Source organism: Schistocerca nitens, chromosome 6, assembly GCF_023898315.1.
Source record: "Schistocerca nitens isolate TAMUIC-IGC-003100 chromosome 6, iqSchNite1.1, whole genome shotgun sequence".
Taxonomy (NCBI): domain Eukaryota; kingdom Metazoa; phylum Arthropoda; class Insecta; order Orthoptera; family Acrididae; genus Schistocerca; species Schistocerca nitens.
The window spans coordinates 15,832,248-16,408,963 of NC_064619.1; the positions used below are offsets into that span (position 1 = coordinate 15,832,248).

General features: G+C 41.1%; 1 protein-coding gene across 1 annotated transcript; it reads right to left on the reverse strand.

Annotated features, from left to right (window-relative positions):
* Nucleotides 1–202,938: 202,938 nt before the first annotated feature.
* LOC126262688 (chitin synthase chs-2-like) lies at nucleotides 202,939–457,747 on the reverse strand. The gene is made up of 23 exons (XM_049959463.1): nucleotides 457,705–457,747; nucleotides 447,178–447,280; nucleotides 395,373–395,617; nucleotides 388,901–389,194; nucleotides 387,428–387,640; nucleotides 372,873–373,072; nucleotides 372,604–372,745; nucleotides 362,414–362,616; nucleotides 346,511–346,699; nucleotides 346,178–346,412; nucleotides 326,766–327,019; nucleotides 323,274–323,484; nucleotides 313,974–314,174; nucleotides 313,676–313,902; nucleotides 313,383–313,550; nucleotides 301,533–301,838; nucleotides 287,652–287,887; nucleotides 251,547–251,698; nucleotides 251,295–251,467; nucleotides 244,181–244,357; nucleotides 235,979–236,146; nucleotides 203,711–203,933; nucleotides 202,939–203,588 (listed from the first exon to the last, which is right to left on the reverse strand). The coding sequence occupies exons 2-23, from the start codon at nucleotides 447,243–447,245 to the stop codon at nucleotides 203,293–203,295; spliced, it is 4,581 nt and encodes a 1,526-aa protein (XP_049815420.1). The 5' UTR covers nucleotides 447,246–447,280; nucleotides 457,705–457,747; the 3' UTR covers nucleotides 202,939–203,292.
* Between the last annotated feature and the right edge of the window lie 118,969 nt (nucleotides 457,748–576,716).

The following is a 576,716-nucleotide window of genomic DNA, read 5'->3' on the forward strand; positions in this document are numbered from 1 at the left end:
AATAGACCGTTTTCTTCGAGGTAATTTATAATGTTCGAACACAATACATATTCTAAAATCCTGCTGCATATCGACGTTAACAATAATAAAGTGTTTGTCTGCGAGTACGGTTTGACGGAGTTATCACAACGTGTAAACTGCAGAAACTGTAGATGGTAAACTACACGAAATCATCAGCCTTGCTGCAGTCGACAGACAGCTACTTGAACTGTAGTAATTGCTCCTTTGGTGAATTTTGTTTTATAGGCGTTTGTCCGTGGTTGAAGGGACATTTCTGTGCCTAACGTTTCGTCTCCAAATACTGGCGACATCGTCAAAGGCCATACGAACACAAATAGCAGTTTCAAATTTAAGCTCAGCAAGCCGAGCCGGCCGGGGTGGCCGAGCGGTTCTAGGCGCTACAGTCTGGAACCGCGCGACCGCTACGGTCGCAGATTCGAATCCTGCCTCGGGCATGGATGTGTGTGATGTCCTTAGGTTAGTTAGGTTTAAGTAGTTCTAAGTTCTAGGGGACTGACGACCTCAGAAGTTAAGTCCCATAGTGCTCAGAGCCATTTGAACCATTTTTCAGCAAGCCGAGCTGTCTTTATGTATCTATGCAACGGTCAGGACGTAACGTCGTCGGACACAGCGTAAGATTTTACTTCTTCTTTTGTTCATCAGGGGATAATCTTACAATGATAAAGGATTTGTCACAGTAATACACTGAAATTAAGCAACTCAAAAATAACATCATCAGACGCCGTGTAAAGTTTTACTTACTTATTTATTGATTGGGGGAACATCTTTCAGTGATATAGGATCTGTCATGGCTATACAATGAAAGTAATATGTATATATACACGGAGAATGCATAGTATGTTTTTATGACTATTGGACAGTTGGTCGACCGTGACATTTATGAAGAAACCATTCCGAAATTTGCTTGAAATGTTTTAAGAACACCTAAATGAAGATGACTGGATCCTTCCGAATATGAGGTCAGTATCATCTTAACAACTACAGTGCTTCATTCGGCTGTCCCTATTGTATATTGTTGTTTGATCACTTGTTTAAGCTTGAAACTACAGTCTGAGTTACTATAGTCTCTGATGATGTCTCCGGCATTGGAAGACGAAATTTCAGGCACAGAAACATGCCAAGGGCGTAACGCCCATAAAACAAAATTCGTCAAGGAAGCAAATACCGGCCGTGAAAGTCTGTATTGTAAGAACAGTGACTGCAATTACGAAAATAAAGGAAACCCACTGAGAACGGTGAAACTACACTGAAATATGTTGTAAGGTGGTCATGTCATTTTCGTTTTTGCATATTATCGACGTGCACGTCAGAAACAGACAGCAAGTTACGTTACTGTTAAATAATCTTTGGTCTTGTCGTGGCACAGTCTTTGCCTCTGTGCAATCTGATGCATTCTTAGTCGAAGTGTGGTTGGTGATGGACGTATTTAATAGTGCTGTGTGGACTTGTGATTGTATCTGTTAGATGAAGGAAGCTTGATAGTAAATAACAGCAAAGGCGAATGAGTTGTATATATTAACAAGCGAAGAGAATATACAGGGCGGTCCATTGATCGTGACCGGGCCAAATATCTCACGAAATAAGCGTCAAACGAAAAAACTACAAAGAACGAAACTTGTCTAGCTTGAAGGGGTAAACTAGATGGCGCTATGGTTGGCCCGCTAGATGGCGCTGACATAGGTCATACGGATATCGACTGCGTTTTTTAAAAATAGGAACCTCCATTTTATATTACATACTCGTGTAGTACGTAAAGAAATATGAATCTTTTAGCTGGACCACTTTTTTCGCTTTGTGATAGATGGAGCTGTAATAGTCACAAACATATGGCTCAAACTTTTAGATGAACAGTTGGTAACAGGTAGGTTTTTTTAAATTAAAATACAGAACGTAAGTAAGTTAGAACATTTTATTTCGGTTGTTCCAATGTGATACATATACCTTTGTGAACTTATCAATTCTGAGAACGCATGCTGTTACAGCGTGATTACCTGTAAATACCACATTAATGCAATAAATGCTCAAAATAACGTCCGTCGACCTCAATGCATATGGCAATAAGTGTAACGACATTCCTCTCAACAGCGTGTAGTTCACCTTCCGTAATGTTCGCACATGCATTGACAATGCGCTGACGCATGTTGTCAGGCGTTGTCGGTGGATCACGATAGCAAATGTCCTTCAACTTTCCCCACAGAAAGAAATCCGGGGACGTCAGATCCGGTGAACGTGCGGGTCATCTATCCCAATGCGAAAAAAGTGGTCCAACTAAAACATTCATATTTCTTTACGTACCACACGAGTATGTAATAAAAATGGGGGTTCCTATTTTTAAAAAACCCAGTTGATATCCGTTTGACCTATGGCAGCGCCATCTAGCGGGCCAACCATAGCGCCATCTGGTTTCCCCCTTCAAGCTAGACGAGTTTCGTTCTTTGTAGTTTTTTCGTTTGACGCTTATTTCGTGAGATATTTGGCCCGGTCACGATCAATGGACCCCCCTGTATATTTTCAATACGCCATTAGTTTTGAAGAGAGCAAGTTTGAGGTAGTCTGCAGCAGTGTGCAGCTAGTTTGTCCCAATAATTATTGTCAGCTAGTTAACTTGCTCAGAGCTGACAGAAAGACTACCTCACTTCCCTGAGTCATGCATAAGTATACTAATTGACTAATCTGTTTGATTTTTATATAAATTTTCTTCAATATTGTACCCTCTTTAACTCATTGTTCACTTTGTTCAAACGTATGTTATGTGTGAAGATCACGCGATGTTTTCCTCTGTCTCTTTGAATATGTATTTCATTCTAAAATCTTTTTCTTGGAGTATCATGTCATAAGAATAGTTACTCTCCCCATCCCACTGTTTATTATTACGCATTATCACACATCACAGTTTGAATATAAAATCTGAACTGCTCCCGAACAGGTCATGAAGGGCCAATGGTACCAACCGGCCGCCGTGTAATCCTCAGCACACAGACGACACTGTATGCGGATATGGTGGGTGGGGCGGTGAGGGGGGGGGGGGCGCCATGTGGTCAGCACACCGCTCTCCCGGCCGTATGTCGGTTTACGAGACCGACAGTTTGAATATAGTTTGGAAATTTTATATAGAAAAAGGAGTCTAGCTTAGCCGCTGCCTGCTTGCTGTTTGCTGTTGTGCTTTCAAGAAATCCGCAACAATGTTGTCAAGACGCGAGGTAGGTGAAAATTTTTACTAGGGCCAGTTTGTAAGACGTGTATATTTCTATTGTCCGTTGTCAAACCACAAGTTATGAAAGATGTTTATATTTTATTAATAGGATTAAGTAGGAATAATTAATATTTGTCATGTTGGAAATAATTGTGGTAGAAGGGAATATCTGCACCAAAGTATTGTTGATGTAATTTTAAAAAGGTCGGGATAAACCGCGTATGGATACATCTTAAGAAAAGAGCGGGAAAGACCGCGCATTGATACATTTTGTAATGGTAGCAGGGATTGTCTGCACCAGAAATCATTGTTGGCAGGAGAGACCGCACTTTAGCGTTCGTAGGAAGTCAGTAGTAAGCGAGATGTGAAGCGAGTTGGTAGTAAGTCTGAAGCTATGATTTACAAGAGATTATAAACGGATGTACAGAGACATCAGCTAACTATTATCATAAAAGGAAGTAATGTTATTGAATTATTTTCTTTGCGAAACTCAAGACTACTGAAGGTATGTTTCCGCAATGCTAGTTGTAAGATTATTGTAAAAAGTAAGTCCCATTTGAACGTTTGTAAAATAATTTCATTACCAACAGTAAATATTTGAAGCGTTTTCAGAATATAATTAATTTTTGCCAGCAATGTTGCACTACCATCCCAAAAACCATAAACGTAAAACTTTGCAAAAATTTTATTGTTGTCAAGAAAAAGTGTAACTATGAATTACGTAACTTCAGTCAAATTAATTAAAGAATAACGTTCAGCTTTGCTAATAAAGAATAACGTCAGCTTTGGTAATAAATACAGCCACTTATTATGACAGCCCACCAGCAGTTAATATAGTAAACCAGAGTAAGTATATTCACGTCGCAGTTCGATGTAGCAGTCAGACGGCGATCCAGTAACAGTAAAAAAGGTAAGGAACAGTTTTGGGTTATAGCAGATAACGACTGAGGGCCGCGACGACGACACATTCTATGTTTCGTCGAAATAATCAGAAAATCACTTTTAATAAGCAGCAATTAAATTTGTATGCGAAGATTGAGAAAGAGAATAAATTTCAAAGGGAAGATTTCATTTGTTATTATTAAGCAAGAGATTGAAATCCTAAGGGAAGGTTACATAGGTTATTGTAAAAGGGAAGGTAACCATTAACAAAAGAGGTATAGAGGAGACGAGAAGGTTTCACAGGTAACTGTTTTATTTCAGTTGCGAATTTAATATAAGACAAATTGTGTTCAGATCTGTGATAGTTCAGTTCAAATTAGATTCTGTTTATTCGAAGGTTAACATACAACTATAAGTTGGATAACTGGGTACACCGTTTGTTAATACGTAGGTTTTATAGAGTGGGAGGTAAATTTGGGCTAAATTTCAGAGAGGTAGAAATGTAGTGGGGAGGTTACAATATTTGGACGAGAAAGAAGAAGAAAACCGTGCTTGCTAAGAGCAGAATCTCTCACCGAAACAAATTTCAGACCTGATATTTACTACAAATGGACTGATGCAATACCTTGTTAACTGGTGCGGCGAAAGCAGTTGTGGGAGCGTAAAACAGCCCTGAAGACGCGGTCCTCGTGTTGATACTGAAGCAGCGGCGGCGGTGGGGGCGGAATCGCCAGCAACTTCGCGGCGACGGCCGGCTGCCGGCGGGACCCCGCCGCTGCTTTGCATTCAGCGCGGCTCAAGGACGACCGGGATGGAGCCACGGGTCCGCTCCTTTGTATCGCCCGCTTCCAGTCGCCCACCTCCCCGGCGGTCCGAGACTATACCCGCCAGGAGCAAAGTCTTACACCGCACTGCTGCAACGGCGGCGTCCGCCAACACCACAATTCTGACTCGGCAGCAGTGGCGTAGCTTTGGTCATTTGTTGCTCGCTGCTCGTTCTGACACTACGAACGTGACTTCCTAGTCATTTCCTTGTCATCCTGCGGTACCTCTCTAGATATGATTTCCATGCTACGTACCGCCACAAGACTAGTATACCAACCCAATCTTTTGGATTGGTTTAACTGTGGGTCCTTTCTGAAACATTGTGTATCTTATTAACTATACGAAACAATTACACTGGAGCGCCAAGAAAATCGGCATAGGCATGCGTATTCAAATACAGAGATATGTAAACAGGCAGAAGACGGCGCTGCGGTCGGCAACGCCTATATTAGACAACAAGTGTCTGGCGCAATGAAAGATGGGCTACTGCTCTACAATGCCGGGTTATCAACATTTAAGCGAGTTTGAGCTTGGTGTAATAGTCGGCGCACGAGCGATGGGACGCAGCATGTCCGAGGTAGCGACGAAGTGGAGATTTTCCCGTACGACCACTTCACGAGTGTACTGTGAATATCAGGAATCCGGTAAAACATCAAATGTCCGACATCGCTGCGGCCGAAAAAAGATCCTGCAAGAACGGGACCAACGACGACTGAAGAGAATCGTTCAACGTGACAGAAGTGCAACACTTCCGCGGATTCGTGCAGATTTCAATGCTCGTTCTTCAACAAGAGTCAGGGTGCGAACCATTCAACGCAACATCATCGATATTGGCTTTCGGAGCCGAAGGCCCACTCGTGTGCCCTTAATGACAGCGCGACACAATGCTTTACACCTCGCCTGGGCCAATCAACACCGACACAGGACTGTTGATGACTGGAAACATGTTGCCTGGTCGGACGAGTCTCGTTTCAAATTGTATCGAGCGGATGGACGTATGACAGGTGACACGTACGTAAGCATCCTGTCTGATCACCTACCTCCATACATGGCCATTGTGCATTGTGGGCAATACCAGTTGGGCAATCCGACACCCCACACTTCAAGAATTCCTACAGAGTGGCTCCAGAAAAATTCTCCTGAGTTTAAACACTTCCGCTGGCCACCAAACTCCACAGACATCAACATTATAGAGCATATCTGGGATGCCTTTGAACGTGCTGTCCAGAAGAGATCTGCCCCCCCCCCCCCACCCCACCCCTCGTACTCTTACGGAATTACGGACAACGCTGAAAGATTCATGGTGTCCTCTCCAGCACTACTTCATACTTTAGCCGAGTCCATGCCACGTCTTCTGCGGCGGGAGGGGGGGGGGGGCTGTACACGATATTAGACAGGTGTGCCAGTTTCTTTGACCGTTTAGTGTATTTAGCCTTGTTTCAAAACTTCGCTATTATTGTACGACATAGGTTTCTGATTATTAGCCTATTTTACACCAAACAAGTGATCCAAAAGATGGCAACTAAGCCAAGATAAACAGTTCATCTTCTTGATCTATCGATTCTTCACCTAAAATATAAAGTTGTCCATGTCGACACAGTTACTTTTGTATCCTACGACATTCATTAGGACAGCATTTACAGTAACTACAAATAATATACTCTGGAGAGGAGCTAGGTGCCCAAGAATTTGCGTCACTTTCTATTTATGAATGAAGGCACCCAGGTTTTTTTTCCCTGTAATGTGTTTTTAACATTGTCTAAAAGATGAATAATTGAACTGAGTTTGCTCATTCAATGGAAAAAATGGGGAGACATACACCTGTTTCTTAATACAATAGGTAACAGTTTAAATGCAAAGGGTTTCTCTGTGTTTTTTATGTCCCATAGATGTCAGCTAGATGTTGCTTCAGTCGAAAAGATGAACAAATAGTCATCATGAAAAGCGCTTTTTATAAGATCATCTGTGAAGAGTCTCAGTCCTGCTATATTTTACGGACTGGGAGGTCAGTTTCTACTATGCTCAAAGAACACCATAGAAGGTGAAGATTAAAGAAGGCAGAGTCATCCTTTGCCATACATTGCTTAAACCAAAACCACAAACATTTAACAGATGTATAAGTTCTACACACTCAATTACAATATTATAAACTCAAAAAGTGGTGTTACCACATTTGCTATTGAATGAACCGATTCAATTCAATTATTCATTTCTCTTAGACAGTGTTTCAGCGTCTACATAGCAGAAAAACCTCGGTACCCTCATTTTTAAATAGATAATGACACACATTTCTGGCCACAAGGCTCTGCTCCTGTCTAACTTAATCAAAGTTGTTGTAAATTGTGGTGTGCGTACTGTAAGACCTTCAGTACACACACCACCAGATTATTTGACGTGTCGCTCTAACGAAGTAGGCGAGTGTCAGCAATATGTCTCGTGGTCTCATCGTGGCGTGTTTATCTTCTGCCGTTAGATCATCCAGTAGAAATGCCTCTTGCACACTTAGAGTAGCAGATTGACGGTGACCAGCTTTAAACAGAACTTGATTAATTTTCACACACATTTATTAAAATAATAACAAGCATAAAAATGTCTTAACTTAGTTCTGGGTGCTATTTACAATTGAAAATCTGAAGTTCCTTTGGTATTGGTACGTTAATCTTATTCTCACATATATCTCTGATACTTGACAAACGAAAGGCTATTTACAATTTGTACAGAAACCAGATGGCAGTTATAAGAGTCGAGGGACATGAAAGGGAAGCAGTGATTGGGAAGGGAGTAAGACAGGGTTGAAGCCTCTCCCTGATGTTATTTAATCTGTATATTGAGCAAGCAGTAAAGGAAACAAAAGAAAAATTCGGAGTGGGTATTAAAATCCATGGAGAAGAAATAAAAACCTTGAGGTTCGCCGATGACATTGTAATTCTGTCAGAGACAGCAAAGGACCTGGAAGAGCAGTTGAACAGAATAGACTGTGTGTTGAAAGGATGGTATAAGATGAACATCAACAAAAGCAAAATGAGGATAATGGAATGTAGTGGAATTAAGTCGGGTGATGTTGAGGGTATTAGATTAGGAAATGAGACACTTAAAGTAGTAAAGGAGTTTTGCTATTTGGGCAGCAAAATAACTGACGATGGTAGAAGTAGAGAGGATATAAAATGCAGACTGGCAGTGGCAAGGAAAGCGTTTCTGAAGAAGAGAAATTTGTTAACATCGAATATAGATTTAAGTGTCAGGAAGTCATTTCTGAAAGTATTTGTATGGAGTGTAGCCATGTATGGAAGTGAAACATGGACGGTAAATAGTTTGGACAAGAAGAGAATAGAAGCTTTCGAAATGTGGTGCTACAGAAGAATGCTGAAGATTAGATGGGTAGATCACATAACTAATGAGGAGGTACTGAATAGGATTGGGGAGAAGAGGAGTTTGTGGCACAACTTGACCAGAAGAAGGGATCGGTTGGTAGGACATGTTCTGAGGCATCAAGGCATCACCAATTTAGTATTGGAGGGCAGCGTGGAGGGTAAAAATCGTAGGGGGAGACCAAGAGATGAATACACTAAGCAGATTCAGAAGGATGTAGGTTGCAGTAGGTACTGGGAGATGACGAAGTTTGCACAGGATAGAGTAGCATGGAGAGCTGCATCAAACCAGTCTCAGGACTGAAGACCACAACAACAGCAACTTGACAAAAGTGTCTATACATTTATCTTCATGGCTATGTACAGGAATATGGTAATCTTATTAGGCGCAGACTGAAACTTGACTATAGAGTGGTACAGACTGGTGCAGACAAATGCAGACTGGTGCAGACAAATGCAGACTGACAAATCGGAGGTCTGTACACTCGTTATAATACCTTGCACGTTCAGGTATCACTGCGCGAGTGTGATCCGCGAGGAGAAAAGGTTCTACGTTAGCAGCAATCTCATTGGCTGCGTTACATATTAATACGCGGATCGGCGGAAGCAGAATTTTGCCCGTCTCTATGGCAGTGCCATCTCGTAGTGCGGAGACGGACGAGCGCTGCGCCTGCGCTGTTGTGCTTAGCGGGGCGCGCTCTAGTGGGGAAGTTCTGTACGCGCTGACTACACGGAACTATGTACACAACATAAATGCTATCCTAATGAATGTATAGGATACATATGTAACTGTTTCATTATTTTCAACAGAGATAGCCTTCGTAGTTTAAGTCAATAATCAATTAAGAAGTTGTTATTTTTATCTTTCGTCAATAATAAAATCCGCTACAGTTGTAAAAAGTATTTATTTCTAAAAAGGAAAGTACTACCCCATTTCAGGACATATGTCCCATCTTCAGGTGCATATTAAAATGAGAGTACACAAAGAATGCACAACTAAGGTTAAAATATGTCAAAATAGTGCATCCCTGGTACATGGCATGTAAGAGAATATTCTCTTCAGTCCTAAGGTACAAGGCCTCTCCCGCCGGCATTTAAATTTGTGTTGTATTTCGTACTGGTCTGACGGGCGTCAATACAGCACTGTTTCAAAGACGGCCTCTTTGTCTTTGTGCGGGTCCACGTGTGGTTCGCCCCTAAGCCTAGACTGTCGTTCTCTTCTGCGAGAGGCTTTCTGGCAAAATTTATTTTCATTACACTAAAGGCTTACATGAAACAAATAAATAATCTTCGAAGTTAAAATTAAAAGAATAATCTTTTAGACCTTGGTAACATTTTACACCTCTAGAATTACAGTCTAGAATCATAACTAAATACGAGGGCAGTTCAATAAGTAATGCAACACATTTTTTTCTCGGCCAATTTTGATTGAAAAAACCGAAAATTTCTTGTGGAATATTTTCAAACATTCCCGCTTCGTCTCGTATAGTTTCATTGACTTCCGACAGGTGGCAGCGCTGTACGGAGCTGTTAAAATGGCGTCTGTAACGGATGTGCGTTGCAAACAACGGGCAGTGATCGAGTTTCTTTTGGCGGAAAACCAGGGCATCTCAGATATTCATAGGCGCTTGCAGAATGTCTACGGTGATCTGGCAGTGGACAAAAGCACGGTGAGTCGTTGGGCAAAGCGTGTGTCATCATCGCCGCAAGGTCAAGCAAGACTGTCTGATCTCCCGCGTGCGGGCCGGCCGTGCACAGCTGTGACTCCTGCAATGGCGGAGCGTGCGAACACACTCGTTCGAGATGATCGACGGATCACCATCAAACAACTCAGTGCTCAACTTGACATCTCTGTTGGTAGTGCTGTCACAATTGTTCACCAGTTCGGATATTCAAAGGTTTGTTCCCGCTGGGTCCCTCGTTGTCTAACCGAACACCATAAAGAGCAAAGGAGAACCATCTGTGCGGAATTGCTTGCTCGTCATGTGGCTGAGGGTGACAATTTCTTGTCAAAGATTGTTACAGGCGATGAAACATGGGTTCATCACTTCGAACCTGAAACAAAACGGCAATCAATGGAGTGGCGCCACACCCACTCCCCTACCAAGAAAAAGTTTAAAGCCATACCCTCAGCCGGTAAAGTCATGGTTACAGTCTTCTGGGACGCTGAAGGGGTTATTCTGTTCGATGTCCTTCCCCATGGTCAAACGATCAAGTCTGAAGTGTATTGTGCTACTCTTCAGAAATTGAAGAAACGACTTCAGCGTGTTCGTAGGCACAAAAATCTGAACGAACTTCTCCTTCTTCATGACAACGCAAGACCTCACACAAGTCTTCGCACCCGAGAGGAGCTCACAAAACTTCAGTGGACTGTTCTTCCTCATGCACCCTACAGCCCCGATCTCGCACCGTCGGATTTCCATATGTTTGGCCCAATGAAGGATGCAATCCGTGGGAGGCACTGCGCGGATGATGAAGAAGTTATTGATGCAGTACGACGTTGGCTCCGACATCGACCAGTGGAATGGTACCGTGCAGGCATACAGGCCCTCATTTCAAGGTGGCGTAAGGCCGTAGCATTGAATGGAGATTACGTTGAAAAATAGTGTTGTGTAGCTAAAAGATTGGGGAATAACCTGGTGTATTTCAATGCTGAATAAAACAACCCCTGTTTCAGAAAAAAATGTGTTGCTTTACTTATTGAACTGCCCTCGTATAAGACCAGTCGTGGTAAGAGAGAAAATTATCGTAAGTAGTATCAAGAGAAATGTGTATTTTTATCTTTGCTTGGTTGCCATCTTTCGGATCACTTGTGTACTATAAAATGATCTGATAACTCGAAACATAGGGCGTACAGTAGTAATGAAATTTGTGAAACAAGGCTAAATACGAGATTCTTTAGTTAATAAAATAGTATAAAAACAATGATGAGTTGTGCCTCTAATTATGGCACACGTTTCTCTTTTCATGTTCTGTATGGATACAGCAACAAAAAATATTGCATTTGCAAGAGGGACAGTGGGGGGACAGTGGAGGCTGTGATGTGTGTAGGGCAGAAATCCCGTATTGTGTATAAAAATGCTGAGGCCGCAACAACTGTATTTGACCAACTGCGAAATAATCGCGTGTACAAACAGTGATCCAATACTGTAAAATGCTCTTTTATTCCAGTCTCTGATCACAAACGAATTCTTTAGACCATGACCGGTTTCAGTCTGTAATGACCATCTTCAGATCTAAAATATATAAATATATACATCTAGTGAGCAGTGTGTCTTTTAACAGAAAACAGCAGTATTTATCACAATATACTGTCATACACCAGGGAAATGTACAGATAAAATATGGTATAACGTACCTTTTTGACACCATGACCTAAAGTGATACGGCCATAATGGCATCGTCAAAACATATAAATATAATCAGCATAGCATCGTCACATAGATTTAAAATAAGGTGTAGAATAGGCCACATCGTCCACATAGTGATTACTGCGAACTGGCTACTGAGGTACAGCAGCATCCAGAAACCTGTTTGCCTACATCCTTCCTAGATGTCGCTACTGTGGGCTTTCTTATATATAGTGATCATTTACGCAAAAACATAATCTGATAAAAGCACATTAGATAAAATGCATGTAGCAGACTTATTAAAATTGATGACTATCATAGAAACCAAATGTGATACATTAAAAGATGAATGCAGTTACCCATGTAAAATTATTAAAAGAAAAAATATATGAAGAGAATAGGTCCGACCCTTTTTCTATAGTGAATTTACGGTCAACAATTAATATAGCGTAATACACTGCCTGTGGCAACCTATAAATTTCTTATGAAAGTATTTGATTTGCTAAGAGAATGGTGCCGCTGATATGCCAGCAAAGCGTCGACAGCTATAGTTTGTGCAGGTAACTGAATTCCCGCGACATCACATTGAGCACCTACGGAATGTTAGTTGAACCTTCCACAGACCGGCAACCACATTGAATGTAAGGTGTTTCTGCCGGTTGTTCCAGAACGGTGCAATTGTTCTCGATTCAATCTTGGACGTCGCACCAGACTATCATAGCGGCCACAGCCCGCAAGACTGACGTGCCGTTCAGAGTGTCGACTGGGACCGACAGGAATGGTGTATTGGAAACTAGAACGCGAGCACCACTCTTCAGCCGTACGCCGAAGCATGATGACTTTGAAGCCCGCCTTTCGTGGGGAAGCTAACGACGTGACTCTAGAGATGAAAGCCGCAAAATCGTATTCAGAAACAGTATACTCAAAATGAGAAGAGATGCTGCCTGGTGTCACTGGTGGTCATTTAACGAGACGGTCACGCTCGAAGACAGTGCATCTGGTCCCATCTGGGCATCTTGGTGTGGGAAAATCACAACCCGTGAAGGCTGCAACATCTGGTACTTACGACAGGCCTGTGAATTAGAGATGGGGGATCCGCTCCTGAACCGATTCATAGAGTTGAATCTTTCAAAGGAGTGAACAATCAGTGATTCAGAAAAAAAGAACGGTAGCTCCAAACGTTTCCAACGGCAGAGAGAGAGAGAGAGAGAGAGAGAGACGGAGCATATCAGCAGGGCCTCTGCTGGTCAGAGCACACTGCACGCCACACAACACAGCCAGCGCCGGCCTCTGCCCTGCTTCTGACTTGGCTGCCTGCATTGTGCAGTGCCCCATTGGATTTTGTGTTTCACATATGCCGTAACGTCTCTGTGCTTCCTCTGCCGCGTGCAGTGTCTGGCGCACCTAAAACTTAGCATCGCACTCCGTCGGCGATCGTTTCAGTCGCACGTCCTGCCCTCTGGGCAGTTGATGCGAGCAACAGGACAGAGAGCCTCCTAGCGGAGAACATAAGAACTACTTGCAACAACCTGCTCGCAAGAGAACGGACGATTTGTCTCGGAGCGGGTGACTGGTGGCCGTTGACCGCTCCCCCCACCCTCGGAACTCGCCCGCTCAACGCTCACCCCACCGCTCTCGACTCTAGCCAGAGCGTTGAGCAATGCAACTCAGGTGTCACTCTGGTCTCTGCGGTCTTAGCTCACGCAGTAATACAGCTCGCGGCTCGACCAGCTTGACTCAGCGCCTCCGCATCGGAGTTCGTCTATACTGGATATTGTTCTTCGTACTAATACCGATGTGTATATTACATAATTATGTTATGTATACATCATTTGTTTTTATTTTATTTTTATTTGTTTAAACTGATCAGATGAGGTTCCTGACGACTCCTCTTACTATAGGATTTTTTATTATGGACACTCGAATTTACGCTTTAATTACGAGTGAACCGATAAAAGTATCGCAAAATGTGATACACCAATATTTTCCTTGTTTTATTCTGCGGAAGGCTATATGCAGCACTTTGGTCTTACAGTCAGCTTTATATATTTTTCTAATTGTAGTACGGATATTGCGATTTTGGGCGTCTTCGGAAGGAAACGTTCACTTTAAAAATATATGGCTTGGGATGTATTTGTACGAGGTTAATGAAATTTTAATACATTATACCCAAATACATTGTTAATGTAAATCTCAAGTTACAACATTTTCCGATCACCCAAAAAACCACGATAGTGCAAAATAAATCGATAATCAAAAACTTTGTCATAGCGTGGAAATTTCAATAAACAATACAAAATTCTTACTCATTATCTGTGTTAATTCAAAATAGGATCAAATAAGATCAAAATACAGGTATAGTACTGGAATAAACCAAGTTTAAAGGGCAATGTGCCTTCCATTTATTTTCTATTGTGAATGAGTGGTGAGTCATGAAAAAGACCTAGTTCACTTCAGGGAGTGAACAGTTCTGATCCGATCTCTGAAAAGAACAGTTTTTTCCATCTCTACTGTGAATAGGACAGAACACACCCGGAACTTCAGTCAGCCCAGGTCGCTGACGTGTCCGCCTCTATAGCTGCGCAGTCAGCTTGACGGATTGCTAATCGCAGGGGTTGCCACTGAACTCGGGGTCGTTCACTACCTATTTTTCACGTGGCTCATCTGCAAAGGGGGTTGGTAGTAAATGGTTGCATTTGCGCCCCTACTATTGAGTCATATATTGGCTAGCTTTTGAACAGCAGTGAATTGAACTATACACGTTCATATTGAAACTTATTTATTTAAAAGAAACACTTTTAACTTTCTGGCCATGCATTTTTAAGTTCACAAATAAATCCGATCTGTACAAATAATAATCGGTGCAATTCGTACACTGTTTGTCCCGCACCTACACACTTCCACGTTTTCCTTCACATACACTGCCGTCCATGCTTGCACTCGCGGCACTTTGCCGCTCCCAACTTACCACCACAACGGGCCAACGACAAAAGACCCGATTTTCCCGTTCATATCCACAGTCCTGAGTTGGGTCAGGTGACACTACATCAGTCAAAATAATCCCTAAACATGGCCACAATTCGTTTACAATTTTTTATAAGATTTAATTACTTGAATCTAAATACGTTATATAATTTTACACACTTATCACCACAGTTTTATAATTCGTTGCAATTAAAAGAAAACCAAAACACTATGCAACGGAACTACAACGCCCATCAAAATACAAAACAAGTATTTTCCGGTCTATTTTGTCCAACATATTATCTCTGCTGCTGTGCTTTAAATTTAAATTACGAACTACTTGAAAGAGCTCCATATTATCCCGTGTTATCTTACAGGGTCTGGGTTCGATTGCCGGCCGTGTCGGAGACTTTCTCCGATCGGGGACTGGGTGTTGTGTTGTGCTTACGTTCGTATCGTCACGACTGACATTCCATTACTGAGATGACTGTATGAGCATGTCCCGAATGCCAATAAATTGAAAGAAAAATAAAAAAAAAAATTGTTTTTGAACAGTTCTCGGGTATCCGACCGGGTAGCGTCGTAATTTCTCCACAATATTTCGGCAGACGTACACGCTGCCATCTTCAGGGGGTTCCTGACGAATGCTGTGCTGGGGCCCTATTCTGTATCCTTCATATCGATCGGTGTAGTTGGTTCGTTTCGGTAGTGACGCCATTTTCGGTTCTTTATCGAAATAACCTATTCAGTAAGCTTCTGAGACCTGTTATCGCCGGCCGCGGTGGTCTAGCGGTTCTGGCGCTGCAGTCCGGAACCGCGGGACTGCTACGGTCGCAGGTTCGAATCCTGCCTCGGGCATGGGTGTGTGTGATGTCCTTAGGTTAGTTAGGTTTAAGTAGTTCTAAGTTCTAGGGGACTTATGACCTAAGATGTTGAGTCCCATAGTGCTCAGAGCCATTTGAACCATTTGAACCTGTTATCGAACGGTCCTCCCACCGATTTTACGACAATTGTACCGAGAGGTTTTGGATTTCGGTGTGGCGCTGTCGATCGATGAGCTATGGTTTATGTACACCTATAATTTGTTACTTTAAATATATTTAGCGGTTTTAGCTTTGGATTTAGTGATTGAGTTACAAAAGAATCACCAGAGGACGCATCCAGTTGGAAAGTGAATTCATAATAGACTATTATCCTTCGTTACAGATATGGTTAGGTTAGGTTGTTATTGTGAATGATTACATCCAAAAAGAAAACTTTTTCGGTTAATATTCTCTCAAAATACGTGTTATTTTAATGCAAATAAGAGTTCAAAGATCATTAAATAGCAAGACATCGGCTCTGCTTACATATATTACATGAGTGTGAAGTGACGTTACTATTGACTTCGTGTACTTTTTCCCACAAACGGTTTAGTTACTAACTATCGAAACGTGTTTACAACTTTCAAGTAACAATGGAAAGCAGTTATGTGAAGCCTGATATTAGAAACCTTCCAAACTATTATGCATTTCTGATTTACGCAGCATCGTTTGGCAACGAAGTCAGCCTACGTTCCTCCGCAATAGTACACGTTTTCAGCCACGCGTAGCTGTTGTTGATTAGAGTAGCCAAGTGGTTAGTGCGCGGGATTGCTACACGTAAGGGCACGGGTTAGCGCTCGGATGGATGCAATTTTTTTTTTTTTTTTTTCCTCTTCATGTATGCAACACGTTCTGACACATTGTTAAGATTTTTCTGCAATATTACTTACATGTAAGAGCGCACTTCCTCAGTAATGATTTTGTGATTTCTGTTTGTTTAAAATACGAAATATGAAATTGTTGGAGATGAAATTGCTGTGAGTGAAACAACCGACAGTGACTTTATATTTTTTCTTGTCAGAAATAATTCACCATTTTTTCTGAATATGTAGCGGTTTCCGAGTATGCTGTTAGACAGGAATCTAAGAGCACAACTTAAATTACTGGGAATGTAACTAGCAGCAGTCATCTACATAATCTTGCTTGTCACAAGTCTTTATCTGCGATCGAATCCTCAACAACAGTAGACAGAGATGAAAGATCTCCGCCGTAATATCTTTAGACTGTAGCACCATATACGAAACATTTTCATTCATGAGATGCGTGTTATAAACTTCGATGGACTGCAGGAGCTCTCGAAAAAGCGTTTTTTCAATTTTGTTTTTAAGACCGAAATCGTTGACGTATCGTATAGGGAATGGGATCTCTAGGAGCGAGTTATAACCACGTTCTGTTTACCTTCTTATTCTCTGAAACTCTCAATCAATTTTTTGGTTGTTTTTATAGATGTATCAGTGCAATGTGGTACTACACACTGTTCCTAACTCATTTTCCGAAGCGTAAAATCCAAAGCACGATGTCAGTGTGAATGAGAATAAGATGACATAATGCGGAATTTACGACAATCTGCAGAATACAGTCAAAAACGCTATCGTTATTATGCATGCATGGAAACATGCGGTCAGGGAAACTGTAAAAATTTCTATACATTTCAGCTGAGTATCATTTTCGTCCGACATTTGCGCTGGTATTTTAGCAACACTTCGTACTGCGAAAACGCAATTTTCGGTACTTGGAAGAATAGCGCGCCTGTGTCGTCTGCCAGCCGCTTGGTGTTCGTGGCGCTGTGCGCGCTGCAGTGCGCATGCGCGGATCTGTGGCCGCTTGCTTTTGATTGGCTTCGACAACAGCGCTTCGGTTCTCTAGACCCGAACGGTATCGCTACCGAAATGCATACTGAATAAAGATGGGACTCTAATTCGAGTACTAGACCGTTCGGTGCTCTTGAGTACCGAAAAGATCGGCGCAATGGCGGAAAGATACAGTATGGGCACCCTGCTCTTCTCGGCGCCCTATGTATACTAGCCGTTACACCCTCCACCGTTCCTCTCCTGGCGGCCAGCGCGGCGGCTACTGGAGGTGGTGGGGGAAGCGGCGCCTGGGTCTGTACTGGGGTCTGCAGTATCCCTGCTGCCGCCGTCGGGGGCGGCCCTCGATCTCTGCGATCCACTGTTTCCGATGTGATAGTCAAGTGGAAACATCAAGGGACACACGCAGCACAAAAGCGTACGAGCCCACTTTGTCTGTTGACTAACAGAGACCGCCGACATTTCAAGAGGGTTGTAATATGTAATAGACAGCCATCTATCCAGACCATCACACAGTAATTCCAAACTGCATTAGGATCCACTGCAAGTACTATGACAGCTAGGCGGGAGGTGAGAAAACTTGGATTTGATGGTTGAGCAGCATCTCATAAGCCACACATCACGCTGATAAATGCCAAACGAAGCCTCGCTTGGTATAAGGAGGGTAAACATTTGACGTTTGAACAGTGGAAAAACGTCGTGTGGAGTGACCAATGACGGTACACAATGTGGCGATTCGATGGCAGGGTGTGGGTATGGCGAATGCCCGGTGAACGTCATCTGCCAGCGTGTATAGTGCCAACAGCAAAATTCGGAGGCGGTGGTATTATGGTGTGGTCGTGTTTTTCATGGAGGGGGCTTGGACCCCTTGTTGTTTTGCGTGGCACTATCACAGCAGAGGGCTACATTGATGTTTTAAGCACCTTCTTGCTTCCCACTGTTGAACTGCAATTCGGAGGTGGCGATTGCATCTTTCAACACGATCGGGCACTTGTTCATAATGCACAGTCTGTGGCAGACTGGTTACACGACAATGATATCCGTGTAATGGACTGGCCTGCACAGAGTCCTGACCTGAATCCTACAGAACACCTTTGGGATGTTCTGGAACGCCGAGGTCGTGCCAGGCCTCACCGACCGACATAGATACCTCTCCTCAGTGCAGCACTCTGTGAAGAATGGGCTACCATTCCCGAAGAAACCTTCCAGCATCTGACTGAAAATGTGCTTGCGAGAGTGGAAGCTGTCATCAAGGCTAAGGGACAACACCATACTGAATTCCAGCATTACCGATGGAGCGCGCCACGAACTTGTAAGTCATTTTAAGCCGGATGTCCGGATATTTTTGATCACATAGTGTATGGGCGAACAAACTTGAGCTCGGCCTATCGCACCGAAGGAGCTGTTCCTACATTTCTATTCATGGTTGGCTGTCGTGACCTATCGTGTAGAATTGGCCTCTGGTGTTGTCGCCCTGTGGTGGTGTTGATGTCCCAAGCTACTGGCGAGCTGGTTGCGGGAGAGGTCCATCTTTTCATAAAACGGAGGGGCTGTTTGACGGAATCTATCCCTCAACAATGCAAGGGTCGCATCTTCATGGAGGTAGCGCGGGGGTAGAGACTAGGAAAGAGCTAGTTTGAGCGCCCGATTTTGCACCCTCTGTAGGGTAGCAATGTGGGAGTCGGCAGTGTACACCTCCTCACGGCCGCGGACTCCAGCACTGGACGAACCGGTGTCAGCTGGAGCGTGATGACGTGGCGAGGAGGAAGCGTCGATTCGGGGTTGAGCCGAGGTCAGCGCATGCGTAAACGCCCTACAGCCGTGTCCCTGCCCTCTCTGACATGCGATAGATTAGATTAGATTAGATTTACTTTGATTCCAATTGATCCGTAGTGAGGAGGTCCTCCAGGATGTAGAACATGTCTGGAAAACAACAATACATGAAAAATATTTACAACTCAAACAAATAAGCTAATGTACCATTCCACAGGTCCCAAGTGGCATGGTCGTCGTTTTTTCATGAACGCTATGTGAAAGAATCATTTTACAAATACTAATGCACTGAATTTAAAATAAAAAAGTTTTTTATTTATTTATAAGGCAATAAAAGTGTAATACAACTACTAAATACTTATTTACAATGAACACATTACTGCACTGAACTGGTGCAGTAGTTACATTGTACACACACACACACACACACACACACACACACTTATTTACAATGAACACATTACTGCACTGAAATTGTGTAGAAGTTACATTATATATATATATATATATATATATATATATATATATATATATATATATATATCACACTTATTTACAATGAACACATTACTGCACTGAAATTGTGAAGAAGTTACATTATATATATATATATATATATATATATATCAGTTGGTTCTACTGAGAAATTCATCAATGGAGTAGAAGGAGCTGGCCACCAATAAATCCTTTAGGCTTCTCTTAAACTGAATTTCATTGGTTGTTAAGCTTTTTATGGCTGCTGGCAAGTTATTAAAAATGTGTGTTCCTGAATAATGCGCACCTTTTTGTACAAGACTACGTTACTTTAAATCCTTGTGAAGAGTATTCTTATTTCTAGTACTGATTCCATGAACTGAGCTGTTGGTTTGAAAAAGTGATATATTTTTAATGACAAATTTCATTAAGGAATAAATATATTGGGAAGCAGTAGTTAGTATCCCTAGTTCCTTGAACAGGCTTCTGCAGGATGTTCTTGAGTTCACACCACATATAACTCTTACTGCACGTTTTTGTGCCTGGAAAACTTTGTGCTTGGCTTGATCAATTGCCCCAAAAAATAATCCCATATGACATTATGGTATGAAAGTAAGCATAGTATGCCAGCTTTTTCATTTTTATATCCCCTGGATGTCTGACACAATTCGCATTGCAAATAGAGATTTGTTAAGACGCTTCAGCAGTTCTGTGATGTGCTCCTCACAGTTGAATTTATTATCAAGCTGTAATCCCAAGAATTTAACACTGTCCACTTCTTCTGTCTGCTTGTCATCGTATGTTAGGCATATACTCGTGGGACACCCCTTACAAGTTCTGAACCGCATGTAGTGTGTTTTTTCAAAGTATAGTGACAAAGAATTGGCTAGGAACGAGTGATTAATGTCCAAAAATATTTTATTAGCTTACCCTTCTAAGACTACACTTGATTTGCTATTTATTGCAATGTTTGTATCATCGGCAAACAAAACGAACTTGGCTTCTGGTAATGCTACTGATGAAAGGTCATTTATATACACAAGAAAAAGTAAGGGCCCTAAAATGGAACCTTGTGGGACCCCACATGTAATTAGTTCCCAGCTGGATGATGCCTGATAGCTTGATACATGTCTCTTTCCTAATAACACCCTTTGTTTCCTGACAGAGATATAAGATTTGAACCATTTTGCACCATTTCCTGTTACACTATAATATTCTAATTTGCTTAAAAGGATATTGTGATTTACACAGTCAAATCCCTTTGACGGATCACAAAATATACCAGTTGCCTGCAATTTTTTGTCTAATGAATTAAGCACATTTTCACTGTAGCCAGGTAAGAAGCTGATCGAACTTTACCATGGCGTAGGCAGCAGTCTTGGTCCACGGGGTGGGGCCTCCAGCAATGACGAATGGCGGCGGAGCCGGCGGAATCTTCCGTTCGGTGAAAATGACCCCTCACGCTTCCCATCACTGAATTTGAGCCGCCATTTGGTGGCCCAGGCACTCAAGATATCACATCGAAGTTGGGGGCGGCAGAGATAATACAATACTCCCCATCACCTTTTGCACTGGCGGGCCTCTCATGACATCTAGTGGTCAATTCCGCATTACATACGATTGTCTGGATACTTTTGAATCGCGTCCTTCAACAGAGCTTTATGTAGATCATTTTACCATATTCGTAGGTTCCTCACTTAAAGCTGGCTTATGAAAGTTAGTAGGTTTTCATGGGACGGCTCTTCACACGACAGCCAAACACAGCAGCCGTCTCAGGTCCTCTAGCGTCAAGCGCTGACAGTAATTACAGCTTTTTAAGCCGCTTCCTGTTATTTCATTGAATCACGCTGACAGGCCCCAACATTACGTTGAAGAATTAATATATGGTATAAGCTAAAGGAAAAACTTTAAGCAGCACCACCTGTCATCGTGCAAACCTGTCTTCAATATTCGTCATTCGTCTTTGTGGTTTTACAGACTTAACTGCTACAAGCATTTTGCAGTTTTGGGTGCTTCCTTACACCCGACATATTCAACACATAAAAGGCGATTAATCTTCAAACTTACATTACACGGAGGTGGCAAAAGTCACGAGATTCTGCGTAATGGTAGTAAAGCTACCCGACATGACATATGCTTAACAAGTCGTTGGAAGCCCCCTGCAGGAAAATTGAACCATGCTGTCCCTACAGCCGTCCATACTTGCGGAAGTGTTGCCAGTGCCCGTAAATGTTCGATGGGCACCGAAGTAAGAGTGATTTCAGGTGTGCCGCAGGGGAGTGTCGTAGGACCGTTGCTGTTCACAATATACATAAATGACCTTGTGGATGACATCGGAAGTTCACTAAGGCTTTTTGCGGATGATGCTCTGGTATATCGAGAGGTTGTAACAAAGTAAAATTGTAATGAAATGCAGGAGGATCTGCAGCGAATTGACGCATGGTGCAGGGAATGGCAATTGAATCTCAATGTAGACAAGTGTAATGTGCTGCGAATACATAGAAAGAAAGATCCCTTATCATTTAGCTACAAAATAGCAGGTCAGCAACTGGAAGCAGTTAATTTCATAAATTATCTGGGAGTACGCATTAGGAGTGATTTAAAATGGAATGATCATATAAAGTTGATCGTTGGTAAAGCAGATGCCAGACTGAGATTCATTGGAAGAATCCCAATGAAATGCAATCCGAAAACAAAGGAAGTAGGTTACAGTACGCTTGTTCGCCCACTGCTTGAATACTGCTCAGCAATGTGGGATCCGTACCAGATAGGGTTGATAGAAGAGATAGAGAAGATCCAACGGAGAGCAGCGCGCTTCGTTACAGGATCATTTAGTAATCGCGAAAGCGTTACGGAGATGATAGATAAACTCCAGTGGAAGACTCTGCAGGAGAGACGCTCTGTAGCCCGGTACGGGCTTTTGTTGAAGTTTCGAGAACATACCTTCACCGAGGAGTCAAACAGTATATTGCTCCCTCCTACGTATATCTCGCGAAGAGACCACGAGGATAAAATCAGAGAGATTAGAGCCCACACAGAAGCATATCGACAATCCTTCTTTCCACGAACAATACGAGACTGGAATAGAAGGGAGAACCGACAGAGGTACTCAAGGTACCCTCCGCCACACACCGCCAGGTGGCTTGCGGAGTATGGATGTAGATGTAGATGGGATTCATATCGGGCGACCTGTGTGGCCAGATCACTAGCTCGATTTGTGCAGAATGTTCTTCAAACCAATCGCGAACAGTAGTGCCCCGGTTACATGGCGCATTGTCATCCATAAAAGGTCCATCATTGTTTTGGAGCATGAAGTCCATAAATGACACCAAATGGTCTCCAAGTAGCCGAACATAATTATTTCCAGTCAATGATGGGTTCAGCTGGACCAATGTTGATCCCCGTTCATTCCACGCAAACACAGCCCACGTTGTTATGGAGTCACCACCAACTTGCACACTGCCTCAATGATAAACTGGGTCCATGGACTTTTGGGACCTGCGCCACAATCGAACCCTGCTCTCAGCTATTACCAAGTGAAATCGGGACTCTTCTGACCAGGTTACGGTTTTCCAGTCGGCTAGGATCCAACCGATATGGCCAGGAGAGGTCCTGTAGTGGATGTCATGCTGTTAGCGAAGGAACTCGCTTGAGCTGTCTGGTGCCACAGCCCATTAACGCTGAAGGGGTAGCGCCTTTGCATCGCTCCTGTCACTTGTTAGGATGATATCGTTATAGGTATGAGTCATCGACAGTGTAAGTAGGCTGTTTATGTTTTCTTATTGGCAACGTTACGTAGCGCTCTGTATGAAAATCACTGACTGTGCTGTGTGCAGTCTGTGGCTAGTTTGCATTGTTGTCTGCCATTGTAGTGTTGGGCAGCGGCAGCTGGATGTGAACAGCGCGTAGCGTTGCGCAGTTGGAGGTGAGCCGCCACCAGTGGTGGATGTGGGGAGAGAGATGGCGGAGTTTTGAAATTTTTAAAACTGGATGTCATGAACTGATGTGTATATTATGAGTTTTCAACATTTTTAAGGTAAATACATTGATGGTTCTCTATTAAAATCTTTCATTTGCTAACTATACCTATCAGTAGTTAGTGCCTTCAGTAGTTTGAATCTTTTATTTAGCTGGCAGTAGTGGCGCTCGCTGTATTGCAGTAGTTCGAGTAACGAAGATTTTTGGTGAGGTAAGTGATTTGTGAAAGGTATCGGTTAATGTTAGTCAGGGCCATTCTTTTGTAGGGATTTTTGAAAGTCAGATTGCGTTGCGCTAAAAATATTGTGTGTCAGTTTAAGCACAGTCATTTGTAATTTTTTCTAAGGGGACGTTTCAACAGATGTCACCAGCTGACATGGACTTGAGTTACGGAGCCGCACGTAGTTGTACTAGTAGACGGCTGAGGTCAGCAGTTGACGGACATTGTTAGCAGTCGTAGTCAAAACAATGTTGTAAAGTTATGTATGATTAATATTTAATGTATTTGCATAATTATAATTGTTTTATATGTGTAGTAATTAGCAGTGTGAGTGTTGTATGAGTGAAGAAGAACAGAAGTAAATGAAAATTGTTTTGTTTATTCACGAAGTACCTGTTAAACTATACAGGGGATTTACTATAATTCAATGTGCAGTCAGTTTATGGTACTAATAAATCGTGAGTAGAACACAAATTAATCCGTAATTTCAGAAGGAGTAATTTCATATTTCACACTTTTATAAATTTATTTATTTAGCAATTGCCATAGAAAGAAATGTTTTACTATGATTGGTCATTGAAGTAAAGCGCGGGTTAGCGCGGGATAATACTGCAACCTGATTTGCTGTTTGTGATATCAGCCAATCAGAAAAATGCAGGCTCGCGCCAATCTATGCTGGGAACAAAGCCTTTGGTGTGATCTAGTCGGGTCGGGGCTGAGGGTTCGAACTAGTAACATATCATTGAAAGCAGCTCCGACGAAAGTACTATAAAATCGCGGAAAAATGCTAATTACGAGTTCGCGAAGTAGTACACACTGTATTTAAGTGAACGGTACAGTGGAAGTCGTGTGGAATTTCGGACGGAATATCAAAATTATTGCTTTTGACTGTTAGTTAAAACCGCGTGGCGTGTTGTGCGATCTAAGACTGGAACAGGTATTACGTGTAGAGCAGAGTGCACAACATTTGAGCGAGCATCCGGTGAACTCTATTAACTTCGGTAACGGATGTAAATACCATAAACTGGCTACGTGTGTGATTGTGGTGTGCATGTGAACTTTACATTGTGTTGCCACCTAGTACGGACTTGGCTGTATTAACTGTGAACTTTATCGTAAAAAAACACCTGAAAATTTACGAGGTGCATTCAAGTTCTAAGGCCTCCGATTTTTTTTCTAATTAACTACTCACCCGAAATCGATGAAACTGGCGTTACTTCTCGACGTAATCGCCCTGCAGACGTACACATTTTTCACAACGCTGACGCCATGATTCCATGGCAGCGGCGAAGGCTTCTTTAGGAGTCTGTTTTGACCACTGGAAAATCGCTGAGGCAATAGCAGCACTGCTGGTGAATGTGCGGCCACGGAGAGTGTCTTTCATTGTTGGAAAAAGCCAAAAGTCACTAGGAGCCAGGTCAGGTGAGTAGGGAGCATGAGGAATCACTTCAAAGTTGTTATCACGAAGAAACTGTTGCGTAACGTTAGCTCGATGTGCGAATGCGTTGTCTTGGTGAAACAGCACACGCGCAGCCCTTCCCGGACGTTTTTGTTGCAGTGCAGGAAGGAATTTGTTATTCAAAACATTTTCGTAGGATGCACCTGTAACCGTAGTGCCCTTTGGAACGCAATGGGTAAGGATTACGCCCTCGCTGTCCCAGGACATGGACACCATCATTTTTTCAGCACTGGCGGTTACTCGAAAGTTTTTTGGTGGCGGTGAATCTGTGTGCTTCCATTGAGCTGACTGGCGCTTTGTTTCTGGATTGAAAAATAGCATCCACGTCTCATCCATTGTCACAACCGACGAAAAGAAAGTCCCATTCATGCTGTCGTTGCGCGTCATCATTGCTTGGCAACATGCCACACGGGCAGCCGTGTGGTCGTCCGTCAGCATTCGTGGCACCCACCTGGATGACACTTTTCGCATTTTCAGGTCGTCATGCAGGATTGTGTGCACAGAACCCACAGAAATGCCAACTCTGGAGGCGATCTATTGAACAGTCATTCGGCTATCCCCCAAAACAATTCTCTCCACTTTCTCGATCATGTCGTCAGACCGGCTTGTGTGAGCCCGAGGTTGTTTCGGTTTGTTGTCACACGATGTTCTGCCTTCATTAAACTGTCGCACCCACGAATGCACTTTCGACACATCCATAACTCCATCACCACATGTCTCCTTCAACTGTCGATAAATTTCAATTGGTTTCACACCACGCAAATTCAGAAAACGAATGATTGCACGCTGTTCAAGTAAGGAAAACGTCGCCATTTTAAGTATTTAAAACAGTTCTCATTCTCGCCGCTGGCGGTAAAATTCCATCTGCCGTACGGTGCTGCCATCTCTGGGACGTATAGACAATGAACGCGGCCTCATTTTAAAACAATGCGCATGTTTCTATCTCTTTCCAGTCCGGAGAAAAAAAATCGGAGGCCTTAGAACTTGAATGCACCTCGTACATTGCCAAGTTAAAACTTTTATTTCAGTAGGTAGCCACATCCCATTTACCGGACAATTCTATGTATGTTGCGACCTGCAGTAGACAGTAGTCGTCTAGTATTTTCTACTAAAGCTTTTAGCTAGACAAATGAACATTGTTGGACACTGGCAGGGCGGTAAAAAGTAACGTGTCGCGTCGCAACGCCATATTTCGTCGCACTGTCTAAGCGGATACATTCGTCATGTGTCCCACATCCATTTCTGTAGTTACTTCATGCAGTGTTCCTTTTCTGTTACCACTGTCAACTCTACCCAAAAGCCGTTGCTCTCCGTCGTTAAGTGAAGATCGTTGGCAACTTCGTTGTCTGTGATGAGAGGTAATTCCTGACGTCTCGTACTCTCGGCATACTCTTGCCACTGTGGATCGCAGAATATCGAATTTCCTAACGATTTACGAAATGGAATGTCCCATGCGTCCAGCTCCAGTCACCATTCCGCGTTCAGTCTGTTAATTCCCGTCGTGAAGGGCCATGATCACGTCGGAAACCTTTTCACCTGAGCACAAATGACTGCTCCGACAGTGCACTGCCTTTTTATATCTACATCTACATACATACTCCGCAACCCACCATACGGTGCGTGGCGGAGGGTACCTCGTTCCACAACTAGCATCTTCTTTCCCTGTTCCACTCCCAAACAGAACGAGGGAAAAATGACTGCCAATATGCCTCTGTACGAGCCCTAATCCCTCTTATCTTATCTTTGAAGTCTTTCCGCGAAATGTAAGTTGGCGACAGTAAAATTGTACTGCAGTCAGCCTCAAATGCTGGTTCTCTAAATTTCCTCAGTAGCGATTCACGAAAAGAACGCCTCCTTTCCTCCAGAGACTTCCACCCGAGTTCCTGAAGCATTTCCGTACACTCTTGTGATGATCAAACCTACCAGTAACAAATGTAGCAGCCCGCCTCTGAATTGCTTCTATGTCCTCCCTCAATCCGACCTGATAGGGATCCCAAACGCTCGAGCAGTACTCAAGAATAGGTCGTATTAGTGTTGTATAAGCAGTCTCCTTTACAGATGAACCACATCTTCCCAAAATTCTACCAATGAACCGAAGACGACTATCCGCCTTCCCCACAACTGCCATTACATGCTTGTCCCACTTCATATCGTTCTGCAATGTTACGCCCAAATATTTAATCGACGTGACTGTCTCAAGCGCTACACTACTAATGGAGTATTCAAACATTACAGGATTCTTTTTCCTATTTATCTGCATTAATTTACATGTATCTATATTTAGAATTAGCTGCCATTCTTTACACCAATCACAAATCCTGTCCAAGTCATCTTTTGTATCCTCCTACAGTCATTCAACGACGACACCTTCCCGTACACCACAGTATCATCAGCAAACGGCCGCACATTGCTATCCAGCCTATCCAAAAGATCATTTATGTAGATAGAAAACAACAGCGGACCTACCACACTTCCCTGGGGCACTCCAGATGATACTCTCACCTCCGATGAACACTCACCATCGAGGACAACGTACTGGGTTCTATTAGTTAAGAAGTCTTCGAGGCACTCACATACTTGGGAACCAATCCCATATGCTCGTACCTTAATTAGGAGTGTGCAGTGGGGCAACGAGTCAAACTCTTTCCGGAAGTCAAGGAATATGGCATCCGTCTGATACCCTTCATCCATGGTTCGCAAGATACGATATGAAAAAAGGGCGAGTTGCGTTTCGCAGGAGCGATGCTTTCTAAAGCCGTGCTGATGCATGGACAGCAACTTCTCTGAAACTTCCTGGCAGATTAAAACTGTCATTATCACTTCGAAATGATAAAGAGGAGATTATCTGTTCACAGTATATCATAACTGCTTGACTCGTAACTTACAATGCTCGTTTCATTAAAATTAAGGACATCCAATACCCAAAACTGCGTTAACACGTCTGACCTGGCTTCAATTAAATTTCATACTTGGTTTAATGTACATTGTCACCTCGAAGTTTCGTCAATTTCTAAAGCATTAAGCAACGTGTAAGTGATAGAATTTCCTTTTCATATCAAAGTATGCTTTTGGATATACAGGGCTTAATGTAAGAGTATATGCTACATCAGTTTGACTTAAAATGCTTTGCGGTACACAGTGCAGTCTTCGATCCTTACTTTTTATTCCAAGCAATAGATTTTTTTTGAAAGGTAACATTTATCGTCTGAATTTTTTCATGGAGGCAATAATTTCTTGTTCTAAGTACCCTATTCTTTCTTGACCTTTGATTAAATCAGTCGCGTCTGGGTGAAATTCTGGATTAAGCGTTTTCCTCAATTTAGTTTTGTTTGAAAACAAAACTTTCAATGTAGTGGGCACAGTTTTCTATTCTTTTTTAAAATTAGGGTAGCACAAGCCTGTCCAGATAGACGCGTATGTTAGCACTCCGCTTCCAGGGTTCTAGCACCCCTCAGTTACACGATTTGCATACATTTAGAAAATGTTTGCACACTTTCACATGGATAAACAATCAACAACCAACAAAGCCTTAAATTAACCATGCTAAATCCAACAGTAACCATGCCAACCCTGTGTAGAAGCGAGGGAAAGGCACAAAAAAAGAAGCTGTCTTTCTGTTACAACATCATCTGCTATGAACCTACAACTTACAGCATCATATACAGGGTGTTTCAAAAATGACTGGTATATTTGAAACGGCAATAAAAACTAAACGAGCAGCGATAGAAATACACCGTTTGTTGCAATATGCTTGGGACAACAGTACATTTTCAGGCGGACAAACTTTCGAAATTACAGTAGTTACAATTTTCAACAACAGATGGCGCTGCAAGTGATGTGAAAGATATAGAAGACAACGCCGTCTGTGGGTGCGCCATTCTGTACGTCGTCTTCCTGCTGTAAGCGTGTGCTGTTCACAACGTGCAAGTGTGCTGTAGACAACATGGTTTATTCCTTAGAACAGAGGATTTTTCTGGTGTTGGAATTCCACCGCCTAGAACACAGTGTTGTTGCAACAAGACGAAGTTTTCAACGGAGGTTTAATGTAACCAAAGGACCGAAAAGCGATACAATAAAGGATCTGTTTGAAAAATTTCAACGGACTGGGAACGTGACGGATGAACGTGCTGGAAAGGGCCTCGGGTTTCCGTTCGCCATGTTGCAGCTGCGGTCCAAATGACGCCAACGTCCACGTATCGTCTCATGCGCCAGAGTTTACACCTCTATCCATACAAAATTCAAACGCGGCAACCTCTCAGCGCCGCTACCATTGCTGCACGAGAGACATTCGCTAACGATATAGTGCACAGGATTGATGACGGCGATATGCATGTGGGCAGCATTTGGTTTACTGACGAAGCTTATTTTTACCTGGACGGCTTCGTCAATAAACAGAACTGGCGCATATGGGGAACCGAAAAGCCCCATGTTGCAGTCCCATCGTCCCTGCATCCTCAAAAAGTACTGGTCTGGGCCGCCATTTCTTCCAAAGGAATCATTGGCCCATTTTTCAGATCCGAAACGATTACTGCATCACGCTATCTGGACATTCTTCGTGAATTTGTGGCGGTACAAACTGCCTTAGACGACACTGCGAACACCTCGTGGTTTATGCAAGATGGTGCCCGGCCACATCGCACGGCCGACGTCTTTAATTTCCTGAATGAATATTTCGATGATCGTGTGATTGCTTTGGGCTATCCGAAACATACAGGAGGCGGCGTGGATTGGCCTCCCCATTCGCCAGACATGAACCCCCGTGACTTCTTTCTGTGGGGACACTTGAAAGACCAGGTGTACCGCCAGAATCCAGAAACAATTGAACAGCTGAAGCAGCACATCTCATCTGCATGTGAAGCCATTCCGCCAGACACGTTGTCAAAGGTTTCGGGTAATTTCATTCAGAGACTACGCCATATTATTGCTACGCATGGTGGATATGTGGAAAATATCGTACTATAGAGTTTCCCAGACAGCTGCGCCATCTGTTGTTGAAAATTGTAACTACTGTAATTTCGAAAGTTTGTCTGCCTGAAAATGTACTGTTGTCCCAAGCATATTGCAACAAACGGTGTATTTCTATCGCTGCTCGTTTAGTTTTTATTGCCGTTTCAAATATACCGGTCATTTTTGAAACACCCTGTATATATCCATTGCAGTTAATTTCTGAGCTGAAACTTCACCTGGGTTTTGAAACTTACTACCAGATTGATCATATAACTTAATTTGTATATTACGTCTCATTTGAAACAATTGGATAGAATCGTTTGGAACAAATCTTTGCGTCATTGACATTAATTGTGTCTTCTCATTTACCACTAGCCCTTTATGTTGGAGCTGTATCACTTTTGGAAAGTGAAAGTAAACTACATCCTCGTTTCCACATCCAGAATTATTGTTCTTAACAGCAGCCCAATATGAAGTGCTTTGGTGTATTCTACTGCGCGTTCGTTAAACAGTTCGCAAGATTAGTAAAGAATAATTTGCAAGTAGTGCAGTTGGGTGGTTCGTTGATTTGGGGGAAGGGACCAGACAGCGAGGTCATCGGTCCCATCAGATTAGGGAAGGCTGGGGAAGGAAGTCGGTCGTGCCCTTTCAAAGGAACCATCCTGCCATTTTCGTGAAACAATTTAGGGAAATCACGGAAAACCTAAATCAGGATGACCAAACACGGGACCGAACCATTGTCGTCCAAAATGCGAGTCCAGTGCGCTAACCACTGCACCACCTTGCTCGGTACAGTGTAGCTGATAGCTGGTGTAATGAAGGTGTGCCTTTGGCTGCAATACTGACGTGACTGTGAAACGGAACTTGTTGCCCCGTTCCATATTTTTCTCAATAAATTTCGGTACAGGAGAATTATAGCGTGAGTGTTTATTACTCCGCAGAAATAAATCAGTTGTAACAAGCAGGAGAGAATGAACCAAACGGTGTTTATTTATTTATTTTGTTTCGTGTGTGCCACGTTTCGCTCCATCCTTTCCCTTGTGCGACCTGGGCTGTATGAATGAGAAATTATGTGAAGTAGCAGAAAGCTTTAGTCAGAGGTTGCAGCATTGCATGAGTAGAGTGATTCTGTGGTAGGATAGTACCAACCCCTAAACGCGAACAAGTTTGGGAAAGAAAGTGTGCAAGCAGGTCAGAGAGATCGCGAAAGCACGAATATTGGCTCTGTCAGGTTGGCGAACCACCTCCTTTTTGAACGAGCAACGTTTAGGCGATGTGGCCGCAGGACCACTGCTTCCTGGGTAGCGGCGCTGGACTGACGTGGGAGACGCAACCCTCGACTTATGGTAATATTAACAAATTTATTTCAAATCTGTTCGTTACTAAAGTCCAGATGTTGAAAGCAGGTGTGAGATTACCACGAAACAGCCACAAGGGAGTTTATTTTGGTAATTTGGTCAAATTTCAGTGATAAATTTGCGTTTGTGCCTTGGTCAGGCCACGCACTATGGGCCTTAAGCTCACAGTCGTATTATTGGTCTGTGCGTAACAGAAGTTAACTCATTTAATGTATTTTAATGTGGTGTTTCTTTCACAGTAATATTTTGGGGGATTTTTTTTTTATTTGCCATATTTTTTCCTTGTGTACTTGGTTTCCCGCCACGTGGTCGGTTGGAGCAACCGCCACGCTGGTAAAGTGCAGTTTCGGTGTGAAAATGTACAGTAGACGAGTGAATAAATATACGGTAGTGCGTGAGTGTAAGATGGGAAAAGAATAATGTCGTGTGTCGGTATTTTTGAATTTCTGTTTGCTACCGCAACTTGGCCACGTGTGTAAAATAGTATCAAGGTGATAATTAGTAAATGTTTCTTGCCCCCCCCCCCCCCCCCGATAACTTTTTAAACATACAGCACGTCTGCCTTAGTTGCAAATAGAAAACAAACTTTACCTAGGTTTCAGCCAAAATAATTTGGCCTTCTTCAGAAGCTATTGACACTAAACTATTGTATGCCAAAGTTTGGCCATGTCGAGTACAAAACTATAGCACCGTAGTACCCAGTCATAATCTACATTACTTAGCTGAAGAGAAACTGCAGGCCCCACTGCACGGACGAGGTCGGTAGGCCCCGAGAACTGCACCGGAAGTAATCGCAGCGAGCAGCAATGTACCGAGTATCACTGATGGACATGCGCATGCGCGAGTGGAAATATAAATGCATAACAGTAGCTACCTTTACGTTAGGATTTGGATTAATATAACCATTAAAACTGTGAATGGCGTAATATGTAACCGAACTTACTTCTGAGGAGAACGAGAACCCTATAAACGGATTCAAATCCCGTAAGAAAGACTAACTATTACTCTGCAATATTATTCCTCAATTTTGAGTACATTACTGTTTGACTAAAACGAGTGGAAACAGGCATCGGTGACTGCAAAAGCAACGTAACATCAGGGCCAGTGGAGCAGAGGTTGAAAACCTTCGAAAAAGCTCTTATTTCTCAATTGTAGCTGGTAATTAAGTAGGTTTTCTTTATCAAGCAACAGGTGTTTGAAGATTTGAAACTCCTCAAGTATGTCAAGGCTAGCGTCTTTAACCTCGCAATTTAATATCTCTGTGTTATTTGGTGGAATGGGAGGATGGGCCAACTGAACAAGGTGCTCGACAAAAGTCGAGCCACGCGTGCCGTCACCACTTTTCGTGGGTATATTTTATTTATATTCTTTACAGGCGATTGGAAAAACTGGTACGAGCTGATCTCGGGGAAGATCAGTTTGGATTCCGTAGAAATGTTGGAACACGTGAGGCAATACTGAACCTACGACTTATTAATATTCCCGGGTTCGATTCCCGGCGGGGTCAGGGATTTTCTCTGCCTCGTGATGGCTGGGTGTTGTGTGCTGTCCTTAGGTTAGTTAGGTTTAAGTAGTTCTAAGTTCTAGGGGACTTATGACCACAGCAGTTGAGTCCCATAGTGCTCAGAGCCATTTGAACCATTTGAACTTATTAATAGATTAAGAAAAGGCAAACCCACGTTTCTAGCATTTGTAGACTTAGAGAAAGCTTTTGACAACATTGACTGGAGCACTCTTTTTCAAATTCTGAAGGTGGAGTAAAATACAGGGAGCGAAAGGCTATTTACAATTTGTACGAAAACCAGATCGCAGTTATAAGAGTCGAGGGGCATAAAAGGGAAGCAGTGGTTGGGAAGGGAGTGAGATAGGGTTGTAGCCTCTCCCCGATGTTATTCAGTCTGTATATTGAGCAAGCAGTAACGGAAAGAAAAGAGAATTCGGAATAGAAATTAAAATCCGTGGAGAAGAAATAAAAACTCTGAGGTTCGCCGATGAAATTGTAATTCTGTCAGAGACAGCAAAGGACCTGGAAGAGCAGTTGAACGGAATAGACTGTGTGTTGAAAGGAAGGTATAAGATGAACATCAACAGAAGCAAAACGAGGATAATGGGAAGTAGTCAAATTAAATCAGGTGATGCTGAGGGAATTAGATTAGGAAATGAGACACTTAAAGTAGTAAAGGAGTTTTGCTATTTGGGGAGCAAAATAACTGATGATGGTCGAAGTAGAGAGAATATAAAATGTAGACTGGCAATGGCAAGGAAAGCTTTTCTGAAGAAGAGAAACTTGTTAACATCGAGTATAGATTTGAGTGTCAGGAAGTCGTTTCTGAAAGTATTTGTATGGAGTGTAGCCATGTATGGAAGTTAAACATGGACGATAAATAGTTTGGACAAGAAGAGAATAGAGGCTTTTGAAATGTGGTGCTACAGAAGAATGTTGAAGATTAGATGGGTAGATCACATAACTAATGAGGAGGAACTGAATAGAATTGGGGAGAAGAGAAATTTGTGGCACAACTTGACTAGAAGAAGGGATCGGTTGGTAGAACATGTTCTGAGGCATCAAGGGATCGCCTATTTAGTATTGGAGGGCAGCGTGGAGGGTAAAAATCGTAGAGGGAGACCAAGAGATGAATACACTAAGCAGATTCAGAAGGATGCCGGTTGCAGTAGGTACTGGGAGATGAAGAAGCTTGCACAGGATAGAGTAGCATGGAGAGCTGCATCAAACCAGTCCCTGGACTGAAGACCACAACAACAACATGTTCTTTATATCTAGCTGAGAGGGCTCTCCCTATCTGGCCGAAGTAATAAATGGTTCAAATGGTTCTGAGCACTATGGGACTTAACAGCTATGGTCATCAGTCCCCTAGAACTTAGAACTACTTAAACCTAACTAACCTAAGGACAGCACACAACACCCAGCCATCACGAGGTAGAGAAAATCCCTGACCCCGCCGGGAATCGAACCCGGGACCTGATTTTGTACACCCCAGAACGAGATAATTTGTCATCAGTTTTCTTTAACGAGTGGACCAAGCTCTTTTTGAGGCTGTTATTCGTAGAATATGCAGTCTTAAAGGCGTGCCTCTTTAAGAGTCGCATTATTTTATAAGATGCTTTGCCTATGAAGGGAATAGAAATTAAGCTAATGACGTTATCCTCTGGTGCGGCACCTAGTGTAGATCAGGTCCTAGTTTTTCTACCTGTTTTCTTGTTAAAGAGCTGTCTCACAATTTCTGGTTTATATCCATTATTATAGGCGATAACTTCTAGGGCTTGTTCTCCATTGCGTCTGCTGAAAGAGGAATGGCGAACGCTTGGTGTATGCAAGGATGGAAGAAGGCCATTTTGTGAGGTTGGGGGTGTGCAGAGTCGGCTGGGATGACATTATAGGGAAAGGTATTTTTCCGAAAAATGTTAAACCTAATACTATTGTCCTCTATTGCCAAATTTAGGTCTAAATAATTCAAATATCTATTAGAAGATTCATTTTCCAGCGTGAAGCTTATTTTCTCGTGGAGTTTATTAAAAGTTGCGAAAATTTGATCTATATCATCTTGAGACTCGTTAATTATGAATAGTAAGTCGTCTACATATCTTGCATAAAAAATAATTTTGCTCGCTAAATCTGCATTATTTTGAAAGAAAAGGTGTTCCATTGAATTTACCAAGATTTCAGATAAGACACCTGCCAGAGGGCTTCCCATTGCTAGACCAGATTAAAGAGACATTGTTATACTTCAGGATAATGCACAAGAGAGTCAGTAATTCATCTGTTTCAGTGTCGGATAATTTTTTGTGGAAACGCAACTTAGCTACTAAAATGTCTGAAAGTTTGGTTTACTGGTACGTTAGTGTACAGACTTGTGATGTCAAAGGAAACGAGTTTGGAAACATCAGAGCAGATTAAAGTTTTCATTCTGCTAGCTAGGTCAACCGAGTTTTTAATAGAGTGATTATCCACAAATACAAAGTTTTCTTTTATTTTATAATGCAGACATGTGGCAAATTTATGATAAGCGCTGTTGGTGCTATCCACTATCGGACGGATCGAATGATTAATCTTATGGACCTTAAATTGGCTCCTTAAGATTGGCGGTTTCGGATTCATATTTATGAGCCATTTTTTACGAGATTCCCCAACAAGTTTTTTAGTGTTGTGAAGTCCTACTCTTATCTCTTTTTGCAAAGTGGCGGTGGGGGTCTTTTTCCATAGGTACAATGTCATTTTCTTCAAAAAAAAAAAACTTTTTTGTCTTCTCTAAGTACTCATATTTACTGGAAATAATCAAGGAGTTGCCTTCGTCGGCTTTAGTGACCAGGGCGTCATTATTTTTCAATTTACGATTAATGTTTTTTACGGTATTAAGAACGTTAGCATCCGTTTGAATAGTGGTCAATTCTTTTTCTAAAATTTTGTAAGACTCGTAAGCCATTCGCGTTTGAACATTTTTAGTGGTTTTAGAGCACTCGAGGCCTATTTTAAGATCCACTGTTAAATTTTCTAATACGCCAGCTTCGCTAACTGTGAGTTCTACGTTGTATTTGAATCCTTTTGGCAACAGCTTATTTTCAGAAGTCGTGAAACTAATGTCTGTTTTACTAACGATTCTCTCATAAAAGCTGGGTTCGTTTATTGGATTAATGTAATTGCTCTGCGTGTTACAGCAATCAGCCCGATTTGACATATTTGAAGTTTTCTAGCATGCCCTTTAGCAATTTCTTTACGATTGGAGAGCCATTGGGCACACCCATTAGAATTGGTGTTAGAGAAATTGGTCGACAATTACTTGGTCACGACTTATCTCCTTTTTTTGTACTGGTGTGACCACTCATTTTTAAACATGCTCGGAAAGAGCCACTAGTAAATAACCAACTTACAAGTAAACAGTGTGGCCATGCTATTATGTCTCTTTTTTTTTAGTTGCAAAATCAGATAAATCATAAATGTCTTCTGCTTTTGAGCTACTTAATTTTGCAATACATATGTTATATAACTTAAATGAGCCTCCTCCCATTCACATGTAGAACAAATGTGTTCAGAATGTCGTAATAAAGAGATGTGTCCTTTAGGTCCTGTTCATATTTATTATTTGACTCAGTTGCAATAGAAGAACGTATGTCACAAGCATTCAGAAAATAGGCATTGAATTCATCTGGTGTGTCGTTCATATTACAGTCTTCGCTTTTATAATTCGTGATTCTCCCCAGTTCAGTCCTTGCAACATTCTAAGCAGCGTCACACTTGTAGGACTTACTAATGTAATTATCGTTTGCTTTACACTTTGCTTACCTGATTTCTGATCTGTATTTACTCTCTAACTCAATGTAACTAGCTTTGTCTGCATCATAATTTTATATTTATCACAGTAGGTCATAACTAATGTTCTGAGCCTCTGCAGAGTGGGTGTGAATCACTCGGCTGTAGAGTCACTTTTTCGGACTGTGGCAGTATTTCTTTTCAGAACCTTTGGGCTACAGGTCTTCAAAATCTCTTTGAGTACATTAACAAAAACTACAAATGCATCCTCAATATTCTCATTTTCGAGCAGGATGTCATGCCACCTAACCATCTGTAACTATCCTGTAACTGTCAGTATTTTGATCGTATAGTAGCATAATATGTTTTGCTTTGAGGCAGTCAAATATAGCTTATTAATTTTTAATTTTAATCATATAATTGGTTCAAATGGCTCTGAGCACTATGGACTTAACTGCTGAGGTCATCAGTGCCCTATAACTTAGAACCACTAAAACTTAAGCAACCTAAGGACATCACACACATCCATGCCCGAGGCGGGATTCGAACCTGCGACCGTAGCGGTCGAGCTTTAATCATATACCTTCGTTCTCTGAATGGAAGTAAGTACTGAACAACCCTAACTCGTACAGATCTTTTTTAACATTGGTGATGACATCAAAAGAGGATAACTGCCTGGTTGGATTGTTATAAATGCAATATAGGTTATGTGGTCTTAACATGGCAATGGCTGAATACAACCGCTATGTTCCTAGAGGCAGAGAATAAAAGTCCTCTCTACTCATAGAGGTGGAAAACAAAACATAAAATCATTCACATAATGGTGCACCATAGTATCGCATTGGTAATCGAAATTTCACTTTTACAGAAAGCATACTGTGAGCACAGTTTCCTGTAACTATGCGCCCTTGTACTTCTGTAGATAAAACTGTTTGATGTCTTTAGCATTATATCAGTGTTTATATCACCAAAGATTAATATTCGGTATCTACTTAATTTTTCAACGTAGAAGACCAAGTTTCCTAAGACCTATGTGAATAATTCACTGTCGCTTATCTAGAGTACGGTATATTGATGCTATTACGAATTTTAGTGTTGGAAGTAGCACTGCAGCTGCTTCAAGCACATTTTCTATACAATAATCGACAATGTTGAAGTCACTGTGGTGCACATCTAGGTCACTACTAGTATATAATGAAGCTTCACCAGGTTGTTGTGTTTTTCTACAGAAGCCTGTGAGTAAATCAAAGCCAGATGATACATACAAACTCAACTGACCTTCGCTTAACCAATGTTCACTAACACGCAGTATGATTCACTTAAAACTTCTGGGCTGATAGGCAGCGGTCAGTGTATAACACTCCCCCTTGAAGTTTCGTCTCCGACTGCGGGAGACATCGTCTGAGGTAAAGTGGCGTCCGTCTCCATAGTACATTGGATTTTCGGGTTAATGCTGTTTAGATGTGTCAGGAAGGCACCTAGCTCCTCTGCTCCATGTGACCATGCTACGAAAGCGTCATTGACATAGCGATACCATCCGGCTGGTCTCTCACTGGCAGTATGCAACGCCATTTGTGTGTAGGACTGACAGTCATATTAAAAATTCAGCTCATTTCATTACAAGTTTAAGGAAATGAGCATGGGCAAGGATGATATGCTCGTTAGTTTTGATATTATGTCGTTGTTTACCATGTTTCCGACAAACTAAGCTTTCTAGTGCATAGCGGATATTTTTCCTGCCGATATTGGGGCATTATTCCAACATTGTCTCACCACAACTTACTTTCAGTACAATACCAACTTGTATGAACCGATTGACGGGGTGGATGTGGGCAGTCCTCTTTGTCCTGCTCTGGCTAACTTGTTTATGGAGACAGGTGTTGCAGACTGCCAGTAAGAGACCAGCTGGATGGTATCGCTATGTCGATGACACTTTCGTGGTATGGACACACGGAACAGAGGAGTTGGATGCCTTCCTGACACATCTACACAGCATTAATGGTTCAAATGGCTCTAAGCACTATGGCACTTAACATCTGAGGTCATCAGTCCGCTAGACTTAGAACTGCTTAAACCTAACTAAGCTTAGGACATCACACACATCCATGCCCGAGGCAGGATTCGAACCTGCGACCGTAGCAGCAGCGCGGTTCCCGACTGAAGCGCCTAGAACCGCACGGCCACAACGGCCGGCACAGCATTAATCCGAAAAACCAAATTATTATGGAGACGGAGAGCAACTGAATTTTCTGGATGTGTCTGTGATCAAACGATGGGACGGAACATTGGGTTGGTTGGTTTGTTGGTTGGTTGTTTGGGGGAAGAAACCAAACAGCGAGGTTATCGGTCTCATAGGGTTAGGGAAGGATGGGGAAGGAAGTCGGCCGTGCCCTTTCAAAGGAAGCATCCCGGCATTTGCCTGGAGCGATTTAGGGAAATCACGGAAAACCTAAATCAGGATGGCCGGACGCGGGATTGAACCGTCGTCCTTCCGAATGCGAGTCCAGTGTGCTAACCACTGCGCCACCTCGCTCGGTCGGAACATTGGGCTATAAGGTGTATAGAAAGCCCATTCATACCGATCATTATCTGCATAAAGATTCAAACCACCACCCTAGACAAAAAAGAGGTGTAATGAAAACCTCGGTAGACAGAGCATACAAAATTTATGAATCTGTTTATTTCAAAGTGTAACGTCCCCTTTGAACAATTTTACAAGACTGTGCTTATCCTGACACACAATATTTTTAGCGCAACGCAATCTGACTTTCAAAAAATCCCTACGAAATAATGGCCCTGACTAACATTAAACTATACCTGTCACAAATCACTAAATCACTTACCTCACAAAAATCTTCGTTACTCCCACTACTGCAATACAACGAGCGCCACTACTGCCAGCTAAATAAAAGATTCAAACTACGGAAGGCACTAACTACTGATAGGGATAGTTAGCAAATGAAAGATATTAATAGAGAACAATGTATTTACCTTGATATCATCATATATAAATATAGCAGTTCATGACAAATTTCAAAACTCCGCCATCTCTCTCCCCACATCCACCACTGCTGGCGGCTCACCTCCAACTGCGCAACGCTACGCGCTGTTCACAGCCAGCTGCCTAACACTACAATGGCGAGTATTACAACAATGCAAAGCAGCCACAGACTGCACACAGCACAGCCAGTGATTTTCATACAGAGGTGGCGTTACCAATAAAACCTAAACAGCCTACTTACATAGCCCCCATGCTCCCCACAAAAAATTTTACAAATTGGTTTGGGCAGTGGCCAATACAGATTTGAAAAAATTTTTCATAATTACAATAACAAAGAAATCAAATGCACACACTTATTAATACAATGTTGGTCAAAAGCTAAAATTTTCTCACAGTCCATAAAGACAGTCCTGATCGTTGATCGCACTAAAATTGCCGTGTTTTTCTCAAAGTCTGAGCAGTAAAAGACAATGCACACGAAAGTAGTGGATTTCCATGCAGTCTTGAAGAAGTAGTGTTGTCCTTCCAACGGAAAGACAGTGCTGACTCTTGACATGCTGACAGGTAATGGGCCACAACAGAGCAAACCCACAGCGGAGTCAGTCGAAGTTTTGAAGAGTATTGGTGGGTAGGTCATCACAGAGCAGACCCACTGTAGTCCTGGTAGAAATAATGGTACTGGTGAGTCAGCAAAGACGCAGACCCACTGTAGTCCTTGTAGAGATAATGGTTAATTGGTGGGTCATCAAAGATGCAGACCCAATGAAGTCCTTGCAGAGACGGCCAACAGCCATCTGTTGCGACTGTGCAGGTGCACAATCACCATCAAAGAGTCTTGCGGAGAATATAGCAAGTCCATAACCACCACTTGTGCACTCACAAAGTTTTTGGAATTGTCCTTAGAACCAGCAATGCTGTTATCCAGTCCCTTGCTGAATTATTAACACATGTGCAAACACTAACAGTCCCTATGTGTCACATATTGTCCATATAGTATGACCAACAGAAACGTTTGCAGTGAAATGTAACTTACAAGTTAATAATATGATGAACTGGTGACAATTACAATTTTATAACATGAGAATACAATTACAAAGGTACAAAATACATCATTAAAGAACATAACAATACAGAGAACATTTGTAATACAGGCTTTACAAAAGAATCGAAATAACATATACATCAGTGTCAAAGGAATTATGACATAAGTACATACATGAAAGATCAGAATAATTTTTGGAATATCAACTTCACACATGAGCATTAAAACAAAACAGAATAAATAATGTCTAAACATCTTTACAAAGAAAATAACATATTATTAATGCAAATTATATTTGAGGATAACAGTATTCCTCATCATAGTGAATGTAGCTTAGTATTAGAAGAGAAAAAAAATTCTATGAAACAGTACACAGAGACAGGAAGAAAACAAATACACATGGGTACACAAACACATAGTGGGATAACACAAGGAAAGGACAGGGTTTCTTTTCAGTGTAACTTTTGGTACTGCAGTATTTTGCGAACAAAACCTTTTTTGTTCTTGGAGATCTCCCTTCGTTCATCATTATTCCCAAAAAGTCCTATCTATACCTGTTTTCTGTATTCTAACCATATTTCTTTCAAAATAATTATGTCTCATTGTACAATACTCATTTTGGCCCAAATCTTTTTTTATATACCTTGTCAATGCATTGCTTCCAATTCATCATAGTTAGTTTCTTATATAGTCTACCCCTTCTTAAGCTAACTTAAATCTACTGAGCTCAGATGCTAAACTAAGGGACGAGGCAATGCAGCAGCACAAATCAAGTAACACAAACATCAATGACAAAAATTTCAAGCTGGCAAAGCAAGCTACAGTAAATCTAAATTACCAAGCAATTCAACATTACAACTAATATGAGGCAATGCGCAGCAAACAAGAAAAATAAATCAGTAGTAAAACTGGCTTAACAGCGTAATACAAAGTCAAATTCAGTAACATTATGCCTGGCAAACAGCAGAAGCAAAAGCAATAAATTATATCTAAACATGACAACGCTCAAGCAGAAAAATATTACAGTAAAGACAACAATGCAGATAAGGGAAATGTATAATCACATCTTAATGTCTAAGTAATTAAAGTGGTGCACCACAGGAAGTTATTCTACCAAAAAAATTACCCAGTAGTTGAAAAGAAAATTCTGTATGCAATTCCTGTGAAGGGAAATATCTTTTTATGCTCCTTCGTTTTTTTGAATAGATCATAAAATTATTTACTGGATCTGTAGGCATAAAATATTTATATTAGTACATCTATTAAATTTTATTTTAACCAATGCTGTAGTGCAGCTAGAAACTAGATATTAAACAAAATGAGTTAATAAATACATAAAGCAAGCCATATGGCATTTCTCTCAACTAGCACGACAATAGCCGTGAAATGTTTCTCATCGTTTCATTAGGCATTTTAGTAAATATCATAAATTAAGAGCTTCACAGTGTAATCATATGTTTTCAAGTTCGACCGTGTCGTTTTTGCGATGCTCTCTACAAAGGAACGTCAATAGCGAGGATAATGGCCTTCATTTTTTTTTTCTAACTGTGCCGCTGAAAAGGGCTTACAATAATGGCTTTTTCTCCAGGCGTCTGACACACCTGGCCGCTCCGCTGGGTGCCCACGATGCATTACGTGCAGGTGGTCACTGAACTTTCTTACCGAAATATTTACGACAGCAGTTTCCGCTACAGTGGCAGTCTTATATAAAAATATTTCACAAGTCAAGAATTAGCGTTGCAAATCTGTAGAAACAAAATCCTATAAATATAACTGTCCAAAAAAAATATTCGTCAGCATTGTGATACAGTCACACATTTACACACATTTCATAACTCTTAAAGTACGATTTTTGGTTTCCAACATACTTCTTATTCCTCATATACGGTAGCATTATCTTATTGATCATAAACATATCTCAACAGCATAGTACACATCGTCGTCGTAATAATATCATAACATCTCAGTCAATTCTCAAAATCGTCGTAGCTTCCTCCAATAATTTCAAAACCTAAAAAAAATTCTCTGCTCATGTCAAAAGTGTCATCTACCTCAAACGTACTTTAAAATCATGCTCCCTTACCAAATATATCATTCAAAGCTCTCATAGTATCACAATGGTTCTGAAAAAATATGAACAGTTCACAAAGTACAAACAACATACAATTTCGTAAGTGTGAAGTTATCCAACTGTGTAATTGCGTAAACATCTGTCACTGACGTAGTAAAAAGAATGTTTGTTTCTCTGTCAAATAATCAGATAGCTGTGTAATTTATGTGTTGGAGAAATATGGTACCGATGTGTAAAGTTGTATAAGCAAATACCATATTAGCTAGGGCTCCTTGTGCTTGCCAAACACATGGTACACAAAGTAAGCGTGTACCCCCCTGAGGATTAATGTAATTATACCCTCAGGTGTTACAGATTACAGCAATGGAATGAAATATATGACGGAAAACCCTTGTATCATTGTACTTTAAATATCTAAAAAAAAATAAATGTTTTAAGTGCGAAATTAATCACTCAAATACGTGTCCTGTAGCGCTAAACTGTGCGTCATGTTGTAAGATAATCTCTGTGGAAGTCTCGTATTTATCGTCCTCCGAAAGCTAAGTTCTGCAGAAGTCAATGTACTTACCTCATGATAAACAAAAGTGAAATGCTTTGTGTATAGATATCGTAGTTATTACGCTTATTGTTGTGATGAAGAAAGTACTGTACTGTAACGTATTGTTGTGCCACGAAAAAGGCTGTCTCATTGTTGCTATACCACAAGAGTTACCACTAAAACATGTTTTTCTTTCCAGAAGAATTCAGAAAGCTGTGCAGATATAAAACAGATACACCGCAAAATCAACAATGTAAATTGTGTCACACATTAGTAGCGTCGTGATATAGTCGTGTAGCTGTCAAATAAACTGGACCGTTGCGTCTGAAAGTATTCTGTCTCCCTTGATAATAATAGTTCTGGTTACCATATTGTCTGTTTCTATGATTGTCTCTGTCATATTCATTACTACGGAAATGCGATCTTTCCCTGTAATTATTACTACTCTGCCAGTGGTTGTCATATGGGTGGTGTCTGTTTTGGTCACGATTTGCGTTGTAAGAATAGCCTTGTCGCGTCCAGTTATTATCGCGGAATTGTGACGGATGTGACCTGTAATTGTTGTCCTGTTTTCGCAACTGGCGACTGTCTGTGTCAATTTCTAATTCTTGTAAGAGTCCTTGAAAAGCTTCAATGTCGTCTTTGCAACGTCCTGCCAAAATAATATGTCGTAAATGTTCGGGCAATTTGAGTAAGTAAATGCGGATGAGTTCTGAGGGGCTGTATGGGTTTGACAGGTACTGATTCTTGTGCAACATGTCTTCAAAATATTTCATAAGACTGGAAAATTCAGATTGTTCGAAATGTTTCATCATTATGATGCCATGTTTTACTCGGTCTTGTGTGGCTTGAGACCAATATGCTGAGAGGAAGGCATGGTAAAATTCTCCTTCACTATGACAATCGTGAATGACCGAACGCATTCTTACAGCTGGTTCATTCCCTAAATAGCCACACATAAATTCTAATTTGTGTTCTAACGACCAGTTGGGAGGAAAACAATGAGAGAATTGATGAAGCCACGCTTGTGGATGAATGTCGTTGGCAGAATTCTTAAACGTTTTGAATTTACGTGTAGTAATGAACAGCTTATAGTCAAAATCATCGTGTCGGCGAGTAGCATATCGGTCATTGTTGCGTCGTGTCAGCGGTTCAATCTCAAAATTCGGTGCACATTGCCAATTTCTTACATAATTTCCGAAATGCCCTGTGTTATTATTTTGCGGCTTTTCCGTATTTCTAAGTCCCTCTTCCCGTGTTGGAGCGCGAGTGTCTTCTGAAATTTGTAATTTTTGTATTACTTGTGCCAACTGATCTTGTACTTCCCGGATTTCTCTTTTGTACTGTATATTGATTTGATTTTGATTGAATTTCCTAATTTGTTCGCACTCTTCTGTGTCATTAAAGACTACCGGTTTTGTGTCATTCAGATTATCATCTACCTTCGTAGATAAATTATTTAGCTGATCCGAAAGTTCAACTACTTTCTCCGATAGTGTACTTATTTCCTCAGTGTGCTTTTCTGACCCAAGTTTCAGAGTATCTACTGTGTCCTCTAAGTTTTCCTGAGTTTTTGCAAGTTGCGTAACCGAATCGGTAGATGCAACTGAGTCAAATTTAGCTTGCAAGGTCTCATGATTTTCATGAACAATAGTTTGCAGTTCTTTTATGGCTGCTTCGTGATTCTGTAATGCATTTTCATGCCGCGAAAAAATAGGTTGAAAATGCTCACAAATTTGAGTTTTTACGTCATTACAGACCTTTTGACATTTCGATTCAATGTTATGTAGCTCAGTAGTTAAATCTTCACGTGTTTGTTCAAGAGTTTGTTCCAATGAGTCTAACTTTTGAAGATTTTGTTCCATTGTGTCTAATTTTTTAAGATTTTGTTCCACTGTGTCTAACTTTTGAAGATTTTGTTCCATTGTGTCTAACTTTTGAAGCTTTTGCTGTGTTTGTCTCTGGTGTTGTTCCATTTGTTGCATTAGCTGTGATAACAATGCCTTAGTGTCTGGAATCTGTTCCTCTACGCTTTTCGGCAGTGCATTTGCACCGGCAACATTCACATTTTGACAAGCAGAAAATGTGTCTTGACTTATTTGAGAAAACGGTGAGGACGCAAAACCTGAATCTACAGTATTTGAGAAATTGTGTCCTGTCATTTCGGATTCCTGAGGCGAGCTGTTGCCGAGCGATCGATCGATAATGCTTCTCTGTTCACTAACTGTTTCACTGCCTACGCCATTGTTTGCCGCCCGCTCCATTTCCCTATGCACAATTACCAAATTACTACTTTGAATGTCTGTTACTTCATTACACAGTGGTGCTGATAAGCTACGCTCGTCGTCACTATTATTTCTCAGTTTACTTTGGAGCCTAGTATTACGTTTTTCACACGCCATTATTGTCACAATATTTCACGATAACACAGAAAAGCACAATTTAAAGAGCAAAAATAAGAGAACACATTAACATAACACTGAAAATAATATCTAGTTAATTGCAGCTGCGAAATACTTGGTGCAAATCCACATGCATGCCACAACTGTTTTACTGTACAACAATGAAAAACTACAACTACAAAGGAAATTCTCTCTATGATTACGCGCTAGCAATAAACAATAGCTACACTAATTACACAAACTACAAGAGAAAATCAGAAGATTCCAGTGAGGTATCCTCGGCTAAGGGTCGACATATGTAACGTCCCCTTTTTAACAATTATACAAGACTGTGCTTATCCTGACACACAATATTTTTAGCGCAACGCAATCTGACTTTCAAAAAATCCCTACGAAAGAGTGGCCCTGACTAACATTAAACTATACCTTTCACAAATCACTAAATCACTTACCTCACAAAAATCTTCGTTACTCCCACTACTGCAATACAGCGAGCGCCACTACTGCCAGCTAAATAAAAGATTCAAACTACGGAAGGCACTAACTACTGATAGGGATAGTTAGCAAATGAAAGATATTAATAGAGAACAATGTATTTACCTTGATATCATCATATATAAATATAGCAGTTCATGACAAATTTCAAAACTCCGCCATCTCTCTCCCCACATCCACCACTGCTGGCGGCTCACCTCCAACTGCGCAACGCTACGCGCTGTTCACAGCCAGCTGCCTAACACTACAATGGCGAGTATTACAACAATGCAAAGCAGCCACAGACTGCACACAGCACAGCCAGTGATTTTCATACAGAGGTGGCGTTACCAATAAAACCTAAACAGCCTACTTACAAAAGATGTGAGTGAACATCTATGGTCCATTTTCGTGAAGAATGGCTATCCTAGCATAGAATTAGATCGAGCACTTCGCTCTAGGCAGATAATAAAGAGCAATGACGAACAACAGCCGCCCAATGGCAAGGTTTTTCTTCTGTTCGTTAGTAAGGTCATGCATGCCACAACTGTTTTACTGTACAACAATGAAAAACTACAACTACAAAGGAAATTCTCTCTATGATTACACGCTAGCAATAAACAATAGCTACACTAATTACACAAACTACAAGAGAAAATCAGAAGATTCCAGTGAGGTATCCTTGGCTAAGGGTCGACATATGTAACGTCCCCTTTTTAACAATTATACAAGACTGTGCTTATCCTGACACACAATATTTTTAGCGCAACGCAATCTGACTTTCAAAAAATCCCTACGAAAGAGTGGCCCTGACTAACATTAAACTATACCTTTCACAAATCACTAAATCACTTACCTCACAAAAATCTTCGTTACTCCCACTACTGCAATACAACGAGCGCCACTACTGCCAGCTAAATAAAAGATTCAAACTACGGAAGGCACTAACTACTGATAGGGATAGTTAGCAAATGAAAGATATTAATAGAGAACAATGTATTTACCTTGATATCATCATATATAAATATAGCAGTTCATGACAAATTTCAAAACTCCGCCATCTCTCTCCCCACATCCACCACTGCTGGCGGCTCACCTCCAACTGCGCAACGCTACGCGCTGTTCACAGCCAGCTGCCTAACACTACAATGGCGAGTATTACAACAATGAAAAGCAGCCACAGACTGCACACAGCACAGCCAGTGATTTTCATACAGAGGTGGCGTTACAAATAAAACCTAAACAGCCTACTTACAAAAGATGTGAGTGAACATCTATGGTCCATTTTCGTGAAGAATGGCTATCCTAGCATAGAATTAGATCGAGCACTTCGCTCTAGGCAGATAATAAAGAGCAATGACGAACAACAGCCGCCCAATGGCAAGGTTTTTCTTCTGTTCGTTAGTAAGGTCACAGATCGCACTGGGAAAGTGTTAAGTAAGTATGGGGTGGAAACTATTTTCAGACCCGCCAGGAAAATAAAAGAATATTTAAGATCGGTAAAAGATGCACGATGTCCTTTGGCTACTCCGGGGTACATAAAATTTCTTCTAGTTGTGGACTGGTTTATATTGGTACCAAAAAAGGGAACTGTGAGCATCTGTCTTGTTGAACATAAGAGGAATTGCAGTCTGGATCACACGGATAAATCAACCATATCAGAACATGTTTACCAGGAAGGTAATCATGCAATAAAACTCAGCGAGACGAGCGTCATATCTAAAACCTCACATTATTATGCGCACATGTATAGAGAGGCTATCAAGATTGATAAACAGCGTAATAATTTTAACAGGAAAGAGGAAGGTGTTAAGCTGGGTAAAATTTGAATGTCAGCGTTGCACCGGAAGCGTGACGATCGATTACTTTCAATCGCGAATGTTGGCATTACCAGAGACAGTCTCATAGCCGACGTCACGTGATGCTCAATGGCGTCCTCTGCGGTGCCTATATAATCAGCGCTTCCTTGAGTTCTCTTTGCAGTTCGCCGCCTTGCCTCGGACGATGTCTCCCGCAGTCGGAGACGACACGTCATGGAAGAGTTTTATACATCGACCACGGCCTATCAGCCCAAAAGTTTTAAGTGAAGACGTTGTATGAGCAACACAGTATGGTGTTCTTGTTCTTTCCTAAAAGAAATGACATGAAGATACATACAGAAGAAGGAACAGAGAAAAAAACGCATAAAAAACCAAAGAGAAAATAGGTGGAAGTATAATTATTAAATTATCATTACTTGAACATGTGTGCTATATATTCATTACTGAAAGGAATTTTACAGATCTCGAAAACAAATAAATGAGCATCTAACATTTGACCAGCAGAAAGCTGCAGTGTTTATTGGAGGCATGACATCCGCAACACTTGAATACTTTTATGTACTTCTGATAGGGTTACCAGAGTCTGAAACTAAAATGAAGACACCTGCAACAGGACTGATCACCATGCTTTAAGGACGGTTTTAGTCTGGACCTCAATAAAATCTTGTTCAAAAGTTCCTTTTGTTGACAGAAACAAAATTTTACTATTTTACGTATTCAACTGTCAGTCTGTTTCTCTCCTTTGTCCACTGTGGTTGTATTATGGAGAACAACCTCTCAACACAAGTGTTACAGGCTGACACTTCAAAGAAAAAATGCGCAATTTTAAAAATTCGCCAAACTTCTTCACTACTGGATGACTCAACATACTTGTACCATCTCTTCTGGCTTGGTCCAGATTTTCCATTGTAAGTGGCCATCATTTCTTTTTTAAGTTTGAAAACTGATCAAAACGCTTTTCATCATAAATTTCAGTATTTTTATGAAACAAACATTTGATAGATCTTCCACATAAGTCCATGATGAATTAAATCAACAACTGAAGTAGAAAGCTTATAAATTATGAGATGTGATGAAAACTAAAATCACAAGATCCAAATTCCCAAAACTAGAGAAATGGACATTTGCAAAAATCATAAAATTGTATGAGACGCTACATTAAATGTCGCAAACGTGCACATGTCTGCATAAGTGGAGACGAATACTAACTTATGATGTAGCAACACATATATAAAAATGTGATGCATCTCTAAGGGCAAAATGGAACTACTCATGTAGTTTTGTGTTTTCTTGCTTAAGGTGTGGGACTTTTCAGTAACAGTAGCTATCACAGGTAAACCCAGATGTTGCGTGCATTTAGTCTTATGTATTCCTCCTGCTGGTTTATAAATCTGATCAATAACAGAACCTCTGACCGTGGATGTAGTGTGCAAAACTACAAGTGTCTGTAACGGATAACTGTTGAGGATTGTAAGAGTTTAGGTTAGTGAGTTTTGCTGCTTTAGGCCTAACCCTACCATGCAGTTGTAACTAAGCGAAGGTAGTAGTCACTAAGCAGTGACTGTATTAATTATTTGTCACAAAGTGTGATATGCAGGTCTTTAACGACCGTTCCACACTCTGAGCCTTCTACTTCGGGTAACTTTATCTGTACTGTCTCATGTTACCTTCTTTAGAACAGCCTGAATCTTCTGAAGTGTGTGGATTACTGTCTTTTACGGCTTACACCCTCAGTCACCTACTTTGACTTTTGATGTAAGGAAGGAAAAATAAAAATTAATTTTACAGTACTTGGGGCACAGATAATTTCGTTCAAAAGAGATAGCTTCAAGTTTCAGTTTCACATGCTGCAAAAATATCTATAGCCCAAAAACTTGAGACATCATATCTTGCGGATTTCAGGCAACAGATGTTGCACCAATGCAGTTTGTGCTATAAAGCTTTGACACTGTGCCATTGCGTTGAGTCATCAACATGTATCAGACACGTATGATTGATAGGAGTCAATTGGAATAGTGTGTGCATAGTGTTGTGTTGTTGTGTTCAATATGTCAAAATTTATAGTGAGGAAAGAGCATTTGCTGACAGCAACAATTTTTTGTTTTCATTGGAAGAAAACTGCTGCTGAATCATACGATTACTTTGAGAAGCTTACAGTCAACATGCTCCATCGCAAGACACATGTGAAAAATGGTATCAGCATTTCAACAATGGAGTCTTCGATATTGCAGACAAGAAATGCGGAAAACCACTAAAAACATACGAAGATGTGCGATTGGAAGCGTTGTTGAATGAAGATGATACACAAACACAAAAACAGCTTGCTGAGTAATTGGGCATTAATCAGCAAGCTCTTTCCATTCAGTTACAAGAGATGGAAAAGATTCAGAAGACAGGTAGATGGAGACCATATGAGTTAAACGACAGGCAAATGAAAAGCGCAATAACACATGTGGCATTTTGCTCACTCGGTACAAAAGGAAGTTATTTTTGCAGTATATGGGATGAAAAGTGGATTTATTTTGAGAATCCCAAGCACAAAAAGTCATGGTTAGACGCAGGCACACCATCAACATCGACCGCAAGACCGAATCGCTTTGGCAGAAAGATGATGCACTGTGCTTGGTGGGACCAGAGGGGTGTGGTGTATTATGAGCTGTTAACACCTGAGGAAACAGTTAATGATAAACTTTACCAATAAAAATTGACTGATTTGAACTGTTTGCTGCTTGAAAAAAGGGCACAATAACGAAAGAGGCAACAAAAAGTCTTTTATCTTCATGACAATCCTTCTTCATAGCAAAACTGGTTCGCGATACGTTGGAAGCATTCGGCTGGGATGTTGTACCCCTTGCGCCTTACTCACCAGACTTGGCTCCTTCTGATTAGCGCTTGTTGCATTGATGGGTCATGTACTTGCTGAGTGGCGCTTTGGTTCATATGAAGATGTGAAAAAATGGCTCATTGAATGGTTTGCAGCAAAAGGGGAAAATTTTACTGGTATGGTATTCACAAACTGCCCAAAAGATGTGAAAAATATATAACAGACGATGGACCATACTTTGAATGCAGCACTATTTACCATTCTTGAATTTAACACGTTTTAGACAAAAAAAATCCGCATTTCATACTTGTACACCAGGCACCTGTGTACCACAAATAAGTTAGCCACAGATGAGTAATTGCCTACCTTCAGTTTTTGTTTTTTTACCTTGTCAGGTTCTTGTAATTAGTAATTGGATGCACATATAGTTAACAGGCTAAGAATTAACAACCATCATATGTGAGTGGAAGAATAAGGATGTATTGGTTACAAGTGCTGGTGGAGAAATCACAGGGGTGATGACTGGTTTCAGATACTTGAGATCACAGTACTTTCGGTTGGAAGTGAGGCACCACGTGATAGAAGAGTCATATGTAGGACAAAAATCCCCATGGAATCAAACCTGATGAAGATTCATATGTGTCAGATGGTGTATGCAGCTGCAAGATTCAGCAATTGTAGGCTATCAGTCCTTTACCATTACATTTGATTGATCCCATGTGGCCTCATTGGAAGGGTAATATGATGTACGGTTGTTTTGTCAGCTGAAATGGAAAGCTTGCTAATCACAGATAACATGTTATATAAAAAGTCTGAAATTGATGACACAAAGTTTTCAGTGGTTGAAGGTCCCGCCATTTAGACACAGCTTTAGGAGCAAGAATGAACCTCTACCAAATGCCAAAAGTCTGATGTACGTTGTTTGAGACCATAAAGAATGAACTTATACCATATTTGATGTTTACTGTGATCAATTTATTCTTCTGAAAGTACCATGCTGCTTAAATGGAAGTATTTATAGTTTGAAGTGTACAGTTTTCTAATATGTCGTGTTATGGGAACATTAGCTGGTGGCAATTTATGCAGACACAATCTGTCCTCATTATGTAGCTCTAATTACAAAAGAAATATTGTAATGCTCTCTTACCTAAACCTGGCGTCATGATTTGCTATAAACACCGTTGGCAGAGAATTCGATGTTGAAATTTTGATACATTATCTTCCACAAGGCAAAGAACATAGGTTCTGAATTTTTGGCTAGAGAAACTACTGTATCCTCCACCTCACAAATGTCTGAGAAGGTTTTTTAAGTTTTTTGCTTATACAGAAAAACAACTACAGATAAACATGTTGTTCGAATGCTGTAAAATCCCTTCTGATGCAAATAACAAGTTGATGAGCAGTGAAGGTACTGTACATGAAAAATGCTGGTAGTGGATAGTTGCAATGGATGGATGCATCAAAATAATGTCTAGTTTCAGAAAAGTATCTTACCATAAAAAATGTTTGTTAGTCTATTCTACAATAAGACAGGCCGTTATATACTATTGTTCACAAGATAAATCTGAAATTGTGTGGGTTGGCAATCGCAGAATATATGAAGTACCCACAGTAATTGTATGGATATTCTCACTGGATGTCAGTGAACAATATATGCAAATATATACAAGAAAGCCTTCACACGATAATGCGCCTCCAGGGGTTCAAAGTATGAAAACAGTAAGTTTTTTGTTGTCATATGGAAGCTACAGAAGTGCAATTGTCTCTCTCTGCCCTCCTCCCCCCCTGCTCCTTCTCCCCCTCTCTCCCCCCCTTTCTCTCTCTCTGTCACACACACACAATCAGAGAGAGAGAGAGGGAGAGTTACGAAGGGAAATGATTTTTCCTGGAGAATAAAGCATGGAAAAATAAATGTCTTGCATATCCATTTTCTTCGACAAGATTGTACAGAATTGTAGTCATCTTATCCCAACAGTATCTTCTAGCGCACATAGCGTGTTAGAAATTTCTTTGGATGTTTCAGAGTTGTGCTTACATATAGCTCATTTCACAAATTGAACCCAAAGAGTGTCTCACCTCCACCGATCGATTTTCCAGATACGAAGGAATAGATGTATGAATCTGATTAAAATACCCCTAAGTGCTCCAGAGGTATGACTATATTATGACGGTACCTACCTGCATTATCCGTTAAGCGCTCTGACACCTGATGATCAAAGTCTCATAGAATAGCTGTAAACTGATTTATAGGAATTGTGCGTGTGCAGACATACGACTTCGCCAGTACACCAGTCGGCACTAGGAAACATTTATAGCAGCCACTGAACTAAGACCGCCTATGACAAGAGAAGACCTAGACACACCCCCAGGCTACGTGTTTTTAACGCCTCCTGGTCAGCGTGCATGTAGGCCGCTGCTGCTAACCGAGCTGTCTCAATCTCAAAATCAGTACCTCAGTACGTCACGTTGGGCCTCAAGTCGCATTGCGCCTCAATATGTCACAATGTGCTCTAGTCTTCCTCAGTGATGGTCGTGGCCTCGCATCTTAGCTAGCTGTGTGGAATGTTAGTCATTGTATATATACTCCTGGAAACTGAAATAAGAACACCGTGAATTCATTGTCCCAGGAAGGGGAAACTTTATTGACACATTCCTGGGGTCAGATACATCACATGATCACACTGACAGAACCACAGGCACATAGACACAGGCAACAGAGCATGCACAATGTCGGCACTAGTACAGTGTATATCCACCTTTCGCAGCAATGCAGGCTGCTATTCTCCCATGGAGACGATCGTAGAGATGCTGGATGTAGTCCTGTGGAACGGCTTGCCATGCCATTTCCACCTGGCGCCTCAGTTGGACCAGCGTTCGTGCTGGACGTGCAGACCGCGTGAGACGACGCTTCATCCAATCCCAAACATGCTCAATGGGGGACAGATCCGGAGATCTTGCTGGCCAGGGTAGTTGACTTACACCTTCTAGAGCACGTTGGGTGGCACGGGATACATGCGGACGTGCATTGTCCTGTTGGAACAGCAAGTTCCCTTGCCGGTCTAGGAATGGTAGAACGATGGGTTCGATGACGGTTTGGATGTACCGTGCACTATTCAGTGTCCCCTCGACGATCACCAGTGGTGTACAGCCAGTGTAGGAGATCGCCCCACACCATGATGCCGGGTGTTGGCCCTGTGTGCCTCGGTCGTATGCAGTCCTGATTGTGGCGCTCACCTGCACGGCGCCAAACACGCATACGACCATCATTGGCACCAAGGCAGAAGCGACTCTCATCGCTGAAGACGACACGTCTCCATTCGTCCCTCCATTCACGCCTGTCGCGACACCACTGGAGGCGGGCTGCACGATGTTGGGGCGTGAGCGGAAGACGGCCTAACGGTGTGCGGGACCGTAGCCCAGCTTCATGGAGACGGTTGCGAATGGTCCTCGCCGATACCCCAGGAGCAACAGTGTCCCTAATTTGCTGGGAAGTGGCGGTGCGGTCCCCTACGGCACTGCGTAGGATCCTACGGTCTTGGCGTGCATCCGTGCGTCGCTGCGGTCCGGTCCCAGGTCGACGGGCACGTGCACCTTCCGCCGACCACTGGCGACAACATCGATGTACTGTGGAGACCTCACGCCCCACGTGCTGAGCAATTCGGCGGTACGTCCACCCGGCCTCCCGCATGCCCACTATACGCCCTCGCTCAAAGTCCGTCAACTGCACATACGGTTCACGTCCACGCTGTCGCGGCATGCTACCAGTGTTAAAGACTGCGATGGAGCTCCGTATGCCACGGCAAACTGGCTGACACTGACGGCGGCGGTGCACAAATGCTGCGCAGCTAGCGCCATTCGACGGCCAACACCGCGGTTCCTGGTGTGTCCGCTGTGCCGTGCGTGTGATCATTGCTTGTACAGCCCTCTCGCAGTGTCCGGAGCAAGTATGGTGGGTCTGACACACCGGTGTCAATGTGTTCTTTTTTCCATTTCCAGGAGTGTAGTTGTGATACGGACACGGAGAAGATTCAAGACTTAGTACCATTGAAGCACTCAATTAGTTCCTGCAATAATTGTAATTTAAGCATGTGTGCATTTGGTGTTGTAGTGAGAGGAAACCGGCCACCTGCCTATCACCCTCTCCTCATCCAGCCAAGAACCACAAAGCATTACAGGAGGGCACCGCCACAACAAGTGTTGCAGAGTCTGATCAACACGTTTTCTTTGCTTTTCATGTACTTCAGATTGCTGCAAGGGAACTGTCATTACAGCGATTCTATTTGCTAATTTTTTGTTGTTGTTGCATTTATTACAGGAGGGGAGCTGCGGAACTAATCTATTTCTCTTTTCAGAGGCTTTGCACATTGCTTTTCTATTTATCTTTTCATATTTTGTTTTGTTGTACCTTAATGGATACAGAGGCATCCTTCTCAGAAGTTGAACGAGTTCACTTTACCTCTTCTCACATGTTCTGGATGTTTTTCTCCTCTTTCAGCCTTGAGAGCATGTGACTCTCTTCTTTAGATACCTTTTAGGCACTTTTCATGGAAAATAACAGACATCTGACATTCTAACCAAGTTTGTTGGCCACCTTTTCTCCTCTTTCTACCTTCAGTAGCGGGTTTCAGTGTCTTTTCCTGTATTACACCCTTATCTTCATCATTTTCAACAGCATCACCACATATAGAATAAGTAGTGCCCGCAATATCAAGGAAACGTGTCTAAAAATTACTTATTGCGCAACACACACACTCCATTGTAGAATACCAACGAAACAAATTAACTTAATAACAACCATTCAATTAACTTAATCAACAAATTTAATGGAGGCAAAACTGAAGAACTTAGAATTAGAATGTATATTACAGAAACTATCTATGGCAGTTGCTTTAATAGAATACAGAAGCTGGCTATTAAAATTGAAACACCGTGAAGGATAGCAAATATAGAAATTGTACTTCTTGTGCATATTTATTGTAATAAGAACAGAACCTGATTAAATTTGTAAGTGATTTAAGGGGTGCACTTTTTTTTAAAAAAAATAGCGCCAGTTTTATGACTGGTTTGAGCAGACCACCATGAATTAATATGCTGCGCCATCCTCTTCAACACAGAGTAGTATTTGCATCCTACATTCTCAATCGTTTTTTGGCTGTATTCCAGTCTCTGTATCCTCTATAATTTTTGCCCCCTGAAACTCCCTCTAGTACCATGGAAGTTAGTCCTGATATCTGAACACATGTCCTGTCATCCAGCCCCTTGTTATTGTCACTGTTTACCGTATTTTCCTCCTCATTGCTTATATTATCTGTACATCTAATTTTCAACATCCTTATGTAGCATCACATCTCAAACACCTGCATTCTCTTATTTTCTGGTATTCCCACAGTACATTATACACTTCCATATAATGCTGTGTTTCAAACATACATTCTCAGAAGTTTCTTTCTTAAATTAAGGTCAATGTTTGATAGGACCAGACATCCATCGAAATAATATTAACAGAGATAAAGGTTTTCTTTGTAGCAAGTTGTAGCATTCTGTTTTATCAGATATAAAACAACAGTGGTCTGCTTTTCGAACAGCTACATCTTAATTTGCGATTCATCACTTTTGTTGATTTTGGTGACACTGCAATTCTTTGCTTCACGGCAGGCAGCCCTACGCAGCGACCTATCCCTGCAGTATAAAGAAGCCACCACATCTGATGTTATCTCAGTTCTGGCGTGACTGTACACCTGCAATGTCACCTGAAGATTGCTGCCAGTTGGACAATCAAAATATTGTGTCGTCAGGAAGATGAACTCTGGTTGCATACCTATGAAGAGCATCAGTGTTGCTGTTTGTTGTCATATGGGTAAAATTCAGTTGTCCAGTTTCAGGCTCGCTTTGCTACTGTGTTAAACTGAAAATCACAGTGTTTCTAATAATACTGTTGTTTTAATAGTTAGTGACTGTCAGGATGAGCTTCGAAGTAGAGGATGTTCAAACAGCTCCCATGATCTGAAGTCTAAAGGCAGCTGAATGCCAGACCAAACCGGTAGTAGGCAGTCATGGTGGATGGTTGCACTCCCCAAGCACCCTGACAGCAGCTCCAACAGTTTGTGGGATGCTGCATTCAGTTTTGGAGACAATGTAGAGCTTTACACGATCTCTGGATTGTGTCTTTCTGATATTGTTAAATATTACATGTGGCTACAAAGTAACGAGTCTATTGTTGTAAAACACTTTATTTCAAAAACATACATATTTAGTTATTATTTCGCGACAAACTTCTTTTATTAAAAGATATGTTTCAGCAGCAGTTTTTCGTGTTTCATGGGAAACTGCACAATAATTCTTTACTCTGTTTTTACACTTACCACTTTTCTGGCAGAACAAATTAACGGTTTTTACGTAAATGAAGACCACACTGATTTGTCTACAAGCACCAGAGATGCCCTATTCGACTGAAGGATTCATGCTTCATAGCTACTGGTCATTCATCTTTGGCGCATGATACTTACTCTGTGGCAGCATCAGTCCTGTTATTTTATAGCCACACCTCGTATATTGTGATTTTTTTAGTTTTCATTCGTTTTGTGTATTCTGTGAGTTAGAACTTACATTCAGTGAATATCTGTGGTGTGTTTACATTCTAGTCTTAACAGCCACCCAGCGCCTAGTCTGGATACACTACAGTGTTTTTCATAATTTCCTGACAGTTTCTGTTTAAGATGATTGTTAAAACAATTGTGCTACTTGTTTTCATCCATTTGGCGTCTTCTGCTACCTAAAACTTTCGTTTCAGTCGCCATATGTGTGATGCTTAGATTTTCATGTTTAACGTGTACCTGCCATCTAGCAATTACCTGTGCAAAGCATCGAAAGATAGGTTTTCACTAAGTCCTAAGTTGTTAAAGTTTAAGTGTGTATTACTGCTTCTTAGTTTATGATAAAAGTAGTGTCACAGACGAAGAAAGCGGCTGTTGCCGTAGGTTAATTAGTATGGGACAAACTTGTCTTTACTGTGGGTTAATGTTTAATTGGGTGACTGTACTGGGGAAGTCAGTAAAGGTTCAGATGAGGCTCTCCTGTGGCGTTGTAGATTATGCAGCGCGACGCAAGAGAAGAGTGGAAGAGGGAGAAAAGATTTGTACCTTTCTTGGAGAATCAGAAACGGCATAACATCAATTAGATAGGTTGAGAAAATAGCAGCTGGGAAGTAGTTACAAGTAATATGCAAAAGAGCAACAACTCAGAAATCACATTACAGGTACCGCTTAGCAATCAGTTTGATTTGTTACGTGAAACAAGAGAAGAGTCCCAACCAGTTTTCCAACAAAGCAGAGTGCATTAGACTTGAAGGAACAACTTTAAGGCTAGATTGGTTGAAAGGTCAAGTAAAAAGGAAAGAGTTCCGCTGCAAGGTAGCAGTCACAGGAAGGGTGTAGACCAAAAGCTACAGGAAAAATTTGGTGCAGAGTATCAGGTCATATGCTCCATGAAACAAAGTGCCAAGCTTAGCCAGGTGACAAAAACGTAGGGGCTTTGAGAAGAGTTTTTCTAAGATCTTCAGGTACCTATAGTAGAAGTAGCAAGGAACAGCCTAACTAACGACTTGAAATATAATATTAAAGGGGACATGGAGAAATACAGCAATTGTACACACTAGTGTGGGGTTTGTGAAAGTTTTCCAGCACCATGACCGGTGATGGGTTAACACAGCTGTCAGCCAAGTACACAGAAAGCTGAAAAACAGGGTTGATGAGCTTCTTGTTTGTCTACAATACGTAAAAAATTCTATAGTGATAGATGTTCTTTAGCTCTCTGAACTCCGTATAACCATAGGTATAGGAAAGCTGGAGATAACGCATTATAAACTATATAAGTGAACATGGAGTTGAGTGTACATGGAAAATGAAGTAGTTGCAACATACCTTAAAGTTGGACACAAATTCAGAAATATTGATACAGTCTTTTGTTATGAAGATCAGAATCCAGAAGCATGTGCTTGTGAGCTGCTACTACAGAATACTTCTCTTGTAATTGTAGCAGTCTACAAGCTGTCACCTGTTTATGAGAAATCAAGTTTCTTTATTAAGTAAGCTGACAGACAAGAAAAAAGGAATTAGTAAGTTGCAGAGATTATTTAAAAGATACAAGTAGGAAATTTGAACTAGAATCATTATTTGGGTGTTTCAATTTAATTTCGGTGGTTGATTTTGCAACTTGTATTCAGCGAGATAGTAGGACTCTGAATGATAACATTTTTATCGGCAGTGTTCAGGCTGAAACAATGAATGTGTACACAACTGTTAATGGCCTATCTGATCAGGATGCACAATTAATGGGAATAAATAGTAAACCTTAAAGCCCTGAGCCAGATACACAAAAAGCAGCGACATTTATTAAGGAGAACTGGATACAGTGTTTTCATAACAAGTTAAAAGAGTTTGTATGGGATTAATCACGTATAGAAAGAGATACTAATGACAAATTAGGTTTATTCCATAGTAAATAAGAGTCAATATTGAAGAAGTTTTCCTAAAAAGTTATCCAGAAAATAAATTAGAAAAAAAATTAGACATTGATAACTAAGGAAATTAATCTCTCATTTAAGAGGAAGGGGCAAAAATTTATATAAAGGCCAGAACAAGTCAAGCTCTGACATCACTCAAATACCACAAAAAATATTATAATACTTTAAGTAAAATCATTAAAACATCCAGAAGTTCACATGTCTTGGCAGAAATACGAGGTGTGGCTAGAAAAAAAACCGGACTAGTACTGGTGAAACAATAAAACGAATGCAATAAGGCTGAAAGTCGCGTGGCCTGTCACGTGACTCTCGCTCCGCCTACTGCTCGAGTTTCATATGCCTCCTGCACTCAGTCTGCCCGTGGCGTCTGTTTTAAGTAGTTGACGTTTTGTCTGTGCGTCGGAAAATGTTGAGTGTACAGAAAGAACAGCGTGTTAACATCAAATTTTGTTTCAAACTAGGAAAATCTGCAAGTGAAACGTTTGTAATGTTACAACAAGTGTACGGCGATGATTGTTTATCGCGAACACAAGTGTTTGAGTGGTTGAAACGATTTAAAGATGGCCGCGAAGACACCAGTGATGACACTCGCACTGGCAGACCATTGTCAGCAAAAACTGATGCAAACATTGAAAAAATCGGTAAACTTGTTCGACAAGATCGCCGTTTAACAATCAGAGCAGTGTCTGAGTTAACAGGAGTTGACAAGGAAAGTGTTAGGCAGATTCTTCATGAAAGTTTCAACATGAACAAAGTGTGTTCAAAAATGGTTCCAAAGTGTCTCACAATTGAACAGAAGGAACGCCGAAGAATGATTTGTTCTGACATCCTGGAAAACATTGAAAGTGATCCCACCTTCTTACAAAATGTTATTACTTGCGATGAATCGTGGTTTTTTACTTACGATCCCGAAACTAAACGCCAATCGATGCATTGGAAAACTCCTGGTTCTCCACGACAAAAAAAAGCACGAATGTCAAAATCGAAATTCAAGGCAATGATGATTGTTTTTTTTTTTTGACATCAAAGGGATTGTGCACATTGATTGGGTACCAGAGGGACAAACAGTGAATCAGCATTACTACATTAGCGTCCTGGCTAACCTACGTGAGCGAGTACGGAGAAAACGGAACGATTTGTGGAGAAAAAAGTCATGGATCCTTCACCAAGACAATGCCCCAGCTCACAGCGCGTTGTCAGTGAAGACGTTTTTGGCAAAACACAACATTCCCATCTTAGATCATCCACCCTACTCACCTGATTTGGCCCCCTGTGACTTTTTTCTTTTCCCTAAAGTCAAGTCAGCTTTGAAAGGAACTAGATTTGAGACTGTTGAAGCAGTAAAAGGAAAAGCGACGGAAGTAATGTATGGACTTACCGAAAATGATCTGCAGCATTGCTATGAACAGTGGAAAATTCGTATGGAGCGGTGTAGAGACCGAGGAGGAGAGTACATTGAAGGAGATAACATGAAATTGTAAATAATTGTAAATAAATGTTTTTTCCAGCATCAGTCCGGTTTTTTTCTAGCCGCACCTCGTAAATAATTCTCATAATACAACTAAAACTACGTCAAAATCCGTCAAACAGGAGATAGGACAGCCAGTCAGTATATAAGTTCCATAACAAATTAACTAAATGACAATGTTGTGATTGATAATTCATAGGTTGCAAGTGCTTTTAACAGTCACTTTATAAATGTAGCAGCAAATACAGGATTAAATGGTCCAGTTGAAGAAGCAAGAGAATATATTAAAATGTCATTCTACACAACTTTAAGCACCAACATCCTTCACTGAAATTAGTACAATTATAAAAAAAACAAAAACTTGTATGGGGATGGTGAAATTTCGAACAGAATTCTAAAATTTTGTTCTTTAATAAGCAATGTCCTTAGTAACATATATGCAGTGAAACACTGGCATAGAGAATTTTTCCAGATGGGTTAAAATACAATTGTTAAGATGCTTTATAAGAAAGGTGACAAGAAAACCTTAAATACTTGTGGTCCAGTTTCCTTACTGCCATATTTTTCCAAAGCATTTGAAAAGATACTCAAGAGTAGTCTGGTGTTTAAGTAGAAAAAATTTACTTAGCATATCACAGTCTGGATTCCAGAAAAGTTACTCAACTGAGAATGCTGTTTATATATCAACCCACAAAATATTACAAGCTTTAGACAGCAAGATTTTGCCAGTTGGTATGTTTGTTATCTTTCTAAGATGTTTGTATGAACAGATCACGTTACACTTCTAGAAAAATATAAGTTTACAGAATTTATGGCTTTATACACAACTGGTTTGAATCATACTTAACAAACAGAATTCAAAAAATTGTGTTGGATAATTCAGACAATATTGGGAAGGTAGAAAATTTTAGTGATTGGGGAGAAATTACAAAGTGAGGTCCATAGGGTTCAATTTTGGGTCTAGCCCTGTTCCTTATATAATCAAATTAACTTTCATTTAACACTGAAGTGACAGAATTGATACTTTCTGCAAATGATACTACTGATACAAGAAATCTCATTAGAGTGATTGTTAATGATGGTTTACGAAGAATTATTAAGTGTTTCTCTCATAACTGATTCTCCCCAGATTGTGAAAAAACGCAATACATCCAGTTGAGTACAACAAAGAGATGCATGCCAACAACTGATGTAGCACATGAGCAGGTGTCAGTAAATAGGGTAGAATGCTCCAAATTTCTCGGTGTACATATTGATGAAGACTTGAATGTCGAGAAGCATATTACTGAGCTTCTCAAAGCATTTAGATGAGCTACTTTTGGTCTTCATATAATTGATATTCTTGCAAACAAATGTATCGATCTCCTGATGTATTGTGCATATTTCTTACAAAATAATTTTTGGGGGTACTCATCTCTTAGAAAGAAAGTATTGATCGCACAAAAGCGAGCAGTAAGAGTAATATGTGATGCCCACCCACAGATATCATGTAAGTACCTCTTCAAGGAGCTAGGTCTTTTAACCACACTTTCACAATAGATAATCAGATATATTCACTAATGGAATTAGTCATAAATAATCCACTACAATTTGAGAAGAACAGTGATGTCCATAGTTACAACACCAGGGGGAGAAATGACTTTTAATACCTGTTGTTTTAAGTGTCAGTGACACAGAAAGGAGTTCATTATGCAGCAATAAATATTATTGATTATTTGAATGATAACATGAAATATCTGTCAGGAACTGAAGTAAGTTTTAAATTTAATCTAAAATCATTTTTCCTGACCAACTCCTTCTATTCTATTGATACGTTTCCACATAAAAACTGGTAGCCAGTAGAAAAATGCAGTTGCATTAGTAGGACTAAAAATAATAATCTGTGTTCATTAACATTAACAGTAATCAAAACCTATAAAGTGTCTCGTTCCACACAACATTTCGGTAAAAGAATCATTCAAATGATGTAGGGAACATGTAACCATCTTCAGGAAAGTCGCCACCAGCAGCACAATCATACACAAAAACTCAAACCACGTGATTATACATAAAGAAACCAGATTACAATATGTGCTATGCAGACTGAATAAAACTTCACTCAGTGGAGACAACTACTGAAATCAACTGCAGATAATCAGATAAATAGATTTGGATAAGGGATACGACCAAAATATTGTAGACAAGCTGAATCAGAAAATTAAAACAAGTGATAGTGACACATAGCACACAAAGACAAACGGAGCATCACCAACATAGAAACATAAACACACAGAACATACACTGAGGTTACTGAAGTCATGGAATACCTCCTAATATTGTGTTGGATCTCCTTTTGCCCAGTGTAGTGCAACAACTGGGCGTGGTACGAACTCAACACGTCTGTGGAAGAACTCTGCCTCTCCAGCCACCCATAACTCGAAGGTGTTGACAGCGCAGGATTTTGTTCACAAACCGTCCTCTCGATTATGTCCCATAAATGTTTCATGGGATTCATGTTGGGCGATATGGGAGGCCAAATGATTCCCTCGAATTGTCCAGAATGTTCTTCAAACCAGCAGCGAACAATTGTGGCCTAGTGACATTCTATTCCACGTAAACGCAGCCCACACCATTATGGCGCCACCACCAGCTTGCACAGTGTCTCTTTGACCATTTGGGTCTATGGCTTCATGGGGTCGGGGTCACACTCGAACTCTAACATCAGCTCTTACCAAATGAAATCGGTCCTCATCCGACCAGGCCACGGTTTCCCAGTCGTCTATGGTCCAACCGATATGGTCAATTGCCCTGGACAGGCGCTGTGGGCAATGTCATGCTAACAGCAAAGGCACCTGCATCGGTAGTCTGCTGCCATAGCCCATTAACGCCAAACTTCACCACACTGTCCTTACGGATACGTCCATCGTACGTTCCGCATCTACACTCCTGGAAATGGAAAAAAGAACACATTGACACCGGTGTGTCAGACCCACCATACTTGCTCCGGACACTGCGAGAGGGCTGTACAAGCAATGATCACACGCACGGCACAGCGGACACACCAGGAACCGCGGTGTTGGCCGTCGAATGGCGCTAGCTGCGCAGCATTTGTGCACCGCCGCCGTCAGTGTCAGCCAGTTTGCCGTGGCATACGGAGCTCCATCGCAGTCTTTAACACTGGTAGCATTCCGCGACAGCGTGGACGTGAACCGTATGTGCAGTTGACGGACTTTGAGCGAGGGCGTATAGTGGGCATGCGGGAGGCCGGGTGGACGTACCGCCGAATTGCTCAGCACGTGGGGCGTGAGGTCTCCACAGTACATCGATGTTGTCGCCAGTGGTCGGCGGAAGGTGCACGTGCCCGTCGACCTGGGACCGGACCGCAGCGACGCACGGATGCACGCCAAGACCGTAGGATCCTACGCAGTGCCGTAGGGGACCGCACCGCCACTTCCCAGCAAATTAGGGACACTGTTGCTCCTGGGGTATCGGCGAGGACCATTCGCAACCGTCTCCATGAAGCTGGGCTACGGTCCCGCACACCGTTAGGCCGTCTTCCGCTCACGCCCCAACATCGTGCAGCCCGCCTCCAGTGGTGTCGCGACAGGCGTGAATGGAGGGACGAATGGAGACGTGTCGTCTTCAGCGATGAGAGTCGCTTCTGCCTTGGTGCCAATGATGGTCGTATGCGTGTTTGGCGCCGTGCAGGTGAGCGCCACAATCAGGACTGCATACGACCGAGGCACACAGGGCCAACACCCGGCATCATGGTGTGGGGAGCGATCTCCTACACTGGCCGTACACCACTGGTGATCGTCGAGGGGACACTGAATAGTGCACGGTACATCCAAACCGTCATCGAACCCATCGTTCTACTATTCCTAGACCGGCAAGGGAACTTGCTGTTCCAACAGGACAATGCACGTCCGCATGTATCCCGTGCCACCCAACGTGCTCTAGAAGGTGTAAGTCAACTACCCTGGCCAGCAAGATCTCCGGATCTGTCCCCCATTGAGCATGTTTGGGACTGGATGAAGCGTCGTCTCACGCGGTCTGCACGTCCAGCACGAACGCTGGTCCAACTGAGGCGCCAGGTGGAAATGGCATGGCAAGCCGTTCCACAGGACTACATCCAGCATCTCTACGATCGTCTCCATGGGAGAATAGCAGCCTGAATTGCTGCGAAAGGTGGATATACACTGTACTAGTGCCGACATTGTGCATGCTCTGTTGACTGTGTCTATGTGCCTGTGGTTCTGTCAGTGTGATCATGTGATGTATCTGACCCCAGGAATGTGTCAATAAAGTTTGCCCTTCCTGGGACAATGAATTCACGATGTTCTTATTTCAATTTCCAGGACTGTATTTCTGTGGGTATTTCACGCAGTTTTGTTTGTCTGTCATCACTGACAGCACTGTGCTAACACCACTGCTCCCGATCGTTGAGTGAAGGCTGTTGGCCACAGCATTGTCAGTGGTGAGAGGTAATGCCAGAAGTTTGATATTCTCAGCACGTTTTTGACACTGTGGATCTCAGAATATTGAATTCTAGGGATTTCGAAATGTAATGTCCCATCTGCCTAACTATGCTTCATGTTCAAAGTCTGTTAATTGCCATTGTGCGACAATAATCACGTTTGAACTTTTTCACATTAATCACCTGGGTACAAAAGTCAGCTCGGCAACGCACTGCCCTTTCATACCTTGTGAAGGTGATACTGTTGCCATCTGTATATCGCTGTTACATGACTTTTGTCAACTCGGTGTAAACACACACAAGACAAACACACAGAACACACATGAACAAGAAACAACCATAATCTTTAGTAATTGTTACATTTTCACTGACAACAATACAGTTCGCAGGAAAGACAAATAGACAATATACAAAACAAACTTTATAAACGTATTGATCGTAGCAGCAATAACAATGAACAGTAATAAAATGTTATATAGAACAGCCTTGACTGCATAGAAACACTTTTCTTCATTGGTGGTGAACAGTTTTGAAATGATGCGGATCATTTTGGGATCATACTCTGTAATTCAGCAGAATAGAAGGAAACATGTAATACACTACTGGCCGTTAAAATTGCTACACCACGAAGATGACGTGCTACAGACGCGAAATTTAACCGACAGGAAGAAGATGCTGTGATATGCAAATCATTAGCTTTTCAGAGCATTCACACAAGGTTGGCGCCGGTGGCGACACCTACAACGTGTTGACATGAGGAAAGTTTCCAACCGATTTCTCATACACAAACAGTAGTGTAGTATAGAAGCATCGGCAGACAGTGACTGCTATGTTGTGTTAGAGATTCCAAATGCATCAAGAAGTGTTAAAGTGCGGTTTACAGAGATGAAATTGGTTGAACTCCGTCGTACAGAACACTACATCAATCAGCAGATGACATCCGAGTATTCTCCATCTCTGGACATTTACTCTGCTGGTCTGATGCTATCTGTAACGTCACTGTACGATGGCATGACACTCATGGTGAGATCTGGAGGTCGAGCCATTTATCTGCAACACTCCACTATTACAAACTTACTCAGCCTACGGGCAGTGCTATCCGTTGTGCTCGAAAGACTGAACCATGGGCTGCTGTATGGTCAAATTGCGTATAAAAGCATTGTGAACTATCTCCGTATGTATAGTGTGCATCAATATGGTGTCAAAAGAAGACTCTAAAGGAACAGCCATCAGTTTAAGAGAAACACATCCTGAATTTACTGCATACAAGAAACAATTATTTGGGAAATACTTTTAAAATGGAATCAGTTGTTTTTTGTTGTTGATGTAATGCAGTCTATGTATCACTGCTGAAATGTAAATAAAATATATACAATCACAAATGTTTTTTGCTTTCCTTATATAACCACCCTGTCATTATATAATGTAACGTGTGGCCAGTGTAGTTCAGCCAGTAAGGTGATTGCGCTATAGTGGCTATATATACTATTATTAGATTAGATTAGATTAATACTAGCTCCATGGATCATGAATACGATATTTCGTAATGATGTGGAACGAGTCGAATTTTCCAGTACATGAAATAATTAGGTTAATTTAACAACATACTTAAGTTAATATAACAACTTTATTTTATTGTGTTTTTTTGTTTTCCTTTATTTTTTATTTTCATTTTTTTTTAATATTTTTTTATTTTTTTTTCTTAATTTATATCTAAAAATTCCTCTATGGAGTAGAAGGAGTTGTCATTCAGAAATTCTTTTAATTTCTTCTTAAATACTTGTTGGTTATCTGTCAGACTTTTGATACTATTTGGTAAGTGACCAAAGACTTTAGTGCCAGTATAATTCACCCCTTTCTGTGCCAAAGTTAGATTTAATCTTGAATAGTGAAGATCATCCTTTCTCCTAGTATTGTAGTTATGCACACTGCTATTACTTTTGAATTGGGTTTGGTTGTTAATAACAAATTTCATAAGAGAGTATATATACTGAGAAGCTACTGTGAATATCCCTAGATCCTTAAATAAATGTCTGCAGGATGATCTTGGGTGGACTCCAGCTATTATTCTGATTACACGCTTTTGTGCAATAAATACTTTATTCCTCAGTGATGAATTACCCCAAAATATGATGCCATATGAAAGCAATGAGTGAAAATAGGCGTAGTAAGCTAATTTACTAAGATGTTTATCACCAAAATTTGCAATGACCCTTATTGCATAAGTAGTTGAACTCAAACATTTCAGCAGATCATCAATGTGTTTGTTCCAATTAAATCTCTCATCAATGGACACACCTAAAAATTTGCAATATTCTACCTTAGCTATATGCTTCTGATTAAGGTCTATATTTATTAATGGCGTCATACCATTCACTGTACGGAACTGTATGTACTGTGTCTTATCAAAATTCAGTGAGAGTCCGTTTACAAGGAACCACTTAGTAATTTTCTGAAAGACAGTATTGACAATTTCATCAGTTAATTCTTGTTTGTCAGGTGTGATTACTATACTTGTATCATCAGCAAAGAGAACTAACTTTGCCTCTTCATGAATATAGAATGGCAAGTCATTAATATATAATAAGAACAACAAAGGACCCAAGACTGACCCTTGTGGAACCCCATTCTTGATAGTTCCCCAGTTTGAGGAATGTGCTGATCTTTGCACGTTACGAGAACTACTTATTTCTACTTTCTGCACTCTTCCAGTTAGGTACGAATTAAACCATTTGTGCACTGTCCCACTCATGCCACAATACTTGAGCTTGTCTAGCAGAATTTCATGATTTACACAATCAAAAGCCTTTGAGAGATCACAAAAAATCCCAATGGGTGGTGTTCGGTTATTCAGATCATTCAAAATTTGACTGGTGAAAGCATATATGGCATTTTCTGTTGAAAAACCTTTCTGGAAACCAAACTGACATTTTGTTAGTAATTCATTTTTACAGATATGTGAAGCTACTCTTGAATACATTACTTTCTTAAAAATTTTGGATAAAGCTGTTAGAAGGGAGATTCGACGGTAATTGTTGACATCAGATCTATCCCCCTTTTTATGCAAAGGTATAACAATAGCATATTTCAGTCTATCAGGGAAAATGCCCTGTTCCAGAGAGCTATTACACAGGTGGCTGAGAATCTTACTTATCTGTGGAGAACAAGCTTTTAGTATTTTGCTGGAAATGCCATCAATTCCATGTGAGTTTTTGCTTTTAAGCATGTTTATTATTTTCCTAATTTCAGAGGGAGAAGTGGGTGAGATTTCAATTGTGTCAAATTGCATAGGTATGGCCTCTTCCATTAACAGCCTAGCATCTTCTAATGAACACCTGGATCCTACTATATCCACAACATTTAGAAAATGATTATTAAAAATATTTTCAACTTCTGACTTTTTGTTCGTAAAGTTTTCATTCAATTTGATGGTAATACTGTCTTCCTCTGCTCTTGGTTGACCTGTTTCTCTTTTAATAATATTCCAAATTGTTTTAATTTTATTATCAGAGGTGCTGATTTCAGACATGATACACATACTCCTGGATTTTTTAATAACTTTTCTTAATATAACACAGTAGTTTTTATAATTTTTGATAGTTTCTGGGTCACTACTCTTTCTTGCTGTCAGATACATTTCCCTTTTCCGGTTACAAGATATTTTTATACCCTTAGTAAGCCATGGTTTGTTACAAGGTTTCTTACGAGTATATTTAACTATTTTCTTGGGGAAGCAGTTTTCAAATGCATTTACAAAAATGTCATGAAATAAATTATATTTTAAATTGGCATCAGGTTCACGGTACACCTCATCCCAGTCTAACTGCTGTAGGCTTTCCCTGAAATTTGCAATTGTTAAATCGTTGACTGAACGTACTACTTTGGAGGACTGTTTAGTATTGCTGAATGGAGCTATGTCATATATTGTAACTAGCTGTGCACCATGATCAGAAAGACCATTCTCAACAGGCTGAGCATTTATCTGGTTAAACTTATCTTGGTCTATAAAGAAGTTATCTATCAGTGAGCTGCTATCCTTTACCACCCGAGTAGGAAAATCAATAACGGGTGTCAAATTGAAAGAACCGAGTAATACTTCAAGGTCATTTTTCCTATTACCCTCTTTCAGAGAATCTACATTGAAGTCCCCACAAATAATAATTTGCTTCCCCCTGTCTGACAGATAGCACAGCAAGGAGTCCAAATTTTTCAGAAAGAGATGAAAATTTCCTGATGGGGACCTATATACAGTTACAATTATAAATGTGCCTTTATTTAATTTAAGCTCACAGGCACATGCTTCTATATGTTTCTCTACACAAAACTTTTTGTTTCTATACTTTTTGCACAATGATAACTTTTGACATATATGGCAGCTCCTCCTTTCTCCATATTTTCTCTCATTACATGTGCAGAGAGCTTATATCCACTTACATTTACCTTATCCATATCAGTAACAATGTGATGCTCAGACAGGCATAGTATATCTATTTCATTCTCAGCTTCTAAATCTTCTAAACAAACCAGAAGCTCATCTACTTTACTCTTTAAACTCCCAATATTTTGATGAAATATACTTACATTATTTTTAATTATACTTTTATGAGAACCTTTCCTTATTCTAACATTTGCAGTACTCTCCTGTCTGAGTTTCTCATTGTGCTTAGGCCTAGTTCCTATACCAGTGGTCACACGGTGTTCAGAGAGGCAGATTATGTCAACTGGGTTGGGTGACTTTAATTCATCAATGCAATTACCTAGGACTGAGATACAACTTGGTGGAGATAAAATTTCTGGTGATTGGTGAAAATTTATAATTGATAGCTGTGTTTGGTGATCCAATGTGCTAGAATTGTGCTGTTTAATTTCTTTCCTAAACTGAAGATTTGTTTCAATCCTGACCTCTCGTAGAACTTGACATCTTTCTGTCTTACCTATCCTAAAAAAGGTGCTGCTCCAACACCTGTAACCACTGGTATTTTACCATTCATGGCAGTGCCTCCCCCCCTTAAATTTCCTGCTATTACCCCAGCCAGTTTCCCCTTCCATTTCCTGTTGAGATGTAGGCCGTGCCTGGTATAGTCCCACCTACTGAGATAATCAACAGGAACCACACCAATATGAGCCCCCGCACCCGACCCAAGCAGCCGTTCCAACTCCAAATTAACTCTCCCAACAGAAGAGTTCAAATGAGGCCGGTCATGGCGTCTCAGGACAGATACAAATTCAACATTGGTGTGTCTCGATGCCGACGCAATCTTTACCAGGTCACACTCTATACTGTACCCAGGATCTCTGTCGATGCTGTTCGCCGGCCCTCCCACAATAACCACGTTGTCTTCCCTGGTAAATCCTTTACAGAGTGAACCGAAATCCTCTGTCACCTGATCCAGACTAGCACTTGGTTTGAAAAAATTTGTGACCTGGTATTCTGGTCCTAATTCCTCCTGCAGAGGTTGGCCTACACCTCTGGCATGAGAACTGCCTAACAACAAAACTTTCTTCCTTTTCGATGACTTTCCTACATTCTTTTTCAATTTCCTATTGAAAGTTTGTTGTGTCCTGTCTACACCTACCTCTGCTTGAGGCTCATCAGTTTCTAACTGAATCAACAGGTCAAACTTATTTTTGACATTCACCACAATACTGTCAGACTTAGTTCTAGGCCTGTTCCTTCTGCTACCTGTTGCCACTTCCCACCTCTCTTTGCCCTTCTCCCTCCTTAACCTGTCCAGATCTTCCCTAGCCTGATCTAGCTCAGCCTGAAGGGCAGCAATTTTCCCCTCCTGTTCCATTATCTTCCTATCTCTGCTGCAAATCCTACATAACCACTGATGAGCCTGATCCACTTTCCCAACACCCACGCCACTGCAATCCTCCCAGTGAAAAAAATTACTACATCCATCACACCAAACCCCGGAACTAACAATTCTACGGCAAGTCAGGCACTTCTCACTCATGGCAAAAATAATACTTTAGCTAGAATAAATCAATTAAATTACCGAAAATCAAAAAAGACGTTACAAGAATTAAGCCTATTCACAGATGTATATAAGCAAGTTTCTGATTTAAAATTCCTCTGTTTTTCTGAGATCTGTATTAAAACAATGAAGGTATACGCTATTTATTATATATTTCACTCGATTGAATGAAAAAAAGGACAATTAAACGAGGTACTTTAACTTTGATTCTCCAAAAACGTTACGAGAATTAGGCCTATAAACAAATGTATATAGGCAAGTTTCTGATATAAAGTTACGCTGTTTTTCTGAAATCTGTATTAAAACAATGAAGTTACACGCTATTTACGGTAGTTTACTTATTTGTTACCGAGAAACTAGTTAAATTACCGTGAAACAATAAACAAACACGTTTACAAAATTTAAGCCTAAGCGCGACTTCGCGAAGTTACGATCTTTTCGTGTTTTCTGAAAAAGTACGCAAAGAAAAGTCAAACCTTTAATGGCAAGACTAAACGATACACTAATGCACGTATTTAATTTGTTGTCGAACTAAATTATATTCCTGTCTAAATCACTTAACTTTCTGGAACTGGTTTCTGGCGTCACTTACTCGGCGGCCATCTTATCAGAAGTGTTCATTTTCCTATAAAAGTCCATTGTACACCAAAACCTGACGTAGCCAGTAACATTGCTGAGTGGGTGAAGCATCAGGACGTTGTTGTAAGTGACTGGGCCTGTGATGGAGCAGCAGAAGGCCTGAAAAAGAAGAAGAAGAAGAATGGGGTACACCTACCCAATAACGTAAGAGCTATAGGCCATGTCACTAGTAACACTCCCAGATGGAGTTCACTTTGAACATGTATGTGCATTTTCAAAAACGCTGTTCGAACCCAACTATCAGCTACTGAGAAAGATAATATAGGGTGTTGATGGTGTAACATACACGACATTTAGTCAAAGCAGTCAAATTTCCCCACTAGAAAAAGTAAAGCTAAACACAATGTCCGTATTTCATGATGTTGCTGTGGAAAACCAAGATCAAATTCTACAATATTTCTGTTTTGGTCGTCATATGGGCATTGATGTATTTTATTTGAGCCAGACATATTCCAGAATCCTGAAACCGTTGGTGAGGGATAATACAAATCTCACTATAGCTTTCAAACAAGACAATGTGAATCCAAAACACATTTACCAGAGATTGACCATATATACAATATAGGCATAACATCAAATCGTAAAACGTATGTCTCTGCTTCTCCCTCGGATCTGAACGATTTAGAAAATGTTGGTTCGTTCATTGACGAGCCAACGCACAGAACAGTGGAAGAGTACAAGGGATTTTCTGCGTTTATACGTTTAAAATTGCTTGTGGAACACTTTCCGGACATGTGGTGAATTGTTCTGAATACTAAACAGGAGCTTATTCTTTTACGGAGTGCAACAGGTAACAATGCACACATTCAAAGAGCTCAAGAGGAGAACGAGATCACCATCAATAAAATAATATGGAATATGTCACACATCGCAACATTGGATGAACAGCGTTTGAAGCTTTTAAAAGTTCTGAATGCCAATGTATTTCTACCGCTGTCTTTCCGTTCATGGGAGGTTTTCGAGTACTCTGTGCTACCAAATGCAATCAGACAGCCGTGCTCTGCTAAACCATCCTCTCAGCCTTAGACGCCCAGCTTAACCATACTTGCATTTCAGACTAAGAGAAGAGGGAATACAGCAATTGATTCCATCAAATTTGATAACTACAAGTTAACTAATGCTAGAGTCTACCTAGACTCTGAATTCTATCTGTACGACAATTTACACCTGCAGTGGGATGAAAATGTATATGGTCTAGCATATGTAATGTATGCGAGGTTCTGTGCTCCATACTGTGAAGAGGATTGATATCTATTCAGTTCATGGAAATTCAAGAAGCTGGTGCCAATCGTCGTAACAGTTTACACGAAACAGAACGATATAATTCAACCTGGACTTATAGATGCTCGAAATGAATTTAAATCTTCGGCAAATTTTCCAGAACACACTGCAGCGTATGGTTTAATTCTACATGACCGAGTGATTAACTGTTGCCTGCTCATCGGTGTTACACAACGATCTGTATAAAGGCCAAATGGTGTGCGTACGAGGAGCTTTCCGCGATGGTATCTCAAGGTGTGAACATCATTGCAGATGTTCACGGTATCTATGATGATGGGTGTAGACAGTTCGTAACATTCTCAGCAAACATTGTATCACTGAGGTCTTTCAAGGGTGCGAAGTGTGCTGAAACACGGAAGAGTGAAAACTGGTTAACACATTTCTACAAAGGAATTCACTGGGATGATCCTGGCATGTTCTGTAAAGATGCGGTGACGTCGCTTCGATTGTTCGCCCAGACGGATACCATCATCTACGTGAAGGGGAAGGAGAAGATCTCATGGATGCGCCGAATCTTCAAGTTTGTTTCTATTCAAGACTCAGAATTCTACGGGTGGCGTCCTCTCCACTGACTTAAGAAGAAGAAGATGTGTGAAAACAGTGTTGCTGTGGCTGCCCCTTTAAATGTAAAATTACTTTTAAGTTGGATGAGAAATTAATGAATTGTCACCTCACAACCTTTGTGTGATTTCTGTTCACCCTGTCCCCCCCGCCCCCTTTTTCACAGTATACAGTTTTGCCAAGATACAATGTTTGTGGTTTTCTTCAAGCACAAGAGATATAATTTTAGATGTGTCTGTTATATGTCTTTGGAAGCCTCCTGCTTCCACAACCAATTCGTGCTGCATGGAAGATGTAATCCCGTGCAACCATTCAATATATTTTGTTATCTTCTATCTTAAAATTCACCTTCTGAATAGCCTGCGTCTTCAGAAAAACTAATGTCATTTGTGTCATGCACATCTCTTATATACACAATGAATAGGGGATAGCTTTTCTTGTAAATAACAACAACAAAGATGTATAATAACTATAAGCTTCCTTAAATTTACGTCTATGTTCACAAACTTTTTGATAACAGATTACCGATTTTGGTCTATAAGGACCATCATCAGATCTGCAGCAAAAAATGGGAAAAAAATTAATACAGTCGCAGATTGTCTACAGCATAAAAACAATAGACCATAATGAAAACCACTACTGACATATATATGCATTTGTGCGCTTTAAGTATGAAGAGGTATACCTGTTCTATAAAAACAAAGTCCTAATGTACGTTTTACGGATGACTCTGGTATGTATTTTCTTGTTCCTTCTCTGTTCATTTCATATACTGCATTAACTAGATAATGTTGGTAATGCACAGTTACAGAATTTTATCATTCTTTTCTTGCAACGGAGTGCCGGAGGGTACTAAGGGCCCTCTTGCGGTCACATCCATCCAACCACTTTTTGCGTATGCGTAATTCTGGCGTTAGCGCTAACAGAGGGTGCTGATTATGTTCAACACTGTTTTCTTTCATTGTGGCTTCCTTAGTGATTTGTTTTATAGTTTTTTTAATATTATTCTGTGCACTATCAAAGGTGTTTATTACTTATGTCATTATCTAGAATATTGGCACTTGAGCATATGTCAACTACTTTCTCTTAACTCTTCCTCTTTTTAACACTCTGACGCTTTTCGTGTTTCATTTCATCGCTTTTTATTACTGTAATGTCTTTTATACGTTATAAACTCATTACAGACTTCAATTATTGTATCCCCCTTTCCTCCCCATGACCCATGGACCCTGCCGTTGGTGGGGAGGCTTGCGTGCCTCAACGATACAGATAGCCGTACCGTAGGTGCAACCACAACGGAGGGGTATCTGTTGAGAGGCCAGACAAACGTGTGGTTCCTGAAGAAGGGCAGCAGCCTTTTCAGTAGTTGCAGGGGCAACAGTCTGGATGATTGACTGATCTGGCCTTGTAACACTAATCAAAACAGCCTTGCTGTTGTGGTACTGCGAACGGCTGAAAGCAAGGGGAAACTACAGCCGTAATTTTTCCCGAGGACATGCAGCTTTACTGTATGATTAAATGATGATGGCGTCCTCTTGGGTAAAATATTCCGGACGTAAAATAGTCCCCCATTCGGATCTCCCGGCGGGGACTACTCAAGAGGATGTCGTTATCAGGAGAAAGAAAACTGGCGTTCTACGGATCGGGGCGTGGAATGTCAGATCCCTTAATCGGGCAGGTAGGTTAGAAAATTTCAAAAGGGAAATGGATGGGTTAAAGTTAAATATAGTGGGAATTAGTGAAGTTCGGTGGCAGGATGAACAAAACTTTTGGCCAGGTGAATACGGGACTATAAATATAAAATCAAATAGGGGTAATGCAGGAGTAGCTTTAATAATGAATAGGAAAATAGGAACGCGGGTAAGCTACTACAAACAGCATAGTGAACGCATTATTGTGCCCAAGATAGACACAAAGCCCATGCCTACTACAGTACTACAAGTTCATATGCCACCTAACTCTGCAGATGATGAAGAAATTGATGAAATGTATGAGGAGATAAAAGATATTATTCAGGTAGTGAAGGGAGATGAAAATTTAATAGTCATGGGTGACTGGAATTCGACAGTAGGAAAAGGAAGAGAAGGAAACGTAGTGAATATGGATTGGGGCTAAGAAATGAAAGAGGAAGCCGCCTGGTAGAATTTTGCACAGAGCATAACTTAATCATAGCTAACACTTGGTTCAAGAATCATAAAAGAAGGTTGTATACCTGGAAGAATCCTGGAGATACTAAAAGGTATCAGATAGATTATATAATGGAAAGACAGAGATTTAGGAACCAGGTTTTTAATTGTAAGACATTTCCAGGGGCAGATGTGGATTCTGACCACAATCTATTGGTTATGAACTGTAGATTAAAACTGATGAAACTGCAAAAAGGTGGGAATTTGAGGAGATGGGACCTGGATAAACTGAAAGAACCAGAGGTTGTAGAGAGTTTCAGGAAGAGCATAAAGGAACAATTGACAAGAATGGGGGAAAGAAATGCAGTAGAAGAAGAATGGATAGCTTTGAGGGATGGAGTGGTGAAGGCTGCAGAGGATCAAGTAGGTAAAAAGACGAGGGCTAGTAGAAATCCTTGGGTAACAGAAGACATAATTTAATTGATGAAAGGAGAAAATACAAAAATGCAGTAAATGAAGCAGGCAAAAAGGTATGCAAACGTCGGAAAAATGAGATTGACAGGAAGTGCAAAATGGCTAAGCAGGGATGGATGGAGGACAAATGTAAGGATGTAGAGGCGCATATCACTAGGGGTAAGATAGATACTGCCTACAGGAAAATTAAAGAGACCTTTGGAGAAAAGAGAACCAGCTGTATGAATATCAAGAGCTCAGATGGAAACCCAGTTCCGGCTGGGTGTTGTGTGCTGTCCTTAGGTTAGTTAGGTTTAAGTAGTTCTAAGTTCTAGGGGACTTATGACCACAGCAGTTGAGTCCCATAGTGCTCAGAGCCATTTGAACGATTTTTTACAAGGGCGATGTATTTCAGGACAATATTATGGAAATGGAAGAGGATGTAGATGAAGATGAAATGGGAGATATGATACTGCGTGAAGAGTTTGACAGAGCCCTGAAAGACCTGAAACGAAACAAGGTCCCGGGAGTAGACAACATTCCATTAGAACTACTGACAGCCCTGGGAGAGACAGTCTTGACAAAACTCTACCATCTGGTGAGCAAGATGTATGAGACAGGCGAAATTCCCCCAGACTTCAAGAAGAATATAATAATTCCAATCCCAAAGAAAGATGGTGTTGACAGATGTGAAAATTACCGAACTATCAGTTTAATAAGTCACAGGTGCAAAATACTAACGCGAATTCTTTACAGACGAATGGAAAAACTGGTAGAAGCCGACCTCGGGGAAGATCAGTTTGGATTCCGTAGAAATGTTGGAAAACGTGAAGCAATACTGACCTTACGACTTATCTTAGAAGAAAGAGTAAGGAAAGGCAAATCTACGTTTCTAGCATTTGTAGACTTAGAGAAAGCTTTTGATAATGTTGACTGGAATACTCTCTTTCAAATTCTGAAGGTGGCAGGGGTAAAATACAGGGAGCGAAAGGCTATTTACAATTAGTACAGAAAGCAGATGGCAGTTATAAGAGTCGAGTTACATGAAAGGGAAGCAGTGGTTGGGAATGGAGTGAGACAGGATTGTAGCCTATCTCCGATGCTATTCAATCTGTATATTGAGCAAGCAGTAAAGGAAACAAAAGAAAAATTCGGAGTAGGTATTAAAATACATGGAGAAGAAATAAAAACTTTTAATTTCGCCGATGACATTCTAATTCTATCAGAGACAGCAAAGGACTTGGAAGAGCAGTTGAACGGAATGGACAGTGTCTTGAAAGGAGGGTATAAGATTAAAATCAACAAAAGCAAAACGAGGATAATGGAATGTAGTCGAATTAAGTCGGGTGATGCTGACGGAATTAGATTAGGAAATGAGACACTTAGAGTAGTAAAGGAGTTTTGCTATTTGGGGAGTAAAATAACTGATGATGGTCGAAGTAGAGAGGATGTAAAATGTAGACTGGCAAGGGCAAGGAAAGCGATTCTGAAGAAGAGTAATTTGTTAACATGGAGTATAGATTTAAGTGTCAGGAAGTCGTTTCTGAAAGTATTTCTATGGAGTGTAGCCATGTATGGAAGTGAAACATGGACGATAAATAGTTTAGACAAGAAGAGAATAGAAGCCTTCGAAATGTGGTGCTACAGAAGAATGCTGAGGATTAGAAGGGTCGATCACATAACTAATGAGGAGGTGTTGAACAGAATTGGGGAAAGTGCAGTTTGTGGCACAACTTGACTAGAAGAAGGGATGGGTTGGTAGGACATGTCCTGAGGCATCAAGGGATCACCAATTTAGTCTGGAGGGCAGCGTGGAGGGTAAAAATCGTAGAGGGAGACCAAGAGATGAATACACTAAGCAGATTCAGAAGGACGTAGGCTGCAGTAGCACTGGGAGATGAAGAATCTTGCACAGGATAGAGTAGCATGGAGAGCTGCATCAAACCAGTCTCAGGACTGAAGACCACAACAACAACAACAACATCCCCCTTTATTTTACGCTCTTCAATTAGTCATTGAAAACTAGTGTATGCCTACATTAGCTTCATCTGGTGAACTTACTACACAAACATCTTGTGGGTCCTACACGGCAGCTTGGTTTGGACAGCAGTGCTACTGACAACATGGTACGTGCATATGATGTTATTTATATATATTTGCTGGTGCTGATTTTGCATTTACCATTTGACGATGCCACTATGGGTGCAGTACATTAGGGCTTTGGTTTTCTAAAACAGGTATGCCTCTTCATACTTAAAGTGCACAAATGCATATATATGTCAGTAGTACTTTTCATTATGGTTTATTTATTGTTTTTAAGCTGTAGACAATCTGCGAGTGTATTTATGTTTTTTCCCATTTTTTGCTGCAGATCTGATGATGGTCATTATAGACCGAAACCGGTAATCTATTAACAACAGTTTGTGACCGTAGACGTAAATTAAAGGAAACTTATTGTATATAAGGTTCACTGTTTTATTCACGACAATGTCGCAGCATGTATAATAACTAATTTTTTCGTTTATTGAATTTACACAGACAGAATTTCATTTTTGAGATACAATTCTATTTTTGAGGTACAGTTCAATTCTTGAAATATAATTTTCGTACACTATATGCATATTTTTTTCTTGTTTTATGCTTGTTTCCACACATGGTGTGTATATACACGTGTACATAGAACACATAAATATGTAAATATTTGCACAACAGACACACACACACACACACACACACACACACACACACACACAATGCCTTACACTAAGATATAAGGGTCATACTACTATTCTGCAAATACACATACACACTCTCTCTCTCTCGCTCATTCTCTCCCTCTCAATCAAAGTCCCCCACTACAAGCGAGTAGTGTGAGTATGGGAGAGTTTCAATCCTGTCATAACAACTGACCTTGTTATTTTCATGAGGCGACAGGCCAATTTTAAACTGGAACACAGTGTACACCTCATGTCCTCTCTATCGAATGCTAGTTTGCCATAGCACATGCAGTGGCTGTGGTGCAGTACTGCGAACACAGCTGTACAGGCGTCGCAGTCTTCAATAGAGAGGGCTCTCCCAGCCATACGAAGCACATTCTTAGTGCACCTCTGTGTGGAACCTTCCAATGTGCAATACGCATCCGTTTTCGATCGCAGACCTACAGATTCCGCAATCAGAAATCCATTTGCCTCGTTTTTCATAAGGCCGATAACCTTCTAGTTCTATAGATCAATACCATAAGGATTATCGGCGGTGTATGAGGATGTATCGAATTCATTGCTGTGGTACCTCATTACTTAATATGGATCGCAGTTCTTCACCCAATAGATGAAGTTTCTGTATCCATGTAAAGTAATGCAGGATCTGTGAAATGAGTTTTCGCAAACATGTAATGAAAGCAGTACATGTGGAGTTTGGATAGGTGTAGTATGCACAGCCCATATAAATAGGTTTCATTAACTCTACTGCACTCTTTGCGACCGCCACATCAATAAAGTTTTTATTGAATATGGTGACTCACTTAAAATATGGTTTGACGACACATTTTATTATCCTCCAACGCCCATCCTATTCCGTTATAACCAAAATTTCCCGTCGTTCCTTTAAATTCTCAATTGTTTTGCAGAAAACTGTTCATTAATTTATAAAAATCTTTCTCAACGTCTCATATCGCGGCAGCTGTCTGTCTCGTATTCAGATCAATATACTCGTTCAGCCAGGGGGACTGCTTGATGGAGATTCTAACCCTCCGCTTATTCCCCACCATTGTTATCAGTTTTTGTGTGGAGTCTCCTTGCAGAACTAGTTGCTCTGGACATAGCGGCAAATCGGCGTGTGCATCATCAAACTAATAGGGTAAGTGAGTTCTGCCTCCAGCATATACCGTACATCAGAATCAGCCACCGTACCCCTTGATTTTTCCACCTAATCCCTTGCATTTGTCTTCAGGCACCCATCAAAACGCCCCAATCGGCATTGATTGTTGCATGTCGTGCCCGTACAAGTTACTTACATCCAGGCACGTGATGTAACTCAAATCAACGGATGCGTTGAACCTGTCACCCACTCGTGAGTTAATTGCCTTTGTGTACCTATGGACACATCGGCAGTGTCCCCCACGGATCCCTCGCTTGAAGATAAGAAACATATCAGTATCTGTAAGGCTTGTATGTGACGCTGTAGGTCCACCTTCACAGGAGGTCACAGGAGCGATGAGGCATTCAAAGTCGGTGTACACTACAAACGGGCATCGCTGCTGATAGTGAGCATTTTTGAACTCTACGCGTTTCTCTTCCTCAGTAGGCATAATAACACACACCGGGTCCTCGGAAGTGCAGTCTACTAGTTGCTTTGATAATAATTTGTTTGAGGAAAAGGCATTGAGGGACCTTAAGCAAATATGCTGTTTATGTTCATGTTTACTCATCCGGGATGTGAGAATGAGATAACTGCCTTTCTCCTTCTTTTCTCATCGGAGAATAAGAGCATGTTACATGCTTTTTACGCTCACCGGCAAATTTTGAGAAATGAGGGCGCTGACGACTATATGCTTGTCCTGATCATCTAGCTTACTTTTCTTCTCCAGGCTATAAACATGAACCAATATCCCGGTATCCTGTGCCACAAATTTAGGTATGTGCTGCAGTTTAACAGGGAGCTCGATACCATCGAAGTTATAACACTTATGAATGTCAGGGTACCTACCATACCGAGAAGTGCACTGTGGATGTTTTGTGTAATTTGTTTCGCAAGCCAGGATTGACCATGCAAAACAAGCCTGATTGGATTTATTTTAGCCGGCCGAAGTGGCCGTGCGGTTAAAGGCGCTGCAGTCTGGAACCGCAAGACCGCTACGGTCGCAGGTTCGAATCCTGCCTCGGGCATGGATGTTTGTGATGTCCTTAGGTTAGTTAGGTTTAACTAGTTCTAAGTTCTAGGGGACTAATGACCTCAGCAGTTGAGTCCCATAGTGCTCAGAGCCATTTGAACCATTTTTGATTTATTTTAGACATTAATAAATGCCGTCTTGTTAGCTATATCCTCAGAGAGCTTGATGTAGCTGGACCCTCCATTTACATCCACATCTACATCCATACTCCGCAAGCCACCTGACGGTGTGTGGTGGAGGGTACCTTGAGTACCTCTATCGGTTCTCCCTTCTATTCCAGTCTCGTATTGTTCGTGGAAAGAAGAATTGTCTGTATGCTTCTATGTGGGCTCTAATCTCTCTGATTTTATCCTCATGGTCTCTTCGCCAGATATATGTAGGAGGGAGCAATATACTGCTTGACTCTTCGATGGAAGTATGTTCTCGAAACTTCAACAAAAGCCCGTACCGAGCTACTGAGCGTCTCTCTTGCAGAGTCTTCCATTGGAGTTTATCTATCATCTCCGAAAAGCTTTCGCGATTACTAAATGATTCTGTAACGAAGTGCGCTGCTCTCCGTTGGATCTTCTCTACCTCTTCTATCAACCCTATCTGGTACGGATCCCACACCGGTGAGCAGTATTCAAGCAGTGGGCGAACAAGTGTACTGTAACCTACTTCCTTTGTTTTCGGACTGCATTTCCTTAGGATTCTTCCAATGAATCTCATTCTGGCATCTGCTTTACCGACGATTAATTTTATATGATCATTCCATTTTAAATTACTCCTAATGCCTACTCCCAGATAATTGATGGATTTAACTGCGTCCAGTTGCTGACCTGCTATATGGTAGCTAAATGATAAAGGATCTCTCTTTCTATGTATTCGCAGCACATTACACTTGTCTGTATTAAGATTCAATTGCCATTCCCTGCACCATGCGTCAATTCGCTGCAGATCCTCCTGCATTTCAGTACAATTTTCCATTGTTACAACCTCTCGATACACCACAGTATCATCTGCAAAAAGCCTCAGTGAACTTCCGATGTCATCCACAAGGTCATTTATGAATATTTTGAATAGCAACGGTCCTATGACACTCCCCTGCGTCACACCTGAAATCACTCTTACTTCGCAGCATGTCATTGACAAAGACATGCTGCGTTCTGTTGTCTAGGAACTCTTCAATCCAATCACACAATTGGCCTGATAGTCCATATGCTCTTACTTTTTTCATTAAACTACTGTGGAGAACTGTATCAAACGCCTTGCGGAAGTCAAGAAACATGGCATTAACCTGGGAATCCGTGTCTATGGCCCTCTGAGTTTCGTGGACGAATAGCGCGAGCTGGGTTTCACACGATCGTCTTTTCCGAAATCAATGCTGATTCCTACAGAGTAGATTTCTAGTCTCCAGAAAAGTCATTATACTCGAACATAACACGTGTTCCAAAATTCTACAGCTGATCGACGTTAGAGATATAGGTCTATAGTTCTGCACATCTGTTCGACGTCCCTTCTTGAAAACTGGGATGACCTGTGCCCTTTTCCAATCTATTGGAACGCTACGCTCTTCTAGAGACTTACGGTACAGCGCTGCAAGAAGGGGGCCAAGTTCCTTCGCGTACTCTGTATAAAATCGAACTGGTGTCCCATCAGGTCCAGCGGCCTTTCCTCTTTTGAGCGATTTTAATTGTTTTTCTATCCCTCTGTCATCTGTCTTGATATCTACTATTTTGTCATCTGTGCGACAATCTAGAGAAGGAACTACAGTGCAGTCTTGCTCTGTGAAACAGCTTTGGAAAAAGACATTTAGTATTTCGGCCTTTAGTCTATCATCCTCCGTTTTAATACCATTTTGGTCACAGAGTGTCTGGACATTTTGTTTTGATCCACTTACCGCTTTGACATAAGACCAAAATTTCTTAGGATTTTCGGCCAAGTCAGTACATAGAACTTTACTTTGGAATTCATTGAACACCTCTCTAATAGCTCTCCTCACACTACATTTCGCTTCGCGTAATTTTTGTTTGTCTGCAAGGCTTTGGCTATGTTTATGTTTGCTGTGAAGTTCCCTTTGCTTCCGTATCAGGTCTCTAACTCGTTTGTTGTACCACGGTGACTCTTTTCCATCTCTTACGATCTTGCTTGGCACATACTCATCTAATGCATATCGTACGATGGTTTTGAACTTTGTCCACTGATTCTCAACACAATCTTTACTTGAAATAGCGAGATTGTAGACATTTGTGTGGATGTCCAGGGCAGTATTAAGCTGAGTGCTTTAGCTGACCCTCTCACTTACATCTTAGAAAACCGACTAGTATAGCTCTTAAGGTGGAGTCACAAAAACACTTGGCAATTGATTGCTCCACGTTATAATCCCATTGTCCTCCTCCCCCCACCAAAGATAATGGGGACTTGTATCTTCAATTCCAGTTGCAACTTTCAAGAGATTTGAAAATTGCACCGTTACAAAAAGTGAGACCAATGCTTGATCATGGTTGCAATGGAGATGACCAACATCTGGCCATGGTTTTAATGGAGGTTTAAGGGAAATTTGATCGCAACAAGTTTCAACCGCACTACTATGTCACATATTCTTAGAAAGTCTGACAATAGAGGCTTAAAAATAAATAACTGGCGTATTTTGTTTACTTTTACTCTGCTATGTCACACGGTGTCACATTTTTGGGTAACTCCACAAACCGAGAGAAAGTTTTCTGAGCGAAAAAGTGTGCAATAAGACTCATTTTTGGTGGAAATTCGGAAATGAGTTGTAAATATGTTTTTTATGTTTTCTGACATGTTCCACATGTACGAGAATCTCCTCATTTTTGGGTCCGTGGAATGAAAAATAAAACTGATCAAATCTAAGCAAGGCAATTTATTTGTTCCATTGTACATAATACATAAATGCATTCACAATAAAGTTTAACAAATTTTCACATATATGTTTTGTGTAAGTTATAAGTATTTATTTGTAGAAGTTGCAGAACACCGCAACCATTTATCTTCCTACGCAAATTTTTAAAAATCTCTTTGCAGATAGAAACAGAATTGGTTTCAACCACAAGCTGCGACTACATCATTTCTATGCTTCTTCTGTTCCTCTTATCAATCCAGTCATTGTTCACAAGAGAAAAAAATTCTTTCGAAGAGTTGCAAAACATTGTTGTGTTGTGAGAGTCAACTAAGAAATAAATAATCTAATGAGCGTGTTGAAACACGACCGTCTCTGTTATCCTCTTTCTGTAGTCTTTGTTACTTATGTGTGTTGTATGTACAGCAGTTGCTGATTGGTGCGAGTAGAGCGCATCTGTGGGCTGCCAGTACCGACCGAGAAACAAGCAGACATTTACCCTTTCACAACTCCGCTAGACGTATAGGTTGCGTCATTCTTTTCCATGCCCCTCACTTTCCCTTAAGCAAAACCGTCTTCTTTCCGCAGAAGCATGAACAGAAAGCCGACTATATGGCGGCAATAGTATCGATTATTATATGAATACCTTTCAAGATCTTTCACTCGTGAATCTAGAACTATCGATAGTACTTCGCGGCATTAATATTTACTGGTGTGTCCACTGACGAAATATACGGGAGAAGCAGGCGGTTAGAAAGAAAGCTGGGAAGATTAAATAAAAATACTGCTCTAAACGGGAGATGCCGGGATAGACGGGAGAGTTGATCATCAGAATTAGAAATAGCAATACTGCTGTTACTACAGGCTAGCCCCCTGGAGCGCTATCACCTCTGTAGCTGTCAAAAGGATGTGTTTACTTTGCACTATCGAGTTTCGCAACTGTTTGTTTCAGATTGTGATATAACAAAAAATAGCAAGAGTGCGACAGCTCTACTACAGTCTGATGTTACAGTCGCGACACTCCGTCCCCTTCTTTTTCTGTTGCTCACAGCGATTGCAGCGCACCAAGCGGCTAGGAAGTTACACTCGTTAAGTTCAGCGATATCTTTTGAAAGCGAAAGCGAATCGTAGTCGTTAATATTGGTCTGGAGAATGGTCTTTACATACGGGAGCGTCTGTAACGCAATAAACTGGAGCAACAACAAGGAGAAGACACCACATTTGTCATTTTTTAGGTTTCCTAACGACCCTTAGAGGCGTGAACCGCATACGATTTTATTGTATCTTACAGATATTTACTGGAGAATGTCGTTTTACTTACGAACATAAAAATTGCTAGTATACAGCGAAAGACCTCAACTTTTCCAGAAAGGCGTTGTGTATTTACTCAAAAACGCAAAGTTTTCTTTACTACACTTCCAGTCAAATCAGTGAAAATGGAAGATAGGAAACGTGTATGGAATGCAGTACCTACATTATCTAACGTAGCAAATAAACTACCACAACTGTACCTGAAGTAAAAACCAGACTGGCGTGATAATGAAAGAATAAAAGCAATAAAACTGTTTCCCGACACAGAAGAAACCAATTCCATAATTGTTGGTGCATCTAAGCCACGAACGTCAAGAATCTTCAACACATTCGCTTTTGCAGAAAAATAATTACATTTAAAAAGATATTTAGGTATTAGAAAGTCGATTGAAGTGTTAGGCTATGAGAAACATTAGGCTCCCTACAAAGTTGTTACGTGTCCTTCTCATGTATGAAGTATATGTTTGTATTCTCTTGTTTTCAGCAAGGTAAGCTGCAGTTGTACACATACTCGAAAGTACTTCTTCTTCATTAAATTGTAGCTTATGTCACTGAATCAGGAAAATTCGGCTGCTTTTACATGCGTTCCATGGTCATTTATGTCTCTTGATAACTTACTAATGCTTCGAACCCAAAAATGTAACAACTATTTCCTAATTAACTAGAAAAAGAAATAAAAAGGAACTTTAATTTTACGGCTTCTTTCTCACCGCTTGGGGCGCTAGTGTCGCACCTACTATCAGAGGGTAACATAGACTTACTGAATAAAAACTAGACCGCGCATTGGCGCTAGTGTCGCGACCCCACATTGAACGTGATACAAGCCGCCATTTGCAGGGAAACAGTGCGTAAACGGGGTTCGTTCGTGTGCTGCTTTTAATTGTAACAGTAAGAATGGAAGTAAAGACGAAGACGGAAACAATGTTACATTTCACAGTCAGTCATTTCTGGTTGTTTGTTACTTTCTATTACTTGTATATAGTATTTTCGTGGGGAAATAATACATCATGAGCGTTTGTTTTTGTTTAGGTTTCCCCTTACAAATGATTTTCTAAATCGGAAATGGATAGCTGCTACTCGGAGAGAGAACTTCCAACCGACAGCAAATCATTTGCTGTGCTCTCTTCATTTTGAAGAGAATTTTTACATGGAAAATTATATAAATAGACGTCAACTGAAGGACGATGCTATACCGACAGTATTTGGATTTCCAACTCATTTGAAAAAGGTGTAGTGTCCTGGAAATCGTACAATATAGGCCTAGGTTAAATAGTGTGGAAATACTGTCAGTGTGTATAATTTTGAACGTTCCTTTTCCAGGTTACCAATGCAAGGAAACCTCCGAGGCCAAAGCCAAGAACATGATAGGTATTTAGATTTTTAATCAAATATATATTAAGTATGAATCAGAGGTAGGTCGAATAATTGCGTTTAGATACTTAACATGTGTTGTCAGGTGGTGATTATACTTCGTAAATTGTCAAATATTTGATCAAATGTTGCAAACTCAACCACTTTCTGAGGTGCTATCAGTGTTCAAAACTAATGTGCGAATGAAATTCGTACGTTATTTAAAGTGATATGGGTTATTACAATTAATCGCACCAAAATAGTGTAGACAATACTGTGCTAAACAAAAGTAAGCGTGGAAAATATACACAGTAGTCGGCAAAAAGCAAACGGGACCTGACATGAAAATTACGTGAATTAAATAATAATCGTACTGTCTGCTTCTTTAAAAGTTTCATGTAATTATCTAAAGCAAATAACTCCATATAAACTCGCTCCACCTTGTCAGGAAAGAGCCTTAGATTCTTAAATTTCGCGTCTCTATGCAGACGTATTTCGGAAATAAGGAAACTTCATTCATTTAAGTATACTTTTAAAATAGACTCGAATACTCAGTATTTTTTTGAAACAAACATGTGTTTAATTTGTGCTTCAATTTGCTCTTGCTGCGTCTCATATACTTCAAATGACAACCCCAGTACCTGGATTCATCCCTGCAAATGACGGCGATCAGCTGTTTCAATTGGGGGACAGTTGCGACGCTTCTCCGCTACGGCGTGGTAGGGGCTTGGAGGGTAACAATTTTCACAGTAGTTAAGTGACGCGACCATGTATATTAGACTGTGGCTTTAATGAGTGCGAGACATTTGTGACGCGCGAAACTGTGTGAGGTGTCGCGCTCGACACGCTAGCGAGGTACTGTTAGCGGCAAGGCCGCTGGGGGATACAGACGCCGAGGTAGGGGCTCGGCCACTAATGGCCCACGGAGCGAGCGCCGGCGGCCCATCAATTACGTATTCTAACGAGGCTGCGCCGGCCAGCCGCAGCTGGTGCTCAAGGACGACTCCTTTGTTCGTGAGGACGGCTCCACCTGCCGCCCGCAGACCGAAGAGGCAGCGCCGCTGGACGGGCAGTGGCGGCGACACAACAGATCACGTGAGGCGAGGCTTCTGGCGGCCAACACAGACACTGTGAAAGTCCCGTATCCTGGAGGCATGCAACACGCAATTTATCAGTTGTAAGATGTGCCGGAACTCATGGGATGGCGGTATGCACGTAATTACACAGATGACGGTAGTATAGCGTACACAAGGTACAAAGGGCAGTACATAGGCTAAGATGCCATTTGTACTCAGACGATTCATGTGAAAAGCTTTCCGACGTGATTAGGGCCCGCACGACGGGAAGTAACTGACTTTGCACGCGGAATGGTACTTCGAACCGGAGACATCTACATCTACATTTATACTCCGCAAGCCACCCAATGGTGTGTGGCGAAGGGCACTTTATGTGCCACTGTCATTACCTCCTTTTCCTGTTCCAGTCGCGTATGGTTCGCGGGAAAGCCTCCGTGCGCGCTCGAATCTCTCTAATTTTACATTCGTAATCTCCTCGGCAGGTATAAGTAGGGGGAAGCAAATATATTCGATACCTCGTCCAGAAGCGCACCCTCTCGAAACCTGGGCAGCAAGCTACACCGCGATGCAGAGCGCCTGTCTTGCAGAGTCCGCCACTTGAGTTTGCTAAACATCGCTGTAAAGCTATCACGCTTACCAAATAACCCTGTGACGAAACGCGCCGCTCTTCTTTGGATCTTCTCTATCTCCTCTGACCTGGTACAGATCCCACACTGATGAGCAATACTCAAGTATAGGTCGAACGATTGTTTTGTAAGCCACCTCACTTGTTGATCAACTACATTTTCTAAGGACTCCCCCAATGAATCTCAACCTGGCACTCGCCTTACCAACAATTAATTTTATATGATCATTCCACTTCAAATCGTTCCGTACACATGCTCCCTGATATTTTACAGAAGTAACTGCTACCAGTGTTTCTTCCGCTATCATATAATCATACAATAAAGGATCCTTCTTTCTATATATTCGCAATACATTACATTTGTCTATGCTAAGGTCAGTTGGCACTCCCTGCACCAAGTGCCTATCCGTTGCAGATCTTCCTGCATTTCGCTACAATTTTCTAATGCTGCAACTTCTCTGTATACTATAGCATCATCCGCGAAAAGCCGCATGGAACTTCCGACACTATCTACTAGGCCATTTATATATATTGTGAAAAGCAATGGTCCCATAACACTCCCCTGTGGCACGTCAGAGGTTATTTTAACGTCTGTAGATGTCTCTCCATTGATAACAACATGCTGTGTTCTGTTTGCTAAAAACTCTTCAATCCAGCCACACAGCTGGTCTGATATTCCGTAGGCTCTTACTTTGTTTATCAGGCGACAGTGCGAAACTGTATCGAACGCCTTGTACTGTCAAGGAAAATGGCATCTACCTGGGAGCCTGTATCTAATATTTCCTGGGTCTCATGAACAGATAAAGCGAGTTGGGTCTCATACGATCGCTGTTTCCGGAATCCATGTTGATTCCTACAGAGTAGATTATCAGTTTCCAGAAATGACATGATACGCGAGAAAAAAAAATGTTCTAAAATTCTACAACAGATTGATGTCAGAGATATAGGTCTATAGTTTTGCGCATCTGCTCGACGACCCTTCTTGAAAACTGGGACTACTTGTGCTCTTCTCCAATCATTTGGAACCTTCCGCTCCTCTAGAGACTTGCGGTACACGGCTGTTAGAAGGGGGGCAAGTTCTTTCGCATACTCTGTGTAGAATGGAATTGGTATCCCGTCAGGTCCAGTGGACTTTCCTCTGTTGAGTGATTTCAGTTGCTTTTCTATTCCTTGGACACTTATTTCGATGTCAGCCACTTTTTCGTTCGTGCAGTGATTTAGAGAAGGAACTGCAGTGCGGTCTTCCTCTGTGAAACAGCTTTGGAAAAAGGTGTTTAGTATTTCAGCTTTACGTGTGTCATCCTCTGTTTCAATGCCATCATCATCCCAGAGTGTCTGGATGTGCTGTTTCGATCCACTTACTGATTTAACATAAGACCAGAACTTCTAGGCGCTCAGTCCGGAACCGCGCGACTGCTACGGTCGCAGGTTGGAATCCTGCCTCTGGCATGGATGTGTGTGATGTCCTTAGGTTAGTTAGGTTTATGTAGTTCTAAGTTCTAGGGGACTGATGACCATAGATGTTAAGTCCCATAGTGCTCAGAGTCATTTGAACCAGAACTTTCTAGGATTTTCTGTAAAGTCGGTAAATAGAATTTTACTTTACATGGGGCATTCCACTTCGGAAATCCCGAGGGAATTCAATATTCCGAGATCCACAGTGTCAAGAACGTGCCATCACTGCCATCTTTTAGGCACAACCTCGCACCAGGGGCAACGGCCTTCCCTTAACGACTGAGAGCCACAGTGTTTGGGTAGAGTTGTCAGTGCTAACAGACATGCAGCGTTGCGTGAAATAACCGCAGAAATAAATGTGGGACATACAACGAATGTACCTGTTGGAACAGTGTGGCGAAATGTGGCGTCAATCGGCTATAGCAGCAGACGACTGACACGAGTGCTCTTGCTAACAGCACGATAGCGCCTGCAGCGCCTCTCCCACGCTCCTGACCATATCGGTAGTATTGGGGCAATGGCGTTACGGCCCCAAAGTACCGTTATCCAAGATAGCAGCGATGACATCATCCAAGATGGCGGTCATGACATCAGCCAAGATGGCGGCTTTTGGCAGGAAATTTGAATTTTGGTGGGAAGATAGGTCAATTGGGCTACCTCCACTACGCTAACCCCCCTCCCCTCCCTTCCCCCCCAAAAATGGCGGGAAGTTCGAACTCCAACAGGATAATGCATCACACCACAGTTGCCTCTACTAACCTAAGAAAATCGCGGGAAGATAGGTCACTTGGGTTACTCCCACTAACCTAAGTTAACCGACCGCCACCTCTTCCTAGGAACTGGCACCAAGTTTGAATTTTGGCAGTAAAGATAGGTCAGTTGGGCTACCCCCACTAACCTCACTCACTTGACTGCCACCTCCTCCTAGTGATATGTGGGAAAAGGACTCAACAAGTGCTGGAAGAAGTCTTTATTTAAACAATTTGATGCAGTGCAGCCATCCGGTGTGTTCACCACGAGGTCCGGACTCCAACTGACCTAGTACACACTACCATCAGCAGAGGACACTTTCGTCCAAGATCACAGACATGATGTCAGGTGATGATGCAAGTACCATTACCCAAGATGACGGGAAACAGTGTGTTCACCACGAGGCCCAAGTGGTCTAGTACACAGTACTTCCACCAGAGTGCACTGTTGTCCATTCCGTAATGTAGCCCAAGATGGCGGTCTAGGGAGGGGGAAAATGGTGGGACCCAATAGGAACCCTTAATCCGGTCACATGCTCGACTTCAGCCAGTAAGATGGTGGTATCTGGTGATGTCACTGTAGGAGATACAGGCGAGGCTAAGCAGCTCTGGGACCTCAGTCTTGTCCAGTCAGTCAGCAGCAGCAGCAGAAGAAGAGGAGGAACAATGAAGTGTCAACAGCAGCTGCACTCCAGCACAGCCATGCAGAACAGGATTAAATGGAAAAGTAAGCATCCCATATCACTTTTTTCTGTCTGGTAAGCGTTAGTGTCATTATTATCATTATTCAATGTTTTCATATCTTAGTCCATGTCTAATGCTGCCTCGTCTTTGTTCAACAGGGTTGAGCGCCAACATACCAAGCTCTGCTGCCACGTCCAGACCTGTAGCAACTTCAGATACCATCTTCTCGAGACCTGCAGCAACAGCTTGCAGTGCGTCTGAACTGGTAGCAGCCACGTGGGATCTGGTAGCTCACATAGCTCACTTGCTGGAGCAGGACAAGGAGTTGCTGTTGTCCATCCCACTCATTGATTTGTGTGATGAGGACACATGATCTGCACCTGACACTTCGAATGCTGTCTTTGGCGGTGTTAAACAACAAGGTGGAGGTCAGTACTGGTCACCAAAATATGAACCATCCCAGCAGAACATCCCTGTGATAGTGCAACCACAGAGTGCAGATACTGTGGATAGGAAGGTGTCGAGTGCACCTATCTTTTTTACCTCCACATACAATTTAACTCCCAGTAGATCGAAACATGTCAATATTGCTATAGAAGCGCATCATGTCTGGGGCTTGCATGCGAGAATGGAACTTGAAAATGTATCCAAGTGTGTTCGACTGGGATGAAATATGTAGTGCAGAGAGCTAAATCAATCAGCAGATAACTACAAAATATTATCCAACTCGTTCTCCACCAGACATTCGCCTTACTGGTGTGACTCTTGTATTACAACTGTGTATGATGACTGTGCATTATGTGTGAAATCGGGTGACAACTGTGTTCATCTAAGAAATGCCCCAGTTATGAAGTTATACGATCTGGATACTGCCATATGTCTTACACTGTAGGGACGGAACCATTGGTTGCCTAGCATAAACTCTGCATACAATGATGTCGTAAACTCCCTACGTGAGCATAGTGTATATGTTGATGATCTGAAGCAGCACCTTTGTTTGCACATGAACGCTGAACCTAAAGAGAAACAGCTTAAATGTGTGTGTGAAAAACCTGGGTCCTGTGACGCATCTATCTGCTTGAGTGAGATACGCACTGAATTTATTGCATGACAAAAAGCTTTATTTGGTAAATACTGTACAGGTGCGAAGAAGATACATAAAAATTGCTACACCCTATGTATGATATTTAAAACTGTGTTTGTGTTTTATTTCATACCTCTTTCATTATAGTCATAATATTACAATTATTGTTTGTTTTCAGTGCTATACGAGTTATTGAGATGATGATTGATCAAGTTACTCTTCCTGGGTAAAATATATAGATGTTTTCTCTGTGTAGTCAATACAGTTCAGTTGGTTAAGTGATGGAATTATAGTGGCTACACATACTGTTATTATCCTTTCCAGTGTATCATTCTATATATGTCAACTAGTTGTCTGTCCCTGGTGTAGTCAGTATCATGGTAGGCTGGGTGAAACATTCTCATCACAAGGACTTTGTTGTCAGTGACTGGTCCTGTGAAGATGCAAAAGAACACCTGAAGAAGAACAAGACGAACGGAATTCTCCTTCCCGATAATATACGAGCAATTATTGAGGTCCATCCAATTGTGGGAAGACTAATGTCATCATGACTCTGCTAACACATGTAGATGGAGTCCGATTTGATCGTCTTTGTGTATTCTCAAAAACACTATTTCAACCCAAGTATCAGCTGTTGCAGAAGTTATTGCATGGTGTAAATGGTGTTACATACACGACATTAAGAGAAAGCAGTGATATGTCTCGACCTGGAAAAGGAAAACCAAACACTGTCTTCATGTTTGAGGATGTTGCTGTGGGAAACCAAGACCAAATTCGAAAATATTTCTGTTTCGTTCGTCATATGGTTGCTGATGTATTTTATCTAAGTCAAACATATTCAAGAATCCCCAAACAGTTGGTTAGGGATAACGCAAACCTCATTATAGCCTTCAAACAAGACAATCTGAATTTAAAACACATTTAGAAGGCACATGTCGGAACTGACATGTCGTTCAATGATTTTGTAAAGATACGTGCTGACTGCTGGAATCATTCATAGTATGGGTTTCTTGTTATTGATAAAACAAGTAAACTGAGTGGTGGTAGATACAGGCGAAACTTTCAAGAGTTTTTGTATATATAGCACGGTAAGAGAGGTTAGTACATCAGTATACGATGCACCGTGAACAAATTCGCGCGTATGTCTAGCTCTCAACTCGAGAGAATGGGTGTACACAGACGGAACATTCGCCTTTACATGGATGCGAAAATTCAAGCTATTGTGCATTAAGTTGGAGGTATGCGCCGGGAACTAGAAACATATTACCAGACCATTTTGAGATTGGTGAATGCGTTAAATCAGTTAGTTAATGAAGTCGGTACGAAAGTAGCCAACTTAACTGGAAAGATTGAGGCTATTGAGGGGAACATAGATGTAGAGTTGCTTGCTGTTGAGAAGGGGCAGCAGGTACGTAGTAAGAGGAGGAAGAAAATGACCGCGTATACAAAGCCTCACTCTGCGGAGATGTCGACGAAGCAGAAAGTGATTCAGGAGCGGAAAGCAGCTCGTGAGAAGTTGCTGCTGGTGAGGTTAGGGCATATGGATCAACAGCAGACACCAGGAGAGAGCTTTAAGCCGGTTACTGAATCTCTCCGACAGCTCTCAGAAAAAACAAAAACACGCGATAACGAGGGTGTTGCCATTGACGAATTCATTATCCGTCACACCCCCAGTCAGATAGATAGACCATTTGGCGTTAGCAAGGGAAGACTGTACATGTTGGGTACGCATCCTATACCTGTAACTGATGACAAAATACAGATTGGTGATAGGCGGTTTGAGAGAACACCCGGCTTAAAGAATTTTATTTTCCTAAGACCTACCAAAAAACCTGTACATTATTCAGTTAGTGATAGGGAAACATACCATGAAATACTGCACATGACTCGTGTACATGACATCACGAAAAACCTGAGAAGAAAGAACACAACATGTCATTCTTAACGGTTCAAAATCTGCAGATGTAGAGGTAATTTCGGGAGTACCGCAAGGAAGCGTGATAGGACCTTTATTGTTTACAATATACATAAATGACTTAGTTGACAACATCGGTAGCTCCGTGAGGCTATTTGCAGATGACACGGTTGTCTACAAGAAAGTAGCAACATCAGAAGACTCGTACGTACTCCAGGAAGACCTGCAGAGGATTAATGAATGGTGCGACAGCTGGCAGCTTTCCCTAAACGTAGATAAATGTAATATAATGCGCATACATAGGGGCAGAAATCCATTCCAGTACCATTATGCCATAGGTGGTAAATCATTGGAAGCGGTAACGACCGTAAAATACTTAGGAGTTACTATCCGGAGCGATCTGAAGTGGAATGATCACATAAAACAAATAGTGGGAAAAGCAGGCGCCAGGTTGAGATTCATAGGAAGAATTCTAAGAAAATGTGACTCATCGACGAAAGAAGTAGCTTACAAAACGCTTGTTCGTCCGATTCTTGAGTATTGCTCATCAGTATGGGACCCTTACCAGGTTGGATTAATAGAAGAGATAGACATGATCCAGCGAAAAGCAGCGCGATTCGTCATGGGGACATTTAGTCAGCGCGAGAGCGTTACGGAGATGCTGAACAAGCTCCAGTGGCGGACACTTCAAGAAAGGCGTTACGCAATACGGAGAGGTTTATTATCGAAATTACGAGAGAGCACATTCCGGGAAGAGATGGGCAACATATTACTACCGCCCACATATATCTCGCCTAATGATCACAACGAAAAGATCCGAGAAATTAGAGCAAATACGGAGGCTTACAAGCAGTCGTTCTTCCCACGCACAATTCGTGAATGGAACAGGGAAGGGGGGATCAGATAGTGGTACAATAAGTACCCTCCGCCACACACCGTAAGGTGGCTCGCGGAGTATAGATGTAGATGTAGATGTAGATGTAGATGAACAAGAAACATAAAACCATTATAAAACCAATGCTTGATAGCAAAAACAACAACAACTGCAGCAGCAGCAGCGGTGATGGTATTGACATTGAGCATAAAGCAGTGAACAATCGAATACCCCAGTATATATATTATGACGACCCCAACGAGCTAATAAATCGACTACGGCTGCTCATGGCATCAGCTGCTGCAGGTAACACAGCTCAATCGAATGAGGTTGTTTCAATAATCTCTGAGCTTAGAGAGAGAGGTATCATCGAATAAGTATGCAGACAGTAGTCCGAGAACTGCACAGACCAGCACGCATAACATACCCTCGTAGGCATGTTATCATCAAAGGTTCAAATGGCTCTGAGCACTACGGGACTTAACTTTTGACGTCATCAGTCCCCTAGAACTTAGAACTGCTTAAACCGAACTAACCTAAGGACATCACACACATCCATCCCCGAGGCCGGATTCGAACCCGTGACCGTAGCGGTCGTGCGGTTCCAGACTGTAGCGCCTAGAACCGCTCGGCCTCTAAGGCCGGTTATGAACAAAGGATTGGATGACTTACGGCAAGCTGATCTTGTAGATATGAGGGAATATTCACATGAGAATAATGGATTCAAATATATTTTAATGGTTACTGATACATACTCCAAATTTGCCTGGGCATTACCTGTCGAAACGAAAACGGGTAGAAATGTTGCGGATGTTTTTGAGTGTTTGCTACAGACAGGGACAAATCGATGCCCAGACAACCTCCAAACCGATCACGGTGGAGGGTTCTACAATAGGTATTTCAAGACTGTGATGCAGCGGTACGGAATACATCACTACTCAACATTCACTCACCTGAAGGCAAGTATCGTGGAGTGTCTGAACAGAGCAATAAAAGGTTAAATGTAGATGCGTTTTAACCTTTGTGTCTCATACAAATAGACAGATATCCTCCCAGAAATAATTGCTCAGTATAATCGAACCAAACATAGCAAAATAAAAATGTGACCAATCGATGTTCGTGATAATTGACTCATGGATACGGTGTACTATCAAATTAAAATGCTGGATCCACGCAGACAGAACTTAATGTAGGTGATTTGGTGCGCATCTCAAAACACAAGACGGCATTTGAGAAATCATACCTACCGAAGAGGTCAACTGAGATATTTACAGTTTCAAAGGTGCAAAGAGCGAATCCTAGAACTTATATATTGAAGGGTAGTAAAGGTGAAGAAATTGCAAGCTGCCGGCCGCGGTGGTCTAGCGGTTCTAGGCGCGCAGTCCGGAACCGCGCGACTGCTACGGTCGCAGGTTCGAATCCTGCCTCGGGCATGGATGTGTGTGATGTCCTTAGGTTAGTTAGGTTTAAGTAGTTCTAAGTTCTAGGGGACTGATGACCACAGATGTTAAGTCCCATAGTGCTCAGAACCATTTGAACCATTTTTTTTTTTTTTTTTGCAAGCTGCTTCTACACCGAGGAGTTGCAGAAAAGCTCAGAACCGGATGTTTTTCTCGTGGAGAGAGTCACAAGACGTTGTGGAAATAAATCACTAGTCAAATGGCTTGATTTTCCTGCAACGCAGAACAGTTGGGTTAATGCCGACGATGTGCTATATAATGGGAGTGCATAGTCCACAACTACCGCAGCAGCATAACATGCGTGCTAGGAGACGCTTAGAGGAGGTGGTGGTATTCTAGACAGAGTGCCAGTGGAATTACACATCCCTGGGTATAACTACAGTGAACCTGGGACATAGCTTCAGAAACGCTTGGCACGAGGTGGTAAAAGGATTAATCTGCACGACGAAGCGTGTAAGGAACACGACATTGCAAATGTTGCAAATAAAGATCTATCAATGAAACTTCCTGGCAGATTAAAACTGTGTGCCCGACCGAGATTCGAACTCGGGACCTTCGCCTTTCGCGGGCTAGTGCTCTACCAACTGAGCTACCGAAGCACGACTCACGCCCGGTACTCACAGCTTTACTTCTGCCAGTACCTCGTCTCCTACCTTCCAAACTTTACAGAAGCTCTCCTGCGGACCAGTTTGGAAGGTAGGAGACGAGGTACTGGCAGAAGTAAAGCTGTGAGTACCGGGCGTGAGTCGTGCTTCGGTAGCTCAGTTGGTAGAGCACTTGCCCGCGAAAGGAAAAGGTCCAGAGTTCGAGTCTCGGTCGGGCACACAGTTTTAATCTGCCAGGAAGTTTCATATCAGCGCACACTCCGCTGCAGAGTGAAAATCTCATTCTGGAAAGATCTATCAAGTCGTCACATTGCAGATAGGATTTTAGCTGATAAGGCTAAGGCGATAAGGAGAAGAAAGGATGTTGGTATAGGTCAATGCATCGCAGCATTTGCAGTTGATAAGACCATGCAAGGAAAAATTAAGTTGGGTTTAGGAGTGATGAATTTCAAGCGAGTTATGAATGCTGCACGTTGTACACCAAACAAAAAGAAGAAGGACATGGGCGGGAAGCAGGTCTGTTTGAAGAACTGTATCCTGATAGCGATGTGTGCAGCTAAAAACGCACTGAAGCAGAAAGATGCGGGAAGAAGGAGAAGAAGAAGAGGATCGGTTAAAGCACTTCGAGTTCTGCCAATACCCAAGACATCTTGCGGTTTTATTCCATTTCTCATCCCGGCTCTCGGCGGTAGGTTCCCTCGTTGATGGTGCAGCAGCTATCGCTCGAACGGTCAAGAACCGCAAAACTCCCAAACACAGTTAGAAGAGACAAGAAGACATAACTGCATGATGGAAGCCGCAGCCATCGGAAAAGGACAATACTTGAAACCGTACAGGAAGGGGCTTGGCCTATTCATAAATTAAAAAAAAAAACCATTAGCAGTCCAACCAGATCGACCAATCACAAATACAGATCTTCTTAAGTTTGTTAGAGTGAAATTCAAGATACCAAGAACCCCGTTGTGTGTTTATGCGGGATACATTATCGAAGACTAAGTGGAAAACTGGCGAATGCGTCATTGTGAATTTAGATGTCGCTGGAGGCCCCAGCACCCACTGGGTTTCATATGTTATGAAAAATGCGGATACCGTCTACTATTTCGACTCATTTGGTGACCTGCAACCAACAGAAGAATTGCAGCGGTACTTCACTCACAGAAGACGTGTGCCCTACAATTATCGACACTATCATCTACATCTACATCTACATCCATACTCCGCAAGCCACCTGACGGCGTGTGGCGGAGGGTACTTTGAGTACCTCTAACGGTTCTCCCTTCAATTCCAGTCTCGTATTGATCGTGGAAAGAAAGACTGTCGGTATGCCTCTGTGGGGCTCTAATCTCTCTGATTTTATCCTCATGCTCTCTTCGCGAGATATACGTAGGAGGCAGCAATATACTGCTTGACTCCTCGGTGAAGGTATGTTCTCGAAACTTCAACAAAAGCCCGTTCCGAGCTACTGAGCGTCTCTCCTGCAGAGTCTTCCACTGGAGTTTATCTATCATCTCCGTAACGCTTTCGCGATTACTAAATGATCCTGTAACGAAGCGCGCTGCTCTCCGTTGGATCTTCTCTATCTCTTCTATCAACCCTATCTGATACGGATCCCACAGCGGTCAGCAATATTGAAGCAGAGGGCGAACAAGTGTACTGTAACCTAAATCCTTTGTTTTCGGATTGCATTTCCTTAGGATTCTTCCAATGAATCTCAGTCTGGCACCTGCATTACCGACGATCAACTTTATATGATCATTCCATTTTAAATCACTCCTAATGCCTACTCCCAGATAATTTATGGAATTAACTGCGTCCAGTTGCTGACCTGCTATATTGTAGCTAAATGATAAAGGATCTTTCTTTCTATGTATTCGCAGCATATTTCACTTGTCTACTTTGACATTCAGTTGCCATTCCCTGCACCATGCGTCAATTCGTTGCAGATCCTCCTGCATATCAGTACAATTTTCCATTGTTACAACCTCTAGATATACTACAGCATCATCCGCAAAAAGCCTCAGTGAACTTCCGATGTTATCCACAAAGTGATTTAAATGTATTGCGAATAATAACGGTCCTACGACACTCCCCTGCGGCACACCTGAAATCACTCTTACTTCGGAAGACTTCTCTCCATTGAGAATGACATGCTACGTTCTGTTATCTAGGAACTCTTCCATTCAATCACACAATTGGCCTGATAGTCCACCTGCTCTTACTTTGTTCGCTAAACGACTGTGGGGAACTGTATCGAACGCCTTGCGGAAGTCAAGAAACACGGCATCTACCTGGGAACCGGTGTCTATGGCTCTCTGAGTTTCGTGGACGAATAGCGCGAGCTGGGTTTCACACGATCGTCTTTTTCGAAACCCATGCTGGTTCCTATAGAGTAGATTTCTAGTCTTCAGAAAAGTCATTATACTCGAACATAATACGTGTTCCAAAATTTTACAACTGATCAACGTTAGAAATATAGGTCCATAGTTCTGGATATCTGTTCGACGTCCCTTCTTGAAAACGGGGATGACCTGTGCCCTTTTCCAATCCTTTGGAACGCTAAGCTCTTCTAGAGACCTACGGTACACCGCTGCAAGAAGGGGGGGGGGGGGGGGGGGCAAGTTCCTTCGCGTACTCTGTATACAATCGAACTGGTATCCCATCAGGTCCAGCGGCCTTTCCTCTTTTGACCGATTTTAATTGTTTTTCTATCCCTCTGTCATCTATCTTGATATCTACCATTTTGTCATCTGTGCGACAATCTAGAGAAGGAACTACAGTGCAGTCTTCGTCTGTGAAACAGCTTTGGAAAAAGACATTTAGTATTTCGGCCTTTAGTCTGTCATCCTCTATTTCAGTACCATTTTGGTCACAGAGTGTCTGGACATTTTGTTTTGATCCACTTACCGCTTTGACATAAGACCAAAATTTCTTAGGATTTTCTGCCAAGTCAGTACATAGAACTTTACTTTGGAATTCATTGAACACCTCTCTAATAGCTCTCCTCACACTACATTTCGCTTCGTGTAATTTTTGTTTGTCTGCAAGGCTTTGGCTATGTTTATGTTTGCTGTGAAGTTCCCTTTGCTTCCGCAGCAGTTTTCTAACTCAGCTGTTGTTTCACGGTGGCTCTTTTGCACCTCTTACGATCTTGCTTGGCACATACTCATCTAATGCGTATTGTACGATGGTTTTGAACTTTGTCCACTGATCCAAAATGGTTCAAATGGCTCTGAGCATTATGGGACTTAGCTGCTGTGGTCATCAGTCCCCTAGAACTTAGAACTACTTAAACCTAACTAACCTACGGACATCACACACATCCATGCCCGAGGCAGGATTCGAACTTGCGACCGTAGCGGTCTCGCGGTTCCAGACTCTAGCGCCTAGAACCGCTCTGCCACCAGGGCCGACTCCACTGATCCTCAACACTATCTGTGCTTGAGACAAAACTTTTGTGTTGAGCCGTTGAGTACTCTGAAATCTGCTTTTTGTCACTTTTGCTAAACAGAAAAATCTTCCTACCTTTTTTAATATTTCTATTTTCGGCTGAAATCATCGATGCAGTAACCGCTTTATGATCGCTGATTCCCTGTTCTGCGTTAACTGTTTCAAATAGTTCGGGTCTGTTTGTCACCAGAATGTCTAATATGTTATCGCCACGAGTCGGTTCTCGGTTTAACTGCTCAAGGTAGTTTTCAGATAAAGCACTTAAAAAAAATTTTGCTGGATTCTTTGTCCCTGCCACCCGTTATAAACGTTTGAGTCTCCCAGTCTATATCCGGCAAATTAAAATCTCCACCCAGAACTATAACATAGTCGGGAAATCTACTCGAAATGCCCGCATCTCGTGGTCGTGCGGTAGCGTTCTCGCTTCCCACGCCCGGGTTCCCGGGTTCGATTCCCGGCGGGGTCAGGGATTTTCTCTGCCTCGTGATGGCTGGGTGTTGTGTGATGTCCTTAGGTTAGTTAGGTTTAAGTAGTTCTAAGTTCTAGGGGACTGATGACCATAGATGTTAAGTCCCATAGTGCTCAGAGCCATTTTTTACTCGAAATATTTTCCAAATTTTCCTTCTGGTGATCTGCCACAACAGCTGCTGAACCAGGTGACCTATAGAGACATCCAATTACCATGTTTGAGCCTGCTTTAACCGTGATCTTCACCCAAATTATTTCACATTTTGGATCTCCGTCAATTTCCTTTGATACTATTGCACTTTTTATCGCTATAAACACGCCTCCCCCTTCACTGTCCAGCCTGTCTCTGCGGTATACATTCCAATATGGGTTTAGAATTTCATTACTGTTTACATCTGGTTTCAGCCAACTTTCTGTCCCTAGTACTATGTGGGCATTGTGACCGTTTATTAATGAGATCAGTTCTGGTACCTTCCTATTGACGCTCCTGCAGTTTACTATTACCACATTAATAATGTTATTCCCTGTTGCGTTTTGCCTACTACTGCCTTGTCGCGTCTCAGGAGGCGTTTTGTCGGGGCTAGGGAGGGAATTATCTAACCTAAAAAACCCACATGTGCACTCCACACGTACTCCGCTACCCTTGTAGCCGCTTCCTGCATGTAGTGCACGCCTGACCTATTCAGGGGGAACCTACATTTCTCCACCCGATAGCGGAGGTCGAGAAATGTGCACCCCAGATCTCCGCAGAATCGTCTGAGCCTCTGGTTTAAGCCTTCCACTCGGCTCCAAACCAGAGGACCGCGATCGGTTCTGGGAACGATACTATAAATAGTTAGCTCAGATTCTACCCCGCGAGCGAGGCTTTCCGCCTTCACCAACTCCGCCAACCGCCTATATGAACTGAGGATGACCTCTGAACCCAGACGGCAGGAGTCATTGTTGCCGACATGAGCAACAATTTGCAGTCGGGTGCACCTAGTGCTCTCTATCGCCGTCGGCAGGGCCTCCTCCACATCTCGGATGAGACCCCCCGATAAGCAGAGTGAACACTGGCCTTCTTCCCCGACCTTCCCGTTATTTCCCTAAGGGGCTCCATCACCCGCCTAACGTTGGAGCTCCAAATCACTAATAAACCCCTCAGGACTTTAATACACAGCTCTGTGGACATCTATGCATCATATTTCTCTTGACATTCACAAAGAAAAGAAGAAGAAGAAGAAGAAGCATGCTTTAAACATTCCTTCATCAGTTGAGGTAGGCTTTGACATTAAAAGAACGATCATTTGTATTTCGTGCAAATGATTTCCCGCCAACTGATTTGAGCTTTGGTGAATGGAGTGTTGCCTTGATTGGACTGGAGACGTACAACAGAATCCCAAATATCACTGAGACTAACAACAAACTGCATTTGGATATTAATGGTGAAAAAGATATTGTGGAAATAGAACTGGGTGCATACGATATCGACGGTTTACACGAAGTCTTAAAACAATCTGGAAAAGATATTGAACTATGTGCAAACATCAATACACTTATATCTGAAATAAGGACTGTAAATGCAACGATTCACTTTAATCAGAAAGGTTCAATAGGGCGCCTGCTGGGTTTCACGAAGGGGGTAGTTTTGAAGAAGGATCCAAGTAAATTTTACAAGTCAGATCAGACTGTGGACATACTCCCCATCATCACAATTCGATAGTCTGATTCATACTATTTACGGATTCTTCCCCTCAGTTGCAGTGGGGTATAAGATTGTTGACACCCCTGCCAATGCAATATACCTTCCAATGAGAGCTTAGACGTTGGACTATTTGGAGCTGTGTGTTGTGGACCAGAGTAATAAACTTGTTGACTTTCGTGGAGAGGAAATCATTATATTAGTACATCTAAGGCAGGATGGGCGTATAGTACGTGTAAAAAACAAGTGCACGCAATCCACAGCATGCCACTTCGCTACCAAACAGCAAAGTGATAACAAGCGCGAACTACGAGTTACTTAAATCAGTTGGCCTGAAACGGCGCAATGACGTCCTCACTCATTATAACCAAACCAGTAGAGTATGATGAGAGAATTATACGTCAGGAATACTTCTCTCATAAACCTTACGCTTCAACCACGTTCAACAAGAACGATGAAATCAGGATTGTCATCCAGCACCAAGATGCACACACAGTTCCATGCAAGAGTTTCATATACCTAGAGAGGTCATTCAAGAAAACCGATGGCAGCGATACATTGTGATCCAAGCTAAAACATAACAATTTAGCATTCATGTTCCAAGAGATCCGCTATGAACTCAGTGGGTCTGAAATAGAGAGTGCACGCAATGTTGGCATAACATCAACCCTTAAAACATACGTCTCGGCATCATCCGCAGATTTGCATAGTTTAGAAAATGCGGGATGGTTTGTAACGCCGGAAATGCATATCCTCCTATTTCCATCTATTGTACTATAATTTTTTTCCTTGTTTTGTTACCTCAAGATATGACATTTCTGTCTCTTTATATATTGAAATTGTTTTACTGTTTATATATATATATATATATATATATATATATATATATATATATATATATGCATTTATGTTGGTTTGTTTTGTGAATATTATTTGTATTTATACGCTGGGTCTGGCCTAGGGAAAAATATGCTGTCGAATGAATACATCGATAGGTCGTGTGGAGAACCAAAGTGTGTAGGATATTTGGTAGTGTTAACTCTGCCGCGTCGAGCGCGGGCTGAGCAGGGGGAGTCTGGCTGGAGTAGAGCGGTTGAGCGGGTGTGTTGTGTGACGCTCCCGCGAGTTGCCGCGCTTTCGGGGTTTGTCAGCAAGTAATTGCGCTCGACTGGCAATAATAGTTTCTAGCACGGTGTCGCGGACGGGCAGCATTAGCTGGCACACATCAAGAGCCCGTTTCGCCTGGTGACCGTGTCGAGAAGAAGGCGCGCCAGCATCCAGCTTCTGCAACAGCGACGGCCGACAATGAGTGACTGTCGCCACCTCCTCGATCGACGACTTCAAACCTTCAGTCAACCAACAAGGAAGACTAGAAGCACGTAAAGTTTTAAAACTGTATGGCAGACCTCAGCTTTTAACACTGTTCAAATCACAAAATTACAGCAACGTAGCATGAACCTTTGTTGCTCATTGTCCCAATTGCATTACCAAGCAGGGTCCCTTCCTTTTCCGAAATGAGCCCGAGTGTCGTTGAAATTCAAACGCCAGCATCTTTAGATTTCACTGCTTTAATTTCAAAGTTCAGTTAAGGTATTCATAGCTGGCTACAATATTTAGATTACACAAGCACAAATTAAGAGTGCGAGTTTTGTTACCGTATTTTAGCTTACCTGTGACTGCAGCTCAGCTTGGTACGTACTAAATTTTACTATTGTTAATTGTTCAGAATCATTTAATTCAAGTTCAAAGTTAAATCTCTTATTTCTAAATTGCGTAGATACAAGTAGCTTTTGAAATGATTGTTGAGGTAGTCCATGACTAACCGTATTTTACTGAATTTCGATGTGCTTCAGAAAGAAAGCTCACTATTAATTTCAGTCACTAAATTAATTTTCAGTTTTCCGGTTTTATTAATTCTTTTGCTAAATTAAGTCAGAATGCAGCGAAATTCATTACTTCTGACAAATTTTCAGTTTTCACACTACACGTGTCAACCTTCAGTTGCCACGCTTCTTGTGCTAATTATATGTGTAATAACCTTTCTTTTTCAGTTACTATATTAATTGTCCATAGGACTGGTGACCGTAATTTCCCCCAAATCTCAAATATCTAATTACCGCTAGTTAATTGTTAACGTAACGGCCGCACATTTACTTTCTTTATTAACTTTACCCCTATTTCAAAATTAATTTCCACCAGTTTTATTTGCATTTTTCCTTTCATTTAGATGTAACCCTTTCCTCCCTCTTTACCGACAGATTAACTTCGGTGACGATTGCTTTTTCCAAATTTCCATTAGGTACACGCGGTTTAATTTTTCACCGTCATTAAGGCCGATAAATGAGGTGGAGGTTACAGGTTCATAGACTACATCTACATCTACATACCTACTCCGCAATCCACCATACGGTGCGTGGCGAAGGGTACCTCGTACCACAACTAGCATCTTCTCTCCCTGTTCCACTCCCAAACAGAATGGGGGAAAAATGACTCCCTATATGCCTCTGTACGAGCCCTAATCTCTCTTATCTTATCTTTGTGGTCTTTCCGTGAAATGTAAGTTGGCGTCAATAAAATTGTACTGCACACAGCCTCAAATGCTGGTTCTCTAAATTTCCTCAGTAGCGATTCACGAAAAGAACGCCTCCTTTCCGCCAGAGACTCCCACCCGAGTTCCTTAAGCATTTCTATAACACTCGCTTGATGATCAAACCTACCAGTAACAAATCTAGCAGCCCGCCTCTGAATAGCTTTTATGTCCTCCGTCAATCCGACCTGATAGGTATCCCAAACGCTCGAGCAGTACTCAAGAATAGGTCGTATTAGTGTTTTATAAGCGGTCCCCTTTACAGATGAACCAACCTGCAATTCCCGCCCCCGCAACCACCGCTCTAGATACACAATGTACTTTGTGTGATACGCCTGTAACATAAATAAAAAATAATTTTAATGCACCACATTTTAAAAAAATGAATAATAAGAATAAACAATGGTAATTATTTGCTGAAATGATAAAGTTCAAACTAGCATCTTCACTCTGGCTCCATGGCTTCAACACATTCACTGGGTTCTCCCACCCACCCCGGTATCTCCTCTGCCTCATCTAAAATGGTCATATGCTTGCGCCTATCGGATTCTTCTTCATCCAGTCAGCGATTTCACCCTCGCCTTGCTCTGTTTGCATGACACCCTCAGCGACTCCCTCCCTATCCATAGAATCATCTAGAAAGAAAAGAGAAGAATATGTCTCAGACAGCTCAATCTAGGCACTTAGAAAACCAATTTATATTACACGAAATTATTTTATCTAAGAACTGCGTTTTACAAATGTACTTACATTCGCGCTGTGCTCCAGCTCTCTCGACCTCTAGCTGATGGGCTAGCTCTGCCAACATGCGAGGGATGAATTCTAGAAAGACAGAAAAGACTGAGTATAATATGGAGTATGGAAAAACATCTCTGTAAAATGGTTCAAATGGCTCTGAGCACTATGGGACTCAACTGCTGTGGTCATAAGTCCCCTAGAACTTAGAACTACTTAAACCTAACTAACCTAAGGACAGCACACAACACCCAGCCATCACGAGGCAGAGAAAATCCCTGACCCCGCCGGGAATCGAACCCGGGAACCCGGGCGTGGGAAGTGAGAACGCTACCGCACGACCACGAGAAAACATCTCTGTAGATTAGATTAGATTAGATTAATACTTGTTCCATAGATCATGAATACTACACTTCGTAATGATGTGGAACGTGTCATACACACACACACACACACACACATATATATATATATATATATATATATATATATATATATATATATATATATATATATATACTCCTGGAAATTGAAATAAGAACACCGTGAATTCATTGTCCCAGGAAGGGGAAACTTTATTGACACATTCCTGGGGTCAGATACATCACATGATCACACTGACAGAACCACAGGCACATAGACACAGCCAACAGAGCATGCACAATGTCGGCACTAGTACAGTGTATATCCACCTTTCGCAGCAATGCAGGCTGCTATTCTCCCATGGAGACGATCGTAGAGATGCTGGATGTAGTCCTGTGGAACGGCTTGCCATGCCATTTCCACCTGGCGCCTCAGTTGGACCAGCGTTCGTGCTGGACGTGCAGACCGCGTGAGACGACGCTTCATCCAGTCCCAAACATGCTCAATGGGGGACAGATCCGGAGATCTTGCTGGCCAGGGTAGTTGACTTACACCTTCTAGAGCACGTTGGGTGGCACGAGATACATGCGGACGTGCATTGTCCTGTTGGAACAGCAAGTTCCCTTGCCGGTCTAGGAATGGTAGAACGATGGGTTCGATGACGGTTTGGATGTACCGTGCACTATTCAGTGTCCCCTCGACGATCACCAGTGGTGTACGGCCAGTGTAGGAGATCGCTCCCCACACCATGATGCCGGGTGTTGGCACTGTGTGCCTCGGTCGTATGCAGTCCTGATTGTGGCGCTCACCTGCACGGCGCCAAACACGCATACGACCATCATTGGCACCAAGGCAGAAGCGACTCTCATCGCTGAAGACGACACGTCTCCATTCGTCCCTCCATTCACGCCTGTCGCGACACCACTGGTGGCGGGCTGCACGATGTTGGGGCGTGAGCGGAAGACGGCCTAACGGTGTGCGGGACCGTAGCCCAGCTTCATGGAGACGGTTGCGAATGGTCCTCGCCGATACCCCAGGAGCAACAGTGTCCCTAATTTGCTGGGAAGTGGCGGTGCGGTCCCCTACGGCACTCCGTAGGATCCTACGGTCCTGGCGTGCATCCGTGCGTCGCTGCGGTCCGGTCCCAGGTCGACGGGCACGTGCACCTTCCGCCGACCACTGGCGACAACATCGATGTACTGTGGAGACCTCACGCCCCACGTATTGAGCAATTCGGCGGTACGTCCACCCGGCCTCCCGCATGCCCACTATACGCCCTCGCTCAAAGTCCGTCAACTGCACATACGGTTCACGTCCACGCTGTCACGGCATGCTACCAGTGTTAAAGACTGCGATGGAGCTCCGTATGCCACGGCAAACTGGCTGACACTGACGGCGGCGGTGCACAAATGCTGCGCAGCTAGCGCCATTCGACGGCCAACACCGCGGTTCCTGGTGTGTCCGCTGTGCCGTGCGTGTGATCATTGCTTGTACAGCCCTCTCGCAGTGTCCGGAGCAAGTATGGTGGGTCTGACACACCGGTGTCAATGTGCTCTTTTTTCCATTTCCAGGAGTATATATATATATATATATATATATATATATATATATATTGTAAAATGGCGCACAGTCTGTGGACTGTGGCCCAAACAGATATTAGACAAACACATAACACAGACACATAATCCATTAAATGGCGCAGCAGTTTGTGGACTGTGGCCGAAACAGATATCTGACAAACACAGAAAACACATAACACACACATAGAATCCGTTAAAGGGTGCATCAGTCTGTGGACTGTGCCTCAGATGGATATTTGACGAACACAGGAAACACATAGCACAGATACACAGTCCATTAAAGGATACATCAGTCTGTGGACTGCAGTCCAAAACAGATATAATACACACACAGTCCGACAGTCCGTTAAAGGACGCAGCAGTCTGTGGACTGTGGTCCAAAACAGACGTAACATAGAACACAGAGACAATCCGTTGAAGGATGCAGGAGTCTGTGGATTGCGGTCCGAAACAGATATAACACAGAGACATTGAACACAGACACAATCCGTCAAAGGATGCAGCAGTGTGTGTAGGCCGTGGTCCAAAACAGATATAACACAGAACATAGAACACAAAGACATTGAACACAGACACAATCCGTTAAAGGACTTAGCAGTCTGTGTAGACCGTGGTCCAAAACAGATATAACACAGAACATAGAACACAAAGACATTGAACACAGACATAATCCGTTAAAGGATGTAGCAGTCTGTGGACTGCAGACCAAAACTGATATAACACAGAACATAGAACACAAAGACATTGAACACAGACATAATCCGTTAAAGGATGTAGCAGTCTGTGGACTGCAGTCAAAAACTGATATAACACAGAACATAGAACCAGAGACAATCCACTAAAGGACACAACAGTCTGTGGACTGCGGTCCAAAAGAAATATGACACAGAGACATTGAACACACACATGATCCGTTAAAGGATGCAGCAGTCTGTGGACTGTGGCCCAAAACAGATATAACACAAAACATTGAACACAGAGACAATCCGTTAAAGGATGCAGCAGTCTGTGTTGATGCGGTCCAAACCAGATATAACACAGAACATAGAGCACAGAGACAATCCGTCAAAGGATGCAGCAGTCTGTATTGACTGCGGTCAAAAACAGATATAACACAGAACAAAGAACACAGAGACAATTTGTAAAAGGATGCAGCAGTCTGTGTAGACTGCAGTCCAAAACAGATACAACACAGAGACACTGAACACAGACACAATTCGTTTAAGGACGCAGCACTCTCTGTAGACCATGGTCCAAAACAGATATAACACAAACAAACATTGAACACAAACACAGAGTCTGCTAAAGGGTGCAGCAGTCTGTGGACTGTTGCCCAAACAGATATTCGAACACAGAAAACACATAACACAGAGAGAATCCGTTGAAGGACATAACAGTCTGTGGACTGTGACTCAAACGAACATTTGAACACCGAGAAAGTACTTACCAGGTAATTGATCTGCACCTCCTCGGCGGCGCTTGCCGCTGCTGCTGCTGCTGCTGTTAGTACACTTCATGATGATGATGAAAGTACAAATGATTGACCTCTGAGAAACTCGTAGAAGTACAGAAGCAATATGATGGCGAGTTCGGTCGTTGCTTGGCTTATATAGCTTCTGTGACATCGAATCACGTCAGTGATGCAGTAGCCAATAGTAGTGCAGCATTATAGGGGTGGGTGGGCGCTACGTCATGAATGAATGATGACTGTTCTCCTAGTGGGAAAACCTTGAACTTCGTATTTGATCATTGAATCTCCAAGTGATAATCCAGTTATCAAATATCATTAAAATTGGATTGGAATTAAGTACTTAGGTAATTCATACGTTAGATGTGCGATGTGTCACATGTATTCCATTAGAATCACTAGCATATTTCTAGAAGGCGATCTGTGACATTAGTATGTGCGAGCGGGCTGGAGGCCATGACGTCAGCATTCGTGCGCTTGCGGGGTATACACGTGGTGCATACCTCGTTAGAATTACATGAGAGAGAAAGCATTGGTGCATCTCTCTCTCAGCGCTTGATTGCAGGTTGGGAGGGGGTGATGGGACTTTCACATACTGCGAATGACAATCTTGGATTACATAATGGGAGAACGTTCTAATGGCAGTACTGTGTACTAGGTCAGTTTGAGTCCGGACCTCGTGGTGAACACACTGCCTCCCACCATCTTGGATGACGGTACTCACGTCATCAGCTGACGTCATGTCCGTCATCTTGGACGACAGCGCCCTCTGCTGGTTGTTGTGTGTACTAGGTCAGTTGGAGTCCAGACCTCGTGGTGAACATACTGGATGGCTGTACTGCATGTAATTGTTTAAATAAAGACTGGTGCATGCAAAATAATAAAGACTTACGTCCAGCACTGGTCGAGTCCTTTTCCTGCAAATCCCTTGGAGGAGGTGGCGGTCGGGTGACTTAGGTTGTTGGGTGTAGCCCAAGTGACCTATCTTCCCGCGATTATCTTAGGATGGTAGAGATAGCCCAACTGACCTATCTTTACCGCCAAAATTCAAACTTGGCGCCAGTTCCTAGGAAGAGGTGGTGGTTGGGTGACTTAGGTTAGTGGGGGTAGCCCAAGTGACCTGTCTTCCCTCGATTTTCTTAGGTTAGTAGAGGTAACTGTGGTGTGATGCATTGTCTTTTTGGAATTTGAACTTCCCACCATTTTTCTGGGGGAGGGGAGCGGGGGGCTATGTTTGCATGGAATGTACTGGGTCCTCTGATCCACCTGAACCAATCACTGACTGGGAATGGTTATGTTCGGCTACTTGGAGACCATTAGATTTGATTAGACTAATTATTCATTCGATAGACCCACAAAAGAGGGGATCCTCCTGGGTGTGTAACAAGTCAGATAAACACATTACAAAAATATAATTAGAAAAACTTGAGTTTCATTAATTTTAATGATCCTCAATCAATAAACAGTAAAATTATGTACATGAATTAAAATTAAACATATAATACTTACAGGTTTAACAATTACATCTGCTCTAATTAAATCCATCATTCACACAGTATCTAGTTATTTGGCTATTACAACCAGGTATTGCCCAAAATTAAAGTAAATTATTCATTTCAATGATCCTCAGTTAAGAACAGTCAAATTATGTACAAGGTTTAAAATTAAACTTTTACTATTTACAGACTTAAGACTTACATCTGCTTTCCATACATCCATCATTCACACAGTAGGTAGTTACTTGGCTGTTACAGCTAAGTATTGTCAAAAATTAAAGTATAATAAATTTTCATTAAAATGGTCTACTGCACTTGTTGAGAAATTCATGGATGGAATAGAAGGAGTTGGCCACCCAAATTTCTTTTAATTTATGTTTAAATTCTGCCTTTTCTGGAACTAAAATCTTGATGGTTGCTGGTAACTTATTGAAAATATGCGTTACTGAATACTGGACTCCTTTCTGGGCAAGATAAAGTGATTTTAAATCTTTATGTCTTTGTTCTTATTCCTAGTATTGATACTGTGTACTAAGCAGTTAGTTGGAAAAAGAGAAGTATTATTTACAACAAACTTCATTAAGGAATAAATGTACTGAGAAACTGTGGTTAGTATGCCCAGTTTTTTGAATAGGTTTCGACATGATGTTCTTGGATTTACACTACACATTACTTTTATTATATGCTTCTGTACTCTAAAATTTTTTCTCAGTTTGTGGAGTTACCCCAAAATATGACACCACATGACATAATGGAGTGAAAATAAGCAAAATATGCCAGTTTTTTATATTTATATCTCCTATGTCTGACATCATTCGCATTGCTAACACTTATTTGTTTAGGTGCTGTATCAGTATGTTGGTATGTCGCTCCCAGCTGAATTTATTATCAATTTGTAATCCCAAGAATTTTACACTCCAAACTTCTCCTGTGCACTAGAAGGAAATCTCTTGGAAGTTGTGGACTGCATATAGTGGGTCTTTTCAAAGTTTAATGATAGTGAATTGGCTATGAACCACTTATTAATGTCAAAAAAATTTGATTAGCTGCCCTTTCTAAATTTATATTAGGTTTACTATTTACTGCAATTTTTGTATCATCTGCAAATAAGGCCAACTTGTTTTCTGGTAATGTAACAGATGACAGATCATTAATATACACAAGAAAAAGTAGTGGACCTAGTATGGAACCTTGGGGAACATCACATGTAATTTCTTCCCAGCCAGATGATGTCTGATTGCCTACTGCTGAAGTGTTACGTAATGACACCCTTTGTTTTCTATTAGTAAGATATCACTGAAACCACTTTGCAGCACTACCAGTGATGCCACAATACTTTAATTTACTTAAAAGAATGCTGCAATTCACACAGCCAAAAGCCTTTGACAGGTCACACAATATGCCAGCTGCCTCTAATTTGTTGTCTAATGAATTAAGGACATTTCCACTGTAAGTGTAAATAGCCTTCTCAATATCAGAAGCCTTAAGAAACCCAAACTGTGAGTTTGACAGTATTTTCACTAAGGTGCTTAAGTAGACACTTGAACATAACATTTTCAAAGATTTTTGAAAAAGCTGGCAAATGTGAGATCGGTCAATAATTTGACGACATTTCTTTGTCCCCTTTCTTGTGGAGAGGTATAACTTCAGCGTATTTAAGCCAGTCCGGGAATGTTCCTGTGATAAGTGATTGATTACACAAATAACTTAAGATATCACTAAGCTCACATCAACACTATGTTATTAACTTTGTTGATATGTTATCATAACCACTAGAATGCTTTGATTTCAAGGACTTTATGATGGATTCTATTTCTTTGGGTGAAGTATGTGTCAATTCCATTTTACTGAGATTGCTTGTGTGCACTGGTCTCAGATATTCCAATGCATTATTTACTGAACCTGACAGCCCCATGCTATAAGTAACATAGACAAAATACTTGTTTAAATGGTTTGCAACCACTCATGGCCTTCACATTCCCAGAGAACGATGTTATGTCACCGGGCCACACTTGTTTGCTATTGGTTGGAAGAACGTTTTGGGTCATTCGAGCGAATTATTTGTCCATCCAGATCGCCCGACATGAGTCCCATCGAACATTTTTGGGACAAAATCGAGAGGACAGTTTGCACGCAAAACACTGCACCGGAAACATGTCCGCAATTATGAAGTGCTACAGGCGCATCGAGCTGTTGGACTACACCGGGCAAAAGAAGGTAAGATAGGTTATTAGCAGGTATACAATGAATTTTGTACCTTCAGTGTATATATGACATTGCTCACTCACCACCATTTATCTGTTGTTAAATTTCTCACTGTGGTTCTCCTTGCATAACTTCTCAGTAACGTCGTCGAAAAATGAGTTTCGAATTTACATCTGCACTAACAGATGCTTTTCTATGGACATGATGGAGAGTGCAGACAGACGCCTTTGTCCTTGCACATTCCTAATCAAAGTCTTTGTTCTTTTCATTGCAGAAAATCATAGTTCTACTGATGACGATGTCACCGGTATGGTCACAGATATTATAGAGTTATGCAAGTGCAGTGTGAAGTTCAGTTTGATACAGGAAACTTAATATTTCTGCCACGGACTTGGCTTCAGGATGATGTGACGTAAACACAGCACTCAGACTTTAACCTAACAATATCAAGAAAACTGCCCCTATTTTACCCTTATGTTTTCAAACGCCTCCTCGGTAAACGCGTCCGCAGACCTTGAGAATTCTTTTGAGTCCAACATTTCAATACGCTTTAAGTCAGACAGTGAATTAATTCTGCTGTTTAGCTGCATGATTACAGTACCTAATATCTCAAGTTACATCGTCCTGTAGTCAACCTTCAAAGATGTTTCTCCACAGTTTTCCTTTCCCGTCTTACGTGGAGTATGCTTTCAGCCTTGCAACATATTTTCTCAAAGCCATTGTATCTCTTAGTTCGTGAGTGCAAAGATTTATAAAAACACTTACTATGACCTAACTATTACAATCACTCATTTATCGAAACTGCTCGCTAAAATATTACTTCGATACATTGAACATGATGCCTTCATCCGTCACTAAACTCACTAACGATCGCTGAATTCAGGGTAACAGAAGATAAAAAGTTTTGAATGCAGTCTTCCCAATGCCTGCATCTACCCATGTTTCACGTGAGTCTGATGTGGCGACATAAGTAGCCAAATGCGAATCGAGACCACCACAGCACCTTGATAATACATTTCAACAACTTCTACAAGAAATCGCCCATGCAGGCGCACCATCTCTTGTGGAGGACAGAAAATAGTTATCAGGCGAAAAGAAAGAAAATACGGACTATGAAATAGATATTATAATTTATTATTACGAACAGACTTTCGACGAATATTTGTGACTTAACGACTCATATATTTGATATTCACGATCTGAAGAACTACCACCCAATTAATATACTTTCTGTTATATGTAAAGTGTTCACTAAAGTCCTGACAAATCGCATTAAAATGGTAGTGGAGACTGCACAGCCCATAGAACAAGCCGGATTCCGCAGTGGTTTCAGTACAACTGACCATATAAACACACTGCGTGAGGCAATTAGTCGAGCCAATGAGTATGAAATGTCACTATGCGTAGCCTTCACTGACTTCGAAAAAGCCTTTGATTCTGTCAGCCACACTGCAGTCATACAAGCACTGACTGGGCAAGGAGTGGAAATAAAATATATAAACATATTTTGCAACATTTATGACACGTCTGTAGCATCTATCAACATAGGAAAAAACAAGTGCGAATTTCCCATTGGAAAAGGAGCAAAGCAGGGCGATCCTATATACCCGAAGTTATTTGTAGCAGTTCTCCAGATTGCTATGTCCAAAATGATTTGGAACAACAGAGGAATAAGGATAAACAGTAGAAGGCTCACCAACCTGAGATTTGCTGACGATATAGTGGTCCTAGCTAACAGTAAGATGGAAATGCAGTCCTCTATAAAAGATTTAACAGATCGTTGTCAGGAAGTTGGACTTAAAATAAATCACTCTAAAACTAAGGTTATGCATAATAACTGGGTAGCTGCAGGACAAGTAACACTGAACGGCAACATCCTAAACAATGTAACACAATACGTTTATCTGGGACAATTAATTGACACAAAAGGGGATTTGAAACCTGAAATTTTTCGTCGAACTAAACTGGGTTGGAGGGCTTACCGAAGGAATGCAACAGTTTTAAAATATAACATGCCACTCTACATAAATAAGACAGTTTTTGATCAGTGTCACCTCCCGGTTTTAAGGTGCGGGTGTGAAACTTGGACTTTAAATGAATTTTTCAAAAGGAAACTTAGAATTGGTCAGAGAGCTATGGAAAGGTCAATGTTAGGTCTCACTAAGAAAGATCGACAGAAAAGTGAAGACCTTCGAGCAATAACAGAAGTAAAAGATATTATAGAACGGGTTAAGACTCCAAAATAGCAGTAGGCAGGACATATTGCACGAACTAAGGATGGAAGATGGACAAAATCAGTTTTAGAGTGAAGTCCCAGAGAAAAACGAAGACCACCAGAGAGACCACCTGATCGCTGGGATAAGAAACTCAGGAAAGTTGCGGGCTTCAACTGGCAGAAGGCAGTAGCGGACAGAGATGCATGGAAAAAACTCTTAAAAGTGTATTTAATAACTTAAAGGGGCTACATCTTGTACAGATTGAATTAGCTGAACGATAAATAAATATTTAATAGCGTTTAATAGCATTTGTGAAGAATACGTCCTTGCTCTGTGGCGTCTCGTACCTCCACTACTTCAGCTCCAACAGAAAAATCACATCAACGACAATTGCCAATGAAAATGTAAAACAGTAGTCATCGCCGTTAAAGTTTGTTGTTGACACAGTCTTTTACTTAAGACATCTTCTAAAGGAGGTTGGAGCCTGTAAGCTTGAAACTACTGTTCACGTTTATATATTCAGAATTCAATTCTAATTTCTTCTTTGCTCAATTAATGGGTACGTATCAATATTTGAGAAAAGTAGGCACAACACATCGAAGCTTTTCATTTTTATCGCTGATTCTACAGAAGTTCATTGTAGGCAGATGATTTTTACTTTCCATTTCATTTCGATTTTTGTATGCTGCATGTTTATTTATTTATTTTACGTGTCCAAGACATGGAATTGCTACAACACTGGTAGAGAATTAATAACATACAGAAATCAGTTACACAGAAAGTACCATTTTCAGAGATAATTCAATGAAGTAAAGACAGTAATATCGACAAAAATACATGACTTTATAAGTACAACAAGAATTTATGAAATACAGACAGGAAGATAAAGAAAAACAAACAAACAGTTAGACATTTCTCTTAATATTCTGTGGGGTGCCCACTATTCGGCGGTTTTGACTGATGTTTTGTTAGCTGTAGCAAGATCGCTAGTAGTACAGTTATGTGGCAGTTTCCTGCAGACTGGCAGATGTTGTTGGTCACCACACTGGCAAATTTCATCAGACTGCTGAAGTTCCACTTCCTGATGGCACCACAATGGCAACTTACATCACGACTGCTGAAGCTCCATTTCCTGAGGCCACTACCAAATTACATCAAGACTGCTGAAGCCCTACTTGCTGAGGTCACTTGTAAGTAGGCTGTTTAGGTTTTTTATTGGTAACGCCACGTAGCGCTCTGTACGAAAATCACTGGTTGTGCTGTGTGCAGTCTGTGGCAGGTTTGCATTGTTGTTGACTATTGTACTGTTGGGCAGCTGGATGTTAACAGCGCGTAGCGTTGCGCAGTTGGAGGTGAGCCGCCAGCAGTGGTGGATGTGGGGAGGGAAATGGCGGAGTTTTGAAATTTGTACGACTGGATGTCATGAACTGCTATATATATTACGACTTTTGAACACTATTAAGGTAAATACATTGTTTGTTCTCTATCAAAATCTTTCATTTGCTAACTATGCCTATCAGTAGTTAGTGCCTTCAGTAGTTTGAATCTTTTATTTAGCTGGCAGTAGTGGCGCTCGCTGTATTGCAGTAGTTCGAGTAAGGAAGATTTTTGGTGAGGTAAGTGATTTGTGAAAGGTATAGGTTAATGTTAGTCAGGGCCATTCTTTTGTAGGGATTTTTGAAAGTCAGATTGCGTTGCGCTAAAAATATTGTGTGTCAGTTTAAGCACGGTCATATATAATTGTTCAAAGGGGACGTTTCATATGTCGACCCTTAGCCGAGGATACCTCACTGGAATCTTCTGATTTTTTCTTGTAGTTTGTGTAATTAGTGTAGCTTTTGTTTACTGCTAGCGCGAATTGTAGAGAAAATCTCCTTTGTAGTTGCAGTCTTTCATTGTTGTACAGTAAAACAGTTGTGGCATGCATGTAGATTTGCACCAAGTATTTCGCAGCTGTGCTTGCAATTAACTAGATATTATTTTCAATGCTATGTTAATGTGTTTTCTTATTTTGCTCTTCAAATTGTACTTTTCTGTGTTGTCGTGTGAAATATTGTGACAATAATGACGTGTGAAAAACGTAATACTAGGCTCCAAAGTAAACTGAGAAATGACAGTGAAGACGAAAGCAGTGTATTAGCGCCACGGTGTAATGAATTAACTAATGTTCAACATAGTAATTTGGTAATTGTGCATAGGGAAATGGAGCAGGCGGCAAACAATGGTGTAGACAGTGAAACAATTAGTGAACAGGGAAGCATTATCGATCGATCGGTCGGCAACAGCCCGCCTCAGGAATCGGGAATGACACGACACAATCTTGCAAATACTGTAGATTCAGGTTTTACGTCCTCGCCGTTTTCTCAAATAAGTCAAGACACATTTTCTGCTTTTCAAAATGCGAATTTTGCCGGTTCAAATGCATTGCCGAATAGCACTGAGGAACATGTTTCAAACACCAATGCATTGTTATTACAATTAATGCAACAAATGGGACAAAAGCTTCAAAAGTTAGACACAATGGAACAAAGTCTTCAAAAGTTAGACACAATGGAACAAAATCTTCAAAAGTTAGACACAATGGAACAACACCAAAGACAAACACAGCAAGAGTTAGACAATGGAACAAAATCAGAGACAAACACAGCAAAAGCTTCAAAAGTTAGACACCACACTTGAACAAACACGTGAAGATTTAACTACTGAGATACACAACATTGAATCGAAATGTCAAAAAGTCTGTAATGACGTAAAAACACAAATTTGTGAGCATTTTCAACCTATTTTTTCGCGTCATGATAATGCATTACAGAATCACGATGCAGCCATAAAAGAACTGCAAACCATTGTTCATGAAAATCATGAGACCTTGTCGGCTAAAATTGACTCAGTTGCATCGACCGATTCGGTTACGCTACTTGCAAAAACTCAGGAAAACTTAAAGAACACAGTAGATACGATTTCAACACAAAAGGACACTCTGAAATTTGGTTCAGAAAAACACACTGAGGAAATAAGTGCACTATCAGAGAAAGTAGCCGAACTTTCGGATCAGTTCACTAACTTATCTGCAAAGGTAGATGATGATCTGAATGACACAAGACTTGTAGCCATCACTGACACAGAAGAGTATGAACAAATTAAGAAATTCAAACAAAATCAGAATCAAATTAATACGCAACACAAAAGAGAAATCCGGGAAGTACAAGATCAGTTGGCACATGTAATACAAAAATTACATATTTCAGAGGACACTCGCGCTCCAACACGGGAAGAGGAACTTAGAAATACGGAAAAGCCACAAAATAAAAACACAGGGCATTTCGGAAATTATGAAAGAAATTGGCAAGGTGCACCGAATTTTGAGATGGAACCGCCGACACGACGTAACAATGACCGATATGCTACTCGCCGACACGATGATTTTGACTATAAGCTGTTCGTTACTACACGTAAATTCAAAACATTTAAGAATTCTGGCAACGACATTCATCCACAAGCGTGGCTCCATCAATTCTCTCACTGTTTTCCTCCCAACTGGTCATTAGAGCACAGATTAGAATTTCTGTGTGGCTACTTAGAGAATGAACCAGCTGAAAGAATGCGATCGGTCATTCACGATTGTCACAGTGAAGGAGAATTTTATCATGCCTTCCTCTCAACAGATTGGTCTCAAGCTACACAAGACCGAGTAAAACATAGCATCATCATGATGAAACATTTCGAACAATCTGAATTTTCCTGTCTTGTGAAATATTTTGAAGACATGTGGCACAAGAATCAGTACCTGTCAAACCCATATAGCCCCTCAGAACTCATCCGCATTTGCTTAATCAAACTACCTGAACATTTACGACATATTATTTTGGCAGGACGTTGCAAAGATGACATTGAAGCTTTTCAGGGACTCTTACAAGAATTAGAAATTGACACTGACAATCGCGGAACGCGAAAACAGGAACACAACAATTACAGGTTACATCCGTCGCAATTCCGCGATGAAAGAAATTATAACTGGACATGACAAGGCTATTCTCACAACACAAATCGTGACCAAAACAGACACCACCCGTATGACAACCGTTGGCAGAGTAGTAATAATTACAGGGAAAGATCACCTCTCTGTGGTAGTGACTATCACAGAGACAATCAGAGAAACAGACAGTATGGGAACCAAAATAATTATTATCAAGGGAGACAGAATAACTTTAGACGCAATGATCCAGCGCGCAGTTACGATTCAGGGAGAAATTCTCCACCACGTGACCGACAAGAAAGAAACTATGGAATCTACCGACATGACGACAGACGATATGATCGTAACGACAGACCTGAATTGCATCAGAACTGGCGGGATTCAAATAGGGCGGGGCCCTCTCGACAAGGTGAATTTGTAGAAGTTAAGTCTCCAAATCCCAATAACGCCGCGCGCCAACAAAGAGACAATAGGCAATGACTCATACCGCTGGCAGCCACAAAACGTACTTCTGAAACTGACGACGCAGCTGCCGTAGCTAGTAATTACGTAATAATGGAAGACATCAGGGACATTTTACTCCAGGAACACGACGGAAAACATAACAACATTGCATATCCTGTGATTCACATTACAGTAAATGACATAAAATTTACGGCAGTACTTGACTCTGGCAGTCCCATTTCAGTAATTAGTGAAACAGCCTTTAGCAAATGCAACAAATCGAACGATTGCCCCACACTTCCGTTACGTAAGATTAAATTACAAGGTGCAATCGTTGGAAAAAGTGTAGATGTACGCCAACAAACCAACTTAGAATTCTTTTGTGAAAGCCACAGCTTCTCTATGAACTTTCTTATTGTTCCATTATTGTCGACGGAAATTATATTGGGAGTAGACTTTTTGAATGAATACAAAGCAATCTTAAACTTTCACGATGCTGAAATAAGTTTAGAGAAAGAAGGTAAGTCAATAGCTTTGAAATTTGAAGATTGGCTCTCAAACCATGACGAAGAAATTAATCGGCTTTACCTCCTGTTAGACAACAGTTCGGAATTTTCGACGGAACTTGACACTAACAATCACTCTGCAAGTACTGACAGGGATGATATCGACGGCGCATTTGATACTAATGAGTTAATTCAGAATAAAATTCAAACAATTGAGAATTGTAATGACACTGATAGGGAAGACCTTTTTGAGATTTTACAAGCACATTCCACAGTTTTTACTCACAAAACAGGAACAATCAAGGGATTTCAATGCCAATTTCGTGTTCGTGAGCATACTAAATTTTGTGTTAGACCATACGTAATTCCGGCACATTATAGGGACCGTGTTAGAACAGAAATACAATCTATGCTTGACGAGGGCATTATTGAGCCAGCAGTAAGCTCATACAACAATCCATTACATGTCGTTGAGAAGAAAAATGCATCGATCAGGCTTGTCTTAGATTCGAGACAAATCAATACTATCATCATTCCTGAAACAGACAGGCCGCAAACGTTAGAAGAACTTCTTCAAAATTTTAATGGTGTAAAAGTGTTGTCTTCTATTGATCTCAGATCCAGCTTTTATCAGATCGAACTTCATCCAGAATGTAGAAAATACACAGCTTTCCTTTGTTTCGGCGTTTGTTATCAGTTTCGGAAACTTCCTTTTGGTTTGAACATTTCTTCGGCAGCATTCATTCGCGGGCTAAATTCCATATTACCTGAGTTCTTAAAACGTCACATCACCTTATATGTGGACGATATTCTGGTAGCAGAAGCCTCATGGGAACAACACAATCGCATCCTCAACAGCATGTTACATATTTTTGCAGAATCTGGAATTACAGTTAACTTAGAAACGTCTGAATTCAGTAGGACAAAGGTGAAGTTTATGGGACATATTATTTGTTCTGAAGGCATGCAGCTGGATCCTGAAAAGTTAGAAGCAATTAGAGCCATTCCAGTTCCATCCACAAAAAAAACAAGTCCGCAGTTTTATAGGTCTCGTAAATTTTTACCGTCGTTTTCTGAATATGCAAATTCTAGTGACACCAAAACTTTGTCCTCTCACTGGAAAAAATACTATTTGGAACTGGGACGAACAAGCACAGTTGGAATTCAATACTTTGAAAGAATCGCTACTTAAAGCGCCAATACTAGCTTATCCAGATCTGTCACAAGATTTCTGCCTTAGCACGGATTCTTCAAAAGTCGGTCTTGGTGCCCATTTATTTCAAGAAGCCATAGAAAATGACACTACTGTTCAGAAAACCATTGCTTTTGCTAGCCGAGTGCTAACAAAATCTGAAAAAAATTATTCCGTTACTGAATTAGAAGCTTTAGCTATCGTTTGGGCATTTAACAAATTCCGTTTCCTTCTTTCTGGTAAGCACGTAAAAGTATACAGTGATCATCGTGCATTACAATTTCTTATGTCTTCAAAATTAAATCATGACAGGTTAAAACGTTGGGCATTGTTTCTGCAAGAATTCCACTTCACAATAGTCTACATTCCCGGCAAGGAGAACATTGTTGCGGACGCACTGTCACGCGCACTGGCTGGGCTTGAGAAATGTAACATAGAAGGCAACCTCGAGAAAAATTTCAGTATTCTTTACATTCAGAAACTCGCCTTTGAAAACTTCATCTCCACATCTTTAAACGACATTGCTCATGAACAAGATAAAGATCCGATTTGGAAAGACATCAAAAGCAAATGGCATGAAAAGACACACACACTGATTCGGCATTATTATCTGGTTAGAAACAACATACTGTTCAAACGCTGCACTGTTGGTGACGAGCTATGGGTACTTTACATTCCTGTCGATTTTGCTAATAAGCTCATTTGGTACATTCATTTCTGCTATGCACATTTTGGCCCACGAAAATGTTATCACATTCTTCGGACGACTTGTTATTTTAACAATATGGAAAAGTGAATTCGAAGAGTCTTGTCTATTTGTAAACTTTGTCAAAAGGCGAAACCATCTACAATCTCACATCCTGCTCCGTTGTTTTCTATCATTCCTTCTATATTAAAAGAATTTGCTGCTGTTGATCTCTTGGGACCCCTTGTCAGAACATCGAATGGATTTTCGTACGTTCTAGTCGCTGTTGAACTTACTTCAAAATTTGTTTCTTACACTCCGTTACGTAAAGCCACTGGACGGTCTGTATCCAACGCCTTTGTCAAAAATTTCTTATGTGAAGTTGGCCAAGTTGCTAAAGTCATTTCAGATAACGGACCGCAATTCAGATCTGCTGTTTGGTCACGCATGCTTCGGAACCATAAAATCAAACCTGTTTTTATTTCATTGTACTCACCACATTGTAATCCGTCTGAACGGGTTATGAAAGAAATCAATAAGCTTTGCAGACTTTATTGTCACAGAAAGCATCAGCATTGGGACAGATATTTACACTTATTTCAAAACGTGCTGAATGAAATGCCACATGACTCCACTGCTTTACCACCTACTCTTGTACTGAAGAATGAAGAACCACCGAACAGAATCAGAGAGCTTGTACCTTTCCAGAATACACGTAAACTTCGACACAAAGACATAATTGATTTGGCTATTAAAAATATAAAATCTGCAGCAGACAAAAGGAGAAAACTACACGGTAAAGCAAATGCAAAGAAATTATATATTGTTCAGAAAGTTCTCATTAAAGCTCATTAATTGTCACATAAGAAGAAACACTTGAGTCACAAATTCTTTCTAGTTTACAATGGACCTTACAGAATCCAACGTATACCACATGATAATTGCGTTGAAGTTTAAACTCTGCGAACTAGGAAGAGTAAAGGTTTACACCTCATTTCACATGTAAAACCGTTTATTGAAAGATAATCTGCTTTTTAACTTTGTCTTTGCCATATAACTTTTCACTTTACATTACTAGTATGCTTTGTCAGACTTAGAACCTGTTAACATGCAACAATGTTTGAAGTTAAATATCCAGTCAAGAACTAAGAGAACTTATTTAAACAGAAATTACGAATGCATTGTTATTGTGAACAGACGACACAGTGTTATTGTGTGTGTACATTCTTGCTTGTTAGTTGCACGATTACGTAATGACTATAAGGCTCACATACTTAGAACAATTACCAGTACTGCTAATGAGATTTTAATGCAACATTTTGGTTTACTTGAAAATAGATTCTGGATTTAAAGTACTTTCTGTGAGATACCAGATGACACAGTGGTTAGTTTATGTGACAGCTACACGATTTTATCACGACGCTACTAATGAGTGACAATTTACAATGTTGCTTTTGCGGTGTTTCTGTTTTATATCTGCACTGTTTTTTCTGAATTATTCTGGAAAGTAAAACATGTTTTAGTAGTAACTTTTGTGGTATAGCTACAATGAGACAGCCTTTTCCGTAGCACAACAATACGTTACAGCACAGTACTTTCTTCATCACGGCAATAAGCGTAATAACTAAGATATCTATACGCAAAGCATTTCACTTTTGTTTATCATGAGGTAAGTAAATTGACTTTTGCAGAACATAGCTTTTGGAGGACGGTAACTATGACACTTCCACAGAGATTATCTTACAACAAGAAGCACAGTTTAGCGCTACAGTACATGTATTTGAGTGATTAATTTTAAAACATTTATTTTTAAAGATATTTGAAGTACAATGATACAAAGGTTTTCCGTAATACATTTCATTCCATTGCTGTAATCTGTAACACCTGAGGGTATTATTACATTAATCATCAGGGGGGTACACGCTTACTTTGTGTACCATGTGTTTGGCAAGCACAAGGAGCCCTAGCTAATATGGTATTTGCTTATACAACTTTACACATCGGTACCATACACATAAATTACACAGCTATCTGATCATTTAACTGGGAGAGACAAACATTTATTTTACTACATCAGTGACACATGTTTACACAATTACACAGTTGGATAACTTCACACTTATGAAATTGTATTTTGTCTGTACTTTGTGAAATTTTCATATTTTTTCGGAACCATTGTGATACTATGAGAGCTCTGAATGATGTATTTGGTATGGGATCATGATTTTAAAGTACGATTGAGGTAGATGACACTATTGAAATGAGCGGAGAATTTTTTTAGGTTTTGGAATTATTGCAGAAAGCTACGACGTTTTTGAGATTTGGCTGAGTTTTTATGATGTTATTATTACGATGACAATGTGTATTATGCTGTTGAGGTATGTTTATGATCAATAAGCTGATGCTAACGTATATGAGGAATGTGATTACGTGTTTATATGTATAGGAATAATGAGTAGTGGTTAGGGACTCTGACTTGTGAAAAAGGATGTTGGAAACCAAGAATCGTACTTTAAGAGTTATGAAATGTGTGTAAATGCGTGAATGTATCACAATGCTGGTGAAATTTTTTTCGACACTGTTATATTTATAGGATTTTGTTTCTACACATTTGTAACGCAAATATTTCGACCTGTGAAATTTTATATGAGACTGTCACTGTAGCGGAAACTGCTGTCGTAAATATTTCAGTAAGAAAGGTAAGTGACCTTGATGTAATGCGTTTTGGGCGCTGACAACAGAAAGCCATTAGGTGGAGAATAAAAAGAGGCCATTGTCCTCGCTATTGACAGTTCTTTGTAGAAAGCATCGTAAATACGACAGCCTCAAACTTGAAAACATGATTACACTGTAGAGTTCTTAATTTATCATATTTACTGAAATGAAATGATGAGAAACATTTCACGTCTATTGTCTTGCTAGTTGGAAGATTGTTTACTGCTTTATGAAATGCCTTATGGCTAGCGAATGACGTTTCACGCCTTGCTTTGCCTATTTTGTTTAATATCTAGTTTCTAGCTGCACTGCAGCATTGGTTAAAATAAAATTTAATAGATGTACTAATATAGTTATTTTATGCCTACAGATCCAGTAAAAAAATAATTTTATGATCTACTTCCAAGAAAATGAGGGAACATAAATAGACATTTCCCTTCACAGGAATTGCATAAATAATTTTTTTACAATTTGGTAACTTGTCTGCTAGAGTAAGTTCTCATAATGCATCACTCTAGTGTTAAGATGTGACATAGGTATTAAACATGGCCATTTTTACTGTAATATTTTTTCTGCTTGAGCTTTGTCATGTTTAGATATAAGTTATTGCATTTGCTGCTGCTGTTTGCCAGGCATAGTGCTACTGAATTTGACTTTGTATTATTCTGTTAAGCTAGTTTTACTAATGATTCATTTTTATTGTTTGCTGCGCATTGCCTTATATTAGTTGTAATATTGCATTTGCTTTGCTAATTTATGCTGCTTGCTTTGCCAATTTGCATTTTTTATCATTGCTGTTTGTGTTAATTGTTTTGTGCTGCTGCATTGCCTCGTCCCTTAGTTTAGCATCTGAGCTCAGTAGATTTAAGTTAGTTTAAGATGGGGTAGGCTATATAGAGAACGAGTTGTGATGAACTGGATGAAATGGATTGAGAAGCTATAAGGAAATGGTTTGCCCAAAAAGGGATTCTGAAAGAGGATATGAACAAAAAAGTAGGATTTAGGGACAACTGGTTTAGGTAGGATTTTCTTGGAAATAAATGATGAGGTAAGATAATGGAAAATAAATAATGAGGTAAGAAATATGTGACCATATAAATACAGAAAGCAAGCTTGGATTGGATTTTTTTGTGGAAACAAATGTTGAAATAAGACGAAAGATCTATGGAATGAAGTTTTGGATTGGACTGCAGTACCAAATGTTACCCTGAAAACGAACCCTGTCCTTCCTTTTGTATTATTCCGCTATGTGTTTATGTACCCTTGTGTATTTGTCTTTTTCCTGTCTTTAAGTGTTTAGCTAATAAGATTTATGTTGTAGAATTTTTCAAATACTATGTTATTCACATTGTAAAGATGTTCAGACATTATTAATTCTGTTCTGTTTCAATGCTCATGTGTGAAATTAATGTTTCGAAAACTATTCTCATTATTTTATATATTTACATATTTCATAACTCCTGTAACACTGATGTGCATGTTTATTTCTATTCTTTTGTAAAGTCTGTGTTACTACAAATGTTATCTGTACTGTTATGTTCTTTAATGATGTATTTTGTACCTTTGTTATTGTATTCTTATGTTATAAAATTGTAATTGACACCAGTTCATCAAATTAAGTAACTTGTAAGTTACATTTCACTGCACACGTTTCTGTTGGTCATAGTATATGGACAATATGTGGGAAGTTGGGACTGTTAGTGTTTGCACGTGTGTTAATAATTCAGCAAGGGACTGGTTAACAGCACTGCTGGTTCTAAGGACATTTCAAAAAAAATTTTTTGTGAGTTCACAAGTTGTGGTATATGGACTTACTATATTCTCTGCAAGACTCTTCAATGGTGATTGTGCACCTGCACAGTCGCAACAGATGGCTGCTGGCCGTCTCTGCAAGGACTGAAGTGGGTCTGCACCTTTGATGGCCCACCAATACCATTATGTCTACAATGACTGCAGTGGGTCTGCACCTCTGGTGGCCCACCAATACCGTAGACTCTACCAGGACTACAGTGGGTCTACTCTGTGATGACCTACCTACCAATATTCTTCAAAACTTCGACTGACTCTGCTGTGGGTTTGCTCTGTTGTGGCCCATTACCTGTCTGCATGTCAAGAGTCAGCATTGTCTTTCTGTTGGAAGGACAACACTACTTCTTCAAGACTGCATGGAAATCCACTACTTCCGTGTGCATTCTCTTTTACCGCTCAGACTTTGAGAAAATAAAAACACTGCAATTTTACTGTGATGAATGATCAGGACTGTCTTTATGGGCTGCGAGAAAATGTCAGGTTTTGAACAACATTGTATCAATAAGTGTGTGCATTTGATTTCTTTGTTATTGTAATTATGAAAAATTTTTTCAAATCTGTAGTGGCCACTGCCCAAAACAATTTGTAAAATTTTTTTTGGGGAGCATGGGGGCTATGTGAGTAGGCTGTTTAGGTTTTTTTTATTGGTAACCCCACGTAGCGCTCTGTATGAAAATCACTGGCTGTGCTGTGTGCAATCTGTGGCTGGTTTGCATTGTTGTTGGCTATTGTACTGTTGGGCAGCTGGATGTTAACAGCGCATAGCGTTACGCAGTTGGAGGTGAGCCGCCAGCAGTGGTGGATGTGGGGAGAGAAATGGCGGAGTTTAGAAATTTGTAAGACTGGATGTCATGAACTGCTATATATATTATGACTTTTGAACACTATTAAGGTAAATACATTGTTTGTTCTCTATCAAAATCTTTCATTTGCTAACTATGCCTATCAGTAGTTAGTGCCTTCAGTAGTTTGAATCTTTTATTTAGCTGGCAGTAGTGGCGCTCGCTGTATTGCAGTAGTTCGAGTAAGGAAGATTTTTGGTGAGGTAAGTGATTTGTGAAAGGTATAGGTTAATGTTAGTCAGGGCCATTCTTTTGTAGGGATTTTTGAAAGTCAGATTGCGTTGCGCTAAAAATATAGTGTGTCAGTTTAAGCACAGTCATGCATAAATTTTCTAAGGGGACGTTTCACACTAAACTATCAGATTTCATCACGACTGCTGAGACTCAATTTCCTGAGGTTGGCTTACGTGGAAGCTTCAAGTAGTCGTGATGAAATTTGCCAGTGTGGTGACCTGTAGGACCAACAACATCTGCTATATACCTGTACTACTGGTAATCTTGTTACAGCTAACAACACAGCAACCATAAACCGCCGAATGCTGGGCACTCCATAGATCATTAACAGAATTATTGTGCTGCTTGTTTATATGTTAGTTGTGCCATGATACCCCAGGTCTCAGCTTGTTCAGTCCATGTCCTGTAAGGCATGTGTGTGAAAGGGTCCTGTAGTCCCCTTTCATTATCATTTTATTTGCTTTCCAGTGAAACAGGACTCTCTGGCACGCGTGAGTGAATGAATGTGGGTGTGTTTCATTTTGCTATACGGTGGTTTAGTCTGCCGCAGAGAATCAGCGGTAGTCGTACAGAATGGCCAACCCTTGTAGTTTTCAAGTAAGCAAAGAGGTTTGCTCTCTTTGTGTGAAAGTTACCGGTGTTAGGTTGGTGACGGAAGCCTCATCTCTGGGTTTTCCCGGCCACGGGGTCACGTGGGAGACGTTGGAGTGTGTGAGACGGTCAGTCTGGTTCCAGCTTGCCGAGGGTCTGCAACCGAGGTCTCTTCGAAGAAGGGTGAGTTGATTCAACCGCGTGGCGTGTTGTCTCATAGCAAGAGGGGAGCTTTTAGCTTTTGGTCTTGCGTCTCGTCTTATAGAGTTTTACTGGGTCGCAGCAAGGAATGCAACGCTTTTGCAGACTTTCATTTTGATTTCTAATGCAGACTTTTGTCCGTAAGAAGAACATAGCACAAAGGAATTGCATATGTTGAAGCGATCTCACGTAGGAAGTGCGCCCTCGGTTCAGTGTGAAAGTTTGTGTGCCTGCGACTGCGTGTGTGTACATTCTATTATTTTCTGAACCTTGGTAACTTTTGCCTCTTGGAGAATCTTCTTCGTTTCATTAGTAGGTGTCTGTTGGAAACCATCCACATGGGTTAATATTAGGGTTTGTTGGCCCTCTGCCATTACCTGTTGTCTATTCAAATGCGTCCTCTGTAAAATATTAGTTGTTCGCGGCTGCGTAGTTTAATGTTACTAAAATTTGGCCACGGTACGTAGAAATTGTGTCTCTGCGAGCCACGTGGACACACGAGCCTGGCGTTTCACAAGCAACTGTACTTAGTTACCCGGCAACAGCAGTTATGTAGATGCCTTACATCAATGTTTGAAGGAATAAGTAACTTTACCTTCAATCTTATGCAGTTTACCGATGTTACGTCAACTTTACCTACGACATATACCTTGTAGTTTTCCTTGTTAGCCCATCCAAGGCGCTTCCATGTACACAGGTCCAATAATTAGTGTTCCCTTTTTATTTTAAACAAATGCTTTAGAATAGAATTTGTTTTCAGGAATGTTGCTGCAAGCTGTTCTTATGCAAAGTGTCCACACACTCTTTGCTTTATTTTAATATTTGATTTATGTGAACAATGCCGAGATCATATTAATAATTACATCCCATTCTTTATGAGTGACTTTATAATGAATGTTCTTTTATGAGTTTTCTTATGAGTAAATTAACTAATTTTCCGACTCAGCCCAACCTCTTATTTGTCATGTGGCTAGAGTTGGTGGCAACCCAGTCTCTTACGCTGGCCGGCCGCAGTGGCCGAGCGGTTGTAGGCGCTCAGTCCGGAACCGAGCGACTGCTACGGTCGCAGGTTCGAATCCTGCCTCGGGCATGGATGTGTGTGATGTCCTTAGGTTAGTTAGGTTTAAGTAGTTCTAAGTTCTAGGGGACTGATGACCACAGATGTTAAGTCCCATAGTGCGCAGAGTCATTTGAACCATTTGAACTCTTACATTGACTTCAATGTCAGATAGCGTTTTCTTATTCAAAGTGCGCTTCACGCACGTTACACATAGCGACCCTTTACTCACGCTACTTACACATGGATTACCCTGCTCTAGGATTGCGGTGAACTGTAGAACTTCTTACAAGCAGTTAGGTTTAGTTTAATTTCTTTTGGATGTGCTAACTTGTATCTTGCCTTTCCACAACGCAGAACAACTTTTGGGGTGGATTTGAACTATAGGTGTAGATGGCATTGTTTTCGTGTTTTATCTTTTTATGTATTTCTTTAGAGGCACTGTAATGTATTATTTCATTGCATTCCAAGTGTGGTAATTAGTGAGTCTTGGTCAGTGGCATGTGTCGGTATACTGTAGTAAATTTTTTGAGTGCTTTGTGGGGAATGTGAGTCGCTTAGGATCTTTTATTTCTTTTTAACGCGGAGTAACTAACTACACGAGTAACCGTTCAGGGAGTCGCAGTCGGGAGAACCGGTCACACAATAATACTGAACAAAAACAAATTCAAAACGTAGAGCCCGCCCAGGAGGAAAACATGGAAAACGTCCAAGTGTTGTCCGTCCTGAACCTGTTCTACTAGATTCGAACCAGTCGGTAAATGTAAATTCGTTACAGGCTACCCTACAACAGTTAGTAGAGGGTAATAAAAAGCATGCAGAAGAACCTAAGAGGCGAGCAGAAGAGAATAAGAGGCATTTCGAGGAAGTTACTACAAAATTAAGTAACGAAATAGTACAGGGAATCGAAGATAAACTGGAGATCATGGACCAACGCATTTGTGCTTTAGAGGAGGGGCAGCGGGTCATTAGCAAGCGTGTTGTGGAGCACGAAGAAAGGGTCGCTGAGAATTTCCGCGCGTTAGAGAAACAATACCAGAGTGACCACGCGGCTCTTGTGTCCCGAGTAGAAAACGCTAAGTGCCCCGTCAACTTCAGAGCCCAGGTAGAAACCCATGGCCAGGCACTAAAGGTCCTCGAGCGAGATCTAGGGCGAATGCAATTGCAGCAGGAGACGGCACACCGAAAGATGCGGGAAGAGATAGCCAAAATCTCGGACACAATAGCAGACAAATCTGATGGTAATAGGGAGACGAGTACATCGTCATTAGCTCACACAGACGAAATACGGTCGCTAATGAAATTTCAACAAGAACAGTGTGAGATAAATAGGCAACAAGAAGGGGTAACCGAAGGGCTATATGAGCGCATGGCCCATTTCGAATTACACATGAAAAGTGTAACGGGCCACGAAGTTACAATAAATGACCGCAAGGGCAATTACAGTGATTCCGGGAACGACCGTGAGTCTGATTATCGTTACGATCACGGTTCTCGTACCACGTGCGAATGGCGTGGGTCCTATCAGGAACGTTGCCAAGGAGTGGAAATCATAAATTTGATTTCAAACACTTTTTGACGGTGAGGAAGTTTGAAGTTTTCCGTAATTCGTCCGCGGGAATTCACCTGCAGGCCTGGTTGCAACAATTCGAATTCTCCCTTCCTCGCCGGCCGAGGTGGCCGAGCGGTTCTAAGCGCTACAGTCTGGAACCGAGCGACTGCTACGGTCGCAGATTTAAGTAGTTCTAAGTTCTAGGGGACTGATGACCTCAGAAGTTAAGTCCCACAGTGCTCAGAGCCATTTGAACCATTTTTTTCTCCGTTTCTTTGACGTGGCCAAGTGTGCGCAAAATTGAATACATGTGCGGTTATCTCGAAGGTGACCCAGCGGTGCTTATGAGGTCAATTGAACGCAATTGCTACTCAGTCAGGGAATTTCGACAGCACTTTCTTTCGATTTATTGGTCAGTACCAGTGGAGTAAAACACGGACTTATCACGCTACCAGAATTCAACCGGTCGAAATTCTCCAGCCCTGTGCAGATGTTCGGACACATGCTGCAGGCGAATTAATATTTAGACGATCCCTATGGGCCTGCGGAAATTATTCGCATTTGTCTGGGAAAATTTACCATGCAATTGCGGCATGTTATCCTTGCAGGACAGTGTAAGGACAACATAGAGGATTTCCGTAATCTGCTACTAGTACTTGAGTGCGATGCGAACGGCAGCACGCGTAATTACGGCCGGAGCGTCTACGAGAAGCGGCCGCGCGAGCGGAGCCGCAGCTGTCGGGGCAGGTGGCACTCAAGACGCAACGGGTCACCCAGGCGTCACAGGGAGAGCGATCGTTGGCAGCGTCGCAACTCTTCGCGGAACTCAGGTAGAGCGAATGATGCCAATGGTCACCGATCGCCAAGAGGGAGTCGGAGACACCCCTGATACTAGCTGCTTGTCCTGTTCCAGAGGTTGCCCCTCAGTCTGCAAGATCCGGGCAGTTGGGAGCTCCGACGCCAGGCGCGTAATGGGGCCCCTTAGCGATATGGCAGCAAGAGAGGGGAAGAAAACCAATGTGCACTCCGTGTGCATACCGGGGGAAGTCATTCCAGATGAGGAAAGGGTCCTTCCGGATGCCATGAAGGGTACAGGGTGCACCCATCTGCAGGTGGTCGCTCATATCGGCTATGGATCGGAGGAAATCCTCTCTGGCTTCCGGCGGCTATCTGATTTGGTGAAGACTGGCAGTCTCGCTAGCGGGATGAAAGCAGAGCTCACCATCTGCAGCATCGTCGACAGGACTGACTGCGGACCTTTGGTACAGAGCCAAGTGGAGGGTCTGAATCAGAGGCTGAGATGCTTCTCCGACCGTGTGGGCTGCAGATTCCTCGACTTGCGCCATAGGGTGGTGGGGTTTCGGGTTCCGCTGGATAGGAGTCCACTACACGCACCAGGTGGCTACACGGGTAGCAGGGGTTGTGTGGCGTGGACTGGGCGGTTTTTTAGGTTATATGGCCTCGGGCAAGTACAGAAAGGGCAACAGCCTCAAAGGGTGTGGGGCAAAGTTAGGACATGCGGGGACCAAGCAGCAATTGGTATTGTAATTGTAAACTGTCGAAGCTGCATTGGTAAAGTACCGGAACTTCAAGCGCTGATAGAAAGCACCGAAGCTGAAATCGTTGTAGGTACGGAAAGCTGGCTGAAGCCAGAGATAAATTCTGCCGAAATTTTTACAAAGGCACAGACAGTGTTTAGAAAGGATAGATTGCATGCAACCGGTGGTGGCGCGTTTGTCGCTGTTAGTAGTAGTTTATCCTGTAGTGAAGTAGAAGTGGATAGTTCCTGTGAATTATTATGGGTAGAGGTTACACTCAACAACCGAGCTAGGTTAATAATTGGCTCCTTTTACCGACCTCCCGACTCAGCAGCGTTAGTGGCAGAACAACTGAGAGAAAATCTGGAATACATTTCACATAAATTTTCTCAGCATGTTATAGTCTTAGGTGGAGATTTCAATTTACCAGATATAGACTGGGACACTCAGATGTTTAGGACGGGTGGTAGGGACAGAGCATCGAGTGACATTATACTGAGTGCACTATCCGAAAATTACCTCGAGCCATTAAACAGGGAACCGACTCGTGGAGATATAACATCTTGGACCTACTGATAACAAACAGGCACGAAATTTTCGACTCTGTAAGCGCAGAACAGGGAATCAGTGATAATAAGGCCGTTGCAACATCCCTCAATATGGAAGTTAATAGGAATATAAAAAAAGGGAGGAAGGTTTATCTGTTTAGCAAGAGTAACAGAAGGCAGATTTCAGACTACCTAACATATCAAAACGAAAATTTCTGTTCCGACACTGACAATGTTGAGTGTTTACGGAAAAAGTTCAAGGCAATCGTAAAATGCGTTTTATACAGGTACGTGCCGAGTAAAACTGTGAGGGACGGGAAAAACCCACCGTGGTTCAACAACAACGTTAGGAAACTGCTGCGAAAGCAAAGAGAGCTTTACTGCAAGTTTCAACGCAGCCAAAACCTCTCAGACAAACAGAAGCTAAACGATGTCAAAGTTAGCGTAAGGAGGGCTATACGTGAACCGTTCAGTGAATTCGAAAGTACAATTCTATGTACCGACTTGACAGAAAATCCTAGGAAGTTCTGGTCTTACGTTAAATCAGTAAGTGGCTCGAAACAGCATATCCAGACAATCCGGGATGATGATGGCATTGAAACAGAGGATGACACGTGTAAAGCTGAAATACTAAACACCTTTTTCCAAAGCTGTTTCACAGAGGAAGACCGCACTGCAGTTCCTTCTCTAAATCCTCGCACAAACGAAAAAATGGCTGACATCGAAATAAGTGTCCAAGGAATAGAAAAGCAACTGAAATAACTCAACAGAGGAAAGTCCACTGGACCTGACGGGATACCAATTCGATTCTACACAGAGTACGCGAAAGAACTTGCCCCCCTTCTAACAGCCGTGTACCGCAAGTCTCTAGAGGAACGAAAGGTTCCAAATGATTGGAAAAGAGCACAGGTAGTCCCAGTCTTCAAGAAGGGTCGTCGAGCAGATGCGCAAAACTATAGACCTGTAACTCTGATGTCGATCTGTTGTAGAATTTTAGAACATGTTTTTTGCTCGCGTATCATGTCGTTTCTGGAAACCCAGAATCTATTCTGTAGGAATCAACATGGGTTCCGGAAACAGCGATCGTATGAGACCCAACTCGCTATATTTGTTCTTGAGACCCAGAAAATACTACATACAATCTCCCAGGTAGATGCCATTTTCCTTGACTTCCGGAAGGCGTTCGATACAGTTCCGCACTGTCGCCCGATAAACAAAGTAAGATGGCTCTGAGCACTATGGGACTCAACTGCTGAGGTCATTAGTCCCTTAGAACTTAGAACTAGTTAAACCTAACTAACCTAAGGACATCACAAACATCCATGCCCGAGGCAGGATTCGAACCTGCGACCGTAGCGGTCTTGCGGTTCCAGACTGCAGCGCCTTTAACCGCACGACCACTTCGGCCGGCCTAAAACAAAGTAAGAGCCTACGGAATATCAGACCAGCTGTGTGGCTGGATTGAAGAGTTTTTAGCAAACAGAACACAACATGTTGTTACCAATGGAGAGACGTCTACAGACGTCAAAGTAACCTCTGGCGTGCCACAGGGGAGTGTTATGGGACCATTGCTTTTCACAATATATATAAATGACCTATTAGGTAGTGTCGGAAGTTCCGTGCGGCTTTTCGCCGATGATGCTGTAGTATACAGAGAAGTTGCAGCATTAGAAAATTGTAGCGAAATGCAGGAAGATCTTCAGCGGATAGGCACTTGGTGCAGGGAGTGGCAACTGACCCTTAACATAGACAAATGTAAATAGAAAGAAGGATCCTTTGTTGTATGACTATATGATTGCGGAACAAACACTGGTAGCAGTTACTTCTGTAAAATATCTGGGATTATGCGTGCGGAACGATTTGAAGTGGAATGATCATATAAAATTAACATAGAAAAATGTAATTTATTGCGAATACATAGAAAGAAGGATCCTTTATTGTATGATTATATGATAGCGGAACAAACACTGGTAGCAGTTACTTCTGTAAAATATCTGGGAGTATGCGTGCGGAACGATTTGAAGTGGAATGATCATATAAAATTAATTGTTGGTAAGGCGGGTACCAGGTTGAGATTCATTGAGAGAGTCCTTAGAAAATGTAGTCAATCAACAAAGGAGATGGCTTACAAAACATTCGTTCGACCTATACTTGAGTATTGCTCATCAGTGTGGGATCCGTACCAGATCGGGTTGACGGAGGAGATAGAGAAGATCCCAAGAAGAGCGGCACGTTTCGTCACAGGGTTATTTGGTAAGCGTGATAGCGTTACGGAGATGTTTAGCAAACTCAAGTGGCAGACACTGCAAGACAGGCGCTCTGAATCGCGGTGTAGCTTGCTGTCCAGGTTTCGAGAGGGTGCGTTTCTGGATGAGGGATCGAATATATTGCTTCCCCGTACTCATACCTCCCGAGGAGATCACGAATGTAAAATTAGAGAGATTCGAGCGCGCACGGAGGCTTTCCGGCAGTCGTTCTTCCCGCGAACCATGCGGGACTGGAACAGAAAAGGGAGGTAATGACAGTGGCGCGTAAAGTGCCCTCGGCCACACACCGTTGGGTGGCATGCGAAGTATAAATGTAGATGTAAATGTAGAGGGGTAGAGAGATATGGAAAGGGGGAGCGATTTAGGCGTAACTAGGGCAGACTAGGGAACAGTAGTCGTGACAGGGCCCAGAATGGTTATCGACCAAGCAATGGCAGAGGTGCTATAAACAGTGCGGGATGGTCCACCAGCGGGTATAGAAATTCGTCTGGGAAACCCCCGACACAAGCCGCCTAATGCCCCTAATCAAATGGAACAAAGTTGACTGATGCAAAAGGCGTCAACCTATGGAGGACCAGTGCTATCGTCGATATTGGAGTACGTTTGATAGAGGAAGACGACATTAGGGAAGATTTGTTGAGGTAGGGCCACAGTATTTGTGTGCCAGTGGTAAGCCCAGTCGTGTCTGTTTCCATTTGATGAGCCAGCCTTAAGTGTGTCCTCGATACAGGCACCCCCTTTTCGCTTATTAGTGGGGCAGAGTTTCGAAGGTGTGAAGAGATGGAGAGTTGGCCGACTTTACAGGTGAGAGGAACTACGGTCAGGGGCGCAATATACGGAAAAAGTGTCAAAATTAAAATACAGGCTCGAATAAACTTCATTTGTCAAGGTCATGAGTTTGAGTTCAATTTTCCTGTGATGCCGCTAATGAACGTGGCCATGATATTGGGGACTGACTTTATGAATGCACACCATGCTGTAATTGACGTGGCTGGAGGTGTTATGACTGTCGTTACCGGGAGCAAACCTGTCAGCCTAATTTTTGAGGAACGTGTTTTGCGCAGTGAGTCTGAGGCGAGCTGTCTGAAATTTCACGTTAGAACTGAGTCGCGACCTGGGCAGGAGGTTTTTCTCAACACGATTAGTGACCTGGACTCACAGTCTGGTGAGCATGAAAGAAACACTGTTTTCACGAGCATTGTGAACAGATGTATTGCTGGTGCGGGAACCACAGAAGCTAATCGAGTGGAACTGTGTCACGAAAATGTTCAAATGTGTGTGAATTCCTAAGGGACCAAACTGCTTAGGTCATCGGTCACTAGACTTACACACTACTTAAACTAACTTATGCTAAGGAAAACACACACACATCCATGCCCGAGGGAGGACTCTAACCTCCAGCGGGGGTGGCCGCGCAGTCCATGACATTACGCCTCAAACTGCACAGCTACTCTGCGCGGCCGAACTGTGTCACGTTCTGAGAAGCCACGCCCGAGTATTTTCGGACTCACCGGTGGCAATCAGTCGATTTCTGTACCGCTTTATGGTGCATGAGCATCTACCGTTTTCTGTTAAACCCAGCCCTATTCCACTGGTGTACAAGAGTAGCGAGGAAGCCGAAATAAGTAGGATGCTGGAACAGGGTGTAATAGAGCGAGCAAGGAGCTCCTATAACTCGCTGTTACTCGTTGTACCAAAGCGGGACAAGTCCGTGCGTTTCGTGTTGGACTTGCGGCAAATAAATACGATCATTATGTCCAAGACAGATAGGCCAGAAGGACTGGAGAAACTTTTGCAACGCTTTCACAGTGTAAAAATTTTATCATCGGTTGACCTCCGGTCCAGCTAGTGGCAAATAATGCTTGGTTTGTCATGCAGGAAATACACTGCATTCCTCTGCTATGGGAGTTGCTACCAGTTTAAATGCCTCCCTTTTGGGTTGAATGTTTCTTCAGCCACTTTCGTAACAGGCATGAACAGCATGCTACCTGACGACTTGAAGGCGCGCGTAACTGTGTACTTGGACGACATTCGCATTCCAGAGAAGTCATGGGAGGAACACAACTGGGTTCTAAATCGATTGTTCGAGGTATTCAGGAAAGCGGGGGTGACGGTGAATCTGGACAAATCACAGTTCGGGCGTGAAAGTATAAAGTTTCTGGGTCACATTGTGTCTGCGGATGGGATTCATCCAGACCTTGACAAAATTGTAGCGATTGCGGAGTGTGTGACGCCTACTTCAAAGCATCAGCTCATGGGTCATTTGAGACTCTGCAACTTCTACAAAAGATTTGTAAATTTCACTGTTTTGTCAACCCCTCGTTTGCATGCACTGACGGGTGCACCGTTTGGATGTAGGACGAACAAGCACAGAGCGAATTTGATGGCCTAAAAAATGCCCTGGTTAACGCTCCATTGCTCGCACACCTGGATTTGAATCAGGAGTTTATCCTGATGACAGATAGATCACTGACTGGGCTGGGAGCGGTGTTGTTCCAGAAGGGTGGTGGAAAGGACCCGTCTACGTGGAAAACTATTTCGTTTGCCAGCCGTGTGCTTTCGCGGAGTGAACGGAACTACTCTGTCACAGAGCTTGAAGCCCTGGCTATTGTCTGGGGGTTCAAGTTCCGCTACTATTTGTTTGGGCGCAAGACTAGGGTGTACAGCGACCATAGAGCGTTACAGTTCTTAATGAGCCCCAAGCTTAATCATGGTAGGCTAGGGCAGTGGACGGTATTTCTCCAGGAGTACCATTTCAGCACAAGAACATCATTACTGATGCTCTGTCTCGGATGCCTATCGGGCTCACCCATGATGAGGATGGTGGAATACATGAAAACAATTGTAGTGTTTTATATCTACAAAACGTGGCATTTGAAAATTATTTCACTGCCACACTAGGTAATATCGGGGCAGGGCAAGATAAGGACGAAGTTTTACGGGCCGGCCGTTGTAGCCGAACGGTTCTAGGCGCTACAGTCAGGAACCGCGCGACCGCTACTGTCGCAGGTTTGAATCCTGCCTCGGGCATGGCTGTGTGTGATGTCCTTAGGTTAGTTAGGTTTAAGTAGTTCTAAGTTCTAGGGGACTGATGACCTCAGAGCCATTTGAACCATTTTGAAGTTTTACGTGACATCAAGGAGAAATGGAACTATAAACGTCTCGCGGCCATGAGGCAGTATTATACAGGGTGATTCAAAAAGAATACCACAACTTTAAAAATGTGTATTTAATGAGAGAAACATAATATAACCTCCTGTTATACATCATTACAAAGAGTATTTAAAAAGGTTTTTTTTCACTCAAAAACAAGTTCAGAGATGTTCAATATGGCCCCCTCCAGACACACGAGCAATATCAACCCGATACTCCAACTCGTTCCACACTCTCTGTAGCATATCAGGCGTAACAGTTTGGATAGCTGCTGTTATTTCTCGTTTCAAATCATCAATGGTGGCTGGGAGAGGTGGCCGAAACACCACACCCTTAACATACCCCCACAAGAAAAAATCGCAGGGGGTAAGATCAGGGCTTCTTGGAGGCCAGTGATGAAGTGCTCTGTCACGGGCTGCCTTGCGGCCGATCCATCCCATTCAGACGATAAGGTTTCATAACTAACCTTTTTCGTAGGACTCTCCATACAGTTGATTGTGGAACTTGAAGCTCTCTGCTGGCTCTGCGAGTCGATTTTCCTGGGCTGCGAACAAATGCTTGCTGGATGCGTGCTACATTTTCATCACTCGTTCTCGGCCGTCCAGAACTTTTCCCTTTGCACAAACACCCATTCTCTGTAAACTGTTTATACCAACGTTTAATACACCACCTATCAGGAGGTTTAACACCATACTTCGTTCGAAATGCATGCTGAACAACTGTCGTCGATTCACTTCTGCCGTACTCAATAACACAAAAAGCTTTCTGTTGAGCGGTCGCCATCTTAGCATCAACTGACGCTGACGCCTAGCCAACAGCGCCTCAAGCGAACAAATGTACAACTAAATGAAACTTTATAGCTCCCTTAATTCGTCGACAGATAGTGCTTAGCTCTGCCTTTTGTCGTTGCAGATTTTTAAATTCCTAAAGTTGTGGTATTCTTTTTGAATCACCCTGTATTGTACGGAGCGGCGTCCTATTTAAGAGGCGAGCCCTGGGTGACTCCAGGTGGCTGTTAACAGTTCCCGAGAGACTGGTGAATAAGCTTCTGTGGTACATGCGTCTGAGCTACAGTCACTTTAGTGGACAGAAATGCTTGGAGAAGCTGAGGGAAACCTGCTATTTTAATAATATGATTCGGCGTTTCCGTAAAGTAATTAGGGTACGCGGGCCCTGTCAGCAAGCCAAGCCGCACACTGTGTCATTTGCCGCACCAATGCACAAGATCATTCCCAGTAAACTAAGGGATATCGCGGCAGTAGACCTATTCGGTCCACTGGTGCGCTCCAGGAACGGGTTTGCGCACATATTCGTGGCGATAGAGCTGACGTCAAAATTCGTCTGCCTCACCCAGCTGCGTAGGGCCGCCGAGATGGCCGTAGCCGCCGCGTTCGCTAACCACTTCTTACGGGATGTTGGCTCTGTGAAGCGTGTGACCGACAACGGGTCACAATTTAGGTCACGTCACTGGGAGTATTTGCTTCGGAGAAAGCGGGTTAAGCCGATCTTTATATCCCTTTTCTGCCCTTCAGCAAATCCCTGTGAAACTTGGATGAAGGAAATTGGGAAATATGTCCGTTATACTGCCACCGTGACCACCGGACGTGGGACACGAAACTATCTGGTTTGCTGAATATATTGAATGAATTACCAAATGTCTCGACGATGCGTCCACCGATTTTAGTCCTGAAAAACAAGGAGCCTCCGAGTAAGATAAAAGAGGTGGTTCCCTGGCCAGCGGAACCCAGGTTATGGCGATCTGCAACCGTGGATCTCGCCCTGAAGAGTATAAGGCAGGGCCGGCCAAACGCTGCACAGCGTGCAGACGTGCGGAAGTGCTGCACATGTGCGCACGTGTGCGACAGCGACATCTGTTATTAGACATGTGTCCTAAATCAACGGCGGCGGATCCACTTCCCTGTTTATGTGGTACAAGCAAGAGCGCAACATACCCTGTCTCGTTTACCCCTAGTAACCGTAACCTTAACAGAGAAGTACTGAGAAATGGCAGGTACTGTGAAAAAGCAAAGGACGGGAGATCTATGTTCTCAGTCGTTTAAAAATGACTGGGAACTCCAATTCTTTTTTGTAGCCGTTGGTGAAAACTCACAGTGTTTACTATGCCGCCGGATAATAGGCGGGCAGCGTAAGTTTTCAATTGAAAGACACTACAATACATATTACAAAGACGAGTGTAGTGTACTCAAGAGTGAAGAACGGCAAGCAAAATTACATGTCCTTAAGAAAATGGACGAGACACATCAACTCGATTATCATTTCTCATGACCAGTGATAAACGTGTTTGCATTTATTCCTTTCATAATTAAAAATTATTGTTTACTAACTGCGCATTAGTGCCTCATTCTGCTCCATGTTACATTATTATCAGAAAAGTTGGTCATTAAACCGATTGTTCCAATGTATACTTACATTTAGTGTCTTTTTTTATGTGTGTGAAGGGCTACGCTCAGCTGAAGTCGATAAAACGTAACATTCATCTAATTGTCGGTTATTATGCAGATTTCAGACGGAGCTGATGAAAGATGTAGCAATAATGGTATTGAAATAACAGGTGATCATCGAGAGGTCTGCGGTTATCATTCTGTTCAGAGGTCAGTGAGACAGAAATTATGTGGGTGTAACTGAGGGCACCGAGAATTAGTTATAGGAAACCTTGCATTAGTTTAATGTTATTTGAAATCATGAATAAGGTTAGTTGGAAGTCGCTAATTTTTTTTTTTTCTTTATTGTTATTTTAACACCTTATACAAAGGCGGGCTGTCAGCAGCACAATACGCCGCTCTTCAGCCTCGAGTTTGGCAACAAGTAGTACAGAAAGGTGGCACAGAGCAGACAGTAAAAACGGTGGTCAAAAAATGTAGACACTAAAAATCGAAAAAACATGGAGCCGTTCACGCCGGACGAGAAACATCACTAACACTGGACGACACGATGCACAGAACACGGATGATGATGGCGACGGCACGTGAACGGTGGTGGCGTGACGGCGAACAACACTACACACAAACGAAGGCACACACACGAAACACTGACGGCGATGATCTCCGGCGCGCGAATGTTCACTGAGCGTGTACGAGTCCGGGGACCTGCCAAGAGAGGAGGTGGAGGAGGAGGAAGGGGAAGGGGAATGGGAGAGGGGAGAGCAGAGATGCCATGGGCAAAGGAGAGAGGAGGAGGGAGGAAGGGGGAGGGGAAGCCCGGGGGAGAGGGGAGGAGGGAAGGGGGAAAGGAAAGAGAAGGGAAGGGAAGGGAGGGAGGGAGGGTGCCGAAAGGATAGGACACAGGAGGTGGGGGGGTGGATCAAAGTTGATAGGAGGGGTAGATGCAGGGAAGGAGGACATCATCAGGGAGGGGGAGCTGGCGGAAGCCACCTTGGGAGAGGGTAAGGAGGGTGGAGAGATGGAGACCGGGTGGGATATGGGAGTATAGGCGCGGCAGCGGGCGGGGGTGGGAGAGGATCGGGGAGACGAGCGGGTGAGGAGGATCGAGTTTACGGGAGGTGTAGAGGATTCGTATCCTTTCGAGGAAGAGGAGGAGGTGGGGGAAGGGGATAAGATCATACAGGATCCGCGTGGGGGAGGGGAGACGGATGCGATAGGCAAGGCGGAGAGCATGGCGTTCAAGGATTTGGAGGGATTTATAAAAGGAAGGGGGGGCGGAGATCCAGGCTGGATGGGCGTAGCAGAGGATAGGGCGGATGAGGGACTTATAGGTGTGGAGGATGGTGGAGGGGTCCAGACCCCACGTACGGCTGGAAAGGAGCTTGAGGAGACGGAGTCGGGAACGTGCCTTGGCTTGGATTGTCTGGAGATGGGGAGTCCAGGAGAGGCGACGGTCGAGGGTGACGCCAAGGTACTTAAGGGTGGGGGTGAGAGCGATGGGACGGCCATAAACGGTGAGATAGAAATCAAGGAGGCGGAAGGAAGGGGTGGTTTTGCCTACAATGATCGCCTGGGTTTTGGAAGGATTGACCTTGAGCAACCACTGGTTGCACCAAGCGGTGAACCGGTCAAGATGGGATTGGAGAAGGTGTTGGGAGCGTTGCAGGGTGGGGGCAAGGGCAAGGAAGGCGGTGTCATCGGCAAACTGGAGAAGGTGGACGGGGGCTGGCGGCGGCGGCATGTCCGCCGTGTACAAGAGGTACAGAAGGGGGGAGAGGACGGAGCCTTGGGGCACACCGGCAGAGGGGAAAAAGGTGTAGGAATCTGCGTTATGGATGGTGACATAGGAAGGACGGCGGGAGAGAAAGGAGCCGATCAGACGGACGTAGTTAATGGGAAGGGCGAAGGTTTGGAGCTTGAAGAGGAGACCGGAATGCCATACGCGGTCATAGGCACGTTCGAGGTCCAAGGAGAGGAAGATTGCGGAGCGACGGGAATTAAGCTGTTCGGAAAGGAGATGAGTGAGGTGAAGGAGAAGGTCGTTGGAAGAGAAGGACGGCCGAAAGCCACACTGGGTAACGGGAAGAAGGCGGTGCTGGCGGAGATGCTGGTGGATGCGGCGGGTGAGGATAGATTCCAGGACCTTGCTGAAGACCGAGGTAAGGCTGATGGGGCGGTAGGAGGAGACGGCGGACGGTGGTTTGCCGGGTTTAAGGAACATGAGGATACGGGAGGTTTTCCACAGGTCGGGGTAGTAACCGGTGGACAGGACTACATTGTAGAGCCTGGCCAGGGTGGAGAGGAAAGAGATAGGAGCTTCACGAAGGTGGCGGTAGGTGACACGATCGTGACCAGGAGCGGTGTTGCGTTTCGTGCGGAGTGTAGCAATGAGATCCTGTGTAGTGATAGGGGCATTGAGTTCCGTGTGTGCAATGTTGTCCAAGTACTGGAAACCAGGAGCGAGGGGAGGGGAAGAGGTGTCAGTTCGATCGCGGATATCCGGGAAGAGGGAGTAATCGAACTGGGGATCATCGGGGATGGAAAATACATCGGAGAGGTAGGAGGCAAAGTGATTGGCCTTACTAAGGGAGTCAGGGAAAGGGTGATCATCATGGAGAAGAGGATAATAGGGGGAGGGTTTAGTTCCGGTAAGGCGACGGAAGGCCGACCAGAACTTGGACGAGTTGATTGGTAGGGTAGCATTTAAACGGGTGCATGTCTGCCGCCAGTCCCGGCGTTTCTTAGCCGCGAGCAAATTACGAATGTGTCGCTGGAGTTGCCGGTGGCGTCGTAGTGTGTCCGGGTCACGCGTGCGGAGGAAGGCACGGTAGAGACGGCGGGATTCACGGAGGAGGAGGACGGCCTGTGGGGGTAAGGTAGGACGGTGGGGGTGGATGGCGACAGTAGGGACGTGGGCCTCCACGGCCTCAGACAAGGTCTGCTGGAGAAAGGAAGCGGCATGGGTAACATCGTCCGGGTGGTGGTAGGTGAGAGGGTGGCTATCGACCTGGGTGGAAAGGGTATCCCGGTAGGCATTCCAGTCGGCGCGGGAATAGTCGTGGACATACTTAGGGGGAGGGTCAGTACGAGGGTCAGGGCGGGGGCGACGACCGTCTGAAACGGTGAGGAGGACAGGGAGATGGTCGCTGCCAATAGGCTCCAGGAAGTCGCTAAGTGCTCTCTTTCTTAAATACTAGATCAAAAACATTACTGGTATTTACGTGCCGTCAGTCAAGCTTCCTTAATAAAAACCCACGGTTGTTAACTGTGTTACTTGTCTTACGGGGTTAAACTGTTAACATAAAAGTAGCCGTCTCAATGAGTAGACTGTGACAGTATTTTAAATGTTTAATACGCGGAATACCTTCCCATGGTTGGCTTGCAAGCTGTGGAAAGAGCACTAGAATGCTCCGGTACAGAGTATCCCAGCAAGTGGATAAAGCGACATCTGCGCGTAGAAACATGCGCTACATGAACGCTGACGGCTGCGGCGTGCACGCTGTGACCCGGAAGTTGTACATGTGCAGGAGCACCGCACGCGTGCACAATTTCTGGCCGGCCCTGGTATAGGGAGTGCTGCAGCGGCTCGGGTAAGAGCATACAAAAAGAAAGTGCGGAACATAACTTTCCACGTAGGCCAGGAAGTACTTGTACGCTCGTACAAGCTCTCAAATAAACGTGCTGGGTTATCAAAGAAGTTCTTTTGCTTATGCAATGGGCCATACAGAATCAAGTGGATTCCACATCCGAACGCACTTGAAGCAGAAACCCTCCGCTTTCGTGAGTCGAAGCGCCTGCACCACATCTCCAATGTAAAACCGTATATTGAGTAAGAAGTAGATACTCATGCATCTCAGAGATCGGAACGACGTGTTTCCCCTATGTTTTTGATTCATTTCTTATGTGGGTAAAATTAAAGTGTATTATTTCCTATGAACTGTGAAGGGTTCCTCAGTATGTTTAATGTTGTGTTTTCTTTTCAGCCGAAAAGCGTAGTGTTGTGTAATTTGATAACATCAAAGTATGAATGGTTATGAGGATCAGATGCACTTTCTCTCACAGTAAGACAATTTTTTTTTCTTTCTCATGAGCGAAAAGGTACAGAGTACGGTGGCGTGGCGAGTAAATGGTCGTTAAGTGGCTGTTTATGATTAATTCCAATTGTAGTGTATTTATTCCCTCCTGGTGAGGATGATTTTGTGAGATTTGCAACTGTACTGCGATGTTTATGAGACGATTTGGCGACTTGTATGTTGATGGATTTGTGTATGAAGTGAGTCTAATGGTGCTTGATTTTCAGTGATGTCTCATTATAAGACGATTGGAAGTTGTAATTTGCCACCACTACTACTAGGTACGTTTAAGGATATCAGAATATGGAAGCCCTGGAAGATGAATATCGAAACACGTTTTAAAAGCATGCAATTTTATATTTGGTAAATAATCAAGTTAACAACCTATAAGTGTGAAATAACGTGAAGGTATGTGAGAATGCCTGGCGACACGTAGTGAGTAATGGTGCAATGGTTGTGAGTATCGTATGACAATTAGTAAGACGAGAAATTATGGCCATGGGCAAATGATTTAATTTTTTTCTTTTTTTTACCATCTTTTATGTGTTTACGTATAGGATAAAGTGATTCTGCCTTCTGTTTTATGCCCACCAATTCCGTTTAGATCAATGTGATGCCTAAATATTAACACGTTATAATTCCAGATATCGCTTCTGTGTCTCATTAACCATAACTTCTATTGTGAAATGTTCGTAGGAAAGATGTCACAGAAATTTTCCACTGATCAGCAAACGTGTACTGCAAATCATGGAGCAGCAGTCAAAAAATAGCAATATGGGTATCGAAAAAATAAATTTTTATGTGTGGGGATCGTACTCGTCCTATATGTTTGTGGTGACTGCTACAAATTATTTAGATAGTGTGTGGGAATGCAGTTAGTAGTAGATAAAGTTTTGTGTTTGTAGTTAGTAGCGTTACCAAATCTACTCCAATTCGTTACCAAACGTTGTACAAGACCTGTCCTGAACCATTGTCTCAGTTTATGTAATGCTGTATCTATGTAATATAAGAAGTATCTTCGTTGTTTAAATTTCGAGTATCATGTCGCTCTTGTGAAGGGAGCTCAGATGATTTCCTAAGAGTTGAATTCATTTCCCTTAATAGTTAAAACCAATCCTAACGCTTAATAATTCGTCATACAAGTGTTCTTTTTCTTTTTAAATCATTAAGAAAGCATTCTTTGTAAAACCAACTTCGGGCATTTTTCATGTATTAGTTCAAATGGTTCAAATGGCTCTGAGCACTATGGGACTCAACTGCTGAGGTCATTAGTCCCCTAGAACTTAGAACTAGTTAAACCTAACTAACCTAAGGACATCACAAACATCCATGCCCGAGGCAGGATTCGAACCTGCGACCGTAGCGGTCCTGCGGTTCCAGACTGCAGCGCCTTTAACCGCACGGCCACTTCGGCCGGCCATGTGTTAGTCAGTAATAGGAATTTCCGTTGATTTTTTTTGTAATATATGCATCGTACACTACTGGCCATTAAAACTGCTACACCAACAAGAAATGCAGATGATAAACGGGTATTCATTGGACAAATATATTATACTGGAACTGATATGTGATTACATTTTCACGCAGTTTGGGTGCAGAGAGCCTGAGAAATCAGTACCCAGAACAACCACCTCTCGCCGTAATAACGGCCTTGATACGCCTGGGCATTGAGTCAAACAGAGCTTGGATGGCGTGTACAGGTACAGCTGCCCATGCACCTTCAACACGATACCAGAGTTCATCAAGAGTAGTGACTGGCGTATTGTGAAGAGCCAGTTGCTCGGCCACCACTGACCAGACGTTTTCAATTGGTGAGAGATCTGGAGAATGTGCTGGCCAGGGCAGTAGTCGAACATTTCCTGTATCCAGAAAGGCCCGTACAGCACCTCCAACATGCGGTCGTGCATTATCCTGCTGAAATGTAGGGTTTCGCAGGGACCGAATGAAGGGTAGAGCCACGGGTCGTAACACATCTGAAATGTAACGTCCACTGTTCAAAGTGCCGTCAGTGCGAACAAGAGGTGACCGAGACAAGTAACCAATGGCACCCCATACCATCACACCGGATGATTCGCCAGCATGGCGATGACGAATACACGCTTGCAATGCGCGGTTCTGGGCGCTACAGTCTGGAGCCGAGCGAACGCTACGGTCGCGGGTTCGAATCCTGCTTCGGGCATGGATGTGTGTAATGTCCTGAGGTTAGTTAGGTTTAATTAGTTCTAAGTTCTAGGCGACAGATGACCTCAGAAGTTAAGTCGCATAGTGCTCAGAGCCATTTTTTTGCAATGTGCATTCACCGCGATGTCGCCAAACACGGATGCGACCATCAGGATGCTGTAAACAGAACTTGGATCATCCGAAAAAATGACGTTTTGCCATTCGTGCACCCAGGTTCGTCGTTGAGTACACCATCGCAGGCACTCCTGTCTGTGATGCAGCCTCAAGGGTGACCGCAGCCGTGGTCTCCGAGCTGATAGTCCATGCTGGTGCAAACGTCGGCGAACTGTTCGTGCAGATGGTTCTTGACTTGCAAACGTCCCCACCTCTTGACTTAGGGATCGAGACGTGGCTGCACGATCCGTTACAGCCATGCGGATAAGATGCCTGTCATCTCGACTGCTAGTGATACGAGGCCGTTGGGATCCAGTACGGCGTTCTGTATTACCCTCTTGAACCCACCGATTCCATATTCTGCTAACAGTCATTGGATCTCGACCAACGCGAGCAGCAATGTCGCGATACGGTAAACCGCAATCGCGATAGGCTACAATCCGACCTTTATCAGAGTCGGAAACGTGATAGTACTTATTTCTCCTCCTTACACGAGGCATCACAACAACGTTTCACCAGGCAACGCCGGTCAACTGGTGTTTGTGTATGAGAAATCGGTTGGCAACTTTCCTCATGTCAGCACGTTGTAGGTGTCGCCACTGGCGCCAACCTTGTGTGAATGCTCTGAAAAGCTAATCATTTGCGTATCACAGCATCTTCTTCCTGTCGGTTACATTTCGGGTCTGTTGCACGTTATCTTCGTGGTGTAGCAATTTTAATGGCCAGTAGTGTACATACCGACAGACGTTCGAGATACAACTCATATATACGTCAACTGAAGTATTCCATGCAACCGTTACTTCTATCCCTTTTTTCTTCACTTTTTACAGAAGTACTGGAACTCAAACAAGCGATATCCTGAACATTATATTCGAAATATTACTGGATGTGATATATGTCTGCCATCTGTTTTCTCTCCTGCATTCCTTTGTTTATAAACACTCCTCCTTGCTGTTTAAATCTGTCTAATAAATCATCCTTGGCAAGTTCTGACGTCATTGGTCAAAGCCGACGGGTTGTATCCCGTTCTTCAGTAGTCCCAATAGCCTTTTTAAGTTGTAGTTTTACTTTGTTATTATAGTAGGGGAAGGTGGGGGAATTACACGCATGTGGGTATCCCACGCAAGCTGATTCACGCAGTTTGAATGGCGCAAGCTGTTCCCAGTTGGTGCTACACCCAGCCGGCAGGAGTAACAACTACTACGCAGCTTACGCCAGCCTAGTGATGGGCTAAACTGCGATTTTCCGATATCAGTGATTTCTGTGAATGCTACTTTTCAGTATCTGTTATTCCTAACTGCGATTTGTCGCAGTTAAGAGTCGCAGTTAAGGAACATAGGTCGTGTATCCCTCCGCCACTGCTATTTCTGCGATTTCTGCTACTTCCGCGATTTCTGCGACTTCTGCTACTTCTGTGACTTCTGCGATTTCTGCTACTTCTGTGACTTCTGCGATTTCTGCTACTTCTGCGATTTCTGCGACTTCTGCTACTTCTGCGATTTCTGTGACTCCTGCGATTTCTGCGACTTACCACTGTATGAAAAAGTTACATCTGTCAACACAGAAAATTGCATCGCAACAAACCTGTCATTGGCAAGTATGTTTTACGTTTTTTCTTCCGTTGGCTTTAATTTTGTATTAAAGAAACAACTGCGAAAATATTAATAGTGTAATTAATATGTAAGTAGCCGTACAGTACCGTAATAGTTCGTATTTAGAAAATGAATTCTAACATATTGTTATGTTCACAGGTACCTGAACTACATTTCAGTCACCCAGTAAAGTGATAACTCAAAATATCATTGTCAATAGATCTGAAGAAATTGCCACTGCGTCTTTAGACTGTTTTCGTCAGACGAGAGGTTAGTTTCTAAGCGTTTCGATGGACTTAATTACTTCAGTGAGATCGTTCTTGCAAATGTGATATTCATTATAGCAAATATTAGCAATCTACTCTGTCAATTATATTGCTAGTAATTAATGACAGCAAAAATTGTTTAATAATCCTTGTGTTTTTGCAGACACAGTTCTGACTCTTGATTACTGGTTGCTGTACGTATCTGTCCACATCAAGGCTGTTGGGAGAGACTCGTGAAGATTCAAGACAGCTCTTAGAGGATTTGCAGTTTAAAAGTGAAATAATTGTGAAATAAGTGTGTGAATGATTAAACTGTGTTTTATTGAAGTTGTTGTGCGATCTTAAAGGAATAATAAATGTCAAATACAGTGAGTGAATAATAAAAATCTCATTTTCCACATGTTTAAGCTGTCCTATACCCATAATTTTCCGCCACTTACTTATTGGTAAACACTTGTTGGAGAGCGACATGCCCCCCCCCCCCTTTCTCCACAATCTTGGTGTGACACTGACCTGTAACATATCCCGAAGTCTACAATATGCATTTTGAGGCTGTTGATATGAAAGTATCTTCCAGTTAAATCAGGAATAGCTTAAGTGCATTACTTGAAAGTAACACAGGAAAAGCTTACTTATGTAGGTGGTAGTAGTGTCGGCAAAAAGTTCTTGTGTGTGAAGTTGCCATGTAGAACACCAGGTGTAAAACTTTTCTCCCGAGTCTTGAACTGTGTCGGAACAAAAGTGAGGCATTCATATGACTGTTTTCATTTCTCTACACTTATACAGATGTCTGAGTTCTGCTGTGTTAACAATGCAAAGTCCTGTAGGCATGTGGAGTATTAACCAAAACTGTCATATTGGAAGCAGAATCAAACACATTTGTTATGTTACTTGATATTTTCAGGAGAAAAGGGCAATGTTGCTTCTTATTAATATAATACATTCAGAGTCACAGCAGTATCTGACCAACCATAACTGATGCTGAATGTGCATGTTGTCATATAATATGAAAGGCTTATTTCAATAGTGGTACAAGTCCATTACCTCCACTTTTCTGTCTATAATGCTTCTGAAATTAGTGATCCAAACAAACATAAATAAAGGTTCATCTCTAGCAAGAAGCCATATGCTTGAATATTTCTGGTATCTCAACTGCAGATTTTTCAGCGCTCATTTAACTTTACGACTCTGTATCTCAAAATGAACAAAAATGGACTTGTACCACTATTGAAATAAGCCCTTTATATGCACACACAGCACATCGAGCTCGTGAGGCACAAGGCTCTCATAACGAAGTACGTACGTCGGTCAACAGATGACACTAGGAAAAGTATGTTAACTGCGCTTTTTAGTTGCTACTTGCGACTCTTAGTTGCGATTTGTCACAGAAATCGCAGTTTGACTAGGTAGCGAATAGCGTAGTATGAACTTTGCTCAACAGATGGGAGTGCTAACTGCGCTTTTTAGTTGCTACTTGCGACTCTTAGTTGCGATTTGTCACGGAAATCGCAGTTGGACTCAATAGTATATCGCAGAGATGGGCGTAGTACGAACTTTGACCCACAGATGGCACTGTTAACCGCGCTTTCTAGTTGCTACTTGCGACTCTTAGTTGCGACTTGTCACGGAAATCGCAGTTAGACTCGATACTGTATCGCAGAGATGGACGTAGTACGAACTTTGGCCAACAGATGGCACTGTTAACAGCGCTTTTTAGTTGCTACTTGCGACTCTTAGTTGCGACTTGTCACGGAAATCGCAGTTGGACTCCATAGCGTACCGCAGAGATGGACGTAGTATGAACTTTGGCCAACAGATGCCACTGTTAACCGCGCTTTTTATATGCTACTTGCGACTCTTAGTTGCGACTTGTCACTGAAATCGCAGAAAGCAGTGCTAAATTCGACCAATAGATGGCTCACGTCTTTGAATGTGAAATACTTATTGCGACTGCTAACTGTGACTGAAATCGCAGTTAGATTCTGTAAAGTTGCTACTGTGATATTTGTGACTTCTCAGTCACTGTGATTTCTAGCAGATACGCGATTTCCTGCCCACCACTACGCCAGCCATTTTCCAGTGGCATTGTTGGAGCAGTGAAGTATTGTTTATTTTGGGCGTGTCTCATGTAATTTTGGTCAGCTGTATTTTCCAAGGCAAGTGCTACTGTAAGTTGTTTTAATGTAATTCTTGCATATCAACTACTAACCCTAGATGAAACCTTTAATTTAATTGTAGATTTGTCCCGCTATTTGAATTATGTGCCGAGTTATTCTTAGGTTAGTCATCGAACTTATGGTGGGGTAATGCCACGCAGCTGTTAAAGTGCGTAGTATTCCTCCTTGCACGTTATATTTTCAACGCTAAGATGGGTAGATATTATAAAAGAAAAACACAGAAAGCAAAATAGACCCAAGAGGAACTTTGTAAGGCTCTTGATGCCATCAAATCTAGAAGAAAAATACGAGAAGTATCAAGAGCTTTCAGGATTCATGAAGCTACTCTGTGAACGAGAATGAAGGTTAAAAATATCGAGGGTCTAAAACTTGGAAGAAACCCAACATTTTCGACAGAACAGGAAAATGAGATTAGGGATCATGTTATTACAATGGCCAAGCTGTTCTATGGCATTACATGCATCCAGCTGCGAAAGATGGCATTTGAGTATGCAGAGGCTAACAACATTGCAAACAATTTTGATAAGTCATCTAGGTTAGCTGGAAAGGATTGGGTAGCTCTATTTTCAAAGAGAAACCCAAGTATCAGCAAGAGAAAACCTGAAGCTACTAGCATTAACAGAAGACAAGCATTAAATGAAGAAGAGGTTAATGCATATTTTAAAAATTTAGAACATGTCTTTGAAAAATATAAATTTAAAGAGGGGCGAATGTTCAACGTCGACGAAACGGGCATAAATACTGTACAAAAGCCCGAGAGAATTTTGGCTCCTAAAGGTGTTAAACGAACAGGTGGGGCCACGTCTTGGGAAAGGGGGAAAAACTTGACTGTGATATGTTGTTTCAGTGCTGCTTATACCTACATCCCCCCCCCCCCCCCCCTATGTTTATCTTCCCCAGGAAGAGGATGTCAAATCTCTTAAGTAAAGGTGGACCAGTTGGTTGTTCTGTCAATGACTGTTCCAATGAGTCATTATTTTTTGAATGGATCCAACATTTTCAGAACAATGTATCAACTATTGATGACCCTGTGCTGCTGATTTTAGATAATCACAGCAGCCACATTTCACTTGATATTTCTGAACTTTGTAAAAATACACTCTATTGTCATGGTAACCATACCTCCACAGACTTCTCACAAGCTTCAACCACTAGATGTTACATTCTTTTCTTCTTTGAAATCAGCCTTCAATCGTGAATGTGACATGTATATGAAGTCACAGGTGTATCAAAAAATTACACCATATGAGTTAGCAGAACTTTTTAATAAGGCATATATTAAGGTCGCTACCATGGACAAAGGGCAGTCAGGGTTTAAGGCATGTGGGGTTTGCCTTTTCAATCCAAACAAATTTCAGCATGACGACTTACAACAATGTGAGATCTTCAGAGATGTTGTCCTTAAAGATGAAGAGGTTCCGAATGCAACAAATGGAAATGAAGTGGTTGCGTCTACAAACGAGCCACATATCCCCAAAAGGAGTCAAGAACAGATTCCTGGATCTTCAGCAGAAGATGTTCCACTTCTAGTAGGCCTAGAAGAGGTCACAACAACATCAACTAAAAGTGCATGTGTCAAGCACGTTAGTGTATTTGATATATCTCCTGTTCCAAAACAAAAACAAGTTCTTACTAAGAGGAAACAAGCCAAGGGAAAGCCTAAGGGAAAGTCAGTGATCCTAACAGCAACTCCAGAGAAGAATAAACTGCTAACAGAGTTATCAATAAAGAAACAAAAAGAAGCCATGAAATAGAAAGCTGAAGGAAACAAGAAAAGAAATCTTAAGGATAAAGCAGGTAAGTGCAGAAATCTGCAACTTCAAAAAGTCTCGAAGAAGAAACAGACATTATATAAGAAGAAGCACCACCAAGCAAGTGAAAGTAGCAGCGAGGATGACCTAAATCTGGACTTGCAGAACATTTGTGATGACGATGAAATGGATGATATTGATCCATTGGCGATTTCAGAAGATGTCTGTTTAGTTTGTGGAGAGTTTGGGAAAAATGGAGAACTATGGTACCGATGTATTTCTTGTAGCAGATGGAGTCATGAAGGATGTAATGCCTGGAACAATCCAAAAGGCTACAAGTGCGATCTTTGCTGTATGAGAAAATGAACTCTTTTCACATCAATAAAAATGTAAAAAACGAAAATTATAAGATATGTTTGTAGAATTACATTATTTCGTTCTTAAATATACTGTTTACTATTTGAAGTAACTAATAAGCAAATAAAAATAGCAAGTATTGTACATTTTTATGGTTTGTTTGTTTTACAAGTTATTACCCAGTACTTTGCGTGTCATTACCCTCAGGGGTGGGGAATACCACGCATTTGCACTTTTTTTTATTTTAATGTTCAAAATGAAGGTACTGTTTATAACTATTTACAGACGATTGGAGTATGTGGAGAAATGTCCATTGTATGGTATGTACTTATTTTTGTAGGTTTTAATGACGTAACGAATGGTTCACATCCATTTTTCCTTAGGTGCATGTATTTCCCCCACTCTCCCCTACTCCCTGAGAGTTTATCTTTCTGGCATTCTTGGCCTTAGTTTTCTATATCTGAAAGATTTCATGGGGCTCAAGTTTTGAAATCAGTGTTTTTATTGTGTTGACTTGTTAGGGCCCTTTGCACAGCATTCGGTCACACTGACCATTCAGCTGTCGAGGCGGACTTATCAACCTATAAACCCATATTTTTTGGTAAATCATCATTATAAATTGTGTTATTCAGGCAAAGATCATGAAGTATTATTTAAGCAGGGAAGAGCATTAAAATTAAAGAACAAGAATGTAATTTATGTTGTGACTCATTTTACAAATTTGGGACATCCTATTCCCAATGTGCATTTTAGGTCAAAAGTGTCCACAAACTATAAGATGTATGGATCTGGGTTTTATCAGAGAAAATGCATATTAGGTTGGCATTCAAATGAAGGAGTTACAGATTTCTAAAAATATTTATAGGCTACTCATAAAATGTTGGTGCAACCATCCATCCTGACTCACTCCTTCCAACAAAGGAATGAATTCAGCTGTGTGTTTTGGAATCCTTTCATAAGGAAATACTATCATTGGTTTTACAACTTTTCCACTAGCAGAAAAATTAGTCAAAACAGTGACGCACTCTTTCTCTTTGCCAGGAGCAATGGTAAAAAAATTTTTATAATTTTTTGGGCCTAAGACTCTTCCAGTTTTTGGGCAACATTAAACTCCTGTCTCATCAGCATTGAATATTCGGTTACCATCAAGAAGTATGTCCTGGCAGTTTTCTTCCTGAAGATATTTCTCAAGTTCGTCAAACCAGTTTCGTATAATGCCTTCAGTCAAACTCACTTTCCCTTTTGATATGATTTCTGCATTACGATGTGAAATTGCTGGTTGTATTTTAAGAAATAGTTTCATCCATTTCTCTCCTGGCCTACAATTTGTAAAGGGATTTTTCCTTCCTGTATCCATGATAAATTTGTGCACAGTGTCTTTCATCTCATCCGGATCCATTGGAAAACCAATTTTTTCTTTCCCTAATATCTAATCTTCCAACAGCTGTTCTTCATTTGGTGTTAAGATGGGGGCTGGTCCCATCTGCCTTCCTTCAATAGTCTTTCCACTAAGCTTTGTGGATAATGTTGCTTTTGGTACATTATACTGTGCTGATGCTTTATTTAAACTCAATATTCCAGAGCTTACTGCCTCTAATGCAACATCTAATTGTTTTTCTGAGTATTTAAAGCTATCATTTTCTCTTCGCTTTCTCTGCAAGGTCATTTCTTTATCAGACATCTGTAAAAAAGAAAATAGACTATCAGACTGACTTGAGGGAAGAGATCCAATTTTGGTAACCATACACAAATACATCTTCAAAGTTCTTACAGATGCTTTCTTAACTGTTACTGGGGCTTAATTTTAAGAACAGAAGCTGTTGGTATGTAACTATTTTGCATAACTATTTTGTATTCAGCTGGGTGGAATCATTTCTGGAAAAATCTCACAAGCCATGTTTATTCACTGGGAACTTGTACCAGTCCCTCCACTGAATGAACACAGGTTGTTCAGTAACTGGTCAGAGGTGTACAGGATATTTTAAACTTAACCAAGCATGTAGTTTTTCCATTAAGCGGTTCATTTAGGCCCATTTACATCTGATTTGAAGGCAGTGTTAAAAATCCCAGTGAATGAACAGATGTTCATTTATTGGCAAATCTTGATTTTAAGTGTCGAGTTGTTGAACACCCCCCTAACCTCAAAATCTAACATTTCTTCGTTATTTATACACGTTACAAATGTTATTTATTTATTACAGTATGTACATACTGTACAAAACAAGCAACAAAGTTTACCAAAATACGAATATTCACCAATAAAATGACTTGTGACGAAGCTCTTACCTTAGTACCAGACAGCAGTAAACAACAGCTACAGATGCATCAAACAATCTGCCATTTTCTACTTATGAGGTTGCTTGATGTGGAGGTCCAATCAGCTTTTAGCTAGCTCCCCATTGGTCAGTAGAAGACAACTGACTTCAACAGACAAAGTGGAGGGCTTTTTAAACCTTATTTTTTAAATTTATATCTCTGCTGTTCATTAACTGGTGCCTGTTCACTCACTGGATACGTCGTCCAAACGGTGCAAGCGCCATCGAGGCGCCCAAACCGAGACGACGGATGCGGTGTCCATCGGCACGCAAACGGAAGTGGCAGCCACGGAGCCCACCAGGTCTCCATGGAAGCTGCACAAAATCGAGACGACAACGAGCAGCCAACCTCATACTCCGAGTTCTCCCTCCCCAGAGGTAGAGGACCTCAGAGTGAGAGAAGAAAGGAAAAGAAGAGAGCGAGAGGCGGAACACGAAGCCGCCCTTGCCCACCGGGAACGACAGCGCCAACTTCAATGGCGCCTCCGTCTCGGTAAATAAAGAGAAGGACCGTGACAAGCAGTTCTGGCCGGGTTTTGCAGGTTTTCCTTGGCCGCTAAGGTAAATACCGGAACTGTCCCCAACAAACTCCTGCAAATAAATAAATTCCCAATTGGGAGATATCCACCCCTTTCCCAGCACCCCAGCAAACAAAATAATAAATTGTGCCAAAACAGCATAACTACAACCCTTGGCTGAAAAGAGCCCAAGCATGCTCTATAACAGCCCGCCCTTCTCCATCCGAGAAGGGAATGAAATGTGCTAAAAAAAAAAAAAAAAAAAAAAAAAAAAAAAAAAAAAAAAAAAAAAACCTCACTGGACTAGTAAGATAACCAGTGAATGACGAATTAAGGGCAAATTTACATTGGAAAATTCATATCTGCCACTACAGTAATTACTGGGGAATTTTTTAGCTGAAAACACGTACTACAGACTCACTCAAATAGGTACAAAAATTGGAACTAGAGAAAAGAAACAATTTTCTCATCTTTACAATGCATATAAATAAATGTTACAGAAAACCAAGTGAATGAACAGCATTGTCCAGTGAATGAACAGCTTCCCTCCAGTAAATGAACATAATTTTATAAGTATAATTTCAAGGCCAGTTATACCATAATAATAAATAATACACACAAATATATCATCAGATTTATATTTTATTTAGAAGAATCATACTGGGAATGTCAGAAATCAAAATACTCATAGGAAAAAGAGAGTAAGTGCAAACACTGTCTTTTACAATTAATATGAAAAGAAATATAAAGTAACTACAGTACATACAAACTGTAATACAGATAATTTAAATTAAAAATGAAATGCTAGGGCAGATTATATTAATAAAAATCGAGAAACCTTTCACAGCATTAGTCAACCTATGGTTATTCCAGTTTTCTGATGACAACACAAACATGAGTGAAAAGGCCTATTAGTTACTTCATTATCACACTTATCAAACTAGAAACTGTAATGTTCACAACAAAAGAAAATTATTACACTTTTTTATACTTCTTCATTTCCTCAACAATGTAAGTCTGAGATATACGTGAATATATTTCACAGATTGCCTCAGGATGTGAAATAATCTCTTTTATCTCCTCTTTCTGATACCATATCTTGTCTTCTTTCTTGGGCCATTTCCAACGTGTTGGTCCACACATTGTCATGGTGCTTACTTCAATTTCATCTTTTTTTCTGTTAGTAATAATGTCTGGAAAATATTGGCCTACATAAACTACAATTACGTAGGTTTTATTTACTTGTATTTCTTAAAGATTGCAGTCAGAAGCTGAATCATCAGAGTCCCGAAGCAGATCTCCTAAACTCTCATCTGAATAATGTAGAGAGATTGCATCTTCATCAGTTGAAGTGTCTTCTTCACTTTTCCTCACTTTCCTGACAATTTGTTTCTTTTGGAATGCACTCAGTTTTTGCGTCTGTTTCAGAGCCTTTTCCCCCCTCTTCCTTTTTAATTTTTCTTCCTTATCTTCTTTGGTTTTTCTTAATGCTTCTGAAGTAACTGCATAAGGAAGTTTAGTTGCATTTCTTTTCTTTTTCCCTTTCTTATTTTCAATTACTGGCCAATGAAGGTGGCCCTTCCAGATTTCCTCAGGGGTTCGATGACCTTCCTGAGAAGAGCTTGCTGTTGGGGATTGGGAGTTCTGATCCTGAGAACCATGAATGCCTTCTTGTGCATCCAAAATGAGTGTTTCAGACTGAAGAGATGTGGCTGAGGTGTATTCTTCTGAAACCATCTCTTGTGTTTGACTCTCCGATGAGTATCTTCTTTCTGATGTTACAGAAGTAGTTGCTTTCAATGCTCTGGCTTCAGCAGAGTTTTCAAATTTAGTTTCCAGTGGAGCTATTGAGTGAATTAATAGTTCATCTAAAGTATTGTTTTGTCTATTTTGCCTTAGGCCTACTCTGATTGAATACTTCTTCCCTTCCATATTGAAAACAAAACTGGCTCTTTCATCTTAGTGGTTCTTGATTCATCAATTAAAGCTGCTTTGAAAAGTTCAATTGTTGTTGTTGTTGTGGTCTTCAGTCCTGAGACTGGTTCGATGCAGCTCTTCATGCTACTCTATGCTGTGCAACCTTCTTCATCTCCCAGTACCTACCCCAACCTACATCCTTCTGAATTTGCTTAGTGTATTCATCTCTTGGTCTCCCTTTACGATTTTTACCCTCCACGCTGCCCTCCAATACTAAATAGGTGATCCCTTGGTGCCTCAACACATGTCCTACCAACCGATTCCTTCTTCTAGTCAAGTTGTGCAACAAACTTCTCTTCTCCCCAATCCTATTCAATACTTCCTCATTAGTTATGTGATCTACCCATTTAATCTTCAGCATTCTTCTGTAGCACCACATTTCCAAAGCTTCTATTCTCTTCTTGTCCAAACTATTTATCGTCCATGTTTCACTTCCATACATGGCTACACTCCATACAAATACTTTCAGAAATGACTTCCTGACACTTAAATCTATACTCGATGTTTCTTCAGAAACGCTTTCCTTGCCATTGCCAGTCTACATTTTATATCCTCTCTACTTCGACCATTATCTAATCTAATTCCCTCAGCATCACCCAACTTAATTCGACTACATTCCATTATCCTCGTTTTGCTTTTGTTGATGTTCATCTTATATCCTCCTTTCAAGACACTGTCCATTCCATTCAACTGCTCTTCCAAGTCCTTTGCTGTCTCTGACAGAATTACAATGTCATCGGCAAACCTCAACGTTTTTATTTCTTCTCCATGGATTTTAATATCTACTCCGAATTTTTCTTTTGTTTCCTTCACTGCTTGCTCAATATACAGATTGAATAACATCAGGGAGAGGCTACAACGCTGTCTCAGTCCCTTCCCAACCACTGCTTCCCTTTCGTCCCTCAACTCTTATAACTGCCATCTGGTTTCTGTACAAATTGTAAATAGCCTTTCGCTCCCTGTATTTTACCACTGCCACCTTCAGAATTTGAAAGAGAGTGTTCCAGTCAACATTGTCAAAAGCTTTCCCTAAGTCTACAAATGCTAGAAACGTAGGTTTGCGTTTCCTTAATCTAGATTCTAAGATAAGTTGTAGGGTCAGTATTGCCTCACGTGTTCCGATACTGCTACGGAATCCAAACTGATCTTCCCCGAGGTCAGCTTCTACTAGTTTTTCCATTCGTCTGTAAAGAATTTGTGTTAGTATTTTGCAGCCGTGACTTATTAAACTGTTAGTTCGGTAATTTTCACATCTGTCAACACCTGCTTTCTTTGGGATTGGAATTATTATATTCTTCTTGAAGTCTGAGGGTATTTCACCTGTCTCATACATCTTGCTCACCAGATGGTAGAGTTTTGTCAGGACAGGCTCTCCCAAGGCCGTCAGTAATTCTAATGGAATGTTGTCTACTCCCGGGGCCTGGTTTCAAGTGAATTTGAAGGTAATTCTGACTCCGTGCTTTATAGAAATGTAAGTGTTTCCTTCTGAAAACATAGATTTCCTTCATTCAATGTATTTTTCATTAGCTCTTGATGGCGAGTCTGCATGCCTTTGTTGAAATCTACATTTTCAACATTGAAAGGAAAGATTCCACATTTTTTAAAAGCTTTCTGTATTTTCTCTTCATCCACAACAGATTCAAAAGCTTCTTTGAAGAGAGAAGCAAAATTTGCTTTTGTAATTGACTTTGATCCACCATGCTTTTGTTTCCAGCATCTAACAGTAGTCTTCCATGATGCTTTTAGTGGCTCGAAAACACCAACATCACAAGGCTGAAGGACATTTGTTGCATTTGGTGGCAGACTAAAAGTAAGTATTCTTTCTCTGAACAGAACTTACTTAGTTCTAAGTTTAAATGAGACTTATGCCCATCTAAAAGTAACAAAACAGGAAGAGTGACCTGTTTTTGCAGCAACCATAGATAAATGCAGTTGGCAACATGGGCCTACCATGCGAAATATTGTAGTATATTGAAAAAGGTGTGTGACTCAATGTTACTTGCGACTTCTTGTTGGGAAAACTTTTTTCCTGCAAGCAGAGAAATGAAAATATGACATTATATACCAAATAAGATAAACTTAATATTTCATTTTCAAACACTGTGAAAAATTACAAGAGCATGACATCTGGGAAAATGAACTGTAAATACAACTAAAAGTTGTAGAAGTGAAAATAGACATAATGCGTCACAGATTAGCAAGAACAGGAAATTCCCACAAAGTTAACCCACTCAAAATGTTCAATAAACTGTCAATTCATGTTTAGTCTAGGGATATATTTTTTTTTTTTAAATTAAGTGTTACAGCTGGCTGTCAGATCCTTCATTCTATGACAGTAAAGAATTCTTTGAGATGCCTGAGGAGGATATTAGCATTTAAAAGTTATCTGTAGTTAACATATTACTGTTTCTGTGGTTAATCATATGTAAGTACATAGTATATACAATAAACAATACAGTAGTATATTAGATTATAGTGTAGCTTATTGCATTAACTTTTAGAAGCTATCCTGGTATAGTTTGGTACACTGCCATGCTTGAAATGTATTCTATAATGTACTGACACTTGTTTATTTTATTATTCTGTATGTACTAGTACATCGTGTATGACGAGGCCAATATCATTATAAAATGATCTATGGTGAATAAAATTCTTGATTCTTGAATATCCTCTTGCATTGACAGCATCAAGTGGATTAATTTTCTTTATAATTTCATCACATTTTACAGGCCATTTCCAATAGTGGCCAGCACCCTCCATTGCTCTGATTAAGTGAGAATTTCCAAAAACTGCACATAATTCTCCAGCATTGAATTTACTGTCATATTCCACTTTGTAGTAGTCTCCAATTTTCACACTTTCTGTAATTTCTTCAGTATGATTTGGAGACAGCAGACATGTTTGTAGTACTTCTTTCTTGTAGTGAAAGCAGTGAATACTTTTTATGTTTGGTACTGATGGTGCTGAAGAAAATATGACCCAGATTAAGTTGCACATTGATTCCTTCAACTTCATCAACAGACACCTGAAAAGCTTGCATAGTTGTGGTACTTGCAGCTACCTGAGCGAAAGTTGATAGCCATTCTGCAACTGCACCAATTCCATCTACGGCTGCTTTACCATGGGGTGTAACAAATTAGTTCCAGTAGATTTCCACATTATGAAATGACTGAAATTGAGGTACAGCAGCAGTGATATATTTATTTTTAAATTGTGAGGCAGGTCCATTTGACCAGATTGAAACTAGCTTCACATTTTCAGGTATAGTTGACTGTACCTTGTTAATGTAAGCAGTTGCAGTACTTGAGCCATTACTTTATCCAGAGCACTATATGACATGCGGTGACAAAATTGCTTTACTAGATTGCTGATCTTGCATCTTATGTTGACCATGTTTTCTAACTCTCACCCTATTTTTAGCTCTTCTTTCTTCTTTGCTTATGTTGACTCAACTGAAGAAACTTTTGTTTCTGCTTCTGCTGGCTTTTTCGAGCTTCCTCCAGATGCTTCATCTTAAATTCTTCATATTTTCCTTCACTCTTTAACTTTTCCCTCCTCCTCCTCTGTCTTTCTGTTGCTGTTAAGGGCATCCTCTTCATCTAGCTTTAAAATAATACAACTGTGACTCAGATTACGTGACTCACATTACACATTTAATTTTCTGTTTTTACAGTATTGGTTGAAATTGGGAAATTTTTAGTAGTAATATTAGTTACACATTCCCACTCGGAAGTAAATTACTGAACAAGATAAAGTTATCTCTACTATCTCTCTTGGTAAAAAAATTTAATTACATGAAAGTGACTCCTGTTACATGAAAGTTCATTCTGTTGTATTATATTATTTACCCCAACTTATAATTTACCTACTTCACTTTTATACTCTTTATGCAATAAATTAGGGTATGTAACAGTAATACAAATAATGATATGCTAATTCTTACCTTGCAATTAGTTGAAATGAAGGTCCAAAATCTCCAATAATTTACACTCTCATCACATGAAAAACATATGGCATTATAAAAATGGCGTCAAATTATGGAGGAAAAGCAATAATGGGACACAAACTGTTGCCACACAGTAAAAAGTCCAGTCTTTACAAAAACATATAAAAAGTACCAAATTTTAAACTTTTAAATATTGTAAGTTAGTCCTACTTTAAATGGAATATCCCATTTAACAAGTTTATTGATATGGTTAGTGATGGATGTTTCACCACCAATTCAGGCATACAGCTTTAAGTGTGCTGCTCTGCTGTGGCTGCCAGCAGCCACAAAAAGTCAGGTGTGTGGTTCTGTTGTCGTTGGTGGCAGCAGCATGGCAGTCAATGTGTACAGCAGGCTCTTAGGAACCGGAAGCATGAAATGTGTGCATCTATAATAGTGTTGGCTAAAAAGATACAGCTAGAATGCTAATTACTGTTTGAGGGTTACCCTTTACGTAGTTCAGCATCCAGACTTCCTTAATCTGGCATGCACAGTATCAATATATAAGAAGGGGGATCCATGCGAGGTGTCCAGCTTCAGACCAATCTCAGTGGTACCAGTACTAGCCAAAGTTACTGAGTCTGTGATGCAGTGCCAGGTACTGAATTACTTTGAGGAAAACAACTTATTCCAAAACACACAGCATAGATTCCGCAAATGGGGATCAACAGTGACAGCCACACTGGACTTATTAAAAACGATTCGACAGAGATTTGAAGAGATAGAGAGTCTGGCACCGACACTCTGTGACCACAGCAAAGCCTTTGACTGCATCTCACACACAACACTAACAGCCAAGTTAAGATGCTATGGTGTTGGAGGTGTTGTTCTATCAACACTCCAATCTTATTTGGAAAACCGAAAGTAGGTAGTATCAGTGCACAGAGCAACTTCTCTTGAACAAAAACTGGAACATGGAGTGCCCCAGGGATCAGTCTTAGGACCTCTCCTATTCCTCATATATGTCAATGATATGAGCTGTAATAGTCAAATGTTGCAGTTTGCAGATGACACTACCCTTGTTGCCAAAGGACATACAGCCGCAGAAGCTCTTGGTGCATCAAATTTGATGTTTCTTCTTCTTCACGCGATCAGGCCCAGAGGACCGCGCGCCACCACAGTTAGAGCTCTCCATCCGTCTCTGTCTTCTGCTATCTGTCTCCAGTTTTCCGTGACTCCCAGCTGCAACAGGTCTTCTCTCACTCCATCGATCCACCTCTTTCTAGGTCTTCCCACTGGTCTGCTGCCTGACGGGATCCAGTCCATTGTGATTTTGGGCCATCTTGTTGCCTCCATTCTAACAACATGTCCAGCCCATTGCAGTCTTTTGCTTCTCATCACTCCCACGATGTTAGGCTCCTTGTACAGCTCTTCTAATTCAGTGTTATGGCGTCTTCTCCATTCTCCAGTAGTCTGATCTCTGACTGGTCCAAATATTTTCCTGAGGACTTTCCTTTCAAATGTTAGCAGTCGCTTAAGGTCTTGTTTTCGAGTGCTCCAGGTTTGAGAACCATAAAGTACTACTGGCATTATTAATGTCTTATACAACCGTAGCTTTAGTAGTTGCGAGACACTTCTACATTTCAATATAGGGTCTAGAGAGTGATAGTATCTGTTTCCCGCCTGCAGTCGTGCTTTTATCTCTGCTTCAGTTGATGTTACTTCTGTAAAAAATGATCCAAGGTATTTGAACTCTTTCACATGTTTATACCTGGTGTTGTTCACAATTAAATCTTGAGAGTTCTGGATCTTTCTTCCTATGGTCATATACTCTGTCTTTTCAGAGCTAATTTGTAGACCGATCCTAGCTGCCAATAACTCCAAGGTCTGGATACTTCTCTTCAGATCTTCTTGTGTGCATGCTAATAGTGCAATGTCGTCTGCATAGGCCAGATATGTAGTGTGTTCATTACTAATTTGAATGCCCTTGATGTTTTCTTTGTTGAAATCCCGCATTACCTTCTCAATTGCCAGGTTGAAGAGGACAGGTGATAGCCCATCTCCTTGGGGTAATCCTATTACAACTTGGAAGCTTTCTGTCATTTGATTTCCTACCTTAACCTTAAGTTTTGTGTCATTTAGGCATACCTCTACCAGTTTGACCAACTTGATGTTTGAAGAAATAAAAGAATGGTTCATCATAAACAAAATGAAGATCAATGATGAAAAAACCCAACATTTGATATGCAGTCTAACCAACATTGAAGACCAAGAAAACATGGAGACCGTCAGACTACTGGGCTTCAAGATTGACAGCAAACTCTCCATGAATGATCACACTGCATATGTATGCACCAAACTTTCTCATGTGATATACTTCCTGAGGAAGCTGAAGAGGGTAATAACTGACCAGTTTCTCACAATAGTCTACCATGCACTCTTCCACAGCCACATTAGCTATGGACTGTTGTTGTGGGGACACTCCTCAGGCTGCAAAGATGTGTTGCTATTACAAAAAAAAGCCATCAGGATCATATCCTCTAACAAAAGACTGGACCACTGTAAGCCTATTTTCACCAGGCTAGGCATAATGACTGTTTTTAGCCAGTTTGTGTTTTTCTGCCTCATTTATATACAAGAAAATCAAAGGAATTTTAGCATAAGACAAGAAATACTTAATCATGACACTCGCTGTAAGAGGAACATTGAAGTGGCAAGGTGTTGCCTATCAAGCACACAAGACAGCTTTCCAACAGTTGCCATAAAAATGTACAATCAGCTGCCTCCAGAAGTGAAATCCCTGCCACCTGAATTATTTCGGAAAAAAATTGCTCAGGACTTGAAACAACATCCACTATATTCCTTGGAAGAGTTTTTCAACAGTGGTTCTAGTGAATGGACAAAATAATAAATATTGTTATGTTTTATATATAATTTTGTCTAAATTTAATCTTCTTTTTATGTTCTCAGTTAACTGCACATTGAATTTTGTGTTTTACTTAAAGTACATATTTTGCCAAAACGAAACTTTATGTGTGTGATCTACATGGTTTTGTAAACATTTTGCTTTATGGTATTTTCATTTGCTGCTATGAAGTTTTACTTTCCTGTTTAGTTATATTTCATTTTCTCTACATTCTATGTGTTTTTGTGCACTGCGTAAATATTTTCTTTTATTTGTAATATAAATTTTGTATATGGTGTTGTATAAATGTTAGTTGATAAACATTGTATTTGTGACGCAGTCTGTCCAGCCATGGCTGGTAAATGATGAAGATATAGTAATAAAGTAATAAAATATGTATCTAAAACTGAATTCATGAACAACTTTCTAGTCACTTAATCATTTGGTCTTGTAAGGCATTGAAATAAAAATACTGCAGACCCGTAATCTTCAGAAAATAGTGAGGAATATCAGATACAAACAAATACTTTTGCTCAGTAAGATTAAAGTGTAAAAATGCTGATATTTTGTTTTTACCACACTGATTACCACAAAATCACTGACAACCACAGCAGAGCTATCTGCTGTGGCCACCTGCACTTCTGTGCCAGCCAACGAGTTAATACAAAAAAGTGGGCAGTACATGACTTGGTCCCTCGTTCTCTTTGGTTGAAGCAACTAAAATTAATTTTCTGAGGTATTGTGGAACCATGTTATCAGTATGTTCCCCGGCATTATTTAAAATGTTTACATTGAAATGGTACTGACAGTGTGTAATATATTTTGCAAATAGGACAGATACTTAAAAACTGATGCTGGAATATATTTCATGAAACCCTCCAGAATAAAACCTGACAATTGTATTGACACACAAGTACACCCATCTGAATGGCACACTAGGTTACACAAGCATTAACTGTAGGAATAGATTAGGTAATTTACTCAGAAAACCTTTCATACAAATTTTATTGTGTAGCATACTACACTTAAAGGAAGGATGCAGTGCATAGGTGAGATAAACTCAGGCAGGCAAGAAGTGGTTTCGCCCCGTTATATAGAAAATGAACTGCAGCATTATACTGACATGTTTGGTGCAGTTTCCTGTGATCCAAATACATGTGAGGCACAAATTTCTGGGAGAGAAGAGATTACAGTGAACCTGTCATGTGTATGGCACACTTTTTGTTGTACTGCTGGGATGGTGAGGTCGTCTGGATTTCAAAATCAGGGGCCTAGAAATTAAACTCTTTATCAGGTTTAATATTTCAAAATGAACATGTCTCAAAAAGAAAACTGAAATAGGACTTTGCAAAAATTTTCTTGTTTCTTTCATTCACTGTGGCTGACCCTTAAAAACACAGGGTTAGTGGCTTGTATTGACACTTACAAGCATTGGCTACAGTGAACATGTTGAAGATTTTAAAGTGACAAAGTAGTTGTTGACATTCTGATGTTAATGGATGACAGTAGGAACCATAGCAATGAAATAAACCAGGGATTAAACAAATCTACATAGCTTTCAACACAGTCATTACACACACTTCTTAGTCACTGCACATTTGTGTGCTATAACTAATACAGCAACCTTTTGTTTCCCCGTTTTTGATCTGGGACACAAGTCACAGCTCACTCATTTTGCCAGATCAACTCTAGGTTTACAAGATCCTCATTTCAGAATTCTGGCAATTTGCAGTCCTACCTCCTTGTGGAAAGTTTGGGTTGATAGCTGTCTCTTCAGATATGGCCTGATCAACTGCCATTGCAGGGATGTGAAGCAAAAATGTGACACTTCAATTTTCTGTCAGTGATGAGTATATCACTAATGTATTTACCACAGAAGTATTCATGATGGTATAGAGCAGTGCAAGGCCATCTTCTGGACCACCTGCTGGTAGAGTAAATTGTGCATTTCACATCCAGTGCATCAATTTCTTGTTAGGCAGTATCACAGTACCCTTATTATCTCAGAATTGTTTGTTGCCATACTCAATGAAGCAGTATTATGCCTTAAAGACACTAAACTAACAGCCTTCTTAAGTTTTTGGATGAAAGGATATGAGTAAGTAATATCTCCAAAAACAAATAAGTTTTACATTTAACTGTGAGGAACTGCTTTGGAATCTCTCTTTTTGTTACTGTTTTTTACATGTGTGGCCTTCTTGTGTCCTTTTACCAGTTCGACAAGTACATTTGCTTTGCTAAATGAGGATATTTATAGCTTCAAACAAAGAAAAAAAAAAAAAAGAATGAAGAAAACGTGGTGACAAATTCAGTCCGCAAACTTAGTTAGTACACAGATTGGAGTTAAATCTGCAGGTATGATCCACCAATCCAAATACATTTTCAAGATTATCCACCAAAACTTTACAAACCTAAGAAATAAGCACAATGATTTGGACACCATAGCATGTGTTTATAAAACAGATGTTTCAGTTAGTACTGAGCACTGGTATACCAAAGAAGAATCTTATTATGTACCAACTAACAAAGAATATCTACTCATTGTTCAGTCGGAATATCAAGCCTTATGGTGGTGTTTCAAGCTGGCCACATGCCCCTCCATATCCGCATCCAGTGACTCCTATGGGCTGATGATGACACGGTGGCCGGTCGATACCGTTGGGCCTTCATGGCCTGTTTGGGAGGAGTTTAGTTTTAGATGGCTGGTTCAAATGGCTCTGAGCACTATGGGACTCAACATCTTAGGTCATAAGTCCCCTAGAACTTAGAACTACTTAAACCTAACTAACCTAAGCACATCACACACACCCATGCCCGAGGCAGGATTCGAACCTGCGACCGTAGCAGTTCCGCGGTTCCGGACTGCAGCGCCAGAACCGCTAGACCACCGCGGCCGGCTTTAGTTTTAGTTTAGATTATATTAGTTTGTATTAAATAATTCAGTATTTCAATGAAAGTCATCTCATTGCCAGCACTGAGATAACAACAGTAATGGATTTTAAACCCACAAGACAGATTTTGAAATTCAGTTTTGCATTGGAACTGATATTGGCATCAAAGAAAACCACTCTCTGGCAAGCAAACTGGCTTAAAATATATTTGTGATAAATATGCAGAGCAAATACTGAAACAATACCCATGTACTGCGGTCTGCTTATCATATGTCAGTGTATTCTAGTATGAAGTATGGAATTGAAATATAGGATGCTACAACACAAGCAAACTGTCATAAGCTTCTAATGTTACAAAAGAAGGCTGTAAGAATAATTTGTGGTGCAAAACCAAGAGACTCGTGCTGTGTTCTATTCCCTAAAGTTAGGATATTAACTGTTACAAATAGGTACAATGATCAGCCACAACATTATGACCACCTACCTCATACCCGGTACGTTCACCTTTAGCATGGATAACAGTGGCAATGCATCATGGCAAGGAAGCAATGAGGCACTGGTAGGTCGTTGGAGAGAGCCGGCATCATGTATACACACTCAAGACACCTAATTTCCTCAAATTCTGGGCAGATGGATGACGAGCTCTGACGCCATGTTCAATCACATCCCAGATGTGTTTGATCGAGTTCAGAATTGTCTAGTTAGGGGGCCAGCACATCAATTGGAACATGCCACTGTTTTCCTCGAACCACTCCATTACACCCCTGGAGTTGTAACAAGGCACATTATCTTGTTGAAAAATGTCTCTCTCATTGTAAAACATTATTGTCATGAAGGGGTGAACATGTGCAACCAATGTACGATACTCTTTGGCTGTCAGGTTGCTTTGCACGAGCTACACTGGATCCATGAATGCCCAAGTGAATGTTCTCCAGAGCATAATGGAGCTGCCACCAGCTTGTCTGCATCCTGCTGTACAGGTATCAAGGAGCAGTTCCCCTGGAGGACAATGGATTTACACCCTCCCATCGGCATGATGGAGGAGGTGTTAGGATTCATCAGACCGTGCAACACTCTGCCAGTGTGCCAGTGGCCAGTACCTATGGTCACATGCCCATTCAGTTGCACTTGCCAATGTTGTGGTGTCAACATTGGCATATAATGGTCATCAGCTGCGGAGGTCCATCATTAGGAGTGTTCGGTGCACTTTGTGTTCAGACACACTCTCATTTTGCCCAGCATTAGAGTCTGATGTTCACTCTGCCACAGTTTCCACTTGTCCTGTTTTACCAGTCTGCCCAGCCTATGATGTCCAACATCTGTACTAAGTGGTGGCTGCCCAACCCCATGATGTCTGGACTTGGTTTCGCCACGTCTTGAAGACACTCAGCACGGCATTACTCAAACACCCAACAGGACGTGCAGTTTTCGAAATGCTCTTGTTGAACCTCCAGTGCCTTACAATCTTCCCTTAGTCAAACTCAGACTGGTCACACATCTCCATTCTACACGTGGACAGCACACTCACCAATGACTAGCAGTCATTCTTCACCAGGTGACACTGCTATTGCCTGGATGGGTTTATACCAGTAGTAGAAAACGGATTACAATGTTCTGACTGACCAGTGTATATTTTTAAACCTATTATGTTGCCCCAAGTGCTTAACCTAAATGTAAACTCTGTCTTGAACAAACACAATACCAGAAACATAGATCAGTTTCACTTTATAAGCCACCAAACTGGACTTTATCATGCAGGATTGAGGCTTGTCAGTTTGCTACAGAGTTCAGTCACATCACTCTCCACTGCAAAATTTAAAGCCAAACTAAAAAGAATATTGATTTCCTACCCACATTAATCACTTGGAAAGTATCTCTGTTTTGCACAGTAAAAAGGCAGTTTCATATAGGGTTCATGATGTATGTTTAGTAAGCCGTGCTCACTCCCAACTATGCATTTTCGTGAACTTTGCTGTCTATCTGTGTTTGGTTTTCCGCCCTTGTTGCAGTTACTTCATGGTTCTTCTTCCTTCTACGTGTGGCAGCAGCGATGTGTATCAATATTTGCACCATGTACCATTTTTGGTTTTGGGCATATAGTTTCCAGCTAGGGGGTCTGCAGTGAGTCAGTCAGTTGCTGCAGACCAGGGAATTTATCTCCGCACGGTGCAGTCAACTGGGTCCGCTGGCAGTCCCTGTGCAGTGTCAGAGCATGTGTGGAGCTGTCTGATTGCTACGAGCTTCGTGGTTCACCGACCCAGGACGCCAAAGTTGAGTAGTGGTTTCAACTACCCAAGCTAAGTCCATTCATGTTGTGTGGTTCATTTCGGTGGTTTGCTGTTGGGGAGGTTTTCCTGTGAACAACACTGAGTGTTTCTATTGCTGAAATTTAGCCGCCATGTAGTGCAATTAACTTTATTGGCTGACTACAACTCGAATGCACCAGCAGAATTTTCTGCCTTGTGGTAGTTAGTGTTCCGGTTACCTGCCCTGGCCATTAACATAATTTCAGGCAGCATCCTTTCCTCATCTGTTGTTGCTGTCCAACATGGTGTGTAGTTTTGACAGCTAATACATATTTCATTGTGGATAACCACGTTCGTAACCTTTTGTGTTTGAGTTCTCATGCACTGATTGGTGGCAAGTGAGTCATTGCGTTGGTCGGTCCATGGCTGTCCCCTGCTTGGGTTCTGACAGATCAAGTGTAGTTGGGCTCACCACCTGTCTCACCTAAGTGAACGAGGGCAGACTGACCTCTCTGGAGGCTTCTGAGTGCCATTTTCTTTATTGTCCTTCGCACAGGTGTTTAATTGTCTGTTTATAATCTATCATAGCCAATGATTTAAATATCTTGTTTTTACTTGACTTTATGTATTTTTGAATTTTGAAAAAATCAATTGTGGGCCTTAAGCCACTTAAAACCTTATTCTTTAAATTACCCTTTAAGCAGAAACATTGCAGCCTTCTGCCTTAAAAGATTATGATAAAATATTTTAAAATTTTCAAATTTAATTGTGGCCCTCAGCTGCTTGTATTGCCCCTTGCATGTGTTTGTTCTATCTACTTTTACCTTGAAGCTTTCCAGCCTAGCTGTGATACCATATGTATTTTAATTATTTTATTTGCTATTTTAACTGCATTTTTATTTTTGTTGACTTTTAAGATTTCTTGTTTGGAGGCCCTCAGCTGTGAAATAATTGCCTTTTTGAAACTCGTAGTTCTAGAGGTTCGGCTATGTGCCATTTTGGTTTAAAGGTGTTATTAAATTATAATAAATTACAATTTTGAGTGAACCTGACCAACACCTCATTTGGCCCTTTCCACAATCCTAATCACCTGTTCTGCCCAGCAGGTTTAGCAGGCGTATCACTGGTAGCAGAGTGTGGTTACGCTTGTGCTTACCAACTTATTTGCGGTCAATTTCACTCTTGTTTCAGTTTTGTCTGTGGCATCATATTGTTTGGCTTGTATTGTATCAGGTGTTAAGATAATGACAGTCAGACAGTGTCTGGGGACTGGCCTGCTGAGAAGAGACCATCTCGTTTACGAGTTGGCAGTAAGGCGTCAACCGACAGAGGGCAGTATTGCAGAATTGGTAGCCCGTTTGCGCTCTGCCGTGCTGCAGCTGGTTGACATCGCCTCGGCAGTGATTGGTGAGACTGATGCGGCCATCTGATTTCTTGGTGAGGCCCCCAAAAGGTCTTGAGGATACTATTGGTCGTCTAGAAGGAACCCGACCTAATGACAGTCAGTTGGGTCGGGTGCAGGCACAGTTGGTGCATTTAACTAATCGGGTGGCTGATTTGAGTACGTTAGATTTGGGAGAGCATCACAAAAAATCGGCCACTGAGTTGGGAACTCTGGTGAATGTGTTGCAGTTTAAGCTTACATGCTTGGAGTTGGATGGGAGGAAGATCGAAGATAGTGACTTGCGCTGACAGGGGGAACATGGGGGCCAGGCCGGGGGTGGCATTGTTCCAGCGGCTGTTAAGTTAGATACCATGTCTGCTAAGTTGCCTAACCCTCTGGCTTATTTCTTTCAGGGTCTGACTGAATTTATTGTAGAGTGGATTGATCAAGTAGAAAATCTATTGTGGTTGTTGGTTCATCTCAAACAGCACGCAGCCGCCTTTCGCGTTCCGCACCACGTGATCTTGTCGTTGGTGTATGTGCTAGCTAGAGGCGAGTTGCAGAACATCTTCTAATGGGCCGTGGCCAAAGAGTTTACCTTGCAACAATTAAGGGGGCTTGTAATTAGTGGAAGATTAACCACCGGGGTTCAGAAACTACTTGAGTGCCGCCAAATTTGGGAAATGCATCGGGGTGATGAGCAGTTTCATCAGTATGTCGATAGAGTCCACACAGCCTCCTTGGCCTTGCTGGTTGAATTACCTGAATGTGAATTAGTTTCTATCATTCTCAAGGGAATGTGTGCGGTGGATAAGTTGCATTTTGTTTTCGTAAGCAGCCTGAGACCTGGGGAGAACTCCGTGATGTGGTTGTAGCAGCATCTGCCTTACCCCTTGAGAGCCACAGGCATAGGGAGGTTGTAAGGCATGACATTGGGGCCAATTCTGGATTACCACATCTGTGGAAGTTAGCAGAAGGGAACCCAGGTGTTGTTTCAGATGCAGCAGTACAGCTCATTTGGTACGCTCTTGTGATCAGCCTCATGCTCTTAGAGCTAGTAGATGATGCCGGGTTGGTACGTGAACCCGGGTTCGAATCTTTAGGCCTTGGTGTATTTGCGTGGTCACACCTGCAGCATCCCCTTTGCCTTATGTTTGTTCTTGGGTAGGTGGCAAGACTGTCTGCGCTCTCTTGCATTCTGGTAGTTCTGCGTCATTAATGAGTTTTGATTGGTTTTTGAAATTTGGGCATCTTACTAGACTTCGTTCGGTCCCATCCCCGGTCAGTGCAGAGATGTCAGGTGGCCAATGGCCAGGTGTTACCTTTGCAGGATTGAGTCCAGGGGAGTGTATCGGTTGCCGATTTTTACTGGTCTGTAACTTTAGCTTTGGCTAAGGAACTGCCTGTTAATCTAATATTGGGGTATGATTTCATTTATAAAACAGGGCTCATTTTGGATTATTCCAGATGCACCTTTTCCTTTAGGTTCTCTCCTGGCAACAAGTTTGGCCTTTGCAAGTGCACTAAACCTTGTGCATGGTGAATTGCCAGGACCTTCAGTGTAGAGGTGGCATCTAATGAATTTGATCTAGCCCATCTCTTGCCTAATCGGGCATCTCAGCTACGCAATTTGTTGCACAGTTTTTCTCAACTGCTTAGCGATAACATGGGTGTCACCAGTGTCCTTGAATATCATATCCATTTTTCTGATCCCTCGAAGGTTAAGATACTCAAGACTAAGATATCTCAAATGCTGGAACAAAGAGTCATCAGACCCTCTGCTTCTGCTTATGCTTCTCCAATTTTTCTTGTACCTAAGAATCAGGGGCGGGATTTTAGACCTGTCGTTGACAACCGGCGTTTGAACGCCAAGGCTGTACTCAAATCAGTACCCTTGCAGGATTTGCCTAATTCTTTTACTCAGTTTGCTGGCGCTAATTGGTTTACTGTTCTTGATTTGAATCAGGTCTATTATCAGATTCCATTGGCTGAGGAATGTAAACATGTTGCTGCCTTTTGTACTGATTGGAACTTGTTCAAGTTTAACAGAGTCCACTTTGGGTTAGCTACAAGAGTGGTGGTGCTTACTCGTTTATTGGCTAATATTCTTGGGGATTTGAAGTTAGTTTGTGTCTATAATTATATGGACAACTTGGTTATTTATAGTCGTTAGTTTGAGGATCATTTGGAGCATATCTGGCAGGTTCTTTTGAGGTTACAGCGAGCTGGTCTAACTGTTAAACCTAGTAAAATTACTTTAGCTAGGTGGGAGGTATCTTTCTTAGGGCATATTGTCTCGAGTCAGAGTATTCACATTGACCAAGATTGGACAAAAGCCCTGCGAGCATTGCCTCCTCCTGTTGATAAGCGCGAAATTGCTAAGTTTATAGGCATGGCAAATTACTTTAGATGTTTTGTGCCCAATTTTGCTCAGTTGGTGGCACCCTTAAATCAGTTACGCCATAAAGGCATGCATTTCGAATGGGGACCTGCCCAGGAGGCTGCCTTTGAGCATATTAAGACTGCGATCAGCCAACCCACGGGTTCTTGGGGTACCCGATTTTAGAAAGAGGTTTATCGTGCAGACTGATGCTTCTAATGCTGGTATTTCAGCTTTTCTCCTCCATGAATTTGAGGGGCAGAGACAACCATTAGCTTACACATCTGGGTGGTTAACAGATGCCGAGCTTAAGTACTCTGTCTATGAGTGCGAGGCCTGGGTCGTTTTGTCTGCATTAGAGAAGTATCGGTTCTACCTTGAGCATCAGATTTTCCAATTGGAAACTGATAATCAAGTGTTGAGCTGGGTACTGGTGAGGCTGCATAAGACTGGCCGTATTGCTAGGTCGGCAGCATGTATTTTGGCATTTCAGTTCAAAGTTAAACATGTTAAAGGTTCTGAAAATATCTTGGCGGATGTTCTCAGCCGGATGTTTACTGAAGACGTGTCTAGTCAGGGAAACAAGCAGGTAGACGGCAACAATCCTAATTGTATGGTGTTAGGTGAAATTCCCCTTTCGTTTCAAGACATTGCACACTATCAGGAGCAGGTCCCTGTGTGGCTGGTATCAAGCAACGTGTGTTGGCTGGAGCTCTCTCGGAAGAAAATGAGATTAAGAGGGGGATTCTTTGCAGGAAGGTGGGCAATGTTAAGCAGTCTAAGATCTGTTTGCCTGCTACCTTGTTGCTTCTAGTCTTTCATTATTTTCATGATACATTGGTGGGCAGCCATTTAGGGACTTATAAGACACTCCAAAAGATCAAGAAGCATTTAACTTGGCCCTCTATGGACCAGGAGGTTAGACAAATGGTAGCTCAATGTCGCTTGTGTAACGTAGCCAAACCCAACAATACCCTTCAACAAGGCTGGTTGAGTTCTGAACAAGAGTCCTCTTCCATGCACAAGCTCTATATTGATTATTTGGGGCCTTTGCCTCGGACTAAAAGGGGCCATCAATATGTACTCATTATGATTGATGCATATTTTAGGTTTACTTGACTCCTTCTGAGCTGTAACTTTACCACTACCACCACAATTAATCACTTGACTAATGTCTTTAGTGTTTTCGGGCCACCTAAGCAGCTGTTTAATGATAACGCTCCCCCCTTTAAGGCTTTCTGCTTTCAGAATGGAGTGAAGCATGCCCCATATTATCCCCAGAGGTCCTTTGTGGAAAGGGTTAATTGGAATCTTACGTCCGCTTTGATTATTTATCATCAGAAAACACCCAGCAAATGGGGCTCCAATCTTCCCTGGCTCATTTTTGCCATTCATGAAGCCTTGTGAGTTACACCTGCCTCCATGATATTTTCCTACCCAGTTAACTCCCCTCTTTCCACCTTGTGGGGGATTCAGAATCTTATCCCACCTGACGTTAATCTGCGGGTCATCAAGGAAAATTGGAATCAAGCCAGGCGTAATATACTCAGAGCTCATAATAAGCAAGCCGAGCATTAGAATCATAATTGGGAAACCTTTAAGGGTAGGCTGGAGGACCAAGTTTACATCTGCAATTTCCATGGGAGGCAAGTGCCTGGCAGTGACCTTAGTAAATTTACTCCATGTTTTCTGGGGCCTTGCGCTATTATGCGTATATTAGGACCAGTAAATCTGTTGGTCCAGGAGAACAGCTCAGGCAAGCAATATCGGGTTCACCTTAGTCAAGTTAAGTTCAAGTAGCTCTGGCTTTGGATTAACCCCTTCCTGGGTTAAGTTTGAGGGGGGGAGGTTGAGCCGTGCTCTCTACCAACTATACGTTTTCGTTAACTTCACTGTCTATCTGTGTTTGGATTGGATTGGATTGTTTGGGGGAGGACATCAAACAGCGAGCTCATCAGTCTCATTGGATTAGGGAAGGAAGGGGAAGGAAGTCGGTCATGCCCTTTCAAAGGAACCATCCCAGCATTTGCCTGGATGGATTTAGGGAAATCACGGAAAACCTATGTGTGTTTGGTTTCCCGCCCTTGTTGTTGTTACATCATGGTTCTTCTTCCTTCTACGTGTGGCAGCAGTGATGTGTATCAATATTTGCACCATGTACCATCTTTGGTTTTGGGCATATAGTTTCTGGCTAGGGAGTCTGCAGGTGTTGGTCGGTTGCTGCGGACCAGGGAAGTTATCTCAAAGCAGCACAGTCAATTTGGTCTGCTGGCAGTCCCTGCACAGTGTCAGAGCGTGTGTGGAGCTGTCCAATCGCTACTAGCTTCGTGGTTCATCAACCCAGGACGTCAAAGTTGAGTAGTGGTTTCAACTACCCAAGCCAAGTTCATTCATGTTGTGCGGTTCGTCTCGGTGGTCCGCTGTTGGGGAGGTTTTCCTGTGAGCAACACTGAGTGTTTCTATTGCTGAAATTTAGCCGCCAACTATATTGGTTGACTGCAACTCAAGTGCACCAGCAGAATTTTCTGCCTTGTGGTAGTTAGTGTTCCGGTTACCTGCCCTGGCCATTAACATAAATTCAGGCAGCATCCTTTCCTCATCTGTTGTTGCTGTCCAACATGGTGTGTAGTTTTGACAGCTAATACATATTTCATTGTGGATAACCACGTTCTTAACCTTTTGTGTTTGAGTTCTCATGTACTGATTGGTGGCAAGCAAGTCGTTGCGTCAGTTGGTCTGTGGCTGTCCCCTGGTTGGGTTCTGATGGATCAAGTGTAGTTGGGCTCACCACCTGTCTCACCTAAGTGAACGAGAGCAGACTGACCTCCCTGGAGGCTTCTGAGTGCCATTTTCTTTATTGTCCTTCTCACAGGTGTTTAATTGTCTGTTTATAATCTACCACAGCCAATGATTTAAAAATCTTATTTTTACTGGACTTTATGTAGTTTTGAATTTTGAAAAAAATCAATTGTGGGCCTTAAGCCACCTGAAACCTTATTCTTTAAATTACCCTTTATGCAAAACCATTGCGGCCTTCTGCCTTAAAAGATTATGGTAATATATTTTAAAATTTTCAAAATTTAATTTTGGCCCTCAGCTGCTTGTATTGCACCTTTCACATGTTTGTTCTATCTACTTTTGCCTTGAGGCTTTCCAGCCTGTCTGTGATACAATATATATTTTAATTATTTGATTTGCTATTTTAACTGCATTTTTATTTTTGTTGACTTTTAAGATTCCTTGATTGTAGGCCATCAGCCGTGAAATAATTGGCTTTTTGAAACTCGTAGTTCTAAAGGTTCGGCTATGTGCCATTTTGGTTTAAAGGTGTTATTAAATTATAATAAATTACAATTTTGAGTGAACCTGACCAACACCTTATTTGGCCCTTTCCACAATCCTAGTCACCTGTTCTGCCCTGTGGGTTTAGTTAGCGGGCGTATCATTTAGAATCATTTAATATAAATGCTTTATCATCCAGTTTTAGTCTTAAGTTTTTTCTTAAATAACTAATCTGAAATAGATCTTAGTTGAACTCAAACAATGGGAACTCCAGGTTGGAATATGAACAATATAAGGAAAAGAGAGACTGCTGCTCACCACAAAGATGACAAGATGGGTTGCAGACAGGCACAACAAAAAGACACTAAACATTACCCCAAAGCCTTCTTTAGAAAATTTCACACACACACACACACACACACATTTCACTCATTCACAGTGTGCGTGTGGTGTTTTCTTCTTTAAAAAAAAATTAAAAGAAAAGAAGGCTTTGGTTTAAAGTGTCTTTTTGTTATGCCTGACCTGTCTTTAACTCAATGTATCATATTTACAGTGACTAGTAATCTATATTTTCCTTATATTGTTGATACAGATCTTAGCTGCTAAGGTGAAATGCTCTCTTCCTCCAATTCAAGCCTCATTTATAAGTAAATTGTTTGTTGACCTGTGCGTTATTGTATCACAGTTTGTTGTAAAAAATATACATATGTGTAGCCATCTGTTATGAACTGATGAATTCAGTTAAATGATTCTTGTTTTGTATGATGTTGAATAAAATTCCTGTCATTATTATAATTGTAATCAGTGGTGGCAGAACACCAGGAATGGCGCAGGATAAAGATTGATTTCCGAGAGGCCCACGTACCAGGAAAACAGACATTTAGCCTGAGGAGGAAGGTCAGAGAGGCTATAGAAATAGCCAAGTGTCCCGGCAACATGAACAGAGAAGACGGGTATCAACTCCCAGCATCTTGGCTGCCAGTAGTGACAGCTTTCTGGCAGGACAGCGGTCGCAAAGCAACTGGTGTGCAGTAGGCCACAGCGGCGGAGGGTTCACAGAGTGCTGACGTGCCCTAGTCAGTACTAGGCAGTTAGTAAACAGTGCTAATCCTTCAGTCGCCATTTCCTTTTTGCTGATTTCCACCAATGGCAAGCAACAAAGGAAACTCCAATGGAAAACACCTATTTCCACCAATGACAACATACAATGCAAAGACCAAAAAAGAACACCTAATGCCTTTCTTCCTCAGCCTCATATCCAATGACAGCAGTGCTCTATAGTATATAAGGGGTCGACAGAAGCGTCCTATCCCACGCGTCGGCTTTGACCCGTGACGTAAGGGTGTTGTCGTGTGTGACGTCATGAAGGCGCGGAGTTTGGTTTGTGAGTGTGGCGTGTTTGTAGATGTCATCGTGTGGTGGTTTGTTGTGCTCTCTGGTGGTATGTTCAGGGTTTTCGTTTGTGTGGTGTAATGGGCTCAGTTTGATTTTGCTCATTATCCAGAATTGTTATAGTGTCGGCTGTGTTTTGTAGTGGAATTCGTTTCAGTGAGTTAACAATTTTGTGTGAAGGTTAATTTAGTGTTGTTCGTTGTACATCGTGTGGTAATTTCAGTAAAATTATTCGGTTGTTGTTTTTGTTCAGGAATGAATATGACGGATAAAATTAACAGTGAGCAGGTCAAGGGAAGTGTTCGATCCCAATGTGTGGCTCTGTATGTTGATAATGGTATCGGGAGACGTTTTTGAGCTATATAAACCAAGGGAAGTGTTTGACCCTAATTTATGGGATCGAGAGCTGCTGTTGAGCTATATAGGTCAAGGGAAGTGTCCAATTGCAGATGATATTGTGTTTAGTGGTATTTGGGGAGTTTTGTGATGTCGGTTTTTTTCATCGTTTTGTGTGGTTTTGTATGGGGGTGGGTGTCTAAATTTGTTTATATTTAGTTTGCCCCCACCCAAAAACACCCCATTTCCCGCGCTTGTCCCATTAATGTCATTAGGCTTTTTGTGGAAAGTGTGTGTGTTTGTTTCTCGATGTATTTTTGTCCTCATAATGTGTACGTACCTTTTATGGTCGTTTCAGCCATATTTGTGACGTCATGGGTCAAAGCAGATGGGCAGGATCTGATGCTTCCATATTTCCTATATAAGTAATCAAACTAGTGCCCATTTAGCAGTTACCAATACACCCTGAGGAAGGCGTCTTGCAATATCCGCCGAAACATCGGAATTGTACAGTTGACAATGTGATCACAAACCCAGAAAAATTTATTGACTATAATAGTTGTTATTATTGAAGAGAACCAGTTATCCACTGCCACATTCCTAAATGAAGAAACCATTTTGAAAAACCACTGTAAGTTGTCTGTTTTACTATGCAAGTTGCTTTTATTGCATTACTGGCCAGTTCTCGTCCTTTGCCAGTTTCAAATGTGTAATATTGGTGATGTGTATGTCACAGTCTGTAACCAGTTTCATGCTATGTGGACACACACACACATACAACAGCTCATGTATGTAAAAATATTACTAACAGCAAACTTCCTGGTCCTCATAAATTCATGTAACAGTTCAGTGTGTACTTTTATATCCTCATATAATAGCATATGTTTTCACTTACTTTCATTTTCTTTTATGAGAATGTAACACCACTTTTTTATGAGAATGTAACACCACTTCAGTCTAGGAGAGAAATCTAAGTAGTAGAATGGTGTCAGTCTCATCCTAACTAAAACAAAAATTGATGTAGTAACAAACTTCCATGCTGTAAACATGACCAGTCTGTTTGACAATTCAGAGCAGATGGACTGAAAGGTATTGATATTGCAGTGCCGTGGTATTACAAACATTCAAACTAAACAGAAAACAAAATTCCCTGCAGTCCACATGACCCAGCCATTACAGGTTAAATAGGTTAGGTCTGATGACTTGGCAGGCATTTGTCAAAACAATAAAATACAAGGAAGTTAATTGGGGCAGTGAAATAAAAGAATCAAGTGAAGGTAAAGAGAAAGTATAACTGAAATATGGATGCTCTTGAAAATCAAATACAGGAAATAAATTTTGTCTAATAATTGGAATATATTTCCAAATCACATGTATTCTAGAAACCACTGAACTTTCAGGTTAAGTCAATAAAATATTTGCCTAAATAAATACTGGCATAATATTGTACGTATATTTTCAATTAAAATGTTGTGGATGCCAGAATCTTATAAAAGTTCTTGCATCTCACCAAATACGGTGATAAATTTCAAAGTTAGAGTTTAAAGGACTGTTTTGAGAGTTCTCTGTGAAATGATCTTAACTATAGTATTAACTTGTAGGTAGTGGGGAGCGGGTGTGGTAATTACAACAATAATAATCACTCCCTTCACTTACTATGAATACGTCCGTTCTCGCAGTGTATACACAATATGTTTAGCATAGAGCGCATATTACTGAGAACTGACCTGGCAAAGATATAGTTGTTCTTGCTGTGGTAGGGCAGCGATATTATCGGGGTCGGGGGTAGAGCCAGTGGTTCTACGTCCCCACAGAGCCCCCCCCCCCCCCCCCTCCCCACAAGTGTGGAGCACGATGACTGGTGTACGTCATGGTGCATTGTCTGCTGGAGATGGTGAGGGCTGACATGTCATAGTCCGCCAGGCACATGGATGGATGTAAAGGGTGGCCGGTATGTGACGTCAGCAGTGGTGCCGATGGGGCAGTGTTGGTGTCCAATGAGGTGTTGGTGGCTGGTGATGCATCATCCGGTAAGACTGTCGGCCTGCCAGCAGCAGTGTCTGGGGTGTCAGTCATCGTTATGAAGTGCAGGTAGCCATTCAAAGAAAGAGTGGATTTTAGATCTGCTGTGTCAATTGTAGGTGGAAGAGGCGTGAAGTGCTCTAATGACCTCCAGACGGTGTTGTAGCCCAACTATCTATTATTGAATTTGGCGATAACAACGAGTAGTGAGCCCTCCAGTGTTACAAAAATGTCTTCTGGGAGGTAGTCTTGCAGATCTAGGCTGACTGTAAATTGGCTTGAGGGGCCTGGAGCTGGAGACAGTGGAGGTAAACACTGTGTGGGTCCGCTAAAGTCCACACTGGTTTTAGGCAGTTCCGTGAGAGTGTTGTCATTTTTCCAGCTTACAAGGTATCGAAAGTGTTTGGCCCTTGTTTCAACAGCTTGTACAGGCGAGTGTACACATAGTGGAGAACGGATTTGATGGTGTCAGTCCTGAGCATGATGACATGTGTACACAATTGGAGGTCCTGCTGCACGAAGATAGTCGATTTGGCATGGTGTGATCTCTGCCAGCAAGGCAACCAGATCTTTGTTGTAGGCAGCTCATATGCCCAGCAGCACTCAGGGGAGGGCCTCTGTCCACTCCTGGTCATGGCATATGAGTGTCATCTTGAGGGTGCAGTGCCACTATTCCACAAGTCTGTTGGATTGGTGATGGTAGGCCATCATGTAGAACTGGTGTCACCCACAGAGGCGGCAGAGCTTGGCAAACGGGACCGACTTGAACTGCTGGACCTGGTCAGTTGTTAGGGACTCTGGGCAGCCAAAGCATGCAGTCCATAGTATGATGAAAGCCCGGGCAATGATGTCGGCCGAGATGTCAGTCAGACATGTGGCCTCCACCCATTGAGTTGTCCTATCTATGGCTGACAACATGTATCCATTTGAATCTGGGAGTGGCACCACCAGGTCTATGTGGACATGCTGGAAACGGCCCTTCAGGATGGGGAATTTCCTAAAAGGTGGTTGGGTGTGATGTCCTGTCTTCGAATTGGATGCAGACTCTCATCCACACAGCACAGTCCTGTTTAATGTTAGTCCAAACGAAATGTTTGGTTATGAGTTTCAGTGTCGGGTGTACTCCAGGCTGAGACAAGTTGTGGAGGAGGTCGAAAACCGCCTTCCTGAAGTTCTGTGGGATGACTGGTTGTTGCCTGCCATGGGATACATCCCACCAAGCTAGTTTTATTGTGCTTGCAGTGGTGCACTGCTTGACCTGGAGGCCCATTGTGTGTCCAGACACCAGGTTTTGAAGGTTGGTGTCAGTTGCTTGTGCCTCTGCTAGGTGGTCGAAGCCATGTTTTCTGCTCCCCATATGTAGCAGACATCCGTAATATATTGTAAAATCAAGTCCACATGGTGGAATCATTGAGAAGAGGTATTGGCTGGTGGGTTTTTCATAGCAGCAGCCAGAGGGCGGTGATCTGTGTAGACAGTAAGTGGCCAGCCCTCGATGTCATCTTGGTAGTACCAAAGTGCTTTGTATATCACCAAAAGCTCATGGTCGAAGGTTTACCACATTTTCTGGGAGTCGGCAAGTTTCCACAAGAAAAACTATAGGGGCTCAGTTGCTCTGGGGACTTCCTGTTGTAGCACTGCCCCTATCGCCTGGTCGTTGGCATTGGCCATTAAAACCATATGGGCGACCGGTGATGGGAGTGCTAGGGTGGTGATCTGAGCGAGCTCGGTTTTGATGATCTCACAAGCTGCTTGCATATCGGGAGTCCAACTGAGCTTACATTTGCCTGACGTGATCTTGCCGTGGAGTGACTCTCCGAGCAGCAGAAGTGTTCCTGTGGCATGGGGGAGGTGTTGTCAGTAAACATTAATTACCCCTAAAAAACGGCACAACTCTTGATAATCCATTGGGGGTAGTAGGTTACGGGTTTGGTCTATCTTTTCTAGGGTGGGGTGGATGCCCAAAGCATCTGTGAGGTGGCTTACAAATGTAATACATTTTTGCCGGAGTTGGCATTTGTCCTCATTGACCACAACACTATGCTCTGCTTGTTTGTTGAATACTGCTTGGAGGTGTTCTAATGACCCTGAGCTGTTTGTGAGGAGATGATTACATCATCCAAGTAACAACAGCATGGTAAAAACAAGCCATCATTGCCAATTCTGAGCTGGATTCTTTAGTCCAAAGGGCATAAAGAAGAATTCAAATAGGCCAAACAGTGTAATTATTGCCATCTTTGGGATGCCCTCCATTGCCATTGGGATCTGTGGATAAGCTCTTTTGACATCGATCATGCTAAAGATGGTTGCACCAGCCAGTTCGTGGGAAAAGTCCTGAAAATTGGGCATGGGGTAACTGTCAATGATGGTGTGCCTGTGCAAATGACTGTAGTCCCCGCATAGGCACCACATTTTTCATTCTCATAGTAATTGGTGAGGCCCACACACTGGTGCCCTCACGTAACAGTTCCTCAATCGCAGCCTTGGCTGGTTTTAGTTTGTGAGAGGCAAGGCAGCGTGATAGTATTAATTCTGTGTGCAATACCATCACGTATGATGTTAATCTTTCAATGGGGCTGATGTGGAGTAACACATGAGGCACATGATCCACTCATGGAGGTGATATCACTGTTTACACTTGATCCGCTCATGACAGGAACATTGCTGTTTAAATGTCTATGGGTAAGGGGTGTGGTTGTCCAGTTGAACTGTGATAGAAGCCATGCCTATCACAGGAACCACTGAATCATTTGCGGCATGTAGTTGTATACTGGATGGTGTACGTTTTCCAGGTGCCAGTTGAGGTGGCAGCATGCTAAAGTCGGCGCTCCTGTTGCCTAGGAAATATGCTCTAAGATGGTTGTCACAGAGAAAGAGCTGTGCGCCATTGGAATGTAGACACAGGATATGATGAGTGTTGTCATGTTTCATAGCGAGGTGGCTTCAAGAAGGGGAGCGACCTGAGGTGCCTGTGTCAGGCTGCTGTACTAGTTCGGGTAAGTGCAGGGTGGACGACAGCGACAGCGTTGGCACCAAAGCGTGCATGGAACCAGCAGGGGCAGTGTGGACGAGTAGGTGCAGCATCCTGGCTGGATGAGTTGTTGTGATGGTTAGGCATGGGTCGACGGTCAGGTGTGAATGCGGTGGGAGGTTGTTTACATTCCGCAACAAATGTGGCACCAGGGTTAGTCACGGTATTTCAGTTTTGATGCCTCACCACAGTGGAGTCTTGCGAGGCTGCTGTTGGCGTGGTGTGGAAGGGCTCGGCTGAGGTCAGAGCAGCTCGCCGACTGTCAGTTGGCCGCATTGAACACTTTGTGGTGGTCTCCATGGGTGCTGCCACTGTGCAGGCTGGCCCTTGCTGACTGTGGACGTAACAGGTGTTGACGTCGGTGCCGGAGCCAATGTGAGTGTTTGTCAAGGCGTGATGTGTGAGGGCAAGCATCCGGTCGGCGAGGTGTAACCACGTTTCTAGCAGTTTGTTCTCATCCATTAGGATGGCCATCTGTATGTTTTCGGGCAGCGTGAGAATCATAGTGATCAGAGAGCATGATCTGGTAAGAGGTTTGTGTTGATTCGGAGGCGTAACCTGTGTCAGAACACTGATGGAATATCATGGCCCCGCAATGTTTCAGGAATGGCTATGTGGAATTACTGTTCAGGTGAATATGACAGGTGCTATAGTATGAGCATCTTCACTGTCTCATATCTGTCACTGGATGGTGCATGCAGTAGGAGGTCACTGATAAGATCCATGTTGGTGTGGAGGTGGTTAAAAAGCACCAAAAACTTGTTGTGGTCATCTGTGATCTCAGCTGACTGCATCATGCACTCACAGAGTGCAAACCATGCTTGTGGAAAATCAACTCGTAGCAGTGGCAGATGTAACTCGATGTGTGGCTGGCTGTAATCTGCCTGGTGGCGAGGGGTCAGGACATGTATTACATTGATGTAATCATGTGAAGTACTTGGTGTGGGTACATAAACACTGTCTGGTGGCGTTGGTAGAGGCAGCAGCTGGCATTGTGACATGGTAGTCGCAGTAGGTGTATCAGTAATGTGGGCGTCGTGACCGATTATCATGGGACGTGGTGCGGGAGTCACGGTTGATGCATCAGCGCTGTGGAGGACTGCGTTGTAGTGGGGACCCGAGGAATGCGGCACAGTGGACAGGTCGTGTTTGGTGGCAATCATGGCAGATGATGCATCAGTGTACGTCACTCAATGCGGCAACTATTGTAGGTACTACTTGTGTTCCTACGGTGTGTGGGTCACAGTTGCGATCAGGCTCGCTTTATTGATATGATGTGGTCATGAGGTGTGAAAACCCTGTGCGGTTGCAGGTAGACATGGTGTACCTGCTTGTTGAGTGACGTCACATGGCAGTCATGGCCCAGAGCGGCTGTTGTCAGTGTGATGTTGTCGTGATGGCATTACGCAGGTTGCTCCGCGACCGTAACAAGTGTAATGTCACCCAGGTGACATACAGTATCTCGCAGAATGTAAAGTTCAGGCGTAGGCCATGGGAAAACATGGTCTGGCACAGGAAAGCCACTTGTAGAGCAGATTTGTCCGCAATAACCCATAAATATTGGTTTTCTGCAGTGGAAGGCAGTTATATATGGTGGCGGTTGTCTGTCAACAATTGCGTTACTCTGGAGGGTGTCTGTAATTTGATACGTTGCACATGAAATGTCAATATGCTTTGAGTCATTAGAATGAAAATAACTGCAGTGTAGTTCATTAACACTGTCACTGATCAATATATTAGTAGCACTAGTTAGGTTGGAGGTGGAGACAATGGAAGGCAGCCATTGTTCACCGTATATGGTCACTGTCGCAGTAGCACCTTTAATTAAGGGAGTGGCAGACTTCGTCTCACCAGCTTCACTGACAACATCATACTTGAATTGCAATTTAGTGTGGTTTGTCTATTTGCCAGGAGGTAACAATGCCCTGGTTCAGCGGTTGTTGAAACAATGGGAGCATTGTTGACCATTCAAGAACCACAGTTGCACTGGTTATATCGTCTGTGAATCAGCAAGAACACCAAATAGATGCACAAATAAATCATCTGTAGTGATGTCAGGCGATGAAGCACCACCATGGGGCGTATTCTTCATGGCGTGAAGTTTGTATGCGTGTGACTGGCAGTGTGCTGGCACAAGTATAACTCAGTATTTCGTGATGCAGTTGAAAAGAAAATAACAGGGTCACTGCTGTCGGAGGTGAGGAGTGGGCATGGTAATTACGACAATAAATAATCATTCACACTTTTATTCTTGCAGCATATACACAATGCATTTAGCACAGAGTGCATACTGCAGAAAACTGATCTGATAGATACAGTTGTTCTTGCTGCGGTAGGGCAGTGATATTATTGGGGGGTAGACCCAGTGGTTCTATGTCCCCACAAACTCATTCAATAGAATTTCTGAGAGTGCTTGACTAAACTCTTCTTAGTGTTCAGTGGCTTGTATGAATAATCTGCTACTTGTTTTTAAATTCACTGAAGGTAGCAAAAAAATTGTAAACTGATTCATTTGAAAAAAGGTAAAAACTGAAACAATGGCAGGACCATGAAATAGAACAAATAAAGACAGGCTTTCCAGCAGTGTCATACTGTTATTTCTGAGTTGGGAGTATTTTAATTATTTCTTTTTTAAATAAATGCACAAGGAAATAGGATGGAATGTAAAATTTTAATGGATGAATCACCAGCACTGGTGTAGATACTTGACTAAATGTTAAACAAGCAATAATAAATAAATGACAGCTAAATATTGTACCTGGAACACAGCAGCTCTTTTGAGATGCAAGATATTTAATTATACTAATAAGTTATTGCAGTTTCTAGGCCCTGTTTGGTTAAATTTTCAAGCTGAAGTCACACAAGAGGCCTGCAACAATTATATGAGTAACTGAGCATGTTGCATTTTCCTATTACTACTTTAAGTTGCTAATAACAAGAGATCAATTGTTACTGAAACTTTCTTATTAATGTGTTTCAGGCAATGCCCATCTTCAGAATATCTGTCAAAAAACATCACAGCTGCCATGCAAGCCCAAACTATGTATGACATTAAGAGCAAGTATATGGATTCATCAACAAACAAGTTTACATACCACAGAAAAACCTTACTTCAGAATATCATGTCCACTGTTATCTATTGTAACACTAGTATTCACCTGACAGTGCTATGCCATTACAAAATTAGCTATCATAATGTACCACTAGGTAGCATGATTGTTGGGGTGCTGGGATCTTGTGTCAAATTTCGATGGACAGTTGTTAACAAAATCAGCTATAAAACCATAGAATAACCATAAAGCACGTTAAAGGGTTTTTTTCCTTTATGAAAACTACAAATCATAAAAGTGCAAAAGATCACTTTCAAACAAAAATTCACCATTAATGTATGTGGTACGAAGAAGGGATGATGCAATGGTAAGGGAAGGAAAGGAGGACAAGAGGGACACAGTGCAAGGAACACAAAATATCAGCTTGACAGCCAGCAATCTCTAGCATTGGCAAACTTAAAATATGGAAGAGAGACCTACTGTAAGTCTATTAGGTGTTGCAAAACGACACAATAAGGTGAAAGACAAATTTCTTCTAAGTGCATAAACATGTTATTAAATTATCACAGCTGCATATGCATGAACATGTAATGTATTCCATATAATGTATATAATAGAGGGAAACATACCACGTGGGAAAAATATAGCTAAAAACAAAGATGATGAGACTTACCAAACAAAAGCGCTGGCAGGTTGATAGACACACAAACAAACACAAACATACACACAAAATTCAAGCTTTCACAACAAACGGTTGCTTCATCAGGAAAGAGGGAAGGAGAGGGAAAGACGAAAGGATGTGGGTTTTAAGGGAGAAGGTAAGGAGTCATTCCAATCCCTGGAGCGGAAAGACTTACCCTAGGGGGAAAAAAGGACAGGTATACACTCGCACACACACACATATCCATCCGCACATACACTGGGACAAGCAGACATTCCATATAATGTTATTTACAATTGACGAGTAAGTCAGGATAGGGAGAACCATGGGTGAATATGCACCGGAATGGGTAGGAGGATTGCGGAGGAGTATAGGGCACTCGGAAAAATTTGTCTGTATTGACTTCTAATGCCACTGCACTAACAAAGCCACAAAACAATAAAATACCTTAAAATTTACAAAAAAGCAATGAAGAACAGCAACAGTATTCTCCAGGCCTTAGAAGAGATCATGTACTCCAACATTAAACATAGGAAAATGACATGCATTTGAATACACCATGAATAACGTTAAAATTGCAGTACTTTATCTCAAATCTAATAAGAAATCATCTATCAGTTAAATAAAAATCACTCAACCTGGCTAAAAAAAAACACGTCAGTTTATTTTTATAATGATTAGTTGTGGGATGCACAAGTGAGGGGAGAGGAGCATGGGAAAAAGGTGGAGTTGATTGTGCATGATTAAATGGAAAGTGACCATGTGACCATGCATGGTCAAAGGAAAATGTAAACAGAAAATACGAGGTGTGGCTAGAAAAAAACCGGACTAGTACTGGTGAAACAATAAAACGAATGCAATAAGGCTGAAAGTCGCGTGGCCTGTCACGTGACTCTCGCTCCGCCTACTGCTCGAGTTTCATCTGCCTCCTGCACTCAGTCTGCCCGTGGCGTCTGTTTTAAGTAGTTGACGTTTTGTCTGTGCATCGGAAAATGTTGAGTGTACAGAAAGAACAGCATGTTAACATCAAATTTTGTTTCAAACTAGGAAAATCTGCAAGTGAAACGTTTGTAATGTTACAACAAGTGTGCGGCGATGATTGTTTATCGCGAACACAAGTGTTTGAGTAGTTTAAACAATTTAAAGATGGCCGCGAAGACACCAGTGATGACACTCGCACTGGCAGACCATTGTCAGCAAAAACTGATGCAAACATTGAAAAAATCGGTAAACTTGTTCGACAAGATTGCCGTTTAACAATCAGAGCAGTGTCTGAGTTAACAGGAGTTGACAAGGAAAGTGTTAGGCAGATTCTTCATGAAAGTTTCAACATGAACAAAGTGTGTTCAAAAATGGTTCCAAAGTGTCTCACAATTGAACAGAAGGAACGCCGAAGAATGATTTGTTCTGACATCCTGGAAAACATTGAAAGTGATCCCACCTTCTTACAAAATGTTATTACTTGCGATGAAGCGTGGTTTTTTACTTATGATCCCGAAACTAAACGCCAATCGATGCATTGGAAAACTCCTGGTTCTCCACGACAAAAAAAGCACGTATGTCAAAATCGAAATTCAAGGCAATGATGATTGTTTTTTTTGACATCAAAGGGATTGTGCACATTGATTGGGTACCAGAGGGACAAACAGTGAATCAGCATTACTACATTAGCGTCCTGGCTACCCTATGTGAGCGAGTACGGAGAAAACGGAACGATTTGTGGAGAAAAAAGTCATGGATCCTTCACCAAGACAATGCCCCACCTCACAGTGCGTTGTCAGTGAAGACGTTTTTGGCAAAACACAACATTCCCATCTTAGATCATCCACCCTACTCACCTGATTTGGCCCCCTGTGACTTTTTTCTTTTCCCTAAAGTCAAGTCAGCTTTGAAAGGAACTAGATTTGAGACTGTTGAAGCAGTAAAAGAAAAAGCGACGGAAGTAATGTATGGACTTACCGAAAATGATCTGCAGCATTGCTATGAACAGTGAAAAATTCGCATGGAGCGGTGTAGAGACCGAGGAGGAGAGTACATTGAAGGAGATAACATGAAATTGTAAATAATTGTAAATAAATGTTTTTTCCAGCATCAGTCCGGTTTTTTTCTAGCCGCACCTCGTAGACTTAAACTGTGCGAGGAAGGGAGGGGGGATCAGGGAGTCATATGAAACAAGGGCAGAAGGGAATAGGGAATGGTGCCTTCAGTTGATTGTGGAACCACAGAGAAAACAGACACCATTTTACTGTTCCTAGTATTGGTGATTATGAATACCAGTACTAATGGGTAAATTTATACGTCACTTTATAATGACTAGTATTGATAGTCATTAGGTGTTGGATGCAGTAATATGGTCTTTGTGAAACTGGTCTGGCCTGTGGCTTTGCAATCAGGTGAAGGCTTTCTTTCTTCTCCCCATGTTTGTATATTGTTTACTGTATTGCATAATTAATGACTTGTTTTCATGGAGTATTACTAAAATGTTGCATGTGTTTACATATTCAGCCAAGCATGAGATTGTTTAGTGTTTGCATTCTTTGCAGTATTATGTAACATGTGCATTGGCTACCTATACAAATCACCAGATGAAAGTGGGGTTGCTGTTAATTCGTATAATACACTGCTATAAAAATTGCAGCTGTGCATTAGGACATGTGGTCCACAGTCTTATCTTAATGTTATGGTATAATTTATGGTTCTGTACATATCATCTCCCCAAGCCCCCATCCTCACCCCTTTATTTCCTATTAATTCTTCCCTTGCCCATGCCTGCTCACCTTTCCATTACTCATGCAAAATATAATCCACCTCCACTCCCCACCCAAATGCACACTCTGCCTGTGTAATTAAGTCAAATCTGTCAAGGAAACAGACATGATACCATTCAACTAAGCCATGTGGTCTAACACGTAGAACAAGTTCCATTCTGTGGTGCAACAATGATTAAGATAAGTAGAGTCTGCATTGGCCAAGGAAACAGACTGGTCTTCTGGCCACCCAGGAAAATTAAAGGAAGACAACCTGTCAAAGATACTCCAGCCTCAGATTACCAGGGATGTATAATATTCCTTGCAAGTGGGGCATGAGTTACGTAGGGCAGTCTGTACAGACTGATGCTACTTGCTGTGTCGAACATTGCCATATTAAGTGCAGAAACATTAAAAACAGCAGTTTTCAAGAGAAACATTAAAAATAGCAGTTTCTGAGAACAGCCCAATGAATAAGCACAAGATTGACATCTTGGGTTGTTGGGTGTTCTGCCGGATATCAGCGTCGTACTTGCACGATATTTCGGTCACGTAGCTCGTAACCTTCATCAGGTGCGACCTGAGACTGCTCCTCGAGTGGAGCATTCTTATGCATCCAGTTTGCCACAACAAACCACCGGATCAGTGGCCCAGTTTCGCGACCACGTGGGTACAAGTGCACCCAACATATCCTCTTCACCCAGCAACATTGTGCTACGACAGTGAGACTGCCAACAGGTTTCACCAGTGTTTTATGGTCCTACCACAAAGGGTCATGGCCAGTGTGTGCAGAAAACTCTCGTTGTTGCCACTTTAAGCTCCAGGTATGGATTTTTTGTCCCATTACAAGCTCTCCCCAAATATAGTCAAGTGTTCAGTGTTACATCACCCGTCTAACACTCAGATACCATGCTCCAGCACCCATACTCCTCATTCCGTTTCCGCCGCAACATGGGATTTAGTTCAAGAGTGTTCCGTCCTCGCGGGCAAGATTGTGACCTGCGTCACTAACCTACTTTCAGAATATGACTCAGCAGTGCAGCTCCATCGGGAGAATAACGAGCTGAAACAATGCATTGCTCACACTTACAATGAGCTTGCTGAGGCCCGCACCTTGCCGTTGAAACTGCAATCTGCAGTTCCTTCACTAGATCGAACTTTATCGCCAAGCATCAGTTTGAACACTCATCAGGTTAGTTCAAAAACATTCATTGTATGTGACAATTCGCGTTCAGTGACCTCCACACTGTCCAAGCACCCACTACGCACAGTGCCTCGTGTTTCAAACACTGTCTCTAATAACAGTCGCTCGCACAGCACGACCACGCCCATTATGCAGGCAGCCGCCCCGCTTGTTGATAAACATTCCCCCTCTCCCACGTGCCAGCCAAGCAACTTGGCGGCCATCGCTGTCCCTCGCACAATGCCAGCACCTCTCTCACCCGCACCGGTTGTCCAAGGCAAAGTTAACAACACACAGTCGCTGCACACCCCACTCCGCTCCGTGCTGCGCGTGCAGCCGACCTCTACAAACAAGCACCCGCGTATAGGCATTTGACTTTCGTGCTGCCTTTTCCCACTCCCGCTAACGGCTATGCCCCTTCGCACCCCACTCGTCCCAAAACTCCATGGCAGAACATTACTCAGCCTCGTGTGCAGTTCTCACTCTTCTGTCACTGATGGAATGACACACACGATAATTACCACTGCTGGCCCTCCTATTAGACACAAAGTTAGACACCTCAACCCCATTAAGTTGTGCAAAGCCTGCCAGCAAATTAATAAACTTCTGGAGGCAGGCGTCCTACAGCCATTCACCAATTCACCTCATCACCAAACACAACTGTTCTTTTCGAATGTGTGGTGATTACAGACGTTTAAATGCTCGCACTGTCATGGACACTCACCCCGTGCCAAACATAAATTATTTTACTCATATGTTATTGGGCGCCACAATCTTCAGTGTGATTGACTGCAAACGTGCTTATCACCAGATTCCCATAGTGCCGGAAGACATTCCAAAGACTATGATCATCATGCCACTCAGTTTGTTCCAGTACAACTTCATGCCATTCGGTTTCAAGAACATGACACAAACGTGTGCAACGTTTGATTGACTCAAGCTTATGATGATTCGAGTTCTGCTTTGCATACCTGGATGACATATTCATTTTCAGCAAATTGACTGAAGACCACGAAGATCATATATCCGAGGTCTTCCAGACTTCGGCATCCAACGGTGTTGAGGTCAACAAAGAAAAATTCCAATTTCGTCAGTCTTCTGTGACATTTCTGGGTTACACCATCTCTGCAGACAGAATACTGCCTCCCAAATCCTGTGTGCAGGCTATAACGTCATTGCCACCCCTAGCTACGTACAAAGAACTCAGACGTTTCCTGGGTACTATAAATTACTACTGCCGTCATCTACCTTCTGCCGTCAGTGTGCAGGCCCCACTGATGGACTCGCTCTCCGACAAACAAACTTCAGGCGTTAAACTAGTCCGTTGGACTGAACCCATGCTAGAGGCTTTCAGGGCTCTTAAAACAGCTTTATCTCACACACTTGTACTCGCCCATCCTGATCCGTCTGCCGATTTGTTCATCACTACGGGCACCAGCGATGTTGCGGTCGGGGCAGTATTACAACAGAGCAAAGGTGACACAGTTTCACCACTTCATTTCATCTCCACAAAACTGTCTATAGCACAGAAGAAATATTCTGGTTTTGATAGAGAGCTTCTGGCAGTGTACGAGGCTGTCAAACATTTCCACATTGTCATCGAGGTCCGTCCTTTCTTCATTCTTACTGATCACAAACCACTGGCAGACTACTTCTGCAACCCGCCGGAGGATCCACCCGTCCCCGACATTTCCGCCACTTCAACCTGGTCTCTCAGTTTACTACAGACATACGCTACATCAAAGGCACAGAGAACATCCCCGCTGATTTCCTCTCGCGGATCAATGCCGTTTCAAGCATCGTCGATTTGTCCAACCTCACTGCTCTACAAGCTTCAAACAAGGACACTCAGGGTCTGCTCACAGACCCCTGTCTTCGCTCGTGTTTACCAAGGCTAAGTTCCCTGGCATTTTGGACGAAGTGAGGTGCGACTCTTTTATGGGCATTCTGCGGCCTTTGCTCACACCCCTGCTGCGCCGACAGGTTTTTGACGCCTTGCATAATCTCGCCCACCCCAGCGTCCAAGCCACCACTCGCCTCGTCACCGAGTGTTTTGTATGGAAAGATGTGAAACGGCACTGTCAAACATGGGCACACAGCTGCATTTCCTGTCAGCGAAACAAAATAGGATGTCACACCTCTTCACCACTCGGCAAGTTTGACATCCCTAAGGGACGTTTCCGTCATGTACATATCAACCTTATCGGTCCCCGGCCTCCGTCAGAGGGCCACAGGTATATCCTGTCCACAATAGACTGATTGCCTTGTTGGGTGGAAGCCGTCCCCTTACCCAACATCACAGCAAAAACTGTGGCCAAAGGATTCGTTTCTTCTTGGACCACTAGGTTCGGCTGTCCGTCCACCGTCACAACCGACCATGGTCGACAGTTCCGATCTGTGCTTTTTACGATTCTCTGTAATCTTTGCAGTACTAAAAAGATCCATACGACAGCCTACCACCCGCAAAGCAACGGGTTGGTGGAACGATGGCACTGCACGCTTAAAACTGCACTCAGGTGCCATGCCTGTCTCTGGTCCGAGACACTTCCTTGGGTGTTGCTGGGCCTACATTCTATATTTAAACCAGATTTACATGGGATGATTTCCAAATTCATTTCGGTGAAAACCCGGTTTTATCTGGGGAACTAATTCTCCCCCAAGATCCCGGAGATTCCCCCTCCTTCCCAGACTTTATTGGAAGGGTGCATGCACACTTTAGAAACACCTGGCTACACCTGTCAGCCATTCCCCACCTGACACTTATGTGCCGACCGCACTCAGCTCTTTCTCACACGTCACGCTCAGGCATGATTCTGTCAGACAACCCTTACAACCTCCTTATCTCAGCCCCTTCGAAGTACTCTGGAGGGGCGAGATGACGTTCGACATGATGATAAAAGATTGCCCGCAAACCGTTTCTCTACACAGGCTCAAGCCTGCCTTCGTAGACTCCCACACCTCTCTGCCATTCCAGTCGGACTGCCCGAGCACATGTTCTCTTGACGAACCCGCTAACAAGTCTGTTCAACCTACGGTTGGGTTTTCTCGATCCAACAGTTCACCACTGCAGTTCGTGGGTTCCTCAGAAATGTCATCATCATCCCTATTCACAGGTTTTGAAGACGTTTCTGGTACTAGACACCTTGACACACCGTCCTTCATTTTGCACTGCAACATAACACCTGACTGCATCGACGACGTGTCGATTATGGTTTTAGATAATTGTGTGCTTGTACTGCTCACCAACAGCACAGACCCGACCCCCACCGAGGAACTCAATGTCAAGATAGGGCACAGCTTGTCCCTCCCACAAGAGTATGACCCGTCATGTATTTGAGCTTTCATTTCTTCGGGCGGCTCAGTAAGCATATGGGGAAGGCACACTCTCACACCGCCTCCTCTTCCATGCCGCTACTCCCGAGTTGGCCAACACATCATTCTCCCCGCTGATTTTCGGATTACGAGTTGGACCGGCAGCCACCCACTGCACCTTCGCACACCGAGCCGACGGAGATGGAGCTTCCGGTCGTGCACCTGCCGTCTCGCACCACTCACGCCAACGCTAACACTCACACAACCCCCCCTTCAGGGCTCATAGGCCGTACTGTGGTGATGGGGGAGGGGGGGGGGGGGGGGCGGCAGTGTGGCGTTGATAGGTCACATCAACCACACAAATTACAATCTTTGGAACATTAACTACACTGATGAGCCGCCATGTTTAATTCAGTCTGCCTTTGTACTTCATGTAGTGTTCATGTGTATCAGTCTTTATGGTAAAACCTATGTGTATATAGAAAACTTGGGAACTGTTTACTACATATATTATGATCTGTATCCAGAATCCCATGTACTCTAGCAGTACTTAAGCATGGGTAGCACTAGTGCTCTATGCACAGAGTCCTTTAGAGATAACCATACTTTTCTTAAACTCTCCCAAAGAACCAAAGGCGACCATTAACGCCTTTTGTACTACAACTCTTACATGCCTGTTGCATTTTATATTGCTTTGCTACATTATACCTAGATATTTAAACAATGTAATTGTAGTGCTGTATTTAGAACATTATACAACTGTTTTTCTTATTCATCTGCATTACATTTTTTTTTTCACTTTAGATCTAGCTGCCATTCATTACACCAATTACAAACTTTGTCTAAGTCATCCTGTATCCTCCTGAGGTCACTCAACAAAGACATCTTCCCATACACCACAGCATCGTCAAGAAACAGCTGCCGATTCCCACTCACCATGTTTGCCAAATCATTTATATATACAGAGAATAATACCAGTCCTATCACACTTCCCTGAGGCACTCCTGATGATACCCCTGTCTCTGATGAATACTTGCCATCATGGACAATTTACTTGGTTCTATTACTTAAGAAGTCTTCAAATCACACACATATCTGCATACCTATTCTGTATGGATTTCACCATCCAATATGAGTGATGGTGCTGCTAGCTGTGCTGGACAGCAATACAACTGTAGACTACGGATGCAGAGAACATCACCTTAGCATACGCCATCTCCATGATGTCATCAAGATGTAATTTAGCCAATCAGATGGTGTCCACTGGGCATACAAGCGTGAGTCTCAACAGTTTTATGACAGTCAGACTTAGTCCCTGCTGATGGAGTTATGAAAAGTTTGGGATTTTATACAGATTTGACATGGCAAGTTAGCAGAACTTTTTATTCATGTGAATAAAATTATTGTGTATAACTGATAGCTTGTGGAACTCAGAGAATGTGAAATAAAGGTTGTGGTAACAGACAGATCAGTGGCATTGCCTAATATTTTGTGTGCACCATATTTAAGTGCTCTTTCCCATATTTAATGCATTTTTCATAATAAAAACGAAAACTACTGGGTTATACACAAAAACATATAATAGACAGCGAACAAGCATCCGATGTGTGTTTTGATGCATATTACATACATATATCGTACACAAACTGCAGAAATATCAGGGACATTCCATTATGTAACTTTTACTCATATTCGATGTGTTTTTCTGCATTTGATACTGCTGGTATGGATGCAAAGACAAATTTGTAGTTAAGTATTGCAAGCGTCTGAGTGGTAATTACATTAATAAAATGCACTTAATATATTAAAAAAACATTTAAAGACATTGTGCAGAAGGTGCAATATTATGTGTTATGCTATAAATCACTCTGTCATCCAACTAATAATTCGCAATCAATTGGTTCCAATTGATCACATACACTTTAATCTGTAACTCTGATTACACTATGGATTAGTACGTCACTATAAATGAGATTATTTGCATTTGAACATTTAATTCTCTTAACAGAAGCTTGATTCAAGCAATCTATATTGACTTAACGTTCCAAAATGACAGCTTTTGGCGGGTCTGTATAAAGGCTTTGGTCAGCAAGTGACTGACGTCACTTATATCAATAGAGCTGCTTAAAGTTCTAGTCACCAGGCAATGGTGTCATGCTTTCGTCCTCTTTGATGACATCATGAAGCAATTCCTCAGGGCCCGTGAGGCGCACATATAACCTACAGTCCCATCTCAACCTTATCTTTAGTTTGTCATTTTTGCCTACTGAATGACGGTTTTCCTTTGTGAATATCATGACTAAGATTAGCAACATTACTGCCACTACTACACTCCTGGAAATTGAAATAAGAACACCGTGAATTCATTGTCCCAGGAAGGGGAAACTTTATTGACACATTCCTGGGGTCAGATACATCACATGATCACACTGACAGAACCACAGGCACATAGACACAGGCAACAGAGCATGCACAATGTCGCCACTAGTACAGTGTATATCCACCTTTCGCAGCAATGCAGGCTGCTATTCTCCCATGGAGACGATCGTAGAGATGCTGGATGTAGTCCTGTGGAACGGCTTGCCATGCCATTTCCACCTGGCGCCTCAGTTGGACCAGCGTTCGTGCTGGACGTGCAGACCGCGTGAGACGACGCTTCATCCAGTCCCAAACATGCTCAATGGGGGACAGATCCGGAGATCTTGCTGGCCAGGGTAGTTGACTTACACCTTCTAGAGCACGTTGGGTGGCACGGGATACATGCGGACATGCATTGCCCTGTTGGAACAGCAAGTTCCCTTGCCGGTCTAGGAATGGTAGAACGATGTGTTCGGTGATGGTTTGGATGTACCGTGCACTATTCAGTGTCCCCTCGACGATCACCAGTGGTGTACGGCCAGTGTAGGAGATCGCTCCCCACACCATGATGCCGGGTGTTGGCCCTGTGTGCCTCGGTCGTATGCAGTCCTGATTGTGGCGCTCACCTGCACGGCGCCAAACATGCATACGACCATCATTGGCACCAAGGCAGAAGCGACTCTCATCGCTGAAGACGACACGTCTCCATTCGTCCCTCCATTCACGCCTGTCGCGACACCACTGGAGGCGGGCTGCACGATGTTGGGGCGTGAGCGGAAGACGGCCTAACGGTGTGCGGGACCGTAGCCCAGCTTCATGGAGACAGTTGCGAATGGTCCTCGCCGATACCCCAGGAGCAACAGTGTCCCTAATTTGCTGGGAAGTGGCGGTGCGGTCCCCTACGGCACTGTGTAGGATCCTACGGTCTTGGCGTGCATCCGTGCGTCGCTGCGGTCCAGTCCCAGGTCGACGGGCACGTGCACCTTCCGCCGACCACTGGCGACAACATCGATGTACTGTGGAGACCTCACGCCCCACGTGTTGAGCAATTCGGCGGTACGTCCACCCGGCCTCCCGCATGCCCACTATACGCCCTCGCTCAAAGTCCGTCAACTGCACATACGGTTCACGTCCACGCTGTCGCGGCATGCTACCAGTGTTAAAGACTGCGATGGAGCTCCGTATGCCACGGCAAACTGGCTGACACTGACGGCGGCGGTGCACAAATGCTGCGCAGCTAGCGCCATTCGACGGCCAACACCGCGGGTCCTGGTGTGTCCGCTGTGCCGTGCGTGTGATCATTGCTTGTACAGCCCTCTCGCAGTGTCCGGAGCAAGTATGGTGGGTTTGACACACCGGTGTCAATGTGTTCTTTTTTCCATTTCCAGGAGTGTATTTCTACTATTACTACTCCTACACCTGCTACTATAATTTAAAATACCACTGTGCCATTTTTACAGTCAGAGAGTTGCCATCTCTTCTTGCTTAGACAGCTTGCATGTGCAATGTAGTTAGCAAGTCAGAACCATGTATTCATACCTCGATATTTACTTCCTAAATACAGTTCACAATACAACTACACAATGACAACAGCTATCAGCCATGATTTTTCATTGTTGCCAACATACTTCTGGAAGACATTCACATGAAGTATAGCAGAATTAAGCTGCTTGATGGTTTACATTAACTTAATTTATAATAGTTTTAAGTCAAATGAGTTTTTGCTTTGTATAATAAATTAAATGCTGAAGCAATCATATTTCATTCCTTTATTCTTTCTTCAACTCATTCTGCCATTTTAACAAAATAAAATAAATGCAATTTTTACAAAATTTAAAATGACTGCAAACTGATTTGTAAAATGTCTCATCTTAAAGAAATTTTGTGGTGATTCCAAAACTGGTGTTAGATTTTGCATGTCTGTAATATTTTTGAAGTTATAAATAATTTAATATTATGATTAATATTTTAATAATATTAATTCAGCTGACACATTTGGGTTACTGTTGTATGTGTAGAACATGGTCTTTTGTCCGCTAGTGGCAGTTGAACGAACATTACTTTTGAAAATATGTGTTTAACTGAATTTGAATAGTGCATCACAGCTCCTTTTGTCACTAAACACAGACACAAATTCCAGTCATGGACTAGGCCTGTTCCAACTGCTACCTATGAGGTAATATGAAGAACGATCTATGATAGTGGGGCACGTTGTGACATAGCAAGATGGAATCATGTTTCTGCATTTTTTAAAAGGATAGACTGCTATTCATCATATAGAGGAGGTCATGAGTCAGAGACGGGGACAATGAAAAGACAACTAAACACGGGAGCTTTTGATCAAAAAGTCTTCTAAAGTAGGCAACACATACACATTCTGAAGTAGACAACACATACACATTCATGCAAGCACAATTCACACACACACATGACCATTATCTCTGGCTATTGAGGCCAGACTGCAAGTAACTGAACATGATAGGAGAAGCAGTCCGAGTGGTGGGGGGTGAGGAGTTGGTTGGGGGTGGGAGGGAGGGAGAGGGAAATAAGGTAGGATTGGGAGTCAGTAAAGTGTTGTTTGCAGGAGCATGAAGGAACATGGTAGGAACAGGGTAAAGGAGCTAGGTGCAGTCAGGATGTTAGATGGGGAGGGGGCAGTGGGGGGGGGGGGGGGGCAGAAAATGGGAGAAGTAGAGGAAAAGACGGTGGGTGCATTTGTGGAATAGAAGGCTGTGCAGTGCTGAAGTGAGAGCAGGGGAGGGCAAGGACTAACGAAAATGGAGGCCAGGGGGGTTACGAGAACTTTTGTTAGTTCCTGTCCTTCACTCACTTATCCCCTTTCCTGCTACCACTCAAGCACTACATAGCCTTCTATTCCACAAATGCAGCCACAGTCTTTCTCTCTACTCCTCTACTTCTCTCCTTTCAGCAGCCCCCCCCCCCCAACCCTCACTCCTCCTCCCCCTGTCCTGTGCGCGTCTAACATCCCCACTTGCACCTAGCAATTGTACCCTGTCCCTACTACATCCATTCATTTAACACATTCATGTATTCCACATCCACTGGCAATGTGCACATTTCGTAGTTTTGACCGGTTGCACATCAAATATTTATCTTAAATATGATAAAACAAAAAAATGAAACTGTTTAGCTAAGTAAGTCTCTTGACGTGTCTAAAATAAAAAGTGTAACATTCATGATACAGGTGAGGTTAATGAGACAGATGTCAAAATAATCAATCTACAATATTATGAATCTGATATGTTGCTTTTCCCCAGGAAAAGGACTCTGAAAACAACTGCTAAGTCTTGAGGTAGCTTAGGAAACAGTGCTATTTACAATACTAGTATTAATAATTATTTTTGCCTAGAAGCATATGGTCCACCAACTACACAAACAAGAAAAGTGTCCTAATTAATTTTATGAAAAGCCTTACTGGATGGTTTGTGCGTAGAGTTGGCATATCGGTACCTTGCATCATATAACAAGAAAAAGGCAGCAAGAACCAAGAATTGAATAAAAATATTTGTGTGCAGTTTTGCAACTTTATGTCCTCAGTTGTCATCTGTTTGAGGATTTGCTTACCTCTGAATGCAGGCCATATTGCCACGTCATTATTCCAAAGTGTGGTGGTTCAATATTAAGAGCTTTTTAAGAGATTTCTTTGGATTTATATCAGTAATAAGTACATCCAGGCAAGGTAGTAATGAAACATACTGAAAGATGAAACTTCCTGGCAGATTAAAACTGTGTGCCCGACCGAGACTCGAACTCGGGACCTTTGCCTTTCGCGGGCAAGTGCTCTACCATCTGAGCTACCGAAGCACGACTCACGCCCAGTACTCACAGCTTTACTTCTGCCAGTACCTCGTCTCCTACCTTCCAAACTTTACAGAAGCTCTCCTGCGAACCTTGGAGAACTAGCACTCCTGAAAGAAAGGATATTGCGGAGACATGGCTTAGCCACAGCCCATTTTTGTAATTGTTATTTCAGCTTGGAAAGTTCCAGTGTTTATTTGTTTGTGAAATCATTTTTGATATCAGTCATGAGAACCACTTAATCATAAATCACACAACGGAAATATAATATGAGGCAGAGAGATAGATTTAACATCACTTATTTTGTAAATAAGACTTAAAATAAGCCTCATCAACTAGTGTTTCTGAACAGTAAGTAGGTTTCTGGATTAATATCCACATCAGTCTCCAGATTTTATTTTTGTCTTTGTAGTACACAAAATCATAATTAAGAGGCTCTCTTCCAAATTGCATTATCTGCAGCAGGGATGTTGTAAATCCTTGCTACAGATGTTTTTGGTATTGTAAATGGCATACACTTGTAATGCACATAGCAAAAATTGAACATTGTCACAAAATGTAGAATGATTTCTATTTTATCTACTTCTTGATAACTGAGATAGGAGTAAGAAACTAGTCATAACATCTTTTTTCAGAATAATGGAAAGAACTACCTTTCACATCAGTTTACTGTCGTAACTCTTGTTATGAGTGCCTGTCTGTGGTACCATAGGAGAATGTTGGACCATAAAGAGCAAAAAGAGACCATCATGAAAATCTGTAAAGTGATGGCAGTTCCTCTGTTATCCTACAGAAACAAAAGCTGGGTCAAAGAAACAACAGAGATGAGGTTCCCAAGGAAAACAAAGGGCTGCACAAGAAGAGACATGATTAGAAACGAAGATTTTAGAACACAATTAAATATTTTCAACACGAATGAAAAAATTCAAAAATATTGTGAAGTTTGGAGGCAACACCTCAAGAAAATGCCAAGAAAATTGGAAAAAGAGACATCGGAAGACCTCAAAGAAGATGGGAATGGTTTTATTTGTTTATGAGTCTGGAACAGGTGATGAACTAATCCTTGAAAGGAAAATGATGATGATGATGACAGTGAACTGTTGTTATAAATACAGGACTCTTCCTTTGAAATTTGACATTTCACATGATACAAGATAATTATATTTGGATATGTTGTTACAAATTAAGAGTGGTCTTTCAAAAATTGAACAAAGATACTTAAAGTAGCCAAAGTGATCAATAAATTACTGACCAAAACTAAAGGCAATTTTAGTCACTGACTTCAAATATCTCTCCATCTAAGAAAGTGTAAGAAAAAACAAGCAGTCTTTCATGATTGTGGAAGTGTGAAATTCAGCATCAACCCACATATAAGTGAATAATAATTTATTATTTTACTCCAATCCATTTTTTTTGTAGAAGAATAAGTTTTTCTTATTTTAATCCTGTTCACATAAATATTGAACAAAGATTTTACAGTAAAAAATAATGCATACTTTTTTATTCTAAATCACAGAAATATCATCTGGAAGGCAGTTAGGTTTGGTACATTTGTTGTAGTGTTGTTATGATACCTGAAATGTACTGGTGTTACTACCTAGGACCAGCAATGAAATTTTATTTACAGAGTAGTATTCAATGTTGTTATAGCTTTTTTCACTGTTCTTGACAAATAATTAACCATTAAAGCAATGGCTTTTAATGAATAAATAATTCTCAGATCTGTCAACTATATTTAACATCGGTATCTGCAAAAGTAACTATACTCTTTCTTTTCTGAGAAGGTCTCCTATTTATTCCTATATCCTCTGAAAAACCATCAAATCCTGCATTCACATGACCATCATTAGTAATTTCTGTGTGTGCTGGTGATGTCAAATGAGGATAGGTTGTCGACATCTTGTTCTTTCCAGCCAGTGCCTTAGAATTTCGCCTTTCTATAGTTGTCCTTCTGTGCATGTTCATTAAGTGTGACGCTGTTGTCTTCCTGAGACTATAACGGTGACTGAAATGGTCAATACCTGTCAAAGGAACAGAAATAATACAAATTTAATTCAACTGTAATTATCAATTAGCTAAACATATTTAACTGTGTAAGTTCATTGCAGTGTAAATTTGCAAAGTGTGACTGTAAGTTATTTACCATGCTCTCCATCATTCATAAATTGTTGTATGCTGAGTTTGAAATTATTAGCTAAATTTACACTCTTAGGTGCTTGTGGAGAAGGTATCAAACACGTCAATTTTCTCTGTGATGGTTTCCTTTTATCTTGTTCTTCATCAGCTTCAGGTGGCATCTGTTGCATATGCGAAACTACAGCTATGATCTCTTTCCTAAGGGCTGCTTCATCTTCTTGATCATTAGCCTGTAAACAAATTCACAAACATGTTCTTATTACAGATATGATGAGAAGTAATTATGAATTAATTTTGGCATGGTTTCTGTTGTGTGCTAGACAGTAACAAGTATAAGGCAAGCTGGTTTGGTACAGGAGTCTCTGCCAAATTGGATAGAGCAATTATAGAGAAGAACAGGTACATTGAGGTAGGAAAAATGCTATAAGAAATAACACCAACTAACTGAAACAGTAGTAGCTAATATAGCATGGATGATACATGAATGAAATAATTTAAACCATGGTGCAGATGGAAACCCAGAACTAAGCAAAGAAAGGAAAGCAGAAAGGTGGAAGGAGTATATAGAGGGTCTATACAACGGCGATGTACTTGACGACAATATTATGGAAATGGAAGAGGATGTAGATGAAGATGAAATGGGAGATACAATACTGCGTGAAGAGTTTGACAGAGCACTGAAAGACCTGAGTCGAAACAAGGCCCCGGGAGTATATAAGATTCCATTAGAACTACTGACAGCATTGGGAGAGCCAGTCCTGATAAAACGCTACCATCTGGTGAGCAAAATGTATTATGAGACAGGCAATATATCCTCAGACTTCAAGAAGAATATAATAATTCCAATCCCAAAGAAAGCAGGTGTTGACAGATGTGAAAATTACCGAACTATCAGTTTAATAAGTCACAGCTGCAAAATACTAATGCGAATTCCTTACAGATGAATGGAAAAACTGGTAGAAGCCGACCTTGAGGAAGATCAGTTTGGATTCCGTAGAAATATTGGAACACGTGAGGCAATACTGACCTTACGACTTATCTTAGAAGAAAGATTAAGGAAAGGCAAACCTACGTTTTTAGCATTTGCAGACTTAGAGAAATCTTTTGACAATGTTTACTGGAATACTCTCTTTCAAATTCTAAAGGTGGCAGGGGTAAAATACAGGGAGCAAAAGGCTATTTACAATTTGTACAGAAACCAGATGGCAGTAATAAGAGTCGAGGGGCATGAAAGGGAAGCAGTGGTTGGGAAGGGAGTGAGACAGGGTTGTAGCCTCTCCCTGACGTTATTCAATCTGTATATTGAGCAAGCAGTAAAGGAAACAAAAGAAAAATTTGGAGTAGGTATTAAAATCCATGGAGAAGAAATAAAAACTTCGGGTTCACCGATGACATTGTAATTCTATCAGAGACAGCAAAGGACCTGGAAGAGCAGTTCAACGGAATGGACAGTGTCTTGAAAGGAGGATATAAGATGAACATCAACAAAAGCAAAACCAGGATAATGGAATGTAGTCGAATTAAGTCGGGTGATGCTGAGGGAATTAGATTAGGAAATGAGATACTTAAAGTAGTAAAGGAGTTTCACTATTTGGGGAGCAAAATAACTGATGATGGTCGAAGTAGAGAAGATATAAAATGTCGACTGTGTAAGGGGTCCGCAGGCCCTTACTACTAAGTTTGCGCTCACACAGGTCGACAGGGCAACTATCGAGTAGTGTGTGTGCAGGTCGCGAGAGCTAGAGGGGGTTCACCGGAGTGCCGAGTGCTGCTTGGGTAGATTCCCGCGAGGCGGGAAGAACTGGGCGGAGAGAGTGTGTGTGTGGAGAGTGCGGAGTCAGGGTGTGGTAGGTTCCCGCGAGGCGGGCAGAGCTGTGCAGAAGCCAGCAGTTGAAATTAATGCAAATTACCGGCAAAGGGAGTGGCCAGCGCCGTGGTTTAACCCCTTTGTGTTAGGATTATACGGGAAAGTAAGAAAGTTTAGTTACAGAGTGATTTCAGTGATATTAAGTGCCGCTATTGAACTTCCGCGTCTACCGCGCCGGCATGACTTGGATTACAGTGATTGGATGTTGCATGTGACGATTAAGAATAATTAAAGAAACCTGTGCTGAGATTAGCCGTCATTAACAGTGTATTGACGAAGGCAGTGGCTGTCTCCTTATTTTTGTGCTTTTGCTAAGAATATAGGTCTTGTTTGTGAAACTGTGTTTGTTGTCCTTCTTACCACCAAACAGTACGTTATTACAGTATTTGTGAAGGACGATATGGAATGTAACATCTCCTGAGCAGTCCAATCCGATTGCCAGCCCCATTAGGTACACGGTCACATTAATTAATTATCTAATTTGGGCTGCTATTCAGATCCCGAACGAACCGGGCGCAAGAGAAATAATAAGGGAGTGTTACACCCTTGGCTTACCGTGAAAGGACAAGTGCAATTTTCGGACGAATCGTAATGAACAATAAATAAACTTACCGTGTTTAACGCGAGAAAATTAATTTTAAATGTGGAATCGGGACAGTGCATGAACGTTAAAATCGCAACAAGGAACAGTGCATTTTTGAACAATACGAAGTAATAATATCTTACGGTTGTGACTAAACTGTTTTTCTTGACATATTAAATAGCCAAAAACTGTGTGGTAAAGTGCAAATGCGTAAATCCGCGCGAAAAACCGGGAAAAGTGATCATTAAAGAAAGACACGTGTGAACAATAAAATAGCGAGACGAGCCAAGATTTCGTCACAAAAGTTGTTAGAAGGGTATTTAATGATAACATGTTGACTGAAATTGCCTTTTGAACAGTGAAAATCGGATGGTTTCGTGTGGACCCATAAACTGTTAAGCTGACGATATGTATTGTGGCGACGCAATTAGTGAGTGACGTCACGCAGACCCGTGTAGCAGTTGCACCAAAGAGCTTCGATCCGCGAGGTGATTTCACACGACACCACGGCGAGCGACGCGACTTCGAGACAACGAGCAGTCCCGGCATCTAGCGGCCGAACTACAAACTACGCCCACCTACAGCGCCACGGAGCGGCCGACGGGGAACTACGTCGCCTTGCAGCTGATCTTCAACTTGACGCGAGCTCCAGCGGCGGCACAGCCACGCCCATCTCAAACGTCAAAACATCGCGGCTCGTGATAACGTCGGTTGGTGAGTGAAGACGACGGGTTAACATAACAGTAAATTGCAGTGTGCAGTCTTCGCGATAAATAAACAATTTTTAACTGGTATTTACATTAGAAAAAGTGCTCAATTGCAGTAATTTCCGAAAAGTTGCGAAACATACTCTGAAATATAGCATGCTTATTTATGCACACTGCACTGTATAAATGGTAATTGTTTTGGTAATTTTGCATTTATAGATTTTATGAGTGTTGTGATTATCTTGTTTTAAAACATTTTTACATAAATTGTGTATGTGAAAATTGTTATTGGAAATTTTGGTTTTGAGAGCTGTTATGTTCAGTACTCATGCATGTTGTATCATTTTGGGAATTAACTGAAAGGATTGCAGGTACTGTTTGATTAGTTTCATGATAATTAGGAGTGTTTTGGGTTACTAGAGGTTATTCTGTATTACTTGTCTGGGCATTAAATATAAACCAAACATGTCTTCTGAAGCTAAGCAGGTCTGTGAGGCAGTAGTCGAAAGGAAAGGGGTAGGACAGGGAGACAGAGATGATTCAGGAATTAGTGATTGTGGATTGTCATTAGGAAGCCCATCAGCACATTCAACTAGTTATCCTGAGACACCGGGACAAACGATGAGAGCTAGGCCAGTTTCAGAGGATGCAGATATGCGATCGATGTTGGCAGCCTTGCTAAAAGAAAGTAGAGAGAGGGAAGAAAGGTTAGAGAAGCGTATACAAGAAAATAACGCATCATTAGAGAAAGGTCTCAGAAAATCACTAAAGGAAGATTTACAAGCATTGTTAGAGAAGAATTCACAAGAAACTAAAGCATCGTTAGAGAAGAATTCACAAGAAACTAAAGCATCGTTAGAGAAGAATTCACAAGAAACAAGAGAATCACTAAAGGAAGATTTACAAGAGATCAAAACGTCACAAATGAAGATGGAATGTAATTTGAAGAAGGAAATGCAGGAGTTACAAGAACGACTGAAGATGGACATCAACGAGAAAGAGAAGAAGCTACAGATGAGCATAGACCAAATCCAGGGAGATGTGGAGAAGGTGGAAGGAAAATTAACAAAAAAGATAGAAGACGATATTGAAGGAACGAAAGCCGAATTGGGAGAAAGAATCAATGAAGTGGAAACAAATTGCAATCATCGAATTGCCAAGGTGACGCAGATGCAGAAACAATGCAATGAGGCGGTTAAGGGGATAGGAGATAGGCAGAACCAACTAGCTGTCAATCTGAGAAATGCTATAGCCGTGCAACGAGAGGAGGATAACAAGAGGGTTGAAATGGAGGTCAAGCAGTTACAACAGGGAGTGCAGCAATTGGAGAGCAAGACAGAAGAAATTGATAAACGAATTAGCAATGCCACCTTAGCCATTGGGGGAGGTAAGGTCGTTACATTAATGAGCAGTGATAATCGGTGCATCCAAAGTAATACAGGGCAGAAATTTAGACCGAAAGGAGGATTGCACCCAATGATATTTATGAAATGGCTAAAAGGAGTTTTCCCAGTACATCTTAAGGACTCAGACAAGATTCAATTTGCGATAGATAGAATGGAAGGTGAGGCCTTCACTTGGGGAGTCCGAAAAAAGGAAGGGGTTACTAGTTATGACCAGTTTGAAGAGGAATTCTTGAAGAAATACTGGTCCAAAAGCCATCAATGTGCAGCAATTGAGGACCTACTCCATCGCAAGTCACTTAATACATGGAGAGGAACGTTGCGAGAGTTTGCTGAACATTTGTGGGAATTGAATGAGACCTTGGAACAACCCCTGAGTGATGACGTAATGATATCTGCGATAAAAAGAAGATTGAATCAGAAAATGCAAGAAACTGTATCCGGGAGCCTAATTGAAGATAGGGAGGCCTTGATGAAAATACTAGAACAGTTGGAATCTGTTCGATCACAGGGACACAATCAACCTAATGATCAAAACCGAGGGGGAATTAATGACCCAAGGAATCATTTTGGTAATTCGTCTAATTATAGAGGAAGAGGTAGTGGTCATGGATACAGGAACCATGGTGATGAACGTCAATGGAGAAATGATTGGAGAAGGAGTGAAGAACCAAGAGATCATGAGAGAAGATGGGATAGGCGAATGAATGACACGGTGCATATAGAAGAGGAGGAGAGACCGGAAAACTGAATGACACTCCAGATGAGGTCCGATCGGGAGTGAGAACTACGAGGACCAGAATAAACCTACTAAGACACGACGATGGTGGAGACCTCAGAGAAGATCTACTGGAGGAAAGAAGTGGGATTCCCAAAGAACCCAGGCTACGCATGATAGGGATAAAGTTATGTGGACTGAATATCGAGGCATTAGTCGATACAGGAAGTGAAGCATGTGCAATATCCAAAAGGTTACATGAACAGATACTAAAAGCAAATGTTAGCTTACCTAGTTTCCCAGTGAGTGGAGTGAGAATTGTGAACGCATTGGGTGCAAAGAGTAAACCTATTAAAGAACAAGTGTTAATTACATTCGAAATAGAGGGAGAAGAATACGAAGCAACGTTTTTGGTGGTGGCAGGATTGAACACATCAATTATTTTAGGGATAGATTGGTTGAATGAAGTTGATGCAGTAGTGAGTTTTGATGAAGGTACTATTAAGGTCAAGGGAAGAAAGGGAGAAGAGAAGAAGTTAAAGTTTGCTGAGGGGAATGCGATCGAAGAAGAGGAAGAATTCAGAAGAATAAATTTGTGTCACGAAGAGGAACCCACCACGGGATACGGGGAAGAGGAACTAGGAAAAGAAGTGTTGATATACCTTGAGGGACTAGCACGAGAGGATAGAAATAAAGAGGACAAGATCAGAAAAAAATTGGAGGAGATGACGCACCTAGATGATAGGACTAAGAAGAAATTAGCCACAGTATTATACAGGCGTTGTAAAGTATTTTCTCAACGGCCAGGTATCATGCAAGGAGTGGAGTGTAAGTTAAAAATAAAGAACCATAAACCGTTCAACATAAAACAGTATCCCATTCCCCAGGCGAAATGAAGAGCAGTAGATGAAGAAATACAGAGGATGATGGATCTTGGGGTTATAGAACGGGCTAATAGTCAATACAACAACCCCCTATTTGTTGTTGATAAGAAGGATGGAAAGGTGAGGATAGTTTTGGATGCCCGAATGGTGAACAAAATCATCGAACCAGAGAGGGACAAACCAGAAACTATAGAAGAACTGATTCAAAAATTCCGGGGAGCAAAGGTGCTTAGTAGTATCGATTTGACTGCTGGGTACTGGCAGATACCATTGGCCACAGAGTCTCGCCAGTATACAGCATTTACTTATGGAGGAAGGTGCTATCAATTTAGAGTGTTGCCGTTTGGACTTAATGTGTCAGTGTCTGAGTTTATAAGAGCGATGGATAAAATACTAGGCGAGGAGTTACTTAAGAAGGTCACCGTCTACGTGGATGACCTCTAGATAGCAAGCGAATCATGGGAAGAACATTTGGATAGACTGAATGCAATCTTAGCAGCTTTTGAAACCGCAGGGGTAACTGTAAATCTGGACAAGTCAGAATTTGGCAAATCAAAGATAAAATTTCTGGGCCATATAATATCCGAGGAAGGTATCTATCCTGATCCTAGTAAAATGGAGGCTATTAAAAATTTTCCGACTCCTCATAGTAAGAAACAGTTGCGAGCATTCTTTGGGGTTTGTGAGTTTTATAGGAAATTTATCAAAGGATCTGTACTTAATGCCCCGAGTATGAGGGAATTGACTAAGGCGAGGATGCCGTGGCATTGGAATGCAGAGTGCCAAACCGAGTTTGAGAATATCAAGGAAGCACTATACAGTGCGGATATATTGTACCACCCGGATTTTTCCAAGGATTTTTATTTAGGAGCAGACAGCTCTGACTATGGACTAGGAATACATTTGTACCAAATAGAGAAGAGCGGAAATGGTGAGAAAATAAGAACAATAGCATTCGGTAGCAGAAGTTTAAATGCTTGGGAGAGGAAATACTCGATTACTGAAAGGGAAGCATTGGCAATTGTGTGGGGGTTTAAGCGTTTCCGGTATTATTTGGCCGGGAGGCATGTGAAAGTCGTGACTGACCATAAGGCCCTGACATTTCTGACTACAAGCAAATTGAGGCATAGCCGACTAACCCGATGGGCCCTAGCATTACAAGACTATGACTTCGAGATACTTTATGAACCAGGAGCAACACATATAATACCTGATGCCTTGTCAAGATTACCAGCTGACTCAAGAGGAATGTTGGTGGACAGGCCGGAAGGAGAAGGAGTTAGAATAAATCTGATGAGGGGAGTACAGTATGAAGAATTCATAAGGAAGTTCCTAAGGAATGTGCGTAGGGAACAGAACGAGGACGAGAAATTAAAGACAATTAAAAACAAATACAGGTGTGCAGGAGAAGAAAGAATTCGCACATTTTATTATATTCACAATGGGATGCTTTATAAAAGAAACAAGGAGAGTGAGGAGAACTGGAAACTCTGTGTACCTGAGCATGTGGTAGAAAAATTAATTTGGTATACGCACTATAGTAATGCACATTATGGACCGAAGAAATGTCTGGAAAAATTGAAGTTGGATTGTGCTTTCAACAACATGGGAAGGCGTATACATAAAATACTGAGTACATGTGACACATGTCAGAAATCTAAGACGACAACAGTACAGCACAAAGGATATATGCATCCAATTGTACCAACAGCAATTAAGGACATAGTTGCAGTGGATCTATTTGGGCCACCTCCTGCCTCACGAGGGAATTACACACAAATCTTAGTAGCGGAAGAACTGGTTTCCAAGTACATAAAATTTTACCCGTTGAAGAAAGCTACTAGTAGAGCCATCATTAACCAATTTGAGAAAGACTATTTTCAAAAGGTGTGTATTCCTAAGCGAATTTTGAGTGATAATGGATCACAGTTCAGGTCAAAGGAATGGACAGAGATGTTAAGTGAGCACGGAATAGAGCAAATTGCCATTTCTAGGTATAGGCCAGCTTCTAACCCAGCGGAACGAACAATGAAGGAATTGAACCGTTTATGCCGAACCTACTGTCATAGGAAGCATGGTTCATGGAAAGAATATCTGGAAGAATTTGAGCGGGTTAGGAATCACCTCCCACATGATTCTACAGGGTTTGCACCATGTGAAGTATTGCTCAATCAGGAACCCGATAGTATTTTTCGTGAGTTGGTAGTCTACCCACCAGGAAGTTCATTGACCTGGGAAAGGAAGTTGGAGCTGGTGGAATTAAGTATGAAGGAGAAGGCTCGGAAAAGACAGGAAAGACACGACAAGCTAGTGAAACCGATAACTTACCGAGTGGGAGACATGGTATTAGTAAAGGTTCATGCTAGATCAAAGAAAATAAACGCTGAAATACATAAGTTTAACCACGTTTATAAAGGACCATACAGAATTATAAAAATTGGTCATCCTAACACTGTGGAGTTGGAATATGCACGGACAAAGAGAGTGCATGGAAAAGAGCATGTGGAAAACATAAAAAGATACTACTCACACGAGAGCAGAAATAACCCAGATGAGGAAGAGGAACTCGATTAGGGCAAATGTATGAACTGAGAGTGTCTAAGCTCCTTGAAGTAGTGGCGTAGGACAGGGTTAGAACATTTAGCTGTAAAATGGACTTTTGAAAGAGGGAAGTGTTTATTTACATTGTGTTTTATGATGTATTTTAATTAGAATTGCATATGTCATGTGTTTAAGTAAAAATTTTTGAGTGTATATGTTGTATGTTTTGTCAAATTGATATTGGACTATAGAGGGCGATTGCGGTTGATGTAAAAGTTGTAATTTGGACAATGCCATTTATGTAATGTAATGACCTTTTGTAAAAATTATTGTGGAGGCAGCCCACTACCGGAGTCCAGGATTATTTTGACAAATTGTAAATTCATTAATTATTTGTATTGCATGTTTTGTTCAATGTAACTATGTTTTTAAATCCCTTGCCGATTCTTTTTCACCTGCGGTTCAAAAGAAGTTTTTGAGGGCGGGGATGTAAGGGGTCCGCAGGCCCTTACTACTAAGTTTGCGCTCACACAGGTCGACAGGGCAACTATCGAGTAGTGTGTGTGCAGGTCGCGAGAGCTAGAGGGGGTTCACCGGAGTGCCGAGTGCTGCTTGGGTAGATTCCCGCGAGGCGGGAAGAACTGGGCGGAGAGAGTGTGTGTGTGGAGAGTGCGGAGTCAGGGTGTGGTAGGTTCCCGCGAGGCGGGCAGAGCTGTGCAGAAGCCAGCAGTTGAAATTAATGCAAATTACCGGCAAAGGGAGTGGCCAGCGCCGTGGTTTAACCCCTTTGTGTTAGGATTATACGGGAAAGTAAGAAAGTTTAGTTACAGAGTGATTTCAGTGATATTAAGTGCCGCTATTGAACTTCCGCGTCTACCGCGCCGGCATGACTTGGATTACAGTGATTGGATGTTGCATGTGACGATTAAGAATAATTAAAGAAACCTGTGCTGAGATTAGCCGTCATTAACAGTGTATTGACGAAGGCAGTGGCTGTCTCCTTATTTTTGTGCTTTTGCTAAGAATATAGGTCTTGTTTGTGAAACTGTGTTTGTTGTCCTTCTTACCACCAAACAGTACGTTATTACAGTATTTGTGAAGGACGATATGGAATGTAACATCTCCTGAGCAGTCCAATCCGATTGCCAGCCCCATTAGGTACACGGTCACATTAATTAATTATCTAATTTGGGCTGCTATTCAGATCCCGAACGAACCGGGCGCAAGAGAAATAATAAGGGAGTGTTACAACTGGCAATGGCAGGGAAAGCGTTTCTGAAGACAAGAAATTTGTTAACATCGAGTATAGATTTAAGTGTCAGGAAGTCGTTTCTGAAAGTATTTGTATGGAGTGTAGCCATGTATGGAAGTGAATCACAGATGATAAATAGTTTGTTCAAAAAGAGAATAGAAGCTTTCGAAATGTGGTGTTACAGACAAATGCTGAAGAATAGATGGGTAGAGCACATAACTAATGAGGAAGTATTGAATAGGATTAGGGAGAAGAGAAGTTTGTGGCACAACGTGACTAGAAGAAGGGATCGGTTGGTAGGACATGTTCTGAGGCATCAAGGGATCACTAATTTAGTATTGGAGGGCAGTGTGGATGGTAAAAATCGTACAGGGAGACCAAGAGATGAATACACTAAGCATATTCAGCAGGATGTAGGTTGCAGTAGGTACTGGGAGATGAAGCAGCTTGCACAGCATAGAGTAGCATGGAGAGCTGCATCACACCAGTCCCAGGACTGAAGAACACAACAACAACATGACTATGTCTGCTAAGCTACTATACATATCAAGAAAAACATTAGCAATTACCTAACGAACAGTAACAGTCATGATCATAAAACAAGAACCAGAACCAATGGTCTTCAGTCCTGAGACTGGTTTGATGCAGCTCTCCATGCTAGTCTATCCTGTGAAAGCTTCTTCATCTCCCAGTACCTACTGCAACCTACATCCTTCTGAATCTGCTTAATGTATTCATCTCTTGGTCTCCCTCTATGATTTTTACCCTCCACGCTGCCCTCCAATACTAAATTGGTGATCCCTTGATGCCTCAGAATATGCCCTACCAACCGATCCCTTCTTCTAGTAAAGTTGTGCCACAAATGTCTCTTCTCTCCAATTCTATTCAATACCTCCTCATTAGTTATGTGATCTACCCATCTAATCTTCAGCATTCTTCTGTAGCACCACATTTCGAAAGCTTCTATTCTCTTCTTGTCTAAACTATTTATTGTCCACTTTTCACTTCCATACATGGCCACACTCCCTACAAATACTTTCAGAAACGACTTCCTGACATTTAAATCTATACTCAATGTTAACAAATTTCTCTTCTTCAGAAACGCTTTCCTTGCCATTGCCAGTCTTCTAAGATAAATCGTAAGGTCAGTATTGCCTCATGTGTTCCAATATTTCTACAGAATCCAAACTGATCTTCCCCGAGGTCGGCTTCTACCAGTTTTTCCATTCATCTGTAAAGAATTCGCATTAGTATTTTGCAGCTGTGACTTATTAAACTGACAGTTCGGTAATTTTCACATCTGTCAACACCTGCTTTCTTTGGGATTGGAATTATTATATTCTTCTTGAAGTCTGAGGGTATTTCGCCTGTCTCATACATCGTGCTCTCCAGATGGTAGAGTTTTGTCAGGACTGGCTTTCCCAAGGCCATCAGTAGTTCTAATGGAATGTTGTCTACTCCCGGGGCCTTGTTTCGACTCAGGTCTTTCAGTGCTCTGTCAAACTCTTCACGCAGTATTGTATCTCCCATTTCATCTTCATCTACATCCTCTTCCATTTCCATAATATTGTCTTCAAGTACATCGCCCTTGTATAGACCCTCTATATACTCCTTCCACCTTTCTGCTTTCCCTTCTTTGCTTAGAACTGGGTTTCCATCTGAGCTCTTGATATTCATACAGGTGGTTCTCTTTTCTCCAAAGGTCTCTTTAATTTTCCTGTAGGCAGTATCTATCGTACCCCTAGTGAGATAAGCCTCCACATCCTTACATTTGTCCTCTAGCCATCCCTGCTTAGCCATTTTGCACTTCCTGTCGATCTCATTTTTGAGACGTTTGTATTCCTTTTTGGCTGCTTCATTTACTGCATTCTTGTATTTTCTCCTTTTGTCAATTAAGTTCAATATTTCATCTGTTTCCCAAGGAGTTCTACTAGCCCCCGTCTTTTTACCTACTTGATCCTCTGCTGCCTTCACTACTTCATCCCTCAGAGCTACCCATTCTTCTTCTACTGTACTTCTTTCCCACATTCCTGTCAATTGTTCCCTTATGCTCTCCCTGAAACTCTGTACAACCTCTGGTTCTTTCAGTTTATCCAGGTCCCATCTCCTTAAATTCCCACCTTTTTGCAGTTTCTTCAGTTTTAATCTACAGTTCATAACCAATAGATTGTGGTCAGAGTCCACATCTGCCCCTGAAAACGTCTTACAATTTAAAATCTGGTTCCTAAGTCTATGTCTTTCCATTATATAATCTATCTGATACCTTCTAGTATCTCCAGGATTCTTCCATGTATGCAACCTTCTTTCATGATTCTTGAACCAAGTGTTAGCTATGATTAAGTTATGCTCTGTGCAAAACTCTACCAGGCGGCTTCCTCTTTCATTTCTTAGCCCCAATCCATATTCACCTACTATGTTTCCTTCTCTCCCTTTTCCTACTCTCGAATTCCAGTCACCCATGACTATTAAATTTTCGTCTTCCTTCACTACCTGAATAATTTCTTTTATTTCATCATACATTTCTTCGATTTCTTCATCATCTGCAGAGCTAGTTGGCATATAAACTTGTACTACTGTAGTAGGTGTGGGCTTCGTGTCTATCTTGGCCACAATAATGCGTTCACTATGCTGTTTGTAGTAGCTTACCCGCACTCCTATTTTTTTATTCATTATTAAACCTACTCCTGCTTTACCCCTATTTGATTTTGTGTTTATAACCTTGGAGTCACCTGACCAGAAGTCTTGTTCCTCCTGCCACCGAACTTCACTAATTCCCACTATATCTAACTTTAACCTATCCATTTCCCTTTTTAAATTTTCTAATCTACCTGCCGGATTAAGGGATCTGACATTCCACGCTCCGATCCGTAGAACACCAGTTTTCTTTTTCCTGATAACGACATCCTCTTGAGTAGTCCCCGCCCAGAGATCCGAATGGGGGACTATTTTACCACCGGAATATTTTACCCAAGAGGACGCCATCATCATTTATCCATACAGTAAAGCTGCACGCCCTCGGGAAAAATTATGGCCGTAGTTTCCCCTTGCTTTCAGCCGTTCGCAGTACCAGCACAGCAAGGCCGTTTTGGTTAATGTTGCAAGGCCTGGTCAGTCAATCATCCAGACTGTTGCCCCTGCAACTACTGAAAAGGCTGCTGCCCCTCTTCAGAAACCACACGGTTGTCTGGCCTCTCAACAGATACCCCTCCGTTGTGGTTGCACCTACGGTATGGCCATCTGTATCGCTGAGGCACGCAAGCCTCCCCACCAACGGCAAGGTCCATGGTTCATGGGAAAGGCCACCCTCCATAAACAGCAGAATTAACTGTCTTCGCTACTACTATGGTGGCCTCTTAAAATAAGGAATTAGCCTACGGATGGTAGACCAATCAGCATTCAGAAATTGAGGAATTTGCTTATGCTACCAGAGGTTATGTTTAATTAAGGAATTCTAGTAGTGGAACATGTTGGAAGATAAGCTGTCTCTATCCTCTTGGCACCAAGTGTGTGCTTCTGTGTACTTAAATAAAGAGATGCTAGTAAATATTTATTCAGCACAACATATAAAGGTAAATTACAGCATGTAACTGTCAAACTGCCAAAAACATCATTTGTTTCAAGGCCAGAGACAAAATCAATAATCAACAAATCTACAAGGCTCATAAAATGTAACAGACATCTTTATTGCCCAAATCACTTTACCCCCCCCCCCCCCCCCCCCCAAAGTCTGAACATTATTTGACACTGAAGCGTATGCAATGGCCTAGAACAAGTGGTGCCTGAAGATTTAACCAGAGGCTCAGTCTGTAATGGCAGAAGGCTGGGTGCATCTGGTGACTTAGTGCATGGAATTGCACATAGGTAGTATTGCAGCCTTAGCTGCTGTCTCTGAACCAGCTAAAATCTGGCACAGATGAAGTCTGGCTTAAATCTGTTTATGGATATCATGACAGAAGAGCCATTGATCTCAACAACAAATTTTCAATCATGGTGGGCAGCTACTGTGTATGGTCCACTGTATGGTAGTTGGAGAGAGTTCTGAATGGAATTTTGTCAGACGAAAACCTGTTTGCAGGAATGCAAATTGTAGAAAAAGAATGGTCATCCTTTTGAACAGCAGGGCAGAGATTATGAATCTGCAAGTACAGATGTTGTGCTAAATCTGATGCTTCAGTGCTATTTTTCATTGTGTGAATGAAGAATTTGCCAGGCAGTTGCAGAGTTTGTCTATATACTAAGCTGTTTCAGTGTTGAAATCTTGTTTCTGCTGGAAGAGTATTGCAATTGTGACACACAGATGGAGCACTGGATTTGTAGGGCTGCGAATTTATGAGATAACTAAGCAGTTTGGATTTGCAGCACCTACAGTTGGGTCACTGTCCTGGCAGAGATAACTGTAACGCCTTTCTCAGGTAGTGGCAATGACCCGTATGACAAAATTTGATGGTAGAAGAGGGTAATCTGTGATTTACCAAAATACACTTGGTAGTATTTAACACCACACCATGCTGTTCTAAGCGTGAGAAAATTTCCACTAAGTGTTGCTAGTGCTGTTCTACAGTGGCTTCAAAGATGAGAAAGATGTGATCATTTGATCATCAATTTGAGCAAAAGCGTCAATCACTAGTGCAAACTGTGAATATTTTCTGTACATGCACAGCCAAGCATGGCATCCATATATTCCATAACACATTATCATTCACTGCATTGCCTGTCAGTGTGTGAAGATTCAAATTATTTGGTATGGTGTGCAGTCATCAAGTTCTTCAGCACAGAAAAATATTTGTGTCACTCTGCTTATGACTATTACAAACATGTTGCAATCATTTCTTTGATAGAGGTGTATTTATCAATACTTGTGAGGAGCAGAAGGGGGGTAAACAAGGATGTTTTGTATTTCCATAGCCATTTGCTTCCACCACATAATTTCATTTAGTTTCATCTGCAATAATATGGGCCAAGACAAATTGTCACCCAAGCTGGGCAAACCACTGTACTGGATTGCCCAACCATTGATAAGTCAGCGCTTGCAGAATTCTGTTTGTTTGCCTTGGGAGGCATTGATTAAGCAAAATGATTGTCATGAGTAGTTCTGCAGTTCACATAAAAACTTAAATAAAAACTGTTTCATCATTCCAGTGTGAGATTCAGTTGTTCCTCCATCAAACCGTTGTATACTGAGTAAGAGGAAAGCAGCAGTTCCATCCCATCTCAATGATTTTTTGCTGCAGGGATACAGGAAAACCACAGTAAGATAAGTACAAGTGTAACATTCTTACATATTAATGTGCAGTTTCTTAAGAACAGACTTAATGAACTTCAGTACTGGCTGGAAAACTTCAACTGCACTGTGATTTCAATAAATGAACACTGGCTTAGCAATGACGAACTAAAATTAAGTGTACCATTTAGGTATGAATTGGCAACCAGCTATTGTAGAACAAGTATTAAACATGGTAGTGTATCTGTAATGTTAAAAATAGTGTGACCCTAATCTATGAAGTTATGGATGTAAGTGGACTGTGCATAAAATCAAAGTTTGAAGCTGCAGCCATAATGTTGCCAAACCAGGAAATTATAACAACTTCAGTATACCGCCCCCCAAAACACAATGAAGACCTGTTTGTGGAGCTTCTGAAGAAACTGATTCTCTTGCTACTCAAATACAAAAACTACAGAATACTAATATTTGGTGATATCAATACAGACATTAGGTTTAAGAATAGAAAGGTTGACCACTTGCTAAATACATTAAGATCCCTTAACTTCAGTTGCATAAATGACAAACCCACAAGACAGGAAGCATGTATAGATAACATAATTTGTAATTTTCATCTAAACAAAACAGAATTCAACACAATCAAGCTAGGCATTTCAGATTATGAGGGACTATGGCCAGACAAATTCTTAACAGTAAAGCAACTGAAACTTCCACAGACAGTAGAAAAATTATAAGACCAATTAACGAATCAAAGCTAAACAAGTTGATAAGTAAATTGACTTCAATAAAATGGGATAAAATAATACCCACTGCAGGTGCAAGTGAATCTACCAACAAATTTCTAGAACTATTAACTGAAAATTTTGAAGCATGTTGTCCTAAACACAGCAAAAAAATATAAAAGCAAAATTGCTACACCAAACCACAAAATCTAAAAAGCTGGAACACATCTAAGTAGAAGAAGAATCATAATGCTACTCTATAATAATAGGTCCAAGCACAATAATGCTGACATGGAAATGTACATGAAAGTGAAAAAGATTTACAGGTGAAATCAAGGCAGCTAAGTGCAATGAAAAAGATACATATATACTGAACTCAGTAAATAAACGCAAAGCTGCATAGGAAATTGTTAAAACAAACTAACTGTGATGATAAAGTATACCAGACACCAATTCCACCTGATATTCTAAATGCACATTTCATCAGTCCTCAATCAGATAACAACATAATGGAGAATGTGAGTAAGGCAGAGGCACTGCTGCCAGAAATGAACAGTAAACAGACAGACGGCTTTCACTGGACTTGTGTAACTGAGAAAATGCTCAATGAATCAGTAGCTAAGCTCAGTAATTCTAGCGCAGAGGATTACTATGGTCTCTCAAATTATGTTAGTAAATATATCAGAAATCAAATTGTAGCACCACTGACTAAATTAATCAACAAAATTTTAAATGAAGGTAATTATCCAGAACGTTTAAAAATATCTGCAGTTAGACCAGTACATAAGAAAGGAGATATAGCAACACCAGATAACTATTGACCAATATCACTTATACCCGTAATATCAAAAACAATAGAATACTGCATGCATAAACAGATGAGTCAATGTTTTGAACATAATGATATTCTCACCTCCTCACAGGATGATTTCAGATCCAGCCTTTCTACAGTCAAAGCAGTTGAGAGTATGGTAGCAAAAATATACAATTGTTTTGAAAATAAAGATATTATCTGAACAACGCTGTTGGACCTCAGGAAAGCTTTTGATATGGTCTCCCACAATATTCTGATAAAAAAACTACTACTACGGAGTGAGAGAGAATGTTCTATGCCTAATGCAGTCATACATGGACAACAGAAAACAGTTATTTAAGGTAAATAATCAAATGTCAAAATGTCTCCCTGGATCTGTGCTTGGACCTTTCCTTTTCATTATTTATATAAATGATTTACCTGCAGTTGTATCATGTAATTCAGTGCTATATGCTGATGAGACAACACTCATCATATGTGATACCAATATTGAAAGTGTGCAACACAGCATGGCAGTGGCAATGGAGAGGTGCACTACTTGGTTCGAGGCAAATGTACTGCAGAAGAATGATAGTATAACTGAAGCTACTGTATTCAATCTGAATGCTCCCAGTCATGATAACAAAACAGTAAAATTATTAGGATTTCATATAGATCAAAAGCTCAGCTGGGATACCCACACAGGGAAGATATGTGGCAAATTGGCACGAGCCATATATCTGCTGTACAAGCTGAGGAGCAGTGTCAGTAAAGAGCTTCTGTTATATGCATATTTTGCTTCTTCCATTTGCACCTGAGTTATGGAATACTATTATGGAGAAATTCTGTAGGCTCAAAATTAGTGTTTAAATGGCAAAAGAAAGCCATAAGGTGCACAGCAGAACTTAGCCCATATGAATCATGTTGAGATAATTTTAAGAAACTAAATATAATGACAGTTCCTGGCCTGTATATTTACAATTGCCTAGTCTTCGTTAAAGAGAATCTGAGTAAATTTGACTTAAGGAGAACAGTGCATGACCATAACGTAAGAAGTGGACATGCAATTAATATGCCATATGGTAGGCTTGCAAAGACACATAACAGCTACAAATATCTTGGTTCTGTCTACTTCAACAAATTATGTGAAAATGCCTACACAGTGCCAGTGAATAAATTTAAAACTAGTCTTTCGAGATGGATCAAAAGTTAAGTAATTTACTCTGCTCAATAGTTCCTTGAATATGTGACAAATGACCCACTTTCCTTATGAGAATGAACTATAAAGTAACTGCAAACTACACATATGCCACACTGTGCAACTATTTTATTTTTGTTTCATGTATTTATTGTTGATTATCTGTTTGGTTATTTATTTGTCATTTACTGAACTATGTAGTTCATTTATCTTGTAATTGATTTATTGGGAAACTTCTTGTTGTTATTGACATTTGCACAAATATGTGTCGTATCCATCTTGGATTATTATATTGTAGTTAATAACATTTGTCATCAGAATGAGATTCTCACTCTGCAGTGGAGTGTGCGCTGATATGAAACTTCCTGGCAGATTAAAACTGTGTGCCCGACCGAGACTCGAACTCGGGACCTTTGCCTTTTGCGAAAGGCAAAGGTCCCGAGTTCGAGTCTCGGTCGGGCACACGGTTTTAATCTGCCAGGAAGTTTAACATTTGTCATGTTGAAGTTCATATTATTATTATTGTTAACACTGATCACACCAATTGCATGTAAACATGCTCAATAGTGGAATAAAACATTTGCATTTGCATCTGCATTTGCATTTGCATTCTGATGCAAGATTCGGGAACTCGCTATGACCAAATGTTGTGTGAATACACTATTTACTTAATACAACACACAATGGCTAATTAAATTGTATAACCATTAAACTGTCAAGAACATCTATATATCAGTCATTTGTTTAAAGTCCAGAAAGAATACCAATAATCAAACGCTCTACACAACACATAAAATATAACAGATGATTTATTGTCTGAAGATCCACAGCAAGGGTTCAGAGCTGGAAAGTCAATCTAGTCAGAAATTTTTAACTTTTTAAATCAAGTGGATGGTTAAAGCAAACACATATCTAGTATATTTCTTGATCTCAGTAAAAACTTGATATTACTGATGATGGTGTTGGTGCAACCAAGGCAGTAACCATCCGAATCAATTATGTTTGTTTGTTTGAGCAAATCAGCCAAACCAGTGCACAAAATATAAACACTTGTGTACCATGTACATTAAACATTTACTAATGAATGCAGAACACAGAAGATATTCCGCAAGAACCTGAGACTAGTTAAGCTCTAGAGTAGTGCTGGTTGATATCTGTCTCTATTTGCATGGAAGTTCTCATACTGGCACTTTCATGAAAAGCTGCTAAAAACAAAGAGAACAGAACAAGAGCTGATGGCGAACAAGGTGGTGGTGGTGGTTAGTGTTTAACGTCCCGTCGACAACAAGGTGCCGGCCGCGGTGGTCTAGGGGTTCTGGCGCTGCAGTCCGGAACCGCGGGACTGCTACGGTCGCAGGTTCGAATCCTGCCTCGGGCATGGGTGTGTGTGATGTCCTTAGGTTAGTTAGGTTTAAGTAGTTCTAAGTTCTAGGGGACTTATGACCTAAGCTGTTGAGTCCCATAGTGCTCAGAGCCATTTGAACCATTTGACAACGAGGTCATTAGAGACGGAGCGCAAGCTCGGGTTAGGGAAGGATTGGGAAGGAAATCGGCCATGCCCTTTCAAAGGAACCATCCCGGCATTTGCCTGAAACAATTTAGGGAAATCACGGAAAACCTAAATCAGGATGGCCAGAGACGGGATTGAACCGTCATCCTCCCGAATGCGAGTCCAGTGTGCTAACCACTGCGCCACCTTGCTCGGTGGCGAACAAGGGGATCTTTGGCAGCTGGTGTGCAAACTCTTTGACAGCTGTGAAATATGAACACATTAGTAGATGATCTTGACTGTTACATCAGCCCCCTAGGGAGTAGCAGAGCATCATCTAAAAATCTTGCAGGAAAGAGTACCCAACATCAAGGGTGTGTTCTTCATTAAGATAGCAATTCTTTTTTGGTGACCTGTGTATGTAAGTTTTAGTGAAGGTTTGACACTGTCCATATGTAACATGATGTGTGAGCAATAGGTGCACATAGCTAGATGTTGTTAATGTGTAGATGCTTGAGGAGGTTGTAAGCATGTGACATGTTCCCTCAGGTGACAAATGAAGTGTGACTGGTCGTGATCAGGTAGCTGTATAGAACTAGGATCAATGAATTCACCAGGCAATTGATGTGCATCGTGGTACGTAGTTCCACTGATGATGAATTCAAGTCATGTTTTAAGTGATTCAAAGATGAAGTAAGATCACAGATAAGGCAGTGGTCCAACTTGTGTTGTGACACATCAATGTAGGCTTTAAAGAACAATGCCAATGTTGAATCATGCCATTTCTTGCAGGATGGTAACTGATTGTCCTGCAATGGAGAGTGCCACATAACTTACTGAGTTGACTAAATAGCTCTGACTCAAATTGTCGGCCACAGTTCATAATGGTGTGCAGCGTGAAACCCTATTTGACACAAAGGCAAAAGCTAGCATTGCTGCCAACATATTATTGACCAATATAGCTTCTATACAATGGATGAAATGAATCAGTTGCAGTCAACAGATATCATTGACCACTGGACAGTGAGAGTGGACCTACTATGTCTATGTGCACATGTATGAAGCATGTTGTCACGTCTGGATGGAAAATCTGCAACTGGTGCACGCATATGATGGGATATCTCATTGCACTGATACTCAAGGCAAACACAAGCCCACTTGTGACAATCATCATATCAGGCCAGACAAAACCTCTTGGAGCCAGGCAAGTTGTTGGTCTAATGCCAGGGTGGCATAGGTTAAGGAGGCTATCAAAAGCTCATAAGCAGAACTCAGCTGGCAGCAGAGGATGAGATCCTCCACTGGAAATGTCACAATAAAACTTCATATCTCAATCATAAAAATCAACAAGTTGTAACTGATGGGTGAATGATGCATCATTCAGTAGTTTTTGGGGTTCCTGATCACATTCTTGTGTTTTTGCAAGTTGGATTAAATCAGTAACATTTGTTGTCACCAACTTTGTTAATATCTGAAATGTGGGGAATGTCAGTGCTAAATTGGACAACGAATTCCAGAAGTTTGTACTCTCGTGGTGAACACTTGTTTTTGTCTTGCACAATTGACTTGCTGCTGCAACACCGCACAGATGTCTGGCTAGCATCAACAACCAACACCAGATGTGCATCCAATGCAGGATGTGTTAGGAGTCTAGCATTTGCTGTGCTTCAGTTCAAGGCCACAAAAGCAGAGCTCATCACATTGGTCCAGTGGATTGGCGCATTTCCCTTTGTCTTGGGCCAGTGAGGGCTGCAGCAGCAGTTCTCGCAATTTGGCTGTGCAGGGCAGGTGATGCCAGTAAAAACTCAGCATTCACAAGCAACAGCATGGTTCTTTGATGGTTTCTGGCTGTGAGACCTTCATGAGATGGCTTCTATTTCCCCATGCTGCAACTATGGCCCTGCTGATAAATTAGACAACCTATGGAGATAACCTCTGGTTTACTCAAGACACACTTTGTAGTGTTTAATATTACACTATGATGTTCTAAGCACTTGAAAACTTCTGCCAAGTTTTGCTGGTGCTGTTCTGCAGTGACTGAAAAGATGAGGTCTTGTAGGTAAGCAAAACAGAATGACAATTCTTGCAGCATGGAGTCAATGAACCTTTGCCAAGACTGAGCAGTGTTGTGCAAACCAGTATCATATAGAGACTCTCAGACAAGCCAAATGGAGTGATTGTCACTATTTTTGGAATGTCTTCATCCACCATGGAACTTCATGTAAAGGCCTTTGTGCAGTTTAGTATACTAAAGACAGAGGCACGATGGAGAACATAGTTGTAGTCTCTTAAGAAGTGTACTGGATATCTGTCCTGAATTGTCCTTAGATCAAGCATACGATAATCACCACACAGGCACCATGCACCACTCTTCTTGAGTACCAGATGGAGAAGTAGTGACTATGGTCTGCTAGAAGTGTGAATAATCTATTCCCTGAGCATCAAGTCAAATTTTGCCCTTGCAATAGTGAGATGATTAGGAGCTTGAGATGGCATAAAACTGGTGGGCCATAAGTGATTTTGAAGTAATGCATAGTACTGTGACAGACCCACCTCAGGGTGCCTGGTGATCGTATTATGGCTGGAAACTGGTCAAGTGACCCAGCATATTTTCTTCCTGCTGCCTGCATGAGCTTGATGCTGTGTATTGCTGCTCCACCTGAGAATTCAACAGCTAAAGTCCAGCAATACTACTGACAAGCCTCATATCTACCACAATAGGCAGAAGGCGGTAATATACCAGGAAGTTGGCTCCAATAATCAGCCCCACGATATCAGCACGACGGTACAACCCATCAACAAGTGTGCGACAAGCTGAAATTCCTGCAACTACTCACTGCATCTGAAGAGTGCACAACTGTAACTAAGGCCTGGACAGCCATAACTGCTGATGGTGCGACCTGTAGCAGCATCAATTGGAGCAGCCTTCTTAGTGTGTGGCCAGTGACTTGAAAACATCGTTTCAGAGATGTGGGCCAAACAGAGACAGCTTGTCAGAGCAGCAATGATGTTCATGTCTTCAGTGGTGCTGGGAGCTGCCTGAATTTGTCTCTTGTGTCAGCACCATTTTAAGAAGAAGCACTAAGAGTGCCTGTAAGTTTGGCTATGACTGGCTGATGAAGACTTGTGGCCTGCTGGGAGACGGGCAGTGACTGTCAAATTAAAACCAATGTGCAGTGGTCACTTGAGCAAGTGGGCCAGTGTAAGCTGCGAGTAGTTGTATCTCAAGATTATCTATATTTTGTTTATGTGTGGCAGCCATTGCCATCACCTCATTCCTTGACAGTTACAGTAATTGCATCTGAACCTGGAACAATATTTGTAATGGGATTAAAAATTTGGTCTGTTTCATTCTCACTCAAGTTATGCTACCAATACCGGATGCAACTGGTGCCTTGAATTAACTGGTTGTGACTGAAGCCAGAGTTTGATCAGTAGTTGTGTTTCAAAAAGTTGGTACTTTCCTTGGTAACTTAATTTTTATGTCAACAATTTTGGGCAGGACATTTAGTGCCAGTTTGAGGTTGATTGAAGCTGGTGGTTGACCAGCATTGTGCTTTGAATTAAATCTGCTAATGTTCAGTTTTCAAATAACTGAAATTTTACGTCATAAATTTGAGGAGGCACCTTCAATACCAGTTTGATGTTAATTGAAGCAGAAGCTTGCCAAGCATTGTTCTGAATTTAACCTTCTAATGTTCCTGCTTTTTAAGTAAATTAAATTTTGTGTAAGAAGTTTTGGGTGGGCAGCTCCATTGCCGGTTTGAAGTTAAGTAGGAGCTTGACCAGCATTGTGTTTTGAATTAAATCTGCTAATATTAAATAATCAAAAATTTTCATAAGAAATTCAGGTGGGCACCTTCAGTAGTGGTCTGGTGTTAACTGAAGCTGGAGCTTGACCAGCATTGTGCTTGAATTATATCTGCTAACGTTCTCTGAGCTCTTTGTAAGAATTTTGGGTGGACACCTTCAGCGACATTTCATGTTAAGTGAGGCAGGAGCTTGACCAATAACTGTTTTAGGCTGACTTGTATTTGTGCCTTGAAATGTTCTTATTAATAGTGTTGCTACTACTTGAGAAAAAAGGGTGGATATACGAGGTGTGATTGGAATGTTTTAACAATGGGCTTGTAATTGTACAACAGCGGTACTTACATGCTACTATGATGCATCCCCTTCAAAATAGTATCCCCTTCTGACTGGACACACCAACTCCAATGGTGTTTCCACTTTTGGAAACATTCCTGGAAATTTTTTTCCTAAAGTGTGTAAGGACGCTCTCCAGATTTGCCTGGATATCTTCAGTCAAGTCAAATTGCTTCCCTTTCAGTGAAAAGTTGTTTAGGAAACAGGTAGAAGTCTGCAGGGGCCAAATCAGGGGAATATGGCTGTTGTGGAAGAACAGAAATTTTGAATTTGCTCAAAAATTCAGCGATGGAGAAGGCACGATGAGCCGGAGCATTGTCATGGTGCAGCACCCAACTCCTGTCTTTCCACAATGCAGGCGTTCTGTTCCACACCTTTCCGCGCAAATGCTCAAGGTACATTTGCAGTATTCCTGGTTAATTGTCTATCCTCCAGGGGTAAATTCATGATGCACAATACTAGTAGAATCGAAAAAAGTCACCAACATTGTCTTCACCTTCGACCAACTTCGCAGTGCTTTTTTTGGTCGTGGTGAACTGCAACTTGGTTTCAGGATCTTATCCATATACCCACAATTTGTCACCTGTAATTACCCTATTTAACAAATCTGGGTCATTTTAGTATAATCAGTTCTTGGCACACTTCAAGTCGGTATTATCTCTGGTCACTTGACAACACATTTGAAATGAATTTTGTGGAGACTCAACACACGTTCAGTTCTTCAGTTAAAATTGACTGAACTACATAGAAACTTAAATTATGTTCATCAGCCATCTCCCTAATTGTAAGTCTACGATCAGAGCGCTTTAAGTCACAAACTTTCACAACATTTTCATTTATTTTTGAAGTGGAAGGACAGCTGGACCGTGGTCCATCTTCAAATGATTCACCGCCATTTTTAAATCTGTTGAACCAGACAAAAACATTTGACTGGCTCGTACAATTATCTCCAAAAACTGTTTTTAATAGTTTGTAAGTCTCAGAAGCTCATTTCCTGGTTTTAAAACTAAATTTCACACAAACTCGTTCTCCATTTTTACATTCATTTTCACGCAGACAGAATCCAGCAACAAGCCCTAACAGACCCACACTTAACCAGCTGCCACAATGAACTGAATAAAGGAAATACGGTTTCCTGTCAGAGAGCATTCAAGGACAAGGCAATAACTCACTCTCCGCCCTCTGTGTACCTGCCTGCCAAATCAGTAAGCAGTAGCAGATCCATTCTTAAAACTTTCCAATCACACCTCGTATTGTGCGTATTTGTGAGTGGGACTGGACCTCACCTCTGGGAGGGGATTTTTTTTTTCTTTCAGTAGGCTTTTGGAAAATAAAGAGATGTTTTTGAAAATGTGTGCACATCTCTCAACCCAGCACCACTGCTCCCGAAGGACCAGTTCCACTACAGTCAGCAAACATAAAATTCCAAATAAGGTTATTATTCAAATAAAGGCAATTATTCAGGTGAGTATGAGGGTAAATGTGCAAATCCAAATTAGTGTCTAAAAGAAGTTTTTCTCCATTTTTCTGATCACTAACATAAAGATACTGAGATACTGTATAGTAATCAGATGGGGCTACATCTGACTGCCACTGCTAATTGGGCAAGCACATGGTGAGATGCACTTGTGTGCCTGGTCTCCAAACTTTCAATGATACCAGCATACCACAGGAGATTGCTCTGCACCACTGAGCACAGATACCAGCATACCACAGGAGATTGCTCTGCACCACTGAGCACAGATACCAGCATACCACAGGAGATTGCTCTGCACCACTGAGCACAGATACCAGCATACCACAGGAGATTGCTCTGCACCACTGAGCACAGATACCAGCATACCACAGGAGATTGCTCTGCACCACTGAGCACAGATACCAGCATACCACAGGAGATTGCTCTGCACCACTGAGCACAGATACCAGCATACCACAGGAGATTGCTCTGCACCACTGAGCACAGATACCAGCATACCACAGGAGATTGCTCTGCACCACTGAGCACAGATACCAGCATACCATAGGAGATTGCTCTGCACCACTGAGCACAGATACCAGCATACCACAGGAGATTGCTCTGCACCACTGAGCACAGATGAGTTTGTCACGAGATAATTACACAGACTTCTAAGATAACGTCATCTGTCATTCTCGGAGTTGCGATGAGACAGCAGTTCACTTGTCTGTCTAGCCAGAGCACTGACCCTGCCTGACAGGCAGTCATAACTTGCAGCCATCACTACTGATGATGAAGCACTGTTGCATGGCACCACTACAACATTGATTGATGGCAACATTATAGCATCTTGAATTCTGCCAGCCAGATCTGCAACAGTATCTAATGAAATTTCTACCTGAGATGCAACTATAGTTTAAAACTGGGCCAGAAGACAGCTACTACAAAGCGTACATAACGAGATGTCATTTACAGTTCCTGCATCAACTTAACTGCATAGGTGTCTCAGGTATTATGAATTTCGTGTCTCCTCTGCTTCCCTGTGTTAGAACTTGATGCACATGCCTTCTTGTGATGAACTGATTCTGTCTTGAGGGTGTCATAAGACTCTAGTGCAGGAGGAGCTGTAATTATGTCTACAGCCATGTAATGGTGGTCAAGCTGGCTGAACACTAGAGCAAATTTGGTTTTATCAGTAGTTATTCCTGCATAATGGAAACTTGCTTCTAGCTGTGCAAACCAGACTGCTGGATTGTGAGGCAAGAATGATGGCAACCTTACGGCAAGTCGTTATACTGACAGACCTTCTGCGCCCACTGAGGTGTGAATGTTCATAGCCTGAGGAAAATTCTTTTGTCACTCCTGAGAGTTTTTACTCATTCTTCTGGTCTCTGCAAGCTGATTACATCAGGGTCATCAATGTCACACAGCAAAGCCAATAACCATCTGAACAAATTATGTTTGCATGTTTGAGTAAATCAGATATACAGTACATCTACATCTACATGGTTACTCTGCAATTCTCACTTAAGTGCCTGGCAGAGGGTTCATCAAACCGTTCATACTACTTCTCTACCACTCCCTCTCGCATGGTGCATGGGAAAAAGGAACACCTAAATCTTTTTGTACGGGCGCTGATTTGTCTTATTTTATTATGATGATCATTTCTCCCTACGTAGGTGGGTGTCAACAAAATATTTTCGCATTCGGAAGAGAAAGGTGGTGATTGATATTTCATAAATAGATCTCGTCACAAAGAAAACCACCTTTTTTCAGTGACTGCCACCCCAACTCGCATATCATATCAGTGACACTCTCACCCCTATTGCGTGATAACACAAAATGAGCTGCCCTTCTTTGCACTTTTTCGATGTCCTCTATCAATCCTACATGGTAAGGATCCCACACTGCACAGCAATGTTCCATCAGAGGATGGACAGGTGTAATGTAGGCTGCCTCTTTAGTGGGTTTGTCGCATCTTCTAAGTGTTCTGCCAACAAAGCGCTATCTTTATTTCGCCTTCCCCACAATATTATCTATGTGGTTTTTCCAATTTAAGTTGCTCATAATTGTAATTCCTAGGTATTTAGTCAAATTGACAGCTGTTAGATTTCTGCGATTTATTGTATACCCAAAATTTATTGAATTTCTTTTAGTACCCATGTGGATGACCTCACACTTTTCTTTGTTTCGTGCCAGTTGCCACATTTTGCACCATACAGAAATACTCTCTACATCATTTTGTAATTGGAATTGATTGTCTGATGATTTTACTAGATGGTAAATTACAGTGTCATCTGCAAACAATCTAAGGGGGTTGCTCAGATTATCACCTAGATCATTTATGTAAATCAGGAACAGCAGAGGGCCTATGACACTATGCGGAACGCCAGATATCACTTCTGTTCTACTTGATGATTTACCATCTATCACTACGAACTGTCACTTCTCTGAGAGGAAATCACAAATGCAGTCACACAACTGAGATGATACTCCATATGCAAGCAATTTGATTAATAGTCACTTGTGAGCAACGGTATCAAAAGCCTTCTGGAAATCTGAGAATGTGGAATCGATCTGAGATCCCTTGTCAACAGCACTCATTACTTCATGGGAATAAAGAGCTAGCTGTGTTGCACAAGAGTATACAAAATATAAATACTCATGTACCACGAACATTAAACATTTATTAACAAATACTGAACACAGAAGGAGATATACCATAAGAACTTGAGACTAGTTAAGCACTAAAATAGTGCTGGTCAAGATTGGTCTCTTTGCATAAGGAAGTTCTCACACTCAACTTTCATGGAAAGTCGCAAGGACAAAGACCACAAATCAACTGCCGATGCCAAACAAGTGCCGCTCTGACACTGCTGCGCTAACTCTTTGACAGTTGTAAAATGTGAACATAATAGTCCACAATCTTGACTGCAAATTTTTACATTGTTGTTGTTGTGGTCTTCAGCCATGGTTGGTAGGACACATTCTGAGACAACAATCAATAAACAATTTTTACATTAAAGTGCAAAAATGCAAGCATGGAGTCTCTCAAGTATGAGTTCTGGGACATTTCCCACTTCTGCTCCATGTAAATGACCATGGCAATATACAGTCACTAATGACGCACAGGATTATTTTGGGAGGAAAAGGAGGGGGGGGGGGAGCACTGGGAGTCCACATTTCACACAAAACATTTAGAATGTTGAAAAAGATTATCAGAGTGATAATATGAAGAATCCTATAAACCATTATTTAAAAATCTAAAAATGCTTCCTCTGTCTTGTTTATGTGCATATGATTTAGTAGTCTTTACAAAAGGAAGCATCCTTAGAAGAAAGTTCTTCAAACACAACTATGACATTCATTCACATGAAACTAGATGGAAGTTTACCTTAGATGTGAATGTAGAAAGTGAAGAAAGGTATATCTTACTGGATCTATATTATACAGCTATGTGGATTCTGCTTAGCACGCCTAGCCTAATGACATCAAATATATTCATAACTTGAAATGGCTTACTTGACCTCTACTTCACTCTGTTTCCAAATTTTTGGAGCATCATATTAAGTGAATCTAATTTACCAAATACTGTCCAATATATCTTTTACAGTAATAGAGTTGAACTTGTAATCTCTCTCATTAACTACCACTGCATAAGTATAAATTAATAATATTAATTATAACATCATTAATCATGACATCACAAGCACAGTACAATGGAATCTCAGTAGTTTGATTGTAAGGGCAGAAGATTGGCTTCATAAAGTTATGTTTGATCAGCACTTGCTGATCTGTCTAAATTTAATTTGCAGTTGGCTTGTTGGCACTTTGGGCACATTGTACACTGCTGCAGAGAGAAAGGGCAAGTTTTCAATTACTACTATGCCTCCACAAGCCAAGCATCATGACGGTTCTATTCATGCCAGTCAACAGCAGATGATTATAATTGACCTCTGGGACCAAGCCCATCACTGTACCTTGGTCATTCCCATTGCAGCAGTAAAGAGGGATCAGTGATTGCCTTGCCACCAAATTCTGGAAAACTAAGCATGGCGACTATCTATGAGGTGAGGGTAGTGCAGATGAAAATTTTCCACAAAAACAATTTCTAAAATGTCAGGAAATCATTACCAACCAACCTGTCCAGGGATAGTCAATTCCAGGGATTTTTTTCCCTGTAATGTCGAATGCTTATCATTGCCTGCTAAAGAAGGCTATGTTGTGCGATACAAAAGAAATTTTCCTGGATATCACAAATGGGAAGTATATCCAGCCAACAGGAATATTGGCATCTGTATCTGACTAAGGGAGGTCTTTTCTAATTTTATTTTCTGTTTCCCAGTACATTTATTGCCTCCTTCACTTGCCTGTAATAAGGCACCAATTTTTAAATTTTCAAAATTAACTTAGTATGTGTATACATGATTTTCTGTAATCCCATGTGTCATAATGGGGGGGGGGGGGGGGTCATCTTGCATTCAGAGTTGCCTCAGATTTGGAGATATTTGGTAAACTGAAATGTAGCTCAAAACTGAGAAAAGCTGCTTGTACGGATTTGTGATTACGTACTGAAATACACTGACAGTAAGACGAGCACAAATTAGTGATTGTGTTTTAAACAGTACAAGAGCTAAATCACTTCAGCAGAAGTATATACTTATCCCTACTAACTGAAATTTTTCATTTTAAAATTATGGGAAAAAATTGTTGGTAAGTACTGATCATCAGTTGGTGAAATTCTTAGTACCAGTAGATATATTAAAGTACAAGCTGTTACCTGTGATCGCACTTATCTATAGTGTTGTTATGAAGAATGATGGTGATTAAGTAAGCTACTGTATGCACAATAATATCAGCTGCCCTGATGTGTCTGCCCCTTTGGATCAGCATAGATCGTGATGTGCTTGCTGCTCTCCCCCCTCCTGAGCTGTCCCAATGCACAACAACTGATATAATTTTGCACGTACATTCAGCAGTGTATATAAACACTGTCTGAAATATATATCATGAATACAGTTAATAGTAAAGAAGTAACAAATTAAAACATTAGGCGTTTATACCACATGAATAGCAAAGATGTAGTCAGTGATAAACTATCTTCTCTCCTTTCATCATTTTGTGGGGAATATAAATGAGAAAAATCTCTGTAAAGGTCTGAAATAATGTGTAAAGTTTGTTGCAAGTCATTAAGTGCTTTCATTCTCAAATGCTGGATAGAGCACATCATAGCTCTACATTACATAATGTATACATTATGCAGCAAATAATGTAGAAGTACGGATTAAACACATTTAAGATTGTAAATGCATCATATTTATTACTTTGAATCATATCACTTAGCACATATTAACCAAGAAAATAATTTTCACAAATATGGTAAAGTTCAAAACTCAGAGGGTAAATAGCTATTCCAAAGAGTAAATATTTTCCCTAATTTGCATAATGTTCTTCAGACCGGTAAGAACCTTGTACTATACACTTTCTAAAGTAGCCTATATTCTTCCCAAGGGTTAAGCTGTCTCCTTACCTAATTTCATCGATATCAGTTCAGCTGGTTAGTAATAACAAATTTACATGTCATGTGTGATGTGACAGTTTTTCATGCGTCTTAGGTTTATGATGGCATACATCCTTATCTCTGTGTCACGCAATGATATAATTTTGCAAATACATTCAGTAGCATGCATGAACACAGTCTGAAAAATGTGCCATGAATGCAGTTAGCAGAAAAGCAGTGATAAATTAAAATAGCGTGCCTGATACAAAAATAATCCACGAAAATGTAGTAAGCGATAATTTTTTTTTCCTTCCTGGGGGGTGGGGGCTCAGTGAGAAAAAGTTTTGTAAAGGTTTGAAATTATGTATGAAGTTTGCTGCAAATCACTAAGCACTTTGTTCCCAAATACTGTATGAATAAAATTTGGGTATTTGTGTGTCATGGGCTACACTTCTTTTTCACCATCACCCTTACCCCTTTGATAGGTAGGTGCTTTGTGCCACCACAGCGATTCTTCCCAGACAGTAAGTGATATGTCTACCAAGTTCAGTCAAAACTGATCCAGTGGTTCTGGAGATCTGTGGAACACATATGCGTACATATATTTTTATAATATATATACATATCTTTTCTACTGTGATCCAATTTTGATGAAATATAGCCTATATAAGACTCCTAACCACGCTGAAGTTACCAGTGAAAACCCCACAAAAATCCATCTAGTAATTTTGGAGATCAGCGTGTTCAGGCAGACAGACAATAAAGTTTTAGTAAAACTAAATCATAATATCTGTTCTTGTCATGACCCAATTTTGTTAAACTACAGCTTACACAGTCTCCCAAACTACCCTCAAGTTACCAGTGAAAACACCGTGAAATTTGTGTAGTAGTTTTGGAGATTAACTGAACAGACATAACAGTTTTACAGATTTATTGTTGTTATAGAAGATATAGATAAGAAACTGTCCTAGCTTTTGGAACTACTTTCCTTCTTTGGGGAAGAAAAAGGGATGGGTTGATTAAGGTTTAAAACGTCAGGTCAATGACACCTCACAATGAAAAGAACCTAGTTTTAAATTCCCACACAAGTGCTATTGTGTACAGTGACAGAGTTTTAAAATTGACATCACCAAAGCATTGAATTTCAGTGTCTGTAATTAAATAAATCTTATGATAGTAGTATAACAGTGGGACAATTACCAAACAACATTAGGCTAATCACAGAATATCATATTTTCAAACATTATGCTGTAATATGGAGTTAATAATCAAGCCGAAGTGGGTCTATTTAAAAGCTATTAGATTCTGTAAATAAAAACTACTTTCTTGGATCTGTCCATATATGTTCTTGGTATTAAACAATGGAAAATACAGGATGGACTGTAAAAATATTATGTAAAGGATAATTTCTACTCACCATTAGTGGAATTCTGAGTCATAGATAGGCACAACAAAAAGACTGTCACAAAATAAACTTTCGGCCAACAAGCCCTTTGTCAAAAATAGACCACCCACCCACCCACCCACCCACACACACACACACACACACACACACACACACACACGTATGTGACCACAGTTAGTGGGAATTGAAGCAACACATGTTACTGGTATAATTTATGCTCTTTGGAGCAAGGTGAAAAAAGATTTTTATTGAATTTACTGTTATAATTTCTATATGTAGCACTGAAAAAGCCTATTTTATTGGAAATTACTACTGGTGACTGAAGAATAAAAACAATTTCTTACAACTGTTCTATAATCCAACAGAGTTATTTAAACGTAGTATACATACCTTTCCGCAGGAAAATAAATTTACATTTGTTGATGCCAAAACATGAGACAGAGTTCCAAGTCGATGAAACATCATTCCAAAGAACTGAATTATTAGCACAGTTCCAAAGAAAAGTGCAAAAGCGAGACCAATTGGTTCTAGTTCCAGGTATTCCTTTGTGACTCTAGCCTTGAAAACAGATAACAAGTAAGTTAACTCAAGTGACTTAGAAGCAAATAAATCATTTCAATAGCATCTGAAATTACGATATCAGCACATGCATCTAACTTAGTAGTCATTTAGTTGCTACAACTATAAGGATAACTATAAAGTAACAGCAAAATCAGTTAAATGTATACAGTGTTATTTTTGTCATAAACTTTTTCTGAAGACATGGAAATACTAACTTTTTTAAATATAAATGAATATGATTACATTTTACACTGCAAAAAAAATTAATAACTTGTTTGGCAATTGATACAGTACTATTACTGAAATTTCAGAGAAAGATGTAGCAGAAACATAACACAGTATGATCTTCTGCAACAGAAAGGACAACTGCAACAGTCACAATGTGTTATAAAGACTTTTTTCTGATACTGTAAAGTAACTTCTAATGTGAATTTCTATAACAAAAACTCATCTGCAACAAAGTACAGTACAGTTAACATACAAGAGTTTTCCAATTCCAACTGGAATTGACATTCACAAAGATGAAAGGTTAACTGTTGTAGTTTTAGAACCTGGGGTGCAGAAAGCCCACTTGGCATTGTAGAGTATGACAGACTATTATGGAAAAAAAAAAAAAAAAAAAAAAAACAGAAAAAAACATTTTGCATGTTGGGAAGAATTGAAGTGTATGCTCTCCTCTTCCCTCCCACAGAGTGTCTTTTTCCTTTTCTTTTTCTTTTTCCCTGGTCCCAAAAAACTGGACATATTAATGGAGTATTTACATCAACAACTAGAATGTCCCTTATTTTGTCTTTCAACATGACATTGTCCTCTAAATTTGCATCAGAACTTTCATGAACATCTCAATGCCAGGCTTCCATGACACTGGATCAGTCACTCTTAAAATGTTAATTTGTCAATGTTGCTCTGGCTTCCCTGATAGCATGACTTAACACCCAGTAATTTATTTTTGTGTGGATGTGCCTGAATAGTATTTACATTTCCAACTTGTCTTATTTGAAGAACTACATCTCCTATGAAGTAGAGAAAACGTTTTTCTGGTCTTAAGTTCAACAACTAGATTCAGCTCATCACAGTAGTCTATATTGTACACATATCTCCAAAACTATTGCAACATACACCTACTTGAGCCAGTTTACTGCAGTCAAGCCTTGGCCTCCCTCTATGATTTTAACCCACACACTTCTCTCTCTTTCCGAGCACACTATTCCTTGATGTTTCAGCATGCATCATATCAACTGATCACATTTTCAAGTCAAGCTCTGCCTTAAATTTCTGTTTCCCTGATGTGATTCAAGACTCCATTCCACTCAGCTGATCTTCCATGTCTTTTGTCATCTCCAGCAAAATTACGTTATCGGCAAACCTTCACATTTTCATTTCTTCCCCCTGAATTTTAATACATTTCTCAAATTTCTCCTTGGTTCCCTTCACTGCTTGCTCAAAGACAGATTTAATACCAAGTGGGGGGTGGGGGGATTACTCTAGAACTCTGTGTCACTTTCTTCACAAGTACAACCTCCTTTTCATGTCTTTCAACTCTTAAAACTGCAGTTAATTATCTGACTCCTCTGCCTAAAAGCTGTGCTACAGTGATCCCATAGCAGAAGTCACCGAATCCCCACTGAAATCCTTAACCCTCTCCCAGATCTTTCCCTTAATCCATGTCCGTCCTCAATCCAAAACCCCTGCACACCTGCCTTCCACATACATCCCAACAATCCTGGATGACTCGTTGTAGCTGGTTACTGTGCTCCCATTGTGTCGGTCAATACCTCCAACCAATTACCCGTAGCCTAGCCTCTCGTAATAAAGATAGGAACCATTTCCTTCTCTGACCCATTTACCACCTGGATACCTACCCGGCACTGCTTATGCCATCTCCCTGTATGTCAAAATCCCTCATGCCCCTGGCCTTGCTGCTGTTAAGTACTACCTCTCCCAATATGCTTTCCACTAAAACTCACTACCTCCTTAAACATCTAACTAATTATATCCCCACACATAACTACTATTTCTTTGGGGGAAACAAATATGTGGCACAACTATATATGCCTCAAAGACACCTTCCTATGACAATCTGTTCATATGTCATCTAGATGAAACCTTCCTAGTCTCTCAAAAACCCCACATCCCTTGTCTGGTTCAGGTTCATTGACAATATCTTCATGATCTAGACCAAGGGTCATGACATATTATCCTCATTCCTCCATAACCTTAACTTCTCCTCTTCCATTTGCTTCACCTCCCCTTCCTCGGCCCAACATTCCACTTTTTGGGACATTGACTTCTGCCCCCCTGATGGCTCCCCCCATATCAAACCTACTAATCATCAACAGTACCTGCATTCTGATGGCTGTCATCCCCTCCACATCCTGGCCTTACGTGGACAGCATATCTGCAATGATGAGACTACTCTTGCCCTAACCCTTCTAACACCACCAAGAACCACCTGCAAAGGAGCACCCCCTCCTGGCCAAATATCATCCCCAGCTGGAGGAACTGAACTAAGTTCTTTCTCAGAGCTTTGCTACCTATCATCATGCCCTTAAATGACAGACATTCTACCCATAATCCTTCTCCCAAGGGTCATATCCTCGTGTACCTGCCCGATTAACCCACCTAGCATACCTACTTTATTCCGTCACAGGCTTATCCTGTGCTACAATCGCTGGCCACAGTCATACTGTGGCCAGGAGCCAGAGTTGACAACCACATGGCAGAACACTCTGCTGGAGCACAACTTGATTAGTTTTAATGGTTGCTTTACAACTTGTGCCATCTGGAGCTTATCCTCCTGCTCCATCCAACACCAGCTGTTCTGAACTACATAGATGGGAGTTATCCTTGCAACATTCTTATTTTCTGTAATCTTCCTAATTTCAATCTCAACTAATCTCCTGCACCCACACCCTCTTACGACAGTCTGCCCTTCATCTATTCTTTCACGCCTTCCCAATTCAGTCTCGCAAGTCCTGGTCATTATGAAGCTGCACAAACTCAACAGTTCCGGTGTCCAAGTGTCGCATTCCTATTCTATGCATCGGCTAACTCTCCCTCCCATATTCCTACCTTGTATTATTGCTGCCTCTCTCCAAACCATTAGCCATCCTTTCCCAAAACCCCCATTCATTCCATGCTTCTTTTCATCCCTCATGCCCAACACTCAACACAGCCCCTCACCCTTGTCTGCTTGCCTCTGGGACTGTGCACTCAGTCCTCACAGTGTTGCTATACAGGTGTGTGTGTGTGTGTGTGTGTGTGTGTGTGTGTGTGTGTGAGGGGGGTGGGGGGTGGGGGGGAGAGGGGTTTGCGCATATGCCCTAGCTCAAATAGGGGTGCATCCAAAAACTAGTGAAATTTTCATGCTTTTCTGTGGTCCTATCATGACTCGACACTCCTACTGTTTTGTGAGTTGTTACCTTCACTCCTAAATTACTTAAACTTCATAATGTCTTTCTCCTGGTTTGTTTCCTTTATATTTAAATACAGTCTGGGGAATGCCACATCCAAGCATATTTTCAATAGGTAAAAACAACTATCCAACAGTGGGGTGTATAAAATTACTTGTGCTAACTGTGATAAGATTTACATGGGCCAGTCAGGCAGAATTCTGAGTCCACATCTACTCTACATATAGTGCTACCAGCCACCACCCACAGTACCAAGTCTTCCACTTTGCAAATGTAGGCCAAAAACTTAATCTTTTGGAAGAGAAAGAAATCAGTAAACATCTGGCTCAAAATCCTGTTTTACAATTAAATAAACGAACTCATCTCGGTACTTCACTTCTCCTAAACTTCTCTTAAGCCCCATGTTTACTTCTCCTAAGCCCCACATTTCTTCAGTTCTTCCTACAATATCTTTTCCATTTCATTCCCCACTATTTCCTGTATTTATTTTATTGGGATTGTCTCTGTTCTCAATATATTCTATTATATTTTATATGTACATACTCCCTTTGGTAAAAGAAATTCTTCATACCACTGATATATAACTTAGTTTATGCATTTCCTGTTATAACTAACAGTTCTATCTTTCACTCAGTTTGTTCATCCCCTTCCATATGTAACACCTCTTTCTTCGATACTGTATTCTTGCATTAATTTCATTTTATTGTGATTGTCAATTTAATTTACAGTCTTCTTGAAGAAATAATAAACAGCCAATCAGTTGCAAAATGGAAGGTTTATTTAAACCCCTTGACCATGGTTTCAACATTTATAAAAATGTCTCCATCAGAAGAAAACAGTAACACCACGGCAGGTTAACAATGAAAATCTGTTAAGTTATTAAAAAGAAGTAACAGATAAGATAGGTAAAATAAAAACAAACTAAAAACATATTTTTAGCATCACCATTTCTAGTCCAAAACTGAGATGATTACTGTTCATAATGGGAGGGATCCTCTGTGTAAACAGGCTATTGCATAACAGATGTAAAACAATGCATAGTACTACAGACAGAGGGATGCTGAATGAAATGCATTTAACTGTTGAGAGAGCAATGTGTGAGGTCTTCAACGACTACCATAGCTGAATATTGTCCAATGATCTTTCACAAAACCCACAGAAATTCTGGTCATATGTAAAGTCTATTAATAGCACCAAAGTCAGCATCCAGATGAGACAGGATTTGAACTGAGCATAACAAAGCAAATGCTAAATTCTATTTTCAACTGTTCATTTACAAAGGAAACCCCATGAAAACCACCTCAATTTAATCATTGTACCACTTAAAAGACAAGTGAAATAAGTGTCAGTGTCAGTGGTGTTGAGAAACAGCTGAAATAGTTAAAATTGAACAAACCTTTAGAGCCTAATGGAAGCCCTATCAGATTCTATAAGGAATTTGAGGTTGAATTATACCATCTCCTAACTATAATCTATTGCAGATCCCTTGAAAAACAATTATGTTCAGCAATTGGAAGAAAGCATGGGTCAGACCCAGTTACAAGAAGAGTGGTAGAAATGATCCACAAACCCACCACCCAATGTCCTTGATATCAATTTCCTGTAGAATCTTAGAACATGTTTTGAGCTAAACATAATGAGGTATCTCAAACAGAATGATGTCCATGCCAACCAGCATGGATTCCAAACACACAATCATGTTGAAATCAACTCACACTTAAGTCACATGACATACTAAAAGCTTTGAGTCAAGGAAGGAAGGTAGGTAGACACAGTATTTCTTGATTTCTAAAAACCATTTGACTGAGCACCCCATCTAGGCTTATTGTCTAAAGTATGATCATATGGTATATTAAGCAAAATTTGTCACTGATCGAGGATTTTTTCATAGGGAGGATGCAGATGCAGTATATTACATCAGAGGGTGAGTCATTATCAGATGTAGAAGTAACTTCAGGTGTGGCTCAGGAGTGTGTGTTGGGACCCTTGCTGTTCATGTTGTATATTAATGACCTTGTGGACAATATTAATAGTGACCTCAGACTTTTTACAGATGATGAAGTTATCTGTAATTAAGTACTGCTTCATGAAGTTATCTATAATGAAATACTGTCTAAAAGAAGGTACATAAATATTCGGTCAGTTCTTCATAAGATATGAAAGTAGTGCAAAGACTGGCAACTTGCTTTACATATTCATAAATGTAAAATTAGGCTGTTCACAAAATTAAAACAAAAAACAGAAAAAATGAAAAACATAGTATCCTATGACTATGACATCAATGGGTCACAGCTGGAATTACCTGAGTGAACCATTCTAGAATACTGCTCAATTGTGTGGGACACATACCAAACAGGACATACCAAGCAGGGGATATTGAATGTATACAGAGAAGGACAGCATGAACAGTCACAGTTTTGTTTCATCTTGGGGAAAGTGTCACAGATGTTCTGAAGAAATTGAACTGACAGACTCTTCAAGATAGATGTAAACTATCCCAAGAAAGCCTGTTCGTAACGTTTCAAGACCTGGCTTTAAATGATGAATCTAGGAATATGCTACAACCCCCTATGAATCATTCACATGGGGATCATGAGGATAAGATTAGATTAATTACAGAATACACAGAGGCACTTAAACAATCATTCTTCCCACAATTCATATGTGAATGGAACAGGAAGAAACCCTAATAACTGCTGCAGAGCGGCATACCCTTTGCCATGCACTTCATAATTATTTGTAGAGTGTAGATGTAGACAGAGTTTGACATTTTGAATACTATAGCATTATGATTTACACAGAAAAAATTAAGACTTACCACTATGGCATCAAAGAAAGTTTCAGATAGCAGCCTATATTCAAGAACAAAATGTTATTCAAAACATAAGACAACATCAATAAGTAACTAAACAAGACAGTCAGATTTGAGCTGGTCACACTGTTTACATTCTGTACATATTACTGATTGGCAGCCCATTTCCTTCCTATAACATAGCAGTTAGTTTGCTATTGTCTAATGATTAAATGATACATGAACCTACAGAAGAGGTATCATGGTACAGATTCAATAGAATTGGACCAAAGTAATTGTTACTGATGTTTGCAGTGAATGCTGATATATTAAATGGGTATCACAGATGATGAGTATATGTTTTTACCTATATATGTAGTCTGCTTGGATACCTAAGAAGAAACAGTGAACTAATGATGTACATTAGACGTAGGACTTTAATTTCCTCACAGTCTACAACATCATGTTAGACTTACGGACAGATGTAATTGTTAGCCATGAAAGCAATTTTACTTTATGTATTTGTCCATAAATTACTTCAGTTTCCAGAGTATTTTCATAATCGGAAACTTAAGTGTCCAAAAATAGAAATAAAAATCTATTTTCTTTATTTATTTTGTCTCATACGTGACAGTTCTGAGTGCCACAGGGAGTTGTCACTGCTCACCCCAGAAAAATTCAGCAGGGGATGCACAAGGCTCAGTGAGTAACCCAACCTTAGACAGCAGCCTGAATAGAAGGCACTCAGTAAATAGGACTGTATTAGAAGACTGCAATCAGAGACTCAATATAGCATCCAACTACCAAATGGTCTATATGTTGTGATGAAGCACGCTGGGATCTTTTTACTTCCCCTCTTGTTTTGCCATCTGCCTCCCTAAATTCATTTTATTTTCATTTTTGCCTTATTACCATTAACATGCATGAGTAAAATCTGTGTTTTTCCTAAAAGAGAAAGGTTGGCCCTCAGTCTAATTTTGTGTAAAGTTTTATGTGTGTAATTAATTTCCTAATTGATTTTGACCTTTCCTAGTTAATACCTTTGTTATAGCATGAAATCAGTACCGGTAATGTTTTGTGGCTTAGAATCTATTGTTGACATATAAACAAATATAAATACTGTAATAGTTTTAAACATTTGGAAGAAGAACTACTAGGATTCTTAAAGTATTTATTTGGCTCTATTAAAAAACATGTTAGTAAAGCCAGCCCTTATTTAATTCCAAAATAATTACCAGATTTGTTAAAAGCATTGTTTGTGTAACTATATCTGTTAATTTCATTATTTAAACAAATAAACTGGCATAACCTTGGTGGTAAAAGAAACTGTTAAAAAGAATGAATTTTTTGATGTATTCAGTTAATTGAAGAGTTATGTTTTAACTGTAGTTTCTGTAAATTAAACATCAAACAATGTATAATTTCAGTACCTGTTATTGTGAGAATATATGAAGGACGAATTTTTGGTCTCCACACAGTCAGTCCAGGGTCGATTTTCAGAGGGAAATTATGTACTGTTTCAAGTAACAACAATTCATCAACTTAACAGAGGAATTAGGTCAGCTACATCAATCACAGCAGTCAGTGTTGAGCTTCCAGCCCCCCCCCCCCCCCCCCTGTTTCAGCCAGTATAACAATGCAGTACGTCAACACCAAGGACTATCAATGAAGATATAAAGCAGGCAAATGCCACAAGGTGAATGAGCCTACTAATTTGAAATTACAGGTACTCTTTGGAATAACCCTTTAAGATTTCCTATCATAATTGCATAATGATATTAACAAAGAATAAAAAAGATAATGGGACAACCTGTGTTAGTTTCATACCTCATTATCTTCCTCAACAAATGTGATGTTTGCTTTTGCACCAAGAGGCCACTGAATATATATGGTTTCTTTGTTTTGTTGCAGCAAAAACACCACAAGTACAAAGAGTGCATTCATCATGAAAAATGCAAAAACAGATGTATCTCGTAGAGCTTTCAGGTCCTTTGTGATGCGTGCCTGTGCAAACAGAACAAACATTAAACTGATATTGCTACTAATACTGAGTTATAAATAATGATTTTTGTAGTATTATTTAGACATACAAATCAAATGTATAGGAATTATGTACCTGTAGAAGATCTTGACAGATAAATTGAGGCATGGATATTAATCTTACCACTACAGTAAAAAAGGGGTTTCTTAATGGAGTATGTGTCCAGAGCTTCTACATATTTTTTAAAAGATGCCATGTTTGCTTTTAGCTGTAAGTTTTTTGATTTCACTATTGCAGTTTTGATGTTTGCACTGGTTTGAAGCATAAGATTTGATGTAGTATTATGTGATAAAAATAGTCGACATTCGGGTTCGATTAATAGAAGATTAATAGAATAAACAGTAGGGTGAAAGACTGCAACACTATCTTACAAACTTTTTAACTTGAGCTCACCAATACCACATAAATTATTACTTGGTATCATAATATAATGTCCTATTGTCCCGTTTTTTTTTTTTTTTTCAGTGTTTTGCATATGTTCCTTTCCAATTCCGGCATACCTTGTGCCCCTTTTTTCTTTTTCTTGTTGCTTGTGTTCCTTTGTTCACTGATTCTGCACATCTTCTTACTTATTGTATGTTTTGTGTATTACTCATCTTTCCCTGTACATTACTCCTATTTTCTCAGAATTTTGAATGTCTTGCAGAATTTTACATTGTCAAATCCTTTTTCTAGGTAGACAAATCCAATGAAACTGTTTTGATTTTTCTTAAGCTTTGCTTCCATTGTCAGACACAACATCAAAATGCCCCTCTGGTATTTCTACCTTTCCAAAGGTCAAATCTATCATCATCTAATAAATCCTCCAGTTTCTTTTCCATTCTTCTGTATATTATTCTGCCCAAGGAACTTTGACGCATGAGCTGTTAGCTGATAGTGTGACAGTTCTCACACTTATCTATCTGTCCTTCCAGTCTTCAGGATTGTGAGGATGATGTTTTTCATACTGTCTGATAGTATGTCTCCAGTCTCTTTCATTTTACAATCCAAATTGAATAGTCACTGGATTGCCACTTTCTACAATAATTTTTGGAACTCTGAAATAATGTTATCTATCCTTTCTGCCTTGTTTGATTGCAAGTCTTCCAAAGCTTTAATACACAATCTTCTGTGCCTTCCATACTGAGTCCCATTCATTCTTCTATTTCTTGAAAAATTAGAATGGTATAAAATACAACCATCTGGAACTTTATATTGAGAAGTCAAAAATATATAAGAGCTTAAAAAAATGAACAAAATGTGCTGATGACAGCTAAATGTGACCTAGAAAATTACAAGGAAAGTCACAATTAAAATGTTGCTTATAATATGGTATAATATTGAAAATAACAGAAATTACTGGTTGGAGCAATATCTAAAATAAGGGAAAGGTGACCATTCACCTATAGTGGGTTGATGCATAGAGTACAGAAACAAATAACAGAAAACAGCATTCACACTAGCTTTTGAGCACCTGCTCTTTTTCAAGCAATAGCACACATATCCACACACACACACACACACACACACACACACACACACACACAACAACACAGACACCCAAACACAGGGTTCTGTGGCCATGGCAAGCATAGAGAGAAGGGACAAATGAAGAGAAAAAGGGAAGGGGGATAAAGAGAGAAAGGTGAAGATGAAGAGGGAGTAAAAGAGGAGAGAGAGAAGGGACAAAGGTTGAAATGGATGCAGAGCGAGAGTGCCCGCATGGGGAGGGGGGGGGGGGGGAGAAGGGATTGGAGAAGTAGTGGTGTGGACAGAAGAGGGCAGGGAAAAGGCAAAGTGAGTCAGTGGGAACAATTTTGTGGAGATTTAGGCCTTGGGAACTGCGACAGTGCAGGATGTGTTGGAGAGATAGTTCCCACCTGCGTAGTTCAGAGAAACTTGTGTTGGAAGGTAGTATCCAAATGGTCAGACCTGCCTTTTATTGGGTAGGAAATGCCTGTGGCAACTGCAGGGGAGATGGTGGGTGGGAGTATGGTACAGGTCTTGAAACTGGGTCTACCACAAAGGAATGACCTGTGTGGTGAAGGATTGGGAGTAGGAGTGGAGTAGGGATGGTCAAGGATATACTGTAGGTTGGATGGGCTGTGGACACTACTTTGGGGAACATGAGTAGGATTTTTGGAAACATTTCTCATCTCTGAGCACAATGAGAGGTGGGTTTGAAATGGATGCCTTTCAAGGCCGGGGTGATATGGATGATCAGTTCTGTGGCTGGTTAACAGGTCTGCTGGTGTTATAGAGGAGCAAATAACAAATGAGATTCATTTGTGGATACACTGGATAGGACACTGTATGTCAATAAATGTTTTCTTAAGGCTATTGGTATATGTTAACAATTCCAGTTTTCCACTGCAGATGCGGTGTCCATGGATGGCAAGGCTGTGATGAAGAGACATTGAATGGGTGACAGCTGTCAAAATGGAAGTACTGTTGGCAGTTGGTGTGGCTGATATGAGCATATGTATGAGTACTTATGGAGCCATCTGAGGACTGAGAATTGTGGAAAAACTTTTTGGGATGTGGAACTCAGAATAAGTCACCTTCCACAACACACACTGCTTCTGAACACCACCTGTAACAATGTTGTCAACCTTTCTGCCAACGCTCTGACCCATGAAGAAATCTCAGTACTTCCTGAAGGACTCACATTTATCCCAAAACCTAGGTTCAACCATGGTGGACTTGTAAAGAACCTCCTTCCCTTTACCTTTTCTCTCCAGTGGAAACATTTCTTTACCCCACACCCCACTGACAACATCCAACCAAAACCCTGCACAGAACTTTCTTTAAAACAAGTGCCCTGCAGGTCTCTACTGGTTGTCCCATTATGGCTGTGAATAATGCTCCCACAGAATGAACATCTGCCTTTGTTGATCAGCACCTCTGTAACCTCCCATCATACATTCATGACACCACTGACTTCCTTCACCGTCTCTCCACAGTTCCTGTCCCATTAACACTATATAAACTCCATGTCAGTCACTGTGGATGCTACGTCCTTACGCAACAACAACTCTCTGGGTGCAGGATTAGGAGTAGGGTTGGAATAGGGACGGTCGAGTATATTCTTTAGATTGGGAGTGAGGAGGGGGGGTTGGGGGGGGGGGGGGAGCAGAACACTACTTCAGGGAACATGGGAAGGATTTTGGGTAGGGTATTCCTCATCCCAGGGCATGGCAAGAGGTAGTCAAAGCCCTTGTGGAGGGCGTAGTTGAGTTTTTTGTGGTCAGGAAGACACTGGGTGATCAGAGGACTGCTGGTGGTTGGTTAACAGATTTACTGGTGTTAGAGGAGCAGATGGCACATGACTTGTTTATGGATGAGCCATCCTAACACCAAACTTATCATCTGTTTACTAATCTTCTAGCCTACCACATCCTGATCCACATTACTTCACTTTTGAAGGCCAAATCCATAAACAAATGATGTACTGCCATGCCTCCATCCTATGCTAGCTTATTTATGGGCCATTTTGAGGAATCCTTCCTATTCCACTCAACACTTAAAATCTCTTGTCTGGTACAGATTCAATGATGACATTTTCATGGTCAATACTCATGGCAAGAACAATCTCTGCTCTTTCCTCCACAGCCTCTGCACCTACTCCCAAATTTGTTTCATCTGGTCCTTCTCAACTACTTCCTCGATGTTGATCTCCAGCTCTCAGATGGTTCCATAAGTATGTCTGTCCATATCTTGTGCACAAACCATCAACAGTACCTCCACATTGACGACTGTTACCCATTTCCCCTCAAAAGTGTCTTCCTCACCATGTGTAAATACCACTTCTGCAGCGGAAAGGAGGAGTTGTCAAAATATACTGATAACCTTACCAGAACCTTTATTGAGAGACATTATCCTATTCAGCTCATCTGGAAACAAGGCTCACATGTCATCTACTCCTCTGACAGAAGTAAATCTGCTAACTAATAATTGCACAGCATTCCTCTGATCATCTAGTACTACCCTGGCCTTGATAAACTCGAACACATCCTCTACCAGGGCTTTGACTACCTCTTGTTGTGTCACGAGATGAGGAATATCCTATCCAAAATCTAATCCATGTTCCCCAAAGTAGTGTTCCACTGCCCACCCAGCCCAAAGAATATCCTTGACCAACCCTATTCAGACCTACTCCTAATTGTGCACCCCTTGGGTCATTCCCTTGTGGTCAGCTCAGGTGCAAGATCTGTCATATACACCCACTCATGACCTCCTACTGCAGTCCAGTCACAGGCATTTCCTATCAAATAAAAGGCGGAACCATGTGTGTAAGCAACTATGTTATACAATGAGGTGACAAAAGTCCCAGGATATCTCTTAACATTGTGCGTGACCTCCTTTTGCCTGGTGTAGTGCACCAATTTGATGTGGCATGGACTCAGCAATTTGTTGGAAGTCCCCTGTAGAAATATTCAACCATGCTGCCTCTCTGGCTGTCCATAATTGTGAAAATGTTGGCAGTGCAGGATTTTGTACATGAACTGACCTCTCAATTATGTCCCATAGATGTTTGATGAGATTCATGTTGGGCAACCTGGGTGGCCAAGTCATTTACTCAAATTGTTCAGAATGTTCTTCAAACCAATCATGGTCTGGTTACATGACACACTGTCATTCATAAAAATTTATCAATGTTTGGGAACATGAAGTCCATGAATGGCTACAAATGGTCTCCAAGTACACAAACATATCCCTTTCCAATCAGTGATCAGTTCAACTGGGTCAGAGGACCCAGTCCATTCCATGTAAACATAGCCCATGCCATGATGGAGCCCCTACCAGCTTTCATGGTGCCCTGTTGACAATCTGGGTCCATGGCTTTGTGGGGTCTGCACCACAATCTAACCCTACTATCAGTTCTTACCAACTGAAATTGGGACTCATTTGACCAGGCCACCGTTTTCCACTCGTCTAGGGGTCCAACCGATATGGTCATAATCCGAGGAGAGGCGATGCAGATGATGTTATGCTTTTATAAAAGGCACTTGCTTTGGTCATCTGGTACCACAGCCCATTAATGCCATATTTTGACACACTGTCCTAACAGATACATTTGTCATGCATCTTACACTGATTTCTGTGGTTATTTTAAACAGTGTTGCTTGTCTGTTAGCACTGACAACTCTATGCAAACGCTGCTGCTTCTGATCATTAAGTGAAGGCTGTTGGCCACTATGTTGTCTGTGGTGAGAGGTAATGCCTGAAATTTGGTATTCTTGGCATACTCTTCACACTGTGGATCTCGGAATATTGAATTCCCTACTGATTTCTGAAATGGAATATCCTATGCATCTCAACTACCGCTCATTTTGCATTCAAGTCCATTAATTCCTATTCTGCAGCCATAATCACATTGCAAACCTTTTCATATGACTTGCCTGAGTTGAATGACAGCTCTGCCAATGCACTGTCCTTTTACATCTTGTGTATGCAATACTACCACCATCTGTATATGTGCATACCGCTATCCCGTGACATTTGTCACCTCATTGTATATAAGCTACACTGCACTTACTGTGGGCATGACAAGTAACCATCCATCTACTTGCATGAAGAGCCACTGCAAAACTGTGGAAAATGGCAAACTTGACCATCCAGTTTGTGACCATGCTACATACCATAACAAAAATTACTTCAGCAGCTGCTTCATTAAACAGGCCATTTGGATACTCCCTTCCAGCACAAGTTTCTCTGGGCCACACAGGTGGAAATTGTCTCTCCAACACATCCTGCACTATTGCAATCCTCCCGATTTGAAGTTCTGCTAACCTGTTCCTACTGTGTCACTTTGCCTTCTCCCTACTCTCTTCTGTACACACCACCACTCCTCTCAATCCCATCCAGATCATGCACAATCTTCTCCCAATACCTTTCCTCTCCGCCACCTCCCCATTTTCAATGCCTCTCCCATATTTCTCCCTCTCTTTCTCCTTCTTCATCTTCACTTTCACGTTTCTCTTCTTTCCTGCCCTCCCCTTCCTTCCCTCTTCCTCTCCCTACAACTTTTTTAGTTGTAACCTCTACTCTTTTCATCTTGTAGTGTGGCCGTGAAGTCATCTTTCCAAGCACCTGCTCATTTGTCACCAATCCCTCCTTGCATCCTCCCCTACCACCAGCCCATGCCCATCAGTTCAGATAACCGCTTTCAATAATCAAGTATCAATAAATAGTCTTGCTGGACTATGGGAGACTGCATTTGGGTGTCTGTGTAGTTGTGTGTTGTTACTAGGAAAAGTGCTAATGCATGAAGCCTAGCTTGTGGATTCTGTTTTTTGTTACTTGTTTTTGTGCTCCACACATCACCCCACTATAAAGGAGTGCTTTCCTTCCCTTTATTTTATGTAATGCATAATATTAACTATGCCATATTAATTCAAATTCAATGTCGATGCATCAGTTCAGATTATTCTGCTAGGTATCATATTGTGGAAACAGTGAACAGTAGCTTACTACACAAACAGTGACTGGAACACAGTTAACTGAACTTATAAATGAATGTTCTTCTTTAGCAAAACAAACAAACACACATACACACAAACTGTGTTAGCCCAGAACTGTGGTTTAACTTGAGTGATTTTCTTACTATCATGAGTGAAGCAAAACAGATGAGTTACGTAGAGGTGTGGGAGGGTCTTTTTCATTGTTTACTTCACTCACTCCTAAGACAATATCTATCTTCCATTTGACAACAGTATCAGGACAATGTAGCATTGTATGTAAATATCTTTTATATGCTCTGAAGAAGAGTGCAAGTTCATGAATTCAGCTTCTATGGTCAGGTTCTGATTTTCATGCCATTATAAGTCCCAGGGACTGAACTGTACTTAAAGGTTTACAGATGAAGACTGAGCTCTTTTTGAATGTCAGTTCATGATAATTAGTATGTTCTAAACTTACTTTTTCTTCTTTGTTTTCTTCGCGGTCTTCAAAAAGAGGATATAAATAAGCTGCTATTAAATCCGTCCAGAATACCTTCTCAGTTTTTGAGAGATAATCGATTTCACCTTTCTTCAGTTTTCGATCCTCTATCCAAAATGGATTTACATCATCAATACGATCTTCTTTGGGTTCTGAAAAATATTCAAATTAATCTAGTCTGTCAAAACCATAAGAGTTAGGAATATTATCTTACTCTGCACATGTACTTGCCTGATGTCACACTCTCATTATCATCATCATCAGAGTTTTTCTTACTTTCTTGATCAAATTCTGGGAGTTCTGGATGTGGCATCAGTGGATTTTCTCGCATATTTTGGCGCACTCTTAGTCTTCCATTAAGATGGGAGCTAGGGTCAAGGATCCTAAATAAATAAAAAAAAAAGATAAAATTTAGAAGCACCAAGAACTACATACACTTGAAGTCATTGTTCTTAACATGGATGAGTAACTCCAGTAGAAAGACAACACTGATAAGCTAATCACAAAAAATTATAATTCTGTACTGCAGACAAAAATTTTATTCTGTTTCAATAATTTCCCTATTTTATCTTAAAAAATTATTTTCTGAAGTAATGTATGAGGGTTGACTGAAAAGTAATGCCTCCAACTTTGTAACTCTTCAACAGTTGGCAACATTGGTATGTGGCAGGTAATGGCTTGTTCCATAGCCTCTTCTCTACAGCTCCAGTTGGTAGGAAGCCTTAGCACTGAACGGTTGTGTTGCTGCAGTATGGAACCCTGTGCAGATGGTCAGTCAATGTGATTTAAGCAACGTGCAGTCATTGAATTCTTGATAGCAGAAGGTGTCACCCAAAAGGAGATTCATCACAGAATTAAATGAAGTTTATGGTGATTGTGTTGATGTGAGTACTGTGCATCATTGGGCGAGTAAGTTTAACGGTGTTGAGGCAGGAACATCTGACCTGCATCACAAACAAAGAGATGGATGTCCTGTGACAGCAACCACCAAGTTTCACAAGCAAAATGTTGACAGATTGATTCAGGATGATCGTTGTATCACTCAGAGAGAAATTGCAAGCACAATCGGCATTTCACAAGGACATATGGGTCACATTATTGCTTTGCTTGGCTATCGGAAGACCTGTGCATGATGAGTACCCTGGATGCTGACTCCTGAAATGAAAGCGCGCAGACTCGAAATTTGCCAGGAACTACTCTCACGTTAGGAGAATGAAGATGACACCTTTCTCCATTCAATTGTGACAGGAGACGAAATGTGGGTGTACCATTATGACCCGGAGATGAAACATCAGTCTATGGAATATTGACACAAAGAAAAAGAAATTCAAGAAGCAACCCTCACCTGGAAAAATCATGGCATCAGTGTTCTGGGATGCAGATGGTGTTATCCATGTTGATTTCCTTGACCGTGGAACAACAATAAATTCAGAGCATTACATCACAATGCTGCAAACTCTGAAATGATGGCTAACAATGGTCCAAAAGGAAAAGGGAAATGCTTTCCTGCAGTATGACAATGCCCAAACTGCACACTTCATGCGCCACCACAGCAGGACTTCAGAGACTGAATCTCACCACCGTATGGCATCCTCCATGCAGTAGAGACTTAGCACCGTCTGACTTCCATCTGTTCCCGATAATGAAAGACGATCTGCAAGGACATCATCATGCTTCTGATGAAGACGTTGAGAGAACTGTGAGACTGTGGTTGTGGAAACAGATCTTTCCTTCATGATGGCTTCAGGAAACTTGTTCATCTTTGGCAGAAATGTATCCAGTTGGCTGGTGATTATGTGGAAAAGCGAATATTGATAATTAAAGATCACATTCTGAGGATTATTTCCATGTTTGATTTATTAAAATATTGCCATCCAAACTCAGTTAATGAAGGTGGAGGCATTATTTTTCATTCAACCCTCATACCAGCGTTCAGAAAGTCATTATCCTATAAAAACAAGTACTAACAACGTTATAGAAAGTTGATAAGAAATACTAATCAAGACCTTCCAAATTACTTTGGCATTCTTCCAAATATGTAGGAAGCCTATAATGACATTCGTAGTTTATAATAGAAGTATAACCTTAGAAGTCATTAATATGAGAATACAGAGCTAAAGTGAATAAAAGCATGAGAAATATATATTCTGCTTGAACAACAGCAGACTTATAAAAATGTCCCTTTATAACAATATTATGAAAAGAATAGTTGTTACTCACCATATAGCGGAGGTGCTGAGTTGCAGATAGGCGCAACATAAAAGCTGTCAGAAAGAGAGCTTTTGGCCAACAAGGCCTTCCCAAAAATAGACAAAACACACACACACACACACACATACACACACACACACACACACACACACAAACTCATGCAAATTCAACTCACATACACATGAACACAGCCTCTGGCAGCTTTTGATGAAGGCTTTGTTGGCCATAAGCTAACTTATTGTTATGCCCATCTGTGACTCAGCATCTCCGCTATATGATGAGTAGCAACTATCCTTTTCATAATACTGTTACATTCCATTGTTTAACTGTTCTTGTTATAAGTTTGAAAACTGAAAGTCAAATAGAAATTGTAGAGATTTAAGCTGAATAGAGTGACAAAGCAAAGTGAGCTAAATACAAGTATCTTCCAACAGGAAAACAAGGACTGGAGGCTACCAAAGTGTAGCCAAGCTTGTCAACCAAGTACCCTACTCAGAGTGAAACATCAGAAGTGGCTGCACTCAATATGAATCTTTGCTTGTTATGTTACCATAAGATATTTTTTGTATTGTTTTGTAATATCCTTATAGTCGATTAGTTTCAAAAGTGTCTTTGGCTTCATACACCTTCAGTGCTTAGTATTGCTGTCAGTCTTTTAAGCTCTAATGGAGAGAGAAAGAGTTGTGTTGTGAACACACCAAGGACTGTCAGAAACAAATATTGTGAGAAAATTTGCGTTAAAATTGCTATTTGTGGTGTGAATTTATGTTGATGAAAGGTGCACAATACAGAACTTGCATTGAAATTTTAGCTTGTGTTTGTTTACTCAATGTTGTATTGCTTGCAGAACAATTGATGAACTCGGGCAACATTGCAAAAGGAGAGTGAGCTTATTTCAGTTATAACCAGCTAATAGACATTTGGTGTTCACTGATCAAAACGAAACAGTTTGTTTTAGTAAGCTACTAAAATGGAGGAAATATGGCCCATTTAAGTGAGAATGGTGATGTGACAGACTGACATCATGAGAATATCGCAACATGCTTGCAGCCAACAGTACATAAGTTTGGAATGCACATGCATGGGTATAGTGTGAAGTAACTATTGCAAGTGCAGTTCCACCATCTTTCAATTTTTCCAGCAGTCTGACTTTGCTTAGTGCACATCCTTGGGGATGGAGTGTTCTGATTGTGTTTGCAGCATTAAACCTATCTTGGGATTCAGCATTAAACCTATCTTTGGATTCTACCCAGCATTCAATGCAGGCTGACTCACACTTGCACAGAAAGTATTTTTTTCACCGACTGCTTCCATTAAGCACAGCTGTTTCAATGAGCAGAGTGGCATATTGGCAGTAAACAAACAACAGCTGAGGAGCTGTGCACCGAAGTGATGAGTAACTGTTCATGACAAGTGGTATTGATCAATATGAAGGTGAAAGGTGGCAATGTTCATATGGATAGAATAGACCTAGGGAAGAAGGTTATTAGACAAGAATCAGTAGTAGAAGGCAACTGTAACAATGACAGCATTGTGCATCATGAAGCTGATAGTGTTTAAGGATGTGTGCTGGTGTCTAATGGTGATCAAATGGTGTAATGCTGTGAGATTACAAACTTAATGTTGGGGAAGTACAAGTGGTTTCCAACTGGGATATATTGTTACAGATAATATTTGGAAGCAAACTTGGTTACATATGAAGTAAGTTCAGTCAAAACTGGTGTGGATTCAGTTCAGTCTGACATGATATCTGTTAAGTTGGAGCTGAATTCCATCAGAGATAAGGTCAAGAAGGATACTGAGCCTATCAGAACCAAATGTATCAATAGAAGTAGTAACAAAAACAATAATTTATTGACAAAATTATTTATCGGATGTATAAAATCTCTACTCACCAAGTGGCAGCAGAACACACACATGAAAGACTATTGTAACTGGCAAGCTTTCAGAACCCATGGTTCCTTCTTCAGGCAGAAGGGTTGAAGGGGAAGGAAGAAGGATGAAGGAAAAGGACTGGAGAGGTCTAGGAAAAGGGGTAGATTTCGGGAAAGGCACCCAGAACTGCGAGTCTGGGGAGACTTACCGTATTGGATGAGAAGGAAAGACTCAAGCTTGCTGATTACAACAGTCTTTTATGTGTGTGTTCAGCCACTGCTTGGTGAGTAGATTTTTATCCATCCAGTTAAATAATATAAATATTGAATTGGAAGCCAAAGTAACCAAGCAGATAGAGGGCATCACTAATTACTGTCATAATACAACTTAACAGTTAGCAAAGCAATGTGAAGATGTGGGAATCTTTGTAGAACAACAAATTAAATTCACACAAAGTCATTGTTATAAGAAGCATGAATCATTTAAGGTAGATGTAAGCAAATTGTCCCAGGAGATGAGACTAAGTGCATGAATATTTAAAAAATATGTTACATAAGTCTGTAGCAAGGAAACTAGTAGAATTACAACTGTGCATGAATAAAGATTGCTTGTGAGCACTAAAAAAAATGTAGATTTGATCCTGTTAAAAATGAGAATCCTGTAAAGTTTTTGAAAGATTTTTGTAAAGTATTATTCAGGTATTGGTCACGCACAGAAAAACTATCATTGATAAAAAGTCGGCTGGATAGTGATTCATGTAGGTGGGCAGCTAAAGTGGCAGTGTTTTGTCAGTCAGTGTCGGAACTTCACTCCAAGTTCTTGACTGAATTTTGGTCTAAGGGTAAAAAACAATCTATATCGAGGGATTTCTAGGGAAGAGACCGTTAAAACCCTCAGAGGGGTAACTGAAGGCTTGTTTGCTAACAGTGGATTAATAAGATTAAGTATCTTGACAAAAACTGGATGCTAAAACAGTTTACTGACTCTTTAGAATAAGCTGCCTATCCAGGTGAGATAAATGGTGGTTGAAGCATCTAGGAACAATGATAAGGGATTTATTGATCTACTGGGAAGAATTCATAGAGTTTACCATGTGAAAAGCCAAGAAATTGTGGTTGATTTAATAGGCCAGATGATAGAAGGCAATACGATTTAAACTGAATTGGAGTGAAAAATAGACAGGGGATACCAAACAGGCCCCCCCAAGAGCCATGGACCTTGCCATTGGTGGGAAGGCTTGCGTGCCTCAGCGATACAGATAGCCGTACTATAGGTGCAACCACAACGGAGGGGTATCTGTTGAGAGGCCAGACAAACGTCTGGTTCCTGAAGAGGGGCAGCAGCCTTTTCAGTAGTTGCAGGAGCAACAGTCTGGAGGATTGACTGATCTGCCCTTGTAACACTAATCAAAACGGCCTTGCTGTGCTGGTACTGCGAAGGGCTGAAAGCAAGGGGAAACTACGGCCGTAATTTTTCCAGAGGGCATGCAGCTTTACTGTATGGTTAAATGATGATGCCGTCCTCTTGGGTAAAATATTCCGGAGGTAAATAGTCCCCTAGTCGGATCTCCGGGCGGGGACTACTCAGGAGGACGTCGTTATCAGGAGAAAGAAAACTGGCGTTCTACGGATCGGAGCGTGGAATGTCAGATCCCTTAATCGAGCAGGTAGGTTAGAAAATTTAAAAAGGGAAATGAATAGGTTAAAGTGAAGTTCACTGGCAGGAGGAACAAGACTTTTGGTCAGGCGAGTACAAGGTTATAAATACAAAATCAAATAGGGGTAATGCAGGAGTCTGTTTAATAATGAATAAAAAAATAGGAGTGCGCGTAAGCTACTACAAACAGCATAGTGAATGCATTATTGTGGCCAAGATAGACACGAAGCCCACACCTACTACAGTAGTACAAGTTTATATGCCAACTAGCTCTGCAGATGACGAAGAAATTGAAGAAATGTATGATGAAATAAAAGAAATTATTCAGATAGTGAAGGGAGACGAAAATTTAATAGTCATGGGTAACTGGAATTTGGTAGTAGGAAAAGGGAGAGAAGGAAACGTAATAGGTGAATATGGATTGGGGCTAAGAAATGAAAGATGAAGCCGCCTGGTAGAATTTTGCACAGAGCACAACTTAATCATAGCTAACACTTGGTTCAAGAATCATAAAAGAAGCTTGAATACATGGAAGAAGCCTGGAGATACTGACAGGTTTCAGATATAATGGTAAGACAGAGATTTAGGAACCAGGTTTTAAATTGTAAGACATTTCCAGGGGCAGATGTGGATTCTGACCACAATCTATTGGTTATGAACTGTAGATTAAAACTGAAGAAACTGCAAAAAGGTGGGAATTTAAGGAGATGGGACCTGGATAAACTGAAACAACCAGAGGTTGTACATAGTTTCAGGGAGAGCATAAGGGAACAATTGACAGGAATGGGGGAAAGAAATACAGTAGAAGAAGAATGGGTAGCTTTGAGAGATGAAGTAGTGAAGGCAGCAGAGGATCTACTAGGTAAAAAGAAGAGGGGTAGTAGAAATCCTTGGGTAACAGAAGAACTATTGAATTTAATTGATGAAAGGAGAAAATATAAAAATGCAGTAAATGAAGCAGGCAAAAAGGAATACAAACGTCTCAAAAACGAGATCGACAGGAAGTGCAAAATGGCTAAGCAGGGATGGCTAGAGGACAAATGTAAGGATGTAGAGGCTTATCTCACTAGGGGTAAGATAGATACTGCCTAAAGGAAAATTAAAGATACCTTTTGAGAAAAGAGAACCACTTGTATGAATATCAAGAGCTTAGATGGAAGCCCAGTTCTAAGCAAAGAAGGGAAAGCAGAAAGGTGGAAGGAGTATATAGAGAGTCTATACAAGGGCAATGTACTTGAGGACAATATTATGGAAATGGAAGAGGAGGTAGATGAAGATGAAATGGGAGATATGATACTGCGTGAAGAGTTTGATAGAGCACTGAAAGACCTGAGTCGAAACAAGGCCCCGGGAGTAGACAACATTCCAATAGAACTACTGACAGCCTTGGGAGAGCCAGTCCTGACAAAACTCTACCATCTGGTGAGCAAGATGTACGAGACAGGCGAAATACCCTCAGACTTCAAGAAGAATATAATAATTCCAATCCCATAGAAAGCAGGTGCTGACAGATGTGAATATTACCGAACTATCAGTTTAATAAGTCACGGATGCAAAATACTAACACGAATTCTTTACAGACGAATGGAAAAACTGGTAGAAGCCGACCTCAGCTAAGATCAGTTTGGATTCCGCAGAAATATTGGAATACGTGAGGCAATACTGACCCTACGACTTATCTTAGAAAATAGATTAAGGAAAGGCAAACCTACATTTCTAGCATTTGTAGACTTAGATAGAGCTTTTGACAATGTTGACTGGAATACTCTCTTTCAAATTCTGAAGGTGGCAGGGGTAAAATACAGGGAGGGAAAAGCTATTTACAATTTGTACAGAAACCAAATGGCAGTTATAAGAGTCGAGGGGCATGAAAGGGAAGCAGTGGTTGGGAAGGGAGTGAGACAGGGTTGTAGCCTATCCCCGATGTTATTCAATCTGTATATTGAGCAAGCACTGAAGGAAACAAAAGAAAAATTCGGAGTAGGTATTAAAATCCATGGAGAAGAAATAAAAACTTTGAGGTTCCCCGATGACATTGTAATTCTGTCAGAGACAGCAAAGGACTTGGAAGAGCAGTTGAATGGAATGGACAGTGTCATGAAAGGAGGATATAAGATGAACATCAACAAAAGCAAAATGAGGATAATGGAATGTAGTCAAATTAAGTCGGGTGATGCTCAGGTAATTAGATTAGGAAATGAGACACTTAAAGTAGTAAAGGAGTTTTGCTATTTGGAGAGCAAAATAAGTGATGATGGTCAAAGTAGAGAGGATATCAAATGTAGACTGGCAATGGCAAGGAAAGCGTTTCTGAAGAAGAGAAATTTGTTAACATCGAGTATAGATTTAAGTGTCAGGAAGTCGTTTCTGAAAGTATTTGTATGGAGCGTAGCCATGTATGGAAGTGAAACATGAATGATAAATAGTTTGGACAAGAAGAGAATAGAAGCTTTCAAAATGTGGTGCTACAGAAGAATGCTGAAGATTAGATGGGTAGATCATATAACAAATGAGGTATTGAATAGGATTGGGGAGAAGAGAAGTTTGTGGCACTACTTGACTAGAAGAAGGGATCGGTTGGTAGGACATGTTCTAAGGTATCGAGGGATCACCAATTTAGTATTGGAGGGCAGTGTGGAGGGTAAAAATCGTAGAGGGAGACCAGGAGATGAATACACTAAACAGATTCGGAAGGATGTAGGCTGCAGTAGGTACTGGGACATGAAGAAGCTTGCACAGGATAGAGTATCATGGAGAGCTGCATCAAACCAGTCTCAGGACTGAAGACCACAACAACAACAACACCAAACAGGTAGGATAAGAGACCTGGCAGGTGATGGATAAATAATATGGACTGGATTGTTGCATCCCAGACAGAAGTGAGAAACCTTGAAAGAGCAGGACCAGGAAATAGACATTAACTCCTGCTGTGCAAGAGTGGAGTGAGAGCCACAAGGAAATGGGAATTGGAAGTACCCTATGGGGAGTAGGATACTGAATAGGAAGTAGAGATAAAGCAGAGAGTCCTTTTAGTTGCAAAAACGGAGGAAGTGTCAGGGTAATTGGAAAATAGGTATAACCTGATAGCCAAGATGTAGTTTTAGATTAAGGGAAAGATACTTTCTTTAGGACCAAAGGATGGAATCTGGATCTCTGGAGAGACAGATGGATGAAATAGAACAGTTTGCTGAACACAGCATGGAGAGTGTGTACCAGCAGGGGGTTCAAGATTGCTTTAGTAATGTAAAGCAAAATAACAGATGCAAAGACATTAATTTGCTAAATTGTGGTCCAATGAGGATAGAGTGGAAGAATATTTGAGACAAGAGTACGAGAAGGAAGAGGAGAGGATATCTGAAAGGGAAGATAGAATGGGAGGTGAGGGTGAACAGAAAGAGTAAAATATTATGTAGGAATATGTTTTTGATGATGACAAACTGTTAGTTAGTAAACCTGAACCTGTTTGTCATGATTCAGTCATGGATAAAGCAGTAGTGGCAGAAGAATTATGATAATGTTGCAGTGTGAATCTATTGGGCAGATTTGGACATCTGCAGACTATATGTAAAATTGGAGGAGAAAATAAGACAGAGGTAAGCAACTATAGTAAGAGACAGCAGAATAGCACCGAGTTATTAGATGAAGAGAAGTCCTTGGAAGATGGATCAAAAAAGAACCAACTAGTCATTCAAGCTGAAATGGGTGGTGTTCCCATGAAGGCTTTACTAAATAGTGGAAGTGAGGTGTGCTGGATATCACAGGTATAGTATGAGTCAATGGCTAAACAGACAGAAGTGGTAACCATGCTGGTAACGGGGCTGAAGACTGTTAGAGTGACAGGCAATTGATTAATGTAATTAAGTGAGAAGTTGTAATGCTCATTTCAGTACTGGGACAAGGAACAGAATTTCAGTTCCTAGTAATTCCTGGGTTAACAGTAGAGATGGGGGATCCGCTCTTGAACTAATTCATAGAGTTGAATCTTTCAAAGGAGTGAACAATCAGTGATTCAGAAAAAAAGAACGGTAGCTCCAAACGTTTCCCACGGCAGAGAGAGAGAGAGAGAGAGAGAGAGAGAGAGAGAGAGACGGAGCATATCAGCAGCGCCTCTGCTGGTCAGAGCACAGTGCACGTCACACAACACAGCCAGCGCCGGCCTCTGCCCTGCTTCTACCTTGGCTGCCTGCATTGTGCAGTGCCCCATTGGATTTTGTGTTTCACATATGCCGTGCCATCTCTGTGCGTCGTCTGCCGTGTGCAGTGTCTGGCGCAGCTTAACTTCGCATCGCACTCTGTCGGCGATCGTTTCAGTCGCACGTCCTGCCCTCTGGGCAGTTGATGCGAGCAACAGGACAGAGAGCCACCTAGCGGATAACATAGGAACTACTTGCAAAAACCTGCTCGCAAGGGAATGGACGATTTGTCTCTGAGCGGGTGAGTCCACCGCTCCCCCCACACTCGGAACTCGCCCGCTCAACGCTCACCCCACCGTCTCGACTCTAGCCAGAGCGTTGAGCAAAGCAACTCAGGTGTCACTCTGGTCTCTGCGCTCTTAGCTCATGCAGTAATACAGCTCGCGGCTCGACCTGCTCGACTCAGCGCCTCTGCATCGGAGTTCGTCCCCACTGGATATTGTTCTTCGTAGTAATACCGCTATGTATATTACATTATTATGTTATGTATACATCAATCGTTTTTATTTTATTTTTATTTGTTTAAACTGGTTAGATTAGGTTCCTGATGACTCCTCTTACCATAGGATTTTTATTATGGGCACTCGAATTTACGCTTTAATTACGAGCGAACCGATAAACATATCGCAAAATGTGATACACCAATATTTTCCTTGTTTTATTCTGCGTAAGGCTATATGCAGCACTTTCGTTTTACAGTCAAATTTATATTTTTTTTTTCTTATTCTGGTACGGATTTTGCGATTTTAGGCGTCTTCGGAAGGAAACGTTCACTTTAAAAATATATGGCTTGCGATGTATTTGTATGAGGTTAATGAAATTTTAATACATTATAGCCAAATATATTGTTAATGTAAATCTCAAGTTACAACATTTTCCGATCACCCAAAAAACCACGATAGTGCAAAATAAATCAATAATCAAAAACTTTGTCATATCGTGGAAATTTCAATAAACAATACAAAATTCTTACTCATTATCTGTGTTACTTCAAAATAGGATCAAATAAGATCAAAATACAGGTATAGTACTGGAATAAACCAAGTTTAAAGGGCAATGTGCCATTTATTTTCTATTGTAAATGAGTGGTGAGTCATGAAAAAGAGCTAATTCATTTCAGGGAGTGAACAGTTCTGATCCAATCTCTGAAAAGAACAGTTTTGCCCATCTCTAGTTAACAGTAGAACTGTGTTTAGCTGTAGATAAGGACTGATGACCTCTGCAGTTTGGTCCCATAAGACCTTACCACAAATTTCCAAATTTTGCTGTAGAACTGCTCAACAAACTGAAACAGAAGAATGACTTTATGAAAGGGGTGTTTTGCTGTGATTTAGGTGGGAATGTTCAGAGGTTCCATTAGTTGAAGAGTAGATAAAATAGGTGGAATTACCTTTTGAGGTGTATCTATTTGGAAATGGGGTGTCATAAAGATGCTGCATGAATATGACCTGGAGCAATGGCAGTGACCAGTGAAAGGTGTACAATAACTGACAAACTGTGTGAAGACATAAGACAGATTCTGTGTAGATATGAAACGGCTTTTTTTGATAGACCAGGATTGGTGAATGGGTCTGAATGAAATTTAAAATGTGAAAGAGCATATTCTTTTTTCTTATAAAGCTGTATTCCATATCTATTTAGAAACAGTAGGTGGTACATAAAGAAATCCGAAGAATGACAGACTGAGGGAGATCACTGAATGGTGCCTGAACATGTATAGCAAATCTTTGCAAGTTGTGAGAAAAAAGGATGGGAATGTGCAAATAGTCATTGACGCACACCGTTTGAAAGAAATTGTAGTATGGCAGAATTACAGACCAGACAACATGGAGGAAATGTTACAAAAGATCTACAGGACCAAGTTCTTAACATCATTAGACACTACTTGTGGGTACTGGAATATAAAGCTTGTACAAGAGTTAATAAAGTACACTGCTTTCCCCCAGGAAGGAATATGTTGTCAATTATGGGTGGCCTCTTCAGATTACAATGGATGAGATGTTGGGTAGGGCAGAATTAATGCTTTTGTCAATGATATTTTGATTATGAACCCAAATTGGGAAAAGCATTGTAATTTATAGAACAATGTACAGACAGCTTTGGACATGGGGAAGACTAAAGTTAGCAAAATCAGAATTTGCCAAGACAGAAGTAAACTTTGTGGGACATGTTATTAATGGACTAGGGATAGCACCAGATCCTGAGAAGCTGAAGGCTATAGAAGAATCTGCAGCACTCACAAACTGAAAGCAATTGAAAGCAGTGTTGGTTTTCACTGCAGATGTGTAACTGAGTGTAGTAAACCTGTGCATTACTACACCTTCACTGTGACTACTGAGTTGGACATCACACAGCGTCAGTAGTATGCCTTTCACTGTTCCAGATCCTCACATAAGTTTGCCAACCATGGTCTCGTTCCTCAATCACCTGCCACTGACAGCCAGCAGACTCTGGTGGGCAAGTGCTCTACATATTTCCATGTACGGCTCTGGCTGGTGTCCATACCTGTCACCAAACAGTCTGTACCTCCTTTACCTGTCATCAAACATCCTGTGCCTGTCCTGTACCTGTCACTATACTGTATTGTATGGCTTATGTTTATGCTGTGACACTGCAGCCTAATAAATGTGGATTTCTTCTAACCATGTCTTTTATTGTGCTCAGAGTTGGAATGCAAGTGATGACAAGTAGAACTTCCGTGCACTCAACTTCAAAACTTTCATGTGCACAACTTCAGTGACTGGTTCTTTTCTTTTTTTTTCTCTCTCTTTTTTCTGGCCTTCTTAGACCACCTCATAGCTGTGTTGATAGTACAGGCTCCTTTGTCTCTTGCTGTACTACCACGGGTTTCCAATGTCTGATGACTCTGCCCCATCATTGTTAGTGGACAACATCAGTGCATAGTAGTAGTCTAATCAAGCAAAGAGGAAGTTCCAACAGGTCGCACCAGGAATCCTAGCCACAACAGATGACCCCCATTGGCAACAACAACAAGGGCACCGTGTAGCACTTCCATCTGGCCCCTCCTGCTTTGTGAAACATGAGAGAGCTGCATGTGGACAATGGAGCAGCTGTTTTACTCCTCAGCTCTCAAATGCAGGCATGGCAGGGCACTCCACCACTGGCCCCTGTCAAATGCCATCTGGTAAGCTACAATAATAACATATTCTTGTTCTTGGTCAATTTACTGCTGCCAAAGCTTCCAAATCTGTAGTCTGTCCTCATACTTATTAGGTCATTAATTATCGTCATACTGAGACATCGTTTGAGTTTGATGCTATCGTTGCTTTTAAATTTTCTGCTATTGTAACACACCCTTTGTCTTTTTGGCCTATGTTGTGGCACCCAAATACAGATGCATTGTTCTGGCTGCCCATGGGGCCTGATCCATTGTTTCCTCAGGAATAATCATGTTTCCACTTGCCCAGAAGCACAGCAGACTATCGATAGTTTACCAATCACCAATTCCAGGATGACATCCCCAGCTGTTACAGACCCAGCACAAAAACATTAATTGTGAGGTGGAATACTGGTTTTCGGCCTGCTGCAAGTGTTCAAATAAACATGTGGCACCACACACCTTTTGTTTCTATCCCCTTGGTCAGTACCCATGCTGCCTTGGGAAAGAACTCAAGCAAACTTTGCTGAATCTTTTTTAGTCACGTTTTGGTTGCTGGTTGCTGATAACTTTACTGTTTTTCCTCATGTTGTTTGTTGCCTATCTGTCATAGCAGACAGAACTGTCATGGCACTGTTAACCATTTTTTCTGTAGAAGGCCTATCTAATTTAGTGATTCCAGACAATAGTCCTCAATTGTTGGTACACTCTTTTCAAGATTTTTGCTCGTGCCATGGCATCCAATGGCATCAAAGTTCACTCTGGGCAACACGTCGCCCAGGATGTGCCTTCCCTACCCTCCCACCAGTGGACCATGCCACGTGGATGACACAATTTGACCTGCACTGCCTTTCTCTTGTGGGAAGGAATGCCAGGCTTCCTCAGTGTGCCTTCTGCACTAATGCGGTTGCCTCCAGGTGCCTCCTGCACCAATTCGGGTGGCTTGTACACTGATGTGAGCACCTTCTGCATTGACACGGGCACCTCCTGCACTCGTGCTGGTGCCTTTGGGCACCTTCTGTACAGATGCGGGCACCTCCTACATTGTTGTAGGTGTCTGTGCACCAATGCAGGTGCATCCCAGATTGATGCAGGTGCCTCCTGCACCAAATAAGTCCATCCCACATCGTCAGACGTGCCTCCTGCTCCAATATAGGTGTACCACACAGTTTGAGTAGCACACTATTTGGCTGCTCCAGGCCCCCACCACAGGTCACCAATCATGCTCCAGTGCCTCAATCACCTGCAGCCAATGACCCCTGGCAGGCAAATGCTCTACATATTTCTGTGTACCAACACCAGCTGGCAGTCTGTACATGTCACCAAACAATCTGTGCATGTCTTTACCTATCACCAAACAGTTCCGCACCAGTCCTGTACTTGTCACTATTCTGTATTTTGCTACTTATGTTTACGCTATAACACTGTAACATAATAAAATGAGGATTTCTTGTAACCATGTCTTTTATTATGTTTGGAGCTACTTGTTCAATGATCTGAGTCTAATGCAGCTGCTAAAGAGGAATGTCATTGAAGCATGAACTGAGTGATGTGAAGAAATGTTTACAAGTCTGAAGGAGGAACTGCTCTGGGGCAGAATACTGTACTATGCAGATTTTTGTATCACATTTTGTATCACTTTGGATGGATGTGGATGTGGGCTGGGGGTGGAAGCATTTCAGAACTTACGCATATTGCAGGGGAAGACAATTGCATTTGGCAGTCAAACATTGTCAGCACCTTGCTGTGGTGTGGGAGTTCCAACAATATGAGGGTGGTTTGAAAAGTTCTTCAAATCACCATGGGAAGTCAGCGGTAGCACAACAAGTTGTTCATATGATATCCATTGGGCTGCTACTTGTAAACACATGCCATATCAATGCTCTTGGAAGAGAGCTGTGGCAGTGATGTGGCTCTGTTGTTGTTCCTGCATAGTGATTTGCGAAGACGGAAAAAACTGATATTCGAGCAGTGATTTGGTACTTTGTAAAGAAAGGTATGAAAGAAAAGGACATTCAAGCCAATTTCCAGAATACACGGGGGGACACTGCTCCTTCATATTTAACTGTTGTGGACTAATGAATTTAAATTTGGTCAAGATGTGTCACTACTCCAGAAATCATTGCAAAAGTGCACAAAATGGTCATGGAGGATCGCCGATTGAAAGCACGTGAAATTGATCACGCTTGCTAGATGTCATCTGAAAGGGTATATCACATTTTAAATGAAGAATTAGAAATGAAAAAATTATCTGCAAGGCAGGTGCCGCAACTCTTGATGCTGGATCAAAAACGCATGAGAATGGACATATCGGGCCAATGTTTGGCCCATTTTAGCAGAAGCAAACGAGATTTTTTGCGCCAGTTTGTGACCACTACTATACCCCAAAGGCAAAACAACAATGAAAGCAGTAGAAACATGCTGACTCTCTGCCACCAAAGAAAGCAAAGACAATTCCTTCGGTGGGAAAGTTCATGACATCAGTGTTCTGGGATGCAAAGAGGATTCTGTTTGTAGATGATCTCCCCACTGGGTAAATAATTACTAAAGAATACTATGCTAACCTCCTGTACAAATTGCAACAAAAGATATGTGAAACAAGGCCAGGTTTAGCATGGAAGAAAGTCATCTTCTGTCAGGACAATGCGTGCTCACACACGTGCCGGCACCATGGCAAAATTACGTGAACTAAGGTATGATTTGTTGCCACACCCACCTGATTCACCTGATATGACTCTGTCAGACTTCCATCTCTTCCCAAAACTGAAAATTGTTCTTGGTGGACAAAGATTTACTTCAAACGAAGAACTGATAGCCGGAATTGACAACTATTTTGCAGGCCTGGAAGAAACTTGTTTTCGAGATGGGATCAAGGTATTGGAACACTGTTGGACCAAGTGCATTAATCTGCAGGGAGACTACATTGAAAAATATAAAAAAAGTTTCACTGATGTAAGTACTTTTTTCTATTCTATTCCGAGAACTTCTCAAACTGCCCTTGTAAATTTGAGCAGTACTTACCGGGAAATAAAACTATTGCACTCATTGACATGGGGCACTGAGGTTTCTTAGAACTTGTAGGTTGTGACACAGTAGGCTCATTAGATGGGTGCTGTATTGATAGCAATTTGAAATAGAGATACAATATATAAGAAGCAAAATATTGTAGCGGATGCTTTGTCTCAGATGCCAGGGTGAATGGGGGCTGTCAAGAGTGAGATAAAAATACAATACTTTGAAAAGGCTAAAGATGAGGGCATGATTAGGAAGGCATGCAAGAGTATTAGGTGTGAGCAAATCACAGATCAGTAATAAGTTGGTCAAGCATTAGTGGAGCTCAAATGATTATCCAAAGATCAAAGTCTGTCATAAAGTACACAAGGTTGTTCTTTTTAAGAGAAAGGACAGTCAAGTGGGAAACAGGGATCTACAATTTTGGACCAGCTTTTCGAGTAATTAATTAACCTAGCGCATGAAAGTTATGGACATTTTGGCCCACACAAGTATATTGCTAAGCTTCAAGAAAGTGTCCTATTTAACAGTTTGTGGAGGAGAGTAAGAAAGAGGTAAGCCATGTGCAATAAGTGCCAGCAAGAAAGTGAGGGCAGCTACCATGGAATTTGAGACAAAGGGTACTGGCTACGAGACCTAAAGAACTAATAGCAGTAGATTTGTTTGGTACTTTGTTGGTTTCAAGATGAACATGTAGTTAATACTTTTGCTATCCTAGAAAATTTTTCTATATTTGTCAAACTTTATCTGATCAAGAGAGAAAATGCAAGGCTTCTCGTTGATAAACTGGAAAAGGATTATGTACCCAGTTGGGTAATCCAGAGGCCATACTGTTGGACAATGGACCCCTATTTGGTCTAAATATATGGAAAGGAATAATAAAGCACATTAAAATTTTGGTTTATTTACCACAAGGGCACACAAGCAACAGAGTTATGAAGGAACTGAATAGGTTGTGCAAGACTTACTGCCATACAAACATACTTCATGGACCATACATGTACCCAAATTTGACACAATTATAGATAATATATGGCAATGAACAGATTGTGTTTTCTCCACGTGAGTTGGACCTAGTAATCTTATTAAAGAAGCAGTGTTCCAGTTATTCAAGAGGTAATTGCTCAAGAAAAGGAGAAAAGTGTGAAAATCAAACGAAGAAAAAGAAAGAGATAGCACAATAGTTTATTTGAAATTTCATCGCTAGCTTTGGTTAAGGCACTGAAATGGCCAAGGAAAATAGATTCTGAAAAAGAGGAATTTTGGCTTGTGTACCACGATCCATTTGAAGGGATACAGGCACCTCAAGGAAACACATATTTGCCGGAATATCTCGAAATCCAAGAGGGAATTTGGATTGAGAAACATTACAGATATGAAACCATATATATAGGGATGAAGTAGGTGATGCCGACTGCTGGACGTAACAACTTTGATACAGTAAAAAAAGAGGGAGAATGGGATGGAACGGGGGAAGCATTAATGTGTATGTCAGTGCAGGAATGGATGTAGACAAGATAAAAGAAGTACACATTTGATGGCAATGGATTCAGCAGAGACAGCAGGTAATATTACGATAAACTGTCACAATTCACTTAACAAATATTTCCAATGGTAAGGGGGTTTCTTTGGAGTGAAAGTTAGCAAAACTTGCAAGAATATATTGTTTTGAAAAGATGATGAATTGCAATAATAAATTTTCTGCACATACTTTCTACCTATATGATAATGTAAATGTACCAATAAGTTAAATACATCTTGACAACTTGGATTAAATGTGTACCAATGTGATGGAAAGGAATGAGACTCCTTAGAATATTTAAGTTACTTAATTTAATATTATTTATTAGGAATGTGTCATGACCCAGGACATATTATAATGTCATGACATATTATAATTGATAATTTCAGTAACTGCAGTTTCATTAACTTAGGAGTTATAAGTTTGTATCAATTGACAAATTACTGATGGGCTGATTTATGATGTGTCTAACTGGAGAATTTTGGTGAGTGTTGGTTTAGCACAGCAGAAAGGACTGCTCACTAAATGATAAACTACATATCTTTATATGTTTCACATTATAAATTTGTGTATACTTAAAAAATCTTTCAAGCAGGATAAATATGAGTAGCATTTGCCTAACTGACTCAATGATTTTTTTAAGTAAATTATAAGAAATTTTTGTAACCTGTCATGAAAATCATTAATAGTTACTCATTTATTTTGCTATATTTTCTAAAGTGAGGAATGTTGATATAGTGCATAAATTATTTTGGATGGGGATGTGATGGGTCTAAGCAGTTTCATTGGCAAGCTTCACTTAAGTCTACTTTACATGACGACATTGGGTTGCGCCACTCGTTGCGTGGAATGAGTTGCTCACAAGTGGTTTCATATATGACTGTAGATACGGCAACACCAGTATACACTTCAGTTTCATCGTTTTGTAGGTCCCTGAGTCATGTCTGAAATGGAAGTTTTGGCACCTGCCTATCACACAAGTTGTGATGGACTTAAAGCTTGTTGCATGGAATCACTGCATAAGGAAAAAATAAGAAACGTGTTTCGATTCGTCACGGGATGAAGAAAAGACGTCAGCTCGGTTGCTCAGCATCCTTGCTGAAATAATTTATAACTGAAGATCCAAGAAGTTCTTTTAATTATCTTAGAATGTAACTGCAACTGTTCAAGTTTTTTCTAAATAGAGTTAATTATGCAATAAGGAATAAAGGTACTGTAATGCATGAAGCAATATCGCCATAACTGACATTACATATCATATTACGTGCATTACAATCGAGAACACTAGGCATGCTATAAGATATGGTTTTAGTTGGTGATGTAGCTATTTCATTAACACCAATTGTTATTAATATTAACAGTAATAATTATTAACATTTGCAACAACAATTATTTGAAGCAGGCCACATTAAGAAGAGAATGGTTTGCAAACTACTCTCTTGAAGATAAATCTGTACAGTGGCTATATCTAAAAATTCTAACATATGTGAATGGGGAGCACTGCAGTAACATTTTAAATAGATGAATATTGAATAAAGAATGCAGCTTCTTGAATTGGTATAGCCTTCCCTCCTGTCAAAAATTTTCCTTAACAAAAGAGTTGGCCAATGTGGCCATCTTGTAGACGAGAGCATTGCCACAGGTAGAATTACACATGGTTGTATTTTTCTTAATTCAGTTGTATGTGTGCTGCTAACTCAATAAATTTTGTCCTGCACCTCAGATATTGTCAAAGCATCTATGTTATGATAGCGCATGATGGTCTCAGCGGCAGCAATATGTTGCTTATTTTTGTAATCGGCATCACTGAAATCCCACAAACACTTATGCGAAGCATAGATATCCCAAAAGTGAACATTATTCTCCATTCCCCACTTCATATTTCAGTTTGGCTATACTCTACAAACACACATAACCTCAAAACTCATGCAGCTAGTGTCGCCAAAGTTGGAACATGCTGAAACTGTCTAGTTTCACCAACGAGTTGTGCAAACTTGTGGCGCGCGTCCACAGTGGCCGGTAGCACAGTTGCCTACAATGTAGTGTCGTTGTGTAAACTAGGCTTAACACTGATCAGCCAGAACATTATGACCATCTACCGGTATGTACAGCTTTGGCATGGATAACAGCAGTGAGAAGCTGTGGCATGGAATCAATGACGCCATGGTAAATTGCTGGAGGGAAATGGCACCACATCTCCACACACAAGTCACCTAATTCCGAAAAAATTCTGGGGATTGGGTCGATGAGCTCTGACACACGTTCAATCACACCCCAGACATGTTCAATCGGATTCAGATCTGGTGAGTTTGGGTGCTATTACATCAATTGGAACTCGCCACTGTGTTCCTCGAACTACTCCATCATGCTCCGTGCCTTGTGACATGGCACATTATCTTTCTGAAAAATGCCACTGCCATCAGGGTACATGATTGTCATGAAGAGGCGTACTCGCTCTGCAACCAGTGTAAGATACTCCTGGGGTGTCACGGTGCCTTGCATAAGCTCCACTGGACTCATGGATGCCCACTTGAATGTTCGTTGCAGCAGGTTTGGAGAACGAGAGCCATAACCAGACATTTCTTGAACAATACTGCTAGTATATACAAACACACACACACACAATTTAATGTTACACACTAACATTCAATGAACTGGATCTTCTTGACCACACAGATAGAACGACACCACTACACTTCTTCAAGGAAACTAATACACTGATCAGCCAGAATGTTATGACCACTGACCTGCTATCAATATAAATGCATCCAGGTGACAGCAACAGCGATCTATTGGTCATGTCTCTGAGCCAGTACAAATACACACCCGCAAGAACCCACATCATCAAGCACTTAACATGTCCTCCTGCAGAACCCATCCACTCTATTACCATGAAGTGTCTTTTGTGGACTGTACGCCTTCTCAACTTTGGCACCACTTATGAGCTCAGGTCAGAATGAATGAACTTCCTGACCTCATACTTGGGTCGTTGTGGCTTGTAAAATTGCCATCAGATCTCCAACAACATCTGTTGGCTCACAAAAACCACACCCTGAAAGAAAAGCTGCACCTGGTGGACCAGGCATACAGCATCATCAAACAGCACCAGCTCACATCCACCAGTTTTTTTTTTTTTTTTTTTGGGTACGCCTGAAGTTGGTAGCACTGTGCCATCCCTGACTCTTGCATTTCATTGGCCAGCCAGCAGAGGTTGGACGTGCAGCATGAAACAGCAATTGACAGTGCCACCTGGCGGTCAGACCACCTAACCTGCTGCCACTTCTCACCCAGTTGCCCCACCCGCCCCAACACCGCAACCTGACAGATATTGTTCTATCACTTTATTCAGCTCAGATAATGAGATTTTTATGCGCCTCTTCACGATGCATCTCAGACAAGTTCTGTACCAAGTCCTGTCATCTGTGCAGACATTCTTGGGTGGAGATACTAATATACAATCAACAGTATGTGACTGTAGAGGTGTCATCACATTTCAACAGCCTGTCGACTGCTGGGAGCCATCATTTCTGTTGACTCTGACCAGGCATTAAATCGTGTGACAACATCTCCCTCACAAAGGTGATGGAACGGATAGCTTTCCCACCAACCTCTGCCCCCAGAACCACATGGCTACTTTGTGATGCTTCTTCGAGGGTGACAGTAAATGGACTGTTGACAGCTGTAATATCAATTGCGCTGTCAGTCCAACAGGGTTGTCCCTTTTCAAAGATCAAGCATGCCATCCCACTAGAACCACTTCTCTGCAGCCTCTAACATCAGTTATTAGGATCACTCTGCAGGGACACACATTCAAATGTCGCACCTACGCAGACGGCCTCATCTTCATCATACACACCTGTGAGGAGGTTCAAGGGGCAACACCTGGATCAAGCTATATGGGAGCAGAAGGGGCAGCCGTGTGAATGTCACCAAATCGTGTGGGATGACAACCGGAAGGGGGCTCCTGGCTGAAAGTCTGGTGCCATTCAGGACAACACCACAGGATGCCCATCAGCATGCCATAAAGCTCGATGCCTTAGCACCACAAAACTGCAGCATGCAAAACCGCAGTACAAGAATTGCTAGACTCCAGTATTGTCAGCCCGTCCAACAGTAATTGGTGCTCACCGATCCACTTAGTTCCTAAGAAGGATGGCTCATTTCATTTGTGTGTTGATTGCCAACAACTGAATGCCCAGACCATCTTAGATAACTATCTGATACCATACATACAGGATTTCGCCCAACAGCTCCATTGTGTGCAGGTTTTCAGTGTGAAACTCTGTCGGAAAGTGTACCACCAGATCCCAATGCATAAGAACAACACCCCCAAGACTGCAATAATCACCCCTTTCAAACTCTATGAGTACTGCCACATACCATATGGCCTAAAAATGCCACACAGGCCTGGCAACATTTTATTGATTCTGTACTATTCTCGCTGCTGTACTGTTACACATATCTAGACAATATTCTTATTTCATCAACTACCTCCAAGAAGCATGAACAATATCTGTCACAAGTCCTTAATTTACTTGCCGAGAATAGCGTTGAGATCAACGATGATAAATAGCAGCTGCGAGCTGCTAGTGTGACATTCCCAGGCTATACTGTCTCTTTTTTTATTTTTTATTTTATTTGGTATGCGTATTCCATAGATCCGTACATGCGAGTGATTCGCCTGGATGTGGAATGTGTCAATACAATTGTACAAATACAATTAATGCTACAGAATAGTAATATAATACAATGATATAGATATTATAAGTATCTCATTTACAAACTGTCATTAAACTAGTATAGCAATTCTCAATATAACATTATAACATTAACATTATGACATTAACATAATATTGTATCATCCATCTAATAACTAAGAGACTAAATACATCTATTATTAAGGGAGGGCATTACTTCTGGAAAATAATTCATCTAACGAGTACAGTGGATGGTCGAGCAGGTATTTTTTTAACATACCTTTGAACAGCGTTTCATTTTCTATTGTGCATTTAATATAATTAGGCAATGCATTAAAAGTCTTTATAGCAGCATACTTTACTCCCTTCTGTACAAGTGTTAAATTTTTTAGTTCAACATGTAGATCATCTTTACCTCTAGTATTGTAGTTATGATATGAACAATTGGTTTCATACTGAGCATAGTCTTTATTAACTACATTCATCAGAGAGTATATGTACTGACATGTTGTGGTCAGAATACCTAACTGTGGAAAAAGTTTTCTACATGAGGTTCGTGGAGGAACCCCACACATGATTCTGACTGCTCTCTTCTGAGCAGTGAAGATTTTTTTTGAGGCTGGTGAATTACCCCAGAATATTATTCCGTAACTCATTAATGAGTGGAAGTACCCAAAGTAAGATGATTTTAAAATGTTGATGTCCCCAAAATGAGTAATTATTCTTAGAGCAAAAGTTGCTGATGAAAGCCTTTTTAGAGTAAGGGACACATGCTGTTCCCAGTTGAGCCTACTGTCAATGTGAACCCCCAGGAATTTAGTGGATTGCACCTGTTCTAGTTCCTGGTTGTCATGGGCAATTACTATATTTTCTAGAGTTTTATTTTTTGTGTGGAACTGTATAAAATTAGTTTTTTTAATATTAACTGAAAGAGAATTAATTGAGAACCAAGCTGTAACTTCTCTGAGTATATCATTAACATCAGTCTCCAGATCAGCAGTAGACTTACCATCTACGACAATGCTTGTATCATCAGCAAACATTGTGAATTCACAACTTTTACTAATGGACAGAGGTAAATCATTAACATATATTAAAAACAGCAAGGGTCCAAGGACAGATCCCTGGGGAACTCCATGCTGAATTTTGCCCCATTCAGAATCCACTAGATTAGGAGATCCTTTGTTGCAGCCATTTAGAACCACCTTTTGTTTCCTGTCTTCAAGATATGATTTTAGCCAGTTACCTATAGGCCCTTTGATTCCATAATGATAGGCCTTCTCCAAGAGTATCTTGTGGTTTACACAATCAAAGGCCTTGGAAATGTCACAGAAGACACCAACTGGTGACTTCTTACTATTAATAGACTCCAAGACATCATTTGTGAGTGAATATATGGCACGCTCTGTGGAAACGCCTTTTTGAAAACCAAACTGTCTATGGTTAATAATATTAAGTTTATCTAGATGTGCCACAATCCTGTTATACACTGCCTTTTCAAGAACCTTTGAAAATGTTGTTAAGAGAGAGACAGGACGATAATTTTTTACATCTGTAGCATCGCCAGACTTGAAAAGAGGTCTCACAATGGCATATTTCATTCTCTCTGGAACAACTCCCTCATAAAGAGACGTGTTGCAAATGTGAGCAAGTACTACACTTACATCATTACTGCAGGCTTTCAACAGTTTATTAGAGATGTTATCTATACCTGAAGATCCTTTACTTTTCAATGAGTGAATTATTTTTTTAATTTCATTAACAGTTATGGGTGTTACATTTATATCATTAAAACATTGTGGGAGGTTAAGTTTCAGAATATCTAAAGCTTCCCCAAGGGCACCATTGCAACCTATTTGAGAGGTGACACTTAGAAAGTGGTTGTTAAATGTGTCTGCCATCTGTTTACTATCAGTTATTTCCAAATCATTAATTTTTAGGACAGCTGTTTTTTCATTGTCAGATGGTGCAGTACCTGTTTCCCTCTTTATTACATTCCAAATCGTTCTGATTTTATTGTTTGAACAGTTAATTTCAGATTGCATGCACATACTTTTAGATTTTTTAATGACTTTATTTAAGATTTTGCAGTATGTCCTATAATATTTCATCTGCAGGGGATTATTGGATTGTCTAGATATTATATAAAGTTCCCTTTTTCTCTGGCATGATATTTTTATGCCCTTGGTGAGCCATGGTTGTTTGCTTGATTGCCTGTTCTGTAGTCTACAGACCTTTTTTGGAAAGACATGTTCAAATATACCTGATAATTCATCAGTAAATAAATTATATTTTGTATTGACATCATTTGCAAGATAAACATACCTCCAGTCAGTCTCCCAAATGCATAATTTGAATTTTTGGATATTTTCCTCATTCATGTTTCTAATGGTTTTCCACTGTGCACTAGCTTTGTTCTGATTTGTATTAAAGTTGTCAATTGTGAGTATTTGCCCATCATGATCAGAGAGACCATTTATGACTTTTTCAACTTTGATGTGATTAGTTTTACTCATATCTACAAAGATATTGTCTATTAGAGTGCTGGAAGTGGCAGTAGTTCTTGTGGGAAAACTGACAGTGGAGACAAGGTTGTAGGTATGCATTAAATTTGCAAACTCTGTCTTAGAAGATGAGCTTTCTAGGAAATCTATATTAAAATCTCCAGTCACTATAATGTCCCTATTTTTTCTTGTTAGATACAATAGCACAGAATCTAATTGTTTCATGAATACTTTAAAATTACCAGATGGAGCCCTGTATACTGCTACGATTGCCAGTTTCTTGTTAGCTTCTACTATTTCTGTGACACATGCCTCAAAGTCTTTCTCTACACAATATTTCTCTACATCTATTGTATTAAAAGACAGGCTGTTTTTCACATAAATAACTGCCCCACCTTTGCACATATGCTTTCTACAAAATGAGGTAGCTAAAACATAGTTTGGTATATTGAGCATTTCGATGCCAAAAGTGATATGGTGTTCTGTCAGACAGAGAATATGAGCACAATTTGCGCCTGTTGGTTCATCAATATTTACAATAAATTGGTCTAACTTACAGAGCAGGCTTTGAATATTTTGGTGAAAAATTTTGAGCTTATTTTTAACTACATGATTGGTTGTGGTGCTGCCATTGTTGGGACTGAGTTTTATTTCTTTTGACATACCAATATTACAGGAACAGTTTTCTGCAGGGAGGAGGGAGCTGTTGTGCTGGTAACACCCACATTTGTTGTTATTAACTACATTACTTACATTCTGATTGGAACCTTCCCCCTTCTGCCCCAGTACCATAAAAAATCCCCATTTGCAGCTGAGGACTTTCTTGATCTCAGGCACATCCTATGTGGAGCAGCTGCAGACACTAGTGTGCTCCTTTCTGCCATAGAGGGCGGATCTCCTGTTGGCGAGGTTTCTACACTGTCAGCTTGTACACTTGATCCTGTGGGGGTTGGTGTTGCTGTTGTAGTTGTGTAGTATGTAGCTGCATCTGCTGAAGCTGCTTTGGAAACTTCTGCCCTAGTTGAATCATTTATCTCAGCTGTTTTTGAAGAAAGTGGAGATTCTAGTGCTGGACCTGTTGTCAGTGATTCAGTTTCATTTTCTTGTTGGAAATTTTCAGTTGCTGTGTTTGGTGGTGGAAGTGGTATGGTCGTGCTATTCTTGTCCTTAACTGCCTTCACTGCATTAAGGATTTCTCGACTAATGAATGATTTTCTCTGCAGGAGAGATTCACCCCATGTTGGAATGAGTCGCCTTTTTCTGTGACCTTCCTCTGCTTGAGACTTACTGTGACCTATGCTGTTTCCTAGGCATGATAAACTATTTTTGATGACACATCCTGCACGCTTTATCCCTGCAAGCACTCTTGACTGATACACTTGCAGGCAAGAACACTTCCGGACTTCGCAAGGTTCTGTGGTGTGATGACATGCAACGCACGTTTATCAAGTTAAAAACTGCACTAGCGAATGCTGTCACTCCATGCACTCGTTCTCCAAAGCTCCAATATCGATCATGGCAGACACGAGTGATGCAACCACCGGCACTGTGCTCCTTCATCACATCGAGGGTTCTGCGCAACCACTTTGTTTCTTCTCATGAAAGTTGTCTTCCTCACAGTGTAAACAGGTCACTTTCAAATGAGAATGTTTTTTCGTTTATGAAGCAGTTCATCGAGGGTAGATCAGTGACTATATATACGGACCACAAGCTGCTGGCCGATGCAGTGTCTAACCCAACAGATGACCTTCCTCCTTTATGCTTCTGACACATGGACTTAATATGTCAATTCACCACCAATGGGGTGGACAACATTGTCGCCGACAACATGTTATGAATTGGTATGATCTTGTTCTCTTTGGACTTTGATGAACTAGTGACCCCGCAAAAGACAGATGATGACATACAGCAGTTACTACACAGTGAGTCTACCTTGCTCTCAATTGAGCCTCACCAAATTCCAGGTTCTTCCCTACTTGTCCTCTGTGACATTTCCACAGGCACAGCCCACCCCAAGGTCCTGGCTGTCTTGTGCCATAAGATATTTGCTGCTGTCCATGACCTCACACATCCTAGTATTTGGGCCACCACGTGCTGAATAATGAAGTGTTTTGTTATTAGGCACATGGTGCCTAATAACGGAGTCTTTTGTGCAGACAGGGGCTGGCCAGACTGCAAAAACTGGTCCCGTTCATGTGTACCCTGCCAACACTCCAAGGCTGACTGCCATGCATACCCACTCTTGGGCTCGTTTGACATTCCTTCCCATTCAAAGGATTTTTGCTACATCCTGTCCATCATTGACCATGTTAGTTGGTGGGGCGAGACCATTCTGATCAAGGATATAACAGCCGACGCTGTTGCATGAGCCATTATAGCCTCCTGGACCAAGTGGTTCAGCTGCCTGTCTTCAGTCACAATGGACCAGAGATGACAATGGGGTACGAAGTGTAGACAACCTCCTAGATGGTGTACCCCGGGCAACACTGTAACATGGCACAGCGGCGAAAAGTCTACACATCCACGGCGGCCGGACGCGACAATGCCTCCCGGCCCACACAGAGGCAAATAGAGCAGAGTCTTAGCATGAAGAAGCTGAACGTATGCCAGTTCAACATAGAAGGCTACACGAGGACCAAGGGAGAAATCCTCGAAAAGATCTTAACGAGTAAGTGTCGTACTCCTACAAGAGACCCACCTCACAGATGAAACCATCAATCGACTCAAAATACCAGGATTTACAGCTGTGAGCTACACTGGACACGACAAACATGGCATAGCCACCCTAGCGAAGAACGAACTCCTAATGAATTTGGACACCAAAGTGGCACCAGCAGAGCATGCGATAGGCATAAAACTGGGAGAGATGACACTGTATAACGTCTACAAACGTCCATCACAGAAATGGCCCACAGGTATCCTACCCGAGGCTGACCACCCAGCAGTTTACGCTGGCGATTTTAACTCTCAGCACACCAGGTGGGGATACCCGAGATCCGCAGCTGTAGGGACTGGACTAAGTGACTGGGCAGACAACCGGGACCTACACCTCCTTTTCGACCCCAAGGACACAGCGACCTTCAAATCAAAGGCGTGGGGCACAACGTCAACACCTGACCTGACCTTCGTCACACGTGGAGCAACAGGTACACCCGTGCGAGCTATAAGAAGGGTCCTCGAGGCGTTCCCCCGAAGCCAGCACAATCCAGTAATGGTGGAGATCGGACTATCAATCCCAGTCATAAAAAGCCTCCCAATCCCCCGGTGGAACCTGAGGAAAGCTGACTGGAATAAATACCGATCCTATGTTGAGAAAACGATAAACCGGATACCACCAAAACCTGAGAACTACAAAAGATTCGTAAACTTAGTACAAAAAGCGGCCCTAAATGCAATTCCACGAGGATCGAGAAAGGAATACACCCCCTGCTGGACGAAAGAGTGTGAAACACTACTGGAGGAATATGAGAAGACCGGGGACGAGGAGACTGCAGACCAACTGGTCAACGCCATGAATGAGGATCGTAGGAGTAGATGGAGGGAGGCGATGGAGAATCTAGATTTTACCCACTCCAGCAGAAAGAGCTGGGGCCTGCTGAGGAAATTAGGCGGTGCCACAGCGCCTAACAGGCCGACTCTTGGAACCAGCGCATCTGAGATTGCAGCTGTCCTGAAACAGACCTCCAAAATCCAGCTAAAAACAGCCGAAAAGAGAGAAATTTCCCAAGAGCTAAGCAGTTTATTGCTTAATAACCCAACCAACATGGGCATTGTAAAAGAAGTGGAGACAGAAGAGATATCCCAGGCCTTGAAGCTAATGAAGACAGGAAAAGCAGCCGGACCTGACAACATCCTACCAGAATTCTTAAAGGAATTGGGAACTTTAGGAAGAAGGTGGCTGGCCAAACTTTGTACGGAATGCATAAGCACGGGGGTTGTGCCTAAGGAATGGAAAGAAGCAAAAGTCATCGCAGTGCTGAAACCCGGAAAGACTGGAGATAATCCTAGGAATTACAGACCAATATCCCTGCTATGTACCTCCTATAAATTATTCGAGAGAATATTGCTGACTAGATTAACTCCATACATCGAAGCCAACCTCCCAACATACCAAGCGGGTTTCCGAGCAGGTAGAAACTGCTGCGATCAAGTGCTGTCCCTCACAACCTATATTGAGAAAGGCTTCCAGAACAAGATGAAAACTGGCCTGGTCCTCATAGACCTCACATCAGCTTACGACACAGTATGGATTGAAGGGTTACTGCTTAAGCTAACTAGAATCATAAATTGCAAGCAGACTTATAAACTACTCAAGAACATACTAACGAACAGGAAAATCAAGGTCTCAGTCCATGGCACGAACAGTAAGAGCATGGTTCTGAATAATGGTCTGCCACAGGGTTCAGCACTAGCACCCGCCCTCTTCAATCTATACATAGCTGACTTGCCAGAAACTAAATCACGCAAATTTGCATATGCAGATGACCTGGCCATCGCATATCAGAGTAAAAACTACAACGATCTCGACGAAACACTGAATGCAGACCTTGAAGTCCTGAACACCTATTACTCCAAGTGGCACCTACTTCCCAACCCCAACAAAACAACCAGCACTATAATGCACCTCAACAACAGAGAGACACACAGAAAATTACAGATCTTTTCGAATGGCCAAAGCATAAGACATGAGAATAAGCCTAAATATTTGGGAGTGAAACTAGACCGGACCCTAACGTACAGCTCACACCTCGAAGACACAAAGCAAAAACTAAAATCCCGCAATGCTATCCTTTCAAAACTGGCTGGAACAACATGGGGATGTGGAGCGAGCACTTTGAGAACTTCAGCACTAGCCCTTGTCTACAGTGTAGCTGAATACTGTTCACCAGTCTGGAGGAGAAGTGCACACGTATCTAAAGTGGATGTCCAGCTGAGGGAGACAATGCGAATAATCTCGGGAACACTCAGGGCCACCCCCTGTGCATGGCTTCCTGTACTAGCGAACATAGAGCCTCCAGAAATCAGGCGATCACAGCTAGCCCTAAGAACCTACAGGAAAATTATAGACAACCCGGACCTCCCTATCCACCAAGATCTGACACCGACAAACAGGCTTAAATCCAGATCACCCTTTTGGAAAATCGGTGAAGAACTACAAGCCTTTGAGCCGAGAACGGCCTGGAACGGAGTATGGTCGGCAAGTGAATTTAAGAACAAAAATTTAGTACACGATCTGAACAAGAAGATTGATGGCTTCAACCTACCAAGAAGAGTGTGGACAGCTCTAAACCGGGTCAGAACGAGTGTTGGGAGATGTAAACACCTGATGAACAAGTGGGGCCTGGCAGACAGCGCTGTATGTGAGTGCGGAGAAATACAGACAATGGACCATCTACTCGTGTGCAAAGTGTATGGCTATGGTGGTGAACTCATGGACATACATAGACTCAGTGACTCAGCCATAGAGTGGCTCAAAAACATATCTAATATAGTGTAGAATTATATTGTTTTCTTTTTTAGTATATAGTGATAAGAATATTGTAAATTATGCCTCTGTGATGCCGAACGAGTAAATAAATAAAGAGATGACAATTTGAGGCTGTTCTTTTTTCCTAGCTGTATGACCGATGTAGTGCAAAAAAATTATGCACAACAGGCTATCACCTGCAGAGCAACGGGCTGGCTGAGCACTGGCACTGTACTTTAAAAGGCGCAATGATGTGCCATGACACGTCTTGGTCAGACACTCTCCCCTGGGTCCTCCTTGGCATCCGTATGGCCTACAAAGAGGATTTAGAAATCTCCCTAGCAGATTTATTGTACAGGGTACGTCTCGTCCTTCAGGCGTAATTCATCAAGGACTCTAACATGCATGTGCAGTCCGAACTTCTGACTCTAGTAGAACACGTCTGACACTTTGCTGTGTAGATAAGCCCTGCACCACCAAGGGCACACACGGGCTCTCACATTTTACTGCACAAAGACCTACACATTTGTGACTATGTATTGTTGCGTGATGACACAATGCAACCTGCACTTCCGCCTCCCCCCCCCCCCCCCCCCCCCGACCCTCTCCCAGTACTTGAGCCCACATACAGTGTTGCGCCACTCACTGCAGAGCTTTGGCATTCTGCTCCATCGTAAAAGAGAAACAGTGTCCGTCTTGCATCTCGAACCAGCTTAGTGGCTCAACAAAGATGCAGATTTGGAGGACAACTCCACCCCACCCCATATTTCATGTGACCCCTCACCCCCAATGCTCCTAATGGGCCGAGCTCTCCTTCCAGCTCCAGTACTGCATGTGACAATTGCACCCAGCTCAGAGGTTGCATATGAAGGATTACCCTCACCTTGCCCCTACCACAGTGATTCCACTGAGCAGCCAATGCCATCTGATGACACCTACATTGTCATCTTCCACGTTGACGTGTCATCCTTTCCCATCAAGGATCTCTCTTTGCAGCTACGGGTCGACACACTGTCCATCCTGCATGCTCCTCCACCCAAACTGGACGATTCGATTGCCCACATCTATGTCTACATCTACATCTACATCTACGTTATTACTCTGCTATTCACAATAAAGTACCTGGCAGAGGATTCAATGAACCATCTTCAAGCTGTCTCTCTACCGTTCCACTCTCGAATGGTGCGCAGCAAAAACAAGCACTTAAATTTTTCTGAGCAAGCCCTGATTTCTCTTATTTCATCATGATGATCATTTCTCCCTATGTAGGTGGATGCCAACAGAATGTTTTGCAATCAGGGGAGAAAACTGGTGATTGAAATTTCATGTGAAGATCCCATCCCAACAAAAAACACCTTTGTTTTAATGATTGGCACTCCGATTCACATATCATGTCCGTGGCATTATCTCTTCTATTTGATGATAATACAAAACGTGCTGCCCTTCTTTGAACTTTTTCGATGTCAGCTGTCAGTCCCAACCATTGTGGATCCCACACCGCACAGCAATACTCCAGAATAGAGCAGACAAGCATGGTGTAAGCAGTCTCTTTAGTAGTCCTGTTGCACCTTCTAAGTGTTCCGCCAATGAATCACAGTCTATGGTTTGCTCTACCCACAACATTATCTATGTGATCATTCCAATTTAGGTTATTTGTAATTGTAATCCCTAAGTATGTAGTTGAATTTACAGCCTTAAGATTTGAGTGACTTACCATATAATCGAAATTTAGCAGATTTCTTCTAGTACCCATGTGAATAGCTTCACACATCATGCTCCTCTGAGCGTTTGTGATCCCTCCAGACAAGAGGAGACAGCCAACACTGCCTCAATTGACAACAATGGCCCCCTCACTATTTGCATGCCACTCATGGCGCTCCATGCCCCCACATCGTTGGGCTGCCTGATCCCAGTTTCCTGGTTCAGCACTTGCTCTGCCCACCAACGTGGCAACACGATTTCATCATGAACGGTATCTACAATCACAGACCAAGTGCCACACCAACCTACAACACCACCTCTCTCCGTGCTCCCCACTAGGGAGGAGTGGGGTTCGTGGCGGTCTTCGAGCACCAGAATCAATTGTTGACACAACATGCTATCTTTGAACTACCAAAATCTTTGACTTTTTTCAAACGTGTGCCACCATTGCAGTTTGTTCACTCTTATTCCATCACTTGGCATGTAATAGTGTGTTTTGTTCAGTGTTCTTAATAATTCAGTTCAATTTTTAGTATCACATAACATGCCTTATACAATCAAAGAATATAGAGTTTACATACAAAGTGGTGTTCAGGTTCTTAAAATGACAATTGTATGACCTGTTCCTCATATTGCCATAAGACGTGTTTCTTCTATTGTTTTCTAATATCCTTGTAGTCAAAAAGTTTTAAATATGTCTTTGGTTCCAGATGCCTTCAGCATTTAAGTACTGTCAGTCTTTCATTTCTGGCAAAGAGAGAAAGATTTGTGATGTGAACACGGTATGGGCTGTCAGAAACAAATATTGTCAGAAACTTTGTGGTGCAACTGCTATTTTTGGTGTGAATTTGTGCTGATGAGAGCTGAACAATAAAGAACTGTCATTGTAATTGATGTCATGTTACTAGCAGACTGATTGATGAACTGAGATAATATTGCAAAAGGGGAGTAAGCTAGTTTCAATTACAACTGGCTAATTCATAAGAGAAAAATTAAATCTTCACATTTTTGCATATATGCAATGAATCATTTTATGTTGACTAAAGTATTATTATTATTATTATTATTATTACTATTGTCATTATTATTATTAACTGTATTTAAATGCACAACTGGAACAAGTAACAAGAGGCCAAGATGTTAATGGAAAATGACCAGCTCATAAATGAACAAACAAGACTGGTCAAACTGAAATTTGCAGGAACCACAAACTTATAACAAAATCAAATAAAAAAAACTTGGAAACATCATGCATTCAGAAAATGTGAATGGCAGCTAGATCATGTCTCCCTGTATAAATTGTACCATCATGAAATCTACAAGTTTGAAGTCTCAAAGATAACATACATGCGGTTTGACTAATACACTGTAAAGATCAAAATAAAATTAACTCCTAGGGTAAAGAATGAACTTCCAAATAAAAATTGGAGAAAATTCTTCCAAACCAAATTAATAAAACATATCCTACACGAAATCTGGAAAGAGTCTATCAACATCAAATCACTACAAGAGTTGATCATCAAATTATAGTTGACAGCAGAAGAATTAGCTCCAATCTCAGGGAGAAACATGATTGGTGGAACGAATGCAACCAGGTGGTACAGACAAGACACCACGCTTGCATGAACTAACCATCAAGTCCAAAATTCAAGAAAAAATTAATTTAGAGCTAATAAAACACAGGAAGTCCAACTCATAAAATCATTAGATGAACAAAGCAAACATCCTTAAAAAAGCTAGAAATAATAGATGTAACCTTTTTTTTAAAAAAAGCAATTGCCACATTATTAAAAAAACTTTTGGCAAATATCTTAAAAATATGAATCCCCCTAAAAAAATTAAAGCTGAGAGGTAAACCAGGAAAGTTACCACATAGTAAGAAAACAAGAGATCCTTACAGAGACATTCAACAAATTTTTAAATTGTGATGACCCAACAGAAATATGGACAAATATGGACAAATTCATTTTAACCACCCATGGTCTAATAGATACTCAACAGCAATGAGATAAAACTCACAATCAGAAAACTAAAATATTACAAGGCTCTTGGCAAAGACCTAATCTGTGCAGAAATCTGGAAAAACAAGGAAAACGTGCAGTCATATATCGCCACCAAAGCTGGTCAAAATATGGGTTGTAAAGAAAATTACAGAGCATTGGACCACAGAAATAATCTCCCCATTACATAAAAAAGGTGATAAAACCAACATAGATAATTACAGGGACTTCCAGACTTTACAAACAATATTTTCTCCTGTACAATTTACAACAAGATCAACAACACTCTGGAAGCACAACTTGGAGAATACTAGGAAGATTTCATCCACACAGCAGCTGCCCAGGCCAAATTTTCAGTCTGAAACTAGTAGTAGAATGTTACAAATACAGAAATAAACTATGTCCAAACGTGCCTCGTACGACACAGTGGTACAGACTGACTGCCATTTCATTCTCAGCCTATCACTGGATGAAGATATGGAAGGTCACATGGATGGCACACCACTCTCCTTGCTGTTGTCTGCCAACAGAGATTAGCAGACAGGATGGCCACCTATTCAAGCGCCAGCCAAGCTCAACAGTCCTTAACTTCAGTGATCTGATGGGAACCAATGTTTCCACTGTGGCAAGGCCATTGGCCATACAGAACTAAACAACTCCTTATTTCATTCACATACTTCAAAAAAGCATGTGATAATATTCACAGATTCACAATTTTAAAAATCCTCAAAACATACAGTTTCATCTCAAATTAACAAAAACCGTAAAACTAGCTTTAAACAAGACAAATTCCAAGGTAAAGTTAGGGATACAATTTCAAAGGTTTTCACAATAAAAAGTCTTAGACAAGGCAATGGATTGTTGCCACCGCTTTTCAATGCTGCCATCAACTACATCATGAGGTTTTGACACAAAGAAAATCTGCCTAAAATCAAAATTGGAGCAAAACCCTAAATGAGAACAAACTGTCTGCAGCTTGCTGATCATTTAGCTCTCTTAACTCACGACATAAAGTAGATCATACCCAGATCTCCAGTCTCACAAAATCAACTTAAAAACAGATTAACAAGTATCCTTTCAGAAAACTGAGATCATGCCCATGAAATTCCTGTGTATAAGAAAAAGCCTTCATAATCAATTAAAAAATTTATATAGTTCTACTGTTTAAACACCATAGCCGAATTATGAAGTGTAACTTAAGTGAGAAACAAATGGGGATAAATAGAACCAACAAAATGATAAAGGCTCACTTTCTAATTGGTCAACATATAATAAGAAATGCTTCTCAATAGACACTAAGTTCCAACAATACAAAACCATAACTCTTCTGGGAGCCACTTATGCTTGGGAAACCTTGTTCCACATTAAAAATGAAAGAGGAACTGCTCAGCCCTTCAAAACTAAAAGAAGAATCATCAGGACTTACACAAATAAAAATAGAAGCTCAAAGGAGTCTCCCCACTGAATCTGTCTATCAGGAGACTGACCCAGTCACCAGCATAATGAATAAGAAAAGAGTCTTATTTCTTTCACTTATAGTGAATAAAAAGAAACAGGATTTTACAACAACTTGTGATGAGGAATCTTAGAAAGAAGACAGGAGGGCAATGGATCCAAACATTCAGCAAGATCTTAAAGCAGTTAAACTCCAGAAAACAGATACAGAGGAAAATGATAAAATTAGTATTCTTCTTAAGAAAAAAACATTTTCAGCAGAAATGATGCATAGAAGGTCTACAGAGATTTCAGACGAGTTGCAAAAATTACAATCAGAAAGAATGTAATGGTACTGGGCAGATCACCAGAACTGAACAATACAACCTTCAAAGAAGAACTGGATGTGGAACAACTCAGGATCCAATGTGTCCAGTAAAGTTAATAATAATAACTAAATTTCCACTGGATGACATTGTGCAAATTTAATGTCATCCAGTGTCAAACCTGTGAAGTTTATTTCACCATATCTGCTGGGAAAGCTTGAAGAGTCACAATAATTAACATGATTGATCAGACAATTTGGAAAAAAATTATTCACCACCGTGTAATGTTTTGAGTGGAGTTCCATATTCTGATTTAAGAAATTCCAAACTAATTTTAGTGTTAGAGTGAATGGTGTTTTAATTAAATAAATCTGCATTCTTAAACCACATACTAAATAATTATTTTCCTTGAATGGACACGTAAGTGTGAATTATGAATTTTTTAAGCAATGATATTATTATGAATCTATTGGGAAAAAAGTAATAGTAAAAGCCCTTGATTAACATAAATTAAACAGACAACCATTATTGACAGTTAATAGTTAGTGCTGCATAAGTACACTGTTTCATGATATTATCACATTCCTTGACTTTTCTAATGTTCATAAAACAGGTCTCACCGTTCAAGGGTCTCCAGTCTCTTTCCAATCGCTTCTAAACTTCCAGAAATCATTAGTAGACGTTCTGCTTCTTCAGAAGGTTTTGGATATGTGCAGCACATGCATTTAAATAAATTAGCCAGAGAAAATTCAATGGAGCCTTTGTTGCTCTTTGTTTTGTCAGTGAACTTTGTCAGGAAGCTAAACATGCCCGTCTTCTTATCTTTTTTCTTTGTTTCTATGGCCACTGCTTGTTCCTACACAAAGATTTCAAAGGTATCACAAGACATAATAGTTATGATTATCAATTTTGAAAAAAATGTTTAAGTTGCTAAAGATTCAATATCTGAGTGTACCACACTCATATTCAATACATGTCTTTAGTCATTAATGAATAAAAATCAAATAATATTGAATATTGTCATAACACATTGTTTCAAATTTGAGTGCACTGAATTTGGACCACATGCAGACAAAAAACTGTACTGAGGGACATGTTATTACTACCTTCTCAATAAAATGAAGATACAGGTGCCAATCCATCACAAAGAACAACACAAAATCTCTGGGACACTCAACAAAGAATTTTTTGTCTTGCAACAGTTTTGTTTCATAATCATTTTAAAAGAATATAGAACTGATTCTTCAGTTTCTCCTGGTGTATTCATTGATCAAACAGCCCATCAGAGTACTGCCAGTCCTTAATGTCAAACAGGCACAATATTACAGCGATCAAATATGTCCCCATTGTCAAGTGCATAGACAAACTGAGCTTCTCAGAGCATGCAGCTGTCTTAATTTCCTCACCCACCGCCCCACCCCCTGTAAGATGTTCCCTCCAAGGTCTGCCCATGAGGGTGCATGTTGGCAGCCAAGAATATGCTTGTATTGGCATATGTGGTAATGTCAATGTAGTTGCTCAGTCCGCCTAGTCGCCAGATTATCATGTTTGGTGAGAATCTTCTTGCTAGACTCATTGCTGGTTCCCAAGTTTTGCTGAGATTGTTGCTGCAGTTCCACTTGAAAAGATCATCTCTGGTGCAAATTTTGATGTCTTCTCTAATGACACTGTCCCAATATTTGGAAATCTCCACTAAAATCCAGGCACAATCATATTACATCACATGATTCTCTGATAAACACTGCTCTGTGACCACCGATCTGTTAGTTTAAGTTAGTGGAGTGTGCCACTGGTATACTTGGAATTTATCTTCGACAGTGTGCATTGTTTGTCCAATATATATCTTACCACATTTGCATGGAATCTGATGTACTCCATCCTTTTGCAAACTGAGGTCATCTTTGACACTCACCAGTAATGCCTGTGTCTTTTTGTGGGGGCAAAAGATAGTTCTTATGCGGTGCTTCTTCAGAAAGTGCCCTCCTTTGTTGAAAGCACACCAGTTTGCAGTATAAAAACTGTGGCTACCTCTTCCTTCATGATTTCTTCCATCTCTAGCAGTTGTACTTTAGTGGCGGGGCAAAGAATATGCTAAATGTGCCATTCATTCTGAGTATCTGTTTTTTTCAGAACACAGTTCTGTGGTGTTCCAGTTCCTGGGGCAGATTCTCTGCATCTAAAATGATGTCTGACCTGTAAACTAGTGTTTTTAGTACCCTATTGCTCTGTGGAGGGTAGTGGCAGCTATCTGCATGCAAATACAGGTCAGTGTGCATCTTATTCTTCAGTCTCCATAGCAAATTTGATGTTGGGAAATCAAGCAGTTTGTCCTTCCATGGGGCCAGATGGTGAACACGTCATCCACACAATAGAAAAAGCAGGTGGGTTTCCATTTGGATGCCTTCACGGCCTCTTTTTCAAAGTGATTCATATACTAATTCATAATCCCTGGTGAGAGTTGGCTGCCCTTTGCGACTCCCTCCATTCACTCATAGTTTTCTCCATTAAACAGAAAATACTTGCAGGTTAGGACATGCCTGAAAATGTCAGTCATTTTCTTGCCAACTTTATGGCGAGAGGAACCCCAAGAATAATGAAACAATGTCAAAGCTCACTACGATATCAGTTTCTTGATGATCCTCTCTGGTACTTCCAATTCCTTGAGAGGTGTCCTGGTCTTGTCCTCCACTTACTTGGTGGGATCAGCACTGATCTCCCTGTAGGAGTCATCATTTAACAAGTTCTGCATCTGTGTAGTCCTTGTGGGAGAAAACAACAGTATCATTGCCTTTGTCAGCAGGAAGACTGTCATTCCTTGACATTATGGCCAGGAGGAGAGCTGATGGCACTCTGGGCCATGGTATGTATTGAAATAAAACACAAACTAATCTGTATTTGCATGCAGATAGTTGCTACCACTCTGTGCCAAGGAATAGGGTATTGAAAACACTAGTACACAGAGTGCACACCATCTCATATGCAAGGTGTCTGCCTCAGGAATTTGAACACCACAGAACCGTGTGCTGAAAAAAGTAATACTAAAATGGCAGATCAGGTGCACTCTTTACCACATCCCTAAACAGAAGAAATCATAGAGGAAGAGATAGTTACAGCCTTTATACTGCACACTGACATGCTATCTGGAAAAATTAGGCACTTACTGAAAAAGCACTGGATAAGAACTGTCTTTTGCCCAACCAATAAAACACAGGCATTACTAGGGTGTGTCAAAGATGACCACAGTTTGCAGAAGGCTGGGGTATATCAAATTCCATGACAATGTGGCGAGACATATACTGGACAAGCAGTGCACATCGTCAAAGATCAATGCCGAGAACACCAACAGCACACTCCACTAATGTAATCTAACAAGTTGGCTGCCACAGAGCACTGCCTGCCAGGGAATCATGCTGTGAAATATGAACTTATCTGGAATTTAGTGCAGACTTCCGGATACTGTGACAGTCCCATTAAAGAAGCCATTGAAATTCGAACCAAACACAATCTTATCAATGGCGACTGTGGTTATAATCCCAGTAAGGCTTGGGAACTAGCACTTGAGTCTAATTAAGAAGATGCTCACCAAACATAATGATCTGGTGACCAGGGCAACCAAGCTACTACATCAACACTACCACAGACACCGACATAAGTGTCTCTGTGACTCCCGATGCACGTCCTCATGGGCAGATCATAGAGGGAACAGTTTGCTGTGGGAGGAGATACATGTCATCTGTGTGCCCTAAGGAGCTCAGTTCATCAATGCACCTATTAATGGTGAAATGTCTGACTGCCAAAATATTGTGCCCATTTGACACTATGGCTCGGCAGTACATCTGTGGACTGTTCGATTACACAGAATTGGTTTTCATTTGGTGTTGTAAACAAATATGAATATTAAAAACAGAGAGGTGGTAATGAAAATAATAAATTTCCATGAGTAATGCCACTTGAGGTGTATAAAGTCTTTTGAGGTATGAAGAAAGGAAGAACTCCTGTGAGTGTTGGTCAAGGCTGGTGCAGTACAATGCAATTAGGAAAATATTTTATAATATTTTTGGGCAAGGAACAGTTCCCCAAAACTTGGACAAAGCTGTAATATTTCTATTTCACAATAAAAGGGTCAGATAAGACAGAAAAAGCTATTGATCCTTCATCTTCCTTTTTATAGTTCACAAGATATTCACTAAAATTATCACTGAACCCAAATCACTAAATTTATCATGAAGTACAAAGAATAAACTTAGACTTTAATAAAACAAAGGAGTCAACTGACTTTAAACATAAATTTCAGTGCCTCGCTGTGTAAGTTGTAGGCTACAAGGTGTGCAACTTTGCTTCCACCATTTTTTCCCCAACATTTGAGGCTTTAATTAAACAAATTGGTTACACATGTATCATTCAAAGTATTTTCCATCACTGGTCACTACTTTCTCCCATCTTTTGGGGTAGTGTATGAATCCTGCGTCAAAAAAATTGTTCATCTTTTGAAGCGATCCATAAATCGATCCACGAATCAATCCGATTTGTGACTTCTTCATGAGATCGGAAGTGTTGGTCAGCCAGGCCATGCACACTGATCTGAACAGGTGATAGGTAGACAGAGGGTGCAATGTCTGGATAATAATGCAGGTGGGGTAGGACTTCCCATTTTAATGTTCCCAAGTACGTTTTGACCTCTTATGCAACGTGGGGTCAAACATTTTCACGCTGCTAAATCACTTTATCGTGTCTCTTGCTGTATTGCGGCACATTTGTCTTTTAATGCTCTGCTCAAACACATTAATTGCATTCGATAATGAGCACCTGAGATTGTTTCACTGGGTTTTAACACTTCATAGTACACAATGCCGAGCTGGTCCTATCAAATGCATGATCTTGGAGTCGTGAATATTCGGTTTGGCCGTCGACGTGGAAGCATGGTCATGATATCCCCATGATTTTTTGCTTTTAGGGTTATCGTAATGAACCCATTTTTTGTCCCTGGTCACAGTGTGATGCAGAAATCCCTTCTGTTTGCGCCACTGAAGCAACTGTCCACAAACACACAAACGCTGTTCAACGTCTCTTGGTTTCAGCTTACACAGGACCCAAGTTCCTTCTTTCTGAATCATTCCCATAGCCTTGAGACGTTTTGATATGACTTGCTGTGTCACTCCCACCAATCGTGCCAATTCTTCTTGAGTCTGATGCGAGTCTTCACTCAGCAATGTCTCCAATTCTGCATCTTCAAAAAATTCTCTCTTTCACCACTAAGCCGGTCTACGACGTTAAAATCACTGTTCTTGAAGTGTTGAAGCCACTCACAACATGTTCTTTCACTAATAGCATCCTTACCATACGTACTTGAGATCATTTGATGAGACTCAGCCGCTGTCGCTGTTTTCTTCATACTGAAACAAAACAGTAACACCTCCCACAAATGATGAGAATTTGGCTCGTAAACTGACATTTTTAATCAAGAACAACTTTATGATGCAGACACAAATCAACTAATGTTTGAATGAGGTTATGTTGACTGAGGTACAAGCTAACTGCCTGACATCTGCGATCTGTTTCTTTTGATCACTACTTACCGTTGCCGTCACCTGTCGGCAAACGACGGAAGCAAAGTTGTACACCTTTTCTATATCTGATAGTCTAGTGTTCAATCCCCAGTCACTCCAATGAATTTTTCTGTCACTTCTGGCAATGACTTGGTAATGTGAAAAGCAACAATCCATACTGCAGTTTGCAGTTCATACTAAACTGTGGGTCCCCCTAAGGTTGACAGGGGAAATCAAGTTAATGAAAGGCAATGGCATATCAACTGTAATAGGACCATGCTTAATAAAGCACTACAGTGTTCAGACTAATAATTGGCTTGATAACAGATTTACTTTATAGCAAAACGAGCAGGTGCTAGTCATAAGCAAAACTCTGGCGTGGAGAAATGCTTACAAATACATATCACATTTGTTAATGGCTGGCACAGGGGGGTACTACACAGGTGCCAATGGCTGTAACATGGATTTGTTTGTATACCTTCCCTTCAAAGGAGAAATAGTTGTGAGTTAGGATAAAGCTAGTACCGTGTATGAGGAATGAGATAGTGGGCTCGGACTCTGAAGGACATAGCAAGAGGTAGTGTTCAACAGTAGCAATACAATGGGCCAGAGAGTTGTTGGTGATAGGGAACTGGCATCAACAGTGATGAGTAGGGGTACAGGAGGTAAAGGGTAGAGCCATGGGCACCTGCACAGAACCCTCCTCTGCTAGCTTGTCCAGGTAACATTCCTTGCATCCCAAAGTCTCAAACGTCTGGTCTGGTTCAGGTTTAACAGTTTCCGCCCCTCTGTCCTACATGCCCTGTCAATACACGTCCCCTCACCCTCTTTGTGCAATGCTCTTTGCCAATGCACCCACTGGCCTTTTTTCCTTTTTCTGCCCCTCTCCTTTTTCTCCCCTCCCTCCCCCCTGTAGGCTCTGCATGCAGTGCTGACTGCTCTCCCCACTCATGTACCCTGTGGTCCCTCCCTCCCCCACCGCAGCTCCCACACCCGCACTCCACTCTGGATTGCTGCTTGTGTTCAGTGTGATACAATTGCATTCTGGCTAGAGAAGCTGGAGATGCAGTTGTGTGTATGTGAGGTGCATTTGCTTGTGTGCATTTTCTTTCCTGAAGAAGCCTCTGGCCGAAATCTAAACGTATAACAGTTTTTTCCATTGTGTCTGTCTGAAACTCAATGTGTCATCTTAATGGTGAGTAGCAAACCTATCCTTTTCATAATATTTTTGATACTCCTACTTGGACTTTCCATTGTTTGAAATCCAAAATTGACGGAGGAGTCAAACCCCACAACTGCCGGCCGGTGTGGCCGTGCGGTCTAGGCGCTTCAGTCTGGAACCGCGTTACCGCACCGGTCGCAGGTTCGAATCCTGCCTCGGGCATGGATGTGTGTGATGTCCTTAGGTTAGTTATGTTTAAGTAGTTCTAAGTTCTAGGGGACTGATGACCACAGATGTTAAGTCCCATAGTGCTCAGAGCCATTTGAACCATTTTTTTCAAACCCCACAACTGTATCACCAAAACAGTCCTAGTGGAAGTTTTCAAATTTTTAAGATGTGGAAATGAAGAAAGACTATGTATTAATGGGAAATATTTGAATCACCATCATTGTGGTGATTACAATATTATTTTGCTTCAGAGAAGAAAACCTTCAACAACAAATAAAAGAACTTAATACAACGTGCTTGAATGTAGGTCTGTAATTTAATTATATTAAGAATGGAATAATGTGCAATGAACACAGTAAAACAAAAATTTTACAAGTTAATAATGAATTTATGCAACCAAGGAGTGATTGTATTTATAGCAGTTGTGGACAACAACTGGTTGGTAAACTAAAGAAACAAATGAATAAAAATTACTCTTTGCACAATAAGTATGGCTTTAAAAATAAGACTATGAAGTGTTTGAAAAGGAAAGTTTACAATCAATACATATTACTTGTTTTGACTTGTGGCACACAGACATGGACATATTCAAAAACTAAGTGCTGCTCAGCAGGCAATGGACAGACACACACTGATAATTACTGGGGGAGAGAGGAAAACAAATGAATGGATCAGGAAACAGACTTGAATGGGAGACTTACTTGTCGTAGTAATGACAATGACATGGAGGTGGACATGACATGGTGCCAGGTGAATGGATGGTAAATGGCCATCTAGAGATGAGGAAAGGCTGAGAGAATGACCTAGTGAAAGACAGGAAGAAAATATTTTCAAATAACATGGATATGGATAGCTGAAGACCACCTTAACACATGGAAAGTCAAGAGAAACAATTTATCTACAAATGGACATCAAATAGCAGATGATAATGATGAAGACAGAAATCAGATGCATATTATTCTTAAAAAATTAATTAAAAAACAGTGTTAGTAGTTACTGGCAGCTAATATATGTAAAAATGGTCAACCAGAGTAATTTTTGTAATGTATTTCTGACTCATTCCTCATGAAGTCTCTACTTCACATTCTTATTTAAGAAAATTAAAAAGTATATATACATATATGTAAAACTATTCATGACCTACTGAACGTGGGAAGGACCTGCTCTATTTTACCCAATCTCGTCACTGGAATAATTCCTTCACTTCCCATCTTAACAACCATTGTCAGGCCAATGCGCACATCAAAAACTGACTTAACCAATTCCAGTCTCCCTCCAGTCCTGATTCTTCACCCTTTTACTCTCCTGGCAACCTTCCAGGTACTCCTCATCACCAAACTGGTTTCACCTTCCTTACTTGAATCCCAACACAGTGGACCCAGTAATATCCCTGTGGAATGCACATTGATTAATGTATTATTCTGTAGACAAATAATCCCATCATCTGGTTATTGACATGGGTCACTGACTTTGCATTTTTCAAACTATTAAGCTGCAAAATTAAAGATATTTTTCACACTGCTTACAAACCTTACCACTATGATTCCACCCCAAAAGTCCAATACAACCTCCAGCAGCTTCAAAACACCTTTTGTCCACTCCAAAACCTGTCATCTGAATCCATGTCTCTCCACACATTGTCAGTCACCCACACACACATGCTTTACCTAACCCCCAAGCTCAACTAAAGGAACTCCACTGTTTTCCCTACTGGTTATTCCATTGTGGTTGGCTACACACTCCTGAGAAAGATTCTTTACCTTTTTTGCCTAGCACCTCCAACTGATTTATCAACAGTCCCCTTCCTTGAGTCAAAATAATAAACACTTATTCCACTAACTCAGCACAATTTCTGGCCCTTTACCACAAGCATCCTTGCTTGTCAATGGGGAAGTTACATTCCTGTACACCATGATGATCCAGCACCCTTATAACCTTGCTGTGATAGTACACTACCTTCCCAGTGTCCTCCTGATACAAAACCCATCACCTCCTTCCTAATCCTTTGAGGCAATCATGTTCTTATCCACATAACTATTTCTTCTTTGAAAGTCAAATCTATAAACAAATCCCTTCTACTCCCATAGGCACCTCCATAATTGCCATCCTGTGCTAGTCCATTTATGGAGCACTTGGAGGACTCCTTGTACCCTCTCAGTATCTAAAATCCCTTGTTTGGTTTAGATTCATTGAAGATGTCTTGGTCTGGACCCATGGCATGGCCAATATCAGCTATTTCCTCCAGGACCTCAACATCTGTTGTCAAATCTACTTCACATGATCCTTGCCAAATCAACAACCTATCTTCCAAGACATTGATGCCAACCTCTCAGGTTGCTCCTGTCACCCATAACACAGCAAAGAGTCTCTTTCTTAAAGCACTTACAATCGTAAGCAATACATTTACAGTGAGAAGTAAGAGTTACCCAAATACTGCATGCCAATAACCTTTATGATCATTTACAGATAGGCTATCTTGCCCAGGTAATCCAGAAACATTTTCTCATGCTGTCTCTTCCTGTGACACCAAAACACCTGTCATCACTATAAACTAGTCGTTGACTAGTACTCTACTTAGCACTTAATATCATCAAACACTGAAAAAGTCAACTACATCCTTCACCAGACCTAGAACTACCTAGCATCACGATTTAAAACAAAGAAGTTTCCCACTCAGAATTCTATCATCCTTACCAAAAGTGATACTCTAACTCTCATCCAATCTGAACAGTATTCTAGTCCATCCTTATTCCAAACCTCCTTCAAATACTGCATTCCAAGGGTCATTCTTATGTGGATGACTATTACCCAATCACTTCACAATTGCCATTTTGGGTGGGAGCGCTGTGAGATATTTCTGTACTCTGCTATTCATTGTACTGAAGGACGTGTCTGTCAGCGGTCTAGTCGTGCATTACCAATGCCCTCACACATATTGCCAATAATACGTTTGAAAAACCACTTGTGTGAAATGAGGCATCAGCTTTATTGAATCAACTCAGCAGACTAGAAACAGTATTCATGATGACAGTTTGGAAGGACATATGCCAGAGATTTAATAGTGTAAATCTGAAATTGCAAAGTGTAAACATTGATACTAAAATAGTGCACTTGTAGAGTTTATTGCATCTATTCATGGTATGTTCAACTATTATGAAAATAAATCCATGGAGATTGTGACTGACATAGACTATGAATGCACCTATAAAAGATCACGAAAATGCAAACTACACGATGACAAAGAAGTGGACTCTGAAGAAGTTTTTCTGACTGGAAGGGAAAAGTTTGGAGTAGAAACATTTCTCCCAGTGATAATTAATTGAAATGCTCAGCTGCCAACAGGTGTTGTTGATATACTTCCATGTGGACAGCTGAAAATGTGTGCCCCGACCGGGACTCGAACTCAGGATCTCCTGCTTACATGGAAGACGCTCTGTCCATCCCCCCCCCCCCCCCCCTCCTCGTTGCATTGGGTTTGGTCATTGTGGACATACATCACATCGGTTTAAGTTCGTTTCTTGATCCTTCCACTCAGTTTTTTATCACAGAGGCCAACCAGCTCTCTGACCAAACACGTTGAGCTACCGTGCCGGTGCCCATCTGAGCTATCGAGGACACAGAGGAATGGCGCGACTGCAGGGACTTATCCCTCGCATGCTTCCCGTGAGACCCACATTCTCAACTGTCCACAATCTACATACGTAATGTTCCTAATAGATATAGATAGAAGCTGCACAGTCATCAATGGTATCTGTTCTTTCGGGAACAGTTACTATCTTCATATATTGCTCCCAGTATTTGACAACTTGTATGCCATATTAGTGAAGAGGAAGGAAAGATATAGAACACTGTTGGACTCCTTCACAGTTTTCAGTGACCTTAAGAACAGTTCCCCTGTTATTGCTGAATGTGCAGCAAAACTTCAAGCGTCATACAGATTTTAGCCGAGTGGTCTAAGGCGCTGCAGTCATGGACTGTCCGGCTGGTCCCGGTGGAGGTTTGAGTCCTCCCTTGTGCATGGGTGTGTGTGTTTGTCCTTAGGATAATTTAGGTTAAGTAGTGTGTAAGGTTAGGGACTGATGACCTTAGCGGTTAAGTTCCATAAGATTTCACAGACATTGTTATGATACTTATTTAGAGCCGTCCTTCCCTAGTGAATCTGTACATTTTGCAGAACTTTTGAAATCTTCTGAGATTAGTGATAAACCAGTCAAAGTGAGTAAATTTTTATGGAAAGAGAGTTTACAGTCCGTGTTCCGAATGTTGACATTGCATAATTCTATGTATGGCACTGACAAATTTTTCAGCAGAACACTTGTGTTCGGCGCTTAAAAGACTTAAATCGTACCTACGTTCTACGTTGTCTGAGGAGAGATTGAACGCCTTGTCTATTCTTCACGCCGAAGCCTACCTCCTAACTGATAACCGTCTGAACTATGAAGATATGATCAACGAGTTTTCTGATGTCAAAGCCAGATGCAAACTTTGCTGACTGGTGAGTTTGTTTATTTATTAATATTAATTTTGAAATTTTAAGATTACAATGTGATTTTTATTATAACTCAGAGCACATTCATTGGATTTACAAACGACTTTTTACCTGTTTATTTCACAATTTCTGATGGCAGAATGTGGAACTAAAACTCATTTACATGCAGGTGTGACTGAAGGCACCCGACAATACTAAACAATACCTGAATGACCCAGGCCACTCGGCGCTGTACAGACTCATACTGATACTATAGTATATTACAACTGATGTATATTGTTGGCATCTCCTGAAATGTGTATAGTTATTGCAGAAATATATGTTATCGGAGTGTACACTCAGATGAAAAAGTGTTTATAAATAATGTACACTCCTGGAAATGGAAAAAAGAACACATTGACACCGGTGTGTCACACCCACCATACTTGCTCCGGACACTGCGAGAGGGCTGTACAAGCAATGATCACACGCACGGCACAGCGGACACACCAGGAACCGCGGTGTTGGCCGTCGAATGGCGCTAGCTGCGCAGCATTTGTGCACCGCCACCATCAGTGTCAGCCAGTTTGCCGTGGCATATGGAGCTCCATCGCAGTCTTTAACACTGGTAGCATGCCGCAAAAGCGTGGACGTGAACGGTATGTGCAGTTGACGGACTTTGAGCGAGGGCGTATAGTGGGCATGCGGGAGGCCGGGTGGACGTACCGCCGAATTGCTCAACACGTGGGGCGTGAGGTCTCCACAGTACATCGATGTTGTCACCAGTGGTCGGCGGAAGGTGCACGTGCCCGTCGACCTGGGACCGGACCGCAGCGACACACGGATGCACGTCAAGACCATAGGATCCTACGCACTGCCGTAGGGGACCGCACCGCCACTTCCCAGCAAATTAGGGACACTGTTGCTCCTGGGGTATCGGCGAGGACCATTCGCAACCGTCTCCATGAAGCTGGGCTACGGTCCCGCACACCGTTAGGCCGTCTTCCGCTCACGCCCCAACATCGTGCAGCCCGCCTCCAGTGGTGTCGCGACAGGCGTGAATGGAGGGACGAATGGAGATGTGTCGTCTTCAGCGATGAGAGTTGCTTCTGCCTTGGTGCCAATGATGGTCGTATGCGTGTTTGGCGCCGTGCAGGTGAGCGCCACAATCAGGACTGCATACGACCGAGGCACACAGGGCCAACACCCGGCATCATGGTGTGGGGAGCGATCTCCTACACTGGCCGTACACCACTGGTGATCGTCGAGGGGACACTGAATAGTGCACGGTACATCCAAACCGTCATCGAACCCATCGTTCTACCATTCCTAGACCGGCAAGGGAACTTGCTGTTCCAACAGGACAATGCACGTCCGCATGTATCCCGTGCCACCCAACGTGCTCTAGAAGGTGTAAGTCAACTACCCTGGCCAGCAAGATCTCCGGATCTGTCCCCCATTGAGCATGTTTGGGACTGGATGAAGCGTCGTCTCACGCGGTCTGCACATCCAGCACAAACACTGGTCCAACTGAGGTGCCAGGTGGAAATGGCATGGCAAGCCGTTCCACAGGACTACATCCAGCATCTCTACGATCGTCTCCATGGGAGAATAGCAGCCTGCATTGCTGCGAAAGGTGGATATACACTGTACTAGTGCCGACATTGTGCATGCTCTGTTGCCTGTGTCTATGTGCCTGTGGTTCTGTCAGTGTGATCATGTGATGTATCTGACCCCAGGAATGTGTCAATAAAGTTTCCCCTTCCTGGGACAATGAATTCACGGTGTTCTTATTTCAATTTCCAGGAGTGTAGTTTGGTTCAGTCAATAAATACGTAAAAGCTTTGCTAATACTGTTAGAAAGAGCTATGGAGAGAGCAGTAGCTGCAGTACAAAACTTTTCAGCTCTTACATGGATTAAAGGTATTGTGTACACTTATTATGCAGCATCTAGCTACACAGACCCTAATGCTTTACACGTTAACTACGAGTATTAGATTATAAAACTAATTTGATTTTTCCCCACTAGTCTGTGTAAAATTATGTAATAGCAAATCCAGTTTTGTGTTTGTTCGTCTGTACTTAGTTATTAGTTCGTGCACTGAAATCTCTATTTCATTTTCATTTCTTACACTTTCCTATAGATTCACGTATTAATACCGAATGTGTCTCTCTCTCTTTTTTTTTTATCTGCTACACATTCAAGTTATTAGATTGTAAAACAAGAGTTTAATTTTAATTTTGAACGCATATCTGTAAAAGTACATATTAATTTCTAATGTATGACACATTCACTTCAGTTGTTAGATCGTAACACAACTTTATTTTCATTTTCAATGGTTTCATGTAAAAGAACATATTAAAAGTGAATGTATAACAAAGATCCATTGTCTCCTACACACTCTGCTGAATTTTTATGCCATAAAAGAAAAGTTATTTTCCTGTTGTCTTTCAACAAAAGAATGTGTTAACACAGTGCAGTTTTAAGTTTGTTTTATCCGCTGCCGTACACCAAGTAAAGTTCAGGAACAATATTACATTTTGATTGAGCGCGACTAGACCACTGACAGACACAGCCTTCAGTACAATAAATAGCAGAGTACGGAAATAGCTCACAGCACTCCCACCCAAAATGGCAATTGTGAAGCGATTGGGTAATAGTTATTATTTAAATCATGTTTTTTTTTTTGGGGGGGGGGGGGCATATAATATGATCTGCCTAGGGGCACAACATTTTTAAACCCGCCACTGGGTTTAGTGAATAATAATAATAACTTAGCTGAATTATTCCAATCATTCCTAGTTGCTCGGATCCGGTCAGGGCTCATTCAACTTCGTTCAATCCAAATTGTAATGGAAATGTTGATGAAAGAAAAAATTTCATATGGACACCTGTGTTCCAGGCTCTTTTTATCGTAAGATAATCATAAAATTACATCCTATTTGAATGAGTGAAATAGGCATTCACTTATATTGGCATGGCAATAACAATTGAAGCTTTTTAGTTAACAGGGACAAACATTAGAAACACTACACATTTTCCTCAAACATTAAAATTATATTTTATTTACAAGATTAATATCAAAAACAGTATTACCTGCTGAGTTTGTACTTTTGGTGATTCCCTTGTTCCCCAAGAAATATTATTGAGATTGAAAACAGAGTAAATGATGAGAAGTAGATACATGCTTGGTATAGTGATATAATACACCACAATAGGTGGTAAGCAGTACATTTCTTTTGGATGAAATATAGCTGCAATTAAAAATTCAGCTGCACAGAGAACTAAGAAAAGTGATGAAGGTGCGAGAATTCCATCCTCTTGTATCTGTAGTATCAGACCAACTAGTACTGCCATCATAACCAACGAATAACCCACTGTGATAATCATGGCAACAGTCAGCTGGAATCAGACAAAATCTTCAGTTAATATCAGAAAGAATATTACATAAGTATTGTTAATAATGCATATTAATTAACTGTGGAATAGATGTTTTACATTTTTTTCCAAACCAGCAGAAAATGCCACATCACTCTGTCTACATTATAACAACAGAAGATATATGATATCAGGATCTGACATCACAGACTTCTTTTAGACTTTCATCGTACTATATATGGTCTCCAAAGTGTTGAGCTTCCTTGTTGGACCAAACACTTCTCTTGGGTGAGATATTTCCTTATGCGGTCTCCACCGGCATTTAGTATATCACTGTGCAATGTTTTCCTCATGGCTTTAAATCAAAGATTATTAACTTGTCTGCAAAACCACTTTATTTAAATAGTTATGTACAATAATATCATTTTTTTTGTAAATTGTGGTCACATGCCAGATGTGAAAAAGTATCGAATTCTGCAACTCTTTAGTACATAGGAAGGGGACTACTCAGTCTATACAAAGTGATAGTAAGCGTATGATGGAAAAACAAGAGGATTTTTATATGTTTTGTAAACAATATATCATGGTTACCTCGAGGTCTGAAGCCTCAGTCACCATTTTCATGTTCCATAGATCACATGAAGAAGGAGAACCTTCAGGGATGTGAAACAAGTGAAGGTATATATACCAACAGTTAAGAAATTCATAGGAAATTATCTGTACACTACATTAAAAATGAACTATCACTGTACTGCATAATACCATTTGTACTTATTCCAGCTAAACTAACCTAGTAAATTAGAAACAAAGTTGCTACTCTGTGAAAAGTCACTGATTCCATGTTTCTATTAAACAGTGCAGTTTAATATTTTTTTTTTTTAGTACATTAATAGTTTTAAGGGAAAATAGTTACCTGCATCTAATAATGCCTGTTTACAGTACACTAGTACTGTACCACTACACTACTACTTGCCATGTAACTTTACAATGGGCACTGCTGTTTACCAGGTAGTTAATAGGAATTTTAATTTTCATTCCTAGATGCCAGATAAGCAGGAAATTCGTAGAAAGACTAGCAAATAAAGTGTGCTTTTAATTTTGTTTTGTGCTGGTCATCAATTCCAATTTCCAATTGCTTTTAATTTTCTTCTGTACTTGTCGTCATGTCATTCCTAAGAGGCAGAATTTCAAATCACTCGCAATCGGGGAATTGCTCTTCAGAGAGGCCCACAGGCTATTGTGCCCCAAATTCTTGAAGAAGTTGGGAAGGTTGAATACCTTTCAACAAGGGTCATCACTTCCAATTTCTTGTTTCATGTTAGATGGGAAGGTTGAATACCTTTCCACAAGAGTATATAACTTCACTCTTAACCCTACACATGGAGGCAAAATCTGCACAAAAATTATTTGCGTGTTCAATATTGCGATACTAAAAGTCACAGTTCACCTCAAATAGCTGTTTATTAGGAGTTACAACAATATTAAATAGTGAAAGTATTGGGATCTGAATTTAAGAATTCCAATATGCTCAAAGAGACGTGCGCAACACGGGAAGTCAATGTAGAGGGTGGTTATAAATAAATTTTTACAATTTGAGTCAGTGTAGATAGAAAGCTATTTACCATATGTGTACCCACCTTCATAGGAATGATGTTCGGACTGTGTACTATAGGATTTGCATTGTTGGTAGTATTAGTGCCATGAGTTGCCATCATGTGCCAATACTGGTACAGCAACATAGGGATGAAAAACAAGCATCAGTGTGCATTACTGATGCAGACAGTCAACATGAGTCTGCAGAAGGTGAGCTGTTTTATCAAAACAGAAATAGTGCTGCTGCTCTTTGCAAGTATTGATGAATTGAAGGAATACAGAGAGGTCTTCTTCCCACATCGGGGTTGAAGAACATGAGTCAGAAGTTCAAATTAACTGGCAATCTGGTAATTGCTCCTGGGAGAGGCAGAAGGACTATTGCGCCACAGATTATTGAAGAAGTTACTGTTGCTGAGAATGCTGCTGCAATGTTTGATCTTTAACCAGTGCATGAGCTGTGTCACAACAGCTGAACATTCCACTATTCACCATTTGAAAAGCGCTATAAACACTGTGATATGGTATCCATAAAAAACTTCCAGGCTGACATGAATCGAGATGATTGTCACATTGAGCTACATCTGTAACTTGGAATGTAAGCGTGCTACGCAATTAGCAAATGTTACCTCTCACATGGAAACTAAAATGTTTTTATTTCAAAGGTTTATTCATAATTTCTTTTCTGCATGTCTTTAAAAATGTTTGTACAAAGTTTTGCTATCATACAGTCATCTGTTTTTCATGAAGGCCCTCTCAAGTGGTGAAAGTATATTTATAACCACCCTGTACTTGACACAGTATTCTTACAGCTCACTTCTTCTACTGAGGGTGTACTTCAGATGATTTGCCCCATTGTGCATAAGACAATAAGAAGTAACTGTCTGCAAAATGATCCAGCACTATTGTTGTTTGGTGAACACAATAAGATATATCTCTAAGACCAAATCATGGCAACCTGAACTTCTTGATTAGTTTATCTATTTGTTGACTTCTTTCTGACCTGTTATCCAGCTGGAATCCAACAAAGTTTCCACAGTGTTTCTTTTCGTGTATGATAATTAATGCCCACTTCTGATGCTAGCAGCATCTTTGCCTGCTTAATATTGCATAATATGAAATTAACTCGAAATCTGTTTGCCAAAGTTCAATAGTAGACCCATCAAAAGCAGATTCATTAGGTTTATTTATACAGGCATTGCCTACTCCACCAGCAGATGTAAGGTTTGCCAACTCAACTGTTAAACAGATTGCAGTAATCATTAGGTCATTGAAAAGCAGTACCCTTTTGGCTACAATGGAATCTCAGCCAAGGTACCAGAACCCTGTGCTAACTTGATCACCATCTCCCCCATCTTTCTTCTGCTGGCATCATTCCCTTTAGTTACCTTTGTAGTCACACACAATGAATCAATTTACATTTCCTGAAAGAGTAAAATATGTAATACTAATATTTATGTCCTGCTTTGTCTTTTATTAAATTGTAAGGGACATTAATAAATGTAAACAGAATTTTATAGTTGACAATGTAGCCTCAAACCCAGAGACATTAATAAATGGTTGTTTGCCAATTCTCTGTTATTAAACTGTGGAAAACTTGCTACATGCAGTTAAGAACTTGTAAGAGGTTTCCCACCAGTACAAGCCTAAAATACAATGGCAAACAAATAGAAGAACTAGCCAGTGTTAAATTCTGCAGATTACAGCTTGATAATAAATTGAACTGTGAGGAACATACCACAGAACTGCTAAAGCACCTAAACAGACCTCCATTTGCAATGTGAATGTTGTCAGGCATAAGTGATTTAAAAGTAAAAGAGCTCCCATATTATTCTTCCTTTAAGTCCTGAATGTCATATGGGATTATTTTTTGGGGTAACTCATCAAGTCAAGTTAAAGTATTCCACATCTAAAAACGTGTTATTAGAATTATTTGTGATATAAATTCTAGAACATCCTACAGAGGCTTGTTTAAGCAGCTAAGGATACTAACTATTGCTTCCCAATACATTTATTCCTTAATGAAATTTGTCATTAAGAATACATCACTTTTTCAAATCAACAGCTCAGTTCATGGAATGAATTCTAGAAATAAGAATAATCTTCACCAAGATTTAAAGTCATTTACTTTGGTCCAACAGCCATAAAAAGTTTAACCACTAATAAAGTTCAGTTTAAGGGAAGTCTAAAGGATTCATTGGTGGCTAACATCTACTACACTGATGAATTTCAAAATTTAACCAACTGATGTGTATATGTCACTAATAATATCAAATAATGTATTAGTATAATCTAACTTCTGTACAAATGCAGTAATGCGATCATTGCAAATAAGTGTTGTAAAATGATATTTCTATTTGATGATGCATGGCTACATATAGCCTAAGAATTATTAAATGCACATCAGTGTGCTGATTATTTACATGTTTTATGTCAAATTACTTATTAACTTTTAAATGAAAATACGTTTAAGATTTATTTTACTTATTCCACATCCATGAAGATCATTTCACATGGTGTTTGTGGAAGGTACATTAACATATTTGCTTTTCTATGTAAATATTTATTGTGTGTTATTGTTTGTTCTACATCCTGGAAGATATCCCCACTATGGATCTACTGGAATAAAACATACATATAATCTTTACTCTAAAGGTGGAGATAAGTAAGCAACCTCTAAACACAGACCCATATCCTAGATGATTAAAATGAAATTCATTGTTAGAGGAAAATGGGGGACTCGTAAGGTCTGCAGCAGATACAAGTCAATTAATTAGTTAGTTACATGTTCCATACAACTGTTTGAGTGATTCTTTTATCAGAATGATATGGTATGAGAATTTACATGATATATGTACATGATTAGTGCTAACATTAATGAACAAATTTTTTTAATCCAAAGTTCACAGATAAAAAACAATGTATCCTTCCCAGAAATATCCCAGAGAACAGGGGAACAGACTTACAACCGGTTCACGAAAACCAGTTTAACTCTTATAATTTTACATAAACTCATATATGCAATCAACATAAAAATATCTCACTGTAGCCTAGTCAATGAAGACCAAACAAGTAGAACAGGACAAACAAATTCATGTAGTCAAACATTTTTGGACAGTGACTGGACAGAGTGCCAAGAACAACATAGGCCTACTAAAAATCCCGACTGGTGGAGTGTAGAGATGATTTCTGGCAGAAATGTTTCCAAACACAAAATTAAATGACATTACATTTCTTATAAAAGAGGTCCTTTGCAGAAAAAAAATCAGCCACAAATAACACAAAAGAAATTGTATTTCTTTCCCAGTTTCAGGCATCTAGTTCCCTTCTTCAGACGATAAGAATTAACCCATTCTTAGTGAGCGTAAGAAATAAGCAGGTGTATGCAGCATAGTACTGTAGTCATGTGGATCATAGTACATGTACAAATATGGTATAAGAACACTAAATAAAAAGTACTGTGGCCATTATGACTACAATATCATGCTGCATACTCGAGTGTATTTTTGATGCTCAATAATAATGTGATAATTCTAATCTTCTGAAAAAGAGTGTGTGAAACAAGTAAAAACAAAAATTTCTTTTGTGTAGCTGGTTGCTTATTTTTTTCAACAAATATACCTACAGTTGCTAAAGATGAATAAAGTACTAATTAAAGTCCTGTAACAGTGTTACATTTCGAAAACAGTGGCCAAAAGCAAACTGCAAACTTTTAGCAATTTTGCTACTGATAGAAAGCTGTTTGGCTTACAGATAACGAATTATACACTAATCTGAAGCTCACTGAAGATTCCTTGTAACTAAGGTGAACCACATCTGGGTGCACAAATTAAAGAAAAAAAAAATAATGTGCTGCATGCAAAAGGCATTTTTCTTTTGCACTGCTGCAATTTATGATACTTGCAACTGCTTTGTGTTAGACTCTTTATGTGTTTGAGGATAGTCTCATGTACTACAGGGGAAATGTAGTCCACATATTGCGCCAGTAGATTTTATGCCCATTCAAATGGTTCAAATGGCTCTGAGCACTATGGGACTTAACATCTATGGTCATCAGTCCCCTAGAACTTAGAACTACTTAAACCTAACTAACCTAAGGACATCCCACAACACCCAGCCATCACGAGGCAGAGAAAATCCCTGACCCCGCCGGGAATCGAACCCGGGAACCCGGGCGTGGGAAGCGAGAACGCTACCGCACAACCACGAGATGCGTATACCCATTAATTAATGCATTGTCATTAGATGATAGCTTTTTGTGTAATGGCATATTAGTAACAGATGTTGGAGGACTGCTTGAATCCAGGCCTTGTCAGTAGTGACACTAAAGTGGAATAAGTTTGTACTTGCATAATTTTACAGTTTCTCCTTTAAAATAATTAGAATTAGTAATTTTTCATAGTGATATTATCACTTTTGTTAGTATTTAAGTAATTAGCATTTTTTGTGTGATTTACCGTTCGCTGATGTTTGGGAGATGGTGTTCAAGTTTAATTGACCTGTTACTAAGATCCACCCAACATTTTTGAGACTGATCAATTTCTAGTATCTCTGCCATTTTTATTGGGTTTATAGTATGAGTTTTTACAAAGTGACCACAATGGGCCCCAGTCCCTTTGTGCAAACACTACTGGAGTATTAATTGACAATTGATAACTGAATATGGTATCTTAAAGAAACAATTCACATGGTTTTACCTGTTAATGAGGTATTTTTATTTGAACTTAAAAAAAAATAGTTATGTTTGGAAAATTTGTTGCATTCATGAATTGACATTTGTGGTCTTATTAAATTTGAATTGGATTCATTCTGTACCTATTCAGATGAGATGTGTGTAATTTACATTTCCTTGCATAGATACATAAGAATAAAGAAATATGTCTTCCACTTGGGTTTTGGTAATTCACAGTAGTATAATATGACATAATCTCAAAGGGAACCAGTAGTATCTTTAAATTGTTGTATGAGTTTTTATGGAACATTCAATGACTAGTTTTGTGTTGGACATTTAGTATTTTTTGCCATTTACTTAACTGTAATTTTAAGAAACTTGACTATGTGTAAGTCCCCTTCAACATACAATAAATGGGAAACAAAAGACAATGTAACAGATCCCTCTTTAAACCCCCACAAGTGTCACTCCAACACTAACATGGGTCTTACAGATAGGGAAAGGATAGCACAGGGCCCTTGCCAGCTTGGATTATTGGGTGTAATTCATGGATAATTTATTGAGAATTTAAAATTTTCCTTCGTACATGTAGTTGCAGCTGAGCTACATGCTTCAAATCTAGCATGAGTTCTTACAGTGCCTGCATGACCAACAGATCCATCCCTTCAGAAAAGAACCAGTTCTTATTGGTAAAAGCCACTGACAGGATAAGCTTTCAGCCATCTGCTGAATACACTAAAAGTGCCTCCCCCATCAACTAACCAATTGGAAGACATGAGAAAGGGGGCACATGGTTGCTGCTGGCTGTGTCCTGGGGAGCAGAGGAGAGTGAAGTCACTCTCTTGAGTTCCAGCCATTGTACCAGGCAAATGGTTTCTAGCTTTCAGGTAGAGCAGGCAGCCTCGTGCCATCCGCCTCCATCTCTGTTCTCTCCAATCAGTCACTTGCTATTGTATACATGTGAACTACTTTCCTCCTTCCTTCCTATTTCCATATTTTGCTATCACTCTAACTGTCAGATGCCCCTACAGACCAGCCTGGACAAGCTCTTCTGTATTCTGTAATTTCAGAATATACATCAAATAGATACTCTGCAAGCCACCGTACAGTGCATGGTAGAGGGTATCCTGTACCACTACTAGTCATTTCCTTTCCTGTTCCACTCGCAAATAGAACAAGGGAAAAAAGACTGTCTATATACCTCCAGATGAGCCCTAATTTCTCGTATCTTATCTTCGTGGGCCTTATGTGCAATGTATGTTGGCAGCAGTAGAATCGCTTGGCAGTCAGCTACAAATGGTAGTTCTCTAAATTTTCTCAACAGTGTTTCTCATAAAGAACATCACCTTCCCTGCAGGGATTCCCATCTGAGTTCCTGAAGCATCTCCGTAACATGTGTTGTTCAAACCTACCAGAAACAAATCTGGCAGTCCACCTCTGAATTGCTTCACTGTTTTCCTTCAATCTAACCTGGTATGGATCCCAAACACTCAACAGTACTCAACTGGTATAGGAACTAGGCCTAAGCACAATGAGAAACTCAGACAGGAGGGTACTGCAAATGTTAGAATAAGGAAAGGTTCTCATAGAAGTATAATTAAAAAGAATGTAAGTATATTTCATCAAAATATTGTGAGTTTAAAGAATAAAATAGATGAGCTTCTGGTTTGTTTAGAAGATTTAGAAGCTGAGGATGAAATAGATATACTATGCCTGACTGAGCATCACATTGTTACTGATATGGATAAGGTAAATGTAAGTGGATATAAGCTCTCTGCACATGTAATGAGAGAAAATATGGAGAAAGGAGGAGTTGCCATATATGTCAAAAGTTATCATTGTGCAAAAAGTATAGAAACAAAAAAGTTTTGTGTAGAGAAACATATAGAAGCATGTGCCTGTGAGCTTAAATTAAATAAAGGCACATTTATAATTGTAACTGTATATAGGTCCCCATCAGGAAATTTTCATCTATTTCTGAAAAATTTGGACTCCTTGTTGTGCTATCTGTCAGACAGGGGGAAGCAAATTATTATTTGTGGGGACTTCAATGTAGATTCTCTGAAAGAGGGTAATAGGAAAAATGACCTTGAAGTATTACTCGGTTCTTTCAATTTGACACCCGTTATTGATTTTCCTACTCGGGTGGTAAAGGATAGCAGCTCATTGGTAGATAACTTCTTTATAGACCAAGATAAGTTTAACCAGATAAATGCTCAGCCTGTTGAGAATGGTCTTTCTGATCATGGTGCACAGCTAGTTACAATATATGACATAGCTCCATTCAGCAATACTAAACAGTCCTCCAAAGTAGTACATTCAGTCAACGATTTAACAATTGCAAATTTCAGAGAAATCCTACAGCAGTTACAATGGGATGAGGTGTACCGTGAACCTGATGCCAATTTAAAATATAATTTATTTCATGACATTTTTGTAAATGCATTTGAAAACTGCTTCCCCAAAAAAATAGTTAAATATACTCATAAGAAACCTTGTAACAAACCATGGCTTACTAAGGGTATAAAAATATCTTGTAACCGGAAAAGGGAAATGTATCTGACAGCAAGAAAGAGTAGTGACCCAGAAACTATCAAACATTACAAAAACTACTGTGTTATATTAAGAAAAGTCAGTTTGGTTTCCAGAAAGGTTTTTCAACAGAAAATGCCATATATGCTTTCACCAATCAAATTTTGAATGATCTGAATAACCGAACACCACCCATTGGGATTTTTTGTGATCTCTCAAAGGCTTTTGATTGTGTAAATCATGAAATTCTGCTAGACAAGCTCAAGTATTGTGGCATGAGTGGGACAGTGCACAAATGGTTTAATTTGTACCTAACTGGAAGAGTGCAGAAAGTTGAAATAAGCAGTTCTCATAATATGCAAAGATCAGCACATTCCTCAAACTGGGGAACTATCAGGAATGGGGTTCCACAAGGGTCAGTCTTGGGTCCTTTGTTGTTCTTAATATATATTAATGACTTGCCATTCTATATTCATGAAGAGGCAAAGTTAGCTCTCTTTGCTGATGATACAAGTATAGTAATCACACCTGACAAACAAGAATTAACTGATGAAATTGTCAATACTGTCTTTCAGAAAATTACTAAGTGGTTCCTTGAAAACGGACTCTCACTGAATTTTGATAAGACACAGTACATACAGGTCCGTACAGTGAATGGTATGACACCATTAATAAATATAGACCTTAATCAGAAGCATATAGCTAAGGTAGAATATTCCAAATTTTTAGGTGTGTCCATTGATGAGAGATTAAACTGGAAGAAAGACATTGATGATCTGCTGAAACGTTTGGGTTCAGCTACTTATGCAATAAGGGTCATTGCAAATTATGGTGATAAACATCTTAGTAAATTAACTTACTACGCCTATTTTCACTCATTGCTTTCATATGGCATCATATTTTGGGGTAATTCATCACTGAGGAATAAAGTATTTATTGCACAAAAGTGTGTAATCAGAATAATAGCTGGAGTCCACCCAAGATCATCCTGCAGACATTTATTTAAGAATCTAGGGATATTCACAGTAGCTTCTCAGTATATATACTCTCTTATGAAATTTGCTATTAACAACCAAACCCAGTTCAAAAGTAATAGCAGTGTGCATAACTACAATACTAGACGAAAGGATGATCTTCACTATTCAAGATTAAATCTAACTTTGGCACATAAAGGGGTGAATTATACTGCCACTAAAGTCTTTGGTCACTTACCAAATAGTATCAAAAGTCTGAAAGATAACCAACAAGTATTTAAGAAGAAATTAAAAGAATATCTGAATGACAACTCCTTCTACTCCACAGAGGAATTTTTAAATATAAATTAAGAAAAAAAAATTATAAAAAAATAAAAAATAAAAAAAAACGCACAAAAAAGTTGTTATATTAACTTAAGTATGTTGTTAAATTAACTTAATTATGTCATGTATTGGAAAATTTGACTCGTTCCACATCATTACGAAATATCGTATTCATGATCCTTGGAACTAGTATTAATCTAATCTAATCTAATCTAATAATAGGTCACACCAGTGTCCTATATGTGGTCTCATTTATAGGTGAACCACTCTTTCCTAAAATTCTCCCAATAAACTGAAGTCAACCATTCACCTTCCCTGCCACAGTTCTCGTAAGCTTGTTCCATCTCGCACCGCTTTGCAGTGTTATGCCCAGATACTTAAATGGCTTGACTGTGTCAAGCAGGACACTATTAGTACTGTATCTGAACATCACAGGTTTGTTCTTCCTACTCAACCACATTAACTTACATTTTTCCACATTTAGTGTTAGCTGCCATTCATCACACTGTCTGCCAAATCATTTGTGTACCTAGAGAACATCAGCGGTCCTATCACACTACCCTGGGGTACTCCTGACAATACCTTTGTCTCCAATGAACAATCGTCATTGAAGACAACATACTGGGTTACATTACTGAAGAAGTCTTCAAGCCACTCACATTTGTGAACTTATTCCATGTTCTCGTACCTTCATTAACAGCCTGCAACAAGGCTCCGTGTCAAATGCTTTCCAGAAAACTAGAAATATGCAATCTGCCTGAAGCCCTTCATCCATAGTTTGCAGTATATCATGAGTTTCCTTTAATTAATTCTTTCATTTAAAACTGTTTACCTTCTGGTGCTCACAATTCATCCCTCTCCTGTCCTTGACACAGGTTGCCTTCACATCAGGTGCAGTTTGTACACATGTAGTTTAACGCACGAATAAAGAAAACTTTTCAATAATTAATAGTTGATAGATGGACATTCTCCATTCACCTACGCAATTACAGTTCTTTAGAGGCAAATAAACTGTACTGATCTAAAACATTGCACAAACTGATGAGGCCTCTGTTGTTGAAAAATATATCCAAAAGTGATGTACATCTTTAACAGACATATAGCATACAGAATAAAACAATTTTAAAATGCTATAATCAGGACAAGGAAGTGTTTCCTTGGCAATCTAAGGCCACTGATAATCTGATATTTTTTTCTTTATTAGGACTTTCCAGGCTTAAATAAATCTTGACCTGGACTGGGCTCTTCTTGTGCAAACATACATGTATGGCTGCTTATTACCACTGACAGAAACACAACATCAGAAAGAAAATTTGCTAGATGCTCAGCATCAAGTTACTGAGCACCCAACTCAAAAAACTACCAGAAAATTTATTAAATATATACAGATAATATTGTCACAAATGCAACATTTAATGTAAAGCATTACCCTATCCTTTTGGATAAAATGTTAAGAAAAAGATTATGCATGCCTACCTGTATATCTGATTTGCATGTGTAACATACTAGCATGAATAACAAAATGGGAGTAACATTATAAAGAAAACTTGTCCAGTTGTCTATACGGAAGGCTGTCACACATGCTCCTGTTAACATCAGGAATATAGTTCCAGGTCCAAGTACCGTTCCACCCATTAAGAGGATCTGTAAATAAATGCATCCAGTAGATACAAATTGCTTTTCATCCTTAGCTATGTGTTCTCCAAAGATTTGTGTAATGAATTGTGCTTCACAAAAATAAAAAACTGTAGATAATTCTTTGATATTACCTGGTACATGATGTATGGTAGAGAGATGTTATCATTAGCTTTAATTGTTCTTTTACTGTCCATTAGAAGATCCAGAATATTAGCTGTAGTTGAAGGTATCCATCGCCTACGTTGGTTGAAGAATTCATTAAAACCCTCAGGGCAATGTGTATATGAATCACTGGCTGCTGCATATTCTACTCTATAGCCCCTTTGCAGAAGTAATGTACAAAGCCATCTGTCTTCACCTGTGAATTCAATAAATTAGTGGTGGTTCTTTGTTCCACTGTTACAGTATACTTATTTCAGTGTAACTTACCTTGATCAAACTGTACGTAATGTCGAGCTTCACACGAACGAAAGGCATACTTGTTCATCACAGAATCATCCATAAGAGCTCTTGCTCTAAATAATGAAAATGCCCCAGGGCTACAAAGCACACAACCTATTATGTGCTCAGTAGCTTTCTGTAACCAATGTCCAATCGCATATTCAAAGACCTGATACCACTGCATTGGACCTAAAGTGATAATAATAATAATAATAACAATAATGATGATTATATATAATGATAATAATGGAAATGAAATGAGCGTTTGGCATCATTGGTCGCAAGGCCCCTTGCGGGGCAGGTCTAGCCGCCTTGGTGCAGGTCTTATTACATTCGACACCACATTGGGCAACCTGCGTGCCAGATGGGGATGAAATGATGATGAAGACAACACAGCACCCAGTCCCTGAGTGGAGAAAATACCCGATCCAGCTGGAAGTCGAACCCAGGCCCGTAGGAAGGCAGTCTGTCACGCTGACCACTCAGCTACCAAGGCAGACAATGATAATAATAAATTCTAATAAGAATACAAATATCATAGAAGACATATGGGAGACCAAAGCAATACCAGAAGGCTGGAAGTGCACTGTTAAACACCCTCTACGTAAGAAAAGGGATAGGACCAATGTTAGCAATTACAGAGGGATATCTTTACTGCCTGTCACTTACAAAACTCTATCACAGCTCCTGCTAGGAACTGTAGTGAAATTGGTCAGCATACCAATTTTTGTCACATATTGAAGAATACAATACACAGATAGATTTACAACACTATCAAAGAGAATACAAATTGTAATTATAAATCTAGTGTAATTTTGGCAACATAAATAGAATAATCTCACATACTTATAAACAGAAGACATGACTTTAACATAAATTTAATGTCCTTCAGATATGTAATTATTTTTTATATTTTCAATGTACTTTAAAATTGTAATTGCAATTGAGGCAATTTACATTAAAAATTATTGTTGCTTCTGTAATTGTTATGAAAAATAATGTAAAAGACTTTTTGGTGTGAACAATAAATCATATGAAAGTTTATCTGGGTTTAAAAGAATCGATATGTAATTACAGCATATTTGATGACTATGTGAGTTGTTGTATCGGTCACTTCACTATGAAGTGCTGAGTTGACAAGTTGTTGGGATACGGACCAAAGAACTAGTCAGTTTGTACTTGTTGAAACTTGGAAAAATTGTGTTACCTCCAAAAAGTATAAATCCTAATGTTTATTAAAAATTGATATGAAGACAAAGTTGCCTGCAATATCTATATTATTACTTCATACAGTCTGTCCCTGGTAGCTGAGTGGTCAGTGCAACAGAATGTCAATCCTAAGGGCCCGGGTTCGATTCCCGGCTGGGTTGGGAATTTTCTCCGCTCAGGAACTGGATATTGTGTTGTCCTAACCATCATCATTTCATCCCCATTGACGTGCAAGTCACTGAAGTGGTGTCAAATCAAAAGACTTGCACCCGGTGAATGGTCTATTTGATGGGAGGCCCTAGTCACACAACATTTATTTACTTCGTACACACTGGGTCATCATAATTAAACTTTTGCTTCTTGAGTCAGTTTGGATGGAAAACTATTTATTGTATGTATATCCAACTTTATGGCAATGATGTTCAGACTCTGGGCTGCTGGTTTTGCATTGTAAGCAGTGTTAGTGTCATGACTTGCCATTAGGTGTTGGTAATGGTACAGCGATGCATGGCTGAAATACAAGCATCAGTGAGCATTACTGTTGCAGACAGTCAACATGGGTCTGGACAAAGTGAACTGTTTTATCAAAATAATAGCAACAGCGCTGCTGCATTTCACAAAGTGTCAACACTTTAAAGTAACATGAAAAGGTCCTCTTCCCATACCGAAGTTGAAGAACATGATTCGTAAGTTCAAATTAACTGGCGATTTGGGATTTGTTCCTGTGTCACAAATTGTTGAAGAAGTTACTGTTGCTGAGGATGCTAAGAAGACTGGCCATGATGTGTGATCTTCAAGCACTTCACAAGCTGTCATGACAGTTAAACAAGCATGCATGATTCACCATTCAAACAGTGCTGTGAACAACTGTGAAATGATATATCTCTAGTGCAGTTGCAGGCTGTTGTGGATGCAGATGGTCATAACGTTAAGCAGCATTTGTAACCTGCGATATAAACATGGTCTGCAGTTAACAAATGTTACCCATCATGTGGGAATTAAAATGTGTTTCTTTAAATGGTTTGTTCATTACTTCTCATCCACGAGTCCTTACAAATGTTCCACAAAGTCTCATTATCCTACACTCACTATTTTTTTTTTGGGCCTCTCAAGTAGTGGAAGTTTAATTATAACCACATTTTATTTCAAAATTAAAACCCAACTTCCTCTTGCAAGGAGAAGAAGTATACCACTAGACAGAGAGCCAAAAAAATTTATCCATCTACAGATGAGTGCTACATGTTAAGTACAAACTATCCACTTTATTATTTTACCAACATTTGCACAATCCAAAGTGCTTGTTTTACATGAACATAAGCAAAGTAAAATTTTGCAAAGTTTGGAAAATGTAAACACTATGAATATTGAAGTCAACATAGCAAGGAAGTAGGTTAGAACAGAACGCAGTTCCAACTGGAAAACAGTGTAAGACAATACCAAGCAGGCTTCAGACTGGGAAGATCCTGTACTGATGAGATGCTCAGTATAAAGGCAATCCCGAGACACCAGACAATGAAAATCAGAGAGACCCTACGCGCCTTTGTTGTTTTTTTCTTTTCTTTTCTTTTTTTTTTTTATTTCAAAAAAGTATATAACCCTATAGATAGGCCACCACTGATACAAGTAATGGAAGGAAGTGGCCTCAATGAGAAGACAGTGAAAGTTATCAGACACTGACAAACACCAAATCAATATTAAATTCATTAGAGAGTTATCTCAGCCCCAAAAGATTAGAACAGAAGTGGGACAAGACGATGGTGTTTCACCACTATTGTTCAATATGCTGTTATACAAAGTCATCAGGGAATGGTAAAAAGAAATGAAGTACATGGACTTTATAAACCAGTCAAGCTTGGAAGGAAAACCAAAGGACTAGATATTGGCTGTCTGGCATTTGCTAATGATCTGGCAATACTCACAGATAACACAGAAATAGCACTAAAGCAAACTGAGATCATCAGAGAGAAGGCTGAAAGATCAGACTACATATCTCCTCTGAGAAAATACCAAAAATATTAACCAAAAAAAGATCATGACAAAAGCTGGTGCTATCAAGAGAATTCAAACATTGAAGTATCCTGGAGTAACAATGCAGGCAAATTGAATAGAGAAAGAAATTCACAGACAGAGAACTCACAAGATGTTAAAAGCATTCTGGAAGACTGAAAACATCTGCAATCTGTAACAATTGAGAGTTCCAGTTTACAGCTGTGATAATAGTGATGAATCAGAGCTAGATAAAATCTATTACATAAAGCAAATAATTTATGATATGCTGCAAGTCTGTTACAATGAGTCTTGAAATCAACAATATTTTGGACATAAATAATGAAAATAAAGTGCTAAGGTTCTACACAGTGTGACAGCACAAGTGAAAAGCACACTACAAGAGAGTTTACATGTCAGGCTGGCCACTTTCTACATATATGTACTCTGATGAAGTATTATGTAGACAATTCTTGTTGCCAGAATTAGCCAATAGCAAAGATTCTGATGTATAACAAGTATGCAATTTTCTGTAATGACAGTGTCTAAATGCAAACTGAAAAAAAAAAAAATTGATGTGGTCTGAAAAACATGCAGATGTAATTCAACACATTCACTTCATCATCCAACCACCTGAACAGAACATTATCAAATACCTACAATCAGGAAGAGAACCTGGTATAGATTTCTTCCCTCATCATCACAGACTTTTGCTATGCCAGATCAGTTGTACAGTGTTCATCTGTTAGCAACGCACTACTTATATAGGGTGATCCATTTGAGATGTCAGAAAAATAAAACATTATATGCAACAAACTATGCAACTTTATTATTTGTACATACATATGTAGGAGGGCCTGGAATTTGTGTTCTTAAGTTTTTGGCACAGCACTTTAGAACTCAACATGTCTGCCAATGCGAATGCTCCACACATCATATCTCAGATACATGTTGCACCACATGGTGTGCAGCATTTCTGGAGTGATTTGGTGAAAGGCTGCTGAAATCTGCTTCCATATGTCAGCCAGATTCTGTGGTCTTTGTTCATACACCGTTGACTTGACACAGCTCACAAAAAAAAAATCTGTAGGTGTTAGGTCAGGGTATTCGAAGGCCATGGGATAGGTCCACCACAGCAGCACCAGTGATCACTGAATATCTGGTTTTATTGTTCCCACTCTACCAGAGCCCAATGCATTGCAATTCCAACCTGGTGATAGATAATGGTGTCCAATACCCCACCTTGCTGTTATAGAGGAACCACACTGCTCAATCATTTCAAGGTAACTGCAAGCACAAATGATCTTCTCCACAAAAAAGAATGGATTGATGACTTTCTCATGGGTCATTCTGCAACACGCTTTCACTTTTCAGGTGGCTATTTCGAGTTTGTATGAAACATGTGTATTCTCAGTTCCCCAAATTCTGCAGTTCAGCGTGTTGACTCAGCCACTCACATGAAATGTGGCTTCGTTTGTAGACGTCTGAGACATGTGTATTCTCAGTTCCCCAAATGATGCAGTTAAGCATGTTGATTTGGTGACTCACATGAAATGTGGCTTCATCTGTGAACAGCCATTGACTCAGCCAATGACTATCCGCTTCCTACCACCCACACATCATTGTAACAAATTGCAGTCGAGTTCCATAATTCAGCCGTGCTAGTGCTTGTGTGTACTGAATATGGTACAGATACATGTTAAGGTACTGTCTAACAGTCCTCTGACATGTGTTTGATGTATTCAGCTCTGCTGATATGCAGGAGAGTGACTTTCGAGGGCTTTGAGTCATGGTTAGTTGAATATCTTCCTCCTTGTTTCCATCAACCGCCTTCTGCTTGTATGAGGCATCTATAATCTATTTCCCATGAACATATTGTGCTATTTATCAATGTCTTGGTGTGACGGGTCATGTGTGATGGGTCATACCCTACATTGTACGAATGTTTGAAAACTCGCTGTGTCTCTACAACACTCAAGGCTTCACATACTATATGACATATTGTAATGACCATTTTCATTAAATAATCAAGACACACTGAGTGTGCTAATTTGTGTCGACTCAAGCTGTTGGTGGGCCTCCCAGAGCATGGTCAGTTATTGTTGGCTCTGACCATTTTCAAGTACATTACAGAAAAATGCTCAGATGTACATATACGAGGGCGGTTCAGAAAGTAACCTCCGATTGGTCACAGTGCGGGTTGTGGGGGGAGTAGCGACGCCATCTGTGCATTCACGCACTCAACAGGTCAGTCAGCATCAAGCTGTGGTCGAGTGAACGTCGTACCTGCGCTAGTTTAGTTTTTGTGGCAGTTTGAAATGTCTGCTGCAATAGAAAACCCCGCCAAATGTGAAGTGCGTGCTGTCATAAGGTTTTTTACAGCCAAAGGATATTCTGCAGCAGCTATTCAACGTGAGGTTTGTGCCGTGTACGGACCAAGAGTTATGAGTGAAGGAGTTGTCCGTGAATGGGTACGTTTATTTAAAAGTGGACAAGAAAACGCTCATGATGAAGAGAGGAGTGGTAGACCATCATTGGTGACTGACGAACTCGTTCAGACAGTTGATGCAAAAGTTCGTGAAAATTGACGTTTCTCAATGTCGGAGTTGTCTACTGGTTTTCCAGAGATTTCTAAGACTCTCTTGTACGAGATAGTGACAGCAAGATTGGGTTACCGTAAGTTCTGTGCATGATGGGTGCCCAAAATTCTTACCGACCACCACAAAACTCAAAGAATGGCCTCTGCATTAGACTTTCTGTCACGTTATGAGGACGAAGGAGAACCATTGTTAAACAGAATCGTGACCGGTGACGAAACCTGGATTAAGTACGTGAACCCTGAGACAAATGAACAATCAAAGATGTGGGCACATTGAAATTCGCCTACCAAACCAAGAAAAGCCTCGCAAGATTTTTCTGCCAGAAAACTGATGGCAACGGTGTTTTGGGATGCCAAAGGGGTGTTGTTGGTTGAATTCATGGAACGTGGTATGACCATTAATCAAGACGTGTACTGTGAAACAATAAAAATGTTACGACGGACTATACAGAACAAACGCCGTGGTATGCTGACTTCCGGTATCGTTTTTTTGCACGATAATGCCCGTCCTCACTCTGCTCGCAGACCAACGGCCCTTCTTGAGTCCTTCAAGTGGGTCGTTATCAACCATCCACCTTACAGCCCAGACCTGGTGCCAAGTGATTATCACCTCTTCATGCATTTGAAGAAATGGCTCGGGTCACAGCGGTTTGATGACGACGAAGAGCTCAAAGATGCGGTCACAGGCTGGCTCCAGGCACAAGCGGGTGATTTTTATGCAGAAGGAATTTCAAAGCTTGTGAAGAGATACGATAAGTGCCTCAATCGCTATGGAGACTATGTAGAAAAATAGTGCAAAGATGTAGTTGTAAGATGTATATATTAAAATATTTTTATTTAACTTGGTGTATTTTTTTAAATCAACCGGAGGTTACTTTCTGAACGGCCCTCGTATTAATGTAATAAAAATAATATTAGACTTTTCTGACATCTCAAATGGATCACCCTGAACGTATCCATAACATGAATAATTACAGCTGTATGCAACAGAAAGACTGTTGCAAAACTATTCTAAACATGTTCCATGAGTAGTTTCCATTACTTTCATGACGACTTTTAGTTACAGTGGTGCTTTGTTTTATAGGCAACAGGCAACAATATCTTCACTTCTAGAGCAGCCACCCCTTCCACCTTAAACAATCCCTCCCCTACAGATGAGGTATCCATGATTAACATGTCTGCTCTAACACCAAATCCCTGAATACCTGTACAAGTACCTTCTTTCACAGTTTTCTCTCATACAATTACCCCACTGACCTTGACCACATACAAATCTTCCACATAGTCTCCTCTTCTGTCCCTTCAATCAACATAGCTCCCTTCGAAAAATGCCAAAGGCACACCTCTAGTCACTCAGAATCACACAGGACTTGAATACGTCAATCATATAATTTCACAATGACAAGTCCTGAAAAGAGACTATCTCTCCGCGATAACATCCGATTATATCACCCACTGTCTAAGTCCATCACCATCTCAATCTTCAGAACATACACATCAAACCGTAAGACTTTCCCAAGCCAACATTCCAACCTGAAGGTCTGCAACAGTTCCCACTACAAAGCATTTTAAAACATCAGCCTACAACTGAAAAGACATACAATACTAAAGGCAGGGCAATATGTAAGAATTCCAGTATTGTTTACGAGGTAACATGTGTTAACTAGACAGCTCTCTGTACAGAGAAGACCACCACCACCAAAGAATGGTCTGCTTAGGCTACATACAGTACCCAGCTGCTAAACATGTTCTACAGCCATACCCTACAAACCACTGTGATACACATGACAAGGAGTACGTTACATTGTACCTCTTATTATGGCTTCTCCACATCCCTTTCAGCTATGGAGTGTGAAAAGAATGATTGCTCAAACCCCTCTGTGCATGTTGTAAATAATCCAATCTTGTTCTTGCAATACCTAAATGAACGTTATGGAGAGAGTTGTACTACATTCCCAAATTCATCACTTACAGCTGGTTCCTGAAATATTGTTAAGTAGACTTTCTCAGACTGTTTTGTGCCTTTCTTCATTACAGCATGCTTTGCTCCTATCTTCAAGCATCTACCAGTTCAGTGTCTTTTGCATCCTGTGAGACTTGCTCTTCTTTATATATGTTCAATATTTCTTGTTACTCCAATCTGGTATGTCTGCCACACACTTCAGAAATAACCAACGATGGTTTGCAAGAGTGTTTTGTAATGAATCTCTTTTGTAGACTTGTTGCAATTCCCTAGTATTCCACCAATGAATCGAAGTCTATCACCGACTTTACCTACAACTTAATCTGTGTGGTCAGTGCATTTCATATCCCTACAAATTGTTACACACAGTTATTTGTTTGAGTTGACTGATTCACATTGTAACTTGCTGATATTGTAGTCGTAAGATATCATGTACTTATTTTAAGTCCCCAATTTCACATTTCTGAACATCTCACGCAAGTTGCAAATCTTTATCCCACTTTTAAATCTTATTACACCTGACTGAATATTTTTGTAGCTTTTTTCACACAGTATTTCATTACAGATAATTGCATCATATGCAAAAATTTAAGTTCCTATGAAATGTAGCAAGGTGGAAGGGTCTCCACATGCTACAATTCTACTCTTTAAGTACATAATTTTTTCCCTTTTGTCCATTATGTATGTACTACATATGCTACAGTTATATTAAATTAACAATTTCCCATTGAAGCTGAAGTTCTGCATGTCTTGCAGTTGTCCTAGTTGCAAAAGATGGTTACTCAGGCTTTTGACTGGTGATCACATTAAAGTGACTGGACAGTGTAATTTTACTCTCTCTGTCTTTTTTCCTTGTTACTTTCTCCTTTTCCTAATCCTTATTACACCAATTTTTTAACTTTACATTTTCTCTCCATATTTTCTTCTCACTCTATCCTATAAACTCTGAACTGAAGCTGGCACAGAATCTTACCTGTGCACAATCTTTGACCTGCTACTCTCTCCGGTGTGTTTTACTCCATCTTTTCCTCTCTCCATTCACCCCTCTTAATTTAGTCTGAGTACTGCCCTAAATCTCTTACGATAAGAAGCACACAGCCTATTCCCTTCCCTATCTTTCCCAAATCTGAGCTCATGATTCATCTACAATGATCTCATCACTGGCATAAAGCCAAACAGCAACAACCCTTCATTTCATCTTTTTCAGTTTAGGGTTGAGTGAATTGTTACCCTTTCCCTTTTTAAACATCCAAAACAATTCTTCCTTGCCTCTTTGAAGAAGGAACCTATTATTCCAAAAGGTATGTGTACTGTTTCCATATTTAAGTACTTCTATCAGCAATAATGGGCATTGTACCTCCTAAATGGAAATACTGATCAGATTTTTTGTCTTTTAGTCAGTTTAATACTTTTTTAATTTAATTTTACTTCTTACACAAATATTAGATGTTCATATCTAAACTGTATTTCTGACAAATGAACTTATGAACCAATCATGCATTTTTTTGTGCATTTGTTTCATGCATCTTACCCGAACCGATGGGATGAATACGTCCACAGGCGGCACCTAAATTTGGGTCCTTTTTCATTAGATCAACCAATAAGAGCACAGCTTCAGGCTGAAAGTCAATATCCCCATCCATAGCTAGAAGATAGGTGTTTCTGGCAATAGCTTCCTTTTCATGAACTGATATTGGTTTTTCCATCAGTCTATGTCCAAGCAAGTAATACATATACATTACCTGAAAATTAATTTTGTGATTAAAAAAATTTATGAAAATTGTCTTCTTCTTCTTTACTTTATACGTTAATCTTGTTCTGTCTGCACAAATTGTCTACAATCTCATCTTAAATCTTCCTACATTTAATCTAGCAGCCAGTTTACCAAATAACTCTGCATTGAAAAGTGATGTGTTTCCACATTCTGTACATGTTTGTGCTGCGTGTTACTGTATTTACTAATTCTACATTTAACTGGCAGTTCTACTTCCAGCTTCTGTCACAATATTTTATTTCACAAGTTGTCTACTTTTATGTAACCTCTTGTTCTTCTGAGAGATTTCATTTCTGCAGTTTGTATTTTATCCACAATTCTTTTTGTAAGTACACAGTATTCAATATTGTGAAGAAGTGCTGAAAGAATTATAGATTTATAAAATTATGCACTTGTTTCTCTAAAATTTAGCTAATCTGACAGCCCAAATAGCTGTACCACAATGTTCATCTGTCTTGACATTGTTATTAACAGATTTACCCCACTAAGAGAAATATGTTTTGCATATTAAGACAACTATCACAAATTCATTCAATTAAAACCAGTAAACTTTCACTCTGTACTAAACCAATGGGTGATTAATATTATAGCCAACATTTCTCCTGCAAATACTGATGATTTATATATGTACTGAAGTCCATAAATCTTATATTGTGGTTACACAAATATATGGGGCTGGAAACAACAATATGTTACATAAACAATAAAAGAATCACATAGTGACCCTTCCAACAGCTACAAAGAAATGTTTAGTCTTCTTCTACCTGAAATGTTTCTGCTTATTCAGGTCGTTTACTCTCCCAATCTTAGGAGCTCTGTTTCCCATTTTTACCCTAAGCCTGTTTTTTAAAACGTGTATTTTCTGGCAACTTATTGTATGTAAACATTCCCCTGTGCCCAATGTTGCCAAGCCCTTTAATAGTTGCTGCAACTATGTGGAGATCACTTGCATTGCAAGTGTCATAATTTGTTTTTAGGAAATAAGAGAACACTGCCACCTATTAAAATAACAGACAGAAGGACTGTGCAATATTAATCAGCAGATGGAGGAAGGAACTAACAGTTCTGAATGCCAGGTAACAATTTTTTTCTACTTTTAAATGCATGTATTCGTCTATCAACAGTATTTGGAACCACACTTTCTGTAGATATGTCTGTTTCATTGTAAAATATATATCAACAGAAACAGAAGAAATTCATTTCCAACCAGAATGTGTGATTAGACCAATATTACTCAAATTAGATATTGATGAATGAGTGAATGAAATGTAACATCAAACTTTTGTTATATGACCTTATCTGCAATGATGCACTGTATTTTATTTTTTCATTTTATTTTTTATTTTTTTTAATGTGGAGAAAGGCAGAGCTGTGTTCTTGAGTACATATAAAAACTTATTAGCCTTTGGTAATAGGGTCAATAATTTAAGAAGTAAGTCATACAATAAATAGTACATCTGGAAGTCAAATGAAACAACACATACTGTTAACTGCCACTGTTTATTTATCTCCATGACATATTTTAGAGGTTTAAACCTTCATCAGGTGGATTTACATTTGTTAGTATGACATATGTGCGTGTTGTGGTACAATTTTTGGAGCAACTTGTGGCTCTGTCTCCAGTGGTCACAGCTTCCTTTCACTGCCATAACATATCACATGAATATTGCCATATTTTGTAAAGTATAGTTTCCAGATGCCACCTTTGTTTACAAAATATGACAGCATACATGTGATATGTTACAACAGTGAAAGGAAGTTGTGGTCACTGGATACAGTGCCACAACTTCGAGACATTTCTGCCTGCTTTATTTATTTCGTTTGTTGTTCTCGGTGTTGACATACTGCGTTGCTACACTGGCTGAAAAATGGGGCTTCTAATTTTGACACTGTCTACTGTAAATAATGTAGCCGATAGATGCACGGTTGCGTTTCACTGTCTTTTACTTTCACTTTTCACAACCCCCCATATACACATTTAATATGGCCAGTGCACTACCGTTTAACTTTCCATAACCCTCATTAACAGGTTGCACGTGAATGCCCACATACTGCTACAATAGTTTACTATTGAACATCTACGAGCAGTAAAAACATAAAAGTTCACAGTTCTTGAAGAATAATCAGGTACATATGCTGCAGACACTGTCATTGTTTTTACGGTCTAATTGTGCAATACTTATTTTGCAGTTAAGTTGAAACATTGTTAAAGTTCTAATCAACACAGGTTTCTCATCTGAAATTCAGCTGTGGGCTGACTGTCTCGGGACCCAAAATTGGGCTCTTATATATCATCACAATAATAGGTACTGAAACTACACATTGTTCAAAGTTAAACTTACAGAAATTACAATTAAAACTTAACTCATTAAATTAACTGAATACATTGAAAAATTGGTTCTGTTTAACAATTTCTTCTACTACAACTGTTAAGCTGACTTATTGATTTAAATCATGAAATTAACATATATAGTTATGCAAACAATACTTTTGACAAAACTGTTAGTTACTTTCGAATTAATTAAGGGCTGGCATTACTGACTTGTTTTCGAATAGAGTCAAATAGATACTATACGATTACTAGTATTTCATCTTCCAAATGTTTGTAATTAGTATAGAATTTATATTTGTTTATATGTCAACAATAGAATTTAAGTTACAAAACAATTACTGATTTCATCCTATAATGAATGATACTAACTAGGAATAGTTGAAATAAATTAGAAAATCAATTAGATAGATAAAACTAAGAACAAAATTAGATCTGGTGTTATATTCTTTAAAACTAAGGGTCAATCTTTCACCATTATGGAAATGCAGATTAAAACTTATGTATGTTAATGGTAATTAGTTCAAATTTTAAAAAAACGAATTTAGATGGCAAAACAATAGGGGAATTAAAATTATCCCAGCTTGCTTCATCACAAGTTCCTCTAACAATCATAATACAACAACATACGTCATACTATCAAACGCAAATCCACCCGATGATGGAGGTTTAAGCATTTGAAATGCATCATGGAGATAAATACACAGTGACTGGTAACAGCAAACTTGTTGTTTCATTTGATGTCAATAACAGTCACAGTAAAGTCTAAACTAAAATGTCCACATTTAAAGTTATATCTGGAAATAACAAAATAGGGTGTGAAATGGAAGGAACACACAGGTTAAGAAGGAGTTTCTAGATGAAAAAACGTGTGATTAACACTTACAACTCATTATATATGTTAAATTCAGAATACACACCTGACTCCAACGTTTCCTGGTTCTAATTTTGTCACCATCTTTAAGGTGGCAATATATTTTTGTCTTGCCTGGAAGGGTCCACACAAGACGGCCACCGTAAGGTGTTGGGTACTTTACAGGAGGCCTAAGTCTGATAGTTGTGCCATGAACAAGTGTGGCAGCCTCATCAATTACTGACACTAGCAGCTTTACATAGCTATTGACAACACGATCTCCATCAGTTGTTTCAAAAGCATCATCAAATAATATGTGTGCTGTAAAGAGAGGAAACATGTCAGCAGTTACATCACATCTTTAATCAACACAATGATTATATAATTGCAAAAACAGTTTTCCTTACAGCTGTAATCTAGATTGTTATGTTCAGTTCAGGCAACTGTAGCCACTCTGCCATAGTGTGGCTACAGTTGCCTGAGGCTGCAGTCGTGTGTTGATACATTGCTACATAAATTAAAATGTGAGAAACTGTACAAGAAAGTGGTTATATGTGCTGACTTCAACATAGATGTAAGGACTGATGACAAATTTTCTTCACACTTAAAGAACCTGGTAGCCACAAATGGGTTAAATCTCAATTTCGATCAGTATACAAGAATTGCAGCAAGCTCTGCAACATGTATTGACAATATTGTAAGTAGTTATAATTATTATGTAAAAGAAAAGTTTCTTCTAGATTTAGGAGTATCAGACCATAAAGCACTATTTGTATCACTACCAAAGCAAAATTCAGTCTGCACAACAAAAAGATGTAGGAATTTCAGTCAAGAAAATGTGGAAGTATTTTGCAAAAAACTAAGCCAAACCAAGTGGACAGTCAGCAAACACACTTCCACAAGTGACAATTACAATAACTTTTTAACTGAATTCTTGGGTATATTCAATGAATGCTTCCCTTTTGTAACTGTGAGGACCAGGTCCCAAAAAAGTAGATCCTGGGTAACAAAAGGAATTAGAGTGTCTAGTGCTACTAAGAGGAAACTGCATATGGAGGCAAAAGTAAATCAAAGCCCTCAATTTCTTAAGTATGTAAGCACATACAAAAAAACATTTGACAAAATAGTTTAACTAGCAAAACGTACTGCAAATAACGACTTCATTTCAAATGCAAAAAACAAATCAAAAGCTGTTTGGTCTATTATAAGAAGTGAAGTCGGCAGTGAGGCAGAGAGAAAATGCCCTTCTAAAATAGTGATAAATGGTAGAGCTGTTACAGAACCCAGTGCCATTTGTGAATCATTCAATGACTTTTTCATAAACTGTAACAAATTTGGTGACTGTTCACCACCAAATACAAAGCCCAATATGACAGACAGAAATTGCACATGTTTTAAGTTTTCTCATGTTTCCATCTCAGATGTCATCAAAATCATAATGTCCCTAAAAAATTCAAAATCTGCGGGGTGGGATGAGGTCCCCACTGAAATAATAAAAATAGTCCGTCACAGTATTGCATATCCACTCTCTTTCATAATCAACCAATCATTTGATGAGGGATGTTTCCCAGATCGATTAAAATATGCAGAAGTTCGGCCCATACATAAAAAAGGTAAACAAGATGAATTGGGCAACTATAGGCCAATTTCACTGTTACCAATTTTCTCAAAAATATTTGAAAGAGCTGCATGTGATCAGATTGAAAATCACAATTCATCTAACAGCATTATCTTAGGCAATCAATATGGTTTCAGAAAAGGCCGCAGCACAATCCATGCAATAAATGAATTAGTCACAAAAGTCAGCAGATGTCTTGATGATAGAATGTGTGTGTCAGGCATCTTTTGTGACCTGTCCAAAGCCTTCGACACAGTAAATCATGACCTGCTTCTCCAAAAATTGGCACGCTATGGTTTTCAAGGCAAATCTCTTAGCTGGATGTCATCATACTTGGCAAACAGAAAACAAAGAGTACTTATTAACATCAACGGCAAGAAATTTCTCTCTGGCTGGAAAAACACTCAATTAGGTGTTCCACAAGGCTCAATATTAGGGCCACTGCTTTTTCTATATTATATTAATGATATGCCATGTCAGGTCCAGTCTGATACTATCCTCTATGCAGATGACTCAACAGCTGTAGTCTGTTGTAAAAATGAGGTAGACCTAATTCGTCATATTGAACAAACACTTGGGGAAGTGGAGGCATGGGTCAAAAACAATAACTTGACATTAAATTTTACAAAAACAGAAATTGTTCATTTTACCACAAAACAATCTGCACAGTCTATAAGTGAAATAAGGTATATGGACAAAAAATTAGAGACTGCAGACTGTGTCAAATTCCTTGGCGTGTTAGTCAATAAAAACCTGTTATGGAGTCGCCATGTGGACAACATACTGGGTCGACTGAATAGCCTTGTATATATTATGAATATCTTGTATAGTATTACTGATTTAGCTGTAAGAAAAACTGTATATAATGCATATTTTGTTTCAGTCATTAGGTATAGTATAATTTTCTGGGGGTCTGAAAAAACAAATTTACTTAGAGCTTTTAGACTACAAAAAAGAATCATCCGAGCAATGGTGGGAGCAAAACCAAAGCAACACTGCAAACCTTTATTTGTAAAACTGGATCTAATGAGCATTCCAAGCATATACATCTATGAAACTCTCACTTTCACGAAAAGAAACCCACAACTTTTTGAGGGCAACTTCTTCTTGCATCAATATGATACTAGACATAGAATGAGCTACATGTTACCTACCCACCATTTAAAATCATACGAAAAAACCCCATACTATATGGGCATGAAATTTGTAAATAAAATATGGAAAGATATGGATGACCCAAATGTAAAAGGTACCAAAAGAGACCTGGAAAAATATCTGAAAGATAAATGTTACTATAGTGTAGAAGATTTCATGAATGGTAACAATGCATTATAATTGTAATTAAAATACCTCTTTGAAGATGTTACACTATGTATATTATTAGTTTATTGTCTATTTTTAGTATTGTTATATATAGTGTAAAACTGACAAGTCACCTATGTCACAATCTTTGATTGTATAAGGCATGTTATGTGATAATAAAAATTGAATTGAATTGAAAAAAATTGAGTTGCGTTTGCATGAGTGTGTGTCTGTGTGTATGTATGTGTGTGTGTGTGTGTGTGTGTCTGTCTGTCATCTGTTTTTGACAACGGCCTTATGGGCTGAAAGCTTTATTTGTGACAGTCTTTCTGTTGTGCCTACCTGCAACTCAATGTGTCATCTTTATGACGAGTAGCAATCTATCCTTTTCATTATATTGTTAAAAAGGATATAGTCACTCTGTCTGATCGGATAAATTATTTAGTAGTACTTATGGAAGCAGGTATGAAAAATTTATAATAAGTAGATTATACAAATCAAAAGTTTCATTATAATGTCCTTTCACGTCAGTAGGATTCATAAAATCTTATGATGTAATGAACAACGCAGATATACAACCTGTCTTTTATTGTCATCTGTGGGCAGAGATGCTGAACAATCACAGCAAAAAGTTTCCTTTGGCACAGGAGAAGGACATAGACTTCCCAACAGATGGGGATGCATGAATGCACCTCCATGCTGTTTTATGAAACTATGAATAGGAAGGGACTTTTAAGTCCCATCAGGCTGGAAAGCGTTGAGAGAAACAATATGTGGCTGTTAGTTGAACATCCTATAAATACCAAAGTATTGCTGAATCACTGGGTACTATATTGCAAAGTTTCACCCGATGGAGGTACTTGCTTCAAAGCCCAGTTGATCGATAGAGGGCACGTTCAGAAACCAGGACTCAGTTATGAAGATGCATTTAGTCCTGTTGTACATTATGACACCAGTCGATCTTAGCTACAGGTAGCTGCATAAAAAATGAAAAATAAAAAAAAATCTGGTAAAAGAAATTGATATGACAACAGCTTTTTTGAATGGTGTACCTGAAGTATATATAGAACAATCAGAATGTTTCAATGATAATACAGATCATGTGCATGTCTTTTTGTCTATTTTAATTTAAACACAATGACAATACAATTTTATCATATAATGACATGGTTGGAGACCATGGCTGTTATTTGAAGACAAATGTTTATGGTGTTGAGACAGCAACCAGCCACAAATTTATTTTAAGTTCTTTTATTCAAAAGGTACTGTTACTAGTTTCAAATAATTACAATTCATCATCAGATGGCTTTCATGCTTTCATTAGAACATGTGGTGCGTTTTTTTTACGCACCACATGTTCTAATGAAAGCATGAAAGCCATCTGGTGATGAATTGTAATGATTCGAAACTGGTACAGTACCTTTTTAATAAAGGAATTTAAAATAAATTTGTGTTTGGTTGCTGCCTCAACAATGACAATAGGCTTTGGGTTATAATTTGTGATGTAGATGACCTAATTCTTGGCAGACAAAAGAAGAAACCACAGCTTTTCAGAATTCTTTACAATGTGAATCATGTAGATATACAGCAGGTAAACATGACAGTATTCTTGGCATAACAATACAACAAAATGGAGATGGAGCAGTTATGACAAGTTAAGAAAAATACACAAAACAAATATTGGAAAGATTTCAAATGTCCGAATCCTGCTTATCTCAACTCCTATTGGACATGAACAGAATGATTTAAATGAAGCAGTTTCACCCTCTGTCCACTGTCACAAGGCAAATGGATGTTTTATTTATCTTCTAATATCACCTCATCCATTACATTTATGGTGAATAACACTGTTCAAGCTGTGGAAAAACCAACTGCTGAGAGCTGGAATCAAGTTAAATGCATATTATGGTATTTGGAAGACACATTAAATTATCCTTTGATTTATGATAGGGTCCATTTTGATAGCTGAGTGGTTAGTGCAGCAGTCTGTCATGCCAAGGGGCCTGGGTTCGATTCCTGGCTGGGTCGGAGATTTTCTCTGCTCAGGGACTGGGTGTTGTGTCATACTAATTATCATTTCATCAGGAAACCACCACTGGAATCACTTCCCTACACACTCATGCATTGGACCTCTCTGACGAGGCAAGGCAGACTGCAAAGTACATAGTAGTATTATGATAGGGAAGAAGCTTTGGCGGTTTATAATGATGCTGATTTTGTTAGTGACAAGCAGGCAAGATGTTCAACAACCAGCATTAAGACAAAGTACTCTTATGAGTCAGTATCAGGGAATAGTCAGTCACAGAAGGTAGTGGCTTTGTCTAAGACAGAAGCATAAATTATTTCCACAAGTGAAGGAGCCAAAGAATTAATTTTGTTGCATCACACAGCAATTTAATTAGCTGAAATGCCTGAGCAGCACTTAATGCTTATAATGCTACTGCATTAAAACTAGCAAAAAATTCTGAATACGATCAACAGTCAAAAAATATATACAGATTTGGCACTTTTATGTTCATGACAGATTTCTGAATGTTGAAATTTTGTTGGAACATATTGATGGGAATAACCAGCTGGGCAATCTTTTGATGAAGCCAGTTGAATGAGTTCAATTTAATTTATATGCAGAAAGTCAAACAGTAATTCTAAATTTATATATTTGATTGATTTTTTGGGATTCACTGTGAACTGCTGTTCCATTGTATTTTGAAACATCCTTGATTTATGTATAACATCTTTGTAATTAATTTTGGTACTGAATAGTTCTGATCCGGTGAATAAAGTATTCGTGAATGAAAATGTGTTAGTCAAACTTAATATTTTTTAAAACTGATTACTTATGATATTTAATGAAGGCAGTGAGTAATAAATTAACTCTTTGACTACTTTGGACAAGTTAATTCACTCTGTTCCACTGCTCCGCTGGTGCTACTGTCATGTTCAGGCACAACCTTTCGGTTTAGCTACAGTGCTATTGACACGTTTAAGCATCCAAAGCAGTTCTTCATTGCTTTGGATGTGTTAATGCATTCTGAGTCACAGGCACCTGTGTACTACAAATGTGTATACAATTTCTGCACCATTCCTCTAGTAGTTGCTCAGAGGTCCAGTTCAATGTTTGAGTGTGCATCTACATTTGCTGCTGTGGTCCCTTGTTGGAGAATTCAATTTTGCTTTGGATATTGTCATCAGGTTTAACTTTGTGTTCTTCTTTTATACAAGACAACTGTCATGTTGCCATGGTTGCACAGACTGAGAGATCATGCAGGTACATACTAGGACTGACAATGAGTGTGAATTTAACAGAATTGTGAAGTAAAAGTCCTCAGCCCTTTACAGCACACCAGTTCGATGGCTGTGCAAGAGGAGTAGTCAGTAGCTATTCAGAATCCAAAGGCTCAGAAAGTGATAGTTAAACACTTTAGAAACAAGCACATCTTAATGACACTTTTTATTACAAACAATCCAATTTCCAGACATTAAAGCACATGTTTGATGACTGGGCTTCAGGACGCAAAAATCAGTTGGTTAAAGTGTCAAGCATACTGTCATTTTTTCTTATACTTCAGTCAGAAGACCTGTGGCAGTTCATAGCTGACACTACGAATCAATTTTATGTCTACACCAGGGCAAATCCATGCATTTTTGACAGTCAAAATGGAAAGACAATGGATTTCAGAATTTTTTTCCATAGACCCAAAAATGAGAGATTTTCATGGGTCTGGAACAAGCCAGAGAGTACACCATAAAAAACATAAAACATTTCAATATAACACTCACTACCCTGATCATTTGTGAGGAGATTGCCATAGTAGGTGAATACATTACAGTAAACTGGAACAGCTAATATTTACAGAATTAATACACTGCCAGAATGAAAAATAGTTATGCACTTTTAAAAACTTTTTTATACATAAAATACCTAATCTTGACTATTGTTACCAAGTTCTGTCAAAACTGAAATCTAACAGACATTTTTACTTAAGCTGGTCTAACAGTCCCTATTGAGATATTCACCTACAGAGCAAAAGGAGTTGTCTATTAAAATAGTATTTCAGTGTCGTTTTAAACTGCTTTATCTGAAACCACAAGTTTTTAATGGTTGCTGGCAATTTGTTGAAAATGTGTGTTCCCGAATGTTTGACCCCTTTTCGGACCAAGATAAGGTTTTTAAGTCTTTTTTTAGATTGTTCTTATTTCTAGCATTGATACTATGTATTGAGCTATTGGTCAAAATAGAGATATATTACTTGCAAAAAATTTCATTAAGGAATACATACATTGAGAAACAGTGGTTAGTATACAGAGTTCCTTGAACCAGTTTCTACACAATGTTCTTGAATGTACACCACAAATGAGTCTCATTGCCCACTTTTGGATGATAAAAGCTCAGCTTTTGCTCAGTTTGATCTGCAAGCCTTCATATGTTATACACAATCTGCAAAGAAATCTCTTACAGGTGCTGAACTTAACATAGTGGGTCTTTTCAAAGTTTAATGAGAATGAATTAGTTTTAAACCATTTACTGATATCAGTGAAAATTTGATTAGCAGCCATTTCTAAATCTATACTTGACTTGCTACTTATTGCAATGTTTGTATCATCTGCAAACAAAACAAACTTAGCATCTGGCAATGTAATAGCGAGAGGTCATTAATGCACACAACAAGAAGCAACTGACCCAAGATGGAACCTTAAGGAACACCACATGTAATTAATTTCCAGTCACATGAAGACAGACTGCTTACTGGACAGGTGTTTCACAACACTTTGTGTTTCCTGTTACATAAGACACGAACCATTTCGTAGCGCTGCCGGTGACACCATAATATTCTGATTTACTTAAAAGAATGCAGCGGTTCATACAGTCAAAGGCTTTTGAGAGGTCACAGAAAGTGCCAGTAGCCTCTAATTTATAATCTAATGAATTAAGAAAATTCTCACTGTGCATGTAGATAGCTCTCTCTATATCGGAACCCTTGAGGAATGCCAACTGTGATTTGGACAATATATTATTTGCAGCCAGAGGAGATGCTTTAATACAAACTTTTCAAATATTTTTTTTAAAAGCTGTCAAAAATGAAATTGGTCAATAGTTTGATGGTATCTCTTTACCCCTTCTTGTAAAGAGGGTTAACTACAGCATATTTTAGCCAGTCTGGAAATATTCCATTGATAAGAAATTGATTACACAAATAACTTCAGATAGAACTCAACTCACTTGAGCACTCTTTGATTAACTTCATTGATATGTTATCATAACCAACAGAATACTTAGATTTTAAGGATTTTTTGATAGATGCTACTTCTTTGGGAGACTTGAGTGTCATTTTCATTCTACTGAAGTTATTTGTAAATTCTGGTCGCAGCAGTCCTAGATCTACGGAGCAGGGGTTTCAAACTGGGGTATCTGCTTGAGGCGGCAATTTCAAGGGGCACCAAATTCATATTCTTGAAGCAAAAACCTGATTTCACAAAGTGGCTAGCATACAGCGTAAGTTTGTCTATCAATTATTCATATGATTTTTAAAGCACCCCTGTTTGTTTTTGAACATATTCTAAGTTTATTTCTGAATGAATCATAAGTTGATTTTTGAATGCATGCATAGCGTACATGATGTCTCTGCTAGGAGAATCCCTGTCACATCTAGAAATAAAAAGCTTTCCTGCAGACAAAAGAGGACGAGGCTATAGAAGCTGAGCCAAATAAACCCAAATGGGCGAATGGCAATTATTGTTCGTTTATGTGTTTGACTGGGTGTGCAAATGATCAACATTGTTATAATTATCAGCAAAATCCATAGATTCAGACTACCAGAGCAGAATTAAATGGTTAACATGAATAACAGGTAAGAAAGATTAGATATTATGTTCTCGGTGTATCCAAGAAAATGAAATTTTGACAGAAAATTTTTGCCAGATCACTACACTACTAAGAGCCAGTTGTACAGTCCCCAGTTAGCAGCCACTTATATTCTATTCTTGAAACAGTGTGGAAAACGCATTGAACTAACATGTAATAATGCCTAACCGGACATTAAACGTGGGATAACTGAAATACTTATTCTGGCAGGCTTAATGAACCTAACCAGAGAAAAAGTTTCGACAATGGCAGGAATAGTTACAGAATTAGTGATGACACAGTTGTTTGTTAGAATGAGGAAGGAGAAGAAATGATGTCTTCACACAAATGATATGGAAGAATATGATGATTCCAATTTCATACAAAAATTTTGTACTATTGCTTTTCGATCTGAAGCTTGAGGAACTGGATATCATATGAATGAAATTGAAACTATTTCCTAACATAAAACTTTTTGCTTGTAGTAGGCTTGATATGCATTTGACAATGGTACTTCATGAATTACTTTCTGTTGTGTTATTTATGTAAATGAGGTACGTAAAAATGACCATTTGCCTCAAAACAGTCTCGCTTATTTGCCATGTGTTACAATTGTTGCAATATTAGAAAGGCATATTTCATTTTACCTAGCAGACAGCGACAAAATAGATGTAATCAAATCAAGAAATCACACCAATCTTGGGTACTATATGTGTTAACAACTTTTTCAGTAGGCTATTAGACAATGACATTTTGATTTTTTGTGTAGCAATACGTTTGATGAAGTTTGATGAGGTAATAGATCCTTTCACACAAAGGAAAAGCATGCCATTTAAAGCTGTAGCAAATCAGAGAGAAAAATATGGTGCAACCTAAGGATTAAAGAAATGGATACTGTCTTGCTTGTCTCTTGTCTTTACTGGTTTTACGTTTTCCTATATCGAATTTTATGTCACACAGAAGAGAAAGTTATTAGCTAAAAGGCAATAAAGAGTACAAATTTTCTGAAGGGTCCTTATTCTCCTAGTCATAAATAATCCCACCCAGTATTAATTGTGAGGGTGTCTTTTTATTAAAAAAAAATGCTGTTAGGGTGTCAAACCAACCAATTGGGATCAGGAAAGGTACCACAGGACATTTTAATTTCCACTGTCCTAAATATAGGTTTGATGGCTTCCGTTACAAAGTATACACATTTGAATTCCACAGAGTGAAATACATTTAAGTGCGGTAGATGAATGCTTTGTGAAGACATGTGACACTGCACTTTTGCAAACTTAAGACCAAATAAAAAGTCTTACATTTCCTCGAACATATATGTTTTATACATCAAACTCTTCAGAAAGATGTGTGCTACAAAATGACATTTTTTTTTTTTGAAAAATGGATTCTTTTAAACTTTTGACATCCTGCCTCAAATGCACAAGGGCGGGGGGGAGAGGGGGGGGGGAATCTTAGATCCGGGACTGGGTCTCAAATACTCCATCGCACTGTTTACTGAACCTGATAACCACAAGCTGTTGGTAACAGAAACGAAGTACTTGTTTAAGAGGTTTGCAACACTACACATACTTGTTGTATGTGGCAATTGGTACTCCAGCTCATAACTGCTTCTATGGCTTCACAATCACATGACAACTGCATGTGGTAATTTTCATAAGAATAGACATGATAAGTCAAAAACTGCAGAGAAAATTGAGATGAGCAGCAACTGAGTTTAAGTCAACTGACAAGATGCTTGCTATCAAGTGGTGCGCTAGTGGAGAAATGTGGATGTTGACCACATGTAACACAACTCAATTGGTTGAACCAGAGAAGACTGACAGAAATATTGGTGAAAAGTGAAAAAAACCCATTGTATTGTGGAATTACAATTCAAGTAAGGGTGTAGTTAACAATTACATCACTCAGTAAGACCAGTGTGTAAAAATTTTTTCTCACACTCTGGAATTATCCTTAAATGATAATTCTCTCCACAATTCAGTTATAAGGCAAATATGGCATTTGCAGAGTTTCATGTCTGTCGTTAGGGAAATTGTAGAAAAACATGCAACAGCACAGAAAAAAGTTGGCGAGGAAGGTGCTCCAGCAATGAGAATCCTCTATGATTTACAGGGAGGCATTTTCTGAATGTTATTGTGAGTGAACATTCACAGAAAGTTGTCAATATCAATTAAATTCGCCAGCAGCCATGTAACTGAGATGTTATTTTATTTTATCTTGACCACCAGTCTTGGCATTCAACTGTGTCATCTTCAGGCCCCTGCATAATAAAAGAGTACACATTTAGTGTAATCAGGGTGTGCAAAGCAATCTTGCAGAAAGTGACAAGTGATCATAAAAGCAATTAAAGCTACAAAATGAACGTAGTGGCATTAAACTAAATCTCTGTGTACATCCATCACAATAGAATAAAATGTGTACATTTTTGTTAGTCATAAAACAATTTAACACCATGGAATTACAAGAGAACATGCAAAAATGGGCAATCAGGAGCTCTGCTGAACACAGCAGAATCTCAATTTAGACAAGTGCCATGTGCTGCGAATACATAGAAAGAAAGATCCCTTATCGTTTAGCTACAATATAGCAGGTCAGCAACTGGAAGCAGTTAATTCCACAAATTATCTGGGAGTATGCATTAGGAGTGATTTAAAATGGAATGATCATATAAAGTTGATCGTCGGTAAGCAGATGCCAGACTGAGATTCATTGGAAGAATCCTAAGGAAATGCAATCCAAAAACAAAGGAAGTAGGTTACAGTACGCTTGTTCGCCCACTGCTTGAATACTGCTCAGCAGTGTGGGATCCGTACCAGATAGGGTTGATGGAAGAGATAGAGAAGATCCAACAGAGAGCAGCGCGCTTTGTTACAGGATCATTTAGTAATTGCAAAAGCATTACGGAGATGGTAGATAAACTCCAGTGGAAGACTCTGCAGGAGAGACGCTCAGTAGCTCGGTACGGGCTTTTGTTGAACTTTCGAGAATATACCTTCACCGAGGAGTCAAGCAGTATATTGCTCCCTCCTATGCATATCTCATGAAGAGACCATGAGGATAAAATCAGAGAGATCAGAGCCCACACAGAGGCATACTGACAATCTTTCTTTCCACGAACAATACGAGATTGGAATAGAAGGAAGAACCGATAGAGGTACTCAAGGTACCCTCCACCAAACACCGTCAGGTGGCTTGCGGAGTATGGATGTAGATGTAGATAGCTTTTTCTTTGGTTATATAAGTAACAACAGAGATATTCACAGAAAAGTATGCTAATACACAGAAACGTGGTTTGCTGGAAAAGAAAGTGTGCCAAGACTCCAGATACATATAAGTTGTAACATACCATAATGTGTTGTCCTGTTTCAAGACTCATTATAGAAATAAGTGTTAATAACCTTCAAGTATTACACCTGAGAGTCAAAACAAATTGTCATTTTTGAATAATTTTTTTACAAAAGGAAATGCAAAAAATATATAAAAAAGAAGACAGTATAAAAATCTCTTCCTAAGTTCCTGGTCCAAAGCCCAGATAGTCACCATCTTTCAGCCACCTATCTCCATCCCTGTTTCCACTCCAGCACTACATGGCCCTCTATTCCACCAATGCATCCACACCCTTTTTATTTCTTTCCTTTTCTGCTGCCTCCATTAACCTCCGTCTTCTTTCCATCTGCATCTAGCTGCCCTACCCTCTCCCACCATGTCCCTGTATGCCTCCACAAGAAGCACTTCACTGTTCCCCACCTACAACCTGCTGTCCCTCCCCCTTCTCATCCCCACCTCCTCCTTACCCCAACATCCAGATTGCTTCTCCCATCACGCATTGTTGTTTGCAACCAGAGACAGTGGTTATGTGCAGAAAGTGACACGTTGTGAATGTATGAGTGTGTTGTCCGTTTCAGAAGGCCTTTTGGCCAATTTAGCAGTCTTTTTGTTGTGCCTGTCTGTGACTCAACTTCTCCACTATATGATGAGTAGCAATCTATCCTTTTCAATGTACTGTCATTATTCCATCCTGGATTTACCACTGTTTGATTTTTGCCTAATGGCTTTTCTTCCAACCCGTACCCCAGTGCAATATTCCTTTGTTATTATTTTCTATCACATTACTCTACTCACTGTCTGTCCTTTTCTTTCCTTCTTTCCTGTATTTTATACATTGCCTTCCAAACCACACCACACACTTTGAATTACGAACCACACTGTATCAATCATCTTGTTCATGCACAGCCCAGGTCTCTGTGACCACACTGATTGTTGGTGCTGCATCTCATATTCCACATCACCCTACCAATATAATTAATTCTAGGCCTTCACATTGATCACTCTTCCTTGTCATTCTCACGTATTTTTGCATTTTATTTTCTGTTCTTTCCTTTGCTATGCAAACTTGTACCTCATGCTACCAATCCCCTCCCCACCACCCATTCTTTCTCATGTCTTATTCCAATACACACATACAAACCTCACCTTATCTACTCACATCCGGTGTGGCCTTTCTTCATACATTTCCGCCCACTGACCTGGAACCCACATTACACTGAGATGACAAAATTATGGGATATCTCCTGATATCATGTCAGACCTCCTACTGTGCAGAATAGTGCAACAATTTGACATGGCATGAACTCAGCAAGTTGTTGGAAGTCCCGTGCAGAAATATTGAGCCATGCTGCCTCTATAGCTGTCCAAAATTGTGAAAGTGCTGCTGGTGCAGGAGTTTGTGGACGAACTGACCTCTCGATTATGTCCCATAAATGTTTGATAGGATTCATGTAAGGTTATCTGGATGGCCACATTCACTTGAGTTGTCCAGAACATTCTTCAAACCAGATGTGAATAATTGTGGTCTGGTGACATGGCACATCGTCATCCAAAAAAATTCCATCATTGTTTGGGGAACATGAAATCCAAGAATGGCTGCAAATGGTTTCCAATGCCTAAAATTTGTTATTCTCGGAACACTCTTGACGCTATGCACCTCAGAATACTGAATTCCCTAACTATTTCCAAAATGGAATGCGCCACACTTGTAGCTCCAACTACCATTCCGCATTCAAAGTCGCTAAATTCATGTTGTGTGGACATGATCACGTTGGCAATCTATTCATATGAATAATCTGAGTACAAATTACAGTTTCATCAGTGCACTGTCCTTTGATACCTCATGTATGAGATACTACCACCATATGTATATATGCATATCGCTATTGCATGACTTTTGTCACCTCTGTGTAAGGTATCTATATATTACCAAAGTAACACAAATATCAGATTGCAATGTGTATACGTGAACAAGGAAAAACAGTTAAAAATACACTTTCTTCCAGCTGACAGTATATTTTCCCTTATCAATCCTTTGAATGGTTATGGTTTTATACACTGGCATACAATTTCCCGGCTCTTTAGAAAATGAAACTCAGGGAAAAAGACATTTATTTATTTGTTTTATTATCCATTTTTAGGCATTAAAAAATGCAATTGATGTCATCATTTGTGTACATATACAGTTTACACAACTAACAGAAATGGTGTAATATATTGTAGATCATTATTGTCTAATAAGATACAAAAATTTGTCCTTGATGCTGCACAAGGTATTTGCATTATATTTACATGTATAAGTTTAATCTAAGTGAAACTATATTAGTACCAGTACTTTAAATCTTCTTTAGTGCACATTATAAACTCTTCTATTGTATAAAAAGCTTTCTCTCCAAGCCATTTCTTTGTGACACTTTTAAACTTATTCAGTGACACATTATGTGCCTCTATTGGCAACATGTTAAATAGTTTTACTCCCATGTACCTGTAACTATCTTGAGTTTTCTTTAGTCTAGCAACTGGGATGTCAATTTGCTGTTTTATACATGTGTCATGGTGATGGATAGATTGTCGTAGTTTGTGACTGTGTTGGTTTTCTTTTGTGTGTATCAGACAACTTAGTATAAAGAGGCCTGCAACTGTTAGTATTTTTAGATTTTTGAAATATGGTCTACAAGCCTCATTATTTCTGACTCCATGGATGCATCTGACTGTCTTCTTGTTTTGCTCCGGGTGAGTTTCCCCACAACAAAGTGGCATATGTTAAATGGGGGTGGAAAAAGGCATAGTATGCATTGAGTAATAACTTACCACTAACACATGACCTTAGTTTACCTAACAAATATGTCACACGTGCTAACTTAGTACATTTTTGGAAATATCTTTGATGTGCAGCAACATGTACGCTACGTATTTTTGTATTACAAAAGCATACATTGGAATTCCACCAAACACCACTTGTTACTTTCCGAATCATTGAAATCGAGATTTAGATGCACTTTTGTAAACCGTTCATAGCTTATGTTACGTGATATCGCCAGCCAATGACAGTGGATATTCAGAGAGTAGGAGACGTGATGTAGTCAGCCAACAGCAACATCACTGTTAAGTAGCAAGAACACACAAACAGGGAAAGTTAATAGTTTAAATTAATATACATAGTAACTTCCTGGCAGAATAAAACTGTGTGCTGGACCGAGACTCGAACTCAGGACCTTTGCCTTTCGCGGGCAAGTGCTCTACCAATATGGTTCACGAAATTCCAATGCTCTTGCAGTATCATAGTTGGTAGAGCACTTGCCCGCAAAAGGCAAAGGTCCCGAGGTCGAGTCTCGGTCCGGCACACAGTTTTAATCTGCCAGGAAGTATCAGTGCACACTCCACTGCAGAGTGAAAATCTCATTCTGGAAACACCCCCCAGGCTGTGGCTAAGCCATGTTTCCGCAATATCCTTTCTTTCAGGAGTGCTAGTTCTGCAGGGTTCGCAGGAGAGCTTCTGTAAAGTTTGGAAGGTAGGAGACGAGATTCTGGCAGAAGTAAAGCTGTGAGGACAGGGCGTGAGTCGTTCTTGGGTAGCTCTGTTGGTAGAGCACTTGCCCGCGAATGGCAAAGGTCCCGAGTTCGAGTCTCGGTCCAGCACACAGTTTTAATCTGCCAGGAAGTTTCATATCAGCGCACACTCCGCTGCAGAGTGAAAATCTCAGTCCGGAATATACATAGTGTTGCATATGTTTCACATACAATATTGGTCTCAAGCTGCAAGAGAAGCAAAGCTTTCACATATATTGTTGATCTTCTTTGCGCGTGTTACACTTTAAGATATATCACACAAATGTGCCAGTAAAATTTTTAATAATGACATAAATGTCTGATCTTCAGGGTTCTAAATTCTTCTAAATGTCTCGTCAACAAAGAATTGATTTTTAAATGAGAGTCAAACACTCTGTGATTTAATAAATTCATGGTACATTCTTGCACATAGTTCAACCTTACATAAAAGGATATTTACTTTGAAAGTAACGCTTTTCAAACTACTATTCGCAATATTTTCCCTCAACCTGTTAGAAATAGATTCGTTTCAGCAGTTGCCAGAGAGCACAGATAACAGGTGACACCGCGCTTGGGTAGCTATCATGACGTAGGAAGCCTATATATACGTACATGTAAAACATTGAAAGATCATACATTATGTCATAAAAGAAACAAGACATCAGAGGATACTGCAAGAGCATCGGAATGTTGTGAACCATATTAAAATGTGCACATTTAAAGTGCATACTTAAAGGGCACATTTGTATGTTCAGATTCGAATGACGTAGACCTCAACCTGATATTAAGCTTTTCAGTGTGGTTTTCGGGATGTAAATTTTCTAGGAGCACCAGTACTGTATTATATCATGTTTGGTTCTTTATTATGGCATAATGCTATACATGCTAGAAAATGAAAACGCGCACTTGAAATGCAGCGAACAGTTGAAACTAGCCAGTACTGTGGAATTAAACATTTCGTTTCAAATACATTGTCTGCCTCTGCGGAAAACATTAACAAAAGTCAAATTTCTTTAGCAAACAGTCAAAAATAACTTCATTGTTCCGCAAGGTGAGATTAATGCTTGACTGTCAGAAAGGTAGAAATAAAATAAAATCCGAAACTAATGACATATTTCAGTCTTCCGTAATTATGTGAATGTGTTTTAATTCACTTGATAGCTCCTGGCCACAGATATCCATTTTGTTTTCATTTGACGTGAGAGTAAACGAAGGGGAAACAGCAAAATCACTAAATGTAAACACGGGTCACGTGGAGACTACCCACTATAACTCTGCGCATCAGCCCCAGATCTACGACATTTGCAAACCGGGTCAATACAAAAAAAAAAATCGAATTTTCAAAATATGTTCATCTTGTAGTGCACATCTTTCTGAAAAGTCTGAAACATAAAACATGTATTCGAGGAAATGTAAGACATATTATTTGGTCTTAAGTATGCCAAAGTGCAGTGCCACGCCTCTTCATAAAGCATTTTTCTACCTCATGTCCAAACTATATTCAGGAGAGTGGAAATTGAAATGTCCTGTGGTGCGTCTCCTGCTCCCAGTTGGCCGGTTTGACAGCCTGCCCCTCTTTAAAAAAATCTCGCAAATAATAGCGGATGGGATTATTTGTAATCGAGAGAACAAGAACTCTTCAGAAAATCTGAACTCTTTATTGCCTATTAGTTAATAACTTGCTGTTTTGTGTGACATAAAATTAAATATAGGATATATAAAACCAATACTGACAAGAGGTACGCAAGAAATTACACATTTCTTCAAACCTTAGCTTCTAGCATTTTTTTCTCTCTAATCTTGCTACAGCTTTACATGGAGTGCTTTCCTTTCTGCGAAAGAATCTATTACCTCATCAAAGTTCGTCAAACATTTTGCTACATGAAGAATCGAAATGTCGTTATCTAATACTGAAAAAGATGTTAATACAAATAATACCCAAGACGGGTGTACTTTCTCGATCTGATTGCGTCTATTTTGTCACTGTCTGCTAGATAAACCAAAATAGGCCTTTCTAATATGGCAGCAATTTTGTAACACACTAAATAAACGAGACTGTTTTAGCACAAATGGCCATTTTTATAACATGAGAGAATAGGCCTACTACAAGCAAAAAGCTTTATGTCAGGAAATGGTTTCACAAATCATTCATACGCACCAGATTCTCAAGCATGAGATCGAAAACTAGTATTACGAAATTTTTATATAAATTTGGAATCGTCTTATTCTTCCATAATTTGTGTGATGTCCCCGTTTCTTCTCCTTCCTCTTTCTAACAAACAATCTTGTCATCACCAATTCTGTAGCTATTGCTTCCACTGTCAAAATCTGTTCGCCGATAAACTTCACTAACCCTGTCAGAATCACAGGTTTAGTTATCCCGCGATTATTCCCGCTATTATTTTCCGGTTAGGCGTTGTTACATGTTCGAATAACATGTTTTCCGCGTTACTTCCAGAATAGAACTTTTGTCTGCAGAAAGTTTATTTCTAGATGCGATGAGGATTCTCCTGACAGTGACTTCACGTACACTACGCATGCATTCAAAAGTCAACTTCTGATTCATTCAGAAATCAACTTAAAATGTGTTCAAAAATGCTCAAAAACCAACAGTGAAGCGTTTCAAAATCATATGAATAATCGATAGACAAACGTGCGCTGGATGCTAGGTGTTTTGTGAAACAAGTTTTTTTCCTCAAGAATATGAATTTGGCGCCCCCTTTTCCCAGTAGCATCTAGCTGCTTGTTGCGACTGCTTGCACAGACAACAGCCACATTCCTGTTGCCAGAAGAGGGAGAATCTATGTAAACAGTTGCGACTTCATGTTCATTGGAGGCAATTTGTTGTTACGAAGCACTGCATAGTCTTCCTAAAGCCTTAGACACATTTTCAATTGGCAGGCGCTTGCATGAGCACTGTGTATCGTTGTTGTATATGGCGCATTTCCTTTTCAATTTAAGTTATTTTCGTTTTTTTTTTTTCTCTCGTTTATGCGTTGTTGTTGAATTATTATTCTGCAATAGCGGGATACAATAACATCCTTTGTTAGAGTATCGGTTCGTACCAGTCAAAATTACAAAAATTTAACTGAAAAGTAAAACAATGAAAAATCCCCGGAATTCTAAAAATATCCCTGGTTTTTCCCGGTTTTCTCCCTAACTGAAAGGTTACTTTGTGTAAAATAAAAGTAAGGTAACAATATCTTAAGAGCCTGTAAATTTCTTCACTTAAAATTGTAATAAAACATGCAGTTGTGTCAGTTTTTGTTTTGGCATTAACAATGTCCAGTTGCACCCAGTAATAATGTGAATTTCATAGCAGCAAGTAGTTGGGAGAACCTCGTAGTGTCTTAATCAGAATGTTGAAAATATAGGACATTTTCTATTTTCCTACTAGTCTTGGAAATTGTATTGTGAATTATGTGAAAAAAACAAGCTTGTAGAAATGGAATTTGGAAATGAAATCTTATAATTATTTACATTAACCCAGCCTAATCATGTATTAGGAACCAAGAACGAAAGCTGTGGAATTCAAATTACTATGTAATGCTCAAGTAAAACAATGACCAGACCACAGTAAGAATACAAATAAGTTGTAGTTTATTGTTGCACTTACTCTCATTCATTCTGTACTAAAGCGTAAAAGAATCTGTTTCCATTTGGATGCATTGGACAAAGGAGTTTTCGTTTTATTGTTAATAGAGAGTAGGGAATTTACAATAAATAGATTTAAATTAGTTTTGCACTTTTGTCTTCTCCTTAACACTAATAAATTAAACATGTTGTTGACCATGCCATTTAACTGAATCACTGATAACAATTCACAGGCCTTACTTACTTTCAAATTCATAGTAGTCAGGATCGTTAATACCAAAGTATTTCCTTGCCAGTCTCCGAGCTGATTGATCTATATCCATACGAAAAACAGATTTCAACATCTCAAGCATTTCATCTCTTGTTTCATGCCACATGGTAGCACAAGCATAAATTCGAGTAACCTCTTCAGAAGGCCCAAGCATCTCTTTCTCTGTGATACGTGCATCATCAAGTTCATCATCAGCAAAGATATCGGGCTGCAATTTTTTAGGTGCTTTTAGTACAAAGTACAGAATGTTATGAAAATAAAATGCAAGCAGTCTTCTTTTAGCTATGCATGTAAATTCAGCGTTACCTCAATCACTTCCATATTTGTATCATCTCGCCTTCTGTTTAATGCCAAAGATTGATCAACGAGCAGTGAGTTATACATAGGAGTCACAAATAACCTGTCTGTTGGTGAAAGACGTTTGCATTGGGGTGACCACAGGTGAATCGTAATCCAAGTTTGAGAAAACAGCCACAATAACCAAATCCATGCATGCTGGAAGAAAAAGAAGAAGGAAAAAACTATATCTACATGATCTTCTGAATATGCAATTTACTGTATTCTTTACATACACATGAAAGAGGTATGCACAATTAAATCAAAAAATACACATTTAACTTTCTGTAAATCAAATCATAACAGTATTCAGAGAATTTAATACTTGAATGATCCTTATTAGAGAGAAATAACTATTGTAATCTCAATCTGCAGGAGCCTCCACGTCCAAATAACTAATTTTTATTCTAGTATTCCCCCCCTATGAACCATGGACCTTGCCGTTGGTGGGGAGGCTTGCGTGCCTCAACGATACAGATAGCCGTACCGTAGGTGCAACCACAACGGAGGGGTATCTGTTGAGAGGCCAGACAAACGTGTGGCTCCTGAAGAGGGGCAGCAGCCTTTTCAGTAGTTGCAGGGGCAACAGTCAGGTTGATTGACTGATCTATCCTTGTAACGCTAACCAAAACGGCCTTGCTGTTGTTGTACTGCGAACGGCTGAAAGTAGGGGAAACTACAGCCGTAATTTTTCCCAAGGGCATGCAGCTTTACTGTATGATTAAATGATGATGGCATCCTCTTGGGTAAAATATTCTGGAGGTTAAATAGTCCCCCATTCTGATCTCCGGGCGGGGACTACTCAAGAGGACGTCGTTATCAGGAGAAAGAAAACTGACGTCCTACAGATCGGAGCGTGGAATGTCAGATCCCTTAATTGGGCAGATAGGTTAGAAAATTTAGAAAAAGGGAAATGAATAGGTTAAAGTTAGATATAGTCAGAATTAGTGAAGTTCGGTGGCAGGAGGAACAAGACTTTTGGTCAGGTGAATACAGGGTTATAAATACAAAATCAAATAGGGGTAATGCAGGAGTAGGTTTAATAATGAATAAAAAATAGGAGTGTGGGTAAGCTACTACTTACAGCATATTGAACGCATTATTGTGGCCAAGATAGACACGAAACCCACGCCTACTACAGTAGTACAAGTTTATATACCAACTAGCTCTGCAGATGACGAAGAAATTGATGAAATGTATGATGAGATAAAAGAAATTATTCAGGTAGTGAAGGGAGATGAAAATTTAATAGTCATGGGTGACTGGAATTCAACAGTAGGAAAAGGAAGAGAAGGAAATGTAGTAGGTGAATATGGATTAGGACTAAGAAATGAAAGAGGAAGCCGCCTGGTAGAATTTTACACAGAGCATAACTTAATCATAGCTAACACTTGGTTCAAGAATCATGAAAGAAGGTTGTATACATGGAAGAAGCCTGGAGACACTGACAGGTTTCAGATAGATTATATAATGGTAAGACAGAGATTTAGGAACCAGGTTTTAAATTGTAAGACATTTCCAGGGGCAGATGTGGACTCTGACCACAATCTATTGGTCATGAACTGTAGATTAAAACTGAAGAAACTGCAAAAAGGTGGGAATTTAAGGAGATGGGACCTGGATAAACTGAAAGAACCAGAGGTTGTAGAGAGTTTCAGGGAGAGCGTAAGGGAACAATTGACAGGAATGGGGGAAAGAAACACAGTAGAAGAAGAATGGGTAGCTTTGAGGGATGAAATAGTGAAGGTAGCAGAGGATCAAGTAGGTAAAAAGACGAGGGCTAGTAGAAATCCTTGGATAACAGAAGAGATACTAAATTTAATTGATGAAAGGAGAAAATACAAAAATGCAGTAAGTGAAGCAGGCAAAAAGGAATACAAACGTCTCAAAAATGAGATCGACAGGAAATGCAAAATGGCTAAGCAGGGATGGCTAGAGGACAAATGTAAGGATGTAGAGGCTTATCTCAAGAAGAGTAGGATAGATACTGCCTACAGGAAAATTAAAGAGACCTTTGGAGAAAGAGAACCACTTGTATGAATATCAAGAGCTCAGATGGAAACCCAGTTCTAAGCAAAGAAGGAAAAGCAGAAAGGTGGAAGGAGTATATAGAGGGTCTATACAAGGGCGATGTACTTGAGGACAATATAATGGACATGGAAGAGTTTGTAGATAAAGATGAAATGAGAGATATGATACTGCGTGAAGAGTTTGACAGAGCACTGAAAGACCTGAGTCGAAACAAGGCCCCGGGAATAGACAACATTCCATTAGAACTACTGACAGCCTTGGGAGAGCCACACCTGACAAAACTCTACCATCTGGTGAGCAAGATGTATGAGACACGTGAAATTCCCTCAGACTTCAAGAAGAATATAATAATTCCAATCCCAAAGAAAGCAGGTGTTGAGAGATGTGAAAATTACCTAACAATCAGTTTAATAAGTCACAGCTGCAAAATACTAACGCGAATTCTTTACAGACGAATGGAAAAACTGGTAGAAGCCGGTCTCAGGGAAGATCAGTTTGGATTCCGCAGAAATGTTGGAACACGTGAGGCAATACTGACCCTACGACTTATCTTAAAAGAAAGATTAAGGAAAGGCAAACCTACGTTTCTAGCATTTGTAGACTTAGAGAAAGCTTTTGACAATGTTGACTGGAATACTCTCTTTCAAATTCTGAAGGTGGCAGGGGTAAAATACAGGGAGCGAAAGGCTATTTACAATTTGTATAGAAAGCAGATGGCAGTTATAAGAAGCGAGGGACATGAAAGGGAAGCAGTAATTGGGAAGGGAGTGAGACAGGGTTGTAGCCTCTCCCCGATGCTATTCAATCTGTATATTGAGCAAGCAATAAAGGAGTAGGCATTAAAATCGATGGAGAAGAAATAAAAACTTTGAGGTTCCCCGATGACATTGTAATTCTGTCAGAGGCAGCAAAGGACTTGGAAGGGCAGTTGAATGGAATGGACAGTGTCTTGAAAGGAGGATATAAGATGAACATCAACAAAAGCAAAACGAGGATAATGGAATGTAGTCGAATTAAGTCGGGTGATGCTGAGGGAATTAGATTAGGGAATGAGACACGTAAAGTAGTGAAGGTGTTTTGCTATTTGGGGAGCAAAATAACTGATGATGGTCGAAGTAGAGAGGATATCAAATGTAGACTGGCAATGGCAAGAAAAGCGTTTCTGAAGAAGAGAAATTTGTTAACATCGAGTATTGATTTAAGTGTCAGGAAGTCGTTTCTGAAAGTATTTGTATGGAGTGTAGCCATGTATGGAAGTGAAACATGGACGATAAATAGTTTAGACAAGAAGAGAATAGAAGCTTTCGAAATGTGGTGCTACAGAAGAATGCTGAAGATTAGATGGGTAGATCATATACCTAATGAGGAGGTACTGAATAGGATTGGGGAGAAGAGAAGTTTGTGGCACAACTTGACTAGAAGAAGGGATAGGTTGGTAGGACACATTCTGAGGCATCAAGGGATCACCAATTTAGTACTGGAGGGCAGCGTGGAGGGTAAAAATTGTAGAGGGAGACCAAGAGATGAAAACACTAAGCAGATTCAGAAGGATGTAGGCTGCAGTAAGTACTGGGAAATGAAGAAGCTTACACAGGATAGAGTAGCATGGAGAGCTGCATCAAACCAGTCTCAGGACTGAAGACCACAACAACAACAACAACAACAACATTCTAGTATTTGCATATTTATCACAGTAATCACGATAATTTTTTCAAGTCTCTGTGACATTTATGGTTATAATACAGTACATGAACGCAATTTTCATACAGGGTCTATGACACTGAAACAGTATGTGAAGGATATATTCTCTGAACTCAAAACTTTAAATACTACCTACAATATAAAATAGGACATAGAAATGTACATAGACACTTCAAAATAACTTTGGTGTTCTTCATTGACCGTGCATGTTATAAACTAATTCAAGCTTTTCGGATATTAACTAGATCTTAATGTCAATTATATGAAAATAAATTACCAACCATTGATTTAAAAATAATTTCAATTACCCACTCAACTTAGGCTACAAAATATCCTGGTCTTTCATTATGCTATGCCTACTTCAAATCTCCTTCCACTTGGGTCATATCTGCAGGCAAGTCTCAGATGCATGACCTGTCATGCTCACCCAACCACCACATCATATTTCAGTCCCAGATACATATGTCATTGAAAGCAGGGCCATGTGTGAAAACAAATCTGCACAATCTTTTATGTGAGTGTAACCACCAGTATATTTCCAGTGAGAATGAATGGCCATCAACAAACTGGAGAAGAACAGAACTCACCAACCAGTGGCAAAACATGTCCCTAAACACAACACACTCAACTTCAGTGCCAGCTTTACAATTCATGACATCTGGATCCCTCTTATTCATAGGAACAGTTTCCCTGAGTTATGTGTATGAGAACTGTCGCTACAACCCATCCTTCTGTCCTGCAGTTGTCCTGACCACAGTCTACATGCTATTCCCAGACCCACATCTCCCTTCATATCACAATAGGACCCAAACTCATCCTGCATCCACAACCACAGTCTCCCCCTTCTCTGTTCTCTCTCTCCCTCCTATTTCCACTTCTCCATGTCATCACATGCTGTCTTCAACTCCCCCTGCCTCTGGCCAAAAGGAGCTCACCTCTGTTGGTCCCACATTCCTGCCCTATGCACCTGTTACTCTTCCCTCCTGGATTCATATCCCAAACACCTACTGCCTCTCTCTCCCAGTTAACAGCACCCTTTTCCAACACTCCCTTTCCCCACCTTCCCACCTTCTTTTTCCTCTCACCCACTCCACCAGACACAGGCCTTCACCCCAATCAGACTGCATTGCTGGCACAATTTAGCACTCAGAAGTGTGTGTGTGACTTTATGTCTCAAAAAGAATTCGTACAAAAGCTAGCAAAGTTCTTGGTCTTGTTTATGTGCCTTTTAATGAGTCAGTGCCCTTACAATTAGGTGAGTTGTTACCATTATTCATTAAATTAAATACATTCTACCAGAACTTTTTCATTACCACATTGCCACAATCTGTGCTGCATGCTGTGTGGCATAGTGGTTAACATCACTGGCTGGTGCGATATACTACGGAATGTCCCTTGCAAGAACTACTGCCAGAGACACTAAATTTTACCGGGATGAGGTATGAGAAAGATCTTCCCTTCGTTCTTAAATGGGTGCTAATTCTTCTCCAGTCCTCACGTTGTATGATGAGAGTGCCAAGACAGAACTTCATATAAATGCTAGCAATTATGGGATAGATGTAGTTCTAGTGCAAATCGAGGAAGGTGCTATAAAGGTGATATCTTATGCTTCCAGAGTATTTTCCAAGATGAACCACTCTACAACCTAGGAATGTGTCTTGCAGCTATTTGGGCTATTAACAAGTTCCAGTCAGATTTAATTGGCAAACCATTCACTGTTGTGATGGACCACCATTCTCCATCCTGGTTGTATAGCCTGAAGAATCCATCAGGTCGAATGGTGAGATGGGCACTGAACCTTCAGGATTACAATTTCAAAGTGGTATACAAAAGCAGATGCAAACACAAGGACGTCAACTGCATTTCAAGGAATGCAGAACACAGCAGAATGGACAAAATCTCAGTATTGCTGTATTATATGACACTGCTGTTGAACAGACAGAAGATCCGGAACTGCTGAAAACAATAGCCTTCAACAAGAAGGAAAACTGAGTGAGGTGGTGCAGTGGTTACCACATTGGACTCACATTTGGGAGGATGACGGTTCAAACCCAGGTCAGGCCATCCTGATTCAGGTATTCTGTAATTTCCCTAAATTGCTTTAGTGCACTTCATTACAGGATCATTTAGTAATCGCGAAAGCATTATGGAGATGATAGATAAACTCCAGTGGAAGACTCTACAGGAGAGACGCTCAGTAGCTCGGTACGAGCTTTTGTTGAAGTTTCGAGAACATACCTTCACCGAGGAGTCAATCAGTATATTGCTCCCTACTACGTATATCTCGCGAAGAGACCATGAGGATAAAATCAGAGAGATTAGAAACCACACAGAGGCATACCGACAATCCTTCTTTCCACGAACAATACGAGACTGGAATAGAAGGGAGAGCTGATAGAGGTACTCAAAGTACCCTCCGCCAAACACCGTCAGGTGGCTTGCGGAGTATGGATGTAGATGTAGAGATGTTTCCTTTGACAGGGCACAACTAACTTCCTTCCTCATCCTTCCCTAATCCGATGGGACCTATGATCTGTTTGGCCCCCCTCTCCCAAATCAACCAACAAAGCAAGAAAAAAGAGATCAAAGGATAATTCCAATTAATAAACATAGTAGGGTACAAGAGAAACTATCATCTAATGGGATGGAAATGGTTGTTCAAAATCCTGGCTCATCTACAGCCAGTTTTCTTGAAGTATTTCCATTCTGCATTCATACATTATTTCCATGATGCTTCAACATCTGGTGACTTCAGATTTGGTAGACTCTAGACAGAATCAGACACACATATTGATGGCCAGGTCTCTACATTTCTATTAGACACTAACAAAAGGGATAGATGTAAGCAAAACTTTGGACTGGCATGATGAGTTTTAGTACCATAGCTCTGATTACTAAATCTAAGACTTAGCACATACAGATGTTATCAGTCCACTTTTTTTTTTAGTTGTATTAATATGAGTGTTGTGTATGCATGTGTACAGCTAGGAGATGATGAATTTATTTTTGTGGTATAAAAATTGGATCATGGCATTACACTGTAGTAATTACTGCTACAGATGTCAAATGTAGTCTTTTTAACTTCCTGGTTCCACTCGGTTTACATTAAATGTTTGTGATGAAGAACATACACATAGTGAACTCTGAAGTTGTGTTAAAACTTCAATCACTAAAGCTTCTTACCTACTACTCACCTACTGCTGAATTAAAAGCTGTTACATAATACTTTTTTTACCTTCTGTAAACCCACTAGTAATCAGTTACCTTCTATTAATTCAAAAATTTGTGTTCACTGGATGTCTCAAAATTTAATTATTATTTTTTATTAAGGGAATAAGATTCTTCAGAACTCCATGCCCTACGTTATAGAATGGTACTTGCATTAAGTACATGCTTGGATGAAAAGAATCTTGTATTCTCTCATGAGCAAACATAAATACACATATTTATTTTGGAGATCATCTATTAGGTCAATGCATTTTTTCCAGTGGTTTTCCAATGAGAAGATTCCATTCTTGAACTGCAATTCACGAAGTACTTGAAACTACTCATTTATGGTTGTCTTAACTTATTTATTGGGCTCAAAACATTTTACAGACAAAAATTTGGTTTGGGCATGGACTATGTGCAAATGTCATGAATATGGTGACTTCCCAATCATCTATACTGTAAATGCCTGAGTTTTTAGATTTACAGAGCGTTCTGATTAAAGGTTATTCTTTTTCTTTTGTGCTCCAGTCCTCACTTCATATAAGCTTTTGGTTGACAGGATTTAAGTGGTATCTTCCAGTTACTGTTTTAATCTTTGCAAGGTAATCAATAACAATAATCCACATTACAGTAAAAAAATCCCTATGTAGATTGGAGGACATTGTTCAACAGTCATTGACAATTTGTTTTTAGCCCCGAAACCTACAGTGGTTTAAAGCAATATGCAATGGTCTATCCTAGCATGACAGTGATGTGAAACTACTGTATCACAGAATCATAAACAATGAGTTAGTCACAATGCTTACAGAACTTATGGGAAATGTGTAGACAAGAAATTTATAAAGTAGGCAGTGTAGATGGAAAATTCAACCCTTCCTTAAACATATTCCTACAGTACTTCAAGTCCTGTTTTCTTTTACAGGAAATAAAGGTAACATCAAAAAGAAGCAAGGATAATTGATGGACAACTCCTTGGATGAAAGTAACTTTTCTTAGAAAGAGAGAGCTGTACTTAATTCAGCTGACAGGCTGTATTCAAGGTCACCAGTATTGCAAAATCCTCCAGTCTGTTACTACAAATGTGCAATTCATGCACTATGCTCAAAGTGGAATTCACATACTACGTTAAAAAGAAAATTAAAAGAATAAAGCAAAAATGATTCTGAAGATTATCAAACAAGAAACAAACATAAATAGTCTTCCAATTGAAGTTGTGCCTCCAGGAAATGGCAAGGTGGCACTTTCAAATCACTGGCTGCCAAATACAATGATTACTTAGACATAATGGCAGAAAAGTTACACATACTCATAAACAACCAAATACAGATGCCCTCGATTTATGAAAACTATAGACATTTTGCCTTAGGGAAAACTTATTTTTTAATTATCTATTTCAGCCTCAGGTCATTATTGGCTTTGGCTTATTACCAATTCATCATCAGATGATCTGTTTAAAAAGAAAGATAAAGGAGGGTAGTAATTTTAGTAATTAAAAAAATAAAGAAGGATAGTAAGATTCTGGGTAAGTAAATTACAAATAAACTAACTCCTATACAACAATGTAAAATGTAGGATGGAATGTAACAATATTATGAAAAGGATAGTTGCTTCTCACCATATGTGGAGATGCTGAGTTTCAGACAGGCACAAGAAAAAGACTGTCAGAGAGTGAGCTTTTGGCCAATAAGGCCTTTGTCAGAGATAGACAAAACACACACACACACACACAACTCACATGCACATGAACGCAATCTCCGACTGCTGATGCCACACTGCCCTGCATCTCTGCTATATGGTGAGTGTGACCTCAGCAGCCAAACACACACACACACACACACACACACACACACACACACACACACACACACATGACCGCAATCTCTGACTCCCTACTCCTGGGCCACATTGCCCTGCATCTCCGTTATATGGAGAGTGTGACCTCAGCAGTCATGTGTGTGTGAGTTGCATTTGCTTGAATATATGTATGTATGACACAGACATGTGTCTGACAAAGGCCTTGTTGGCTGAAAGCTTGTTCTCCGACAGTCTTTTTGTTGTGCCTATCTCTACTCAGCATCTCCACTATATTGTGAGTAGCAAGTATCCTTCTCATAACTCCTATACACATTCACATTAGAGACAGATCAGAAGCTTCTTGTTGTGATAATGAGCACAAAAGATTTGGGTGATACTACACCAAAACTCATTCAAAAGAATTCACCAAATATGATACTTCTACAAATTCATATCATTCCAAGAAAGGAGCTAGAAGCAGCAGACATCTTATCATGAAAACCACTGTAATGCACTGAAGAAACTGATGAACATTTGAAATGAGAAGTTATGGCTCATGTAAATTTGGTAACCACTAATATTTTCTGCAATGAACTAGAGACTTTAAGAGATTGCTCAAGGCCAGCAACTAAATCCAAACACCAAGCATTTACAAGATTACAGAACTAAATGTGTGCTGGATAAAATAATTCATTTGGATAGATAAAAAAACCTACTCACCTAGTGGCAGCAGAACACCCACATAAAAGAGGGTTGTAATTAGGCATGCTTTCGGAGCCAGTGGCTCCTTCTTCAGGCAGAACAGTTGAAGGGGGAAGGAATGGGAGGTGAAGGAAAAGGACTGGAGAGGTCTAGGAAAAGGGGTAGATTTTCTGAAAAGCACTCAGAACTGTGGGTCAGGGGAGACTTAACGCACGGGATGAGAAGGAAAGACTGCTTGTTGGAGACTGCATTAGACAAGATCGGAAAGCCTGAGAGCTTAAAGGTGGAAGACAGGGTAATATGCAGGTTTTCAAATCTTGTCTGAAGCAATCCCCAGCAATCAGTCATTCCTTCTCATCCTATGCAGTAAGTCTCCCCTGACCTGCAGTTCTGGGTGACTTTCCCTGAAATCTAACCCTTTTCCTAGACCTCTCCAGTCCTTTTCCTTCACTCTTCTTCCTTCCCCTTCAACCCTTCTGCCTGAGGAAGGAGCTACTGGCTCCAAAAGCTTGCCTAATTACAACCCTCTTTTATGTAGGTGATCTGCCACTGCTTGGTGAGCAGATTTTTTACCTAGGCATTCCCTACTTTCTAAAAAGCCCTCGTAATTTACCGAGGGCTATTTAGAAAGTAGGGAACATTTTGGCATTTAAAAAAAAAAAAAAAAGAAAGAAAGAAAAAAAAACTAAGTACAAGAAATACATTTTATTACATACATCTGAAAGAGCGACTGACATACTACTTTTCCACATTGTCACCAAACACATTGAGGACAAGCTTGGAAAGACCTTTGTCATAAAATTCTGCAAAAGCCAGTGAGTCACACCTGCCTGGATTTCTACATCGTCATCAAAGTGCTGCATTGCAAGCCAGTTCTTCATCTTGAGAAACAAGTGGAAGTTGCTTGGTGCAAGATCGGGGCTGTAGGGCAGATGAGGGAAAATTTCCCATTTGAATGTATTAAGGAGTTCCATAGTGTGGTTTGCCATGTGAGGTCTGCCATTGCTGTGCAAAAACAAAATTTTTGATATCAGCTTTCCTCAGTGTTTGTTTTGAACTGCTCTTCTAAGGCTCTGCAAAGTTTGACAGTACCGGGCAGAGTTTATGGTTGCTCCACATTCAAGAACATCTATAAGAAGCACACCTTGTCTATCACAAAACACTGTCGCTACCAACTTCCTTATTGACAAGGTTTGCAAACATTTTCTTGGTTTTTGGGGCACCTTGTGTGCCCCCACTCCGTGGACTGTAATTTTGTCTCACAATTGACATGTTTCACCAAAATCTTGTCACCGGCTACGATTCGATCCAGTACTGAATCACCATCTTTGTGGTAGGCCTCCAGAAATGTCAACATTGCCCCCATTTGCTGTTCTTTACGGTGCCCTGTAAGCACTTTGGGCACCCATTGTGCACAAAATTTGTGGTAGCTTTTGAGTGACAATTTCAAACAAAAAAATCCATGAAACCTGTGGAAAAGAAAGCAAAAGCTCTGTTATTGTGAAGCGACGGTTTCCATGAGTCATTTCATCAACTTTAGCGACAAGGTCGTCAGTCACAATGCTTGGGCGTCCACTTTTCTGTTCATCATGAACGCTGGTTCGGCCATTTTTAAACCGAATGCACCGTTTAAAGATGGAACATTCACTCATTACGCTGTTTCCGTACATTTCACACAGTTCACGATAAATTTCTATAGGTTTTAGATTTTTGCCAACAAAAACCATAACACAGACGACACCTCACAACTGGTGAGGTTTTCAATTGCAACACACATTCCAAATCCGAATAAAAAAAAAAAAAACAGGCACACAGAGACATTCCCGCTGTCACAAATGAATGCCGACTGAGCTGCCAAGCATGCACATACCAAAATATACGCAATCAGTGCGCGCCTAGTGGCATGAGATGGAAACGTTCCCTACTTTCTGAATATGCCTCGTATCTTGTCAAAAATTGATTGTTTTTGTTGTTATGTATGCTGGATAAGTATCAGTTATACAGGAATACTGGCAATGTCAGTCTGAAACTTCAATACAGATAGGTTTACTGACAAAACAATGATTGATTTGTATTTAGTACAGAGCATTATGAAATAATATCTTAATAAGAACCCATGAAAGACACCAAGGAATTAAAAAATGCAGAGCAACAATATGAATAAATATGGTGGCCAAGAATTTTCTCTGACACTGGAGAATTAGTAAGACAATGTCCACAGTGCACTACGGAAACAAAGAATTCACATTACACTACGGAAACAAAGAATTCACATTAGGCTCAAACATCACAATCTCCAAAATGATCATGCAGCGAGTTGGAGCTTATTTATTCAAATTGTCTGGCAAATCGTATTGTTTGCAACTGACAGGTATTCTTGTATCCAAAAATTGTGTTTTGTATTCTTTACATGAGTCAGATGTTATAAAATGTCTAAAGTCTATATTTTCCTATCATGCTACACTGGAGAAAGTTGTGAGTGACGACAGGACACATTTTGGAAAGTTACTCGCATACAAATTTGCCCTGTCTGCAATAGAATGGTCTGTAAAGCATACAAAGCAATGGATTTCTTGAAGATAAGAGACTAATGGAGACTAATGAAGAGAGATGAGTACTACATGACTTCACAAAGTGTTGCTTCCAGTGAGCTTCCATCAGCATAAATTACAATGGGAAGATGCACAAACAAGGTGTTACCAATGATACCAAATCATTTACAGCCAGACATGGCAAAGATAAGATTGCTCAAAAATGGGAAGAAGAAACTCAAATGAGTGAACAATACTATTATGCAAAAATTACTGGGCACTGTATCTTCCTAAATTAAGAAGATCATGAATTTCCATAGATATAGCCTTGAAAAGGAGAGATGCAGTTTACCTTACTCTTTCATTATTAAAAGCAATAAAAAGAAACCATTTCTATTTTTTGCAAGAAACTGAAAAGGATGGAGACTATGATGTTGGCTTCCAAACTGATTCAAAGGAGGAGAGATTGACATCACTGACTAGGGACCGTATGAAGCCCCAGGCTAGATTAAGCAACCAATAGTTGAACAAGCTAAGTAAATGATAGATCGCGTCAAGGGAATGACATACAAAAACAATATGATGACTGAGCAAGCATACAAAAGTCTTGCACAAACTATGTTGAATTATACTTCTCTGACTGTAAATGTCATTGTAACTTGAAAGAGTATATGTGTCACGAGTGTGTTTATTCTTTGAGTTGATTTGTGGAAGAACTTTGGAAATAGGGTTGAAATGTAAACTAAAGTAAGTTCTGACAATATTATGAAAAGGATAGACTCTACTCACCACATTAGTGGAGATGCTGAGTGACAGATAGGCATGAATGCCAAACAAGTAAGCTTTTGGCCAGAAAGCCCTTCATCGGAATCAGACAACGCACACACACACACTCACATAAACACAATTTGCATTTGTGTGAATGTGTGTGAGGATGTGGTCTATTTCCAATGAAGTCATTTTTGGCAAAGACTTACTTGTTTAACAGTCTTTTTGTTGTGTCCATCTGCAACTCTGCTATATGGTGAGTAGCAATCTGTTCTTGTCATATTATTGTAATTATTCTATCTTGGATTTTCCATTGTCTAAAATAAATTCTCAAGTTTATATAATTCATTCTAATTCAGACAATTTGAACATTGGATTGAAAAGCAGTTATGGTGTCAGCAGTTTTGCGTGAGGTGTAGACCTTGGTAAAAGTGTGATCAGATGGCCAATCACGAGTCAGACGGAAACAGTCAATGAGAATTATAGCCAGTGAGAATGTTGTTCTGTATTTCTTTCATTTACATGAAGTTAGCTACCACCAACACTATAAGTGGACTTTTACCACTGTCATGTATCATTTATTCCATTTCTTAAATGAAGTTAAATGATAGTTTGTTTGCCTTGTAGGAATTTAACTGTGTATAATTAGCATTGTGATATTGGGCTTCATACTAGTGATTTTTTTTTATGGTTGTATACTCCTTTACTTATTTGGGTGTCATAATACTCTAATATGAACATCAACAAAAGCAAAACAAGGCTAATGGAATGTAGTCAAATTAAATCGGGTGATGCTGAGAGAATTAGATTAGGAAATGAGACACTTAAAGTAGTAAAGGAGTTTTGCTATTTACGGAGTAAAATAACTGATGATGGTCGAAGTAGAGAGGATATAAAATGTAGACTGGCAATGGCAAGGAAATCGTTTCTGAAGAAGAGAAATTTCTTAACATCGAGTATAGATTTAAGTGTCAGGAAGTCGTTTCTGAAAGTATTTGTATGGAGTGTAGCCATGTATGGAAGTGAAACATGGACGGTAAATAGTTTGGACAAGAAGAGAATCGAAGCTTTCGAAATGTGGTGCTACAGAAGAATGCTGAAGATAAGGTGGGTAGATCACGTAACTAATGAGGAGGTACTGAATAGGATTGGGGAGAAGAGAAGTTTGTGGCACAACTTGACTAGAAGAAGGGATCGGTTGGTAGGACATGTTTTGAGACATCAAGGGATCACAAATTTAGCATTGGAGGGCAGCGTGGAGGGTAAAAATCGTAGAGGGAGACCAAGAGATGAATACACTAAGCAGATTCAGAAGGATGTAGGTTGCAGTAGGTACTGGGAGATGAAGAAGCTTGCACAGGATAGAGTAGCATGGAGAGCTGCATCAAACCAGTCTCTGGACTGAAGACCACAACAACAACAACAATAGTCTAATGCTAATGATAATTGCTGAACATTTTTTTTTTTGGGGGGGGGGGGCTGAAGATGGTAGCTCAATAGCTTTGTTTCAGTTGTTTTGTTATGGATTTTAAGGATGATTAGTTACTTATGTGCTTTTTGGAGAGGTCTTTATTTGTGGGAATATTTTAGGAGTTTTTGTGATTGATTGTAACTCATATGGAGCAGATTTAATTTGCATGTTGAAAAACTGGATTGGTGTTTCAAACAGGACTGCTTGGAACAAAAATAACTTATAAAAAATGTCCTGAGGAAACGGTACTTGTTCTGTGAAAGGATTGTACAGACGGACTCCAACGGTGCTGCAGGAAAGAGGGGTCCCACTTGTGTCATCTGAGCATTCGAGAAAGGAGTTGGTTTGCTGGCAGTAGACTCTCTATTGGAGATCTGAAGATGACACGTCTGTGGGTCAACAAATGCTCTGATATTTTTATCTCGATTTGTTGAGGGCAGGAGCCTCCACTGAGGAGTTCGTGTGTTGCACTGTCGAAAGTGGTGATCTCCTGGGTTGCATAGAGAAAGTAGTTGAGACTGATGAATCGAAATATGGGAAGCACAGTTGCTGTATGGGGTAGCATGTAGTTGGTAGGTGGGTCTTCGGTGGTTTAGAAAAAGGGAGTAACAAGTCTGTTTGGGGATTACTTCAGTTTGTACAACTGCCTCGAAGATGGTTTTGTTAATTTATCTGTAAATCATAGATCATAGTATACATTTCAAAGACCCAGAAACAGGTGCCAGCATGAACAGTATTGGGGGCAACCGGTCTGCCATGAAATGTCCCAATAAATGTAAGGTCACTTCTGATACCTATTTATTTGAATACATATGGAGGAGGTGGAGCTTTTACAAAAAATTTATGTTCTTTGTTCCATTCCCTTTTTTCTCATATTTTATTTGATTTGCAGAACTATTATGTTATGTCTACCACTGTATAATGAGAGTTGCTTGCTTTTGGGTAATGTTGTGGCTTCAAAAATATTCAGTTCCCATCTACGGTTAGACAGGAATCTAATTTATCAGCTTAAATTGCCAAAAGTGACATGAGCAGCAATCATATTTCCACTCTTGGCTGTCAAAAGTAAGTTGCTGTTTTCTATTAATAAGGAGTTCTGATGGGAAGAGCATATAAGAGATACAGAAAGAGGGATAAGGGCGGCAGAGGGGGGGGGGGGGGAAGAAAGAAAGATGGACAAGAAATGGGAAATGGGGGGAAGAGAGAAGGAGAGAGGGATGGAAAGAGATGATAGGAGAAGAAAGAGAGAGATAGATGGAGGGAGAGAGAGAGAAAATGCCCACATGGGGGGAGGAAGACTGGTGGGAGAGAAAGTACATCTACAAAATATCCTTTTCCATCCCTACTCCAGTCTTGCTCCCAATCCTGCACACCATGGGCCATTCTCTCACAGATGACCCAGTTGCAAGACTCGTCTCATATGCTCGCCCAGTACCTCCTACTGCAGTTCAGTCACAGGCATTTCCTACCCTATAAAGGACAGGGCCACATGTGAAAGCAGCCATGTTATAAATCAGCTATGTTGGTATTAATGTCGAGCATTCTATTGAGCAGACAGGTAACCAAATGTCTGTTCACATGAATGGCCATCACGAAACTATGATGTACTATTAACTTATTAATAAAATTAACAATAATGTAAATTTTTAATGATAATATACTTACCTGTGTCCCCAAGAAGTCACCAACTGTGTAAGAGCTTGGTGCATCAAAGAAAAGGTAATGTGGTATAATGTTCTGGTAAGTGCAAGGATCTGTGTTCTTTAACCCACACATTACAATTAGTAATGAAATAGACAGTGGAACTGTCATATTCACAGGGAATGCAAAACCAATTGGCTGGATCATTATTTTGCATGCAAATTTTCCTGAAACAAGAGATTATCTTGTTATTGACAAAACTCTTCTAGCCAAAGCTCTTCTTTAATACACCACAAAACCATAAAAAAATTGATAGTGTGCCAGAAAATGTCATATTTGTTATTATACAAGTAATCTCCATGATTCTAAACTACTATAAAAATATTAATAAACAACTCAGACAAAAACATGCTAAATTTGAACTCTTGAAATGTGTTAAAATGTCAAAAAATGAGGACAAATTTATTTCTGTTTTATATGTTAGAAATTCAGTGATTTAGACCAATATCTTTGTTTTTTCCTGTTGTATGTATCCATTTTTTTAATAATGTCTTTTGTCTAACTGTATATCAAGTAAAATCCATCACATGTAATGTATTATTTGTTAACACAGAAATAATCAGTCCCACCAAAAGTCTTGCTTGATTAGCATTTCCACAACAACTTTATTGTACTCTGTACATTGTTTCCTTTGACATTTTGCTTTTAATATTTTGAAATATTGCTATCAGGGGTAACAAGCTACTCTTCACAACCTTCCTCAAATAATACTAGGCTGTTTTTTTGTTTTCAAAGAATACCACAGTTAACTTTACAATCAAGCTAAAACATCATCTTCTAGGTAACCTTTGTATTCAACATGAGTTTTTACTTTTCAGATTGTAAGATATGAAGTACAGAAGTATAATCTATTCCCTGCTCTTATTAAGCAGGGAGGTTTCTTACTATTGAACAAGGGCTGTTCATTGTTGATCAAGACAATATTGCATGTAGCACAATATGAGACGTAGATTGTGTGATAATGCTGGCACATTAAATTATACTTGCTCACAGTTTACCAGGTTTAGCTTTTTCCACTGGCGTTTGTGAGATGAAAGTACAAAATGAAACAAAAAAGATGGAAGAAAGAAGCACAAAAGAATAGAGCTGTTCTAGAAATTTTTGTTCATATCAATGAAAACCTTAAAGTGCATTTTAAGCAAACTTAAACAGAAAATAATATAAAAAGAATACCTGGAAGTACCAATATGGAGGAGGTTATTCATATGTGGTAGAAGTTGAAAACAGAAGCAGATTAAATTATCCATACACTAAATAGGTAAAAAATTATTCTTGTTTACAACAGCAACATTTAAATCACAGATAAAACATCAGAACTCCTAATAATTAAAGCAAATGAAACCCCAAATGATATTTGCAATTACTCATCATGTAATAAACTTTCACTGAAAATAAACAAAACAATATGAATCTCTACTTAGAGAAGGAAATGCATTTTGTAAAATTAAATGCAAATGAAAATTTCATGGATAATGTAATAGACACAGATTTTTTACAAACTAATTTTCACTGTCACTTGATATGGAATGAACACACAGGTACACTAGCAAAGTGTAATCAGCAGTCTACACCCTTAGAGAGCTGTCATCACAATGTTCCAGGCAACATCTTGTTCTCACACACTATTCTTATATGCATGCCATCATTAGTTGTGGAATCATTTTGTGAGGTGTCCCATTTGCAAAACATGGACACAGTATTCAAACTATAGAAAAAGGCCACTGGAATAATAACTGAAAATAGTAACAAAGCTCTCTGTAAAAGGTTTTTAAACAAATGGGGATTATAACTGCACTATGTGACTATGTCTGCTAAGCTACACTCCTGGAAATGGAAAAAAGAACACATTGACACCGGTGTGTCAGACCCACCATACTTGCTCCGGACATTGCGAGAGGGCTGTACAAGCAATGATCACACGCACGGCACAGCGGACACACCAGGAACCGCGGTGTTGGCCGTCGAATGGCGCTAGCTGCGCAGCATTTGTGCACCGCCGCCGTCAGTGTCAGCCAGTTTGCCGTGGCATACGGAGCTCCATCACAGTCTTTAACACTGGTAGCATGCCGCGACAGCGTGGACGTGAACCGTATGTGCAGTTGACGGACTTTGAGCAAGGGCGTATAGTGGGCATGCGGGAGGCCGGGTGGACGTACCGCCGAATTGCTCAACACGTGGGGCGTGAGGTCTCCACACTACATCGATGTTGTCGCCAGTGGTCGGCGGAAGGTGCACGTGCCCGTCGACCTGGGACCGGACCGCAGCGACGCACGGATGCACGCCAAGACCGTAGGATCCTACGCAGTGCCGTAGGGGACCGCACCGCCACTTCCCAGCAAATTAGGGACACTGTTGCTCCTGGGGTATCGGCGAGGACCATTCTCCATGAAGCTGGGCTACGGTCTCGCACACCGTTAGGCCGTCTTCCGCTCACGCCCCAACATCGTGCAGCCTGCCTCCAGTGGTGTCGCGACAGGCGTGAATGGAGGGACGAATGGAGACGTGTCGTCTTCAGCGATGAGAGTCGCTTCTGCCTTGGTGCCAATGATGGTCGTATGCGTGTTTGGTGCCGTGCAAGTGAGCGCCACAATCAGGACTGCATACGACCGAGGCACACAGGGCCAACACCCGGCATCATGGTGTGGGGAGCGATCTCCTACACTGGCCGTACACCACTGGTGATCGTCGAGGGGACACTGAATAGTGCACGGTACATCCAAACCATCATCGAACCCATCGTTCTACCATTCCTAGACCGGCAAGGGAACTTGCTGTTCCAACAGGACAATGCACGTCCGCATGTATCCCGTGCCACCCAACGTGCTCTAGAAGGTGTAAGTCAACTACCCTGGCCAGCAAGATCTCCGGATCTGTCCCCCATTGAGCATGTTTGGGACTGGATGAAGCGTCGTCTCACGCGGTCTGCACGTCCAGCACGAACGCTGGTCCAACTGAGGCGCCAGGTGGAAATGGCATGGCAAGCCGTTCCACAGGACTACATCCAGGATCTCTACGATCGTCTCCATGGGAGAATAGCAGCCTGCATTGCTGCGATAGGTGGATATACACTGTACTAGTGCCGACATTGTGCATGCTCTGTTGCCTGTGTCTATGTGCCTGTGGTTCTGTCAGTGTGATCATGTGATGTATCTGACCCCAGGAATGTGTCAATAAAGTTTCCCCTTCCTGGGACAATGAATTCACGGTGTTCTTATTTCAATTTCCAGGAGTGTATTATACAAGTCAAGAAAAACATTAGCAATTACCTAATGAACAGCAAAATTCGTGATCATGGAACAAGAGCCAGACAAAACATTTATCAAGACTAACAAAAAACACAAATGAACGTTTTCCATATAGAAAAGCAGTTGCACAATAAATTGCCAAGAAGATTAAAGACTCAACTAAAATCCAAATATTTAAAAATCAGTTAAGGCATACCTTTTAAATAATTCATATCACAAGCTCAAGGATTATTTAGGTAACACAAAGTGGAGAACAGCAAAAAATAATTAATATTAATACTGTCACCCTAGTGTAAACTGTCAAAGTTTAGTACTAGGAATACCAATTTATTTTCCATAATGCCCATTACAGGGTGGGCACATTATGCCCATTTCAAAAAAATAAATAAACAGTCATTGATTATTATTCATGTATATTAACAGCACACTTTCAGAAGAGGTAGTGATGTGTAAGAAGGGTTCAGAACTTGAAAATATCTTTTAGCACACTCTTAGCAATACCAACACACTACCAATAATATTTATTGTTTGATCAAAAGCTGTATAACTAGAAAATGACAAAATAATAAGTACTATTTTATGGAGGGAAGTTTCAACAAGCACAAGGATTCACAAAGATTGCCAAGAATTTTCCAGAAAGTGAAATTTTCTAACTGGAATAATTATTAAACTAATGTGTTATTTTAGTGAAAGTATACTGTCTTTGAAAGGATGAAAAAACAAGCCAACAAGTTGCATAACTCAGGTTTATTAGAACCGTTGCCCTATGTTTTGATAAATATAAAGTCATCTCCTTCAGAAGGATATTGTGATGCTTGTTAGATATTGTGTTGAAAAAGTACCAGTACATTAGTATAAAACTGTGTGGCTCTTGTCAAGCAAAAATTCACTATGACAGGGCCCAAATAGATTTATTCTAATGTACCTTTTCAACACAAAATGTAACAATCATCGAAATTTCCTTCTGAAGAAGATAATTTTATAATTATCAAAATCAGGTCAAGGGTTCTCATAAACCCATGTTAAGCACCGCTTCGCTGATTTTTTCATCCTTTCCAAGACCATCGGTTTACTGTTGCTGTTTACAGCCACGTTCTAGATTTTAAAAGTATACATTCTTGGATACAATAAAATTGGCCCACAAAGTCATAAAAGTGGATTTTGAGGAGAAATATATTTTAAGACTGCAACACTCTAGAACACAAAAATTCTGAATATGAATAACTACTGTAATATCAAGTTTCTGGAGAAAGTAAAGTGTTTGTTCAAAAGAAAAAAAATGAGAGCTTTCAAATCAGTTATACCATTTTTAGGGGAGTTGAATTTTGATGTGCACATTGTTTACTGGTATCGTAAATTACAAAAATTCCTTGAGATACAATTTATTCTCTATGAACTATATAGGCTATTTCCACAAGCAACTAGTAGACTATATTGTAAATAAAAAAGTCCAGCAAAGTGCAGCCCAAATAAGAAATTAAGAATGAACTCGCAAATTTTAATTGTGGTTCGACGTCAGCTATAGAATATTTCTGAACTAGTGAAAATTTGTGCAAGACTGGGAGTTGAAACCGTATTTCTCATTTATGGTGAGTGGTGGCTTTAACCACTTTGGCTATCCAAGAACACCTCCAAGAGTGGCCTAAATCTCCATCTGTCCTATTCGTGAAGCCTGGGCTCCATCATGTGAACTAACAAAACTAGCAAAATTAAGTGAAGTAACTAGTTTGACTAAGGACAATTTTGTTGTATTGCTGGGGCATCTAATGATGTTTATAGAAAAGAGACTTACAAGGCTAGCACAGAACTGAGAAAAGTCTAAATAATTTAACTCATACAAATGTACTTGTTGTGAATGTCCTGCAACATCATGATTTATCAAGTTGGTCATGTGTGTTCTGCGAGATTAGTATCACAAACAAGAGTTTCATGGAAATATGTGCCCATGTCCAGAATACCGATGTTGTAGACATAAGCATTTTGGAACCAAGATTCTATATGGCTCATGGCCCTCATTTAAATGCATCAGGAAAGGAGTTACTTGCTGGTAAAATATTTCCTCGTATTTCGTGGAAAAAATGAAGAAACTAGGATTTTGGTGAGCAGCAAACAGTAAAACCATCAACGAGTTGAAAATTATGTAGTAGTTTAAACCAGGTGGCTAGAAAGTAACAATCAAATAGTAAAACAGACACAAATTTTGAAATGGTTCGAGCACCCAAGGTAAGTAGTATCTCTACAAACAAGTCTAATCTGCCTATATTTCATCAAAACATTAAGGGGCTTAGCAGCAGAGTAGATCAGCTATCAGTTAATATAAATGACAGAAATTGTATAAAAAATGCTCAAATATTGTGCTTTACAGAACATCATATCACAAGTGGCATTAACTTATTACATTTAGATTCTGACTACAACACTGCAAGCTCCTACCCTAGGGACAACAAGGAAAGAGGTGGTGTTGCTATTTTGATAAGGTCACATTTAGATCTATAGATGTAAGGAAATACTGTTTAGAGCAACTATTTGAAGCATGTGCAATAGAAATTACAGCAGATAGCTCCCCAATAATAGTAGTGGCAATTTACAGGATACCTGGATCTAACTTTAGGGTCTTTTTGGTTAAAATAGAATTATTGTTGTTGTTTTATTTTCTAAAATTAATGGAATTATCATTCTGGGGGATTTTAATGTAAACTTTTTAACTGAAAACAACAACAGAGTAAAGCTCCAACATCTTAAGCATTGCCAGCCACGGTGGTCTCGCGGTTCTAGGCGCTCAGTCCGGAACCGCGCGACTGCTATGGTCGCAGGTTCGAATCCTGCCTCAGGCATGGATGTGCGTGATGTCCTTAGGTTAGTTAGGTTTAAGTAGTTCTAAGTTCTAGGGGACTGATGACCACAGATGTTAAGTCCCATAGTGCTCAGAGCCATTTGAACCATTTTTTTTCTTATGCATTCATATAATCTCATTCCAGTAACTGACTTTTCCACTAGGATCACATCTGAGAGTCAGACTCTGATAGATAATATATTTATAGATTTAAGTAGGTACAATGGTTTCACTATCACCCCTGTCTTGAATAGATTGTCTGACCATGATGGACAACTCTGCATGACTGTAAACCCCTCAAGAAATTAATCCTCACCTGGAAGTCTATTGGATCAATGACTAGTGATGCACTGGAAGTTTTTAAACACAATGACTAGTGATGCACTGGAAGTTTTTAAACACAACAGATAGACTGGAGCCCAGTATACAAGGTGGATGAAGTTAATGCTAAATTTAATATATTCATAAATGAGTTCTCAGCTGTCTTTGAAGAGGTATTCCCAAAAAAGTTTGTTGGAAGAAATACTGGTACACCATTGAACAAAGCCTGAATCACAAAGGAAATTAAACAATCATGTTAAACAAAGAGGGAACTTTACATTGCACTTAGAAAGTCTAAGGACACAATGAAAACTGTCCATTGTAAAATGTACAGTAAGATACTAAAGAAGATAATATAAAAATCAAAAGCATTTTATTATGAGCAAGAAATTGATAACTCCCATAACAAAATGAGGACTATTTGGAATATTGTTAGAAGGGAGACAGGGAAAACCACAAGAACTTTTTAAGAACAAGCACTTCTTGTCAGTTTCAGAACAAATACGCTGTGAGGGCTATGTTAATGAAGTTCTGAGTCATATGCAAAAGACTATACCCAAACATACAGGTAAAATTCATATCAGACATGTCACAGCATCTGAAATTAGAAGAACGATCATCTCTCTCAAGAATACACATTCCACTGGTGTAGATAATATCTCTAGCAATTTACTAAATCAGAGCTGTGCTTCTATTAGTGATGTACTCAGCCACATTTTAATGCATCCCTATAACAAGAAACTGTGCCTGACAGAGACTCAAATGTACTGTTGTAAAACCCAATTTCAAGAAAGGTGACAAAACTGGAAGTCACAAATTACAGACCAGTTTCCCTTCTAACTGCTTTTTAAAAGATTCTGAAAAGCTTATGTATACGAGAATTTCCAAACATCTATAACAGCATTCAAATGAAACCCAGTCACTAGTGTAAAGTAATGGTAACAATTTTATTAACGCAAAAATTTAGTTATCTACAGTATACATACTCAAAAATAGTTGCCAAAACTGTCACCACATTTATCCCATTGCTACATTAGCCGGTCGATTCCATCCTTGAAGAAGCTAGTAGGCTGCTGTCGGATCCAGGCCTGGACCCAGTCACACGCTTCAGCGGTGCCCATGTTAATACCCAGTAACCTATGGATCCCGTCCACGATGATTCTACAGTTGTCCAAAACTAAAGCATTCACTTCCAGTGTGATGACACAATGAGCCTGTCCAGGACGAGCATCATCTTCTAGTGACTCGGGCCCCTCAAGGAATCGTTTGCACCATTCCACAACACTTGAATGACTCAGACTGTACTCACTGTACACAGCCTTCATCTGTTGATACATTTCATGGCCTCCAACTACCTCCACCACCAAAAATCGAATCAATCCTCATTGTTCCTGCTTACTTGCCTGCACGTTCAGTAGTGGATGATAACATGTGTGACCACCTTCTCTTCAGCTTGAAACCACACTGGCACTATGCGACATCAAACAGTGCACACGCGTCAGTCTCTCTACCAATAGATGGCACCACCATACCCGCAGTTACATGGTGCCACCTTACATGTAAGGAAAAGGTGGATGCACTGACCAGGTTTCATTTGAATGAACCTCATAGATAAATACAACATTCTCAGGAAAAGTCAGTTTGGTTTCCTAAAGGGTCTGTCAGTCGAACAAGCAATGTATTCTTTCACGAGTAAAGTTCTGGATTCAATTAATGACAAAGTGGTAACAATACGGTTATTTTGTGACTTGTCAAAAGCCTTTGACACTGTGAAGAACCAAATACTATCACAGAAAGCAGACCTATTATGAATAAGTGCTGTAGTAAATAAGTGGTTAGAATCATACCTCAAAGATAGAAAGTAGAAGGTAGTAGTAGATAGTACTGATGAGATCCATAGTGGTTTGTTTTCATCTGATTGGAGTACCATTAAATGTGGAATGCCCCAAGGATCTGTTCTTAGTCCTTTGCAGTTCCTCATATTTATAAATGATCTACCTCAATGTACAAAGCTACAGTGCCTTTTTACTATTTTTACAGGTGACACCAACATTATGATTGATGGTCATACATGTGAAGATCTTCAAGGATCTATTAAGAATATTCTTACTGATTTGGTGAAAAGATTTAGCATCAATGGACTCTCTATGAAATTCAATAAGACTAAATATATTCACTGCAATTGCTAAAACAGAGGATGAGTTAACTCTGAAGTGTGGCACAGAGTCAATAGAAAGAGTTGAAACAACTAAGTTCTTAGACGCTGTAATTGACTCTCATCATAAAATAAATCTCCAGAAGAGACTCAGCTCATCAGTTTTTGCCCTACACTTTCTCTCCAAGAGTGGAAATACAGACACAATGTAAGTAACATTCTATGGATATTTCCATTCTCTTATAACATATTGTATTATATTTTGGTGAAACCAGACACTAGCAAAGAAAATACTCTTGGTTCAAAAACGTGTTGTAAGAATAATGACTGGTGTATGCTCTACATGCAGTTGTAAAGAAATGTACTGGAAACTAAAAGTTCTTACTGTTACTTCCCAATACATATTTTCTCTTGTGTGTTTCATCTGCAAAAATACTGTGCTTTATAAAATAAATAGTGAATACCACAGATATGATACTAAGAGAATGTGTGATTTCTACAATGATTGTAAAAACCTGACTATGGTACAAAAAGGTGTGCTCTTCTCTGGTGTAAAAGTTTTTAATGCTCTCCCTCCACATATTAAAAACAAATTTGATAACTACTCCTCTTTTAGGGAGCGTCTGAAGCAATTTCTACTGGAATGGTCATTTTACAGTTTGGAAGAGTTTTTGAGCCACAATTAAAAAACCTAATAGATCTGTACAGCAGAAATTTTGAGTTGATATCCCATAATGTAAGTTTGAGCAATGATGTGGGTACTGTACTCATGTAATATTCATAGTTATTTTCACTGGTTTTGTATTTGTTTTTCACTTTCTGTGTCTAGTGTTTGCTGTAATCACACATTCTTACCACTTGTGTGTAATTCAAACATGGAGTATTACTTTTGTATGATTGATTGCTTTAATACGACCTATGTATTGGTATGGAATTTAATACTGTAGAGCAGTGTGAGACACAGCATTTATGATAAACAGCTATATTCAAATAAGAATGAACTACCAAATTATGATTCTGGTTATGCATCATCTGTAAAATATTTCAGAGCAAATGAAAATTTGTGCCAGGCCAGCGATCACCTCAACCACTTTGGCTATCCGAGCATTACTACAGGAGTGACCCAAATCTTGATTGTATGTACCTAGTCAGACCACAGTATTCAATATCTTAGTTGCTGTCAATGCTGTGCTATATTTTATAGAGATTAATTGGTTAGTTTCATGTTGTAATGCTCATTTTGCATCATAGAGTGTAATGATGTGGAATGAGTCATTCTAACTTCATATTGCAAATTAATTTCTATATATGGTTACATTCTGAAGATTTCTAAGTCCTTTTTTTCTTCAAAAAGAAAAATGATGTGCAGATGTTGTGAATTAGTAAGTCCTAACCCCCATCTTTTATACATATAGTAATAGAAATTCTTCTAGGAATAGAAGGAGTTGTCAATGAGAAACTTTCTCAGTGCATTTTCAAATGTTACTTTGTTGTCTTTGCTGTTTAATCATTATGCTAGTGTTGTAGTTAGGTTCCAAAATGATGAATGGTGTTGCAAATTTATATGTACTACTCTCTGGGCATTTACTATACTACTTACCAAATATATAACAGATATATGCTGCGCATATCTGTATGATAAGTACAAAGACTGAAGCATAATAGTATGCGTCCATTTGAAACTTCTCAGGAGTTGTAAGAGCCTCATCTAACACACTTGTACCAGCATCAGAACTTATTACCTGAAAGAGGATTATTCAACAAATAACCATAAACTGAAATTTCTTTAGTGTAAGACAAACTATAATGATTTCAGAAAGTTTAGTCTGCTCATAAATAATATTTTTCACTTAGCTATAAAATACTCACTTCAATCACTGTTATTTTATGTGGTCCAAAAGCTGTAGGAAGCAGACTGAAGAAATTATTTACATTTTCATTCTGCAGAGCAAGGATTACCAGTATAGACACAAAGAAGCACAGTATTTTCCAGCATGATATAAACAGATAATTGTAATAACGTGTTGCTGATAGTCTCTTCATTATTTGATGCAATGGCTTCACAAAACCTGAAAAACATTAAGAATTAACTCTGATTAAGGCTCGAATTCAATTTTTGCAAAATGCAGGAAATATGAGAGATTCATATACAATATTTTTTATCAGTATGATTATGTACTTTAGCTGATAAGACTGTGAGACATAGTGTGCACAAAAATGATCAGTAGCTCATAAGAACTGCATTGGCACTTCCTGTAATTGACTGACAGTAAAATACATTAAACTGGTAACAATATTATCTTACAAACCCTGAGGTCTCATTATTCACCAAAAGCCCAGTACAGATGGATATTCAAAAGAAAAGTCCAAGACAAATATAAGAAAGAGTTAACAAGAGGAAAGAATAAAAAATAATTATAACAACAGAAACTGCAAAAAAATTTCGAAGGTACAATAAGAGTGACTGACTGGCTGGCCTTTATTTATCTTCAGGAGTCAAAATCTCAAGTACTGCCAAGAGAAACACTTACAGCAGAAAATACTAATCCCTAATTTTGAAACCTACATTTTTTCTTTGAGGAGGGAAAGGAATTGGTTCGGGAAGACCAGAAAAGAGGGGTGGGGGCTGGTCCCTCAGAGTCTTGTTTTCAAAAGGCATCAAGGAAAATGTATCATAGTCAGTAGGAGGTCAAAGACAGTACACAGATAAGAACTGTGCCAGCTTCAATTGGCAGAGACAGAAAGGGATGAGTGAAAAGTAAATATGGATTAAAAAGGCAGGGAAATGCAAAGTATAATAAACAATGCAATTAAGAAATAGAAAGGATGGGAAATTTAGAGGGGGGGGGGGGTTGGCTCACAGAAAAATAGTAATGAAAAAATTAAAGTAAATATGTAATTAAGTAAATAATGAAATGCTACAATTGGGGTTTGTTTATAGAAGTTGAGTCCAGGAGAGTTACAGGAGGAGAATATATGTTGGAGAGCAAGTTCACATGTCCCAAGTACAAGGAAACCAATACTAAGCAAGGATTGCAGGGTAAGTATACAAATTTGGATTTGAGGGATGATTGATTGATTGATTGATTGATTTATTTATTTATTCATCCATAGAACAATATACATTGCATGGATATCATCAAATGATTGTAAAATACTTCTTATAAAATAAACATGTCTCTTTACAGTATATAAAGCTCCTATACTTAGTTCTACTTTTCTAATCATGTCAAGTTAAATTTGTTATGCAGTACAATGTTCATGAACATTAATCTATAGTTATTTTAAATATTCCTCTGCAGTGTAATGGCTATTATCTAGTAAATATTTTTTTAGCCTTTGACTAAAGGTATGGGGATCATTTACATCTTTTATTTCTAGTTGTAATCTGTTGTACAATTTAATACCATGATATAAAACACTATTTTGAGTTTTTGACTTGTTTATTCTGTTTAGATGTAAACAGTGTCTGGATTTGGTTCCATGGTCGTGAATTGTGCTGTTTGTGGTATACAGATTAATGTTTTTCCTTATATACATTATGTTTTGATAAATATATTCACATGGAACTGTCATAATTTCTAACTTTTTGAACAACTCTTCACAGTGTGCCCTGTTACTGCTATTTGTTACTATTCAAACAGCTCTTTTCTGTATCTTGAAAATAGTTTGTATGTTTCCAGCACTTAACCCCCAAAACATTATCCCATAACTGAGGACTGAATGCATGTACCCAAAGTAGGCTACTTTGAGAGACGAAATATTGCACACTGGTGCAAGGATTCGCAGGGCGTAACATGCTGAAGATAGCCTCTTTGCTAAAATTCTCACATGCCCTATCCATTTTAGCAGACAGTCCACATTCATCGCCAAGAATTTGCTGCCTGTTACACAATCAAGTACCTCATTGTTTACTTTCAGTGTAATGTCAATGGGTTTTTTATTTAGTTGGAAGTTTATACAGTTTGACTTTTTGACATTTAGAGTTACTTTATTCTTTAGTGACCAGTTGTGGATGTCTCTGAGAGCTTCATTGGATTTTTCTATTAACAGTGTTGAGCTTTTGTCTGTAATCACTACAGTGCTGTCATCAGCAAATAGTATTTTTTCCCCATGCCTGATGCTCTGTGGGAAATCATTTATATATACAAGGAAGAGGATTGGGCCCAGTACACTTCCCTCGGGGACTCCTGTATTAACATATATTGGATTGTATAAGTGTTTTACTACCAATCTTTTGCAAATATGTGAGATTTCAACTTTTTGCACTCTGTTTTCCAGGTATGATTTAAACAATTGCTTTGCTGTGCCCCTTATTTCTAATAGTTCTAATTTGTGTAATAAAATTCTGTGGTCAGCTGTGTCAAAAGCCTTTGACAAATCCAACAAAATGCTTATTGCATTCTCACCCTTGTCTAATGCTTCTAGTACGACTTTGGTAAACTGTGCTATGGTAGTCTGTGTACTTCTTGTGGGCCTGAAACAAAGTTGATAATTGCAGAGAAGATTAAATTTTTCTACGTAGTTCATTAGCCTATTTTTCAGTATGGTTTCTATTATTTTGGAAATACAAGATAACAAGGAAATTGGTCTGTGGTTTTCTACATTTTTGCATCACCATTTTTTTGTAGTGGTATTACTTTTGCTTGCTCAGTTATCAAGGAAAGCAGCCAGATCTGAAAGATTTATTAATTATTATTGTTAATGGGGTTTTTATGTTGCGTATACATTTCTTTAGCACACTGACTGGGATCTCATCCAACCCTGTGGATTTTTTATTCTTTAGATGATGTATCTTCTGTGCCACCTCTTGCTCCGTTGTTGTAAAGGGCACCATTGATTGTGGTGGCTGGTCCTGTTGGTGTAGAACATATGTGTCTGGAATTTTCTCTTGCAATTTCTTAGCAATCCCACCAAAGTATTCATTCACAAAGTTTGCTAGTTCCTTTGGGTTGCTGGTAGTGGAGAGGGATGTGCTGTGGTAACGTATCTAAAATATTTGCACCTGAGTCTTCCCATTGATTTATCTTTACTCTTCACTTTGCCTGTGTCATCTCTGGTCTGAAGCTGACATATTGCTTATGAACATACTATCTCTGACCTTTTAGTCTCTCTCTGATACCTGTCCTTCATCTTTGTTTATCTTTGTCCTTACTGCAGGTGGGCACTATCATCCTGCAGCTGAGTGACCTACCTTACCTTTTTAACTTTCCTTCTCTCCCCCCCCCCCCCCCCCAAGGAAGGAGTTAATAATGCCAAAAGTGAGGATGTTGTCATCATTTTTACTTTTATGTGTACCTGTCTGCAGCACTAAACTTTTTGCTTCCTGAAGGTAGGTGATGTCCATCAATTTGGGCACATGCTCAATTTCAATGGCTGCTTCACAGCCCATACCATCAATATCCTTCCCCCAAACAGCAGCTTTTTAGAGCTGCATAGATAGCAGTTGTCCTTGCTACACATCCTTTCTTACCGTAATCCTCCTCAATCTCCACTAGACTCCTGCCCCACACACATCTCCACCCCCCCCCCCTCCCCTCAGGACCCCAACTTTACTCAGCCTGCACCCAGACCCTCCCATTCACAGACTCCCCTTCCTCTGTTCTATCACCCACTCCTAATTCACAATATGAGAGCACAGATATTGATACCACTACTACGTATCAAATTTACCCCCACTTATCTCTCTGGTCTGAGGATCACAGTTGATGCATGGATGTCCTGTTAGCTAGCAGTGGGGTAAGCTTTTTGACACTTGCTGAAAAGTTAAGCAAGTGATCAGTCGGCAGGTGAGATCTTGGAATGAATGTGTGCAAGTTGGGGTACAACCTCGTTGACACAAAGGTTATTGTGAATCATTTATTCTAAGTAATATTGTGCTGTCCAAATAAGTATTTCTTTTTTTCTAACAGTGATCAAACTGACTTTAAAAGAGCAATGGCTAACTAGCACAACAATGTGAATGGCATGTGTGTTCCTGTAGCTACGTGATGTTTTAGATTGACATAGGGAGTGTTTTTATGGACTGAATATACAGTAAACTCAGTATTACCTATAAAATGTTTATTTCCAAGAGCCTTATTCATTATAGAATGTTTATTGAGAAAGTTATACTGAAGAGAGGAAGTCGAAGTGAGAGGACACCTATCATACACACATGGTGAAAAATGCTATTACAGTAATACGTGTACTGTGGGAGTAGCTTTGTCTGGCAATGCTGTGGGAAGACAATCCAGTGCTGATTACAAACAACAGTAATCCACAGATCACGCAAAAGGACATAAAATAGGGGCTCCCTTGTGACATGAGTGTTTCAGTCTTCAGATGGGACAGCTACAAAGAAGTGGAAGAAGAGTCCATTTACAGCTGCAGGGTGTATACGACCCAGGACAACTGGGAGATCCAGTAAAAACCCGGGAATTTTTTCATCTGGGAGAAATCTGGGAAAAGCCCGGGAATTTTTTAGAATTCCAGGAATTTTTCATTGTTTTAGTTTTCAGTTACATTTTTGTGATTTTGACTGGTAAGAACCAATACTCTAACAAAGGATATTACTGTATCTTGCTTCTGCAGAATAATACTGCAGCAACAAAACATGAACAACAGGAAAAAAAAAAAAACGAAAATAAAACTTAAGTTGCAAAGGAAATATGCCATATACAACAATAAAACACAGTGCTTCTACAAGTGTCTGCCAACAGCAAAGTGTGTCAGAGGCTTTAGGAAGACTATGCAAGGCTTCCTAACAACAAATTACCTCTGATGAGCGTGATGTGACAGCTTTTTACATTAGATTCATTTGAGCAGTTGCGGGCGGGCTCTTGTGCATGCGCAGTTGAGTCGCGTATGAGTAGTACCTTCTCCCGCTCCTGGCTGTAGATGTGTGGCTGGGCGCCACTATCTAGTATTGCCCCGGTTCGGGAATATCCGAGATCCAGGGATGATCCACAGAGCAGTCTGAGTTGCAATGGGGAGGTGGGTAGTCTCCACGTAACCCGTGTTTACGTTTAGTGATTTTGCTGTTTCCTCTTCATTTATAGCTCTCACATTAAATGAAAACAATACAGATTTCTGGGGCTGGGAGCTATCAAATGAATTAAAATATGTTCGCATAACTATGGAAGGCTAAAATATGTTATTAGTTTCAGGTTTTATTTTCACCTTTATGACAGTCAATGACTAATTGCCTTGCAGAACAATGAAGTTATTTTTGTCAGTTTGCTAAAAAGATTTGGCTTTTATTAATCTTTTGCACTGAGGCAATTTATTTGAAATGAAGTGTTTAATTTCACACTGTTGGCTAATTTCAACTGTTCGCTGCATTTCAAGTGCACGTTTTCCATATTCTAGCTCTTATGGCATTATGCCATAATAAAGAACCAAACATGAGATAATACGGTACTGGTACTCAAGAAAATGTACATCCAGTTCTGGATACATGAATGTGCACTTTAAGCCGAATTATGCATTTTAGTATGGTTTACGGAATTCCGATTCTCTTGAAGTATCCTCTGATGTCTTGTTTCTTTTATGACACAATGCAATATCTTTTAATATTTTATACATACGAACATGCGGGCTTCCTGCATCATCGTAGCTGCGCAAGCACAGTGACACCTGTTACCTGGCACACTCTGGCAACTGCTGAAATGAACCAATTTCTAACAGGTCATGGGAAAATATTGCTAATGGTGGTTTGAAAAGTATTACTTTCAAAGTAAATTTCCTTTTACGCAAGATGAACTATGTGTGAGATGGACAATGAATTTCTTAAATCACAGAGCGTTTGACTCTCGTTTAAAAATCAACTCTTTGAGGATGACCATCTAGAAGAATTTTGAGCCCAGAAGATCAGACATATACGTCATTAAAAATTTTACTGGCACATTTGTGTGGTGTATCTTAAAATGTATCATGCGCAAAAAATATCAACATTACATGTTTATTAATCTTAGAGACCAATATTATATGTGAAAGCTTTGTTTTTCTTGTAGCAACACTATGTATATTAATTTAAACCATTAACTGTTCTTATTTGTGTGTTCGTGCTGCTTACGAGTGGTCTCGCTATTGGCTGACTACATCACGTGTTGTATGCTGTCATCAGCTGGTGAGATCACGTGACGTGAGCTATGACTGGCTTACAAAAGCGCGTCGCAATCTCAATTTCTAGGCTTCAGAAAGTAACATGTTGTGCTTGGTGAAATTCAAATTTATACCGTCGTAACACGAAAATATGCAACGTACATGTTGCTGCGCATCAAAGATCTTTCCAAAACATGTTTTTTTTTCCCCCTGAGTTTCGTTTTCTAAAGTGTTGGGAAATTCTACGTCAGTGTACAAAACCATATACATTCAAAGAATTGATAAGTTTTACAGTGCCGAGGAAAAATATACTGTCACTTAACACAAAAAAGTGTATTTTCACCTAGGAGAAAGTCTATTTTCAACCAGGAAAAATGCGGGAATTTTTTTTCCCTGTCCATGTATACACCCTGAACTGGTTCCTTAAACAGGATGAAAGTGTATCAATTCCTGGATGCAGATACTATAAAGAAAAGGAAAATGAGCCTTGCGAAGAATTTGAACTAAAAGCTGTGAAGGTAACAAGGGAACAGAGAAGATTGAAGAAGAAGGATGACCACGTGATGACTAAACTTCAAATGTGCCGATGGAACATCAGAGCACACAGCAGCCACTGGCAGCAGAAAGTGATAAATGCGAGTATCAAATGTGCTGTCGATGTGTAATTAGAAATGCTGCAGTAAGCAATAGTAGTGCTATAATTGCATGTGATGAAACTTCGTGTGGGAAAACTGTAACAGTTTCATGCATTGGGTAATATTTTCTGGATCAGTGTTTGTCAATGTAGAAATTTTAAATGGAGCCATCAGTACCAACAAATTGTCAAACAGAAAATGTAAGTAATGTGGAATTTATGCAAACAAACAGTAATAAGGACCATAGTGCAGAAACTCAAGCACTCCCCAAATGATAAGATGAGAAAACATAGAGGCAGGAAGGTCAAATATGCAGAACTACCAAAGACATGATTAGGAAGGAGCCCAAATTTAATAGATAGTGTAGCAGAACTTACAGAAAAGAACATAAATGAACTGGAAGAAAAAACTAACAAATTTAATAGATAGTATAGCAGAACTTAACAGAAAAAACATGAATGAATTGGAAGAAAAAACTAACAAGTGGAAAGCAACTCAAAGAAACTCGAAGAAAACATTGACAGACAAGAAAATAACTCTCATAAAATTGAGGAAGAAATTGACAAGAATGAGAGTAATATAAAGAAAATTGAAATAACAATAAAAGTCTCCAATGGAAAATTGAGAACAGATTTGAAATTCGAATTTCAAACAGTAAGACAATGTAGCAAAACAATGGTTAAGTTATGCGAAACTATTTATGATGTGATAAACAGGAGGAGGTTCAAAATAGGAACAGAGGAGGAATACAAAGATTCAAAATGATAGTGAAAATTATAAAGAAAAAACACAGATACATCACAAATAATGAGAGTGTCAGCAAGTAGTGCAGAAGCTGTAGTTGAGAAAACACTAATTGAAGAACTCATGGAGAAGTAGGAAAAAGTAGATTGTTTTTCAAAGAAGGAAGATGATAATTATGATGATGAGGGGAAGGAAGAATATGATAAGGAAATAGAAGAAAACATTGGCAACTTAATAAAGACCCACAAAAAATATCACGAGAGGTCAACTCAGTAAGTTCAAAAGTTGGCATCTCCAAATGCCTGCTCTTTAATTGCGTACACTTACTACACAGAGTTACAACAGCTACAAAAATGCAGAATGAAGAAAATGGTGTATGGGGTCCTGGAAAATAAAAGTAAAAAGTGGACTGTTTGGTTGGCATCACATGACACAAATGCAAACAGTCTTGTTTAAAAATGATGACTAGAAGAAGAAAGTGACAGAGACACTAGATAGTGAGTGACAGCAGTGAGGAAGCCTTATTTTCATTGTTTGATTGACTGTCTTTATTTTACAAGCAGTGGGCTAGTGTGCAGTGCTTTTATGTGTATTTTGGATAACATTTTCTTATTACCATGTTTAATATGGAGAAAATACTTGAAGAGTATCATGTCAGGATGCAGAGAGTTATAATTTACATAAAAGTGCAGCAAAACACATCAGGATAGCATGCATCAGAGGCCATGCATTGTATTAAACTGGACAGATAACATGCAAGGCATGTTTTTTTCCCCACGTAAAGAGCTAGAGAACAGAGTGAGTGAGTCATATTGAGATGGTGCGGCACTGCAGCAGCATAGGCAGCAACTGGCATTGCACAGAGTGGCTGTAAGCACTAGGTGACGTGAGGAACTTCAGACTTGGTGTCAGTGATAACCACTTGATCAGCTGAGCACAACACTTGGCAGGAGAAGTGGCACCACACGGAGGCATTATGTGAAATGTCGGCTAGCTGCTTGTCACACTGTTCAAGTGAGACTATGCAAGGAACCCATTGCGTATGATATTACATCCCTGTGTGTTTAATATCTTCTTATTTCAGACATTTGCATTTAGTATGTATAGTGCAGTAATTTCAAACAATGGTAAACCCAAGATGGAATGTAACAGTATTATGGAAAGGATAGTTGCTACTCACCTTATAGCAGATATTCTTAGTCGCAGACAGGCACAATGAAAAGACTGCCGGAAAGTGAGGTTTTGGCCGACAAGGCCGTCATCGAAAATAGACAACATACACATACATGCAGAATCATGCAAACATAACTCACACACATATGACCACAGTCTCTGGCAGCAGAAGTCACACTGCGAACAGCAGAGCATGATGGGTGAGGCAGTCGGGTGGTAAGGATAAGGAGGAGACTGGGGTGAGGAGGGGGAGAATTCTCAGTAGGGATGGGGGATGGAAAAGTGCAGCTTGTGAGAACTTACAAGGATAACTGGAGAGAGGGCAGGGCAGCTAGGTGCAGTCGATAGATTAGACAGAGATTGGGGTGGAAGTGAGGGCAGTAAAAAGACTGAGGGTGCATTGGTTGAATAGAGTCCTATGTAGTGCAGGAATGGGAACAGGGAAGAGGCTAGGTGGGTAAGGACAATGATAAACAATGGTTGAGGCAAGGAGGATTACGGAAATGTAGATTATATTGCAGGGAAAGTTCCCACTTGTGCGATTCAGAAAATCTGGTGTTGGTGAGAAGGATCCAGATGGCACAGACTGTGAAGAGTCACTGAAATGTAGAGTGTCATGTTGGGCTGTGTGCTCAGCAACAGGATGGTCCAGCTGTTTCTTGGCCACAGTTTGTCAGTGGTCATCAAATGGACAGAAAGCTTGTTGGTTGTCATGCCCACGATGAATGCAGCACTGTCGTTACAGTCAGCTTGTAGATCACATGACCGGTTTCACAGGTAGCCCTGCTTTTGATGGGATAGGTGGTGTTTGTGACCAGACTGGAGTAAGTGGTGGTGGGAGGAGGTATGGGACCAGTGTTGCATCTAAATCTAGTACACAGATATGAGCCATGAGGCAAGGGGGTGGGAGCAGGGGTTGTGTAAGGATGGACAAGGATAGTGTGCTGGTTCAGTGGTTGGCAGAATACCACTGTGGGAGGGTTGAGAAGGATAGTGGGTAGGATATTTCTCATTTCAAGACACGATGAGAGGTGTCAAAACCCAGGCAGAGAATGTAATACAGTTGCTCCGCTCCTGGGTGGTACTGATTCAAGAGGGGAATAGTCCTCTGTGGCTGGATTATGGGACTTTGGGAGGTGGTGGGTGACTAGAAAGATAAGGTACAGGAGATTTGTTTTCATCCAAGGTGGGAGGGTAATTACAGTATGCAAAGGCCTCAGAGAGACCCTCGGTATATTTCAAGAGGGGCTGCTCGTCACTAAAGATGTGATGACCATGGATGGCTAGTCTGTATAGAAGGGACTTCTTGGTACGGATTGGGTGGCAGCTATTGAAGTGGAGATATCACTGGTGTTTGTTAGGTTTGATAAGGCCAGAGGTACTGATGTAGCCATCTTTGAGCTGGAATTCAACATCCAGGAAGGTGGCTTTTCAAGTTGATTAGGCTCATGTGAAGTGAATGGGGGATAATGTGTTGAGTTTCTGAAGGAATGTAGATAGAGTGCCCCCAACTTCGATCCTTTGACCTTTCTGCTGGAAGAAGGAGCCACTGGCTCCAAAAGTTTTCATAAGTAAAACCATTCTTTATGTGTGTATTCCCCTGATGCTGCTTGGTGAGTAGGTTTTTTTGTCTATCCAATTACATTATATTGTCAAAATGTGTGTTTCAGAGAGAGAGAGAGAGAGAGAAAAGAGAGAGCAAGTGCATGCATGTGCATGTGTCCGTACTCAAGCTCAGTCAAGGATTTATGCAAAAGCCAGTGAAGTGTAAGCTTGTCGAATACTTAGTGGCTTTATTATTCGGTGAGTTGTTACTTTTTATTCCTCTACACATAGCCGGCCAGTGTGGCCGAGTGGTTCTAGGCGCTTCAGTCTGGAACCGCACGACGGTCGCGGCTTTGAATCCTGCCTCGGGCATGGATGTGTGTGATGTCCTTAGGTTAGTTATGTTTAAGTAGTTCCAAGTTTAGGGGACTGATGACCTTTGATGTTAAGTCCCATAGTGCTCAGAGCCATTTGAACCAATCCTCTACACATACATAAAGTAGTTCCTGTAAATGCTGATGCAAGCAGAGTAGCACTATTCGCAATTTGTGGTTAGTATACTTTAATAGAAGTTGTCCATAGTGTCTGCCTCTGCCTGTTAATGTTTAACTTGACTACTTTCACATTCCTGTAGGCTCTTCATCTTCATGAGGTTTGTGAAACATGATATGTGACTGACTGACTTAATGAATAAATGATTGGTCTTGCTTTTTGTGCTCTTGAAACGGATTGCTAACAATGATGGTCATAATTCCACCCAGAGTAAAATCTGTGCATCAGTATTCGGTTGCTTATTTTTATTCCTTTTATTTTTTGATACTGTTAAAGATATTCAATGTGTTAAAGGATACAAAAGAACAATCTAACACATGTAACAGTGCCAACACAAGCTGAGTTGGTGGAAGTGCACAGTAACAATGCACCACCATATGAAAGTGGTTAGGTGGTGCATATACACTCCTGGAAATGGAAAAAAGAACACATTGACACCGGTGTGTCAGACCCACCATACTTGCTCCGGACACTGCGAGAGGGCTGTACAAGCAATGATCACACGCACGGCACAGCGGACACACCACGAACCGCGGTGTTGGCCGTCGAATGGCGCTAGCTGCGCAGCATTTGTGCACCGCCGCCGTCTGTGTCAGCCAGTTTGCCATGGCATACGGAGCTCCATCGCAGTCTTTAACACTGGTAGCATGCCGCGACAGCGTGGACGTGAACCGTATGTGCAGTTGACGGACTTAGAGCGAGGGCGTATAGTGGGCATGCGGGAGGCCGGGTGGACGTACCGCCGAATTGCTCAACACGTGGGGCGTGAGGTCTCCACAGTACATCGATGTTGTCGCCAGTGGTCGGCGGAAGGTGCAGGTGCCCGTCGACCTGGGACCGGACCGCAGCGACGCACGGATGCACGCCAAGACCGTAGGATCCTACGCAGTGCCGTAGGGGACCGCACCGCCACTTCCCAGCAAATTAGGGACACTGTTGCTCCTGGGGTATCGGCGAGGACCATTCACAACCGTCTCCATGAAGCTGGGCTACGGTCCCGCACACCGTTAGGCCGTCTTCCGCTCACGCCCCATCATCGTGCAGCCCGCCTCCAGTGGTGTCGCGACAGGCGTGAATGGAGGGACGAATGGAGACGTGTCGTCTTCAGCGATGAGAGTCGCTTCTGCCTTGGTGCCAATGATGGTCGTATGCGTGTTTGGCGCCGTGCAGGTGAGCGCCACAATCAGGACTGCATACGACCGAGGCACACAGGGCCAACACCCGGCATCATGGTGTGGGGAGCGATCTCCTACACTGGCCGTACACCACTGGTGATCGTCGAGGGGACACTGAATAGTGCACGGTACATCCAAACCGTCATCGAACCCATCGTTCTACCATTCCTAGACCGGCAAGGGAACTTGCTGTTCCAACAGTACAATGCACGTCCGCATGTATCCCGTGCCACCCAACGTGCTCTAGAAGGTGTAAGTCAACTACCCTGGCCAGCAAGATCTCCGGATCTGTCCCCCATTGAGCATGTTTGGGACTGGATGAAGCGTCGTCCCACGCGGTCTGCACGTCCTGCACGAACGCTGGTCCAACTGAGGCGCCAGGTGGAAATGGCATGGCAAGCCGTTCCACAGGACTACATCCAGCATCTCTATGATCGTCTCCATGGGAGAATAGCAGCCTGCATTGCTGCGAAAGGTGGATATACACTGTACTAGTGCCGACATTGTGCATGCTCTGTTGCCTGTGTCTATGTGCCTGTGGTTCTGTCAGTGTGATCATGTGATGTATCTGACCCCAGGAATGTGTCAATAAAGTTTCCCCTTCCTGGGACAATGAATTCACGGTGTTCTTATTTCAATTTCCAGGAGTGTATTTCCATTGTGATCAGATGAGTTTGAATGTCAAAGAACAAAGTGACAGATCATCTCACTGTGAAGAGTTGGTAATGAAAAGAGAACCACAAACACTGGTGCTTGAAGACTAGCATATCACATATGAAGTGATAGTGAAAAAAGCGAAAGTCAGTCATGGATCAATTTTTGACATCTTGTACGTTTTGAATGTGATGAAGGTCATCACCTCCTGAGTTCTGCAGCTGCTCACACCTGTTCAAAAAGCCTGCCAAACTGAGCCAGTAGTGGAAATGTTTCACTTGTTTCAGGCTACTTAATCACCATGAGTGAGTGCTGCGTATATCACTTTGGCCCTAAGACAAAGAAACAAACTAAGGAGAGCAAACTTATGTATTTACCACCACAAAAAAGCAAGTGGTGCTGAGTGTTTTTTGGGTCTGTTGTGGTGAGATTCTAACAGGTATGCTTGCTCAGGGTAAACCATCACATTAGCACACTTGAAAATCTCCTTACAAGGTGACAGTAGACTATCAAGATGGCAACGTCATAGGAAGTGGGCCAAGGGCATGCCTCTTCTCCGTGACAACACCCCAGTTTATTCTGCACAGGAACAGTCACAAATGCTGCTTATTTGCACTATCAAATTTTGTCTTCAACTCCCTCATCATACTCTCCTAACATAGCAACAATTTTCTTCTTTCTCTTTCTTCAATAAATAAACCCTTGTTTGGCAGGCATTTCCAGTTAAAGTGATTCCTGAATAGCCAAAATGCAGAGTTCTACAACCAAGGTCTCCACCAAGTCATACATTGTTGGGAAAATGTGTCACACTGAAGGGTTAATATGTAATTTTTATGATTACAGCTTGAATTTTTTTGGTGGTAGTAAAAATTTAATGACAAGTCCTTGTACATGCATCCTGGAGAGTTCTTTACCATTATATTAGTCATGAAAATCTTAAAATGTAAATTATATTCAGAATCAATTTTCACTCTTCGGTAGTGTGTCCACTGATTTGAAACTTTGTGGCAGTGTAAAACTGTGTGTGCTGGACTGAGACTCAAACCTGGGACCCAGACTTGCGTCCTGGTCCAGTACCCAGTTTTAATCTGCCAGGAAGTTTCAGTACTTTAGACGCTTGTAACAGTGTCCATTACCAATTCCAGGTAAAGTACAAGGGGTGTGGTTAAATGTACTGGACAATGACTTATGATCCCAGTAAGATTTATATTTTCATTACTACAAAGATTGGGGATCGTTGTAGCTGACGTGGTTGACATAAAGCCTTTGATTAGTCATTTCATCAGTAATCATTACAGTTTATAAATTCCTTTTAATTTTTTTTAGTAATGTATGTCTGCTAAAAACAAAGGTAAGGCCAGTACCTAGGATGATGATATATTTGAGATATCTCATCATCAATTTTTAGTGTTGAGGGATTTAGTTCAGTTGTTTGTATTAAATGCTGCTGTAACATAACATCATAGTTTTATAGGAAAAAATTCATTACCTACACAACCAAAGGTAAATGCCATTTCCTGTTAATACAACTCTCTGTAGAGTGGCCACTATCAAAAACCGGTTGAGTGATCATTACAAAAGTATTGTCTGGGAATGGTGGCTGGCTTCTATCACATCCTACATCATCCAAAATGTTCAAAGAGATTAACCTTGTCTGTTCAAATGGAAAGTTAATAAATTTGTACTGTCAGAAACCTGGTCGGAGTTTTATAATGTTTGCTGAACCAGTTTATTAAAAATGCAAGCATTAGGATAACAGGTCGTTTCTTTCAGTCTTAATAATATTGCAAGTTATTGCAAAAAATTCTGTATCCTCTCAAGTGAAAGTAATGAACAGTGTGATATCAGTACTTTAACTTACCTAGAGGAGCTTTTTCTGTTGCAGAAATATAATTTTCCCACCATCCACATGAAATAAAGATAGTTGTGACTGGAATCAACCACAACTGAAGTTTTTCACTTCCTTCTAACATTGGCCATACTACAAATCCTGTAGCCTGAATGGCTGTAGCAGCAACATCAGCAACTAATTTAATAGGACGTCCTGGCTCATTCATATTTCTTGAGGCAATAGCTGTGAAGTTGCAAATTATGTATTATGACCGCAGTTCAAATTGTATGATATATTTAATAACATGAAGTTAATGTATAAATAGAAACAATTGAAAGCCCAGTATTGAAAAACAACAATATGAAAATAATAGATTGCTACTCACTATATAGAGGAGATGCTGAATTGCCAACAAGCAAAACCAAAGAGACTGCTAAAATATTAAAGCTTTCAGACAAAGCTAGCTAGCGTCCTGAGACAGTTGCAGTGTGTGAGTTGTGGCTGTGTCAATATGTGTTTGTTTTCTACTGCAGAAGGACTTTTTCCAAAAAGCTTTAATATTTTAGCAGTCTTCATCACTGTGCCTTCCTGTGACTCATTGTGTCTTCTATATCATGAGTAGCAGAGTTATGCTTGTGTGAATGTGTGTTGTGTCTTTTCTACGGCAGAAGAGGGACTTTGTTCAAAAGCTTTAATATTTTAGTAGTCTTTTTCATTGTGTCTTTGAGTCAATGCATCCTCTATATGGTAAGCAGTAATATTTTCCAAATTGTTGTTAATGTATACATACAGCTATTTAGAAATATTACTTAAGAAATAGGCATTTCAGTCAGATTTCACAATCCTAAAATTCATAAGACTCAGTTTAAAATACTGAAAATTTTAGTTAGTCTATAATTCTTTTCCCAAATGTACAATGCCTACAGCTTTTAGATGTTGATAATTTACAATAAATTTTTCTATTCTTATTACTTAAATGAAATACTCTTTCGAAGCATTGCCAGAAGGTACAGAAGGTATGGAATAGCAAAAACACGGCACTGTGATTCAGATTTTCAAATTACCCACCTGAACTTCCACATAAAATCTATGAACATAATTAGTTTTTTTAATGTGAAATATTTTGCACTGCATATCCCATCCCATCCCTACAAAATGCACCATCACATAAAATGCAATTCATCTCTGGTAGTATTACATACAAAATAAAATAACTGTCTTATATCCTCCCATATACATGAACATTAGCAGTCCCATAAAATGTCAAAACATATTTTCATAGGTAACTGAAATGTTATCAGTTTAATGACAACATGAAAAAATATAAATTAGTGAAGCTATAACATCCTATGAGTTAGTAACCATTTCCAACTCACAGCAATAAATAATTATTTCATTCCTTTAACAAATGCTAGCCTCCTCTGACAGTGCATAAACAGCTATTCTGATCACTTCTTGGATTTAAAAAAGTGTATATGTCAATGTGTTCAACAAGAAACTTACCAAGCACACCAGGAATAAAGCAAAAGCAGTTTGTCAACATGACACCCTTCAGCACATCAAGATTGGGCAGAATTACAAAGAAAAGAAGTGCCATGCCTATTGTGTGAAACGTCTCCATAAAGAAGGCAATAAGGAACTCTGGTAGGGATGGTTTTGCTACAGTTTTAAAGAAGCACATTCGTGATGCACGGATGAATGTGCCTAGTTCTGGGACAGCATATGCAATCAGTATACACCACATCCATGCCACTCTTTCTTCTTCAGGTAATTCTGCAGCAAATTGTTTTTCACCACCTGCAAAATTATATTCCCCTGTAATTTTTGTTTTCTGAAAATAATTCTTACATTTTAAAAAATAATTTTCAAGTAAGTTATATTTTTGATTACTGCACATTTTAATGAAAAACACATCTCTCAGTCTGTCTTTCATTTTGAGGAAGAAGTCATAATGCTAAACTTTCAATACAGTGCACATATTTAAAGATTGTTTGTTTAGTACCTGCACTGGCGTGACAATGCTGCTACACTACACTGGTCGGTTCAGGCACTTCACAGGCTGGTAATGACCAGGGGAGAGGAGGCAGAAGAGTAGGACGAGGAGGAGGAGGAGGAGGGCAGATCAAAATCCATGGGCTCCACATTAGCAGGTGGAAATGCAAGTCTCACTGAGGCCCCCAGGCTGCAGGCAATGAGAGGACAGTGGAGGACACAGCACTGGGGAAGCACACAATTGCATGTGGTAGCCTGTTCCCATAACAACATCATGACCAACCTTATCACCTGATAGATCATAAGATTGGTGGTGATGTCCAAACAGAGTGAGGGACAACTGATTTGCATCACAGGTCAGCTGATCCCTACTCACATCCACCACAAACAACTGCCGACTTCTGTGGCTCACCATGAAACCCGGATACTCAACCCTGCTGCCAGGACTGGGCCTAATTGGCATTGTGGGAAGAGGCAGACTCTGTTGGTCCTGAATATATGCACAAAGTTCTCCATCTCCAAGTTAGAAGCCTGATGAAATGGGGCAGTAGTCAGATGGCAGATACCATTACAAATGCAAGTCTTCAAGCAACTGCAACACAAATTGCCTACTGTTATTGGAGACTGCAGTCCTGGAGAATCTCTCAATGGCAAAAATAACCGACAATGCACAAACAATGGCAGTCTACAATGTGGAGGACAGTTTGGCCCACTGCTGATTGAACTCTGGATTGGACCCCACCAGAAGCCGTGAGAACGCATCAACAGTGGCATGGTTGGCACAGGAGTGATAATGAATTTCGTTGCAATAGGCACTGAGAAAGAGGGTCCATCTCTGCAATTGGTGGGCAGTACTATGTGGCAGCTTGGAATGAGGGCCAAGGAAGGAAACCAGTGGCTTTTGTTTGTTGGTGAATAGGAACCTTGCCCCATACATGAAAATGTGAAACTTTTTAACTCCCTTTGAATAATTATGCTGTGTGGTCTAAGGTGTCTTCGATGAGTAGGTGATAGGCCGGTCAGTACCATTCAGGCTGTCATGGGACAAGACTAAACCAATTCCGTACTGGGGTGCATCACATGCCAGGGTTAAAGTTTACCCAGCCAGACAGGGAGCAGAGCACAAACATTACTTGAGGGAATGAAAAGCCCACCGACAGTCCACAGACCAGATAAACTTAATGCCCTTCTGGCGAAGCCAGTTAAGAGGCTGGAAGATGTGTGCATCTCGGGAGATGAACTGGAAATAATACAAAATCTTACCCAAAAAAGACCTGAGCCCCTGCAGGTTCTTGAGCACCAACAGGTTGATGAAAGCTTTGATGTTGTTGTCTGTCATGACAAGGCCATCTTTGCTAAGCACATGTCCCAAAAGGATGCACCTGTGAGGAGGAAAAAACTGCACTTTTCCAGCTTGCAAGTAAAACAATTCTCCAGGAAGCATTGGAAAACTGACTGAAAGTGTAATAAATGCTCCTCTCTGATAGGGTCCTTACCCAGATGTCATCCAGGTAACTGATGCAACAGGGAGTGTCCTGAATCAACTGCTGATAAATTCCTGAAGAGACTGTGTCCAATGGCAACTGTAGGTAGGCCTCGTGCAGGTCAGTCCAGGAAAAATACTGGCCCCCTGACAATTTAACCAATAATTCCACCAGCCACAGAACTGAATACAAATCCATGACGGGTTGCGTGTTGACCATTTGTTTAAAATTGCTTCAAAAGGTGCACAGCACTGTCAGGATTTTGTATCACCACAAAAGGGGTGGCCCACTCATTCAACAGAGTAGGAGAAACAACTCCTTGATAACGCCTATGGTAGAACTCAGACTTTTACCTTTTCGCCCATGGCAAAGGGAATGGCATGGGGGCAACAAAAGTTAGTTACCACTGATGCCTTGAAATTTTCAGCCTAGCTCAAAGTATTTTCAAATATTTCACCGTATAACTGAGTCAGAAGTCCAAATCATGAAAAGCTACAAAATGAGACACTAAATGCACTTCATCAACAATCTGGAAGTCAAAAACTTAGATTTTCTTAATGCTGGCTAACACAAGAATGGTGTTGCAGGTTGTATTCATGACACTCTTATGCTACAGGTTACAAATATTTGTGAATAAGTACTGAGAAGTTTTGTATTGCAGTATAGTTGAAGTAGAACTAGAGACATGATCTTTCATAATCACAGTAGTTCACAAGGTGTCCATAAAGAATGCCCCAAAGTTGAGGAGGGCTAGGTGAAAAGAATGGGAGTGAAGGAAATAAAGCCTTGAAGAAATTAGGATACGGCGTCTTGATCCTCAGTTAAGATCATGAAGATATTATCAAAGAACCTGAACCAGACAAGAGGTTTGGGAAACTAGGGAGGTTTACTCCACAAGGCCCACTAACAGTTTGGTATAGGAAGGTGCCATGCATGTGCTCACAACAGGGATGTACTTGCTTATATACCTTCCCATCAAAGGAGAAGTGAGGATGTAATTGGTAGGATGTATAAGGAATGAGGTGGAGTGTGGAGTTGGAAGGACATTGGGAGAGATAGTGTTCAATAGCAGCAAGGCCATGGGCACGGGAAATGCTGGTGTATAGGAAGGTGCCATCAACAGTGATGAGTAGGAATCCAAGTGGTCATGGGGTGGGGATGGTCAAGAGTCAGTGAAAAATGTGGTTAACATCTTTAATGTGAGAAATTAGGCTACAGGCAACTGGTTGTAATGTTGGTTGAGAAGAGCGGAGATTCTTTCAGTGGGGCCATGGTAACCAGCTGCTATGGGGCATCCCGGATTGTTGGGTTTATAGATTTTAAGAAGCATGTAGGTTGGTGTCAGGTGTAGGGCTGAAGGCAAAGCTTTTGTATAGGACTGAAACTTCTGTAATATCTAGGATTTTTGTGGACAGACCCACCACAGGCTTATCCCACCCCATTAGAGGCAGAGCCACACGTGAAAGCAGCCACACCATATATTAGCTCTGCTGCAATTTTTGCACAGTATTTTAGTGGGCATGACTGCCAAACAGTTGTACACAAGAATGTATGGCCACCGCCAAACTGGCCAAAATCACTGTTTACCACCCAGTGGTGAAACACGTTGCTGAGTACAACATGTTTGATTTCAATGGCTGCTTTACAACTCAAGCCATCTGGATCCTTCCCCGCAATACCAGATTTTCTGAATTATGTAGATAGCAATTATCCTTGCAACGCATACTTTGTTCCTGCATTCCTCCTGACCTCAGTCTCCAGTAACCTCCTGCACCCACTTCCCCTCCCAGTGGTCTCACCTTCCTCTATTCTGTCAACCCCACCCAAGCCACACCCCTACACTATCATGTGCTGCATGAACACACTAGCTCTAGTGTCTCCATAAATCACTTTACTATCTTGAGCACTTGCTGCTTCTCCCTCCTGCATTCCTATGTTGCACACATGTTACCTCCCTCTGAGCTGTCAGCCATCCATTCCCAACCCTTAATCCTGTGCCTCGCCTCTTTTCTCCCCTCACCCAACCCACCCGACACAACCTTGTCACACACATATTAAAGCTGTAAGAGTCACAAGCAAAGAAGTTATCATAAATGCTTTACACTACAAAGAACCAGAAGAGGAAGAAACATGGTTGATGAAAGCGTCGACTGAAAGTGTTGACTCATTCTCTGCAAATTTTAAAGTCAAGTTCACTCTAAAAAGCAATAAAGTCAGATTTAGTATTAATGAGGAGCAGGAATGGATAGTAAATGGAAAGATAAGAGATACGAGTAAGAAAGATATCTGTGGCAAAGGACTAGCATAAATCATTCAGTTAAATTACAAATAATATTATAAAGTCTTACACTTTGTTATGAAGAAGACTGAAGTCATTCAATGTAAACAGAAATTTATAAAATAGAAGAATACAATTAGAAGTAATATGGTACAAGTGTTATTCAGAATGTAAGTTCGAGTGGATGGTAAACATAAAACATCAAGAAGTGAAACTTCTTCTTCTCTATATTGATAGACAGTGGTGGCTCCTGTGTAAGAGCACGAGTGCATGTGAACACCCTAACTTTCGACATCTTGCAGATTTATTGGTTATTTTTCTTTGAAAGTTGTTCAATGTAACACAGATGCGGCAATCTGAAGGATACGGCACTTCAATCCACCGCGCTACTGCTTCTCCAGACATGTTCCACATCCACGAGGATCTCCTCAGCACGGATCTATGGAACGAAAACTAATCTAATCTAATTTAATCTAATCTAATCCATAACACTTGGCAATAGGGTCGTGACCATACCTTCAGTTGATAGGGTCATGAGCACACCTTCAGTTGTGCACGTTCTAAGGAGCTTTTGTCCATGCCCAACTCACATGACGTAAGTCTTATCAGCCAAATACATATGAATTAGATAAACAAGGTGCACAGTTTGTGATGTGCACAGCTAGGTCTTACCACTCAACAAGTTTACATCAGTGCCACGAAGTGGTAGCACACTGCAGCAGACTTTTATCCTCCTTCATTTGGCATAAATTCTGCTAGATCATAGCACACTCCTCAGATATGCTAATTCACACTATATACTGTAGTAAAATTAGATTGGACGTATGTTAAAGACATGATGACAGTAAACCTATTCTGCAGGATTCTGAATGAGAGACAATATATTGAGTTTTGTGTTTTATCATACAGTAATACATTTGAGGTACAGAGAATCATAAAGGCCTAAAGCACACCAGTGTCGATTATGAGGCTGTGGCATTTATTCATGCTTCTGAAATCAGATCACAGTAGTGTCTTTTGAGTTATGTACAGTAGATGTTTAACATCATCACCTAGTCACTGCCTCTTGCTCAGGAGAGGCCCATGAAGAAAGTCCACAAAGAAAACAATAAATACTAAGAACTTTTATCAGAATAGACTGAATGTTTGATTGTAATGGCTACTGAATTTTTCGTGGTGTGATGCGCAATACCCACATCATCATCTCTAGGGGCAATATCAGTGGAAGAATGTCAACACTGTGACCAAACCTTTGATTTTGTGCTCATCTGTCAGCTGCCTTGGCATCTATTTGTGCACATTTTGTAAAAAGCAAGCCGCTAGGCGAAAATTTTATGCAGCAGTGAGATAATGTAGGTATTATCATATGAGGGAAAACTACATGTGATCAAATGGGGCCTCTGATATGCTTGTCATTGCTTCTTACAAACAAATGAAACAGGAACCTACTGTCCGATCATGTACATCAGTTTGTCTGCATGCACTACCATGCAGGGTCCAGTATCTTCAGCTGAGCAAGCAGAACACCATCACTCCCAAGTTGTGCCAGGTTACTGGGTAAAACTCTCAGTAGCCATGAGGATGCTTGTGTGGCCCCACAGTTCACCTAATGCCAAGTACATTGAACAAATTTAGGGTGCAGTTAAGTGATTTGTGCAAACCTTGAACCATTTTCTATGAGTTGTTTGACCATGGTCTGAAATGGTCCCGCAACACAGAATCCTAAAAAAGGTTATGAACTCCAGTTCAAAGGAGAAAAAGTTAACAGTGCCAAGCAAATAGTTTAATAAGAAAATTATTAAATACAAATTTTGTGTGACTGCTTAACTAAAGTCTACAGGTCCTTAAATCCAAGCTAAATGTCCAGAATTTTATTAAACTCAACACATGAAAACTCTAAACATTTGAAAGCAGACTCTTAGTAAATGGAATGAATAAATTCCTAATTTTAATAATGATTAATCCATTATTTTAACAAGCCTTCCAAAATTCCTTAACAAAAAGGGCTGTTATGGTTTTTTTACTAATGTGACAGGGAGCCTTCTGCTACATATATATAAAATATTAATTTTTTGTGACTGTTCTAGAAGATGTCCTCAGCTATAATAAAACAACATTATTTTTATTTTTAACAGCAAATAAATATTTCTTAGTTGCATAAAAATTTCCCTTTAAGCAATTTATCAGGTAAGAGACAATTAAATATTGCAATGTGCCTTACCAAGTCCTTTGTTGCAGTAGACTGTTTGCTTTCCTTTTCTGAGTTGTGATGTCATGAATAGCACAGTTCCTTTAACTAAGACTGCTGAACCAAGCACTACCACCGTAGTGAAAATAGTAGCTAATACTTTCACTAACTTAGTAAGAGTCACTAGGGCACGTTTGTCACTAACAGAACCACTGCTCTCTCGTATAGGAGGATCCCGGAAGACATCCCATGGTTTTCTCTCCTGCTGTGTCCTCTGGCTGCAACACAAAAGATTATTATTATTAAATCAATATTATAACTTAGTTTGGAGATTCTAATTATGAGTTAGGTATTTTCAAGTTACATAGCTTACAAATTTTGTCTATGAGTCACTCCTCTTGCCAATTACCATCTGTTAAAAGTGAACTTATGATAAATAATTTATTACATGAGCTAAGAAAATTGTATTCTAAAAAAGGGTAGCAGGCTGAGGTAAGAATGAGGCAGAGCTGTTCAATGTCAACAACTAACATTTCAAACAATGGGAAGTACAGGTTGAAATATCGACAATTAGGGAAAGGATAGATTGCTACTCACGATAAATAAGACATACTGAGTTGCAGACAGGTACAATGAAAAGACTGTTACATCTTAAGCTTTTGGCAAAAGTCTTCATCAGAAACGAAAAATCCAGTGCATTCACACAAACAGGTACATCTTATATACACAACCACTATTTCTGACTGCTCAGGCCAGTCCACTGGGCCAGTCTGGGCTAAGCAGCCAGAGATGGTGACCATGTACTTGTGAGGTGTCTTGCTTGTGTGAATGTGCACATTTTCTTTTGTTTCTTAATATATAACAGTTTTTTCATTATGTCTGTCTGCAACTCAATGTGTCAACTAACATTTCAGATACACAAAAGGGTTACCGGATTGGATGAATCACTGTATTGGATACTTTTATAATTTATACAAAATGCAGTGAGATTTAAAATAGATGCTTTAAATTCCATGTAATATATGACTTGTTTTACAACACTGTAAATGTAAAATAGAATTTCAAATGACATGGAAACTAGACCTTACACAATTTATATTTGCATAAATGACAAGTGTCATGAGAGTTACTACCACTTTCTCATAAATAGGCCAATTCCTCATTTACAGCATTTTCTAAAGTATATTCTTCAAACAAACTTTGATAATCTAAAGTAAATCCATACCATTTCTCTAAAATTTAGCAGTGGAGTTGTTAATCCATCATTTCAAGATTTCAATCTTTTGTTCACATTAGGACATAAAAAAGAAAAACAAAGCATTTGAGTAAGTGTCTTAAACTGAAGGCAGTGTGCTGCCGTATTCATGTCATTTTCAATTCTAGTCTTGTGAAGATACGGTAAGCATAAAACTTTTTTTACAGTATCATATTTTTACAACAGACCTGTTTGAAAATGAGCGCAATGACTGGTTTGTAAATGTTAGCTGTTTGGGATTCACGTTCTAAACAATTTTTCACTATTTTGAGTGACTTCTTTTTATTTGATCAGCAAAGTCCCATCAGTTCAAATTTGTTTGTGGCTGCAACTGTTTCAGATAGACCCAGTGCGTATTTTGCTTACTGTCTGTATGAATTGCTGTTCCATTGCTTAATCATGTTTGTTCATGTTTGTCTTCCAACAGGTGTGAACAACAAACATTTATTGTTTTACAATTTGCAAACCATTCAAGTATACACAATATGTCCACAAAACTGTAATGAGTACCCCACTCTAATACAGAACACACTATCAGCCAAACAGTACAATGAACTGAGATCTTCAGACTGAACTCTGGCGGCAGATACGTTGGCTACACATTTTGTTTTCTTAAAGAAAACATACATGTGTTACCTTGCTCTCTACAGTGTACTATTAGCTCCTTCTCTTCCGGCAGATTCCAAAACCATAACCTTTGTACTAAGGAAATACTTTTATGCAATAGCAGGCACAGAACCAATCCCTTTATTTTCAATTTCCTATTTTTGAGAGAACTGATAACTGTACTCTAGCAATGTGTCCTTGTAAGAATATATTACCCCTATAATACCTCTGGAGAAAAGAGAACCACTTGTATGAATATCAAGAGCTGAGATGGAAACCCAGTTCTAAGCAAAGAAGGGAAAGCAGAAAGATGGAAGGAGTATATAGAGGGTCTATACAAGGGCGATGTACTTGAGGACAATATTATGGAAATGGAGGAGGATGTAGATGAAGATGAATTGGGAGATACGATACTGCGTGAAGAGTTTGACAGAGCACTGAAAGACCTGAGTAGAAACAAGGCCCCGGGAGTAGACAACATTCCATTAGAACTACTGACAGCCTTGCGAGAGCCAGTCCTGACAAAACTCTACCATCTGGTGAGCAAGATGTATGAGACAGGCGAAATACCCTCAGACTTCAAGAAGAATATAATATTTCCAATCCCAAAGAAAGCAGGTGTTGACAGATGTGAAAATTACTGAACAATCAGTTTAATAAGTCACAGATGCAAAATACTAACGCAAATTCTTTACAGACGAACGGAAAAACTGGTAGAAGCCGACCTCGGGGAAGATCAGTTTGGATTCCGTAGAAATATTGGAACACGTGAGGCAATACTGACCCTACGACTTACCTTACAAGCTAGATTAAGGAATGGCAAACCTACGTTTCTAGCCTTTGTAGACTTAGAGAAAGCTTTTGATAGTGTTGACTGGAATACTCTCTTTCAAATTCTGAAGGTGGCAGGGGTAAAATACAGGGAGCGAAAGGCTATTTACAATTTGTACAGAAACCAGATGGCAGTTATAAGAGTCGAGGGGCATGAAAGGGAAGCAGTGGTTGGGAAGGGAGTGAGACAGGGTTGTAGCCTATCCCCAATGTTATTCAATCTGTATATTGAGCAGGCAGTGAAGGAAATAAAGGAAAAATTTGGAGTAGGTATTAAAATCCATGGAGAAGAAATAAAAACCTTGAGGTTCACCGATGACATTGTAATTCTGTCAGAGACAGCAAAGGACTTGGAAGAGCAGTTGAACGGAATGGACAGTGTCTTGAAAGGAGGGTATAAGATGAACATCAACAAAAGCAAAACGAGGATAATGGAATGTAGTCGAATTAAGTCAGGTGATACTGAGGGATTTAGATTAGGAAATGAGACACTTAAAGTAGTAAAGGAGTTTTGCTATTTGGGGAGTAAAATAACTGATGATGGTCGAAGTAGAGGGGGATATCAAATGTAGACTGGTAATGGCAAGGAAAGTGTTTCTGAAGAAGAGAAATTTGTTGACATCGAGTATAGATTTAAGTGTCAGGAAGTCATTTCTGAAAGTATTTGTATGGAGTGTAGCCATGTATGGAAGTGAAACATGGACGATAAATAGTTTGGACAAGGAGAGAATAGAAGCTTTTGAAATGTGGTGCTACAGAAGAATACTGAAGATTAGATGGGTAGATCACATAACTAATGAGGAGGTATTGAATAGGATTGGGAAGAAGAGAAGTTTGTGACACAACTTGACTAGAAGAAGGGATTGGTTGGTAGGACATATTCTGAGGCATCAAGGGATCACCAATTTAGTATTGGAGGACAGCGTGGAGGGTAAAAATCGTAGAGGGAGACCAAGAGATGAATACACTAAACAGATTCAGAAGGATGTAGGTTGCAGTAGGTACTGGGAGATGAAGAAGCTTGCACAGGATAGAGTAGCATGGAGAGCTGCATCAAATCAGTCTCAGGACAGAAGACCACAACAACAACAACAATACCATACCCCATCATATGCTGGACTAAAAACTGTGCTATCAGTATAATATGACTGTTAAGCTATTGTCAACAGAGAGTTATAAAATGTAACTCAGACAACCAAAGTTCCTGTTCCTTCCATCTTATATTTCTTCATTTTCTGATGCTGTGTATTGAGCAAAATAATGAGTAGACAGTATTACTGAGATCTTTGTACAACAAAGATACGTTGATGACACCTTCCTGATATGGCCTTATGGTGAAGATACATTACAGCATTTCATCGATCATATGAATGGTGTCCATCCCAACATTAAATTTACTGTCAAGATGGAGAAGCATGGCAAACTACCATTCTTGGATGTTTTGGTTGAGCAGAAGGCAGGAGGCCAGCTTGGTCATTCAGTGTACTGGAAACCAACACACACTGATTGGTACTTGAACGCCAATAGTTTCCACCACCCTGTACACAAGAAAGCTGTGCTGAACACATTGGTTCATAGAGCCAAGATTATCTCTGACGACGACCACCTACAGTCTGAACTGCAGAACTTAAAATGTGTTTTTGGGGAAAATGCATACAGCAAAAAGAGACATCGCAAACACTTTCATGGGCCGCCGACGAAAGACACCTGGTGAATCAGTAGAAGAGGTCAAACGGACTGTATTCCTGCCATACTGTGGAGCAACTAGCAGTAAGTTAAGACGTCTGCTGCAGAAACATGGTCTAAGACCAGTGTTCCGCCCTGCCCCCAAGATACGAGATATGTTGCACCCTGTTAAAGACGACATTGCTCTTCGAGTGTCCGGTGTGTATGGTATACGCTGTGAATGTGGCAGCATGTATATTGGACAAACAATTCGCACGGTTGCGGAGCATTGTACTGAGCACAAGCGCCATATAAAACAAAGGGAGCTTGACAAGTCGGCCATAGTGGAGCATTGCCTAGAAAATGGACAAAAATACAGTTCAAAAATACAAAAGTGTTGGCTCATGCGTCTACATATTGGGACTCAGTCATAAAGGAAGCAGCCGAGATTCGTTTAAACAACAATTTCAACAGAGACCAGGGATACACACTCAGCAGGGCATGGTGACGGGCATTGGACATCGAAAGAAAGCAGAGACAGATGCACAATGCAGTTTCAAACATGGCGCCTGCCCCTGGCGCCACTTGACGTCACCAGTGCTGCCACGGGCAATAGCTCCGCTAGCTGCTCGGGTTGACTTACGCGCGCGTACCACATTGGATCGATCTGATTGGCTGCTGATGATGTCACCATGCCTGTATAAGCGAGAAACCGTAGCAACCCCGGCAGTCAGTGAACTCCTGATGATGATGGCGGAGATGGCCATTGAAAGCTCGAGGATTTTTATTCGAATTGACGCCACTGGAAAACCGAGAATGTTTTATTCATGTGCCCAAATATTTTAAAACATTAATCAGACTGTGCTTCGTGTAGGTTCAATATTCAGACTATAGTTTTCAATGTGGAAATCCCAATAATGCATTTACTTTCGCTAGAAACCATGTTAATTAAAAGTAACTGATAACTGAATTATGACTACAGTGTATAATACTAGACATGAACTGAGCTAATAGTTAGATTTAGAAATATTGACATTACTCATTAGAATGGACAGCATCCAGTCTTTACAGTGCCATATTTCAATTTTCCTCATGCTCATTAACTTAGCAGTTGGTTAATATTAAAGTCTGTACACATCCAACATTGTCACTACAAATTTAATCATTGTACTTGTTGAATACCACCTTCTACTTCTACACTCATGTATCCCTAATTTTCCTGGATCGAATGACACTTGTCACTACTTGATCAAGTCATTTATTAAGAATCTGCATAAATTATCATGAATGACTCTAAATCTAAATTTGGCTGACACACTTGTAATTATTGAATTCACAGCATAGACATACCAAATAGTTCTGTCATTTTTTTTACTATATTAACCAACCTTTCTTATGTAACCCGAATAATTGTGAAAACATAACCCAGTCCAATCAGTGAAACATAGCAGTTTTTAAATCACTATGTAGTTTCCAAATCACTACAATGTTCATATGCCAGGCCAAGGCCAACTCCACCCAAAATTGGCAGTTGGTGCACCACTTGTAACATGCTAACGTCTCTGTGTCACTCACACTAGTAAAAGGTCTGGAATTGGAAAACTTGGTGGCAACATCATGTAGCAAGTTCGTACAGTAAAGTATGCACCTAGATGGAACTCTAGGAAATTTTTTTCTGCAAGTCCACGTTACACCTCCGTAGCAGATGGTTCACAAGGTAGAGGTGCGGTCCAGCAGTTGCAAGAAGTGTTGGTAAGTGAGTTCCAGGTCACCTACATTGTGAAGCCTAGTACAGGGTCGGTACAGGTGACTGACAGCATAGGGGAGTTATGTAGGAATGTTACAAAAGAGTATCAGGTAGTGATTGTGGGTGATGCAGGGAATAGTCATTGCAGGGGTGGAGAATATAGTATAGGTGGTGACCTGGTAAAGATAGCTACTCAAACTGGTGTCACTAATGTGCACTTCGTGCAACTGTTTCAGCGTGATGATCGGCTTTGTCTTAATGCTGCTGTTAGCCGTGTTAACATGGGGCTGGAGAAGACACAGATGGTGGAGGGCATGGCTCACATTGCAGTGGTGCCAGTTGAGTCCATCAATAGATCAAGTTTCACTAGGCATGGCCTGCTCCTCAATAGGTAAGGGAAGGGGAGGCTGGCAAAGCTTATAGCTGACAGAGTAGTGGGTGGTGGTGGGATCCCTCATGGAAAAAATCCTGTAGTAGTTGGTGTTAGAGCTGCACCTTTTTTAGACTGAAATCAACTGATAGGTATACCTGCTTAAAGGAAGGGTTGGGTTGGGTTGTTTGGGGGAGGAGACAAAACAGTGAGGTCATTGGTCTCATCAGATTAGGGAAGGATGGGGAAGGAAGTCAGCTCTGCCCTTTCAAAGGAACCATTGCAGCGTTTGCCTGGAGCAATTTAGGGAAGTCACGGAAAACCTAAATCAGGATGTCCGGATGCGTGATTGAACTGTCGTCCTCCCGAGTGCGAGTCCAGTGTGCTAACCACTGCACCACCTCGCTCGGTCTTAAAGGAAGTCCCTCTAACAAAGGAATCACCTTCAGAGGAGGTCAGGTATCCAAGTAAAGAAGGAATTAGCATATTTCACCAAAATATAAGAGGTTTTAGAGATAAAATTAGTGAATTCCTTATAGATGTTGAATCTGACATTATTGGTGTTTAGGAGCACCACTTAAATAATTTTAAAATTCAGAAGCTTCCTTTACCAGGATATAGATTAGCTGGTTGTTTTTCAAGGAGTTCTTTGGGGAGTGGGGGAGTGGCTATGTACATAAAAAATAGTATTCCATTTGAGTCCGTAGACACATCACAGCACTGCACTGAGCAGGTATTTGAATGTTGTGCAAGGGCAGTTGAAGTTAGTGAAATTAAACTCCTAGTTGTTGTTGGTTATTGATCTCAAACTCTGACTTCATAGCATTTTTGCTAAAGCTAGAGAGGCTTTTTGGTTCACTTTATAGGAAGTACCAAAAATTAGTTATATGTAGTGACTTCAATATTAATTTTTTATGGGATTGCGCAAGAAAAAGGATGTTGGAAGATCTCCTAAACTAATATGATCTGATGCAGACTGTGTTTTTTCCAACCAGGGTGCATGGGAACAGTAGAACAGCCACAAACAGTATTTTTATTCATTCTTCATTACCAGATGGGCATTCTGTTAGTAAAAGGGTGAATGGCCTTTCAGACCATGGAGCATAAATTTTAAGACTAAAAAACTTTTACACTGAAACAAATGTTATTATATAATTACAAACTATGTAGAAGTTAATCCAATGGAAATAGAGAGTGTTTTAAACATTGTTAAGGAACAAGAGTGGCAGGATGTTTATAGTGCCAATAACACAGATGCTAAATATAATGCTTTCCTTAACACATTTATAATGCTCCATTAGAACGTTCTACACAGGGTACTAGCAGTAAAAGGTAGCCTGGGTGGCTGACTTGTGAGATAAGGATATCATGCAGAACAAAGTGTGAATTACATCAAAATGTTAGAAGTAGTCACATTCAAGCTACAGCATCCCACTACAAACAGTACTCTAAGGAACTTAAAAGTGTTATTAGGAAGTCAAAGAGTATGTGGTATGCAAATAGAATAGCTAATTCACAGGAAAAAATTAAAACCTTATGGCCAGTTGTGAAGTACATGTTTGGTCAGCAGCACAAGGTCGACAATATAAAGTCTGTTCGTAGTAAAAATATTTCTGTTACTGATAAGTCAGATATATGTGCAGTATTTAGTGATCATTTTCTGAGCATTGCTTGTGAATTAAATAAAAACTTAGTTTCTACAGGGAATCATATAACTCTCTTGGAAAATGACTTTCCGAGATTGATGTCTGAAATACTCCTCTGTGATACTGACAAGGGGGATATTGAGTCAATAATTAAATCACTGAAGTCTAAGCACTCTCATGGATATGATGAAGTGCCTAGCAGAATATTAAAGCACTGTGCTGCGCATGTTAGCCCTGTACTTAGCCATATTTGTGATTTTTCCTTTAATAATGGTCAGTTTCCTGAACGATTAATGTACTCAGAAGTAAAAACTCTTTAAAAAAAGGGAGAAAGGAATAATGCAGACAATTTTATACCTATTTCTATGCCACCAGTGTTTGCTAAAGTTATTAAAAAGGCGGTGTATGCAAGGATATTTTCTCTGTGAGGTACTGGATGGATTAAAAAAAGGTTTTGAACGCTAGACATATTTTTTGATTTAACTAAAGCGTTTGTGTTGATTACAAAATATTGCTCCAGAAGTTGGACAGTTATGGAATATGGGAAGTAGCTCACAATTGGTTCAGCTGTTACTTTAACAACAAACAGCAAAATGTCGTTATTCACAGTGTTGAGAATGGCTTTGATGTGGAATCTGAGTGGGGCACAGTCAAATGGAGAGTGCCCCAGGGATCAGTGCTGGGGCCACTCCTGTTCATTATTTATATAAATGATATGCCCTCTAGTATTACAGGTAATTATAAAATATTCCTGCTTGCTGATGACACTTGGTTGCTAGAAAGGATGTTGTGTGCAACATTGGCTCTGTTTCAAATAGTGTGGTTCATGATATAAGTTCATGGCTTGTCGAAAATAAACTAAAGCTAAATCACAGAAAGACTCAGTTTTTACATTTTCTAACACACAATTCAACAAAACCCGACAATTTAATTTCACAGAATGGCCATATGATTACTGAAACTGAACAGTTCAAATTTCTAGGTGTTCAGATAGATAGTAAACTGTCATGGAAAGCCCATGTTCAGGATTTCAAAGACTGAATGCTACCATTTTTACTATTTGAACAGTATCTGAAGTAGGTGATCATTAGACATGAAAAGTAGTCTACTTTGCTTATTTTCATTCACTTATGCCACATGGTATTATATTTTGGGGTAATTCTTCCCATTCACAAAGGGTATTTTTGGCTCAGAAATGGGCAATAAGTGATGTAAGTACACAAACCTCTTGTCGACTCCTGTCCACTAGTCAAGGTATTCTGACATTGGCCTTTCAATATACATATTCTTTACTGTCATTTCTTGTTGATGATGTCAGCTTATTCCCAAGAACTAGCAGCTTTCCCTCAGTTAACACTGGACAGAAATCCAATCTGCATTTGGATCACATTTTCTTGACTCTTATGCAGAAAGGTGTGCAGTATACTGCAGCATCCATTTTCAACAAGCCACCACAAGAATTAAAAAATCTTAGCAGTAATCCAAGCACTTTCAAATCAAAACTGAAGAGTTTCCTCATGGGTCACTCCTATTCTGTCAAGGATTTCCTTGAAAACTTTAGCTGATTCCTATGTCATGTTGTTGACTGTGTTTGCTTAAATTTATGGCTTGTATTTTTTTGGGTTCATAAACATCTTATTGTTTTGTTATTACCCTTATGTTGTAATTTCATGTACTGACACATTCTAAGACTTTGGAGATTTGCTCGTCAATTTGGTCCTAGTGAATTAGATGTCTAAAATAAAATAAATAAAAAATGTCTGTCGCCAGTATTTGCAAGCTGGTCTCTGGGTGACTTACTTAACATCCTGAACTCAACTAGTGATTGGTATTAACTTTTATGAGCACTTCCTATGAGTCAATGTGACAATAATTTGGGATCCAATTGTGTACTGTGTAGTATGAACCATCATTTGCACTGAGGTGACAAAAGTCATGAAATAGTGATAAGCACATGTACAGTTGGTGGTAGTATTGTATACACAAGGTATAAAAGGACAGCACATTGGTGGAACTGTCATTTATACTCAGGTGATTCATATCAAAAGGTTTCTGACATGTTTAGGGCTGCACAATGGGAATTAACAGACTTCGAATGCAGAATGGCAGTTGGAGCTAGACACATGGGGCATTCCACTTCAGAAATCATTACAGAATTCAATTGTCTGTGGTCCGTAGTCACAAGAGTGTGCAGAGAATATAAATTTCAGGTATTACCTCTCACCACAAACAATGCAGTGGCCAATTGCCTACACTTAACAACCAACAGCAGCAGCATTTGCATAGAGTTGTAAATGCTAACAGACAAGCACCACTGTATGAAATAACCACAGAAATCAATGTAGAGATACAACGAATGTTTCCATTATGACAGTGCAACAAAATCTGGCATTGTCGGGCTATGTCAGCAGGTGACCAACACGAGTGCCTTTGTTAACAGCACGACATCACCTGCAGTTGCTTTCCTGGGCTTGTGACCATACCAGCTGGACCGTAGACAACTGGAGAAACTGTGGCCTGGTCAGATGAGCCACGATTTCTGTTGGTATAAGCTCACAGCAAGGCTCACGTGTGATACAGACTTCATGAAGCACTGGACCCAAGTTGTCAACAAGGCACTGTGAAAGCTGGTGGTGACTCCATAATGGTGTCTGTTGTACTTATATAGAACAGACAGGGTTCTCTAGTCCAACTAAACTGATCATTGACTGGAAATGGTTATGTTCAGCTACTTGGAGACCATTTGCAGCCATTCTTGGACTTCATGTTCCCCAACAATGATGGAAAAAAATGAAATGATCTTATGGCATTGTTGACCAGGATGTCCCAGTCAGGTTCGGCTGCCAAGTGCAAGCCTTATTTCAGTCGGCACCACATTTGACTTCTTGCAGCCAGTGATAACAATTAAATGATGGTGAGGACAATACAACGCCCAGTCCCCGAGCAGAGAAAATCTCCAACCTGGCCGGGTATCGAACCCGGACCCAGTGCATGGGAGGCAAGCGTGTTACCACCCAGATAAGCAGGCGGACAACAGCAATGGAATTTTTATGGATGACAATGCACCATGTCACCAGGACAGAATTGTTCACGACTGGTTTGAAGAACTTTCTGGACAGTTTTAGCAAATGATTTGGCCACCCAGATTGCCTGACATGAATCCCATCGAACATTTATGGGACGTAATCAGGAAGTCAGTTTACACGCAAAGTCCTGCACGGCAACACTTTTGCAATTATGGATGGTATAGAGGCAACATGGCTCAGTATTTCTGCAGGAGACTTCCAACGACTTGCTGAGTCCATGACACATCAAGCTGCTGCACTACGGTGGGCAAAAGGAGGTCCATGACGACACCAGGTGGTATCCTATAACTTTTCTCACCTTAGTGTATTTGTGTCAACTATTGTGTAGTCATTGCCTACATAATCTGAAGCCACTGTAATAACTGTTCTGATTGTGTCATAACCTGTTTATCAATGTGTCCTGTGAATATTTTGTTGGTACCAATCTGAAGAGTGAAGGGGCCTGCCTGTGAAAATTTTTTGTGAGAACTGGAACAGGTACTCGTACTGCCTATAATGACAATAAATGTGGGAAAAGCCACATTAATTAAAAGTTGTTTGGTGTAAATTATTGGAATAATTTCCCCAACACCAGTTTTATAGTAATTGAATGAACTTTCCTCTACGAGACACTGAGTGCAGAGTAAGAGTTTGAAGGTAGGTAAGCTCACACTTGGGAGAGCCAGCCTTGACAAAATTATCCCATCTGGTGTGCAAGATACATGAGACAGACCAAACGCCCTCAGGCATCAAGAACAATGTAATAATTTCTATTCCCAGGAAGGAAAGTGCTGACGGGGGTTAAGGTGACCAAAACATGAGTTTAATAAGTGATGGTTGCAAAATATTGACACAAATTACTAACAGAAGAATCAAGAAACTTGTAGAGGCTGACCTTGGGGAAGTCAGTTTGAGTTCCAAAGAAATGTGGGAACATGTGAAGCAATATTGAACCTGCAACTTATATTAGAACAAAGCTAGAAGGTAGGCAAACCTGCATTTGTAGTGCTAGAAAAAGCTTTGACAATGTGGGCCATGCTACAGTTTTTGAAACTTTGAATGTAGCACAGATGAAATACAGGGACTGAAAGATTATTTACAAGTTGTATAGAAATCAGACTGCAGTTATAAGAGTTAAAGGACACAAAAGGAAACCCACAGCTGAGAAGGGACTGAGACAGGGTTGTAGCGTGTCCCTGATGTTATTCAATTTGTACACTGAAAAAATTGTGAAGATAAACAAGGAGAAATTGGTAAAGGAATTAAAGATCAGGGAGACGAAACAGAAACTTGCATTTTGTCAATGAAACTGTAATTCTATCAGTGATGGTAATTCTGTCAGTCATGACTAAAGGTTTGGAAGAGCTTTTTAATGGAATGGGGAGTATCTTGAAAAGATATTATAAGCTGGACATCAATAAAAGTAAACCAAAGGAAATGGAATGTAGTCAAATCAGGCAATGCTGAGGGAATCACATTAGAAAATGGGACACTAAAAGTAGCAGATGCGTATTGCAATTTGGACTGTAAAATAACTGATGATGTCTGAAATAGGGAAGATAAAAATACAGATTGGTAATAGCAAGAAAAACATTTATGAGAAAGAGGAAATTGTTAACATCTAATAAAAATTAATATGGTGTTAAGTCTTTTCTGAAGTTATAGCCTTTTATGGAAGTGCAATTTGGACAATAGGTAATTCAGTCACCAAGAAAATGGAAGCTTTTGAAATGTGGTGCCACAGAGGAAAACTGAAGATTAGATGGGTATATTAAGTAAAAAATGAAGAGGTACTGAGTCTAACTGCGGAAAAAAGAAATTTGTGGCACAACTTGACTAAAGGAAGAGATTGGTCTTAGGACACATTTTGAGGCCTTAAGGAATTGTCAGTCTGGTAACTGAAGAAAGTGTGGAGGATAAACATGGTAGAGGGAGAACACAGTAAGCAAGTTCAAATGGATGCAGAGTTGACATGGCTTTTAGAATATAGACTAGGATGGAGAACTGCACAAAGTGCAGTATTGTTATATCATGGGCACACAATTAACAAAAAACCAGATGACACAGTTGATAGAAAGGTTAATGGTACTGTCGTGTGAAGAGTTTAATGGTATTCAGACTGCACCTCAAAAACGAGGTGCGTCTTCTTCACAACTACTTTAAGACAGCTGACACATGAAGACAGTAGGACAGAAGATACAAACCTAAAATGGGTATCAATTTACTTTGTTGCAATTTTTCACTTACAGTATAGTATAATATACAGTATATAGTATAAAATCACCTGTGTGGTGCTTGTAGGTTAATTATATCATGCCAAATACTTATAATCAGATAATGGATTGAGCTTCTAGGAGTGAAGATGATATGTGGAATATGGTCAACACTATAATGAATAAAACTCTTTCTTTTGGGGCAGCGAGCAAGCAGTTCAATACATTGGATAAAACTCTAAGAACTAGAATTAAAAAAAAAAAAATATATATTCCACTAAAAGAAATCTTGGACCTCCATCATAATCTGGACCTGATGCAAAAGAAAGGTAGTAAAACATATTCTAGCTCCAGACTGTACGACTTGCTCCATCAAGAAGGGATGATGGGGAGATAAGTCAGACTTGGTAGGGAAAGCATGGCTAAGTTCTTTTTTAAAGACAAATCTGAGCTCTGTGTAAGGAAAAGTGAAAGTTGTTCTCAACCATGAACAGAAGGCATGAACAGCAAAAATTATACGATTACTATCAAATGTTGACCAACTTGCCAACAGAAAATAATCTAAATTCATATGCACTGCAGCAGGATGAGGCAGTAACTATTCTGGCTGGCTGTAATGCATATGACCACATTGCACCCCCCCCCCCCACCACCACCCCCTGTGCCTCCCCTCCCCCTGCCTGAATAGTGAAGAGTGTTTACAGCAAACCAGGATTTCAAATGGGAGCACCTGCAGGAACAGTTATCAAAATGAGGCCTGAGTCAGCCTACATTAAGGCAGATTTGTTCCTGAATTGGTTGCTAAACCATTTCAGTCCCAGAAAGCCTTCAGGGAAAAATATTGGGGGGAATGGCCATGCTTCAGATATGAACAATGCCAATTTTTTAAAAAAGTAGCCAGAGATAATGACATACGTATAACCTGCCTACTGGGTTGCTAAACCATTTCAATCCCAGAAAGCCTTCAGGGAAAAATCTTGGGGGAAATGGCCGTGCTTCAGATATGAACAATGCCAATTTTTTTGAAAGCAGTCACAGATAATGACATACGTATCACCTGCCTGCTGGGTCATACAACACATTATGGAGGTCATACCACACATTATTTTCAGCCACTGTTTCTTGTTGCTTTAAAACCACTGAATACATCAAGTTACCTTCCATTAAGAACATGGATGCTCTCAAGGACTGTGATATGACTTTCAAATGATAGAGCACAGCAATTGGTCATCCTTTTCTTGCATGTTTTATTCAGTAAATCTAGATTTTGGCTAGAGCCTAGCCCTTATCAATGCACTATTTTATACTATCAATGCATGTTCTACTGGGTCATACACAATTAGTAGTCTTGAAAGAACTAAGACAGAAGCCCAAACAACAGGGACTGATGCACTGGAACATGTATTGATACTATTAAGTGGTACACTGATAATGGCTAGGCACTTGCCGGAATCTAGATGTGCCGAATAAAACCTGCAAGAAAAAGATGACCTATCACTGTGCTCTATCATTTGAAACACCGAAGACATATTGGAAAGACACTTGACAGAGGCTCATGTGGGTGACCAATGGCATAAAGAACATTTTCAGATCTCAGTTTTGGGAGTTATTGAATTCAGCATGCTAATGTTAAGAATGGAGTTTCAGCATTTAGGGCTATAGGTATCCATCAACTCAATATGGATGCTATTTCAGATTGGACTTATCTTTTATCTTATGACCAGACTCATATCTACATCTAAACTCTGTAAACCACTGTGAGGTGTGTGGCAGAGGGTATGTCCCACTGTACCAGTCATTAGGGTTTCTTCCTGTTCCATTCATGTATAGAGTGTGGGAAGAATGATTGTTTGAATGGCTCTATGCATGCAGTAATTATTCTAATCTTATTCTCACAATCCCTATGTGAGCTATATGTAGGGGATTAAAGTATATTGCTAGAGTAATCATTGAAAGCCGGTACCTGAAGCTTTGTTACTGGACTTCAAGAGTCCTCCAGTTCAGTTTCTTCAGTATCTCTGTGACACTTTCCCATGGATTAAACAAATCTGTGACCATTCTGCTGCTCTTCTCTGTATATGTTCAATATCCCTTGTCAGTTCTATCTGATATGGTTCCCACACATGTGAGCAGTATTCTAGAACTGTCGCACTAGTGTTTTGTAAGCAATTTCCTTTATAGATTGAATGCACTTCCCCAGTATTCTACCAATAAATGAAGTCTTTCGTCTACTTTATCCACAAGTGAACCTATTTGATCATCCCATTTCATACCCCTTCAAAGTAATACACCCAGGTATTTGTATGAGTTGGCCAATTCCAGCAGTGACTCATTGATAGTACAGTCATAAGATATTACTTTTTGTTTTGTGAAGGGCAAAATTTTACATTTCTGTATATTTAAAGCAAACTCCCAATCTCTGCACAACTTTTAAATCTTATCAAGATCTAACTGAATATTTATGCAGCTTATTTTGGACAGTATTTCATTATGGATAAGAGCAAAAAGCCTGACTTTAAGATTAATATTGTCTGCAAGTTCATTAATATACAACATGAACAGCAAGGATCCCAATGCACATCCCTGGGGCACACCCAAAGTTACTTCTACATCTGACAATGATCTCTAACCAAGTTAACACATTACGTTGTCCCTACCAAAAAGTCCTTAATCTAGTCACAAATTTCACTTGATACTCCATATTATCGCACTTTTGACAACAACTGTAGGTGTGGTTATGAGTCAAATGCTTTTTGGAAATCAAGAAATACAGCATCTACGTGACTGCCTTGATAGAAAGCTTCCAGTATGCCTTGTGAGAAAAGTGCAAGTTGGGTTTCACATGACCAATGTTTTCGAAATCCATCCTGTTTGGCATTGAGCATGTCATTCTGATCACAATCCCTCATTATGTTTGAGCTCAGAATATGTTCTAATATTCTACAACTAGATGTCAAGGATATTGGACAGTAGTTTTGTGGATCACTTCTATTAACCTTCTTGTAGACTGGTGTAGCATGTGCATTTTTCCAAGGAGTGGGTACAGTTTTTTGTTCAAGGGATCTATGATAGTTTATAGTTAGAAGAGGGGCTAACTCAGCCGCAAATTCAGTACAGAATCTGACAGGAATTCCATCAGCCCCTGGAGCTTTGTTCAGTTTTAATAGTTTCATCTGTTTCTCAACACCACTGACACTAATACTTATTTCATTCATCTTTTCAGAGGTTTTCCTTTATAAAGGTACATCTGTAAACAGAGTTCAGCATTTCAGCTTCTGCTTCGCTACCCTCAGTTTCAGTTCCTGACCCAATTCACCAGGGAATAGATGCTAACTGTGATGCCACTAACATCCTTTACATACAACCAGAATTTATTGGAGCTCTGTGAAATATCACTTGAGAATATTCTGCTACAGTAGCCACCGAAGGCCTCATGCATTGCTTTCTTGACAGCCAAACGCATTTGATTCGGCGTCTCTCCATCTGTAGCCTTACTCTTTGTTTTACATCTATTATGCACGTAATCTCTCTCTTTCTTTACAGTCACTGTATATAATGGAAGTTCCCACCCACCACAAACTGTTCTACTGGGCACCTGTCTATCCACTATGTCAACCATTCTATTAAACTTGACCCAGAGTTTGTCTACATGCCCCTGCCCTGTAGCAAAAGTTTTGAGTTCCTCATTGGGATATGCCACTACTGATTTTTTTATCTAGATTGTTGAACATATATATCTTTCTGCTTGTTTCCATTGCCCTTTGTACTTTGGTAAACATTGATGTCACAACTATGCCATGATCACTGATACCAGGTTTGATGTGGACATCCTCAAAGAGGTCAGGTCTCTTTGTTGTCATTAGATCGAATATATTTCCATCATTAGTCGAGTTCCTGTCTGTTCTAGATAGTTTTTAGAGAAGACATGTAGAAAGTTTCACAGGATGTCTTATCATGCTAACCAGTAACTATGATTTGGGAATTTACATACAAGTGAACTGAGGTAGTCTTTAAAGTTTTTGGTTACATCAGGAGATGAGTCTGGTGGGCGATAGAAGGATCCAATTATCATTTTATGCCCAACCCTGATACTGTGTCTTGCCCAAACAATCTCACATGCAACTTCAGTTTCTACCTCTGTGGATTTGAGTTTCTTGTCTGCGACAAATACACCACCTCCATTTGCTATCTGCCTATTCTTTTAAAATTTTCCCCAAAAATCTCATTGCTATTTCAGGTTTCAACCAGCTTTCTTTACTTAGTATTATGTGAGCTTCACTGCTTTAAATGAGTGCTTCAAATTTGGCAGTTTGTTGCGAATTTTTGGCTGTTTACCTTTAGGAATTTAATACTCTCACCTGTGGGAGGCATTTCTTTTGATCCTACTCCGATACTTCTGGGTTCCCTACAACTGTTATTATCTGGACTGGATGGAGTGTTGCCTTGTTTGCACACCACACACAGTCAGCTACCAGAGTAGCAGCGTATGATGTGTAGTGCACACCTGACCAATTCAGGGGGACACTACCAGTTCTCACCCTATGAAGCCAGTCCAGGAAGCCGGCGCTTAGCTTGCCACAGAAGTTTCTGTCTCTGGTTCAGTCCTTCCACTCTAATCAGAATCAAAGATCCATGATCAGTTCTGGGGACAATGCTGCAAATTGTGAGCTTCGCTGAAACTCCACGCACAAGGCTCGTCTTCCCAGCCTTCTCTTCCAGCTGCTGGAATAACTCAAGAATGACTTTGGAGCCCAGACAACAGGCATCATTTGCTCCAACGTGCACCACAATCTGCAGTTGGTTGCACCCTGCTGGAATAACCCTTTCAGCAAGTTGAATAAGGCCCCTAGGCTTATACACTGAGTGTGCCTATTCCTGCCCTTGCTGCCATTTCTCTAAGGGGTACTATCTATTACCGTACGTTTGAACTGACGACAATTGATTATAATGATGATTATTCCCCAAGCATACCTTCCTCATCTCATTTTTTTCTGTTTCCACTCCTCCCCCATCAGGTACGAGCACTGCAATCACTTCCTTCAATAACTTTTTCTAGTGTGGACACCTCATCTTATTTTCTTTATCCCATTTACCCTCAGCAAGGTGCAAGCACATCAAGTTCTGTCAATGAGTCAATAGTATATGAAACCTCATTTCTAATCTCTGCATCTAATACCAACCAGAGTGTGAAGTTAATACAATCCAAGGCTCTGAGGGGTACCTGCCTATTAACATTATCTATGATCCCAGCGGCTTTTCTTCTGCTGCAGCGAATATGCTTTGCAGCTTGTTAATAAGGACACACTGCCTGGATGAGTTTCGGTAAATGATTCAATAACCCAAAGTGGTAAATAATGCTCTGCAATCAAATTAGCAAGGTAAATTTCAGTGGCCTTAACTGTGTCACACGTGATCTTCAGCTGCCACGAACTGATGAGGTATCGGTACGTTTAGGCTGCCTTAGCTGGGCACCGCAATTAATTGTATGCTTCTTACCACTCGCGTACTTTACTATGTCACTTTTACCAGAAGTAAGTTTTACATCACAACCATTGCAGTCGGCATTAAAAGGGCCTTTCTTGCTGCTTCTGAGGCAACCACTAAACGCTCTTTCTTTTTCCATTGGGGAATATATTTCGTAATCAGGTATTCAGGTTTATACCGATCTGTTCGGTATTTCAGCCCCGTATCGATACCGAAGGATGAGTGGCTTGGCATTTTTATAATTCTATTAGTATCAGTAAATTATCATAAGGATAATGACGGTTCCATGCAGCAATACCTATGTGGAACGAGTCTGAATCACTTACGGTCTGGCGCTAGAAACAAACTGATTGGCGATATTATGAAATCAGAATTATGAATTCGTTGTGATTTTAATATTAAAACATGCAACTACTTTTATCAAAGGTAACAAAAATATGTTGACAGCTGTCACAAGCAATAATAAATATTATTTTTAATGTTTATTAAGCGTTTTATTGTGTTCGCAATCTACCTTGAGTCAGCAGATGAATTCGTTAGGCAACGTTCGGTATTTTGTCAATTTAATCTGGCAACCCTACTTCAAACCAATATCTACACAAACACGACTGCACTATTTTCCACAATCTTATGGTGTCACCTGGTGACAGTCATGGACTGCCCAGTGTCTTACAGGCAGTTTGCTGCTCCTTTGATGCATCAGGAGATTTTTGAATACATCAGCTGAGCATTCATCATTTTTCATGACTTTGCCGACCTTGCGTCCAAACAATACTGTAATAGTACAGCGATAGTGTCAACATACTTTTTTTATTGTCTCGAACTGATGTGTTCTGTATGGCACCATATACTATTGGCGAAGAAAAATCAGCCCGCTGCCTAACTACGTTACTTTTTTTGTGTCTGTCTTTTCTTCGTTTGACTTCCCATCACATAGTAAGTGTGTCATCGTACTCGTTTTCCAAACAGTGACATACACTTAACAGAAAATGAAGCAGTAAATATTTCCTTGGCAAATTGTTGAACATTTGTGTGAGCAAACAATAATGACGAGAGTGCGGGAGATTACCCAGCGGCACGATATACCACTGTGAGGTAAATATACAGGCTGCAGACGTTTGCGATTCGATAAACACTTCTATCGATCCTGTGGGATTTTCTGACGTCACACAGCTCTTGTGTTAAGGGCGGGACAGACTTCACACGTTTGATTAGACGCTACATTCGTTGATCATTATCTGTAAATTGCTTGTCTTGTCATGTTAAACAGACGTGCGTCACTTCTTAGAGGATTTCTTCTTATCATCGGCTGATCACTGATAAACGGAGTTCGCCGGCCGGTGTGGCCGTGCGGTTCTAAGCGCGTCAGTTTGGAACCGCGTGACCGCTACGGTCGCAGGTTCGAATCCTGCCTCGGGCATGGATGTGTGTGATGTCCTTAGGTTAGTTAGGTTTAAGTAGTTCTAAGTTCTAGGGGACTGATGACCTCAGTAGTTAAGTCCCATAGTGCTCAGAGCCATTTGATAAACGGAGTTTGGCTCATGCTGTTTTAAAATAGTGTTTGTGATTTACAGGGAACATACAAGACATGGAAATTAATGTTATGCAACGCACATAAATCTTAAATTCAGCGATTGACTTCCATTTGTTCTTTCATTATTGCCATTCTGACCGAAGGTTCAAATGGCTCTGAGCACTATGGGACTTAACATCTGTGGTCATCAGTCCGCTAGAACTTAGAACTACTTAAACCTAACTAACCCAAGGACATCACACACATCCATGCCCGAGGCAGGATTCGAACCTGCGACCGTAGCAGTCGCGCGGTTCCGGACTGAGCGCCTAGAACCGCGAGACCACCGCGGCCGGCTCTGACGGAAGGGGAAAGTGTCCTAACAGTATTGTTTTTGTTATCTCAGGTTAGTGATGATGGGCGTTAACCACATTGCGACGTGCGTCATCTTAAGTACGGTACGTAGTTCGCTCAGGAATCTGACGACTGCTTGTGAAAATTCGTAGAAACTCTTTATGAGGCGATGTTTAACTTTGGTGTATTGCTGTTTACGTTTCCTTTGTCAGTATGAAAAGATTCAATTCAATTTATTAGCGTCCTTGTAGTACATCATTAAAATAACATAGGACTTGTCAATAAACATAACAATTTAAAATAAGTGTACATGAAAATGTATAATTGAATTTACTTGTCACTTAGACATTACAATTTTAATAGAACTATAAGAACATTAACATAAAAATATACAAGTAGGATAACAACATACAAAAACAAAAGCTAGTGATTCTCACATCAAGGATTATTTATTTCCATTCTTACATTAACACTGTTTCACACTCATAGAAACAGCAAGTATTTAAATGTGAGCAATTACACATATTTATAATGTCAGGGAAATATTAACTGCGCTTTTATTGTCAATGATTCATAAACTCTGCAATACTGTAAAAACTATTGCTCAATAACATGTTTTTTAATTCTCTTTTAAATATGTGCAGTTTTGGTATTATTTTTAGTTCTTTGGGGAGAGCACTGTAGAGGATTTTGGGTTGGTATAGTACACTTCTGTGATAAATAGCTGTTTTATGAATTTCTCTATGGAAAGATGTATCGTCCAATTGAAATTAGTTTGTATTGTTAACTGCCTCTGCTTTTCCATGTCCACTACGCGTAGCATTATGCCTGCCACATCTCGGCGAGCCGTTGCAGCAGGATATTCGTATGAAGTTCAGTTAAAACTAATCAATCCCCCATCTTTAAATAATGGAGCTTCTAACTTATGATTGCTTTACAAATGAGTTACTGTGATGGTTCAAAAATGGTTCAAATGGCTCTGAGCACTATGGGACTCAACATCTGTGGTCATAAGTCCCCTAGAACTTAGAACTACTTAAACCTAACTAACCTAAGGACATCACACACATCCATGCCCGAGGCAGGATTCGAACCTGCGACCGTAGCAGTCGCGCGGTTCCTGACTGAGCGCCTAGAACCGCTAGACCACCGCGGCCGGCTACTGTGATGGATATTTGACGTTAAGCACGTAACAGAGGAAACAAAATTTAGAAAAGACCTGAAATTATGTTTAAAATTTGCTCCATTATAAGAAAAACTAGTTTCTCGCGCATCCGTTTATGACGTCATATCTGTTGAAATGTGTGTCGTACAGTGATATATTGTTGCAAGTACTTTCGGTGGTATGTGTGGATACAGTCTGCAAAACCTGTTGCGGTTAGATTTAGTAGTAAAGAAGTGATAAATTAAAAATGTCTTTCCTGATGTTGCCATTTTACTGCAGAACAGCGAAAATGTTGTGAGAGAGAAACTTTTCCTTTCATTATTTTTCGGGAGTCAGCAACAAAAATGTCAGAAAAGATTTGGAATTAGGTGTAAAGTATGTTGCAAGGCACGAAGTGCTCTCACTTTCAAATAATGGGTGACTAAAGCTTGTGCATTTACGAGCTGTGATTTACGCTGCCACAAGAGAAACCATTTTTGTCTACAATACTTGTCTTACTGTGTTATACCTGTGCATAAGATTTAATGAATAAATTATAACGGCATTTTAAATTCTGTCATAATGTGAAATATTGAAAATCATTTTTTTTTTCCCCTTGGAAGTCTTAGATAGTCAACCTGTAACTGGAATCATGAACCCTGAATCAGTAGCCGGGTTATCCGTTTAGGAGTACACATCGACGAACAAAAATCGCAACACCAAAAATAATTAATGTACAGTAATGAAATTCCGGGAATACCATTATCTAGGTAATATGTTTTAGGTGATTAAAATTGCAAGATCACCGATTAATGTAAGAAGCGCGAGATAAGCCACTGCAAATGTGAAATGCTGGTACATTTTAATAACCGGCGTAACCGCCAGAATGTTGAATAAAAGCATGCAAACGTGCATGCATTGTATTGTAAAGGTGCCGGGTATCAGTTTGTTGGATGGAGTTCTGTTGCACTTTGTCATTCAATACAGGGACGGTTAATGCTGTTTGTGGATGACACAGGAGTTGTCGTCCCATATATGCTCTATTGGAACAGATTTGGTAATCTAGCGGGGCAAGGCAACATGTCGCCACTGTAGAGCGTGCTGCGTTACAACAGTGGTATGTGGGCGAGCGTTATCTTGTTGGAAAACATCCCCTGGAATGCTGTTCGTAAATGGCAGCACAACAGGTCGTATCATCAGGCTGACGAACAAATTTGCAGTCAGGGTGCGCGGGATAATCACAGGAGTGCGTTTGCTGTCATACGAAATCACACCTCACACCATAACTTCAGGTGTAGGTCCAGCGTGTCTTATGCCCAGATAGGTCGGCTGCAGGCCCTCAACTGCCTCCTAACCAACATAATGCCACCACTGACACCGAGACAGAACCAGCTTTCATCAGAAAACAACGGATCTTCACCCTGCCCTCCAGTGAGCTCTCGCTGACACACTGAAGTCGCAAATGGCGCGAGTATTCCCAACTGTCCGATTTTAGACTGGACAGTCTGGTTTTTAAATAAAAACTGGTGTAAGGTCGAACATCACGACCGGACATCAAGAGTCTGGTTTTCGGGCCCCTTAAATTAGGCTAAATTCATGTTAACTAATTTAATTTTTTTAAATTTTTTACAGAAGCGAAATAATGAAAATGGAGGTAGTTAAACTTTTTAATTCGATTATTCTTTGGTTTCAATATTTTGTATCTTACAATTTGGGAGCATTGTGGATTTGTCGCAACAAATTCCAATGTACAGGGTTATTACAAATGATTGAAGCGATTTCACAGCTCTACAATAACTTTATTATTTGAGATATTTTCACAATGCTTTGCACACACATACAAAAACTCAAAAAGTTTTTTTAGGCATTCACAAATGTTCGATATGTGCCCCTTTAGTGATTCGGCAGACATCAAGCCGATAATCAAGTTCCTCCCACACTCGGCGCAGCATGTCCTCATCAATGAGTTCGAAAGCATCGTTGATGCGAGCTTGCAGTTCTGGCACGTTTCTTGGTAGAGGAGGTTTAAACACTGAATCTTTCACATAACCCCACAGAAAGAAATCGCATGGGGTTAAGTCGGGAGAGCGTGGAGGCCATGACATGAATTGCTGATCATGATCTCCACCACGACCGATCCATCGGTTTTCCAATCTCCTGTTTAAGAAATGCCGAACATCATGATGGAAGTGCGGTGGAGCACCATCCTGTGGTACGTTTAGCTCCCTGCTTGCTTTATTCGTCGACTTCCGCGGGCTATGCGTGAAACTTGCCCGCATGCGTTCAACCGTTTCTTCGCTCACTGCAGGCCGACCGGTTGATTTCCCCTTACAGAGGCATCCAGAAGCTTTAAACTGCACATACCATCGCCAAATGGAGTTAGCAGTTGGTGGATCGTTGTTGAACTTCGTCCTGAAGTGTCGTTGCACTGTTATGACTGACCGATGTGAGTACATTTCAAGCACGACACACGCTTTCTCGGCTCCTTTCGCCATTTTGTCTCACTGCGCTCTCGAGCGCTCTGGCGGCAGAAACCTGAAGTGCAGCTTCAGCCGAACAAAACTTTATGAGTTTTTCTACGTGTCTGTAGTGTGTCGTGACCGTATGTCAATGAATGGAGCTACAATGAATTTATGAAATCGCTTCAATCATTTGTAATAGCCCTGTATTTTAATATGAGTTAGCGCGTTCATTTGTTCGACAACCTTGTCAAAGAGGCTTTGTATTTTTATTAGAACGCGGTGGCCATTGTCGTCAAGTCATTTGTAGACCGCTCCAATGAGAACAAACTACGAAAGGCAGGCGAATAACAGCTTGTATTGTCTTATGACAGCTGCTTGTCACATCCACGTGGACAAAAGCAAAGTTACAATATCAGTTTGTGTCTATTTGTTCTTCTTCACGGTTATATTGTATAGCAGCAAAAAGCAACAAACAAAACAAGCTGTGACAATGTCACATTTTCATTTTGCTATCGGTACTTGCAGTGAAGACCTACTAATTTTAAAAGGAATACTGCTGTCGATCAAATGAACGCCCTAAGTATGTTGCGCGCGGATGATTGATATAGTGAAGTATTTTGTCGTGGCTGTATTCAGTGAACCGCACACGGAATGCGTTTAGTTTGAAATTGAAGTGATTAAGAGCGGCATTGTAGTGACTGACTATTACGTGTATGTCTACAACATGGTATTATTGTGAGCTTCTGAAATACAACAGGCTAAAAAACAGCGCCGTGAGTGTCATTTCAATGACAAATGGCTACAAAAAACAGACTTCTCGCGGTGGCTTTCGGAAAAGGATGAATATAACGCTTTCGGAAAAGAATGAATATAATGGATGTTGTAAAACATGCCGTGTAAGTTTTACAGTGAAATACGGCTCAGTGAAGGCGATAAAGCATCATACCGGCACCAAGACTCATCTTGGTATATTGATAAGGTGTGGGATATGTTAAGAAACTCCATTGTTCAAAGATATTTCGTGCCAGCGGGAACTAATCAGGAAGGGGAAGTGTCAGAACGGAACTAATATTAACATACCATGGAGTGAAACATCAGCTCAGTTACCTTTCACAAGACCATGCAAATGCTCTCTTATCTCACTTTTTGTTTCAAGATTCAAAATATTGTCCAAAATTCACTTGGACGGACTAAAGGTAAAGCTATAGTAGAGAAGGTATTGGCTCCACATTCTCTGCATCAAATTCTGAAAAAAGTTGGTAGAACTCCATTCTCGTTGCATGTGATGCTTCAAATAATGGAAATATGAAATTATTTCCAGTTGCCATCCTGTACTTCGACCAAGAAATGGGAACGATTTTAGCTGTTATAGATTTTTACGAAGACGCTGATGAAACATCAGCTTGTGCAGTCAAGAAGCTTAATGAGAGCATCACTGAGACTTGTGTTTCAGGACCGCAACTATACTCCCTTCATCGTAAGAATAAACCTGATATAAACAACACAAATGCGATGATTGGTCAGAAGCCGTTGCACACGCACACTGGTGTTGTTGCGCTCTTGGAAGGAGGTCCTATTTGTATATTAGATATATTATTACAGACTTTCGTTAAATGAAACTTTAAGATATTCAAATGTATTAGTAGCCACCAACGTTTTCCTTAATCACACTTTAGTTATGTAGCTTTTATTTAAAAAATCATGTATAGTGATAGTCTCTGCACTGTTGTGTTCTGATTGTCTCGCTGTTAATATGCAGTATGAAAATAGCTGAGGCTGTTTGCTGTTCCGTAGTGAAGTTGACACACAAGTACACATTCGTGTAAGAGGAATCTAGACGGCACGGTAACTCAGCGTGTTAGATCAGAGAATTGGCTGCTCTCCGTAAAAAAAATCTGACTTAGGGATCAACAACGAAATAATCGGATCTCATGTGACTTCCGCTACGACCAAATACCCCGAAAAATAATGAACAAACTGCAAAAAAAAAAAAAAATCGGTAGTGTAGTTGCTTGGTAATTCAACTCAGGAAGTATTCGCTGGTTCAAATCTCGCACAACTCAAGTTTTTTTTCTTTCAATTATAAAATTCATCATCATTTTTTATGAATAATGCACGTCTTCTTGTCTCTAATTACATATTGCACGCGAAATTACTGGTTTCATTCCAAATATACTGGATGATAAAAAAGTTAGTATAAATTTGAAAACTTAATAAACCACGGAATAATGTAGATAGAGAGGTAAAAATTGACACACATGCTTGGAATGACATGGGGTTTTATTAGAACAAAAAAAAAGTCAGTGACTGAGCATGACAATCGTGTATAATAGGAGCTGTAATGAGAGAGAGAATCAGATGCGCTAGCAGTCGCAGCATGTTGACGTTACCTGAAAAGGCGCTTTTAGTGAAGCTGTAGTATCGTAGTGGGGAATGTGCTAGTTCAGCGTTACGGTCCTATCGCCATAGGAAGGGGATTCGAACGAGTAAAGGTCCGCTGACAAATGCAGCTGTGGCGAGAATGATTTCGAAGTTCGAAGCCACGGGCTGTTTAGACGATAGGCCCCGTAGTGGCCTACCGAGCACAAGGCGCAATGCTGCTGAGACAGTTCAGGAAGAAATGGAGACTGTAGCGGGTTCGCCTATGCACGGGGAAGTCAGCGCTCGTGTAGTCGCACGTCGCACGGGCATTCCATACACTACTGTTTGGTTGGCACTGAGGCGTACCCTCCGATGTTATCCGTACAAAACCCATCGGCATCATGGACTGTTACCTGGCGATTTAGTGAAGCGGAGGGCATTTGCGGTGCGGGCGTTTCAAAAGATGGCGGAAGATGACGATTGGTTGAGTAACGTGCTGTGGACCGACGAAGCTCATTTCACGCTCCGAGGGTATGTCAACGCCAACTGCAGAATTTGGGCTACCGAAAATCCTAGAACTGTCGTGGAAACTCCAATGCACGACGAGAAAGTCACGGTATGGGTTGGATTTACCATGTCTACCTTTATCGGGGCTTTTTTCTTCGAGCAAATGCGTGATTCTGGTTTTGTAACTGCTACCGTGACGGGTGAGAGGTACGCCGATATGTTACAGAATTGCATCATCCCCAGCCTGGCTGATAACACCCTTGTGGAACGTACGGTGTTTATGCAGGATGGCACTCCACCCCATATTTCTAGACGCGTGAAAGATCTCTTGCGCGCGTCGTTTGGTGATGATCGTGTGCTCAGCCGCCACTTTCGTCGTGCTTGGCCTCCCACATCCCCAGACCTCAGTCCGTGCGATTATTGACTTTGGGGCTACCTGAAGTCGCAAGTGTATCGTGATCGACCGACATCTCCAGGGATGCTGAAAGACAACATCCGACGCCAATGCCTCACCATAACTCCGGACATGCTTTACAGTGCTGTTCACAACATTATTCCTCGAGTACAGCTATTGTTGAGGAATGATGGTGGACATATTTAGCATTTCCTGTAAAGAACATCATCTTTGCTTTGTCTTAGTTTGTTATGCTAATTATTGCTATTCTGATCAGATGAAGCGCCATCTGTCGGACATTTTTTGAACTTTTGTATTTTTTTGGTTCTAATAAAACCCCATGTCATTCCAAGCATGTGTGTCAATCTGTACCTCTCTATCTACATTACTCCGTGATTTATTCAGTTTTCAAATTTATACTGACTTTTTGATCACCCCAGTAAATTCTCAATTACCAGTATTTTATGAAAGACTGTTAATAAAGGTTGCTTAAATTAAGAAAACATAACAATTTAATTTTTAAGGCAAAAATGAAAAACTAAATACTCTATATTTAGACTATGTCCATTGTTTTATGCCCGCATCTCGTGGTCGTGCGGTAGCGTTCTCGCTTCCCACGCCCGGGTTCCCGGGTTCGATTCCCGGCGGGGTCAGGGATTTTCTCTGCCTCGTGATGGCTGGGTGTTGTGTGCTGTCCTTAGGTTAGTTAGGTTTAAGTAGTTCGAAGTTCTAGGGGACTTATGACCACAGCAGTTGAGTCCCATAGTGCTCAGAGCCATTTGAACCATTGTTTTATACCACAGATGCAGATACGTGCCGTAGAAACATGAAAAACAATCTTCATCGAGCACACCATACAAATGCTGCATTTTTACATTTGCCACTGTACCATTACAATATGAGCCCAACAGAATTGATCTGGAGCCAAGTTAGGGTATTTGACCCAAGAACTAACAAGACTGTTAAGCTGCCAGACGTACTGGAACTAACGCACGCAGCTTTTTCACGTGCCACTCAGTGCCGAACATAGGTGGGATATAGAAAGGCACGTCATAAAACAGGAGGGGAAATGCGGCGCGTGGGTGGCTTCGTTGGTTCTGTTGTTGATCGACTCGTTATCAACTTGGCAGATGACAGTTCCAGTACTGGAATGTCTGACAGACAGCAAATTTAAATTTGATAAAACTGAGAAAGTTTCTCCTTGACAATTCCTTCTATTCCGTAGAAGAATTTCTATTACTGTAATTTGTAAAAGGTGGTGGGTAGGAATTCCTAACTCACATTTGTACATCTCTTTTTCTTTTTGTTACAAATGCTCAGAATGTAACTGTATGTACAAATTAATTTACGATGTGAACGTAAAATGACTCGTTCCACATCATTACAATCTACCGTGCAAAATGATCCATGGGACATGTAACTAACTAACTTTCAGATGTAGAAGCACGCGTACCAACTTCAGTTTTGTCGCGCAGATTCTTGGTTTTTCGAATTTTTTTTCTGTTAGTGTAGATAGATGCATGATGAAAGTAGTCGAAAGGGGGCCGTAGGGGAGACACATTAGAGATCTGTACCATTAGCGAATTAAAAAAAAAAATGGCTCTGAACACTATGGGACTTAACATCTGAGGTCATCAGTCCCCTAGAACTTAGAACTACCTAAACCTAACTAACCTAAGGACATCACACACATCCATGCCCGAGGCAGGATTCGAACCTGCGACCGTAGCGGTCGCGTGGTTCGAGACTGAAGCGCCTAGAACCGCTCGGCGACAATATTTTTAACGGAATTTTTAGGAGATAGAGACAATAACTTAATACTTATGAGTTAAATACCGACAAAATTTAAAAATGTCCATATTCCGAAGTTTATATAAAACGCAATGCGAGACAGAGCCTCGGTAAATACTCCCTCTGAGTGAGGTATTTAGGTAATCAACGAAAATGTGTGTGTCACTGAGTTCAGCATTTTTCTAAATATTGTGTGATTAATGTGAAACTGGGTACCAGACGGAAAATTTCATCTATACCTAAAATATTAATGTAACTATGGCTATAATTAAAATTAAGAGCAGATTTTTGAAATGCTTTTAGAGACAGTGGTAGAGCTCTGTACTATACACAAATTTCAGATTTCATTTGCACGAGTTTTGTAGCGATGGAGAATTTTAAAGTGTTTTTCTATGGCCGCGAGGAGCCGGGGGCTCCGTCGGCTGCCTGTAGATGTAGACGGTAGTAAACCCACAACTCACCTTGGCCCTTTTGTAGGGGATACTGGGACCATGAAGAATGCAACAGGAGGATAAGTATGGAGGAAGCAAACCAAACCTTTTTCTCGCAGAACAGCCAGCACACTGGAATCAACACTGCATTTACAGTGTTTACTACAATGTTATGGCGTGGAGTATTGTTTAATAGCTATGGCCGGTATTACACTAAATTTCTTCGTCAAATATCTTTCTCCAATATCTTTGTCAAAGATATTTGATGGTGTAATAGGGAACTTTGTCAAATGTCGTCCAATATTTGATCAAATCTAGGGCCTCGCTGTAGATTTGATCAAAGAAGTCGCTTGTCTTCTGTTCACTGCAATGTGACATGTTACCACGTAGAGCGCTAGCATCGCTGCATTCTGTCGTCCGTAGTGTTTTTATAAGCATTGCGGGTAAATACAATTGGTGTGTGCCGACAACTACAAAATTAATAGAGATGTATGAAGCTGATGAGGCGCTTTACAACGTGAGGCACGCTGAATACAACAATAGATTACGAAGATTGGAGACCTGACCTGACCTGACCTAACCTAACCTAACTCTCTCCTGTAGTAAGGAATCAGAGTGTTCTGCAGATGTAGCAGTTCTTAAGTGAATATTGTGCTTTGTGATATGAGGATACACTTCATTGAGCACATACAGAAATGTATGCTCATTTATTCTTCAGTAATTGCTGTACGACTTGACATCCTTCACTATAAGCTCACGTAACAAGTTTTGTTGAATGCTTTTATCGCGTCGTCGTAAAACCCACGCCTTCACCCAGGTATGTTTCCTTTTTTTTTTCCCCACTTCTCTTCCGCATATGCACACAGTGCAATTGTGGTACATGCAACTGCTGCGGTTAATAACAAGTTGTTGTTGTCGGCCATCTTCAACTTTGACGAAAAATTGGATGACAGTGTAATACCCCTTCTAGCACTACGTCAAAGATCTTTGTCAAATATATTTAAGGGAATATTTGATCACATCTTTGATCAAACCTTTGACAAAGAAATTTGATAGTGAAATACCGGTCTAAGGCTTGTTACGGGTGGAAACCCCCGTACAGGCCGGAAGTCATCCCACCCATTGTTTCGCTCCTAGAAAAGGACGAAGTCATTTTGTCCGTATAGTACAAGGGGCGTCCAATAAATAAGGCAACACTTTTTTTCCTCGAGGCGTGTCGGTTTAATGCATGATTCCGATACACCATATTATTCCCCACTCTGTTGGTTCCAAAACCTTATTTTTCGACATAATCTCCATTTAACGCGACAGCATTACGCCACTTTACTGGGATGGCTTGTATGTGGCATGGTACCACTCTACTGGTCGACGCCGAAGCATCTTGCTGTATCAACGACCACCGCAGCTTCCACATACTGCTACTTTATTGGGCGCATCCTTTATTGGAGTGAATCTTTTACTGGGCCAAACAGATTGAACTTGAAAGGTACGAGATCCAGGGTGAAGGACGAGGAAGCCGGCAGTCGCACACCTTTGAGTGCCCCAGCTAGTGGACGAGTGTGTCAGCACTATCAGTACAGACGCCAAGTTGTGCAGCAACGTGTTTGGCTGTCACCACTTTGCATGAGTCACAGCTGTGTGTGGTCGGACAGCACGCGAGAGATCTGACTGATTTACGCAACCTTGTTGCCATGATTACAGACCCCTCGCCCAAAGACTCAGTGTGCTTTTATTTCACTGCCAGACCTCCATAGACATTCTGCAAGAGCCTATGAATATTTTCGATGCTCTGGTTTCCAACAAAAGAAACTCAATGACTGCTCTCTGCTGGGAACACACCTACGTTAGAGACGCCATTTCGAAGGCTGCGTATACCGCCGCCATCTTTCGGAAATTCACGCAAAAATGACCGAGAAAAAAAAAGTGTTGCATTACTTATTGAACGCTCCTCTTACGTTTCCTGACAACGTCGCAACTGTCGAACTTAAAAGTCAGGTTGCAACTACACTACTGGCCATTAAAATTGCTACACCACGAAGATGACGTGATACAGATGCGAAATTTAACCGACAGGAAGAAGATGCTGTGATACGCAAATGATTGGCTTTTCAGAGTGTTCACAGAAGGTTAGCGCCGGTGGCGACACCTACAACATGCTGACATGAGGAAAGTTTCCAACCGATTTCTCATACACAAACAGCAGTTGACCTGCGTTGCCTGGTGAAACGTTGTTGTGATGCCTCGTGTAAGGAGGAGAAATGCGTACCATCACGTTTCCGACTTTGATAAAGGTCGGATTGTAGCCTATCGGCATTGCGGTTTATCGTATCGCGACACTGCTGCTCGCGTTGGTCGAGATCCAATGACTGTTAGCAGAATATGGAATCGGTGGGTTCAGGAGGGTAATACGGAACGCCGTGCTGGATCCCAACGGCCTCGTATCACTAGCAGTAGAGATGACAGGCATCTTATTCGCATGGCTGCAACGGACCATGCAGCCACGTCTCGATCCACGAGTCAACAGATGGGGACGCTTGCAGGACAACAACGATCTGCACGAACAGTTCGACGACGTTTGCAGCAGCATGGACTATCAGCTCGGAGGCCTTGGCTGCGGTTACTCTTGACGCTGCATCACAGACAGGAGCGCCTGCGATGGTGTACTCAGCGACGAACCTGGATGCACGAATGGCAAAACGTCATTTTTCGGATGAATCCAGGTTCTGTTTTCTGCATCATGATTGTGGCATCCGTGTTTGGCGACATCGCTGTGAACGCACATTGGAAGCATGTATTCGTCGTCGCCATACTGGCGTATCACCCGGCGTGATGGTATGGGGTGCCATTGGTTATATCACCTCTTGTTCGCATTGACTGCACTTTGAACAGTGGACGTTACATTTCAGATGTGTTACGACCCGTGGCTCTACCCTTCATTCGATCCATGCGAAACCATACATTTCAGCAGGATAATGCACGACCGCATGTTGCAGTTCCTGTACGGGCCTTGCTGGATACAGAAAATGTTCGACTGCTGCCCTGGCTAGCACATTCTCCAGATCTCTCACCAATTTAAAACGTATGGTCAATGGTGGCCGAGCAACTGGCTCGTCACAATACGCCAGTCACTACTCTTGATGAACTGTGGTATCGTGTTGAAGCTGCATGGGAAACTGTACCTGTATACGCCATCCAAGCTCTGTTTGACTGAATGCCCAGGCATATCAAGGCCGTTATTACGGCCAGAGGTGGTTGTTCTGGGTACTGATTTCTCAGGATCTATGCACCCAAACTGAGTGAAAATGTAATCACATGTCAGTTCTAGTATAATATATTTGTCCAATGAATACCCTTTTATCATCTGCATTTCTTCATGGTGTAGCAATTTTAATGGCCAGTAGTGTAGTTTAAATCAGACTGTAGAAAGTTCAATCGAGCTAGTGAGAGGACAAAGCTTGTTAATGGGTGTTCAACGTAACCACTTTAGAAGAGAGATGACGCTCCTATGTCAACGACGATTGAAACTGTTCGAGCTGATACACGACTGGTACGTCATCCAGTCTTGCACTGGCCAGCGGTGACACAGTCCACCAGAAGATTGGCAAGGCGCTCATGAGTATCAGTGCATTTAATGGTGGCCTAGCGCACCCTACACACCATCCCTGACGTCGTGCAGGCTATGGGCATCTAATGCACAGTGCCAAGGGAACCGCGTTTCAGAAAAGTGGCACCCATCGTCATTCACAAGTGGCACGGACAATTTGTTGATGACGGGAATCACCCTCAACTGCTCGTATCTCGCATTGTAACGGCGGGTAGTAAGGCCAGAAAGCGGGAAGTTACTAGTCACATCAGTGCTGGGCAATAATAACTGTTGAGGCCGCGCGGGATTAGCCGAGCGGTCTAAGACGCTGCGGTCATGGACTGTGCGGCTAGTCCCGGCGGAGGTTCGAGTCCTCCCTCGGGCATGGGTGTGTGTGTGTTTGTCCTCAGGATAATTTAGGTTAAGTAGTGTGTAAGCTAAGGGACTGATGACCTTAACAGTTAAGTCCCATAAGATTTCACACACATTTGAACATGTTTGAACTGTTGAGGAGTGTAACTATGCAGATTCACTTCCTCGCTATAGTGCACAAAAGTTGTCGTCCTCACACACTGACGAGCGAAGACATTATGTCCACCGGCTTAGCAGCTTGCTGGGACCATCTTTGGAACGCAATACAGCAGCGGTTCCCCGTGGCTTGGAACCGACATGCCCTTGGTGGGTATCTGAAGGAATGTGACACCAGATGTCTACGCACCGATAATGCAGTCCCCGTAAATTATGGACAATAGTTGATGGGCGTGGAGCTGGCGCCCAGTAGCGTCCCAGATACAATCTAAGATAAAAAAAAGACACGCCACGAAGGAATTATCCGAATGGGACAGAAATCGGTAGATGTGACGTACATTTACAGGGAACCAAATTATTGCAAGTTCAGAAAAACTAGATGATTTATTCGAGAGAAAGAGCTTCACAAACTGAACGAGTCAGCAGCGCGTTGATCCACCTCTGGGTCTTATGCAAGCATTTATTCGGCTTGACACTGATTGACAGAGTTATTGGATATCCTCCTCAGCGATATAGAGCCAAATTCTGTCCAATGGGCGCGTTAGATTGTCAAAATTCCGAAATGGTTGGAAAGGCCTGCTCATAATGCTGCGAACGTTCTCAGTTGGGGAGAGATCCGGAGACATTGTTGGCCAAGGTAGGATTTGGCAAGCACGAAGACATGTAGAAGAAACTCTCGTCGTGTGCAGGCGGGCATTATCGTGCTGAAATGCAAGCCGAGGATGGCTTGCCATGAAGGAGAACAAAGCGAGGTTGGGACGGTAATATCATCGACGTACGGCTGTGCTGTAGGGGTGCCGCGGATGGCAACCAAAGGGATCCTGGTGTGAAGTGAGAAGACACCCCAGACCATCGCTCCGGGCTGTTGTGCCATACAGCGAACGACAGTCAGGTTGGTATCCCACTACTGTCCGAGGTGTCTCCAGACACGTCTTCTGCCTGGAGTCTCACTGACTGGAGCAGGATTGTCTTTAGTGGTGCGTTCCGCTTCGAACTGAGCCCTAATGACCAGCAAAGACGTGTCTGTTGACGACCGGGACGGCGGTTGGTTACCAAACTGTCACCCGCCAGACGGCTCGACAACCAGGAGTGGACGTCCGGGGTACCATTTCTTTTCATGGTACATTTGGTTGTCATCCGTAGCACCGTTAGAGCTCAGCGGTACGTCGACGATATTCTACGCCCCGTTTTGTTGCCTTTCATGGTAAGATGCTCTGGACTTACATTTCAACAAGATAATGCCCGCCCACACACGGCGAGACTTTTTACTGCTTGCCTTCGCGCTTTCCAAATCCTACCTTGGCCAGCACGGTCGCCGGATCTCTCCCCAATTGAGAACGTTTGGAGCATTATGGGCAGGGCCTTCCAAACTGCTCGGGATTATGACGATCTAAAGCGCCAGTTGAACAGAATTTGTCAAAATATCCATTAGGGGCACATCCAATATCTCTGTGCATCAATACCAAGCCGAATAACTGCTTGAATGAGGGCCAAAGGTGGACCGACACCTTATTGGTTGGGTTGGGTTGTTTTGGGGAAGGAGACCAGACAGCGAGGTCATCGGTCTCATCGGATTAGGGAAGGAAGTCGGCCGTGCCCTTTCAGAGGAACCATCCCGGCATGTGCCCGGAGTGATTTAGGGAAATCATGGAAAACCTAAATCAGGATGGCCGGACGCGGGATTGAACCGTCGCCCTCCCGAATGCGAGTCCAGTGTCTAACCACTGCGCCACCTCGCTCGGTTGACACCTTATTGACTTGCTCAATGTGTGAAGTTCGTTCTCTTGAATAAATCATCCAATTTTTCTGAAATTGTAATCATTTCCGCACATGTACATCACATCTGACGATTTCTGTCCTTATCGGATAATTCTGTCGTGGTACGTCGTTTATTTCTTTTTGTCTTGGAGCGTATATTCCATCGGGTTCAGATCAGAGAATACTGGTGGTCAAAATTCTGGCCTTGCAACACGGACAATTATCCTAGTGGAAGATGCCATCGCTGTCCACATTAAGTATGAGGGGATGCAGGTGGTTCGTAATGCTATTCACGTAGTCCACACAGCTTTGATTACTATCACAGGTCCCGTGGAAGGTAAGGTGGGTATCCTCCATGGAATAAAACGGCCCCACCGGCATGCGTCCATGGTGCGGTGCATGTACCCTGACACGAACACCGAGCTGACTGACAAGAAACGTGATTCATCCTATCACGAGACACGTCTTCATTGATAGACGGTGTCACTGGGTCAGCTTGGCAACTGCTGCAGGGTCGCATGTTCAGAAACGAGTATGCCACGGATTAGCGCCTATCTTGCTTCACAACGCAAGAAAGCTTCCGACCTGCATGTTCCGTGATTAGGAATGGACGACTGGTACCTTATCTCCTAGTCGTGATTTCCCCGACCTTCAACCACTTTCCGTAGATATTGACGACGGAAGCACGCAAACAGCCCACCTGCTTCGCAGTTTCCGAGATCCTCGTTCCAGGGACAAGACCATGACGATCTGCCCTTTTTTAAAAGCCGCTTCTGTCAGCGGATTTCCCAATTTGCGCTCCGTATGTCTCTAGAATGATTCCCCAATTCGTATTTCCTACGCTTACTGAGTTTCCTCACCGCGTTACATGGCCCCAAAGCGGCATCTAATCTTGCGTCGGGCAGTGGACAATATTTTGATTCGTCGGTGATATGGTCCCCCAAACTTCCCGGGCCTCAGGGATGGGCATGGGCGTCGAAACAACGCGACGTGTCTTGCGAAGCAGGGGAAAACATCTCCTGCACTGATGAGTCGCGGTACATGTTGCACATGTCACTGACAGGGAATGAATACTTACTAACAAGGGAACCTCCCCATCGCACCCCCCTCAGATTTAGTTATAAATTGACACAGTGGATAGGCCTTGAAAAACTGAACACAGATCAATCGAGAAAACAGGAAGAAGTTGTGTGGAACTACGAAAAAATAAGTAAAATATACAAACTGAGTAGTCCATGCGCAACATAGGTAACATCAAGGACAATATGAGCTGAAGAGCGCTGTGGTCCCGTGGTTAGAGTAAACAGCTGCAGGACGAGAGGTCCTTGGTTCGAGTCTTCCCTCGAGTGAAAACTTTACATTCTTTATTTTCGCAAAGTTACGATCTGCCCGTTCATTCATTGACGTCTTTGTTCACTGTAATAAGTTTAGTGTCCGTGTTTTGCGACCGCAGCGCAAAACCGTGCGATTAGTAGACGAAAGGACGTGCCTCTCCAATAGGAAACGAAAAAATTTGATCGCAGGGTCATAGATCAACCGATTCCTCCATAGGAAAACACGTCTGATATATTCTATACGACACTGGTGATGGCACGTGCGTCACATGACAGAAATATGTTGTCGACCCATCTAACTTGCACGCCTGGCGAATGGGTAAAAAGATTCTTCTACCTTGTCCGATTTAGGTTTTCTTGTGGATGTGATAATCACTCCCAAAAAAGTGATGAAAACATAAGAGTTTGTCACATAAACTGCAACAAATGAATGCAACAGTTTCACAGTCGCACAGTTTTCCCTGTTCTCTGTCAAAACATATGTTTTTTTACGTTTTCAAATGTTTCCGTGTGTAGACCGTCAAATCCTGCATATGTCCAAGCAAATCTGAACATGTCCCGGAATTTTGGAGAGCGAAGTTGATTATGTGTGAGTGCCTGAACTTTGATAATTGTCTGAAAAGAAAAAATTAAACTCTTCACTCGAGAGAAGACTTGAACCAAGGACCTCTCGTTCCGCAGCTGCTCACGCTAACGACGGGACCACGGCGCTCGTAAGCTCACATTCTCGTCGATGTTGCCTACTTTTCGCATGGACTACTCAGTTTGTATATTTTGCTTATTTTTTTTCATAGTTCCACACAACTTCTTCCTGTTTTCTCGATTGATCAGTGTTCAGTTTTTCAAGGCCTATCCCTGTGCCAACTTATAACTAAATCTGAGGGGGGTGCGATGGGGAGGTTCCCTTTAAGAAACCTGATAAGATCCTTGATTAAGACATGGGAGTTCGAGATGGCCAAGCGTTTAGAAAAATGAGCGTTTTTGGCGACTGTCAGGCGAGGTATGATCCATTTATGTTGACTTAGTTTCAAGGCAGCGGTTGTAGCAGCGGAAGAAGTACAGAATGGTAATGTCCTGGTCGTGAGGTCAAATCTCTATGCAGAAGCCTTTTTTTAATTTTATGCTACTTATAGCGCAAATTTATTAATATTTTCATAAAAGGCTCGAAAGAAAATACAGAAAACAATTTTAGATTGCAAATTAATTTTAAAAAAATGATTGTACTTACGGCGCCCACGTGGTCTCTGCAAATAACTTTCGAAGAACGGACTGTAATTAAGAGGTACAAGTTAAAATGCTGAGTCTATAAACGTGTGCAAGACGCCGACAAAATTACTGCTTCCCTTGTTTTTATGTTGAATATCGGCTCGAACTTGTAAATCATCAACTTTAAAATAATAATAGTACTTTATTTTATATACCAACTTCTCGTGTACGCCTTACAATCCCTTCGCGGTAATTTATTTGTAATCCAAAAATTTTCCATGGCCTTTTCTTTTCAAGCCTTTTAACGAAACTGTTAATAAATACAATATATTCAGCATTATTTCGGTTTATTTGCAGCGTCAGTAACGTAGAAAATTCCACTTTCTATTTTTTTAACGGTTGGCTGTTTCTGTCACTTTTACGTCTGGCCTAGCCACGCATGTATCAGAAATTTCGGCGAAATCGGTGATGACGACTAGAGCAGTCTCCTTGCTAGACACGAAGATCTAGGGTTTATCACTCAGCCTTTTTGCAGTTTTGTCATAAACCTATTTAAATTGGAACCTCATGAATAATGGCCATCTACTGTGGGTAACGGCAACAAAACACAGTGCATACATTTTCTGATTTGGAATTCTTGCAGAAGGGTAATTTCACTGCCCAGGTTGACCATCACGATCAGTGAACGCGAACATTTTAAATTCTTACGACTCACGTCAGTACAGATAAAAAGCTTCCTTGCAGCTATGGCATTCGGGAGCTTGTGCAGAAATGAAACGCTTTTGTCTGTGCTGTAAGAATAAGCTTCAACTATTTCTGCTAGGACAACGTGAAAATTTGTTTACTTTGCATACTGTTATATTCTATGATTATTTTGGGGCAAATCCGTGCATCCATTAAGATCATTCTTAGACCAGGAAAGTGTGGGTGATGAGTTGCAGTGTTCGATGGACACTGAATACACTGGCTCAATAACCTTTAAATTAGGTGACTGCAGAGGCCAAGGAACACGTTATTTTTCCATATTAGTCTGACAGTAACTGACATTTCGAGCATTAAGAGTTGGAGCGCTATCATTTTGGCAGAAGTTGCACCATGCGGGGAACAATACATTTGCCAACGAATAAATAGGATCATCAAAAATGTTTTCGCAGACTATACTGATTTACGAATAAAGCCTTACTCTGGATCGCGAAATGTGTTTTTATTTGTTATTGCGACGTTTCGGCCACTACAGTCATCAGAAAAAAACCTTAGTAATCCTTAAAAAATGCCGGCCGGAGTGGCCGTGCGGTTCTAGGCGCTACAGTTTGGAACCGAGCGACGGCTACGGTCGCAGGTTCGAATCCTGCCTCGGGCATGGATGTATGTGATGTCCTTAGGTTAGTTAGGTTTAATTAGTTCTAAGTTCTAGGCGACTGATGCCCTCAGAAGTTAAGTCGCATAGTGCTCAGAGCCATTTGAGCCTTAAAAATTAGTGTGAGTTACAATAAAATCTATTTTACTGTAACTGTCACTGAACTTTTAATTTTTTTTATCTGACAGTTACAGTTATCTTTCTCAGATTCACTCTGTGTTATCAAAATCCCTGAATATGTAGGTCTACTCTTCACCAAAAATACAGTTCACTATAATGTTCTGATGAAACAAGTTATTTCACTTTAGAATAAATATGAAATACAAAACGCATAATTCTCTTATATGGCCTCAATTAACTTTTTGAGAATCGCATTCATCCAATGAAAAAAATTGAAAACTTGGTAATAACAGTAACTCTGATTTTCTTAATTAAAACTTGTTCCCCAAATTATGCATTATTTGCAACTTAACAACTGCTATTCTCTCTACTCTCAAATTAATATTTGTTCTTATTGCCTGCTCTTTATTATTTATTACGTTTGTATACTTGCAACTGTAAAATATTAGAAATATTTTACATTCTTTTAAAATCAACTGAAACCTCCTTAAAAAGTTTTTGGTAGCCGCATTGGCTGGTAGTAATTCCTTTACCACAGGATCATACATAATTGATTTCGCGATGATTTAATCGCACTCTCAGGTATATACATCTGTGAAAATATTTAATATGAATTGTAAGGTATAATTATTGTAAAAATAAGGCAATTACCCAGAATGACAGGGGAACAAATTCATAACTAATTGAACATTGGTTCGTTAAAAATACATGTCTCCCAACGTTCGGATGGCGTTCGAATTGCCAGAACCGCCTAATTTCATCGGTTACAAGATGAAACATCAAAAATTTCGTTGGGTAATATGCGCAGGCACTGTAGATGAGCAATGGGAGCTGCGAGTATGGACCAAAAGAAAAGGAATTAAAATAAGACCTCGGAAAGAAACTATTCGGAATGAACCCATGTTTGGATAGAAAATATGAACGCTCACCAGTGATGAAAATTACCCTCAAAAGCCACATGACGGGGAGATGACTATGCTTCACGTGGGAAGGCAATTAACCAGCAGAATATGACTAATTTAACATTGCTTCGTTAAAACCCAGTCACGAAACAGGTTGTGTATGATCCTGTAATAAAAGAGCTACTAACAGCTAAAGCAACTACCAAAAATTTGTTTGAAGATTTTAATAGTTAAAAAAATTGTAAAATATTTCTATCGTGTATCTAAGCTGTGGGTGCCCAAATCGTTAAATCATATCTTGTAAATTATTAGTTCATCGTTCATTGTACAGCATTCTTCGTAAGCTCGTCTGGTGTTTCAGGAGATGAGTGTACGAAAACAACAACTGATTCATAAAATAGGCACATATCAGTGGATAGATCATTTCTCCAAGTCAAATCACAAATACTTAATATGGGCATCATTTATTATGTGGCAAACTTCAGTAAATGTGTGAAGCTCCTTGCAACGGTCGACGAAATGTGTATGGGAAGGTGCGACCACAGCCTGCTTTGGAAGCCGATTCGTTGGGCTGCCTATGGCTCTGAGCACTATGGGACTGAACATCTGTGGTCATCAGTCCCCTAGAACTTAGAACTACTTAAACATAACTAACCTAAGGACATCACACACATCCATGCCCGAGGCAGGATTCGAACCTGCGACCGTAGCAGTCGCGCAGTTCCGGACTGAGCGCCTAGAACCGCTAGACCACCGCGGGCGGCGGGCTGCCTATCTACAGGCGCGAAGTAATTCGGTAACTGCAGAACCCCATAATGGAACTGGATGGTACCGTAAGTACAAGTACAAGATGACATCCAGCGAGCAGTTTTTAGAAATCTGAGGGAGGTTGGGTGGGGTGGGGGTGGGGGTGGGGGGGATAACCTGGTTGCGCATGCACATTTATTTCGACCACGCTAATATACCTCTTGTTAATTCACTTCACTATTCGGTAACGAACGCATCTCTGAATCGAACGATGACGACGCGACGTCGTATAAATGCGGTGACAAAGGGGCACCATCTTCATAACGAATGGAGAATTTGTAATAGACTGAAGAGCCAAAGAAACTGGCACACTTCCCTAATATCGTGTAGGGCGCGCGCGAGCACGCAAAAGTGCCACAACACGACGTGACACGGACTCGACTAATGTCTGAAGTAGTGCTGGAGGGAACTGACACCATGAATCCTGCAGGGCTACCCGTAAGAGTACGACGGGGTGGAGATCTCTTCTAAACACCACGTCGCAAGGCATCCCAGATATGCTCAATAATGTTCAAGTCTGGGAAGTTTGGTGGCCAGTGAAAGTGTTTAAACTCTGAAGAGTGTTTCCGGAGCCACTCTGAAGCAATTCTAGACGTGTGGGGTGTCGCAATCGCCAGATGGAATTGACCAAGTCCGTCAGAATGCACATTGGACGTGAATGGATTCGGGTGATCAGTCTGGATGCTTACGTACGTATCACCAGTCAGAGTCGTATCTAGAGGTATCAGGGTTCCCATATCACTAAAACTGCATATGCCCCACACCATTATAGAGCCTCGACCAGGTTGAACAGTCCCCTGCTGACATGCGGGGCCAATGGATTCATGAGGTTGTCTTCACACCCGCACACGTCCATCCGCTCGATACAATTTGAATCGAGACTCGTCCCACCAGGCAACATGTTTCCAGTCATCAACAGTCCAATGTCGTTGTTGACGGGCCCTGGCGAAGCGTAAAGCTTTGTGTCATGCAGTTATCAAGGGTACACGAGTGGGTCTTCGGCTCCGAAAGCCCATATCGATGATGTTTCGTTAAATGGTTCGCACGCTGACACTTGTTAATGACTGAGCATTGAAATCTGCAGCAATTTGCGGAAGAGCTGCACTTCTGTCACGTTGAACGATTCTCTTCAGTCGTCGTCTGTCCCGTTCTTGCAAGGATCTTTTTCCGGCGGCAGGAATGTCGGAGATTTGATGTTTTACCGAATTCCTGATATTCGCGGTACATTCTTGAAATAGTCGTAAGGGAAAATCCCCACTTCATCGCTACCTCGGAAATGCTACGTTCCATCGCTCGTGGGCCGACTATACACCACGTTCAAACTCACTTAAATCTTGATAACCTGCCGTTGTAATTGCAGTAACCGATCTTACAACTGCGCCAAACACTTGTTGCCTTATATAAGCGCTGCCGCCCGCAGTGCCGTATTCTGCCTCTTTACGTACAGGGTGTGGTAGATAAGTAATGGGACTGGCCGCCGCGCGGCGCCCCAGTCGCTCGCAGGGCGGTCTCCACCTGTACGTCACGTGGTGGGGGATCTGAGCTAACAATAGAACCGGTTCGCAGTCGCGTCGGAGCTCTGGTGCAGTGAGGGTCGAGCTTCGCGTATTACGTTGTTTGTGTGCCCGTGACACTTGTGAAAACGCTGAAGATGGATCGCTCGATAGAACAGCGGTATGCAATCAAATTTTGCTTTCGCTTGGGCAAAACTGCTTCGGAAACTTTTGCTATGATTACGGAGGCCTACAAAGAAGACTCCCTATCGAGAGCTCAAGTGTTCCGGTGGTTTAATGAATTAAAAAACGGGAGGGAATCCGTTGAAGACATGGAACGATCTGGACGCCCTTCAACGAGTCGTGTGGATGAAACGATGGCCAAAGTGAAAGAACTCCTGGACTCCGACCGTCGTTTAAGTCTCAAAATGATCGCCGATGAGGTCTCCGTGAATAAATTTACGGTTCACCAAATTGTTACGCAAGATTTGATGATGAGGAAAGTTTGCGCAAAATTGGTTCCCCGAGTGCTCACCGCCGAACAAAAGCAACAACGAGTGGACGTTTGCTGTGAGATGTTTAATGATTTGGAAAATAATCCACACTTTTTAGACAACGTAGTAACAGGCGACGAATCGTGGACATTCCAGTACGACCCGGAGACGAAAGCCCAGAGCTCGGAGTGGCACACACTGGCATCCCTGCGGCCGAAGAAAGCAAGAATGTCAAAGTCCCGCATCGAGACAATGCTGATTGTGTTTTTCGACAAGCGGGGGTTAATTCACAAAGAGTTTGTCCCTCAGGGGAAGACTGTCAATGCCGAATTCTACAAAGAAGTCCTTCAGCGATTGCACAGAGCCGTCAAACGGAAGCGACAGGACCTTGCTCAACGCTGGCGTCTCCACCACGACAACGCTCCGGCGCACACAGCGTTCCTCGTGACCTCCTACTTGACCCGAATTGGAGTTGAAGTTTTGCCACAGCCACCATACAGCCCTGAGTCCTCCTGATTTCTTCCTATTTCCGAAGGTCAAAAGATGCCTGAAGGGTCATCGTTTCGACGATATTCCGAACATCCAACGTGCTGTCACGAAGGCACTAACTGGGATAATTCAAACGGACTACAGTGGGGCCTATGAAGCTTGGAAAACGCGCTGGCAACGTTGTGTCGACGCCCAAGGCGAGTACTTTGAAGAATATTAACGTTTTGTACAAATTGGATCAATAAATTTGTTTTTCTAGACTGAGTCTCATTACTTATCTACCACACCCTGTATCTCTGTATTTGAATACGCATGTCTATACCAGTTTTTTTGGCGCTTCAGTGTATGATAGTCTACAAGTACAGTGCGTAGCCGCGAAATTAACGCTTCATTGTCAATTTCGAATTGATTCGACACATAAATAAACCCCTGTGTTCAATACTCATGCCGGGTGTGTTATTTATGTTAACCGTAACAGGACGACTCCCTTCAAAACGATTAAGTATATACGAGTACAGTTCTTCAAAAATCATATGGGGTGTCAAGTAAAATCTGTGGCTGGACTGACGAATTTTTGGTAGGGAGGACACAGTATGTTGTCTTGGATGGAGATCCATCGTCAGATGTGGAAGTAACTCCGGGTGTGCCCCAGGGAAGTGTGCTTGTGCCCTTACTGTTCATCTTGTATATTAATGAACTTGCAGACAATATTAAAAGTAAAATCGGTTTTTTTTTCAGATGATGCAGGTATCTGTAATGAACTACCATCTGAAAGAAGCTTCGTAAACGTTCAGTCAGATCTTGATAAGATTTCAAAGTGGTGTAAAGATTGACATCTTGCTCTAAATGTTCAGAAATGCCAAATTTTGTCCTTCACAAAACGAAAAAACATAGTAACCTATGACTGTAATACGAATTTGTCGCAGCTGGAATCGGCCAACTCAAGCAAATTCCTGGGTGTATCATTTTGTAGAAATATGAAATGGGAAGATCACATAGGTCCAGTCGTGGATAAAGCTGCTGGTAGAATACTGCGGTAGTGCAATCAATCTCCAAGTGAGATTGCTAAAAATCACTCATGCGAACGGTTCTATAATATTGCTCAAATGTATGGACCGTTAACAGATAGGACTAGCAGGGTTATTGAACCCCAGATCACGTAAGAAACAGATTGCCCAATCGCTTGGTCTAGCAGGCAACCCTTGTCAGGGAACAGCCACCAGGCGGCAACAGCGTCACACTCTTACTTGTGGCACCAACCACTAGATGGCACTCCGTTCTGTGAAATATGTGGCAACAACGTCCGAATGCATGCAGCTTTCCATTTGCCGTCTGTGAAGTACAGCTGTTTCTGACATACCGGTGGTAGTGGATCGAGTCGTCATGCCGAGGACCTGCGAGTATATGAACTGTGGAAGGAGTAAACCGACAAACCCTGAACTAAAAATGTTCAGATTTCCCGTCAAAGATAAAGAAAGGTTACGGGAGTCGATTTTAAATTCAGGTAAATCAATAAATTAGTTACGAGTAAGAATTAATAAAGAGCCCTAAGCATTCGATCCTATCTAAATTTTGTCGATCTTATATTCTGATATAACGTTGCAGCCCTTCCTGTACAAGAATCATATCATACAATTTTTAAATGAAATCTTTGCTGCGATTTGGACTTTTTTAAACTGTTTATTCACTTCACTATTGTAATTTTGGCTGTAGAGCCATTTTTGTGTGCAATATGAAAACTGAAACCAATATAAGATATGGATAACAAAATGCAAAGCATAGTGTGGTAACATTTGGTAAACAATTTAAGAAGCATTACCTTACAAGACCTTTCCCTTTGTACTTGAAAATGGCTCTAGAGCTGAAATCGCTACAGTGAAATAAACGAATAATAGCCGTCATTTAACTGCTAGGTCATCGGTCCCTCTAAATCCTGGTATATACTAGAGCGAACGAAGTGAACGACTGTAAAACCTCGTTTACACTGCAGCAAACGAGTATTCATAGATAATTCGCAAATGTTCACTGCCATTCGTTTATACTTGTGAACAAGCGTTTATACTGGAATGAAGGGAGGAGAATAGAAGAGACCGAGCATAACATGCAAACTATAGACGCTGTAATAACTGTGTTGCAGATAAAAGCGTACGTCTGTTGCGAATATTTGCGGGTTATCTTTAAACTGTGCAAAGTAAATTTTTAACATAATTATGGTTTGCCGTCTGTGGCTCTTCAAAGTTGACACCGCCAAAATATGCTCCAAAAACACGCTTTCACTTGTATATTACCTCGTTTGCAGCCCCCTTTCAACAACAATCCAAAATTCATCGTTTTGTGCCACTCTTATATCATTTACGATCAGTTACATGCAAAGTAAAAGAACTTAAATTTGAAATGACTGTCACTGAAATATGTCCAGCATTAATTCGCGTCATAACGGAGTGCGGATTTTGAAAACTTTCTAGTGTTGACCTGCACGTGGAGATCTTTTTTACCACCATAATCCGTATCAGAAGAGCTGTATAGCAAAGAGGAAATAGACGGCATGGAAGGCGAGTGTAACACCTATGTGACTGCAATACAGTCTGCATTTAAACAGTAACTCGCGAGAAATGTTTGTGTGTTACTTTTCATTTATTTCATTTCGCATATGATTGTGAGAAATAAACTTGGTTTGTAGAATTACAGGAGCTAATCTACATTCTTAGATTGAAAACTCGGGAAAAATCACAGCCGATCATGAGCTACAGTCATCAGTGTGACGAATGCATTTTGCGCAGCGCTCTAGCCGAACGCATATCAGCGTCATTAACGTCACCGAAGATACAGCGTTGCCAATTACGCGACATGGACAGGTCAGTTAGCATTGTAGCGTCGCCTGCGACATCTGTTGACCGACGGGAAAACTATTTTTTCGGTTGCCTGTTCTGCCGTAAGGACGGTCAATCTGTTTCTTACGTGATCTGGGATTGAACGTATACTGAGAAGTGTAGCACGAATGGTCACAGGTTTGTTTAACCTGTGGGAGAGTGTCACAGAGACGCTGAAGGAACTGAACTGGAAGACTCTTGATGATAGATGTAAACTATCTCGAGAAAGCCTATTAACAGAGTTTCAAGAACTGGCTTTAAATGATTACTCTAGGAATATATTACAACCCCCTATGTATTGCTAGCATTGGGATCGAGTGGATAAAATTAGAATAATTACGGCACGCTCAGGGACATTCAAACAATCATTCTTCCAAAGCCCCATACGTGAATGGAACAGAAAGAAACCCTAATAACTGGTACAACGGTACGTACCTTCTGCCGTGTACCTCACTGTGTACATGCCGACCGATTTGGGCAATTGCAGCAGGACAATGCAACACCCCAGACATCCAGAATTGCTACAGAGTGGCTCCAGGAACACTCTTCTGAGTTTGAACACTTCCGCTGGCTGCCAAAATCCCCAGACATGACCATTATTGAACATACCTGGGCTGCCTTGCAACGTGCTGTTCAGAAGAGACCTCCACCCACTCCTACTCTTACGGCTTTATGGACAGCCTTGCAGGACTCACGCTGTTAATTCCCTCCAGCCCTACTTCAGACATTAGTCAAGGCCATGCCACGTCGTGCAGAGGCACTTCTGCGTCCTCGCGGGGTCCTACATTATATTAGGCAGGAGTACCAGTGTTTTTGGCTCTTCAGTGTATAAACGTCGTGAAAGGGAAGCTATATTTGAGGAACAGTTCTTTGTGCGTCTGATACAAGGACGCTCGGGAAGACAGAAAGGAAATTACGCTGGCGAAGATCAGATGCTTTTGTTGAGTAAAGAGTGAAGAAGACCTGCAACGAAGCAACGAAAAAAAAATCCTAGTAAAGAACGAAATAAATCGAAGAGAAAGAATGGTGAGACGCATATTACGACACAAGTCGTAATGAAAACGGCAGTTGAAGGGACGGTGGAAGGAAAAAGCCGCAGAGGGAGATCTACAAATGAGTGAATAGGACCATCATTATTTTCTTTATACGTAAGTGATCTGGCGGACGGGGTAGGCAGCAATCTGCGGTTGTTTGTTGATGATGCTGTGGTGTACGGTAAGTTGAGTGACTGTAGGAGGATACAGGATCACGTAGACAAACTTTCCAGTTGGTGTGATGAATGGCAGCTAGCTCTAACTGTAGACAAATGTAAGTAGACAAATATAAGTTAATTCGCATGAGTAGGAGAAACAAACCCGTAGTGTTCGAATGCAGTATTAGTAGGAGTGTCCTGTTTGACACAATCACGTCTTTTAAATATCTGGGCATAGCGTTGCAAAGCGATATGGAGTGGAATGACCGTGTGAGGACTGTGGTAGGTGAGGCGAATAGTCGACTTCGGTTTACTGGGGGAACTTTAGGAAAGTGTGGTTCATCTGTGAAGGAGACCGCATATAGGACGTTGTTGCGATCTATTCTTGAGTACTACTCGAGTATTTGGGATCCGTACCAGGTCGGATTAAAGGAAGACATCGAAGCAATTCAAAGACGGGCGCCAGATTTGTTACCGGTAGGTTCGAAGAATATGCAGTTGTTACACAGATCCTTTGGTAACACAAGTGGGAATCCCTGGACGGAAGGCTTCTTTCTCTCCGAAAAACGGTATTTAGAAAAATTTAGAGAACCAGCGTCTGAAGCTGACTGCAGAAGGATTCTACTGCCACCAACAAACATTTGCGTAAGAACCCCGAAGATATAATACGAGAAATTGGGCTCATGTAGAGGGATATAGACAGTCGTTTCTCCCTCGCTCTGTTTGCGATTGGAACAGGAAAGGAAATGACTAGTCGTGGGACAGCATACCCTCAGCCACACACCGTATGATGGCTTGCGAGGTATGGATGTAGATCTAGAATGTCGATGATGCCATACGCAGCAGTTCGCTGAAATGGATGTGGGTGGCAAGCGACAGGAATGGAGAACTACATCAAACCAAGGTTACAGTTCATGGCTGACGCTGAAACAATGACATGTGATAGGTGATTCGGGACGTCAGCCTCGTTGGTGAATTCTGCAACACTGTGATGCAGTATCATTCTGCTCATACACTAGGTGAACGTCGATACTTTGAATAAGTTCGTCTTTTATTTGTATTGAGTTCCTAGCTGTGTACTAGTGATGAAATGTGTTTATAATGATGAAGATCGTTAGTTTTATTGAATCATAGCAATATTCAGCGATATATATACCTAAGGCTTACCCAGACTAATGAACGAGATGATCGGTGGTTTTTCAGTGGCTACAAACGGTCAGTTCAGAAATGAGTTTGCTCGCAATGAAAGCGACCACTAGAAGTGACTGCTTTAACCCACAGTGGAGAAATCGGTCGTGGATGAGCACGCGCTGTGAGAGACAAGCCACGTAATAAAATTCGCCGGGACCTAGGTTCTCGCTGTGGAGAAGAGGTATCACGCCCAGGGACGCCACTGAAATTCAGAAACGTGACAATAGCTGCAGCGAACGACCGTTGCAGGGAGCAAGGCGAGAACCACAGCCGTGTACCGCAAGTCTCTAGAGGAACGGAAGGTTCCAAATGATTGGAAAAAGAGCACAGGTAGTTCCAGTTTTCAAGAAGGGTCGTCGAGCAGATGCGCAAAACTATAGGCCTATATATCTGACATCGATCTGTTGTAGAATTTTAGAACATGTTTTTTGCTCGCGTATCATGTCATTTCTGGAAACCCAGAATCTACTCTGCAGGAATCAACATGGATTCCGGAAACAGCGATCGTGTGAGACCCAACTCGATTTATTTGTTCATGAGACCCAGAAAATATTAGATACAGGCTCCAAGGTAGATGCCATTTTCCTTGACTTCCGGAAGGCGTTCGATACAGTTCCACTCTGTCGCCTGATAAATAAAGTAAGAGCCTAAGGAATATCAGATCAGCTGTGTGGCTGTATTGAAGAGTTTTTAGCAAACAGAACACAGCATGTTGTTCTCAATGGAGAGACGTCTACAGACGTTAAAGTAATCTCTGGCGTGCCTCAGGGGAGTGTTATGGGACCATTGCTTTTCACGATATATGTAAATGACCTGGTAGACAGTGTCGGAAGTTCCATGCGGCTTTTCGCGGATGATGCTGCAACATTAGAAAATTGCAGCGAAATGCAGGAAGATCTGCAGCGGATAGGCACTTGGTGCAGGTAGTGGCAACTGACCCTTAACATAGACAAATGTAATGTATTGCTAATATATAGAAAGAAGGACCCTTTATTGTATGATTATATGATAGCGGAACAAACACTAGTAGCAGTTACTTCTGTAAAATATCTGGGAGTATGCGTACGGAACGATTTGAAGTGGAATGATCATATAAAATTAATTGTTGGTAAGGCGGGTGCCAGGTTGAGATTCATTGGGAGAGTCCTCAAAAAATGTAGTCCATCAACAAAGGAGGTGGCTTACAGAACACTCGTTCGACCTACACTTGAATATTACTCAGCAGTGTGAGATCCGTACCAGGTCGAGTTGACAGAGGAGATAGAGAAGATCCAAAGAAGAGCGGCGCGTTTCGTCACAGGGTTATTTGGTAAGCGTGATAGCGTTACGGAGATGTTTAGGAAACCCAAGTGGCAGACTCTGCAAGAGAGTCGCTCTGCATCGCGGTGTAGCTTGCTGTCCAGGTTTCGAGAGGGTGCGTTTCTGGATGAGGTATCGAATATATTGCTTCCCCCTACTTATACCTCCCGAGGAGATCACGAATGTAAAATTAGAGAGATTCGAGCGCGCACGGAGGCTTTCCGGCAGTCGTTCTTCCCGCGAACCATACGCGACTGGAACAGGAAAGGGAGGTAATGACAGTGGCACGTAAAGTGCCCTCCGCCACACACCGTTGGGTGGCTTGCGGAGTATAAATGTAGATGCAGATGTAGAATGACCAGGGAAAGATCCGCAGGCATTGGCGTGACAGCTACATACAAATTATGTCCGCGGGTTCGACTCCAGTCCGTCACCAGCAAAGGAGGTTGGATCCTCAACAGCACCTGCCACCAGTGCTGGCGAAATGTCAGAAAAATCATTAAACGGACATCGACCAGGAGTCCAAGACAAAAGCCAACAATCAATAGGTTGAGTGGAGATGTTTCACGAATTATTGTACCTTACGGCAAGTTTCTTCGAAAGAGAGTATACGGTAATTGGTCTCAAGCTACAATTGTCTCTTCAACGTAGACACTGAAGCCAAGTTGGCACAATAAGAAATATTACTACTGACAGGATATTCCAGGGAGTCTTGCTGGTACTCGGAGTCCAACGGCCACAATATTTCAGCGAGCAACGCTGACGCTATTATTGGGTGCGCTGTTCTGTCAACAAATACAAGGGGAGAACCTAAATAATTGTTTGTGCGCGTGTATTTTTTCAGTTTCTATCTTAACTTACTTTTTAGATGATTGTAACGTGAAAGTGCGCGATATTTTAGCTCAGCTGGTTAAAACATTTTTCTACATTTAGCACACTTCGCTTTGCTACAATGCTTTTCACGTGTGAAAAACGACTTCACACCTGAAGGACATAGGCACTAGACTATTCCGTATCCTGCATGTCACCATGTGGTGTGTAAGCAACGGTATGTACCACATAGTGTGCCAGAATCAATTCTGGTCCCCCTCCGCAATCCAGTCCCCAACCAGTTCCTTTGCCCAATACTTGTCTCCGCAGCAAAGTATTTGAACAGCGAAAGTGAGCATCTGGTAGCAAAAGATTCGTGATCCACGTACTGTGGATGTGTCCTAGGTAAATCTTTCCCATTTGATCAGAATTATTTTCTCCTTTAGTATGGGACCGGAATAAACTAAGAGAAAAAAATGAGGCACTGGTCTTACATTTCTTGCGGAAGGGGACTTCGGCGTCTGTAGTGGATACGGCAAACGATTATGACCTGTCGTATTACTTACCCCACATCTTCATCCCCATCGTAGCTGGAGTCATCTTCGGTGGATTCTATGGGATTCACACCATTCATCCCTGACCTGGGCCTTTGTCACTTTGTTTCGCCTGCTGAAATTAGAAACAATTATTATTATTGTTATTAATATTATATATTTTAAAATATGTTATGATAGTTAAAATGTGCGCATATGGAACACACGTACTGTAACCTCTCTTGAAGATTTGAATCGGAATCTAAGGGAGAAAAGAACGAAGAATTGAACGATGATACATCTGACATTACGGATTTCGGATCCTATCCTAAAGATGTAGCCTACTTGCTTTGTGTTTTCCTTAAATAAATGCAGACGAATATCAATAGATTTAACTTGTGACGCGACGGAATTGTTCGCCTATTCCTGTGATAAACTGAATGAAACTAATTATTAAGAAAATTACGAGGCGTGTTTTTTTAAGTAAGTACCGTTTTGAAATTTAAAAAAAAGACGTGCTAAGATGGCTCAATAATTTTATTTTTACATGAAAGCCTGTACCTTAATCTAGGCACTGACTTACAGTCTGATTCTTCCTTGTTTACGTTTACGATGTGTTACTAGTGTTTAAGATGCCTCCGATAATCGTGAGTCCCGCCGACTGTGAAGTACGGGCTGTTATAAGATTTTTTAGTGCTAAAGGCCTAAAAGCGATCGATATTCATCATGAGATCTGTGCAGTTTATGGATAAAACATTATGAGCGATGGAATGGTAAGAAAGTTGGTGAGAGCATTTAAAGATGGCCGCACAAATGTGCATGATGAAGAACGGAGTGGGCGGCCTTCGGTCGTTAATGAAAGTTTGGTGCAGGAAGTGGACAATGAGGTGAGAGAAAACAGACGCTTTACGATTTCTTCCTTGCGGGATGACTTCTATTTCGTAGTGTTTTGTATGGCATTGTGACCGAGCACTTGAATTACCGAAAATTGTGTGCACCTTGGGCACCGAAAATGTTGACGGATGTGCACAAAACCAAACGTTTAGACAGTGCATTGACTTTCCTTGAGCGGTACCACAACGACGGTGATGATTTCTTAAGCCATATTGTTACGGGCGATGAAACGTGGGTGGCCTACATCACACCAGAATCAAAGCAAGAGTCCATGGAAGTTGAGCAAGGGCATCGTTTTGCTGCAAGACAATGCCCGTCCGCATGTGGCGAATCAGACCAAAGATCTCATCACATATTTTCGATGGGAAACTCGAAATCATCCTCCGTACAGCCCCGATCTTGCGCCCAGTGACTAACATGTGTTCCCGCACATGAAGAAACACCTGGGCGGTCAGCGTCTTCAAGACGATGACAAAGTCAAAACAGTGGTGATGCAGTGGTTAACAAGTCAGGCGGCAGACTTCTATTAGGAGGGTATTCAAAAACTGGTACAACGTTATGACACGTGCCTCAATATTGATGGAAATTATGTAGAAAAGTAGATTAAGGAACAGGCTTTCATGTAAAAATAAAATTGTTGAGATATATTAGCACGTCTTTTTCTAATTTCGTAACAGTACTTACTTAAAAAACAAGCCTCGTACATTTCAACTGAAATATTGACACACTTCATCCAAAGAAAAGATGAAGTTTAACATCTCATTTACGTCGATGGCCTCAAAGATAGCCCTTTTGTTGAATTGTAGAAGGATCGGTGAAAGAAACGACTGTGGCTCGTACATTTGAAATGACTTAAGAGACTCACAGAAAGCCAAAACCGGTTTTTTCTTCGGAATATGAGTCCAGGAACACGTGAGGCAATACTGACCCTACGACTTATCTTAGAAAATAGATTAAGGAAAGGCAAAGCTACGTTTCTAGCATTTGTAGACTTAGAGAAAGCTTTTGACAATGTTGACTGGAATATTCTCTTTCAAATTCTAAACGTGGCAGGGGTAAAATACAGGGAGCGAAAAGCTATTTACAATTCGTACAGAAACCAGATGGCAGTTATAAGAGTCGAGGGGCATGAAAGGGAAGCAGCGGTTGGGAAGGGAGTGAGACAGGGTTGTAGCCTCTCCCCGATGTTATTCAATCTGTATATTGAGCAAGCAGTAAAGGAAATAAAAGAAAAATTCGGAGTAAGTATTAAAATCCAGGAAGAAGAAATAAAAACTTTGAGGTTCGGCGATGACATTGTAATTCTGTCAGAGGCAGCAAAGGACATGGAAGAGCAGTTGAACGGAATGGACAGTGTCTTGAAAGGAGGAGATAAGATGACTATGAACAAAAGCAAAACGAGGATAATGGATAGTCGAATTAAGTCGGGAGATGCTGAAGGCATTAGATTAGGAAATGAGACAGTTCAAGTAGTAAAGGAGTTTTGCTATTTGGGGAGCAAAATAACTGATGATGGTCGAAGTAGAGAGGATATAAAATGTAGACTGGCAATGGGAAGGAAAGCGTTTCTGAAAAAGAGAAATTTGTTAACATCGAGTATAGATTTAAGTGTCAGGAAGTCGTTTCTGAAAGTATTTGTATGGAGTGTAGCCATGTATGGAAGTGAAACATGGACGATAAAGTGCTTGGACAAGAAGAGAATAGAAGCTTTTGAAATGTGGTGCTACAGAAGAATGCTGAAGATTAGATGGGTAGATCACATAAGTAATGACGAGGTATTGAATAGAATTGGAGAGAAGAGGAGCTTGTGGCACAACTTGACAAGAAGAAGGGACCGGTTGGTAGGACATGTTCTGAGGCATGAAGGGATCACAAGTTTAACATTGGAGGGCAGCGTGGAGGGTAAAAATCGTAGAGGGAGAGCAAGAGATGAATACACTAAGCAGATTCAAAAGGATGTAGGTTGCATTATGTACTGGGAGATGAAGAAGCTTGCACAGGATAGAGTTGCATGGAGAGCTCCATCAAACCAGTTTCAGGACGGAAGACCACAACAACAACAACAATGAGTCCAGTGTCTTAAGAGGTATGAACTTTGGTCAGAGTATTGTCGGTAATACACGGTCCAGTCATTTTAATATGATCACGACCTATGTTCGACGTCAGCGTGCAGTAACCACTCACAGACGGCAAGTGGCAGCACTAACAGTGGAGGGAATATAAAGCGTGTCAGTGGGACGCGGAAAACTGTACAGTCGTTGTCGTAATCCTGAAATGGAGTGATTTAGCTAACGTCAAAAAGGGGATGATGATTGGCTTTTGGGACAAGGGTGGAAGCATTTCCTAAGAGGCTAGGTTTGTTAACTGTTCGCGTGCTGCTGTAGTTAAAGTATACTGTGCACGGCAAAATGGCGCTATCCAAAATTGGCGTCGAAGCAGTAGTGATACAGCATGGGCTATAGATGGCACGGGTGAGCGACAGCTGCGGGGATGTGTGCGGACTGACAGGCGTGCAACTGCTGGGCAACTGGCCGTGCACATCAACCAATGGGCTACCAGCGGTACGTCCTCAATGACGTTACTGCGTATGGGCCTCGATAGCAGGTGCCTGGTTCATACATCAATCCCGAATGCAGTTCATCGGTGACGAGAGCAGGAATCTGCACGTCAGTGGCGCAACTGGAAGTCCACTGATTGGCGACAGGTGGCCATTCCAGATGAATCACGTTTGATGCTCTGTCTGACGTCAAACGTCTGAAAGGAACACCCTACAAGTGTCGTACACAACGGGCCATTAAAATTGCTACACCAGGAAGAAATGCAGATGATAAACGGGTATTCATTGGACAAATATGTTATACTAGAACTGACATGTGATTACATTTTCACGCAATTTGGGCGGATAGATCCTGAGAAATCAGTACCCAGAACAACCACCTCTGGCCGTAATAACGGCCTTGATACGCCTGGGCATTGAGTCAAACAGTGCTTGGATGGCGTGTACAGGTACAGCCGCCCATGCAGCTTCAACACGAAACCACAGTTCCTCAAGAGTAATGACTGACATATTGTGACGAGCCAGTTGCTCGGCCACCATTGACAAGACGTTTTCAATTGGTGAGAGATCTGGAGAATGTGCTGGCCAGGGCAGCAGTCGAACATTTTCTGTATCCAGAAAGGCCCGTACAGGACCTGCAACATGCGGTCGTGCATTATCCTGCTAAAATGTAGGGTTTCGCAGGGATCGAATGAAGGGTAGAGCCACGGGTCGTAACCCATCTGAAATGTAACGTCCACTGTTCAAAGTAACGTCAATGCGTGCAAGAGGTGACCGAGACGTGTAACCAATGGCACCCCATACCAACACGCCTGGTGATACGCCATTATGGCGATGACCAATACACGATTGCAATGTGCGTTCACTGCGCTGTCGCCAAACACAGATGCGACCATCATGATGCTGTAAACAGAACCTAGAGTCATCCGAAAAAATGACGTTTGCCATTCGTGCACCCAGGTTCGTCGTTGAGTACACCATCGCAGGCGCTCCTGTCTGTGATGCAGCGTCAAGGGTAACCGCAGCCATGGTGTCCGAATTGATATTCCATGCTGCTGCAAACGTCGTCGAAGAGTTCGTGCAGGTGGTTGTTGTCCTGCAGACGTCCCCATCTGTTGACTCAGGGATCGAGACGTGGCTGCACGATCCGTTACAGCCAAGCGGATAAGATACCTGTCATCTCGACTGCTAGTGATACGAGACCGTTGTCATCCAGCACGGCGTTCCGTATTACCCCCCTGACCCACCGATTCCATATTCTGCTAACAGTCATTGGTTCTAGACCAACGCGAGCAGCAATGTCGCGATACGATAAACCGCAATCGCGATAGGCTACAATTCGACCTTTATCAAAGTCGGAAACGTGATGGTACGCATTTCTCCTCCTTACACGAGGCATCACATTAACGTTTCACCAGGCAACGTCTGTCAACTGCTGTTTGTGTATGAGAAATCGGTTGGAAACTTTCCTCATGTCAGCACGTTGTAGGTGTCGCCACTGGCGCCAACCTTGTGTGAATGCTCTGAAAAGCTAATCATTTGCATATCACAGCATCTTCTTCCTGTCGATTAAATTTCGCATCTGCAGCACGTCATCTTCGTGGTGTAGCAATTTTAATGGCCAGTAGTATGGGAAGGGTACAGACCGGAGGAGAGAGCATTATGGTCTGGGGAATGTTTTCGTGGCATTCTCTGGATGATCTCGTCCTTCTGGAAGGCACAATGCATAACTCAAGTACTAATCTGCCCTTGGGGACCACATCCAACCCTACTTTCAGTTGGTTTTTCCTCGGAACTGTGGCACCTACCAGAAGGACAACGCAACGTGTCACTCAGCTCGCGGTGTACGTGCGAGGTTCGAAGAGCGTCGAGATGAGTTTTTCGTCCTCCACTCGAGAAACTGTGGCACCATCTCGACTGGGTTGTTCGCTCATTGATCCTCAACCGTGAAACCCAGAGCAGCTGGTCACGGCTCCGTGGTCTGTATGAGTCCACATCCCTTTCCCAACCTCACTGACATTCTACCTGCACGTCGCGCAGCGATCCACTCTACAAAAGGCGGTTATACAGACTTTTGACAGCTGGACGCATCAAAGTGACTGGACAGTGTAGCTACATGTGTAAAGCGTATTCTAGAATAATCTTGAATTTTATGTACACTACTGGCCATTAAAATGGCTACACCACGAAGATGACGTTCTACAGACGCGAAATTTAACCGACAGGAAGAGGATGCTGTGATATGCAAATGATTAGCTTTTCAGAGCATTCACACAAGGTTGGCGCCGGTGGCGACACCAACAACGTGCTGACATGAAAAGGTTTTCAACCGATTTTCCATAAACAACAGTTGATCGGTGTCGTCTGGTGAAACGTTGTCGTGATGCCTCGTGTAAGGAGGAGAAATGCGTACTATGACGTTTCCGACTTTGATAAAGGTCGGATTGTAGCCTATCGCGATTGCGGTCTATCGTATCGCACATTGCTGCTCGCGTTGGTCGAGATCCGATGACTGTTAGCAGAATATGGAATCGGTGGGTTCAGGAGGGTAATACGGAACGCCGTGCTGGATCGCAACGGCCTCGTATCAGTCGAGATGACAGGCATCTAATCCGCATGGCTGTAATGGATCGTGCAGCCACGTCTCGATCCCTGAGTCAACAGATGGGGACGTTTGCAAGACAACAACCATCTGCACGAACAGTTCGACGACGTTTGCAGCAGCATGGACTATCAGCTCTGAGACCGTGGCTGCGGTTATCCTTGACACTGCGTCACAGACAGGAGCGCCTGCGATGGAGTACTCAACGACGAACCTTGGTGCACGAATGGCAAAACGTCATTTTTTCGGATGAATCCGGGTTCTGTTTACAGCATCATGATGGTCGCATCCGTGTTTGGCGACATCGCGGTGAACGCGTGTATTCGTCATCGCCATACTGGCGTATCACCAGGCCCGATAGTGTGGGCTGCCGTTAGTTACGCGTCTCTGTCACCTCTTGTTCGCGACGGCACTTTGAACAGTGGTCGCTACATTTCAGATGTGTTACGACCCGTAGCTCTACCCTTCATTCGATCCCTGCGAAACCCTACATTTCATCAGGATAATGCACGACCGCATGTTGCAGGTCCTGTACGGGCCTTTCTGGATACAGAAAATGTTCGACTGCTGCCCCGGCCAGTACATTCTCCAGGTCTCTTACCAATTGAAAACGTCTGGTCAATGGTGGCCGAGCAACTGACTCGTCCCAATACGCCAGTCAGTGCTCTTGATGAACTGTGGTATGGTGTTGAAGCTGCATGGGCAGCTGTACCTGTACACGCCATCCAAGCTCTGTTTGACACAATGCCCAGGCATATCAATGCCCAGGCACTTCTCAGGATCTATACACCCAAATTGCGTGAAAATGTAATCACATGTCAGTTCTAGTATAATATATTTGTCCAATGAATACTCGTTTATCATCTGCATTTCTTCTTGGTGTAGCAGTTTTAATGGCCAGTAGTGTATATTCCACATTTTCACCCCTAAAGATGCATGTTTAATGTTGGCTGCTCAAATAATCTGCAGTCTGTTGCTCGTGACAATCACCTAGCAGAAATACGAGGGCGTGCCGAAAAGTAGTGCCTCCGTATTTTATATGTCAACACTCTTATAGCTGAATAAAATCTTTTCTGTTTTCAAGCTGCGTCAATTCGAATAGAATTCTCGAGCTTTCGATGGCTGTCTGCGCCGTCGTCGTCGGGAGTAAAACCACTTACTCCTGACGACGATTGCGGAAACAGCCATCGAAAGCTCGAGAATTCTATTCGAATTGACGCAGCTTGAAAACAGAGAAGATTTTATTCAGACGGTTCCGGTGCGAAAGACTTCGAGGACACACATTCTTAAAGCTTTTTGAATATAAAAAACTTTATCAACATTCTGTTCTTCAAGTCTACTTCTTTGCAGCCCTCTGCCGCAACAGTAGAGCTGTAGCGTGCAACATGGTGGTATGTAACGTGACTATCTCGGTATGTCAGAAGCACCGGCCTGTTATCAATTTTCGAAATCGAAGAGTCCGACCACACACGAACCACTCTCTCATTCAGCGCGAACACTGCGACATCTGCAACAATCCGACTCCTCGGGTTCTGTCGTCGATCAGCCTTATCGTTTCCCCGACTTGGCCCCATCTGATTTTCATGTGTTTCGTAAGCTTAAAGAACTATTTCGAAGACTTCGCTTTGATAGTGATGAACCGGTGCAAGCAGAGGTGAGGCTGTGGCAATGACAGTATCAACGAACTGGTCTCTTGTGAGGAAAAATGTTCGTCGCCAGGATGACTATGTTGAGAAATAAATATGTATACACGAAAAATAAACGTGTAGAACATTAACAGAGTTTGCTTTATTTAAAAAGCTTTAAGACTTTTCATATAAAAAATTCGGAGGCATTACATTTCCACACGCCCCCTAATGTTCCTACGTTTCTTTCACGAAGAAAACATAACGATTCCGGACAAAGCACAGAATCCTAACATGAATCTTACTGAACATTTATAGGATATTCTCGAACACATACTTCACGATACTACAGAAATATCCACAACGGTACCTTTTTCGTAAATTTTCTGGGTGAAGATAGGCTTATCGCATTTCGCCAAACTATTGCTTACTATTACTGGAAACATGCTAGCGATAAATGATTTTGATATCGCCAATGGACAGTGTAACCCCGTCCTACACGATGATACATGGTTCAAATGGCTCTGAGCACTATGGGACTTAACATCTGAGGTCATCAGCCCCCTAGAACTTAGAACTACTTAAACCTAACTAACCTAAGGACATCACACACATCCATGCCCGAGGCAGGATTCGAACCTGCGACCGTAGCAGTCCCGCGGTTCCGGACTGAGCGCCTAGAACCCCACGGCCACCGCGGCCGGCCGATGATACATGAGACGGGAACATGATGATATATTAATTGCATTTACTGATCACAATCCAGATGCTCTTCGCTACATGGTGCGTAATACAAATCACGAGTCGGCTGTCAACAAACAGTTGGGCGTGTCTACAGCGCTTTTAACGACCTTTTATCATAGATTGCCTCGTAAGTTATTGCTGAAATCGATATTATCTACAGCCTCTCTTCTGGAAAAGACTGAACAACACGATACAGTTTTTTAAGATAATAGACTCGTATTCACAAAGAGCAACGCTTAAATTAGCGTTCGGCCACGTCAACCGATATTTTATTTTATATTCCCTGGTCACGTTAGGTGGGCTGAATGCTTGGAATGTTCTTTAAATAGATCACTGTCGGTTTCTTCAACCGTTCTTTTCCAACTTAGCTATCGTTGCTACCCTAATGGCCTGGACGCTGACGTTATATTAGTCTCTTATGCCGTCTTCCCGCATTCATTCCTTCTGCGGGCTTTGTGCAGGCCATTTTCTTTTGTAATGATCTCTGTTTCAGTGGGAGAGAGATTATAGAGACGCACAGATCTGCCACAAACAACAGATAAGATATGATAGAAAATAATAGAACAGTAATGTTCAACCTTGTAATTCTTCAGTTACTACAGGCATAGCGTTTCTGAGTTCTGAATTTTTTGTTCTTCAAGTTTTACAATACAATGAAAGAACACGTACAAAAAGCAGAGACAAAGTGCTTGGAGAAGACTGTCGAAGTTGTAAAAGTCTAAGAAATTTTTTACCGTCCACGAAAAAGAATTGCGATTACATTTTAAATAATAACTTTCTCTTGGGCACCTTGTTTCTACTTACCGTAAATTATTTCACTGCCTTGTTAAGCAAGAACAAAATAGATGAATTAGTCAGAAAACATACACTTTGCCTAAGTTGACTGCAAAATTCCAAGAATGAATGTTGCTTGATCGTGGGGAAATTAATTCCGTCGATGTAAGCAAAGTTTATTTGAAACTATTACAGAAAGAATGCCATTAAAGATAGCATTACGTCGTGGGCACAGCTGTCGAATACGAAGTCAGACTGGAATTGCTTCCGTATTTCGCATAAATGTGACTTTAAGAATCGTTTTCCCTATTAAAATCCGAGAGATGTGTTAAAATTTTTCTGTCTTATAGTGTCGCGTCTGTTGATCAACATACAACGTTGTATGTCAGGTTTTTCCTTCATTGTATTTTATACATTTCATGTTTTCGGCTGACGCTTTTTTACATTTCTAAATTAACCACAGGCAGAAAAGAAAAATATTCAGAAGTGGGATTTCATGAAACCCATGCTCGGTTCTCGATTCTAGCAGGCGAATTTCCCACTTCCTCTTGGTTTAGCTCATAGAATGAAACTATCCTCATCATAAGTTCAAAATGGTTCAAATGGCTCTGAGCACTATGGGACTTAACATCTGAGGTCATCAGTCCGCTAGAACTTAAGAACTGCTTAAACCTAACTAACCTAAGGACATCAAACACGTCCATGCCCGAGGCAGCATTCGAACCTGCGACCGTAGCAGTCGCGCGGTTCCGGAAGGAAGCGCCTAGAACCGCTCGGCCACCTCATAAGTGGTAAATTCTTTATATGTGAAGCGGGAACGACAAATATGAAATACAATTAAATGACTAAGAAATTATTCGTAATACTTTTTCTTTAACTGCGTATCAGAGTGTGGTCACGGAGACCGAGTGAGATGACGGCGTGGTTAATATCTCCCTCCGACTTTACGACCTAGGATTTGGGTGCTTTCCCTGAATCATTTTTGGTGAATACCGTGGTTATTTCTTTTTCACGGCTACAGCCGATTTCCCGACTCATTCTCATGTACAACGGCGCTAGTGCCCGGTCCCTAGCGACCTCAATGTCAACGGTATGTTAACTGTCACTTCCCTTCCTTAATTTATTCACTCACGGAGCACTTCTAGTAGGTCGGGAGAACTGTAGATCTTGATTATACATTCCTGTGGTCAAAGGACGTCGAACACCGACGTGTATGTAACAGACGTTTCCGGCTGTCACTTAGTAATTCTGCCACATTAACCTGACGGAGAACGAACCCATTAGATGAACGCGTCTACCAATCCACACAATCACACCAGCGTTGCACCGCAGTGCGGCTCGTCGCATGCAGTCAGTAAACTTACCTGTCCGATCGCCGACCGCTTTCAGCCACAAGTGACGTCCAATCGTGCTGTGCGGACTGTTTGCCAGCCGTAGGCGATTTATTATCTTATCGATGTTCATTGGCCCGATAAAAGACAGCCGCGGAGGTATGCAAGATTGCCTTCCAATGTACTGGGAAACCCTTTCACCCTGCACAATGAGGGGCACATAAAGGTGACGTGCAGTCCACAAATGCATCCTCCCCACATCTGTACGAAATATAGGTTCCAGAAGAACCACGTCTTGTGACTGGAGTGACAGGAAGGTGCAGAGATGTATGTGGAACCAAACTACCACTAAATCAAGAGAATACATAGCACCCTGACGATAAAAATCTGTAGGAGCTGCCGTAACGTTGGAATATATTACCCCACGGCATAATCAAACAATCCGAAGAATTTTATTCGAACTGAATTCATAACTACATCCTAGTTGCTGATAAGAGTGTGAGCATTCAGCTTTCGTAGAAACTTTGCTGGTGCCATATACGGACCAAGTGAACCTATAAGTGTAGTAGAGACAAAAATCGCTTTATTGGTATTGGGTAAGTGGTCACTGTAATATGCGCTGATTTCCACGAATGAAGGAATAGTATAAAGAAAGATTAGAGTTGCGCTCTACCAAAACTACGGTTCGGTAGCTTTGGTACACTACATAAATGACGTGATAAATGGTAGGACTACCGACAGTATTGGTTGAGTTGGTAGAGTGCAGATGGTTCAAATGGCTCTGAGCACTATGGGACTTAACATCTGAGGTCATCAGATGGGAAAATGGAACCCGACGACTACCTCTTTGTTTTTGTTTCTCTGGTTGTTTATTTTGCACATAATTAGAGAACCGAACTTCATTCAGTGTTAGTTCATTGTGTATTTTATATCCTTACAGAGTATAAATTGTATTTTGTAAGTAACAACAATTATTATTATAACTTCAAAGCTTTTAGGTAAGTACAGCTTACATGCACAAACACACACACACACACACACACACACACACACACACACACACACATATATATATATATATATATATATATATATATATATATATATATATATATATTGTTGTAATTTTGTACTCAGTAGAAGGTTCTTCATCATGATCAAAGGCAAGAATTTCCAGTTATTATCGATAAATGCGAAAGTTGTGTATCAATAACAAAAACCTGACTTAAAATTGTGTATGCATAACAGAAACACACTTTACACAAGTTCGACAAAGTATTGAAGCGGTGTATATATATATACTATGTGATCAAAAGTATCCGGACACCCCAAAAGTGCATTGTGCTGCCGCCTACTGCCATGAATTCCATATCAGCGACCTCAGTAGTCATTAAACACCGTAAGAGAGCAAAATGGGCGCTCCGCGGAACTCACGGATCTCGAACGTGGTCAGGTGATTGGGTGTCACTTGTGTCATACGTCTGTACACGAGATTTCCACACTCCTAAACATCCCTAGGGGCACTGTTTCTGATGTGATAGTGGAAACGTGAAGGGACACGTACAGCACAAAAGCGTACAGGCCGACCTTGTCTGTTGATTGACAGAAAGCTCCGACAGTTGAAGAGGGTCGTAATGAGTAATAGGCAGACGTCTATCCAGACCATCATACAGGCATTCCAAACTGCATCAGGATGCACTGCAAGTACTGTGACTGTGAGAAAACTTGGATTTCATGGTCGAGAGGCTGCGCAGAAGCCACACATCATGCCGGTAAATGCCAAACGACGCCTCGCTTGGTGTAAGGAGCGTAAACATTGGACAATTGGACAGTGGAAAAACGCCGTGTGGAGTGACGAATTACGGTACACGAAGTGGTGATCCGATGGCAGGGTGTGGGTATGGCGAATGCCCGGTGAACGTCATTTGCCTGCGTGTGTAGTGCCAACAGTAAAATTTGGAAGCGGTGGTGTTATGGTGTGGTCGTGTTTTTCAAGGAGGGGGCTTGCACCCCTTGTTGTTTTGTGTAGCACTATCATAGCACAGGCATACATTGATGTTTTAAGCACCTTCTTCCTTCCCACTGTTAAAGAACAATTCGGGGAAGGCCATTGCATCTTTCAACACGATCGAGCACCTGTTCATAATGCACGGCCTGTGGCGGAGTGGTTACACGACAGTAACATCCCTGTTGTGGACTGGCCTACAAAGAGTCCTGACCTGAATCCTATAGAACATCTTTTGGGATGTTTTGGAACGCCGACTTATTTTAGGTCTCACCGACCAACATCGATACCTTTCCTCAGTGCAGCACTCCGTGAGGAATGAACTGCCATTTCCCAAGAAACCTTCCACCACCCGACAACGTATGCCTGCGAGAGTGGAAGCTGTCATCAAGGCTAAGGGTGGCCAAGCACAATATTGAATTCCAGCATTACAGATGTAGGGCGTCACGAACTTGTAAGTAATTTTCCGTCAAGTGTCCGGATACTTTTGAACACATAGTATATATATATATATATATATATATATATATATATATACTCCTGGAAATGGAAAAAAAGAACATATTGACACCGGTGTGTCAGACCCACCATACTTGCTCCGGACACTGCGAGAGGGCTGTACAAGCAATGATCACACGCACGGCACAGCGGACACACCAGGAACCGCGGTGTTGGCCGTCGAATGGCGCTAGCTGCGCAGCATTTGTGCACCGCCGCCGTCAGTGTCAGCCAGTTTGCCGTGGCATACGGAACTCCATCGCAGTCTTTAACACTGGTAGCATGCCGCGACAGCGTGGACGTGAACCGTATGTGCAGTTGACGGACTTTGAGCGAGGGCGTATTGTGGGCATGCGGGAGGCCGGGTGGACGTACCGCCGAAATGCTCAACACGTGGGGCGTGAGGTCTCCACAGTACATCGATGTTGTCGCCAGTGGTCGGCGGAAGGTGCACGTGCCCGTCGACCTGGGACCGGACCGCAGCGACGCACGGATGCACGCCAAGACCGTAGGATCCTACGCAGTGCCGTAGGGGACCGTACCGCCACTTCCCAGCAAATTAGGGACACTGTTGCTCCTGGGGTATCGGCGAGGACCATTCGCAACCGTCTCCATGAAGCTGGGCTACGGTCCCGCACACCGTTAGGCCGTCTTCCGCTCACGCCCCAACATCGTGCAGCCCGCCTCCAGTGGTGTCGCGACAGGCGTGAATGGAGGGACGAATGGAGACGTGTCGTCTTCAGCGATGAGAGTCGCTTCTGCCTTGGTGCCAATGATGGTCGTATGCGTGTTTGGCGCCGTGCAGGTGAGCGCCACAATCAGGACTGCATACGACCGAGGCACACAGGGCCAACACCCGGCATCATGGTGTGGGGAGCGATCTCCTACACTGGCCGTACACCACTGGTGATCGTCGAGGGGACACTGAATAGTGCACGGTACATCCAAACCGTCATCGAACCCATCGTTCTACCATTCCTAGACCGGCAAGGGAACTTGCTGTTCCAACAGGACAATGCACGTCCGCATGTATCCCGTGGCACCCAACGTGCTCTAGAAGGTGTAAGTCAACTACCCTGTACTAGTGCCGACATTGTGCATGCTCTGTTGCCTGTGTCTATGTGCCTGTGGTTCTGTCAGTGTGATCATGTGATGTATCTGACCCCAGGAATGTGTCAATAAAGTTTCCCCTTCCTGGGACAATGAATTCACGGTGTTCTTATTTCAATGTCCAGGAGTGTATATATATATGCGGTTTTTTGAAATTTAACTTTTTGTTGTGGAAATTACTTTTTCTTGCGCTATGTAATAAATCTGATTTGTTTTCTTTATTTTTACTACTATATCCCTGTGTATCCCAAACAATAAAACACCTTATTTGGAATAATGAAGTTTCAGAAAGAGCAAAACTCCTTATGTATAAGAATTATTACATCCCTATTGTCACCTATGGTGGAGAAACATAGACAATGACAGAAAGGGACTGGAGCAGACTGCAAGCAGGGGAAATGAAATATCTCAGGGCAGTTAAGGGAAAAGCAAGAATGGACAGAGTAAGGAATGTAGAGATTAGAAAGGACCTCAAACAAGAAAGTATGAGAAAAGAAATTGAAAGAAAGAGATTAAGATGGTATGGGCATGTTAAGAGGATGCATGGGCAGAGATTCCCAAAAATTATGGAAGAACTAAAGATGGATGGGAAAAGACGTAGAGGGCGCCCAAGAACACGGTGGAAAATAGGAGTGAGAATAACTGTGGAAAGGAGAGGAAGAAAAATGGTGGGAGGACCGAGCCAAATGGAGAGGACTCGTCAGCACCCAGACCCGGCAGTAGCTGGAGCGGAATCCGGATATAGATAGATAGATAGATCCCTGTGTATAACGCTAAAAATCAACAATTTTCAAATAAAACCTGAATAAAATATGACAATATCAGTTTTGCTATAAATATTATTTATTCTTAAGAAACAGACGCGAGGATAACTATGTAGAACGGAAATGTTCCGTAGGTTACCCGGCTCTTTGTATATCCTCACTCAGTTTCTAGATGGTTCACCGCTTCCAGTTTTTAGGGTAATGTAGTAAAACACTGAGCGAACACATAACGAAAGCGATCGTAATGAGTTAACGTCCTATAGGTATGCAACACATTCAATGTCTAGGTAACGCAGGTATGGCCTTAACTGACCAAAGCTTCTAGGAAAACTGTCGTAGTCTACGCTTACTTATTGTAGTATGCAGTAGCCTATAGTAGCTCTACAACTAAGAAAAATAGTTCAAGAAGTGAGATATCCAGTCCGATAAAAATAATATTTCTTTGGTGTGGTCTTCTGCAGCTACAAATTGTATAAAACACATTGTAATGATAGCCCACTAGAGCTGTTTTTTTGTATCGCTTTTATTTATTTCTGCCTGTTTCAAGCATGGCATGATGGATCGTGTTGGTTACATTTTTCAATAGTCATTTACATGCTGGACTAGTTGGCGACGCCATCTCGTCATGGCAGTTGTTTACCGGAGCACCACTGCTCTACACACAAGTGTGTAACTGTATGACTCGTTCTGGTATTTCTTTGTAAGTGCTGATGCAACGTCGACAATTTTGCATATAACTGTTCTGTGGCATTTCAAATTGTAATACGTTCTTTTTCTTTTCAAGGGCATATAGAATGTCCTATGCTTACAACGTTAAATTGAACCAAAAGTTAGGAACATTTTCCCATGAATTATTGGGACCATAATCTGGATTTTTCCACAGAACGCAGACATTCGTTCGGCTTCGGCTTTTCTTCTGAATAAATCATTTTGGAAAAAGAAAGATATTTCATTTTTTCTAAATGTGTGGCAGTAATGGCTGCGAATCCTCATCGACGTTGATAACACAACACCCAGTCCACAAGCGGAGAAAATCTCCGACTCGGCCAGTAACCGAACTCGGGCCCGCTGCATAGCAGTCAGATGCATTTACAACTCAGCCAACGGGGCGGGTAGTACAGATATATTAGAAGGCCTTAAAGAACAACCTCTGAAAATTTCATCTTTCTACTGTAAATAGACTCTGACGAAACCAAAGTACCTAATATACAAACAATTAAAATTAAAGGAAATGAGCTTCCAATGCACACCTGCTTCATAACTAGTGTCATCAGAATTGTCCAATAGCTTCTTCTTGATGGCTCTCCTCTGCTGTCTAGCCATCCTTAAGTAGATTTTCTCTGAAGTGTCTGAAAACCTGAACCTTGTCTAAACAAAGCAAAACTGCTGCAGTTCATAATTCTACACAGAGCCCCATCTTCTGCAAAACTTTTCACTTTGTTATATTGCAATTACTGAATGATGAAACAGCATTATAAACATCTAAGCGAAGTGTGTTTATACCTACAAATACATTTTTAGGTAATCTGTTCCATATCACATGGTTCCCACGCTCATTTGCAATTTGAGTCCGACCATGAAGACATTTTTGTAGTAGACTAATATCTGCGAGGTGTCGGATTATTGGTTTTATTTCGTCCATTATGGCAGATTTCAAATGATGAGGTGATTGTATTGTTGGTTAGTTACCTTGCCTGGGTTGTACTTGAACCAACTGTTATCTCCTTTTTGATATAGCCTATGTCGGGAATTGGTTGAAGCTGTGTGAAAAGAAAAGCACATAGTACAGACTGCTCTTCTCATTAATTCTGCATATGCTGTATTCTGTCTAATTGCTAGAGTATTGCACTTCCGAATATGGTCTGTAGCAGTAACTGTCAGTTTGTTTTTCCCATGTACTCGCGATTTCTTGGCTTTCCTGCTAGCCATGAGCCGTCGAAGACTTGATCCCACCCTCTTCTGAACGTGGCCAACACCCTCTTGTTTGCAAATGTTCACATTGTTCTCATATGTCATCAGTTCCTCTATTTCTTTGAATGCCTTTGAGTCACCATCTCCAAGACAACTTGTGTATCTAACGTTGTACCATTTTACTGAGCGCTGATAAGTACTTCTTCTCCAGTAACTTCCATACGACCACTTGAACCGTAATAATTTGCTGTGCACTATTTGTCATGTTTATTTTTCATTTTATCCTCGCATCTGCAATGCTTGGAGAGTATTGCCACAACAATTATCTTGCCTGTGTCAACACCATTCAGATTTGTACACCTCTTCTGCCAGCTCCCATCAAAAGTTATGGACTAGTCCTCGCTATTACACACATCAAAAAAATTTTTGCATCACCTCGGTTCCGAGAGTTCTGGATTATGTACAGAAATTTGGAATAGAGGTCAGCATGAACATCATTTCCGCTCTTTTCATTGCTCATTAAAACCACACATAGCTTGTTGTACCACCCTACAGCGAGACCTTCAGAGGTGGTAGTCGAGTTTGCTGTACACAACGGTACCTCTAATACCCAGTAGTACGTCGTCTTGCATTGATGCATGCCTGTGTTCGTTGTGGCATACTAATCCACAAGTTCATCAAGGCACTGTTGGTCCAGATTGTCCCACTCCTCAACGGCGATTCGGCGTAGATCCCTCAGAGTGGTTGGTGGGTCACGTCGTCCATAAATAGCCCTTTCCAATCTATCCCAGGCATGTTCGATAGTGTTCATGTCTGGAGAACATGCTGGCCACTCTAGTCGAACGATGTCGTTATCCTGACGGAAGTCATTCACAAGATGTGCACGATGGGGGCGCGAATTGTCGTCCATGAAGACGAATACTTCACCAATATGCTGCCGATATGGTTGCACTATCGGTCGGAGGATGGCATTCACGTATCGTACAGCCGTTACCGCGCCTTCCATAACCACCAGCGGCGTACGTCGGCCCCACATAATGCCACCCCAAAACAACAGGGAACCTCCAACTTGCTGCACTTGCTGGACAGTGTGTCTAAGGCGTTCAGCCTGACCGGGTTGCCTCCAAACATGTCTCTGACAATTGTCTGGTTGAAGGCATATGCGACATTCATCGGCGAAGAGAACGTGATGCCAATCCGAAGAGAACGTGATGCCAATCCTGAGCAGTCCATTCGGCATGTTGTTGGGCCCATCTGCACCGCGCTGCATGGTGTCATGGTTGCAGAGATGAACCTCTCCATGGGCGTCGGGAGTGAAGTTGCGCATCATGCAGCCTATTGCGCACAGTTTGAGTCGTAACAGGACGTCCTGTGGCTGCACGAAAAGCGTTATTCAACATGGTGGCGTTGCTATCAGGATTCTCCGAGGAATAATCCGTAGGTAGCGGTCATCCACTGCGGTAGTAGCCCTTGGGCGGCTTGAGCGAGGCATGTCATCGACAGTTCCTGTATCTGTATCTCTTCCATGTCCGAACAACATCCCTTTGGTTCACAACGAGACGCCTGGACACTTCACTTGTTGCGAGCCCTTCCCGGTACAAAGTAACAATGCGGACGCGATCGAACCGCAGTATTGACCATCTAGGCATGGTTGAGCTACAGACAACACGAGCCGTGTACCCCCTTCCCTGTGAAATAACTGGAACTGATCGGCTGTCGGACCCCTCCATCTAATAGGCGTTCCTCATGCATGGTTGTTTACATCTTTGGGGGGGGGGGGGGGGGTTTAGTGACATGCCTGGGTCTGTGTCTGTGATGTAATATCCACAGTCAACGTCCATCTTCAGGAGTTCTGGGAACCGGGGTGATGCAAAACTTTTTTTGATGTGTGTATTATCAACAACTAATTCCTCAACAGCATCTTTCATATTCGTCTGTGCTACATCTTCAATAGCAGAGCCTATTGCAATGATATGTTTGTCAAATTTTGACGTGGAGCAGGGAGGTTCATCACACCACATAAAATGCCACCTGCATCTCTGTCCTTACGTATAGACCGTAATCCATCAAGCAGTCTAATGTTTATATCATATACGTAGTTTACCCGTATCTGCAGTAATATGTGAGGAATTGAAAAAATAACACTGTGTTTGCAATACCGGTAATTGCACATCAACTCTAATTCACAAGCAAGTGCTACATGTATGTTTTCAGAGAAACACTGCATTTTCCACATTTTTTGCAAGACGTCTGATAATAAGGACACAATAATTATCTCTTATTTTGTAGTCCCAGAGTTTAGTTTCTTGTGTTGTTCTTCAATTCCAGCTAGTCTTCTTTTTGGAGAACTTTCAGGTGTGGTGACTCAATGCTTCACTACTAGTGTAGAGGTTCGACGCTAGTGGGACATCCAATACTGACTTATACGATGCATCAGACGTATTCTGAGTATCCTTTACTTTCTTGCGTCAATGTACACGCTTTTTAAGTGTTTTCAGACTAGGTCTTGGAATGCTGCAGGAAAAAAAACTCAATGGATTCACCAAATCCACAACAAGCACATGGATTTACTCACAAAGTAACAATACAAATGGCGCAAAATCGGTTATCAACTGTCTTGCTGTGTAGCGAACAGAGAAGATAACTGCCTTGTGCTCAATGATATCTCTGGCATGGCAGGATTATATCAGGCACATTTTGTGTCTCTTAAACACGGTGCGGACCATCGTGCGCAGCAATTACAAAGAAAAATTTAAAATACTTCTATGCATGTCATCTCAATGTTTTATACACAGCTTTAAATGGGAGACTAAATATTTCGAAAATGCATTGACCCAAAAATCTATTTTCTCATCGAAAAACTCATTCCATATACCCTTAAAGCAGCTGGCTTCTGATGATGTGTCGAATCACATTAATAAATTATATTGCGACCAAGACACTTTCCACAATTCATTAAGTGCTAATATACAATTAGTGTTCTGCCTTTCTGTTGTGTGTTTGTAGCTCTCCTCCTGTCCCTTATTCTGTAATATCGTATAGCTGAAACACATTCGTAGGTTCAGTCGCCGATGCTGCCACGGTCCAGGCGGCAGAAGATCTTCAGGTAAGCTAATTCGTATCTGGAGGTAGAGAAGCGGTAACAGACAGGGCAGCTGGTTCAATTAATTCGTTGTTCAACGTGTTATTTATTTTAAGACACGCGACTGAGTCTGCCCACGCGTCGCTTAGCATCCATTTATATTTTACATAACCACACCGCATCGCCACAGAGTCTCGTCTCTTGTGTAGGGAAACGTCGCGAACTGATGCAAAAAGAAATTCGAGAATTTATTGCGATATCGCAGATGTTCGCTACTGGAGTATCGCATGAATTTGGCTACCGATGCAATGACTTATTTGCTGTTGAAGGTATATGTCGACAAAAAGTATACTGCGGAGACGTGCACTACCACCTTGCATGACCAGATTGTTCCCCTCCGTCTCAGAATAAGGATGTACGTCAGCAGCGGCATCTTATCTCCACAGGAGTGTCAGAGATCCGCACGGAACGACGTGGAAATAATGTGTCCACCTGAAGATATATCGTCACACGCACGCACAGGCAGTGCCGCTTCTGACGGCATTGATTTTACAGTTATTTGAAAAATGATAACGGGTTCCGGCTTGTCACCAAATCCAAACATGTCAACTAATGGCAGTCAAACAGATTCGAAGACATGAAGCGAAAGGTCTCCAACTGACGCGCACTTTGGTGTACATGATGCCGTACCTACTACATATGTTGCCTTCTGCGACGAGCGGTAAGGGTTGGACATGTTGGTATTTGGCTGCTCCCCTCGTATACACACAACCTTAACAAAGTCTTCTCCGCACTGTACGAAGCATTCTCCACGAATGAGTAGGCCGTAGGTGGTCTGGGGTAGCAATACTGTGTTACGTGATGTAGTGTATCAGCTAGGTCGCTCGAGAGTGTCAATGTTCTAACAACTAATGTAAGAAATATACAGCGTGATTATAATTAAAGTTAAACTTTCAAAACGCTGTAGAAACAACACCAATGGTCAGAATGACGTCAGATTGCGACGGAATATTATCGGAGAAGGGGGGAAACGTATGGCAGAAGAAAAAAAAATAGTATGAAAATTGATCAATAGATGGCGCTATATGTGTCAGAATACGTAAATGAAAAGACGTGTCATGCGCATGACCCATTGAAGTTGGTATAAACAGGCCGGGTACACGGCTTTTTCCTCCTTTCGGTCTGCCACATTCGCCATGACTGTCTCAATGCAGGATCGTGCTCTGCTTGTAAAACTGTATTACAAGAATGATGACTGTGCACACGTCGCTCTGCAGAATTTCCGGACACTGAAGGGTTTGAAAAAAGGCATTGGTCCGATGACTGCCGTGGGTCTGGAGAAAATGATTCGGAAATTTCGAAGAGACAGGTTCTTTTGGTGTGTTACCTGGTAGAGGGAGGAAGCGAATGATTCGACATCAGTCGAAGCAGTGGCCACAGAAATGCAGGAGGAGGCGAGTGGTGGTGTGCAAACGTGTAGTGCATGGAGAATTGCCCGAACATTGGACATACCCGTGAGCACGGTGCGAAAAATCCGACGAAACATGCTTCTTTGCTATCCACTCAAACTTATCCATGTGCACGAGTTGCTTCCTGTTGACCTGCCAGCAAGAGAGACCTTTGCTTTAGAATTTCTTGCCCGCATGGAAATGGACAATGATTCATTGTGGACGATTTTGTGGACAGACGCCCACTTCCACCTGACAGGATATGTCAATACACACAATTGTCGAATATGGGCAACGGAAAATCCACAAGCAAATCAACCAGTGCCACTTCATCCTGAAAAGGTCACAGTGCGGTGCGGGTTTACGGCATTATTTATCATAGGGCCATCTTTTTTCGAAGAGACAGGTGCTTCCGGTCTTGTTACCTGTACCGTCACTGGTAAGCGCTATGAGTGTCTTCTGCGCAACCACTTCATTCCGGCTCTCCAACAGTGTGGATATGTGGATGGGATCACTTTTATGCAATATGGCGCACCTCCGCACATTGCAAATCCAGTTAAGCAGCTGCTGACGCACCATTTCGGAAATGCTAGAAGTGTCAGCCACCATTTCCCTACAGCCTGGCAGTCTCGGTCGGCTGATCTTAACCCGTGTGACTTCTGGCTGTGTGGCTGTCTGAAAGATGTTGTGGTCAGTCAAACGTAGCTGCATTGAAGGCACGCACTGCGCGACACATTCTGAACGTGATCAGTTGTGGAACATGCTGTTTCTCCTTTTCAACTTGTTGCAGAAAACGGTGGACAGCATATTGAACATGTTTTGCGCCAGTCACACGGAAATTAATAATCCAATTTGATTTTGATTTATGCTTTCCATGCGGTTTTTGGCCTCAGGGCAATAAAAAACCGATGTGATTGATGCCTTTTATGCGGTTTTTGGCCTCAGGACAATTAAAAATCGATTTTTCCCATCCGATGTTATATGACCTTGTCGTGGTGGATGGGCTTACGTAACTAACAGTATCACACCTGTGCACCAATGCACACTGAGTGGTACAGTTTGTTTAACGTCAAACGTACACCTTAGGCATTGTTGTATGATTCATTTGTCATTTGTAGTGGACCACTATTAAATTATGATGCTTACAGCGCCATCTAATGATAGATTTTGTGTCTATTTTTCTTCTGCCATACGTTTTCCCCTTCTCTGATAATATTCAGTTGCAATTTGACGTCATGCTGACCTGTGGTGTTATTTCTACAGAGGTTTGAAAGTTTAACTTTAATTATATGTATATTGAAATACAAACCTTTCTTGTGTTTCAGCTTTGTTCAGCTGTAATTGATTTGTGCAGTTTGCAAAGTAAACGAATACCTATAACATAAATGCGTGCGACTGTATATTGTGAAAGTGGACAGAAATATTGTTACTTTTGTCATTCGTTAATTGTGGCGAATGTTACAGTTTGTGCTGTAACACCAAGTTATTAATTCAAAATTTTGTGATTATTGTAACTCTAGGAGCCGATATGATCGCAAATTTCGTCAAATCAGCTTTATGACAATATTAAATTGTAAAGTTTGACCCATCTCAAGAATGACAAATTAATTAACAAAAAGCTGTTGTAAAATTTCAATAATTTCCATTACATCAAGTCGTTCGCTTGAATTAATTTTTTGGTTTTGGTGCTAAAATTTTTAAGGCATGCAGCACAAGTAAGGAAGTCGTCATAGCGTAAAGCAGCAAAGTGAAATTCTTCGCAGATACAAGACATTGTATATTACGAGGCACGGAAAGGTCTTGTTAAGTTTTTGATATTTTATATGAAGGACATGTAAAACTTATTAGTTGAAGTTTTGTCTGAAATACATGTGAAAAAATGGCATATATAAGAGATCAAGAAATTTGCGTTTCGATTTATACGGCAAGAATACCTACCTCAGACATTAATGTTTGCATAAAATTACGCAGGACTCAGGACCTCAGTTTAATAAGTTTAACATCAACTTCAAAAATTCTGCACTGACAAGATAATTACTTCTATTTACGGTTTGTGCTAGATTTCTTTCCTATTACTCCACCCGAACAGTCCTCGGAAGGCTTAACGGTACCGACCGAGCGCCATGTCATTCTCGGCCGATAAGCGTCACTGGATGCGGACACGGAGGGGCATATGGTCAGCACAACACTCCCCTGGCCGTTGTCAGTTCTCGTGACCGGAGCCGCTACTTCTCGGGCAAGTAGCTCCTCAGTTGGGCTCACAAGGGCTGGGTGCACCCCACCTGCCAACAGCGTTCAGCAGACTCGGACAGTCACCCATCCAAGTGCTAGCCAAGCCCGACAGCGCTTAACTCCGGTAATCTGACGGGAACTGGTGTTACCACCGCGGCAAGCCCGTTGATTCTTTCCATAAAAGGCAATTCACATAGCACTTGCGCGACTCTTAGCGTATGCATTTCTTAAAAAGTAGAGAAAGCAAGTTACTGCTATTCCTTATACTGCATAACAGCAAATGCAAGCCAAGATTACTACATAATATAGTCATCGGCTGAAGAAGTAGCCATTGCACGTTATTGAATAAATCTTCTAGAAGTTTCGGCTGTCTACAAACAACAGGAGGACGAAAAATTTACCATATTGTCACCTCTGTATGAATTGCACGAGCCTCCAAAGTCTAATCTGTCAAAGGCTCTGCGTAGTTCGACTAGTGTATAGTGCTTCGATACCATTCATTTGACTTGGTTATTGCCGTATCCATGCTGACTCGCTGTCTTCTGTCTTTCAGACAGCAGCAGCTGCCGAAGTACTCTCGAGCGTCCACCAGCCTGCAGTACGCAAATGATGCGTGTGAGACTTTGCGCGAACTCTAGCCTCTAGGCTCCCATTCTTCTATGAAGATGGACTGATGCTCGGACACACTGAATGGCCAATGTTGGTGTCGTTGCTCTTGCTTGTCTTCACTGGTGTCCATCTGTAACACACATAAAACAACCTAATATTAGTATGCTCGAGATAATGGTTTCAGCCCACCAACAGGTGTAGCCACGCAGTGAGTTATCCCTTTGACATCCACTGGCTGCAGTTGTGAAAAATAACTTTTACTGTGTCTTAGCTGCAACAGAAATATTTTCCCTCTGGCACCCATTTCTGAACGTTCACTAATTCTATACGAGGTGCGGCTAGAAAAAAACCGGACTGATGCTGGAAAAAACATTTATTTACAATTTCATGTTATCTCCTTCAATGTACTCTCCTCCTCGGTCTCTACACTGCTCCATACGAATTTTCCACTGTTCATAGCAATGCTGCAGATCATTTTCGGTAAGTCCATACATTACTTCCGTCGCTTTTTCTTTTACTGCTTCAACAGTCTCAAATCTAGTTCCTTTCAAAGCTGACTTGACTTTAGGGAAAAGAAAAAAGTCACAGGGGGCCAAATCAGGTGAGTAGGGTGGATGATCTAAGATGGGAATGTTGTGTTTTGCCAAAAACGTCTTCACTGACAACGCACTGTGAGCTGGGGCATTGTCTTGGTGAAGGATCCATGACTTTTTTCTCCACAAATCGTTCCGTTTTCTCCGTACTCGCTCACGTAGGGTAGCCAGGAAAAACAATCATCATTGCCTTGAATTTCGATTTTGACATTCGTGCTTTTCTTTGTCGTGGAGAACCAGGAGTTTTCCAATGCATCGATTGGCGTTTAGTTTCGGGATCGTAAGTAAAAAACCACGATTTATCGCAAGTAATAACATTTTGTAAGAAGGTGGGATCGCTTTCAATGTTTCCTAGGATGTCAGAACAAATCATTCTTCGGCGTTCCTTCTGTTCAATTGTGAGACACTTTGGAACCATTTTTGAACACACTTTGTTCATGTTGAAACTTTCATGAAGAATCTGCCTAACACTTTCCTTGGCAACTCCTGTTAACTCAGACACTGCTCTGATTGTTAAACGGCGATCTTGTCGAACAACTTTACCGATTTTTTCAATGTTTGCATCAGTTTTTGCTGACAATGGTCTGCCAGTGCGAGTGTCATCACTGGTGTCTTCGCGGCCATCTTTAAATCGTTTAAACCACTCAAACACTTGTGTTCGCGATAAACAATCATCGCCGTACACTTGTTGTAACATTACAAACGTTTCACTTGCAGATTTTCCTAGTTTGAAACAAAATTTGATGTTAACACGCTGTTCTTTCTGTACACTCAACATTTTCCGACGCACAGACAAAACGTCAACTACTTAAAACAGACGCCACGGGCAGACTGAGTGCAGGAGGCAGATGAAACTCGAGCAGTAGGCGGAGCGAGAGTCACGTGACAGGCCACGCGACTTTCAGCCTTATTGCATTCGTTTTATTGTTTCACCAGTACTAGTCCGGTTTTTTTCTAGCCACACCTCGTATTGCCACTTAATGAATTGTGGAAAGTGTCTTGGTCACAATGTAATTTATTGATGTGCGTCGATACATCATCAGAACACAGCTGCGTTAAGGGTATATCGAATGAGTTTTTTGATGAGAAAATAGATATTGGGAAAATGGATTTTCGAAATATTTAGTCTCTCATTAATGGCTGTGTATAAAATTGCGCAAGTGCTGCCAGCCGTTGGGCATCACTATGAGAATATCAGCAAGTCAATGTAGCAGTGCGCAGCAGCTCATGACCGTCAGAATACACGGTTGTGGTTGGTTGCTATATTCCACTGTATAATTGAATAGTCCTATTGTTACTTTGCATGATAATTACTGAACGATCATTTTATTTTTACAATAGAGAATACTTCACAATTAGTTATTTTAGTCCATAAAAAGAAGCCAAGTGTACAAAGTATATTTTGAAAACGGGTGCATAATTTTGTAAAAATCTTGCATCTAAAATAATTAAAAAGTCACCTAAGAGCATTACTACATAAAGCAAAATTTTTACTACCTCTAGAAAAGAATTCAGCTTTGAAAGGGTTACGGTGCGGTACCCTGGCGCTTGGTGTGTCGGGCTATAATGCTACGTACAGGATGTATCAAAAAGAATCATCCGATATAAAAGAAATCATAACTATTATGTTATTTGAGATATGTACGCGAAGAACGTACTGTTGGAAAGAGCAAACTCTCGAGTTTTACTCTCCAAAATTTAATGTGTTTTGTGCAGTTTCACGGAGAATGGCGTATGGTCCGCTTTTCATTGCCGAGAGCACTGTTACAGGAAGTACATATCTCGATATCCTTCAGAACTTTCTTTTCCCACAGCTGATTCAAACGACTTCATTTACCAACAGGGACGGGCGCCACTAAACTGGTATCTGGAAGTGCGGGAATTTTTAAATCAAAGGATTACTGAACGATGGATAGCTCGCACTGGACCACATACTCAGCCTTACATAACTGGCCTCCAACGTCACCCGACCTGACTCTATATGATTATTTCTTATGGGAGTTTATCAAAGACTGTTTATGTGCCTCCGTTACCAACAACAATGACTTAACTGAGACATCGCATAACAGCAGCTGCAGAAGCTCTTAACTCTAGACACGCTCCCTGCAGTGTGGCAGTGTGGCAGTGTGGGCCCACAGTTTCTAACATAACCACACGGTATTGTACTTGTTTATTTTCCTAATAACCTCGATAAGCATAGTGATTCTCTTTACGAGAGTATTTTTTGTAAGCTTATGCATTGAAGAAGAGAAATTTGTTATCATCAAGTACATACACTACTGGCATTAAAACTGCTACACCAAGAAGAAATGCAGATGATAAACGGGTATTCATTGGATAAATATATTATACTAGAACTGACATGTGATTACATTTTCAAGCAATTTGGGTGCAGAGATCCTGAGAAATCAGTACCCAGAACAACCACCTCTGGCCGTAATAACGGCCTTGATACGCCTGGGCATTGAGTCAAACAGATCTTGGATGGCGTGTACAGGTGCAGCTGCCCATGCAGCTTCAAGACGATGCCACAGTTCATCAAGAGTAGTGACTGGCGTATTGTGACGAGACAGTTGCTCGGCCACCATTGACCAGACGTTTTCAATTGGTGAGAGATCTGGAGAATGTGCTGGCCAGTGCAGCAGTCGAACATTTTCTGTATCCAGCAAGGCCCGTACAGGACCTGCAACATGAGGTCGTGCATTATCCTGCTGAAATGTAGGGTTTCGCAGGGATCGAATGAAGGGTAGAGCCACGGGTCGTAACACATCTGAAATGTAACGTCCACTGTTCAAAGTGCCTCCAATGCGAACAAGAGGTGACCGAGACGTGTAACCAATGGCACCCCATACCATCACACCGTGGGCTACAATCCGACCTTTATCAAAGTCGGAAAGCTGATGGTTCGCATTTCTCCTCCTTACACGAGGCATCACAACAACTTTTCACCAGGCAACGCCTGTCAACTGCTGTTTGTGACTGAGAAATCGGTCGGAAACGTTCCTCATGTCAGCACGTTGTAGGTATCGCCACCGGCGCCAACCTTGTGTGAATGCTCTGAAAAGCTAATCATTTGCATATCACAGCATCTTCTTCCTGTCGGTTACATTTCGCGTCTGTAGCACGTCATCTTCGTGGTGTAGCAATTTTAATGGCCAGTAGTGTATATTGAAATGCAAAAATGTATTGTGATTCAGCTTTGTTCAGCTGTATTTGATTTGTGCAGTTTGCAAAGTAAACGAATACCTATAACATAAATGCGTACGAGTGTATATTTTAAAAGTGGACAGAAATATTGTAACTTTCGTCATTCATTAATGGTGGTGAATTTTACAGTTTGTGCTGTAACATCAAGTAATTAAATTCAAAATTTTGTGATTATTGTAGTGTAAGACGCTTATTGTAACTCTAGAAGCCGATATGATCGTAAATTTCGTCAAATCAGGTTTATGAAAATATTAAATTGTAACGTTTGACCCATATTAAGAATGACAAATTAATTAACAAATAGCTATTGTAACATTTCAATAATTTCCATTAAATCAAGTCATTCGCTAGAATTAATTTTTTGGTTTTGGTGCCAAAATTTTTAAGGCATGCAGCACAAGTAAGGAAGTCGTCATAGCGTAAAGCAGCAAAGTGAAATCTTCGCAGATACAACACAATGTATATTACGAGGCACGAAAGGTCTTGTTAAGATGAAATTAAAGGCTTTTTGAGTTTCCCGTCCATAAAAAAAAACAAAATTCATTATATATGTTTATTAGTTTCAGAACTGTACATGTGCCAAATACGCCTTCAGTGCTCGTAGAAGTCACCTGCTGTTCGCCTTCACAATCTCTCGAGAAAAAGTACTCTGGCTATCTGGATGAATTACCCCATCGAGAAATACAAACTGAGCAATTTCGAGAGGTTGATTTTGCACACCTTGTTGCTGGTCGATGTGCGTATCGGCCACTTTACTTCAGATTGATGCTGCATATTCGAGGAGGTATCGCACCAGCGTTTTATGCAAGACAACTCCAAGGTAATGTGCGAGAACTGACGACGTTGGCCTTGGTAAAGGGCCGAGCTAGGGCAGTTTACCGATTGCTTGGGCCCACAGTTTCCAACATAACCACTCGGTATTCTATTTGTTTATTTTCCTAATATTATCGATAAGCGTAGTGATTCTCTTTACGACAGTGTTTTTTGTAAGCTTATACACGGAAGAAGAGAAATTTCTTATCATCAAGTACAAATTTAAGTGCCAGAAAATCCTTTCTGAAAGTATTTGTACGGAGTGTACCCATGTATGGAAGTGAAATACGGACGACAAATAGTTTAGACAAGAAGAAAATAGAAGCTTTTGAAATCTGGTGCTACACACGAATGCTGAAGATTAGATGGGTCGATCACTAATGAGGAGGTTCGGAATAGAATTGGGGAGAATCGAAATTTGTACCACTAAAAGAAGGGATCGGCTGGTAGGACACATTCTGGGGCGTCAAGGGATTACCAATTTAATGCTGGAGGAAAGGGTGGAGGGTAAAAATCGTAGAGGGAGACCAAGGGAAGAATACATTAAGCAGATTAAGAGGGATGTAGGTTGCAGTAGTTACTCGGAGAAGAAGAGGCTTGCACAGGATGGAGTAGCATGGAGAGTTGTATCAAACCAGACTATGGACTGAAGACCACAACAAAAACAACAACAACATACACTACCCGTCAAAGGTATCCGGAACAAGACTGAGGAATTTGAACATTTCTCGGGTATCCGACCGGGTAGCGTCGTAATTTCTCCACATCTTCAGGTGGTGAAGATGTCAGCGTGTACGACTGCCGAAATATTGTGGAGAAATTACGACGCTACCCGGTCGGATACCCGAGAACTGTTCAAATTGGAAATGCGCCGGGAAAACTTCAGATCGCATATCAAGTCGGAGGAATATTGTGTTGTCAATAAAAGACCAAACACAGCAGAATCGGCCGGTCAGGGGTCAGTGACCTCGAAGTGGGGTACTCATTGGGTGTCATCGAAATAACGAATGAATTAGATGCATTCCAAAGCTGCACAGCTGGATGTTTGCTGATGTGACTGTGAAGTGGAAATGTGAAGGAACAACCGTAGCTAAACCAAGACCAGACAGATCTCATGTACCGACGGACGGGGGTTGTCGAGTATTGCGCAGAGTGACTTTAAAAAATTGGACCGGAGCGAGCAGAACTCGGGCTCTGAGTGTTCCACACAAAATCAATTATGTGTACTGAAAGTTCATCCATCCTGGGAATCGAGAATCTCCACCGTTATTGCCTCTTATCGACATTGATACTGGCGAGATATGGTCCCGCGAATTCGAAGACTTTCGAGAATGTTGTAGTTTTAAGTCTGAAGTCGGATAACAAATGAAAAAGAATTTTTCAAAATCAAAGGTCTTCTGATTTTTTTCCTTTACCTGTACATTGAAACCTTGTTTCTTCAAATTTCATGTTCAAGGTCAGCGGGACGAACCCAATAAGTTTTAATGAGTGAGTTTGCGACTATCAAAATATGTTATGTAAATGGCTAAAACTTTTGATTGCTTTCGATAGAAGGTTGAGTGTTTTACCTGCAAGGGCTCACAGACTTTAGTATGTAACATAATTTTCAACTTGATAGGTCCACCTTTCATGAGAAAAAAAGGTCTTAAGAGATGCACGGGGAGGCAGAGTCGGATAACAAACGACAAAAATGTTTTTTTCGAGTGAGATAATTACAGACTAATACTTTTCGGAGTTTTTCCCTTAAAGCATTGCTTCTTTCTAAATTTCATGATTCTAGGTCAACGGGAAGTACCCTATAGGTTTTGATGAGTGAGTTTGCGAGTGTCAAAATATGTGACATAAATGGCCATGTCTTTTGAGTAGACTGACTGAAAAGGTAACATTTATTACACCGCAAAGTGATCTTAGACCTTAGTATGTGACAAATTTCAACTCTATACGTCTTGCTGTTTCTGAGAAAGAAGGATCTTATCAATCGGGCCGACGGACAACAAAGTGATCCTATGTGAGACCCCCCGGCATATACAGTGTCAGGTAAGTTAAGGGAATGCAGCAGTGTGACATCGCCGATAACAGCCGTTATTTCGATAGGAATACACCCTTCCATTTGCAAGGTATAACTGGACATTTATACCTGTGCTCTCGTCTAAATATCGACAGTTGTCGATGACGTGACCCGGCAGCATTCCCATTAATTATTTAAATATGATCCTACAATGGTTCCGTTTTTACCGATTATGGTTGTTGTTGTTGTTGTTGTTGTTGTTGTGGTCTTCAGTCCTGAGACTAGTTTGATGGTACGGAACCCTAAAAATGGCATGAAATCAGCGGAAGTAATCAATCGATAGTTCCAAAGTTCTACTAGCAGTCTAGCTAGGACAATAACTCTGCGTAGGGAGTTAAAAAAATGGTCGAGCAGCTCCTCATAAGCCACACGTTTCTGTAGGCAATGCTAAGCAACGCCTGAGGTAGTGTAAAGAGCGATGCCACTCGACAGTGGTTGACCGGAAACCAAAGATTTCGAATATGAGTCACGCTATACCCTGTGGGAACCCGTTGGAAGGGTTTGTGTTTGGCGAATGCCTGGAAACTGTTAATCCCATCATGTACTGTGCCAACAGTGAAGGTTGGAGGAGCTTGTGTTATGGAATGGCGGCGTGTTTCCTGGTTAGGGAGTGGTCTTCCTATTGTGATTAAGAGATCGCTAATTGAGGAAGGATATGAACACATTTTACAGCGTTGTGTACCGCCTACAGTAAAAACAAAAAAATGTAAATTTGTAGTAAGATCGTGTGGGACCAAACTGCTTAGGTCATCGGTCCCTAAGCTTACACACTACTTAATGTAACTTAGGCTAACTTACGCTATGGGCAACACACACACACCCATGCCCGAGGGCGGACTCGAACCTCCGACGGGGGAGCCGCGCGGACCATGACAAGACACCCTAGACCGCGCAGTTACCCCGTGCGGCCCGCCTACAGTAAAGAAATAGTTCGGAGACGATAGTTGTTTGTATCAGCATGATGATACGCTCTCTCACACAGCAGTGTCTGTGAAGCAGTGGTTTGTGTGCCAACAGCCTTGCCGCAGTGGTAACACCGCATCTCGTCAGATCACCGACGTTAAGCGCTGCCGGGCTGAGCTAGCACTTGGGTGGGTGACCATCCGGTCGGCCGAGCGCAGTTGGCAAGCGGGGTGCAATCAGCCCTTGCGAGGCAAAACTGAGGAGTAGCGGCTGGGGTCTCATAAACCGACATACGGCCGGAAGAGTGGTGTGCTGGCTACGTGCCCCTCCATATGCGCATCCAGTGACGCCTGTGGGCTGAGGATCACACGGGGGCAGGTTTGTACCGCTGGGCCTTCATGGCCTGTTCCGGCGGAGTTAAGTTTTTTTTTTCTTTTTTTCTTTTTTTTTTTTTTTTTTTTTTTTTTTTTTTTTTTTTTTTTTAGGGCAACGTACCTGAAATGGACTGGATTGCCAGAGTCTTGATCTGAACTCAGTGGAACACCTCTGGGGAAACGTCGACTTTTCTCCAGGCCGCAGCGTTCAACATCTCTCTACGGTTTCGTCTGGAAGAATAGGCTGGCATTCCTCCACTGATATTCAGACAACTTATTGAAAGTGCCCCCATCAGGTTTCGAGCCGTTATAAAGGCGAAGGATGAACGAACACATCTCATACTCTTCTTTTTGCCTTTTACTGGCCCTTATCCTGTATCTCCACAGGGTCAGCTTGTTGATTACTAGATTTGGCAATGTTACTGATAGAAGACTGCTGGATAATCTTCCTATTGACGTTCTCCCCTCCCTTCCACGCCCCCATCCCCCTCCACCCTCCATCTCGGCACGAAATTTGTGCACCATATTTGTGTGCATCTAGTGTTCTCGCATGTGAAAGAGGTGAACGTCTTCTAAACGCGAATCGTCTAACTTGGGAGGTGATTACCAGTCCAGCATTCAGTTAGTCGCATGTGGGAAACCACCTAAAAACCATCGGCACACCGGCCCTCATCCCCAGTCCGCTTAGTGGACTCTAGAGATGGGGAAACTGAAACACGTAACTGTTTCGAAACAAATGAAGCAGTACAATGTAATGTTCCGATACGCTGTTTTGAAACAGTGAAACAGTTTGTGTTTTGTAATCTAATAAACCTACACATTTTATCATCTTGAATGTCTACTGTATAAGTATGTCCATATAAACACAAATGAGGTGCGAGAGCGCTAATCATGTCGCAGAAAGTATGAAACTATCCCTTAGGCGTCTTGGCAGTTTCGTATTTCCTGCAGCAAATGCCCTGCTTTCGTGTCGTGTGACTTTCATACTTTTCAACTGGCTGAGGACAGCCATAGGTGAAGACAGAAGAACCACCACGAACGGAACTGGAGGTGGGAGCAAACTGCAGAAACAACGGATATTCTACTGGGATTCCCACATTCCGTTAGTATGGGTAATATACCCATCCTGCTAATTTCCATGTACACAAAGGGAATCATTGTGGATAATAGGCACAGTGACTATAGACTCACAAATAACGCCAAATAATTCGAATAAATAACAAAATATAACAGAAAAAAATTTTGTCTTTCAAGGTGTTTCGAATCGTTACTATAAATTCACCATGCTTCCCAGCCCTTCTCGTTCACCATTACGCTATCAGTGATATGTCAAACAGATTTCTTGCAATGATACCTACATCAAATTTATGTATATGTCTAATAACTGTCACTCTACGCCTTTTTTATTCAACATGTTGTAGGCTTATTTGCGTTTCTTAAAATGATTACTGTACATGAACACAGAAGCGTATGTTATAAAAAAAACTGTAATTTAACTTAATGATTTTCACATATTTATTATTTTGAATGTGAATAGTATGCGTTGTTTTATTGATTGGTTAGTGTTTATAAAGCAGATGTTACGCCATTTCGGAATAGGACAGTCAGCTAGAAACGAAGCTTTATTTTCGGATATCTTAAGCTTCATGCTATTGCTTGTCAAAAAGATTTCGACACTCTTGAAAGACTTTCATGAAGTGGTATGTTGTGTTTCAGTACCTGTGGCGAGCCCGAATCTCGTCCGACACAAAGCAGAATGAAATATCCCTGTTTCGATACAATTAGTCCGTTCCAAGCACAGGTGGACTGAAACAGCCTTATTTTGGAACAACGATACAGTTTCTGCGTGTGGCGCGAGATCGAATCTGGTCCGGTTATCCGAGACAGGGGCAGAATGAAACACCACTTTTTCGAAACAGTGAACCACAGCCGTTCTAATAAACTGAAACAGTTCCACCTATCGATACACTGTATTGAAACATAGAAACAGTGGCCAAGTCTAGTGAACTTGATCCGAGGCTGGCGAGCCTTCCCGAATCCCGGCCCAGTATTCAGCCAGTCGGATGTGGGAAACCACCTAAAAACCATCGGCACCCAGCCCTCATCGAGAATCCGCCTGGTGGACTCGATTCGGGGCTGGCGAGCCTTCCCGAATACCGGCCCAGTATTCAGCCAGTCAGATGTGGGAAACCACCTAAAAACCATCGGCACCCAGCCCTCATCGAGAATCCAACTGGTGGACTCGATTCGAGGCTGGCGAGCCTTCCCGAATCCCGGCCCAGTATTCAGCCAGTCAGACGTGGGAAACCACCTAAAAACCATCGGCACCCAGCCCTCATCGAGAATCCGCCTGGTGGACTCGATTCGGGGCTGGCGAGCCTTCCCGAATCCCGACCCAGTATTCAGCCAGTCGGATGTGGGAAGCCACCTAAAAACCATCAGCACCCAGCCCTCATCGAGAATCCGCCTGGTGGACTCGATTTGGGTCTGGCGAGCCTTCCCAAATCCCGGCCCAGTATTCAGCCAGTCGGATGTGGGAAACCACCTAAAAACCATCGGCACCCAGCCCTCATCGAGAATCTGCCTGATGGACTCGATTCGGGGCTGGCGAGCATTCCCGATTCCCGGCCCAGTATTCAGCCAGTCGGACGTGGGAAACCACCTAAAAACCATCGGCACCCAGCCCTCATCGAGAATCCGCCTGGTGGACTCGATTCGGGGCTGGCGAGCCTTCCCGAATCCCGACCCAGTATTCAGCCAGTCGGATGTGGGAAGCCACCTAAAAACCATTGGCACCCAGCCCTCATCGAGAATCCGCCTGGTGGACTCGATTCGGGGCTAGCAAGCCTGCCCGAATCCCGGCCCAGTTTTCAGCCAGTCGGATGTGGGAAACCACCTAAAAACCATCGGCACCCAACCCTCATCGAGAATCCGCCTGGTGGAGTCGATTCGGGGCTGGCAAGCCTTCCCGAGTCCCGGACGCGTGCTGCCCTTCGGATGGTCTCCAGCACACTCTACGTTAATGCCCACTAATAGTTGTCCCGATGCCCCTCATCATATAGCATAAATCAACAGATTACAGGACAACACAGGAATCGCCTTTGACAATGTATAGGTGGCCATGTAACTGCAATGCGTGTTGTGTTTACTCTCTGAATGACACTATTAAGATATGACTGTAATTCTGTCTCACTGCAGCAGTGTGTGAAACGTAGTAGTACATTTCTCATGAACAACGTTAGCTCATCCAGTAGTCATTCAACAGTATAGTCTTCCATCAGCAGAATGAAGACACTGAACTTACAACCTAGGAGGTTCTTGCAGTGGAGTTGATTCTACACGCATGGAGAAATGGGCTTTTTCAAACTCTTATAGTATGTAAGGATTGCGCAAGAGTGTAGCAGAATGTTTAATCAGAGGATTAATAATGCTGCTGAATTTTTAAGTTTGTTTTCTTATTTTACACCTTACAGAAAACACAGAGTATCGGGGTTGTTATTCCATTGATCTTATTCTTCGATAGGCACACTAAATTTGTTTTTATAATGTAGAGCAAATGTGATTTTATTGTTATATTTATCCTCAAGCAATACACACCGGAACAGATTTAAAAATCAGCTATTTGTTAAAAAATACAACAATTGATTTAACAACCTCTAACTCAGTAAAGCCAACGAAACAGATAATATTAACGAAGATTTTAATCAGGAGATGTTTATAAAACAGATACTGGTTGTTACATATGGTTCCGTAGTCGCTCACAGAGATTAAAAAGCTTTTCGAATCAAAGGCGTCACTTACTTTGACAGGTAAGGTTGTGATGAATGTTTGACTTCCACTGAATATCGAACAACCATCACCACGTTAGCAGCCTGCCCCACTTACCACTACAACAGTTTGGTGAGAGGGAGGTCATATGACGTGGTAACCACTATCTAGTAAAGTGTAAGCAGGATTATTAAAACTAGAACTTCACAGGTTACAGCGGTACGTATATTTCAAAATATTCTAGAGAAGTTTAGTGTTCATATAGTGGACACTGGAACGCCAAAGGAACTGGTACAGGCATGCGTATTCAAATACAGAGATATGTAAACAGGCAGAATACGGCGCTGCGGTCGGCAACGCCTCTATAAGACAACTAGTGTCTGACGCAGTTGTTAGATCGGTTATTCCTGCTACAGTGGCAGGTTATCAAGATTTAAGTGAGTTTGAAGGGTTGTTATAGTCGGCGCACCAGCGATGGGACATAGCGTCTCCGAGGTAGCGTATACCGTGGATATCAGGAATCCGGTAAAACATCCAATCTCCGACATCGCTGCGGCGGGAAAACGTCCTGCAAGAATGGGACCAATAATAACTGAAGAGAATCGTTCAACGTGACAGAAGTGCAACTCTTCCGTAAATTGCTGCCGATTTCGATGCTGGGCCATTAACAAGTGTCAGCGTGCGAGCCTGCGAATCATTCAACGAAACATCATTAATATGGGCTTTCGGAGCTGAAGGCCCATTTTTGTACCCTTGACGACTGAACGACACAAAGCTTTACACCCCGCCTGGGCTCATCAGCACCGACATTGGACTGTTGATGACAGGAAACATGGTGCCTGGTCGGTCGATTGTCGTTTCAAATTGTATCAAGCGAATGGGCGTGTACGGGTATGGAGACAACCTCATGAATCCATGGACCCTGCATGTCAACAGGGGACTGTTCAAGCTGGTAGAGGCTCTTTAATGGTGTGAGGGGTGTGAAATTGGAGTGATGTGGGACCCCTGATGCGTCTCTGACATGTGACACGTATGTAAGCATCCTGTTTGATCACCTAAGCACCCTATCTGATGACTTGCATCCATTCATGTCCATTGTGCATTCCAACGGACTTGGGCAATTCAAGCAGCACAATGCGACACCCCACACGTCCAGAATTGCTACAGAGTGGCTCCAGGAACACTCTTCTGAGTTTAAATACTTCCTATGAGCACCAAACTCCCCAGACATGAACATTATTGAGCATATCTAGGATGCCTTGCAACGTGCTGTTCAGAAGAGATCTCCACCCCCTTCGTACTCTTAAGGATTTATGGACAGCCCCGCAGGATTCATCGTGTTATTTTCCTCTAGCACTACTGCAGACATGAGTCGAGTTCATGTTGCGGCACTTCTGCATGCTCGCGGGAGCCCTACTCGACTTTAGGCAGGTGTACCAGTTTCTTTGGCTCTTGTGTACAATAACTTGAACGCAGACTGTCTTCTATCGACCTATTTTTACAGCTACCCTAGAATGTACAAAGCCGACCAAATGGTGCAGGATGTGAGACATCGACCTGTGCCAGGCCATGCTCTCGCATTTTTATTCTTATTCCCATTTAATAATGATTTGCATACATCTTGCCTATCACCTTCATTCTCTCTTTTGATTCCGACGCTATTTCCTTTCCTTGATCAAATTGTTCATCTAATCTCTTAAATTCTGGGGAAAACTGTAACCAAATATCACTCATGTATCGCCTTTGAAACGATGAATTATTTGTTTGAGATCATGCTGGTATGGTTATTCCCTTCTTCTTATGTTCATAGAGAGGTTGTGTACTCAGTACACGTTCTCTCATTCTTAAATATTTTGAATGAAATCACGGTTGAATTAATTTGGTAGCTCTGACTAAAATTAACTGGACATTAATTCAGCCAGTATTGTCCAGCAATGAGCTGGTGGCGACTCAACATGTATTTCTGAATAATTTTCTCCTTGATTTGTGTTATAAAGTCATAGTCTAAAAAATATGTTTTCCATGTGTTATTCTGGAACTAATAAATGTATTTTATTAGCAGATCAAACTCTATGATTCAGATATTTATCCCACCGTTATAATTAAGTTTCAGACGCCTCCCAGTCATAAACACTTCACTCTGAGGAAATGAGGAATTAAATTAACTTTCCCTGCAAGCGCCTCAATAATATGAAAATAATCCGTCTCAGTGTTTCATGGGATATGCTACAGCATTATGATCTGCGACGGTAGTACTGGCAACTGAATTTATTTGCGTATTCACAGTCGTTCGTAACAAGTTGCCGGTTGTATTTCCGAATTCGCCCGACTTCTGCCAAGGTTTTAGGTTTTATTGAATAAATAATTTTTTGAACCAGTCCTATAGAGATGAAACACACCGAGCAAAATTATTAATTATAATTATAAGGGATCCTGCGTGGCAGGAAAGGATTTTCGCATGCTGCTTGTAAGTCACGGTGGTAGAGGTTTTTGTTACCATTACGTGTTGGCACGGCGGGAGTAGGGGGGAACGTAAGCTATCAGTGGCAGTATTGATGTACTGGCCGGAAATGGAAAAAAGTAAGGTTATGGAATATGTCGTGTTTGCACGGGACCGATGTCAGAGAGATTCGATTCCATACCGATGTCTGTGGTTGTCGCCCCTTCAGATACTATAGTGTGAAATCTGGTACATTTGTGGCGGGTGTTATCTCGGCCTAGTGTGGTATTCGACGGCAGCCGTTGCCGACTCGCATGCGTTGTACGCCACAGTGCAACCATACGTGGCGTGTCACCGGAGGTAAAAAAAAAGCCTTTTTTTTAAGTCTGTGTCCCAGTCCGCTTTTCACAAAGTGAAGTGCGATGTCACTTATGTTTTTAAATTTAAGTCATATGCACTTTACTGAAAGAAAATCTGCAGCTGCTTTTAGTTCCATTACCATTACCATTCTTTAACCTTCATGTTGATCAACTAGGATCACGTAACGACTTAAGCTGCTATTCTTTTTTTTGGTGTTGTTTCCTGTTTTCCAGTAATCCATCATCTCTCTGTGTTTTATCCCTTCTTCTGTCCACTTTGCTCTCAATTTCTGATTTCTTCTGCTTTCAACGCCTTCTAAATTTGGTGCTTCATCCATAAAAAGATTTCTCTTATCCCCTTTTCTTTACTGTTATTTCTTTCCTGGTCTTTTTTATGTGTATAATCCATGCTATTATCAATTTCTTTTACCAGAAATACAGGCTGATTTGTTTCGCTTGTTTGTTCTCATTCATTCTACAGAGGAAACAAAAGAAGATTAATCTTCGCTTTACCATTAGTTCCGATATTTTTTCGTTACCTTCGTAGATGTCCCTTCTCCTTCTCATTTTCCAAACATTTATAGTTTATATTACGCACGCTATTTTTCCAATAATCCGTCTTTCTCGTACTCCTATTCCGTCCAGCTTACAGTTCATTGTCAAGCACTCATATGCATAAAAACATTTTGGTCCTGCCAATGTATTTTAATTTTACGTTTGTTTGCGTGGACATCTTCCGCAGCAGTTGTTAACATCTGTTACTACAGGTTATCCGTCTTGAGCTGACTGCAATCTAGCTAAAAAGAAGTACACCAGACGTGTTTCGCTTTTATTTACAAAGTACCTTCCACGGTTATTCTGTAAGTTGGGTACATATGTTTGTACATTTTCTGACTGTTTTAGGTTAAAAACAGCGTTTTCTTTATACGTTGGTCTGCAACCTACTTAGGTAATCTGCTCCTTCTCTCCTTGCTAACAGTGGTTGGTGCCGACAGGCTTCATTTCACATCTGCACTTGGCAGTTTTTGGCATTCTGCAGTATTTCCTGCGCGCTGCACTATTTACGATTGCCTTTCTTAAGCTGTTTCTCATTCTGCACTGTCACAGTGTTTATGCCCGTTCATTTGTTTTCGTTCACGTTTTGAGTGTTGCCAACCTATGAAACGACTTTTCTTTGTGTGTGTGTGTGTGTGTGTGTGTGTGTGTGTGCGTGTGTGTGTGAGCGAGTGAGAGAGAGAGAGAGAGAGAGAGAGTTAGTGAAATTGTCTTGTACGTAGGTCGAGACGTGAGGGGAGTTGGGATGGGTTGATATTTTTTTTTCAAGAGGGGGTGGGGGGGGGGAGACAGGGGTGGGCCTAGTCAGTGATTATAGGACAGAAACTGGGAGGAAATGGTAGTGGTAAATGGGGCCTCTGGTTACATGCGTACTTTTAATGTTACATGAAGTGGTCAATCAGTTTTAAGAGTGTGTGGTTCGCCAAGTTGATCTGATCATTTATGAGTTGTTTCTTTTGTGTTATGATTTTTTGGATGTGGTAGTTTTCTTGTAAGGTGAGGACGTGTTTTTTTGTTGTTGTTTATCCTTATGATTTCCATGTATGTGTCTCTGGTTGTAATTTTATGTTGTTGTTGGTGTAAGTGTTCTGCAAAAGTTGAAAGATTTGTCCTATACTTCCATACTCTTACATGTTCTTTGTATCTGGCGTCAAATGTCCCCCTGGTATGACCTATGTATCTTCCATCACATGTATTGCATTTCAGTTGGTATACTCCTGATTTATGATACAGATCAGTTTTTCCTATTGAAACTTCCTGGCAGATTAAAACTGTGTGCCCGACCGAGACTCGAACTCGGGACCTTTGCCTTTCGCGGGCAAGTGCTCTACCAACTGAGCTACCGAAGCACGACTCACGCCCGGTACTCACAGCTTTACTTCTGCCAGTACCTCGTCTCCTACCTTCCAAACTTTACAGAAGCTCTCCTGCGAACCTTGCAGAACTAGCACTCCTGAAAGAAAGGATACTGCGGAGACATGGCTTAGCCACAGCCTGGGGGATGTTTCCAGAATGAGATTTTCACTCTGCAGCGGAGTGTGCGCTGATATGAAACTTCCTGGCACATTAAAACTGTGTGCCCGACCGAGACTCGAACTCGGGACCTTTGCCTTTCGCGGGCAAGTGCTCTACCAACTGAGCTACCGAAGCACGACTCACGCCCGGTACTCACAGCTTTACTTCTGCCAGTACCTCGTCTCCTACCTTCCAAACTTTACAGAAGCTCTCCTGCGAACCTTGCGGAACTAGCACTCCTGAAAGAAAGGATATTGCGGAGACATGGCTTAGCCACAGCCTGGGGGATGTTTCCAGAATGAGATTTTCACTCTGCAGCGGAGTGTGCGCTGATATGAAACTTCCTGGCACATTAAAACTGTGTGCCCGACCGAGACTCGAACTCGGGACCTTTGCCTTTCGCGGGCAAGTGCTCTACCAACTGAGCTACCGAAGCACGACTCACGCCCGGTCCTCACAGCTTTACTTCTGCCAGTACCTCGTCTCCTACCTTCCAAACTTTACAGAAGCTCTCCTGCGAACCTTGCGGAACTAGCACTCCTGAAAGAAAGGATATTGCGGAGACATGGCTTAGCCACAGCCTGGGGGATGTTTCCAGAATGAGATTTTCACTCTGCAGCGGAGTGTGCGCTGATATGAAACTTCCTGGCACATTAAAACTGTGTGCCCGACCGAGACTCGAACTCGGGACCTTTGCCTTTCGCGGGCAAGTGCTCTACCAACTGAGCTACCGAAGCACGACTCACGCCCGGTACTCACAGCTTTACTTCTGCCAGTACCTCGTCTCCTACCTTCCAAACTTTACAGAAGCTCTCCTGCGAACCTTGCAGAACTAGCACTCCTGAAAGAAAGGATACTGCGGAGACATGGCTTAGCCACAGCCTGGGGGATGTTTCCAGAATGAGATTTTCACTCTGCAGCGGAGTGTGCGCTGATATGAAACTTCCTGGCACATTAAAACTGTGTGCCCGACCGAGACTCGAACTCGGGACCTTTGCCTTTCGCGGGCAAGTGCTCTACCAACTGAGCTACCGAAGCACGACTCACGCCCGGTACTCACAGCTTTACTTCTGCCAGTACCTCGTCTCCTACCTTCCAAACTTTACAGAAGCTCTCCTGCGAACCTTGCGGAACTAGCACTCCTGAAAGAAAGGATATTGCGGAGACATGGCTTAGCCACAGCCTGGGGGATGTTTCCAGAATGAGATTTTCACTCTGCAGCGGAGTGTGCGCTGATATGAAACTTCCTGGCACATTAAAACTGTGTGCCCGACCGAGACTCGAACTCGGGACCTTTGCCTTTCGCGGGCAAGTGCTCTACCAACTGAGCTACCGAAGCACGACTCACGCCCGGTCCTCACAGCTTTACTTCTGCCAGTACCTCGTCTCCTACCTTCCAAACTTTACAGAAGCTCTCCTGCGAACCTTGCGGAACTAGCACTCCTGAAAGAAAGGATATTGCGGAGACATGGCTTAGCCACAGCCTGGGGGATGTTTCCAGAATGAGATTTTCACTCTGCAGCGGAGTGTGCGCTGATATGAAACTTCCTGGCACATTAAAACTGTGTGCCCGACCGAGACGCGAACTCGGGACCTTTGCCTTTCGCGGGCAAGTGCTCTACCAACTGAGCTACCGAAGCACGACTCACGCCCGGTACTCACAGCTTTACTTCTGCCAGTACCTCGTCTCCTACCTTCCAAACTTTACAGAAGCTCTCCTGCGAACCTTGCAGAACTAGCACTCCTGAAAGAAAGGATACTGCGGAGACATGGCTTAGCCACAGCCTGGGGGATGTTTCCAGAATGAGATTTTCACTCTGCAGCGGAGTGTGCGCTGATATGAAACTTCCTGGCACATTAAAACTGTGTGCCCGACCGAGACTCGAACTCGGGACCTTTGCCTTTCGCGGGCAAGTGCTCTACCAACTGAGCTACCGAAGCACGACTCACGCCCGGTACTCACAGCTTTACTTCTGCCAGTACCTCGTCTGCTACCTTCCAAACTTTACAGAAGCTCTCCTGCGAACCTTGCGGAACTAGCACTCCTGAAAGAAAGGATATTGCGGAGACATGGCTTAGCCACAGCCTGGGGGATGTTTCCAGAATGAGATTTTCACTCTGCAGCGGAGTGTGCGCTGATATGAAACTTCCTGGCACATTAAAACTGTGTGCCCGACCGAGACTCGAACTCGGGACCTTTGCCTTTCGCGGGCAAGTGCTCTACCAACTGAGCTACCGAAGCACGACTCACGCCCGGTCCTCACAGCTTTACTTCTGCCAGTACCTCGTCTCCTACCTTCCAAACTTTACAGAAGCTCTCCTGCGAACCTTGCGGAACTAGCACTCCTGAAAGAAAGGATATTGCGGAGACATGGCTTAGCCACAGCCTGGGGGATGTTTCCAGAATGAGATTTTCACTCTGCAGCGGAGTGTGCGCTGATATGAAACTTCCTGGCACATTAAAACTGTGTGCCCGACCGAGACTCGAACTCGGGACCTTTGCCTTTCGCGGGCAAGTGCTCTACCAACTGAGCTACCGAAGCACGACTCACGCCCGGTACTCACAGCTTTACTTCTGCCAGTACCTCGTCTCCTACCTTCCAAACTTTACAGAAGCTCTCCTGCGAACCTTGCGGAACTAGCACTCCTGAAAGAAAGGATATTGCGGAGACATGGCTTAGCCACAGCCTGGGGGATGTTTCCAGAATGAGATTTTCACTCTGCAGCGGAGTGTGCGCTGATATGAAACTTCCTGGCACATTAAAACTGTGTGCCCGACCGAGACTCGAACTCGGGACCTTTGCCTTTCGCGGGCAAGTGCTCTACCAACTGAGCTACCGAAGCACGACTCACGCCCGGTACTCACAGCTTTACTTCTGCCAGTACCTCGTCTCCTACCTTCCAAACTTTACAGAAGCTCTCCTGCGAACCTTGCGGAACTAGCACTCCTGAAAGAAAGGATATTGCGGAGACATGGCTTAGCCACAGCCTGGGGGATGTTTCCAGAATGAGATTTTCACTCTGCAGCGGAGTGTGCGCTGATATGAAACTTCCTGGCACATTAAAACTGTGTGCCCGACCGAGACTCGAACTCGGGACCTTTGCCTTTCGCGGGCAAGTGCTCTACCAACTGAGCTACCGAAGCACGACTCACGCCCGGTACTCACAGCTTTACTTCTGCCAGTACCTCGTCTCCTACCTTCCAAACTTTACAGAAGCTCTCCTGCGAACCTTGCAGAACTAGCACTCCTGAAAGAAAGGATATTGCGGAGACATGGCTTAGCCACAGCCTGGGGGATGTTTCCAGAATGAGAATCCCCCAGGCTGTGGCTAAGCCATGTCTCCGAAATATCCTTTCTTTCAGGAGTGCTAGTTCTGCAAGGTTCGCAGGAGAGCTTCTGTAAAGTTTGGAAGGTAGGAGACGAGGTACTGGCAGAAGTAAAGCTGTGAGTACCGGGCGCGAGTCGTGCTTCGGTAGCTCAGTTGGTAGAGCACTTGCCCGCGAAAGGCAAAGGTCCCGAGTTCGAGTCTCGGTCGGGCACACAGTTTTAATCTGCCAGGAAGTTTCATATCAGCGCACACTCCGCTGCAGAGTGAAAATCTCATTCTGGAGTTTTTCCTATTGTTTGTGGGAAATATTTCTGAATTGAGTTGTTGGTTTGGTATGCTATTTTTATAACTTGTTTTTTGTAATTAGTACAGCGCAAGAAATACTGCAGAATACAAAAAACTGCCAAGTGCAGATGTGAAATGGAGCCTGTCGACACCAACCACTGCTAGCAAGGAGGGAAGGAGCAGATTATGTAAAGAAATACCGTAAGTGGCTTGCAGACCAATTTTATAAAGAAAACGTTGTTTTTAACCTAAAACAATTAAAATATGTGCAAACGTATGTATCCAGTTTACAGGATAACGACGGAAGATGCTTTGTAAATAAAAGCGAGACGCATCTTGTGTGACTCTTTTTAATTAGATTGCAGTCAGCTCAATACGGATAACCTATAGTAACAGATATTTTAATTTTTTTTATAGATATGCATTTCTTATTGACATACTTTTCTGCCAAACCATATGCTCTCCGTTTTATCAATTCTTACATTTTTTGCAAATTTTCCTAGTCCATTCTGGTGTATGGTTTCTTTAAGTTATCTAAACTTACTAACATCCTCTGTTTTATCTATTTGTGTTTCTATGGATTTTGGTCCTCTTTCTATATTTGTCACGAATTATTTTTTTCATCTAAATCTGGGACAGGTTCTGTTCCTATTTCATCCAATAGATTTTTCTGAGTAACTCCTACTGTCAGATTTTCTGAAAGCGTTGCGAAAACTTCTGCAGAAGCTAGACAGATTACTTCAATTCCATTTGAGTTTCGTCCCAGAATTAGTGGTTCAATTTTGTGACTTTTTAGGCTCGAACTCTAGATTTTACAATTCTTTTCTTAAACGGAGCTAAACAGTAAAGTTGTTAGATAAGGGGATGACTTAACACCAATTTTTATTTCAAATCGCTGAGATATTTCTTCTATTAATTTCACTTTAGGCATCGTACTTCCTAGAGCCCCACGAATTAAGTCTGCTAATTTTGCTTTAACTGCTATTATTATTATTATTACTATCAGTAGTAGTAGCAGTACCAACAATAGTATTTTTAACATTAGTGAAATTAAAAGAGGGCCTCAGGGACTGAAACTTGGCCGGATAAATAAATTAAGAAATAAGTATTATGTGATTTTATATTTTCCAAAGTAACCGGCTTTGATCCACACAATTTGAGAGCTACATAGATGTATATTGCACATTGCACCAGTAATGTGGAAAGAGAGATGCAGGGATCCGTCAGCCCTGAGAAAGTTACAACGTCAGTACGAGGTCAAGATCGGAGAATTCTATGATCCGCAAAAAAAGCAACATCTGATCAAGATTTCTGGTTTACATGCTTGCCAAAAATGACACTGAGAGAAAACATTTACTGCTGATATACATATGACAATCACAAGGGTAAATGAAATTTGTAGGTAAAGGCGTTAAATTTGCCATGGCCGAAGGAAGATCTGACACAATTAGCTTATTCAGGATTGTTTTTGAAACAGAAAAGGAGAACGTAGTGCTTAGGTAGGAGGTTTCAGTTATGCACCTACCCGTAGTTAAAATGAACTTCATCAGTCAGGTGGTATTATAACTGAAAGAACGCACGCACATCTAAGATAATACTTGATTTCTAATTCAGACTGTTGAAAATATGAATTTATACCAATGATAAATGACGTGGTCGTGTGCATTGGCTGGTGACATCTTCTGGCGGATGGTATGATAGCTACAAGACAATGCAAAAGTTTCTGAGCTTACATTTAAATAACTGGCGTAACTACTAATTTCAATGTTACGCTTTACATGAAAACAATCCCTCTAACCACAAGCACGATTCTCTAATATTTCCCGTCTGGCCTCTACTGTTATTGAAACCTACAGTCAGTAAGCCCAGATTTTCGTATGGTGCTGTGGAAAATGAGCCTGATAACGCAATAAATGTTGTCGTGTAGATATCGGCCATTTGACGCTCTGCGTCAGAAAGAGCTCGTGTCGAAACGACTGTAGATAAAAAGCTCCAGATTTATCTGTCATATTGTAAAAGCGGTAAGTGACGGAAAAGAATGCTCCGTTTGACAGTTCTTTATGTTTGACAGTGACAAGAGAGATAAGGTGTAGCAAACCTTGGAAGATGTAAGCTCCACATGTTACCGTTCTGAAAGGATCCGAACAATATTTCCAGATATGTACAGACTACGCCAAAGGTCAACCGGAGTGCCGTGACTACATCTGTACCGTAGAAATGAACGGAGCTACGTCATTTGGGTGTATATACTGAGCTTTGATAAGCACACGAGCAATTGTGCCAGAAGACGCCAATCTAGTCATAAGTAGCTCCTATGTTCGTTCTGATGACAGCGGCTACGCATTGTAACATGTACTCCTCGATACATCGAAATATTGACCTCATAACTGAAACAGTGTCTTAGAAACCGTGGGATCTCTTATTATAATAAACAAACAAACACTGTCTGGATCATAACTTTTTTTTACGAGCTATCGGTTTCAATCTGTGTTGCAATTCGTCTTCAGGTCTGGCTGCGCAGACACCAGTTTGTCAACACTGTTGAGTGAAACTCGAAATGCGTCTTGCTATAAATTAAGTTACGTTGAAAGTAATTGTTGATACTTCTTTTATGGGCATAAGGCTGTGGTCCACACATATTTCTCTTTAAAAAAAACTGGAACATCGTTACATTCACCGCCACCGCCTTCTCTCGTGGTATGAGTGTCTGAGGATGGTCAAATATTGACCGAAACCGGTTACCGTGGAAATGAATGTTTTTGCGGCCGAGACTGTTTGCAGTCCATTTTTAAAGTACTTTCAGCCAGACCACTGTGTCTCCACGAGAAATGTTCTCAAAAATTACATATTTCTCTGGTTGAACCACAACTGCATGCCTGTAAAACAATATCAGCAGATACCGGCTGTGAAAGTGTGAATTCTATGATTACATAGAAAGTGTCTGGTTGTTGTATTCCTTTACCTCAGTTAAATCAGTGTAAATATATAAACAAATATTAAATATCAAAATAATCTAAAATTTGCATGTCAAACATTATTTCTTATGAGTTCTGAAGCTGGAGTGTTAGGTAGCAAAGAGAGACACTTGTTACAAAACATGCACAACTTCTCTCCATAACGGCAGCTGTTTCACCTACACCCTGCCCACCCAGTTAAAATAGTCGAAGTGAAAATGTGTGCGCTATACCTACTGTTTGTCAATCACTTGATTGCTGGACTCGCAATTTTCTGCAGTTCATAAGGAAGAAGACTGAAGGTTTGACGTCCGACCGCTGCCAGTAATAATAATGATAATGATGATAGAATGTAGACCCTACAGCAGTGAAGTAGCCATTACATAACTACTGTTGTGGTGTCAGTTATTTCGTTTATTGTTGCAAAGTGGATAATGAAGCAACTTCTAGTCTACTTCGGGAACTACCTACAAATCTGAGAAGGCATTTTAAAGAGATAAGCATACGTAATGTATCTGTTTGCATTTCGTACCACGCAAGTATGATGGTGAAATGTAAATAAGGGTAGTGAGCGGATAAGTGAGGAGTGTTCATAAATTTGTTTCACAAGTTGTAGCGTCCGACACATCGTCATGCATTAACACTAGGATTTGAAACGAAAAATGTGATTATTGGCAACTTAGGTAAACAGTATTAACGTCGCACTAAATAGTGTCCAAGATGGTGGCGACAATTATCTAGGTGGTGGCAAATCGCTCCGTATTTAATGATATTTTGATATGTACCAAGTGTCTTTTGTGTAGTGAAAACGTGACGAAAGGAGTCCGTGTATGCTACACGTTTCAGAAATTGTTTCGCGCGAGTTAACGAAGAAAAAAACGTGTGAGTGCGGATTAAAATGTAACGGTCGTGAATCGGCAATACGAATCTACAACGAAGATGTGGAACTTACTGTGACAGAGTCACTCCTCAGTGAAATAAGGGATGCAAAAAATTACGTCAAGATGCTCGAAGACGCGTTAAGGTACCTTGCTCATCTTTCTGTGGAGTCAACAAGTGATAAACCGTCACAGTTCACTTAGTGTAAAAGCACTTACCGTCCTAGGCCTAAACTAACAAAAAATCGTGTACCGCTAAATAGTACTGGGCTATTACAAATGATTGAAGCGATTTCATAAATTCACTGTAGCTCCATTCATTGACATATGGTCACGACACACTACAGATACGTAGAAAAACTCATAAAGTTTTGTTCGGCTGAAGCCGCACTTCAGGTTTCTGCCGCCAGAGCGCTCGAGAGCGCAGTGAGACAAAATGGCGACAGGAGCCGAGAAAGCGTATGTCGTCCTTGAAATGCACTCACATCAATCAGTCATAACAGTGCAACGACACTTCAGGACGAAGTTCAACAAAGATCCACCAACTGCTAACTCCATTCGGCGATGGTATTCGCAGTTTAAAGCTTCTTGATGCCTCTGTAAGGGGAAATCAACGGGTCGGCCTGCAGTGAGCGAAGAAACGGTTGAACGCGTGCGGGCAAGTTTCACGCGTAGCCCGCGGAAGTCGACGAATAAAGCAAGCAGGGAGGTAAACGTACAACAGCCAACGGTTTGGAAAATCTTGCGGAAAAGGCTAAAGCAGAAGCCTTACCGTTTACAATTGCTACAAGCCCTGACACCCGATGACAAAGTCAAAAGCTTTGAATTTTCGGCGCGGATGCAACAGCTCATGGAAGAGGATGCGTTCAGTGCGAAACTTGTTTTCAGTGATGAAGCAACATTTTTTCTTAATGGTGAAGTGAACAGACACAATGTGTGAATCTGGGCGGTAGAGAATCCTCACGCATTCGTGCAGCAAATTCGCAATTCACCAAAAGTTAACGTGTTTTGTGCAATCTCACGGTTTAAAGTTTACGGCCCCTTTTTCTTCTGCGAAAAAAACGTTACAGGACACGTGTATCTGGACATGCTGGAAAATTGGCTCATGCCACAACTGGAGACCGACAGCGCCGACTTCATCTTTCAACAGGATGGTGCTCCACCGCACTTCCATCATGATGTTCGGCATTTTTTAAACAGGAGATTGGAAAACCGATGGATCGGTCGTGGTGGAGATCATGATCAGCAATTCATGTCATGGCCTCCACGCTCTCCCGACTTAACACCATGCGATTTCTTTCTGTGGGGTTATGTGAAAGATTCAGTGTTTAAACCTCCTCTACCAAGAAACGTGCCAGAACTGCGAGCTCGCATCAACGATGCTTTCGAACTCATTGATGGGGACATGCTGCGCCGAGTGTGGGAGGAACTTGATTATCGGCTTGATGTCTGCTGAATCACTAAAGGGGCACATATCGAACATTTGTGAATGCCTAAAAAAACTTTTTGAGTTTTTGTATGTGTGTGCAAAGCATTGTGAAAATATCTCAAATAATAAAGTTATTGTAGAGCTGTGAAATCGCTTCAATCATTTGTAATAACCCTGTAGATGCGAAATACCGTCACCAAGTTTGCACACTCCAAATGTTACTAAAAATGGAATTACAGCAATGGAGATAAACAACAAACGTAAGAACTCTCTCACGTCACGAAATACAGTCACTAAACCTGAAATTATTCCTCCTCCAGTAAGGTAGACGGATGTAATTAAGGAACAGAAGATTAACAATGATATCTGTGTATATTCCGACAGTCATCGGAGAACAATCGACACAATTTTACGATATGAACATTGTGTATACGCCACTAGTTTCGTCAAACCAGCTGCATCCATGTGTCAAATCACATAGAACTGCTCCAGTACCAGTAACGAACGATGCATGGTATTACTTGCAGGCTCCAACGACGTGTATAAAAATGAACTCAAACAAGCCACAAAGTCTTTAACAAAAGCACTGATGCTACTGGAGAAACAAACAACAATTGTTGTGGTAATACCATAGAGATTCGACCTCTCAAGTTTCTCATGTGTAAACAAGGAGATTGAGAAAGCCAACTGTCAGTGTTATAAAATCTGCCAAGCTCCCCAAAACACATTCTTTCTTGACACTGTGTATATGGACCGAGAGTTCTATACCATACTTGGTTGGCATATTAATGGGAAGGGAAAAAGTTTCATTTGTAAAAAAGTTGTAGAAATCTTGAGGAATGCCCATGGCACATCTAGCCAAGGGGCCATCCCTTTACCCCAGCCAATCCAAATACACTCCTGGAAATGGAAAACAGAACACATTGACACCGGTGTGTCAGACCCACCATACTTGCTACGGACACTGCGAGAGGGCTGTAAAAGCAATGATCACACGCACGGCACAGCGGACACACCAGGAACCGCGGTGTTGGCCGTCGAATGGCGCTAGCTGCGCAGCATTTGTGCACCGCCGCCGTCAGTGTCAGCCAGTTTGCCGTGGCATACGGAGCTCCATCGCAGTCTTTAACACTGGTAGCATGCCGCGACAGCGTGGACGTGAACCGTATGTGCAGTTGACGGACTTTGAGCGAGGGCGTATAGTGGGCATGCGGGAGGCCGGGTGGACGTACCGCCGAATTGCTCAACACGTGGGGCGTGAGGTCTCCACAGTACATCGATGTTGTCGCCAGTGGTCGGCGGAAGGTGCACGTGCCCGTCGACCTGGGACCGGACCGCAGCGACGCACGGATGCACGCCAAGACCGTAGGATCCTACGCAGTGCCGTAGGGGACCGCACCGCCACTTCCCAGCAAATTAGGGACACTGTTGCTCGTGGGGTATCGGCGAGGACCATTCGCAACCGTCTCCATGAAGCCGGGCTACGGTCCCGCACACCGTTAGGCCGTATTCCGCTCACGCCCCAACATCGTGCAGCCCGCCTCCAGTGGTGTCGCGACAGACGTGAATGGAGGGACGAATGGAGACGTGTCGCCTTCAGCGATGAGAGTCGCTTCTGCCTTGGTGCCAATGATGGTCGTATGCGTGTTTGGCGCCGTGCAGGTGAGCGCCACAATCAGGACTGCATACGACCGAGGCACACAGGGCCAACACCCGGCATCATGGTGTGGGGAGCGATCTCCTACACTGGCCGTACACCACTGGTGATCGACGAGGGGACACTGAATAGTGCACGGTACATCCAAACCGTCATCGAACCCATCGTTCTACCATTCCTAGACCGGCAAGGGAACTTGCTGTTCCAACAGGACAATACACGTCCGCATGTATCCCGTGCCACCCAACGTGCTCTAGAAGGTGTAAGTCAACTACCCTGGCCAGCAAGATCTCCGGATCTGTCCCCCATTGAGCATGTTTGGGACTGGATGAAGCGTCGTCTCACGCGGTCTGCACGTCCAGCACGAACGCTGGTCCAACTGAGGCGCCAGGTGGAAATGGCATGGCAAGCCGTTCCACAGGACTACATCCAGCATCTCTACGATCGTCTCCATGGGAGAATAGCAGCCTGCATTGCTGCGAAAGGTGGATATACACTGTACTAGTGCCGACATTGTGCATGCTCTGTTGCCTGTGTCTATGTGCCTGTGGTTCTGTCAGTGTGATCATGTGATGTATCTGACCCCAGGAATGTGTCAATAAAGGTCCCCCTTCCTGGGACAATGAATTCACGGTGTTCTTATTTCAATTTCCAGGAGTGTAGTTTCACAAAGTGCAAATCATAATCATACAAAGTGCAGTGAAGTGTCCCAAACCATAAGAACAGCAGGAGTATCAACAGTGCCATCTGGACCAGAAGCAGCAGATAAAACATCCCCACCAACAGAAGAAGAGGAAACAGCTGCAAATAAAATGTGTAGTGAAACAAGCAGGCGAAAAATAGTGCCTCCATCCCACCTGAAAGATCTTTTAACATCAGGCACGAGGAAGAGAAAACCACCACATTAAATAGAACCAAATGTTTAACAGTACATATACACTCTATTATAAATAAGAAACCATTAAGCTTTACATATACACTCTATTATACATAAGAAACCAGAAAATAGCCAGAGTAGAAATCTTACAAAGAATGCTAATTTTGAGATGTTAGATAGAAATACCAGCACTTTCTTAATGCACTTGAGTAAGTGAACTGCATTTGTAGTCCACGGAACAGTACCTCCCATCAGTTGTTGCTTATTAAACTGTCCAGAGAGATCAATTTCAATCACCCTCAATCTCTTGTAAATAGGTACACTGCGCCCCCACCGACGACGATATCCACGTCACAGAGGCATTGCTGAGGCACGTTAACACACAGTGAACGTAGCAATCCAACAACCAGTGAATGCACAGAGCTAAGCTTCTGCACTCGTCGACGTTCGCAGAGCGAATGGCGCTATGTGCAACCAATCATAATGGTAGAATGAATAAAATTTATGGAACTGCAGATTTTACTCTCATAATGCAAAAGTATTAAAATGATTTGTTTAAATGAATTATCTATCTATCTATCGCTTGTGCCTTGGTCCTGCAGCTACGCATGGTCGGCGTGGTTAATCGGATTTGGCAACATTAGTTTAAAGGGTGGCATTATGCCCTTCCTGCCACTACCCCGTACCCCCTGGGATGGAATTAGTGTACTCCAACTGTTTGCAACTAGTGTAATCCACGGAAAGGTACGAATGTGTTCAGATGTCTGCGAGCCATGTAACTGAGGCGGGATGTAGGGACCAGCCCGGTATTCACCTAGTGGGATGTGGAAAACCGCCAAAAACCACATTCAGGCTGGCCGGCACGCTGGCCGTCGTAGTTAATCCGCCAGGCGGATTCGATTCGGGGCCGGCGCGCCTACCCAAGTCCAGGAAGCAGCGCATTAGCACTCTCGGTTAACCTGGTCGGTCTTTGTTTAAATGAACATTGGCTTACAAAAGCTGTGTCACAATTTTAAATAAGCTAAACAATTTCAGTGTAGCCTCAAGTTTCTGTAAAACAAATAGTACCCATGGAGGTTTATGCATAGTTGTAAAAAACTCTTCAGAATACAAAGTGAAAGATGATCTCAATTTTGTAAATGAAGAGGGTGTATTTGAAAGCTGCTCAGTTGAATTAGAAAAACAAAATACTGTCATTATATCAGTACGCAGAGTTCCAGGTGTAGCAGTAACAAAATTGTTTTTACCAAAGTTAATGGATCTTTTCAAGAAAGTCAGTAATTACATAAAGAAAAGAGTTTTATTAGCTGCAGATTTAAATATAAATTTATCACATGAAACCAGTGACTCAATACAGTTTATGGGCCTAATCCAAAAATTTATGTTCAAAGCAAACTTCTTGGAATTCACTAGAAAAAAATGGTAATACAGAAACCTGTATCGATAATATTCTAACAAATTATAAATTGTATAATGCAAGGAAGCTATGTATAGATTTAGGACATTCTGACTATTCCGCTTTATTTATTGAAATTTGAAAATTTAAAACTGTTCTCCTCTAAATTAAAAGAGATGGAGTGGCAAGTCCAAGATGAGATTCCAATATCTGTACATTTAAACATATTTTCTGAAAATTTTTTACATGTATTTAATAAAATATTTCCACTTAGAGAGTGCCAGACAAAAGTGTCTAATAAGCTAAATCGGATCACTGTTGGAATAAAAATATCCAGTGAAAAAAAAGACAACTGCACAAGGAACTGAAATACAACAAAGACTCTGTTTTCATTAACTATGTTAAACAGTATAAAAGCATATTTAAAAGGGTAGTGAAAGCAGCAAAAGAAATGATTAATAGTAAATACATCTCAGCTCATGGAAACAAATCAACAGCAGTATGGTCCCTCATAAAATCAGAGCTGAGGATTAGAAATGACAGCAAAGATATATCCAAAATTAAGGTAGGGAGTAAAATTGTAACAAACACAGCTCAGATGTCAGAGTTATTTAACTCTCTTTTTTATAAATGTTTATAAATCAGATGCAAATGTACATGCTTATGCAGAAAAAGTGCACTTAAGACACAAGGAAGAAAAAATTCGGCTGGGGGGGAGGGGGGAGGGGGAATGGCATATCTACCAAAATAGTTAAAGGAGCTGCCAGGATAATAGCTCACCCACTTTGCTCAATAATTAGTAAATAACTTGAAGAAGGCCACTTCCCAGATGTCCTAAAGTATGTGGAGGTGAAATCTTTGTCTAAGAAAGGTTCAAGAGAAGATATGGGGAACTACCGCCCAATCTCTATTCTCCAGATTTTTTCAAAAATATTTGAAAAAGTGGTGGCACCACAAATTAAAAGATTATAGAGAAATCAATCAATTTCAGATAATCAATATGGCTTTCAAAAACGCAAGAGTGCAATAGTGGTTGTTAATGAGATCGTGAAAAAAATCAGTTCTGCCTTAAACAAGTCGAGAAAAGTTGCAGGATTTTTCTGTGACCTCACAAAAGCATTTTATTGTGTAAACCATCACTTGCTCCTGTATAAAATGGAAAGATACAGAATTGGGGGTTATGCTTTAGAGTGGTTTAGGTCAAACCTCAAGAACAGAAAAAGGGGTAGTTATATCATCAAGTAAGGGAAATTCCTTCTCTGAATGGATGATTATTTCGCAAGGCATTCCTCAAGGCTCAGTTCTGGATCCAATTTTGTTTTTACTTTGTATAAATGATCTACCCCTGAACATATATTCACACTCAGTTTTATTCGTTGTTGATACTTCTGCCCTTGTTGAAAGCAATGACCCCAAACATATTCCTTCAACTGTGACAAAACTATTAGACTATTTCTAAAACTGATTCCAACTAAATTGACTAAAATTGAATGGTGGGAAACACATTTGCTGCAGTTTAAAAATAAAAACACTAAGATAAAAGAATTCCACATTAATCATAGAGACCAAGTACTGAAAGAAGCAGAGTGTGTTAAATTTTTAGACACGCATTTCGACCAAAATCTATCCTGGTCTTCACATATAAAGTATTTAGCAAGTAAATTAAACAGCCTGACATTTGTAAAGAAGATTCTGTCATATTCAACTGGGATGGAGACAAGAAAAATAGTTAACCATAGCTACTTTGAATCAGTTATGGGGTATGGCATTATTTTTTGGGGAGGTACGGGCAAAATGACTAAAATCTTAAAATTACCAGAACAGTTGTTAGAAATATGTCTAATGAAAAATCGAAAGTATCCTGTAGTCCACTGTGAAGATATTTAAAAATATTAAGTGCTCCATGTTTGTACATTTATCAACTCATTATTTTTGTATACAGTAACCCCAAGTTATTCATAAACAATAACTTTAAACATCAGTGTGACACTAGGAACACGGAGAATTTCCTGCTTCCACTCACAGATTAAAGCTGTTTGCACAACACATGGGCATGAAAATTAACAACATTCTTAAAAAAAAAGAATAATCCTCAACATGGAAATGGTGCAACTAAAGCAAAAATTACGACAATTGTTAGGACGGAAATGTTATTAATCCTTAGAAGAATTTTTCAATGATAATATGACAATCTGAGTAAGAAAGCAAGTGGCTGAAATGTTTTGTTAATTAAGCTTAGAAGTTTTATGTCTAATAAATGACTGTAATAATTATTCCCTGTTTTTACAGTAGTACTGTTGTTTGGCTACACACAGTCTCTGTAAATTATAAATTAATAATTATTGTTTGTGCAATACACATAAATTGTAATTGCAGTATTGACGAGTCCCCTGTGCATTAAGTCTTCCGATTTAAGCCTGTATATCATGCAACAATAAAAATTCTGATTCTGGGCAGAAATAATGCTCTTTGCTCATGAGGCAAGTATTAGAATGAAGCCCAACACAGCTGCAACAACAGAAGGAGCAACAACTTAGACATTCAAATGTATTATTGACTGGTTCACCGTAAATAAAGTTTAGGAAAAAAATACAGTTTATTAAATTATGTTTAATGCTAGATATATCCTCATCAACAACAACACAGCACAGGAGAAAGGGAGTAGATAAAACTGATTGTTCAAAATTCCTGGGTGTGCATCTTGATGAGAACCTGAATCGTGTATAATGTTTTATAGATCTTCTCAAACTTTTAAGGGCAGCAACAATTGTTCTACATGTGACTGCGGATTATAGTGAAGAATGTACTATAAAATTTTCTTACTTTGCATCCTGTCGTCAGTTGCAACATGTGGAATCATTTTCTGTAGCACTGTGCCACATATATACAAAGTATTCATCGCACAGAACCGTGCCATAAGGATGACATCTGATATCCACCTTGAAACTTCGCATAGGCCGCTATTTAAAAAATTACACATACTAAGAACAGCACCACAGTACATCTACTCTCTTACTATTTTTATTTTATCCATTCCAAAATTTCTGTGAAAGCACGTGACTATAAAAAATTTGTTTGTTTGTAAAATAACTTTTCCTGCTACCAGTCACGATAAAATGGATCTTCTGGAAGAGGTATGGATATATTCACATTACAAAAACATATGAAGACAAAATATTGAATGAAAAACTAGAAAAATGACTCAGTGATTTTCTTCAGATGCTTCGATAGTATCCTTAAACAAGCAAATTAAACAGAGATAGATAGAAATAAGTATTTTGTAACTAACATATAAGCAAATAATGGTTCTAATTACACACAAAAAGTACCCTCTGTACTGAAGAGCAGTATACATACTAGGTGGACGGTCTGTAGCATCATCTCTGTTGACTGTAGTAAAATATCTTTATTTGTTGTTGAAAATTTACGTTTTCACTGAGTACTCTGTATAGTAAATGATGTGAGTGATGTTATATACGTATGAGTTTCTGCATATGTGGACGACATGAAAACCGTAAACAGTCTGAAAAGTTCTTTCCAAATTGGCCATTAAATATTGTATAGGGTGTATCTGGAATGAATGTATAAAATGAGAGGACTGGTAGAGTGGGTCATAAAAAGCATATTTCACATAGCAACTTGTGCCCGTATCCCTTAGCGTACGGTGCTAGGCGTCGTCGAAACGCGTCGCGCGCCGCCAGAAGGGTAGGCACACAACATGACATCCGAGCCGTCACGGTAGCAGGTCTGCAGGGCAAACTTTCCAGCGTGTTTGTGGTATCAATGTAAATGAGAAGTAGGGGTGAAGTTGTATAATCTTTATTTGAAAACAGTCAAAAGAAGTGCTCGAAATTACGTCCTCCTGTTTGAATACACGCCGTGCAGAGTCGCTGGAGTGACGATCGCACTCTTTCAAACATTCCCGGGAAAGCGGAAATTGCATCAGAGGCTTCTACACTCCTGGAAATGGAAAAAAGAACACATTGACACCGGTGTGTCAGACCCACCATACTTGCTCCGGACACTGCGAGAGGGCTGTACAAGCAATGATCACACGCACGGCACAGCGGACACACCAGGAACCGCGGTGTTGGCCGTCGAATGGCGCTAGCTGCGCAGCATTTGTGCACCGCCGCCGTCAGTGTCAGCCAGTTTGCCGTGGCATACGGAGCTCCATCGCAGTCTTTAACACTGGTAGCATGCCGTGACAGCGTGGACGTGAACCGTATGTGCAGTTGACGGACTTTGAGCGAGGGCGTATAGTGGGCATGCGGGAGGCCGGGTGGACGTACCGCCGAATTGCTCAACACGTGGGGCGTGAGGTCTCCACAGTACATCGATTTTGTCGCCAGTGGTCGGCGGAAGGTGCACGTGCCCGTCGACCTGGGACCAGACCGCAGCGACGCACGGATGCACGCCAAGACCGTAGGATCCTACGCAGTGCCGTAGGGGACCGCACCGCCACTTCCCAGCAAATTAGGGACACTGTTGCTCGTGGGGTATCGGCGAGGACCATTCGCAACCGTCTCCATGAAGCTGGGCTACGGTCCCGCACACCGTTAGGCCGTCTTCCGCTCACGCCCCAACATCGTGCAGCCCGCCTCCAGTGGTGTCGCGACAGGCGTGAATGGAGGGACGAATGGAGACGTGTCGTCTTCAGCGATGAGAGTCGCTTCTGCCTTGGTGCCAATGATGGTCGTATGCGTGTTTGGCGCCGTGCAGGTGAGCGTCACAATCAGGACTGCATACGACCGAGGCACACAGGGCCAACACCCGGCATCATGGTGTGGGGAGCGATCTCCTACACTGGCCGTACACCACTGGTGATCGTCGAGGGGACACTGAATAGTGCACGGTACATCCAAACCGTCATCGAACCCATCGTTCTACCATTCCTAGACCGGCAAGGGAACTAGCTGTTCCAACAGGACAATGCACGTCCGCATGTATCCCGTGCCACCCAACGTGCTCTAGAAGGTGTAAGTCAACTACCCTGGCCAGCAAGATCTCCCGATCTGTCACCCATTGAGCATGTTTGGGACTGGATGAAGCGTCGTCTCACGCGGTCTGCACGTCCAGCACAAACGCTGGTCCAACTGAGGCGCCAGGTGGAAATGGCATGGCAAGCCGTTCCACAGGACTACATCCAGCATCTCTACGATCGTCTCCATGGGAGAATAGCAGCCTGCATTGCTGCGAAAGGTGGATATACACTGTACTAGTGCCGACATTGTGCATGCTCTGTTGCCTGTGTCTATGTGCCTGTGGTTCTGTCAGTGTGATCATGTGATGTATCTGACCCCAGGAATGTGTCAATAAAGTTTCCCCTTCGCGGGACAATGAATTCACGGTGTTCTTATTTCAATTTCCAGGAGTGTGTAATGGGCGCTATCAGCTCTTCATCAGTCTCAATGGCTGTTTCATAGACAACAGATTTCAGGTGGTCCCAGAAGGAAAAATCCTTGGGCGTCAAGTCAGGGAAACGTGCAGGTCATGCCACCAGCACACCGCGCCCTTTCTAGTTCTCACCAAAGGTTTAATCCAAATTCATTCGTATTGCATGAACGAAGTGTGCAGATGCACCATCGTATTGGTGCCACATTCGCCGTCGCAGGTTGAGTGGAACTTGTTTCAACAATTGTGAGAGACTTTCTCGTAAGAAGATTAAGTATCTGTTTGCGTTCAGTCGCTGGGGAAACATGTACGGACCGACCAGATTTTGCCTGCCAAGCCGGCCCAAATTTTTATTGTCAATGAGTCTAGATGACCACGAACAAAGGAGGCGTGAGGATTTTCCCGTGCCCACACCTGTTGATTGTGGCTATGGAACATACACTCTTGTGTAAAGGATGCCTCACCCTTAAAAGAAGTACACAGTTCGGAGAGTCCTGTTAAATGGCATACCTTTGGAAAAACCAATGGCAGAATTCAATTCGACGTGGAAAATCGTCTGACTTAAAAGTGCGAACCTTCTGAGGGCAGCAGGGGTGCAAATCTTCCTCAAGCAAAAACTTCAAATTGTGGAATGGCTCACATCCATTTTCCGTGCAACACGCCGCCAGCTTAATGAAAGTGTCTTTCCCTGTAGTGCGAACACCTCCTCTTCCAGCCCTGGTGTACGGACTGTGCGTTGAGACAGGGTTCGCCAGACCTCCGCACCTGTAACTCGAAATGAATACGCCGGGTTTCGAAGGAAACGATGAATGCATATGTGCCACTACGAGAACGTGCCAAGTGGTAAACGTACCTGCTGTGAACCTGTCTCTCGTAGGAACCCGTGGACGGTAATAAATTTGTATGGTTCTGGCAGTCGACGATTCGGAGACCGTCGAACATACACTACTGGTCATTAAAAATGCTACATCACGAAGATGACGTGCTACAGACGCGAAATTTAACCGACAGGAAGAAGATGCTGTGATATGCAAATGATTAGCTTTTCAGAGCTTTCACACAAGGTTGGCGCCGGTGGCGACACCTACAACGTGCTGACATGACGAAAGTTTCCAACCGATTTCCCATACACAAACAGCAGTTGACCGGCGTTGACTGGTGAAACGTTGGTGTGATGCCTCATGTAAGGAGGACAAATGCGTACTATCACGTTTCCGACTTTGATAAAGGTCGGATTGTAGCCTATCGCGATTGCGGTTTATTGTATCGCGACGTTGCTGCTCGCGTTGGTCGAGATCCAATGACTGTTAGCAGAATATGGAATCGGTGGCTTCAGGAAGGTAATACGGAACGCCGTGCTGGATCCCAACGGCCTCGTATCACTAGCAGTCGAGATGACCGGCATGTTAACCGCATGGCTGTAGCGGATCGTGCAGTCACGTCTCGATCCCCGAGTCTACAGATGGGGACGTTTGCAAGACAACAACCATCTACACGAACAGTTCGACGACGTTTGCAGCAGCATGGACTATCAGCTCGGAGACCATGGCTGCAACCGCAGCCCTTGACGCTGCATCACAGACAGAAGTGCCTGCGATTGTGTACTCAACGACGAACCTGGGTGCACGAATGGGAAAACGTCATTTTTTCGGATGAATCCAGGTCCTGTTTACAGCATCATGATGGTCAGATCCGTGTTTGGCGACATCGCGGTGAACACACATTGGAAGCGTGTATTCGTCATCGCCATACTGGCGTATCACCCGGCGTGATGGTATAGGGTGCCGTTGGTTACACGTCTCGGTCACCTCTTGTTCGCATTGACGGCACTTTGAACAGTGGACGTTACATTTGAGATGTGTTAAGATCCCTGCGAAACCCAACATTTCAGCAGGATAATGCACGACCGCATGTTCCAGGTCGATTTACGGGCCTTTCTGGATACAGAATGTTTGACTGCTGCCCCGGCCACCACATTCTCCAGATCTCTCACCAACTGAAAACGTCTGGTCAATGGTGGCCCAGCAACTGGCTCGTCACAATACGCCAGTCACTACTCTTGATGAACTGTGGTATCGTGTTGAAGCTGCATGGGCAGCTGTACCTGTACACGCCATCCAAGTTCTGTTTGCCTCAATGCCCAGGCGTATCAAGGCCATTATTACGGCCAGAGGTGGTTGTTCTGCGTATTGATTTCTCAGGATCTATGCACCCAAATTGCATGACAATGTAATCACATGTCAGTTCTAGTATAATATATTTGTCCAATGAATACCCGTTTATCACCTGCTTTTCTTCTTCGTGTAGCAATTTTAATGGCCAGTAGTGTACTAACAATGGGCAGCGTGAGCATTTCCATTCGCCGCCCCTTAAGCATAATGCTAGTCTGCGCTTTTCTCCTAAGAATAGAGCTCCATTTCCTGTCCGCTCCACACAATAACAAACAGAATAGTGTCCCCATTTCATGACAAACTGACACAAGGTGGGCCAGACTCCGCAGTGTGGACAGATGCTGTCCTCCATGCAACGCCTATCAAACAGGAATTTGCACAGCCATCCGCAACTCGTTCACGTCCCAGTAAGAGGCCGAAAACCCGTAGTGCTGGACGGCCCTTGTGGCCGAGAGGTTCTAGGCACTTCAGTCCGGAACCGCACTGCTGCTACGGTCGCAGGTTCGAATCCTGCCTCGGGCATGCATAGATGTGTGTGATGTGCTTAGGTTAGTTAGGTTTAAGTAGTTCTAAGTCTAGGGGCCTGATGAGCTCAGATGTTAAGTCCAATAGTACTTAGAGCCATTTGAACCATTTGAAACGTAGTGCTGTCCCGCCTGGAATATCCGCAATCATGTCGACTAGAGCGTTTGCGTACTTTTACCTTGTTATCACAAATACATCGAAATCGTTGCCTAGCAGCTCTGCTACGGCTTGGATGGTACGTTGTGTGTCCACCCTCTCGGTAGCGCGCGACGCCGTCCAACGACGCCTAGCGCCGTACGCGAAGGGTGCGGACATGGATTGATGCGTGAAATATGATTGTTATGACACACTCTATCAACCCTCTCAATTTCTACATTCATTTAAGATACACCCTATATTTACGTCTTGTTGTTGTTGTTGTGGTCTTCAGTCCTGAGACTGGTTTGATGCAGCTCTCCATGTGTAAGCCTCTTCATCTCCCATTACCTACTGCAGCCTACATCCTTCTGAATCTTCTTAGTGTATTCATCTCTTGGTCTCCCTCTACGATTTTTACCCTCCACGCAGCCCTCCAGTACTAAATTGGTGATCCCCTGATGCCTCAGAACATGTCCTACCAACCGATCCCTTCTTCTAGTCAAGTTGTGCCACAAACTCCTTTTCTCCCCAATTCTATTCAATACCTCCTCATTAGTTATGTGATCTACCCATCTAATCTTCAGCATTCTTCTGTAGCGCCACATTTCGAAAGCTTCTATTCTCTTCTTGTCCAAACTATTTATCGTCCAGGTTTCACTTCCATACATTGCTACACTCCATACAAATACTTTCAGAAACGACTTCCTGACACCTAAATCTATACTCGATGTTAACAAATTTCTCTTCTTCAGAAACGCTTTCCTTGCCATTGCTAGTCTACATTTTATATCCTCTCCACTTCGACCATCATCAGTTATTTTGCTCCCCAAATAGCAAAACTCATTTACTACTTTAAGCGTCTCATTTCCTAATCTAATTCCCTCAGCATCACCCGACTTAGTTCGACTACATTCCATTATCCTCGTTTTGCTTTTGTTGATGTTCATCTTATATCCTCCTTTCAAGACACTGTCCATTCCGTTCAACTGCTCTTCCAAGTCCTTTACGTCTTTAGATAGCCTGAAAAATCATGTAATATATCATATGCGCCTGAGGTACAGGCAGGATTAACCCCATTTCGCTCAATGCTAAGGTTTCCAATACTGGAGAGCCTTTGCAATGCTGATCCGTGTTTAGGAGGGGAATAGCAGTGGTCTGTGAAGTGAACTGGATCTTGATTGGGTAGGGAGACATACTAGGGCAATCCGTGCATCTGTGGCGCAGTGGTCAGCGCACTTTGTGGTATTCCCCCTGAAATTTTGCATAAGCAACTGGTCGAATCGCGGCGCTGGCACAGATTTTAATTCATTGCTTCAGCCCACATCATTATCGTAAACAGTAAAATCGTTACTGGCAGAAGGAAAAGCCTTTTTATAAAGAAATCCAAAGGTAGCATTCATGAATATCACACTAGGGACAAAAAATAACCTCACTATCCACAACTTAACCTTACTCTTGCACATAAAGGAGCAAAATATGCAGCCAGACAAGTACACTGTCTGACAAAAAAAGTAAAATTGAGTCAAATTTACAAAGGACTTGCCAGTGTGTGCCCAATGCTAAGTAGGACGTTGCACCGCTTCTAGCCTGCTTGCATGCACTGATTCGATTGGGAAGGTTGTCTTAAAGCCGGTGTATCCTCCCGTGAGGCAATGTGACTCACGACAGCTTGATATCCTGGATACTGGCTCTGGGGCAGAGTTGTCGTACATTGGGTAGTGAATGAGTGAACAAACGAACGAACGAGGTGTATGATGGAGTCACCGGAAACCACATGAACCAGCAACATGCAACTGACAACCAGGCAAAGTTTTAGTTTCGATGCGTAATTTAGGTTTGTTCCAAGTTTCTATTTTCATTCATATGGGAGATATAGCGTTGCGAAGTCGGATAAATGTTTTTGAAACACCCTGTACGTTGTGGTGCCGGTGGATCCAGTGAGTTCGGAGACAGGGACGTTGCATGTCAGCAGGGGACTGTTCATGCTGGTGGAGTCTCTGTAGAGGTGTGTGGCGTGTGCATTTGGAGTGATGTGGGACCTTTGATACGTCTAGATATGACAGGTGGCATGTACGTAAGCATTCTGTCTCATCACCTGCATCCATCGATGTCCATTGTGAATTCCAACGGACTTGGCAATTTCCAGCAGGACAATGCGACACTCCACACTTCCAGAATTGCTACAGAGTGGCTCCAGGAACACTCTTCTGAGTTTAAACACTTCTGCTGGTCACCAAACACCCCAGACGTGAACATTATTGGGCACATCTCGGATGCCTTGCAACGTGCTGTTCAGAAGAGATCTTCCATTCTCGCAGGCATACGTTCAGTCAGCTGCTGGAAGGTGTCTCCGGGAATGACAGCCCGTTTTTTACGGAGTGCTGCACTGTGGAGAGATATCGTTGTCGGTCGGTGAGGCCTGGCACGCAGTCGGCCTTCCAAAACATCCCAAAGGTGTTCTATAGGATTCAGGTCAGGACTCTGTGCAAGCCAGCCCATTACAGGGATGTTATTGTCGTGTAACCAGTCCGCCACAGGCAGTGCGTTATGAACAGGTGTTCGATGCTCTTCAACAGTGGGAAGCAAGAAGATGCTTAAAACATTAATGCAGGCGTGTGCTGTGATAGTGCCACGCAAAACAAGGGGTGCAATCCCCCTCCACCGGGGAATGATGACCTCAGAAGTTGATTCCCATAGTGCTCAGAGCCATTTGAACCATTTTGAACCCCCTCCACGGAAAACACGACCACATCATAACACCACCGCCTCCTAATTTTACTGCTGGCACTACACACGCTGGCAGATGACGTTCACCGGGCATTCGCCATACCCGCAACCTTCCCTCGGATTGCCACATTGTGCACCGTGATTCGTCACTCCACACAACGTTTTTACACTGCTCAATCGTACAACGTTTACACTTCTTACACCAAGCCAGGCGTCGTTTGGCATTTACCGGCGTGACGTGTGGCTCATGAGTAGCCGATCAACCACGAAATTCAAGTTTTCTCACCTCCCGCCTAACTGTCATAGTACTTGCAGTGGATCCTGATGTAGTTTGGAATTCCTGTGTGATGGTCTGGATAGATGTCTCCGTATTACACATCACGACCCTCTTCAACTGTTGGCGGTCTGTCAGCCAACAGACGAGTCGGCCTGTACACTTTTGTGCTGTACGTGTCCCTTCACGTTTCCACTTCCCTGTAACATCGGAAAAGTGGACCGGATGTTTAGGAGTGTGGAAATATCGCATACAGACCTATGACTCAAGTCACCTGACTAAGTTCGAAGTCCGTGAGTTTCGCGGAGCGCCCCGTTCTGCTCTCTCACGATGTCTAATGACTACTGAGGTCGCTGATATGGAGTACCTGGCAGTAGATGGCAGCACAATGCGCCTAATATAAAAAAAATGTATATTTTTGGGGTGTCCGGATACTTTTGATCACATAGTGTACGTTAGTTAGCAGTGACACAGCATGCGAAAGTTACTTTCGACCTTAAGTTTTGCACACGAGTGAACTGTTTTCAATACAAAGACATCAAAATTGCTCAAGGATTGAAGGAGTTTTTCAAGCGAAGCGAACGCGCATTTGAACCGCTTGGCTGAAGCATTTGGACCGTCTGTACCAGCGTATTCTGTGGAATATGTAATTGTAATTGAATGTAATAAAATCCCTGTTATATCGCAAATGTAAGGCACATCGATCATAAATTACTAATTAATGAAAATCTTGAGTTTTTTCGCTGTGATGTGTTACACTAAGTGATTTCATTAAAAAACAATAAATTTTAATGTACGACGGTCCAGAACGCAATTTTCACTCCGCTGCAGAGTGAAAATTTCATTCTGGAAACATCCCCTAGGCTGTGGCTAAGCCATGTCTTCCAGGAGTGCTAGTTCTGCAAGGTATGCAGGAGAGCTTCTGCGAAGTTTGGAGGGTAGGAGACGAGGTACTGGCGGAATTAAAGCTGTTAGGACGGGGCGTGAGTCGTGCTTGGGTAGCTCAATTGGTAGAGCACTTGCCCGCGGAAGGCAAAGGTCCCGAGTACGAGGGTCGTTCTGAAAATAATTTCTCCTATTTATTTTTGTGATGACTCTGAATGTCCGCGCCAGAAAGTGTAGGTGTAGTGCTAATACTTGAACTTTCCTCCTTCATTTGCAGGTGGCTCCGTTGTTCTGTGGTAGTTGCCACCAGCAAAGGAGTGTTCCAAAATGGGGTCTGTTATGGACGCGCGTATAAAACAGCGATGTATGACTGAATTCCTCACTGCTGAAGAAATTGGTTTGATTGAAATCCATCGACGCTTGCTAAAGGTGTATGGAGACGATACAACAGACGTGAGGTGACGGGTACGGCATTTTCAATGTGGTGAAGAGGGTGTGCATGAAAAGCCACGGCCCGGTCGACCCTGCACAGCTGTCATCCCTCGCAATGAAGAAGGTCTTGATCAATTCATCGGCGGATAACGACCAGGGAATTGTGTGCAAAGCTGAACGTCGGGTGTAATGCCTTGGGAACAATGTTGAAACATCTTGGTTATCGCAAAGTCTGTGCGAGATGAGTCTCTCAGATTTTTACAGAAGAACAATAAACTCATGGAATGGAAATTTGTCGGGCCCTTTTGGACCAATATGGAGCCGAAGGTACCAATTTTCTGAATAGCATCGTGGCCGGTGATGAGACGTGGTGTCACCACTATGAGCCGGAATCCAAAAGACAGTCCATGGAATGTCAACATGCGAATTCTCCGTCAAATAAAAAATTCAAGACACAGCCGTCTGCAGGCAAAGTGATGTGCACAGTCTTCTGGGATAGCCAAGGTGTGGTTCTTTTGGATGCCCCGGAGCCCGGAGAAACTGTCAGTTCAGCACGCTACAAGACGACACTGACGAAGATGAAAGCCCGGATTGTGGTTGCTCTGCGAAGAATATTACATTCATTGCGAATTTGGCTCTTAGTCAGAAATCTCGCAAGTGCACAAACAACACACAAATATCAAAAGCTGAGCCGCCTGGGGTAGCCGCGTGGTCTAGGGGCACAATGTCACGGTTCGCGCGGCTACCCCCGTCGGATGTTCGAGTCGTACCTCGGGCATAGGTGTGTGTGCTGTCCTCAGCGTAAGTTAGTTTAAGTTAGATTAAGTAGTGCGTAAGCTTAGGGACCGATGACCACAGCAGTTTGGTCCCCTACGACCTTACCACAAATTTCCAACTTTCCAAAAAGCCAGAATTTCCAGGGTAAGGCCAGAGAAGAAGACTATATTTCGCCTGCAACGTCATAGCGCCAGGCCCCACAACAGATTTGCGACTAAGCAACTCACTGCAAAATTCGGTTGGACTGTCTTACCACACCCACCGTACAGTCCAGATTTAGCTCCTTGAGACTGCCATGTCTTTGGTCCTCTGAAAGATGGATTACGTGGCGAATATTTTCATAACTCGGATGTTGTTGTCAAAACTGTAAGGAAGAGTTTAGCCTCAGCTGTTTCCGCTAGCTGATATATTTCTCTGTTGCTGTTGTGATTTACGTATCTCCTGTAGTTTTCATGAGTAAAAATTACTTTCGGAAAGACCTTCGTATTATAATGTCTAGGGAACATAATGCAAGTCCTGGAAGCTAACTATTCTGTGGGTAGAAATACACTCCTGGAAATGGAAAAAAGAACACATTGACACCGGTGTGTCAGACCCACCATACTTGCTCCGGACACTGCGAGAGGGCTGTACAAGCAATGATCACACGCACGGCACAGCGGACACACCAGGAACCGCCGTGTTGGCCGTCGAATGGCGCTACCTGAGCAGCATTTGTGCACCGCCGCCGTCAGTGTCAGCCAGTTTGCCGTGGCATACGGATCTCCATCGCAGACTTTAACACTGGTAGCATGCCGCGACAGCGTGGACGTGAACCGTATGTGCAGTTGACGGACTTTGAGCGAGGGCGTATAGTGGGCATGCGGGAGGCCGGGTGGACGTACCGCCGAATTGCTCAACACGTGGGGCGTGAGGTCTCCACAGTACATCGATGTTGTCGCCAGTGGTCGGCGGAAGGTGCACGTGCCCGTCGACCTGGGACCGGACCGCAGCGACGCACGGATGCACGCCAAGACCGTAGGATCCTACGCAGTGCCGTAGGGGACCGCACCGCCACTTCCCAGCAAATTTGGGACACTGTTGCTCCTGGGGTATCGGCGAGGACCATTCGCAACCGTCTCCATGAAGCTGGGCTACGGTCCCGCACACCGTTAGGCCGTCTTCCGCTCACGCCCCAACATCGTGCAGCCCGCCTCCAGTGGTGTCGCGACAGGCGTGAATGGAGGGACGAATGGAGACGTGTCGTCTTCATCGATGAGAGTCGCTTCTGCCTTGGTGCCAATGATGGTCGTATGCGTGTTTGGCGCCGTGCAGGTGAGCGCCACAATCAGGACTGCATACGACCGAGGCACACAGGGCCAACACCCGGCATCATGGTGTGGGGAGCGATCTCCTACACTGGCCGTACACCACTGGTGATCGTCGAGGGGACACTGAATAGTGCATGGTACATCCAAACCGTCATCGAACCCATCGTTCTACCATTCCTAGACCGGCAAGGGAACTTGCTGTTCCAACAGGACAATGCACGTCCGCATGTATCCCGTGCCACCCAACGTGCTCTAGAAGGTGTAAGTCAACTACCCTGGCCAGCAAGATCTCCGGATCTGTCCCCCATTGAGCATGTTTGGGACTGGATGAAGCGTCGTCTCACGTGGTCTGCACGTCCAGCACGAACGCTGGTCCAACTGAGGCGCCAGGTGGAAATGGCATGGCAAGCCGTTCCACAGGACTACATCCAGCATCTCTACGATCGTCTCCATGGGAGAATAGTAGCCTGCATTGCTGCGAAAGGTGGATATACACTGTACTAGTGCCGACATTGTACATGCTCTGTTGCCTGTGTCCATGTGCCTGTGGTTCTGTCAGTGTGATCATGTGATGTATCTGACCCCAGGAATGTGTCAATAAAGTTTCCCCTTCCTGGGACAATGAATTCACGGTGTTCTTATTTCAATTTCCAGGAGTGTATAAAATGTACACGTCACTTCACGTCAGAGTTAACGAGTCATAATTGGAATCAGTTATAACATGTTACGATACACTTGGATGTGAAGTGGAACCAGCTTATGTGTTCAGGTGTGGTAAAGCGAATGGCAACATTAGATTCCTTTGCAGGTTATTAAGTGTCTGTAGTTAATCTACATAGGAAACTATAACAAATGCATACAAGAAGGTTACTGTTGGATTATGCGATGTCAACACTTAATGTATATCCTCGGCCTTCTGCAAGACCCGTGAGCGAGCAGTCAGGTGACTGTGCCAGCGTCCTGATGCAAGGTGAAGCAGACCAGCAGCCATCAGCCCGGAGACTAATTTATCCTGTTAATCTGGACGTGTCTTGTGATGCTGGTGACTCCAGTACATAAGAAGGGTACAATATCGGACCCGCAGAAATAGAGACCAATATCCCGAACTACTGGTTGCTGCAGAATCCTTGAACATATTCTCAGTTCGAATACAATAAACTGTCTTGAGACTGAGGAGCTTATGTCCAAGAATCAGCATGGTTTTAGAGGGAATCGCTTGTGCGAAACTCAGCTTGCTACACTACTGGCCATTAAAATTGCTACAATAACAAGTAATGCAGATGACAAACGGGTATTCATTGGACAAATATATTGTACTGGAACTGACATGTGATTACATTTTCACGCAATTTGGGTGCTTAGATCCTGAGAAATCAGTACCCAGAACAACCACCTCTGGCCACAATAACGGCCTTAATACGCCTGGACATTGAGTCAAACAGAGCTTGGATGGCGTGTAGAGGTACAGCTGCCCATGCAGCTTCAACACGATACCACAGTTCATCAAAAGTACTGACTGGCGTATTGTGACGAGCAAGTTGCTCGGCCACCATTGACCGGACGTTTTCAATTGGTGAGAGATCTGGATAATGTGCTGGCCAGGGTAGCAGTCGAATATTTTCTGTATCAAGAAGGGCCCGTATAGCACCTGCAACATGCGGTCGTGCATTATCCTACTGAAATGTAGGGTTTCGCAGCGATCGAATGAAGGGTAGAGCCACGGGTCGTAACACGTCTGAAATGTAACGTCCACTGTTCAGACTGCCGTCAATGCGAACAAGAGGTGACCGAGACGTGTAACCAATGGCACCCCATACCATCACACCGGGTGATACGCCATTATGGCGATGACGAATACACGCTTCCAATGTGCGTTCACCGCGATGTCGCCAAATACGGATGCGACCATCATGATGCTATAAACAGAAACTGGATTCATCAGAAAACATGACGTTTTGCCATTCGTGCAGCCAGATTCGTCGTTGAGTACACCATCACGGGCTGTGATGCAGCGTCAAGGGTAACCGCAGCCACGGTCTCCGAGCTGATAGTCCATGCTGCTGCAAACGTCGTCGAACTGTTCGTGCAAATGGTTGTTGTCTGTTGACTCAGGGATCGAGACGTGGCTGCACGATCCGTTACAGCCATGCGGATAAGATGCCTGTCATCTCGACTGCTAGTGATACGAGGCCGTTGGGATCCAGCACGGCGTTCCGTATTACCCTCCTGAACCCACCGATTCCGTATTCTGCTAACAGTCATTGGATCTCGAGCAAAGGGAGCAGCAATGTCGCGATACGATAGACCGCAATGGCGATAGGCTGCAATCCGACCTTTATCAAAGTCGGAAACGTGATGGTGCGCATTTCTCCTCCTTACACGAGGCATCACAACAACGTTTTACCAGGCAACGCCGGTCAACTGCAGTTTGTGTATGAGAAATCGGTTGGACACTTTCCTTATGTCAGCACGTTGTAGGTGTCGCCGCCGTCGCCAACCTTGTGTGAATGCCCTGAAAAGCTAATCATTTGCATATCACAGCATCCTCTTCCTGTCGGTTAAATTTCGCGTCTGTAGCACGTCATCTTCGTGGTGTTGCAATTTTAATGGCCAGTAGTGTATTTTCTCACAAGACATACTGAGAACTGTGGGTGAAGAGCAAAAGGGAGTGGCATATATCTAGATTTCCGGAAAACATTTTATACGTTACCCCATTGCAGGCTGTTAAAGAAGTTACGAGCGTATGGAATAAGTTCACAGTTATGTGTGTGGCTCGAAGACTTCTTAAATAATAGAACCTAGTATGTTGTTACGACGGCGAGTGTTCATCAGAGACAAGGGTGTCGTCAGGAATTACCCAGGGAAGTGTGACAGGACCACTGTTGTTGTATGTATACATAAATGATTTGGCGGACAGGGTGGACGGCAATCTGCGGTTGTGTGCTGACGATGCCGTGGTGTAGGGTAAGGTGCCGAAGTTGATTGACTGTTCAAAAATGGTTCAAATGGCTCTGAGCACTATGGGACTTAACTGCTGAGGTCATCAGTCCCCTAGAACTTAGAACTACTTAAACCTAACTAACCTAAGGACATCACACACATCCATGCCCGAGGCAGGATTCGAACCTGCGACCGTAGCGGTCGCGCGGTGATTGACTGTAGGAAGATACAAGACGACTTAGACAAAATTTTCTGGTGGTGTGTTGAATGGTAGCTAGCCCTAAGTGTGGAAAAATGTAAGTTAATGCGGAAGAGTACGGAGATCAAACCCGTAATGTTCCGATACAGTGTTACTAGTGTCCTGCTTGATACAGCCAAGTCGTCTAAATATCTGGGGATAACGCTGGAAAGCAATATTAGGTGGAACGAGCATTTTAGAACTGTGGTAGGGAAGGCGAATAGCCGACTTCGGTTTGTTGGGAGAATTTTCGGGAAGGGTGGTTCACCTGTAAAAGAGGCCGCATATAGGACGGTGATGGCGACCTATTCTTGACTACTGCTCGCGTGTTGGGGATCCGAACTAGATGGGATTGACGGAAGACATCGAAGCAATTCAGAGGCGGGCTGCTAGATTTGTTACCAGAAGGTTCGAACAACACGTACTTGCAACGGAGATGCTCCGGGAACTCAAATGGGAATCCCTGGAAGGAAGACGACGTTCATTACGAGAAACACGGTTGAGAAAAGTTAGAAAACCCGCATTTGAAGCGGACTGCCGTATAATTCTACTGCCACCAATGTTCATTGTGAATAAGGACTGCGAAGATAAGATAGGAGAAATCAGAGCTCATACGGAGGCATGTAGACAGTCGTTTATCCTTCGCTCTCTTTGCAAGTGGAACAGGAAAGGAAAAGACAAGTAGTGGCACGGGGTATCCTCCGCGATGCACCATATGGTGGCTTGCGGGGTATCTACAGGGTGTTCCAAAAATGACCGGTATATTTGAAACGGCAATAAAAACTAAACGAGCAGCGATAGAAATACACCGTTTGTTGCAATATGCTTGGGACAACAGTACATTTTCAGGCGGACAAACTTTCGAAATTACAGTAGTTACAATTTTCAACAACAGATGGCACTGCGGTCTGGGAAACTCTATAGTACGATATTTTCCACATATCCACCATGCGTAGCAATAATATGGCGTAGTCTCTGAATGAAATTACCCGAAACCTTTGACAACGTGTCTGGCGGAATGGCTTCACATGCAGATGAGATGTACTGCTTCAGCTGTTCAATTGTTTCTGGATTCTGGCGGTACACCTGGTCTTTCAAGTGTCCCCACAGAAAGAAGTCACAGAGGTTCATGTCTGGCGAATAGGGAGGCCAATCCACGCCGCCTCCTGTATGTTTCGGATAGCCGAAAGCAATCACACGATCATCGAAATATTCATTCAGGAAATTAAAGACGTCGGCCGTGCGATGTGGCCGGGCACCATCTTGCATAAACCACGAGGTGTTCGCAGTGTCGTGTAAGGCAGTTTGTACCGCCACAAATTCGCGAAGAATGTCCAGATAGCGTGATGCAGTAATCGTTTCGGATCTGAAAAATGGGCCAATGATTCCTTTGGAAGAAATCGCGGCCCAGACCAGTACTTTTTGAGGATGCAGGGACGATGGGACTGCAACATGGGGCTTTTCGGTTCCCCATATGCGCCAGTTCTGTTTATTGACGAAGCCGTCCAGGTAAAAATAAGCTTCGTCAGTAAACCAAATGCTGCCCACATGCATATCGCCGTCATCAATCGTGTGCACTATATCGTTAGCGAAAGTCTCTCGTGCAGCAATGGTAGCGGCGCTGAGGGGTTGCCGCGTTTGAATTTTGTATGGATAGAGGTGTAAACTCTGGCGCATGAGTCGATACGTGGACGTTGGCGTCATTTGGACCGCAGCTGCAACACGGCGAACGGAAACCCGAGGCCGCTGTTGGATCACCTGCTACACTAGCTGCGCGTTGCCCTCTGTGGTTGCCGTACGCGGTCGCCCTACCTTTCCAGCACGTTCATCCGTCACGTTCCCAGTCCGTTGAAATTTTTCAAACAGATCCTTTATTGTATCGCTTTTCGGTCCTTTGGTTACATTAAACCTCCGTTGAAAACTTCGTCTTGTTGCAACAACACTGTGTTCTAGGCGGTGGAATTCCAACACCAGAAAAGTCCTCTGTTCTAAGGAATAAACCATGTTGTCTACAGCACACTTGCACGTTGTGAACAGCACACGCTTACAGCAGAAAGACGACGTACAGAATGGCGCACCCACAGACTGCGTTGTCTTCTATATCTTTCACATCACTTGCAGCGCCATCTGTTGTTGAAAATTGTAACTACTGTAATTTCGAAAGTTTGTCCGCCTGCAAATGTACTGTTGTCCCAAGCATACTGCAACAAACGGTGTATTTCTATCGCTGCACGTTTAGTTTTTATTGCCGTTTCAAATATACCGGTCATTTTTGAAACACCCTGTATGTAGATGTAGATGGAGAAGCCTCGATCTAACCTCCCTTCCCATGCTTTTGTTTGTTGTTAATTTCATTTTCGTGTGAAGGTGAGAGAGTGGTAGCAATTAATATGCCGCTATTTAGTCTCCATTAATGTAGAGAAATAAAATGTGCGTGAAGTGACTACGGCCTCCCGTCGGGTGGACCGATCGTCTTGTCAGTGACGCCACTTCGGCGACTTGTGTGTCGATGAGGATGAAATGGTGAGAAGACAACGCAACAAGCAGTCCCATAGCAGAGAGACTCTCCAACCCTGCTGGAAATCGAATCCGGGCTCCTCGTACGGCATTTTGCTACGCTGATCACCCACTCAAGAAGGCGGATATCATTTTTAAAGTATGAGGTAACTAAATATAAAACTAAACTCAGAAAGGGGCCTCGGAAGGCCCAATGGTACTGACCGTTCGCCACGTCATTCTCAGCCGAGAGACGTCACTCGATGCGGAACTGGATGGGCATGTGGTCAGCACACCCGCTGTATCGGCCGTTGTCAATTTTCGTGACCAGGAAATAATTACATCGGTTAAGTTAGAATAAGAGATTATCAACGCTGAGGAAATTTATTGAGGAACACATGAGATATTAACGTTGCTATGTGGTTGAGGATACTGCTGGCGGTTGTTAGGCTATGGATGTAGTCAGCCATGCTGGACTTTGGAGCGACACAAAGGGAGCTCTGTGTCTGTGGACAGTGGGATTACTCGTGATAACAAAGAACCTAGATAACGGAAAAAAATATGGTGCGCGTAATTTCCTAAAGCTGAATCGATATTCAGCTTACGGAGAAGTCTGGAAGATGCCCTTTCCAGAACCGGATGAAAATATCTGACGTTGGTGATGAAACAAGGAGAAATTTCTACGTGTAGTTTTACTCGAAAAAGAAATAAGGGGACGAAAAATGTGCTAACCAGTCCTGCTGTGGCAGTGTTGGGAAAAGATTTTAAGGCATGACATAGAGCAAAACGCAGGTCAAGGCGCTCGATTAGTATTCGGAGGGAGAGGCTCGCCATTTTTTATATAGTTTCTTCAAGGTTTGTCCACGTTATTTCAGGCGAATGCTAAGATGACTCTGTCAACAAGACCACTGCCGATTTACTTCCCTAGCCTCGTCTGTCTGACCACTGGAACATTCCATATAATTCTACGTAAAGGTTAGTCTCCGACCAGCTTGGAATATGTGGTTATGATTATCGAGTACGTTGCACGCATAAAGTACACAGAGATGAGGTTGGTATATTTTATAGGAAGAAATCCAAGGCAGTGTCGAACAATTAAATGCCATTTCTCAATGAAAACAAGATGTATGGGTATTTCCGTGGACTGTTTCTGAAACGTATTTAACACTACAATATATACTCCGCAAGCCACTGTACAGTGCAGTGTTAAAAACTAGTATTAATGATTTTTTTGTCCTATTCCATTCCCATTTTAAGCGTGCGAACAATGGCTGTATGTTTCTGTGAGCCCTGTAATATCTGTTGCTTTCGATGTCTTTAATGAAATATGTAAGATGGTGGCAGAAGATGAGCTACATGTTTGCAGCGCCCTACTGACAAATCTCAAGTATTCCGCTGGACTTCCATTATATTGATTTAACGTATAATCTCATTTCACTTCGTAGCATTACCTCTAAATACGTCATTGATGTGATTTGCTCAAGTTATTGGCTACCAATTTGGTAATCGTATACTACAGTAAAATGTAAAATATTATTGTTAAATGTAAAATGGTGCAAGATGTTCGAAATTCTTATAAAATTAAGGGTAAGCTATAGGAAGAGACGGGTACTATACAATATGTACGAGAACCAAGAGGGAATAACAAGAGTGTACTACCAAGAACGAAGTGCTCGGATTAAAAGGGGTGTAAGATAGGGATGTAGTCTTTCATCCCTACTGTTCAGTCTGTACATCGAAGAACCAATGATGGAAATAAAAGGGAAGTTCTGGAGTGAAATTAAAATTTTATCTTCCTCTTCTGGGAACTAAAATTCAAGGTGAAAGGGTATAAATCATACGATTCGCTGATGACATATGGAATGAACAGTCTAATGAGTACAGAATCTGGATTGAAAGTAAAACGAAGAAACACGAAGTAAATGAGAAGTAGCAGAAATCAGAAACTTCGAGAAACTGAACATCAGGATTGACGGTCACGAAGCAGATGAAGTTAAGGAATTCTTCTACCTAGGCAGCAAAATAACCAATGACGGACCGAGCAAGGATGACATCAAAAGCAGACTAGCAAAGGCAAAAAGGGCATTTCAGGCCAAGAGAAGTCTACTAATATCAAACATTGGCCTAAATTTGAAGAAGAAATCTCTGAGAATATACGTTTGGAGCACAGCATTGTATAGTAGTGAAACAGGGACTGTGGGAAAACTGGGACAGAAGAGAATCGAAGCATCAGAAATGTGGTGCTACAGGCGAATGTTGAAAATTAGGTGGACTGATAAGGTAAGGAATGAGGAGGTTCTGTGCAGAATCGGAGAGGAAAGGAATATATGGATAACACTGATAAGGAGAAGGACAGGATGATAGGACATCTTTTAAGACATGAGGGAATGACTTCCATGGTACTAGAGGGAGCTGTAGAGGGCTAAAACTGTAGAGGAAGACAGAGATTGGAATACGTCCAGCATGTAATTGAAGACGTAGGTAGTAAGTGGTACTCTCAGATGAAAAGGTTAGCACAGGAGAGGAATTCATGGCGGGCCGCATCAAACCAGTCAGAAGACTTATGAAAAAAAAAAAAAACCTGTTTGGGTTTTCCTTCTTGTTACACGAGGGCTACGCGGAAAGAAAGGTCCGATAGGGTACGAAATGGGAACCACAGTGAAAATCCGATGAGGCTTTGCACAGATTTGTTGGGCAGTGTCTCTAATACGCCCGTCGCTCCTTTCGGTTCTGAGCGAACAGTGAGAACCTAAAGATGCCTCGAAAATAGTGTCTCCCACCAAGTATGGGTGCCTGTCATGAGATTTCGCCTCATTTCATGCATTCCATATAACCTAACTGCCATGAAAATTCTCAGCAGCACACTGCAGGGGCAACCAAGACGCTCCTGCAGCGTTTTCGGTGCGAAGTCTTTGATCACCCACCATACAGCCCAGACGTGGCTCCGTTTGATTTTCATCTCTGCTCACATGAACCGCTGACTATGAAGACAGCATATCGGCACAGACAATGAGCTGCAGACCAGCGTAGAAAATTGGAGGAAAGCGAGGGAGGCTGCCTTCTATGGCGATAGTATTGGAAAGTTGGTACAACGCTACGATAAATGTCTAACAAGGCACCCCTTGAGTACGAAGTCGCAAAAGGCCAATAGTGTTTACGGCATTCGACGCCCCGCATACTATCTACCATGCAACCACAGTATTGGCTGCTAATGGCAACAGAGGGCAGTCTCATTAGAAAAGTAGCTCACAACAGTGCTGCTGGTGTTGATGCAAAGCAAAACAAAGGCAACGACATACAGGGTGATTCAAAAAGAATACCACAACTTTAAAAATGTGTATTTAATGAAAGAAACATAATATAACCTTCTGTTATACATCATTACAAAGAGTATTTAAAAAGGTTTTTTTTCACTCAAAAACAAGTTCAGAGATGTTCAATATGGCCCCCTCCAGACACTCGAGCAATATCAACCTGATACTCCAACTCGTTCCACACTCTCTGTAGCATATCAGGCGTAACAATTTGGACAGCTGCTGTTATTTCTCGTTTAAAATCATCAATGGCGGCTGGGAGAGGTGGCCGAAACACCATATCCTTAACATACCCTCATAAGAAAAAATCGCAGGGGGTAAGATCAGGGCTTCTTGGAGGCGTGCTACATTTTCATCACTCGTTCTCGGACGTCCAGAACTTTTCCCTTTGCACAAACACCCATCCTCTGTAAACTGTTTATACCAACGTTTAATACACCACCTATCAGGAGGTTTAACACCATACTTCGTTCGAAATGCACGCTGAACAACTGTCGTCGATTCACTTCTGCCGTACTCAATAACACAAAAAGCTTACTGTTGAGCGGTCGCCATCTTAGCATCAACTGACGCTGACGCCTAGTCAACAGCGCCTCAAGCGAACAAATGTACAACTAAATGAAACTTTATAGCTCCCTTAATTCGCCAACAGATAGTGCTTAGCTCTGCCTTTTGTCGTTGCAGAGTTTTAAATTCCTAAAGTTGTGGTATTCTTTTTGAATCACCCTGTACAATGCAAACATTGCGTTATATCTACAACAGTTGCCGAAGTTGTCATCTAATTCAAAAGGGTCGGTGCTCAAATCCCCGAAAGGCCACCCCGTTTATGTTTTCTGTAGTTTCCTTAAAAAGCACTTAGGATGTACAAGGATGGTAACTGCGAAGAAACCATGGGCAACAGAAGAAATACATCAGCTAATCGACGAAAGAAGAAAGTACAAAAATGTTCCGTGAACTTCAGGAATATAGAATTGCAAGTCACATAAGAATAAAAGAAATAAGGGAAGCTAAGGTGAAATGGACACATAAAAGATGCGAGAACTCGAGAAAGAAATGGTTGTTGGAAAGACCGACTTAGCACATAGAAAAGTCAATATAACATTCAGTGAAATTAAAAGCAAGGGCGGTCTCGTAAGATTGCAACGGAAATTTCGCTGTTAAATGCTGAGAATTGGTGGGAAGAGTACATTGAGGACCTCTATACGGGGGAGGAGTTGCGTGATGACGTAATAGAAGAAGAAACAGGAGTCAATAGGGAAGAGACAGGGAAGCCAGTATTAAAATCAGATTTTAGAAGAATTCCCAGAGACCTATAGTCAAATAAGCCAGAGACACCATTCCATCGGAAATCCTAAAATCATTAGGGGAAGCGGAAAGAAAACGATTATTCACTTTGGTGTGTAGAATGTATGAGACTGGCGGTAAACCATCAGACTTTCTGAAAAACATAATCCAAACCATTCCCAAGACTGCAAGAACCGACAATTTCGAGAATTATCGCACAATCAACTTAACAGCTCACGCATCCAAATTGCTGACAATAATAGTACACAGAACAACGGAAAAGAAAAATAGGGCTCTGGTAGATGTTTATCGTTTTGGCGTAAGGAAAGGTAAAGCCACCAAAGAGGCAGTTCCAACAATGCTGTTGATAATGGAAGCAAGACAGAAGAAAAATCAAGACGCACTCCTAGGGCTTATTGACCTGGAAAAAGCGTTCGACGAGGTAAAATGGTACAAGATGTTCGAAATTTTGAGAAAATTAGGGGGAAGTAGATGATATACAATATGTACAAAAACTAAGAGGGAACAGCAAGAGTGGCAATCAAGAACGAAGTGCTAGGATTAAAAAGGGTGTATGACAGGGATGTAGTCTTTCGTCCCTACTCTCCGATCTATGCAATGAAGAAGCAATAACGGAAATAAAACAAATATTCATGAGTGGTATGAAAATTAGGGGTGAAAGGATATCAATGATAAGTTTCGTGATGATGATAACGATGATTTTGGTTTGTCGGGAGCTCAACTGTGTGGTTATCAGCGCCTGATAAGTTTCAAATGGTTCAAATGGCTCTGAGCACTATGGGACTTAACATCTGAGGTCATCCGTCCCTAGAACTTAGAACTACTTAAACCTAGATAACCCAAGGACATCACACACAACCATGCCCGAGACAGGATTCGAACCTGCGACCGTAGCGGTCGCGCTGGTCCAGGCTGAAGCGCCTAGAACCACTCGGCCACACCGGCCGGCCTGATAAGTCTCGTTGATGACATTGTTATCCTCAGTGAAAGTGAAGAAAGTATCATAGATGCTACTGAATGGAATGAACAGTCTAAAGAGTACAGAATATGGATTGAGAGTAAATCGAAGAAAGACGAAAGTTATGAGAAGTATAAGGAATGAGAACAATGAGAAACTTAACATCACAAAGTACGTGCAGTTAAGAGACTCCGCTCCGTAGGCAGCAAAATAACCCATGACGATCGGAGCAATGAGGACATGGAAAGCAGACTAGCACTGGAAAAAAGGGCATTCCTGGCCAAGAAAAGTCTACTAGTATCAAAAATAGGTCTCAATTTGAGTAAGAAATTTCTGACAATATGCGTTTGGAACACAGAATTTTTAATAGACGTGGAAAGTGAGAAAACCGGAACAGAAAAGAATCGAAGCATTTGAGATGTGCTGCTACAGAAGAACGTTGCAAATTAGGTGGACTGATAAGGTAAGTGATGAGGAAGATCTCTGTAGAATCAGTGAGGAAAGGAATATATGGAGAAAACTGGCAAGAAGAAGGGGCAGAATGATATTACGTTTGTTAAGACATCAGGGAATAACTTCCATGGTACTAGAGGGATCTGTAGAGGGTAGCAGACTGGACTCGCATTCGGGAGGACGACGGTTCAATCCCGTCTCCAGCCATCCTGATTTAGGTTTTCCGTGATTTCCCTAAATCGTTTCAGGCAAATGCCGGGATGGTTCCTTTGAAAGGGCACGGCCGATTTCCTTCCCCATCCTTCCCTAACCCGAGCTTGCGCTCCGTCTCTAATGACCTCGTTGTCGACGGGACCTTAAACAACACTAACCTAACCTCTGTAGAGGGTAATAACGGTATAGGAAGACAGAGACTGGGATACATAATTGTAGATGTAGGTTGCAAGTACTACTATGACATGAAAAAGGTTGGCACAGGAGAGCCATTCGTGGAAGACCGCAAACTATTTTGAAAAGTGATGACTCAAAACAAAGTGTCTTTGAAAAAACCATCCTTAGCTATACGTACTGTTACTCTGTCGCTAATGACCTCGTCGTCGACGGGGCGTTACATCCTAATATTCTGTTCGTTTGCCCATACAACGGTAATGTCTTCTCATTAACTACACACTGTTTAAAGAAATCAAAATGCATTACGAAATCAAGAAACGAGATATCAGGTGGCCAAATTCGTAGGGCATTAAAGGTGGTCTTTGGCTTCATATAAGTAACTGAACAAATACGCGATCTTTATCAGGAACTAACTGTAATTCGTAGGTTATACAGGGTGGTCCATTGATGGTGACCGGGCCGAATATCTCACGAAATAAGCATCAAACGAAAAAACTACAACGAACGAAACTCGTCTAGCTTGAAGGGTGGAACCAGATGGCGCTGTGGTTGGCCCGCTAGATGGCGCTGCCATAGGTCAAACGGATATCAACTGCGTTTTTTTAAAAAATAGGAACCCCCATTTTTATTACATATTCGTGTAGAACGTAAGGAAATATGAATGTTTTAGTTGGACCACTTTTTTCGCTTTGTGATAGATGGCGCTGTAATAGTCACAAACGTATAAGTACGAGGTATCACGTAACATTCCGCCAGTGCTGACGGTATTTGCTTCGTGATACATTACCCGTGTTAAAATGGACCGTTTACCAATTGCTATTACAGCGCCATCTATCACAAAGCGAAAAAAGTGGTCCAACTAAAACATTCATTTTTTAACGCACTGCACGAATATGTAATAAAAATGGAGGTTCCTATTTTAAAAAAAACGCAGTTGATACCCGTTTGACCTATGGCAGCGCCATCTAGAGGGCCAATCATAGCGCCATCTGGTTTCCCCCTTCAAGCTAGACGAGTTTCGTTCTTTGTAGTTTTTTCGTTTGACGCTTATTTCGTGAGATATTTGGCCCGGTCACGATCAATGGACCGCCCTGTATAGGTTGTTCCTGCTGGATGGTCAATATTCAGACACATGAAAGGAACGATCATTCGAAGCAAAAAAGTCTAGTGAACATACCTCTAAAATGCATATCTTAAGAGCTATGAGCACTTCACACTCGGTACTGTGAAACGGATCTCTTCTACAGCAAATTCTTTGCTTTCCGTTTTTTGAGAGGCTGTAGTATGGACGAGAACAAGAAAAAGAGTTCAGTGAACATGAACTCTGAAGGTGCATACCTGAGGAGCTAAGAGCACTTGTTCATTTTCGATATTGTGAAACACAACCATTCTACTGTACTGAACAAGTGCGCATTGTTCTTAAGATATGCATTTTAGAGCCCTTGTTTACTAGACTATTTTCCTTCGGATAGTTCTTCCTGTCGTGTCCCTGAATATAGACCGTTAGTGCTGGGACGCCATGTAGACGTTCTAAGTATTTATGTTCAATTTAACCAGTATTATCAGTATTAACTGCCCGATCTCTTTAACAAATATTTTGAATATGGGTCTACTTACAAACATAAAACCAAAAGACTTATTAATTCCAAAAGTCTAAAGAAAGAGAAATCAACAAATATTTTAAAAGCATACGTAATCTTAAATCGATCTTATAGTATCATATTTCAGTGAACATTTCCCTTCTGCTCCTAATAGCTAAGATATGTGAACTTGCCACACGTTGCATTCTGCTGCTGTAATACCGTCACGAATATTACAGTCATCAGGATCTCTCCCAGTTTGTGCTTCATCTCCAACGATCTCCTCATGTGAAACATTTAATTTTAATAATCCTCTTGTTTGTTTAATTGTGAGTTGTGATGTTTATTCGTTAATTACACCTCGCTGAAAGAATCAAACGATATTAGGATAGCAAGACAATCGTGTGGTATTTCGAATAATCTTTGGTTTATAGAGACGTGTTAAACCATAAATGCTCTCCTTCAAGAAAATTTCATCATTCATAAGTTGTTGATGCTGAAGTAGTTTACTTTGTTAGTTAGCTAGCGTACTCAGTATAAGTTGAATGATATGATTAACAATGAATTTCAACATTATCCTACTTTCAGTCAAGCGTGTAACAGATAGACGTATAGGTTTATGCACAAAGAGATATCAACAAATATTTTAAAAGCATTCCTAATCTGAGAGAGATTTTTATCGCGTCATTTTTTGCACAATCATTTTCGTTCTGTCAGATACCTGAAGAATTCGTCACACATTGCATGTTTCTGGCGCAACCCAACTTCAAGTTACACAGCCGCGCCCACAAGTGAAGAGGCGTCCGTTTATAATGAGATTAAATCATTTTATATACAAACAATATAATTCAGATAATTATTGTGAAATCACAAAAATATCACTGCACCACATTATAAATTCACTGACAAACAAGTCACACAAGAGGCCATAATTACGGATCTAAGACTTGAAAGTAAGTATCTAATTGGTACGCTTCCTGCGATTTATTGATTACTCATGGGCTGGAAAGGTTGGACCAAAATGAACGTAAAATACATAAGACAATTTACTAAAACTACGTATCACGATTGAAATGCTATTTTCAGATAATATTTAAAAGACTTTTAGTAATGATAACTATATGTAGAGTAACACAGAACAAGAGTCTTTAAACTGCGTTAGAGCTTTGAAATAACAATTGAACAATCATTCTGAAGTGCTAATGGGAAACCGGCATCCAAATTGAATCTAATTTAACAAGGATTATTAAGCAGTTTTTGGACTTTACAGGAATGATAATTAACTTTACCAACCATAAACCCAGAATGGGAAGATCAAATGCTCAACAGCAGTATTAAAGTTAAAAAAGTATTACCAAGAAGAGCAGGTACAGACTAACAGGAATATCACAGAGCAACATATTTAGTGCAAACCGTCCTAGTAGCCCAAGCGGGAATATACACTGAAGAGGCAAAAAACTGGTTGCTGTTGTTGTCTTCAGTACTAAGACTGGATTGATACAGCTCTACATGCTACTTTATCCTGTGCAAGTTTCTTCATTTCCAAGTAACTACTGCAACCTACATCCTTCTGAATCTGCCTAGTGTATTCATCTCTTGGTCTCTCTCTACCATTTTTACCCTCCGCACTGCTCTCCAATACTAAATTGGTGATCCCTTGATGCCTCAGAACATGTCCTACCAACTGATTCCTTCTTTTAGACAAGTTGCGCCACAAACTCCCTTCTCTATAATTCTATTCAGTACCTCCCCATAACTTACATGATCTACCCATCTAATCTTCAACATTCTTCTGTAGCACCACATTTCGAAAGCTTCTATTCTCTTCTTGTCTAAACCATTTATCATCCACGTTCCACATCCATACATGGCTACACTCCATACAAATACTTTGAGAAAATACTTCCTGAAACTTAAATCTATACTCGATGTTAAAAAATTTCTCTTCTTCAGAAACGCTTTTCTTGCCATTGTCAGTCTACATTTTATATCCTTCCTACTTCGACCATCATCACTTATTTTGCTCCCCAAATAGCAAAACTCATCTACTACTTTAAGTGTCTCATTTCCTAATCTAATTCCCTTAGCATCACCTCATTTAGTTAGACTACATTACATTATCTTCGTTTTGCTTTTGTTGATGTTCGTCTTATAGCCTCCTTTCAAGACACTGTCCATTTCCTTCAACTGCTCTTCCAGGTTCTTTGCTCTCTCAGACGGAATTACAATGTCATCAGCAAACCTCAAAGTTTTAATTTCTTCTCCATGGGTTTTATACCTACTCCGAATTTTCTTTTGTTTCCTTTACTGCTTGCTCAATGTATAGATTGAATAACATAGGGGATAGGCTACAACCCTGTCTCACTCCCTTCCCAACCTCTGCTTCCTTTTCGTGTCCCTCGACTCTTATAACTGCCATCTGGTTTCTGTACAAATTGTAAATAGCCTTTTACTCCCTGTATTTTGCCCCTGCCACCTTCAGAATTTGAAAGAGAGTATTCCAGTCAACATTGTCAAAAGCTTTCTCTAAGTCTACAAATGCTAGAAATGTAGGTTTGCCTTTCCTTGATGTATCTTCTAAGATAAGTCGTAGAGTCACTATTGCCTCATGTGTTCCAACATTTCTACGATTTCCAAACCGCTCTTCACCAAGGGCGGCTTCTACCGGTTTTTCCATTCGTCTGTAAAGGATTCGTGTTAGTATTTTGCAGCTGTGACTTATTTAACTGATAGTTCGGTAATTTTCACATCTGTCAACACCTGCTTTCTTTGGGATTGGAATTATTATATTCTTCTTGAAGTCTGAGGGTATTTCGCCTGTCTCATATATCTTGCTCACCAGATGGTAGAGTTTTGTCAGGGCTGGCTCTCCCAAGGCTATCAGTAGTTCTAATGGAATGTTGTCTACTCCCGGGGACTTGTTTCGACTTAGGTCTTTCAGTGCTCTGTCAAATTCTTCACGCAGTATCATATTTCACATTTCATCTTCACCTACGTCCTCTTTTATTTCCATAATGTCGCCCTCAGGTACGTCTCGTATAGACCCTCTACATACTCCATACACCTTTCTGATTCCCTTCTTTGCTTGGAACTGGTTTTTCATCTGAGCTCTTGATATTCATACAAATGGTTCTCTTTTCTCCAAAGGCATCTTTAATTTTCCTGTAGACAGGATCTATATTACCTCTAGTGATATACGCCTCTACATCCTTACATTTGTCCGTGATTATTTGCAGAATGGACTTAAGAGAATTCTGGCTGGTTTTCGTGTGACATAAACTGGGAACTTATAATACCAGGTTTGCATACTAAATGTGGGCTGATGACACATGTTTAAGCAAAGAAAATGAAACCTACTTTTACCAGATTTCCGAACTTTCTATTAAGATCAGGACTCCGTTTTCCACCCGAAAATTTATTATGAATATTTACAGGAACAATCATAACGAGATTTACGTGGCCTCAGTAACTGTAGATATTAGGTGCTGTTTTCATCAACGCTACTTTTTCATCACGTTGTAAGTATCTACGTTGCAGAGTGAAGGGACATTGAGCAGACGCCGATCTGAGGTAAGTGAATATCAATTTGCAGCTTCAGAGACAATGACAAACACAGAGACAGTTCCGTCGCAAACAGTGTTTGGGTCCCGAAATCGTGTTCCACGTTCCCTCCAGATGCGAATTCGTCGTGAACCTCTCTCCAAACCAAATCGGGATTCATCTGTGAAAAGAACATTGGCCAACTGTTCGACTCTTCAGGTGGCATGTTTATGATTTCACTCTAGACGTTCCCTTCTGTGAAGAGACGTCACAGGCACACACACAGCAGGTCTCCGACAATAAAGGCCACTCTGTCGAAGCCTTCTCTACAACTGAATACCAATTCAAGGCTCCGACCTTGATTTCGGGTTTGAGTTCAGCTTCGTACAGATCGATGAAACAAAATCTTCAGGTGAGCGAGGTAAGAACGCACGTGCAGCGGATGCTGCGAGGTCAGATGCCAGTAGCTTCACAGTACTGACAAGGTACCGTCGTGCCCTTTCAGTCAAAGAACGGTCCTCTCTTTCTGACGTCACACGTGGTCGGCCCTGTCCTGGTCTTCGTGATATAGTTTCGGTCTCTATAAATTGTCGCCATATTAGAGAAACAACGAAACGATTCACACTAAGCCATAGAGCCACATCAGTTTGCGACCGTCCTGCTTCCATTTGTCCTGTGGCCCTCCACCGCAGAGATTCTGGTAGGCGTCTTCTCTGTGCCATATTGCACCGTGTGTGACTGTGTACACAGCGATTGTGGATGTGGGACTACCCAGCAAAAGCTACCCCGCTTGATAGATGCCATGACGTCATCGTTGGCGTAGTTGTCCATTGACCAGAATGCAAACTTCCGTGCAAAACACGATCGTACGGACATCTGTTGACCGTTTGTATGATTATATCATCAATTAGACACAGTATGGGGAACAGCTGTTTGTTGCTTTAATAGCCGGCCGGAGTGGCCGAGCGGTTCTAGGCGCTACAGTCTGGAACCGCGCGACCGCTACGGTCGCAGTTTCGAATCCTGCTGCGGGCATGGATGTGTGTCATGTCCTTAGGGTAGTTAGGTTTAAGTAGTTCTAAGTTCTAGGGGACTGATGACCACAGCAGTTAAGTCCCATAGTGCTCAGAGCCATTTGAAGCATTTGTTGCTTTAATTTGGACACTAGTGTACAAAGAAGATAGAGTGGACCCAATTACCGCTAGTCTGGGAGTACTTACAACACAGGGAATCTGAGCAGAGCCACCCCTAAAAGCTTGGTCAGATATCGTCTACCGACAGTACAACTAGCGACCGTTATGATTCTGGCGGAAACCGTTACTGTGGAGCGACGAACTACCCACCTAATTAATATGCTTCGACCACCACTTGGATGCAGCACAGGGGCGGAACCCTAGTTCGAATAATTCCATGCCAAGTATTTCCTCACAGGATTCTTAGTTGGCGTTGAAGACAGTTGATCTGGTTCGCAGCGGCTAGAAGGTCAGCGGTCGTAATTCCATCGGGCCACACCTCCAACAGCCGATGCTATTGCAAATAGACCAGACCCTTCGAACCACTCTGTTCCGTTCCAATCAGACGTCCCAAATAGCGTCACACACTCCATGACCCGCGTGTTGTGTGACCACGACGTCTTCTATCGGACCCAGGAGCCTCGGAAGACAGGAGCCCGGGCGCTCACACAGCACTGCTTCAGTTCACAAGAGCCACTCAGCTCATTCTACCTCGCTTCGCGCTGTACTATGAAAGTCCCCCTTCTCCAGTACACGTGGGCCTTCTCGCTGACCCGTTCCGCACACCAGAATATTTGCCTCAGAGACGTGCTACGATTTACCCATAGGTCGTGGCACGACTCAATAAAATTATTGTAATTATTCCAGTTTTAAACATGGCTGTTACTCAGAAACCGAAAACTACACTACTGGACACTAAAATTGCTACACCACGAAGATGACGTGGTACAGACGCGAAATTTAACCGACAGGAAGAAGATGCTGTGATATGCAAATGATTAGCTTTTCAGAGCATTCACACAAGGTTGGCGCCGGTGGCGACACCTACAACGTGCTCACATGAGGAAAGTGTCCAACCGATTTCTCATACACAAACAGCAGTTGACCGGCGCTGCCTGGTGAAACGTTGTTGTGATGCCTCGTGTAAGGAGGATAAATGCGTACCATCACGTTTCCGACTTTGATAAAGGTCGGATTGTAGCCTATCGCGATTGCGGTTTATCGTATCGCGACATTGCTGCTCGCGTTGGTCGACATCCAATGAATGTTAGCAGAATATGGAATCGATGGGTTCAGGAGGGTAATACGGAACGCCGCGCTGGATCCCAACCGCCTCGTATCACTAGCAGTCGAGATGACAGGCATCTTATCAGCATGACTGTAACGGATCGTGCAGCCACGTCTGGATCCCTGAGTCAACAGATGTGGACGTTTGCAAGACAACAATCATCTGCACGAAAAGTTCGACGACGTCTGCAGCAGCATGGACTATCAGCTCGGAGACCATGGCTGCGGTTGCCCTTGACGCTGCATCATAGACAGGAGCGCCTGCGATGGTGTACTCAACGACGAACCTGGGTGCACGAATGGCAAAACGTCATTTTTTCGGATGAATCCAGGTTCTGTTTACAGCATCATGATGGTCGCATCCGTGTTTGGCGACATCGCGGTGAACGCACGTTGGAAGCGCGTATTCGTCATCGCCATATTGGCGTATCACCCGGCGTGATGGTATGGGGTGCTATTGGTTACACGTCTCGGTCACCTCTTGTTCGCATTGGCGACTTAATAGTGGACGTTACTTTTCAAATGTGTTACGACCTGTAGCTCTACCCTTTATTTGATCCCTGCGAAACCTTACATTTCAGCAGGGTAATGCACGACCGCATGTTGCAGGTCCTGTACGGGCCTTTCTGGATGCAGAAAATGTTCGACTGCTGCCCTGTCCAACACATTCTGCAGATCTCTCACCAATTGAAAACGTCTGGTCAATGGTGGCCGAGTAACTGGCTCGTCACAATACGCCAGTCACTACTCTTGATGAACTGTGGTATCGTGTTGAAGCTGCATCGGCAGCTGTACCTGTACACGCCATCCAAGCTGTGTTTGACTCAATGCCCAGGCGTATCAAGGCCGTCCTTACGGCCAGAGGTGGTTGTTATGGGTACTGATTTCTCAGGATCTATGCACCCAAATTGCGTGAAAATGTAATCACATGTCAGTTCTAGTATAATATATTTGTCCAATGAATACCCGTTTATCATCTGCATTTCCTCTTGATGTAGCAATTTTAATGGCCAGTAGTGTAGTTTCAACATAGGATTATACAGCCAACCGGTTGCACATAACTGGTAAGTACATTGACCTAGGCTTCACAGGTAGTAGGGGTGTCTTCATCAGACTGAATACGAGGCTTGGTACTTAAATAGTGGCAACTGTTTATTCACAACCGATACAAAAGAGTTACATGTTTGCACCTGTTACTGTCCTTCAGAGTAGTCACCAGTGGTGGGGCCCCCTTGCCAGCGATATATACCGTTAGCAGAGCTTGTTCTCTTCATGGTGCAAATGGAGCGGTCTAAAATTGTGGTGATTCTCGTGTACGACTGTGACGGTGTTATCCTAACGTTCCTCCAAGGCAGACCTTCAATCCACAGTATTACTGTTCGGTTTTGGAGCATCACTCGCGAGCAGCTTTGCGAAAGAAGCGGTGACACTTTCTGTGCAATCCATCCATCATTTTGCACGACAATGCGCAGGCGCATACAGTGCAGGACGTGGCTGCTCTGTTCGGTCGATGGGTCTGGGAAGTACTCTACCATCCCTTATACTCCCCGGACTTACGTCCTTGTGACTTTGATTTAATTCCGAAGATCATGGAACCACTTCGTGGCATTCGCTTCGGAACTGCTCCAGAGAGCCGGCCGCGGTGGTCTCGCGATTCTAGGCGCGCAGTCCGGAACCGTCGCAGGTTCGAATCCTGCCTCGGGCATGGATGTGTGTGATGTCCTTAGGTTAGTTAGGTTTAAGTAGTTCTCAGTTCTAGGGGACTGATGACCACAGCAGTTGAGTCCCATAGTGCTCAGAGCTATTTGCTCCAGAGATTCGACAGACAGTAGACCGCTCCGTTCGCACCATCAACAGAAGAGGTTCTGCTAACGGTATACTACACTTTCGACATCGCTGGCAACAGGTTCTACACAAAGCTGGTGCCTACTTTGAAGGATAGTAACAGGAGCAAACTTCTAACTCTTTTGTATCGGTTGTGAATAAATAGTTGCCACGATTTAAGTTCCAACCCTCGTAGTTTTTATTATGTTCATCTCTTCATTAAGCTTGTTATTAACTATTGCAAGGAAATCGTTTCTGAAGAAGAGAAATTTGTTAACATCTAGTATAGATTTAAGTGTCAGGAAGTCGTTTCTGAAAGTATTTGTACGGAGTGTAGCCATGTATGGAAGTGAAACATGGACGATAACCAGTTTGGACAAGAAGAGAATAGAAGCTTTCGAAATGTGGTGCTACAGAAGAATGCTGAAGATAAGGTGGGTAGATCACGTAACTAATGAGGGGGTATTGAATAGGATTGGGGAGAAGAGTAGTTTGTGGCACAACTTGACTAGAAGAAGGGATCGGTTGGTAGGACATGTTTTGAGGCATCAAGGGATCACAAATTTAGCATTGGAGGGCAGCGTGGAGGGTAAAAATCGTAGAGGGAGACCAAGAGATCAATACACTAAGCAGATTCAGAAGGATGTAGGTTGCAATAGGTACTGGGAGATGAAGCAGCGTGCACAGGATAGAGTAGCATGGAGAGCTGCATCAAACCAGTCTCAGGACTGAAGACCACAACAACAACAACATTAACTATTGCTAAAAACGGCTGTGATCCCACGTTAGTTGACAAGATCTTCGAAGTTAAAACTGACACTAAAGTGACCACTTTAGGCAGCACTGCTATTCCGGACAGTAACGAGTACAAAAATGTTTTCTCGATTCCATTTTTAGGCCCTATTTCGTATAAAATTCGTTGTCTTCTGATTAAAAAATATGGATTCAAAGTTGCCTTTACCACTAACAATAACTTGCAAAGAAATGTTATTTACAATCTCAAGTCCACAGTTTCTCTGATACACAGTGTATAAAATAATCTGTGATAAATGTCCCGTTTATTACATAGGATAAAGGAGAACCCAGATAGCACAGTAAGCCGGTTTCAAACTTGTTTCCAGCTGTAAAGTTCAAGTATATAAGCTTGATCAAAGCTGGAATATTCAGGCCTGTTAGCTGGATTCAAGCTTGAAACAAACATCAAAGTTGGCAGAGTTCAGGCTATATTTCAAGCTTGACTTATCAAGCTTGGCTCCAGCTGTATCTACACACGTGGAATACAGCCTGGTATTTACAGCTTGTTTTAAGCTATATAAATATTAATCTGAATTTATTGAACCTAATTAATTAAATAAATATCAGAATGGAAATGGTGTGAAAAAATTATGAAGAAGTTTTAATTTATTTGTGCCACGTATTAGAGAGTTAGTTTAAAATGACCTCTTTTTGCTCAACAACTTGTAATATGTATTCTTAGCTGGTAATCCATTTCACTTTTATCCAGGCTCAATTTTTCTACGTAAAAGAATATGGTATTCCTTTACGTTACGTAATATTTAACATTTGTAACATTAACGTACCGAACTGTTTTCTAGTATAAAACAAACGTGTCAACAAACCACAACCATTAACGCGCGTCACAAAGATAAAATGGCCGTAAACGTAACTTTACGTTACGTAATATTTAACATTTGTAACATTAACGTACCGAACTGTTTTCTAGTATAAAACAAACTTGTCAACAAACCACAACCATTAACGCGCGTCACAAAGGTAAAATGGCCGTAAACATAGAAAGGCTCAGAAAAGTAAATAAAATAAGATAAAACAGAACTGGAGACAGCCACACTCAAACCAAACTCCGCGCCGTCATGACGTCACACACAACACCCTTACGTCACGGCTTATAAACGCTTGTGGCGCTTCCCGTGGACGTCTATGGAAGCTATGCTGCGCGCGCATCTGCTGTACAGCCTTCCAGGGAAATTACAGTTTATTTCAAGCTTGGGAAAATTATTTTAATTCAAGCTACATTTTTACAGCTTGATGTAAACTGTGTAACAGGTTGATTTTTCAATCTTGAATTTTCAACTGAACCTAAACTCAATATCCACCTTGAAATAAGCTTGAGTGCTAGCTGGGAAGGTATTTTGCGTCAGGTATAAGGAACATTTGTTGGGAAAAAGAGGCACACGTACACAATTCCACTTTTGCCGCTCATCTGCTAACTTCCGTACACAAACCGAAATGCATTGAAGAAATTTCCATTTCACATAGAGAAAAGATAGGCTCGATGTACTTGAGGAGCTGGAGATTTTCAAGTATATCGATGGCCTCATTATCAACGGACAGTCACAATTATGTAACAAAAATTTTTTAACAATTTCAATCCCCTGGTGGCGGAATTTTGATTCCTCTATTTTTTTACTATATTTTTCACTGCTTCTGCTTCAGAAACATCATTTTCTACGAATCTCATAGATATGTGCTGCTAAATTTATCTTCATGCAAATATTTTCTGGATTTTACAGCAGTTTGTAATTTTTTCCTGTATTATTCTGTCCTTTATGTAACAGTAATTTCTGTAAAGCCCAACAGATAGCTCTGTTTTATTTAATCTGCTTGACTACTGTGAAGTTTGTAAGAGGTCCGAGCAGATGTAATTTCGATGTATTGCTCATGCGCTGCCTGCGATATGCAAGGTATAAGAGAATCGCTGACCAGAGAGCAGTGCTGACTCAGTAGGAACTGTGTAGCTGTAGCAGTCAGTTGTTGCTAGTCTGTGTCTGGTCTGGAGTCTGCTCTGGTCTGGTATGGTGTATCATGTTGGCTGGGCCGGTCGCGGTGCAGCGATGCCGGAGCCTGAGTATTATTGTATAAGGTAAAAAGCAGCCTCGCGCATATCTAGTAATGTTATGTGAACTCCCATGTAAATCTTTTAAAAATGTCCTAATAATAATTTTTGTCATATAAAGTAATTTCCAACAAGCATTCATTTCAGTTTAAAGAATTTACTAATTTCTCCAATCCATGATCATTCCGATTGTTGCAAAAGAAAAATCAGTTGCTTCCTTTCATAAATGACAAATCTATCGGCCAGCATTGCACAGAGCTGTCCCACAAAAAGTTATTGTAAGAGCAGATAGTTGGCGACTTTATTGAGGTAAGAATTTTTGCTTTTTGTTCAGAATGATCTTACAGGGCCATGACGCAGCACTGCTGTCGTCCAAAATTTACCAGGTTCCTGAATTTATTTTTTATTACGAGGTTTAGGAATTTTTCTGTTTCGAGCTTACGTTAAATGAGAAAAGAATTTTGTGGGTACATTAAATGGGAAACAAATTTTGTGTGGAGGTTAGATGTGAATGAATTTCTGTAGGGAGGTTATAAATGGGAACCAATTTTGTACTGAGGTTACACAAAAATTAGAATCATTATTATTATTAATAGATTAATAAAATTTTGTGGGGAGGTTACACTTGGCGACAACCGGCCAGGATCGTATTTCTTTGTGAATCTCTAAGAAGTAGTCATATATCTGCTCTTATTTACTTAAATGTAGTTTGCATCTGGCGCAACGCATTTACTAATTTGTCACTCTTTCTTTCACAGATCATCGGCAATTTATTGCTCTTTGTTGTAATTGTGTTTGTTCCATTTTTGCTTTGTCTTTGTTTCATTTTGTGCTTAATTTTGATTTGTGAAAAACTGTTAACAGTACATCGCGATGTGCAATGAGTGAAATAGCCGACTCGAATAGTTTGACCGATAATATTTGCGACACTCAGTATAATAGTGATAATCCCCTAATTACAGATAATCAGTGCCTACCGATCACTGGTAATGATTTTGATCCTAATGATGAGCAAACAAATTCAATTATGTCCAGAGTATATGTAACAATTGATGACGAGGCTCGTTCCGTTGCAATGAACTCTGTCCAGTTTGACACGCCTAATTTGCAAAATTTACGTAACGAACAGATAATTGTTTCTAACGAAAGTGAACAATGTACTCAAAATACGTCAAATTTATTTGATTCGATTTAGCAACCAACAGTGCACATCCAATTGGCGAACCTTTTCAAGAATCAGAGAATGACCAAATGGTTACACAAAACGTGACAATTGCAGGTACGCCATTAAACACCACAGAGAATAGAGTAGGTAATATTGGCATGGATCAAGTTATGGCATTATTGCTACAACTTAATGAAAATTCCAAACAACTTAATGAAAGACAAGACAACAATTTCAAACAGCTTAGTGAACAGATTACAGCCGTTGCCGCGCAATGTCATGATACTAAAGAACAATTACGTGAAGAAATTAAGGCTTGTGCTAGGAACAGTAGTGAAGAAATTAGATCTGCGGCTCAAGAATTAAGTAATACACATTCAGCCACAACTAAATTACTTAGAGACGAAATTAGTGCAGTCGCTAAACAATGCTCTGAAAACGCAACACAGTTACGCGACGAGTTTAAATTAATGTCAGCAGAACTTTCACGCACACTGGATGCGAAAGTAGACACGAAATTTGACCAACAGAACCGCCAAATTGACGAACGTTTTAATCACCACCTACAAAACAGTGAAACGCGTTACCGTAAATTTATACAGGAACAGAATAAAGTAAAGCAACAAGTCATGGAAACAATTACTGCACAAAGACAGGAAGATGAGCGTAAATTGTTTACGAAAGCAAAAACATACGTAGACAACAATATTGCTACAGTATCAGACGAAATCAAACAGTTGAACACCGAATTGCATGATGAAATTTCCGATCTTAAAACAAAAACAGATACACGCACATTAGACTTGCAGACAATGACCAACAGACTTGAAAAGTTGGAACTAATACAGGATCCCGATGCCATAAAAGCAGACGGTAAGAAACTGAACAAAACCACACGTAAAATACAAAAACAAATTAATGCTTGTGATACTAAAAACGATGATCAGGTAAACGCACTGACTGAAAAATATGATGAATTGGCCAGTCGTGTTGACGTTATCGAAAGTAATAATGACACCAAATCAGACGATACTTCACCAGTTTCGTTTAATCAAACACTCGAATTCCAAAATTTACAGCAGACGATCAGTGAGATAGGTTCGTCCAATAATACATTACGTAGAAAATTGTCATCTTTACAGCAAGAAGTAACAGTGATGAAAAATATTTCAGCCTTTAACACGGCACAGCATACGCCACATTCCTAACATTTATCACACTCACACAGCCAGGTAATTTACAGAGAGTATGTGAGTTAGATTCCGAACAGTCACAAACAAACAGATTATCATACAATCCTGAACCTGTTCAGACATACAGAGACGATAATTTTGATTACAAGCACTTCCTATCCGTGAGAAAATTTAAAGTATTTAAAAATGACAGAACACAGATTCACCCCTTGGATTGGATACAACAATTTAGCTTTGCTTTTCCACCAACTTGGCCCGTCACACACAAACTTGAATTTATTTGCAATTTTTTGGAAGGCGAACCGGCAACTCGTATGAGACCGATCGCAAGACAATGCTATTCGGTAGAAGAATTTCAGAATGCTTTTCTGTCAGCGTATTGGTCGAAGACGACACAGTGCGGAGTCAAGGATCAACTAATTAGTTTACCGAATTATGAGAACTCAAATTTTCCCACTGTCACGCAATTTTTTGAACACATGGTCCAATAAAACCAATACTTAAGTGAGGCATACAGTGAATCTGCACTTATCCAATTGTGTATTTCTAAATTACCACGATCATTAAGAGTGTCACTTTTGATGGGTCAGCAGAAAGAAAATATTTCGGCATTCAGAGATCTGTTACAGCTTTTGGAAGTTCAGCAATCAGATTATTCCTTCATAAACAAAAATTTTTCACATCATAACCAAGGCCAACCAACATACAGTAATTACGATCAGCCACGCTATTTCAATAGCAAAGGTAATAGACGCTCCAGGAACGACAACCACCAGAACTTCAATAACAGACAAAATTTTAAATATCAGTATCGTCAAAATTATCAGCAACAGGAACCGCATTTTAGAAACAATAGAGGTTTTTCCCAACAACAGCAACAAAACCAGCCGGTTAGCATACCTAACCAACAATGTAATATGCAAGGTCAACCAAGCTTTAATGTTTCGCCGCCTACACGTATTGCGTCAGCTCCACCAAATAGTAACGCACAGCAACAAGGAAATCAGTACGTACAGAAAACACACCATTTCAACTCATATCGCAATGCACCGTATAGAAATGACTATCATGACAGACGTAAAAGTAATGAGCACAATTTTCAGCGTACGTTTAATAACAGTCGGTCTTACCAGCAGCAAAATCATCCGCAACAACAGATTATCATGAATGAACCAGACAGTAGATATCATCCCGAACGTAATACGTCAGGACGAAATAACAGAACAGTACAAATAGTCGAAATGCCACAGCATCCTCCCGTAAATAATAGCACGTCGGATAGAATTTGACTAGATACAGTACAGGTTGCATCTTTCAGCAACGCAAGCAATACTTTTGACACAGAGAATTTTGTTCACGAAAATGTTATTACTTTGGGCGACATCCGGGACACTCTTTTGCAGGAAAAACCAGTTATTCAAAAAACCGTTTCACACTCTGTCATTGAAGTAAAGATTGGATCATCCAAATTTTCAGCAGTAATCGATTCCGGATCACCTATGTCAGTTATAAATGAGGAAACTTTCAACGAATGTAACAAAGAGAATAACTATCCTACATTACCATTAGGCAAAACTAAAGTAAAAGATGCAGTATCTGGTAAAGGAGTAGATGTAAAATTACAGACACATTTATCATTTTGTACTGCAGGTCATATGTTTCACTCAAATTTTTGGATTGTTCCCTTATTGACAACAGACGTTATTTTAGGTACGAATTTTCTGGTACAACACGACGCAATTATTGACTTTCAAAATTCGTATTTAATGTTAAAGGATGAAAATGTACAACTGGCACTAGAATTTCAGCACTCTTTATCTGCAGAAGAACAAACAATTAATCGGACAGAGGTCATTTCTGCATCACGTATCATAGACTGTCATTCCACATTGTTCACAGATGCGTACGTACACAACTATAATACTCCAGTCGAAGCCGACTATGACGTTATACAAATGATTTCTCATAAAGCTAAACAGAGCAGTGCAAATACAGACGACGAACGCATGCAACTACGCAAAATTCTTTTACAGCAAGCTCCAGTTTTTGACAACGTCCCTGGTACTATGTCCGGTTTTATGTATGAATTTCAAGTTAAACAGCACGACACATTTAAAGCCAAACATTATCTCATTCCGTTTATTCACAGAGAACAGGTTAAGAAAGAATTGCAAGCTATGCTTGACCAAGGAATTACTGAACCGGCAGTTAGTCCGTGCATAAACCCGCTCCATATTGTTAAGAAAAAGGATGATTCACTTCGCCTCGTACTTGATTCACGTCACATCAATGACATTATTATTAATGAAACAGATCGCCCACAGACACTAGAAGAACTTCTACAGAAATTTCATGGTACTGCTATTTATTCCACATTAGATTTGAAATCGGGATTTTGGCAAATTCAGCTCCATCCGGGCTGCAGAAAGTACCCGGCTTTTCTCTGTATTGGTAACTGTTATCAATTTTGTAAATTACCGTTCGGTTTAACTATTTCTTCAGCAGCATTTATTCGCGGTTTGAATAGTATACTTCCGACAGAACTTAACGACAGAATCACAACGTATGTAGACGACATTCTTATTGCAGAAGCTAACTGGTCTGAACACAATCTGATTCTTGAACAACTGTTACGAACTTTTCGTGCACAAGGACTCACAGTTAATCTTAGCAAATCGCACTGTGGCAAAACTTCTATAAAATTTCTTGGACATGTTATTTCAGCAGAAGGCATTGCGCCTGACCCGGAAAAACTTCAAGCTTTACGTGACATTACTGTTCGTACGACGAAGAAACAACTACGCAGCTTTTTGGGTTTAATTAACTTTTTCGTAAATTTATTCATTACTCTGCTTTAGACACCCCTAGATTATGTCAATTGACGGGTAAAAACACTATTTGGTCCTGGGATAACCAAGTACATTCTGAATTTGTAAATCTGAAAGAAGCTTTGTTGAATGCACCACTTTTATCACATCCAGACCTTACTAGAAATTTTTACATTGCCACCGACAGTTCTAACACCGCTTTAGGCGTACACATTTTTCAGGAAATTGAAGAAGATGGTACTACAGTAATTAAAAACATCGCCTTTGCGAGTCGCATTCTGTCACCTGCTGAACGCAATTATTCTGTTACAGAACTTGAAACATTATGTGTTGTATGGGCATTTACGATATTTAGGCATTTTCTTTGTGGAAGACACACTACCGTTTACACAGATCATAGAGCTTTACAGTTTTTACTTTCCGCAAAATTTACACACGACAGGTTAAGCAGATGGAAACTTTATTTACAGGAATTTAATTTTACAATTGTTCACATTCCCGGTACACAAAATATTGTAGCAGACGCACTATCCCGTTCTCTCAGCAAGACATCGCAACCAACTTCTGCAAAGCAAATTTCAGCGTCATGTATATTCAACAAGTTGCATTTGAAAATTTCATTTCGTCGTCATTACGAGACATAGCACAAGAGCAGAGTAAAGACAACGTATGGAAAGAAATTAAACACCTTTGGCAAGATAGGAATAATGTTACCATTAGAAACCATTACACTGTACGCAATAATATTCTGTTTCGCCGATCTCACCCTGACAGCAACAATTGGTTATTATGTATTCCTGACGAGCTTGTTAACAAATTAATTTGGTATACTCATTTAAATTACGCACATTACGGAGCAAGAAAATGTTTTCTTCTACTGAGACAGAACTGTTATTTTGCCAACATGGAGAAACGTATTCGACGAGTTTTAGCGTCATGTAAAATCTGCCAGATAGCTAAGTCAGACACGACTTCACATATTCCTCCGTTACATCCCATTGTACCTGTTAAATTGAGACACATGGCCGCTGTAGACTTTTTTGGTCCGCTTCCCAGAACTAATAGAGGTTTTTGCTACATCTCTGTCGCTGTTGAACTCACTTCGAAATTTGTTACCTTCACTCCGTTACGCAAAGCTACTGCTAAATCTGTTTCGAATGCGTTTGTAAAACATTTTTTATTCCATGTAGGGCATGTATTGAAAGTAATTTCCGACAATGGATCACAGTTTCTATGTGCTATATGGACACGTATGTTATGAGCTAGAAACATTTCTCCGATCTATATATCCAGGTACCATGCTTCTTCAAACCCTTGTGAACGATTAATGAAAGAAATTGGTAAACTATGTAGAATATACTGCCATAAAAAATATTGATTGGCTCAAATGGCTCTGAGCACTATGGGACTCAACTTCTGAGGTCATTAGTCCCCTAGAACGTAGAACTAGTTAAACCTAACTAACCTAAGGACATCACAAACATCCATGCCCGAGGCAGGATTCGAACCTGCGACCGCAGCGGTCTTGCGGTTCCAGACTGCAGCGCCTTTAACCGCACGGCCACTTCGGCCGGCAAAAAATATTGATTGGGACACACACATACTCTCATTCCAGGATGTAATTAATTCCATACCAAATGAATCTACTATGCTATCTCCGACTGTTATACTGAAAAATGTTGAACCACCTAACAAAATTAAAGAATTAGTAGCCTTTCCTACATCTCGTCGACTACGACACCATGAAATAATTGACATTGCGCTGAACAACATCAAACGTGCCGCAGAGCGCCGGAGAAGACAGCAAAAACAGGTTTGTACACGCCGTGACTTTCACATTGGACAGAAGATATTAGTACGTACACACATTATTTATCCAACAGAGGAAAGAGTAGATGTAGTAAATTTGAGCTTCTATACGCGGGTCCATATCGAATTCGCAGCATTCCTCATCCCAATGTTGTACACGTCGAAACTCTGAGAACCAGAAAAAGTAAAGGCAATCACCATGTCTCCAATATTAAACCCTTTATTGAATGAACATACTTTATGATTTATCACACTGTAATGCCATTTCGTGATTTTTATATGACCACTTACGCAATTATATTTATATGAATACTTACTGATGATTATCGTATTTTTTTCTTGGCAAGTGCCCGGCAAGGTAAGGTTAGCAGGTCGCTTTTCTTGTCGTTATATATCAGACCGTGCACATTTTCCATTTTTCGTGTGTATATGATTGTTTTCCTGTTTTGTTTGTATGCACTACGAAATCTTTAAGATATAACAAACACCAGTTGACTTTGACATTTTCCCTTATGATATCTCAACATCGTGACTATTTTACATTTTTTGCTACTACATTATGATACTCTGTGTACATTTTTGCACCTGAACACTGTCTATGTTTTTGACATAATACGTTTTCTGTCATGCTATGCTGTATGCTTAATTATATCACTAGAAACCAGTTTTTATTTAATGGGTATATGACTTAAATGCAAGATATTAATCCTTATTCATCATTTTCAGAAAGCAATAACGTGTAAAAGAAATAAATTAAACAAACCACAGTGGATTACTATGAAATGGGAATTTCACCTTCGGAATGAACGAAAGAAGATGCAATACCTCGTCATGAAGAGTAAATGGATCTGAATTAACAAACGTTAACAAGAATATACTATACAAATCGTATGATAGCAGTCTTAACTAATTATTTTTCTTTCAGAATATGGGGCGATTGATGCAGGCTGTCAGACAGAACTACACATCTTAGTTTTAGTGATGAAATATGCTAGAAATAAGAAACTCTATACTATGAATAGCTGTATGAAGTAAATGGTGATATGAATAATGAAGTGTCTTTTTTGCAGATGATAATGAATGGTGATGAATAGTTATATGAAGAATATGCTAATATGAATAATGAAGTTTTTCTTTGCAGGTGATGATAGTAATGAAAGTTATGGTAATATGAATAATGAAGTTTTTCTTTGCAGATGAGAATAATGATGAAGTTTATATATTTACTGTTAGTTAAGAAATGCTATGTAGTTATTTAAGTATTTGTTGCAGTTCGTTTTGACAGTATGTCTTATGTCGCATGGTATAATGACTGAATGTTTTGGAAAGGACAGCTAGAGTACATACATATTGAGTACACGTTTCATTACCTGTTAATTCGAAATTCACTACTTTTCAGCATAATATGCGTTTCTTCTTTCAGCTTAATAATCCATTTTGTATTTTTCCAGGAGAAGCTATTCATGAAATTAATGTGCTATAAGCAGTTAGTCATTAAACCTGTTCTAGTACTTGCATTTTTTTACCCATTTGTGTGTGTCATTCATGAATGTGATCACATATACTCCACTTGTTTCATAACCTTGCTACAGCTGACTCATGACGAATGACGTTACCTATCCTCATTTGCAGCAATAAGTCAAAAGCAAATATTTTCATGCCCCAGCAATTAATTATCGATCCCAACGTAATGCATTGCTAGCACAAAAAAATGTACTACCAGTCCCAAATAATGCTTCCAGTTTAAGAGAGTTCTGAGTAATACGGAATGATGTTTTCTAACCACAGACCTTGAGTAATAGTTACAGTGTGTTACATAAAATATGTCCTATGTCACTTGATTGGTGAGTTCTGAGTAATACTGAATGATGTTTTGTAGCAATGTATAAATGCTATGCCAATAATTTCTGTAAATAATATTTTTGTTATACTCTGAGTAATACGGAATGATGTTTTCTAACCACAGACCTTGAGTAATAGTTACAGTGTGTTACATAAAATATGTCCTATGTCACTTGATTGGTGAGTTCTGAGTAATACTGAATGATGTTTTGTAACAATGTATAAATGCTATGCCAATAATTTCTGTAAATAATATTTTTGTTATACTCTATAAATGCTATGCCAATAATTAACTCTCATTTTGATGATGACTTCTGAATAATACTGAATAATGTTTTATAAAAATATATGAATACTTTGTAACTGGCCAATGAGTGCCAATAATTACCGCAATCAGATGAGTGATGAAAAATGTTTTGTAATATTCAATACTTGCTATATGTTTAGTAACTGGCCAATGAATGCCACTGTTTCTTATATTTTAAATTTGTCTTATGTCACTTACATGCTATTATATATGAATACCAGTAGCTTGATGCTACACTCCTTAGCTCCTGTTTTGAATAATGACTTCTGAATAATGCATAAGTTTGTAACTGGCCAATGAGTGCCAATAATTATTTTAAATATGTCGTATGTCACTTGAATGATGAAAAATGTTTTGTAATATTCAATACTTGCTATATGTTTAGTAACTGGCCAATGAATGCCACTGTTTCTTATATTTTAAATTTGTATTATGCCACTTACATGCTATTATATATGAACACCAGTAGCTTGATGCTACACTCATTAGCTCCTGTTTTGAATGATGACTTCTGATGGTTTGTAACTGGCCAATGAGTGCCAATGATTACTATAACTAGATGAATTATGTAAATGGTATGCCATTAATTAACTCTTGCTTTGAATGATCACTTTTGAATAATGCATAAAAATGGTTTGTAACTGGCCAATGAGTGCCAATGTTCACTGTAATCAGATGACTTATGAATATTATTCTGTAATACTTCATACATAGTACAGAAATGTTTAGTAACTAGGCAATGAGTGCCACCAATTACTCAAATCGGTTGATAGACTAGTGTAATTCTCAATGATGACTAGCATAAGACTTAATGTCCTTCACCTTCTGACCTAATTACCAGAAATAACTGCAATATCCGTTTGTCCTGTCCATCCTTATGATCATGGAGCACCATATTCGGTTTTTGCACTAATTCTACGTTGGTGAAAGAGTGTGGTGTTGACACATCATGCTGTCCACCACCTTGAACAATGGAGATGTTATTATGGTCCCACTGTTTGGTGTACCTAATGTACTACCAAAATGATAACATTGAATATTAATACGACATTTCAGTCTCTTGGCTACACTGATTAATACTTCAGGGAAGAGAACTTCAGATTGTCTCACTTGGTGTTGTGCTTCTGTAGAAAGATATGGACTTTCAGTGCAGCTACGTGCAACCTACTGTGCTACAACCATGATGCAATCCTTCCCTTTTCTATCCTAGTTCTTGTAAAATGGTAAAAGAATACTACAGTGCGTATGCACTGTATGTCATTTATTAATATGTTTTGTACTCATTGCGTATACATTTTGTCATTGCTAGATATGTTCTGTACTACAGTGCGTATGCACTTTATGTCATTTGTTAATATGTTTTGTACTCATTGCGTATACATTTTGTAATTTCTTGATATGTTCTGTACTCAGTGCATGTGCACTCTATTTCATTTCATGTTCTGCACTTATATATTTGTATATACTCTGTGACTGTAAACTTCACTCACCATCGCTGCCAAATTTTTGACCCCCCAGTGGAGGGTTATGTAAGAGGTCCAAGCAGATGTAATTTTATACAAGAGGTCCGAGCAGATGTAATACAGATGTAATTTTATGTAAGAGGTCCGAGCAGATGTAATTTCGATGTATTGCTCATGCGCTGCCTGCGATATGCAAGGTATAAGAGAATCGCTGACCAGAGAGCAGTGCTGACTCAGTAGGAACTGTGTAGCTGTAGCAGTAAGTTGTTGCTAGTCTGTGTTTGGTCTGGAGTCTGCTCTGGTCTGGTATAGTGTATCATGTTGGCTGGGCCGGTCGCAGTGCAGCGGTGCCGGAGCCTGAGTATTATTGTTAAGGTAAAAAGCAGCCTCGCGCATATCTAGTAATGTTATGTGAACTCCCATGTAAATGTTTTAAAAATGTCCTAATAATAATTTTTGCCATATAAAGTAATTTCCAACAAGCATTCATTTCAGTTTAAAGAATTTACTAATTTCTCCAATCCATGATCATTCCGATTGTTGCAAAAGAAAAATCAGTTGCTTCCTTTCATAAATGACAAATCTATCGGCCAGCATTACACAGAGCTGTCCCACAAAAAGTTATTGTAAGAGCAGATAGTTGGCGACTTTATTGAGGTAAGAATTTTTGCTTTTTATTTAGAATGATCTTACAGGGCCATGACGCAGCACTGCTGTCGTCCAAAATTTACCAGGTTACTGAATTTATTTTTTATTACGAGGTTTAGGAATTTTTCTGTTTCGAGCTTACATTAAATGAGAAAAGAATTTTGTGGGTACATTAAATGGGAAACAAATTTTGTGTGGAGGTTAGATGTGAATGAATTTCTGTAGGGAGGTTATAAATGGGAACCAATTTTGTACTGAGGTTACACAAAAATTAGAATTATTATTATTATTAATAGATTAATAAAATTTTGTGGGAAGGTTACAAGTTTCAAAAATATATTAAGCTCTCTCTCTCTTTGTATTTTTTTAAAATTAAGTGCTGTTGTAATGTTTCAAATGGGCACGTGTCACTGTCTGCACCTGATAGGTGGCGTAACTCGTATAGTTTTCGTGGCAACAATGTAAAGCCACTAGGCCGATCAGTCTGATGTTGTTTCCCCCCCCCCCCCTCGCCCCCCCCCCAACACATACTTTTATAAGGCCCTCCAAATCCTAGAACACCACATGCTCTGCCTTGCCTTCCGTATCCTATCCACCTTCCTTCCCCCACACAACTATGTATGACCTCATCCCCTTCCCCCATGTCCTCCTTTTCCTCCAACATCTCCATATCCTTTACACTGTCTGCAGTCTTGATCCCTTCCACCCCTTGGTTTCCTCCTTCCTCTCCATCCCCCACCTGTTGCCACACCTCTATCGCTGTATCCCTCCCTCTCTCCACCTCCACACCCTTCATCTCCTTCTTCAGGGCAATTTCCAGCACCTACCCCTCCCGAATGTTGAAGTTCACTGTGACATCTACCCTTCCTACCAACTGTAGCCTGGCCTTGTTCCCCCCCCCCCCTCCACAGGACCCCTCTTTTCCTCTCTCCTCCTTCTCCCAGGGTGGATCTTCCTCCTTCCCCCTCCCCTTGAGTCCCTGCACCCCGTTCTCAGCTGTTTTCCTCTCCCATCCCTTCCCTCTGCAGCGCCCCTTTGGCTCGCTCCCCACTTCCCCCCCTTTCTCTCCCCTCCTCCTCACCTCATTTTCCCTTCTCCTTCGTTCCCCACCCCTGGCAGATTCTCCTAGGTTTTTATTCATCATCAAGTGTGTTGCATTAGTGTTGGGTCTGGTGCCTTTCTACAGTGTCATCAGTGGTGTGGTTTTAATTGTGTGCTCGTCCTGTAAAAAGTTCATGATTGTTCCATGCTACACCGTCCGTCATGTTGCTCTTTTTATCGTTCTACGACTTTTCATGCTCTGGCCATACTTTGCCAGGTACCTTTTAGTCCTTACAGTGTGTGTTTTTTCTTTTTACCATATTTTTTTAGATTTTTACCTCCGTTTTACAGTCGCCACTTTTTGTATGCTTTCTTCTCTTATGTTCCGCCTTTTTTGTTCCTATGTTCCGCCATGTTTTCTCCTTTATATTGTGTTAAATGTCTTCCTGTCTATTTGTAATGTTTTTTGGCTGAAGAGCAGCGCCCCAGATGGGGAATTGGAAATACAATAAAGAAAATAAAAAAAAATCTGGTCTTGTTCCTGGCTGGGCACCCGTGGGAAAGGCTAGAACGTTTTATTTCACTTCTGACTTGAGCATAGCTGCTCTAAATTCTGACCATAGCTTTGTAGCAACGTAATTTCACGTAAGTAACATTTCTACATCATGTGAATTATTGTCTTGGTTAATGTGTTTTTGTCATACCTAATTTTACATTTATTATTTTATAGAATTTATCAAAATTTCATCCTTATGAGGACACCCCTAGTAGGTGTCGAAACCAGGGTCACTGTACCTACCAGTTACGTGCAACCGGCTGACTGTATAATCGTATGTTGAAATTGCAATTATTACTAATATTGTTATTCATAAATATATATTCAATTATAATTATGGTTTTTTTAGTGTTCCAGCAGCGCATCTTGCCCCTCATCCTGTAGAAGCAGAGCTGCTGTTGGAAGACACTCACATACTATTGGCCGCAGTGCCTCGGCAACAGCAGCCCAACGATAGTCTTCCTCATTTACTGGACCTGGTGTTGTCTGACTGCACTGCATTGACACTACAGCTACAGCAGCAGCAGCTGCCACCATTGGAACTACCTCAGCTCTCGGAACCGCAGGGAAGCCCCTCAAGAGCACTTCTCTTTGCCAGCACTTATAACGTGACAGTGAGTGGATCTAAAAATGGTGCCGTGGATCTATCACCAGATAATGACTTTGCCATGGTGGCTGAAGTTGAAAAGGGCTATGGCGTCGGTACAAGAGTTTAGTATTCTTGGCACACGGTGGGAATATTTATGTAATGTGATGGCATGTATGAAGAATAAGATGACAGACCAGTACGATAGATCCCATACTCCAATATATGTTGCACTGTATGACCATTAAGTCTCAGTAGTTCATGGCGAGACAGTGCTAGAATTATCTTCTTATTGGAAATGGCTATATATTTAAAACATTCAAATGTTGTGAATTTAGAAGATTGTACTTTGCATTATCAGTCGCCACAAAAGATTATGCCACTGGTGCTCCTGCGTAAGAGCGGCTTACTATGAGTTTGTTGAGGGAGCAAAAATAGGGAAGCGAAGTCGAGTGGAGCAGTGTAACAATTCCTGCATTCCCCGTGTACCAAAACGTGTAAGTGTAGAACGTGTCAAGCTTCTACAGGCTGAGTTCACTGAAGAAATTGGTATGTGCCTATCGACCCACACACAGTGTCCTATCCAATTACCTATATAAAATACATAGCTTCCTGCCGGTGACTAGCGCGCTCATGTATCGCTGCCACCACCGCTACCACTGCCACCACATCCGATGCCACCACCGGCGTTACCTTCAACATCGCAGCCAGTACCAACAACGCCATGATGCCACTGCATCGAACCCTTGTGGATGGGTGTCCGATACAGACATACACTAAGGTGACAAAAATCTTGGAATAGCGATATGCACATATACAGGTGGCGGTAGCGTCGCCTACACAAGGTATAAAAGGGCAGTGCATTGGCGGAACTGTCATTCATAGTCACGTGATTCATGTGAAAAGGTTCCCCACGTGATTATGGCCACACGACGAGAATTTACAGACTTTAAACGACAGTTAGTTGCAAAGGTACACTACTAGCCATTGAAGTTGCTACACCACGAAGATGACGTGCTACAGACGCGAAATTTAACCGTCAGGAAGAAGGTACTGCGATATGCTAATGATAAGCTTTTCAAAGCATTACACAAGGTTGACGCCGGTGGCGACACCTACAACGTGCTGACATTGCATGGGGGCTTAATTCTATGAAATGCAAATAATTTTAATTTTTGCTTTAGTAGCTGTCTGTCCGTTTACGAAGTCTCGTAACGGTTGGCCCTGACTAGTATTATTACGCTATCTGACTGCATAGAACAACAACAAGGAATGAAATGGAAATTTTCATTAACACAATTAATTAATTAATTAATTAAGTCCCCAGCAACTATAAAACCTACGAAACCAAAGCACAAGTATCACTGTTCTGTGTGTGGGAGTGTGACTCAACGTACACATCTGGCACGGTTCTTCTTCAAAAGACAAGAATTTCAAATACCATTTATACTGAATTAATTAAAGAAAATACAAATACCATAATTACTCAAGAGAACCACAATTACACTCTAATCCAAGAACACAAGCCAGATGCTTTGTTGACTGAACCTGTAATGACACATTATTTAAAACATGGAAATAATGAAAAATAAATCAAGTTTCGTTACCTTCATATATTGACCAAAATCACTCTCATAATTACAATATATCTCCACACCGACTCGCTATTACCACATCTCAACAAGAACCTTTCAGCATCACATCTCAGCAAGCACTCCCTACTAGCACATCTGAACACGAACTGACTACCACGAGTCCTCGACAAGCACTGCCCTCTAGCACATCTCAATAATGACTGTGCCAGTGGAGGCGGCGGAACAATGCTCTCTAGCGATCTCTGGCGCTGTGGCTCAGTGTAGCCACCTTTCATATGCCCTTCCTCCACGGCTAGAATTTGATGGTATTTTTGCCAGCATTGGTGGTGAAAATACCACCAAATTCGTCAAAAAAATATAGACAAAAATAAAAGATAATATTAATACGTAAATATCATATAACTAGATAAAATTTTGGCTTTGCACTGACCTTTCAATAACATATTATATAGAATACAGTAAGCAATACAAATTCTTTCATACATGTGACTTTACATAACAGTTTATACAAGTATTATGTGGTTAAACAGTTCAATCAATAGCGTCAGCAATGACGAATATGTGCAGGTAAGAGTCTCATAACTTTCCACAAACAGTAATACACAATAAATCAGTTTATACAAATATTCACATAAACGCTTTCCATAGCCCAAGAATAAGCAGTTGACAGTTCCAGCAGTAGCACCCAGCAATGGTCAACAGGTGCAAATACCAATAAGTAACATTTTTTCAATAGAAGCAGTCCATCAGTGGCACCCGCTATGTTGAGCAGGTGCAGACACCAACAAGTAACACCATTTCAGTAGAAGCAGTCCATTAGTGGCACCAGCAATGTTGAACAGGTGCACACAGCAACAGGTGACTTCATTTCAGTGGAAGCAATCCATCAGTGGCACCAGCAATGTTGATCAGGTGCACACAGCAACAGGTGACTTCATTTCAGTAGAAGCAATCCATCAGTGGCACCCAGCAATGTTGAGTAGGTGCAGACATCAACAGGTGACATCTTTTCAGTAGAAGCAGTCCATCAGTGGCACCCAGCAATGTTGAGCAGGTACACACAGCAACAGGTGACATCTTTTCAGTAGAAACAGTCCATCAGTGGTACCCAGCAATGTTGAGTAGGTACACACAGCAACAGGTGACATCTTTTCAGTAGAAACAGTCCATCAGTGGTACCCAGCAATGTTGAGTAGGTACACACAGCAACAAGTCACATTTCTCAGCAGAAGCAGTTCCATAAAATACACTGTCACTGATCACACTGTTCATCAGAGTTTATAAGCAGAAATTAAACATGTCCTAGTGACACCAATATTGTAGAAAAGGTACAAGTAACAGTCCATAATTTTTTTTACAATCACTGATCACAGAGTTCATCAGCAGAAATTAAACATATCCTTGTAGCACCAATCATGTAGGAAAGGTGCAAGTAACAGTCCATACTATTCACCATAACTACTGAGACAGTTCAGTCATGAACAATAGTTTGAATGCACATACAATTTCTTTAACAAAATATAATCAATGCTCTTACACTAAACATACAAATCATAATAAACACACAAATGATATCAGTTAATTGTCACATTAACTATTACAGTACATAATAACAGTTAACCTATAATATTTGTGGGTGTCAGTGCAAGCCACAACAAACAAGTGAAATAATATTTAGGAGATAGGTTGGGATCACTTCTCTGGGATTATAAAAGGAAAACACACAAAACACACTCACTCATCTTTCATCCACATTAGTGCTACTGTGTAATTGAATAGTGTTAACTGTGTAAATGCAATTCTGTCAAAATTTTATGTTCATCCTGTGTATCAAGTAGTAGTGGCAGCAATGTATAACAGTCAATAATAGTTAAGTCAACGTCATAGTCATCATGTCAAGACCAATGTTTGCCAAGCCAGATCAAAATGTACGGTTGCTGAACAACTGTCAGTGTACCAAGATATGCAAATGCTTCCTCTCTCAAAAAAAAAAGTATATACTGCTTGGCGATTTGACAAAGTGTGTGTGTAGGCAATCTTCTTTCTACTTGAGTGTTCTAGTCTGCCATCTTCATCCTCCTTGTTCCATATGGACCAACAAAAAAAAAAAAATATCCTCCTCAGTTACTTTACCTCTTATCCACCAAAACTCCAATAATCATCACTTAACTTCAATAATACCTCATTTACCTTACCTCTTGTCCACAAAACTCGAATAATCATCAACTTCACATAATCTCAATACCTCAATAATACGTCTATACATATAAACCTCAGCACCAATATCATTTCACTTCCATAACAACTCTTTCCTCTAGTCAGTCTCCTCGAACAAGTACAGACAAAATCCTAGTGCAACTTCAATTCAGCATCCCATGCAATCCGAAGACACAGTGTCCACACACAACCTCTGTGTAATCCATCTGACCCAAATTTTCTACTCATTATAAATTATAAGATACATTTTGGTTCCTTGTCCATCATTAAATAAAAGAAATGCATACATGACCTCTAACAGACTTAGTTCGAATAACTCTCAGTAATTAAGTACGATTACGGAGTGTGAATGATCATAATATTTCACAGTGTGTACACCACTTCAAGAATCATAGCAGAAGCAAACATGTGGAGTATTTTTTGTGTCAAGTGGCACTTCCTATTTCAATTGCTCACGGAAAACGCAGTGTAATAACTGTCAATGGTCTAAACCTAGTTTTGGTATGTCATGTCGTTAGCTTCCTTCCTATTAGCATACATTTATACAGCTTTCATAAAACCTCCAGCTCATGTGACTTCTATGAAGTTTCTTGTACTAATGTCGTTTATGTCGAATTACTGCAGTTCATTTTCTTATCTTAAAAATATAAGGCACTGAGCGTAAGCAAAACATGCAATAGCGAGTAAATATACCAGTAGAGAACAGAATGTCAACAAGTGGATGCAGCACAATTCTTACAACGAGGCTCTGCCAAGCGAACAATCTATAATTAATACCACAGTGTAACCTAAACTCTATGTTCGTACACAGTATATCAGCATTTCTATATACTAAATTGAAGAGTAGTTATGACAACAAAACAGAAATGTGTAAATATGCAATCCATACGCACAGCAGCAAACATGCCTTACACAATAAACAGGTCATTAGCATCACATCGACATAAGCAAATAAATGTTCATATGTAATCTTAATAAGTACACATGAAGGCGCAAGCAGATAAATCACAAAGTATAACTTACATATCTAACCACATCAGCACAATTAATCAGGTGACAATTATAATTTAAATAAATAAGCACAGCAGGCACATAATAGAAAAATATGACATCAGTGAAAAAGCATAGCAGCCAAGCGATGCATAATATATACAAATAACAACCCTGTTCATTAGTCAATCATTGTCAAAATCAGTTAATGTGCGCAAGCACGTCGCTTCACAAGTAAATTCATAGAACATGAAATTAGCACAAAGTATGAATCACGTAATCGCAAGCAGCAAATTACGTCTAAAGTACGTACCTAAGTGGAATTATGTTACCTGAAAAATAAACTCAATTAACCGTTACCTTTTTAGTTTATTACTTTCTTCTTCGCAATTACATTCTTCCTGAAAATTTTCTCCAAAGCAAGTCGTCTTAACGTCGGACACGCACAGAATTTACCTGAAGGTCTTAAATACTTTATACACCGTATCCTGAAAAATACTGAACGTTAATAACATAATTTTTGAAGTCCTTATAGCTTTATACTGAATTTAGTCGGAGAAATTAGACTGTGTATTTGTTTACGTCTGTCAGTGCATTCGCACTGAGCGCTCGATCAGCTGTAGGCGCGTGACGTAGAAAGTGATTGTTTGCGGTCAACGACAGCCTTGTGCGGCGCGCAGACTGACTGTTGCTTTGAGTATGTGCCGCCGCCAAAACACAGCGCGGTATCCTTGTACTCTCTTCGTGTTTACATGTAGCTGTTGGTTTCTCAAAAGTATGTCATTCCACAAAAATTTTTACATTCGATATATGATGTATTCCCTTAGAGCGCCGAGATTTAAGAGTTTCTACTTCAACAGTGTTATCATGAATAATTTTGCGAACTCTATATGGACCGTTATAAAGCAGAAAAAATTTGCGACACAAGCCTTTTCCTTTATGAGATAAACGGTGGGACTTAATTAACACCTTCTGGCCAACTGACAAGATTTTTAAACGACCAGGACGTTTAGCTGATTTCTCTCTTCTAGCAGCCGCAGATGCAATATTTTGTAGAGCCAGGTTGACAACTTCAGAATGTCGCAGTTTCCGTGAAGGCGGAAAAGGAACGATTTCAGAAATGCGATTTGTTGGTACTTTATTTTTTAATATCAATAGAGGCGGTAAAGAAGTTGAGTCATTAGGAAGTTCATTCAGAATGTTTTGAAAAATATGAAGATACTGATCCCAAGTTCTGTGATTCTGATGACAATAAAGACGGCACAATTTATTGATTTCCTTCATCCATCTCTCTGAAGCATTAGACTGAGGGTGAAAAAGTGAAATGAAGATTGGTTTAATTTTCCGACGCCGTAGAGTACGAAGCCAAATTTTAGAGCGAAACTGTGATCCATTATCTGATATAACCTTATCAACATGACCAACTTCTTTAAGAAAATGTTTGATGAAAGCATTAGATACTGAACGAGCTGTTGCTTTGCGTAAAGGTGTAAAACACATATATTTTGATGTCAATTCCACTGCTACGAAAATGTACGCAAAACCATTAGTAGAACGAACCACTGGACCGAACAAATCAACTGCAGCCATCTCCCTTAATTTCGCTGGAATGATAGGAAACAACGGTGCTCTGTGAGAAACAGTTGGCGGTTTAGCCTTTTGACATAATTTGCATTTGGCTAGAACAGATCGAATACGTTTTTCCATATTACTGAAGTAACAATTTTCTCGTAATTTATGAAAGCATTTTCTGGGACCAAAGTGCGCATAACTGAAATGTGTAAACGAGGTGTGGCCAAATCAACCAATCCAACAAAGCGTCTAAGAAAATTACAAACACCAAGGAAACTACGAACATCACGTTTTGTGGAAGGAACAGCATAATTACGAATAGCGTCTAATTTCTCTGGATCGGGAAGAATACCTTCTGTAGAAATAATGTGACCGAGAAATTTCACCTGAGAACGACCAAATTCAGATTTTTCCAAGTACACAGTAATGCCAACTCTTGCAAAAATACGTAATAATGAATCCAAAATTTTGTTGTGCTCACTCCATGAACGTTTAGCAATAAGAATATCGTCAACATATGAAGTAATATTGTCACGAAGAGAAACAGGTAAAATTTCATTTAACCTACGAATGAATGCTGCAGAAAATATAGTAAGTCCAAATGGTAATTTCCAAAGTCACTTTTGGGTAAAACAGTCAAATCCGGTTAATCTTTACCTACTGTCTAGATAGATGGATAGTAGAAGAGTTGTTTTTTATAGATGCAAAGAATAGTGAAAGAGTAGGCAGCGGTGCAGAAAACTAAAATGGAAATGGCACCACTACAGCTCGGGGCCCTGTGATCGCTACGGCACATATTCACTTAGTGTAGTGAATCCCCTGAGGACATTAATAGCTGCACATAAATTTCAGTTTGTGACTCAGTGGCAAATCTGGTGGGAGAGCATACATAAATTGATCTAACCATGCACATGGATGTATGTCATTCTTAGAATTGCGGAAGATCTTAAATTTCCGAACAGTCAAAAAGTGTTTATAGTCAAAGTTTTCGCCTCGTGGCGACAAAGACCTACCGCGTCTGTCCCAGTTTGAATGTCGATTATTGTCAAGTTCGCGCGCCTGACGCTCTCTTGTTGCATCCCGTAAATGAAACAAATTATTTTCTTCAAACCCCTCTGCTATCTGTGATTCCAAATTTCTTTTGCTGTCTTTTCCTACAATTTCCCCTTCAATTTGTTTGACTTGCTTTCGTAATGCCTCAACTTCCCTTTTAACACGTTCATTAAATTTTCCCTGATTTTCAACATGCTTATTTATGTTCTGGTACTCTTCGGTTTCTGCAAATGGTAATGGAGCTGTATCATCCGACTCTCTGTCCCCATGTAAACTAAGATTTGTCAATTTATCTGAAATCTCCTCAACTCTTTCCGATAAGTCACCTATTTTTTCTTTCTGTTTATTGACGTCTTCCGTAAGTGTCGCGACTCGGGTTTCAGTGTTGACACATTTGGTAGTTAACTGTTCATATTGTTGTGTTAGGTTATTTAATCTGTCATTTGGTACGGATTCCTCGATTCTCTCAAATATTTCTTCCTTATCGTGTGCACGTTGTAAATTTAACTCTGAAAATTTCTGCACTATCACGCGATCTCTTTCCTCCTGTTCTCTATCCTGTTCCCTTTGTCTAATCTCTACTGCAATTAATCTATTATTGTGAGCATTCAAAATCGGTTGTACTTCTTCTCTAATTTCTTTCTTTAATTCATCTTTCATGTTTTTGAAACATGTCCCTAGTCGTGAATCTAACCGTGTTTCCATTGTTTCCATCTGTGTTTTTAATTCAGATCTAAACTGTGTTTCCATTGTTCCCATATCATTTTTTAATTCAGATCCCAAAGTTCCCATCCGTGTTTCCATTCGTGTTTCCATTGTTCCCATCTGTGTTTTTAATTCAGATCCCAAATTTAATATTATACCCATCAACTGCTCCATTTGATCTGGTTCGAAATTCTTTTCGCCCCTATCATTTCTCGCAAAACCAGTTTCCTTCGTCATAGCTGTATAGCCATCTGTGTTCGATACTATTCCAGAATCTTCTGTCGTTAGTCTCGAATTCTGAAAATTTTCTAATTGTGAAAAGTTTTGAATTGGTTCCGTACTATTTTCCCGACTTATTACATTGTTTTCCACTTCATTATTCAACATACTGTTCTCTTGTGTTGGCGAGTTCGCCATGTCAACAATTTCATCATTCTCACTATTCATCATTTTTGTCTTTTTCATTGATCGCGTAATCATTTACAAAACAAACAAAACTCGTCACTGTACGAAAATTACACACAATGACTCTTTATCATCAACAATACCATTCACTCGAAATGTTTCCCTCAAACACGATTAACGAACAATTGAAATAATTGCACTAAATCGTCAAACGCGTATACAAGACAACAAATCAAATTCAGAGAAAAAATACCATTATAAGAATGACAATTACCAAATCTACACATGCAAAACAGACTATAATTACTAAACTACAAGTTACTACAACAATGCTACTGTCTACTATTTTTACAATCAGAAGATTCCAAGGGACGATCCTGGCAGGGTCGCCACGTGCATGGGGGCTTAATTCTATGAAATGCAAATAATTTTAATTTTTGCTTTAGTAGCTGTCTGTCCGTTTACGAAGTCTCGTAACGGTTGGCCCTGACTAGTATTATTACGCTATCTGACTGCATAGAACAACAACAAGGAATGAAATGGAAATTTTCATTAACACAATTAATTAATTAATTAATTAAGTCCCCAGCAACTATAAAACCTACGAAACCAAAGCACAAGTATCACTGTTCTGTGTGTGGGAGTGTGACTCAACGTACACATCTGGCACGGTTCTTCTTCAAAAGACAAGAATTTCAAATACCATTTATACTGAATTAATTAAAGAAAATACAAATACCATAATTACTCAAGAGAACCACAATTACACTCTAATCCAAGAACACAAGCCAGATGCTTTGTTGACTGAACCTGTAATGACACATTATTTAAAACATGGAAATAATGAAAAATAAATAAAGTTTCGTTACCTTCATATATTGACCAAAATCACTCTCATAATTACAATATATCTCCACACCGACTCGCTATTACCACATCTCAACAAGAACCTTTCAGCATCACATCTCAGCAAGCACTCCCTACTAGCACATCTGAACACGAACTGACTACCACGAGTCCTCGACAAGCACTGCCCTCTAGCACATCTCAATAATGACTGTGCCAGTGGAGGCGGCGGAACAATGCTCTCTAGCGATCTCTGGCGCTGTGGCTCAGTGTAGCCACCTTTCAACATGAGCAAAGTTTCCAACCGATTTCTCACACACAAACAGCAGCTGACCGGCGTTGCCGGGTGAAACATTGTTGTGATGCCTCGGGTAAGGAGGAGAAATGCGCATCATCACGTTTCCGACTTTGATAAAGGTCGGATTGTAGCCTATCGCAATTGCGGTTTATCGTAATGCGACATTGCTGCTCACGTTGGTCGAGATCCAATGACTGTTAGCAGAATATGGAATCGGTGGGTTCAGGAAGGTAATACGGAACGCCGTGCTGGATCCCAACGGCCTCATATCACTAGGAGTCCAGATGACAGGCATCTTATCCACATGGCTGTAACGGATCGTACAGCCACGTCTCGATCCCTTTGCAGTATAACGTTTGCAATATAACAACCATCTGCACGAACAGTTCGACGACGTTTGCAGCAGCATGGACTATTAACTCGGAAACCATGGCTGCAGCTACCCTTGACGCTGCATCACAGGCATGAGCACCTGTGATGGTGTCGCATCTCGTGGTCGTGCGGTAGTGTTCTCGCTTCCCACGCCCGGGTTCCCGGGTTCGATTCCCGGCGGGGTCAGGGATTTTCTCTGCCTCGTGATGGCTGGGTGTTGTGTGCTGTCCTTAGGTTAGTTAGGTTTAAGTAGTTCTAAGTTCTAGGGGACTTATGACCACAGCAGTTGAGTCCCATAGTGCTCAGAGCCATTTGAACCATTTGTGATGGTGTACTCAACCACGAACCTGGGTGCACGAATGGCAAAACGTCATTTTTTTGGATGAATACTGTTTCTGTTTACAGCATCATGATGGTCGCATCCGTGTTTGGCGACATCGCGGTGAACGCACATTGGAAGCGTGTATTCGTCATCGCCATACTGGCGTATCACCCGGCTCGATGGTATGGGGTGCCATCGCTTATACGTTTCCGTCACCTCTTGTTCTCATTGACGGCACTTTGAACAGTGGACGTTACATTTCAGATGTGTTACGACCCCTTCATTCGATCCCTGCGAAACCCTACATTTCAGCAGGATAACGCACGACCACATGTTGCATGTCCTGTACGGGTCTTTCTGGATACAGAAAATGTTCGGTCACTACTCTCGGTGTTGAAGCTGCATGAGCAGCTGTACCTGTACATTCCATCCAAGCTCTGTTTGACTCAATGCCCAGGCGTATGAAGGCCGTTAGTACGGCCAGAGGTGGTTGTTCTGGGTAGTGATTTCTCAGGATAAATCCGCGGCCTGCTTCGATGACTTCCGATTCCAGCTGCTAAAGGTGACGGCTGGGTTCGAATATGGCGCCGACCCCACAAAGCCATGGACCCAGGTTGTCAACAAGTCACCGTGTAAGCTGGTGTTGATTCCACAATTGAGTGGACTGCAATTACATAGAACTGACTGGGTGTTCTGGTCCAACTGAACCGATCATTGAGTGGAAATGGTTACCTTCGGCTACTTGGAGACTATCTGCAGCCGTTCATCGATTTCACGTTCTCAAACAACGACGGAATTTTTATGGATGGCGATGCCCCATGTCACCGGGCTACAATTGCTCACAATTGGTTTGAAGAACATTCTGAACAATCGAGCGAATGATTTCACCACCCACATCGCCCGACATGAGTCCCATCGAACATTTATGGGACATAATCGGAAGGTCAGTTCATGCACTAAATCCTGCGCTTGGAAACACTTCCGCAATTATGGACGGCTATAGAGGCAGGATGGCTCAATATTTCTGCAGCGGACGTCAAATGTCTTGTTGAGTCCATGCCACGTTCAGCTACTATACTACGCCGGACAAAAGGAGGTCTGCTTGATATCAGGAGATATCCCTTGACTTCTGTCACCTCAGCGTACATTAAAAGTCACAGGTTCGCAGCTTTTTGGGGCCCTGTCAGTTGCCACAGATGGTGCACGCATCTTTGTAGCGAGTGAGCGGAACAACACACAGCTGCCTCATTGAAGTATGAAATAAGAGTTCGTGAAACGCTGTGGCGTAGGCGATAGCATCCTAAACATTACCATATACTTGCTAAACCGCCATGTCTGTACTGATATTATCTTTTTTAAAAAAAATACATTGAGTAGAAAAAATTATTTATTATTTTCCTTTTTACAGCCAATACAGTGAAGTGTAATAGGAGCAGGCCCATCAAACTGGTATCATATATCCCCATCATACCGTTATAGCAGTTTTTATACATAGACAGGAGCACATCATTTTTAAACACTCACAGCACTTAGCTAAATCTGTTTGAAATATCGCATAGCAAAGGTATAAGCTGTGTAGCAAACGAGTAATAGTTACAGCACTCATCACTGAGTCTCCTATAACCGTTCAAAAACACTTTACAAATATTTCTTGATTTCAGTCATTCGAACATGTAATAGGCTATACTAACACAATCATTGTCATCTTGGAAGCCACAGTCCTCCAGTTAGGTCTTTGTGATATATTTGCAAATATCCAGAATGTCTGGGTTGAGATGTTTTCTCAAATACGCCGAAGTTGTACGGTCACTGTTCTCCCTTAATAGCAGATAATGGCCGACGCATCAGTGGGCATCACTTGCAGTGTGTTCTGCTCTCACATGAATATACGGCGAGCGCCGACACTCCACAAATGATAATAATCTTGTTTATTCTGACGATGAACTGGAAGGAGAGGCCAGTGTTCGGTTTTTATACTGTTGTAAGCGTATTGTCATATCGCTGGCTTAGTTATGGAGTATCTTTGCGGGCAGCGCGTTTGCAGAGTAGAGCAGGGAACACGGAACTGTTGTGTTGTGGGTAGCTCTGCATGTGAGAGGCATTGTTATTACGGAAGTGCAGGTGTTACTACAAGTGCTATTACAGTAAGGTGATGAAATATGGAAGCGATTCAGAGGAAAGTGTGTAATGATATAATTAAAAATTAGCAGTGCCGCCGATAACGTTGCGTGTCGCACAGCATCAATCATCTGCGCCGTGTTCGGTCTCTCAGAATGAACTAATGTGAATCAGTAAAAATTAGTTACCATAAAAGAGTGCAATCAAGTGCCAGTGTCTTGTAGCGAACGTGAGAACGTGCAGGTCATCGCGTTTCCGCATCATCAACAATCAGCCACGCCGCGACGGTTACCCGCACGCTCGTGCAATTGTAAACTGTGAACTGTAATATAATTTTATGAGCAGTGTTATATCATTACTACTGTCAAGGACGCCTGGTACCAAAAGAAATCTGCATATTCGTGGCGAGCGTAAGAACTTTCGTTCGATCATTCGGCTTCCGCATCATCAACAATCATCCGCGCCGTGATCGGTTACGCGTACGCTCGTCCAAGTGATATTGTGGACAGATAATTATCTAGAATTTTGCATAAACACTTCAGACTTAGGGTGTAAACAGTGCAACCTGTGATTTTCATATCGTCTCAGAATGTAGATGTTCATACCAGACGTAGGACAGTGTTGTGTTTGACGTTGAGTGGCTCCCCTAACCTGCTTGCATTTTAGATACATAATTTCAGGCAGGTCGGTCTGCAGTGTAGAGCAGAACAATACGTCCGCCGTGGGTTTATCAGGTACGTGGTGTGGGCAGAGCGCACGATCAAGAAGCAGTATGCACTTATACCAATTTAGGGACCCCGCTATTTGTACCCCCAGGCGTGTTACATTGTGATATTTTTTTAAAAGTTACATACAGTATAGAAAATAACACAGGATAACACTGATTCTGCAACATGGGATTTATTAACCAGTTTCAGGTAATTTTGATGTGCTGAATACGAAAATAATAATATTTTTGTTCAAATGACTCTACTTTTTGAGACAAAGGCAATTCATTTATACTGGAAATTAAATTATAAAAAAGAAGAGAATAATCGTTAAAACATTTATTTTAAAGTTATCAGATGATTTCAAACAAACAAAGTGCTATAAATGATACAAAGGATAATAAAATTAATCTTGACAACAAAAACGCATCAACAAGATTTAAGAAAAACATTTTGTAAGGAATTTTCATCGATGTTTTTGGTCCGAGCAGTCTCTCTACAAGTTCCAGCAGTTTGGATTTCTGAAGGGTTCTGATACCGAGAAGGCTATTTACACCTACACTGAAAATGTACTTAATTCATTAAATAACAAATTACAAGCAGCAGCTATTTTCTGTGATTTTTCAAAGGCATTTACTTGTGTGAACCACAACATCCTTTTAAATAAATTAGAATTCTATGGTGTCACGGGCAGTGCTGCAAAATGGTTCAAGTCATACCTCGCTAACAGGAAACGAAGGGTGTCAGTGCAAGGGACTAGCGAATTAAGTCATCAGTCATCATCAGAATGGGAAGAAATTACATGTGGTGTCCCACAAGGATCCATCTTAGGGCCATTGCTTTTTCTTGTGTACATTAATGATCTCTCATTAGTTACACTGCCAGAAGCAGAGTTCGTTTTGTTTGCAGATGACACAAGTATTGCAATAAATAGTATGTCGAGTGTAGTTCTAGAAAGATCTACTAATGATATTTTCATGGATATTAATAAATGGTTTAAAGCCAACTCACTGACATAAACTTCGAAAAGACTCACTGTATGTAATTCAGAACCTGTAAGAGGTTTCCACCAAGCATATGCATAAAGTATGAAGAAGAGCAGATAGAAGAGGTTAACAGTCTTAAATTCTTGGGATTACAACTTGATAATAAATTCAATTGGGAGGAGCACACAACAGAACTGCAGAAACACCTTAACAAATCTGTATTTGCAATTCGAGTGTTAGCAAACATAGGCGACATAAAAATGAAAAAGCTTGCATACTTTGCCTACTTTCATTCCATAATGTCATATGGTATAATATTTTGGGGTAACTCTACAAGTCAAACAAAAGTTTTCAAGAGTCCAAAGGCATGTAATACGTGTCATTTGTGGAGTAAATTCACGGACGTCCTGTAGAAACCTCTTCAAAGAACTGGGTATACTAACTACTGCCTCTCAGTATATTTACTCCTTAATGAAATTTGTCCTAAATAATATATCTCTTTTTCCAACAAACAGCTCAGTTCACACATACGATACCAGGAACAAAAATGATCTGTCTTCTTCTTCATGTGCCGTCTCCTCTAAGAAGGTTGGCTGTCATCATGGCAATTTCTGATCTTGATTTGGCCGATCTAAGGAGTTCTGACGTTGAACAGTTGTACCAATTTTTTAGATTGTCAATCCAGGATGTCCGTCTTCTACCCCTCGTTCTCTTCCCACAAATTTTCCCTTCTAGTATTATTCGCAATATTTTGTAATTTACTCCCCTAATAACATGGCCTAAATATTGTAGCTTCCTTACTTTAATAGTTTTAATTAATTCTTTTTCCTTTCCCATTCTTCTTAGGACATCTTGATTAGTAATCCTCGACACCCAACTAATTCTAAGTATTCTTCTATATGCCCACAGTTCAAAAGCTTCTAAACTGTTCATGTCCTTCTTTTTCAATGTCCACGCTTCCATTCCGTATAATAATTTTGAGAATACATAGCATCTTAGCAACCTCATTTTTGTGTTTAAACTAATGTCTCTCGAACAGAATGCATTTTTCATCTTATTAAAGATACTTCTGGCCTGTCCTATTCTCGATTTAATTTCTTCTGAGCTTTCAATCTCCTCATTTACAATTGTTCCGAGATATTTAAATTTACGTACTTGATCGACTCTTTCCCTATTGCTTGTAAGATTTTCTTGTTGGTGTGTTTTAGATATCACCATGAACTTAGTCTTGCTTACGTTAAGAGTCAAGCCAAATTCTTCACTTTTTTCTGCGACTTTGTCAAGAAGTAATTGTAGATCTTTGAGGTTTCCAGCTAGTAGTACAGTGTCATCAGCAAACCTAACATTGTTAATGTTTAGCCCATTCACTTTAATGCCAGCTATTTCATCTGATAGAGCTGCCTGGATTATGTCTTCTGAATACATATTAAACAATAAGGGTGAGAGAACGCAACCTTGTCTCACACCCCTCTTTATTTCTATATCATTCGATAATTCATTTTCTACCTTCACGGTTGCGGTTTGATTGTAGTAGAGGTTGTATATAATGCGGATGTCTTTCTTATCAAGTGTTTTCTTTTCTAACAATTCTATGAGATGATCATGACGAACTTTGTCAAATGCTTTATTATAATCCAGAAAGCACACATATAGTGGCTGGTTAACCTCCATACATCGTTGCGCTAATATGTTAAAAGCAAACAATGCTTCTCTTGTACCGAGGGAACTTCTAAAACCGAATTGTGTTTCACTTATACCATCTTCTACTTTTTTGTATATTCGTTGGTGTATAACTTTTAGAAATATCTTTAAGGTGTGACTCATTAAGCTTATTGTACGGTGATCATTACAAGTTTTGGCATTAGCCTTTTTGGGTAATGTAACAAAGGTAGATGTCAACCAATCCCTAGGAATAATTCCCGAATTATAAATATCATTAAACAATTGTACAAATATATCTATATGGTCTATTCCTATGAGTTTCAGGATGTCATTTGGTATCTTATCCGGTCCAGGGGCTTTTCCTGTCTTCGATTTGTTGATAACATGTAATATTTCTTCTTTCGATATGCTTGGTCCTCGTTCTCCAATCATGTTATCATAAAATTTTTGATCTTTTCTTGTGTCTTCAAATAGTTCTTTGACATATTCTGTCCACCTGTCCAGTTTACCTTTAACATCAGGAATTATTTTGTCATTTTTATCTAACAATAAACTTGTACTTTTCTTTTTATTAAGTCCAGCTAAATCTTTAACTTTTTTGTGTAAGTTGAAACTATCATGTCTTGTTTCATAACTCTCAATTTCAGAGCATTGTTCCTTGTACCATTCTTCTTTTGCTCGCCGTGTTTCTTTTCGTATTTCTGCATGTAATCTTTTATACTCACTTTCATCTCTATTTTTAAGTATTCTTCTTTGTTCCATCAATTGTAATATCTTCTCTGTCATCCACTTCTTTTTCATGTTGTCGTGTTTGGTCACCATTATGTTTTTACATGCATTATTTAATGTGTCTTTTATAAGTTCCCATTTGCCATCAATATCTTCTGTTTGATTATTCTTTACCCTAACTAATTCCTTATTAATCTCTTCAGAAGTCTTTTGTTTAGTCAAGGGGTCTCTTAGAATAGTTGTATTTATATAGTCCTTCTTTTGTTTCTTTTGTATGGCTTTCAGTTTCACATGGAACTTTGCTACTAAAAGGTTATGATCAGAAAATATATCAGCTCCCGGATATGTTTTCACACCATGAATAGAATTTTTGTACCTCTTGTTTATAAGTATGAAATCAATTTGATTTCTGCAAACTTCTTCATTACAGTCTCTTGGTGATTTCCAAGTATAAAGTCTTCGTTTAGGGAGTTTAAAAAATGTGTTTGTAATAGACAGATTGTTTTCCTGGCAAAATTGTGACAGCAAATCTCCTCTTTCATTTCTTGTTCCTAAACCAAAAGGTCCAATAAGATCACCTTCACTTCCTTCACCTATTTTGGCATTAAAATCTCCCATGATGATAATAATGTCTCTGCTTTTTGAGGTTCCTATTGCTTGTGTTAATTCTTCATAAAATTTTCCTATTTCTTCTTGGTCTTTGTCGGCTGTTGGAGCATAGATTTGGATTAAATTAATATTTGTTTGTTTCGTTTGTAAATGTAGACTGATTACTCTATCTGAGATTGGTAAAATGCTTTTGACAGATTTACTAGCATACTCATCTAAAATTATTCCTACCCCATTCCTGTGCTGGCTATCAGAATTTCCCGAGTAATATACTTTCATGTTGTCAATGGTCATTTCTCCTGAGTCAGGCCATCTTGTTTCGCTTACACCCAAAATATTAATTTTTAGACGTTTCATTTCTTGTATAACATTATTTACTTTGCCTGGTTGGTATAATGATCTTACATTCCAAGTTGCTATTGTTGCATTATTTTTGTATTTACTTGTGGCATTGTTCAAGGCTCTCCCCCCCGGAGATCCGAGTGGGGGAGTTGAAACTCCGGATAATTTGACATTGAACTCTGCCATGATGAGTTTTCCTGGGGATATCCATTGGATCTTTAATGCTGTGGTTTCCCGTTGCCTTCAGCATCCTATGCCGTTGACCACCCTTGGTGATTCTTCCGTCTTTAGGAGTGATTTCTCGCTCCAAGGACAAGAGGGTGCCCTTGCTCTACCAGCTCATCCGCCCTCTAGAAGGTCGTTGACTTAGTAGAGGGTTCTCCTTATCCCGGGAGAAACTCGGTCGCCAGAGCCTCGTTAGCGTAGCAGGGGATACCACGTGCCGGAGAGGTTGACATTTGTGTGGGAGAGGCTATTGGTGACGCATCCCACACCTTACCCCCCCAATGATCTGTAAAAGGACTTAAAAGCACTTACTTTAGTTCAGAAAGGGGACCACTACTCAGGAACACTCATCTTCAATAATTTGCCAGCACACATAAAAAAATTAGTTACAAATAAAGATCAGTTTAAAAGGAGTCTGAAAGACTTACTAGTGGCCAACTCCATCTACCCCATTGACGAATTTTTTAATAGAAACAAATGATGTATTGTATATACTCATACCATTAGTATTGTTATTTCAGCTTTAAAAAAAATTGACATGTTCCACATCCACGAGGATCTCCTCAGCACGGATCTATGGAACGAAAAACCAATCTAATCTAGTCTTATGGCGATTCCAGCAGCCTTGATATCTTTCCTCCACAGTCTTGTTATCCTGGTGGAAAGCAAAAAATGCATTTTAGACCTCATTAGCTCCTAGTTTTTAGAAATTCTAGAGCATTTTGTCTAGTATTTCGGAATATTCTTCAGATTTGTGATTACCCGAAAAAATTTTGATAGCTGATACAAAGCTTGTCCATGCATCTATTTCAACTTGAGTCATGTGGTTTGTGAAAGCATCGTTGTTTATAAGATTACGGATTTATGGCCCATCAAAAGTTCTTGCTTTTAACTTTTCAATAATGATACCAAGAAATGATTAACATATATATTTGAAGCAATCGCCACCCCTATCTAAAGCTTTAAGAAACTGTTTTATAAGCCCAGGTGTAATACGTAGTGGCGGAAGCATGATATTTTCCCGACTGAGCAAGGGTTCATGAACGATGTTATCTTCTCCTACAGTCAGGTTCATTCTCGGCGGCCAGTCTTTCCTGCTCCAATGTTCATTTATCGCACGACTGTCCCACAGACAAAGAAAACAGGGATATTTAGTGTATCCACTTTGCTGACCCATTGAAAAATTCACCATTTTTAAATCTACACATATGACCACTGATGCTGATGAAATGAAATTGTCTCTAAAACAGCTTTAAAATTTTGATATTTTTCCTTAAGAGTAGTTGAATGAGCTATAGGGATCGAAGTTAATTTGTTTCTGTGTGCAGCAACACAAATTTAAAACTTGTTTATGAGCTGTTTAGGAAATTTCGCCAGTCTTTTGGTTGGTATAATGGAAGACATATTAAATTTAAAAGCCCAGAAACATCACTACAATATACAGTATTATTCATCTTGTTAAAATATGGGAGAATGTCGCACGCTCTAGTTCGATAGGATGTTATTGATACGCCAGGCTGAAGACAATGTTTTTCTTGTAGTCTTGACGCAAGTAGCTCAGCTGATTTCTTAGATAAATTTAAATCTCTACACAAGTCGCTTAGCTCGTCCTGATAAAAGCCTTGCAATGTAGAACTGTATTCTTCGCTTTATCTGGTTGTCTAACATTCGACATCATTTCAGTAACCGTCTGATAAGCAAGTAAATACCAGTATTGGCAAATCTTCACTATGGAAGATTGGTGGTTTAGTGGATTGTACGTTTGGGTAAACCCAAGAGTGCTTTTTATATCGATTTATACCTTCTACACTCACTGCACAGAAGAAGCAATCATCGAAGTGGTTTCTTGGCACTGTCAATGTCATCGGTATCCCAAATGGAATCCCTTTTCTTCCTCCATCACTCCAATATCGAAGTGACTCCAAGCAATTTTTATATACAAACATTGTGTGGGGCCCAACATGTATCTTGTTGTCCAAGTTGTTTTCCAAAGCCGGCCGAAGTGGCCGTGCGGTTAAAGGCGCTGCAGTCTGGAACCGCGAGACCGCTACGGTCGCAGGTTCGAATCCTGCCTCGGGGATGGATATTTGTGATGTCCTTAGGTTAGTTAGGTTTAACTAGTTCTAAGTTCTAGGGGACTACTGACCTCAGCAGTTGAGTCCCATAGTGCTCAGAGCCATTTGAACTATTTTTGTTTTCCAAAATATGCCTGATAGCTATGTTTTATAGAATTATTTATATTCCGTCGTTCCTTTTCTTGACAATATTCACCAAATATGTAGCAGGAATGGTCGAGGCTATTAACCCAAGACTTCCGTGAAGAACTCATACTTTCTGTAACAAAAACTCCCAACCAGGAGCCGGCCGGAGTGGCCATGCGGTTCTAAGCGCTACAGTCTGGAGCCGAGCGACCGCTACGGCCGCAGGTTCGAATCCTGCCTCAGGCATGGCTGTGTGTGATTTCCTTAGGTTAGTTAGCTTTAATTAGTTCCAAGTTCTAGGCGACTGATGACCTCAGAAGTTAAGTCACATAGTGCTCAGAGCCATTTGAACCCAAACAGGACAGTTTCATGAAGGATCTGACACAGTACCGCGTTTGCAGAAAAAACGGTAACAAATGAGTAATGCAAAAAGCTTACCTGCACATAATAAAAACGACTGAATGGCAAATAACAAAAGTTCACCTGTGAGATGGCTAATAGTCACGGCGCTGTCTGTGAGAAGCAGAGATGGTTAACATATTTGCCAAATGCGCATGAGCTGCCATCTGTCTGATTCCTGTCATAGTTACCAAGACAAAGGCACCAGGCCATGTTGAGTCACGCTGCGTAATCTATGTTTCCTGTTTTTTTGTTCCCGTGTGTAATCTATGTTAATAGTAGTTCACCAAGTCTTGAGACAACCAGGAAAGGGTGAAGATGTCGAGGTGCATAGCAGGTGATGTGAAGAAGCAGTCGTATGCTAGGTAACTATGTTGTTTACCTTTGGATGCAATTTAAACAGCACTGACTGTAAATGCGTCAATGTCGGTATGACATCGGATCGAGAATTCCGTCTGGTGGTTATGTTTGAAAATCCACCATTTTGTGATGCTAAAGAAATATTATTCACGGATGAATGGTATCAAGTACGTGACACGTCAGTACAGATTTCAACCTTCTTCACTCTCGGTATGTAATGCTGGGAGATTATACGATAACAGCAGATGACTTGCCTGGAACAATTAAAATATTTAACGACAGAGAGTGCATGCATCTGCAGGAAAAGACGTACAAGAATCTGGTGAACACAAGTTATTCTGTGAAGTAAGCTGTAGACTGTCGACTAAGGTGGCAATCATACCGATTTTACGAGACATTGTGGAGTAAACTGTTGGTGTTAGCTCACCTCTGAGCCCATTAGAAGAAACCATCCCTCAACTCTGTGAGTCATGTTGTGCAAGTATAGAAGTAGAAATGTATGAGCCAGATGTACCAAATATAGGCAGAGAACTGCGACCTCGTTTAAGTCTATTCATACATCCTGTAATATTTTGGTGTATATAAGTAAATGGTTAAGATTACATCTGCTAATGTGCTCTCTAAAATATCCTGTATGCCAGTGTGAGCACGTAGTTTATTCAACATCATGACGAAGTGGATGAAACATCCTCATTACACAAGTCTGATTGTAACCGACTGGTCCTGCAATGATGCTGGAAAAAAAAATCGATCACATACATGCTTGACATTGAGGTGACAAGAGTCATGGGAGACCTAATATCATGTCGGGCCTCCTTTTGCGTGGCGTATTGCAGCAACTCGACTTGGCATGGACTCAGCAAGTCCTTGGAAGTCTCTTACAGAAATACTGAACCATGCTGTCCCTATAGCCGCTCATACAGGGTGTTTCAAAAATGACCGGTATATTTGAAACGGCAATAAAAACTAAACGAGCAGCGATAGAAATACACCATTTGTTGCAATATGCTTGGGACAACAGTACATTTTCAGGCGGACAAACTTTCGAAATTACAGTAGTTACAATTTTCAACAACAGATGGCGCTGCAAGTGATGTGAAAGATATAGAAGACAACGCAGTCTGTGGGTGCGCCATTCTGTACGTCGTCGTTCTGCTGTAAACGTGTGCTGTTCACAACGTGCAAGTGTGCTGTAGACAACATGGTTTATTCCTTAGAACAGAGGATTTTTCTGGTGTTGGAATTCCACCGCCTAGAACACAGTGTTGTTGCAACAAGACGAAGTTTTCAACGGAGGTTTAATGTAACCAAAGGACCGAAAAGCGATACAATAAAGGATCTGTTTGAAAAATTTCAACGGACTGGGAACGTGACGGATAAACGTGCTGGAAAGGTAGGGCGACCGCGTACGGCAACCACAGAGGGCAACGCGCAGCTAGTGCAGCAGGTGATCCAACAGCGGCCTCGGGTTTCCGTTCGCCGTGTTGCAGCTGCGGTCCAAATGACGCCAACGTCCACGTATCGTCTCATGCGCCAGAGTTTACACCTCTATCCATACAAAATTCAAACGCGGCAACCCCTCAGCGCCGCTACCATTGCTGCACGAGAGACATTCGCTAACGATATAGTGCACAGGATTGATGACGGCGATAGGCATGTGGGCAGCATTTGGTTTACTGACGAAGCTTATTTTTACCTGGACGGCTTCGTCAATAAACAGAACTGGCGCATATGGGGAACCGAAAAGCCCCATGTTGCAGTCCCATCGTCCCTGCATCCTCAAAAAGTACTGGTCTGGGCCGCCATTTCTTCCAAAGGAATCATTGGCCCATTTTTCAGATCCGAAACGATTACTGCATCCCGCTATCTGGACATTCTTCGTGAATTTGTGGCGGTACAAACTGCCTTAGACGACACTGCGAACACCTCGTGGTTTATGCAAGATGGTGCCCGCCACATCGCACGGCCGACGTCTTTAATTTCCTGAATGAATATTTCGATGATCGTGTGATTGCTTTGGGCTATCCGAAACATACAGGAGGCGGCGTGGATTGGCCTCCCTATTCGCCAGACATGAACCCCTGTGACTTCTTTCTGTGTGGACACTTGAAAGACCAGGTGTACCGCCAGAATCCAGAAACAATTGAACAGCTGAAGCAGTACATCTCATCTGCATGTGAAGCCATTCCGCCAGACACGTTGTCAAAGGTTTCGGGTAATTTCATTCAGAGACTACGCCATATTATTGCTACGCATGGTGGATATGTGGAAAATATCATACTATAGAGTTTCCCAGACCGCAGCGCCATCTGTTGTTGACAATTGTAACTACTGTAATTTCGATAGTTTGTCTGCCTGAAAATGTACTGTTGTCCCAAGCATATTGCAACAAACGGTGTATTTCTATCGCTGCTCGTTTAGTTTTTATTGCCGTTTCAAATATACCGGTCATTTTTGAAACACCCTGTATCTGCGAAAGTGTTACCAGTGTAGGATTTTGTGCACAAACTGACCTCTCGGTTATGTCCCATAAACGTTCAGTGGGGTTCATGTCGGGCTATCTGGGTGGACAAACAATTCTCTCGAATTGTCCAGAATGTTCTTCAAACCAATGTCGAACAACTGTGGCCCAGTGACATGGTGCATTGTCATCCATGTAAAAATTCCATGTTTGTTTGGGAACATGAAGTGCATGAACCGCTGCAGATGGTCAATGATCGATTCGGTTGGACCAGAGGACCTAGTCCAACCATGTAATCGCATCCCAAGCAATTATGGAACCACCACCAGCCTGCACAGTGCGTTGTTGACAATCTGGGTCAATGGCTTCGTGGGTTCTGCACCACATTCGAAACCTAGTGTCAGTTTTTACCAGCTGAAATCGGGACTCACCTAACCAGGCCACTGTTTTACATTAGTTTAGGATCCTACCGATATTGTCACGAGCCCAGGAGAGGCGCTGCAGGCGATGTGCTTTTAGCAAAGCCACTCGCGTCAGTCGTCCGCTGC

What these genes read in the sequence shown, in the direction of transcription:
- LOC126262688 (XM_049959463.1), bottom strand. Translation starts at nt 447,245, where the DNA reads ATGAATGGTGTGAATCCCATAGAATCCACCGAAGATGACTCCAGCTAC. An exon ending in ATATATCTGTTATATATTTG is followed by an intron (nt 362,617 to 372,603) that starts GTAAGTAGTATA and finishes CTCTTGTTTCAG; the next exon opens with GAAAATTTGCATGCAAAATA. An exon ending in TGACTACTATGAATTTGAAA is followed by an intron (nt 327,020 to 346,177) that starts GTAAGTAAGGCC and finishes CTCTCTTTACAG; the next exon opens with CACACATATTATTTGATGAT.